The 576,716-nt window shown below is 46.2% G+C and overlaps 1 protein-coding gene and 1 long non-coding RNA gene across 5 annotated transcripts; one reads left to right on the top strand and one right to left on the bottom strand.

The window, feature by feature from the left end:
• The first annotated feature begins 250,447 nt into the window (after positions 1-250,447).
• On the top strand, positions 250,448-551,466 carry SLCO3A1 (solute carrier organic anion transporter family member 3A1). Of its 4 annotated transcripts, none has more exons than XM_044231113.1 (11): positions 250,448-250,655; positions 313,609-314,074; positions 475,478-475,576; positions 484,508-484,771; positions 499,896-500,060; positions 505,501-505,699; positions 507,910-508,048; positions 520,433-520,608; positions 524,744-524,808; positions 542,002-542,244; positions 550,780-551,466. In XM_044231113.1, exons 1-11 carry the CDS (start codon positions 250,476-250,478, stop codon positions 550,860-550,862), a joined length of 2,079 nt encoding a protein of 692 aa, XP_044087048.1. In that variant the 5' UTR covers positions 250,448-250,475; the 3' UTR covers positions 550,863-551,466. The 4 variants fall into 4 exon arrangements, with proteins under 4 accessions (XP_044087048.1, XP_044087047.1, XP_044087046.1 ...); XM_044231112.1 differs by having other exon boundaries at positions 507,910-508,054; XM_044231111.1 differs by lacking the exon at positions 550,780-551,466 and having other exon boundaries at positions 542,002-543,438.
• Positions 373,633-376,020, bottom strand: LOC122893832. Its single transcript, XR_006381696.1, has 3 exons — positions 375,715-376,020; positions 374,251-374,497; positions 373,633-373,958 (listed from the first exon to the last, which is right to left on the bottom strand). It is a non-coding gene; the product is annotated as an uncharacterized LOC122893832 (long non-coding RNA).
• Positions 551,467-576,716: the final 25,250 nt, after the last annotated feature.

Below are 576,716 nucleotides of genomic sequence, written 5' to 3'. Positions count from 1 at the left end.
AAAAATAAGCGATTTTCTGAATGAATCAGGATAGGATGGATGGAGAAAGGGATAGAAGCAAAACATAATAGATACCTTTTATAGAATTTTTTTTATCCCTTGTGACTTTTTTCTGTTAATACAATAAAAATTTAAATAAAATTAGAAGTCTATATAAGGTAGTCAGATTTGTTGTTCTAAAGCACCATTTTTTAAAATTTCTTTTAGTTTCATATTGTAATGTAGTCAAAGTTTCCATCAATTGTACCATTTCCTCTCCTTTATTGAGATTTTATTTTCCATCCATGTTCTGATTTATCATAGCTAACTAGATCAAATCAGTTTAAGAACTCAGGGATCCAGAAAGCAGTAAGTTCTTTTTTGCTCAGGAATGTCTGTATTGTTAATTTTGCTGGACCATGTTAAACATCACTGCACTGTTATCTAGCATTGGCTGTTTTGGTGAAGAAGTATGAGGTCAACTTCATTTTTTTTTCTCCTTTATGTGGCAGGATTTTTTCCTACCCAGTTGACCGTAAGATTTATTTTTTTATCCTTGACGTTCAGCAATTCAAGAGGCTATGTCTTGGTACTTATTTTTTTGTATCAATTCTTCTTGGGAAAGATTTGCCCTTTTGATCTGCAGATTCAATCATGTTTCAGACTTGTAAGGTTTCTGGTTGTACTTTTTCCTTGTTTTATTGATGTCAAAAATACTTATTTTCTCCTTCTTGTTCTGTATTATTTTCAGTGATGCTTTCTTCCAGCATTTTATTAGGAAAATTTTTGTGCATGGAGAAAAGCTAGAAGAATTTTACAGTGAAGAATCTTGTATCTCCTGCCTGGATTCTATAATTGACACTTTACAAAACACACTTTATTACATATATGTCCTTTCATCCATCTTCAATAGATTTTATTTTACTGATGCATTTCCAAGTCATTTTCAGACACCAGCGCGCCTCCCAATGAGTTCTTCAACATATACTGGATTAACTAGAATTCAATATTTGCTTCCTTTCACAGTAATCAAAAAAATTAACAATCACCTGAATATGCAGATTTTAATTCCATGATTTTGGCAAAGGCATATATCTGTGTACCGTAAGCCCTCACCAAGATACAAAATATTATAATTACTCCACACCCATTCTCCATCAACACCCACCCCTAGTCCTTACTCCCAAGAGCTAAATCTATTCTCATTCTTTCCACCATAGATGAGTTTTGCCTGTTTTTGAACTCCATATACATAAAAACACACAGTGTATATATATTTGTGTGTGTAAAATTTTTCTTGCTCAACATACTGTTTTGGAGGTTTATCCCTGACATATATGTATCAATAGTTTTCTCATTTTTATTGCTGTGTTCATTGCATGAACTTACTGTGCCCTTGAGGATGGACACCTGATTCTAGTTTGATTCTAGCTTTATGAATAAAGCTGCCATAAACAGTTTTTTTAAAAAACTTTATCTATTTATTTGACAAAGAGAAAGCAAGAGGGAACACAGGCAGGGGGAGTGGAAGAGGGAGAAGCAGGCTTCCCACTGAGCAGGGAGCCCAATGTGGGGTTTGATCTAAGGACCCTGAGATCATGACCTGAGCGGTAGGCAGACACCTTACAACTGAGCCACCCAGGTGCCCCTGCCACAAACAGTTTTTTGTACCTATATTTTTGTAGATAATATTTTGTAGATATATGTTTCCAATTCTTTTGAGTAAATATGTGGAGTGGTGGGTTGAATGGAGATACATATTTAATTTTAAGAGGAAACTCAAATCTTTTCCTAAAACAATTATATCACTTTAGACGTCCACCAACAATGTATGAAAGTTACATTTTTAAATTTTACATTTAGATTTTTATTTTACCTAATATTTAGTTAAATGTGTGGTAAGGAAAGGAGATTGGCATTACGTCAATCTAATAATTGGTATAATATAAATTGTTTTAATGTCATTTACTCAATAAGTTATCCATCTTTGCACTGAAACTGAATTGTCATCTTTGCTCATAACTGGCGTTTGTTTTAATTTTAGCCATTCCAATGAATGTAGAGTGGTAGTCAAGGTTGGTTTGGGTTTGCATTTTCCTGATGAATAATCATGAAAAAACTGTCTCAGATGCTTATTGGCCATTTGTATATCTCCCTTTGTGAAGTGTTGGTTAAAATCTTAAGCCAAGGGGCGCCTGGGTGGCTCAGTGGTTTAAGCCTCTGCCTTCGGCTCAGGTCATGATCTCAGGGTCCTGGGATCGAGCCCCACATCGGGCTCTCTGCTCAGCGGGGACCCTGCTTCTCCCCCTCTCTCTCTGCCTGCCTTCTGCCTACTTGTGATCTCTGTCTATCAAATAAATAAATAAAAATCTTTAAAAAAAAAATCTTAAGCCAACTTTTAGAGAATTGTTTGACATTTTATTATCTTGAATTATAGTTCTTTGTAAGACATATGTTTTGCAAATTATTTTCCTTTGGTTGATGCATTTTGATAATTTTAATAAAATCTTTAATCAAGTTTTAGATTTACATTGATTTTAGTGCATAGCATGAGAGAGGGGTTGAAATTTCATTTATGTTACACGTTGATGTTAATTACTTTACCACCATTTACTCAAAACACTTTCCTTTCCATATCAGATTGCTTTGATGCATTTGTCCAAAGTCAAATGGCTGTATAAGTGCTGGTCTATTTCTGGGTTAAATATTCTATTTCATTCATTTATTTGTCAAACTTGGTCACTGTCTTAATTTCTAGAGCTTTAGAGTAAGTCTTAAAGTTAGGTAATTTAGATCCTCCAAATTTGTTCTGCAAATAGACAGCATAACCATATTCAGTTTCCCAATCCATGATAATAGTATGTCTCTCCACTTTGTGGTCTTTCATTTCTTTCAGCAATGTTATCTGGTTTACAGTATAGAGGTCTTGCTCTTTCATTAAATTTCCTGATGTATTTTATGTTTCTTGTATTGTAAATGAATTTGCTGCAATTTCATTTTCTAATTGTTTGCTACAAGTATGTAGGCATATTTTTATTATTATTATTATTTGAGAGATATATAGTGAAAGAGAGCATGAGAGGGGAGAGGGTCATAGGGAGAAGCAGACTCCCCATGGAGCTGGGATCCCAATGTGGGACTTGATCCCGGGACTCGGGGATCATGACCTGAGCTGAAGGCAGTCGCTCAACCAACAGATCCACCCAGACACCCTATAGATATATTTTAGATTCAGTGTATTCACCTTGTATCTTTTAACCTTGCTAAATTAAGGAATTACTTCTGAAGCTTTTTCTTTATTAATGTAACAATATGTCAGTCTTTTTCTTGGCTATTTCTCAAGTTTAGGTATTGTTTACAAGAGGTCTTTGTTATTCCCAGATTAGGAAAATAATTTCCCATTATTCTAGTACATTTATGAATATTACATTTAGATTTTCATTCTACCTACTGTTTAGTTAAAAGTATGGTAAGGTAAGGAAATTGGCCTTATGCCAATCTAATAATTAGTATAGTAAATTGTTTTAATGCCCTTTATTCAATAAGTTATCCATCTTTGCACTGAAACTGAATTGTCATATTTCTTTCATACTAAGTTTCCAAGAAGGCATGGGTCTCTTTCCGAAATCTGTAGCTAGGTCAATTTGTTTTTCTATATTTTTTAATTAATAAGGGTGGTTTTATTAATTATCAAAGTTTATTTTTAAAAAATATCTTGGTTGATTTTATGCACTGACTTCTTCGGATAAATATAGAATTAACTTAAGTTTTATGTAATATCCCATTGGAATTCTTTTAGACTTGAACTGAATTTACAGATCAATTTGAGGTAACCATGTATCTTTGAATATTGAGTATTCCCATGCAGAAATATAATTTGGATCATCTTTTATTTTAGATGTTCTTTTATGACTGCAGTTGGTAGGGCTTTTGTCATTTTCTTCACATAGATCTAGGTTATTTTCCTCAGGCTTTTTGTAAGTATTTTATAATTTGCTATTGTCGTGGGATCTTTCTACCTTACGTTTTCTGACTGATTTTTGGGAAGCAATTGATTCTCCAATTTATGTCTCTGTTGAGTTTACAATACCATTGAATATAATTGAATTCAAATCAATAAAACATAATAGGATTCTTAAATAGCTATTCGGATAATTGCCACTTCTGTAGAGAAGAAGGGAGCCTACAAGATACCAATGGGTTGCCTTGTACTCTGAAAGCCTTCTGCATGAAGCAGCCAGAGACTCAGGTGCATTTTGTATCTGAGGTTGAGTACCATCATAATATATACCAGAGTTTTGAATTTAAAGGATTCCTTTCACATTAAAAGCACAAGGATCACAGAAATGAACAATTGTGCTTTCCCTGCTAACTGTATTTTTCTTTGATTAAGGAGAAAAGCATGAAAAAATGAGTCTCCCACTTGTTCCGTTTTTACTGATAGATTCTTACTATTAGATCATGTTTGTGAATCTGGCCTGAATATTTTAAGTTGAATTCAACAATTTACCAGACCTGAGGGATAACAAGCCTAGCCCCAAACTCCCCTCCCATTTCTAGAAAATGGCAGCTTTTTATGAAAGAGTGAGCAACCTGAGTTTAGAAAAATCCCAAGGAGTATGCTTATCAGAACTCTTCTTGGGCACAAAGAAACCTTGCTAATTTTTAAACGCTGCCTGTTCTCCAAATTGCAGAGTAGTCACCTTTTTCCATTGCATGATTTTGTAATATGTAAGCCAAATACATTTTTCTGGGGTTAACAGAGGGATAAATAGGCAGGAATATATCCCCACCTGTGCCTCTTAAAAAAATAAATAAATAAAAGCCCACACATTTGAATCCAGAAATGTCACCCACTTTTCTAAAGTGTCTTTCCAGCCTTTTATCCTCATAAAACTCAATATAATGAGGCTAAATGCAATGCAGATGTCAGGGAGAAATGCACTAACCACTTCCTGTCAGCCATACAGGTTTTCAACAAGCCCTCTCCCCAAACCTTCCTATGGTGTCCCGGGCATTTATCTTCTCTGTAGGAAGCACTTGAATCTGACAGCCCAAAGTGTTTTGTTTCATTTTTAGTACTCATGAAGCTTTTCTGAGGTAGAAAAAGGAGATAATGTGGCTAACAATGATTACCACTCTTTATTTTCTTTATTCTGGGGGTGAAGGCTGCCCTAATTTCAAATCTCATTGTCAAAATCAAACAGAAGCTGAAACATTCCCTTGACTTAATGTCCTGTAAAAACTCTAAACTGGCCAATCAGTCTCTTTCCTATGCTGTTCAGTACTTATTAATATCATCTTAAATGATTATCAGTCATAATGGCTCTGATTCTTTGAAAACTTTTAATTTTTTAGTACATTTCCTTAATTTCTACTTTCTAATGACCCTTGGATTAGCCCAACTTTGTATTAAATGACCTGCGGTCATGATCCCATGTATTGTGGACTGTGGTGTCTTCCTTTCAATATTTAACTGGTGAAACCTAAAGGAAATCATCTAGTATATGAGTATTTAGTTCTTACTGTGTGCGAGGCAGTGACTCTGCCTTCATGGGCTAAGTCCAAGAGGGATGTGATCAAGTCAAAGATGAATTATAGTACAGGGAGAAAAGGGTGAAGATGAAGGATGGGTATTCTTAGAAGCTGAGGGTTTAAGGAAGGATTTCTGGAGGGCATCATTCATTTCAGGCTGATTCCTGAAGATTAATATTGAGAACCTGGAGGGGGAGGAGTTGAGGGCAGTAGAGAAGAAGAAATGTGAACAGACTTTGGGGGCAGGAGATAACTTGGTGTATAAAAGGATGCTCAATCATGAAGGCTCTAGAGTGGAGTAATTATTATTTTTTTTTTAAAGATTTTATTTATTTATTTGAGAGAGACAGTGAGAGAGAGCATGAGCGAGGAGAAGGTCAGAGAGCGAAGCAGACTCCCCATGGAGCTGGGAGCCTGATGTGGGACTTGATCCCGGGACTCCAGGATCACGCCCTGAGCTGAAGGCAGTCGTCCAACCAACTGCGCCACCCAGGCGTCCCTAGAGTGGAGTAATTAAACATGAGTCTGGAGAAGTATACTGAGCTGCAAGTGCCTGGACATGCTACAGAATTTCAGGTTAAGGAATAGCCTACATTAGCGCTCACTTTTTGCCTTGTACATTCTGTGGGTTTTGACAGATGTATAACAACATATATCAACCATTATAGTATCATATAGAATAGTTTCAATGCCCTAAAAATTCTCCTGTTCTCCAACCTATTCACTATTCATTTCTACCTCCCCACAACCTCTGGAAACCACTAATTTTTTTTTTTTAACTCTACCTGTAACTTTGCCTTTTCAAGACTATCTTATAGTTGGAATCATACAGCCTTTCCAAATTGGCTTCTTTCACTTAGCAATATGAATTTTCATGTTCTTCCATGTCTTTTCATGACTTAACTCTTTTTTTTCTTTCTTTCTTTGTTTCTTTTCTCTCTTTCTTTCTCTAAATAATATTCTATTGTATAGATATGCAATAGTTTGTTTAACCACTCACCTTTTGAAGGATATCTTGGTTAGGTCCAAGTTAGAGCAATTACAAATATAGCTGCTGTAGACATTCAGTTACAGGTTTTTGTGTGGACATGTTTTAGCCCATTTGGGTAAGTCCAAGGAACGCAATTGCTGGGTCGTATAGCAAGAGTACTTTCCCATCTGTTAAAAAAAAACAAAAAAAAAAACACACTTAACTATTTTCCAAAGTGGTTGTACCATTTTGCATTCCCACCAATTTATGAGAGTTCATGTTGCTTCACATCCCGGTCAATATTTGGTATGGTCAGTGTTTTGAATTTTGGCCATTCTAAAACTGTTTTAATTTACAATTCCTTAATGACATGTGGTGTGGACCCTCTTTTCATATGCTTATGTGCCATCTCTACGTCTCCTTGGTGAAGTGTCTGGTCTGTTCAGATGTTTTGCCCACTTTTAAAATCAGGTTGTTTGTTTTCTTATTATTGAGTTTTAATACTTATTCATTTATTTGACACCAGTCCTTTATCAGACATGTGTTTCGCAAAAACTTTCTTCTTTGGCTCCTCTTTTCATTTTTTGAACAGTCTTTTGTAGAGCACAATTTTTTAGTTTTAATGAAGTCCCACTTAGTCAGTTTTTTTTTTTTTTCTTTTGTGGATGATGCTTTTGGTGTTTTATCTAAAAAGTCACTCCCAAATGCAGCTCACCTAGATTTTCTCCTATGTGATCTTCTGGGAGTATTATCTAAGTATTGTGTATCTTTTATTATGATTCCTTCTCTAACTTACGTGTTATTTAGAAATGCATTCCTAAGCTTTTAAATACATGAAGTTTTTAAAAATTACATTTTTAAAAAGTAACTTCTACTTTATTTCAGTATATTTGGAAAATGTGTTCTATTTATGTTACTTATCCTTTGATATTTGCTAAGCCTTCCTTTATGGCCTGGTAAAGAAAAAATTTTTGTAAATGTTCTATGTGTGCTTGAGAAAAATGTGCCTCTGAATCTTTGGCCAAATCCTACTTGATGTAAAAGTTGGCATATTAACTATCTTTTTGAAGTTTCTTGTGTTTTCTTTGTTTTTTTTAGTGCTTATTTTACCTATTGATATTGGGAGAGCTGTGTTGAAACCTCCCACCTGGATGGAAGATAGATTACTTTCTCTCTATCAATTTTTCTTTGCATGTTTTGAGCCTATGCTCCTAGGTGCATACGTATATATTTCTTCAGTGAATTAAGCATATTATATAAAGGTTCTATTGCTCTAAAGATGCTCTTTAAAATTTAAGTCAACTTTTTCTCATTTTATACAGCTTGCTCAAGGTCACCTAATTTGCATGTAGCAGAGCAGAATTCATACCGTCACACCCATGAGCTGGAGCTCATGTTCCTAACCATTGCTCAATCCCTCTTTCTCCAACCATCATCACCTGAGCAACACTTTCATGGGTCTTGCTGCCTTCCACAACATCTGTGGCAAGTACCAGCTGTACCTGTCAGGTGAAATGGGAACAGGGGTGCCGGGGGGTTCCAGATGTGACCTTTGCACTTAGAAGAAGAGCTTCTAAATTTTTTGGCTCCCTCTGTATTCAAAGTTAAACCTAGCATACAGATTTCCTATGAAAGTCATCAGTGGCTTTGTTCCTGCAGCTCAATTTTTTTCTAGCTCTGTCTCTAATCCCAATATTTATACTTTAAGTCATTTCACTCAAGTCACTTTTTTGCTTCGCTTCCATTGTCCCTACTATGTCCCCTTGTCTTCTTTCTGCTAGTCTCCTTTAGGCAATGGACAACTGAACAGTTAGCCAGGATGGAGTTTGGATTCTCCCCTGAATTAGAATTGGCTAATCATATGGTCAAGACTATTTCCTAGCTAATGCTCGGTCCAGGCTCAGGAAACACAGAACCTAAGCCATCTGGCCTTTTAACCTCTCTTATTGGATGGAAAGATGGGCAAGTTTTTAACAAAAGAATAAATCTATTCTTGCATTGGAAGTTCTTTTTCTCATTCCTCCTACACACAAAATTTTGTACGAATTGTTGTGGACATAATGCAAAAAAAAAAAATCCTCACTCAAAATTTGGCTTAGCTATCCAGCCCAATGACTCCACACACTCACTAAGACAGCATGAAAAAGTTTTTAGTTACATAATGTAGTCTTCTGGAAAGTGTAGGGAATGTCTCTCACGCTGATCTAAAAATGGCTTGAGAGAGCAAGAAAAGGAAACTGGTTTGGGGTTTTTACTGCAGGTAGGAATTGAGGCCAGGATCAGGGCTCTTACATATAGGAACAGCCTTATATGGATTTTCAGATTCCCACCAGTGCCAAGAAGGGAGCACTCAGTCTTTCTTATCAGCTTTCAAGGATGTGGAGCAGAAGAGGAAGAGGGAAAAATGAGGTTTCAAAGTTGTCATACATTGAAAAAACAAAATCAAACTTGGTATACAAATTTATACTTCTGAGTTGTAATCTCTTGTTTATTTACCAATTGCAATAGTTCCACTTTAAAAAAAAAAAAAAAGTTCCCAAAAGCCAAGAAATAATTCTGGTTTCCAGAACCAAAGTAAAAGAAAAAGTTGTTCTCCAAGCTGCTTCAATGCCCTGGCATCAAGATGTTATATCTCTGTGTCTATCTGAGACTCTCAAACAAGACTGCAAAGATAACAACCAGTCACAGGCATGTGGGTAGCGCCTGAAGTAGTATCGCTAGCTGACTCTAATATCCCCTTCCTGACCATTGGTGAGAAAGGAGCAGATCAGACAGGGAATAAATGCCAGCCCCTCAATGTGGCAAAAAATGAACCATAGAAAGACATTGGGGGACACTTCATGTCAGGGACCAAGTTCATGTATTACCTCACCATTAAATAACAAATCTGATCTGTTTCCATGATGATAGTCAGAGGGCAAATGATGAACCAGGAAGTAAGACTATGCCACCATGTTGAGAAGAAGGCATGTTGAGAGAAAGAGGGCAGTAGGGAGGGAAGTGAGACCACATCAATCCATTAACCATGCAAAGCATCATGACCAAACTTCCTCCTGGCTGACACATCAAATATTCCAATTGTAAAAAAAAAAAAAATATTCCAATTGTAACAAGTACCCTTGGGACCAAATGTAATCAATCTGCTCTTGTTTAAGTGGCAGGTGGTTGGGGTTGCTGCTTTTGCTTTTGGCAAATCAATAAAGAGGAAAGCTTCCCTTTCATAGAGGAGAGAATCTCCAATTCTAGGACAGAGATTCCATTCCTAAGAAGTTGGGCACCAGCTTGCTGTGCCCCTTCCCTCAATCCCCTTACTGCAAGGGCAAGTGGAGGAGGGGAGGCAGAGGTGTGGAGGAGAGCAGACTCCAGACTCTAGCCTAGCCCTGAAATAGCACTCTGAAGGCTGTCCTGCTTCATAGGTCATTGGCAAGGCTCTTGACCTAAGTCCGACTTCTGATAATGGACGAAGATGGCAGGCAGAACAAAGGCAGCTCGATGGCTACTTGCAGGTGATTTCTCTTAGGGCAGGAGGGATTCTTTTCAAAGGAAAAGGTTGGAAGGCTGTTACCATGGTAACTCTCCAAGTTCTGAAGTGATGTAATCAGCTAATGCTCTGGAGAGCAGAGGGAAGTTGGTGGATTTAGCACACAGAAATAGCTAAATTCTACAAGTTGGGCTTATTCTTTCTTTTTTTTAATGGTAAGTGCCAATATTGAAGGAAGGAAGGAAGGAAAGAAAGAAGAAAGAAAGGAAGAGAAAGGTAACAAAAAAAAAGTAAAATAGAACGGAAGAAAGGATAGAAGAAAGAAAACTCAAAAATAATTTATTCTAAACAAATATCCTTAGTAGCAAGAAAGAGCTGCCTACAGAGTGGAAACTGGAGAGGGATGTTTGATTCTCTATGATTTTGCCCCTTGCATTTTATGAACTCTTCTATCAGAAGAGTTTGTTCTGTTACTCTGGATTTCTTCTATTAATACATCTGGATGAGCATTATTATAAGATACTTACCTTGGTACAATTGGGTTATTATCAGTTTAACATTAAGACTTCTGCCATTTTGTCCTTAATGGCTGCTACTAATGGCATTCTGAAATATGATTGTACATGAGCTTTATATTAAGAATGAAACTAATCATAAGCTATTTCTACTTCTAAGACAGTAGAACCCACTCTATTTTCAATAATAAAAAAAATTGTCCTTGAGACAAGACTTTTTTTTAAATGCTTAGATGTTGTTCAATGAATTCTGAGACATCATAGTCCTGTCAAGTGAGTTGTACACTTGACCTTGGCCCCTCTCCCTTTGTCATCTTGCTTGGTAAAACCCCATTTAAGTTTGGCCCCACTCCCTTCCTTCGTTGTGCAAGCTCAGGGTGGTTTAAGAAACACACACCCAGCCCCATTGGCCAGACTCTCATTCATGACCTCACTGAGCGCCCACCACTGCTGAGGGGCCCTACATGCTGTTCTTGTCATAGTCTTCTATCCTCCTGGGTGACTTCTTAACCCTCTTTTTCCTTAAGTCTCCAATATGAAGATGAACATTCTTCATCCTCAGCAGCAGTCGGTTGTTGACTCACCCTCATTTTGCTGAGAAAACAGAACCTATAAGAAGAGTGTTTCCTCATCCTCCCACCCAATTTTTTAACTTGTATTTATCCTTAATAATATATTGCCTGTCTCCTCTCCTGATACATGAATTATATCCACACTGTGGCCCAGGACCAGCTCCTCCATATGTAAGTGGATCTGATGGCCCCGGAACACTCATCACCTTTAGCTCCACCATCAATCCTGTCCTCTCTCTCCTATGTCATCGAGTATTTCCTCTCTTCCAGATCAATTACAGTAGCACAAAAATATGTTATTTTGTCTCTCATGTTTCAAATGAAAAAAAAAAAATAAACACACACTTCTCCGGACTCCTCTAACCCCCAGCCTGCTTTGCACCCTTGTTGCAAAATTCATGAGTTCCCTATTCTCCCCATGTCTCTTTCACATGCTCCCCCTCTCTCTTGGACCAACTCCATTAATGCTCGTTCCTCTCATAGCTCCAGAGAAAAAGCTTTTGTAGCTGTCATCAATAAAATTACCTCCCTTAATCCACAACCTGTGCGCGGCCTCCTCCTACTTGACTAGCACCATTTGAGGCCAGTCACTCCCTCCTTTTGAAATGCTTTCTCCCCTTGGCCTCTGGAACATCCATCTCCTGCTTTACCTTCAACATTCCGTGGCTTCCCTTTCAGTCTTTGTTGACTCCTCTTCTATCAGCCTCTAAATGTTGCACTCACTTGTTCCCCTGATGAGTACTCTGATGATGCTCAAATTTCTAGCTCTACCCAACACCTCTTCCCTGAACTCCAGACTTGTGTATTCAATTCTCCATGTAACATTTCCGCTTGCATGTCTAATTGGCATTTCAAAATAGAGTCCCTGAGTTCTCTCCTGCCCACACTAACCATCCCCTCTTCCCATGCTGTGGGTGATGAAAGTTTGTGTCGTGTCCCCTTAAAATTTGTTATGTTGAAACCCTAAACCGCAGTGTAGTGGTATTTGGAGGTGGGTCCTTTGGGATGTGATTATGTTTAGATGAGATTGTGAGGGAAGAGCTCCCATAATGGGATTAGTGTCCTTAAGACAAGAGGAGAAGATCAGAGCCCTCTTCCCACCCCTAATTTCAAAATATATCCAAACTCCAACCACTCCTCATTTGCTACACTGCTGTCAGGCTCTTTCAAACAACTACCTCTATGCCTTGCCTTAATTATTATGTAATTTCGTATCTGGCTTCTCTGCTTCTACTTTTACCATGTCATCATCTCTTGACACAGTAGGCAGAGGAATTCTTTAAACATGAAGTCAGATAGTGGCATCTGATCTTACGAGAATAAAATCCAAATAGGTCCAATAAGGCCCTGCATAATCTGACTCCGATCTACGTCTCAGACCTCACCTTGTACCGCTGTGATTCCTATTCACGGTTCCCCCACACATACTGGCCTCGTTGACCACATCAAGCAAATACTCACAATTCCATTGTAGTGGGCAGAACACTTACCCCCTAGATATTCCGATGGTTTGTGCCTCATTTTACTGAGGTCTTTGTTCAACTGTCTCTAAGAGAGGCTTTATCTTGCCACTCTATATAAATTATTCCATTCCATCCTCTTAACTCTCTTTACTTTTCTTCACAGTGCTAACTTATATTCTATATTTATCTCTTTCTCATCTGTCACTTCAGAATGTAAGATCTGTAAGAGACTTTGTTTCTTTTGTTCATTGCTGTGTTCCTGGAGAAAAGACAATGTTTTTCACATCGTAGGTTCTTAGTAAATATTTGTCAGATAAACGAATGAACAAGGGAATGAATGAATAGTATGTTAGGAATCTCCCCGCAAACTGTCTCAGTGATTTTTGTGATTCAAATCCCACCATGGGATTATAAGATTCCCAGCCTTATGCAGAGCCAGAAAATGAACAATCAGGTCCTTGGAGGTTGATATACTTACATGTCTTTTGTTACATGATGCTATTGTTAAACATTGATTCCAGCTCCCATTGATCAGCTCCCAGGGCCTCACAAAAGTCATAAACCCTAGGCTCAACATTTACAGACAAGTGCCACCTCTTTTGGATATTGCCTTGTAGCTGATCTCCAATCTCTCCTACTCATTGCCTACCTCCTTCTCATTCTCAGAGAAAGATCAAACCCCTTAGAAGATACCATGTCTGGCTCACCATTCAAAGAAACTCCATCCTCTGTCTCTTTGGAAATAGGAAGAAAATCCCCTCAATGAGGCTGTGGAAGTGAATTGGCCCTTTCCCCAGTGTTTTCACCGAGTCTTACTGATGACAGAGTCTGGAGGAAAGGAGGTGAGGGAATCAGAGAAATAAGATGTAACCAAGGCTTAAGCAGAGAATATCCCTCCTTTTTGAAATAATTATGGGGATACAATAAGGCAAACACTTATAAAGACAAAAGAACTTTGAAGGAGCTAATTCAGAACAAGTTGTTCTTTACTGGAAATAAGAATCTGTTGTTGAGTTGCTTTCTCACCACCCTCACAGTTGGAATAATTCATACAGTAATGGAGCCCATGGCTCCAGAGGGCTTAAGAGATGATACTGAAGATGTGAAGATTGAAAGGGCTTTATCACTCATTTTTGTCATGGCTCTTCCATATAAAGTATCATGTCACCTGTGAAGAGAGGGAGTTTGACTTCTTCTTTGCCAGCTTGAATACCTTTTATTTCTCTTTGTTGTCTGATTGCTGTTGCTAGAACTTCTAGTACTATGTTGAACAGGAGTGGTGAGAGTGGGTATTCTTGTCATGTTCCTGATCTCAAAGGGAAGGCTGTCAGCTTTTCCCCATTGAGGATGATATTCGCTGTGGGTTTTTCCATAGATAGATTTGATGAAGTTGAGGAATGTTCTCTCTATCCCATATTTTGAATCGTTTTAATCAGGAATGGATGCTATATCTTTTCAAAGGTTTTTCTGCATCAATCAAGAGGACCATGTGGTTCTTCTCTCTTCTCTTATTGATTTGTTCTATCACATTGATTGATTTGCAAGTGTTGAACCACCCATGCATCCCATGGATAAATCCGACCTGGTCATGGTAGATAATCTTTTTAATGTACTGTTGGATCCTATTAGCTAGGATCTTGTTGAAAATCTTGATGTCCATATTCATCAGGGATATAGGTCTGAAATTCTCCTTGTTGGTGGGGTCTTTGCCTGATTTGGGAATCAGGGTAATGCTGGCTTCATAAAACGAGTCTGGAAGTTTTCCTTCTGCTTCTGTTTTTTGAAACAGCTTCAGGAGAATAGGTATTATTTCTTCTTGGAATATTTGGTAGAATTCCCCAGGGAATCTGTCAGGTCCTGGGCCCCTGTCTTGGGAGGTTTTTGATCACTGCTTCAATCTCGTTACTAGATATTGGTCTATTCGGGTTGTCAATGGCTCCAAAATGCATCTCTTAGGCTTGATGGCATTTTGCTGTGGAAGTTATCTGGGAGATTATCAGTCTGTTTCCCTCAGAGAACCCTGTTAATTGCTCCATAAAGTGAACTCCTAAGAGCTGCATCAGCCCAAGTATTGGCAACAGTTGAAATGGAAATCTTATGAACTCATTTGTGATGACGACTGAAATGAAACAGAAGAGCTGAGGAGCAGTTTTTTTGGTTCCATACCCACAACATCACCACCCTAGTGAGTAGCAAACACAGCTTTCATTTCCCCATTTCAAGTGGGAAAAAAAAAAAAACAACCAAAAACAGTTAACGCATAACAAAGATGTTGGAATCAGAAAAAAATCATTGTTTGAAATCATGTTCCGGTTCCTTGTTATGACATCTCCTTAGATAAGTTCCCTAACCATTCTGAAGTTCCATGCCCTTCTTTGAAATACAGGGTTAAATAATGTCACCTGCCTCACAGCGTTATTCTCAGATTGAAGTGAAATTAATAAAAAGTGCTGAGCATAGTGTCTGTCATATAGTTCACATGCAAAGCTTAGTTGTCTAGATTATTGTTACAATGATACTGCATAAAAATCTACCCAAAACACAGTAGTTTCCAATGATTCACGTTTATTTCTTTTCTTCAAGAGTCTGCAGGTTGCACACAGGTTGGGTTTGACTGGGCAGTTGTGCTTGAGCTGTGGTTCAGCCGGCCTTGGCCCCAGGATGCTGGTGGAGGTCAGTTCTGTGTCACTTGTGTTTATTCCATTGCCAAGGCTAAGAACCAATAGCTACCTGAACTGTGCTCCTCTCATGACGGGTCACTGGAGCACCGTGCTAGGCCAAAAGACATAAGTGCATTTAAGCCTTCTGCTTAGATCACATCTGCTAGCATTCCTTTGGTCCAAACAAGTCACAGGGCAACCTCAACATAATGGAGCAAGGTAGATTTCACCCACTGTAAGATAGGGAAGGAAGTGAATATTATTGATAAGCAATAATCTTAACTATCACCCTATAATAATAATGCTCTATTAATTTATTATTGTTGTTAGTAGTAGTAGTAATAGTAAAGAAAAATAATCATTGATTCTTTCCACTGATTTAGTTTGGTTGCCAGTCTGTGCCAGGGACTGCCTAGCCCCTCTCTTAAGTAATATTAAGCTTTTCCCAATCATATAGTGGCTTGGAGGTGTGGTTTAAAGATGACTTCAAAGACAATGGCCTGAGTTTTGCCAGTTATTTCCATGAACTTGGAAATAGACAAACAAATTAACTGAGGGACCAAATATAGCTCATTCCTTGCTGTATATTGACTAACTCATTTACGGTTTTCATGATCCCTTGGACACCTCTGAGCACTGTTTTTTCTAATCTAAAAAATGAGAAGATCTTTTATTAAGTTTTTCCAAATTTACTGAGTCTTTTCCACCCATGAAAAGACTTTTGTTGGCACCGGCCCGTCTCACGCATTTTAGGCAAAACAGAAAAGCACTGAATATAGTCAACTGGCATTCATTGGAGGGAAGACTGGCGTCAAAAGCCAGCTTCAGTTCAGCCCCAAAATAACTCATGAACAATGGAAATGATTCACAAAATGCATTGCTCGGTCCTTGTTGTGATGAGATAAACAACTTGAAGAGACTATTCCAACACAAAACAGGTGTCCTGTTTTAGGAATTCCCTACTAGACACAGTGGAGTACATGAGGTAGAGGTAGGGGAGCTGGAGATGAAATATGAAGGAAAAAAGAAGATCTTTGTCAGATGTTGTTTGGCAATACAACCATCTTGTTGTCTCTCATTCATTTCTCAAGCCTAAGAGAAGAAGAAGAAGAAGACCTATCAGCTATCCCTGGATGACAGCTACCAATCCTACAGAACCATCAGATAGATCACCTTCCCAGGTGTGAGCATCTCTGCTCCACATTTCCATTGGCTAAAAAAAACAAAAACAAAAGAGCAAAAGCTAGAACCTGAAAATGTTAAGTTGAGCATGCAGGGAGGTTTCCCATATTAGAAGGCTGATAAATATTGAAATATCTTAAGGTTTAGTTGACAGCTTGTCTCGCCCACTCTCTTGGTATGGAGAATGAAGGAGAGAAAAATGACTAGCGTTTATTGTTAATAAGGAACTGCTATCCCATTAAACACCACAAGAACCCAGCCAAGTAAGTATAATAACCTTATACTTTCAAAAAAGATCCAGGATTATTTGGGTTAAACGCATTATTACCTCCCAAAAATGTTATTACAGAGTGATGAGATTGACCTCAAACCTAGCCTCTGATTTTTCCACCATATTACGTTTTGATCTTTAAGATATGCACAGAGATTTCAAAAATTGTATTGCTTTTAGCAAAAAGCAGGGAGATAGACTAAATTAATGCTCACAAAGTCCCTTTCAGTCCCAGACATCTGGGAGTCTATGATATACAGCGAATTATTTCCTCCATGAGCCTAAACCATAGGCTACACTGAACATATTTTTCCCTTGTTTTCTTCTGTCAGCTCCTTGACTGCCCCTCACAGCCACTTTGCAAGTCTTGATTGCCGAGCATTTATTTTCTTTTTCCAGTTTGTCTGGAGGACAGAAAGCCCCAGGAAGGTATTCTTGGGCTTTTGATAGAAGGCACATGAAATATCTGTAATTATGTATTACTTTTTGTACCCAATAAATGGCTGAAAGAAGTCCTATGATAGAAACTTTTAGAAGATAATTGAATGTGTCAACTGTATCAAAAAATTATGTACTTGCCCCACCTCTGCAAACTGTGATAAATAGTCTATTGTCTGGAGAGTTAGCTTGGCATTTTCTTTTGCACTGTAAAATTATTGTAGCTCTTGTCACTGAATTTTTGGTTAACAACTCAAAGAAACCCTTTAGACTAGAATTAATCTTGTAGATGGCAGATACTGCACAGTTACCTGGAAAACAACGGATTTTAATAATTGAAGACCAATTTATTTCTACCATAATCCCAGACAAAAGCAATGTATATATATTTAGCAAATTTATTGGTGAAAAATGGGGTGTGTCTCATGCTTGAATAAAAATTTGCATTTCCCTATCTGAATAATGAAGTGAGAGAAAAAGCATTTTTTCTTCATTATTTATGTATCCAATTGTGTCCTTTGCATAATTGCCTTGAAACAGAAGCACCTTATTAAAATGGACAATCAATAGTAGCAACTGATTTCCCAAGCAGAAGAACAAAACAAAATACGATTTAAAATTTTCTATTAAACCTCAGCAGTATATAGTGTGGCCTGACTAAGAAGAATCGAGCCTCGTTTAAACATTTATAAATCATAAAGAGCGGTAAGAGTAAATGGAAATAAAGAGTGACCAAATCTAAAAAGGAGTGAGAATTTTCTAAGCTCAAAAGGAGAGGCAGAAATAACAAAGGGGGAAATCAGTAAGCACTTCACATACAAATTACAATTTCTCCAAAACTGCTTGACAGGCAAATAAACCAGGGGAAATACTTGTTCTAAACAGGACAAAGGGTGATATCCTTAATAAGAAAAGAGCTCATGCCAAAAGTTAATAATAAAAGCATTAAGTTCCCCATAAATAAAAGGGGAAGAGAACAAAGACCATTTAAAACACAGACATATCAATGGCTAATAAACATTTGATCATTTTTCAACTCTGTTCACTATCAAAGAAATAGAAGTTGGAATAACAATGAGATGCTATTTTTAACCTATCAGATTAACAGAACTGTAAAAAAATGAGAGTATTTGATTCTGGGGATTGAGCTCAGTGGCACAGACACAATCCACGCAGCTGGAAGGAAGGCAAAGTGCTTCTAGCCCTGGGGAAGGAATGTGGCGGACAGTGTGAGAGCCTTGAAAACATCCCCACCCCTCACTTCCAAAATTCTGTTTTTGGAAGTCTAAAGAGGGAAATGCTCTGAAATGAAGAAAGGGTTGTTGGCCAAAGACATTCATCGCACTGCTGTTTGTAATATTAAAATTTGGAGAATAAACAAAGTTTCCAAAAATGAGGGTGATATTAAACAAATTAGAATAAAAAATGCAGCCACTCAAATATCTGTAAAATATTTTAAATAATCTCATAGAATGCCTAGATTTTCAGGTAAAATATCAAATTAGAGTGTAAAATGTTACATGTAGAATAAAATCAAAGGTATGAAATAATGGATTAAAAATGACCAGAGTGGATGATAATAATATTTTTTTTTAAGATTTTATTTATTTATTTGACAGAGAGAGATCACAAGCAGGCAGAGAGGCAGGCAGAGAGAGAGGAGGAAGCAGGCTCCCTGCTGAGCAGAGAGTCCGATGCGGGGCTCGATCCCAGGACCCTGAGATCATGACCTGAGCCGAAGGCAGCGGCTTAACCCACTGAGCCACCCAGGCGCCCCATGATAATAAAATTTTAATAAAGTTTTTATCTGGCTGATAAGATTATGGGTAGAGTGATAATAAAGAAATAAATATAATAATAAATAAATATAATTATATATATTATATAATAATATATAATAATATGATATATAATAATTAATATTATTATATTATTATTATAAATAAATATTATTTATTTATTTATTTATATTTATTTATATTATATTTATTTATATTATATTATTATATTATTTATATTATATTTATTTATTTATATTATTTATTTATACTAATAATTTAATAATAATATTATAAATAATATTATTATATTATTAGTATAAATAAATAAATAAAATTTATTTTCCAAGAGGGGACACACTGAAGTGTCTGTGAGAAGGGACATATCAGGGAACATTGTTCTGCCAGTAAAACCAAATAGGAATGTTACTTTTTATTAAGGTCCCTACCTTAAATATTTTTCAGGCAAGGACTACTTTTATGAAAGAATTCTTTCTAATTATCAAAGTGACGCATGCTCCGTGTAGAAAATTAGAGAACACAGGAGAATATGAAATTTGAGAAATTATACTGATGTAACTGGTGGATAAGTAGTGGCTCAGTTGTAGGTGGTTTGGGAGAAGTGTGGCTGAGAAACACTTGGGATGAGAAACACAGGAGGGCAGTGGGCAGATTTAATGGTGAAGAAGCATGCACTAGGCCAGAAGGAAATTTTTGCAAAGGAGTGAGTTCCCTGCCTCCGGAGTCATTGGAGTTAAGGCTGGCTGACTCCTTCAGGGGTGTTCTTAAAGAGAACAGAAGGCTCCCTAGGAGAAACCAACCCTGAGACCTGGGGTTCTTTGGAAGACCAATCACGGACCAAACTCAGCCGCTAGCTTTTCTGCGGGTTGGGGTCTAAGCCAGAGACCCAGATGTGGGGGCGGGTCATTGGGCAGCAGCCACACCCCATACCAGAGAAGTGTTTGGGCAGGGAGAGAGTGGGCAGAGCCGAAACCATACTCAGAACACTACCTTATATTTTAGTAGACTCTTTTCAAAGTTGTTTTACGTACCTATATAATTTTTTTTAATGTGTTGTTTTTTTGAATACGGAACATTCTCAAGATTCCAGAAATCCCTCATTCTCCCTAAATTGTAACCTCCTTTTCCCCCTGAAGGAAACCAAAATCCTTACCTCTTCTTATTCCTCTGGCCTATTCCTAAATCCTTCTAAATGGAATCACACAGTATACATTCTCTTAGATGTGGTTTCCTTCCTCCACTTGGGAAATTTCTCCATATTGTTACTTTATAGCATTTAATTCTCACAGGGACACCAAATGGTAGATAAAAAGTGATCAGCAGTTTGCCATGGAGGAAAGGAAATAACCACAAAGAGATTATGTGACTTGCCCAAGGTCACATAAGAAGGGACTGACCAGTAAGTGGTACCTAGATCTCTGGGCTCCAGGTTCGCACCCCCAAAGAAGTATGGTTTTGTGCAAACAGTGTGGGAACTGAATTTACTCATATCTTGGCTCTCCTTCTCATCATTTTGGTGAGGTTGGGCAAGTCACTTACCCTTCCTGAAACTTGCATGCCTCCCTTATAAAATGGAACCCTGACATCAATGCCTAGTGGGCACTTAATTCGTATTTGTTAAGTGGATGGACAAATGAGTCTGGTTGTTAGGAGAAAATGAGATCATGTGTATAAAATCTAGTATGGTGCTTGTCACTTTCCCGGCACTCAACTAAGAACAGCTCTAGGTGGCCTTGAAAGGGCAGTCTCATACCAGGGGAAGCTCCCAGTGCAGGACTAATTCTGATGCATCAGTTAGAATGCATTAAAATATAAAAACAATCATCTGGGAATTTGCAACATCTGAGTACTAGATGTTATGCAGATGACCTGGATGGCCTACTCCACAGTCATTGTCACCTAGAAGGTTCAGTCTAGTGACAGCTCCTTTCATTAACCCTCTTAAAGGCTTTCAACGTGTTTCTCAGACCCTGCCCCCCTTGCTCCTGGCTTTGGTGCTATGGACGCAAATGCCAGCTTTTCAAAGCTAATCTCTTCCTGAGTTTTTGACATGCATGTAGTGCTAGTGAATTTGCAGCAGCCTCTGGGACAGCGTAGCTTTGCTCAAGCGGAATGGAAGAGTCTTCCAGCTGGCAGACCAAGCTGAGAAATCCGCGTTCATCTAAGTTACTTTGTACCTAAATGCTCTTTGGGGCATTACTTATTTTTCAACTTGCTCTTGCTGGGAAAGTTCCATCTTCAAAATGTTAAGTCACCGAGCCATAAAAAGATGTGACATGACCATAGTCAGAAGGCAGTGTCAGTCAGTATGCTAGTTGTGGGGAGTAGGATGGATTTCTAAATATTGTGGCATCCTATCCTTTATTATATAATAGCTTTTATGACATTTTATTGAGCACTTAGTATGCGTCAGACTCTGGTGGCTACGCTTTCAGTTAAGCTTTACAATAACTCCCATGAGATAGAATTATCATCATCATTTTATAACAAAGGAAACAGACCCAGAAATGTTAAATAACCTTTTCAAGGTCAAACAATTCCTAAGGGGCAGAGCTGGGAGAGGAGCCTAGTGCTGCCTGATTTTAATGCTAGTTCTTCCCTCTGTGACTTGAAGCAGGAATGAGGAGACTCTAATGAGAAAGGTCTAGAATGTGAGCGCCAGGACACCATCTGACCTTACTAATACGCATGGGTCTATGAGAGTGTGCACCATATTTCTCCAGAGTCCAAATGACTAAATCATTAAAGAATAATACGTCTGCCCTGGCTAGAGGGGAGCAGATGTTAGCATACCTGCCAAGAAGGAGGCCAAGTGCCCCAACCTTGACCCCAGCCAATATCTGTTCAAAATAGGCTCTCTGGAGAAATGCACACAGTTTTCCCGATTTTTCTTCCACCACCAAGGGGAGGTGCACTCTGTCGGTCTATCTTGGTTCTTTATTTAGTAGACCACTTCTGCCAAAACAGCCATTCCAAATATGAGTGCTTAAAATAATGATCATGATAAACAAAACAACAAATGTACCCTTAGGTAACCTCCAAGAGTGAGAAAGGAAATAGAAACATGTTGCTCTCTGTGAAGTCCAGGCCCTGCAGCACCTTTGAGGTAAGAGATGTGTCTCTGTGCGCACCCTTCTTGTCCCTTCTCCCTTACAGCCACTTAAGTGTTTAAACTGTCCAAACTGGCACTTAACCCCCAAATTCATTCCTCCTTTTTATATCCACTCCCCCACCATCTCTCCCTAGCCGTCTCTCCCCAGGACCACTTGTCCCACCAGCCCAGGCTCCATTCCTGCCATCCCCCCCTATAATTACTCTCCTCAAGCATCCAGTGTTGTCATTTCTAACACACAAATCACATTCTGTCTGGGGCGAATTCTGTTTTCCCAATGAGCTACATCAATACATCTCCTTCCACGTGTTCTTACAAAGTGATGCTGAGGCTCCTCCGTCAATAGCAGAATCTATATTCTCTCCCCTTAATGCTGGACAAGTTTGGGGGATGGCCTCCATGAGTAGAACACAGCAGACGTCCAATACCAAATTAGACAAGGCATACAAGCTACCCCTGGGCTCTCTTCTGGGATCTTGCTCTGGTAATCCAGCCACCCAATTTTGAGGAAACCAAGCAAGAACACAGAAGGGCCAGGTGCAGTCCACCTGAGGTGCCAGGGGAAATCCAGCATCACCTACCCGGGCATGAGAGAGCAAGCGTTCAGATGACTCCAGACCCCAGCCTTGGAGCTGCTGCCTACCTGCACCAAATGGTGCAGAGATGAGCTGACTCCACCAGGCCCTGGCCACAGGACAGATCCCTAAGTGAGAAAGATGTCTTTGTGTGAAGACACCAGGTTTGTGGGGGAGAGTTTGTTATGTACCAATAGGAAATCAGAACTCCAACACTCCTTTGCTTGAAAACCTCTAAGTCTTCCTTGTGCCATGTCAAGAAACGCCAATGTCCTCACTTTGGTCTATAAAACTGTGAGGGATCTAGTCCCTGACAGCCCCTCCCATTTCTTCAGCCCTGTGGTCACTGCACTGCAAACCACATGTTTCTTTCTCCGAGTTGAATCCAGAAAGTTTGTACTGACCTCCAGGCCTCTATTCTTGTGGTTCTTTCTGCCTGAATGCTATTCCCTGGAAAATAGCATACATAGATTATGCTCATAATTCAGGTTCCATTTCAAATATTCCTTCCTTCACTGTTTACTGAGGGCTCACCTCTGGGCCTCTTCAGATAGGGGTCACGTATATAAGACCAGATGGTCATTGTGACATTTTTTTCACCAGCCGTGTTCAGCTGCAGAGAGGCAGGCATGTAACAGGTGCAGAGTAGAATTTAAACAGCTTTGGAGCCTTATCAGGTGAGTTCACTGTTCCTGACCACTTTGAAAGTGACTCTGTATCAGTAATCATCCCCCCGCCTCCCCAGAATCCCTAAGGGTGCCTTTCACCTAGACAGTATGCTAATGTTGAAAGAACCAGTCTCAAAGATGTGTTTATCAGGCTTTTGGACTATTTTTTGGCTCACCTACAGTCACCGAGAGAGAACAGAAATTCCATGGCTCTCTTCGATCATTTTCAATTCTTTATTCTTCCAAAATATATTTATTGAGTGCCCACTATGAGCAAGGAGGCTATATTCTAAGGGAAGGGACACATACTAAACAAAGAATAAAATCAAGTGTGTCAGCATGTGATAATAGAGAAGGGACTTGGATGAAATGTGTCAGTTAGCCATGCAACTATCCATGGAAGAGTGTCCCAGGAAGAAGGAACAGCAGATGCAAAGTGCCTGGTTTGTGAGTATGAAGGACATGTTCAGGGATTATCAAAAAAGGACAGTTTGACTGGACTGCTGTGAGGAAGGAGGTAGGGTTTTAGAAACACCATGGCTACATCTTTTTTTTTTTTTTTTGAATATTTTCTGCTTTAGTTTTTTTTTTTTTCCAATTTATTTATTTTCAGAAAAACAGTATTCATTATTTTTTCACCACACCCAGTGCTCCATGCAAGCCGTGCCCTCTATAATACCCACCACCTGGTACCCCAACCTCCCACCCCCCCGCCACTTCAAACCCCTCAGACTGTTTTTCAGAGTCCATAGTCTCTCATGGTTCACCTCCCCTTCCAATTTACCCAAATTCCCTACTCCTCTCTAACGCCCCTCATATGAATTATACGTCAAGAGCTTTTGCTCATGCTCTGAGGGCAATGGGAAACATCGTTTGGTTTCAAATAGGATATGACATATAATCCAACTGCTGGCTAAGGAAAGACAGCAGAAGGACAGAGAAGATGCAGAGAGACCCACTTGGAACCTCTTTCAATGATCCAGGAATGGGGTGACAGAGGCTTGCATGAAGGTGTTAGAAGCTGGAATAGTGTTTAAGTGGTTGTATTTTGGATATATTTTAAGCATAGAGCCAACATTTGCTGATGGGTTAAATATTCATGTTGAGAAAAATGGTGTCAACAGTGACTCCAAGTTTTCAGCCTGAGTGATTGTGAGAATGGAATTGCCTTATACTGCCGTGATTGAGATAGGAAGAGAAGTGGGTTTGGAGAAGATAATCGGAAGTGTCAGGATCCTATTTCATACAGGCTATGGTTGAAATGCCTCCATATCTATTAGACATCCAGGCAAATATATCGTACAGGCAGCTGGATACATGAGTATAGCTTTCAGAGAAGATTAGTTTAGAGATATAAATTTGGTGTCATCAGAGCATAAATGGTATTTACAATCACAAGTCTAGAAGGATCTCACTATGAAATAGATACAGAAAAAGGGAAGAAGTCCAAGAAGTAAGATGTGGAGATTTCCAACATGTATAGGGATGATTGGCCAATGAGGTGGGAGATCAGAGTGCCACGTGGAAAGCTAAGACTGTGCTTGAAAGGGCATTTGACTCTTAATTTCGGCTCAAGTCACAGTCTCAGGGTCCTGGGATCCAGCCTGCGTTGGGCTCCACACAGAGTGTGGAGTCTGCTTGAGGATTCTCTATCCCTCTCTTTCTGCCCCTCCCCCTGCTTGCTCTCTCTCAAATAAATAAAGAAAATAAATACATCTTAAAAAAAATTAAAAACCATGCTTGGAGAGGGAGGGAGCAATCAACTAATTGAAACACTGGTGGATAACGAAGTAAGATGCATGTTGAGAATTGACTTTGTTGCATATGGAGATGAGAGAGTTGTTGGCGTCTTTGACAGGGTCTATCTCAGGGGTGGAGAGAGGATGAAAACCTCAATGACACTGGGTTTAGGAGAAGATAGGAGCAAAGGAAATGAAGACAATGACTTTATTCTGAGGTATTTTTCCTGGAAAAATGAGTACAGATCTCTAAGTGGGATGTGGGGACAAGGGATCGGTTTTTTTTAAAATATAAAAAACTTTAGCATGTTTGTACACTACCAAAGAAGAGTAAGGAAAGTTGATGATACAAGGTCGAGAGGGAACAACAGGTACATTCCCCAAGGGAGGAGCTGACCAAAGAAAGGAGAAAGAAAGTCAAACAACAGAAGCAAGAGAATATGAGATGCCATTATAGGTTGGCAGATGGATATAGTGATGGGAACTCATGAAATTTACTTTCTGGTTGCTTCTATGGTATAGAAGGAAATAGGAAGTAAGGTAACTATTTGGGAGTGAAAATGAGAGAAGAGATAACACGGATTTAGGAAGAAGAAACAAGTCAACCAGGAGAGTGGATGAGTAAATGTTTAAGGAAATGCAGTGGAATTAGTGACAACACGAAAAGTCCACTTCAGGTTAGTGGTTAAGTATTTAAGGTTAGGTCAGTCAGTATAACATTTGCCATGTTCAGCTGCATACATGGTATAGGTATAAAGTTGGATTTAAACAAGTATAAGTTTTGTTGAGTGATATGAACTGAATTGTGTCCTCCCACAGTTGGGGACCCAATCTCCAAAGGGACTATATTTAGACAAAGCACTTCTAGGAGGTAATTATGGTTAAATAAGATCGTAAGTGTGGGGTCCAAATCTGATAGGATTGGTGGTCTTATAAAAAGAAAAATTGTGATAGAGAGATTTCTTTCTTCCTGCTTGTGTACCAGAGAAGGCCAGATGAGCACACCCTGAGATGACGCTACCTGCAAGCCAGGAAACAAAGCTCTCACCAGAAATCAAATGGACTGGTACATTGATCTTGGACTCCCCAGCCTCTAGAACTGTGAGAAATAGATTTCTGTTGCTTAAGTCCCCCAGGCTTTGGTATTTGTTATTGTAGCCTGATCTAAGAAATCAGGTGAGTATGACAAAGGAAAGAGAGCCAAGGTTGTTGAGGGTGCGTACAAGAATAGCCCATGGAAACTAGATTAGGTGAGAAAGGAAGGGATGATGTTGTGGGGTGATGGGTAGTACAACTACTACAACTGTTGAATATGATAAAATCAATGAATTATGGATCTAAGAGCCCATAGAGTCTGGTACTTGATGGGGATGAAGTGGAAAGATAGGAGGCAATGGTCAGGAAGTGGGATGTGTTCTGTAAGATCACAGAAGGGGTAGAGTAACTGATGATGACAAAGTCTAGGGTGTGATTAAGGAAGTGGGAAGCTGGTTTATTTGAGGATAAAAGTTTGAGAAACTGAAACTCCAGAGTGTTAGATTGTCTTTGTGAATATTGGAATAATCAAGGATGACAGTAACTGTTGGAATTATTGTAACTGTTGAAGTGAGTGACCATAAGCACAGTGTTTACATCTTCAGAGAATGAAGAGCCATACCCAAGAAGAGCAGTTTAAGTGATTTCAAGGAGGCGGGTATGAATAGTGGAGCCTGAAGTGTAATCTTCAAAACTGTGGGTTGTTAGGGAGAGGAAAGAATGTAGATTGTCAATGAGGACTAAGGATATGTATTATATCTTCCTTAGAGTTATCTCTATCTGTCTATCTATCATCCATTTATCTATAATTTATCTGCCTGTCATCTATTTCTCTGTATCTACCTGTCTCTCAACTCTATCTATCTATCTATCTATCTACCTATCTATTTCACCTATCTGTCTGCCATCTATCAAGGAACTTATATAGATATCCTTAGATTTATCAAAGGATGGATATAGGAGATAGGTAGATAGATACATAGATACATAGATTCATAGATAGATGGATAGATAGATCAATCTCCCATCACCAGGCTCACAGAGGTAGAAGGAAGGGGAGGGAAAGCAGATGCTTCTTGAGAGATCTGCAGAGAAATTTGAGTCTATGGAAAGCTAAGTTTCAATTGAGCAAACATGAAGGACACATTAGAAGAGAGGCTGATGATGAGGAAGATGTTGCTAATGGCTGCCCAGAGTTGAAGCACAAAGGAAGGGGAAATGATTTGGATGTGGCAATGGGGTTGGATTAGAGCGTGTGTTGAGCCTTATAGGCATTAGTGTCCAGGTAATGAGAACTGAGAGGCTGGACTTCTGAAAACTGACTTAGAATGAGGAAAGGGTTTTCTGGAATTGGTCACAAAATACTGTGTGTTTGTGTGTTGAGAAGTTGCAAATCAAGTGATTTGCAACCTTGGACAAGTTAAGTTATGGTATCTGTGTTTGACCCTGCTCCCAAACCCATTCCCTGCCCTTCCTTGCCCCTTCTCTGTGTCTTGAAGCCTACTTTCCTTGCAGGTTGTACCATCCAGCCTACATTTTCTCTTGACTCCCAGTTGGCTCTGGCTAATGGGAAGCTCTGGGAGGAGATCAGAAGAAGGCTGGAGGAGACAGAGGTCCGTATTTTTCTTCTGCTTGCTCCTTGCCTCCTACAATTCTGGCAATGGCTGCCATCCTCTGAGTGCCAGCTCTGTGGCAGCCTCTCTTCTATGGCCCAGCACGTGCTAGTTAAGAGCTGGTGAGTCTTCTGCCTGTGCTGGTCCCTTGATAAGCACCATCCTTGTTGATGCTCACATCTCTGCCCATACTTCATCCAACAAACCCCTCATGAACTCCCCAGCTGACTGACGCATTGGTTCATGCCTGGACTCTGGTGGTCTTACCTTGGCTACTAAAAGGTGTGCCCACTTCCATATGTCCAGATGGTGTGTCCAGGAAAATTCTGGCTTACATGATTGGTGCCAGTGTAATTATTAATAGTGTTCCCTTTCACTCCCAAAAGTATTCCAGTTTTTGGTTAATTATAGAGTCACCCTACCTCTGGTTCCCTGGTTCTCTGATTCCAAGTACCTATAAATCTGAATCTCCAGATGACCCTCTCTCTGGCTGGGACCTTCTTAATCTCTTACAGTCTTTCCTGTGAGCAGAGAGGCTAGATAGCTCAGAAAGGGAGGAGGGAGAGGAAGAGACCAGCCTGGTCTTTATTTTCATTCTTTTAGTACAGCAGAGCTCATCTTGTTTATGATTTACATTTTTCCATGCTTAATCATGTATAATGAAGAAACACTTCCCCTAGGGTCATTGGCTCAGTAGCTCCTTATCCTCCCTTATTTTAGATATATGTCAGCCCAAAAAGCGTGGCACAGGTGACTTGAGAAGTTATCAAGTGGCTTTGCAACCTTGAACAAGTGAAGCTAAGCTCTCTTGGCCTTGAATTCCTACTTTGTAAATGGGAGGGTTCCTTGCTCCTGTTCAACAGGGTAACTAGGATTCAATGAGTTTATACATAAAGAGATGAAATAGTGCTGACACATAGTAAGCACTATGCAATTGTAACTTTACCACGCACACACAAACACACAGTGATGGGGAAAGGGGTGAGAGGGATGGAGATGAACACTTGTATTAGCGAGAGAACGTGACTCTATCTTGCTAATGAACACAGCACTGGGGCTCTGATGAAATATAACGTTACAGATCACGTTAATTTGTTGAAATGAGGGGCTATTTCCTGTCTGGACAGGGTATGCATTTCTAGAAGGGAGAAGGAGAAACTTGTGCTTGCTTCAACTCAATTCTCTTCAGAGAAATCCAACTTTGATCTCCCAGAGACCAGCCACACCAGAAAATGTAGAACAGCTTCCAGCAGCCTAGACACAGTTTTAGTTTTTGTCTATGTTAACAAGATGAATGAAATCAGCATTTATTTTTATGATCTGACATAAATTCTAGGCAGGGGCAGAGGTTGGAGGAGAAGGGTGTATCAACTGGGTCTAACCAGAAGACAGACATCATGTAATCATTTAGACAGAGGAAGTATAATAGAAGTAATTGTTAAGCTATGATAAGTGAGGAACTATAGGGATGGGGGGAAAATTCTAAAGGGAACCCTGGAGCTGAGGGAGAATACTCCTAGAAGGATAAACATGGGAGAGCTTCTGATCTCATTGGAGAAGCTGTGGCTGGAAACAAGTGGGTGGCAGAAAAGCTCATTGGCTTGCAGGAGAACCAGGCTGAGCCACAGTCACTGGGTGAGCGGGAACAACTCTCAAGTCAAGGCTGGGGGGGCTTGCGAGGGGGGGTCACAGGCCCTGTGGGGGTTCATGGTCCAGAGTACATGGTATCTACATCAGGAGGGAAGGAAACAACAACCCCCCCCCCCCCCCCCCCGCCTCCCCAGCAGGGCTAGTGCATGTGTATGCAAAAGGAATCCACAGGAGCACTGCTGTGAATAGGAGCTGGAAAGCCCTCTCTCTACAGGAACCTTAAACACCGCTGTGAATGGCTTAGGCTGGTCCAGATTCAGATAAGGCTATGGGCAACCTAGAAAGTCAATTCTGGAGGCATTAGGACACAGCTCTTATTCACCTATTTCTCTATTAGAGGAACTACCCCAATTTCTGACAACTCTTCCTTCTATAGCATTATGATCCCGGCCACGTTGACTGAAAATTCTCCTTAGCTAAATCTGTTGCAATATGCCAAGGGTATCATACTGGTAAAGAATAACCAAAAACAAACAAACCAGCTTCCTGCGCCTAGATGGGAGAGTTTTAGGAAATTTTTGTTAGCTTTTCTAGCAGCTATACAAAGGTTGTATTTAAGTTAATGCATTCTGCCCCAAACACTAATCACTTCCATGCAGATAAAACTCACCTTACCTCTAGTTATTATTATGGATATTACAGGCTTTCAAAGTATCAGAAAATAGTCTTTGTGTTTTTATAATCACAATATTCAAGACTTGGAAATGTATTATGAGGTAACCATTTCTTTGAGTGACACCCATTTTCTGACTCATTACCAGGAGGGGTCATTAGATAATCTTCTGATGGCATCGGGTAAATCTATTTCTCGAAACTGTTCTCCGGGGATAAACAGATACTCGTCATTTTGTTCTCTGTGATGTCTCTAACTGTCAACATGACTGATGGGCCATCAGGTTCTTCCCTAGGGATGAAGTGCATTGGCCCTGGGGTTGGCTTTTGGTTTCCTTAGCAACTCCCTCCTGGGGATCCACGGCAGTCACGTTTATTCAAAGTTGGGATTCTAGCAACAACAAAAAATGACAGTATTTCAATGGAGATTTTTATACACCTAAATTACCTTTGCTCAAGAGAGATGCATTGTGCATTGCTGTCATTTTTTTTTTTTTTTTAGTTTGTGTGCTACTTCTCATTAGAATAGCAAATTTTATCCTCTGAAAAGAGTTGGCTGGGAGGGTAGAGATTAGAGTGGCTTAATAACGTGAGTCCCAAAGAGGAAGTGGTTTTCTCTTAGCTCCAGTTTCTTATATAGCCCTGGGGGGAACTAATTTAGAATCTAAGCCAGCCCGTCAAATACATGGTCTCCTTAGTACCGTGTTATTCAATCCAAGGAGAAATAACTGAGTCTTTCCCGTTGTTTTTACAGAAAAGCTGGTCTCTGTGTGAGATTTATTACCATTTCCTTCCAGGGTTTCTGAAACTTGGCACCACTGGTAATTTGGATTAGATAATTGTTTGGGATGGGGGGGGTGGCTGGAGGAGGGGTTGCCTTGTGTACTGAAGGGTGTTTAGCAGTATCCCTAGTCTCTACCCAGTGGATGCTGGTAGATCCCCTCCCCCACTGGGACAATCCAAAGTCTCCAGACATGGCCAAATATCCCCTGTGGGGGCAAAATGACTCCCGTTGAGATCTATTGTCCAAAGGAAAAGTATCATGTGATCCTACGAATAACTCATCGTCATTTTTCCTGCATCAGTCCTTTTTCAGCTTCCAAAACTAGATAACCCGTGCTCCAAGTGCTCGAGAACCCATGCCCAGCATGCACCCTAAAGAGAGCGATATTCTATTTGCACACAATTTTGCAATTACTGTCACATCGATGTCCTTGTTAGAGGTGATCTGACCTGTCATTTCCCATCTCTGCCGTAGCTACCCACTATCACACCCCATATTTTTTATGAGAGTATGCATGTCACATGGAAGGCATTAACGGCTCCCAGCCCCAAGACATGAAAGCTAATGGCATAATAAAATTAACTAAAATGAGAGAGGGAGTCATGCAGAGCCTAGCATGGATCCCATAGGACACAGCTTTACAGAATATTTTTTCTACTTGTGCCGACAATTAACCACAGAATTAGACACATCCCAGGGGGGAATTTATGTAACACTTGTCAGCCCTAGAAGACCACTAGTGTTTTTTCCAACAAGATCTACCTATAAGAAAATTTCTAAATCAATAAAAAACATATGTGCAGCTCCTTGCACTTCCACGTGACCAAAACGAACTTTCTAGAATGAAGGTATCACTCTATAAATCCTGTATATGGAGAACCAGTGTTGTCTGATCTCAAAAAGTTGATAGGGTTATCCAAGTTTTTTCGAGAGACTCCAAAATGCAGTTAGAACTGACCTGATCTGGAACTGAGATGGCGCTTGAAAAATTTGATGTGAATTAGTGCCAGGCATGACGCCCCCCAGCAGAGATTCCACAGTGGTTTGCTGGTTGTGTTGGAACCGGTTTTCATCTTAGGACAAAGCCTAAGTGACAAGGGAGGTGGAAAGACTGTGGGTTTTTACATCTGATGGACTTGAGCTTTCAAGCCAGCACTGACTGTATGATTTCGGCACCTTATTTTACTCTTCTGCGCGTCCTCGTCTGTGAGGGGAGGAATACGCCCATCCCAGGGTCATCTTGGGGATTGGCAAGGAGGCAGATAAAGCTCTGAACAGAATGTCCAGCCTGGGAATGAGCAGCGTCTCTGCGGCTTCGTTGTTCCATATGCCGACCACGCTTCTGACACACACGGCCTCAGGCTAACGCAACTAATGCCGTGTCCAGAGTCCCTTTGCACAAAAATGATCAGACCCTTTGTGTTTATCTGAACAACAAGGAATTCCTACGAGTTCCTGTCTACCTCGGAGGTATCCAAATGATAATGTCCGCCTGGCTGGGTCACATATGCCTGGGAGCCTGTTAAAAACAGTGATGCCGGGTTCATACCCTAGAGCTTCTGACTCAGGGAGCCGCTCTAGGAGCTGGAAACACGGGCTTTAGAAAACTCCCAAGAGTGGCCAGTGGGCTATTTCTCAATGCAGCCAGTTCTGTGTGTGATAGTTTGAAGAAAACCTCCATAAAAAGTTTAATTAAAAGTAAAATATCTCCCCAGGTGATTCTGATGCACAATTGGCTTTGAGAGCCACTTTTTAATATCTTATCCAAACCACATTTAAAAGCCCAAAGTGACAAATATGATTTTTTTTTCATCACTGATAACAGAATTACTGGACCAACATTTGTTGGCCAGCAGAAGAGTTGTTTCCCAGAACTGCGGGAGAATGAATCTTGACGACATCTACAGAGGGAGTAGTTTGAGCCTTTCATGCTATAGTTGGGGAAACTGAGCCAGCAGAGGGAGAGAATTGCCATGGGCAGCCCAGGGAGGAACTGGCAAAGTAGACAGATGTCCAGGAGACCATTTCCATCCTGTCTCTGTGAAATGTCAGTCACGGGTGAAAACATACCCGTGAAGCATACGTTTCAAACACAGTGCTGTCAGGGGACAGAGAACCAGTTCCAAACTGAGGTTCAGCTGTTTTGCTGCTGGGAAATCAATACTTGAGGGACAAGTGATGGTGGGAAAAGAAAGGTTGCTTTATTCAGGAAGCCACGACCTGGGGACGCAGGGGACTAACCTCTTAAAGACAATCTTCCCCATCTAATGGAAGGTGGAGTATTTTAAAGGGGAAGGCACAGGGAAAAGGGAAGGGGGCTGTGTGCTGGAGAAGCAGGTGCCTGGGGGGTGAGGGTGGGAGGTAGTTGTATGTCGACTTGACCCTGAACAGCCTTGCTGGCATTGGTGTCCACTGTTTTCAAATATGGTCAGGCCTTATCTTCTGCGAAGTCTGTTCCTTCACTCCTCAAGGCCAGTGATCTGCAAATTTCCAGGAAGTTCAATGAGTTCTGCAGAAGACCATGGGACTTAGGTCAGCAAGCAAAGAGTGCGTATGACTGAAGCCAGTTGAGCCTTCAGACCAGCTGGAGGGCTGTTCAAGGTCTAGATGTGCAAAAATGTTGGCCCTGGTTCCCGGATATCTCATCACTAATCAGAACTTTGACCAGGACTCAGTGCCTGGATGGAAACTGAGAAATCTTGCCTGCTTTTCAGCAGCTGATGGCTGACCCACACCTTTCACTTCCCTTAAAACTTCAAGGAATAAAAAGCCACAAGAGCAAAGTTCTTTCAAGCTTGTACTAAAGAGTTCTCCTTTACGGCAACAGTGTTTCTGAAATCAGAGTGCACTTCTCAGTCGCTGAAACTCCAACCTTGAGAATGGGGAAAATGGTTTGCTAATTGCTTGTGTTTCTACCTCAGCTCAACTGCAGGAATTAAAGGCTTATATACTGTTGAGGCAAAGATTGTAGATTGTGTACAAAGTGGCATACTTCTACTTTTCTTGTCAAAAGTGGTTAATTTTCTCCCGAGGAGAACTCTAGCTGCACACTGTTTTATCCAGCATTGAATAAGAGAAAGAAATTGCATTTTTAAGCTCAGAAAGTATGGTATTTATTTGTACTTTCACTTAAGAGATGAACCGCTTAAGTCTTCTACGAAATGTCAACATGTCTAAGCGCAGGATGTTCAGAGGAAATTGCTGTGATTTTGACTAGGAGTTTCGTGTTCAATTTCCTACATTATTTACTTATTTCAGTTCTGGATAAATAGGATGAGTTAAATTCACAAAACTATGAGAATGTTTTCTCTGCAGTGATTAATAAAAGAAGCAGAGAGAAATACACTGTCTATGTCTTAACCAAACATTTAATGAAGAAAATAATGGTTTTGACGTGGGAAAATCCCAGGATTTTTTTTTCCCAAGTAAGTAAAATGCTGGGAAAACTAATGATTATCATTCTGGAACAGTATATTTAAAAATCTACATAATGGATAAGCGGACTGAGAGTAATTTGACTGAACTGGATTGACACAGTAAATAATTTCAATTTTGTCCTCACAATCATCCTTCAAGTTTAGGATAATGTGTCCATTTTCCAGATGAGGAGACTAAGTCACAGAGGGGGTTCAGAACTGGAATTCATGCAGGTCTGCTTGAACACACTTTCTTGCCCTGCCTCCCTGGTGATGTTTGTCAGTGAACAGCATTCGTGCATTCAAAAATATTAGGAGAGGGTCTGGGGATGCAGTCATACTGACAGAAGGCACATATGAGGAAGTTAGGCACCATGAGGAACAACTAGAAAGTGAGGTTGGTATTGTGAGGGGGGAAGAAGGCCAAGCGACAGTGAAAACCATCAGCCAACATAGTCTACCAATAATGCCTAGAAACGTGCCTATCTTTGAAAGAGACAGCAGGGCTCCTGGAGGAGCACACACCATGACCTGTATCCATTAGTGTGTCGATGCAAAATGAACAAACCTTTTTTAAGATTTTAAAGAGAAAGGAACACGGTTTTATTTGAGCCCAGGTTAAAACAGCTACCCATGTTACACATTCTTCACAAAGAAGAGGGGGAAAGAAAGTTTGGTGCATGGTTAAATGTGGTTTTTTTATAGAAAGAGTTACAAATCGTTGTGAGGAAGGACATTCCAGAAAGCCACAGGCTTTATCTTATGTTTTTAGTATGTGCAAGGTTGTGTGACTTTACTCTTATGGGAACCAGGGTTTTTGTTTTGTTTTTTTTTTATTTTGTTTTGTTTTTTCTTATCTTTATGTTTGGAATGCTCTCTTTGGGTTATTTTTTTCTTTTAATGAAGCAGACATGCAACGAAATCAGGGCAGAAATAAAACCCATGCTTTGAGGTCTTGTCGAGTCATTTTGACCTTGATAAATGTTAAGTTATAGCTTCTCTGGGATCCCAGGAGCTGGGCCCACAAACATTAAAAGTTGGAAATTTCTTTTACCAAGTGGAACAGCTGATGGTCTTCTAAGCACATGGACATCACTGAAACTTCACAAGTATTTTCACACACTTTTTGTGATGGGTTGAATGATAGCTCCTCAAAAAAGATAGTCTACCTCCCAGAATCTGTGAATGTGACCTGAAAAAGAATCTTCACAGATGTCATGAAATTAAGGATCTGGAGATGAGGTCATCCTGATTTCCCCCGGAAGCCCTAAATCTTGCAAGTATCTTCAGAGAGAAGAGAAGACCCAAACACAGAGGAGAAACCACGTGAGGGACAGAGGCAGAGGTTGGAGTCAGGCAGCCACAAGCCAGGGGATGGTTAAGAGTCACCTGGAAGATTCAGGGAAGGATTCTCCTCCAGAGCATCTCAGAGGAACGTGATTCTACCAACACTTTGATTTTAGATTTCTGGCCTCCCTGACTGTGAGAAAATGAATTTGTTGTTTAAGTCACTAAGTTTGTGATAATTTGTCAGGGCAGCCCTAGGAACCCAGTACACTTTTCCTATCTCCATTTTATAGATAAAGAAACTGAGGCTTCAAAGATGCCTGGGTGGCTCAGTGGGTTAAACCTCTGCCTTCGACTCACATCATCTTCTCAGGATCATGGGATTGAGCCCCACATTGGGCTCTCTGCTCAGCGGGGAGCCTGCTTCCCCTCTCTCTTTGCCTGCCTCTCTGCCTACTTGTGATCTCTCTCTCTCTGTCAAATGAATAAATAAAAATCTTAAAAAAAAAAACAAAAGAAGAAAAGAAAAAGAAACTGAGGCTTCAAATGGCAAATAGATTGCTCAGTTCACACAGCTATCAAGAGGTCAAACCAGAGCTGGAACCTAACCACAGAGACTATGCTCAGAACCTCACAGAGGTGCCCTGAGCCTGTCTCCAGAAATAAGGCCACATTTCTTGGGTTGGCCAGGTGACCTCTCTCAGGAGCCTCAAGGCACTTTTCCAGACCTCATGTTCACCACTTCCCACCTCCACCACTCAGCACACCCTGTATTATATTGAGTACTTTGTAATGTGTACATTTCTAATAAAACAGCCGCCGTGGATCCTAGCTCCTGTATGCACCAGGCTCTGTCCTCAATTCTTACATTCATATTGTATTAACTCCTCCAGAACCTATGATCCCCATTTTAGAAATAAAGTATCAAGGCGGGGGCACCTGGGTGCCTCAGTCGGTTCAGCTTCTGCCTTTAGCTCAGGTCGTGATCCCCAGAGTCCTGGTATTGAGTCCCACATCAGGGAGCCAGCTTCTCCATCTCTCTCTCTTCCCCTCCCTGCTTCTTGCTCTCTGTCTCTCTCTCTAATATAAACAAATAAAATCTTTTAAGAAAAAAAGAAAGGATCAAGGCTTTTAAGATCAGCTAGTAAATATTGGAGGTACTGGGCCAGCTCAAAAGTCACTTCCTCTATGGAAATCTTCCTGGATTTTTCTTACCACAGCTGGAAATTACCACCTCCCCTATGCTTTTTATCACTTGGACCCACTTTTAACTCTATCAGCCTTTCATTCCTTCAACACCTAGCTACGAAGCAAGTGCTTCTCACCAGGTAATGAATTTGGAAATGATGACATGGAGAGGAAAAAAATAACCCCGATGGGAGCTCATACCCAGGTGGGAAAAAGAGACACAGAGAACAATGTAATACTAGAGAACACTGAGTGTTAAGAACAGTTAGACTTGGGATGGTGTCTAAGCACCAATGAGGAGGATCCCCCTAAATCCACCCTTAGCTGAGAAAATGATAGAGGCACTCAACATTCAAGCCCCAGGACCTTTGCACAGGACCCTTTTTATTCCTGCAAAAACTATCTCTCTTTATTTCTGCTGCTCAATGCGTTTTCACAAGCTGAGGATGAGTGGATTTTAGAGGAGAAGGAATAACATCTGGGGATAGACCCTCCAGGAAACAGCCTATGCACACTCCTGAAACTGGTTAGACTTAAGAAGCAGTTTAACAATAAGCTCTGCAGAATTAAAAATGTACAAAAATTTCAAGGCAACTGCTGGTTGGTTTCTTGCTTCCCCTTGAGGGTCAGAATTATGCCCCTCAGTCCTGGGCAAAAGGCCTAGGGTTAGAGAGTTGAGTACCTCTTACCACCACTCTCTCAGCTAAGGTGGTACAAGAGGAGAGAGCCAGTACCGAAAGGAGATGAGGGAAAGCTTCCCCACACAGTGAGACTTTTCACATTACATCATCATGACTTGAGAAGGCTTTGATCTCAAGCAATAGAAAGTCAATTGCTTGAAGGCAAGGCATGATTCATGTTTGAGCACTCGGGGTGGGCCTCCAGGCCAGAGTGCAGCAGCTGTGGGTCAAGCAGAGGGAAGGAGCTGGAGGCCCCTGCCCCTGCTGCCCTACTTCCTTCTCCCCTCTGAATTCCGCACAAAGTCCGTAGTTCTGGCAGTCCACGTGTCCAGCACATTGTCGAGTGACCTCCCGGTGGCCTGAGACTTCCCCATCTTACACTTGTTCAGTTACCTTAGTTGGCTGGAGCAGGACGCGTGCCCCTGGACACACTCCCCAGCTTTCTCCTCTCTTCCAGGACACACATTCTCAAGCACTCTTGTCTCTGAATGAGCTTGCCTTGCAATCGCTGAATCCCAAATTCTTGATTTGGGCCCAGGAAGCGAGAAGCTCTCTTTCCCATTAGCCTAGGGCCACCTGCTCAGGCCCAGCTTCCCAGAGAGCTTGTCGGCAGTGTTTGGGCCACAATCCCAGCTCACATTCTAGGAAGAGGGCACTTTGGTTCTCCATCCACCTCTGGTCCCGTGCATGTCATTCGTCGGAAGTCAGGTTTGGTCCCGGATGCAACCTGATGACGTCGCAACTCTGCTCCCAGTCACGGCCACCAGCCTTTGCACATTCTTGTCAAAGAAAGCAAGCTGCATCTCCTCCCTCCACGTGCAGCTACAGATGCTCCAGGACCTCACTCTGGAGGGTGGGGGGCTCGGGGCAGGCTTGCCTTTCACAGGAGAGGAGACACAGGAAGGGTCACGAGCCCCAGGCCCAGCAGCGGGGCTCCACAGAGAGGTGCAAGCAAAGGGGAAGGGCTGCAGAGCTTGGCTGTTCTCCCAACCCCTCATCTCACAGAACCACAGTGATTTTAATTAAATACTCCCCCTACTGACTCAGCAATGGCTGACAAAACCAAATGCAGAGCCAGAAGCCTGATAAACAGTGTTGCTGAAGGTAGTCAATCTTGAAGGCCGTGGCTGGAGCCCATCAGCCCTTCCTTCTTGCCTGCCAGGCCCTAGAGCAGTTGACTGCCCCCATCCTTCCCCTCGGTGGGACACCCTGCTGGCTTGTCAGAGGCAGGCAAGACCCCTTGCATTCTCAAAACCCCCGGAAGGGACACTTTCCTGGACCCCACTGGTCTTGATGGTGAGTCCTTTACCAAACCCCTACTTGGAAAGCTGCTTAATTTACCCCATAAATCTCTCCTCCTGGGTTTTGCATAGCTGTACCTGGAAGCTGACCTCTAAGTCCTTTCAGCAGCCCCTGAAAGAAGACAGAAGAGGACAACTCTGAAACAGAGGAAACATTGGAACTCACAGCCCACCGTGCAGCGCAGCGGAAAGGCCCGGGCCTTGTAGCCAAACCCACAGGGGTTCTGATACCAGCTCTTTCCAGGATTCCTGGGCTAATGGCTCAGCCTTCCAGCCTCAAGCTTCTTCTACACAAACCAGAAAGAATACTATTTTGTTGAATGATTGGAAGGATTGAGACAAGAAAATAGCACCTAGGGGTGCCTGGATGGCTCAGTGGGTTAAAGTCTCTGCCTTTGGCTCAGGTCATGATCCCAGAGTCCTGGGATCGAGTCCCGCATCGGGCTCTCTGCTCAGCAGGGAGCCTGCTTCCTCCTCTCTCTCTGCCTGCCTCTCTGCCTGCTTGTGATCTCTGTCTGTCAAATAAATAAATAAAATCTTTAAAAAAAAAAATAGCACCTAGCAAGCCTTCAGCAACTGGGTAAACAATAGCCTTCAGTAGGGGTTCCAAGACGCTCCCACCATTTGCGAGCACTTAAAATAATACTACAATATTTCAGACATTGTGCTCTACACTCTCCGTATCAGCTGGGCTCCTTCTACTCAGGAGCAAGATTCAAGGTCTCAGCAAGGCTGCTCTAGACCCTTCCGTTCCAACGCCCGACCCGACTGTCTCATCAAATATACAATCCAAGGAGGATACCGCCCATCAGTGATGTTGAATTTTGCCTTGGATTGTTCTGGCCAAATGGCATGTCGACAGAAGTGACAGTGTCCGAGTTCTGAGTCCAGGCCTGGAGGGGCACTTTGTGCTTCCGTTCGTCACCCTGGGGGTTTCCTACCTCCCCCAGGGGTCGCTGTCCCCCGGCCAGGGCCCCTGAATGGGATCCATGAAGGAAGCACACAGCCTGAAACAGGGACACCATAACCAATCGGCAAACCTGTGAGCAAAAATAAATGCCCAGTGCCCCGTGCCCAAAGAGTCTGGGGCTATTTTGTTACTCAGTGAGAGCTGACGAGTCCAATGTCCCAGGGACTTAGACAGAGAGCAAGGCAAGAGTTCCCTCTCTTCTTGGATCCCTGATCTATGTAGGAATTCTACTGTTCCTCTGCACCCAGGAGTCAACCAGGTCAGAAGACAAGCACTGTCTTTTTAGGATCAGCTCTTGGACTCCCTCCTGACCCCTCTGCCCACATTCCAGGCTACACAAAGGAGAAAACCCTGGTTTGAAAGTGACTCTTCCCCAGCGTCACCATCTTATACCTGAACCTTTACATTTTATGTTCTCTGGCTCCATCAGAATGACTTTCCTTTCAAGTACAGGTGGTCATCTCTAGCAGCTGCAGAGAGAAAAGGCTGGTACTTCAATCTGTTATGTAGCTATGGAAAAGTTCAAAGAGATGATAAGGACATCGTTAGTCCTAGGCAAATCTCATTATTTCTTTCATTTGTTTGTTCATGAATGTGACAAAATTTATTGAGAACCTACTCTTAAGGTTGCCAGATACAATATCGGATGTCCAGTTAAATTTGAATTTCAGACAAATAACACATTTTTTAGTATAAAGATGTCCCAAATAACACATGGGTTGTAGTCATTTAAAAATGATTTATTGTTGGGGTGCCTGGGTGGCTCAGTCAGTTAAGCCTCTGCCTTTGGCTCAGGTCATGATCCCAGAGTCCTAGGATCGAGTCCCGCATTGGGCTCCGTGCTCAGCAGGGAGTTTGCTTCTCCCTCTCCCTCTGCCCCTCCTCCACTGCTCGTACGGTCTGTCTCTATCTCTTTCTCTCAAATTTATAAATAAAATCTTTTAAAAAAGATTCTGGATAATACAGGCACCCATGCAAGAATTACATACATACATGCATACGAAATGAGCACATGGACATACATACCAATTAGGTATCGTATGCAGCCTTTATTTGAGAAACCCAGGAACATAACAGCATACGGCCTGCCTTTCGCTCAACCAGCACCTGTGTCTTCACAGATTGCTCCCTATGCCAGCTGACTAAAGAGGAAAAAAATCAAGCCTGTGTTTTGGATGGCTCTGTGTGATATTCTGGAAATCGTCAACATTAATGGATGCGATGTTACAGCTGACTCAGGAATGGTCCGGAAAGAGAAAAGAGAGGGAAAACTGGCTCAACAAACAAAATTTCCTTGGCCATTTTATTTGTAAGAAAAGTGAGCCTGACTTCAGTATTCATACTGATTCATGGGCAGTGGCTAATGGTTTGGCCAGTTGGTCAGGGACTTGGAAGGAGCAGTACTAGAGCAGCAGTGACTAAGACTTTCAGGGAAGAGGAATGTGGAACTTCTGGAATGGCCTCAGAATGCAAAACTATCTGGATCTTGTATGTAAGGCCAATAAAGCACTTCTACCACACAGTGACTTCTTACTAATCAGCAGGGAAAACTGACTCAGTTTGGGAACATCCATCAGCCTCCTTCGCAAGTTCTCCCACTGCCCATTCGATGGGCAGGCAGCTTGTGGCAGGAATCAGGGCCACGCGTGTACCTAACAACATGGATCCTTCTTTGCTAAGGCTTATCTGGCTATCCCGTTGCTGAGTGGCCAACTTCCAGCAGCAATTATCTGCAACCCTTTAGGATGGTATCTTGAAGGACCACCTTGGTACCTGGTAGCTGGTTGATTCCCTAAGCCCCTTCCATCATGGAGAGACATCAATTCCTTCTCAGCGAAAGAGACACATTCTGAATTTTTTTTTAATTTTTTTCTGCGAGTCACTCTTCTGTGTTGTTACTTGTACATGTCATTATGTATTAGTGTGTGTGTGTGTGTGTGTGTGTGTGTGTGACCAGTCTCCTAGTCCAACTAAAGAATAATACCTTCCTTGGAAGGGATGCAGCCTTGCAGAACAAAGGATATGCTTAGAACAAATTTCTAATACATCATTTCATGACTCTCATAGTCGTATTACAAGGGTCCATTATCAGGTCTAGAACTGGAGGACATGTCACATAATTAAATCTAATGATTCACAAGCAAAAATTTTGCTTTGTGATCATTAGATCCCCATACTATTCAATTAATTAGCCAAAAAGGGCACTAGGTTGTTGACTGGGAATCTTAATCCCACCAAGGGGAAATAGTGTTGATTTAAGCAGCGGAATGGTAAGAGTTATAAAAAGAACACAAGTGTTCTCCTGGGTGTCTCCTATTTCAGCCACCCCCACAGTGCTAATAAGCAAGACCACCAAGGGCTCATTTCCTCCAGGAAGAAAGGTTTGAGTATTACACTAGGCAAGGATTCCCAATCACCTCTGTTAACCGTAAGTTCTCTTTATTTAAGAGTCTTATTTTTAGTTTGTCTCTTCTTTCTATGTTCATTTGTTTTGTTTCTTCGGTTCCATAGATGAGTGAAATCATATGGTGGTTGTCTTCCTCTGACTGACTGACTTCCCTTAGCATCATACCCTCTGGGTCCATCCATGTAGTTGCCAATGGCAAACTCCCGTTCTTTTTTATGGCTGAGTAATATTACCCTGTATACATACCACATCTTCTCTATCCCCTCATCTATGAATGGACATGTGGGTTGCATCCATATCTTGGCTATTATAAATAATGCTGCAATAAACATAGGGGTGCATATATCTTTTTGAATTAACATTTTTTTTTTTGGATAAACACCCAGTAGTGGAATTACTGGATCATATGTTAATTTTATTTTTAATTTTTGGAGGAACCTCCATACTGTACTCCACAGTGACTGCCCCACTTTGCATTCCCACCAGCAGTGTGTGAGGGTTCCTTTTTCTTCACATCCTCACCAACATCCGTTGTTTCTTTCTTTTTGATTTTAGCCATTCTGACAGGTGTGAGGTGATATCTCATTGTGGTTTTGATTTGTATTTCTCTGATAATAAATGATGTTGATTAAAAAAAGTACATTTTAAAAAATGAACAGAGCAACAGAAGTTTAAGGCATAACTTAGAAAATATAAACACAAAGGAAAAACCCACCTTAGTAAGCTGAGACCTCCAACCAGTTAGGTTGGCCGCATCCCACCACCCTAGTATCCTTGGTGAGCTCCCTAAATCAAAATCCCACCTGTCTTTTCTCTCCGCTCCTCTTAGCTTCTTTGCCCTCACACTACTCTTTCCACAGCATGTGTGTGTGTGTGTGTGTGTGTAATTCTGTGAATGTGCTTCTCAAACCACAAAGTCCCATATCAGTCTAAAGTACTCTTAGCTAAATGATTGAGCTAGAAAACGGGATTGTGTTAAATGCCTTTCCCTGCTGCCTCTTTGCTCATTTCTCCCACTGCCTCTCCTTTGCGTATTTCTTTACCCACTCCTGTTCTTTCTGCATATCGGGGACTCTTTTCTCTGAGTCCCCAGAGCGCTATAATTGTGCCTTATTGAAACACACTACGATTACCTGTGTATGGGTCTGAAGCTCTCACCAGGCTGAGATGCTATAAGTGCTAGGACTATGTTCTAGATCTTATTCTGTCTTTAGTACCCAGTTAATCCCCGGCACATAGTAGGCAGTTACACGGAGTTAGACATGAGTGAATGAATTTGAAGCAGACATGAGTGAATGAATTTGAATCTATTTAAATACATTTCTGATGTATTGCCATCTAATGCCATATTATATTGGAAATTACTCAATCTTGGCATGAGGGCAACTATTGAGACTTAGCATCTGTATTACTAGGGAAAACATTGGTTTTATTGAAGATATCACACCTGTTCTGTTGTCTACAAATTATTAAACGCATTTACGATCATGGCCAACACAATGATATCTAAGTGAAAACAGAGTAATTAATGAAATAAAATAAGGTGTAGGGAAAAAATTCAATCTTGTTTAAATTAAGACAGATGAAAAAACTGGTATAAAATTGGAGCACCAGATGGTATCAATACATTACACTAATTTTCTATTCACATATTCAATTATAGTTTAAATAAAAACTAATATGGGTGATTTATCTCATGGTGTTTGTATGAGCCATCTGATTATAAATTCTCACAATGTCCAATTTACCGACCAATCTCACACTGCACAATTACTGAGCAAGCAGGATATGATCTGCAGCCCATTCTGAGGGGTTGCTGGCTTCCCTGAGTGCTAGGAAGGAGGTGTCAGAGGACAGGAGATCAGTACTGACCCCAAGAGTGTTGGTGCCTGATAAAATGCAGGATTCCAAGTTAAATTTGAATTTCAGATAAACAAGGGATAATAACATTTTAGCACAAATAAGGCAGGAGACAAAGACTTTAAAAATTCACATACTTTCCCATGTGCTTTCTTGTGCATTCCTTTATTTTCTGCCACTGACCCACGATCCAGGACCTCAGATTCAGTGGAAAAGGGTAGACCCCCAGGGGACGGTACATCCAGGCAAATCCTAGCAGCATCTGAGGACAGGTCTGTGTTCAGCAGCAACCAGAGCCTCCTGAAGGAGCCAAGAGGGACTGGAGTGAGGTGGACCAGCCCTGTCTGATGCTGGCCCTGTCTGACGCTGGATACTGATCAGCTTTGCTTTGGGCCAGGGCTCTGGACAAGTCAACATCAGGCCTGGGGATGACCCCCACTTTGTTGACACTCCATGCAAGATAAATCTTTGCACCTACTTTGGGATATCAGGAATTTGTCTAAAATAGAGGAGGCAAGTACAACTCTTCCAAATCTTAAAAGGTGTATAGCTTTAACATAATTGTACGCAAATGCAACAAATGTGTATCTATTATCTCAATAAAGAGCGATTTGTCCCTTCTTGATCATCTTTTCTATCTCTTCTGCATCTTCCCAGAGAGCTCAAAGATTACCTATGGAACCTTTCTAAACCCTCATAGCCTGAAGGGATTATCCCCTTTTCTGCATCCTACCTCATCTCACAGTTGAACCTCTTTGTAATGTATCACTTTATCTTCTGTGGGGATTTGTGTGTTTGACTTATCTCTCCTTTAGTATAGAGACTCTTTGGGGTAAAGAATCACATCTTTAGTTTCCAGGGAACACATTCAGTGCCCTAAATATAATAGATGATCAATTATAACCAAAAAAAGGAAAAAAACAAACCATCCTTTAGAGTTAACCAAAACACTGTTTTCCAACAAAAGGAACCAGAGCTCCTTAGCGAAAACGTTGATTCCAGGGCTGGGGCAAATACAATACAAAATGCAGATCTTGTTAAAGGGACACAACGCTAACTTGAAGGTGCTTCCACTAATCAAATATGGAATAATTTGAGCAACAAAATAAGTAAGTATAGTAACCCATAGAACAAAATGGGAACCCAGTCTTCAGTAAGACAAACACGAAAGTGAATAATTAAGTTAATGTTGCAGAAGGAAAGCTCTCCCTTCCAGAAAAATTTGTATGAAATGTAGCAGTAATAACAGAATTAGAATATTAGAATATTGCCATTTGGCAGCAACTATAGTTATAATTGTGTTGTATAAGAATCAGCAAGGCTGCCAAAACCTGTGGGGGAAAATGTAATGAGAAATGGCACTTATGTACGTATTTTCAACGTATTCCCCCCGCCCCCGTAAGATACGTTTGAATTACAAAGGGAAAAAGTAACTTTTCAGTGGAGAAGCTTGGCAGGTGTCACCTTAACCTTAGTATCATTACTAATGAAAGAACTCATCACCGTGATATGATGTAGAACTCATCACCATGATACAACGTAGAACTCATCACCGTTATATGATGTACTGATATGCTGTACTGAGAACAAAAACTTCTGAGTATTCCTGACAAAAATGTGTACCATGAATCTAAACACAAGGAAACAGTCTAAAAAAGCCAAATTGAGGGACATTCTACGAAGGTTTGTAGGTACTCATCCAAAATGCCAATCATTCATGAAAGAAACTATATATCCCCTTGGGACACCTGATTGGCTCAGTCGGTTAAGGGTTCACTCTTGGTTTCAGCTTACATCATGACCTCAGGGTCCTGAGATTGAGCCCCGCATCAGACTCTGTGCTTAGTTAGGAGTCTTTGGGGGATCCTCTGCTTCTCCCTCTTGCCTCTACCCTGCTCACTCTCTCTCTCAAATAAATAAGTCTTAAAAATACATCTTAAAAAAAAAATAAAAATATGTCCCTTTAACTTTCCACATCTTAATAGAGCTCTCTCACAGAGCTCTTCCTTGTGCAAAGTGTATTAGCATTTATTGAAACTGTGCATATCCATCATCTCCTGCAGTCCCTGATATTCCCATAGGACACAGTTACTGTGATGCCCATTTGGCAGATGAGAACATTGAGGTTCAGTGATTTTTTTTTTTTAAGTTGCTGAAGCTCACATGGTAAGTAAGTTTCAGAATCAGTATTTGAACTCAGGTGAGTGTCATGCCAAAGTCTACACATTCCCCTTCTACTATCCTCAGTAACCCTCTATTTCAATCAATTTTTTAAAATCTGAAATGTAAACAAGCAGTTCCATTGAATAGACATCTGCTGTACAGCTGACCCTTACAGATGCTTCTTCCTGGCTCTCTGTCCTTCTGGGGTTGGTAGGCGAAGAGAAAATAAAAATGTGGATATGGGAAATTAAATTGAAGGTCAAGTTCACAGCCACGTGGAACTAGGGAAAAAAGCAATTGCTTCCTGAGATGCTCTCTGGGGCGTCTGCACTGGAAATTAATTTATAGCGGTATGGGCTTAGCACATTTTTTTTAAAGATTTTATTTATTTATCAGAGAGAGAGAGGGAGAGCGAGCGAGCACAGGCAGACAGAATGGCAGGCAGAGGCAGAGGGAGAAGCAGGCTCCCTGCCGAGCAAGGAGCCCGATGTGGGACTCGATCCCAGGACGCTGGGATCATGACCTGAGCCAAAGGCAGCTGCTTAACCAACTGAGCCACCCAGGCGTCCCAACACATTTTATTTTTAAAAAGAAGTGAGCAGAAGATGTCAAGAAGGACCAAGAGGCACCCAGTCCCAGATTCCTATCAGGTACCCTTGCTCAGAATGGCTGGATACACGGGGCAGCTGCATTTCTGCAACCCCTGGGACCTCTTTCCACTGTCGAGCAGAAAAAAGAACCTGCAATATTGGGAAACACACACATCAAAAATGCTAACTGGAGTGGCAGAGTGGCAGCTCACTCAGACCCAGCCCCCAAGTCCCTTACTTCCTTCTCACATGAGCACAGGCTGAACAAGACAGATGCTCTTGGGTCCCCAGCAAGTTAGGCCCCTTCTCCACCAGGGAGGAGAGAAGGTGAGCCTACAAAGGAAGTGTGGGAAAACAGCAAATAGCTAACAAGGCTCACCTGCTTTAGAAAAGCTTGAAGCAAGACCTGCTAGAATGTAGAACTGAAGGCAAGAAAATGTCCCTCGTCACCTCTCTGTCACATACCCCATGCGTGACCCAGCCTGGTCATTAGCGAACATGTTTAGGGAGCAGTTTGGCATTCTTTAAGTGATCCACTCCTCTTGGGGGAGATGCTCTGTGGCTCACTGTGCATGGTCTAGTTTGAAGTCCAGGGAAAGGGAAGGATCCTCCACCAGATGAATATCACCCAGCGGTCCCAGCCAGAGTTGCCACACGGAGCAGAAGAATCACCCAGCTGATCCCTGCCCGAATGCTTGCCTCACAACATTACAGGCTATCACAAAATTGTTCTTTTAAGCCACTAAATTTGGAGGCAATTTGCTATGCAGCAACAGGTAGCTGGAAGGCTAGTCCTCAGTATCCTCATCTGTGAAATAAAAAGATGGAACCCCACTGGACTCCGTGACCTCCAGGGTTCCTTACAATCCTCAGACAATCCCTTTATTTTAGCTGAACGGTAAATAAAGGTGTGCCAATATGATATGCCGCTATTCCTTCTAGCACTGAGATTGCGGCTGGAAATCGTATTTTAAGACATTACTTGAGCTTTGAGGGTTTGCTGTAGAATCAGAATGTTTGGCCCTATGAGAGTCTCAGCACACCGAGTAAAGAGGGAGGGGGTTCTGCTCTGGCAATGCACAGAGCCCCCACTGATCACAGTAAAACCAGGAGGCCCAAAGAGTCCCCTTGCCCATTAAGAAATTGGTATGAGACAAAGAAGAGCCATTTCAGCCCGATGAGCTGAGAAAATGTACAAACTACAGAAAATCCCATAAATAGAAGAGGAATGTATTTCTCCTACATACCAATTTTCCTTAATAACATCTTTGAGGGATGTCATTTACAAATTTATCTCAGCCATCCTAAAACCTATTCACATTTTCACCATCTTGGGATAACAACCTCCATATCATCTTTATATTTATTTGGCCTAAATTTACCTCCTCTAAGCTAGTTTTAGTAATCTACCACCTCCTTCCCTCTGTGTGACTAGGCTTTGCAAATCCAAAAATCTAAGTTGTGAAATAAAATATACTGAAAACTAACCATGTTGAATTCTTTGTAAAGTAAACCTAGATATAAATATAAAAATGCATAAAAATGGAATATAGAGTTTTCCCATCAGACAGGGTCCCATGAAAATCTGTCAGAAAAATTCAACATTAAGATGAAAGAATCAGGGGGCACCTGGGTGGCTCAATGGGTTAAAACCTCTGCCTTCAGCTCAGGTCATGATCCCAGGGTCCTGGGATCGACCCCACATCGGGCTCTCTGCTCAGTGGGAAGCCTGCTTCCTCCTCTCTCTCTGCCTGCTTGTGATCTCTGTCTGTCAAATAAATAAATAAAATCTTTTTTTTAAAAAAAGTGAAGGAAGCAAACATTTTTATAGCCTAAGGAGGCACCTGGTTATTGGTTTCGGGGGAAGAGTGGAAAGAGTTTATAGAGGAATAGAATTGGTGGTCCCAACATTTACTATCTTCATATCCTTGAAGAGTTCCCTGACCACCCAATTGTACAAGAAGAGGAAAGACTCCCTAGGGGTTAAGACTGTGGCCCAGGGAGCCAGCCTGCTTGAGCTACACCTGGCTCTACCACATACAGCTGTGTGACTCTGGGAAAGCTACTTAACCTCTCTGTGCCTCAGTCCCTTTATATATAAAGTACAGAACAATAATACGTATTGCCTTGTGTTTTCACAAGATTTCATGAGGCTTAAGTATATAAGCTCCCTGAACTTGTCTGAGGCTTGGTCAATAGCATAAAAATTCAGCTATATTGATTATCCTAAGGTGTTAAACAAATGCATTGCCTTTCTCTCTTTCTTCTGCAGCTTTTGTAATAAAAATGAGGCTCTGCCATTCTTTGGTTCCGAGGAGGCAGATTATTGGACGATGTAAATAAAAACTGCTGTCATACATATAAACCAGCTTGTAAAATGAAGAACTTCCAGACTGCTAAGCTCACTAATACAAGTGATGGGAGGGGGGCTCTGATGCCATCTTTCCCATGAGTCTTTAAGAAAAGAATGAATAATTATGTGTCCTGATCACTGGTTAAGAAGCTCACCTAGAAAACATCTTTTTTTTTAATTTTTTATTTTTTATAAACTATATAATATATTTTTATCCCCTGCGGTATTCACAGGTCTGTGAATTGCCAGGTTTACACACTTCACAGCACTCACCATAGCACATACCCTCCCCAATGTCCACAACCCCACCCCCCTTTTCCCAACCCTCCCTCCCCCCAGCAACCCTCAGTTTGTTTTGTGAGATTAAGAGTCACTTATGGTTTGTCTCCCTCCCAATCCCATCTTGTTTCATTTATTCTTCTCCTACCCCCTTAACCCCCCATGTTGCATCTCCACTTCCTCATATCAGGGAGATCATATGATAGTTGTCTTTCTCCGCTTGACTTATTTCGCTAAGCATGATACTCTCTAGTTCCATCCACATCGTCGCAAATGGCAAGATTTCATTTCTTTTGATGGCTGCATAGTAATGGATAAAGAAGATGTGGTATATATACACAATGGAATACTATGCAAACATCTTTTTATCCTGAAATAAGGGAGAAGGAAAAGAAGTTCACCTGAAAAGCACGTAGCAGTCACTTCACAGGTATTTGGAGACAAAATGATGCTCAATGACAGCTAGAAAACGTGTTTTGTGGGCTGTCCCTCCAATTCATTAATCATTAAAAGGACCTTAAAATGGAAGGGAGTGGCATATTTCATCTTTGGAGATTGAAAGACTCATTTGCTTTAGGGTTTCCCTGGTTTCCCTCTGTCCTTGATGCATTGCTGCAGAGGCAACCAGAGGCAGCCACTCCTGAAATACTGGGAGGATCCAGGCAAGATTATCCAGGGCTGTGTCTGGGGGGTCCACGTCCTGGTGCTGGTTACTGAGACTGTGTATTCTCAGCCCATTTTGGAGTTCACCTGGTGAAGGTTCCTCTGCTTTTCACATTGAGTGTGCTCTGACTGTGTGTGGGGACCTCACCTAACATAGGACAAGGATAAATAGAAATATACTGCACTAATAATGTCCCTTTGTTTGGACTGAATCTTGGGAATCCCTACCCCAGTTCCTGTATTGAAGTCCTAACCCCGGTGTGGTTATTTGGAGATCCAATGGAATGAGTGTCCTTGTAAGAAGGGGCACAAGAGAGCTTGTATACTCTCTCTCTCTCTCCATAGGCGTGCACCAAGGAAATGTCATATAAGGATGTGGCAAGAAGGCAGCCATCTCCAAGCCAGGAAGGGAGTCCTCAGCATAAATGCACTTTGCCAGCACCTTGATCTCAGAATTTACAGCCTCCAGAATTGTGAAAAATAAACTCTGTTGTTTAAACTGCTCATCTATGATCTTTTGTTATAGCAGCCCAAATCAACTAATACATCCTATATTCTACGTCTCTCAGAGGGTCTTCCATGGAATTGGGCCTCAGGCAACTGCTAAGATAATTTATCATTTTTATAACCTTTTTTGGTTTTCCTTACCCATTTGAGGTCACTTCTTAAATAACCTATATTCAAATCCAGCCCTTGGGCTCTGCTTCCAGAGGAATGCAAACTAGGGAATATGGGATCAGGCTCCATGGGCATAAGAGGAAGTCTTATGCCAGGGTATCCTTAAAGGATATCCTTAAATGCATAACATGTAAGACAAAGTGTGCTTGAGGAGAAAAGGTGGAGGTCCCATAGATGGACCTCATTTCCTGCACCATAAACTGAGGATGCACCTCCTTCTTTCCACTTCTTGCCCTTCTTTGGGTAAGAAAGGATCATGTAGAACCATCTTCCTCCCACATGGGAACACTCAGTCCAAATCTGGCAGGCAGAGTAACTGTCACAATTCATTACATACCAGGGAAGTGCTCTTGAGAGTGTCTCAGACTCAGAGCTTCTGAGATTCTCCCTCCATCCTTTCCCTGGAGGGAAGAACTAACAGGCTTACTGGTGACTGCTGAAGGTGATAGATCCAACGTGAAATGAAGCCTGGAGTCCAGCGTAGAAGTGTATATCAGTTAGTCTTCATGGAAGGTGGCCTCACCTGCCTTGAACTTGGCCTATTCTCCTGTGCCGCACTATTGGCCCTGAATTTCCTGCGCTGACCACTCCAACATAACTTTGTAATAAAGTCAGTGGGGTTGACATCACTTAACAGCATGTATAGTGCCCCAGCTGCTTGGTACAGAAATGTGACATTCTGCAATAAATATATTCGCCAAGAGAAGGGGTGATTTTGGGTCTCCATCGCATGAGAAGCCTGGGCCAATTTCCCTGCCAAGCATATTTTTCCAGAACATTAATCTGCTATAAATCACTTAAGTCAATCTCTAGAACCACTTTGATCCCCATAATTTTCATTTACATAATTCATCAATTAAAAATATTGGAAGAGAAATAAATCTGTTACTGCAGAACATATTCTCTTGACTCTCCATCCATAAAATTATATCCTATAAACTTTCGGCTCTGAACTGGGCTCTGAATGAATTTGCTAGTCCCCTAGATCAACTGCAAGGGAGAGTTCTCATTTTTCAGGAGTCCCTTTTTAATATCTACTCTGTCATCTGATAGACCTAGGTTTGCATTCTCCCTAAACATTCATTTTCTCCTCTACATATTGGTAATAATAATGATGAATAATTCCTGTCATAATGAGTTGCTACAAGAATTCCTAAGAAAATATATGTGAAGTGTCTAACAAAAGCCCATTTTATAATTGGCACCTACAGTATATATTTGACATTCTTTGCCCATTCAGCATTCAAACCCCATCCCTGTATCTGAGTAATTCCCTATCTTTTGTATCTCTGTAGGAGATAGACACTGAAAATTCCAGACACCGATTTTTCACATTGGCGGGTCCAAGGTGATTATTGACCTGGCTCTGACTGAGGTGCTCATGCTTTTCTGCTCTTGAGAATTGCCTTTCTGATTTAAGTGTTAACACCTCCTGTGAGAAGTCTCTCCTCACTTGTTTGTCCTGGTTCCAGGATATCGTGAGCCCTAGTGGGGTCAAGCCATGACGATTGGATTTAGGGCAGTGGAAATGAAAGAGAAGAAAAAAGGTTCAAACCTTCAAGAGACTTCTGAAAACATGGATTTAAGATATGCTTCTTGTCATTAAAGCAGTGTCAAATCTCTAGATCATTTCTGGCCAAATCTTTCCATTTTAGTGACAGATATTAAGTATAAAATTGATGAAAATCATAGAAGAGCGAGGTTACCTCAGGCAACCAACTATACCAAATTTTAAATTGGAAAACTAATTATTTCTTCAAGTGATTATTTTCTGAGTTCACTTGAAACCAACATCTACAGAGCACCCAATCAGTTCCAAATAACAGGGTTTGAGATTTTACTGGCGTTAAGACATCGTGTTTGTCATTTATTATTTATGGTGTGTTTGTTTTTCAGAGGAATCAACCAGCGTGGACTCAAATATTTATATTTATTTTTCAGATATGTCCTTGTTTAACTATCATCACCCATGTCTACACTGAGGCAGAGAATTAAACTTTTTTTTTTAACTCTAGTCTGTCTATACGTAGAATATTCTCTCTTTTTGGGGTACTAACATTAACAAGGGTACAGGTCATGGGATGAGGAATGAGAATCTACCCAGATCCTATCAGGAAAATCTGCTTTATAATTCCCTGAAGCCATACGCAGCACATGCTACATCACACATAACCTGGATTCTTTGAAATAAAACATGACTGAATTCAAAGAACATCTATGTGAAACCAAAAAACCTGATTACATTGTTTTAATTCTCTATAACTAAGGTCAAGGGCTGCCAATGGTTTTATCATAAATTAGGCAAACATTTGAGGGAAATTCTTAAAAAATGGCACGTCCTGACGTACAGATCGACAACCGAGCAATTTTTCTGCTGCGCTTTAGAAAGAGATGCCAGCTTGGTGAAATGCTGTCAGAGTGACGGAGAACCACCTGCTGCCAATTTCTCCTTCCCAGTATGAACACCAGTCTTCTCGCGGATTATCACAGCTGGGAGGAGGCAGAAAAACTGCCTCTGCCCTTGCCGACTGCCGTTAATTGGTTGGGGAAGCTTGGAACATTCATAGGGGTACAAAGATGCAAAGTGACAGGAAAGAGCCAGGACACCCTGTGACAAAGGACGCAGCCACTTACTCCACAGTAAGAGTCAGGGAGGGGACACCAGGCTGGAGCACTCATTATGCTTGAAAGGCCCTTTTAGAAAAGCACATTCTAGTCACAAGAATAATGCTCTGACTCTTAAAAGCACCAAATGTTAATTTTCTAGGAGTCATAGCTTTTTTTTTCTTTTTGCTTGTTTGTATTTTTTTTTAAAAAAATTGTGTGTCACTCTAAACTTGGGAATACTTTACCAAAAAAAATTAAAAATCCATCGTTATTTTTATTTCTTAATGTGTCCTAGTTTGATCTACTTGAAAGGATATTGATATAAAAAGTTACAATCAGAATGAATATAATCATTTGTAATTCTTACTATAATAATGTAGTTCAGGGGCTACCTGGGTGGCTCAGTCAGGGGAGCATCCCACTCTTGATTTTGGCTCAGGTCATAATCTCAGGGTTGTGAGATGGAACCACGAGTCAGGCTCCACAATGGACACGGAGCCTGCTTAAGATTCTCTCTCTCCCTCCTCCTCCTCTGTTCCTTCCCCCCATGCTCACTCGTGTTCTCTCTTTTTAAAATGAACAAACAAACAAAACACAGTAAAATAAATTAATAAATAAAAATAACGCAGTTCAGATATTGTTGGCTTTTTTTTTTCATAATTATCATTAGGAATAAATGCGTACGAACTCATGTAGTTGAGATACATGATATCTGAGTCTATGAAATGTATGATCATTTCTAATTGTGGATACTAAAAACTAAAATATGATAGATCTTTCTAATTTTTCACCATCATGGGTAAGAGTTAATGTATTCCTTTTTCTTCTGTACAATTACTTCTCAAGATGACATTCTGGGACGGGAACTACTGACACAAAAACCTCGAGCCTGTCCATTGTGTTCTTAAACACCTTGCAGATGGCACACAGAACAAGCCCAAAAGTTGTACGTGGTGAGTGGCCCCCTCTGCAGGCGTGCAGAGCTTCACCCGTGGTAACCTTGGATGAATCTTGAATATGAAGCTATTGCTAGTCGCTTCCTGAAGGATTCACCCAAAAGAATCTCAAGGAGAAAAAAAGAAAAAGAAAAGGCAATCCCGTATAACTTGTTGTTTAGGATTTAATTAAAGATATAAGGACAGAAGGGTCAACGATTAAAGTACATTTGCCACCTTCCTCTTTGGGACTCATGACTTGTGGACAGTATGGTACTTCAGATCAGTTTTTAAAGAAAATTAAAAATCTGTGAATTTAGCTTGATTTTTAAAAATTTTTTTTTATTTATTTGACAGACAGAGACCACAAGTCGGCAGAGAGGCAGGCAGAGAGAGGGGGGGAAGCAGACTCCCTGCTGAGCAAAGAGCCCGATTCGGGGCTCTATCCCAGAACCCTGGGATCATGACCTGAGCCAAAGGCAGAGGCTCAACCCACTGAGCCACCCAGGCGCCACTTTAGTTTGTATTTTTAAAGAAAAAAAGAATAAACATGTCAAGAAAAAGTAAAGAAAGGACATACAGATCTCAGAAGAAAGAAATTTACGCAAATATACAAAGCAGTAGAAATTGTAAATATCATGACTACATCTTTGAAAACTTTAATATAATACATGAATTGTTGGCTGGAAAGGAAAAAGTGAAAAACACTTTCACTTTCATAAGTAATAAATGGACCATTTAAAAATAAGAAAGGGTAAACAACCTGTATCAAAGATGTTAACTTCATACAAATACCACATTAATATATATGAAATTTGAAAAGGGCAACGAATTATAGTCCTACTAAAAAACCGTAAATGCTGTAAGGTATAAACTTGTCAGATCACTGAGTTATAACGTGAAAACCAATGTAACATTGTGTGTCAACTATTTTTTTAAAAAGATCCATAATACCAGTATGCATGAATGAAATAAAAAACCTAAACAGATATATGACCAAAAAGAAGAATAAAATGATCAAGATAGCACAGTTTATCAGTTTAGGAAAAATCAGAGTGTCATTCTTAAATTGTTTCAGACATTCAGTGAAGAAATAATCTCTTGTTTTGTTTTGTTTTAAGATTATTTAGTTAGTTAGTTAGTTACTGGTCACAGAGAGAGAGAGCAATCATTTAATAAATAAATGAATTGTTGGCTGAAAGCAGGGGGAGCGGCAGGTAGAGGGAGAAATAGACTTTCCCCTGAGCAAGGAGCCCAATGCGGGGCTCAATCCCAGGACCCCAGGATCACGACCTGAGCCTAAGGCAGACACTTAAATGTCTGAACCTCCCAGGTGCCCAAAATATCTCTTGTTATATAAAAAACCCGATGGCAAAAATAGGATCAGATGACTTTTATAAGGCCAAGTTCACTGAGATTTTCAAACTTAGAGAAAATGGCATACAACTTTAAATGTGTGGCATCTGTAAACAGTTTGTTTTAGAATATTAACTGATGAAATCAAGAATCAAAATTGTGTATACAGTATGATTTCCATCATATAAGAAAAACAAAATTATATATTACCAAAAATGAAACCAGGAAGAAAAAAATGTCTGAATATGGATAGTGGTTCACTTGATTTGAATGAGTGATTTCTTTTCCTTTAACTCTTCAAAGATTTCCTAGTTCTCACTATGAACTAGTGAAGGTGGTGAGGATGGGGGTGGGGAGACTCTTATGGGGTGACTTATGTTCCCCCCGCTAAGATTCATATGTTGAAATACTAAGGTCTATTAGCTTCCTTAGAATATAACAGGATTTGCAGATAGGGTCTTTAAAACGGTCACTGAAAGAGTCATTAGAGTGGGCCCTAATCCAATATGGTGTCCTGACAAGAAGAGGTGATTCATTCAGACATGCAGAGGAAAGATCATGTGAAGGTACAGGAAGGTGACAGCCAAGTACGAGCCAAGGAAAGGTCTGGAATTTTCTCACTGATCTCAAAAAGAACCAACCCTGCGGATACCTTGATCTCGGACTTCTAGACTCCAGAAATGTGAGATGATGGATTTCTGTAGTTTTAGCCATTCAGTCTGTGGTATTTTGTTAAGGTAACCCTAGCAAAGAGATTCAAGGTCCTTCTTTTCTTTCTTTTCTCCCTCTTCCTTCCTTCCTTCCTTCCTTCCTCCCTTCCTCCCTCCCTCCCTTCTTCCCTCTCTTCTTTCTCTCTCTTTCTCTTTCTTTCTTTCTTCTCTTTCATCTCCCTTTGTCAATTAAACAACCTCACTGTTTGGAGGACATTGAGAAAATTTTTAAAAGCATGTATTATTGGGCACCTGGCTCAGTCCGTAGAGCATGCAACTCTTGATCTCAGGGTCGTGAGTTCAAACCCTACATTGGGCATGGAGCCTACTTAAATAAATAAATAAATAGCATATATTACATTTATGTATGGGTTTTCATAACACTACTTATCAATAACTTGATAGATTGTTTGGGGGGGTGATTTGAATTACTGGGAGTTGCATTGGTAATGTTACAATCAGCACTTAGAACCAGCCACTCAGACTGGGAGGAAGCCACTGGACTAGCTATAAGACAATTCTGTTTGAGTGGCTCTGAGTTTTGTTCACTGGGTAATAAGGATGGGAAGAATGAGCGAGAGTCTCTGTGCCAATAATAGTGTCAGGAAGAATAGGAAAGGAAAGCTCCATTTGATCAAATCTGTATCGCTCAGTGATGTTGAGTTTTTATACCTATTCTTTTATAGCTATAACAATACCTTTGCTCTTGACATTCTTGAAGGAAAAATAGTATGGTTATTGCCAAGGTGAAACTCTAAAGTACAAAGCATCTTTATCCCCATTGAATCAATTGCCTTATCATTCAAGTCTTGGCAACACAAACACTTTATAAACAACTATAATGGAAGTTAAAATTTGGTTATGCAAAGAGAGAGAAGCCTACAAGGATCAAGTAAGCTGTTCATATCCTGCAGCATTTCTAAACCCATCAGAGGACTGGGTAGGTAACTTTCATACTGCTTGCATCCCTATAAACTTGGTTTCTACAAAGAAATATGCCCTGTTCCACCAACCCCCTAAGTCTGCATATTTGCTGAGAAAAGCTTCTCCACTATAAAGGAAATACCAGTGTGAGCATGTGACAAGTGGCCATTGACCCAGTCCTCCTTGAGTAGAGACTTGGGGGCAGGTGCTCTATCCAAAAGGGTATTGCTACCCTTTAAGAGCTGACTATGCAGAAAACCCACCAACTGCCAAGAAGGGAACACATTTTGGATGGCTATGCAAATTCTGCAAGTTTTTAAATGTTAGCTCAAAATTATTTAAAGCAAATTCATCAAGTCAATCACTTCTATGTGTGGGCATGCAACTGCCTGCCACTAGTAAAATAAAAAACAGTTACTCTGCAAGTCACAAGAAAGGAATCCTGGCTCCACCCATTACTGCCAGTGACATGGGGCACTGATGTGTTACCTGGCTCCCAGTGTCCCCATCCACAAAATGCACCAGCTGTTTTCAGGGTAAACAAAGCTTCCAGCAGAGGGTCTGGCATGTACGAGGTCTTTAAAAAAGGTTATGTGGTTGCAAATTCACCTAAGGGAAGTTCTTATCACGATATGATTTATCAATCAGAGAATGCAAAAAAAGGCAGTGGACAAAATACAGTGCCCATTCCAAATAAAAAGCTTCTATCAGAATAGAGAGACTCTTTCATAATCAGGTTAGTATTTTCAACCCAAAGTGATACGAAACTCAACATGGATCCAAGGCAGTATTTCCTTAAAATGAGTAAGAAAAAGAGAGCAACTATCACCATTATTGTACAATTTCTTAAATTTATTTTAAATTATGGCAAAACATACATAACATGAAATTCACTGTTTAAACATCTTGAAGTGTGCGGTTCAGTGGCATTAAATGCATTCATATTGTTGCGTACCCATCACCAACATCTAGCTCCAGAACTTTCTTCATATTGCAAAAGGGAAACTCTGTACCTATTAAACCATAATAATAATCATTGAACAATAACTCCCCATTGAGAAAGAAGGCAAAGGGATGAATATTCATGGACAGCATGATTACACACATGAAAAATAAACAACATGCTAGAATTATAAATAAGCATTTATTGAAATGCTTGGACAGAAAAGAAATGCTCAAAAATTGATCGCATTAGAATATATGTATCAGGGGGGCCTGGGCGGTTCAGCGGGTTAAAGCCTCTGCCCTCCGCTCGGGTCATGATCTCAGGGTCCTGGGATAGAGCCCTGCACCTGGCTCTCTGCTCGGCGGGGGGCCTGCTTCCTCCTCTCTCTCTGCCTGCCTCTGTCTGCTTGTGATCTCTGTCTGTCAAATAAATAAAAAAAATCTTTTAAAAAAAAAGAATATATGTATCAAATTCACCTAAAAAAAGGCAAAACAGATTACAGTTCATAAAATCAAAACCATAAAAGACTTACAAGGAAATCTAAGGAAAGAGGACATGTGTATTTTACATATTTTTGTTAATCGTTTCCAAAAGTGAAGATTCTTATTTTCTTTAATAGGCAGACCATGTTAATTCATACATTTAAAACAATTCTAATCAAAACTCCAACCAAACTTACTTTACACTGGTGAGACAGGAAGTGCAAAAGACAGTTCCAAGTAAGATCACTGTGGAAAGAGGGCACGGGGAGGACCCTAGGCAATTAAATATCAAAATACATTATAAAGCAAAGTCGATTAAGTAGTGTGGCACTGGCACCAAAATGAAAATGTAAGTCGTCAGGAATGGATCAATATGTGAAACATTGCATAAATGCTTAACATGTTAAAACCAAGAAAATAAGAAAGAACCATTAATTAACAATGAGATAGCAAATTGAAGGAGGGGAGAGTAATTTTTTAGGTTTGTATATTACAATATATGCCTAAATATATTAAAGTTACATTTTAACTTTACCTTAAAGTGCTGAATTAGATTTTAAATTTTAGTTTTAAAAGCATACTCACAATGACGCCTGAGAGGCTCAATTGATTAAGCATCTGACTCTTGATCTGGGCTCAGGTCATGATCTCAGGGTCATGGAATCCAGCCCCATTCAGGCTCTGTGCTGGGTATGGAGCCTACTGAAGATTCTCTCTCCTTCTCCCTCCCACCCGCTTCCCTAGCCCCCATTCTGGTCTTTGCTTTCTCTCTAAAAATAAATTAAAAATGTAAATGAAAACATACAGTACAATTTAAAATAGTAACCGAGTAATTTGTGAAATAATCAAGACCTTTTCAACTTGATCGTGAAGGAAAAACATCACTGAATAAAAGACCATTTTACGTATTTTAAATACATAAAATATTTTAAAAATACATTAATCTGATAATAAAAATAAAACTTAATATGTAAAAGTACACAATACTAAAAAATTCTCACTAAATTTGACAAAACAAACAAGAAATTAATATTTGCATGACTATAAAATCTCATTCAATTTTATAAAGTAAGCAGGAAGACTCCATAGATAAATGGCCCCAGATAAAAGGAGGTAATATTTGTTGAGTGTTTTCACTGAGCCAAGCACTTATTTATATTAGCTCATGTAATCCTTGCCATAACTCTATGAGACAATAGATATTAATATTTCCATTTTATAGATCTTAACCCACTTGGTCCGATAGGCATAAAAAGCAGAGTCAAAGTTTTGCTTTAACTAATACTGCTTTATCTACTCTTTTAGCTAGTCTAAAAAATTAAATTACACAGCATAGATGGTCAAAAATGTCTTGCAATTCATGGACTTAATATTCATTGAGTATCAACTACATACCATGCCCTATGCTGGGTACCAGGAATTGGAAACAGAGTAAGATGTTCTTCAGACATCCAGTGGGGGAAACAGGCACATAAAATAACTATGAACAATATGAGGTAATGTATATTCCAGGATGCAAATTAAATAAAGTAGAGGCACCATTTTGATAACCAAGCCAAGATTTGAAATAGTAATAATTGCAAAAGCTTTAAGGAATTGATACAACTCTTTTAAAAAGCAACATTCAAGTATGTATTAAGAATTTCAGAATGTTTATTTCCTTTGACCCAGTGATCTCTCTTATTCTTGGAAATTCATCCTAAAGAAATAGTTCATTAGAAGGAAACAAAACTACCATTCATTTATTAACATTTCAAATATTTATATTATATTTATAATATTTATTTGTGCCTATTGCCTACCCTATTCCATGCTCGGGGAAGTGAAGATGAAGAAGAAACTCTCATTCCAAGGACGTCTTCATTTCAGCCCTCATTATAACAGTGGAAATGGGAAACAACTATAATGTTCAATTATGAAGAGTTATTGTGTGTATTATGATACATTGGTTTGCATAAATATAGCCAGCTTAAAATGATATGTCAAAATTACATAGGAAAAACGTCATTTTCCTGATACAATGCTAACTTAAAAATATTAAATTTTATATAGAGTTCAGTTGCAGCATTTACTCATAAAGGCAAAAGGTAGACAAGTATATGCAAATAAGAAAAGTTGTATTAGGGTTTAAAAGTTATGCTTGACTTTTGTTTTATAAAATTAATATTATTGCTCTATAGTTTTTTTGACTAAATAAAAAAATGCAGAAAGAAGAGAAGGAATTCTTATAACTGAAGAGTGATCCTGGAAGAGATTAATAATTGATTACAAAGAGGTTTGCAAACACAAAATTCTGAGTAACATCTCACAGAATAACAAACCAGAACTTCAGCATTTGAAGGGAATGGTTCCCTGCTTTACACAGACAGCAAAAAGAAATTAGAAGACGGGATAAAGGTTGCCCTAAAATCTCATTCTATGTAACATCATAATTACTCTGAAATCACTGGCTTCCAAAACCCCACAATACAGCACTTGCTAAGTGTTGTCAAATATAATTTTATTCAGGATTCCCAGGGTCAAGTATTCAGCATACAGAATGTATCTTAACATACTTATAAAAAGATAAAAGACTTCAGTGATTCTCGGTCCCTTTGAATCTTATATCTACCTCCAGTTATTCAGCCCAATTATGTGCTCTTAAGTCAACTGACCTTCCACCTAGAAAGCAGGCACCCTGGTCCCTCTGACTTTTTTCTTGAACCCTCCATTGCTTTTCTGGTTCCTCATGCCTTGGTACTTTTGAGTCTGACCTTCAGTCAATAAGAAGGAAGCAGTGGGAAAAATAAGATAGATGTTCCCCAATACAAGGTCTAACATGGGTTTCTCTGCAGAAAATGAATGCCCATTGTGAGAGGAAATAAAAATGGAAGGACGCAGTTCTTCAGGGACAAGACTTTTTTTTTAAGATTTTATTTATTTATTTGACAGATAGAGATCACAAGTAGGCAGAGAGGCAGACAGAGAGAGAGAGGAGGAAGCAGGCTCCCTGTGGAGCAGAGAGCCCAATGTGGGGCTCCATCCTGGGATCATGACCTGAGCCAAAGGCAGAGGCTTTAACCCACTGAGCCACCCTGGCACCCCAGGGACAAGTTTTTGTTCAACCTTGGTGGTGAGGAGTCAGTTCAACAAAGGAGAACAGAATGTCTCAGTGAGGCAGACAATACAGTGTCTATGATGCTGGGTGTCGTGTGGTGGCTTTGCTAGATGTAAAGGCAAGTGTGGATTTGGATACAGGTCTCATGACGAGCACTTGGCTGCTCTAAACAGGGCAACAGACTGAAATCTGACCAAGCCACACCCCTTATGACAGTGCTGGCAAAATTAAGCCATCATATCCAGTGGAAAAATGCCACACTCCAGGTTCAATTTATGCCATGTATTGTTTTTGCAGTTGGAATGATGCTTCGTTCTGTAATTCCAAATTACTGTTGACCCTTGAACGATGCAGTTGTTAGGAGCATTGACCTTCTGTGCAGCTGAAATTCTAACTTTTGAGTCCCCCCAAATGTACCTGCTAGTAGCCTACTACTATTTGACTGGAATCTTTATCAGTAACATAAACGGTCAATTAATACATATTTTGTGTGTGATATACATTACATACTATATTCTTACAATAAGATAGAGAAAAGAAAATGTCAAGAAAATCATAAAGAAGAGAAAATATATTTACAAAACTATACTGTAAAAAATTGCCTTTAAGTGGACCCTTCATAGTTCAAACCTATAGACCTGTGCTATTCAAGGTTAACTGTGTATCTGTATCTTCCCCAAATCCATCTATTTTTATATCAGTTCATAAATTTGATTGTTCTCCCCTTTGATCAACATTGCATTTGCAATAGACATCTCACTCCTGCCTTGGATGAGAACTGGTGGATCCTTTACAGACCACAAAGGATACTACGTGGCTTCAGCAGATGTTCTGTCTGCTGCCTCCGGTCTCATATTTCCCCTGCTGGAAATGATGATTGGTATCGCTTCTTTGGTATTATTTCATGGTTCTTTCAAGCTAAGACTGGCTATTGCCTCCGAGAATGCACTTGCCTTTCATGGTAGAATTCACATGGCCAGTATCCTAGTGAAGCTGGCCATCAAGGAGACTTTCATGAAATTCTATTTTATATTTGCTAATATAATCAATTCTCCAGTTAACCTACATGTCAGAAAAGACTTGAGAAGACAACCACTGCCCCGGTGACTAATTCAAGGCTGCGTGATTTCCCCAGGATTCCACCATGAATCAGGTGACACAGGCAGAATTAGAACTCAGTTTCTAACTGCCAATCCAGTGCACATACTTAATGCAAGGAAATTTTAGTCCACCAGATATGTGAGCAAAGATATTTCAAATACAGTTTCTAAAGTTTTCTTCTTTGGGTGCTTGATTATTCCACTGAGTCCAAGATAATCTGGTAATATCAGAGCATCCAAAATGTCTTGCTAAACTCAATTAAGTGGGTGTCTTTTATTTTTGCATTAAAGGCAGAAATGAGATACATATGAAGCAAGGGAGATTGGAATAAGAAAGAAGCTCAAGATGGTGATGGTGGGAGACAGAGCCTTTGTTGGTTTCCATGATATGAAAACTCCCACGATGGCCAATTTCAAGTCGCTACCACTGTGAAGTCAACCAGCTTGCCAAGTTCCTGAAAGTTTAATAATTAGCTCTCTCAAGCCACTTTGAGCAGACTTTAACACAGCCCTGGCTCTGCCCATCCTCCCTGCTGTGAACTACCACTTGAAGCTATGGTTTTGGTGTTCATATACTTCCATTAATACTGTTTTGTTGTTCTATTTATTTTTGATTGTCCATAATTATTTTTCCCAGTCTCACTGATATGTAAAATGTAAGTAAATTACTTCCTGGCTGAAGTGCAGTTATAAATTCTGCCATATGAAAGAAGAGAAATTCATGTGGCTATACCCTTTCAAGTATTTTTCCTCCAACTCTTTCTGGCATCTGGCCTGATGGAAGGGAACAGTTCAAAAACAGAGACTGGGAAATATGGTAATATTTTAATTACAAATATTTGTGAAAGCTTCTCTCTGTGTCAGGCTTGAACCCATAAAATGTCCTAGATTCTTCTAGACAGGAAGTTGTTGTATTTAGGTACCTTGTTGTCTCAGTCATTAAGCATCTGCCTTCGGCTCAGGTGATGATCCCAGGGTCCTGGAATCAAGCCGCACAACAGGCTCCTTGATCAGTGGAAAGGCTGCTTCCCCCCTCCCACTCCCCCTGCTTGTGCCCCCTCTCTCACTGTCTTTTTCTCTGTCAAATAAATAAATATAATCTCTTTTTTTTTAAAGTGGTTTTATTACTTTAGGATATAGAAGAATCTCAAAACACCATGTCAACTAACATAAGACATGAAGAGTAGAGGGGAAGCCCTAGCAACCATAACAATAAGAGCACAACCAAGACCCCATACACTTTACAGCCCTTTGGTTTATGAAGCACTTGTGTACACACCTTCACCATTCTGGATATTGCATTTTAAGATGACATTCATAAATGGGAGCATGTCCAGGGGAGACCAATAACAATAAGGTGCTCATACTTTTGGAATGTTTACAATGGGCCATACACTCAACGAACGGTATACATGTTCAGACCTATTTAATTCTTTCAGCTCTCCTATGCTCTTATAGATGAGGGAAATCACAAATGGAATTATGATTGCTAACGCATCCTCTGTTGTGTATGTGGTAAATAATAAAGCTAAAATATAGAACCCAGGCAGTCTAATCCCAGAAGATGTGCTCTTAAGAACTAGATAGTATTCAAACCATGTTTTATCTGGAATAGAGACTAACCAGTGACATAGTAAATGCTTCCAAGTTCTCGAAAGCTCCCTCCTCCCACTGCATTGCAGCTAGATTGAGGAATTAGCTCTATGGGTGTCCCATAGGGAAGGACTGGGATAACAGGGTGAGAGACGTCATAAGCCTGACTTGGAGGCAATGGTAAGTTTACCTTTCTCTTCACAGGAGCCCGGAGGGAAGGGACCGTCTTAGGAAACCATGATCTTCTCATCACTGGAGGTGTCCAGACAAATACTGGATTATAGGTATGAGACACTTATACAAAGAATGTGGCTTAAGAAGGGTAGTTTGGATTAGATAACTTCTCTGTGTTATTCCGTGAAGTAGCTACTATGCACGTGTGGCTGTTTGAATGAAAATTAAAGTTACAAATTCAGGTCATCAGTCACACTAATCACAGTGCACATACTTAATAGCAACGTGGGACCAATGGCCGCCATGTGAGATGGTGGAGATATATAGAACATTTCCACCGTCACTGACAGTTCTACTGGACAGTGTTCTTCCAAAATATAAAATCTGCCTTCTAGCATTCTTTCTGACTTTGGAAAAGCATGGTAATTATCCTGATTTCATAGATGAGGAAATTAAGGATGAAAGCTTTTAGTCTAGGTTAACACCTCAGGATCCTCTGATGTCCACACATACCTCGCTCCTCGCCACCGTATGCCTCTCCCTACCGCTGCAGCCGCTGGGGCTGTGGGGTGTGCACCCTGGCTCCCTCCATCATTTTGAATGCTTCCTCTTTGTGACCACAAGAGAACTTGGCAACGTACTCTTTGGTGCATAGATAATTGTCAGTTATTTCTGCCTTCTCTTTAATTTGCTCACAGAGCATTTCCTGAGAAGGTCTTTGAAAGCAATTGGGCCACAAGACTCTGTGGGCAACAAGAGGAATTACAGTGGTTGGGAGCAAGATAAATTGTGATGTCAGCTTGATTACAGTGCCAGTTACTGCTCAGTAGAAACTTTGGAAGAAAGAGCCCTTGGACATGAAATCCATTTATAGACTATCTAGCATGGCGCCACCTGTTGAATGCCAATGGTATAATAAAGGAAGCCCTGCCAGACCTCCTGTGGTTACCTTCTTGCTGGGTATGGGGCTGGTGGGTTTCTGTGGAAGGCGTTAGCCCCACAGGACTTCCTCAGTTCAGAACAGTTGAAGTCTATTCACTTCAAAAATCAAATAACCGATTTAGGAAGAAAGGTATTCAAGACCTGAGATGTGATTTGATTTCTGGCTACTCAGTACGCCCACGCATCCTTATAAACTTATTTATAATCCTGCTACAATATCACTAACTGGCTGACTTTCTAATGGGTCCTAACCTTTATAGTGTCTTAACAAGAAGTAAGTCAGTAATAAACATGTTTGGGTTGTGCATGCTTTAATTCTGGGTAACTTGCAAGAAGGAACACATGGAACTTTCTCCGTGTCAAGTACTAAGCTAGATATACCTGCATAACTTATCCCACTTAATTTGCATAGTGACAACGCAGGTTAGAAATTCTCTTCATCCCAATATTACAGATAAAGAGGCAGTAATGGAATAAACGGTCAACTCCAGGTCTTCAGATTCTAACCCCAAGTTTCTTTCCACTGATACAGTGATACCTCTCGGGTAAAAGCCTGAATAACATTTTAATTTGAGTGGCCTATTCCTGGATCTCCTGGACACATCCCCATATCTCATCAGTATCTCACCAACTTCCTTCCTCTTTCTGTCTCCAAATATTATCTTCAGTAACAATCGTACTCAAATGCTACCAATATGTAAGTTGCTCCTTCTTTCTTCCTATGTTTGTATATAAACTTTCTCTCACTTAAAAATGTGTTCTCCCTTCCTTCATAATTGTTTATGAATCCCTTACTTACAAGATGGTTTCAGTGGTCTTGTCACATCAGAAGACACCTGGAGGGGGCGCCTGGGTGGCTCAGTTGGTTAAACGACTGCCTCCGGCTCAGGGCGTGATCCTGGAGTCCTGGGATCGAGTCCCACATCAGGCTCCCAGCTCCATGGGGAGTCTGCTTCGCTCTCTGACCTTCTCCTCGCTCATTCTCTCTCTCACTGTCTCTCTCTCTCAAATAAATAAAATAAAATCTTTAAAAAAAAAAAAAAAAGACACCTGGAGAAAGTCCACAAATCATGAGTTGCAAGAAACTACTGAACAGGTTCACATCTCCTTCAAACTTATTTATAATCCTGCTACAATATCACTAACTGGCTTTTGTCCTGTGTACATCTTGCATATCTTTAATTGTGCATCTTTTTTTGAGGAAGAAAGATATCTTCCACTGCTGGTTCTTCTTTCTACAGTATCACTATATTTCTGACCTAGGGAATTTCCAGGATTCAAATTTAGGATGAGAGATCAAGTTGTCTAACAGGTTGGTTCTTTCAAAAAACGTGGACTCTATAAAGCTTTTTTCCTGCCTTTTTCTTTTTAAAGCCACCCATCTATTTTAGTGCCCTCATACAGTTATAGATTAAAATTCATACCACTTATTATATTCAGTATCTCTTTCTTCAATAACCATAATGACTCTTGACCATTAAGAGGCACATCAAGTCAACTGCTTCGTTGTATAATGTATACATTATATCAACTATACTCTACTTCAGTCATCTGAATTATTATCAGAGTAAGTGAGGGAGAACTAAAAATAAATCATCATCATTATAAGCCATTATAATAGGTTACTCAATTTGATGAATAATGTTACTTTGGCCTCACATCACATTTATCTTGCAAGGAGCTGACGTCCTTCATAGTACTTACAAAATATCTAAAATTCACTAACACCCAGTATATGGGGACTCTGAAGACTTCACAGAATGATAGATTTGGGCTGGGCATCATCACAAGTGACATCTAGGGAATCCTGTAGGATGAAGAGAAATTCCTTTTAAATGAGCGGATCTTAAGAAATTGGAGTTTATCCTTTTAAGTCATGAGGTGCTTTTAAAAAATCCATTTCTGAAATTGCTGATATGTATCTCTTTTGCTTAAGAAAATAAGGTGGTGTGTATGATACCATTTACCTTTGCGTTCATGAGCCGGAGTAGTTGTTGGGAACATCAGCAGGCAAGGCATGTGTGGTTATAAAGAACACAGAGTTTGGAGTATAAAAGACCTGGATTTAAATCCTTGCTTTATCAGTTAACATTCGTTAGGGTGCAAGGAACTCGAAACCCCAACTCATGCACCTCACGCAGTAAAGAAATTAAAGAAGTCGGGAGGGAGGGTGGTTTCAGAGTGAGTTAATTTGTCACTTTAGAAAGTCATCACACACCTAGATCCTTTGTCTTACTTTATTTTTTTAAAGATTTTGTTTATTTATTTGAGAGAGAGAAAGCACATGCACAAACAGGGAGGAGGGACAGAGGGAGAAGCAGACTCCTCGCTGAGCAGGGAGGCCAATGTGAGGCTTGATCCCAGGACCCCGGGATCATGATCTGAGCAGAATACAGATGCCTTAACTGACTGAGCCACCCACACACCCCACCTTTGTCTTAATTAATTAATTAATTAATTGTTTATTTATTATTTGTTTATTTGCTTTTTAACATTCCTTAGTGTTTTGGATTTTTCCTCAGGGGACAGCTGGAAATTATAACCCATGTCCCAGTCAGCCACAGTAGCATCCAGTAAAAGGAAAGACTGTCTCTTCTTTGGATCTCTTTTTGAGTGGGGCAAATCCTTTCCTGGAAGCCTCAGAGCCTCCTTCTCCTTGGGCAATCTCAGATAGAACTGGGTCATGTGCACACCCCTTACCCAAACACTTGGGGGGAGGCGGGAGTATCAGCGTTCTGAGTCTTAGACCAATCCAGACTCATCCCCTGGGACTGAAGCTCCTGGCATCATGAAGGATAAGCAAAATGCCTGGTTTTACAAAAAGGAGGGATGGTAGGTGAAGAAGAACCCTAGCTGTGAGATCTTGGGTGCCTTACATAGCATCTTCAAGTCTTAATTTCTAACTCTGAAAAATGGAAATACTACCTACACCTCACAGAAGGGTAAAAATTAGGAAAGGTGATCTTTTTGCAGTGTTTGGTACATGAGGAATGTGAGTGGTTTGTTTGGACGTTATAGTCGGCACAATATTTCCTTGCTAAGGCGTCTTCTGCCCACTCCTTTGCAAAATGGGCTGTTTCCAGTCATTGTTTTTTGGTACTCTCAGTGAGTTGGCTACTTACCACTGTTCCTATGCTTTTGGGTTTGGGTTGTCTGTCATTCATTTTCCTCTTGTCTTTTGTTTGTTTGTTTCTCTCTCTTAAGTCAATTTTATCTTTACTGTGCTTTTCTCCTTCTAAGCATTATTATTTGTGTACGTGTGTGTTTAAGATATATTCATGGCTCCTAAGGGAGATAAACTTCTGCTTAGCGAACACCTTCAGACCTTGTGAGTACTCCACATTTATTTGAAGGTAACCAGAAAATTTTCTCTCTAGGTGCCTGTATAATTATGTCTTTACTACTACACTTAAAATCAGAATTGATTGATTAAGATAAGTGGAAATAAGCTGAAAGAACATTCAACAAACATTTCAGGTTCCCATCACTATGCTAAATACCAGGTAGAGGCAAAGGTGAAGCCCAGAAAAAAAAACTGAGGAATGGTGAATTTGTACAAAGAAATGGTGATCAGTAATATAGAAAATACAGTGTGAAAACATATTTGAAGAATATTGAGCTCTATGCCGAAAAAGTGGGGACTTTTTATTTTTGTCATGAGGCAAAGGACAGAGTGGGGCCACTAAATATTTTAATTAGATATGAAATATGAAAAAATTTGGGAGTAGTATAAAAAAATAATTAGAAAGAGTACAAAGTACTCCAATCAAGCCAGCTAGACATCAGACAGGTTAGGCTAGGTTATACGAAAGAGACAAACAGCCCCCAAACTCTTGTGACTCAAAACAAAGAAACAAAAATAGGTTTATGTTTTATTCATATGAACTGTTCATTGCCAGGAAGCAGGGGACTCGGCTCTTTATGTTCACACAGGGATGTAGCATGATAGAACGATGGTGGTACCCCTATCTTGAACTTTGACAAAGCAAGAGAAAGCCCTGGAGGATCTCGAACCAACAATTGAATGCTTTGACACTCAAGTGAATCATACAGTGGTGTGCTAAAACCAGCTTGTACACAATTGGCTAGACCAATCATGGGCATCTTTTCCCAACTTCACATTCAGCAATGTCAAGTTGGTAGCTTGAGATAAGCCATAGTAGGAGTATTTGCATCACAGAATTTGGCAAACACTGCAAATCTTGCCTCTTTCCCTGTTCCAAAGAACCAGTTGTTAAACGTTTACCAACACACTTCTGGACTCCCTTCACCTTCGCTCCCCACTCATTGGCCAACCCAAACCCAAAGGGAACAAGAAGTCCAACCCTACCTTTGTCTTATAGGCAGAGAGTCAGAAATATTTTGTGAACTACATTAATGACAACCACAGGATAATGCAAGGGCCCAAGTGTTTGGTTATCTACATGTTCATGTATAGGACACTTCAGACTTGAATCAAGGAGCAATAAAAATAGGAAGCAGAAGAGTTTAAGCATGGGTGCCATGACGGTTGTTAACTCATTAGCTCTCAGCTCCTAATCCACACTTCATGTCCCTGCTTAGGTAATAGAGATGGATTTTGTAAACATTTCTCCTTTGCTAGGAGAGGTTGCAGACAGATACTGCAGAAGGAATGGGCATCTGGTACTGGTGTGATTTCTCTATTGATTCTGCAGTACTCCTCTGGCAAGAGAGCTACTAGCGGAATTCATGTCCTGAACATTTCAGAGGGACCTTCAAAGGTAGCTTACTAGCAAGTTCCAAGGATGCCTCAGGCAATTTTCCAACACATACAGCATTATCCTCTGCAGGTGGATTTCTGGTGGCTTTCCAGTGAGTCCTGATGCCACAGCCAATTCCCCGTGAGTTCAACAGCATTCACCATAAACAGCCTCCCAGTAAGTTTTTCTAGCATACGAATAGATGGTTTCGTGCCCACCAGCCTCAGTCTGGCAGTACCCCAATGGGAGGCTTTCAGCTTGCCAGCCTCAACCCACAGTTTTCTGCCTGTCAACCTCAACCCACCAACTGTGAACCAGTTCTGGGCAAGGAAACCTAGTGAACTTCCTTGCCATCTAGTGAGCTGCAACCACATCCTGCCCACAAGAGGATGGATTCTTGACTTTATGTAGGAGAGCGGTCTCCCAAGTTTGGGTTCGCCCCTGTAGCCTTAGGGTATTCTGCAGTATTTATCCTCCCTTAGTAGCTAATTACCTATAAATGGTTAACAATTGTTTGTTTCAAATCTTCCCTGTTCTAATCATTGTGTGGTTTCCTCTTCCTGACTGGACCCTAGTATGGGTGGGAAAACTAGATTTACTAAAGATGATTTAGGCTTCGGTGCTGAAAACAGCCTGGGGCTGGTCAAGAGCCAGTTAAGTACCAGATGGTGGTTGGTCAGATGAGCTCAGATGACAGCAATACCAATCAAGAGATGTGGAAATATTATCAATGTTTTTAGGAAATAAAATAAGTAGGTCTTGATAATAAGCTTGAGTGGATGAAAGAAAGTTGAATTGTGGTGTTATCCACCAAGTTAGAGGACACTGAGAGAAGATGAGATTTAGAAAACCAGATTATGAATGGTATTGGCCTTTTAGAATTGGAGATACTTTGAGTAACCTAAATGGAAAAGTCAAGTTATCAGATAGATTGATGAATCTTCTCAGAGGAGAGTTGAAAAGTTATGGGCCAGAGATATAAATGTGTGGGTCATATGGGTATGGTACTATAGATTGGGTAAATGTTTTTGCCTGGTCAACATTCCTTCTTCCATATTATTCACTCCAATCTTTCTTTCTTTCTTTCTTTTTTAAGATTTTATTTATCTGGAAGAGAGAGAGAGAACAGAGGGAAAACGAGGAGACTCCCCAACAAGCATAGTGCCCAATGTGGGGTTCAGTCCCAGGACCCTGAGATCATGACCTGAGCTGAAGGCAGACACTTCATTGACTGAGCCTCCCAAGCACCCTGCTCCAATTTTTCTTTACAGAACTATTCTTTTATTAAGTGGAAGTTACTGATGATACACCATGAAGCAATAAATAGTATATATTCTAAAGAGGTTGTTAGACCCTATACAGAATGTGTGAAGGAGGTCATCAAAAACTGTTATACAGGGGCACCTGGATGGCTCAGTGGGTTAAGCCTCTGCCTTCGGCTCGGGTCATGATCTCAGGGTCCTGGGATGGAGCCCCACATCGAGTGCCACATAGGGCTCTCTGCTCAGCGGGGAGCCCGCTTCTCCCTCTCTCTCTGCCTTCCTTTCTCCCTACCTGTGATCTCTCTCTATCAAATAAATGAATAAAACCTTTGGAAAAAAAAACTGTTATACAACTGAGCTCTTCACCTCCTACAAAGGCATAAAAGAGTTTTAGGCACGAGGGTACTATCTCTTAGACGCAAGACTGGTGATAAGGAATCCAAATAGAAGATTCAGAAAGATATTTAAAGACAGATTTGGAATGCTGGGAATCCCAGCTCTTCCAAAAGAGATGGGTGGAGTGATGCCTCCTCTTCACCCTAAGAGAGAGAGTTTAAAAAGTGTCCACTTAATTTGGGTAGGGAGTTTAACAGTTGCCTTAGATTTGATTCATGACTTATGAATCTAAAGAATGAGAGACTGGTGAAAGGAGTCTGTGAGAGTTACATGAAAGAAAGGGAAGAGGCTATATTGGGATCAACCTGTGCTTTTAGCATTTCTCCAGGCAAAAAGGAGAGTCAGTGTTGCCCAGAGGTTAGAGGTGGATTACCTACAAGGTAGAGCGGGAGAAAGTCATCTTGGGGCCTATCTGTGAGGGCTATTTGCACATGTGAATAGACCTTGGTATAATGATGTTGAAAATACCATCAGGGGGTGCCTGGGTGGCTCAGTCAGTTGGGCATCTGCCTTCACCTCGGGTCATGATCTCAGGGTCCTGGGATCAAGCCCTGCATTAGGCTCCATGCTCAGTGGGGAGTCTGCTTCTCTCTCTCCCTCTGCTCCTCACCCCACTTCTTGTGCTCTCTCTTGTGTCTCTCTCAAATAAATTAAAAAAATATTTTTAAAAAGAAAATGACATCTGTGAAGAGAGAGAGTTTGACTTCTTCATTGCCAACTTGGATACCTTTTATTTCTCTTTGTTGTCGGATTGCTGTTGCTAGGACTTCTAATACTATGTTGAACAAGAGTGGTGAGAGTGGGCATCCTTGTCGTGTTGCTGATCTCAGTGGGAAGGCTGCAAGCTTTTTCCCATTGAGAATGATACTTGCTGTGGGTCTTTCATAGATAGATTTGATGAAGTTCAGGAATGTTCCCTCTATCCCTATACTTTGAAGCATTTTAATCAGGAACGGATGCTGGATTTTGTCAAATGCTTTTTCTGCATCAACTGAGAGGACCATGTGGTTCTTCTCTCTTCACTTATTAATTTGATTGATTTGCAAATGTTGAACCATCCTTGTAGCCCAGGGATGAATCACACCTGGTGTTGGTGGATAATCTTTTTAATGTGCTGTTGGATCCTGTTTTCTAGGATCTTGTTGAGAATCTTAGCATCCATATTCATCAGTGATATTGGTCTGAAATTCTCCTTTTTGGTAGGGTCTTTGCCTGGTTTGGGGATCAGGGTAATGCTGGCTTCATAGAAAGAGTCTGGAAGTTTTGCTTCTGCTTCAATTTTTTGACACAGCTTCAGGAGAATAGCCACAGCAACTTCTTTCAAGATATGTCTCCAAAGGCAAAGGAAACAAAAGCAAAAATGAATTTTTGGGACTTCATCAAGATCAAAAGCTTCTGCACAGCAAAGGAAACAGTCAACAAAACAAAGAGGCAACCCACGGAATGGGAGAAGATATTTGCAAATGACAGTACAGACAAAAGGTTGATATCCAGGATCTATTAAGAACTCCTCAAACTCAACACACACAAAATAGAATTCATATAAAAAAATGGGCAGAAGATATGAACAGACACTTCACCAATGAAGACATACAAATGGCTATCAGACACATGAAAAAAATGTTCATCATCACTAGCCATCAGGGAGATTCAAATTAAAACCACATTGAGATATCACCTTACACCAGTTAGAATGGCCAAAATTAGCAAGACAGGAAACAACATGTGTTGGAGGGGATGTGGAGAAAGGGGAACCCTCTTACACTGTTGGTGGGAATGCAAGTTGGTGCAGCCACTTTGGAAAACAGTGTGGAGATTCCTCAAGAAATTAAAAATAGAGCTTCCCTATGACCCTGCCATTGTACTACTGGGTATTTACCCCGAAGATACAGATGTAGTGAAAAGAAGGGCCATCTGTACCCCAATGTTTATAGCAGCAATGGCCACGGTCGCCAAACTGTGGAAAGAACCAAGATGCCCTTCAACGGATGAATGGATAAGGAAGATGTGGTCCATATACACTCTGGAGTATTATGCCTTCATCAGAAAGGATGAATACCCAACTTTTGTAGCAACATGGACGGGACTGGAAGAGATTATGCTGAGTGAAATAAGTCAAGCAGAGAGAGTCAATTATCATATGATTTCATTTATTTGTGGAGCATAACAAATAGCATGGAGGACAAGGGGAGATTCAGAGGAGAATGGAGTTGAGGGAAATTGGAAGGGGAGGTGAACCATGAGAGACTATGGATGCTGAAAAACAATGTGAGGGTTTTGAAGCAGGACAGAGGGGAGGTTGGGGGAACCAGGTGGTGGGTATTAAAGAGGGCACGGATTGCATGGAGCATGGGTGCGGTGCAAAAACAATGAATACAGTTACGCTGAAAAGAAATAAAAAATTAAAAAAAGAAAAGAAAATAACATCAGATGTCTGGGTGCTGAAGAAATAAGAAACAACCCAGAGATGTGGGAATACATCTGACCTGAAAGTTAGAGATCCCACTAATGAGTGGTCTCCAAGAACTTAAGAAATGGAGATGAGGATAAGTGTAACCCAAACACAGGTGGAGTAATGGAGCATAGATAAGAGGCCATACAGCACCTCTGTTGTAGATGATGGGAAGGAAAATAGCTAGGTAAAGCTAGAATGAGGGTTGTAGGCATATAGTAAGAGATTTAGGGCATTACTATCTGATGGCCAATTTTCTCTAGAAGGTAGGGAACAGACAAACCATATGCTAAGAAGAAAGAGTTGGTGTGTACTGGTGGAGAGGATATGGGGTGGAGGGGGACATGGGTGTCACAGTTTTGAGAAGAGTGAAGATGGCTGGAAATAGCTGTGTAGAGAAGATAAAAGAGTTACCTAGAGGACTCTGATAAGATTCAGGTGGTACCCAGTACCCATCTGAAACTGGACTCGAATTTATGGTGGAATAGTCTTTCCCTAGAGCCCATAGATATGAAGAAAAAGACAGAGGGAAACAGGTAGGGGGATTTATCAAAGTTTGAGTTTTTACCATAAGGAAAAAGATAAAGAGAAATATATGTTTAGAGCATTTATAAGAGCTTTATTGTAAAGAAGGGCTGGATAAGAATAAAATTAAAGAGAGGGCTGATGAATTTGGAGACAGCAGAGTACTCCAGTGCCTGGAAAGCTTCATTAGGTTTCTGTAGGTACCTGTAAAGCAAGCTGAAATGTGCATAGGAATGAGAATGCTTTAATTAATGATACTGGAGGTGTAGCACTTTTAGAAGACCATGGAAGTTACAAAGTTAAGAGGCAAAGAAAGCCTTTGGAGGTCAAGAAACTGAGAGGCCAGGACTTTAGACGGATCTTCCATGTGCACCCTCAACTTGCTCTCTTTTTTTTTTTTTTTTTTTTTGGATGATGTCAGGCTTGATGTGGAGAGGAATATGTTGAGCCAGGAGCGAATGTTTGCAACAAGGGAATAATAGGCTATTTAGTTGATAGAAGAATGAGGGGGAGAGGTGCCGTGGTCATATAGAGTGAGGCAAAGAGAAGCAAAGCTCTTTAAAGGAGGTTGGGTAGGGGTGTGGAAGCAGAAATCAGGGGACACGAAACCCACTTTATTACTGTAAGTTGCATGGAATGTGAGAGAATAAAGAGCCACCACTGGGAAGAGTGGAGCAGAGGGAAGTAATGTCTTCCAGTTGAGCCGGCTCTCAGTCAAGTCAGAACTTGAAGGTGTAGATGAGTTTGTTGATAATGGAGCAGTAGTCAGGATTCAACAGGGTAGGGATGAGGGTGAGTCAATGAAACAGAACCCTGCTTGGGCAGGATCTGAATGTTTTTACAAATGGATGTTAAGGATATAGCAAGATAACAGTAACAGAACATGGTGAACATGGTGATTTTTTTATATTGGTGGGGGGACCAGTGAAGGGACAATTAAAGATGGCCACCCAAGAGGGAAGATACAATAATACATGTAGCAAGAGAATAAAAGGCTTAAAAGTTATTGTAAGGACTAATAAGGACTTGTTGCTTATTTTGGTGAGGGATGGAGGAGAGATTGTGTGAGAAGGCAAATGACAGAGAGGATCCAAAAGTGACTAGTTATGGACTGAGGGTATGAGGAGAGCAGGGGGGTGCATTCAGTAGTGATAAGAATGTTCACAGGAGATCAGTCGTATTGAGCTTGAAGGAAGTGGGTTTTTTTTTTTTGCAGTATAGGCATGGTACTTGTTGGGGTTGAGGCTGGAGGTGTGGGTAGCTTCCACACGTTGCTGGTAAGTGGTCATTGAGGTGGCAGAGATCTCTGACGGCCATGGAAGAGCAGGTAAGGAAATGCTCAGTGGCACACGATCCTTCCTAAAGCCCCCACACTCTGGGCATCAGCCTCTCAACAGCAAGTCCAGGCTCCACCACCACCACACCTGGCTTCTAAAGGCTCCCGATTTCTCCTTGCATCAAGACCCAGTGTGAACACTGTCTTCCCTTCTTTTTCACCCAAAAGAATTTAGGTGTTTTCTGAAAGCAACTTTTACTGGAGAAAACTACTAATGATGAAAATTCTAAAAGTCTAACAATAGATGTTTCCGGACTATGATCTGCTCATTGAAATTGAAATGTAAGTAGACCCTGAATGCAAATAAGATCAGTCTGCAGGCATGGCCCACTGAGGCTCTGATTCACCTTCCTTGACATGCATACACCCGTTTCTCTGGCCTCCTAGCTTCATTTTAGTCATATTTATTAACAGATTGGTAAAGCTGTTTCTACTGGTTGGTGAAGTGATGGTTCCTCTCAAATTGTTCTAAAATAGCATCTTAAGGTCCTGCGGGGCACACTCAGAGATGTAGTGTAAAAGGAAATCATTACTATTCTACCAATGCAGTAAAAATCTTGGTTAAAATGTTTCAGAAATCTACAAAAGAGAGTATTCATATGGGCCTTTCCCCCTGGTGTGTATTTCATGTGTTTTTTCCACAATAAGTATGCATTACATTTTCAATAGGTAAAAAATAAATTGCATCTACATTAATTGGAAAAAAGCACAATGCTTAAAGATTTATCTAACACAAAAGATAATAGGTTATCATGCGTAGAAAATTGCACTCTTGAATCTGGAGATTTGTTCATTTTCTATAGGTAGTCCAGGATACATTTGAGAGAAGTCTATTATTTCTTCTATTATTTGGGACATACACCATTAAAGAGATTTAAAGAAGGCTTGTACTGATTAAATATTTACCAGTAAAGACTTGATAACAACCCAACCACCTTTTAAGCATTCAAATGAGTGGCGAAAGTGTCCCACAGGGGAGAAACACAGGAAAATTATAAGAGATAGCATTTCTAGCAACTCCCTTAATGCATCCTTTATGACCCCTGGAAAACTAAAAGGATATCTGGTCTGTAATGTATTTCATACTACTTTTGTCTTTCAAAGCTTCTACTAAGAAAATCCTTGACACTCTTTGACATAGAGCAACTGATTCCCCATTTTTGGAAAACTAAGATAAAGAGTTGTCCCCAAATACAAAAAAAAGTCAGGAGCTGTAGGTTGATCCCACAAAGAAGTTCTTGGCATGCATTCATCCTTCACACATCCATATAGTGTAGATGTAGTGACATACTCTAGTAAGCAATGTATCTACCACTGTGGAGACCAAGACAGCAAATAGCATCCTGAAGGTGACTGACATTTTAATAGGAAAGATAAAATATGCCCACAAACAGGAAAAAGAATATAAAGGAGTCAATGACCAGTGGCCTAGAAGATCTTCAAAGAAGGTGTCTGTGGGTAGGGAGTAATCACATTCTACTGAGGCTGGAGATCGTTTCAATCCAAAAGTAGTGTTAAGTATTGAATATGGGGAAATTGTTTCCCAAAGCAGGCTGTTATGGAAATAGAAAAGGCAATCAGGCATGACAAGGGAGATAAGCAGGAATCAAATCCTCATTTGGTAGAGACTGGAAGCTTGTCCAGGTATCACAGCACTACTTGAGAAAAGGGATTATTTTTTTTTAAGTGATAGGGCCCTTCCATGTACATGAAGAGAGCCTGAAGCTTGAATTTGCTTCAGCCTCACGAATCTCCCACTCTGGAGGGCAGGTTGTTGAGTTAAGCAGACTGAGGGCAGACTGAGTCTGTCTTTGGCACTTACTACCTATACGATTTAAGGCAAATTATTTTCTGAACACCAGTTTCTTCAAATGACACTTACTTCAAATAATACTTCCTTAATCTTGAATTAGAAATAGCAACCTAATTGTCCTTTTGGCAGTACCCCTCCCTTATTCCCAGCCAATGAGTCAGAGCCCACCTCACACTTCTTGGGTTGGTTCTATGGCTTGGTCCATGAAATGACCATATCCCATGGGGTCCCAAGTCAGGCCAATCTGGATCAACCCCTTCCCACACCTCACACCCCAGGATATTGCTGCAGCCAAGAGGAATTCTTTTCCCACTCGGGCTGACAAGCTATTAGAACATAAACCCAGAGCAGCTGGTAGCCAACTGACCTCTACTATGAGAGAATTTGGAGCCAACAAAGCAGACTGCAGAGCAAAGAGACAGACATCATGGCCTAAGGGCACATCAGAACTGTGCTTGCTTCTGTCTGAGAAGGTTTCTGTCATCTCCAGTCTCCAGGTCCCTGAGCAATATGCTATAATCTAGGCAAGACTGTGATACTGGATGACCCAGAAATCCTGCCATTCAGTTCAACACTAATAAACACTTGTGGGCAAAAAAAAAATAAATAAAATAAAGGAAAGAAAAGAAATATGTAATGAAATATGTAAAATAAAATACAGATGCCTGGGTGGCTAGATGGGTTAAAGCCTCTGCCTTCAGCTCAGGTGATGATCCCAGGGTCTTGGGTCCGAACCCCGCATTGGGCTCTCTGCTGGGTGGGGAGCCTGCTTCCTCCTCTCTCTCTCTCTCTATCTGACTCTCTGCCTACTTGATCTCTGTCTGTCAAACAAATAAATAAAATCTTTAAAAAACAAAAAAATAAAAATTAAATAAATTAAATTAAATTAAATAATACATTTGTGGTCCACCCATTATGTGCCAGGCAGGGCCTTCTATGCTGGAATCTGCCAGTAGCACAGAGATGAGGACTCTGCTTACAGGGTGCTTTTGGTGCCTCTTAACTATGTGGAATCACTGGCTTTTTCCATTCTGTCCATGCATATGTTTCCCAATTCCATCGTACCATGCAGATATCCCCTCACATATATTACGGTTGTGCCTGAGACTAATCGATTCACCGTTTTGACTGAATAAGCTGAATTGACTGATAAAATTGGTGCACAACAGGTGTAACTGGGTTGTCCATAGACAATTTAAGGTTGTGTAGGCTATTCTGTGAGAGTCATGAACAATTCCCAGCTTCCCATCTGTAACTGTCTCTAATTCTCATTGAACGCCGGAATCTAAGTGGACGAGTGACATTATTTGGGAGGTAGCTATACATGTACCATAATTTATTTATCCAGAGATTTGAAAATTCTCCAGAGATTTGGGGAATTGAGCTATGGTCGGTAACATGACTCCCAGCGCGACAACAACGGGTGGATCTCACCAGTGCACTGGAACACCAAAACTGAGAATCATGGATGTGTAAACAACACAAAATCCCAGAGCACGTGTATGCCTGATTCCTGCCCTAAAGCAGGAGCTGAGCACAAGTCATTTTTTTGGTTCTGTATCCCCAGCACCTAGCAGAGAGCTTGACATAGGAAGCTACCGTAATGTGTGTCGAACTGAACTGAACCTCATCTCCTCCTGTAAACAGATGCGACCTCTCCGATTTACCAAAGCAAGCTGCGTACCAATTCTAACTCCCACATGCTATTTGCTCTGCCTGGAAAACTCACCTAGAGCAAATCACATCCCTTAATCACCTTCAAGATACACAGATCTCACAGCCTTGATGATAGATTTTTAGTCTACCGCTTCTCAAATTTAGCTGCACATGAGAATCATCTGGAGATTTGTTTAAAAATCCTGATGCCCAACTCACGCTCTGGGTCAACTGAATCAGTTATTGGGGTGACACCCAGGGGTTGGGATTTTTTTTTTTTTAACCTTCCCCAGGTGATTCCAATATGCAGCCAAGGTTAAGGACCACTCTAGTAAAGTGACTCTTACCCAGTTCCTGTACTATCTCTGTAACTATCCCAAGTTCTTCCTTGTGGTCTCTGCTGCCCTCATTCAGACGAGCCCTGGAATATGATGGTTTCATAAGAGCAGTAACAAAATATGAGATCTCTGACACCATCCCCACCGTGGAATTGCTAGAATCTCAGATGCCTTTCTTAAGATTCAGGAGGAAAAGAACAAAAGGCATTTTCGAGGATTCCTTTCCATTTCCAAGTTCCTTTTCCTAAAAACAATCAAGCCCTACCCACTCACAGAAATGGGGCCCCAAAGTCATGGACATATTCCATAAACCTGGCTCTCACTCTCTTATAGCCTACCCTTCCTTCCTCTTGCCATAGCTCAAAGGATGTGTCTGAGGGTCAGAACCAGGACCACTTGGGATAGCAGATTCCCGGGCCCCACCTCTAGAACTTCTCATTTGGTAAGACTGGGGTAGGGCTTGAGAATATGTTTCTCACAATCTCCCAGGCATTGGTGATGCTACAGGTCTAGGGACCTTTCTTGGAGAATCACTGCCAAGGCTGATTAGATCTGACCCAGACTGAAGCAATGGAATTCTCTCCTTGACTCAGAGATAAAAAGTCTGAAGACTGTTGAGCACAGCTGTAACACAGGACTACACAGTGGCCCTCCTGCAATTCACACCCTCAGTTTCTGAGGAAGCTGTAGGAGCTGTTAGACAGTTCCTTATATTTGAAAAGCATGCCTTTTGGAATTTTTTTTATTAATATTTTAGTTATTCATTTGAGAGAGACAGAGAGAGCAAGAGCACACAGGCAAGAGGAGGGGCAGAGGGAAGAGAGAGAAGACTCACTGCTGAGTGGGGAGCCTGATATGGGATCCCAGGACCCTCGGACCATGACCTGCACCAAAGGCAAATGCTTAACCAACTGAGCCACCCAGGTTCCTCTGATGAACTTCTGTGTTCTGGCTGGACTCCTGTTACTTGAACCAAGAGAGAGTCATATCTAGGAGAAGGTGTGCCTGTACTGGTACTGTAACTCTAAGTCATGACTACTTCCCTTCCTGGTCTTTGGCATTTTTGTGGCTATTGTTAATGCCTGGTCTTTGAGGCTACCTGCTATTTCTGTTCTTGTTGCCCTTTTTTGTTTTGTTTTTGTTTTTTTGTGGGTTTTTTTTAAAGAATTTTTTAATTATTATTTATTTGACAGACAGAGATCACAAGTATGCAGAGAGGCAGGCAGAGAGAGAGAGGGAAGCAGGCTCCCCGCCAAGCAGAGAGCCCAATGCGGGGCTCAATCCCAGGACCCTGAGATCATGACCTTAGCTGAAGGCAGAGGCTTAACCCACTGAGCCTCCCAGGTGCCTCTGGTGTTTTTTTTTTTTTTTTTTTTGAAATGGAGAAATGGTTTTCCTTTGGCCATTTTAGACTCTGAGGAGTCTACAGAGCAAAATTGCTTGGCATGCCATCTTTTGAAGGATGTCTGGTGACACATCCTTTGTTTTCAGCTGCCTTTGAAAAATTACAGCCTTTTCCTTCAGCATAGGCTCCCTGGAGCAGAGCTACAGGGACATCCGAGGATGAACACACCAGGCTACTTTCTGAATATTCTCTCTGTTACATCTACCGTGCAGTGTTTGGAGATTAATGATGTGTACTCAACTTTCTCTCTCAGTCTGAGTATTTTTAGTAGCCTAGATCATCCCTGGAGGTGAGAGAGTGGCCATTGTCCCTGACTGGGGGACTCTCAGTTCTGGCTCTTAGAAAGGACCCGTACTGGATGTTTTCCATTTGTCCCTCAGGTCTCCTTTCCACACAGTGCTGAGTCCCAGGAGGCTGCCCTAGGTGACCTGCATGCATGAGCTCCCTTCCTCTCTGGCTTCTGAGTAGGTTTGGAGAGCTGACACAGGGAGAAAGCAACACCAGGTGTTTATTTCCCCAGCTCCCTCCCTAGGGTTGTCATTGGCTGGAGGCTTCCTCCCTGAAGGCAACAGCTCCTGTCAGGTGGCTCTCATCAGAAGATCTTCTCTCACACCTGCTCTCTGCTTGCCTCTTCACGTCAAGATATGGTAAGAAAACCGAACCATCATGATCCCCAGATACCACACCATCTCTTAAAGACTCCCTATTCCTCACTCATACCTTTAAACTTACAAGCTTACCTAATTTGAATGTGAACTTACTCTTTCCAGGTGGGACTCTAATGGAGAGACTTGGCCTTACCTGACCAGCCACAGTCCCCACAAAAGATCCCTCAATCCCAGGGAAATTCCTGATTCTTGCCTCACTAATCCTCAGGAAATATTGAAATTGATTACATTTTTCAGTATGTGCTTAGACCCACTTGTGGGGGTCCTTGCTAGCTGCCTGCCATTCATCCCTGTCTTTTCCCTCTTTGGCCCAGCCCAGTGGTTCTCAGCCTTGGATGCAAACTAGAATCACCTGGGTGCTTGGAAGGGGAGTGTGTGTGTGTGTGTGTGTGTGTGTGTGTGTGTGAAGTTCCTGATGCCCAGGTTGCTGAGGGTGGGTTGTGAGAAAGAAAAACAGTACATAGTTTATACTTGGAGAAACCAAGAGCCAGAAACTCAGTGGTTTTATAAAGGCAGCAGAAACCGAGATAAATCCAATTTTCCTAATTCTCATGCGCCACCCCCCATACCCTTGACAAGGTAAATACTCCATCTTCTTCCTGTTCATTTGGACTTCTTCTGTCTCTTTTATTATAAAATAACTCCTCCAGCTCAGAAACAATTCCTTCTTTTGATCCATACCTTCCCACAAAGTCTAGTAAAGGGTCATGTACACAATGGGTATTTAATAAACATGACCATGAGTTTAGAATAGATGGAGAACAATTGAAGAAAATGTTGAAAAAGATGGTCGGGATGAAAGTGTGACTGTCCTTGAGTGTCAGCCTCTATCACCTTGTACTCCATCATCATGTGCTATAACCTTGTTTACGGGAGACGGGTGAAAACAAGAGTGCCAACAGCCTTATCAAACACCTCCTTTGTGTCCGGTGATATCCTAGGCTCTTTCCACGTTTTACCTCATTTAAATCTTTTTTAAAAAATCCTACTTACGAAATAGATAAAACCATGATCAGATGAAGGAACTGGGGCTTAAGAAAGTTAAATCATTTTCCTGAGGTTTAAAACCTGGGAAATAGCTCACTATATAAAATCCAGTCTTACCCCACTTGGAGCAAATGCCTGTTGGAAAGAGCCCGAGGATTGACGACATCTCCTTATGCTCTGGAACTCACAGGTCCACTCCGCCCCTTGATTATTTACTCTTTGCCCTGGCTTTAGACGTCCTGTATTTTTATTTATTTATTTATTTTTGCCTGACCTTTAGAATTGAACTTGACCCCTGACCTCAGGTTGGCCTTCTGGATCACTGGGTCTATCCCACTGCTCCCATGGTGCCTGGCTCTCCCTCTTTGACCTGCCCATCATCTTTGCATTGAGACTTAAGCTCCTGCCCACCCATCTCCAGCATTCACCGGGAGCTCTAGGTCGGTGTCGGTTGTGTGTTGGTGACTTTAGAATTCCCTGCAGTACTTGTTCTGTGGACAAATCAGTATATGAAATACTTTCCTCCCTATCCCACTTTCCTAATCTCAAGGGCAGGCTTACTGTATTACAGCTGCATAGAAAAATCTGTAGATTAGATTTTTGTCTTTCATTCTTGTCTTTATCAACAAATGGTGAATGTCTATTTTGGACAGACATTGCGGCTATCCTGATAGAGGAAAGTGAGTCCCATCTCTGCTGCCGTGGGCTTTCTCACTGAATGCAAGAGGAAAAGATCATGAACCAGTAAATAAGTAATAGTCTACAGATAACAACAAGTGTATGAAGAAAGCCATTTTTTTTTAAAGATTTTATTTATTTATTTGAGAGAGAGACAGTGAGAGAGAGCATGAGCGAGGAGAAGGTCAGAGAGAGAAGCAGGCTCCCCGTGGAGCTGGGAGCCCGATGCGGGACTCGATCCCGGGACTCCAGGATCACGCCCTGAGCCAAAGGCAGTCGTCCAACCAACTGAGCCACTGAAGAAAGCCATTTTTAACCTAATGCTTAATTTATTTAATGGGTGGTTGCCATCCATACTCAGGGCTTTTGGCCAGGAACAATGTTGGGCAATAAAACCCAACAATAACTTGCACAGGCTTTTCAAGAATATGTGTTCTTTTTAAAATTCCCTTGAGAGCAATCCATCTAACCTTAAAATCCATGTTCCTGTTCCATTTATCTACGTCCACAGTAATACTTGTGGCCGATGTTACTGGGCATTTGAAATATACCACGCACTTTGCTAAGAGTTTAATATGTATAATCTCGGTCCTGCATGCAACAAACGTGTGCAGAAAACAGTATTTTTATCTCCATAGTACAGATGAGAAACTGAGGTCTAGAGCCCATGCACATTCCCAGTTAGAGAGCCTGGGCGTAGCATTCATACAAATTCAGGGACCGGGTGTGTGTCCTCTCCCTGACCAGAAGGCAGGCTCAGAAAGGCAGAGACCAGGGTGCCCAGTGGCTCAGCGAGTTGAGCATCAGGCTCTTGATTTTGGCCCAGGTCATAGTCTCCGGGTTGTGAGACTGAGCCCGTATTGGCTCTGTGGAGAGTCTGCTTGAGATGCTCTCTCTCCCTCTGGCCCTCCTTCTATTCACACTCTCTCTCTTCAATAAATAAAATCTTAAAAAAAGAAAAAGAAAGAAAGAAAGGCAGAGACCATGGTCCCTACTTTCTTAGCTTTACAGTGTTGAACTTACAGCAAGGACTCCACAATAATAATGATGAGGGAGCAGGAGGCTGGCTGAAGACAAAGCAAAAGCTGGCACCTTGCACCCCCTCTCCACCCGCTCCCCTCAGTCATCTGTGTGTGACATTCCTCAGGCACCCCTGACTGCCATAAATGAGAAACAAATAGTGAACTTGCAGAAATCACAGTCCTACAAGAGAGGAGTCTCCCTTGTTTACAAATGTCCTAGAGATCTACAAACAAAGACGTTACCTTATCCATAGCACAGTTTCCAGAGGAGAATAACTCAAGCCCTAATGTCTCTCTCCCCACCATAAACAAAACTGAAGGAGGCTGAGGTAGAAGGAAATGTAAATATAGTTAAATCTCTTCTACACCTAAATCTCACTAACAAAGATGCTTGATAGCAAAAATGTTAATGGCTGCCCGAAAGACAACACTGATCAAGCTGCAAGGCCTCTGGTAACCCGGCACCTTGTAGGCCCTCTTTAGCATATGAAAGTTCCATTGAAACCTCCCTTCCCCTCACCTTCCCCCAACGGCAAGGTACTTAACCTGCCATCTCACAACCTGGGGCAGCAGCTCTTCCTGCCCACAGGCCCTGTCCCCATGCTTTAATAAACCACCATTTTGCACCAAAGATGTCTCAAGAATTATTTCTTGGTCATTGGCTCTGGACCTCAGCCCACCGAACCTCACCTAGATTCTAGAACTTCATCAACAACACTCACCGTTATACACAAAAACAACATTTATTGAATGCGAGATGTTGCACTACAGTCCAGTGAGCAACGATGGTCTTGCACTTTCAAATGAGGAAACTGAGGCACAGAGAATTTGAGACACTTGCTGTGCATCATGTAGGTGCTAAGCGGATGGGCCAGAGTTGAAACCCAGGCAGTCTAGATCAATGTTAGGAGGGCTTGGTGATAAAGTCCAGAGGGCTGGGCCTCGATGGCAGGTTCCTGATTCAGCCTGTCCGCAGAGACCTGAGATCCTAAATGCCTAGGATGATGGAGGAAAGCCGACTCTGCTGCTGGTCCCTGGGGACCTCACTTTGCCTGAGAGCAGGGTCTAGACCGAAAATCTGTGCTCTCAAAGACTAAATCATGGTGTTTCCGCAGTAGATTAATACTTGCAGATTGACTGAGTAACAGGCAATACATTTGTGTAATAATAAAGCAGCAATCAGCATATCCCATATCCATTGATCATGTTAATCAAAAATTTGCATTTCTATTCCAGTACTCACTCAGCTTTTACCCAAATCATTCATTGGAGAATAGGGGCCTCTGCCAACCTCTTTGGAAGAACACTGGGTTAATCAGCATAGGTCTGAGAGCTTGGGAGAGGACTGGAGGCTCAGGGCCCCAGGCCAAGAGGCAAGAAATCCTGCCTTGCCTCTCTACCTTCAACGGTTCTAAGGAGTCCCACTGAACTGGAATAAACTAAACTCCTTATCAGGGCCCAGAAGGCCCAGGTGATCTGGCCCCTTTCTGCCTACCCCAGTCACACTGGCCTTCCAACCCTTTCTAGAACAAGATAAGCCTTTTTGCAGACACAGGGCCTTTGTACTTGCTGTGTTCCCTACCCCTTCCCACTCATTGTTACTTCTGATGTCAAAAAAAAAATCCCAGAGCCAGAGGAGGCATTTTTTAAAAAAGATTTTATTTATTTACTTGACAGAGAGAGAGATGACAAGCAGGCAGAGAGGCAGGCAGAGAGAGAGGGGGAAGCAGGCTCCCCGCTGAGCAGACAGCCTGATGCGGGGCTCAATCCCAGGACCCTGAGATCATGACCTGAGCTGAAGGCAGTGGCTTAATCCACTGAGCCACCCAGGCGCCCCCAGACAAGGGCATTATATTTAGAAACTATTGCAGTAGTGGGAGAAAGACCTCAGAAGAGAACCCAATCCCATTTCTAAGGCAGCAGAGATAAGAGGGGATCCAGAGCCAAGAAGCAGAAAGAGGCAGGTACCAGAAGGAAAAAGACAAGGAAGAAACCTCAGGGGTTGGGGGGTGGTTTGTGGGAGGGGGTAAGCGCTGGCTAATCTGACTTGGTAGGCTTCTTGCCCTGGCAGGCCTGGGAGATAAGTATCGGAAGAAGAGGTGGTATTATGTGTAAGGAATTTGATCAGATATGAAGGGTGGGGGTTTTCTCTAAAGGGACCTCGCGGGACTAACCAGCCCAAGGACACAACCCAAGGGCAAAGCCTAACAGAAAGAAGACTCAGAAGGGCCTTTGGGTAAAGTGTGTCCTCTCCTCTGTGGAATTTAAGAAACAATACAGATGAAGATGGGGGAGGGGAAGGAAAAATGAAATAAGATAAAAACAGAGGGAGGCAACCATTAAAAGACTCTTAACTCTAGGAAACAAATTGAGGGTGGCTGGAGGGGAGGTGGGTAGGGGCTTGCCTAAATGGTTGGTGGGCTTTAAGGAGAGCAGTTGTGATGAGCACGGAGTGTTGGCTATTAGTGATGAATCACTAAATTCTACTCAGGGAAATCCAATACTACACTATACGTTAACTCACCAGAATTTAAATAAGAAATGGAAGAAAAAAAAAAAAAAAAAGAAGAGCCATCGATTAAAGACAGAGTCTGTCCCTGATAATCCATTGCACTTTTTTCTGTATTATGTATTTTGACACTTCATTAACCTCCATGGAGTCTTTCCTGTTTTGTTTTTGGATTTCGTTTCTTTCTTTCTTTTTCCGTATTTATAAATATTTTCTCTTCCTGAGACCATAAGCACCGTTAGGAACTTTTGTTTTCCTCACATTCTCAAAACCATAGCAGATGCCCGTTACCATCCTTGTCTTCACAAGTTTGCAATGTTCCAGGGAAGTCTAGACATGCTGGCAGAAGAGCCCCAGTGGAGATCACAACAAAGTTCTAGACGATCGCAGAGATGATGGCTATCCCAGCCAGGTCTAGCTTGGAAATGGGAGTGGCCTTGCAAGGGGGCGGTTCTAGCGTTAGGTGGATATAAAAAGGCAGAAAGAGAGTGGGGGACAGAGAGAGAGACAGAGAAGGGAGAAGAGCATACTTGGCAAAGGAGATATTACAAACATAAGCCACAGTTTTGTTTGTTCCCTTCTTTTGTTATTTTTGGTTTTGTTTAAATGTTTCATGTAAATGTTTCATTGAAGTGTGAGACACAAACAGAACAGTGCACAAATCTCAGTGGTCTTGGAAGTAAATGTATCCTGTTCACCACAGTCCAAACCAAAACAGAGCATGTTTCAAGTCCCCAGAGCCCCTCTATGCCTTCTCCAGTTGTTGCCACTACAAGGAACCTCTGTCCCCACATGGGTCACCCAAGATGAGTTTTGCTTGCTGGTCAACTTTCTATTGATAAAACCATGTTTTGTCTTCTGTGTCTGATTTCTTTTTTTCCACCTGTGCTCTGGCTTGACCCAGAGCCATTTGATTTCATTTTGTGTAGTATTCCGTCGTAAGAGGGGTTCACATTCATTTATCTGTTTCAGTACTGATAGACATTGAGACCGTTTACAGGTTCTGCCTGTTGCAATCATGTCATGAATTTGTTGTACGTGATTTTTGGTAAGCCTACAGAAGTACATTTCTGTTGGGTATGTCTGTGTGGAATTACTAGATCAGAGAATACAACTGTGTTCGGTTATCCAATGTGGGCGCTTCAGTTAACGTAGCAGCGATGTAGGAGAGTTCCAGAGACCTCAAATCCTTGTCAACATTACTTTTCATGTGTTTATTAAAATGACCATGCGATCGTTCATCTTTTTTTCTGTTAGTGTTAAAACTAACCTTGCATTCCTGGATTTCAACTTGGCTGTGGTTTGTTACTGGTTTTGGATGCCACTGGATTCAACTTATCATTCTGGATAGGATTTTTTGCAGCTATGTTTGTGAGAGATATTGGCAAATAATTTTCCTCTCTTGTAATGTCCTCCTCAGGTTTGTTTTCAAAGTTTTGCTGGTTTCAGAAACCATGTTGTGATGCCCTTCCTCTTTTTCTATTCTCTGGAAGATTTGGGGTGACATCGGGGTTCTCTATTCCTTACATGTTTTGAAGAATTGATCTATGCATTTCTCTTCTTTCTTGGATTTTGACCTCTAAAGTCCAGCTGTCTTGGCTACTTTGTGATACTTTTACATAGTTTTTTTGTTTCATTTTTAAACAGATTTTGTATTGATTCTCAGCAAGATGTTGTCCTGATACAACTGAGTCTTACAAAGTTCTTTCTGAAGGGCTGTGTATGAATGAACAATAGATTATGAACAATGAATGGTTAGAAAGAGATACCCGTTGGTTTTCAGTCATGAAGAGCCTTGGATTCCAGAGAACACTAAGCAGTGGGGTTCCCTGACAGTTTTTGAGTACTGATACAATGTGATCAGACCTGGAATTCAAAAAGTAAATATGGCAAATATTATAAATATAAATAAATAAATATGATACATATAAATAAATAGGAATATAAAGAAATAAAAATATGCCACGAAAGGAAGGAAAAACAGGGAAGAGGTTATGACAGGAGTTCAGTGAAAACACATAAGGATCTGCTCAGGAGAGCCCCAGTACAAATGCCAAAAGTCTTACATTAAACCAGTGGTTCTCAAAGTGGGTCCCTGGAGTAGCAGCAGAAGCTTACCTGGGAATTTTGCTGGCAAAGCTGATTCTCAGCCCTGCCCCCTCGGATCACAATGTCTAGGGGTGATGCCCAACAATCTGTATTCTAAGAAACCCTCCAGGTGATCCCCATGATGCTTCAATTTTGCAAATCACCACTTTAGACCAAATTTAGCCTTTCTCACAGCTCAGGTTGACTGCGTGCTTCTAGTTCTGGCCAATGAAACATGAGGGAGTATGTTCTAATAAAAAGGACCGATGAGGCTGTGTTGCCCATTTTCTTTCTTCCTGCCATGAACGCTGATTGACAGAGGCAATCAGCGTTCAACAGCAAGGCAGGGATATATAAGAGTCAAGGTTCTAGGAACATTTTTGTGCCTCATACCAGCACCTCGCTGTCTCCCTTTACATAATTAAATGTATTTATCATGCAATTCACAGGTGACTGGGTATTCTGCTGCATGTAACTAAATGAATTCCTAGCTGAGATCTGTGTTACATTCATACCTGGCACCCAGTAGGAGATCATAAGTGATAGCTCCCCTTGATAAAGTCAGAAAGAAAAAAAGAAAAAGTTTATAGCCTGTTCATTTAACCTACTTCTGGGGAAGAGATACCTGCTAAGTGTTTTTCTCCCCAAAGAGATCACAGCTTTGAGTAACATTCTATTTCTTAATACCTTGGGCAGAGAAGGCAGTTTTGAATGTTGCAAAGGCATTTCTTCACTGGATGAAGTTCCTTCTGTATGTAAGCCCAGGAAGCAAGGAATCACAGTGCTATCTCCTTGGCAAAACCATTTGCCTTACTCCCCTCAGAAGGGGAAATCCAATGGGAATCAAAGCCCCACTGAGAAATTCACACCAGAGGCAAGTCTGTTCATCTCTAATTCCTACTGTCAGAATACATCTCTGAATCCTGTTTCCTGCTTTCCCAGAACTTTGTGGAACGAGAATGGTGATTTCTGGCACAGGAATAAATCCCACAGTGCAGTGGGTGGTGCCTGGCAGGGCTGACTCCATTATTTGGAGCACCCTTCCAGAGAACGTTCCAGATGGCAGCAGGGACCTCTCCAAGTCTCAAACCTGCTTGTGTGGCAGTTGTGACTTGTGTGTGACAGTCCTGCTCCAAAGGCACAGACCCATGGTGCTTGACACAAAACTCGAGTAGAAAACATCAGCTGAGTGCCCGACAAGGAATCTGCCCTGGGGTGTCCCCCACATCCCCCCCTTCAGGCTCCTAGTTTCTGCTTTGAGTTGCAGGTACCATTTGGGGTCCCAGGAGGATGTTCCGTCAGTGGATACAAATCCTGACTCACCTCTACAGGGAACTCTTTGGCACTGACCGCCCTGTTGAAAGCTACAAACCCTCTTCCAAACAAGCATGCGTGTTCCCATCTTTGCTTTATTTTTCAGCATATAGTACTTACCACCATCTGGCATACTATATGCTTTACTTACTCAAGTGTTTATTGTATCTTCTCCTCCCCTGGATCGTAGGGTTTATGAGAGCGGTAATTTTCGCTTGTTTGTTCATTGCTACATCCATCCACAATATTTAGGAAGTAGCTGCCAAGTGGTAGGTGTTCGGTAAATGTTCAAGAAAATATGCCTCTGAGAGGATTGGCTGATGGGTCCCGACGCGTGGCACGTCCTTTCCTGCCCTTGGCCATTGTTGCTCTCGAGTACGAGCCTTAGGAGACAGTAGGCTCCAAATCCTGCTATGGTTTACTCCTTGTCACCAGAGACTGGTTATATGTTAATATTGATCTATAATAATTAGTATTAGTGGAAGGGCTCACTATGTGGCAGTCACACTGGGTGTTTTACATGCACTATATTAACTCTCAAAAAAAAAAAAAAAAAAAAACCCAACAGCTTTGGTCATTTATCTATGACAAGGAGGGTCAGAGATCTCAGAGGACGCAGTCAGGCTCTCAGGGTAGAGTTGGGGCTTGAACTTGGGGCTGTCAGACTCCAGAGCCTGCTTCACCCACCACCTCCTTGGAGAGCAAACACAGCTTTAGCTGACAAATCTGTTGCCCTGATTTCTTTTCCTCTCTTGTGAAAAAACAGGTATTTTTATGCAAGCCCAGGAATCAAGTGATTGCTCAGAGACACATTCTTCCAGACCTCCCTCCTGCCTAGATACATAGATAAAAATACTATACTTGGCAGAAGTGACAGAAGGGAAGTTCTGATTGAAGGTTGACTGTTTAGGTGTTTATGTACCTTCCCAAAGAAGGAAATAAAAGCATTTTATGTAGTATGAACTTGTTTTGGCAAAGGGTTTTCTTTTTTTTTTTTTTTTTTTTTTAAAAAGAGAGGGAGCACAAGCAGGGGGAGGCAGAGGGGCAAAAGGAGAAGGAAAGCAGACCCCCCTGCTGAGCAGGTACCCTGATGCAGGACTGGATCCAGGGACCCTGGGGTAATGACCTGAGCTGAAGACAGAGGCTTAACTGACTGAGCCCCCTACAAAGTTTGTCTTTTGATAGTATCAAAGCAAAAAATTTCAGAAGTCGTATTTCTCAGAGAAATGTCTAATACTATTAGACACTAGCATAAGTCTTAAAATTAATGATAATAATAGTGACAAATAAGGAGTGCTTATTATGGGTTGGGCTTAAATCTGCAACAGGCGGGGGCGCCTGGGTTGCTCAGTGGGTTAAACCTCTGCCTTTGGCTCAGGTCATGATCCCAGGGTCCTGGGATCCAGCACTGCCTTGGGCTCTCTGCTCAGCAAAAAGCCTGCTTCGCCCTCTTTCTGCCTGCCTCTCTGCCTGCTTGTGATCTCTCCCTCTCTCTGTCAAATAAATAAATAAGAATCTTTTAAAAAAATCTGCAACAGGCGTGCAACCAAATATAGGGGCAAAGTCATCCTAACCAGTTGCTTTTGAGGAATGGCCACCACTGGCTCCCCACAAGCTTTCTTTATGACTGAACCTCCCCCAGATCCAGATAACACAGAGGTCAATGCTGCCCCACATTGCCCCATGTCAGTAAGCCTTCGCTCACACAGTTGTCTCTTCCTAAAATGCCTTTCCCCTCCTATTGGCATTGGGAACTCCTATCTGACCCTCTGGACTCTTCCTGGGGCTTATGTCACTTCCCTTAAGAAACCTCTAAATCTTAGTTGTCTATTTCTGCTTTGAGCACTCAGATGCCCTGTACGTACTTTGTAATACACAACATTTTGTCATTTTTCCTTCATTAAGCTGTAAGCCTCGTGAGGGAGGGACACCCATCTGTGCAGTCAGCAAAGCCTAGGAATGTTCTGGAACCAGAAGGCTAAAGAGCTCGGCTAAAATCAAAGAGGGCTAAAATGAAGTACCATATAGCATGACTAGTCATGGAGCTAAGGAAGCCTACTGATCAATAATATAATCAAAGTTTTAGACATCCAGATGTCCCCTACTGGCAGCTCTCAAACATCTTCTTTGCAGCCTCCAATCCTGTAACTTTAGAGCATGCCCAATGACTATAACAGTGTTAAGCATAATTGGGAGAAAGGGAGGTATAAAGACATAGTCCTTGAATGACTCTGCATCAAAGGAAAAAAATGACAAAAAGAAAGGCCCAGTGGGCTGCAGTCTGTTTATTCCCTGGCCTAAATCTCTAGCAGGTGGTGGTGCAACACCACATATAATAAGGAAAGAAACTCCTTTAACTGCCCCCATCCCCCACCCCCGCAGGAAACGCTTCGAACTCAATGCTTTATTTTAGATCTAGATTAAAGAATTCCTCCTCTGGATCTCGGACCCACCACGTTGGAACACTTCTGCCAAGAGAAAAGCTGACGGCATCTCAAAGGATTTCTCTGCAACAGGATTGTTGGAGAGCACCTACCCCCCCAGTTTGTTAAACCAACTATGGGAGGCAAAAGGCTTGGCTCAAGGCCCCATACCTTTCCAGACTGTCTAGGAAGTGCCTCTACAAAGACGATGGTAAAACTCTGTTCGAGTATCTGAGCCTCCCGGCTCTGTGCGGGGAGGCGATGGTTGTTTACTAAATAAAGGAAAGTTTGTTTTAGGATTATTAGAAGGCAGCCGACCACCCACAGGATCTTCATGTCTTGACTTCTATGGGAAAATCATTAAAATGAAATTAACCTTTTGTGTGACAAAGGGGTTTACCTCCCCTCTATGCATTTCCATCTCTACAATCTGCTGTGACTCTGCTATCTCCAATATGTCTCTACCCTCAGGACACACAAAGGGCTCTTCTTCCTGCACCAGATATAACATGTGTAGAAAATGTTGAATTTGGATGCCTGGGTGGCTCAGTTAGTTAAGCGTCTGCCTTTGGCTCAGGTCATGATCCTGGGGTCCCAGGATCAAGTCCCACATAGGGCTCCCTGCTCACTGGGGATTCTGCTTCTCCCTCTGACCCTACTTCCTCTTATGTACTCTCTCTCAGTTTCAAATAAATAAATGAAATCTTTAAAAAATATATCAATAATTAAAAGAAAAGAAAAGAAAATGCTGAATTCAACAATGCTGAATGGGTTCTTTGCAGCAGGACTTCTCAGAGCCTTTAGTCTCCATGATACACACAGGGAATGCAGCATTTCCCAAGATTATCTGACCAAGGAACCATGGTCCTCCTCTGCAGAGGAGCAAGTAATTCGCGGGGTGTGTGAGCTTCAAGTCCCACACTTGGGGATAATCAGAAATTTCGATCTCGTGTTCAAAAACATGCTAAGTGAAAGAAGCCAGTCACCAAAGATCACACCCTGTATGATTGCATTCATATGAAGTATCCGGAACAGGCATATGTATAGAGACAGAAAGCAAGTTAATGTTTGCCCAGGGACAGGGATGAACGAGATGAGGAGAGAGGTGGGACCACTGATGGGTTAGGAGTTTCCTTGCGAGGTGGTGAAATGTTCTAAAATTAAATGATGGTGATGCTTGCATAATTCTATCAATATGTTTCAAAACCATGGAACTCTACACTTCAAATGGTATGGAATTTTATGGTATGTAAATTATATATCAACAAAGCTGTTAAAATACTTTTTTTGCAAAGATCCTCTAAAGATCATTTTCACTCTTGCCTATTAAACTAGTGCTTTATCTTTCTTTCCCGTTCTTCTTTCACCTCTTTTCCGTCCCCAAGTCTTTGTTGCTCTGCTCCCCCAGTTCAAATCCCTTCCAGTATTTTCCAATAAGCTAATTTTTCCTAATAAGGGACACGTGCACAGTGTTAAAATGGCACTGAGCATGAAAAGCGCACAATGAGATGTAAATGCTTCTGCTCTTCTCTGAACCCCCGTCCCATTCTCAGATGTAACTGCAATCAACAGTTTCTTACGAGTCCCTTTGGAAATTGTTTACACATTCATAGCCCATGTCCATATGGTGCCTATATTTTTACACAGATTGGCCCACACTCTATTCTGCATCTCGTTGGTCCCATTTTGTGGCGTATCTCAGAGATCTTTCTGTGTTTGCACATACAGACGGATCACATCTGTGTTAACAGCAGCATAGGGTTCGTTGAATTTTTATGACATATTTATATCATCAGTTCCTTATTAAGATATTTAGGTTGTCTCCAGATGTGGGTGATTCTTATGTTTGGCTATTACAAACGACGCTCTCATAAACATCTTTGTGTGTTGGTGTAGGATAATTACTAGGAAGTGTTCATGGAGTCAAAGCCATGTGCCTTTTTGGATGTGAATAAATGTGAACAGAGAGTGCCCCTCCCCACCCCCCAAACACACAGCCACACCCTCAGGGAATCTGGGAGCAGCGTGAGTTCTGAAAGCTCTCTGGGCCTGGGACCCTCAGTCACACCCTCTCTCAGTCCCCAACCCTGACCAGCACCGGACACCGCCCTGGTTGAAATCCTGAACAAATGCCAGGGTTAATTCTCAGCATTCTAGTTTTTTTTCCTTTTAAAGATTTTTATTTATTTATTTGTCAGAGAGAGAGAGAGTAAGAGAGAGCACAAGCAGGAGGAGAGGCAGACCGAGGTTGAAGCAGGCTCCCCGCCAAGCAAGGAGCCCGATGTGGAACTTGATCCCAGGATGCTGGGATCATGACCTGAGCTGAAGGCAGCTGCTTAACCCACTGAGCCACCCAGGCTCCCCTCAGCGTTTCACTTCTTCCAGGAAGATGTTGGCCCTCCTCTGTCCCCTGCAGGGCCTCCATGACTTGCACTAGAGATGCAATCAATATGCAGATGGCCTATTACAGCCCCGTCCGAGGAAGGGCCCTGTCAGCGCGTCTTCTGATTTCAGGCCTCTCTCACATATGGTCCTGGTTCTTCCTTGTGTTCCTGCTTCACCTAGAGGAAAGTCACTGAACCTCTGGCAGCTTCTGCCGCTGCATGGACATATGCAACTGGTGGGGGTAACAGTGGCAGAACGAGGTGTTAGCCACGTGTGAGGCTCTGAGTATCTCTGTACGTGGAGGGGCAGGGAGGGCCGTGGAGGTGGGCATAAAACTAAATGGCTCCTTTTGAGTGTGTAATAAAAATTGGGGTAGGTTACTACTGTGAACATTTTTGGGTCTCCTACAAAGGCTCTGATACAAGTAAAAGGGTTGTGGTTTCAGCTCTGATAGAGGTTTGTCCCTCATCAGAAGGACGACTGCAGAACAGAATGACCCAACCTGCCAAAGACCGACCTCACTTACATCCCAGAATCAGATCCAGTTGTAACACACTCTCAGGCAATTGGAAGAGACCCTGATTCCACACCTTTCATCCCCTTACCTTCTTCTGGGGTCAAATTTCTAGCCCCTGCTAGAAGATGGTTTTGATTACTTGTTAACATAAATGGCTTGGAAGTGACATCAGATGAAGAGAAAATACTTTCTGTTCATAAGCTATTTTTTTAAAAGATTTTATTTATTTATTTGACACAGAGAGAGAGAGCATGCATACAAACAGGGGGAACATCAGAGGGAGAGGGAGAAGCAGGCTCCCCACAGAGCAGGGAGTCTGATGCAGGACTCCGTCTCAGGGTCCTGGGATCATGACCTAAGCCAAAGGTAGACGCTTAACTGACTGAGCCACCCAGGCACCCCTGTCCATAAGCTTTTGATCCAATGAATCCAATGATCCAATGAATCCAATATGCAGGGGGGAGACTCCGCCCTGACCCTGGTAAGCAGAGATGGGATGGGGTGGGGGAGATCCTTGGTAGAGAGGCAGCATAACTTTTCTGGATGTGCTCTTCTTCAGCTGTAAGAGGGCATTGGTTTAGGGTCAAAACCTCAGAAGCCTCTAGGGGCCTGACACTTACCTGCACGTGTAGCAGACCAGGGAGTCTAGACTCTTAGGGGATTTCAAACCTAACCAGGTTGGGGAGGGGTAGCCACGTACCAGTTACCGCTGATCTCTGCCCTGCCCACCTGACCAAACAAAACAAGGGGTCCGAAAGCTTGTGGGGGTGTTTTCTCTATCACCCTGTTCTGGCTCTGACAGTGTACTCTTCTGAAGAGTATGAAGTAAGAATCATACAGGCTAGAGCCGTATTAAGTATTTCGTAGGCTTACACACCCTGCCAAGCACTTAATAATAGTAATGATAAGATTCAGAATTAGCTTCTTAGCAAGAATTAGCTTCTTTCATCCACCAAGCAAACCAGTAATATAAAAACAGTGATTACCCCCCATTTTTCAGAGAAGAAAACAGAGACAGAGAAATGTAGCAACTGGCCTGACATGACATTTCTAGCAGGTGGTGGAACTAGACAGCAATCTCAGGTAAGTCTGACCAGCTTCCAGGCCCCACACCATGGGGATGTGTGGGACCCCAGTGAGCCCATTCTTCAGCCCAGCCCCTGTGGATGCCTTCTTCCCACAGCCGGGCTTCTCCAACTCTGTTCCCCACCCCCACCCCCACCCCCTGTATGCCAAACCACCCTGCGGTCACCCTCTGCCAGCTACTTACTCACCCTGGCTCCTGTGCTAGACTTTCTCTTAGTGCATGCAAGGAGGGTCTGGTCCAAGTCCCTGCTAAGCCAAAGGCATGGAGTGGTTTTAAGGCTGCCCCATCTCCATATGCCCAGTTCTGCCGCACCCATTCTAGAAAGTTCTGAGATGCTATCATACTGATTCCACATACCCATCCCCCACTTCATAAATCATAGGCAAGAAGGGTCACGGGTCTTCCTAGCCCAGAGAACATGCTTCTCCAAGAAGAAGAGTCATTTGGGGAAGGACAGGGAGGTGAGAAAGGGTAGTAGGAGTCCATTCCTGAGGGATTCTGTAAGTGACGTTGTAAGAAACTGAATGAAGTCTTTCCTGGAGACCTAACAGGGATTCGGTCAATAGGCCAAAGAGAGGGAGGGAAAAAAACGTGGGAAGTAAGTGAGAGCCACTTCATAGTAGTTTCCCATGTCCGGATGCGGATCCTGACTCCTGCCCCTCTGTGCACATAAGCTTCATGTGAAGATCAAACCCGTTATTGGTGGTGGTGAAAGTGGCTTGTAAATTCGAACACAGTGGCCAGCCATGAAGGATTACTGATTTCCTGAATCCTGATTTGCTTGGTGTTCAATTAATTGAAGTCCAGGGGTCACTTGCCCCTCCCCCAAATACCTGCTTTTTTAAAATCAGCATAATTTGGGTTTGGATTTGGTACTTAATGGACTCTTATACGGGTATGTTCACCATCATCTGTTTGAGATTCTTTCTTTAGACTAAGCCGAATTTCCTTTTAAAAAATAAAACAGAAAGACATTTTAAGAACAATGCTTTCGGTGCTGATCATAGTCTGTCCATGTTTCTCCTTTACAAATTAAAAGAGAAAGTATCTGGGGAGTAATTAAATGTGTCTGGTGGGATATTTCCCCCCTGATGGGAGAGGAGATGGAATTGGGGGGATTTGATGCAGCCCTAAGAATATAATACCGTGCTACGGAGCTACAAAAATCCTGCCTGATTTGTAAATTTGCGTTTCCATGGCAACTCAAGTATGTAGTTAAATAATCCTCACTGGTCTAGGACTGAATTCCAGCAACTCTTCCTAAACCTTCAGCCTATTCTAATCCCACAGCTGTTGCCATGGAAATGATCAGATAAGATTCAGTCCTGGAAGCAGATGGGCCTATAGTGGAAGCTACATCCTGGCCTCCATAGAGCCCCCCAAATATGAGGGTTTGATTTGGTTTTGCTTTGTTTTTGTTTTTGGATTTTTTTCCCCCAGTCCTTGAACCACAGAAGGCAGCTGCCTCCTAGGAGAGCAGCATGTTGTCATGAAAATTTGTCTTGGGGTTTGGGCCTCTGGAGCAGATGAGGAAAAGTCCACTCCAAAATACGGTGCAGACGGGAGAATCAGGGTGCTTTGTTTTGACTCGTCTTTGGATGCTTGCTCTAAGGGATTTCCTTGTACGTGTTGGTGTCTCTGAAGTGATTTCCAGGCCACCGCCTGGCCCCTGCAAGGACAGTCACGTTGGGCCACTGGGTGCTGCCTTGGCCTTGGCCAGCCCAGGAAGGATCACCTGCTTGTCATTGCTCACCAGGAGTTTCATTGTCCACAGTTGAGGGGAGTGGATACATGCCCCGAGGGCTCACCCAGGCCGTGTCAGCCACATCCTTAAAAAAAAAAACAGTGTCGGACTTTTTCTGGACCTTCAACAGTATTCTTTGGCGTATGCCCTCTTGCCAACAGATTGCTTGGAAAGACCTATAGCTCAAACATCGTTCTGAAGCCTCGAGGTCAATGAAGCTGTGTTTTGTTTGAAATAGAAAAAGCAATTCCTTGTCACTTTCCTTTGCACAGTGTGATTTCCTATGTTGTAAGTCTTTGCCACATACTTCATGGAGGTGGAGGGGAGGTGGGGGGGAACAGTGAACCAGCCCCCAAAGCTACTGAGCCATTCAGTGAGGCACATCCCTGCAAGGCACAAGCCCCCCATGTGTCAGAGGAGAACGAGACAAAACTTGCAGTAACATTTGCGGGATCCCAGACACGGAAGGGACCTGGCAGGGTCTCTGGCAATTCCTGTGAACAGTTTTCAGGGGCAGAACCTGAGGTCTCACTGTGCAGGATTCCTACACATTTCTTCCACACCTCTTGCCCCGCTGCTGCCATTCCCCGAAGGATCCAAGTGATACAGCTCTGCCTGCCTTCGTCCTCCTCACCCCGGAGAGCCCCAGCTGAATTCCTCCGGGCTAGTTCTTACGGATTATTCCCTTGTAGAAGCTTTACTCCCACATGCCATGCATCATTCCATAAACTTTCACTTACATACAGTGTGTTCAATAAACATCTATTGCATTAATAATTAATTACTTTAATTAATAATTCATTGTTAACGTAATAATAATGTAAGTAATAATTAATGTACTACATAATTCGAGGCATCAGTGCAGTGTTTGGAATAAGAAGCTGCTATGAAACTGTTAATATTTACCTTGCTCGACGTCACTCCGCTAACCATAGCTCCAGAGCGATAAAACGACAACTTTCAGAACCTGCTTAGCACGTTCTGAGCAAGTTGTACCTTGGAGAAGGTGAAGGGTCTGCTTCTCCATGACGCAGAGTAGCATTTCACTGTTGCCCTTGTTCTGTCCATTTTCATCAGGGTAGCTGATACTGAAAGGAGGCAAGAACCGAATCTTTTTTTTTTTTCTAAGATTTTATTTATTTATTTGACAGAGATCACAAGCAGGCTGAGAGAGAGAAGGGGAAGCGGCTCCCCGCTGAGCAGAGAGCCCGATATAGGGCTCGATCCCAGGACCCTGGGATCATGACCTGAGCCAAAGGCAGAGGCTTTAAACCACTGGGCCACCCAGGCACCCACCCTGAAGCATTTTTTAAAGGAGAAAAACGAAAAACAGGGCCCGCAGGCGTGCTGGTCTCCAGCTGACTTTGCTGCCCCAGCTAAATGCCGTGAGGGTGTGTTGTCTTTCCCTGAGCAAAACGGTAGCTGTGTCCCCTACCATTCATGCCTCAATACCCAACAAGCCGGGGCTGGGACCTGTCCCGTGAGCCACGTGCAGTTCTGATTTTCAGTCTAGAGCTTGTATTCATTCAAAACTTTGTGGACACCCTGTTCACCTGAAGCGAAGGTCTGTCTCCTTCGGAGAATACTCTTCGTGTGTACGGGTACGTGTACTTGCTACTGTGAGGTCAACCAGGTAACTCACACGGGCAAGTTCTGCATTGGAAGTTCACGGTCGTTTGGAGGAAGATGGCCCCGGATATGGCCGCGCTCGGTGTCTGTCTTCAGAGCCTCTGTCTCCAGATCCAGTCAGGCTTCAAATCCCCACCAATGCGCCTCTGAGTGTCTCTAAAACTCTCCCTCTCTCATGCCACTATCTTCTCCCTCCTTAGACATCTCCCTCCTTTGATTGTCTCCCGGATGCCCTCTTGGCCCTATTCAATGCAGGACCAAAGCACTGTTTTAAAAAACAAAAAAACAAAAAAACAAAAAAAAACCTTAAATCTGGTCATGTCATTGTCTTGTTTAAAACCTTTTTTTTTTTTTTAAGATTTTTTTTGTTTCTTTATGAGAGAGAGAGAGATGGATTCCCCACTGAACTCAATCCCAGGACCCTGAGATCATGATGTGAGCTGAAGGCAGACCCTTAACCAAGTGAGCCACCCAGGCGCCCCTTGTTTAAAACCTGTCAATGACTCACCTCTGCCTTGGATTAAAATCCAAAACCCTTAGCATGGCTTTGCACGCAGGTCCTCTTCCCACCACCCCAGTACACCTTCTCTGTATTTCTCAGGCTCCAGCCACACACACAGGTCCCTGGTGTGTGTCCTGTGCCTGGGCCACCCCTACCTCTGGCCCTGGCTCCAGGCTGACTTCTACTTACCCGGCAGCCTTAGCTGAGATGTCACTTCCTAAAAAAAAGCCTTTGCTGAGCTCCCAGGTCAGCTCAGGTCTTACTCTTGTAAATTCTCCTTGCGTTGTCCACATGCATGTCCACAGCTGGAACCACACAGCAGTGCGCATTATCTACAGCTCCTACAAGAAGGCAAGCTCCATGCGGACAAAGACTGTTTTTCTCGTGCATCTGGGTCTCCCAAACGGGTGGCACAGATAAGATGTTGAAAAGTAGCTTTTAAAATAACATCACTCTCTCTCTCTCTCCATCTATCTCTACAAGTGAATAAATAAAATCTTTAAAAAAATAAAATTAAATTAAGAATGAGGGGCCCCTGGGTGGCTCAGATGGTTGAATATCAGACTATTGATTTTGGCTCAGGTCGTGATCTCAGGGTTATGAGATCAAGCCCTGTGTGGGGCTCCATGGGCTGGGTGTGGAGCCTACTTTAAGATTTTCTCTCCTCCCTCTGTCCCATCTCCCACCCCCCTCTCTAAAAATTAAAATAAAATAAAATTTAATTTAACTTAAAAAAAATGATTAAATGGCAGTGGGCAAACAGAGTGAAATCAGTCATTGGCATTGAAAGGGTTTGGTCAATTAAAAGCCGATTATTACAAAGGTCACTGATGCTTAAAAATGGACAGGGAACAGGGGACACCTTTGGGTCCAGTTGAAATATTGAGTATCTCTGTGTGCCAGACCCTGAACCAGACACATCCTTTCCCTCCAGTTTTCCACGGTCTAGTGAGGGAGGCACACACATAAGTGTAAATGTACACCATATATACTTTTACGTTGCATGGATTCAATTATTTGTGCTTTATGCCCCACACAAAGAAGACATTCCAGAGGTCATATTTTATGCCACAGGATGCTGGCATGACTTGGCAGATCTCAATGCTCTATGCCCTCAGTGAGGCTGGGTTCCTGCAAGCATCTTTCCCCAGTGAAGTATACCCTGGTACTTGCAGACGGGTACTTGTCTTTGCAACATGGACTTGACCTCGAGTCAACTACTTCACCTGGTGCTCAACGGAAGCAAAGACCATCTACTTCCGGGCCAAAGGGAGAAAAAGCAGTGAGTAGGATTCAGTAGAAGGGGGAACTGAATGCAATGAAGTCTCAACAAACACCTTAGCTGATCCCACTGGGTGCACTGGAGCTGGGATCTCCCACTGGAACTGTCCTGATTCCATGCAACGGGCTGGACAAAACTGACCCGCCATCGGATGCAGGATGCCCCAGTCATGAGAGCAACCTTAGATGAAGAGCCTCCTTTGGGGAGAAATTCAGCCACAAGCAACAGTAGGAAACCTTTGGGGAAGGGGGGCAGGGAATAAGTGCCTTCTCCCTGAAAGTGGGACCTGGCAGGGAAGAGAAGCAAAAGATTCTAGACACCTGCTCGCTTCCCAATAATACAATCGTTTTCCATCATCCACAGGGGCTGACTGGTGAGTAAAGGCATGTAGAAATGTTCTGTAGAAAGGCATGTAGAAAGATTTAAATGTATTTCCCAAAGATGAAACTATATGGGTGATTTTGCCCTTAGAAATAGGAGTGGTGAGTATAGATGAGTATCAGGGGGTTCTGTGGTCCTGGGCAGTGCTGTGGGCCAAAGCTCCTTGCTCCCTTCCTATCTTCTGGTTTTTAGAAGAGCTACTTGTCCTCGGCTTAAATGTAAGGATGACCACCAGGGAGGCTCCAACAGCTTCACGTGGCCACCAAGATTTTACCTCAAGCCCGGCAGAGCTGCTGCTGGGTTGGCTGCAAGAAGAGCAGATCAGATCGACACACCGTCTATCTGTCCTGGCTCTTTGAAGAATCCAGGTGCTCCCAGAGTCAGGCTCAAAATATTCGTCTAAGTGGCCAGGGGCCTGAAGCAGGGACAGGTTCTCCATCTTTGCCCACCGATGATACGTACAGTTGTGTACAAACACTCTGTTCTTTTTTTTTTTTTTAAGATTTTATTTATTTATTTGACAGAGATCACAAGTAGGCAGAGAGGCAGGCAGAGAGAGAGGAGGAAGCAGGCTCCCTGCTGAGCAGAGAGCCCGATGCGGGACTGGATCCCAGGACCCTGAGATCATGACCTGAGCTGAAGGCAGCGGCTCAACCCACTGAGCCACCCAGGCACCCCCAAACACTCTGTTCTTAATACATTTTCCGGGCAGCCGAGGCCCTTTCGGCAGCACACTGCATGCTGTTTTCCCAGAGCTCCAGTCCGTCCACTTTCCTTCCCTCCTCCCTGCCTTCTCTCCCAATGGCCTTGCTGATGGAGTAATGGGACCACCACAATGGGAGCACCGATTGCCCTACAAGGGATGAGAAGGTCAGGAAGGTGTGGCTTTGCCACCTGCCGCCGCACCACCCTAACACAACCCCTCTCCAGGCCAAAAGCAATCAGATGGTCAGCTTCTTCTTTTCCGAGCTCATTGCAGAATCACTCAAAGCTCTTACATCTCTCCAGAGACACTGTAAAACCTTTGTCACATATCTGGAACTCCTTTCCCGTCCGGACCAGCCTGCCATGTTTTAAAGCCTAACAGTGCCGTATTGGGGTCTGGATGGAATCCAGAATCACAGAGGCACTGAAAAATTGGGCAAACTTTCTGGAAATACACTTAGCTAAGAGATTTTTGTTCTTTTTTGGTCTCACTATATGAAGCTTCTTGTCACTCAGAAGAATTGGCAGCCTCTTTATGCTCACATGTCTTCACTGGAAATGAGTCCAACTTAAATCTATTTCTTTTGCCCTCACCACTAAGCCACACTCCCAGCTCTCTATTCAAACACATATTGGGCACCTGCTGTGTGCCAGGCTCTATCCTGGGTTCTGGAGACGGAGACATCAGAGAGACACTGTTTATGTTGTAAGTCTGTCCCATTCCAGGACAGAGCACTGTGAGGGGTGCCCCTTGAGCTAAAATGACGGGAGGGACCCCTTGCCCTGAGAAGCCACTGCCTGGGCCTACTGCTCCCCAATACCTGGCTCCTGGTAGCCTGTGGATGTTGGGCATCAAAATGCAACTGAGGGACTGAATTTGTAATTTTCCTTAATTTCTATTAACTCTGATTTTAAAACGAAGACCTGCTTCCATTACTGGAAAACTTGTAAGTATACTTGGAACACCTTGAGACTGTGGGTCTGCCTTTTGAACTTTAAATGTTGGGAAGTATAAGTAGCGATCGAGTCTTCCCAATAAAAATTGATCATCCACACTGAGGTGTGCTATAAAGTGTAAAACACACATTGGATTTCTGATACATAGTGTGAAAAGAAGACTATAAAATGTCCTGTTAGTAATGTATATTTATTACATGTGAAATAACAATACTTTGGATATATTGGGTTATATTATATATATATATATATACACATATGTATACACATATATTTATATGTGAATATATATATTTGAAGTTTTTTTTCATTTCTTTGAGAGAGAGAGAGCATGAGTGGCAGAGAAGGACAAAGGGAGACGGAGAAGCAGACTCCCTACTGAGCAGGGAGCCCGACACAGGGCTCCATCCCGGGATCTTGGGATCATGACCTGAGCAGAAGGCAGATGCTTCACCGACTGAGCCCCTCAGGTGCCCAAATAAAACATATTTTTAAAATTAATTACCTGGGGTTTTATTTTCACTTTTGAAACTGGCTTCTAGAAAAAAAATTTGTTTTTGGATAAGTTAAAATTATATACATGGTCCATGTTATATTGGATAGTAGTATTCTAGAAGAAAGAGGTGAGGAAATTAAAAAAATTAAAATTCTGTGTGGTTATGTGTGCGATAGACAAGTGAGGAACCAAAGGGGTAGGGTATCTCCTCCTGGGGATATATAGGAATTAGAGAGGAGAGAAAAGGGTGTTCTGTCCAACAGCTTGACACGTACAAGGATAAGGAAGCACAGATAAACCTCCTCCCTGGAGAACATGAGTGAATTAGAATGTTTAATGTATTGGCAGTCAAAGCAGGATCAGAGATTAAAGGACCTTGTGCCCCCATGAAGGGAACTGAGCCTTTTCCTACAGACAATAAGGAGCCGTTGAGATTCTTCAAGGAGGGGCGCCTGGGTGGCTCAGTGAGTTAAAGCCTTTAGCTCAGGTCATGATCTCAGGGTCCATCGGGTTCTCTGCTCAGTGGGAAGCCTGCTTCCTCCTCTCTCTCTGCCTGTCTCTCTGCCTGCTTGTGATCTCTGTCAAATAAATAAATAAAATCTTTTTTAAAAAGAGAGAGAGAGAGAGAGATACTTTAAGGAAAGTGGTGGAGTGGGGATTGAAAACAAGGAGGGGTCTCTGAAGACCATCTTCCACCCGCAGGGGACAGCAAGACAGACATCCAGGGGACCAGCCTGCCCCGGGGCCAAAGGGAAGGTTCGTGAAGCGGGTGAGAGGTAGGAAGGAGTGATCCAGACTGCTGCCCCACCATGGGAATAACAAAGTCAGGCACAGACAGGTGTTCTCAGAAAAAGAAGGAATTTTATATTCGTGGTCACGTGACTGCCTTTTCTGGAAAAAAGATCAAGTTCTTCTTAGAAAGTGTACACCAAACCTGGGAAAACAGACTCACGCATTTGGGAAGGCAAGTTGCAACCAGAGAACCCGGAAAATATGAGCTTCTGACAACCCAAATCAATTTATACCCCGTGGCATGAAAAAGGCAATTACAGAAGGAAGAAGAACCTGGCCACATTGCGAAGACAGATTTTCCAGGATTACAGCCAACCTTGACTTTCTCCTGATCCTGTTTATTCGACTGCTCAGTGTAGTCAGGCCTCCCTCTCCTGTGCTTGGACTTGGGACCCTTTGGGCAAATGGCTTTTGAATACAAATATTCTAGTTCTTTCTCGGGATTCTCTCGTTAGCCACGAACTTCATTATCAGTGCTAACCTCATTTCGTGACCAATTTACATTTACTTTCCTTCCGGGAGGTCATAGGTTTGTGTTGTTTTGTTTTATTTTACAAGGAAATGTAAATCGCTGTGTATTTCTGCTTTTCCATGAAGCACCTGCCGTTTGGGAATTACGTGTCATTCTCTATCTCCCAAGAAGGATCCAATGAGTCAGAATTTAAAATGTGTAAAATGCCTCAGGCTTCTTAGAAGAATAATGTTCTGGAGGTAAAAATAGAAATACAGATTTATAAGTATCACAGGAAATGCCCCGGGTTTGAGCAACACAAATGGTGAGCAGGTATCCAACAGCTTCTTGGCACGCGTTCCAGAGCAGGGGTCAGGAGGCTGGATCGCGGTCCTACTGTGCGTCCGGCCTCTGTGCCAAATGGGCCATTCACTTCATGGCCCCTGACTTGCACTTCCTAGAGTGGCAAATTAAAATACTATCTGTCCTCTATACCCCAGGGGCCTGTAAGGCGAATGGAATAAAATATCTCCTCTAAAACACTTTCCCCTGCGCATCACCAGAAGTGGCACATTTTTGAGGACAATAATCATGATTCTGGAGGCTGGTGTCCCTGTTGTTTACACTTCTCACGCCCGGCACATACCTGGGCTGGATCAGTGTTTTGTTTTGTTTTGTTTTTTTAAGATTTTATTTATTTATTTGACAGAGAGAGACATAGCGAGAGAGGGAATACAAGCCGGGGGAGAGGGAGAGGGAGAAGTAGGCTGCCCGCCGAGCAGGGAGCCCGATATGGGCCTCGATCCCAGGACGCTGGTATCATGCATGACCTGAACCGAAGATAGAAGGTTAATGACTGAGCCATCCAGGCCCCCCTCTTTTATGAATTCTCAAAGCCCTCTTCTTTCACCTCCCATAAACGTACATTAGCCTCTGATTTTTTTTCTTTTTCTTAAGGTTTTGTTTATTTATTTGAAGGTGGGGAGAGTGGGGAGGGGCAGACGGAAAGGGAGAAGCAGACTCCCATCTGAGCAGGGAGCCCCACATGGGGCTCGATCCCAGGACCCTGAGATCATGACCTGAGCCAAAGTCAGACACCTAACAGACGGAGCCCCCCAGATTCCCAGAGTTCCTGAGCTTTCAAGACCGGCCCTCCAGGCTGATTGTTCACCCACACTCACGTGCGAGTCAGGTGTCGCCTCAAGTTTAGTCCCATCTATGTGCTGTTTGCCTGACCTTTGTTTCTCGTTCCTCCCAGTCTGGGCTCTAGAAAATCTGTGACCTCCCTCTTCTTTTATACGCCCACATGCGACTGAAATTTCAGTTCACACTTCAACACTTCTTGTGGTTTCCTCGTGCTTTCTTTTTTTCCCTTCATATCAGCAAATTGTTTTCCTCATTGTCAGAAAACCTCTCTTTCTCTCTTCTTCTTTTCTACAGTCGGCTTCTGCCACCGCCCCCCGTCTCTCTCATCATGCGGTTTCTCTTTTAGGTAAACCCTAAACCTTCCCTCCTTCCCCACCTTCAGCACCTCAGCGCCTGTATAACACGCGGCCGTGCACTGACTGTTTCCTTCTGGGTTGGGGCCAATATCCATGCCAGGGTATGTGAGGATCACAGAGTATTTGGTCTCTAAGAAGTTCTGAAAATACAAAGCGTTTGGGAAAGGGCAAGAAGGAGAAGATGGGCCTCCATTTAGAAAGCACACTCAGGGTCACCTGGATGGCTCAGTGGTTTAAAGCCTCTGCCTTTGGCCCAGGTCATGATCCCAGAGTCCTGGGATCGAGCCCCGCATCGGGCTCTCTGTTCCACAGGGAGCCTGCTTCCTCCTCTCTCTCTCTCTGCCTGCCTCTCTGCTTATTTGTGATCTTTGTCTGTCGAATAAATAAATAAAACCTTAATAGATAAATAAATAAATAAATAAAAAGCACACTCAGTGCTTCTGTAGCAAACAGGAATGCCGTCACAGGCTCTCAAGCACTAATGAGCCTTCGTCTCCCCATACAGAATGTATTTCAGGATGCCAGGAGTTCGTGGTCTTTTGTATCTTATTTACTTGCATAGTGCTCTTCTCAGTGTGGTTCCCTTGTTCCAGGCCAGCCAGAAGACAGAAAAAGATGAGAAGGAGGACAGTTCTAACAGTAACAACTAATATTTCTAGAGGCTTCACCAGATAAGCCAGGCATCCTTCTAAGCACGGTGGCGCCTTTCAGCCTCTAGCGATCCTGGGACATGGGCACGACTCTGATCATGATGTTATATCGAAGAATGTTGAGGCATCGAGTTTAAGTAACTTGTCCAAGTTATGCCGCTAGTAAGAGACAGAATATAAAGGACGTAAAAACCGCATTAAATTCACAGCTGTTTCTACAAAGGAGGTTGACCCCCTCGTACCAATGGGCTTACAGCATCTTCCAGTGTGTTTTGGGGAAGGAAATCCCAGGCAACATGGCAATTGTATCAAACATGCACGGTAGCTCTAAGTGTTGGAGGAAAAATGCATCTGCGCAAAAGAACGGCTAATTGAAGAGAGAAAACTGGTTTCATGACCAGGTACTGGAAGTCAAAGTTTAGGGTTTTCTACCCCAAAGTCTGTGTCATGATAATGTGATAATAAGGCTTTCTGATGGAGGTACTAGTAGTTCAAATCCGTGGACAACAGAGGTCACATGGTAGCTACCGTTTCACACTGGAAACCAAAGGGACAACAGATTGGGATTATGGTGCTAAGATGTTACAGTGCTAAAATGCATATGATCAGATCTGTGTTACTGAGTCCATTGTCATTTCACTCCCCAGCATTTCCTTCTGTTTCCATGGGACATTTTAGATGGATAAGTAGGGAATGAAGAGGGAGAGTTGGTTTTCACATTGGAATGTAGAAACACACACCTTGGGGCTAAATCACCATAAAACTTCAAAAACATCCAAAGTCATAAATTGAATAAGCCCTCCTGCAAAGAAACCCACGGCCATTACTCAGACATTGACACACTTCCCAGCAGTGGTTTCCCATCCATGAACACAATGATGACCATTCCTGAAGCCTTCCCCAAACTTGCCCAACAGGTGAGCCCCTACTCATCCTTTAAGCTCCTGCTCATTTAATACCTCTTGGGAAAATCTTTCATCTCCCTAAGCAGTATGAGACATACCTTCCTCTATATCCCAGCAGTGCTTTGGGCTTCTTTATTAGAGCAGTTACCATATTGCATTATAATCCTTTCTTTATTGCACTGCTGTGACTAGACTTCTAGTATTTCCAGGACAGCAGCCCCATTGTACAGAATCTATGTTATCGATCTCCAATATTCAGAGCAACAGGATTACTGTGTAGCAAACATTCAGTAAATACACGGAGAGATGAATGAAATCATGAATGAACACATATATTGACCAACCGTCTTCCACCTTTCAATTACTTTAAAGCACCTGTTCTAACCATAGTTGTACCAGGGTTTGATCAGCAAAACAGATCCACAATGAGTGACACAGAACAAGAGATTTATTATAAGGATGAGACCTCACACAATTGTGAAAGCTGATTAAACAGTGTAAGGCTATCACTTCATCTGATGCCAGGGCTGAAGTTAGCTGCGCAGGCAGTCGAGAAGGAAAAATAGATGTGAAGCAGGGGAAGAAAAGACAAACTGGAACCCACGAGAATGAATTGGTCCACATGTCTGCTTCCAGCTTCAATAATGCAGATGATATTGGTGACTTTTACCATGAAGTCGCTTATCAGTGTACCTTGGCCAAGAGTCAGCGCAGCCGGCAGAAGAGATCTGACACCAGCTAAAGAAGCGGCAGGCATGGTTGCTGCTCCCTGCCAACAAGGCAAGCCAACAGATCATGAGCTACAACCATGTCTGATAATCCAACACTGACCTTCCAAATCTGGCACTAATTTTTCCCAGCGTCAGCCTGAACCAGGAACCATGGGATGGGGGGTGGGAATTCTGGGAAATGTAGTTCTAGTTTAGCCAGGTTGACAAGACACAGTTGCCACAATAGATACCCCCTCAACAGCCTGACCCAAGTGAAACCTGAGCCCCATTTTGACAACTGAGCTTCCATCCTAATTAGGGCACAGGCACCTGAGGAGGAGAGAATCAGAAGAACCCGAGAAGGCAATCACCAGGCAGCTATGGTGGTTTGCATTATTGGCTCCAATCTCTCACTCCTCCCTGTATCCTTGATTGCCTGATGGTATGTACGTTGTACATTCTGGAGCCTTGACTTTGGGCATGGCCATGCAACTTCATTTGGCCAGTAACATATGAGTAGAAGGGAAGATGAGTTAGACTGGAGCCTAGGTTAGGAGGCTGCACATGTTTCCACTTGCCCTCCTGCTCTTTTGCTATCTCCATGAGAAGATCGTTTTCAGGCTAGCCCACTGATCCTAGAAGGAGTATCCGAAACACAGGAAGCCACACAGCACCAACGCAGCTACGGGAGCACTAATGATTCATGGTTGTTTTAAGCTCTGTGCAGTGGCATTGTTTATTACAAAACAATAATGAATCAATGCAACTCAAAGCAGATGGGAGAGGGGGCCACTTGGAGGCCTCTCTCTGAGCAGCCAAAGCTCAGCTTTTGCATGAGCATCAATGCCACCACGCACTCCTCTGCTCACCTGCCGTTCTTCTGTCCAAAGCTTTGCAACTGTCTCTGTGCAGGGAGCCATGTGGAGTAGGAAGTGTGGCTCTCAGGGGAAAGAGGGAAAAGAAGACATCTCTGATGCGGGCCAGCCATGGCACAGAAGGGAGATACATCAGTCTGCAAATGTGATGAAACCAGAGTTAGGGTGTGCACAGAGGAGGTCAGGACTTGGTAGGGCTCAGAGTTTTTCTAAAGTGACTTTATTTTCAGGTGTGATTTGGCGATGGACAGCTGAGGAGCTGGTATGTGCACAGCAGCTGCATAAACAGCTTCTTCTGTGGTTTCCCACCACCTGCAGGATAAGGGCCAATTGCCTCAACAGAGCAAACAAGGTGCTTTTCTGACCTGGCCTCCTTGCACTTTCAGAGACCTCTCCAGCCCCTCCTTGTTACTCCTTGTTACTTGTTACTCCTGTTCTCTCACACCTGTAAGTTCTCCTTGTCTAGAATGTTCTCTCTTCTTTACCTGGCAAGCTCCTACTCGTTCTTCAGAGGCTACCAGGAATGTTCTATTTTCTTTGCGGTTTCCCCATTTCCACTTCCAGCCTCCTAGCCCACCCAAGGCAGAATCATTGCTTTTCCAACTACTGTCTTGGGCATGGTGCTGCCTCCTCCACTAAATTGTGACTTCTCGTGGGCAGGGAATGTTTCTCCCTCACCACTACATCCTTCTTCGGTGTCTAACTGAAAGCCTAGGCTGGGAAAGGTGAGCAGTAGATTACAGCCATTGAGATTCAGTTGCTAAGATACTTTCCGAGAGGACAAAACTTGTTCTCTACTGAAGCTTGTGTAGTTATCCCAAAAGGTGACCTCCTACGGTTTTGTTGATAATCACCAGATGTCCAGGCAAAGACGTGGATGTTTCCATTCTTTTTAGGAAGGAGGTCTGCTGGGAACAAGAGAAGAGCCTGAAACTTAAAACATACCAAAAAAAAAAAAAAAATCTCAAACACATAAAGCAATTAAATTCCTGTCTAGTGCAAAATAGCTTAACAGAAACCCATTTAAAATGGGCCACTTAAATAAATGCTCAGAGGACATGTGCTTATCAGGGTTTCCACTTGGCTTCAGAGCCTGCCCTCTCAAACATCGACATTTTCTTTTTCCAGAATGCTGTCTCATTTCCCAAACACCGCTCCTTAAGCTTTCAACCCTTAAAAAAGCTGAAGCAATGCTTTTGCCTTTCTAAATTCACAATAGAGGAGTCAAAGCCATATGCTGGGGAGAAGGCAGGGAGGCCTGCTCTTCTTTTGGTTTTAGATGCCGCAGAAAGGAAGCTCTGTCTGTCATTGACCTTCAGGCTTTGCCCACAGAGAGGCCTCATCACTTCCCATGTCTGGGAGAAGACTTGCACCCTATCCAGGGACGCCGGTCTCAGAGCAATCTGCAAATTCCGCCATCCGCGGCCTTGTAGGCGCCGTCGATAGGGGGCGAGAGAGAGCACCTCTGTGGCCGCAGGAGCGAGAAGGAACGTGCTCCTTTCTCCTCGCTTTCTGTTCCTTACAGGCTCCGGTAGCTTCTTCACCTCTGCAGCAGCAGATAAATTTTTCAACATTTGCAATGGTTTTCAACATTTGCAGAAAAGAGCTTACTGTACCTTCCAACCCTATAGACCCAAGCCACATCCCCTAGAAAGGGTCTGAGTATAAATTCCACAAGAATCTACATGGATGTTTTAAAAAATCCCAATCTCTTCACTTTGTTCCTCCAGCCCTAGAGGTGGTTGCTACTTCTGCAACACCCTGAAACCTTTGAATTATCTTTTTGCTCCTCTCATTTATAACTACATAATGACTTTATACCTAGCTAATCACTCTTGATATTAAATTCTGTTTAAGTAACTGGTGTGACTTCTGTCTCCTGAGTGGACCCTGGCTGATAAGGGGCTGGCATCTGAAAATACTTCAGCTGCTTGTTCCCTCCCCTGCACCTACTGGAAGGCTTCCTAAGGTGCATACCCCTTCCTGCGATGGCTTCATGCTCCCCAGCCAGTCACCACTGCAGCGTCCATTCTGATTACGGGGGTCTCATGCTCATGTCCCCCGCACCCACCCTTGTACCATAGCTCACAGCCTGGGCTTCTGCTGTGTTCTTCCTGAAGACTTTCCCAACCCCCAGCCTATGTTAAGTCCCCTGGTTGTTAACAACTGGCTCTGGGTGGGGGAGGGGTCCCTGTTTTGTAGCTTTTGCTGATTTCGGTGGTGTGTAAACACTCCCATGATGGCCACTTCCACGGCACGTGGAACTGGGGAGAGATGCACAGTAACACTTCATTATACAGCACTTTCACTCTATAGGTAAAACAGGCAATCTCAAGAGCATGCATAATAGGAACATGTAGTAAAATAATAGAAAGTGATGACGATGATTTATCTCCTTGTTCTTAACCTACTTTTTTTAATTGTAATTTCATCTGACTTTAATTATTAATGGCTCTGTTTACAACCAGGTCACAGATCTTCCGAAAACTTAACAATTAGCTCCCACCAGCCAATAAGAGCTAGCTTTAGTATACCACGACCAGGAGCCATATCTGCAGAGTCCCCACCTCCCTGAGCATCCATGGAATCCTGGGTCCATGCAGAGCAAGCACAGCTGGGGAGCCACCTCCCTGGGGTTCAATCCGGGCTGCCATTCTATTTCATCCCATCGTCCTGGCTGCACACCCCAGATATAAATCAATGATGTGGGGGACCAACGTGCAAGGAGTACAAATACAGATAACCCGGAATTCCAGGGATTGTGGGGATTTCTCCACCTTTGTCCAGAACTGCTTTGAGGGTTTTCCTTTTGTAAAAAGTCATCAGTTGACTGGAGAAAGAAAATGTATAAGAGGACAAATCAGAAGAAGGGCAGGGGCAGGGGATGATTTGGAGCAGTGGAAACTTCTACTCTTGGGCCTAGATGCTAGATCTTGGTCAACCTTGAAAGAGACCTACCAGCTCTTTTATTTCAGAGCCACAAATTCCCCACAAGTCTCTGAAGGTCAACTTGTCTTTTCAGCAAACTTGGTGTCTGAAACCTCCTGAAGGTTTTTACCCTCCCAGGACTCAAACTCAGGAAGCAGAGTTTAGGTTAAAGTTCATTTCCCTCTCCAGGACCCACTAATATCTTTATTTCTCTCACTTCCCATTTATTACCTTACCTCCCCCACTTCTCAGTAGCTCAGAAAATCTCTATTTTTTTTTTAAGCCTGGAAATTTTGCAAACAATTCCAAGGAAACTCTTCTTTTTGGCTTTCTGCTTACCTTATCTGAATCAATAAACAGTAGGGATTTAACTATTCAAAGCAAAGAAAGAGAACACAAAGATGAAACTAGTTAATATTTCTGTGACGGCTTCTGGGAGTCTCAAAGATGACAGATATTAACTATTGAGATTGTAAGGTGAAATCCTACTTAAATTTTTGATTCTTCTATAAAGAAGACCCTTGTGCTGGGCTCCCCACTGCATCAAATGTCTTTGGTGAAATGTTAATGTATACTGATTGTATCTCAGGGATCTCTTGATGCAAATGCTTGGCTTGATCAAAGTCCAAATGGTAGAACGTGGACCAGAGTTAACACTTGAATAGTAAGATATCAAGTTGTAACCTTGAATTAAACCCAGTAACAAGTTAGTTACTAATTTTGCAAGTCAGTTCAGGTCTATTCATAGCTACTTTTTAAAAATTTTATTTATTTAGTTTAAGTGATCTCTCCACCCAACATGGGGCTTGAACTCATGACAAAGATCAAGAGTCGCATGGTCCTCCAGCTGAGCCAACTAGGCACCCCAAGAGCTAATGTTTTAAAATTCTTGCACGTGCTAGGTACGGGGCCAAGGGCAGCTAGCGAAGGAGGTAGGCACTATTTTATACCCATTGTATAGGTGGGGATATGGAAGCACTAAATGTAACCTGCCTAAGGTCACACAGTTAGTAATGGCGGAGACAGGAATTTAACCCATCCAGTCTGATGTAGGTATGCTGAGAATATTGTAATTTTTACCAATGAGGAGAGTGTGGCTCAGTAGAGGTGAAGTGACCTGAACATGTTCCACAGCTAGGAAGTGGCTGAACTGAGACCTGAACTCTAGCACTGTCCATCTCTGACATGCTACTTCTTAACGGCAGTGCTCCGCATGGAGGAGCAATGATGGAGAGTCCCCAGGCACACATTACTGGAATTACACTTAACTACTGCAGAGGCTTATTATGCATTTTCATCTTCTTAGTGCTTTCTAATTAAAAAGGAGGGGAGTGGAGAGATCTTTTTGCTCTCTAACTTCTGTTTTCTCTGCATGGAAAGCAGAGGGCCCCCAACGAGAACCTTTGCTTAATAGAGCTTATTGTATTGCAATCAGCTGTTTAAGTGCAGACTTCTCTGAGGTCCCTTTTTACTGGAGAGAGTTAATTAACAGCACAGCCACTAATGACTTACCCATGCTCAGCCTTGATTGCAAAGAATATATGAACGTACTAAGTCACCTTAAAGTCTCAAAGTGTGCCCCTACTGTAGCCAGATTTAATTAATGATAATCATAGTAATAATATTAATACTCTTTAACATTAATTGAGTGCTTACTGAGGACCAGATACTCTGCTAGGTGATTTTTATTTAATCCTCACAAGGATTTCAATGTGAAGCATACACTACTATTTTCCCTCTGCACCTTGCTGAGGGAAAGCCAGAGGTGAAGGTTCAGCGAATGGGACAGAGCACCCCAGGTGCAAGTCACCCTGGGCTAGTACCCTGAGCCTTGAGGGCCTCTATGCCTCAAGCAATGGGGATAATAAGTCAGTTCTTTTTATAGTCAACCAGGACACCCACTGACTCACAAAATCACGAGTCATGAAATCTAAGAAATGGGGAAAAAAAAAAAGATCCTTCCAGCAATAAACTGAAGTCACAGACCATTTGACTATAACTAAGGAAAACTGCGCAAGACTCTTGAGTTTGGGAAAAGGGTGGCGAAGCCCAAAGCAAGTAGCAATCCACCCTCCCAGCTGGTGCCCCCATGACTGAGACTTGGACAAGGCAGAAGACGGGTTGTCTCTGAGGGGCCGAGCGCAAACTCAGCTGAGAGGTTCCAACCACCAACTCTTGCAGCTAAGGCTGGTCCTTCATGGCACAGGAAGGGCCTGGTACCACTCTCAGGTGGAGTGGTTGCGGGGGCGTGAAACACAGATCATGGAATTGGGAGACTGCACTCAGACCCCCTTCTTTTGGTCTTTTATGCATGACTTCACAACCTACTTCCTCTACCCAGAATATTCCTTTGTGTCCCTCACATCCTTCTCCCCAACTCCTGAGACACTTTTAGTGTCAGCTTTAAAGCTCCTTTTTTTCACGGAAGCCTGACTCCCAGAGGAGGTGACACATGTCAGCTCCCCTGTGTCAGGGGAACCTCTGATGTATATAACAACGGGAACGTCTATTTGTGTAAGTGTTGATTAAATAAGTTTCCAGTGCCTGATTGCAAATTCTATGTGTTCTACCTCTAGCCCAGTACAGAACCTGACATATAACGGACACTCATAAAAAGTGATTGTATTAGTTGCCTAGGGCTGCCTTCGTGAAGTACCAAAAATTGGGTGGCTTAAAAATGATAGGAATTGTCTCACGGCCCTGGGGGCCAGAATCTGAAGTCAAATGATGGGCAGAGCCATGATCTTTCTGATGGCTAGAGGGGAAGAGTCCCTCTGGCCAGTTCTGGCTTCTGTCATTTGTGGCAACTCTCTGTGTATGTTCCCTGGCTCATAGATACTTCCCTCAGTCACTTCTCCCTGAGTGTCCTCACACTGACTTCCCTCTGCACATATCTGTTTCTATGTTTAAATCTCCTTTCCCCACCCCCAAACAAAAGGTCTCACATACTTATTACTGACCCAACAAATTGGTGCAGAGAGAGAGTAACAGAAAAATTCCCCCCAATAAAACAGATCTACTGCTCAGGTAGTAGGAGTGTTGACAGAATGCTAGGATAGGGACACGTGACTTTGATGCAGCATGAACACGTGCCATCTCATGTGTGATTCCTTAGACACCCAGCTTGGTTCTTCTCCAACTCCGCCTCTTGGAAGTGTGTCTGATTTAACAACAAATTCCTATCCCAATCCAGTGGGGCATAGGATGATTCTGCCTTTTTTTTTTTTTTAATAAATTAATTTATTTATTTTCAGAAAAACAGTATTCATTATTTTTTCACCACACCCAGTGCTCCATGCAATCCGTGCCCTCCATAATACCCACCACCCAGTACCCCAACCTCCCACCCTCCCGCCACTTCAAACCCCTCTGCTTTTGTTTTCTGGTCAAGATTTGCTTGACCCTTGGGGCGCCTGGGTGGCTCAGTGGGTTAAAGCCTCTGCTTTCGGCTCAGGTCATGATCCCAGGGTCCTGGGATCAAGCCCCACATAGGGCTCGCTGCTCAGTGGGGAGCCTGCTTCCCCCTCTCTCTCTGCCTGCCTCTCTGCCTACTTGTGATCTGTGTCTGTCAAATAAATAAATAAAATCTTAAAAAAAAAAAAAAAAAAAGAATTTCTTGACCCTGAGGTTCTCATGAGAAGACCTGGCAAGGGACAGGCACCTGCACCCACCAAGATGGCAGAGAAAAGGAGACTTCCCCCCGCCTTATTTTTTTTTTTTTCAAATAAAGGTGCTACTCATGTTGGATTAGGGCCTACACAAAGGAATCTATTTCTTTACCAGGCCCCATATAGGTACTATGGCTTAAGACTTTAATACATCCTTTTTAGGAGACACAGTAAGATCCACAACAGTAAGGAAGGGAATAAACATTCTGTGCTCTCATTTTCCTCATTTGCAACATGATGATAATACTTGTTTTGATCCCACACACATTTTTGAGATGAAATAAGTTAATGGCAATAGAATACAGCATTCCTCTGCCCACCAGTAAATCTCATTTAATGGGCCAACATGTTTGGGGGGTTGCTTTAAGTGTTATTAGACCAATATCTGGGTGAAATCACAGTATGGTTCAACTACCAGGAGGGCAAGAGTTGCAACATATGCAGAGGTGAGGCTTCCTACACCCTAAATCAGGGCGTGGAGTGTGATATGTGCCACGTGCTGTTGAGGTAAGTGGCTCTCAGAGACACAGAGACAAAGAGAATGGCTTCAGCAGGGACACACTGGCACTGGGATCCTGGCTCTGTGCCTCTCTTTATGAGGCTTTCTCAGTGTTACTTTCCTAATCTGTAAAATGGGCTAATAGTCCTCTAAGAACCCCACTGAAGGTTATAGGGGAGATTGAATGGAGTCGTTTTACAGAGGCTTAGCACAGTGACTAGCATAATAACCAGTCGCTCAATGGAAGACTGTATATACAATACGTATGCAGTACACGTTTGGGTTCTGCTAAAGGCCCTGGCCATGCCGCTGACAGAACTGTGGCGAAAACGGAAAACCGAAGGGTGACCTATGAGGTTGACCTGGGAGAGTCCTCGCTGGTCTCCCGCAGTCTCTCTTGCTTAGCTGGGACAGAACTGTAGAAGAGCATCCCCCGTGTCTACTTTTCTTCCCTTTATCGTCTACCACCTGGCACCCAAGAAAGGACGCAGAACTGGTGAAGAGACAACCCCCTGTCAGCGGTCAGTGTCCTGAGTCTGTGGGGACACGTGTGCAGGCAGTATCATGTGTGATGCTTCAGGGTTCCGGCTTCTTTCCAGGAGAGCGGGAGAAAGAAGTTGAAAGCAGCCAACCACCTTTGCAGTCAAAGGGCATTGTGTGAAAGGCCAGGAAAGCCAGGACATCTTCAGGGATAAGAGAACTAGGGGCGCAGAGCACCAGCTGCCCTATGAATGGGGTGACAGCCAGTGTAGCCAGTGTTGGTGCTAAAAGTTTTAGTAATCAGCAACAGCCATTCATTGGCTCTTTGAGATATTGGCCTTTTGGTTGGGTTTGGTTTTTTTTTAAGATTTATTCATTTATTTGAGAGAGAGAGCATGCGCAATGGCAAGGGGTAGAGGGAAAAGGAGAGAATCTCAAGCAGACTCCTGCTGAGCATGGAGCCCCACGCAGGGCTCGATCTCATGACCCTGAGATCATGACCTGAACTGAAACCAAGAGTTAGGCCCTTAACCAATTGCACCACCCAGGTACCCCTTGGACTTCTGTTTCTAAAGCCAAGTTGGTGGGGCCTCTGGAGTGCGCCAGGTCTTGATTCAAATGTTGGTGGAGCCACACCCCAGCCGGGGGATCAAGGAGAAGTGATTTAATCTGAGTCACAGCTCCTACAGCAGAAATGTGGAGATGATTCTTATTTCCTAAGGGGATGGAAAGGATTTAATGAGATGGGTAACCAAACCGTCTAGCACAGGGCCTGGAGCAGAGTAAACACCTGATAACTGGTAGTCACTCCCCGCCCCAGATTACAGGTAGAACCAAGAAGGGCAGACAGGCCAGGGCAGGTTCAAATGTCAGGACTCAAGGGGCGCCTGGATGGCTGTGGGTTGAAGCCTCTGCCTTCAGCTCAGGTCATGATCTCAGGGTCCTGGGATCAAGCCCCACATCGGGCTCTCTGCTCAGCAGGGAGTCTCCCCCCCCCCCGCCTCTCTCTGCCTGCCTCTCTGCCTACTTGTGATTTCTGTCTGTTAAATAAATTAATTAAAAAAAAAATGTCAGGACTCAAATCCTGGCTTGGCTACTTACTATGGGATCATGGGCTGGTTAATATCTCCATATCTCAATGTCTTTACCTATAAAATGAGAGTTCTTATAGATGTCCACTATCCATTATCCACAATTTCCAAATCCAAACACTTCAGGGCACCAAAGAGTTTTTCCCTATAACTCCATTGCTGGCAAACCCTGGCCTCCACTGACAGGAAGCTGTTTCTAATCTGTGTCTATCCTGCTTGGTATAAATATTCACATTGATTATGGAGGGCTGCCTCAGACCTCACCAGGGGGTGTTATATTATATATAGATTATAAATTGTACTACCTTTCTAAAATTTGAAAACTCTGAATTCTGAAATTCATCAGGCCTCAAGGAGTCCTAGATGAGAGACTGTGAATCTGAGTGGAAAACTCAGTTCATGGGGCCAGAGACCGATGGGAGCATCTGTGGAGAACTGTAGCCAGCACACAGAAAGGACTCAGTGAGTGTGAGCGGGTCCATTGGTCGCAGACTTGACACGAAACTGCAAAGGTCATAATCATGTTCCACTGTTTTCCTGCATGACCTTTGATGAGCTACTAACTTTTCTCAGTTTCCCCACTGTGAAACAAGAATAATGACAATAATACTAACTAGACCATTTAATACATGTAAACTACTTGGTAAATTGCCTAGTATATAACAAATACTACCAAGTGTGAGCTCCAATTATCATTATTACATTTTTATATGTAAGTGAAAATCCCTTACTTATAAAGGACATGGCATTACAGCAAACAAGGCAGTTGAACTCGGATTGGTATTCCAAGAATTTTACAGGGACAAGAAAGGTTACTCAGTGTATTAATCTAAGCTGACCTTTTGTGCCTTCTTTAATCAGATGAAAGCACTTTTCATTAAAATCGTTTTATTTTATTTTCACATAATGTTCTCGATGGATTTCCCCCCCTAAGAGTTCTGATAAGACAAAAATAAGAGCAAAATAGTTATTTCTTGCCTTTAGCAATGCCAGTTATTTCAGATAGGTAAGGAGGATGCCGTTGAAGGAACGCCAGATGAGGATGCTGCCCTAGGGATTGTTGGACCCAGCACTTGTTTCTATTGCCTTCCATGGACCATACCACTCAGATTTCCAAGAGGGCTTGCAGTGGGATTGGGGGGAAGCATCACACAGCCCCATTTGTGTCTACTACTAGTGTGCTGAGACCACACTCCCCAACGTGGCCGACGGCTGGTGACTCGGTGCAGCTGGGGTCCTGGTGCCAGCCCACAGCCAGATTAAGGAATCCAAATTGGGATTCCTTTGATGGGCAACTGTTGGCTTGGTCAAGACCTCCTTAGAACTGCAGTGCAAGGCTACTGGGTATTTCCCCAAAGGTACAAATGTAGTGATCCAAAGGGGCACGTGCACCCCAATGTTTATAGCAGCAATGTCCACAATAACCAAATGATGGAAAGAACCTAGATGTCCAATGACACATGAATGGATTAAATAAGATGTGGTATATATACAGTGGAATACTATGCAGCCATCAAAAAATGAGATCTTGCCATTTACAATGGCTGCATGGAACTAGAGGGTATCATGCTGAGCAAAATAAGTCAAACAGAGAAAGACAATTATTATATGATCTCACTGATATGAGGAATTTGATAAACAAGACAGGGGATCATAGGGGAAGGGAGAGAAAAATGAAACAAGACGAAACCAGAGAGGGAGCTAAACCATAAGGGATTCTTAATCTCAGGAAACAAACTGAGGGTTGTGGGAGGGAGGGTGGCTGGGGGATGGACTTTGGGGAGGATATGTGGTATGGTGAGTGCTGTGCATTGTGTAAGACTGATGAATCACAGACCTGTACCCCTGAAACAAATAATACAAATACAAATACAAATATGTTAAAAATAATAATAATAATTCACCACTGAATCCCCCCCCCCACGACAAGAAAAAAGAACTGCAATGCAAGGTTTGTCCTATTCCATCCATCTCTTCCCCTCTCCTTCTACTACAGGTGCCCAGTGGACACTGAAGTCTGAGGACTCTCCCTGCCTCCTCATGCTTTACCCCCTTTATTGTTCAGAGAAAGCTCCTCTAGTAAACCTCTTGCACATCTAATCTCTAATCCCATCTCTGTGTTTGTTCCCTGACAGACCCTCACCTTCACCTTGAGGATTCAGGATGGTATTTAAGTTCTGCCTCTGAGATGTGGAAAGGGGAAGAAAGGGAGACATTAGTTCCTCGGTAATGGGGGTAGCTGACAATTGGGCTCAAGCACATACAGGTCTTGCAGAGCCAGACTTTGCCTTCCATCCTCTGATCACCAGCTTCATGGTCTCGGGCTGCTGTGACATTGCAGCAGCAGCAGGGAGCCCCGGGTCACAGCTGCTGTGGGGCCGGATTTTAAAGCCAAGTAACAGCTCCTTAGCTCTCTGCTCTTACAGCTATTCCAATAATTTCATAAGCACTTGTTTCCCTGAACTGGGTTTCTCTCTGCTTAAAACACCTGAGGTGATTTCTAGAATTTTTTTTTTTTTTTTTTGCACTAAATGCTAACTGATACAGCAATGAATTTGCAGGGGGCAAAAGTTTACTTTTTTTTTTTTTTTTTTTTAATGCTCGGGGGGGAAAAAATGTCATGAAGCTGTTACCTTCTCTAACTCGGAAGTGAGACTGCAGACCTACCAAGCCAGTAACTCAAGAAGAAGGGATTATAAAAAAATAAAGGATTAGTTTGTGTTGGCTGCTCCTCGAAAGATGTTCCAAGAAAAATTGAGCTCCATTAAGGATTAGCCAGTGTGCAAGCAGAGACGGAAGGGAATGGAGGTCTGGGGATTAACTGGTTTTCGCTGTAATGGAAAGGCAGATGCTTCTTTACCAGATTTCCTAGAGACAGTCCCTCCTGGAAATAGTCCTTCTCTACCAAAGATGTCTGTTTGGACAATGGATTAAATGGCCACCCAATCTGTGCCCCAGATAGCTGGAGAGAGGACAACCATTCAAAGACCTATTAAGTCGTTCTGGTCAAAGTCAAACAAAGGCATCCATCGCTGACCCAGGATGGTATTGCAGGTGTTGGCTTCCACTCCGACCCCTGTAGTCTTCACAATGTCTGGCTGCAGGCTTTCCTCTCTTGTGGACTCTCATATGCTATATGCTCCCCAACCCTTCCTTTTCTCTTCGAGAGTTGTTATTGCCGTTGGCCTGGTCCTGCTTGTTTGTTGTATATGGAGGGGTGGGGTTGCCAGTAAATTGTCTGTTTATAGGTTATTGAACCATAAAGAGCCAAAGTCAGGTCTGAGATTCTTAACTTTGAGCTTAATTCAGAAACTGGCTGGGACTTCGGATTATCTCCCTTGGGGAAAAATGATTCTGTTTGATGTGTGGGAAGAAGAATACACATGGATAGTGGTTAGGATTCGGAGCTCTCTCACATGGATATTTGGTGGCCAGAGGGCTGGGCTGTGTTGGAGACAGATTGTTATGCGTAAAAATCCATTCCCCCCTTTTTCTCAGATGTTTCATCCGGGTCCAACCAAGAAAACACAAACCCTACCAGGTCTTTTATCGGGAGGGAGTTTAACATGGAATTGATTTCTCAAGGAATGGAAGAGCTGAGAAAGCAACAGGAAGATCAGATAACACAGAAATTAGAAGCATCAGAAAACCACCCTTACCTCTGGGGCTGAAGGGACAAAGAGAGGAGGCAGAAGCCAGAAACATGGCGGCCGCGTCTTGGGAAAGCCAGGACCTTGGAGGGAGGCATTGTCTGGCAGGAGGTGTAGTGATGGAGAAACACAGTAAAAGCAGATGGGGTTGGGGGGACTGCCCAGTTTTCTCTCCTGCTCCCGCGCTCCCATCTTCCACCCACACCAACTTTACCCAAACCCAGAGGTAAGAAAGAGTGGAAAGTGGGGTTTCCTGTGATGTATACCAGCCACTTGGGACATAAGGCTGGACTGCATTTCCTGACCTCCCTTACAGTGAGCTGAGCCACGAGATTAAGTTCTCTCCTTTGAGGGATGAGCAGAAATCCTGCGTGCCCTTGCAAAGCTTGGAGCTCCCATCACTGGGCATACCTCCTCCAATTGACCATTCTCCTACTCCTCGGCTGCCATAGAAGGGTTGGAATTCACCAAGCAGACAGCCACATGTCCTAGCAGAAGGGAAGAACAATTCATGGGACAAACTGTGTTCCCTGCATGTCCAAACTTGGAGCAGAGCCACCCAATGACGTGGACAATTCACCTGGAAAAAGGTACAAAAGAAAGAAAGAAGCCATGTTCTTGGGTCTCTTGGCTGTTGCAGTCTAGGTCTTTATCGTAATAGAGCTGTTTCTCTTCCTCATTTATCTGCTTATTCATTTGTTCAAACTTCAGTCATCACCTGTGATGAAGGCACTCAGGTGCAGAAGATAAAAGTACACACAAGTCTGTGCTCTCAGAAAGATCGCTACACACTAGCGGAGACTGAAAAATACACAGAAAGGTATAGCCCAGGATCATAAGTATATATCAGTGCAACCCACTGAGGGTGAAAACTGATATAGCTTCGGAATTGTTCTTAAAGGACAGAGTTGACAGACAGGGACCCGGAGGTGGAGAAATGAACAGCACTCTACTAGTCCCTCAAACATATGATCACTTGCTACTCACCATACCTCTTGAGACATGTGTTAAAACTTCCAATTTTACAGGTGGAGAAACAGAAATCCAGAGAGTTCAAACGATTTCTCTACAGCCACACAATTGATTGTCAAGATTTAAGCCCAGCCTGGCCTGACTTTAAAACCAATATTCTTTCCACCGTGGTAAGTCATCTCTCTCTCCAGTGAGCTTCAGTTTTGCAATACGCCTCCGAGCGCACCTGCTGGAGAGATGCCTGCTTGTCTGACCTGCCCTGAACATTCATCGAACACATCGCTCAGGCCCACGAGGAGAAGATGGAAAGGAAGTGGGGCTGGGAGAAGCCGCTCTCATTACTTGATTTATTTGCTTTATTTCTGACCAGAGTAAGGTACTCACCATCAGCACGACTGCCCTCCTTCTTTCATATCAGATTTGTTCTAAATGACTTCAGGCTGTTTCCCAAAAAAAGCCAGACAAAGATTTACCACCACGAAGGATATTCAAAGGAAACGCTTTAGGCTCTGGCCACATTTAATAGCTCTGTCTCTGAAAGTTCCCCGGCAATTGAAAGGACAAGAGAACCACTTTCCACTGGGTCTGAAGACCCCATTTTTAGCTATCTGAAAAAGAGACATTTTGGCCTGCATTAACTCTAGGAGACATCTTCTCATGACCAAGATGTGACAAAGCTGACACTTACCTATATATAATAGTGGAACAGGATTACAACACTCGGTGTAGCACCCTTCTTAAAAACTTAAATGAGACTGACAGATACTAACAGGGATTTTATCTAGGTATCTGTTTGACATTATAGGAGGCAATGAGACGTAGAGTTGCCTATCAGAAAGGAGCAGCAGAAGCATTTTCAAGATCCCAAAGCTAATCTTTTCCCACTGCAAATGGTGTGAGTTGTCAGTCTCTGCCCCTTTTGCAAGTGATTTTTTTTTAAATAAGAAAAGATATTTTGAAGGCAGCCACGTTTTCTTCTTCTTCTTCTTCTTTTTTTTTTTTTTTTTTGTTAACATAGAATGTATTATTAGCCCCAGGGGTACAGGTCTGTGAATTGCCAGGTTTACACACTTCACAGCACTCACCATAACACATACCTTCCCCAATGTCCATAATCCCACGACCCTCTCCCTACCCCCTATCCCCCGGCAACCCTCAGTTTGTTTTGTGACGTTAAGGGTCTCTTATGGTTTGATTCCTTCCCGATCTCAACTTGTTTCATTTATTCTTTTCCTACCCTCCAACCCCCCCCCACATTGCATCTCTACTTCCTCATAACAGGGAGATCATATGATAGTTGTCTTTCTCCCATTGACCTATTTCACTAAGCATAATACCCTCTAGTTCCATCCACGTCATCGCAAATGGCAGGACTTCATTTCTTTTGATGGCTGCATAGTATTCCATTGTGTATATATACCACATCTTCTTTATCCATTCATCTGTTGATGGACATCTAGGTTCTTTCCATAGTTTGGCTATTGTGGACATTTGCTGCTATAAACATTTGGGTGCACTTGCCTCTTCAGATCACTACATTTATCTTTAGGGTAAATACCCAGTAGTGCAATAGGCAGCCACATTTTCAAAGCAGGAAAAGGTAATATGCTCTCAGAGCAACAGGGTCATAAATTATTTCCTGTGATAGGCTAGCCACATTTTCAAAGCAGGAAAAGGTAATATGCTCTCAGAGCAACAGGGTCATAAATTATTTCCTGTGATAGGCTAGCCACGGCGTGCCTCTGAGTTCTTAGAAGAAGTCATCATTTTACATTAAATAACAAGTAGATCTTACAATGTTTTCTTCCAGGAAGTTCACAATGTTCAACTCGTTCTTTTGTCCACACGACGTTCACAAAAAAGAAGTGTGTGAAAGGCACATTGAGGCCAATTTTGCAGGGACAGAGGCCAAGTCAAGAAGTGGCTATGCCAAAGGTGACAGAGAAAGACACACTTGTGGGCCCAGATTCTAAATCTCCTGGGTCAAGAACCCACTAAACACAACCATTTCTCTCCTTGCCTATTAGGCATTTTTGCTAAAATTTGATAATGATCAGAATGACAGATCTAGTCAAGATCCTACGCGAACCTGTTGGATATTGAGCTTGCTGATAAACATACAAGATAAACAGGCTCACAAAAAGACAAGAAGTCAGATCTCCCATCCTCTTCTGGAACACACCATAAAACCTAACTAAAGGACATCAAAACCATTCACCGGGCTTCGATTATTAGTCGGTACAGATATATCCTGACTAGCTTCATGGCTCCTTCAGATCTTAGGAATAAACTGAAAACTAAGAAGAAACTTTCTGGCTATGTGAACATGTTCATCTTTTTCTGGTGTTTTAAAAGAGGCTTCAAGCCTAGTTGAGAATTTGGGGAAAGAGATAAATCTGTCTAATTTTTTTTTTTTTAAAGAATGAGGATACATTTAAGATATGAACTGCCAGAGGCCTGGAGGAATTTATTTTGTCTCTTCTCTGTGTCGCTGGCTCACTGCTTGGTTTTCAAGGCAATTCCAAGAATGCCAAGCACCGTGTTTGCAATGTCTCACTGTTAGGATCGTCCTCAGTAGCGTATCTGAGGACATCTATTATCCTGGGCAGTTCACATTTTCCTAAATGCATGCATTCCCAAAATGAGACCATAGGAAGAGACATAATAAACCATGTATGATATATTCTTGTGCTGAGATGCTCAAAATTTCCTAATTTTCACCAGGTGTCCTTCCTGTACATGTCTTCATTTCACACCGAGCCAGAGGAGGCAGAGAAGAGGGAAGGAAGCCTGGAGCTAATGTGGCAGGAGGCCTCCTCTGCTGGGCTACTGTCTGCCCCCAGCAGGCAGCCTTCTTACTGTCCATCCCTCCTTACTGTTGGCTGGTCCGGCTGGCATGCTGCCACCAGGGGAGGAACTGTTCTATCCCATCACCACATCTCTAAGCCCCCTTCTTTTCTCCCTTCTCCTCCTTCCTCATCTGCTTCTCTCCTTCCCTTTCTGTCTCATCAGCTCTTGCAACTCCCCAGATGTGGCCAACATGCTCTCACCCTCCTCCACTCACATGGTGGTCTGGTGAATGTCTCCCACTCCCTGGGTTGTTCTCTACTTCCTCCCCAGATGGTTTTTGTTTATCCACACCAGTGGCCATTTTTTAAAAATGAATTTTACTTAAGAGTTTATTTATTTATTTGAGAGAGAGAGAACAAGCATGTGTGGGGAAAGGAACAGAGAGAAAGAGACAAGCAGACTCCCCACCAAGGAGGGAGCCCCACTCAGAGCTCCATCCCAGGCAGAAGCTTAACCTCCTGAGCCGCCCAGGCACCCCACACTGGTGGCCATCTTATCAACAATGAAAAAATTGAGCCAGAGCAGCCAGAAGACTCTAGAGGTCTGAGCATAGCTGTGTCTGAGACATAAGGTCCTCACTGTAACTTGTGGACTCTTCTGGTGGTGGCAGCCAGGGCCAGCATCCATGCGGGCCAGCATGTGGCTGAATGCAGCTACTAGCCGCTTTCTCAAGGTAGAGAAAGTGAGCGTATGGGGACTTTTCCATTTATTTATTTATTATTATTATTATTAATAGCTATTCAACCTGTTTTCTGACCTTCAGGAGGTAAGACAGAGCTGTCATGTGGGCTGAAGAGGGAGGGAGCCTCACAGCTCCAAGACTGCCTGCCACACGTTGGACCCATGGTCTCTTCCTTCTTGATTCTAGACCTCTACTCAAGGACCTTGCAAGCCCTTGCTTCACCAAACCTCCTTTACTCAAAGAAGAACGGGAACAATTTTGGTCAAACCAAGAGCAAGCAGCCAAAGTTGTGGACCCCACATTAGACTTCGCACGGAGCCCATTTTCACTAATTTGCTATGATTCCTAACACCCTGTTGTGTACTAAGATGGTGAAAGTATGTGGTCCGTCAGGGATGAGTATTATTAACACCTGTCTCTTCTGGCATCTTCCTAAAGGGTGAGGAGACAATTAAGAGAGAAAGGTCTGAGAGTTCCAGCAGTTGGTCAACCATCAGGGCTCTAAGGAACCCAATAAAAAGAGGTGGGTCACAGAAGGGCTTGCGGCTCTGCAAACCAGAACAGAGGAGTTTGCAGTGATATTTTTAAACAGGGCTAAGTGTGGAGTAAATGTTTTAGGGCAAGAATAATCCAAATTTAAAATATGAATGAAGAGCTAGAGCTATTGGTTGGAAACAAGCTTTACGGAGACTGCTGAGTTGAGACAGAAGGTTTCCTAGTATCACATAATAATCCCAATAGGGTACTTGTTTATTCGGGGGCGTTATCTGTATACATTATCTACATATCTCATACCACCTGTAAACAAAAATCACCTGATTTCTCCCTTTCCAATTCCTATGCCACAATTTCCTCGCCTCATTGTCCTGGATAATACCTTCAGCAAATTGGTGAATGGAAGCGGTGAGAGTTGGAGGCTAATGTCTGACTCCTGATCTCAGGAGGAACATTTTCAATTTTTTATCATTAACTATGACGTTTTCTGTACAGTGTTTATAGATACCCTTTATCACATTAAGGAAGATTTTCTCTATTTCTCTCTTGCTTAGAGTTTCTGTCGTGAGTGGACGTGAATCATACTGCATACAGCAAGCACTTATTGAAATAATTACGGGGCTTCCCCTATTTTACCACTTTTGGGAGGAATTGTGCCATGTGATTTTCCATGTGAAACTAACCTTGCATTCCTGAAATAATCCCAACTTAGCTGGGATGTATGATCCTTTTTCTACGTCACTAGATTCTAGTTGTTAACACTCTGTTTAGGACTTTTGCACCTAAGTTCATGAGAAAGAGGGAAAATAGGATTTTCTTCTGATGTCCTTGTTCAATGTGGCTATTAAAACTATGCTGACCTCATAAAATAAATTGGGAACAGGTTGGAAAGTTACCTTGTTTTTCTACGTTTCAGGCATGCAGCAAGTTAGCTCATTTCTCTGCAGTCCCTTTTTCTCTAGTTTATTGACTTTTTACTCCTTACTCCCTTCCCAGCCCTAAATTCTGATTTCATGTTTTCCCTGTCTGCAAGACTTTGATCTCTGTACTCAGTAGCTCCATCATTTATGGTCTGAGGGGAAAAGTGGTGGTGGACATAGAGCTCGCATAATTTGTTCTTTTATTGTCTCGGCCCCTCCAAACCCAGCTGCCTTAGTTGCTCTACAATGCTTTCAACAGTTTTTTAAAATCCAGATTTTACATTTTTTGGTGCCATTTATCATAACCAAAAGAGGACACGCAATCCTCATCTTTAGGGTTGATGTCAGGCTGAGAGATCAGATGAGGATGGTAATACAAAAGACTAGCTAACACTAACGCTGACTAATTATAACATTATTATTTGCACTGATTTCTGTGTCCTTTTTATTTCTCTTTCTTAGTGACTTTGGAGTCACTGTTTTACCCAAATGTAAAAAAGACTGATCTTCTGCTTTCTCTTGTACCTGCATATAACAGGGGCTCAGCTACTCAGTTAATATTTGCTGAATAGATTAATTGAAGGGATTGGATTCAACATGTTGAATTCAATGTGGTTTATTTAATTACCTTGATTCCAGAATAATGGTGATTTCCATCAGTAATATTAGGTCATGACCTCATCAGTCACTTTTCCATTAAGCCAGGAGTAATTTCAGTGAAACAATCTTGAGATGCCAACAACTCCACCCACTTCTATCCCAAACAAAGTAGAAAGAAACCTAGTACTTCTAAGGTAAATTAATGAGTAGACTACTCCTCAGGGCAGAATCATAGCCCTGTTAAAAGAGAAATAATTTTCCCTTGCTGTGATTTTATATTGTAGAGCCTTTAAGAAAAAATAAATGTTTGTGCTTGGATGATAAGTTACATAACCTGGACAAAGGGACCTATAGAGCATAACTGAAAAGGATACTCAGAAGAATCTAGTCTTACTCTTGCCCATACAACTGAGCCTATTCTCACTCCCAGTGCCTGTGAAGTATTATCACCCATCTGACTGGAGCCCAGGGAATGTCTCAGAACCTGGAAACTGAGACCAGCGTAATCTATGACGGTGGAAGATGGGATCTCTTTTGTGGAAGGGGTGGGCTTTCCTAAACCCGTGATGTGCTTGGCAGATGGAGGGGCATAGCAGGTTATTCACGGCTGTCCTGAGGGCAGAAGGAATGATCAGGTCCAACTTGAGGGGCAGTTCAAGATTTTAGAGCACTTCACACATACAATTTGAGTCATTGCTAGAAAAAAATAATAACAGAAGGCACAAGAATTATAGTTTCAAAGGTGATCATTTTTATTTAGAATGTGGAGAGAAATTACAAGTTATAAATTTTAAAAGCATTACTACACATATGCAGTAAATAACATAGTATTTTGATTATTTGGCACCCCTCTTGCATAGTGTTTGCCCATAGCTTTCAGCTACATACCTGGGATGATTTTGAAATATTTCCTTTAGAGAAAAGAAGAAGGTAGCCCAGCCTTTCTTTTAGCATGTTAAAGGAAAAGTTATTTTTTGTTATTGAGAGTTTAGGAAATTTCCTTTAGCTTCAAAATTACTTTTGGTAATGTCATGCGCTGAGTTTCAAGTTGTTGTCAATTCCTGAAATACCAGTATCTACTTTCTTTCTTTTCTCCATGAGCTGGTACACTTGGAAGAATTTTCCAGGCTAATATCTGACTCTGCATTTCATGTCTTTATGTCTTTCCCTACATACTTGTGGCTCTGGACCCCATATGAGATCTTCTCATGATCTTGAGCCATACTCCCTTGGGTGACAGTGCTGAGTGAGTCAGCATATTCTGAAGAGCCATCCCAAGACAGAACAGCTACTAGTAACTATAGTATATAGTGAAAGCAAGCACATAAATATTTTACATGGAAACACAAATGTCTACAGGCACTCTAATGGCCCTGAATCTGAGGAAATATGTGACAGAGAATAAAATGGAATGCCAACAGCAGGTGGTTCTTAATTGCATGTAATTAAAATATCTTCCTTCTGCCATTTATACAAAAACCTATAAGCACTTGAACATATTGCTAGGCCTCCTCCCCCAGCCTTTCTGGGGCTCACAGAGATGAGGGACCCAGGAACTAAAGCTTCAGTAGCTTCCTGCAAATACACCCCTGCCAAGACACACACTCTTTGCCTATATCTTCCTTCATTTGAGGTAAAGCTATACATTAGCCGGAACTTATTATATTTCCTTTCTGAAAATGTCCTCCTTCACCCAACAAAGAACTATATATGGGCCCATGTACTAGCCTCGTGGAGATGGAGGGATAAGTTTAAGAAAGGAATGAGGGATTTTTTTTCTTCCTCCCAGTGAGCTTTCAGCCCATCAGAACTACACCGCCAGATTGCCAGTAGAGGATGACTTTGTGGAGTCCTGCATCCTGTGGAGGCTCCCAGAGAGGGTATAGGTGGGTCACACCTCTCTACAAAGCAGGTTCCCATGAGAAGGTGGATTTGGAAGGTAATAAGTGTATCGTCAAGAGAACCCCTTCTTCATTCCCATCCTCACATCATTGCCCCACATCTACCATTTGGACCTCACAGGGTAGCCAAGACAAGGAACTCGGATTCTGAATCATTTGACAAGGAAGAAAAAAAAATGGAGCTGCGGTCACTGTTTGTAAAAATCTTATAATTTTTTTGTTTGGGTCATTTTTATAGTTAAAACATAAATTGAAGACTGCCCCCTCAAAATGGGTCCTGGCCAATGAGCCTTTGACCACCTCAATCTTGAATATAATTACTTCCATTACTAATCAGCATGAGGGTTGAGGATATCCACTATTAACTGGACACCACCTGCCCAAAAGATGGAGTTGAGGTCAAGTGGACGTGGAAACTGAGGAGTTAAGATAACCCAGACACAAGAATCTAACAGAACAATGTGTCCCTGTTCTTGATCTTAGGCTGAGGAATTTACCAGTGCTGCATTGGATGAAGACCAGGTCCTTTCCCTGGTTACAAAGGCTCATTCTCACTAGGGGAAAAGGCAGCTTGTGTGTGCCCTCCTGGAATTCTATGAAAACAAATGCTAGGCTTTTGCAGTTGTGTGTGTGTGTGTGTGTGTGTGTGTGTGTACACGTGCTTGTACATGCACGTGTGTGCCCGTATATGTGTGCACATGCATGTATATGACAAATGCTTGAAAAATGCTTTATGACCTCCTACTGGGTCACAGTTACTTAGATGTGTTGCCTGATTCTGAGGTTCATAGTTATTCTCCTCCACAGCTGGCTATCTCATTAAAGAGATTCTCTAGACTGGCAGAAAATAATAGCCCTCTAGAACTACTGAGCTATGCAGACTATGTGATGAGTTGAAATAAAACATACCATCATAGGAATACTTAATAGTTATTGAAGGCTTATTGACGCAAATGAATGATAGAACACCAGAGCTAGCAGACCTTACAATGAATCACAGAATCAACTAATATTTATTGACTACTATTGTGTGTTACGCATCCTTCCGTGCACAAGGGGTGTAAAAATGAATGAGCTACACAGATTATTTGCTCACATGGAGTTTATATTCTAGTAGAGGAAATATATGAAAAGGTGAGTAAATAAGATAAGTTATGCTGATTGTAAGTGTTATGATGGAAATAAACTAGGTGTATGGCAGAGAGACACTGAAGGTGGGAGATCTTCTTTAGGTAAGGCAGTCAGGGGGATCTTCCAGGCTCAATCGCTTCCATTTGCATCTACAGATTCTACTGTCTGCCCTTCCTCACAAGCTCTGGGGCCCTGGAGGTTGATCACTCAGTTCTTTTTTTTTTTTTTTTTTTTAAAGATTTTATTTATTTATTTGTCAGAGAGAAGCACAGGCAGGCAGAGTGAGAAGCAGACTTCCCGTCAAGCTAGAAGCCCAACATGGGACTCGATCCCAGCACACTGGGATCATGGCCTGAGCCGAAGGCAGCCACTTAACCAACTGAGCCACCCAGGCGTCCCTGATCACTCAGTTCTTATGATGCAGCAAATCCAATGATATCTAAAGTGTCTGGGGCAGACAGGGATGCATTAGGAAGGCCCTGGGGAACCCCAACAGGAAAATCACTCTGCAGATCCATACAGTTTGGGAGTAAGGCCAGCCACATGGTACTATTTTCTTGGGGAAACTGAAGTCAACTGGTAGAAGCATGTGAGATAATCATATCCTACCTAAGTGCCCCCAGGGAGTATCCACACTGGAGGAAGCAATCAACAATTGGATAGACAAAATTATCCATCTTGGAGATGTCAGCCAGGCTCTTTTCTAATCTATCCTAGTGTTTGCTTCAAGGGCCATGAAGAGAGTGAGGGCAGAGATGGAGAAAACACATGGCTCAAACGTCTAGACTTCCCCTGACTCAAACTCATTCACCTAGGATCCCTGCTGAGAGCCCAGCCTCCCAATGGGAGAAGCCAATGCTGAGTCCCTGACATAGGACCATTCCTTTGGGGGACTTGCCAGGGCAGTAAACGGATTGTGTAAGGGCTTTATATGATGGAGAGAATAACACTTTTTTTCACAGTAATAGATACATACCCCAGATATGACGTTGTCTTCCTTTCCTGCAACAATTCTGCTGGCACTGCCCTTCAGGGATTTCCAGAACTACTTTTCCCTCTTGTTGGTATCTCTCATACTGCCTGTGCCAGCAAAGGAAGTGAGGCAGTGAGAACTTACAGTCAAGACATTGTGTTCAATCCTTTACACAGATCAGTCCACATCACAAGCCCATGATCTAGATACTTTTGTTATGCACTGAAATGAAAACTGGGGAGTTTAAGAAACTTGCCCCGGGGCACCTGGGTGGCTCAGTAGGTTAAAGCCGCTGCCTTCGGCTCAGGTCATGATCTCAGGGTCCTGGGATCGAGCCCCGCATCGGGCTCTCTGCTCAGCAGGGAGCCTGCTTCCTCCTCTCTCTCTGCCTGCCTCTCTACTTACTTGTGATCTCTGTCTGTCAAATAAATAAATAAAATCTTTAAAAGAAAGAAAAAAGAAAGAAACTTGCCCCGACTGCTCAGCTAGCTTGTGGCAGAACTATGACTAAACCTAGGCTTTCTGGCCAAGTCTGTGTTTAAAAAACAATCAAACCCACAAACACTGTACTTCTTTGGAGAAACCACTGCTTTCAAGGTTGGGGAAGGAAAAACACAAGATGAACCAGAAACTTCTTAGAGTGTCAGAAAATAAGGAAGTGCCTCTTCCCTCACCAGAAAACAAAAAACAGAAACAAACAAAAAAGGAAAAGAGAAAGAAGGGAGGGAAGGAGAGAAGGAAGAAGGAAAGAAAGGAACGACGGAGGGAGGAAGACAGAGGAGCTTGTCAAAAAAATATGAGCCATTATAGATCCTGGATATCAACCTTTTGTCTTTACTGTCATTTGCAAATATCTTCTCCCATTCCGTGGGTTGCCTCTTTGTTTTTTTGACTGTTTCCTTTGCTGTGCAGAAGCTTTTGATTTTGATGAAGTCCCAAAAGTTTATTTTCGCTTTTGTTTCCTTTGCCTTTGGAGACATATCTTGAAAGAAGTTGCTGTGGCTGATATCGAAGAGATTACTGCCTATGTTCTCCTCTAAGATTCTGATGGATTCCTGTCTCACGTTGAGGTCTTTTATCCATTTTGAGTTTATCTTTGTGTACAGTGTAAGAGAATGGTCGAGTTTCATTCTTCTACATATAGCTGTCCAGTTTTCCCAGCACCATTTATTGAAGAGACTGTCGTTTTTCCACTGTATTTTTTTTCCTGTTTTGTCGAAGATTAATTGACCATGGAGTTGAGGGTCCATATCTGGGCTCTCTACTCTGTTCCACTGGTCTATGTGTCTGTTTTTATGCCAGTACCATGCTGTTTTGGTGATCACAGCTTTGTAATAAAGCTTGAAATCAGGTAACGTGATGCCCCCAGCTTTATTTTTGTTTTTCAACATTTCCTTAGCGATTCGGGGTCTCTTCTGATTCCATACAAATTTTAGGATTATTTGCTCCAGCTCTTTGAAGAATGCCAGTGGAATTTTGATCAGAATGGCATTAAAAGTATAGATTGCTCTAGGCAAACATATCAAAAAATGGGCAGAAGATATGAACAGACACTTCTCCAATCAAGACATACAAATGGCTATCAGACACATGAAAAAATGTTCATCATCATTAGCCTTCAGGGAGATTCAAATTAAAACCACATTGAGATATCACCTTACACCAGTTAGAATGGCCAAAATTAACAAAACAGGAAACAACATGTGTTGGAGAGGATGTGGAGAAAGGGGAACCCTCTTATACTGTTGGTGGGAATGCAAGTTGGTGCAGCCTCTTTGGAGAACAGTGTGGAGATTCCTCAAGAAATTAAAAATAGAGCTTCCCTATGACCCTGCAATTGCACTCCTGGGTATTTACCCCAAAGATACAGATGTCGTGAAAAGAAGGGCCATCTGTACCCCAATGTTTGTAGCAGCAATGGCCATGGTCGTCAAATTATGGAAAGAACCAAGATGCCCTTCAATGGATGAATGGATAAGGAAGATGTGGTCCATATACACTATGGAGTATTATGCCTCCATCAGAAAGGATGAATACCCAACTTTTGTAGCAACATGGACGGGACTGGAAGAGATTATGCTGAGTGAAATCAGTCAAGCAGAGAGAGTCAATTTTCATATGGTTTCACTTATTTGTGGAGCATAACAAATAGCATGGAGGACAAGGGGTGTTAGAGAGGAGAAGGGAGTTGGGGTAAATTGGAAGGGGAGGTGAACCACGAGAGACTATGGACTCTGAAAAACAATCTGAGGGGTTTGAAGTGGCGGGGGGGTGGGAGGTTGGGGTACCAGGTGGTGGGTATTATAGAGGGCACGACTTGCATGGAGCACTGGGTGTGGTGAAAAAATAATGAATACTGTTTTTCTGAAAATAAATAAATTGAAAAAAAAAGACTCTGAATGCAAAAAAAAAAAAAAAATATGAGCCAATTAAAAAAACTCTCTGTGGCCAAGGCTGGAACAATTTGAACAACAAAATCAATAGCAATAATGATGGATTGTAACTCACAAAATAAAACAAAATTCCATGAATCCATACTGGTATATCTTTGACGCCTGAACAACGTGTGTTTGAACTGTGTGGATCCAGATATACACAGATTTTTTTCTCAATAAATACAGTATAGTACTATAAATGTATTTTCTTCTCCTTGTGATTTCCTTAAATTATGTTCTTTTCTCTAGCTTACTTTATTTTAAGGATATAGTATATAATACTTATACAAAATATGTCTTAATCGACTATGTTATTGGTAAGCCTTCTGGTCAACAGTAGGCTATTGGTTAAATTTTGAGGGAGTCAAAAGTTATGCATGGATTTTCAGTTGTGCAGGTGGTCAACACCCCAACGCCTGTGTTGTTCAAGGGTCAACTGTATAAATAATTGGTTGAATAAATAAATACACGGAGGAAAAGGGATAAATCTTTCTTACAGAAGAATTACAAATAATGTGTGTTGATTCTCCCTCCCCTAAGAGGTGGGACTTCATCCCTCTCCCCTTAAGTCCTAGCTGTAGTTAAAAAGTAGTTTACAGGAAGAGGAACACACTAACTTGACCAGTGGAGAAACCAAGGGTCCAAGGTTAACATCACCAGTAATAAGTCACATTGATACCTTGCGTTGTCTGATATCGTGTAGTGAGAAGGACACTGCCACTGTATATTTTTCCCAAAAACTCTCAACCTCAGTCTAATCATAAGAAAACATCAAACAAACCCAATCTGAGGGACATTCTGCAAAATATCTGACTGGCACTCTTCAAAAACTGTCAAGGTCATGGGGACACACAGAAGGACTGAGAAACTCTAGTGACATATGGCTAAGTGCACTGTGATGTCCTGAATTGGACACCGTAACAGAAATAGGGCACCAAGTAGGAAAACTGGCAAAATAAAGTCTGTAGTTTAAAGTACCAATGTGAACTTCATAGTTTTGACAAATATAACCTGGTTATGAGTGTTATCGACATTAGAAGAAGCTGAACAAAAGGTGTATGGTAATTCTCTGTACCAACTCTGCAGCTTTTTCTGTAAATCTAAAATTATTGCAAAGAAAAAAGTTTTTGCAAAAATTAAGAAAACACACAAAAAACAAGACCGCTAGACTAGATCACCTCCGAGTCATACCATTTGACAGAATTTCTCTGGGTACTCTTCACTTAGGAACGTTTAGCCAGGAGCGAGAGAAAATTTACCTCTCTGTCCCACTAATAGACAAAATGAAGAAAGGATAAAAAAAGAAACAGGAAACGTTGATTAAAATCCGCCAGTTTATAAAGGTTTCTCTAAAGAGCTTGGGCAATTAACAACTACGCACAATTTAGTAAATTCAGCAATGCTACCGTCAGCTGCCAGTCCTATTACGGAATATTTCTCTAAGCGGTCATAAAAACCACAGGTCTTAAATCTTTTGCTAAATCACACACAACTTGACCAGGAAAATATAGTGTACCACCCCTGGTGACTAGTCCCAGGGATCAATCATCTGAGATGATCAGAGGCTCCATTATGCATTTGCCGGAAAAATTGGCCTCTTCGGTCAGCATTTCTGATGGATTTCTGAGGTCTGTTTCCACTGCAGCTCTTCCTTTTGGTGAATCAGTAGAGACAACAAATGAGACAGCAAACAAAGGAGGTGAAACATGATTACTGAGAAGGGAAATCAAGGGCAGTGTCTTCTCCGATGCTGGGAGACTTGCTTTCATCACGAATTGCCGTGGGACCCACACCTCTTCAATGCATCTGGCATTTAATAACTGCATATTTATTAAACTCTTGCCTCTGAAATTCAAAGAAATAACCTGCCACGTGCCAGCACCAAATGATGGTTATTTTTCTTACCAACCCTACAAAATAGGCATGATTATCATCACTGCTAGGTGGAAAGAGATTAAGACTCAATCACGGAGTCACCTTGTTAACTGGACAATGAATCTAGATTCCCCTGGCGTCGGACCTCATGCATGTTCCCTGAGATACCACCGCTTTGTCACAGAGAGTAGATCATGGCGAACACAAACAACACGGGACACAGCCTACACACGGCATCCCCACACGACTTGCGAGAGCCCGAAGGTCATTGTTCAAATAAATCGTTTTTTAATTTTTTTTAAGATTTTATTTATTTATTTGACAGACAGACATCACAAGTAGGCAGAGAGGCAAGCAGAGAGAGAAGGGGAAGCAAGCTCCCCGCTGAGCAGAGAGCCCGATGTGGGGCTCGATCCCAGGACCCTGGGATCATGACCTGAGCCAAAAGCAGAGGCTTTAACCCACTGAACCACCCAGGTGCCCCTAAATCTTTTTTTTTTTTTTTAATGGGAGATCAGTTAAACCAGAAATGGTTATTCCTAGGCTCCAATTTTCTCTGTTTTTCCTTGGAAGGTATGTTCATCTTTCTACATAAACACTGGAAGGAAGGGAAGATTCTCAAAGGCAGAGACACCTGTTCCAGATCGAGTCCGGGGAAATATCTTTTTCACTTTTTCCTCGACTCCAGTCACAAGAATCTGCTTTCTTCTTTTTAAAAAGAGCAACAACAACAAAAAAGTATGTATGTTATGTTAGAGAATAGTCTCTTGAGCAGTAGCAGAAACAGGAGGTTCAGGGCAAACCTATGGCAGCTTCTCCCAAAAGAAACATTAAACACACTTATAAAGGTGTAGGGAGAAGCTTGGTAAACAGAAGGCTGCACAGCGGAAAGCCTCAGAGTCACAACCCTCTGAATATGTTCCAGAAATGAAAACAAAATTTGAACAGGCAGAGGGAGTACTGGATGACTGAACTTCAACTCTATTTTATATACATATATATATAAATTTGTAGATGATATATAAAAAAATACACACACACACACATATATACACATTTTAAAAAAAGATTTTATTTATTTATTTGAGAGAGAGACACACAGAGAAAGAGAGAGAGAGCATGAGCAGGGGGAGTTGCAGAGGGAGAGGAAGAAGCAGACTCCCCACTGATCTGGGAGCCTGACCTCTGGCCCCATCCCAGGACTCTGGGATCGTGACCTGAGCAGAAGGCAGTTGCTTAGCTGACTGAACCACTCAGTTCAGCGTGTGAGTTGCCAGTCTCTGCTCCTTTTGCAAGTGATTTTTTTTTTTTAAATAAGAAAAGATATTTTGAAGGCAGCCACGTTTTCTCCTTCTTCTCCTTCTCCTTCTCCTTCTCCTTCTTCTTCTTCTTCTTCTTCTTCTTCTTCTTCTTCTTCTTCTTCTTTTTAATTAACATATAATGTATTATTAGCCCCAGGGGTACAGGTCTGTGAATCACCCGGTTTACACACTTCACAGCACTCACCAAAGCACATACCCTCCCCAATGTCCATAACCCCACCCCCCTTCTCCCAACCCCCCTCAGTTTGTTTTGTGAGATTAAGAGTCACTTATGGTTTGTCTCCCTCCTGATCCCATCACTTTTCTTTTTTAACTTGGAAGTCAGGGGTAGTTAACCAGATATAGGGGCAAATCCCTTGACTGGCTGAGGGTACCTCTTCAGGACAATGGTGTATAACAGAAGGGACGTTCTGACTTCTTTGAGAGTATGATGGAGGCTATAAAGCATCTTCTGTGAAAATTAAAACATACCCATCCCTGTGACTTTTCTTTCTGAGATGCCCATGACACCTGGTGACCATCCCTATGGAGAGCCCAGGGGCCTCCCATACCTTCTGCAATGTTTGCTAATTACACTTAGAGAAAGAGACTGATAAAAAACAGCACACAAATCCTTTGTTAAAGGAGTTTTGAGTTTTCTCTACACACACACATGAGGTTGATTTCTCTGCCTTCCAGTTTCTAGGTAATGTTCCAAGACACACATGCCCCAGAATAATTGAAGTCAGGCAAACAGTGAAAGATCACAGCAGGAGACCAAGCACTCTTAGGCTCTGGTGCATTTGCAAGAGGTTCCCAAAGCTTGAAATTTGATGAACACCAGCCAAACCTTGAAGGCCAAATAGTCTGGTCCACAGAAGCATGTCCAGTAGAGCCAGAATGTTGCCCCCCTGGCCCTCTCCTGTTCCTCTCCAGGGCCAAATGGAAACAGGTGGGATATGGTGTTGGAGCTGAGATGTTGAAATCAATGTGCTGAGCACGTGAGCTGATCCCAAATAACGGAATGGAGTTGTATTATGTGCACATTTCACTGTATTAACTCAACTGCACCAACAAGGAAATTAGGAGGAAAAAGCATAAGTAAAGCAACAGAGAGAGTGAATAGATTAAATAAAACGGGCTATGAGGCCAATCCACTCAGTAAACACATGCCAAAAAGCAGTGGATGCAAGGCTGAGAATAAGAACCTGTGAAGAGAATAAGAACCCTAGGAGAATAAGAACCTGTGAAGGGTTTTAGGGATTTCTTGGCCACTGACAAGGAAGCAAGCCCATTGTTCATCTAAACAATACATGTTGAAGAAAGGCAAAGAGAAATTAGGGACCAAGGCCATAAAGAAACATTAGCCAGCACAAGATGAGATAAACCTGTGAAATCATCTGCAAAAGACAGAAAAACCTAGATATCGTGTTTGGTGGTAGAGAGGGATAGGCAATGAGTACCCTCTTTCCTAGAAATGGACTATACAATAGTCAGTATTGGCAGGAAAATAAAAAGCAAAAACAAAAGTATGTGTCAACCAAGAAGTATGGCCAGAGCCCCGGAGTCACTAACTGCTGTATTCTTGTGCCAGGCTGGGGCATTGCTGGTCTACACATTTGTTGGATGTTCCCAAGTTTTATCACTGAGTGATATTTGAAGCACTGAATAAAAAGAGTGCGGATGATGTCACACCTGACCTTGAGCAAGAGAAACAGAGCAGGGAAGTCACCATCATGGGAAACACTGGACTGAGCCCCGTAAATGTCCATGAGTGTGTGAAAAGCCCTTTGTCCAAATGATATCCTGTCCATCACCATCACTGACTGAGCCCCACTGATGAAAGACTGGGGACACAGCCCATGGGGGAATATTCAGGCCTGAACTAACGTTTCCTTTCTTAACTCTCCCCAGGAGTTACTTACCAGAGTGTTCCATGGGCCTCTGCACTTGTCATCCAATTAAACCTCAAAAAAGTCCACCCCAGGAGAGTCACAGTACATGAAGTGATCATTTCATGGACTCCAAGAGCAAGTGGAAATTATGGCACCACAGATCAAATGCAATTCAGGGGCGTTTTCTAATGGTGAGAAGGAGTAAAGAACCTCTTTATCATTGTGTCCTATGTTAGAGTTGGCAGAAATGCAACATATCAGCAGGTACATTTGTCTATAAAATTCTGTTATCACATCTGCAAAATCGCTAGAAGTTATCACTCTCATTCACATGGTACTTTCCAGTCTACGATGTACCTTAATACATATTGTCTCATGCCATGGTTGGGATGAGGGACCTGAGGCTCAGGAACATTTGGTGACTCGCCAAGGTTCACACCTAGTATGGGGATGTCTGGTTGCAATGGTGAGGGACCCAACTGAGCCACAGATAACATCCTATACCAAACTTCAAAGGAATAAAACAAAAGTTTGGGTGTCTATTTTTTTGGGATCGCAACTTGCAAGGTTTAAAAAACCACAGAGAGGGCACCTGGGTGGCTCACTGGGTTAAGCCTCTGCCTTCGGCTCAGGTCATGATCTCAGGGTCCTGGGATTGAGCCCCAAATCGGGCTCCCTGCTCAGTGAGAAGCCTGCTTCCCCCTCTCTCTCTGCCTACCTCTCCACCTACTTGTGATCTCTGTCTGTCAAATAAGTATTAAAAAAAAAATCTTAAAAAACCAATGAGGCTATTAGGGCACTGGCTTTTCAGATTCCATCACTGACCAGTCTAAGTGGATGCCCAATTTTACAAGCTTCCCTGGAAATAACGCTGGCTCTCCACTCTTGCCTACACCCTCCCAATTTAGGGCTGTTGTTTTGTTATTCCGGATTCCTCTTCTCCATGTATTTATTGTAAAGTCCTTCCAGTTCTCAAGACTCTAAACTATGGGTGAATGCAAAAGCAGGAGGCATATATTTGTCAGGCATATAACCTTCTGCATGGCTACAACTTCCTCTGGACCATGTCACAAATGTGTGTTAGTCTTCCAGTACCTTTGTAATGAGAATTATCTCATTATGGGAAACCAAACATGGCAGAAGATGGCTTATTTTGTATGTAATTTAGGCATCCTTTTATTTATTCTTGTATAATTGTGATAATGTCTCTGGAACTCAATATTATATCCAAACCTCCAGATCCCTAATGCAGTTGAAAATAAAACAGAAGGAATGACTTCAATTTTAAAAAGGAAAAGAAGTGCTGAGCTCATAGAAGATAATTATAACTCCAGGAAAGTCTCAAGAAGTTCATGCACCACTGCTTCTCAAAATGGGCCCTCTTCTTCCTTCCAGATCAAACCTAAATCCAGTCTGCTCTCCAGTAGCCAGAAAGAGAATAAATTTCTACCTATGAATCAGGCTATTGGGGTGAAATTTTTGAAATATTCCTTTTTTACATGATGGAACTTTAGGCATACATTCAAATAAAGTTTTCAAATCATTTGTAATGTCATGGGAAGCAAACGAAGATATTAGACTACATTCTGTAATCTCATTGATACAAAAATATGTAATATAAAATATATTTTAAAGTGGCTGGGAAGAGCACATGAAATGTTTATTACTGATGATCTCAGAGTTATGCAATGATGATCAACTCCTGTGTTCTTTTTTTTTCTTCTCTTAGGTTTTGACAGTGGTCATATATTGCTTTTTTTCTTTAAAAAAAAAAAAAAAGTACTTGTTCTTTAAGGAGCCCTTCCCCTTTTAGAGCAATGATGTGTCAGTTAGACCTCCTGTGATGAACTAATTCCATAGTAAGCTCATCCTACGCTCAGGACTTACTCTAGAAGTTCTGCCAGCCCTCTTCCTTTCCCATCCTTCGTGCTTTTCCTATACAGGCTTGTCAACTCCCATTGCTTCTATTACAATTTGTATACTAATGACTTCTAAACATATGTCCACACTCCAGAACTTTCCTCTGAACTCTAAACCTGTGCATACAGTTGCCCATTTGGCATGTCCACCATGATCACTCACCGGCAACTTAAACTCAGTGTGTGCAAATCACAACTCAGGGCCCCTGCTCCATGCCCGACCCCCTTCCACTTTCTCATGTCAGTGAGTGTCACCACCATCTCCCTCATTACATAAACCAGGAACCTTGCTTTGCCATCTCTCTCCCCATCATATGGCATATATCTGATACATTAGCCAGTCCTACTGCTTCTTCTTATAAAATGTCTTTCAAACCTATCTGCTTTGCTCCATTTTTAGGGCCATTCCACTGGGTGAAGACGTCACCTCTCCCCTGGAGCACTACAACATGTTCCAGTTGGTTTTTCTGTGTCTACTCTTGCCTTTTTCCAGTCAAATTTATCATTTGAAGACATGAATTTGATCATGTGTTGCCCCAAACTTTAAATCCTTCAATCCTTTCCTCTTCTTTTAAGATGAGATATAAAATGTTGGTCAAAACCTGAAAGACTCTCAACAATATGGCCACTTCATTTTTCATCACCCTAATCTGGTTGTGCCCTTCCCTTTGATTACTGTGGTCTGAAGTTATGCAGGGAAAGCCCCACAGAATTTAAAAACAAGGCTTCATCTTTTATAAAAATTGCATTGCAGGAAAGAAGAAGGAGAAGTCTTACCTGTTAAGGGTCAGGGGCCTCAACCCAGTTCCTCAACACCTCAAAGTGACAGGCTTTCTTTTTTATCTGGTTACAACAAACAATCCCTCCAAGACTTGCCTTTTAGTCAGCAAAGGAGAGGACCTTGGGATGCTCAGGTAGGGAAGAAGAGACAGTGATGCTCACCAGGGAGTGAAAAGTGATCCTTGACATAAGCTGTCAAACAGCAAAAGGCTGTTCATATAGGGGTTCCAAGAACATGTATTTGAAGAAAGTATTTGTCCAGTATAGTACTTAGGATGCTTAAGGGATTACAGTATTTGTCCAGGAGAGTGAGGCATTTAAGCTCTATACAAGATTCAAGATGTTTGTTCAAGGCAGTCAGACATTAAGAATCACTTTGGCTGATATTTGCAGAGAATGAGTCAAGAACATCTGTTCATCATGGAGGGACTGATTTCCTCATCTTCACAGTGACCATGACTTGAGAGGAAGGAAAAAAGTGCCCTTCTTGCTCAGCTGGATTTCACCTACTGTCCACTCTATTTGAAACACTCTTATCCTTCCCTCCTCCCTATTTTCCAGGATAATTCCTATTCTTCCTGGGGATCAACATAACTTCCTTTGTGACAGCTGCCCTGCTTAGTTGATCACCAGCTGTGAAATGATTAACTACTTCCTTAACTCTTCTAGAGCTCCTGACATGTTGTTCAAGTAATTAATTAATTGACTGATTCATGTGAGCATCTAAGCTCCAAAATATGACCATCAGACTCATCATCATCGCCCCCACTCTCATCACAGGATCTAACACCTTTTAAAAAATTAGTTGAAAGAATAAATTAATTCTTTGTGTGATTTAATATTCGTTAACAAAATAACTCCCTTGACACAAGGATGTTGTCGTATATCTCTTTGTATCTCCTCAAATGTGATTTACTTGGCCCACAGTAAATCTTCAATCAATGTTTTTATGCATACCTAAATAAATAAATAAAAAGGGAAACAAACACATAGTAGTTTCTTTTATCATACCCTATGAGATATAGCAACAATCTTAAATTTCTGGCTACAGGATCCTTTCATTATTAAAATTTATTTAGGACTTCAAAGAGCTATTTATCTAACAGGCACACACTGACACATTTACATATATAAATATATATTTTCATATGCATATTTTATATATACACATATGTATATTTATCAACTAAGAATTAAAACTGAGAAACTTTTAAAAATATCAACTTAATAATTTGCTAAAATAACAAACTACTTACATGTTAATAAAAATACATTTTCGTGAAAAATATTGTATTTCCAAACCCAAAACAAATATTTAGTTAGAAGAATGGTATTATTTTGAATTTTTTTTTTAAGATTTTATTTATTATTTGACAGACAGAGACACCAAGAGAGAGAGAACACAAGCAGAGGGAGTAGGAGAGGGAGAAGCAGGCTTTCTGCTGAGCAGAGCACCAAATACAAATGCATTTCCCATGACTCTGGGATCATGACCTAAGTGGAAGGCAGACACTTAAGGACTGAGTCACCCAGGCACCCCTTATTTTGCATTTACAAAAAAATCTCTTTGTCTAGTTTAAAGAAGACAATTAGCAGAATTCTCATACCTGGAATCTGTTGCAATATGTTGGTTTGTTTGAAGTATATGAAGAAAATCTGGCACCATACAGCTGTGTAGTTGGGAGAGATTTTAATAGTTTTTTCCAATAATTGTGGATATTCTTCTTTACTACTACACCAACACTCAACAAGTGTCAATTTCTTAAATATTAGTTGCAATATAGAATTTGAAACATTATTAATTAACTTTTTCATATACTGTTACATTAAAATCTATCAGTTTATTTTGTAATTTGAATACATATTCAGCTCATGCATGTCTTTGTAACATGGTACAGCAATCATTTGGAAAATATTAATTCACTGAGTTATATTGATCCTCTAAGTGTCCTATTTCATTATACAATATGCAAAATTGCATAATTAACATCACCACCAATCTCATCAAAAGTCATTATTGGAAAGCTGTCAAGCTCACAATGGCAAATACAAATTTTCCAAAAGTCTGATTTTCCTTTGAAACTTTAAATTTCATCATTGGAAACAAAAATTCAGTCATTTTATTTAACTTAAACTAAGCTTCATATATTTTTAGAAAAGTGTTTTCTAAACACCCAAGTCCAAACAACCAGTGTTTGTCTATCAGTCATTGTTTCAAACAAAATTGCCATTTTATTTTTTTAAAATGGCGACTTTAGCTCTTAGTTTTGATAATTATACAAGTGCTTTCCCTCTAGAAAAGCATCGTGCTCCACATGCAGCAGAAGTGTTTTATGTGTGCTTACCTTTTTTACCATGCCATTCCAGAGGGGGAAATTCAATAGCTGGCTCTTAAGAGACATCCACTGGCAGTCAATAATCCATTCTGGAGTTCAGCCTTTATCCCCTGTTGACTCAGATGCAAAGTTATGCTTTCGAATACCTCCATCTCCCAGACAGTGCTATCAAATTCTACATCTACAAATTATACCTTTAAACCTAGTTGATAGTATTATTATCATTATCCCTAGAGGTATGCTTTATTGTTCACAAGGGGGACTAGGCAAGAGATGCCAATTAGGAAAGAACAAAACAAAACCAACTCAAATTCCAGGTCCTCTTGCTGGTGAGTGGGGACATTCCTTCCATAATCATGGAAGTAGGAAAAAGAAAGCTGAACAACCACCCTTGGGGTGTGTCTGGGAATTGGAGAGGATGATGTTGGTGCAGAAAAGGAAGTAATCAGAGAGCAAGAGTCCAGAGAGGAGGCTTGAAGATGGCACTGAGACTGGGGACCATTTTCTTCCCCATTAAATAATTATAAGGGTTTCCAAAAACACTTACCTCACTGATGCAGTGATTTAGCCAAGAAGTGCAAAACCATGGTCATTAGGGAACAAATAAATGGTTCAGGAAATTAATAATAGAGCAACCACCAGGAGCCATCCCCAGAAAAGCAGAGTTCTTCCTCCTCACTCCTCCTCCACTGGTTGCCCTTTTCACTGTCAACAAGTGCTTGAAAAATTTCCTGAGCACTTTGAGATTAGACTTGGATTTTGGATTTAGATTTGGATTTTGAGATTAGGATTTGGAGAGATGGCTAGCCTTGAAATGTATTTTAGAAATTTGGTGTTTGCTGTATATCTTCTCTGTTCATTAAACTTCTGGTAAAAGTAGCTTCTAGGGAATAAACCATGAGAAAGGGGCATGTCTTAGTCTTGGGGACCTAATGAAAGATGCTGCTGAAGTAGCATTTCTATGATTTTCTCTGTTTTATTTTATTTTTTTAAAGATTTTATTTATTTATTTGACAGAGAGTGAGTACAAGTAGGCAGAGAGGCAGAGAGGGGAAAGTAGGCTCCCTGCTGAGCAAAGACCTGATGCAGGTCTTGATCCCAGGACCCTGAGATCATGAACTGAGCTGAACGCAGATGCCTAACCCACTGAGCCAATTTTCTTTGTTTTAGCAAGCAAAAGTAGACTTCTGTGCAGCTCTGCTTCCTTGGACAAGTTATTTAACCTCTTGGAGCCTCTATTTTCTCCTTTGTAAAATAAGGATAATAATTGTATTTATTTACAAAGACAGCTATGAGGGTTAAGTAAGATATTGCACATGAGGTATTTAACACTATTTGAGACACACTGACACATAATAAATAGTGGCAAGGGTTATGGTAGGGGCAGTGGCCATGGTAGAAATGGTGGTGGTGGTGATAGTGAGTCCAGCAATAATGATGATCTAAGTGGTGGCAGGGGGGTGAGAGCGGTAGTGGAGGTGGTGGCAGCAATGGCAGCAGTAGTGATGGCCATAATTGTTGTAGCGATGATGGAGATGTTATGGTGATGGTGGTAATGGCAATGCTGGAAGTGGAGGAGGGTGAAGGTGGTGGATACGGTGGTGGTGGAGCTGATGGAAGTGGAAGGGTTGGTCTTGATAGAGATGATGGAAGTGAAGTGATGGTGGGAAAGGTGGAGATGATGATAATGGTGACATGGAGGTAATGGAGCTGGCAAAAGTGGAGGTGATGGTATAGGTGGAGGTAATGGTAGTGGTAGAGGGAGAGGTGGTGGTAATAGAGGTGATGATGGTGGTGGAGATGATGGTGCAGGTGGCGGTGGTGGTAGAGATGATGGTGTGGAAAGATGTTGGTGATGGTGGTGGAGGTAGAGGTGGTGGTAAGTTGACAGAAGTGATGGTGGGGAAAGAGGGTAGCCATGGTGATGGATGTGATGATGGAGGTGATGGTGGGGAAATACGGTGATGGTGGTGGAGGGGGTGATGGAGGTGATGGTGGGGAAAGATGGCGATGGTTCTGGTCGAGGTAATGCTGGAGGAGGCGATGGTGAAGGTGATGGAGATAATGGTGGGGAAATATGGTGATGGAGATAATGGTGGGGAAATATGGTGATGGTGGAGGTTGAGATAATAGTAAAATGATGGAGGAGGTGGTGGAAACAGTGGTGGTGTCTGCACTGTGTTTAATTCTTAAAGTCAGGATGGTTACCTCTGAGGGAATACAACCCTAACTAGCTTGATCATCAGAGTTGACCAGGTCTCTGTAAAGGCATTTTCTTAATACAAGAGAAGCATGAAAAATACCTCTTCATGTAGGACTTCACTCATTTTCTAGCCTTGCACCTGACATTATATCTTCCACTCATGACACTCCCTATGGCTGCAGAAAGTTGGTAAGATTGTTGAAGATGAAACCCGTTTATTGGAGGAGCTTAACTTGATAGAGGCTTAAAAGATCAATTCAAATCTTTTTCCTTTTTCCTTCCTTCAAACCCAGCTTTTTCTCACATTCCTGGTTAAAATCTCAGATAGGATTTTCTATTTTAAAATTAGTTTCTAGGGATGCCTGGGTGGTAAGTGGGTAAAGCACCTGACTCTTCTTTTTGGCTCAGGTCTGATCTCAAGTCCTGGGGATCTAGCTCTGCATCAGGCTCCACACTCAGTGGGAGTCTGCTTGAGATGCTCTCCTTCTCAGCCCCACCCAGCCACTCTCTCTCAAATAAGTAAAAAATATGTTTATTTTTCAAATATTTATTCATTTAGTGGGGAGGGGAAAAGGGACAGGGAAAAACAGACTTCTTATTGAGTGCAGAGCCCCATGCCCCATGAGATATGACCTGAGCCAAACCAAGAGTCAGACACTCAACTGGCAGAGTCACCCAGGTGCCCCATAAATTGTTTTTTTAGATAATAAATAATCTCTTGGTTTTGGCAATAAAATGTTGGGTCCAATGTAATCATCACCTAATTTAAGTGGAGCAAAGTACAGTAGTTAAAACAGTATAAATTCCTCACTTAATGCAAGTTTATTTCAGGCTGGATGCCGGGTCTCTGAGTTCCAGGCAGGGCCAAGAGGGTGAGCAGATAGCGGAAAAGGAAAGTGTCTTCCACACGAAGTTGTCATCTGGACTGGTCCCTCTGGACAGAAGGTGGATGGTCCACACACACCACACATCATACACATCCCACACACCACACAGTCACCTAGCACACTGCACTCTCACACACAGACAGACAGACAGACACACACACACACACACACACACACTCACTCACCAGACCCCTGAGAGCAGCTTTCTCAGCTCAGGCAAGATATCTTTCCACAGGCTCTAGACATCTGATCGCTCACCTCTCTCATAGGATCACATCGTGCCTCCAGAATGTCTTGGATCCCTTCACCACTTTCCCTTCCGGTCCCTAGAGAACATTTACAACTTTGCTCTTTGCAATAAGACAAATACATCCATCACAGCCTCTCCTCTTTAAGTCTCTTGAGGAGGATTAAAGCATGTGTTTCTGTGAAACAAGAGGCCAGTGAGTTCATGTAGCCTCTCTGAGTGGGTCCATCACTGTGCTCTCGCTTGACTTACAGTGATCAGAAACCTCCTCCACCTACCCAGGGGACAGAAAGTAGAGCACAGCCCGTACCTCCTCCCTTGAGCCTGGAAGTGTCTGCTCAGGGCTGAGGCTTGCAGAACTGGTTTTCCAATCTCTCAGCAAGCCCTGCTAAAGATGTGGGGGGTACTTGGCACCTATTGTGCTGTTCTAAGGCTTTAGGCCCTGCTGAAAGCTTCAGACAGAGTGACATTTTAACATGCTCCCACAGTAGGGTTGAAGTGCTGGCAAATAAGGATGGAAAAACAACAAAAAAATTATGAGCATATTGGTCCAGGAAAACAAACACAAAGAGAAGACTATAATAATGAGAAAATGCCCTGCATTTGCTGAGTAAAGCTTTTCCATGTATTGTTACATAATTTTCAAAGACTAGGCAATGGGTATGGGGATTGCAGTAATAACCTAACATTTGGATAACATGGCAGAGTTTACAAAGAGCTTTCTCACGTACTGTCCCATGGGTTCTCATAAGAAGCCTGCGAGGTTGGTGATGTTCATCACATTTTACAGAAGAGTCAGGGTCAGGAGAGGCAAAGAGAGTGAATTTCACAAGCTAACCCACATTAATTGAGACCTGATGCCTAGGACAGGGCTATCAAAACACAGTCCAAGTGCGAGTAGAAAATAAGTATTCAGGCACTCGTCTAATAATTTAATGTTGCCCTAACATCTTAGCGTGTGATCAGTGGACTTGATTCACGGGGCAGGGTATGGACCACACCAGGAATTATCAAACTCACAGGGTGAGTCTCATGTGGTATGTGCTCTGTACCAGTCATGGGCAGTAGGACTGCATTCCTGTCTGCTATGAGTTGGAAATTAAAGAGAAAAAAACAAAACAAAAAAACCTGGCCCTTCACAATGGGTAATTTGAAAAAAATGTGCCCTACACAGAGCTGTGCGTGCAGAAGCATCCAAAGCCCAGGCAATAGTACTGTGGTTGATTAATGACGTCTGTCGTGAGCAGGGAGATGGGAGGCAGTCAGCACACCATACTCCACCCTCCCTGCTGGGTCATGGGGTCCTAGAATAGTAGAACATGCCTAGATCTTAAAAAGAGAGATATCTGGAATAAAGGAAACTAAACATGACACTGATACACCTGATCACAGAAAAACCTCCTGTTTTCAAGATGTTTTCCAAATTTCGAAGACCTTTCACACATACTAGCTCATGGACGCTTCGGATGAGCCTGATAAGAAGACAAAGAAAGGAGTATCAGTGCTGTGTTGCAGAGAGGAAAACTGTGAGCTAGGATTTCTAAGATCCTGCCCATGAGTACAGAGCTGGTCAGTGGCAGTGGGGGGATTACAGCCCAGGACCCCAGCATGTCTGCCATCACCACCTCAGGCTCCTACCCTGTCCATGTGATCATGAAATAAAGTGATGTATGGGAAAGCTCAGAGTACAACAAAAATGCTGTGTGATTGCAGTTTTGTTACAGAAAAGTTGAGGTCATTTCATGGATGACATTCCAAGATGGCTTTTAGATTGACATCACAAAAGACAGGCCGCCTTGGTAATAAAAAACAATTGCCACATTCAAACAAATGTCTTGGCTAGAGAATAACATGGGTCCAAGCTCAGGATGACAATTTCTCCCTTCATTTGATATCCCAGGACTTGTTCCAGGTAAGGCCACTTGCATTTTATCGTAAATAGGTCAATGAAAATTTCCTTCTGTCCAACAAAGATCTATCGATCATTTGCTGTGTGTTGGAGACTATACTAGGCACTAGGGGCGCAGATAAGAACAGAAGTGAAAGATGCATGGGCAAATGCTTGCAATTAGCTGTCTTTCATGCAATGCTAATAAATATGTAGGAGATTCAGAACTGCTTCTGGGGGGGGGGGGTTGGTGATTGATTCTACCGGTGGAGAGAGTGAGGAAAGCAGAATAGGAAAAGGATTCACAAAGGAGATGCCCACACTGGTGGCATGTTTGGGAGGGTAGACGAGCAGACAATCCAAGAAAGGGCATTCAGACAAAAGGAATAGAATAGCAAAGGCACAGATGATGGGTTTAAAACCACATCACGGGTTTGGAGAAATACAGGTGATTTTACGTATTGTGTGCATTTACACAGGTGTTCCTCATGGTAAAATATGTACGAAATATATACAACATAAAATTTACTGTTTAAAATACACAGTTCAGTGACATTAAGTACATTCACACTGTTGGGCAGCCGTCTAGAGATGGTGGAGTAAGAAATCAAGATTTGACCTTCACTATGCAGTTTTTAAGAGACACTCATCTGTTGTTTACATGAGAGGTAAACCCTTTGCCTTACTGAAACTAACCCAACACTTAACCTGACAAAGACTTCGTTTCTTCTTTGATAGTGTAAGGATGCTAACAGAACCTGCCTCATGGAGTTATTGTAAAGGTTAACCATGTAGAATGGTTAGAACAGTGTTAGCACAGAGTAAATGGTTCCTGTTTTATTGTCATTGATTGGTGGTGGTGATTGGTGATGGTGATTTCCACTTGACTTGGCCTCTCACTCCCCCCACCACTGCCACACCCTGGCTTCTCAGACCGAATATGGAATGAATACGCAATCATTTGATTATCATATAACATCGTGGAGTACAGAATATTTTGTGAATCTACTAATGATGGTTGTGCTTAGTATCTCGGGGACAGGAGTGGATGAACTGCTAGCCAGAGGTTGTGGACACATTGAGGTCAGTCTTTTCCCCCAGAAACCACACAGCCCCACCAACCACTTCTGCAAATATGGTCGGTCCTCGTTGTTCACGGATTCCAATTTGGAATTCCAATTTTTCTACTTGCTAAAATGTATTTGTAACTCAGAGTCAGTGCTCATGGCACGTTCACGGTCATTGGCAGACATGCATGGAACGGCAAAAAATTCGAGTTGCCTAACACGCGCACTCCCAGCTGGGTTGAAACAAGGTGCCACTCTGCCTTCTCGTTTCAGCTCTCATTCTGTAAACAAGTGCCCTTTTCATGGTCTACTTAGTGCCACGTTTTTCACATTTCTGCGCTCTTGGTTGGCGATGTTGCTGTTTAAAATGGCCTTCAGGCGTAGTGCTGAAACGCTGTCCTGGGCTCCTACGTGCGAGAAGGCTGCGATGAGCCCAACGGAGAAAATAGGTGTATTAAAAGGGCTTTGTTCAGCCATGAGTGATAATGTTGTTGGCCGTGAGCTCCATGTTAACGAGTCAACCACATCTATTAAATAAGGTGTCTTTACACAGAAACACAAGGAAAGCAAGCTTCTGTGCTGATGGACTGATGAAAAGGTGACCAGGGGCTCGCAGGAACCTAACCCTGCTCTCCTCCTAGAAACAATGGCTCAGAATTTGCTATTTCCGTGTTTGCAGGGACTTTTACAAACATAACTTCCGTGAGTAACAGAAATTGGCTGCACGAGGAAGAAAATGGCCCAGGGAGGCCCAAGGTGTGTAAACACACTGGTGAAGAGTACAGGGACAGTAAACCTCCTCCTGGGGACCACATCCTGGTGGAGGAGAGAAGGCCCCCTGCTCTCGTGTTTGTTGACTCAAGCAAGACAGGAGAGATTCCTACAGTGGCTTGGGCACTAGAAGACTCCATAACTAGCAAAATAAAGGTTTCTGAGAATGGACTTTTGGGTTTGGGGTTGTGGTACACGAACTTGCCTTTCCAGAAAACTTCCCGTGTTGACTCAAAATTGCTTACATTCCAATTCCCTTTTTCCTAGAACTGTAATGTAACTGGGGAAACATGTCCACTCCTTTCCTGGCCAGACCACCCTGTGTCTTTCCTTCTGAGTAGCACTGAGAGAGAAAATGTCCCAAAGAGGACTGCTTTGTATCTGTCCTGGCAGAGGAGGACATCCACTTCTGGGACTTTACCAAGCCCTGCCCAGATCCAAAGTAAGGAGAGCCTGAGTTTGTACAATTTAAAAACATGTTGCTCTTCTCCCCTCTGTGGGTCACATCTAGAGGTGAGTAGGAGGTGTCTGGTATCATGGTGACATTCTGGAGGGGATGCCAGGAGCTGAAATGCCTGGTGGAGGCGGTGCACAGGGAGCCGAGGACAGACACCTCGTCGCTCATCATCTATCTGCAACGCCACCATGCAGAGGTGACGTGGAGGTTATGAGATCCACCTGGTGCGTTGGAGGAGAGAGCCTTTGTACCGCTCTGGGCTGTACTTCCCTAGGGGTCCACCTGCTCTTCTCTCTCTTTCCCTCACTTCTTTCTTTCCTCCTCTTCTTTCTCTGCACCCTTCCTCCCCGTCATCTCTCCATCGGGATCAGCTCAAATATGCTTTCAGACTAACAATATTATGCCCTTGTTCGTGGTGAAAGCAACTTAGAGATAGATGTCTTAGTTCTGAGTCTCTCTTCATCCCTCATTAATCGCATACACTTGGTCAGCTCCTTCATCCACTATTGTATGTCTGCCCAGTTCCAGGCACCACTCTGGGCCCTGGAGCTCGTTCAGGAAATAAGCAGAATAGGCAGCTATCCTCATGAAGCTCAGATTCTAGCAGGCATAGGAAGACAATAAATGGAAAATGCAGTAATCATGTACGTTAGGAAATGATAAATGCTAGGGGAGGGGAAAATGTGGAAAAGGATTAAGAAGATGCTCAGGGGATGGGCGGTATGGGGGAAGACCGCAAGTGGTTCACCTCTCCACGACTCTGCGTGCTCACAGTAAACGTGGGCGACACCCCATAGCTCTCCTTCCCAGGAAGCAGTGAGGTGAGAGGGTAAATCGCAAACCATGAGATGAACATTGACTGTGGGAAGAAGAATGGTCTCATCTGCACGACCCAAAGTTTTAAATAAACTCCTCCTTCGGACATGAAACTGATAAGGGAGGGAAATTCACATGTGTGGAGCGCAGGCGCCTTGTACCATTCACTGTGTCCGCTCTCTTCTCCAGAGACCTCTGCTCGTCTCCAAGCTGAGCGTCATTATCCCAGTTTTGTGGCGGAGGAAAGCAAGGCTCAGAAGTGAAGTAACCTGCCCAAGGTCAAGAACTGGGGGAGATCCAGAGCTGGGCTAAGGATCCATTTCTGCCATTCTGAGACTCTTTCCCCAGGGGATCCAAAGCGTAAACCCGGCTAGATGACCTCTAAAATTCCTCCAATTCCAAGCGTGCTCGGTGTCTCGGTGATTACTCTTCTGGGTGAGGATAATTGGATGACCCAGAGAAAAACACGTCTCTGAAGGAAACGTGTCCCTTAGTTTCTAACAGGAAGGTCATTTCTCAGCAATCCTGGCAGCATCGACCTCAGGGGACGCTGCCATCAGCAGGCTGGCTGGAGAGGACGGATGGGGAGCTGCGGAAGCTTGATTCAAGGGGTTTCCTCCACCTTGTGGGGTCCTGGACCGAAGAAGAAAATAAAAGCATGAGGGATTTTGTTCGTACCAACAAGCCTTCTAATAACAAAATTATGAAGGATGGGCCCCAGCTGAAGAAGCAGCTTCTGACAGGGAGGTAATTATTAGAAAGGAGAAAGTTTCTTTCTTTAAAGACAGCATGCACAGTTTAAAGACAGCATGCACAGTTGAAAGTACAAGGTGGCTTAGGAGAGGAAAAGAATTCATATGTATCTATTTTTTTTCAAGTTCCAAGCTTGTGCACAGAAAGAATTGACAGGCATATTAAACACTGCTCACCAAAAAGCTGACCAGGAAAAATGTTTTTTTTCATGCCATTTTCCCCAGTGTTTGAGGTTTTGAGATATTAAATCACTTAATATTATAGATAACGTAGTGTTTTTTTGGCCGTTATCTCACGTCTGATCCCTGCCAGTTTATGAATAAAGATAGTCTGATTTACATATTTATTAGCTACATTTTACAAGAAAATAGCAACCCTGCGTCCCCCACGGTCCATAATCTGCACTGACTGGCAAGGACATTTAAAATAAGCCCCTGTCACAAATTCTCATTTTATACTGGTCACAGTGATAGCTGTGCATAAAATTATAATAGGGAGACACTCAAACGTCTGTGCTGAATATCAAGTTTAAGTGTGATGAGGTCATCTGCGAATCTATGACCTTCTAATGAGGTAAGGGAGTTACTGATACACCTGAATCCCCACCTTGAGAACACTGTGGCCTGGATCACAGAACAAAGGTGCAGATTATGACATGCTCTGTCTGGAGGTTGTGACACCAGTGTCCTTTGCAGAAAGGCCTCTCACCCAAAGGAGGCATTAAATGGAGCACCCTGTGTCTGGGACCCTAATATCTATGCTAGTTTGTCTAGAACCGCTCAAACCACTTGGACAGCCCTATAGACTTCCAGTCATTCTCCTGGGAACACTGGCTCATTCAGCCAGAAAGCACTGACCGCAATTAGTCTCTCAGTCCGATTTCCCTTATCTTGTAGAAAAATACGTGTGTGTAAAATTTTAACAAGGATTTCTCTTCTCCAACATAGAAGCACCTGCCAAGTAGAAATGATTTGGCCAGGAAGTACAGGCATCTTGATTGAAGAGGGGTCTGTGAAGGTAGAGCTGAGCTGGTCCCCTGCGATTTTTGGTATCTTTTTTATTTCCTACAGCAGAGATGCTCATCCATGTTGGGGCGGGGTAGGTGCAGGTGGGCACGAGAGAATGAAATTGTACATGAATCCACATTTTTCTTTTCTTTTTTTTTTTTAAGATTTTATTTATTTGACAGAGAGAGAGATCACAAGTAGGCAGAGAGGCAAGTAGAAAGAGGGGGGAAGCAGGCTCCCCGCTGAGCTGAGAGCCCGATGTGGGGTTCGATCCAGGACCCTGAGACCCTGACCTGAGCCGAAGGCAGAGGCTTAACCCACTGAGACACCCAGGTGTCCCCCACATTTTTATTTTCTGACTACACCTTTGGTTCTCATAAAATTTGTAACTACCGACATCATCAAATGATGATACAGTGTTATGTTAGGGGCATCTTCTGCACTGGATCCACACTTAAGTATGAAAAAGGAAATCTTATTAAGACGTTGCTGCTTAACTCTTAATCCAACCTCTTGCCTCGTTCCTGGTCATGGAAAGGCTATAAAACAACATGGACATTTAGCACAGAGCTTCTTTAAAAGAGGCATTTATTGTCTCTTTTCTCAATAGCCTGGAAACAACTTTATACCCATTCTAAGGGCAGGCATCTCCTGAGAAGTCACACCAAATGTAATTTGCATCCTTATCAAAGGAGAGCATCACAAGGCTGCTTTAGAGATTGGCTGACCATTCAGAGATCCTGTTTCTGGGCCATCAGTCTTCTCTTAGCTGCTTCAGTCAAAGATTTATTCATTTACTCAGAGATTCATTCATTTACGCACAGATTTATTCCCATAAACACAGAGAAATGATGAGATACATAATGTACATTTAAGGATCGCTGGTTGATGCTCTGTGGGGAGAATGCTGATAGGTAGGAAAGTGCCTTCCTTCTGGCAAGTACCCGGTTTTTCTTTGCTTTCACTATCTTAAAACTGGAATCTTCCAAACTGAACTTGACTGTCTAAGGTCAGGGATGTCCTACAGACATGTGGCTCTTGCAGAAAATAAGATGGATTCTTATCTATTCTTTCCAGGGCCTTCTGGGAGCTGGTGCACTATTTAGACAATGTGGCTTTCTCCTTGAGTAGGAGAAAGGTTGGCCACTCCTAATGGTAAGAACCAAACTTTGTCTCCAACACTTAACCTCCCAACCAGAATCAAGACACTTTCAGGAGGGACTGTTGTGCCCCACTTGACCCAATAGGGATTTCCAAGATGTTCCATTCTAGGCTTAGACGGACGGAAGGGATGGAGACCAAGCGACAACTAAAGGGATAGTGTAGGAAAAGATGAAGGTGACTCAGGGGTGGGAAAGCCAGTCCTGAGAAGAGGAGTGTCTCACTGCCTGGGTCTCCCATCACCATCTCCTCCCCACCTACCAAGGAGGATTCTTTCTGTACCAGTACTCCCCATTTGCCCTTCAAAAACATTACCAAATAGGCAATTCGGAAATTGTGCATATGGGTGTGTGGGGGCGGGGGAGAGAAATAATGAATAAAGAAGTGAAGGCAATCAAAAAAGCAAAAGATCGGGGCACCTAGGTGGCTCAATGGGTTAAGCCTTTGCCTTCGGCTCAGGTCATGATCTCAGGGTCCTGGGATCGAGCCCCACATCGGGCTCTCTGCTCAGTGGGGAGCCTGCTTCCCCCTCTCTCTCTGCCTACTTGTGATCTCTGTCAAATAAATGAAATATTTTTTTTTTAAAGCAAAAGATAAGAGGCATTAGTGAGGATGTGAAGAAAAGGGAGCCCTTGTGCACACCGGTGCTGGGATGTAAATTGTTCTGCCACTATGGAAAACGGTATAGAGAGTCCTCAAAATATTAAAACTGGGACTGCTGTATGACCAGAATTCTATTTCTGAGTATTTATCCAAAAGAAATGACAAGAGTACCTCAAAGAGGTATCTGCATTCCCAGGCTCATTGCAGCATCGTTCACAATGGCGAAGGTATGGGTAGATGATAAGTGTCCATTGGTGGGCGAATGGATAAAGAAAAGTGGCATCTATCTATCCATCTAGATAGATACACAGTGAAGTACCATTCAACCTTAAAAATTTTAAAAAAAAAAGGACATTCTGCCATTTTTAACAACATGTTAAAATGGCATGTTTTAACATGCTGGAGAATGTTTAACATGAAATGACAATTTAACATAAAACTGGAGGATATTTCGCTAAGTGAAATAAGCCAGGCACAGAAAGATACTGTATGATCTCAGTTACATGAGGAATCTATAATAGTCAAATGGGTAGAATTACAGAGTAGAAAGGTGATTGCCAGGGACTGAGGGAGGAGGGATCTGGGGAGATGGTGGCCAAATGAAACAAAGTTTCATTTGTACAAGATTAATGAGTTCTGGAGATCTGATGTATAGCATGGTAACTATAGTTAACAATGCTGTGTTGTATATTTGAAATTTGCTAAGAGTGTAGAACTTAAGTGTTCCCACTGAAAAGAAAGAGAAAGAAGAGAAAGAAAGAATGAAAGAAAGAAAGAAAGAATGAAAGAAAGAAAGAAAGAATGAAAGAAAGAAAGAAAGAAAGAAAGAAGAGAAAGAAGGAGGTAGGGAGGAAGGAAGAGAAAGAAAGTTCGGAAGGAAGGAAGGAAGTAGGAAAGAAAGAAAGAGGGAGGGAGGGAAAGAGGGAAGAAGGAAGGAAGGGGAGAGAGGGAAGAAGGAAGAGACAGAGATAATCATGTGAGGCGACAGATTTGTTAAATACTCTGATCACGGTGATGTTTTACAACGTATACGTATATCAAAACCACATTGTATACCTTACATAGGTACAATTTTTATTTGTCAATTATACCTCAGTAAAACTGGGAAAAAATGAAGGTAACAAATTCTGGTATACTTACTGAACTGCTATACCGGGCTCCCTTGAACTTGACTTGAACTTGACTTGCCCCTCTCTGATGATGAGCACCACACTCAATGTGGAAGGTAGCTTACCTCCAGCTAATAAAAGCCAGGTTCTTCAGGAATAAGGAAATTCCAGAATGACTGAAAATGTCTAGGCTGAAAGCTCTATATATCAACCAACCAGAAGAGAAGAATAATGAGTACAACCTCTTCCCATGTAAGTCTCCTCAGCATAAAATAAAGATACTAATAAAATCTGTCCCACGGGGTCATCATGTAGATTGAATTAACTCATTCATGGAAAGCTTTTAGAACATAAGTGGGCATTAAGTGCTAGCTAGCATTCCTATTATAGCAACACAATTTGGAAAAGATAAAAATGAAGTCCCGCATCCAGAAACTTGCCATCCAGGGGGAAGTCAGGGGTTAAAACAAACAGATGCAACAAACAGGACAATTCCTAAAGTGGAAGTGATGCATCCAGGAAGCCTAGAGTTTCCCCACATTTTCTGGAAAGGAAAAAAAGAAAAACTGCCAGAGAGGATGACATTTGAACTAGAATATCAAAGATAAATAATACAGGTGTTTTCCACACAATGTGGCTTTTTTTTTTTTTTTTTTTTCCCTCCAAGCCAAGGACATAGAATGCACGAAGGCACACGGATACAAGACAATGACCGACTGGCAGGAAGTGCAAATACTTCAGACCTTGTACTCTAAACTTGCTCATTAACAAACTAGTAATGGGATTTTTTTTTTTTTTTAATTGCCAAAGATTTGAAAACTCAGGCAAGCAAGAACCAATTCACACTTCTTAACTATAGGGAAGTTGATACTATCAAGCTTCTTGTTTAAAGGAAAGCATCAGATGTTTTTGCTCCTGGCTATTATTTAGTTTCAGAGCGGTGGAATAACACTGTATATATTCTCTGGAAATTATCCTAATTAAGTAAACAACATGCAATCTGAAACAGATCCTGTGGCAGTGTTACCAATGTGCAATTTAAACTTGAAAGTATGTTTTTTATTTTAAGTAGCCTGTTTGCATCAGGACCCTCCACCAGGTCATTTCCTGCTGTTATTAGTCAAGTGTTCTCTCCGAGAAACAAAACTTTAAGATTTCCATATCTTCATCTGTATCACATTCGTTTCCCTCTATCTATCTATTTAAGACATTTATTATAAGGAATAGGCAAATTGGCTCATACGAATATGGAGGCCGGAAAGTCCCCAGATCTGTAGTCAGCAAGCTGGAGACCCAGGAGAGTCAGTGAGTTAGCCCCAGTCTGAGTCAGAAGGCCTGAGGAACAGGAGAGCAGATGATGTTGTTTTTAGATCAAAAGCTTACAGGCTAGAGTCCCAAGAAGAGCCAATGTTTCTGTTCCAATCTGAAGGCAGGAGAAAAACCAATGTTCCAGCTTGAGGGCAGTCAGGCAGAAGAAATTCTCTCTTACTCTGAGGAGGAGCACCCTTTTTGGGCCCTTCTGGCCTTCAACTGATTGGACAGGGCCCACCCACATGCCCAGATTAATGTCTGAGCAAACATCTGGGCAGGCACCACGTGGTCCAGGCAGGCCAACACATAAAATTAATCCTCACACTTCATTGGTTTGATCACTACTGCTTGGCACTTGCCTTCCATATGATGGAGTTTTCCTTGGAAATTTTATTCATTGCAGTACCAAAGATAATTATTTGACTCCAAACTGAATGCATAAGATTTAAAATCAGGAGAGTCTTCTTCAGAGTTCAGAAGACCCGATTTACATTTCTGTAACTGCCTAAATTTCTTATAATTCTGCAGAGAAGTAAAATATGGCAAAGGACCAGCAGAAAGGGTCCAAATATTTATAATTTATCACAAGAAGCTCTGAGTACTCCCATAATGAGAGAGGGGGAAACACTCTGACATCAGAGGACTTGACTCGGCTAAGTTTCCCAGGCAGCGTGTGGCTCTTCCTTATAAAATATGTATCATTAAAATCCTGCTCCTGGATAGAGCAGACCTTTACAGCTGCCCACACAGCACAAACTGAAACAATGCTCTGGCAGTCACTTCTCAGACCCGGTGTAAACAAGCAATCCTGTTAATTCAGAGCTGGGGTGATTTTTCTCTTGGCCTTCCTTACCAGTCTTCGCTCTGCACATCGATCACACTAATTGGTTAATGGTGAGCTTTGCGCTGGGCTTCCTGCTGCTTGAAATCCCCAGGGAGTTTCATTTTAGGTAGAAAAATTTCTACTTCGCTATCCCCACACAAAACCCTTTTCCTAGAATTGGAAGAGAGTCAAGACTTCATTAAGATTTTTCTCCCCTTAAAGTGTGCACTTGACCACTCCCTTCTGTATCTCCCTTAATGCCTTAGGGACAAGAGTTCATTCTGGCAACATTTCTTCCTTGTGCTCGTGGCCAAGGTAAAACCTTGAGTCTAGAAACTGAAGAGACCTTGGTTGAGTAGCCCTGTTAAGTGTTCCCACACGATGAAGCTATCTGTTGAAATTTGTGCCCTCGTTCCCTGCAGTAGTGTGAATAGTGTGATTTATAAGAAATAAGTGCATATACATACATACATATATATGTATATATATACATTCGGGTCCTCATATGGCCAAATTATACTTTTCATATGTATTTAATCTTTGTGCACAGTTTCTGGCTCACAACTCCCCAAACTCTTGGAATTTCCTAAAACCAGAAGATGATGTTCGTTATGTTAACAAAAGCAACTTTTGGACACTGCTCACCATCCCTAAGGGGAGGTCCCTTACCAGGATACCCGGCCGTGTAACTAAAGAGTCGGAACTTTTAGTCCCACACCCTGACCTCACAGGAGGGGAGAGGAGAGGGGCTGGAAGTTGAATCAGCCAACGATCAATGCCTTAGTCAATCAAGATTACTCCAAGAAGCCTCCCTTAAAAACCCCCCAAAAAGCTGAATCTGAGCTTCTGGGCTGGTGAACGCATGGAGTTTCAGGGAGAATGATGTCCTGCCTGGATCGGGCATGGAAACTACATGCCCTTTCTCCATATTTTGCCCTATACATCTCTCATATCTAGGTGTGGGTTTATATCCTTCATCATAACCTTTCACAAACTGGGACATTAAGTGTTTATCTGAATTCTGTGAGCTGCTATAGAAAATTAGTCCAACCTGAGGAGCTCCAATGTGTAGCTGGTGGGCCAGAAGCACAGGTCTTACCTGTGTCTTGCACCTGGCGTCTGAAGGGGGGTTAGGGGCAGTCTTGTAGGACTGAACCTTCAGCCTGTAGAATCTGATGCTATTTCTGGGTAGAGTGACAGAATTGAGTTGAGACAGCATGCTGGTGTCTGAGAATCATTTGGTATTGTGTGTAGGGGAATCCCCCCCACACACTTCATGTTGGAATTGGATCTGGGGACCTTAAAAGACCTGCATATTGGTCAAATTCTGTTTAAAATTATTTTTTAGAAGAGATGGCTTATTAACAGGGAAGAAGTTTTTTATGTTACAATTGTAAGAATAGCTTCAGGTGCTTTGATTTTTGTTTTCAATAACAGGGAAGATTAGGCCATCAATGGGATATTTTAGAACATTAGGGATATCAGAATGAAGTATCAGTTGTTAGATTCCTTTAACAAAAATGTCTTCAAAGTTTTTGCTTCCGTATGTAGAAAAGGGTTCATTTTCTTATTTCAAATCAATGAAATACTCTGGGTAAAACAATTCACTCATTTGCCTATGACCATTTAGAAAAGTTATCTTTTTTATATAAAAGTTATTATACATATTATTCCTTTAAATTTTCACTGACTTTGTTTTAGTGTATTAATAAATAGTGAACTCAGTTTTTGAAAGTAAACTTTTTATTTGCAATTTTTTAAAAAAAGTAAGGACTGTTTCCCCACCTTCAAGCAGTCATTTTCTAAATTGGATTGGCCTCTCTAAGCACAGGACCAGCACGCCTCTCTAAGCAATACTACCAGCATGCAAATGCTAATTGCTTATTTTCAGACTGATGGTTCCAGACCAGCATCTTAGGGGTTTATGAAGAGGTTCCTTTTCCAGGGCTGCCACGTGAAGGAAGAAGGCTCTCCAAGGCAACTCTCCTTCTGTTTTACATGTAGGCATACAAGGCTCCCAAGAAAGACTATTAAACAGAAGGGCCCATGGTAACAAAAGTCTCTAAGCAATTATTAAGGAAACTTTCTCCCTTAATCCTCATGGCCTTTGTTGGAATTAATTATTTGATTTTATGTATTAATAACTAGACTACAATGACAAGCCAACCACAGACTTAGCGGCTTACCACAGCAATGGCTTATTGCTTACGCATACCACCTTATGTGATCAATGTAGGTTGCTGGAGAATTCTCTTCCACTAGACACTGAGGGACCCAGGTCAACTGATGCTGTAACATCTCAATGTCACAGGGCAATAGAAGGACTGAACATCATGTACGGGCCATTGAAAATCTACAACGCGGAAGTGATAAATACTCTTTCATGGTCACCACCGGCCAGAAGGGTCGCATGGCCCCATCCAGCTGAAAGGAACTGGGAAGTACAGAATTCCCAGTGCCCAGGAATTAGAGAAGAATTGAATGTCATGTCCTGCAATGTCTTTCAGAGTTTCTCCTTTCTATCATCTCAGGTTTCAGACTCTTCCAACTCCCTTCCAGGCTTTTTCTGATTTTATGACATCTTAGACCTTTTTCTAGAATTCTTATCATCAGCATCTTTGTCCTTGTTCTCCCCAAATGAACCTCCATACAAGTCACACACACACACACACACACATAATGGGGAATGAGGACTGACAATTAGTTGACAATGCTATTGCCAACACCGGTCTGGTCTCAGACATGCCTGTGTGCGTGTGTGTGCATGTGTGTGTGTGTATATGTGTGTGTGTGCGCATGCGCGTGTGTGCGTGTTGGGGGAAGGGGATTAGCAGGTTTATCCCCATCCAAATGCAGAAATAGCAAATTCAACTAAAATGATCTGATAGAATTTTTTAAATTATAGTACTCTCTGCTGACAGAGATACAAAAAGGCAGACATGCTCATACATTACAGGTGAGAGTGAACTCCGGTACAGTGTTTCTGAAGAACAATTTGGCAATACTTATCAAAAGATTTAAAATTGTGTGTATGCTTTGCTCCAGCACTTCCATTTCTAAATTTGTTCTTGTGGGTAAAGCCCAAAGATTTAGTTGTAAAGTGGTTCAGTAAAACATTATTTATTATTGGCTTAAAACATTCTGGATGTCCAACAATAGGGAATTAAATAAATCATTTCATATTATTGGACACCACCCAACAATTAAAATTACATTGTGGAAATATATTTACTGACATGAAAAGCTATTCATAAGTTATTGTTAAATATTCCCATTTTGAAAACAAACACACACACACACATTGTCTTTGCATAAGAGTCAACTTGGATGATTTTTTCAATCTTCTTTTTTTAAAGACATATTTTATTTATTTATTTGACAGAGAGACAGAGATCACAAGTAGGCAGAGAGGCAGGCAGGGAGAGAGGAGGAAGCAGGCTCCCCACTAAGCAGAGAGCCTGATGCGGGGCTCGATCCCAGAATCCTGAGATCACGACCTGAGCTGAAGGCAGAGGCTTAACCCACTGAGCCACGAAGACAGCAACTCAATCTTCTTTTAGTTGATCTGAAATTGCCTTCTAGCTGAGACATTTGTATAAAAATATTATTTTGAAGACACTTGAAATGTGGCATTTTGAAGGAGAACTCTTGGTGTGGAGTCACCATGAAACATCTCTATTCACCCTTAAACCCCGACGGGACAGACCTCATGACCACAACTCTCTGCTCTTTACATTGTATTCCCCTAGCAAGCACTCTGACACTTGATAAATTGTACCCATGGCTTTATGCTTTCAGTAATATCATTCTTTAGTTATTTGGCAATGAGGCTCCACAAAAGCCTCTCACAACTCTTCCCCCAAAACCTTGAATGTAGACCCCTTTCATCTTGCACATGCATGATTCGAAACCAGCTCCGTGGCTTCGAGCACCATGAGCCACTCCATCCTTTAGAATCCTATCTCAGTCAATATTCTTTATTATCGTCCAACCCGAAGGGTCAATTCTCATCCCTTTGTCCACTCCCATCATTCCAATCATGGGAGCGGGACTAGATACAAAAGCAAAACTATTTATATTTATATAAACACAGAACTCACGCAACCTCTCACACCCATGAAACACATTGACGATTCGGTACGGCGATAAAGATAGAAGAACACCATTAAACCAAATTCTTGGTAGGGGCTTGTTTAGCCTAACAGCTGGAGTCTGACCATTTTAAAGGTTTTGAATAACCTTAAGTGTTCTTCCCATATTTGTCATGGGTATTTGGCTAATAGGCAGCTAGGCAAAATTGTATGCAAACAAGCTCTTCTGTTTCAGTGTTGAAGTCCATGACTACCCTCACAAAAATCCCCTCTTGCTAAGACTGTGCTGAGTAAACCCATAAACGTTACTTATGTAGCAGGTGCAAATGGAGACAATAGAGTCTATTCTATTGAATTGAAAACACATGCCTACCTTTCCTTCAGATCAGCCTTTGTTCCTACGACTGGACTCGTGCTATTCAGACTCCTGTTTCATTTGGAAGCAGCACTGCACTCCTGCGTGGTGGGGCAATTTGTCCTCTGCCACGTCAGAATCAACGAGCATTCTTTATTGGCCTTAAGAGTTGTAAGTGAGAGGCATGGCACTGGAAGAAAGAAAAACATGACGGCCAAGGATTTTTCAGCACTTTCCGAAGCTCATTCTACCCTCTGGTGGGGCAACAGTCCTGAGGAGGGAATCTGTGCAAACACACATGGAGCCCTCCCAGGCCAGGCACATACCAGTTATTTCTGGACCGTGTGTCTGTGTGCGCGCGCGTGCGCGTGTGTGTGTCTGACAAATTTTCCTGCTGGGTATGTTATCACACCTCATGGTGAAACTGAGGAGTAATCCATCTGGATCGACTTTATACTCTGAAATATAAGGTTTCAGAATCGGATGCAGTGTACATTTATTTATTTATTTATTTGTTGAGGTCGCTCGTTAGGACGAATGGCTGCATTGGAGGTCAAAGCCAAAGAGACATCGGGTCATTCAATATCTAAGGAGATAACAGGTGGTGACCTAAGAGGCTATGTTTCATTAGCTGGTATCTACAAGCTCCCTCTAGGAGAGGTTTTTGTTTTTGTTTTTTTATATAGATGCATATGCCCCACCCCGGTTCAAAATATACGATTTAGATGAGACCAAGAGGCTAAACTCGTAAGGATAAGATAACGAACCGTAATATGACTCGCAGTATAAACCCGGTGTCCTCTGGGCTGACTGAAGGCCCCTTTTCATATAATATTACTATTTGTTGTGTATAATCTTGGTAGAGGCATCATCAAGTTTACTGTGATGTTTTTCAACGAGATGGCTAATCACTATTGAAATAAAAGCCTTTGATTAAATCAGCAATAAATCAAATTCACTTACAGCTCCATATTGCACCCTTGGTGAGAGAGCCAGCACTGGGGAGAGCATAAGCACCACGTCAGCTGTTCTGCTGTCAACAGCAGTCACCGAGTTAAAGTCTCGTCTTATTTCATCAGCCAGAGGGACTAAAGAAGAGGAAGCGTGTTTCGGAAGGGAGGGATCGGGTTGACAGTTATGGATGGTGATGTCCTCAATAGTGTGTGCAGGCAGCTCAAAGGCCACAGGCTCTTTCTGCTCCTTCTCTGAGCTTAGGACTCAACCGGGAAGGACAGAGACCCATCAAGACAGGGTTGATCTCCAGCAACGGGAAGATGGCAGCAGGAAGAAGAAGAACGAAGAGGCTGGTATAGCAGAGAGACACCTGGATTAGAACCAGAAGTCCTGGTTTCCTGTGGGGCTTTGACAAAGAACATGGCCTCTCTGAGCCTTGGTTTCTTCCCTTGAGCCACCGTGGTCATTCCATACAGAGTGCATGAGTTTTCAAGGGCTGCCATAACACATTACCACAGACGGGGCAGCTGACACACCAGTTTTATTTTCTCACAGCTCTGGAGGCTAGGATCCAAACTCAAGAGTTGGTTTCTCCTGAGGCCTCTCTCCTCAACTGGCAGATGGCCGCCTTATCGTTCCAGATGTGTCCTCATAGGGTCTTTCCTTTGTGCGCACCCTGGCATCTCTCTGTGTTCAGATTTCCTTTTCTTATGAGGACAGCGGTCGGATTGGATTAGGACCTGTCCGAACAGTCACGCTTTAACTTCATTACCTCTTTATTTTTTACTTTTTTTTAAAAAGAGAGTGGACCATCTATGTGTGTACATGTATGAGCGGAGGACGGGGAGGCACCGAGGGAAAGGGAGAGAGAGAATCTTAAGCAGGCTCCAAACTCCGTGCCAAGGCAGATGCAGGGCTACTTCTCATGACCCTCCGATCGTGACCTGAGACAAAATCAAGAATTGGGCATTCAGCTGACTGAGCCACCCAGGCACCCCTTCATTACCTCTTTAAAGACCCTATGTCCAAATAGAGTCATAGTCAGAGATATAAGGGGTTAGGGCTTCAACATGTGCATTTGGGGGAAGGGTCAGAGACACAATGTAGCCCATGGCGCAGAGCAGATGTAAGTACGTGATGAGGTAATAGATATTCAAATACTTGATAGATTGCAAGGTGCTCTACGGTATAATGCGTTATCACATGGAAGGAAATGTCAGAACACACTGCCTCAGACCTCCATCAGGAGCGATGCCTCATGAAAACCACTTCCAAGATATTCTGTTGTGAGGAAGTTGAAGAGGGTAGAGAGAAATGGGGGGAAAAGTATAGAGAATATTTTTAAAAAATATTTGGCCCACTGGGCATCCGTTGTCCTTCATAACTGTACCTTGATTTCCTCTGGGAATTGACCTCCCCAGCCCCGTCTACTGGGTGTTGTGAAAGTGCCCTTCTTTCCCACCAGAGATTCCCACCCCAGAAGCCTAGACCTTCTTCTAGAACTCTTCCTGACTCAAACTCTATCTGTCCAAGGTAACAGAACCCACACCTTGGTAGGCTTACGGGTTATACTCTCCCAGAGCTGCATTTCCTATCAGAGTGATGGGAGGACAAGGAAAAATTGCTGGATTTCTTCATTTTATCTTAAAAGCTCTGATTGTCCCCTGTCTCGTGATGTCCTGCTCCCAAGTCTGGTTTGCGGACCTTATTGCTGGTTCTTAATGCTTCCCAATATCCTTTCCCAGAAGCCTCTGCTGCCCAAAGTCGCGAGGGTTTGTATTTTACTGTTTGCGAAGAGTTATCTACGGTAAAGAAGAATGAAAGGACGGAGAAAGGGAAGTTTACAAGAGAGAGGAAGGATGGCAGAAAAGGAGGGTGGACCATTGAAAGGAAAGTGGTGAGAATGGACAGAAGAAAGGGGCAGATGGAAGGGGCGGAAGAGAAGGAAAGAGGAAAGTATGAAAAGGTCATGAGGCACAGCTTCTGACATGTTCCTTGAGTGAAATCAGCTCCCTGCCCAGAGAAGAGAAGATGGTCTCCCCCTCATGCCTGACACACAGAATAACCACTCAGAAGATCTTTCTGTTCATGGAAACAAGTGCTGCCCTGGTCCTCTCAAGTCACTTAACACCAAAAGGCTTCACCTCCTCAGGCACCCTATGGTTATAAAGCCTTATATGAAGCTGAAATTTGCTCCCATACTTTCTGGAGGGACTCAAAACAGGTCTTCTGATAAACTTGCTGATAGTTTAGGACTATTAAAAAGAGACAAGGGGGAGACACCATAGAAAGAAGCTCTCCTCCGTGAGGTCAGTACACCGCAGATGCTGGTGCCCAGTTTTGCAGGTCCAGAAACCCCAATTTAGCCAGGAGACCCAGAATGGACTGCTCAATTCAAACAAATTCACCATGTGATTCCTGGGTAGAACAGGATCCAAATTTCTTGATTCAAAAGGACTAGGATAGAATCAGATGTGAATCCCGCCTTGGCCCCTGTATTCTTAAGTGTGGGGTTTTGTGCCACTTCATTAACGTGGCCGAGCCTAAGCAAAACCCATAGTTGGTACAAGAGTTGCATTAGGTATTACCTGAAAATATCCTGGAGCATTGTGGGAACCCAGTACATGTCACTTCTCTTCTCTCATCTTCTGTGCCCAGACTCCTCCCCTGAGACCTTCAGACGCTCTTAGCCTCACCTGTTCGTGCTCCGACAACAGCAGCTGGCTCTGCACGAGCTCCGACTAACTCCATGCAGGCACACCTTGGAAGTGTCTCCCTCCTGCCTATGCCTGTCCTTCTCCATCATGGCCCTCCCTGCTGATTTGGAAGTGTGGGAGACTGCAGAATGCTTCTTGGGGCCACCTGTGCAGAGCCTTGAAGGGTGGAGGAATTACCACCCTAGAGTGAGTCTTTGGCCAAGGAGAGACAGACTCAGGATAAATTCTTCCCTCTTTCTCCCCTCCACTGTCTTGAGACCATATATAATGCTTCTCAGAGGACCCTCTCTTCATCCCCAGGACCCTGGACCTCTCATAATTTGGTAACTAGTGGCACTTGACCATGGCTAAATTAGTAAGTTATCCTTGTATTGGCTTTTCCTCCTTCTCTCCCTTATTCCCTGATACCTTCACTCCCTGCCTAGTAATAACACAAAAGCCTTTTCCTCAAACCCTGGCTAAAGTGAACTCTGACTCCCTTTCCCTTTCCAATCAGCAGAATATCCTCATTGATCTGTCCATTGTCTGGACCAAGCGACTTTCATGGTACCGAGGAGGTCAAATGAATAGTTAGCAGTTTGCTCCTAGGGGTATATCCATACACAGCAATATTATGCAGCCCCAAAAAGGAAGGAAATGTTGGTGTGCACTACAGTCTGGGTGAACCTTAAGGCCATTATGCTAAGTAAATAAGCTAGTCACAGAATGACAAAAACTGTATGGTTCTAATGAGGTACCGAGAATAGTCAAATTCATAGAAACAGAAAGCAGAATTATGGTTACCAGGGTCTCGGGGTGGGGGGATAAATGGGGAGTTATTTTTAGTGGGTACAGAGTTTCATTTTTACAAGTTGAAGAGTTCTGAGGATTGCTTGCACAAAATCTGAATGTACTTTATGAGTCTGTTGGGACCATTCCTGCTGTAATTTGTGAAGCATACTTTAGTATAGTCAAGGATTCTGTTAGACTCAGTCTGTATTAATTAGATTATAAATATCACCTAGCTATGATTTAGATCTTGAAAGCCCCTTATTATGGGTTGGATTATGCCTTCCGTCCCAAATTGATACATTGAAGTCCTAACCCCCAGTACCTCAGAATGTCACCTTATTTGGCAATAGGCTCATTGCAAGATATAATAGCTAAGATGTCATTAGGGTGTGTCCTAATCCAATATGAACAGTGTCTTTAGAAAAAAGGAGAAATTTGGAGATACAGGGAAAACCACACGCAAAGGTGAAGGCAGAGATTCAACAAGACAAGACATGCCAAAGATTACCTGCAAACCAGAGACAAATCTAAGAGAAAGACACATGACGGGTTCTTCTTTCTAGCCTTCAAAAGGAACTAACCTGGGGTGCCTGGGTGGCTCAGTCGGTTAAGGGTCTGCGTTCGGCTCAGGTCATGATGATCTCAGGTCCTGGGATCGAGCCCTGCATCAGGCTCCCTGCTCGGCGAGGAGTCTGCTTCTCCCTCTCCCTCTCCTTCTGCCTCTGCTCCTGACTCGTTCTCTCTTAATTAATTAATCAATTAATTAGTTAATTAATAAAATCTTAAAAAAAAAAAAAAGAAGAAGAAGAAGGAACTAGTCCTCCTGATAACTGACTTCAGACTTCTGGTCTCCAGAGCTGTAACACAATACATTTCTCTTGTTTAAGCCACTCGGCTTCTGGTTATTTTGTCACAGCCGTCCTACCAAATCAATCCAGGCTCCTCCAAGGTCTTTTCTACGAGTCAGGTCTCCCCTCTCACGTACTGTGCAACATTTCTTTTTTTTTTTTTTTAATACCCAGGGACAAAACTGCATCTATATTTTGAGAATTTTGGTTCAGAATGCATGCCATCAAAATCACTGTGACTCTTGATTCTGTAATACTGGATTGCATTCGCATCCCTTCCAGGTTTCTATTATCTTCTGCAAGCTGAGCATTTCATCCCCCCAGGGCAAGGACTGTGTCCTCCTTCTTCTGGGATTCAGAAGAAGTGACTCAGGGCACTGTGACTCAGGGGCACTGGGAACGTCGCTGGCCTCACAGGAGGATACACATTCTGCCTGGCTGAATGAAAAATGCTGTTTTTATTATTGATGCCACTGACATGTTTATGTGAATGGTGGATTTCCCAGAGGCCAACTAAAGTCAGCAAGATGGAAAACCCTATCTCTTTCTATTAAAATGTCTGGGTGGTAATATAATGAAAGATTCACAATTTTGTTATAATTTTGTTAAAAAAAAAAAATAGAAGCCACTAGGGGCGCCTGGGTGGCTCAGTGGGTTAAAGCCTCTGCCTTCAGCTCAGGTCATGATCCCAGGGTCCTGGGATCAAGCCCCACATCGGGCTCTCTGCTCAGCAGGGAGCCTGCTTCCTCCTCTCTCTCTGCCTGCCTCTCTGCCTGCTTGTGATCTCTGTCTGTCAAATAAATAAATAAAATCTTAAAAAAAAAATAGAAGCCACTAAAAACCAACAATTTAGCCTGTGTCTCTGCTTTCTCTCTTTCTGTTTAGTGGTGGTTCGCCTGCCCCCCACCATATAGATAGATAGAGAGATCCAGATAGATACAGATAGATACAGATATCAATCTAGTGATATTTCTCCCTCTCTCATCTCTAATGTATGTATATACAGCATTTATTCATATACACATGGAGCGAGAGAAATAACACCAGATCTATCTAGATCTAGATGTAAACATACTATATATATATCATACACACACTCGTGCAGAAAATGGATGGCTTGGCTGAATTCAATACAGAGGAAGGGCAGGGTAGGCCTTTTGTATTTGTTATTTTGAAATCATTTACCCCACATTCTCTATTTGGTTTGGCACCGTTTCCAGGTTTCATTATGGGTAAATCTTGCTGTTTGATACTGTGGCCCATAAGGGAAGCAGCTTGGAAGTTCATTTTTCTCTCTCCAACCCATCACGCCAGTGGTCACACCACCTGTTGACATACTCGTTTGCTCCTTAGTTACCATTAAGTCTGAGTGATTGTGGATGCATCACGTCCCTTTTCTGGGCAGCTGGGAAAGAAGAGCCTGGGGGCAGCTAACCTCTGAGGCCCCTTCGGGGAGGGGGGCTGATTCAGGGATGCTTTGGGGTGATGGAAGCAGAGAATTCCTAGTCATCGATATATGTTTTCAAAATGGCAATTCTCATCTCGAGAAAAGCAATTCCTGCTAGCAATTCAGAGTTGACAGAGACAGAATTGGAACAGGGTTAGTAATCATAATTTAAATCTCTCTCAAGATCCTTTTTCTAATGTCTGTAAATGAAATATGTCAAAAGCATTATATTCACTGGTGTGAATTTTTATTGAATATCAAGAGTAAATAATATATGAATTGGGAGGAAATTTCTATTCAATCTATTTGGGGCCTTTGGTAGATAAAGCTATTCAATTTGTGTTTTGTTTCAATATCGATGCAGCATTAATATTTATCTACAAATAATCCATGAATATTATTTTTACAGTTGCCTGAAACAATGTATGCCTTTGAAAGACAGGTGGGGAGTCAGGGGCTTTCCCAAACCTCCAGAGAGCAACCTAGATAATAATTCTTCTGTGATGTGACCAACCAGGCAATGCCAAGTCCTCCTCTGTGATCATCAGAGGCAGCTGCAGCCCTGGTGAGAAGAGAAGGCAAAGGCTTAGGGGAACATCAAAGGACCAGTGATGAAGGATCGGTGAGTTCCCATTAGTACAGCAGTAGAACGCTGGGCAAATGTGAGAAATAAACAAAGTCCATTTTTTGCTTTCTCCCTGAAACATAGTCCCCACTAAAATGTTCTTTGAGGAAGTAAGCATATATTGGCGATCACCTCTGCAGAGGAAAAGTTACCAATGCAATCTCATGAAAGCCCACAACAGCCCAGGGAAATAGCCATGTCAGCCTTTGCTTCTAGATCTGTTAGGCGATGTTCCAGGGCTAAGGTAGGGCAGGAAAAAACAGCATGTATTCAGTCTTTATCACATTCCACATATCGTGATAGATTTGATTAACCCTTACATGAATCCTTTGACAGATGAGTCCTATTAGTTAGTCTGAAACTAAGATAGTTTACGTCTCTCACCCAAATAAAAAGTGCCAGCGTTGGACTTGAAACCATGGACCCTTGAGTCTCAACGCTTTCCATTCTACTCTGCTGTATCATGGAGTGTAGCTGGAATTTTACATTAAATAATTTATATATTTATACTAATTATTTATATTATATATTTAAAAAGTTAACAATGCTGAAAACATTACATTGCACTAAAATCCCCACAACTCTTTAGGGCAATAGGATATTTGCCCCACTGTCCCAACTTTAGACATTATTTCAGTAAGATCCTCAGATTTGCTTCAGGGGTCAACAAACCTTCTGGAATTGTACTCTGTGTGTGTGTGTGTGTGTGTGTGTGTGTGTCTAGCTTTCATTTTCAGAAAGGTCTGAATTCCAAAGAAAGTTGGGAATTAATGGAATAGATTCAAGGATTTATTATTAGCCTCCTGGCCACTGGTGCTTTAATAGACCATCAAGGAAATGGATAATAAAAGCCACAGAGAAAGCGGTTGCTTAAAATGACCTATCTTAGAAGAAATTTACTGGCAAGATGAAAAGAGAATGTAAGCAAGCTTTGCACGGATCAGATCACAGGCAAGTGCATCCCACTCAGTCATGAATGCCAGAGCTAGGAAAGACCTTGACCAACCAGCGAGGAACCAGAGGGGAATAGCTAAGTATCCAAGAAACCATATAATGCACAGGGCAGTTGGAAGAACAAGGGGTGAAAGTAAGTCTCGGACTTTGAGAGTCGGTGTGTAAATTGTACAACTTTGCAGACCAGTATGGTGATATGGAATAATTTAAAAATATGGAAATTCTACAACTCAGCAATTCTAGCTGTTCGTAGAGGAACTCTTACCATGTGTATAAGGAGCCATGTAGAAGACTTGCATTCGGGTGTTGTGGATAATAGCAGAGATAAAAAATAAAGAACCCAAAGAAGAAGAAAGAGGAGGTAGGAGGATGTGGAAAAGAAGGAGGAGGAGGAGGATAAAAAGGAGAAGGAAAAGAAGGAGAAAAAGGAGAAGGGGAAGAAAACAGGAGGGGAGGAGATACAGGAGGTACAGGAGAGGAGGGAAGGAGGAGAGGAGAGGGGGACGAGCGAGGGAAGAGGAAGAAGAAGACTACCTATGTATTTATCAGCAGAAGAATGGGTTCCAAAAAAGTGTGACATATTCACGGAATGGGAAGTAAACAGCCGCTCACATGAGTGAACTAGAAACACAGGCACCAGTACAGACAAATCTCAATGCAAATTCTCAACACAAACGTAAAAAAGGTTACCTACCCTATGATATTCTTCATATAAACTTTAAAATCACGCGGAGCCCCCTGAGTGGCTTGGTCAGTTACGAGTCTGACTCTTGGTTTGGGTTCGGGTCATGATCTCCCGGCTGTGAGATCGAGCCCCACGCAGGGTTGTACGCTCAGCGTGGGGTCCGCTTCAGACTCCCCCTCCCTCTCCTTCCCACTCACTCCGTCTCCCTCTCCCAAGTAAACAGATAAATAAAATCTTGGGGTAAAAAAACTCTTTAAAATCATGCAAAATGTCTAATACGGTGTTTACATACACATACACACATGTGTGGTAAAAGTATAAAAACATGCTCGGAAATGATCCTACCGTCTTCAGCTGGTGGCTCTCTCAGGGGATGGGTAAGGAATGGCATTAGAGCAGTTACACGGGGATCTTCGGTTTTACTTGAAATGTTTGCTTTTTAAACCTCTGAAGCGAATGTGGAAAAAATCATACAACTTGGGGCACCTGCGTGGCTCAGTGGGTTAAGCCTCTGCCTTCGGCTCAGGTCATGATCTCAGGGTCCTGGGATCAAGCCCCACATCGGGCTCTCTGCTCAGTGGGAGCCTGCTTCCTCCTCTGCCTCTGCCTACCTCTCTGCCTCCTTGTGATCTCTCTCTGTCAAATGAATAAATAAAAATATTTTTTAAAAAATCGTACAACTTAACAAAGATGGTGGTAGATACCTGTTACTATTTCTACTCTCATTATCATTTATGCATACATCTGTGTTTGAGATATTTTACTCTACTGGAGCACACACAGACGTGGGAGCTGCCTTCGCTGGAGAGGCCCAGCCTTAGAGGGCATGGGCAATTCCTAAACAACCTAAAACTGAATGAATCGTGATTCTTTTCCAGGTAGAAGCCTGGCAGAGTCCAGTGCCCTCGCAGCATCCTGGCATGCCCATAAGAAGCCTGCATTTATTTCTTGACCTGCTTTAATGAGCTACCCCAGAATCACAGCTGAGCAGACGCCTAGGAAGATGAGCTGTCTTCAGTCTCCCCAGCCCCACCAGGAAGACCACGGTCGGGGACTGACTCCCAGCCCCGGCTTTGCCTCTGGTCCTCTCCAGAGCGGGAGGATGCAGTAGGCACTTCCCTCTCGTGATCGGATGTGGTGCCCTCACCCTGGTCCCCACCGTGCTGCTTAGCCATCAACTGGAGTCCTCCTTTTGCCAGGTTCTAACACATTCCAGGATAAATTCATGACCATACAGAACACCGCGAGCCCAGAACCAAAGTCTCTTTCTTCTTGCCTTTATGGCGCAGCTTTGTTCTCTATGAAAACCTGCGGGCCTGGAAAGTGTCAGATGAGCAAATGTCAAGCAGCTTAGATTGTTGTGGTTTTGTCACTTCCTGCTTTGGTGGCCCTACTCTGCTCCTGCCTGTTTGCTCCCCACCCAGCTGCTGTCAGCTCAGCAGCACCCAGAAGAGCTGCCGGCCTGCATGGCTTCTCCTGGTGCTCTGGGCCTCCCGCTTCTGTGCAAGGTATACCCTGCATCTATAATGGCTTTTTCTGTGTGACTGTCCCTTCTTCCTCCTTTAGAACACAGCTCAGGTGCCGGCTCCCGGAAGCTGGCATTAATTCCTAAGCCCTCAAGTAGTCCCTGTGCCACCGTATAGATATACCATAGCCCTTACTGTGTTCTATTGAAATGTCCTGTTTGGGGGCTCACCTCCACCATGGGGCTTTCTCCAAGGAGGCCCCAGTGTCAATGTTATTGGCTACAATTTATTGGGCATTGCGGTGCCTGGGTGGCTCAGTCCGCTAAGTGTCGGGTTCTTGATTTCCACTCAGGTCATGATTCGTGAGATCAAGCCCCACGCGGAACTCCGAGCTGGGTGCAGAATCTGCTTGAGATTCTCTCCCTGCACCCCTCCCCCGATCATGGGTGCACTCTCCCTTTCTCTCAAGTAAATAAATCTTGAAAAAAAGTTATTGCCCATTATCTCTCACCAACCACCCAAAAGGCCTAGGCATTTCTTCTAGAGGTTTGGGAAGGTGAAGTGGTTTGCTCAAGGTCATGAGGTTAGAAACTTGCAAAAGGAAGTTTCAAATCCGGTCTGTCCGACCCCCAAATCCATGCACTTCACCATTCAGCTAGATGGTCTTGTTGGTCTTCCTGCCCAGCTCCCTGCCTCAGCCCTCACTCTCACCAGCGTGGCTCGCACGGGGTTGGCCCTCAGTCAGTGGTTGTCCAAAACACCTGAACTGCACCCAGTTTGTAGATAAGGAAATTACATTTGTAATGCTTACGTCCGAGCCAGGAGGAATGAACAGGTCTTTTTACATGTATGGATTTTAAATACCGGATAACCATCTTTCCCATCCATACATGCAAGTACAAGGCAAATTACAGGTAAGAGGCCTGCATATGTGCCAATGCTATGTGTTGTTGACGTGTACCCATCTTGCATTTACGCACCTCTGGACCCACATCGACCAGGCTAGCAGGCATTCCTAAAAAAATTAGGGAGAAAGAGCTTTAACTACATTTGTAAAATGTACAGTAGTTTATAATGTGCCTGTTCACTGTTGCTAAGTCAAGGCTGGTCATGGATTGAGTGTCACTGTCCCTTTAAATACGACTCTCCTGCTCTTTGGGGAAAGGGGAATGATGTATACTTCTAATTATAACGGACCAGGCTCTTCCACACTCTGTTTCCTTCCCCGCAGGTTACGCTATTTGCCAATATCTATTTAACTGTAGTGGTAACAGGCAAAACTTCCCAGTCTAATCAACTGGAAATTCTCTGGCTCCCTCCCTCTGTAGAGGAATCATATTGCTGCACTTGAGGTCATCTTTATATAGGAGAGGGGGGCAAGGCTGGGAGAAAATTGGTGTTAAAAATAGAGCAAAGTTCCAGACTCTCTCTCTAGAGCTCATGGAAGATTCTGGCCTTTTATTATTCATGCTCAACGCTGACACTATCCTCCTTCCTCGAGAGTGTGCCAGGGATCTTTATGGCACCCTGGCTTCTTCTCACCAGCTGCCGGGGTTGGCATGCGTTGAAATGTTTCCTCTTCCTCCCGTCCGTCACATCTAGGGACCCATGTTAGCAGGATGAGTCAAGACAGATGGGGTTTCGTTCATCTCTAGGCCTGCTCCCCATTCTGAAACCCTGATGACCTCTCCCACTCTACCCACCTCAATCCCACGCCTAAGGCTGCCTCAGCCCTGGACATCACCTGCCCCAAGGTTTACCCTTTAGTTTACCAACCAGTTAACTCCCTAAATTAGACACTGAAAAAATTTTCCCCATGAAGAATTCCTTTTAGGCAGAAAATCCAACTTTTATTGATAATGCCCCTGCTCGTAAATCTAATTCAAAAGTCACTGCAGTGGTAGCATTCCGGAATAGTTAAGAGTATATTTTAAGGCAGATGAAAGCTTTTTAGAAAATCCTGGGTTTGACTACATCATAACTGGGGCTGAGAGAAATAATTAGATGAGCAATCAAAGGTGAAGGAGACTTGGATAAAGAGTGTCTATGCCAAGCTCTGTGCTAGATTCTGAACTCAGAATATCTCATTTATTTATTGCCATCATCCTTTGGATAAATATAAAAATCCAGGAGCGCCTGGGTGGCTCCGTTGGTTAAGCATCTGCCTTGGTCTAAAGTCATGATCTCAGGGCCCTGGGGTCGAGCCCCATGTTGGGCTCCACACTCAGCAGGGAGCCTGCTTCTCCTACTCTCTCTCCCTCTGTGCACACAGTTTCTTTCATAAATCAAATAAATGAAATCTTTAAAAATCCACATTCTTGCCATTGAGAATACTGAGCCTCAAGGAGGTCAAATACTCTTCCAAGGTCACACACCTGAGTGCAAATTTGAACCCTGGCCAGGTGACCTCCAAAGTGATGATTTTCCCTCAATCTCACCCTGGGAGACCAAGTATGGGCCCAGGCCAGATGAAGGTGTAGAATGTGCATGCAGAATCAGGACAAGAGAAGGGTGCATGGCCCTATGAGCCAAATCCAATGCTTAGATTAGGGGCTGTGCCCAAGCAAGGGCAAGCTGACCAACAGAGAAGAACCAAATGGCCAATAGATGCACCAGACACATTTGGCAAGGCACAGAGGAGCAGGAAAGAGGTTCCAGGGAGGTACAGGAGAGACCAGAGGAGAATGATGTTCAGGACCAGGGCCTCTATGTGTTTGGAAGCTGGAGGGCGTGACAGAGAATGGACAGAGGACCAAACACTCAGTCACTAGACCAGAGTGACTTGGGATTGGGGAGGGACCTATGCCAAGCTTGGCCTGAAGCTAAGTTCTAAGCAAACAGCCCAGGACCTATATATGCTTGGATCAAGGATGAGGCTGAGCCCTCAGGGGGTTCTCTGTTATCTTGGGTCACTGAGTTGAGAGACCTGCAAAGCTGTGGAGATGTGAGACTCATTGACCCCATGAAGGCCTCTGGAAGAGCCCAAATATGATCACATTTCACTGAAATCAACAAGATTACTGGCTCCCTCCACATTCAGTCCGTCAGCACATCAGCCACTGAGCCTCCAAACACTCCCTTGGGCCCTTTGACGCTTTCATTCCTCTGTGAGTTGGTGCCACTGCACTACTGTGCCCAGGCCACATTCTGCTCGGGGTATAAAGAGATAAAAGCCAGTTGTGTGCTGGAAATCTCAGAAGCCAAGTTGGCAAGACCAATGGAGCTTAGAATCTGGTAGAGAAAATGAGACACGCCTGGGTCGTTATAACATCGGGTCCCATGTGACGAGGACCCCAGTGGAGGAGTGGAGAAGCAGCTCTCACGTAATGAGAGAAAGGGGAGGACTTCCGGGGGTAGGAGAAAGAAGGGGGGTAGCTGGTGGGATTTCTGGGAACATGGGACCTTGGCTTTAAGGAGCATAAGAGAGGTACGGGGTCAGGAGGTTTAGGCTGCAGGACTGTTTCAGGATGGGGTGACCCTCTTCTACATGATGCAGTCAAAGCTCCTCGTTACCCACCCTGCCTACAGCCGACTTCAAAATGCCATACCCCACTCTCCCTATTCTTCCAGCGTTGGAAATATGCTCTCTCCCTGAAGAGGACTGACAATCTTTCCACCATGACATGGTCCAAGATCAGAGTCCTCAAATTTGACTTCATTGTTGAGTCCCCTTTCCTTGAACACAGAGAGAGACTTACAGACCTCTCTTCATCAAGGCACACCTCCTAAAAGACAAGGTAGAAAGCCAGGTGGTTCTCCAGATCGTATTTGAAATCTGCATATAGCAGCTTGCTAGTATCCAGTAGGAAATCTTTATTAAGCAAAACGATCATCTGGAACTCAAATAATCCCATCCTATGTGTCTATTTCCTAAGAGTGAATTCTCCAGAAGACAAGAGTTCTTGCCTCTGTATTTGTGGGTTCTTTGAGCATGTATTTTCATGGAAGCTTTCCATGACTTAAACTTGTCTTTCTTTTCAAATGGTATGAGAATCTTCAAAGAATTCATTGTTTAAACTCATTTTCCCAAAGGGTCTGGAACAGTGACACTGTATGGCTTGACTGCTGGCCTGGTTGGCTCCAAGGTGATCTCAGTGGGCTCAGGGACAGCCTTGGGGGTGGACAAGTAGCTTGCTCTGTGTGGACGCTGTCCTCTGGCTGCAGGGAAGGAGGCTGCAAGGAAGTCAGCTCTTCTATGGGGGTAACGTGGTTCGGGTCTGTTCTGCAAGGCCTCCGTGATCTACCCATCTGAGGTACCAGAATCCTACAGCCTAGGGTGGTACGTCCTTCGGCCGAAGACCTCTCTCCTCAAAAGGACGCAGCAGCATAAAGCAATGGGAAGAAAAATGACACCCAAATCAGGCAAGCAGAACTCAAATAGCACCTTGGGTAACTAATAGCTATGAGGGCAAAGTACTAAACGTAACCTCTTTTAAGGCTCTGTTTATTTTTATGAAGAGATCAATAGTACCTACTTCAGAAAGTTGTGAGCCAACAATGAGTCTGCATAGAGTAACCTCTTAGTGAATGATGGCTGTAGATAACATTCCTTCTTTGAATTTCAAAAGTTTAATTAGAATGATTTTTAAGAAAAACTGAATCCATGCACTTTTTAAAAAAATGATTTTAAGTGTACAAAACTATATTTGGTTTGCTGAAGGGCTGATAAGGCAAAACATATCTCCATAAAATAGGTTTAAGCCCATATACTTATTATGTGTACAGATATTATGTGCTTGAGGGTGTACAGATGGGGACACACACACACACACACACACACACACACCACACCTCAAATTAATTGCAGATGTAATGAGTATTTGGTTCCAGCATTAATTTCCAGTCCCTCCTTGCTAAGGAATGATCATTGCTAAACTGAATTAATATTGCTATCTTGTTATTGTAAACACACTTGCTGGCAAGAGATTCCCCAGGATTCCTTAGTTACCAGTCCCTAAACTTGATGCTGGCTGGGCTGGACCTGTTGCCCCAGTTCACCTGGTTGCCATGGAAAGAAACAGAGCACAGTCCTTTGACAGAGCTAACAAGCCCCTTTAGGATTTACGCCTGCCCTCAAACAAGAGATGGAATGCCACGCCCAGCTCTGGGATTCCGGTGGGGGTAAGAACCATCTGCCGCACCTCGTAACACCCACACCCTGCTCGTCTGACGTATTTGATTCTTAACCAGATCTTATCACTAATGGAGTTTCCATGTAATTACTCAAGCAGCTGTCTCTGTTCTGTGTCATTTTTTGTGTATGTGGGGTATGGAGTATTCCTTTGTGCATCCCAGTGTCTGGCTGGCTTGTGTAGTCCCTGGCATAGAGTTGATTAGTGGGATGGATGGATGGATGGATGGATGGATAATGAGCAGATGGGTGGGGAGGAGGCACATTTGTTATTATAGTTACCTATATCAACCTTGATCCAGAGACATAGGAGAAGTTTTTTAAAATAATAATTTACCCTATATTTAAATATTATCAATTATCATCTCCTTCATGACCAGAAGCTGAGTCTTTTGATGATCAGTAGCAGGTGGTTGTGCTTCCCTGTACCAGAGCCTGTCTATATCAGCTTCTACCTCAAGGCCATGCTTCAGATAATCTTCTGACCCTGGTCTTTCCCCTTGAAAGGGGTTAGACTATATGTCTCTTTGACATAAGTGTTATTTTGAGCAGAAGACAACTGAGAAAAAGCAGATGCAGGAAACGCTCCCCCTGCTCCCACCATGTGCCTAGAAAGAGGGCATATGTTTCCCTTTTAGGAGGTTTCTTCTCTCCCATGTCAGGAAGGGAAGAACATCCTTTATCACCAGAAATGGAGATAGCACTGAGTCTGCACAAACAAAACTTTACTAAAAAAACCCCTTATCTTCCATTCATTTCCCCCCAAATATTTAGCTCTTCAAAATATACCTATTGCACATAGAAGCCCAAGCCCCTTTTCCGTGCCTAGACCTATCTCCACAACTTGGCATCCTCTGTTAGACTGGTCCATAAGCTCCCAGGCCTAATGCCTTCAGGCATTTTCATTTCTTTTCCATGGATGCCTCCCTGGACATGTAAAAGTCAATATAAAATAAAATGTGTATGCCTCTTCTTCTGTTCGCTTATCTGTTGTCAATTTAATTCACAGATCCCAGGAGCAGTACATAAGAGGATAGAGGAAAAGGCTTTTCTCTCCTACAAAATGTTTACCTCTCTGCTGACCTGATTTTAGACTACTGGGGCTCAGAATAAACTAACTTTTGTGTCCCCAGAAGGCACTGGAAGGCTTACAAATGAGCACCTTATCTAATCAATATACAAATACCCGAGAGGTCTACCTGCTTGAAAACACTTCTCTGATGCTTGGAAGCAGTACTTCGCAGCTGCCAGTTCATTGTCCTTGAGAAAAAATGCTTCCCTGTCCCTCACATCTCCTCTCCTTCCCTCTCTCTCCTCCTTGACAGCGCTGCCAGCTCCGTTCCTTTCTTTCTCCTTCCCCTCTCTCTCCTCTCCATCACTCCTGAGGGTCTGTCAGAGACCTCAGCTCAGTTACTAGGATGTGTTAGTATGCTGGCTGGAAGATCCCCTGGCCCAGGTGGATTTCCTCCTCAAAAAGTCATCCTTCCAAATCAGTATGACTGCCAAAAGTCACAACCTTTGATTAGCCTTTTTAAAACACCTTAGTAGGTTAGCAAAAAATTAGGTAAGGAAGCTCCAGCATCTAACATCAGTTCCTGGGGGAGTGGTCCCTCATTGTCATATTAGCCACCTGCCAGTCCTTGAACGTTCTTCAGGAAACATCATTAGCTGTGGTTTATGAAAGACATTGGTTGGGCAGTAACTGGCAGCCCCTGCCATCCCCAACATCTGTGTGGCCACCAGCCCTGCCTGGGCAGAACCTCAGAGCTTAGAACAGAAGCTAGTGCTCTCAGAATATCCCTATGCTCCTGGACACCCCCTATCTGCCTTAGTCTCAGATGAGCCTCAGTGTAGAAAATGAGATGGTGTTTTGGGTTCTCATTCTCCTCCATAGTTCTATTGATTTGTAGCAAGAAGGGGGAGTTAGGGCAGCATTGGAGGTGGGGAGGCAACTTTGCAGTATCCTCTTCAAACCAGATGTCTTCCTATGAGTATGAAAGAGACAACACAAAGAATTTAACCCTCACACCCATTTTCCAAGAGTTGGAGGAGGGGCTTTATTTCCACGCTGCTGGTGTTTTATCTTGATCCGTCTGTCTGTCTTCAGCAAGTGCTAGAGTTCCCATTCACCTGTTGCCCTTGGTTTCTTTCATTTTGTGAGATCAAGTCCGGATGCTTGGAGTGTCCAAGCCAAGGAGTGTCCAGAGGAATGTCAGCCAAATGTATGTGGGATTCCTGGTAACCTTCCCCCCAGGACCCAGTTTCCTATTTAGGTGTACAATCTAAAAGGAGAGAGATTCTGGAGATTTTTACTCCCTTTTATTCATAAAGGAACAGTGCCCACAGTGAAGGAGATTGTCTAAGTCTGAGCCCCAGGTCTGTCACTGCCATGCTGAGGCTTATCAGGACCACCAGCTTCTGCCAACCCAAGTGTCACAGAGAGCTGTGGGGAGCCAGACTGAGTTCATCCAGGTTAAGCCTTCCCACACAATGTGAGCTCTCAGTGTCAGCGACTAGACCTCACATCCATTCCTGCCTCCTGCTGCTTCTCCCCAAGTTTTCTTTGCCTTCCTGACAAGGTCAAGGCAGGAGGTATTTTCTGGTGTCAAAAGTGAATCTCCCAAATGATGTTCCCTAACTCAAACTCAAACTCCAGCAAACTCAAGAACCCTTAGTCCCTCCATGTCTTATAATTTTATCATTTGTTTCCCCCACCTCTGAAAAGAGACAGAAGGGTAGAGGCAAAATTATGTCTAGGTGGGTCATATTTGCTTTGCTTTTCCATGGCGTAGAATGTCCTTATCTTTGTAAGTCCTTGGTGACCTCATACAGGGGGATGAGGGGGACTATGAAGCTGCCACTTTCCAGTCTTCCAGAGACAGAGCTACAGGGATGGTTTTGGAGAAAGCCATCTCTAGGACATTTTATCCCAAGGCCATCAGCTTAAAAGGGATATGAAGAAAATAATCCTGAAAATCCTAGAACATTACTAATGAGTTATCAGATAGGAGGGAATTCTGTAAATCCTAGAAAGATAGGACAGTGTAGGGAAGGGCCTGAACAATGGAGTCAGAAGACATGGATTTGAAGAGACCCCCTGACCTTGAGAATTGTGGCCTTGACCAAGACAGCTAACTTCTGGGGCCATGACCTGTTTTACCTCAATCGGGGGTAATAACTTCTTTTTCTCATGTTTGGTGGAGAGACTTTTGGGGGATTTGTTGGAAGACATTTGAAAATGATGATGTTCCACACAATATTATTATTACAAATTATGAATAATAATGAAAGTAAGAAGAGGAACCTGAAGGTCAGAGTTCCTCAGTGTTTTTCAGAATTGTCAAAGAAAAGAGGCTTTTTCTAGATCAGTGTTTTTTGAAATGTTATCTAACATGACCCTCAATAAGAAAAACATTTTACCTTGTGAGCCAGTATCCCTATACATATGTCTGTGTGTATATATGTATTAGTCAAGGTTCTCCAGAGAAACTGAACCAACAGGAGATACATCTACAGAGATTTATTATAAAGTATTGGCTCATGTAATGTTGGAGGCTGAAAAACCCCATGATCTGTCGTCAGTTGGCTGGAGACCCAAGAGAGCCAATTGTGTAGGTTTCCGTCTGAGTCTGAAGAACCAGGCACACCAAGGGCAGGAGATTGATGTCCCAGCACAACAGTCAGGCAGAGAGAAAATCCAACCTCTCTCTACCTTTCTGTTCTAAGCAGGCCCGCAACCAGTGGGATGATGTTCACCTGCGTTGATGGGAGGGCGATCTGCTTTATTCAGTCCACCTATCTGAAGGTTAATTTCTTCAGGGAAGCCTCTCACAGACATGTCTACAAATGTTGACCAGATATCTGGACATCCCTTGGCCCAGAGTGACAGACACCTAAAATGAACCATCGCAACATACAAAAACAAAGGTTTCACAAAATACTTACCTTGGGGGGAAAAAAGGACTCTGATCTTTTCCATTCTTTTTTATTCTACTTGAAATTAAATGCTGGTCAGGGGCACCTCGGTGGCGCAGTCAAGTTAAGCACCTGCCTTCAGCTCAGGTCATGGTCCCAGGGTCCCAGGGTCTCTCTCTGAAATAAATAAATAAAATCTTTAAAAAACGGGAAAAATAATATGTTGGTTATAATTCCTTAAATTGATTCAAAAACCACTCTTAGGTCACAACTGCTGCTTGGAAAATGCTAGGCTACTAGATCAGGAGTCAGTAGACCTCTGTAAAGGGCTGGATAGTAAGTCTTTTAGGCTTTGCAGGCCACAGAGTTTCCGTTGCAAAAAGCAGCCTCAGCCAGTGCATAAATGAATGGGCATGACTCTGTTTCAATAAAACTCCATTTACAAATACAAGTGGCCAGCCCACTGCACACTGTTTACTAGATGAACTCAAGTCCTTTAGGTAAAAATGTACTAAAGGACGATAAGACTACAATGTAAATAGCCTTTAAAACCACCTGGGTCTCTGAGTTCATTACAGAACTGCTTAAGAGCCTCCATTTGGCCTCCTGTATCAGTCCACCCTCTCATGGATAGAGAGTTCTTCCAACAGAATAAACAGCCAGCCCTGGGTCTCATGACAAGTTCTTCTCCCAGTGCAAATTAACAAACTGACATCTGGTTGTGAATTGAATTACTGTGAGTCATTGCCCAAGAGCCTGATCAGACCTGAGTGCAAAGAAAAATCATGTTCCTACGCCTACAGTATTAAGGACCAGATTCTGAAATGTCACCTCTCACAACGAACTACCTTCTCTGTCCCTCTCCTTCCCCTCTGCTGCAGCCTAGAGAAGCAAGATTGGCAGAATATGAACTGTGGAAACCAAAGCAATCCCACACTGGAAGGTGCAGTTCTATTTTCATTAGGGTTTTTATTTGACACTGTGTGACTATGAGAGAGGAAACTGCCATGATCATTCTGGTTAAGGGTACATTTTTATCTGAAATTTCCTAATATACAGTTTAAAATCGTTTTAAAAATTTGAATATTCCAGAAAAATCATCTTGTTTCTATTTCAAAATGAGCAAACCCATCCTGGACACCCCTGACACAAACAAGCTGTGGTTCTTGCAACTTGCAACATGGGGAACCAGTGACCTTGAATTACTTCTTTTTGCCCCTTGCTTAATGCCTAAATGGCATAGGGTTCATTCTGAGACCACACAGTGGTCAGTAAACTCTTTCATAAGGGACCAGATAATAAATAATTTAAGTTTTGCAGGGCAAGAAGCAAAAGCAAAGACATGATGTAGGTATTTATAGAACCATTTACAACTTAATCATTTTAAAATGTAAAGATCATTCTTAGCTGAAAGGCTTTACAAAAATGAGAGTAAGGCTACATTTAGCCCATAGACCATAGTTTGTGAACCTCTGGCTTAGAAGGATAGAGGGCAGGACAGGACAAAGGCAGCATTATTTAACTAGAAAAAAACACGACAGATTTGGCATTTGAAATATATGCTTTCAATGTCATTTCCCCTTTTGAAAGGTAGTATTAACCAAAGAGAATTTCTTAAATTGGAATAGAGAAATTGACTAGGTTAAAAATTAAGTACATGAAATACATGTGGTTAGAAGACATCAAGGTACAATGATGTGGATAAATTTCCGGTATTTTTAAAAATATTCTTTATGATGTAATGTAGAAATATTGCATTTTAGTATTGTGGATTCAGGAAAACAAGTCTTCAACAATCCATTGAAAATACAAGTATGGAGCTACAGAATAAAATTCCATAAAAATTCCATATTCCTGAGACCCATATAGTGAAGTGAGAAAGGGAAATGTTTAGAATCCGACCAGTAGAGCAGGAGTCACCATGAAGACCACATCTGGGTGTCCTGCTATGGGACCTTGAGCACATGCTAATGAGTTATAAAAGGCAAAACCATATGAAGATAAGGTACAAAGAAAATCAGGGATGAAGAAGAATTATAGTAGAGGTGGATAAAGAAGCAAGAGTGAAATAGTGGGGAATCCGACTGAAAAATACAAGAAAGAAACCCAAGTCCTCGTGAACATTTGGGATCATGAACTCTTCTACCAAATCATCCTCATAACCCCATGTTGCCGCATCTGTTCTGCCCATCATCATTGCTGAATAACCTGAGGCAATGTAACTGGGAAGAGAATCAACTGAGAATTTTAGTCAAGGAGGTAAGCATGGTCTTGGCTGGGAAGACAGACCCAAACATCAGGGCCAAAGGATGAGGTGAGGCTCAGTCGGAGAATGTGTGCAAAGAGCTGAAGCCAGAAGGAGCAATGATGTGTAGGCACGCTGCACCTAGGGTGTGCAGGCATGCAGATGGAAGGGCTGTCGTACAGAGATGAATACCGTGCAGGAAAGTGATGAGCCTCAAAATTTAAATGACACAAGGAATATTGGGTCCAGATGGTTAAGATAACAAAAACATAGCCACAAAGTATAAGACCATATTTCCTAGGGGATTATCTCAAGATAATTTTGATTATTTGCTCTTGTTATGCTCATAAATATATCTTTGTGTGTGTGACATCTCCATCCGAGAGGGCGGACACTTAACAAAAAGTGGTCAATAAGACACAGTCACTAATTGATCATAGTTCTCCTTTCCCCTAAGCTCAGATACAGTCTCAAAATTCTTCCCAACATGGTCCTTCAGTATTTCACTGAGAGTTCATTGTGGTTGTTACATGAAAGAAAACATGTATGCCATCCTAATACGTAGCTTTAGCTTGAGTTTACATTTTTAGCACAGTATCCACCAAAATTTTATTTTGATCACCACCTTGATTGCTTATTACATTCAATTCAAGAACTTTACCTGAGGTCTTGCTGCCTGGTTAACTTTTCAACAAACATTCACACTGAATTTGCCATATGCTGTCTCATTTGGATAAATGATAGGGAGTCTTCAGATACAGTTAATCATTATTAGTTTTATTTCCAGTGTAAACTTCCAAGTGATATAGAGGGTTTAGGATTAAACTGCGTTCATCTCTGAGGTCTGGAATGCTATTTGTATTAAGGTTAGTGGTTTTTTTAAATTAACATATATTATTTGCTTCAGGGGTACGGGTCTATGAATTATCAGTCTTACATAATTCACAGCACTCACCATAGCACATACCCTCCCTAATGTCCATCACCCAGCCACTTTATCCCTCCCTCCACCACCCAGCAACCCTCAGTTTCTTTCCTGAGATTACGAGTCTCTTGTGGTGTGTCTCCCTCCCACATCCCATCTTGTTTCATTTTTTCCCTCCCTACCCCCGTGACCCCATGCCCTGCCTCTCAGATTCCTTGTATCAGAGAGATCATATTATAATTGTCTTTCTCTGATTGACTTATTTCAGTTAACATAATGTTCGAGTTCCATCCACGTCATTGCAAATGGCAAGATTTCAGTTTTTTGATGGCTGCATAGTATTCCATTGTATGTGTGTGTGTGTGTGTGTGTGTGTGTGTGTGTGTGTATAACACCTCTTCTTTATCCATTCATCTGTTGATGGACATCTAGGTTCTTTCCATAGTTTGACTATTGTGGACATTGCTGCTGTAAACTTTCGTGTGTACATCACTACATTTGTATCTTTACGGTAAATACCCGGTGGTACGTTTCTTGGGTAGAAATGGTAGCTCTATTTTCAACTTTTTGAGGACGCTCCATACTGTTTTCCAGAGTGGCTGCATCAACTCCCATTCCCACCAACAGTGTAGGAGGGTTCCCCTTTCTCTGCATCCTTGCCAACATCTGTCGTTTCCTGACTTGTTAAGTTTAGCCATTCTGACTGGTGCATGGTTGTATCTACTGAGGTTTTGACTTATATTTCCCTAATGCCAAGTAATGTTGAGCACTTTTTCATACATCTGTTGGCAACTGGGATGTCTTCTTTCCAGAAATGTCTGTTCATGTCTTTTGCCCATTTCTTGACTGGATTATTTGTTCTCTGGGTGTTGAGTTTGGTAAGTTCTTTACAGATTTTAGATACTAGCCCTTTATTAATATGTCATTTGCAAGTATCTTCTCCCTTTATGTCAGTTGTCTTTTGGTTTTGTTGACTGTTTCCTTTGCTGTGCAAAAGCTTTTGATCTTGATGAAGTCCCAATAGTTCATTTTTGCCCTTGCTTCCCTTGCCTCTGGAGATATTTCTAGGAAGAAGTTGCTGCAGCTGAGATCAAAGAGGTTGTTGCTTGTGTTCTCCTCAAGGATTTGGATGGATTCCTGTCTCACACTGAGGTCTTTCATCCATTTTGATCTATTTTTGTGTGTGGTGTAAGGAAATGGTCCAGTTTCATTCTTCTGCATGCAGCTGTCCAGTTTTCCCAAAACCATTTGTTGAAGAGACTTTCTTTTTTCCATTGGGCATTCCTTCCTGCTTTGTTGAAGATTAGTTAATCATAGAGTTGAGGGTCCATTTCTGGGTTCGCTATTCTCCTCCATCAATCTATGTGTCTATTTTAGTGACAGTACCATATTGTCTTGATGATTACAACTGTGTAATGGAGCTTGAAGTCTGGAATTGTGATGCCACCAACTTTGGTTTTCTTTTTCAACACTCCTCTGGCTATTCGGGATCTTTTCTGGTTCCATATAAATTTTAGGATTATTTGTTCCATTTCCTGGGAAAAAAAAATGATGGTATTTTGGTAGGGTTTGCATTAAATGTGTAGATTGCTTTAGGTAGCATAGACATTTTTACAATATTTGTTCATCCAATCCATGAGCATGGAACATTTTTCCATTTCTTTGTGTCTTCCTCAATTTCTTTTATGAGTACTTTATAGTTTTCTGAGTACAGAATCTTTGCCTCTTTGATTATATTTATTCCTAAGTAACATGATTTTAGGTGCAATTGTAAATGAGATTGACTCTTTAATTTCTCTTTCTTCTCTCTTGCTGTTGGTGCATAGATATGCAACTGATTTCTGTGCATTGATTTTATATCCTGAGACTTTACTGAATTCCTGTATGAGTCTTAGCAGTTTCAGAGTGGAGTCTTTTGGGTTTTCCACATAAAGCATCATATCATCTGCAGAGTGAGAGTTTGACTTCTTCTTTGCCAATTTGGATAACTTTTATTTATTTTGTCTTCTGATTGCTGAGGCTAGGAGTTCTAGTACTATGTTGAATGGCGGTAGTGATAGAGGACAGCTCTGCTGTGTTCCTGACCTTAGCGGAAAAGCTCTGTTTTTCCCCATTGAGAATGGTATTCGTGGTGGGTTTTTCATAGGTGGATTTTATGATATTGAGCTATGTACCCTCTATCCCTACACTGTGAAGAGTTTTGATCAAGAAAGGATGCTGTACTTTGTCAAATGCTTTTTCAGCATCTATTGAGAGTATCATATGGTTCTTGTTCTTTCTTTTATTAATGTATTGTATGACACTGATTGATTTGCAGATGTGGAACCAAACTTACAGCCCAGGAATAATTCCCACTTGTTCATGGTGAAAAATAATCCTTTTAATGTACTGTTGGATCCTATTGACTAGTATTTTGGTGAGAAATTTTGCATCTGTGTTCATCGAGGGTATTGGTCTGTAATTCTTCTTTTTGATGGTGCCTTTGTCTGGTTTTAGGATCAAGGTAATGTTGGCCTCATAAAATGAGTTTGGAAGTTTTCCTTCCATTTCTGTTTTTTGGAACAGCTTCAAGAGACCAGTATTAATCTTCTTTAAATGTTTGGTAGAATTCCCCTGGGAAGCCATCTGGCCCTGGGCTCTTGTTTGTTGGGAGATTTTTGATGACTGCTTCAATATCCTTATTGTTTATGGGTCTGCTCAGGTTTTCTATTTTTTCCTTTTTCAGTTTGGTAGTTCTGATGTCTCTAGAAATGCATCCATTTCTTCCAGATCATCAAACTTGCTGGCATATAGTTGCTCATAATGTGTTCTTATAATTGTTTGTATTTATTTTGTGTTGGTTGTGATCTCTCCTCTTTCATTCATGATTTTATTAATTTGGATCCTTTCTTTTTTCTTTTTGATAGGGCTGGCCAGGGGTTTATCAATCTTATTAATTCTTTCAAAGAGCTAGCTCCTAGTTTCATTGATTTGGTCTACTGTTCTTCTAATTTCTATTTCATTGATTTCTGCTCTGATCTTTGTTGTTTCTCTTCTTCTGCTGGGTTTAGGCTTTCTTTGCTGTTCTTTCCCCAGCTCCTTTAGGTGTAGGGTTAGGTTGTGTACTTGAGACCTTTCTTGTTCCTTGATAAAGGCTTGTATTGCTATATACTTTCCTCTCAGGACTGCCTTTGCTATGTTCCAAAGATTTTGAACAGTTGTATTTTCAATTTTATTTGTTTCCATGAATTTTTAAAATTCTTCTTTAATTTCCTAGTTGACACATTCATTCTTTAGTAGGATGCTCTTTAGCCTCCATGTGTTTGAGTTCTTTCCAAATTTCCTCTTGTGGTTGAGTTCTAGTTTCAAAGCATTGTGGTGTGAAAATTTGCAGGGAATGGTCCCAATCTTTTGGTACCAGTTGAGACCTGATTTGTGACCCAGAATGTGATCTATTCTGGGGACTGTTACATGTGCACCAAAAAAGAATGTGTATTTTGTTGCTTTGGGATGGAGTGTTCTGAATATATCTGTGATGTCTATGTGGTCCAGTGTGTCATTTCAAGCCTTTATTTCCTTGTTGATCTTTTGCTTAGATGATCTGTCCATTTCAGTGAGGGGTATTAAAGTCCCCGACTGTTATTGTATTATTGTTGATGTGTTTCTTTGATTTTGTTATTAATTGGTTTATATAATTGGATGCTTCCATGTTAGGGGCATAGATTTTTATAATTCTTAGATCTCCTTGTTGGACAGACCCTTTAAGTATGATATAGGGCCCTTCCTCATCTCTTATTATAGTCTTTGGCTTAAAATCTAATTTATCGATAAGAGTTGCCACCCTAGCTTTCTTTTGATGTCCATTAGCATGGTAAATTGTTTTCCACCTCCTCACTTTAAATCCGGAGGTGTCTTTGGGTCTAAAATGAGTTGCTTACAGACAGCATAGTGATAGGTCTTATTTTTTTTTTAATACATTCTGATATCCTGTGTCTTTTGATTGGGACATTTAGCCCATTTATATTCAGGGTAACTATTGAAAGATATAAATTTAGTGCCATTGTATTGCCTGCAAGGTTACTGTTACTGGGTATTACCTCTGTTCTTTTCTGGTCTATTACTTTTAAGCTCACTTTTTGCTTAGAGGACCCCTTTCAATATTTTCTGTAGGGCTGGTTTAGTGTTTCAAATTCTTTTAGTTTTTGTTTGTCCTGGAAGCTTTTTATCTCTCCTTCTATTTTCAATGACGGCCTAGGTGGATATAGTATTCTTGGGTGCGTATGTTTCTCTTTTAGTTCTCTGAATGTATCATGCCAATCCTTTTTGGCCTGCCAGGTCTCTATGGATAGGTCTGCTGCCAATCTAATATTTCTACCATTGTATGTTACAGACCTCTTGTCCTGAGCTGCTTTCAGGATTTTCTCTTTGTCACTGAGACGTGTAAGTTTTACTATTAAATGATGGGGTGTGGACCTATTTTTATTGATTTTGAGGGGATTCTCTGTGCCTCCTAGTTTTTGATGCTTGTTCTCTTTGCCACATTAGAGAAATTATCTGCTATAATTTGCTCCAATATACCTTCTGCCCCTCTCTCTCTTCTTCTTCTTCTTCTGGGATCCCAATTCTACTTTTTCTTTCTTTTTAAGTTCTAATATTTTTCATCTTATGGCATTACTTATCTCTTGAATTCTCCCCTCATGGTCCAGTAGTTGTTCATCTCTCTTTTTCTCAGCTTCTTTCTCCACCATTTGGTCTTCTGTATCACTAGTTCTCCCTTCTGCTTCCTAGCAGTAAGAGTATCCATTTTTATTGCACCTTATTAATAGCTTTTTAAATTTCAACTTGGTTAGATTTTAGTTCTTTTATTTCTCCAGAAAGGGAATTTCTAGTACCATCCGTGTTTTTTTCAAGTTCAGCTTGCCCCTTGATAATCATCATTCTGAACTCTAATTCTGACATCATACTAATGTCTGTACTGATTAGGACCGTAGCTGTCAGTACTGCCTCTTGTTCTTTTTTTTTTTTTTTTAGGTGAATTTTTCCACCTTGTCATTTTATCCAGATGAGAATAGATGAATGAGAGAACAAAATATTAAAAGGCAGCAACAACACCAGAAAAATATACACTAACCAAATCAGAAGAGACCTGAAACCAGGGGGAAAAGAAAGGAGAAAAAATATCTATATCTATATCTATCTATATAATGTTAGACTGGTGAATAGAACAGGGCCACACACTTGATTTTGGGTGAATTTTGATCTGTTAGAAGAAACTACCTCCCAAAATTTTAAAGAAAGAAAAACATATATATATAAAAAAATAAGAGTAAACATGATGAAGGGATGGAATATGGGTGTAAAGATGAAAATTTTAAAGGATTCTATAAAGAGAATTGATATGAAGTTGTTTGAAACAAGGAGGAAAGAATGTGATCAGGCTGGAGACTGGAACAAAGCTATGCACTAGATTTAGGCTGTATTTTGATCTGTTAGAAGAAACTGCATCCCAAAATTTTAAGGAAAGAAAAACCTATATGTATACAAAAAATAAGTTTAAATACAATGAAGGGATAAAATATGACTATAACAATGAAAATTTTAAAAGATTTTTAAAAGTTATTGATAAGATAAAATGGTTTTTAAAAAACACTGAAATGGGAAAGAGAAAAAATTTAAAAAATAGAATAAGAAAGAAAAAATTTTTAATTTAACTGGAAGACTAAAGAATAATGGGGAAAAGGCCACAAATTCTATGTGTTGTATTCCCATAGCTCTGAAATTTTGCAGTTCTCATCGTTCGGTGAACTTGGTTTTGGCTGGACATTCTTGCTGATCTTCTGGGGGAGGGGCCTGTTGCCATGATTCTCAAGTGTCTTTGCCCGAGTTGGGATTGCACTGCTCTTACCAGTGGCCAGGTTCAGTCATCTGCTCAGCTTTGCTCTTGGAGCTTTTTTCCCCTGAACACTTTCTGTACCAGTCTAGAGGACAGAAATGAAAATGGCGGCCTCCTGGTCTCTGGCCCAGAGTTGCCAAGAGCTCAGGCCCCACTCCTCAGTGTTCCCTCAGACAAAAGCTGTCAATCTGTCCCATCTACCTGGTGTCTGCCCCCAGCCCGTGCTCACCCGGCCTGTGATTGAGTGTTTCTATCTCTGGCGCACAGCCCTGTTTGGAGTGTCCGAACCCAGCAGATTCCTGCCACATGATCCCGTGCCACTCCTCCTGGAGAAGGAAGAGGAGTCTCCCTGGATCTGCCACTTGTGGGGTTCTTCTCGAAGAACAGTAGCCCAACTGAACCTTGGATCATGGCTTAAGGTAACCTTGAGCTGAAAGCCCCCTCCTCAGCTCCGTCTCTACAACTGGCTTCCCTGCTCTGACCTGGGAGCTCTGCCACACTCAGACATCCCCGTCTTTCTGTGACCCCGAGGGACCTGAGACCACACTGTCCCCACAAGGGCTTCACCTCCACTTAGCCTCTGGAGCAACATTCCTCAGTGGGGCAGACTTCCAGAAGTTTGATTTTGTGCTCCATGGCTCCACTGCTTGCTGCGAGCCGGCCCTTCCCCCTGTGGTCTCTCATCCAGTGAATCACCCCGGAATCACTTCTCCACACATCCTACCTTCTAGAAAGTGGTCACTGTTCTGATCCTAGAATTGCTGCTCTTCTCTTTGCTCTCCTGTTGAATTTGTAGCTAGCTGAACTCCTGGGACCCAATTGTTGGGTCGGCGGCCCCAGGAATGCAGGGGAAACAATAAAAGTGGCCGCTGGGCCACCATCTTCCAGCCTCCCACCCCTTCCTAACCCTTGACTCTCCCGCCATAAGGATGTATGCCCAGGTCATGTCTCCACAAGTATCCCGATACCTATGGAGGAAACAGTAGCATCAGGACTCCCCTGACCCTCCAATCACCAAATACCTTACCATATATGGATATTAACCCATGCCTGATAAAAGACCCCGCCAACTCCCTCCCATTGCGACTTTCCTGACTCTCCTCTCTGAGGTCGCAGAACCTTGCCCAAGGGTGCTTTTAATAAATCTTGCCTTGCACCTACCTCTCCTGGTGTCATGTTTATCTCGCCTGTAAAACCTTACACCAATAATATTTAGGTCTCCTACATCTCCGCCATTTTAAACAAGAATTAAGTTTGGTTTTAATTGATTAAAAAGTCACTAGAATTAAGAATCTTTTTTTATTTTCTTTTTCAAAATATTTTATTTATTTATTTGAGAGAGAGAGAGAAGAACAGGGGAAGGGGCAGAGGGAGAGAGGCAGACTCCCTGCTGAGCAGGGAGCATGACCTGGGGCTCAATCCCAGGACTTGGGAATCATGACTTGAGCCATCCGGCACTGCCAGAATTCAGAATCTTGCTGACGTTTTTTCTTTGATTATTTTTATGACTTGCACACATTCTAAGACACTCTAGATTTTTCGTTCTCCTCACTGAAATACCAGTCACTGAGGTAACATCATCTAGTTGCTAAAATCCTCCTTTACTGAATAAAAGGTAAGAGACAAGATGTTTTTCATTTCTGGTAGAGTAGTTCACTACACACTGTAAGAATAACTAGAAACTCTAGTCATAATTCAAACTAGATCCTGTTTGAAGGCATTGGAGAGCTATCAAAGTGGCAGAGAAGAGTATTACATGAATGAGAGCCTGACATTCTAGATATTTTTTCCATTGAGGCATTTGCTAATTTTAAAGCAGTTTAGAGCCAAGAGACTAAAAAGCAGAGTATAAAGTTTAGGCAGAGATTTTGGTAACTTCATAGAGCTTGAGAGACAGATATTAAAGGTCAGAGCTCACCAAATAGTCTAGACTTCCAGTTAGAACCGTAGGAGAGGTAAACCCTAGGAGTAAAAGTAAACTGGAAGTAGACTATCCTCCACAAAAACTGAAACCATTGTTCAAACCACTCCATCCCAAACTGGATTAAAGAGATCTGGCCCAATTTTAATTGGCTCCTGGAAAGAAAAAATAAATCCTCTATGGAGAAAGAAGTCAGCCAGAGATTAGGAATTCAAGGTTGGTTTTAAAACTCAGAAATCAATTCATTATTGATAATTCTTCCCTCTAATATAATAAAGGAGAAAAATAAAAGAATTATCTCAATATATGTAGAATAAATGTTTGACAAAATCAACCCTGGTTTATGATCTTTTTTTAGAGATTTTTAAAAGTTTTTATTTATTTATTTGACAGAGATCACAAGTAGGCAGAGAGGTAGGTGGGGGCAGGGGGAAGCAGGCTCCCCACTGAGCAGGGAGCCTGATGCGGGGCTCAATCCCAGGACCCCAAGATCATGACCTGAGTTGAAGGCAGAGGCTTAAGCCACTGAGCCACCCAGGCACCACCCCCGATTTATGATTTTTTAAAAAAAGCAAACCATCTATAAAAAGGAACCCCCTTAAACTTACAAAGAATATCTACAAAACACCATTAGCAAAGATTATATTTAATGATCAACTATTGCAATTTTTACCAGAGACTAGAAGTAAGACAATGACTGTTCTCTCTCCACTCCTATTCAACTCTGTATTAGAGGCTGTGACCAGCATAACTAAAATAAATATACATGGATTAAAATGGAGTAGCAATAAAGCTGTCATTCACAGAAAACATGATTGTATACATAGAAAGTTTAAAAATCTACAAACTATTAAAATTAGTAAATGAATTTAGCAAGTTTTTGAGATACAAGGTCAATATAAAAAATAAATTTTATTTCCATATACCAGCAACAATTTAAGAAATGAATTAAATGAATAACACCACATAGAAGAACACCCCCAAAATTTTCAAATACCTAGAACCAAACTAATGGGTAAGACCTAACTATATAATATAGAAAGAACAGTATCAAAATAATTTAAATAAAAAACTAAATGATTGGAAGGATATATTATGTTTCATGGATTAGAAGAGTCACTGATGTAAATTTTTAAATTTTTCCAAGTTGACCTGAATTTCAGCAGGCTTATTTGTTTGTGCATGTGTGTGTGTGTAAATGAAGAATTGAAATTTTGAAATTTGTATGGAAATGCAGTGATCCACGAGTAGCTAGATAAACTTGAAATATTTATGCAATCAGATATTTAAACTTACTGTAAATACATTGTAATTAAGATATTAATCAGTATAAGCATAGATAATTGGACCAATGAAACAGAGTAAGAGTCCAGAGGCAGACCCATACACAAACGGGCACTTGATTTACGACAGAGAATGCTGTTAACAATAATGACCCTGGATCAGCTGAAAATTTATATAAACAACAACAACAAAGGAGAGCAAAACTTGGGTCTTCCCTTAACTCACATACAGAACTCAATTTTAAATGAATTATAGAAGATACAGGAGAATATTTCCAGGGCTATCCAATTTGGCAAAATTTTGGCAAAAAAAAAAGATTTCTTAAATAGGAAAATATAAGCACTACTCATAAAGGGGAAAATAGATACACTGGACACTACATAGAGAGTGGAATTATAAGTCATAGATTTGGAGAATATATTTTAATTCATATTACTGGTAAAAGATTCCAGAATTCAGAGAGAATATATGAATAAGGAAAATGTCATTAGAAATAATGGGAAATAGAAAAAAAATCAATAGAAAATGAGCAAAGGATTTGAACAGGAACTTTAAAAAACATAAAAACCAGGGCACCTTGGTGGCTCAGTTGGTTGAGCATGTATCTGACTCTTGGTTTAGGCTCAGGTCATAATCTCAGGGTCATGAGATTGAACGAACCCCACATTGGGTTCTGTGCTGAATGAAGCTTGCTTAAGAGCCTTCCTCTTCCTCTGCCCCTCCCCAGATATGTATTTGATATATATTCAAATAAAAAAATATATGTGTGTGTGTGTGTGTGTGTGTATACACAGCATATATATATATATACACACACATACCACTAGGAAAATGCAAATGAAAGCCACAATAAGATACCACTACACTCTCAGAAGAATGGGTAAAAGTAAAAGGATTAACCATACCAAATGTTGGCCAGTTATGGAGAAACTGGATTCTTCCTACAATCACAGTGGGAGCAGAAATAAGTGCAACTACTTTGGAAAAGTATTTGGCCTTCTCCAAAAGTTTAACATACGTGTGCCCTGTGATCCAATAGTTCCATTCTCAGGAAGAGAGGATCCAGCAGAAATGCAATGCACACATAGGTCGATCAACAGACATTTTGAGAACAGCCAAAAATTAGAAGCAAGCCAAAGGTCCATCAGTTAGTAGAATGTATAAATAAATGGAATATTTTAGAGCAATGAGTTGAGTGAGTTCCTTCTTCATGAAAAATATGAGTGAAACTCACAAAGGTAATGAGCAGAGGAATTGCACGATTTCATTTATAGAAAGTTCAAAAACAGACAAAGTTAACCTATGGTGTCTATAAATCAGGAGGGGGGAATTTTGGCAGAAGAGTATGGTGATAACTGGATATGCAGTAGCTAACTGCCTGATTTCCTGGGGACTGAGTAAACCACTCGGGATTTTCTTTTTTTCTTTTTTAATATATATTATATTTAAATTCAATTAGCCAGCATATAGGACATCACTAGTTTTTGGTGTAGTGTTCAATGATTGATTAGTTGTATGTAACACCCAGTGCTCATCACATCATGTGCCCTCCTTAATGTTAAAACAGAGTTGTTCCCAAGCAAACTGGGATGGTCATTCACCCTAATAGGCAGGGTCCCAGGGGGTGCCTCTGTTGGGCTGATGAAGCTCTCTTTGTATATCTGGGTGGCAATCACACGGCAGTCATTTGTGATAAGCAATCTGGCCACACATTTATGATTTGTCACCTTTTCTTTCTTTGTATATGATTTATTGACATAGGTATTAAGCAGTTCAACCTATCTGTTGATAAACATAGAATGATGTAGGGATATGTAGAAAATGAATTGTCCCAAATTTACTTTTCGATTCATGTGTGCTTTTCCTGTCGACTAGGAAGGCATCAAGCTAATACTTACTCATTATATATTTGATTGATGCCTCCCCCACCCCCACCTTCAGTAGGCACCATTCCAGGGACTGGAAATACAAAGTTGAACAATGTTCCTATTCTTAGGGGACTTTGATTCACGTGGCGAGGAGAGGTGATAAACAAGCCCTCGATTACATAACGTACCATTAGGTAGATAAATGTAACAACAACGAATTAAAAGAGTCAACATAGAGGGTGACCAGGACTGAAATATAGGAAAGAGTGGTCAGAGAAAGATGTTCTACGTAAGGGACATTCAGTGAAAAATCCCGAAGGAAGTGAACAAGCTAATATCTTGAGGGAAAAGAGAAGGGGAATTCCAAATGGAGAAATCCAAATGTATATATTAATTCAATATATTTAATATATTAATTCAATTAGTCCTATATGCTGGCCAATTGAATTTAAATAAAATAGATATTAAAAAAGAAAATAAATAAATGAAAAATAAAAAAGAATGAGTACAAAGTTCCTATGATGAGAGCATCAAATCCATCCCTTTCGAGCACTTACTACAAATAAAACTGTTTGACGTCTGCTTTCCCACCGCCACTGGTGTCTCCATCAGGGAAGGGACAATAACCTGACTTCTTGTTCACTAAGTTTTCCCACTTTCATGCATGGTGCGTACACTTCCCCGGTACGGATTTGTAGAAGGAGTAAATTACCGAACTGCATTTTTACATATCCTTTCGTTTGTTCCTGGGCCATTCTTTCTGTCCCAGGAATCTGTGTATTTGTCCATCATGATTAAATACTGGGACTTTAGAGTTTGTCTTAACATGCAATGGGAGAGTGGCAGGAGGCGCGATTCAAGCAGTGGGCTATGCACCAGAGATACAACTCTAAGTAAAAATAGACAGATGGGGTCCTTGTTCTCATGAGGGTCAAATCCTAGTAAGATCATGGAGGAAGAAGAGCGTAATTTCACAGGAGAAATTGGCAGCGTTTTCTAGGTCTGAGGAGTCAATGCGTAAAAGCGGGAAGTGGGTAGATTATCTTCTCAGAATGGGTAAGTCAGTCTGCAGATCAGACCTCAACAAATCTCCAAAACGAGGCTCGGGTGTTTTATTCGAGGTGAGCTTCTTGGGAGTTCTTTGTAGGATCTAAAAAGGGCGTGCTATTTCCAGTCTCGAAACGAAGGGGTGAGTGTTAGTATCTGTGAAACGGAGCCCAGAGTAAATGCCTGCAGGGGCTGTATGACCGTGGTGCACGGGGTGATCCGTTCATCTGATCCTCCCCAAGCAGCAGCAACATAAACACCTCGGTCGGCTCCCCTGTGCCCTTACTTTGAACCAGAGCAGACCTGGGTCCAAGGGTTAAGGGCGGATTTGAAAAATTAAAGAGCTATCTGAGAATGTCCCAGGTGATAACCAGTTGTGCCTCTTGGCCGGGGCTTGCTTCTCTCCACTGCCCCAGATGGGGATAGTGTTGCGGGCTGTCCCAGATTTTGGGGGGGTGAGATGGTCAAAGGTAAAAACACTGTTGTCCCAGGCCAAGTGAGGATGCCAAGGCAGATTTAGAAACCTTGTCAACCCCGTGCTCGGGAGAGCAACGAGCCATGTGTTTTAGCTTTCGCATCTCGGTTGCAAATATTTCCAGTATTTTGAGTTTATGTTGTGCTCTTGCACCACAAGCTTTCACCCCATTAGATGAATCTGGGCTCTCTTTTATTTTATATTTCATAGTTTGGTGTAAAGTTTGATTCCGATCGAGTTTTCATAACCCAAATCATCATGCCCCATATCATGTTCAGAGACCATTTAAGTCAATGGAGCTGTTTTACAATGCAAATTACTAGTCAGTTTTGCATGTTTGGGTTTTAAAAGCTGGGCTTTTGTAAAGCAGGATTATAACCATAATGAGGCCTCACCTCCTTGGTTTTTACGGGCAAGCCTGGATGCTGGGGGGGTGGGGGGGGGACAGGGCGGGGCGGCGGGAGGTGAGATCTCAGGAAGGTGGGAAAAGAGCCTGCCTGGTTTCTGTATTCATCAGCAGGCTGTTATCTGGGTGCGGACTCATTATCAGCACCTCATTGTCCTCTCTTTCCACGAGCTCAGATTCTCATCTTGCAGGGAGAAGGGATTTCTCCCAGGGCCTTGGGATGAAAATCATCCTTGGCCCTTCCTGGATTCTCTCCCTTACTCCCGGGAACAGGAGAGTGTGTTGAGTATTATGTGCCTAGAAGACTTTGAGCCAGCAGACAGCACTCCCAGAGTACCCTGCAGTCCCTGTCTTCCTGACCAGAGCCTGTTGCTGGACTTGATCTTGTCAGAGACCAGGCTGTGACCTTCCAAAGGGCAAAAAATCCTGTCAGCTTCCATTCGGATGCATGCCTGTCGTAGTGGACACATTAGGCAGGTGGATTTCACTGGCGAACAATGAAATGGAGCTGAACTTCTATTAGCACATGATGGTTACAGTGATTTTTTTTTTAAACATTTTGTTTATTTATTTATTTGACAGACAGAGATCACAAGTAGGCAGAGAGGCAGGCAGAGAGAGAGAGGGAGAAGCAGGCTCCCCGCTGAGCAGAGAGCCCGATGCGGGACTCGATCCCAGGACCCTGAGATCACGATCTGAGCTGAAGGCAGAGGCTTTAACCCACTGAGCCACCCAGGCACCCCACAGTGATTTTTTTTTAACTTCTCCATCACGTGATTTACAAACATGACACAAAGGACTACTTTAGACCTTCCTTCTCAAGTGGAATGCCCTGAGAATAGGTCTTCTGTTCTTTCTGCCCTTCATTTACCTTATTAAAAATTCATAGTTTCTCATTTATATGGGTATACAGAACACATATTTGTCTCCTTTCATTCTCGAGAGTCGACTAAAATAGGAGAGAAGTATAAAAAAGATTAAACCACCAATAGTAAAGAAATCGACTGGGGAGTGTAGGAATCAAGAACAACATGGCCAATGAGAAATTTCTAATACTTTCCAGACGACGAAAGCCAATGGGAGCATTTGGTAAACGGAACAACGTGGAGAAAGCAGTGTAAGGACCTATTTAGCCAGAGGCTTCCATCAAGGTTAAAACAATAATGTCGTTTAACCCTTAAACTATCCTTGCTCCCCTTCCCCCAGGGGTAAAAACAAGTCCCAGAAACCAGCCCCAGGTAACAAAGCCCAGCTACAAGGGTGGGTCAGGCCAGGTGGAGACATCCGATCAGTGGGGGGTTGCATACTGTCTCCCTAGCTACCAAGGAGGATGGGCCCCGCCCTTTGGGAGCCTTTTGGGCACCAATTCTTTTTTTTAATGAATGAATAAACAATGTCATCAGTTTTTATGGGCATTTAAAAAAAAAGGGGTCAGGGTCCACGTATGTCACCAAGGATCAGTGCAGTCATAGCTTTATCAGAATAGACTGGAAATACCCAAGAACCCACAGCTCAACAGATAAATCACCAGTGTCGTTCATCAGATGAAGATCTATGTGGGTCAAGAGCTCTTGTTGAGATTTAAAAACCCTCTTGGAAATGCAGGTGTATTAGTTACACTGTAGTGCCATTTGCTTTAATCTTATAATCAATACTAACTATTCAGACTGATATCTGAAATAAAATCTGTTCATGTGTGCATGGAGAGTGGTTATCTTAATAAGAGACTTCAGCTTTTGTGAAGTAGAGCATTTGAGATAATCATATCACAGCTATCATATTCAAATGTGTACCTCAAGCTAGGCGATCTCAAGTGTTTATCTCATTTTCTTCCAAAATCTCTATCAAAAAGGGTATTATTATCCAAGTTTTACTGCGGAAGGAAACTAAAGATAAGAGAGGTTAAGGACAAGTCCAAGTTCAACTCGGCCATCCAGTGATAGGATCAGGATTTAGACCAAATTGGCTGCTTTCACCTATGATTGGGGCTGGCAACACTCTTCTAGAAGGGGCCAGACAGTAAATACTTAAAGTTATGCAGGCCGTAGGGTCTTGGTCTGAGTCTTCAACCTTGCCAATGGAATATAAAAACAGCCAGACAATAAGAGAGCCAATGAACATGACTGTGTGTCAACAAATCTTCAACTATGGACTTCAAAATACGAGTTACATATCGTTCTCATATGTCACAAATATTCTTAGTTTAATTTTTTTCAACCATTAAAAAATGTTACAACCATTTTTAGCTGCAAACTCTGGATATATATACTTACTCTTATATATAAAGTAATATAAAATATATATAAAATCCCATCCCATCACCTTCCTCTTGAACTATGCTAGTTCATTTGCGTGATTTATCATCAATGCAGTTTTGTTTGTACGTGAATGCAAACTACTTCAGTTTTTACTTCAGTTTAAAGTGTTCTCATTTTTTATATGTTTTACTAACAGAGTATTCCCATGTGGAAATCATTGATTTCTTGCTCTTCCTTCATTTATCATTTTATTAATAGTTTTTATATCAATAGTTAGCCAAATTCTGATTCTTGATAAAATTTCATAAAGAACAATTGTCTTATCATTTAAAAAAAAAAAAAGGCAAAAAGCAAGCAGTGGGCTGGAGTGGACTCTTGGGCTATAGTTTTCCAACTGCCGACATATTTCACTCTACCTACCCCCACTTTGGAGGCAATAGGGTTGCTAGGGGTTCCCAGGAAGTAGGTGTGAGAAAAAGTAAGGAAGATCTGGGGGGGGGGTGTTCCTTGAAGTCTAGCCCAGGAATGAGGGGGCACTTGTGTACCAGAAGAACTTCATCTTTCTGTGAAATCTAATTCTCTATTAGTAGGTAGACTGTTGCAATACGAATTGAAATGCTAGGAATAACCCTTTGAGATATCCCTCTCACCCTTTGAGAAGGGAGGAAGCAAAACAAGAAGCGGAATGTGATCACCTTGCATCTGAAAACCACGTGGTCCAGACTCCTGAACTCACTGATTCCTTCCTCTCCACCTGTGTTACTTAACATTGACTATGGACAATTGAAAACACAAAATAACAGGGGTCTGAATGACAAAAAAGAAGTGCATTTCCTTCTTCTAGAAATTTAAATAGCTCAAAATGGATCTTTCCATCTTACTGATCTGCTCTCAATTGGCTTTCAACAGGTGGCCCAAGATGACTGCTTCCTTCCGGCCATCATGTCTGCATTCCAAATAGAAAATTATAGAAGAGCAGGACTTCCTCTTTTCAAGGCACTTCCATTTCTGCTTATATCCTGAGAGTGCTGAACCTGGCTGCAAGGAAATTTGAGAAACATAGACTTTGATTGTTGGCATTCAAGTATCTAGCTAATATTTGGGTAGCAAGAAGGGGAGAAGATAGTGGTGCCTCATGAATGGTTTCTGCCACAAAATTCATTGCTACCTTCTGCTATTGACTTTTGCCTCTATGACACTGATACAAAGGGTTCTAACCACCACCTCTGTCTTGGACAAAGCCCAGAGTTGCTCATCCTGGCTGCACCTTATACTTTCCCTGTGCATATCTGCTTCTCCTGGCCACCAATATCAACATTCAGCTTCTCTTTCTGTTTATCCTTTTTCTTTACCTTTCCCCATTATTACCCTGTCTCCTTTCAACTGGACTCATGATACCACATTTTAGCAATAGACTCTGGGGCTAGGGTAGAACCTTCTAGATTGACCTGATTTCCAAGACCTTTAATCTGATCTCCTTGGGTGGGTTTTCCATCCATTTCACACTGAATGTGTCTGCAGACTGAACCTGTTACCCTTAAGCTAATATTGAATATATGAAGCACAGATATGAATCTATTTTGATCCCAAGGATTCATTAAAAAGTGATAAAGGGAAAACCACAAATACAGAGAAAAATGCTTAAGTGCCATTATTTTTTTCAAAAAAATCAAGTTTAAAATTTAAAGAGCTACAATATGGTTTCATTATTAGACATTATTAAATCAGTGGTAATAAATTAACTATTTGATTTGCAGATGTGCAAATCTAAGTTTTGAAAAAAATACGTTTATTAGTTGAATGGCATTCCGGAACACAGCTACTGATAGAATAAGTTCATCAGGGCACCTGGGTGGCTCAGTGGGTTGAGCCTCTGCCTTTGGCTCAGGTCATGATCTCAGGGTCCTGGGATCAAGCCCCGCATCGGGCTCTCTGCTCAGCGGGAAGCCTGCTTCCCCCTCTCTCTTTGCCTGCCTCTCTGCCTACTTGTGATCTCTCTCTCTCTCTCTCTGTCAAATAAATAAAATCTTAAAAAAAAAAAAAAAAAGGATAAGGTTGTCAGTGGAATTCCTAATATGGGTTTGATTTTTTTCAATACTGAAGAGAGCAAAATGAGACAACGCCTTTTGTTCTCTTTTATTCATATTTAAAAGTACAATTTAATGTCATTGGAAGAGATATTTTTAAAAAATGTATTATAGAGGCTTTTCTTTGTAAGAAGAGGAGACAGTTCCATCGAATAAACTTTTCTCCTCAAAGCTATCCTCTCCCAAGCTAAAATGTCCTGTGGTTATAAAGTTAAAATGACATAAATACGCAATGGGTTTGTGGATGTCCAGGATTATAAGGATAGCAAATAGACTCTTCCAGAAATACCAGTTATATGCAGCCATCCAAGCACCCCAAGGCCAGCAAAGCTCCTAGAACTTGTCTCTCTCTTATTGATCAGATACCTTTGTTTATAGTCTGAATGTGCAGCTCTGAGTTTAAGAAATGGGAAACAAATGCACACCGTAGGAGAAACTCGTTTTACTAATGAGTCAAGTTTAGTGGATCAACCTTTTGAGGTTGTGTTGTGATTGTGATTGTGTTGTGATTCAAAGTATTTTTTTTTCTTTTTCCTCGTCTTTGCCTCCCCCCCAAAACTTCTCCAAATGCTTACATTACTTTTCAAGGCTCTTTTGAGTCTGATGTCTTTTGGATGTTATGCTGTGCAGAAACTGACCTGGAGGCTGCCCAGGATGATTCTGTTTATATTTATTTGATTTAGTTTTATACTTTCTACAGATAAGGAAGAGTGTCCCCAGAATGGCCTCTGGCAATGTGTTCATCATTCAGTTTAAAGCATGGGACAAAATCTCTCCTCCAGTTGCTAGCAGGCAAGGTCAGGGCTACAGAAAAGATATAAAGATACACACACACACACACATTTATATATATGTATATATGTGTGTATGTATATATATGTGTGTCTATATTTATACTGCAGTTTATATATATGGAAACTAAGTGGGCATGAAACTAGGGACATTAGAGTACAAGTGTTTAGAAAAGATTACCTCCCATCCCCTCAGCTTTTCTCAGTGTGTATCTGTCCCAGATGCCTTCAGATAAGAGCTAGGGCCCTCTTCTTGTTAATGAAAACCCACACATCAAGGCGGCCATAGTGCTCTTGTGATGGTGGCCAGGGACTCTTTCAATACCAAGCCTTCTTGGGTCCACATTTGAGTATATCAGGAGTTTTAAAGAACTTCTCAAAGAAGGTGGTGGTTAAATATTTTAAAAAGGTTTTTTTAAAAATTTAATTTCTTTTCATGTAACAGAATTCATTGTTTATGCACCACACCCCATGCTCCATGCAGTATGTGCCCACCATAATACCTACCACCAGGATCCCCCAACTTCCCACCCTCTGCCCCTTCAGAACACTCAGATTGTTTTTCTGAGTTCATAGTCTCTCCTGGTTCATCTTCCCCTCCAATTTCCCTCAACGCCCTTCTCCTCTCCATCTCCCCATATCCTCCATGTTATTTGTTATGCTCCACAAGTAAGTGAAACCATGTGATAATTGACTCTCTCTGCTTGACTTATTTCACTCAGCATAATCTCTTCCAGTCCCGTCCATGTTGCTACAAAAGTTGGGTATTCATCCTTTCTGATGGAGGCATAATACTCCATAGTGTATATGGACCACATCTTCCTTATCCATTCATCCGTTGAAGGGCATCTTGGTTCTTTCCACAGTTTGGTGACCATGGCCATTGCTGCTTTAAAAGTTTTTTGACTGAAGTGCAGTGGACACATTTAATTTTTTAAGTTGAATATTTGTTGAGCTCTTATTTCCATACCATGTTATCCCTTCCACAGGAAGCAAAGACATTTGTTGAGAATTTTCCCTACTATGGTTTTTAAATATTTATTTATTTTATTTTATTTGAGAGAGAGAGAGAGTGAGTGAGTGGGGTGGGAGGGAGGGGCAGAGGGAGAAAAATCTTCAGGCAGACTCCCTGCTGAGCACAGAGCCCTACACCACCCTGAGATCATGACCCAGCTGAAATCAAGGTTCAGTTGCTTACCCAGCTGAGCCACCCAGGCGCCCCTCCCTCCTATCGTTTTCAGCATCGTGTTCAAACAGAGTAACTTTGTCACTGTCACTGCTCTCTTTGTGTTTAATTGGGCTTTGAAGGACCATTAGGAGTCTTCCCCATGAAACAGCTCCTGAGGAAAGCAGGGAGGGTTGACAAAATATTTCCAGATTCCTAAAATTAGCAACAGGTGTAACATAAAAGAGGCATAATAAGCCATCCGGGGTCACCAGTGAAGACAAGACAAGGGTTAAGTGAGGAACGAGTCGGAGAACTGTGAATCAAGAATATAGTTCCTATAAATACTTAAAAAAGGCAAGATATTAATTTCAGAGGTAGCAGGTTTATGGACTTGTTTTAGTCATTATCAAATAAAAGTCAACAGCTACGTGATGAGATCCACCAAAGCTTGTACTGCTTGCACCGTTCTGTTTCTATTATGGAAAGGAAATAGCTCTAACAAGCAATGGAAACACCACATCTCAGCAATTACTCTGGCTTTGCTGTTGGTATGATCCTCATGTCACTAAAAGCCTATTGGAAAGCAGCAATTATACTGGAAATGTAATGCTCTGTTATCATCAGAATTACTTCCTCCACATGTTGCTAATTCAGAACAGACACAACATGGACTTCTTTAGTGGCCAGTGGGGAATTGACATTATCTTGGACCTTGTCCATATCAAGAGAGATTTCCGTTTTCTAACACATTTTCCATAAATTTACTGCAGAGGCCTAAATTGAATACTGGGACTTCAAAGTCAAGGGCCTTTAGGAGATTAGATAATCAGAGTTGGCTGAATCAAAAGGTTGAGTTGCTGTTGTCTGCCTCGGCATGTCAGGATCCTCCTAGGGAGCAGTGGTCAAATCTGAGGGCTCCCTGCTTCATGTTCTATTATCGTAACCAGATTAAGACAAAGAGATCATATTGGACTCATCCCTGTCCAAGGGAGACATGGCCTAAAATGAAAGAAACCAGTATATTTCTGTGAGATTCGGGGTGGCTCATGGGTTGAAAAAGGTGGCTGATGTCCCCTGGAAGCATTAAAGGACAACAGCTATTTTGAGACAGAGGTTGGACTGTACTTGGTGAAAATGGCCCAGAGCTATAATGACCCTGAAAGGTAGCATTATCTTCGGAGTCTGCATGTAGTTTATTGCTTTAAGTGCCATCACCGTAGGTCCCCAATGCCTTGGTCAGCCCATCCAGTACAGACATTAAGGAAACCACAAACTTCTTAGTCTGTGTCCATCTTCCAGTGAGCCGGCTCCTTTGCTGGCCTTCTGGGACCAGTCAATTATGAAATAAGATCATACATTCCCAGTGGTAAGCCTACCCAAGGGCCCTTTGGGGTGGGACAGGAGAGGGACGGTGATTAAATAAATGCACCCTTGGATGAGTTCCCATTGTAAATGGGTCCTGAAGTTTAATGGACTGTGGTGCTATAGAAGAATCATCGATTGGCTATGGAATGTTATTGTCTCTGCACAGGTGTCTCGTATCATTCCCCCCTCACTGTCCTCCTTCATTCCCCACAATCCTGCTACATGACTTTCCGAAACACGTCTTCTTCTTATCTCCTTTCTCATTCTCTGATTTGCCCATAATCAGCAGATATGAAAGAAACTCAGTACTGAGGAAACTACAATCTCTTTTACTAGGGACTAGGTGGTCCAAATGAGTGAAGCATCCAAGGTTTGGCCTTTGAGATCAGGAGTCTCTCTCAAAGAAACGAAGAACCAAAAAAAACAGAGGATGTGCCCAAGTTAAAAAGCCTGAAAGGAACACTGAGTGTGGTAGAAAGAGCAAGGCATGCATGTCAGAAAAACCTGTGTATAAATTTCAATTCTGTCCCTTATAAATTGTATGGCCTTGAGAAAGTCATTTCACATCTATGACCTTCAATTTCCTTGTTTATAAACTGAGTATAATAAAAGGTTATTATAAAAGTTGCAAGAAATATATATTGGGTCTGTGTCTGGGACATGGTAGGTATGTGATGAATATGAATTTACTCTGTCGTCATCATCAGGGCAGAGGACCACGCCGAAGATCTCAAACTCAGTTGGTAAGTCTAAAGGGTAGGCACAAGTACCAAAAATAGTCGAAATCAAGAATCTGAATCAGAATGAAGTGATTCCTGGACCGTGTGTCATGAAAGCTGAAATGCCTGTAGCCTGTCTACACTGGTCTTGAGTCACATGGTATATGAATGGGTTAGGCTTGTTTAAGTGTATAGGGCGGGTCAACACCCTCTACCAGTGGGTGAGTTTGGAGCTCCTCTCCTGTCCCCAAACCCAGGATGCCTCTAGTCTGACGGGAGCTTCTGGACACCATCCATCCGATGGAGGTGCCATCTTTCTCTCCCCTCTGCTGGGGCTAGGCTTCTCTGCACATGAAGGTGAAGGAGCAATGGAATGCAGTCCTCTCCCTTGATCCAATTCAGTTCTTTCAGAAGAGGTGTTCAACTACTTTATCACTCCAGGTATAATCATGAGAGAAGAGAGGACCCTGAAGGGGTAAGGGTGGGGGAATGAGGGAGGAAGCTCTGTTAGGGAGAACAAGGTATCCAAGACTAAAAAGCAAAGAGTTTATTGCTTCTTTTTTTTTTTTTAAATTATTTATTTATTTGACAGACAGAGATCACAAGTAGGCAGAGAGGCAGGCAGAAAGAGGGGGGAAGCAGGCTTCCCACTGAGCAGAGAGCCCGATGCGGAGCTTGCTCTCAAGACCCTGAGATCACGACCTGAGCCAAAGGCAGAGGCTTTAACCCACGAAGCCACCCAGGCACCCTGAGTTTGTTGCTTCTTACATTCAGTATTTATGAGTGAATTTTGGATTTAGGAAAGTGATGTCTTCATTCTGAAAATTAAGAATGGACTTTAGGTAACCACTAACATTAGGGAAGAAACTAAACCCTTATATTTCTTCATTCTCTTGTCAGTAAAATGAGAAAGCCTAAGTCTAGACTTTAAAAAATCATATTAACTTTTTTTTTTGTATTACACCCCGTTATGGGCTCATTAATAGCTGTAAGTAGTTGTGTAAGAAACAAAGATTAAGGCATATTTTATACTATATCCCAGAGGTCCCCACCCAGAAGTACTTAGCCAAATTCATTCCAAATTAAGGAAACTTTGTATTGCATGTATTTATAAGATGGAAAACAACAACAACAACAACAAAACCACTTGCGCTTCTTCTGTTCATGCTTCCCCTAGGATTAATTTAAATCCAGAAAAAATAAGGAGGTTATGAAGAACTCCCTTTTGCTATGCTTGTTTTTCTAACATTGTATGTTATTTCGTAACACTGATAACACAATATGAGGACCAAAACCAAGCTAGTCTTATTTAGTTCTACGGAATTATTGGTTTCTAAGCAAAGGTGGGAACAAAGCCCATAGGAAAATGTGACCTGCCAGATACAGCACAGACAGGGGTCTGTGAGAATTAATGGAAGTCCTTTTGAACTTTTTTCGTTATCATTATCCAATTTATTTAAACCTTTAAAAAAAAATTTTATCCATTTCTGTCCTGACATTGGCAACCAACAGTTTGTTCTCCGTATCTATGAGCTTGCGGCTGGGGCGGGGAGAGGGGTGGTATTTGTTTTGTTTTGTGTGTGTTTTGTTTTGTTTAGATACCCATGTAAAAGAAATAACACACTACTTTTCTTTGTCTGATTTATTTCACTTAGCATAATGCCGTTGAAGTCCATCCCTGTTGTTGCCATGGTAAGATTTTGCCTTTTTTATGGCTGAATAATATTCTGCTGTGTATATGGGTAAAGCCACCACAGTGTCTTTATCCATTCGTTTATCGGTGGACACTTAGGTTGTGTCTGTATCATGGCTGTTGTAAATAATGCTGCAGTAAACATAGAGGTACATGTATCTTTTCAAGTGAGTGTTTTCGTTCTCTTTGGATAAACATACCTAGAAGTGGGGTTGCTGGATCATAGGGTAGTTTCTACTTTTAATGTTTTGAGGAACCTCCATACTGTTTTCCACAGTGGCTGAACAATTTGAATTCCCACCAGCAGTGTACAGGATACCCTTTTCTCCACGTCCAGCACGTTCCTTGTCAACATGTGTTGTTTCTTGTCTTTTTGATATTAGTGATTCTAACAGGTATGAGGTGGGACCTCATTGTGGCTTTGACAGGCATTTCCCTGATGATGAGTGGCATTGAGCATCTTTTCATGTACCTACAGGACATCTGTGTGTCTTCTTTGGAAAAATCCCTATTCAGATCTTCTGCCCATTTTTTTGGTAAATTTTTTTTCCTCATGGTGTATTCTTGGCTCCTTTGTTGCAAATTAGTTGGCCATATATGCACAGATTTACATCTTGAGTTCTCTGTCCCGTTCTATTGATCTATGTGTCTATTTTTATGCCAGTGCCATAACTTTTAATTACTACAGCTTTGTAGTATAATTCGAAATCAGGGAATCCAGCTTTGTTCATCTTTCCTAAGTTTGCTTTGGCTGTTTGGTATCTTTTGTGGTTTCATACAAATGATAGGATTATTTGCTTTATTTCTGTGAGAAATGCCATTGGAATTTTGATAAGGATGGCATTGAATCTGTGTATTTCTTTGGGTAGTATGGACATTTCAACAATGGTAATTATATTTTCTGTCTCTTCGTTGAAGTTCTCCTTGTGTTCATCTATTCTTCTCCCCAGTTCACTGCGCATCTTTATGGCTGTGACTTTGAGTTTTTTTATCTGGTAAGTTGCTTATTTCCATTTTATTAAGGGTTTTTCCCCTGAGGTTTCATCGTGTTCTTTTATTTCAAATATATTCTTCTGTTTATTCATTTTTGCTTCACTCTCTGTGTCTGTATCTATACAATAATCTCTCCCAGTCTTGTGGGAGAGGCTTCATGTAGGAGGTGAAAGTTGTCCAACCTCATCCCTCATCCCCCTCATCTCTCAGACCCCAGGGGCTTGTCCAAGCAGCCTGTTATATTTTAATAGTTCCCTGTATTTAAGGATGTGTCAAGAGGTTAGCGTCCCAAAGGGGAGAATGTCAGCACCTAAATTCAAATCTACTGGAAGCCAGATCCTCAGGCAGCAGCTTTTAAGAGTATGCAAATATACGGGCACCTGGGTGGCTCACAATCAATTAAGTGTCAGACTCTTGGTTTTGGCTCATGATCTCAGGGTGGTGGGATTGAACCCTGCCTTGAGCTATGCACTCCGTGTGGATTCTGCTTGAAAGAGTCTCTCCCTCTGCCTCTCCCCCAACTTGCACTCTCTCTCTCAAACAAATAACTCTTAAATAAATAAATAAATAAATACAGTCTTCTGGAACCACCATCATAAGCTCCACTTGCTGCCAGAGCCAGGCAATCTAGAGGTGTCCCCTGGGGAGCAACCACAATAACTGGGGCACCAGCCATAAAAAGCAGGGTACTAGACGTGGGTAAACCTCTCCTCCAGGAGACACTGGCGCTGTACAATGCGGCAGAGGGTAAGCATGAAGATAGCACCTGCCCTTCAGGTCTCTGGAAAGGATGACAGTCAACTCCTAGATGTGTATTTAATTCAAAGCCTGCCACTCAGGCCACAGTCATGATGATTAACTAATAGGCCTCCTTCACAGAAATCTGAGCTCCTGGGTCTGCAGCCTCTATGCCCCAGGGGTGACAGCTGTTTAAGACTTCTTTCTTAGAGGGTCCTATGGGACCTGCCATCATAAACCCCACTGGCCACAGGAGGGAAGTGATACAGAGGTGTCTCATGGCAGGTGTTGCAAAAATAGGGGTGTGCGGACTCCCTTTGGGTGACACAGATTATTGCAATCTCTTGGGGCCAGGAATGCAAGCTCCCCTGGCCTCCAAAGCCAGGAGATCAAGAGGTGTCCCCTGGGGGGTAGCCAATAACTCAGTGCACACGATGCATGTAAAATCTCCAAACTTAAGAGTGAAGGAGGTGTTTGCTTATATAGTGAAGGAGGTGCTTGCTTATATTAGAACCACAGCCCGAGGCGCAGGCATCAAATTTAACATGCCCCTCTAGGAGCCTGCTGGACACTCTCCAGGGATGGAGACTGGCAGATGCCATGTTCACACTTTCCCTCTACCATACTCCATATGGACTTTCAAGAGTAAGAATTCCACCTGTGTTTTGTTTTATTTTGAGGGGCTATGTGATGGTTGATGATGAATACAGACACCCACCATTTATATTCTGCTACATGCCTGGCACTGTGTTAAGCATCTTTCCGCTGATCACCTTAATCTTCATGACAATCTCATGAGGCCCATGGACGTTATCTACTCCATTTGAGGAGAACAAACTTAAAGCCAGAAAATGTGAGTCACGCGCCCAAGTTCATACAGCTAGAAAATGGCGGTGGTCCAGGGCAAACTGGTGCATTCACACATTGACTTAATGAATATTGATTAAGTGCTCTCTTCGGCAGCACATATACTTAAAAAAAATGAATATTGATTAAGCACCTATGATGTTCCAGATACAGTATGAACAGAGGTTCCAATGGTGAGACAGACATGATTCTTTTTTTCAAGAAGATCATATTCTAATAAAATGTTACTAAATTTTTTGTGTTACTATTATTATGTGATGTATTAGTTCTCTATTGCTATGTAACAGATTTTACGCACGTCACTTTCCCAACAACACCTATTGAAGACACCGTCTTTTCCTCATGGTATATTCTTGGCTCCTTTGTTGCAAATTAGTTCTCTATTGCTATATAACAGTACTTTGGTGTTGGGATGATTCAAAACAGATACAATCTTTAACCTCCATCTCCCAAGGAAGAGGAAGAGGAATGAGTTGTACCAAAACAACAACAACAACAACAACAAAAAACAAACAACTATGTGTTAGAATAGCAACAAACAGAGGGACTGGAAAGAAGAGTTACATGGCACTTGGAAAGCCTGTAATTGAGATATTTGACCTGGTCAGGAAGGTTGGGAAGCTCTTCATGATGCATCTGAAGCTGGGCAAAGGTCATATCATAAACAGCCTGTGCCAAGGTCTTATGGCAGGATAGATGATGGGGACTCTGAGGGACTAAGAGAAAGTCAATGTGATTAACACAGAGAAAGCAGAGGGAAGAGTGGTACACACTTTAGATGGAGGGCCAAACAAGACCATGCCATGGAGAACCTTATGGGCCACAATGAAGAATTTTCTTCTAAGAGCAATGGAACCTCACTGAAAAGTTCTGAGCAGGGAAAACATTGAGGTACTAATTTAGATACAAAATTTCTTCCTTTCTTTGCCAGTGGAAATGAGGTCAAGTAAAACACCCACATTATGGAGAGGTGAGAGAACAGAAGAAACAGGGGACAATGTCTTATGCTGCTTCTCCTTGAGGGCATGGACGTAACCACAGGTCATTAGCAATAGGGTAAACACTCTGCAGGGACAAACATTACATGAAAACCCATGAAGAACCCACCTTGGCTTCTAAAATGCTCTGCCAGTAGAAATCTTGTCCCAGTTCTTTGTTGTTCTCGAAACACAGTTACATGAGAAACAGATGAATTTTATTTGCTCTGTCTATAAACCAACAGATTTAGATGCTTACTCACCCACTGTGGTAGTAAGACGAAACAAGCACATAAATCAAACACACAATGAATAACTACAGATATCCTGCATCTTGAGTGATTGTTGGTGTTTTTGTGTGATGTGGGGGGAGGGGTTCTCTCTCCGTTAAAGGACCCGAGGCCCTTTTAGACATACAGGCTTCCCCTAGAAGAAATAAACGGCAAGTCAAAGTTGGTTTCAGTTCTTTTATTGAAGTGAGCATATGCTCATCAGCTCTGAGAGAGAATGTAGCCTAAGAGAAAGAACTTGAGCAACTTAGGTGCATTTCTAGGAAAATCAGACAATTTGCACTTACTTCTGTCCTCATGAATGTTAAGTTTTTGAACTGGAAGAAGTTTCTTTATAGAGTAAAAAGGAAAAGAATCTCAACTTCAGCTCTGTGCACTTCAGAAAGGGCAAGGCTGCATTACAGTTCTTAAAAGACACAGAAATGGAAGGGGGATCAAGAACATACTAGAAAACAGGTTTTTCCTTTTCTTTAGACCTTAGACAACAGAGGGTACTAATATAAGGCTCTTCCATGATCTCACTGTTTACTGTTCACAGCCTTGATACTCACATATTATTTTCTACAAAAATAGCAGGGACTCTGCCACTACTCAGTGAGCCCTACATGATGCTTCTAAGTCTGGCCTCCACCAGTGTCCCCAGTCTGCTCAGATCTCTCCCCTGTACTTTATATGGTGGTTTTTAAAAATATGTCCCCAAGTTGACATTCTTCCCTCCAGATGGTGGGGCTCATTTCTTACCCTCCTTTGGAGTGTGGCTAGACTTCTTGACTCACCTCTAAGATAGAATATAGTAGAAGTAGCAGGATGTGGTCTATGCAAATAGGCCATAGAAGATATCACAGCTTTATCCTTCCTCTCTCTCTTAGAACACTTGCTTTGTGGGAAAGCCAGCTGCCATGTTGTACAGACAGACACTCAGGGAGCCCTACTCAGAAGCCCACATATGAGGAATGAAGGCTTCCCACCAATAGCCACATGGGTGTGCCATCTTGGAAGTGAATCCTCCAGCCCCAGTCAAGCTTGCCGATGACTGCACTGGCAGCCGACATCTTGAGGGCCCTGAGCCAGAATCCCGTAGCTAAACTCAATCTCTAGCCCATAGAAACTAAGAAAATAAAAGTTTGCTGTTTTGTTTTTTTTTAATTTAATTTTTATTTATTTATTTATTTGACAGAGAGGGATCACAGGTAAGCAGAGAGGCTGGCAGAGAGAGAGAGAGAGAGAGAGAGAGGCAGGCTCCCTGCTGAGCAGAGAGCCCTATGTGGGACTCGATCCCAGGACCCTGAGATCATGACCCGAGCCGAAGGCAGAGGCTCAACCCACTGAGCCACCCAGGCGCCCCAAAAGTTTGCTGTTTTAAGTCTCTCCAGTTTGGGATAATCTGTTACATAGCAATAGAGAACTAATACATCACATAATAATAGTAACACAAAAAATTTAGTAACATTTTATTAGAATATGATCTTCTTGAAAAAAAGAATCATGTCTGCCTCACCATTGGAACCTCTGTTCATGGCCCAAAGTCAGCACTCAATACGTATTTGTAGATTAAATGAATGATCAGACTTTAGTTATATTGGAGCACCTGGGCGGCTCAGTGGGTTAAGCCTCTGCCTTCGGCTCAGGTCATGATCTCAGGGTCCTGGGATCGAGCCCTGCATCGGGCTCTCTGCTCAGCGGGGAGCCTTCTTCCCCGCCCCCCAGTTTCCCTCTCTGCCTACTTGTAATCTCTCTCTCTCTGTCAAATATATAAATAAAGTCTTTAAAAAAAAAAGGCTTTAGTTACACTGACTGGCACTATGTTATTCGTTATACATGTGTTTTCTCATATAACTCTTATAACTATTCTATAAGGCATATTTTTCATCTCTGTTTTACAGATCAGTAACATGAGACATAGCAAGACAGTGTGCGCACATTGTGGAATCTCTGACTCCAGGACCCACGGCTTCCACGGGAGTCCGTGGCAGTCCCATGGACTTAGATCTAGCCGCCATGAGATGTGATTTTGCACTTGCTGTGCTCTCAGCTAGAGCCACGTTCCTCTCACACCTCACCTCAGAACTCTGACAACTGAGCCGAAACGTGCCCAACTCCCGTGGAGGTGTAACTGCCATATGGTCCCGCCAGAAAGCATGAGAACAAGCTCAGTTGTTTAGGATGGGAAGACCCAGTTCTGTGCTAGAGGAGGAAGGAGGGGCAGGACCCACACAGAGCAAATAGCAATGAGCCATTGTCCCTATCAGCAGGGCCTGCCCCACTCACCGTGGTTTAACACAAGTCAGATCTCCAGCATGGGCAGCAAGCCTTTAAGCTGGTTCCAAACAGTGGAAGCAAAGTGCCCAGATCTAGGCACGATCCACAAGAGTCCACACGGATTCTCCAAACACAGCACACTCCAGAGAATTCAGTTCTAAGGCTCTCAATTGCATTCCTGGCCCCTCTCTAAGCCTCGATGGAAGAATGTTGAGTTGTTGAAAACCAGGGTATAAGAGATTAACCTACCAAATCCAATCAACAATTTGCAGTGAACAGTAACCAGATATGTTCCTGTCTAAATGCACAGTGTCTATGTGGTAACCTACTTTTTCCTTTTAAAACCTAAAAATCTGGAGTGCCAATGTAATTTAGGAAGAACTTGAGAATTTCCCTTTGTGCTGTTTTGGGACTTTCTGCAGATTTCATGAAATGCTGTGGCTCTGGGATGATATTTAAACTTGAAAATATTCTTACTAACCTTTGCCCTTAATATCTTAGTCTTTCCTTTAGGATGGCTAATTTTGTGTGTGTGAAATTAATTTTTGAATAGAGTTTCAAAAGCTTTTATGGCCCATGAGAGAATCTTGAGATGCTGTATTTTGATATTTTCCCAATAAGCAGCTTATTTTTCTGATGGGAAAAGAAGGAAATAGGGAACACCTCTTGTTTTTTAATGTCAAAATAATTTTTAGAGGAATATTTAGTAACATAGAAAGATGCTCACTAGTACTACGAAAAAGGTAGGTTACAAATCATTATGTATATTATGATGTTCTCACATTAAATATATAGATTCGTGTTTATATCTACAAAAGACCAAGCTGGACATGAAATAATAATAGTTAGCCCTCCCTTTCTTAAAGAAATCCATCAATTTTTTTCCTTCCAATGTCTCTCGAGTGTCTACTCTGTGTCGGGACCAAGGTACGCTAGGCTTCAAGTGTCTAGAGATAAGATTCAGCTCTGCCTTCAGGTACCTCATGGCCCAGTGAAAAAGTTACTGAAATAAATAAATAGTTAGATGAAACTAGATTTATAAAAGGCAGTAGGGCACAATGGTTCTTACTATGCATTTACTATGACTAACACAGATCCAAGTAGAAACCATGGTTTTATACTTACAATGGGCCCTTAAGTGGATTTTCTCACTTCTTCAAGCTTTAATGTCAAGCTGTGCAAGTGGGGATAGAACTACCTACCTCACATGACAGTCATAAAGAATCATCTGAATGCAAGTTAGTAATCGGACCTGGCCATAGGAAGCACTCAGTAAGTGGCCACCGATGGCTGTTATCATGGAGGGCGAATGGAAGCTCAGAGGAAGCCAGCAGGCTCCTGAAGATACAGATCCCTGAGCTCACAGTCATAGGACTAACCCTGAACTGGTTAAATCACTCACCTAGAGCTCGTGTTCTTTGCAAATCCAATGTGGGTGAAACCTGCCGTTGTTATCTGACAAAAATGTCCATGTTTGGGCAATGTCATCTGAAGAAAATGTCCTACAACACCCAACTCCTGTTTGATGAGGCCTCTCTGTTTTAGGTGGGTTTTTTTTTTTTTTAACTTTTAGCTTCACTCAAGTCCACGGCCCTTTCTGAAGACCCTGAAGTAGCCCCCTAACACGTGGCAAATCCCAAACCAGCTTAATGGCCTCCACCAAAGACTGACCCCCATCCCCCAGAGTCCTGGCTTCCCATCTTTCTTCCTTGTCATTTCTCCTTTCTGTCTTTCTTTTACAGGAAATTTTAGTTCCTATCATAACTAAAAGAATTCCTGAATCTTACCTCCTCAAGGGTGGCATGGTGACGGAGTGAAGGCACAGCCCTTAGAGTCAGGCAGCCCTGGGTCGGAATCCTATGGCTCAGGGCCCAGGAATGTCGAGCAAATAATCCACACCAGTCCCGTCCCTGTGTGTTTGCAGGAGAGTGAAAATGACCTCATAGGTCTGTCATGGAGATGAAGGTCACTAGTCCAGTAACCAACCCTTGACACACCCTCAACAAATGTTGGTTTTCTTCCTTTTTCCATAAGAACAATGTATTGACTGTATTTACACACAGACGTCTAGGACTCTGCCACGGAGTGCCAACAGGTCCCTGTTCTCCTTTCATACACATCCAGAGGTAAAGAGGTCTTTCAGATGCTTTTAAAGTTGCAGCCCAGCTGAACTAATTAAGTAGTTTTGAGGGGAGGGTGCACACCTACTCATTTTTAGCATCATCAGATCGTAGTGACAAGAGGAGAAAGGAAAACAACGTTGGTCAAATGGACAGAGAGCTCCATTCATTACCATAACCCAAAAGCCTGAGAGAAAAGGGGTTGAACTGAAAGGTTGAATTGAAGGATGAAGAAACTCCAAGGTCAAGCAAAATGACCCAAATGTTTTATTCATCCGTTTATGCAGATTGTCACTCATTCAGCAATTATCAGGTACATGCCGAGCACTATCCTAGAAAAAATGTAAGGCAAATCCTGTTTCCACAAGAGAGAATTTGGTAGAGAAAATCAAACCTACATCCTTGACCTCTTCTCTCTTCACTGGGCTCCACATTCCATTACCTGCAAGTACTTCTTTTTTTTAAAGATTTTTTATTTATTTATTTGACAGACAGAGATCACAAGTAGGCAGAGAGGCAGGCAGAGAGAGAGAAAGAGAGGGAGAGAGAGAGAGGAAAGCAGACTCTCCGCTCAGCAGAGAGCCCGATGCGGGACTCGATCCCAGGACCCCGGGACCATGACCTGAGCCGAAGGCAGCGGCTTAACCCACTGAGCCACCCAGGTGCCCCACCTGCAAGTACTTCTTAAAGGTGCTCTCTTTTCCCTCTCCTCCTTAATGTACCTGCTCTCTGCTGAATCCAAAGGATATTCTCAAAGGATACCAATAAACTTTTAACTGTAGAAACCGTGGGCTCTTCCTTGCCCCCACCCAGCTCTTCACCAGCCGGGTTCCTTGCTGGTTTCTACATAGTTGAATGCTCCTTTCTCGAATTTCTTTCCAGGCTCACTGGTGTTGCTTCACTTTGATTCATCATCTTCCTTGTTGGCAAAGTTATTTATCACAGATCCAATTCTGCCCTACTGTTCTCCTGTTTAGAATCTTCTGGCATTTTCCTTTGACCTATGGGATAAAGTATAATTTCCCTAATGCTACCTAGAAATGTCCTTTGGACCTTCATCCAACCTGTCCTTCCAGCTTTGTCTCCTGTTAGGCTCCTTAGGAACCTTATGTCCAGTGATGTGAGATGACTTTCTTTCAAGTTTGTCATGCTCATCTAACCCTCCATTCCTCTGCTTCCATGGGCTTCCTCAGATGGAGATCTTTTACTTCTAGAACATTCCTGGGCTTAACATCAACTTGGCCACCCTCAAAACTGCTATATGCCTGTCTCCATCCCTAGCTTTGAGTTACTTTATAATAAGAACATACTTTTTCTCTTGAGGCTCTAAGGTCTAGCAAAATGCCTGGCTTATCACAGCAGGAAAAAAAAAATCAAACTCTATTGGATAAATGAGATTTTGTTGGCTTACCTCTATAATTTCTCAACTGTCTGTATCTTCATTCACTTTCTCTCTGTAGTCTCCCAAACTAGAGAGGTAAGTCTCTTATTTAGACTATCAAAGAGCTGTTACTATTCTGTGTTCTATGACTCCTCACTAATATTCATCCAAAGCACAGAAGCCAGAGCAACATTCCTAATGTCTTACTTACATATCAGCAGTTGGTAAATAGCCATTGATTCAGTCCCCCAATGATGTCCTGCCAACCTAGCTACCACCATTTCTCTCCAAGACTTTAGGTTGGAAGAACCTGGCACATCAGGGAATTTCTAAGACCTTGGCTCCAAAGTAAGACCAACATTGATTCCACATGATTGTTCAGCCTATGTATCAGTGTCTGCTTACAAAGCTGCCCATGGTTGACATGACCTATCAAATAAAGGCAAAATTCTTTGTCATGGTATTAAAATCTTCCTAATTGGATACCAATTTCAGCCTTATATACAAATAATATATTTGATATCCTATAAAAGTATATCTCAAAATGTAATATATTTATGAATCATTTGGGGGGATTTTGTACCAAATGTAGATTCTGATTCAGTAGGACTCAAGTGAGAGCCCCAGACTGCATCTCTACTAAGAGCCAGGTGATATTGATCTGGCCTCTGCTCCACAGACCACAGCTTTGAATAGTGAGAGACTCAGTCCAAACCACCTCTGCCCCTGTGTTCCTACTTTACCTTCCACTTGGAATGCTTTCTGGGATCCATTAATTAATTGATTAATCCCTCAAAGCCAAGCTCAAATGCAGCCTTCTCACTAAATGTTCTCTTATTTCCTGAAGTAAATATGAACTCTTTCTCCTTGAAGTTCTTGGATGTTTGATATGGGAAATCAATCACCCAAAAGACATAACTAGCAAAGCTTTTATATATATTGCTTTTATATATATTTCCAGTTTAAGACATGTTTTATTGTTTTCCTATTATTTAACCCAATCATACCCTACAATGACCTACACATTCATCACCAGTTCTACATAGTAATTAAAGTACTTGAGCAGGTTCACGTTCATTCATGATAAAATAACCAGAAAAAATGTGAACAACCTAGACTGTGAAGAATTGCATGATAATAATTTTTGTTCATAGTAATAACCCAGAAGCACAAGGAGCCTAAAATAGCTCTTGAATTATCAAAGAAAGGTTAAAATTACATTCAGCATATTTTAGTGTGAAGTGAGTTTGATCGTGTTCTAAGTCTTTGAAAACTGACATGTGGCATATGCGTGTGTGTGTGTCTGATATGTTCCAATTCTTTGAAAACATATAAGGACTATATAATTGTCTTTTACAGTCATGTGTAATGTTCACCACCCTTAGCACCAATTATTTGCTTACCCCTACCATATGCGCGCGCGCACACACACACACACACACGTCCATGCATATAGGCAACATGATTTCTCAGGGGAAAAAAACCCAGAAATCTAGTACTCTACTGTATTCCTAAATTCCCCAAATAAACTCCTCAAGGCCCTGAGTTTTTTCCTAAAGCTGAAAACCTTACCGTTATCTGGATGCAGCCTAGGACTGGTTCTTACTCTATTTTTGTGTATTCCCATAATTAATGCATATTCATTCCATAAAGATTTACAGTGCATTACAAAGCATACCCAATAAAATTTCAAAAACAAATTAAGTTAAATATGCAGAAGAAAAAACAAGGGTTGAATGTGAATGAAGCCAGAAAGAGTGGTGGCCTGGCCATGAGTTTTTTAGGATGCTACTTAATCGTCAACCTGGAGCAAGGGTGTCAGCACAGGTACCTTCCCCTTCCTCCTTCCTCTTCTGCTCCCAAAGGCCACCAGGGCAGATGAACGGGCGTTTTCCTTCTTCCTCTTCTCTGGGGCTTCCTACCTATACTCCTCACTCAAAGGTAGCATATGACTCCCTGTCTTCCCTGAGATTATATCGGTATTGCTGCTTAATATATTAGGGAAACTAAGTCATGCAATTGTTTCATTTTTTTTTTTTTTTACTATTATCAATACATTCTTCCCCTAATAAACTTTTGTGCCCTCCTCCCACACTAAGGGCATTTCTCTTTGTCTAGGAATCTAACTCCTTCCAAGAAAGTGGGAACTAGATCTTGTCCTGCACTTGAGTCCTTGTCCATCTTCCAAGTCCCCAGTGTCTGGCCAGATGAACCTCATTATTGACTGAAAGTCTCACTTCCCATCAATGGGAATCCCTTCTTAGTCTCAAGAAACTTGACTTTCCCAACACTGGCTCTGTCTTCAATGGGATCTGGCCACACAATCAGGCAAATCTTTCCTCTGCTTGGGCCAGCTCACCAGCCAACACCACCTGCCTCAGTCTGCCTGTGCCTCTTAAGTATGGCATAAGAAACAGGTGCTGGTTCATACTGTCCCTCCCCTCATCCCTGTCCAGTTACTTTTAGGGAGAGGTCTTTCCAGGAATGTTTAATAGTTTGTATATCATAGGTATCCATTCCAGGGTGGGTCTGTCAAAAATTAGGAGAGCCAGGGAGGCCTGGGTCAAAACCCTGAGAGAGGATAGGCAGGCTCTGCAGGGATTCTCAGCAGATAGAGCGAGGGGAGGGTCATAGATCTTTATCCCCAAGGCCCCCTCATGGATTCTTAGTCTTTGAAAGAAGTCCCCTCCTAGAGAAGAAAACAAACTCATCTCCATGGCATAATCTCAGTTCAACAACAAAGGGCCTGGGACACATCTGGACTGGCCATGCTGTAGAGAGGGAGATAGGAGGCCATTGGCTGGCCAGAAGGAAGACTCAGAGTTAGCCTTCTTGAGTATGCAGAGCCACTGAAGCGTGGGTTATCCATGGGAAGAGGCCAGTGGCAACCGAAAGCCCAGGTTGTCTCAATCAGTAGAAGGAGTGACCATACTTAGTCCTCAAAGCATGAGGGGAGGACCTTCTTTTGCAAGAGGAGTAGGAAACTGAGTAGAGGCAGACCAGCCAAGGTCCAGCTGAGCAGGATCAGCCAATGGCCTTCTAGCAACTGAGCATTCAGTGTCTAGAGGATCTACTGGGGTCCTCTCCTTGGCTGACCTATTGTCTATGGAAAAAGCACTGGGAACTTGTTAGCACCCGAACAGAGTCTTGAACTTTATTAAAGATTTTATTTATTTATTTGAGAGAGAGAGAGAGAGAGAGGAGGGAGAGAGCACGAGAGGGGAGAAGGTCAGAGGGAGAAGCAGACTCCCCCATGGAGCTGAGAGCATGATGTGGGACTCGATCCGGCAACTCCAGGATCGTGACCTGAGCCGAAGGTAGTGGCTTAACCAACTGAGGCACCCAGGCACCCCACAGAGTCTTGAACTTTCTTGAGTGGAGAGGAAACTGATGGAACTGGCGGAATGGACCAGAAGTTTTCCTGAGCGTACCGCCCTTGATACACAGACCCTCTCTTATATTCTTCCTTGCTTTGCTCTCTGTCTTCAGCTTTTAAGAATCCTTTGATTCCTGATTGCCCATAAATTGTCTTCGGCATGGTTGAAAGCTTCAGGATTTATACTGGCCTGTTTCTTATAAATCTACCTTACCTCTTACACACAATTTGCCTTGATCTCAGTAATTTGTCTATGCCTTGATTCAAAGCCTTGGGCTTTCTTCTATCCGGCACAATCACCTGACTCTTCCAATCATGTTTTATTTTCCTCAGGCTCAGTTTCCTACCCTTTATCGTCAATCCACTGTCATTTACCTCACTGCATGAAAATACCCAAAATAGTCAAAGTGCCATCTCTGTGAGTAATGAGGAAGAGAGAGTCGTGTGAAGATTTCCTGTATGACCAAGTTCTCAGCACCATGTGAACTGCCTATGTGATTACCAGGTGGTCACGATAATGATCCAGAATATTCCCTAATTCCTTATGACTTTATTACACCGTTGAAGCACAATCCGTCAGAATTGGAAGGGAACTTGGAGTTGACAGGACACAACCCGACCATTTTACAGGGAGGTAAATAGTGAACCAGAAAGCTTAAAGCCTTTGCCCAGAATCTTAGGGCTAATCATTAAAGGTGCTAAGGCCAACACCTAGGTTTCCAGAATTCCAGGTCTAATATTCTTGCCACTGCAGTAAAAGCTTATGCAACACACATAAGTAAACACTAAATAGAACTGGAATTTTTTTTAAAAGCCAAGACTTCCGGGCTTCCTGGGTGGCTCTGTTGTGAAGCGTCTGCCCTCGGCTCAGGTCATGATCCCAGCGTCCTGGGATGGAGCCCCATCTTGGGTTCCCTGCTCCCAGAAAGCCCGCTTCTACCTCTCCCGCTTCCCCTGCTTGCATTCCCTCTCTCACTGTCTTTCTCTCTCTGTCAAATAAATAAATAAAATCTTTTTTAAAAAGCCGAGACTTTGGGGGCACCCGGGTGGCTCATTCGGTTAAGTGTCTGACTCTCGATCTCAACTGAGATCTTGATCTCAGGGACATGAGTTCAAGCCCTGCACTGGAAACTTAACAACAAAAACAAAAACAAAAACAGAAACAAAATATCAATGGCTGAAGCTCAAGAAGAATTTTGCTTTACTCACTCACTTACTCCACTGTTACTTATCCAGTGCCGGCTCTCTACCAGCACTCCACCAGGATAAGGAGACGAGGCATGGGCAAACCGATGCCAATGCCATCTATGGACATTAGACATCAAGCAAATATTTGTGCAAATACATTATAGCACATTTCCTTTATTTTAAGATGCAACTGTTTCCTTCAAGATCTCAGCATGTCCAATATCAAGTCTTCTAGTTAGCATCCCTACCATTGATTTGACCTGGGAGTCAAATTCTTCCAGAGCTTATTTGCAATTGTTTCTTTTAACTGGAGCTAATCCCAGCATGGAACCTGACCCCTCCCCCCGCCCCAACCCCACCTAACCCTCCTCACCTACATGCTCTGCTTGAGGTAGACCACACTTACAGTCAGACTTCGGACCACAAGCCTGTATGATAATCACCTTCTGGCTCAAATTGCCAGGAGACAGAGAGTTTTCTACCTTCTTCCCCTAGGCGATGAGGTTGAGGTTTTTTTGTTTTTTTTTTCTTAACAGTTCCAATAATGGCACATTTTACAATCAATGGCATTTAAATTTTGTGAATTATAGTGATTACAAATTGCTGTAAGAATTGTGAAGGAATAATGCAGAGTGGCCTAAGGAGGCATATAGGCTGACCTCATTTAGATGGAAGGCCTTTTGTAAATAAATGGTAGGGAAGCTGTACTAGCTTGTGAGGGCTTCTGTAACAGAATCATAGGCCAGGCAGCTTAAACCACAGAAGTGTACTTCCTCACACTGTTCTGGAGGTTCTAAGTCCCAGATCAAGGTGTAGGCGGGGTTGGCTCCTTCAGAGGCCTCTCTCCTTGGCTTGCAGATGACTGTCCTCTCCACATCGTCACATGGTGTCCCTTCTGTGTGTCCGTGTCCTAATCCTTTTTCTTAAAAGGACCCCAGTTCCCTTTAGTTAAGGTCCACTCCCATGACCTCATTTGACCTTAATTAGCTCTTTAAAGAACCTATCTCCAAATACAATCACATTCCAAAGTACTGAGGGTTAAAACTTCAACATACTGTTTTTGGGGACATACAACCCAGCCCATAACATGAGCTGAGTCCTGGGGAATGGGACAGATGACCCAGGAGCTGAGCATTCCATACAAAGGAGACTGCCTGTTCAAAGCCCACTGCGACAAATAAAGGGCCAGAGTTAATTTTAAATTACTTTACTGCGAAACCCTCAAAGGAAGAGAATGTCATTTCAGTGAATCAGTTTCTCTTGAAATCTGATACAGAAATATGATGGATTTCTATTTATAAATTACTTTTAAAATTCAGATTTTTTTTAAGTAAATAGGGTTATGTTTTTTGATTGTAATTATCACCCACGATTTCCTCCGTCTGAACTTGATTCTGTTCCCTGTTGCTGTGCTAAATGCACTGTGAATTGACATGCAGATCAGTAACACGATAAATTACCACCATTGCATATGCCTTTTGCAAGGGGTGGTGTTAAAACCATTTCCTCTAACGGCTTTTAGAGAATAGCCTCATTTCCAGGGGCCAAGCATTCCAGACAGGCCAAACAGCCTGTGGAATAAATTATGATTTGTAACAGGCTCATAGAAGGACACATTCCATCTGGAGTATGGAGGATGCTATTCCTCTTGGCGCATCCTTTTTAAATCAGTACAAAAGCCTATACCCATCCCTGCACTCCTTCAGAGGGGTTTCCTGGGACTTCAGAAAAGTGATAGTGACTGTTGGCCACCTGTACATGTGACATTCCTAATCAAAATCACAATGAGATTTCACAATACGCCTGTCAGGCTGGCTAAAATAAAAAACACAAGAAATAAGTGTTGGCGAGGATGCAGAGAAAAAGCGATCCTTGTGCACTGCAGGTGGAAGGCAGATTGGTGCCTCTCCTGTGAAGAACAGTGGAGCATTTCCTCAAAAAATTAAAAATAGTTGGGCACCTGGGTGGCTCAGTGGGTTAAGCCTCTGCTTTTGGCTCAGGTCGTGATCTCAGGGTCCTGGGATCAAGTCCTGCATCCGGGTCTCTGCTCAGCGGGGAGCCTGCTTCCTCCTCTCTCTCTGCCTGCCTCTCTGCCTACTTGTGATTTCTCTTTGTCAAATAAATAAATAAAATCTTTTAAAAAATTAAAAAGAGAATTACCACCTGACCCACTAATTCCACTGCTAGGTATTTCCCCAAAAGAAACAAAAATCACTACTTTGAAGAGATATATTTACCCCTACGTTTACTGCAACATTGTTTACAATAGTCATGAAAAGGAACAGCCCAAGTGTCCATCCATAGATGAAGGGATGAAGAAATTGTGGTAGACATATGCAATGGAATATCACTCAGCCACAAAGAAGAATAAACTTTTGCCATTTGCAACAACATGGATGGATCTAGAAGATATAATTCTAAGTGAAATAAGTTGAAGACAAATACCACATGATCTTATTCGTATGTGCAATTTAAAAAACAAAACATAGAAAAAAATGAGATAAACAAAGAACCAGACCCTTTTCTTTTGTTGTTAACATATAAGGTGTTATTTGCCCCAGGGGTACAGGTCTGTGAATTTTCAGTCTTACACAATTCACAGCACTCATCATAGCACATACCCTCCCCAATGTCTATCCCCCAGCCACCCCATCCCTCCCACCCGCCTCCCCTCCAGCAACCCTCAGTTTGTTTCCTGAGATTAAGAGTCTCTTATGGTCTGTCTCCCTCTCTGCTTTCATCTTGTTTCATTTTTCCCTCCCTTCCCATATAGATCCCATCTTCCTTCTCAAATTCTTCATATCAGTGAAATCGTATGATAATTGTCTTTCTCTGATTGATTTAGTTTGCTCAGCATAATACCCTCTAGTTCCATCCACGTCATTGCCCGTGACAAGAGTTCATCTCTTTTAATGGCTGCATAGTATTCCATTGTATATATATACCACATCTTCTCTATCCATTCATCTGTTGATGGACATCTAGGCTCTTTCCATAGTTTGGCTATTGTGGACATTGCTGCTACAGACATTGGGGTGCATGTGCCCCTTTGGATCACTACATTTGTATCTTTGGGGTAAATACCCAGTAGTGCCATTGCTGGGCTGTAGGGTAGCTCTCTCCAACTTTTTGAGGAACCTCCCTACTGTTTTTTAGAGTGGCTGCACCAGCTTGCATTCCCACCAACAGTGTAGGAGGAAGAACCAGACTCTTAAGTGCAGAGAACAAACCAGTGGTCACCAGATGGGTCGTGGTGGGGAATGGGTGAAATTCGATAAAGGGGATTAAGAGCAAATTTACCCTGATGAGTGCTGAGACGTGTACAGGCTTATTGAATCATTACAGTGTACACCTAAAGTAATTTAACACTTTGTGTTAATTATATGTGAATTTAAAAAAAAAGTGATCACAGATAAAGCCCGATCCGCCCACCCTCCCTTCTTTTTTTACATATGTGGCTCTGTAGCAAACAGGACCCAAGGATTCTCTGCTTTTACTGCGCCATCTCAAAACTCAAAGATCTGAAATCCAGTTTATTATAAGATTAGACAAAAAGGGCATCCTTGCATTTTCAGAGATCTGCTACAAGAACTTGACAAAAGCATATGCTGCCCGACATTGCACAAGTGTCCAGTCACAGTACAGCCCATCCAGATGAAATGCTCGGTTCTTTGTCAAGCAAGCACTCTGACGCTGAGTGACCAAAACACTCATGTGAATTCCGAGGAATGAGTTCAGCTTTTGCTCTGCTCTGTACTTGGGTTGTGCGGGAGGCAGACCAAAGTGCCCGTCTTAATTTCCTAGGCTGGAACGTGGGGCTTGGGAGACTTCTCCGCAGATCCCTCCCTTGGAGCCAGGGCACCTTTATCCAAGGGGTTGCAGAAGCTGCAGTGAGCTGCTTCTCTGGTCCCTCATCCTCTGCCATCCTCGGTCGAGACAGGAGAGGTGGTCCCCAGCCACGAGATGTGAGACCACTGCTCTCCCTGCAGCCAAATCTTGAGTTGGATGGAAGAGATGGGAACTTCTCGCCAGTCAAACTCTAACTTTATTTCATCTGGACCCCAGGTTGGTCATGATTCACACTCCAGAAAAAGAAATCTCCCTACCTTCTCCTCCCTACTTTGTGCTACTGTGATCATTACTCTGTTCGAGTGTCTTGTACTGAAGCTGCTGTGTGGTGTATCTTCATGCTTTTCCTCATTTTCTTCTCTCCTACTCTTCCTTCTTACTTTAAGTTTTCTATAACTATTTGATTATTAGATCAAATAATTGTATTTGGTTTGAAAAGAAAAAAAGAAGAGTCAGGAAGTCTCAGAATGGTTACGCCCGGACTTCAGTTGTTAATTTCAAAAGCTAAAAGATAAAAAAACAAGGCCAATATTCAGCTGTTGTGGTTCTGAAGTCCTTTCAGAAAAAAGAGTGAACTGACAGCAACAACATTCCCAAAAAGTTGATTCAACCTAAATTTCTTTCACCTGGGAAAAACCGTAGGCTTCTGTAGTGAGATAAACCTTTTATCTCAAAACTAACCTTTGAAGTTTGAAAATAAAAGCAAAAGAATTGTGGCCCAGGATGCCAGGCTGTTCCGATTCCTAAAGCGCTCACCGGAATTTCAAAGAGAAATGATAACAGGTGAGCGCTCCCGAATACACGAACCCTGGGAACCCAGCACCAAGGATCTGATATACTCATAGATAACAGATCGGCTCCCTGGTGAAAGGTTGAAGGTACAGAACCCTTGGAGGGAAATACCATCTGATCTTGCCTGCCTATGACCTGAGTCAAAGGCAGAATAAAGGATTCTTCCTCTTTCTGCCCTCCTCCTGGCACTGGCCACAGAGAGGCCGGGAGAGGGGTTCCCGGGATAGATCTAGATAGATTCTAAGGTGGATCCACAGGAGATAGAGTGCCCCAAGCCATGCTGCAGGGGGACATCAGGAGGACCCATTAAGTCGGATTCTGGGGGTAGGGGTTGAGAACCAGGTATTAGCATGTGTTGAAGACCCCCTGTGTCTCTAATGCACAACAAGGGAGAGAGGATTGCTTGTCATTGAAGACAGGACATCTGCTCTGCCATGATAGCCCTCCTCTGCCCCCTCCCACAGTAACACCACGCCACCTGGCCGAATTCCTCTGTCTCTTTTTAATTACACAGTTGGAAGAGGAGGGAAAGGACTCAGGCCCTTTCCTGAGAATATAAATATGCTCGAGCTTCCTGCATTTTTTTTTTTTAAGATTTTATTTATTTATTTTTTTATTTTTTCCTTATGTTTCTTTTTTTTTTTCCAATTTATTTATTTTCAGAAAAACAGTATTCATTATTTTTTCACCACACCCAGTGCTCCATGCAAGCCGTGCCCTCTATAATACCCACCACCTGGTACCCCAAACTCCCACCCCCCCGCCACTTCAAACCCCTCAGACTGTTTTTCAGAGTCCATAGTCTCTCATGGTTCACCACCCCTTCCAATTTACCCAAATTCCCTACTCCTCTCTAACGCCCCTTGTCCTCCATGCTATTGGTTATGCTCCACAAATAAGTGAAACCATATGATAATTGACTCTCTCTGCTTGACTTATTTCACTCAGCATAACCTCTTCCAGTCCCATCCATGTTGCTACAAAAGTTGGATATTCGTCCTTTCTGATGGAGGCATAATACTCCATAGTGTATATGGACCACATCTTCCTTATCCATTCATCCGTTGAAGGGCATCTTGGTTCTTTCCATAGTTTGGCGACTGTGGCCATTGCTGCTATAAACATTGGGGTACAGATGGCCCTTCTTTTCACGACATCTGTATCTTTGGGGTAAATACCCAGGAGTGCAATTGCAGGGTCATAGGGAAGCTCTATTTTTAAATCAACAAGCAAGCCAACTCACCTCCATAGACTTCGGGTTCCCTCCTAGCAAAACCTCTCTCCTCCCTTGCACACACGAGGCTTTGGAAAAAGAGCCCCTTGTAGGCACCTACTGTCCACACCTCTTATTCTCCACTGTCAGTATTTAAAAATATGTTGATATTTTGCTCATCATAGACTTTTTGGCATTAATTTTGATATTTTAAAAATACTGCCTTGATATTTTATTAATCTTGATCACTTTGTTTTTCAGCACCCCCCCCCCAGCTTTTGCTCCCAAGGAGAATGCCTCATTTGTCCAAGTCCCGGTCCTGTTCTGTTTACTCCTCAACCCATTACAGTCAGGTTTCTGCTCCCCAAAATGTAATAGAAACTAACCTCAATGTGTCTTCAAAGGACATTTTTTAACTCCCTGTTTCAGTTGACATTCTTTTGAGCCTTTCAGACACATCAAACAAGTACACAATACACAAATGTAATGATTACAAAAACCATTACTTACACCTAAACCCAGTCCTAACTTACTTCTTACTCCCTTTCCCATTTATTGTTTTAATATCACTTCTACCTTCGTAAAGCTACAGCAGTACTTAATTACAAACCTTCCCAAGGGTATCGTATTTTTACCCAGACCAGAGAGAAAATGAACATCAATTCAGATAGCGAAGCTTACTGGATCTTGTTCATCAACGGATTCCGGTTATGGCACAAAGGCGTTATTTCTCCCAAGGCTATTCCAACCCAAGCAAGAACTTCAGACTGAAACTTCCTTTTTAAGATAATCTTTTCTTTCTGCGTCAATTAAGAAAAAATGTAGGTCCAAGTTTTTCCCACAGATTTTTGTTTTCAGTAGTTTGGAACATCCCCATGAAATGTTTTAGTCTTTCTTGGCCACCATGACATGGCCCATTGTCTCGTCATTGTGATGACTGGGTCATTGCGATAAGTTGGTTTATTGACATTATTTAAAATGTATGGGGGCGCCTGGGTGGCTCAGTGGGTTAAAGCCTCTGCCTTCAGCTCAGGTCATGATCTCAGCGTCCTGGGATGGAGCCCCGCATCAGGCTCTCTGCTCAGCGGGGAGCCTGCTTCCTCCCCTCTCTCTCTGCCAGCCTCTCTGCCTACTGGTGATCTCTGTCTGTCAAATAAATAAATAGAATAAAGAAATGAGCACTCTTTTTCTTAAAAAGACATTTGGACGTTTCATCATCTTGGAACAAAGTTTTGAGCCTTCTCTCTGCCGAGTTATTTTGTGTGAGCATGGATGCCAATTAAGTTCCTCTTGTTCTTGGTTCTGTAGATTTTCCTAGGGCGATTTGGCTAACTCAGTTCCCTACACTTTCCTCCTCTACTCCGGGCATTTACTCAGAAAGACATCAGTTTTATTGTCCATGTTTTAGAATCAAACCCTTAATAGAAGAAATAGAATACCAATTTATGTTAACCTCCTCTCGTTAAAATTAATAAAAATTAAACAGGCCCCTTTATAGCCAACTTCTCTGCTCAACCTAATTACTTTTAGTGTACTTTATATGAACTTTTCTCTTAATGTCGATATGAAATTATGGGCTTTCACAAACTCAACATATTTCAATTAACCGCAATTATGATACCCATTTTGATGCTCAAATTCCAATCTGGCCGGTGGGAGACCTCTAACCTAGCTCTCTTGTTCTTTCAGCACTGTTCCTGGTGTCTTGGAAAGCAGCTTTGCTTTTTGGCAAAGAGAGGGACCATTCTCTTCTGCGCGTATTTGCACGCAGGCGGGCACATGCACGCACACCGGACGTGCCTGTTCCAAATCTGGGCATTTAGCATTTCATTTCAGAATGGGCGGTAAACCAAATGATGCTGCTGTTGAAGCGCTTCTAGCAGGAATAATACTGCTTTTTAACATCATGTGTTCACATTGATTTTTTTTCCCTAATATTATTAACACAATTAAGTCTCTGTACTTTACTCACATTGTAGCAGGTTTTATTGAACTCTAAGACTTTCTAATATATTACGCAATAAATGACCTCCGCTTGAACCTTCTTTCTTTCACAGTTCTACCAATGATACTGGCTTTTGTGTTTGTCTTCACAACACACAGGCATTCAAGGACCCTGAATACTTGGGCTTTGTTCCACCATCATGATCCCCGATTTTCATCTCGTCTGGGAGGAATTCTCAGCCCCTGGGCCATGTACCTAAGTGTTTCTTGCCCCTGAGAAGTAATTGTTTCCATGGTGGCATGTTGATTTTCCTTAATTCCAGGAAAGGCTTGGCTTCATCATACTCAAAGGCTCTTCTTTGTTCAGAATTCAGTTTGGGAGGACACCATATCTCCCTTTGCCCACATGTTTCCCTACTGTATCTGCCCCATCATTGATGTCCTTTGTATCTAGGACTACAAAGAAAGAAAGATGTGATCTCTGGAGAGTCTCAGTGACAACCTTTAAAGGGCAGTAGTATCTTTTCCCTGTCTTATCCTGGTTAATTTCCTTCTAGAAGTCCTTATTTTCTTATATTTTTCATGAGTATTTTCTTTGGTAACTCCAGATTTACTGATCCCTTTGTTGTTGTTTAAGATTTTATTTATTTATTTGACAGACAAAGATCACAAGTAGGCAGAGAGGCAGGCAGAGAGAGAGAGGGGACTCAGGCTCCCCGCTCAGCAGAGAGCCTGATGTGGGACTCGATCCCAGGACCCTGGGATCATGACCTGAGCTGAAGACAGAGGCTCTAACCCCCTGAGCCACCCAGGTGCCCCACTGATCTCTTTGTTTAAGGGATCTGGAATTCCACCAGAGTTTGCACTGGTTTTGACACCATCATTACCTTGAGTGTTGTGCCAAAGGTACCCATTACCTTTACACAGAGGAAGAGGGCTCTGGACAAGGAAAAGGGAGAACGTTTGCTTAAAGAGATAAGAGATAGAAAGTAAGAGAACACAAAGGGACACATATCTGACTTCTTATTCAAAATAACCTCAGCCGGATGGAGTTTGAATTTGACAGCGGCCTGGGTTTCATTTTATGCCTTTTAGTTGGGGCAGAGCACATGAGACATGTCAGTTTGCTGGAGGCTGCCTATTAAACAAGGCAATTTGGGTTCAGAAATGATGGAGTGGGTATAAATTTTTTTAATACGAATAAAATTTTAAAAGTTATAATCCTAATGCACATTTATTTTTTTAAGTGGTCATTTAGAAATGTAGATGAACATAAAACCTGCCACGAGTGAGCCCGGCTCTCTGCCAGGCACTGGACATTGCGTAACTCTTTCAGTACTCATAGAGACATGCTGGGATGGATCCTATTTTTATTCCCATTTTAAAGACAGGTAAATTAGGGGAACCTGGGGGGCTCAGGTCATGATCCCAGGGTTCTGGAATCGAACCCTGCATCAGGCTCTCTGCTCAGCAGGAAGCCTGCTTCTCCCTCTCCCACTCCCCCTGCCTGTGTTCCCTCTATCGTTGCTCTCTGTCTATCAAATAAATACATAAAATCTTAAAAAAAATAAAGATAGATAAATTGGCGCTTAGAAAGGCTGAGTAAGTTATTCATGGTCATAAACTTGTAGATGGTCAGTTCAAATTCAGGTGATTCCAATTTAGGTAGCCTGATTGCAGAACACATGGTCCTAAACATGCTGCTTTTTTTTTTTTTTTAAGATTTTATTTATTTATTTGACAGAGAGAGAGAGGTCACAAGTAGGCAGAGAGGCAGGCAGAGAGAGAGAGGGGAAGCAGGCTCTCTGCAGAGCAAAGAACCTGCCCGATGCGGGGCTCGATCCCAGGACCCTGAGACCATGACCTGAGCCAAAGGCAGAGGCTTCAACCCACTGAGCCACCTAGGCGCCCCGAAACATGCTGCGTTTGTATATAATAAAAATCTGACCATACCACACATGCAATCTGGAATCCTCCTTTTTTCCCCCTCTTATGAGTTTATCAAGGGCTTTTCCCCCTTCTTATAACATTTGGTAAAACATTATTTAAAAAAAAAATGGGTTAATACTTGGGGTGCCTGGCTGGCTCTGTTGGTAGAGCATGTGACTCTTGATCTCCGAGTTCTGAGTTCAAGCCCCACGTTGGGCATGGAGAGTACTTAAAAAATAAAAATAAAAGTGGGTGAATACTGTCTTTTCTTAAAAATGTAATGTAATTTGGCCAGTCTTTATTCATGGACATACACTTTCTTCCCAATTTTTTAGTATCAGAAATAATTATTCAACAAACATTAAACAACAAACACTAAAACATTGTACTTGTATTTTTGCTTGTGTCTCTGATTATCTTCTTCGGACAGATTCATTGGGAGAATTATCAAGCTAATGGAAGTAAACAATTTGACTCCGTCGATAGACATCACCCACCAAATCACTTTCTGCAGAGTGGCACAAATCCACACCTCTCCCAGGACCTCGTTAATGAGCCTTTCCAGCAAACTCCCCCAGCGCCAAAAATTTTCTTTAAAAAATGTTTTGCCATTTTGTTGGAGGGGGAATAAAATGTGTCTTGTATTTGTTTTAATTAGTATTTGTTTGATTAGTTGTGAGTGTGTCTCTTGTTGCATGTTCATTGGATTTGGTATTTCTTTAAATTTTCCACGTGGACCCTCTGCCCACATTTCTTTCTGAGTGTCAGAGTTTTACTTAACGCTCTGTAAGGGCACTTTATGTTTTGATGATATTACCCTTCAGCTCTACTGCTAAACGGCTTCTCCCGATTTGTGAGTTTATTGTCATGAGCAGTGTTTCTTGATGTAGGGGAGTTCTAATTGTGTAGTGGGAAAAAGTCTGTCTGGCTTTTCCTTTATAATTACTCCTGTTGCTCTTACGGGTAGGATGCTTTTCCCTCTCCAGAGATCTGATAATTATTCCCTTATATTGTTGTCTATGTGTGCTTCTTTCATCCATTTGTTTTTATTGTTGTTTTTGCTTTGGGCTATTGCACTGGCAAGGCTATAACTTGAGTTAATCAATTTTCTCAACCATTTGATGAATAACCTGTTCCTTTCTCGTTTTTTGTTGTTCTTGCTTTATTAAGCTGGGCTATATACTAGGTTCTATTTCAGGACTGATTGCTCGATTCTATCAATTGGTCTGTCAGTTCTTGAGCACGTATCATACTGCTCTGTTGGATGTTCCTTGTGATATATTTTAATACCTGGTAGGACATGCCCCCTTAATATAACTGGCCCAGTTTTCCTATTTCAATATGTTCTTCATTTTTTTTTTTTTACTTATTATTCGTCTGTATGAACTGTACAACCACGACATCATATAAGCCAGATAATACTGGCTTACCTTTTTGTTTTCATCATATCATTGAAATATATAACATGTTATTGCAAAATTATGATAGTATTAGTTGGTCTTTTGTTAGGCTATCTTTGTTGGTTTTGTATTAGTGTTAGGCTAACTTTGCATATTGAATCTTTATATTTCCAGCTTTTGTTTTTATAGCTGGAAAAACCATATTACATGGAGTTATCTGTCTTTGTGAAAGTTATCGCTGGTGAAATTTTAATGCAATGGGATATCTTTAGAGGTAATTATCTTAGGGTCAAATCAAGTTTGCCACTGAAATATCTATTTAATTCAGTCTTTCAAATTTACTGGCACATCGTTTTTGAATAATACTTTTTGATTTGTTAAAATTTTCCTCTGTTCTTATTTTTACACTTTTTTACTTTTAAATTTTGTTTTCTCCCTCCACTTCTCATATATTCTTGAACTGTGTTAAAAAACCAGTTCTTGAATTTGTGCATCAACTTTATTGTTTCTATTATTAATATTTCATTCATTTTTTCTATGCTTACCTTTAGAAAATCTTTTCTTCTATTTTCCTTGTTCTAAATACATGTTAATTATGTGTAGTACAAATGCTTTGAGATATATCTTTTTTGTCTACTTGTTTTTTCAAGTCTAGTAATTCTATAAAGGGCTTGCATAAAATCATCATGTTTCTGTCCATTTCTTCTTATACATGTTTGCTTTATGTATTTGAGGTATAAAATACATATGCCTTTTATATATTTATTGAAAACTGCACATTTTTATGCACACTCTGACTCATGTGTTTAGTCTTTATGAATTTAATATTAATATCTTCATTTTTTTCTTGCTTGTATTTTTCTGGTAAATATTCATTTTTAATGCTTTAGTCTATTTGTATCATTTTGTTTTGGATACATTTCTAGTGCATAGGTAGGTGATGGTTGGATTTTCTTAGCCCAATACTGATTTTTTTTTTCTTTTCAGCGTAACAGTATTCATTGTTTTTGCACCACACCCAGTGCTCCATGCAATACGTGCTCTCCTTAATACCTACAACCTGGCTCCCCCAACCTCCCACCCCCTGCCCCTTCAAAACCCTCAGGTTGCCTTTCAGAGTCCACAGTCTCTCACGGCTCACCTCCCCTTCCAATTTCCCTCAACTCCCTTCTCCTCTCCATCTCCCCTTGTCCTCCATGCTATTTGCTATGCTCCACAAATAAGTGAAACCATATGATAATTGACTCTCTCTGCTTGACTTATTTCACTCAGCATAATCTCTTCCAGTCCTGTCCATGTTGCTACAAAAGTTGGGTATTCATCCTTTCTGATGGAGGCATAATACTCCATAGTGTATATGGACCGCATCTTTCTTATCCATTCATCCGTTGAAGGGCATCTTGGTTCTTTCCACAGTTTGGCGACTGTGGCCATTGCTGCTATAAACATTGGGGTACAGATGGCCCTTCTTTTCACTATATCTGTATCTTTAGGGTAAATACCCAGGAGTGCAATTGCAGGGTCATAGGGAAGCTCTATTTTTAATTTCTTGAGGAATCTCCACACTGTTCTCCAAAGTGGCTGCACCAACTTGCATTCCCACCAACAGTGTAAGAGGGTTCCCCTTTCTCCACATCCTCTCCTACACATGTTGTTTCCTGTCTTGCTAATTTTGGCAATTCTAACTGGTGTAAGGTAATATCTCAATGTGGTTTTAATTTGAATCTCCCTGATGGCTAGTGATGATGAACATTTTTTCATGTGTCTGATAGCCATTTGTATGTCTTCTCTGGAGAAGTGTCTGTTCATATCTTCTGCCCATTTTTTGACAGATTGTCTGTTTTGTGTGTGTTGAGTTTAAGGAGTTCTTTATAGATGCTGGATATCAACCTTTTGTCCATACTGTCATTTGCAAATATCTTCTCCCATTCCGTGGGTTGCCTCTTTGTTTTGTTGACTGTTTCCTTTGCTGTGCAGAAGCTTTTGATCTTGATGAAGTCCCAAAAGTTCATCTTCTCTTTTGTTTCCTTTGCCTTTGGAGACATATCTTGAAAGAAGTTGCTGTGGCTGATATCAAAGAGGTTACTGCCTATGTTCTCCTCTAGCATAAAATCTATCTATGTAAGACCCATAGCAAATATCATCCTCAACAGGAAAAGGCTCACAGCCTTCCCACTGAGAACATGACAAGGATGCCCACTCTCATCACTCTTGTTCAACATAGTATTAGAAGTCCCAGCAACAGCAATCAGACAACAAAGAGAAATAAAAGTATCCAAATTGGCAATGAAGAAGTCAAACTCTCTTCGCAGATGACATGATTCTTTATTTGGAAAACCCAAGAGATTCCACCCCCAAACTACTAGAACTCATACAGCAATTCAGCAACGTGGCAGGATACAAAGTCAATGTAAAGAAATCAGTGGCTTTCTTATAGAGTAACAATGAAAATACAGAAATGGAAATTAGAGAATCAATTCCATTTACTATAGCACCAAGAACCATAAGATACCTGGGAATAAACTTAACCAAAGAGGTAAAGGAACTGTACTCAAGGAACTACAGAACACTCATGAAAGAAATTGAAGAAGACACAAAAAGATGGACGACCATTCCATGCTCTTGGATTGGAAGAATAAACATTGTTAGAATGTCTATACTGCCTAGAGCAATCTATACTTTTAATGCCATTCTGATCAAAATTCCACGGAGCAAATAATCCTAAAATTTGTATGGAATCAGAAGAGACCCCAAATTGCTAAGGAAATGTTGAAAAACAAAAATAAAACTGGGGGCATCGCGTTACCTGATTTCAAGCTTTACTACAGAGCTGTGATCACCAAGACAGCATGGTACTGGCATAAAAACGGACGCAAAGACCAGTGGAACAGAGTAGAGAACCCAGATATGGACCCTCAACTCTATGTTCAAATAATCTTTGACAAAACAGGAAAAAATATACAGTGGGAAAGAAGACAGTCTCTTCAATAAATGGTGCTGGGAAAACTGGACAGCTATATGTAGAAGAATGAAACTTGACCATTCTCTTACACCGTACACAAAGATAAACTCAAAATGGATAAAAGACCTCAACATGAGACAGGAATCCATCAGAATCCTAGAGGAGAACATAGGCAGTAACCTCTTCTGGTATTTACTGAAACTGAAAAACTGGGTATTTACCCCAAAGATGCAGATGTAGTGAAAAGAAGGGCCATTTGCACCCCAATATTTATAGCAGCAATGGCCACAGTTGCCAAACTGTGGAAAGAACCAAGATGCCCTTCAACGGATGAATGGATAAGGAAGATGTGGTCCATATATACAATAGAGTAATATGCCTCCATCAGAAAGGATGAATACCCAACTTTTGTAGCAACATGGACAGGACTGGAAGAGATTATGCTGAGTGAAATAAGTCAAGCAGAGAGAGTCAATTATCATATGGTTTCACTTATTTGTGGAGCATAGCAAATAGCATGGAGGACAAGGGGAGATGGAGAGGAGAAGGGAGTTGAGGGAAATTGGAAGGGGAGGTGAACCATGAGAGACTATGGACTCTGAAAAACAATCTGAGGGTTTTGAAGGGGCAGGGGGATGAGAGGTTGGGGGAACCAGGTGGTGGGTATTGGAGAGGGCCCAGACCACATGGAGCACTGGGTGTGGTGCAAAAACAATGAATACCGTTAACGCTGAAAAGAAATAAAAAAAAAAAAAGAGAGAAATCAGAGCCAGGGGAGTATCCTGGGCAAGAGCCCCACACAATTTCAGTCTGTTACTGTAAATGATACTGAAAGAAGTAAGAGTGATTGGCAACAACAATTTACAACAATTTACTTATTGACATTGTACTAGGTTCTTCTGATAAAGATTCCCTTGAATCCCTGCAGCCCCCATGTCATTACATTTTTACAGACAAAAAAAGAGCCTCTGAATTTTCCAGACCAAAGTGAGTAAGTGCCAAAACTACTTTCAAAAACCAAATTTCCCTAACACTAAAGCCCATGATTTTGATTACTGTGTTATACTGTTTCCTTCCCAACTTTATAATTGTTCTTGGTTGTCATTTCCCCAATATTTACAAGCATATATTCTCTTGAATTATTCTAATTAGGTTTTTCAAAACCACACTCAAATGCATAGACTCTCTAACTATCAAGTCCATGAGTACTATGATAACTTTTGATGCCTCCTATAAGATGAGGAATGGAGTGACCTTGCTTCCCCACATATTCTTTTCCCCCATCTTTGCCAAAAATATAATTTGGAATTATGGATCTATTTTTTAGTAGTTTTATTTTTAGTTATTCTATTTCAAGAAAGAATGGCAAAAACTTTCCATTTGTACTGCTTTTTTATTTACAACTTTTTTTTTTTTTTTTACTTAATTCGGAATGTTTAGCTGGGACTGTCACAATGTTTTTGAACCCTCTTCTGCTATTCTGGAGCTTTTGTCTTTAATTATTATGTTGTTCCCAATTTACGTATCTCTACGTAAATTTTCAAGAAAAGTGCAGGGGTGGTATCTTTTTTGAGCTCTTGATTAGAATATCTAAGAATGCCTTTTTTGTTTTCTTTGCAAATTAGCAACGTTTCAGCTTGAGTCATAAGCATTTTCTCTCAGCACCGTTTAGTTTAGACTTGGTTCCGTTATCATCTGGCATCCAGTCTTGTGATACACAGTGGATTCAGCCTGTTTTCATTTGATGGTAAGTTTTAATGTTTTGTCTGGATGTTGGCAGAATTAAAAAAAAAAAGTCCTTTATATTTAAGCAAATTTTCTAGTTTGTAAGTAACTGTGAATCTTTCTTCATTAATTTTGTCTGGAAATGGTGCACTATTTTCAACTGTGCATTCATGGTTTTTGTTGTTGTTGTTGTTTTCAGCTTAAAAATTTTTCTTCCATTCTTGGTCTTTAATATAGCAGCAACCCTGATTGTTCTGGTTATATCTTTTGGTGGGGGGCTGTTTCTTATCCATGTAGTAAGTCTTTATTTGTGATCTACCAAATAACCCATCTTTTTTTTTTCTTTTTAAGATTCTATTTATTTATTTGACAGAGAGAGAGAGACAGAGAGGGAATATAAGAAGGGGGAGTGGGAGAAAGAGAAGCAGACTTCCCGCTGAGCAGGGAGCCCGATGTGGGGCTCTATTCCAGGACCCTGAGATCATGACCTGAGCCTAAGGCAGACGCTTAACAATGGAGCCCCCCAAATCACCCATCTTTTCTCTCCTCATTTTTATCTTTGTTTCTCTTCTCCGCATTGATAGAAAACTTACCTAGCTTGCTCTCTATATCATTTATTTGGTTTTCTGCAATTTTGATTCTGATCTTTACTGCCTCCAAATCAGATTTCAATTGCACTATTTTATTCATGGCTTACCTGAGGCCTATTCTTATTTGCCAGCTTCCTCTTTGAATTGCGTTAGACTCTCAAGCATCATCTTTTTCATCTAACAATTTATTATTTCAGAAAGTACATCTGTTTAGTATTTATTAAGAACACAAAACAGCAGGATTAAATCTTTTGTCTTATCTAGTCAAGGTTCCTTTTTTTTTTTCTTTTTTATACAAGCATACTTTCTCTTTGCCTCACTAGTCTAGGGAGTCCCTTGATTCATGTTACAAAATATTTTTCATGGACTCAGTGTATCTTTATCCACCTCCCAACACAGGCACACTCATTCCTTCTTAAACAAAGAGATACCTGGTGAAGTTGGTTGTATTCTGGATCTGCTAGAATCTTCCTTTTAAATATTAAACGGGAGAGCAAGTTATGGTGTGTACCCTCCACCATGACTTCCATTGCCGAGCTAGCAATGGGTACTGCTAGGTGGTGGCAGAAATTTCTCTTGCTTCCCTATTTCTTTGTAAATGGGAGGTGAATTAATTAGCCAACAATTTGAAACATTTCATAGTCTTTTTGTGGCCTGAAGCACTGCGTGAGGGACTTTGATTCTAAGACTACAGTGCTCTCAGTTTACATGGCAGATTGTATTTTCCAAAGATGGTCACAGCTATATATATCCCATCCCATAGGTTGTTTTGTTTGTTTGTTTGTTTGTTTGTTTGTTTTGAGGTTTATTTACTTACTTATTTGAGAGAGAGGGAAGAGAGAGAGAGAGACTGCAAATGGAGAAGAGCAGAGGGAGAGGGACAAGCAGACTCTGCTGAACATGGAGCTCAATGCGGGGCTTGATCTCATGACCCTGAGATCATGACCTGAGCTGAAATCAACAGTCAGATGCTCAACAGACTGAGCTACTCAGGCGCTCCTTGTCCCCTAGGTTCTTGTAACAAGGTGGCACTGACCCACCTTCATCAAAAGGTGAGTTCTGTGATCCCTCCCCTTGAGTCTGGTTGGAGCTTTGCAGCTGTCTCCATCAACAGAATGCATCAGAAATGACGCTGCATGACCCAAGAGTAGGTCATAAAAGTCCCATGACTTTCTTTCTGAGGCATGGACGCTAGGATTCCTGAGTGGACATGTATGAAGTCTCGCTTCCTCAAGGTTGCCGTTTTGGAGAGATCATGAAGAAAGAACACAAACAGAGATGCCAGGAAGGCACGGCTCTTCTAGCCTCTAACTGTTTGAGCCTTGCTGGTCTAGGATGCAGTCATGGGACAGTGAGGGAGACCTCCATGATTCCAGCCCTGAGCCTTCCAGGAGGGTCCAGGTCTCCCTACCAAGCCCTGCCCAGATTGTAGATTCTTGAGCAAAATGAACAAATGAACATTGTTGTGTAAACCGCTGAGTTTTGGGGTGTCTTGTTACGCAGCATTAGATCATCAAAAATACGGGCTTCCCAACCCCACCCCCCCGTCTATATCAGTATATTACCCATTCCCTGTATGACTATATTACTTTATATCCCAGGACATACTCCACATACCCCTTTCACCGAGGTCATACCCCTTTTACCAAAGTCCATTGTGCTTTTCTGGAATTTACAATCGCATAGACTTAGCAAGATGCCAGCCTTGAGCTGAGTGTCCTTGGGCAGACAAGAGGTGACTGTCAGGCTTTCTGATTGGGGAATTAGCCCAGGTCCCTCATGCAGAGCCTTCCTGTCCTTTCTCCCTGTGGGGGAAGGAGGGACTCTTCCTTGGTAATCTCACTCATCCTGTGTTAAGGGGCATTTCCCTGAGAAACTGGGTGGTCCATATTTAGGATCTGGGGTTTCAGCCCATTTAAGTCCTGGTGGCCCTTTTGGGTTTTCATGGACATTTTAAGGGGAGCTAGCAGAGGGAATTTCAGGCAGCCCTCACAGTCTTGAAGACCAGCATCCTAGCTTTCATTCTGAGATTGAGAGATGTTGTGAGAACAATAGTCAGAAGCAAAATGGACTCCTCTCTGGGTCCCCTGGCCTTGCCGGGTCCCCCGCGCTCTGTGAGACCCCATGGTGCGAGGGTTCCAGGAGAATGAAAATAATCTGCATCTTCTTCAGAGCCAACTGTTTCACTTCAAACTCCCTTCTAAAGCCCCAAACACAAGGAAAGGGGGAATACACAGAAATCTACAATGCTGCTGGAAGTCGCCTAGCTTTGGGCTCCTTTTGATAGCCTCCTAAGCTGGTTCCATTCTACTCAAATCGTCCTGTGCATATGAATCGCCTGGGGATCTTGTTAAAATTTAAATTCTGATTCAGAACATTGGGGGCTGAGGTCTGAGAGGCTGCATTTCTAGCAAGCTCTCAGATGACCCCAGTGCTGCTGGTCCACGGACCACACATGGAGTGGTGAGGCTCTGGGTAGTTTCCGTTTCACTCACTTCCTAAAGGCAGCCCAGAGAGACTCTCACTTCCTGCCCCGCTAGATGTGGTTTTACAGCTATCGTGACTCTCCTGTCCTCTTTGCCTCCCAGTGCTTATGGACTCCTCCTGCCATTTTGTCCTGTTCCACAGCTGGGGTGGGTAGCTGAGGTGGGGAAGGATCACTTCTTGTATCCTCACTGATTTGTTCTCTGCCCAGTAGTTACTAAACACTCTGGGCCTGACTCCTCCAGGGCCAGAAACAGAGATGGAAGACGCTGAACAGAAGCTTCTCGGGAGAAGAGCAGTGAGTGCCCTCCACAACAGGGCAAACACCAGGGCAGAGGAGGACATAGATGGTAAGGGGATGTAGGTGGTAGGGAAGCAGTGGGGGATGGGAAGACATCCAGTGAGAATGTCACCTCCTCCCCTACCAGGAGGAGGTGACATTCTCACTGGATCTTAAGGTACTAGTAGGTGTGAGCCAGCTGAAGAAAGGGGAGGAGGGAACAGCATTCCAGGCAGAGGAAATAGTAGGTGCGAACATTTGAAGGAGAAAGCATGGTGAGCTCAAGACACTGCAATTAATTATGGCCAGAGCATGGTGTGTGTGTGTGTGTGTGTGTGTGTGTGTGTGTGAGGGAGAGAGAGAGAGAGAGAGAGAGAGAAGGGCCGGGGAGAGGGGTACGGTAGTATATTAGCGTGCTTGGGCTACCCTAACAAAAGATCACAGACTATGTGGCTTAAACAACAGACATTTGTTTTCTCTCAGTTCTGGCGGTTAGAACTCTGAGGTCAAGGTGTCAGTCAGCATGTTTGGTGCCTCCCGAGGCTTCTCCCCTTGACTTGCAAACCCTCTCTTCTCCCTGGGTCCTCACATGGTTGCCTTTCTGCCTGAACTTTCTGTGTCCTCATCTTCTCTTTCTGTAAGGACATCAGTCTTCTTAGATGAAGTTCCCCCTAAGAGCTCCGTTGACCATACTCTCCTCTTCAAAGGCCCTACCTCCGAATACAGTCACATTTTGAGGGACTGGGGGCTTAGAGCTTCACCATATGAATTGGGGGGCTGTAATTCAGCCCGGAAGAGGCAGTCAGAGGTAGGATGGCCTTCTTCTTCGTTTTGTTGCTCTCTTTACCCTTCCATAGGGGGGAAGTTGGACAGGGTTTGGAGGACAGAAGCTGGTCGTGGGGGAGGACCCTAATCTGAGTAGGGGTTTCCACTCCCTCATCTGTGGAGGTTGCCTCTATTACTCATACTCTTGATTTAGGTTTTAGAGGCATCCCACACCTTGGGGTTTTCTTTCCTGGTCTTCTCATATTTCCTTTGTTCCAACAGCCTGAGCGTTCCTGGGCTGCTGTGTGCCACGACCACCTGGTGTACCCAGCCCTGGAGCCCACGGCCCCTAGGGGGGCAGACAACTGTGACCACTTTCTGCTGGCCTGGGGACCCATGAGACTCTTGGCATGTTATCAACCTTGAAAATCTACACATCTTTGCCAGAGAGGCTGTTGGGCCTTCTGAACACTTGCAGGGTTGCTTTATTTCCCTGGTTCACATCTACTATCAGGAGCCATCCTTAAAACACAAGGGTGTGTGTGCATTTTTGAGACTGGGAGCAAAACTGGGACACTTGCCCTTGAGAGAGAAAAGGCATTGTGTTAGTGAGAGGCACTCCAGGATAATTCCTGATATAAGAAGGAGCCACGGGGATGGAGAAGCTGGTCCCTGGGGAGTATACCTGGAAGGAAGTCTTCTAGAAACCTTGACACCCTCTGGTCATTTTCCTGTCCTAATCCTAAGTATTAAGCCTCTTGGCAGGAGGCCTGTTAGATGCTGAGCAGGACAAGGGCTCCTTTATTTTTAAAGGAAAACACTCTGCTCTTCAGAAGCTAACAGTCTATTTGGGTAAACATTCTATGCACCCACATAGCAATTGAAGGCAACCAAGAATGAGCTCCCCAAATACACTAATATTGGTAAATGTTTATCATTTGTATTGCTTCTTTCATCTCAAGGCTCATTTTGCATAAATAAAACACATTTCTAAACCCTGAGTTTTCTCCTATCTGTTCTCCAATTTCCCTGAAGTTTCTTTTTTTTTTTTTCTCCCTTTCCGTTTGCCTTGGATTTCGGAGGCACATTCTTAAAATTACATCTACACTGATGTTTATTCTTTTCACTTCTTCGCTGAGCTTTAGGATATATTCAAATTAAGAGATATAATTTAAAATGTAGAACTGTGAATACAGTCAGTAGCAAACACCCGCTATGGGCTCTGAGTAGAAAGGCATATGCATCAGGCTAATTGTAAAGTGGGGGTGGGGAGAGAAAAACTCCAAAGGAGAGAAAATAAGCTTCAACTCAGCCCAAATATTAGTTTCAAGCCAAAGAAGTTGGCCTAGCCCCAATTCTATCCTTGGTTGGACACAATACATGATTGCTGTATTTTCAGAAAAAGGAAAAAAAAAATCCATCCATAGGGTGAGAATCTAAGCATCTATTTTCCATCCCAGTGACAATCAGAAATCATTCTTTGCATTTATATTTCAACTTTGTATTTGCCTGTGAACAAAATTGAAGCTGGCAAAGGATGGTTCATGTGAATTACTTGAACAACAGTTTCTCATTGTGTTGAATTACATTGAGGCTGTTTGCTGTGAAATCTTGCCACAGCTCAGGAACAGTGAAAGATATTGTCACTTCTCTTTCCCGTGGCCATGAAGTTAACCCACTTCTCTCCCACATATATGAACCCATGGTCCTTTCCAAAGTGGGGGAGAAAAGCTTCCCAAATCCTAATCACCAAGCATTTATGTACAGCTTATTAATGTTTTCGGAATAAAAAAGCCGGTCTGTCTTCCCCCGTCACCCGATCTTTGTGCTTCCCTACATCACATTTCCAGATTACATGGCTTCTCAGTGTTTGGAATACCTCTAGTCGCCAAGAAAGAGAGGAGTCATGGAGCCCCAGCTCTAGCTAGCAGTATTTTCATCTAATTTAGGAAAGTCCAATTTAGAACCTAGCCCAGAAAAGTAGCAGAGAGGCAAAAATATTCACAAGGGTCCTCCAGGCGTTTGTGATGCCTACGGATCCTCAATTTACCACCCACCACTAGGGGGATAGAGGACGAGAAAGGGTCCAGGCTGGAAGTGGTGGCTGTGGCATTTCTCCAAGGCAACATTTAAGGTTGCCCAGTTGAGGCGTGGGATGGGATCTGAGCTCTGTTTGCCTTGTTTGCCACAGGAGGGTCAATGGTTCATTTCAGAGGCTGGTTGGAGGGGAAACCACAGATCATGGCGGGGCTAAATCCCCTCTTGATCTCCCTCCTCCTCCTGGGCGTTCCTCCCAACTTGGGATGGGAAAATGCAGTTTTCTATTCCCGCCACTTGGTAGCTGTAAGCTCCTAAAAAGCTACTTGCAGCTTTTACTCATGAAGATGGGTCTAATAAAAACAGTTCTCCCTGCTGTGAGATTTGAATGTTACACAGGGTATTAACATACCTAACCAACAGTCACGTGCCAAGTAGAGACGAGGGTGGTCAGTCTTTTGTGCTGCTTTCTTTGCGTAGGAGAGATGCCAAGTAGAAGAACCTGAGTTCGTGAACCCACCTCATCAACCCTGGAGCCCTCATCTACAGGTAAATAAAGGACAAGCGAGGAGGGAAAGAAATTGAAGGTGTTAAATTCTTCTTTCTGATGGTTGTAAGGCTGACACCTGATTTCCTTCAGGCTGACTTTGATTACTCTTCAAGTCTTCAGGCACAGGATTCTTTTCATGGCTGCTTACCATTAATTACATGGAGAAGCTACAACCCTAATCCAGAATCCTCTTTCTGGCAGCAGAAGTGTTTGAATACTCCAACGACAGTTAAGTTTTGATCTAAAATAAATGACCCAAACTGAAAAAAGCCTGTGTCCTTCTTGGACTACACACAGGGTAATGTGGTATAGAGTGAAGAGAGCTAGACTTGGATTCAAGTACTTTCCCTTTTGAGCTGTGTGACCCTGGGCTAGTCACTATATATCTCTGAGTCTCCATTTATAAAGTAGAAACTGTACTGAGTTCTGCTGTCCTCAAGAGAAGGGACTGGTTTCAGAGGCTGGCCCTGCCATTGAGTGGATATGTGACATTGGCAAGGTTACTTAACCTTTCCAGGACTCTGTTTTCTTATCTGTAGAATGGGCTAATCATAGTATTTAGCTTAGAGGATGGTTGGGAGGCATAAAGGCTAGATGCAGGTAAAGCATTTAGAATGGGACCTGACCAGAGGAAGTACAGGAGAAACATTACCTCTTGTTGTTATAAAGTATGTAAACAACACTTACGGACCATGATGCACTCAGCATGCTATTTCAACAGCTTTGGGGACAAGTAAACATCTCTGCTTTGCAGGGCCAAGTCACAGAGGCAGGAAGGGAACTAGCTCATCGAGGGTCTTCTCAGGGAAAAGAATGGAAGTACTCCCCTGAAGCCTGTTGGAGAGGGCCCAGCAGGTGGGCCAGAGGCAGGACTCAGTAGAAATGTCAGCTGTGCCTGACGGTAGGGTGCAGGGCATAGGGGAGGAGCTGCAATAAGGGGACAGACTCTCTGGGAATGCTGCAGCCCCTGGTGACATGAATGGGGGGAGGGGGAATGGATAGTAAAAGATCTCTGCTGGGGGGAGCCAATTCAGACAGCAGACAGCCAAGACCAGGAGAGGGGAAGCATCTGAAAGGGACATCAAGTCTAGGTGAGATCATGTCTGGAACGACAGGATGAAGCAGTTTATATTTAAATGGTATGGTAAGACAACGCCCCCACATTACACCATCCATTCTCATTCAAGTTCTTCGGGAGGAAATAAACATTATGGAAGTGTTAATTGCTATTCAGTTTCAAATTTTAGCCCGCATTTGTCCACAGGAGCCTAGGAGAATGGCACATTTTCTCTGACACATTATTAAGTAAAGGCTTTAGAAAGAATTGGTTGAACCCCCCCAGTGGCCCAGGCAGAAGTTGCTGAGACTTCCCGGTACTGATCCAGTCCTTCCCAGTGTTTCTGAGCTCCCCAAAGCTGTGGGACGACTAGCGGATCCTACTGGTGTTGATTTGTGGCCCAAACTCCTGGTAATGATTATAAATAAAGAGCGGCTGCCACGGGGCGCAGGCTTTCAGGCCAAGGACAGGGAAGTGGCCCGGCCACAAAATTAGGGGAGGGGAATGGGGATCAAAGCAGGCCTGTGGCGAATCGCTTCCCGCGGGCTGTTGCCTCGGCTGCATCATCATTCCTGAGGACAGGCTCCGGGCAGATGGAGGGCTGGACGAAGCCCTCTGCTGGGGTCACTGAGACCGTGCAGCCACCCAGACAGTGTGGCTGGGGGTGGCTGATAATCTGTGCGGTTCCGGACGGGTTAATCGAACTTCCCCCTTGGGGGTGCTTCAGTTGCTTTCTCTCCTTGCGGTCAGGAGCCCTTTACGCACGCCCAGGGGCCCGGGGGAGCAGGAGCAGGGGCCAGCCGGCTGCGGAAGCCTCAAGCAGCTCTGACCTCTGGCACCTCCCCAAGCCCCGGGGCGCAACATCTGTCCCCAGAAATAGCCGGGCGGAGGGGAAGAGAGCGCGCCCACCCCTTCCTGGGTACTCGGTCTTCTCTCTCTTCCTAGAAACCGGCTCTCCTCTCCTCGCGTCTAGCGCCCCGGATCCCGAGCTCTCGGTCCCCGCCCCGCCCGGGCGCCCCCGCATCCCACCGCCGCGCCCCCAGTTGTACGCGCAGCACCGCCCAGCGCCGGCGGCAGCGCGCCCCGAGCCCCGCAGCGCCATCTAGGGGCCGGGCACCGCCTTCCTCCCTCAGGGGCACCCCCCCTTCCTTCCGCGCGCGCCCCGAGCTGCTCCCCCTCGCGCCTCCCCGAGGGCGCACAGGCGGCGGGGGGCGGCCCGGCCTCGGGGCAGACGCGCAGGAGGCGAGCGCCGGCGGGCGAGGGGAAGCGGGCGATGGCAGCGGCGGGCGTCCGCGGGCGACGAGGCGGCGGCGGCGGCGGCGGCGGGCGGCGCGAGGAGCCCCTGTGATTGGCACAGCCCGAGCCGGAGGAGGAGGCGCGGGGAGGGCGGAGGAGGAGGAGGTGGAGGAAGGGGGCGAGCGCGCGCGGCGGCGGCGGCGGCGGTGGTGGCGGCGGCGGCGAGGAGCTGTGCCTTTCACCTCTTCAGCCCCGGCAGGACAGGGGCGGCCGCCGCGGGCCCGGGGCGGGGACAGCACGCAGGCTCGCCGCGCACACCGCCGCCCGGCAGCGGCCCCGATACCCGGGGCGAGCGGGAAAGCGGCGGCGGCCGCGGCGGCGGGGGAAGGATGCAGGGGAAGAAGCCGGGCGGCTCGTCGGGCGGCGGCCGGAGCGGCGAGCTGCAGGGGGACGAGGCGCAGAGGAACAAGAAGAAGAAAAAGAAGGTGTCCTGCTTCTCCAACATCAAGATCTTCCTGGTGTCCGAGTGCGCCCTGATGCTGGCGCAGGGCACGGTGGGCGCCTACCTGGTGAGTCCCCTTGCCAACTCCGCCGCGGGGGCCCCCTCCGCAGCCCGGCGCCCGGGCGGCCGGCAGGCACGGGGAAGGGGCCGCCCGGGCCCGGGGGCAGGCGGGCATGACCTCGGCCCGGCGCGGAGGTTGGCGAGTGGTGCAGAGGCGGCCGCCGGGGGAGCTGCCGGCCCGGGCAGCCGAGAGAGCGGGGAGCGGGCGGGACCGCGGATGCCGGCAGCTGCTCGCGCGGCCGGCGGGGGCCCGGGGTGCCCGGGGAGGAGAGGCGGCGGGCAGGTGGGCGTGAAAGGTTCCCCTCCCCGCCGGGGAAGCGCAGCCAGAGGGTGACTTCAGAAGCCCCCTCGGAGAGGCAGGCAGCGCGGTTTTCAGGTGACCTGCACATGGGAAGAAAAGCCAGTTAGCATCCTGCGTCCTCTACTCTCCATTCCATTCGCCTCGAGAACAAATCCATTATGCATCATTTTCTCCGGGCGCTTTCTCCATGCGCCAATTACGGGGGGGATTTAACAGCTTAGAGTAAAATGCGCCCGAATGTGGCCCTGATCCGAGCCAGGACTGCAGGGGGGGAATATTCCCTCTCCCTATCCCCATAGCCATCTTTCGGCGTCTGGGATAAAGTTACAGTACCTGGAGAGCAGCTGCGAGTTTGTACAGTTCTGCTACCCATGCTCAGACCTCGATTCCCCACCGTGGTCTCTCGCCCACAAGGGGGTTGCAGCATTTTGCTCTATGTACATTTCTTTCATTTGCCTTCCAAAAGGGGATATTAGTGCCCAGACGGCCCAGAGGTGCATAACATATCAGAGGAAACCGCTTGTAATGACTCAGCACTGTCAAATACCTACTTTGTCGCTTCGTCCTGCCCCGCGCAGGTGGTCCCAACTTGAGTTAGAGAGAGTGCACGTCCAGACCCAAGTACAGCCCTGCCTACGCGGGAGAATATTTTTGTTTTCGGAGTGTGCAGTGTTAAATCATTACTTGGTGATTGACCTGCGGCTGAAATCAAATGTCAGAGACTTTGAGTGTGGGAGAACAAGTTTGATGGAGAGAGAATTGGACAAGATTTTGGCAGTTGGATAAGGGCATCTACAGACAGAATCGTGCTCTTCCTGATGTACCAGTAATCCCTCCTTCCTGGCCTTGGGGTCCAGTTAATGAGATCCAGACTGCTGGGGCAGGGCACCATTCATAAATGGACTCCAAAGACTCGGGGGGCTTGCGGTGCAGAGGAACTATAAGCAGGTGTGGTCTCTAGTGTGGGGTAAAGTCAGTTTCCAGGTTATGAGAGCGGGTTGTTCAAGCTCAGCTCTCTGTTTGGATCTCTGTTCTATAAAATGCACTTTTCCTGTAGTTACAGTTCAGACAGTACTTGTGGCCCGTGGAGTTTTGAGGTAGGGATAACTGTCTTGGGGGGCGGGGGGTCCGTTTATCAGAGCTTTCATGGAGGGAATTTGATTGTTAAGATCTTAAAATAGGTATATGTATTACCAAGATGCAAATGCACAGTAAGAAAATATTTATAGGTCTGTACTGGGAGCATATGCAAAGTATGTACTACCTGACCTGGTCTGGGTTTGGGGAGGTATTTAGTATATCCACAGCTGTCTTCAGTTTCACAGTTTGGTGGCCCGAGACCACCAATCAGAGTGCCGTATTCATGTGTGGCGAACAGCAACAGAACTTTTCACACCGTGAATTATAAAGGAAGGCACGGGCTTAGTTTTAGCTTGCAGTGATCTAAGGGTCTTAGAACGGAATGAGGCTGGGCTTCAGCCAGATGAGTAGCCTAAGCTCCTTTAGAAAGTTGAGAAGCAGAGGGCTGATGGCGAGGCAGATATATAGAGGCAGGGCTGGCACCAGGAGGTAGAACGTTGACTAGAATCCCAGAATAGGCCAGTGGCAGGCAGCTGAGGAAGTCAGTCCATCTTGGGGGGGGGTCGGTGGTGGAGGGGGGCTGCTTACTGTTTCAGCCTGGGTTGATAGAAAGCTTAGTTCAGAGAGCTAGGGTAACAGGAGTCAACAGGTGACCGGCAGAAAGGAGCTGGAGGCCCAGCAGAGGACAGGCCTAGGAAATTGAATTCATTCTGGTTACTAGGAGTGGAGGCATAAGGTGCTCAGGGCTCAGTCTTGCCCGGCTGCCCTGGACTGTCCATTGCCATCTGAACCTCATGAAAATAGATAGTTTGCTTGCCAGGCTTGACCGAATCCGCTTGCTATGGGTTTTACTCTTCTGGGCCGCTGGGGAGTTGGCTGTTCATCTGTTATTTTGGAGGTGGAATAAAAAGTTTGTTATTCCTTCAGCTGTGTGAGACTTCTTTATGGATAACTGGGGAATGAAGCATTGTAGGATGTTTGCAGGAGAAGCAGATTTCTCCCTGTTTAATTCATCGTGGCTTTCTTGAGAAACCCGAGCGCCTGTACCCGGGGTCGGTGTGCAGGGTGTGTGTTGTATGTGATCTTGGCATTGGCAATCAGCCCGTCCCTCTGATGTAGCATTTTCAGATACCCGAGGAAGGGCACACTTTGGGACATGGCCAGCAATGCTTGCTTGTGGGGGGGGGGGGGGGGGGTGATCAAAATTTCTGTGGCAGCGATGGTATTTCCTATTTGATCCCAATAGTGCACGTTTTCATTTTGTCTTTTTTTAAAAAACATTTGGAGGCTTCATTTCATTTCTCTGTTTACTTTCTGGAAAGGCAGATTGCCTGTGTCTTCAGTGACACTGGGGTAGGCTTCCCAACTGCAGAACTGAAGGAGGAAGTTGCCTGTGATTTGAGAAGCAACTCTGAAAAGCAGGACTCCGCGTGTGTTAGTGTGTGAGTGTGCGCACGAATGCACGCACCTTCCCTCAAGAACCTGCCCAGGGAGGAAACTCAAGGGAGACTTGTGTATGAGACAAACACTAATTGTTAAGCTGGGCAGAGGACCAGCAGCTTTTTGCCTGGGTGTGTGTATGTGGGGGCGGGGGGGGGTCTCTCAGGAGAGTGCAGAAGGCTGTTGCCCCCCCCCGCCCCATCGTAGAGATTAGGTAATCATGCAACCCCAGGCCAGCTGCGGATTCTGAAATCTGTTACACTTGCAAGTGTTTCAACCTGAAATTATGCTTCAGATCAGCCAACAGTCACAGGGATGTTCTATCCTCGTTCCCGAAACAGCCTGATGGGCCACAAAATAATTTCTGTAGCAGAAGAGAGACCTGTCCGGTTTGATGGGCGTGGCGTGCTGGGTCAAGAATGTGATCTTCCTTGACTTGGGCCTCGGCTTCGGTGGCTCCAGTCTGAACTGACCTACTTGCAAGGATGTGACATCTGCTGAGGTCTCGGGCCCTTTCGAGAAGGCGTAGGCACGTGGGAACCACTCGGAGAGAAAGTCAGAGGGTGCACGCAGCCTGGTGGCGCGTGGAGACCCCCTGAGATGTTTGCAGCCATTTGTGGACGGTCGCCCTGCGGGCAGAGGTTCGTGTCCATTCTCAGACTGCCGAGGACTGGAGTGGATAAGGCTGCGTGCAGGAAATGAAAGCCTCTGGGTGGTTGTGATTGAGGCTCTCCTACAAAGGCATTTGAGTTTCTTCAGGTTGAAAACTTGAGGCTGCAGCAGGAGTCTCCAGGGTGGGGTGTGCTGGTGGGGCTTCTGACTCTTGGGGGGAATCGGGGCTCGAGAGGGCTGGGGGGGGGTGGGGATTTGCTGATTGAGAATTTTGCATACCCTGAGACTGAGGTTGTGGGGAGGAGGGAACAAGCCAGAGACGTGAGTGCATGTCACAAAGCTCCTTCTCACTGCCTGATAGTCCCTTTTTAAAAATTTTTGGCCGGAGTGCATTGCATAGCTTGAGTGACTGGTAAGGTGAGACTGTTGGATTTCTTTTTTTTTTTTTTAAGATTTTATTTATTTATTTGACAGAGAAAGATCACAAGTAGGCAGAGAGAGAGGGAGAGGGAAGCAGGCTCCCCATGAGCAGAGAGCCTGATGCGGGACTCGATCCCAGGACCCTGAGATCATGACCTGAGCCGAAGGCAGCGGCTTAACCCACTGAGCCACCCAGGTGCCCTGAGACTGTTGGATTTCTTATTCTTTCTTCTTCTTCTTCTTTTTTCAATCTCTCAGGAAGCATCATTTTGAAGAGGGGTATTTGCATCTCTTCCCCAGAAGCAGACAGCTGAGTGACATTTTTAAAGTCCTTGTCAAATTAGGATGATGACTAAGGCCACTGTATTTTACTTAATCAAATTATTTTACACACTTATGTTTGCTCAAAGTGACAAATTTTCTGCCATTTGCATAATTACTGGATAGCCCCAGGTAGTGAGAAATACAATTACCATGATTTTTTTTTTTTTCCTGGCTGTTTGGTTGCAAATGTTTAGCTAATAATTATTTAGGGGAAAAAACGATTTCTTAAAATTCCTTTCAGCCAGCTTTGTGTACATAGCTTAGTTTCTGGAGGGGTTTTTCTCTTGTGCGGTTACCGACCCGGGAAGTGCATCAGTTGTGAAGCGAGCGCGATCTCTTTTCCTGAATTTTGTAACTCTCCCGCATTTCCATTTTAGATTCCTTACAGAGAGGATGACCCAGAGGCCTCTCCGCGGAGAGACTGCCTTACTAATCAGATGCCCAGCATGTAAACGCATCTCCTTGCCTGCTGTAGCTCTGTGTTAGACTGGATAAGTTTCCACTGGTGCCCGGCAGTTCAAGCAAGCGGGTCTCAGAATTTCCCTTGTTCCTCTTAAAGCGAGCTTCGAAGTTCTGCCTTGTTCAGGGAGGGGCTCATTTAGCAGAGTTAAGTATACGGTAGTGAAGAAACAATGAGGAAGCTGCCACATCGGATGAAGGTGAAGGCCTTGAATAAAGAAAAACAAATCTGTGAATTTCACTGGTTAATTGCTGACACTGCTGCTCCTTTCAAGGTCGGTGCCAGGCCTCCTGCAGAGGCTGGGGAGTAGAAGGCATCCTGCTAAACTGACCGGCCGACCGTGTTTCTTGGGTGAAGGAGGGCTCCTTGAGGTGCCAGGCAAAGGGGGATGGGGCCTTTCAGGTGACTGGGCAAGCACATGCGCAGAAGGTGCTCCCCCCTTGCTGGGGTGGAGAATAAAACTCTACCAGCAGCATTTCTACTTCCAAATTGGGGAATAAATTTAAGTTGCACTGATCGAACCGCAGTACATCATTTAATAAATAACCACATTCCTCTGAAGTAGCGTCAAAGTAGTTATCGCTTCTACTCACTTGTATTTTGTATGTGTTCTCCGTTACACTATGTGTATTAATGTGTGCGTTCTGTGTTTCTAGACATACATGTTCTTGGACAGGGTTATGTACGCTAAATATTGAATGCTGTCCTTTTGGGAAGATGTTAAAGGACATGTCAGTGGTAATTTTCATTGTATGGCTTAAACACGGATTTAACGGAAGACAAGTCACCTATGTTCTGTTCCCCTTCAGAAATGTATTTGGCAATCTGTAGGCACAGAGATAGCATCCTTGTTCTTGTCACTTAGCTTTGCTTTCTGTTTCTGTACGTGCATCTACAAAATAGATAATAAACCGGAAAAAAGGAGTGGAATCACCGACGTTGGTTCACAGGAGAAGTGTGAATTGGTATGGGTTGAGAAACTTGTATTTTATGTAACTTAAGTGTTTCTGTGTTCATGTAACAGGCAGGATGGCTGAATGGTTAAAGCTCGAAGTTAAAGGGTGAAAACTCCGAGGCGGAGACTGACGGCACCTGTGGCAGCCGTGGCTCAGTGGGGGTGAGCCTCCGAAGACCTGGGGTTCACTCCCGTGTTCTCCCCTTCTCAGCTCTGTGTTCTTAGGCTGATTACTTAACCTCTCTGTGTGTTGGGTTTTTATTTTAAAGTCGGGATCATGATCGTACATACCCTCATAACGCTGCTGTGAGAACTCACGGAGTCGGTACTTGTAAAGCACTTGGAACGCCAACTGGCTCACAGTGCTTGACATATACTAGCTATTCATAATGACCTGGTTCTGTGTATTTACTGCAGACCTTCAGTTTGTAGCCCCAACAAATGAGAAATAAAGTTATTTCAATCAAGTGTCGATCTGGGTGTAGTGAATTGTACATCAAGTAGTGTACTATGCTGCATGACCATTTTGTCTGGGAGGTAAAAGGTTTTTAGTAGTAAGAAATCTGCCACCTGCTAATTCTGTTTATTCCCTTATTGTAAATATAGCAATCCATTTTATCTTAAAGACACTATAAAAATTAACAGTCCTGTGGGAGAGGAGCCCACTCCAGTAATGGTGACGTTGAGCATTTCTAGTCAGTGGGTACTTCCAGGTGGGTGGAGCAGGACTCACGTGACTAGGAGGGACAGGTGCCCTGATGCCTGGCTTGGAGGGGCCCTGTTGTCTCTCGCTGTGGTCTGTGGCCACAGGATGGGGAATACTCGATGGTCTTCTACATTATGTGCAGCTGAAGAGCAGGGAGGAGGGGTTTGGACTTGGAGTCAGAAGACCTGCATTTGAACCCTGGACCTTCTCCTTCCCAGCTCCTGACTTGACTTAACCTGAGCCCCAGTATCATCCTTTTGAAAAACGGGTCCTGTCTTCACAGATGGTTGGGAGATTTAGATCTGTGGACACGTGGTAGAGTTTTCCGCATAGGGTAGGGATTCAGAACTTTCACACTAATGACGTAACCCTATTCCTTGACCTTGGCACAGCACAAGTCCTTCCAGGGGCCTGAGAATTTGCTTCCTGAATTGGAGATCTGGGCCCTTGTAGCTTGCTCTGTCTCTGGATGAGGGGTGACCGCTACAAGGCAGCCTGGGGTGTCAGGAGGGGAGATCAGCGGACAGCTGTTATGGACATATGCTGTCCTCCGGGCAGCCTTGTTTGAGATAAGCAACCTTGGGGCTCAGTCCTGGTTGCCTAGGGGGTTCTCAGGGCTTGTGCCACACCCACTGCCTCTTAGTCCTGCGGTGTGAAGCAGGGTCCGTAGGCACAATTGTGGGCATTTTCCCCCTCTTGAACCTTATTGGTTTTCTCGGAGGCTGAGCGAGTGAGCTGTTGATGGTGTGTCATTTCTCGTCCCCTGGATTCATTCCCCTGAGCTACGATGATTGTTTAGGGGGGACACCTTTGCACAGAGACACTCAACTTTGCTTCCCAGGTCTGGTCACCTCTGTCCTTGGGAAGGATGAGGAATAAAGCAGGCTCTTCTCAGTGACCCAACCTGCAGTGGCTATTTTAGGTGAGTTCATAGATTCATGGTCAAGGGCCATAGGCTTCCCAGGAGAGCACATGCTCTCTGAGGACCCCCTAAACCGTGGTGGCATGGGGTCTGCTTCACCGAGGAAGAAGCCCTGTCTCCTTCCTAAGGCCCTGGACCTTCTGCAGCCACGGCTGCGCAGTGAGCAAGCTTGGGGGGCTTCCCTCGTGGGCATTCCAGGGACCGCCGGCAGAGCGGAAACGTTCCACTGAGTGCGGGCAGAATCTGCAGTTGGCTATTTCCAGATTCTTTATTTCTGTTTTTCTTTGTGGCTTTGAGCCGAGGCTTTCTGAAAAGGAAAGCCCTTCCTCACGGAGGTTTTAGTAGCTCAGTTTTTTAATGGAAACGATGGTCACCCAGCCAGCTGCTTCCAGAAATAAGCAGACATTCCCCTTCAAATAGGGAATAGTTACTCAACTAAGACATAACAGTTGGTCATTAAAATTTTGCGGGGACTTAGTACAAAAGTCTCATTTATGACTTCCGGTTAACGCCTACTGAAAATATTTAAAAGCCAAAGGCAACATAGGCTGTTACAAGCCATTATTTTTGAACAGGGCTGGTGGGGGTGGGGCAGGTATCATGGACCCACTGTTCCCCTTTGACTTCGTGATTCCCTTCAGAAGTAACCTGGCAATACCTCTCCAATGCTGTTCTCCTGGGAGGTTGGGTCCCCAGTGGCCTTTCAAGATACCCTGGTAACAGAATGGAAGAGTGTTGAGTGCAACAGGGATGTCTTATTTCCTTAGCACTGGGTTTTGTTAGAGATCTTCACTACGAGCGCTCTGTGAATCCTGGAGACTAGCAGGTGTGACAGCAGGTGTGAGTTTCTGTGCAGGAGAACGAGTGCATCTGTCTGTCTGTCCATCCGTCCACAGTCCCTACGTGAGTTCTGTACGACATGGTGGCAGATTCTAATTTGTCTGGCAGGTGGCCCTTTGGGACGGGTCTCTGGATAATGAACCTGGCTGTGCAGGTGACCCTGGACACTTTCTGGTGGTAGGTCTAGAGCCCTTTGTGGCTCTCACTTCATAGCTACCTGAGTTCCCGACGGTGCAGAGTTAGCAGAAATGGGAAGGAGCCGAGAGCAGGCTTTCAACAAATAGTCCTGGGGAATATAATAGAATATTAGGCAAACTCCTCCCTCAATCCCTGCCCACACAACTACAGGAACTTAAGCAAGAGAGAAATGATTATTTTTACCTCCATTCCTGCACTGGCAAGGTTGGTGGAGGGAGAAGAGTGTCACAATGGTGCTTTTCAATTAAAGACTATTGTACAATGTTCTTGGGACTGGCTATTGTCTCCCTCCTCCCCCCTTCGGAAAAGGCTTATGTAAAACAGGCAGCTCCTTCTCTAATTGTTGGATTTGCTCCCCCATTCTGACACTGCCGCTTTCCCATCTTGGGCTGATGAGAACGAGAAATTACCACCTTGAATATAAGCAAGTGGAAATTGGAAAGCTGCCCTCTGCCTGATTATGTAAGCTTTCAACTACCGTACCTGAAATCTCGTGTTTACCTTGCTGAGAATTCTCTTAATGAAGATACACATTTCTAAGCAGCACGGACCCATATGTTTTTATTATGTAAGCTTCAATTATTGGGATGCAACCCATTTAAAAAAAAAAAAAAAAAGAATGGTTGATTAGCTCAGCTCTCCTTTGGCTTTCTGGGTCAGAGAATGGTTAAGGTACACCTGCAGAGCCCCCTAGAGCTCTCCCCCTGGAACTTGGCTGCCCGATGCTTCAGCACCAACATCTTCTCCCTGGGGATGCGCAGGTGCACCCTGGGTCTGTGGTCACCGCCACTCTCCAGGTTGCAGAGGGCAGGTGTCTGCGAAGGCCTGAGAGAGTGTCCATGTGACTCAGAGGCATGTCCGGGAATACAACCACAGTTGATTGTGACGGGCTTTGCAGTTTGGCCATCGTCTTTCCCAGAGGGCAGCTGGCGTGGCCTTTGGAGTGGACTTTGTCTTGTTTTGCATAATGTATGCGCTGGTTTCTCCTTGTGGCTCATCGCTCTGCCCTCTTCCCAAAATCAGACTTGTGTGACGTGCTCAGCACGGCACGCTCTGTGGTCCATTCCGGGTTTCCAGCCTCCTCTGCTGGAGACAGCTGCTTATTTTGTGGTTGGGGTGGGCGCTGGGAGAAAAGACTGAAAGGAAACTCGACCCGTTGAAACAGATCTAGGAGAGCGGCAGATAGGCCCCCACTATCATTATGCAAAACATCGAGGGCCGGACTCACAATTTATTGTGTGATTTATGATGGGGCCGTCGCGCTGCCTCCCCAGCGTGGTAAATACTATGTCGGCTGGGAGGCTTAACGTGCCAACAGCAGGTTTTTCCGACAGCCCAAGGGAGGATGTCTTTGGGAGACAAAACCATAAATTAGCACCTTCGCTTTACCTTGGCTAATGTGTGGAGATGCATAGACATCGAGAAGTCCGAAAGCAGTTCTGTAGCTCTGTTGCTGGTGGTGGGTGAGAACAGGGAGCGAGGTCCTCCTCACTGCACAGGGGCTCAGGGTGGTGTGCGGATCCAGCAGGACTTGGGCTAAAGGCAAGTGCAGCCCCGTGAACCTTCTGAGATGCGCAGGTGGGACAGATTGTCCCATCGGCGTATCTGTCCCTGGGTCCCAACATTGGCTGTGGCTTGTGTTCTTAGGTCTCTTTTTAAAAATAACTTCGCCAAAACTCTGCCCTTGTTGATTTCGTCTTAGGCAAAATCAGGGCACAGGAGTAAGGAATTTCCCCAAATGTGCAGTTCTACCCTCCGGACTAGACCACGTTAGCCAGCAGGGGTGAGCCGGTGAGCAATCCGAAAGACTTTATTTTTGGAGATAATGATTATAAGCACATAAAAATAAAAATAATGTTTTGGTGAATACAGGGGGAAAAATAATTAATTTCTGTCTTTTAAAATATCCCCCCCCCTTTGTAAAAACAGACGGTGTTTCCTAAAAGGCATCGTACCTATTCTTAATGGGGTGAGCAGATAAAAATACATATGTCTGTACTTCTCTGTCTTCTGATACTTCCAGTTCCCTGGGGAATGCTTTTGTCACTTAAGTACTAAAGCAGAAATTAAAGACATGGTGAGGACTCCTGGCACCCGAAGGCTGTCAGGGAGACCACTCCATGGGACAAGGGACACATTTTAGCTTCCCAAAAAGGAAGTTGAGTGTTCTTGTGTTCAGGTCTATTGCTTTTCTCTTTGCACCGGGGGAGCTGAGCTCTGGTGGTCACGGTGCTCAGCTCAGGTTTGTCACCTCCTGGTTGGTCATTAATTTTCTTCTTGCTTCCCTCTGCTGGCCCCTGACCGGGGTCATGCTTCACCACCCTGGCAGGGTGTCACGGTCAGATCTGCCAGACCTCTGTGAGGGTGTGCTTCTCGAAGTCAAAACCCTGGTCGTTCCCAGGTAGGACTCTCCCAGGTACTGTCTGTACCCTTCTGCCAGCCCCTTCCTTTGTTGCCTTCCCTCCATCCTCATTCCGGGGATATAGCTGAGTTCCCCGCCCCCTACAGGGCAAGAGATCCAGCCCCACCTGGGACCCTGGGCTGTATGTTAATTCTTGCCCTCCTGGACCCTGCTATGTTTTATTTATTTATGTAAGTGGGGTCTTACATTCTATTTAAGCATTTTCTTTCTCTGGAATTCAGAGGGCAGTAGGGCTATTGTCAAACATTTTCTCTATTATCTCAGATGTTAGACTAAAGTTGGGGTCTATTTTCTCCCTTAGGTAGAGAAGGGTGTGATGTGAGGTTCAGAGACAGCGACTTTGACTATTTATCCTTTGGTTGGAAGTGGACTTGGACCCTCCAGTGGGAAGGTGAATGATAGGAATGTGTTTCCGAAGGAGGAAATGGGATGGGTTGGTTCCCTGGGGCTCTGCTGAGACGCATGACCATGACCGTGGACTGGGTGGCTTAGAAAAACAGATTTATCTTCTGGCAGTCCTGGAGCAGGGAGTCTGAAATCAGGGTGTGGGCAGAGCCAGGCTGCTTCTGAGACTCTGGGTAGAATCCTTTTTTGTTTCTTTGTAGCTTCTGATGGTGACCTTTGATCACCTACACAGTGCTAGCCTTTGCACCACTCCCATATGTGACTCTAAGGTCACATGGCATTTTCCTTCTGTGTCTCTCTCCTCCTAGAAGGACAGCATTCATATTGGGTTAGGACCTACTGTAATGACCTCGTCTTACCTTAACTACCTCTGTTAAGACCTTGTTGCAAGTAGGGTCACGTTCACAGATTCCAGCAATTAGGACTTCTACACAGTCCTTTTGGGGTGACTACATTCAACCCACGATATCTGGAGAGAAAAAGAACAAGGGACCCTAAAATGGTCTGATGGTACAAAAAGGAAAAAAAAAAAAGGAAAAGACAGATTCTTTGCCCTCTTTAGGGTTTTGGGTTGGGGAGGAAGATTATGGGATGTTGTTGGCTGTGTGTCATTCTTTGCAGAAATGCTGCCTGTGACTATCCCTGCTTCCTGTCTCAGTAAGTGAGGGGATCACTGTGTTTCTGTCTGTGACATGGTGGTGAGGCTGTGGGGGAGTGAGTCTCATTGCATTAACGAATAGCTTGGAATAAACCCTTTCTTGGTTCTGGGCACAGTTGAACGCAGGGATTGGCCTGGGTGAGTACGGCATCTGATTAAGGGAAATGTATGTTAAAAAGAAAAAAAAAAAAAGCAGCCAACAAAAAAACCTAGACATACACGTAGTTGAGCATTTTGTGTGTATATATTTAGAATGTGTGTAGTCTCTCTCTGCGGCTCCTTCCACCTGGGACTCCTTAACAGGAATTAGGCCCAGTAAAATGTCCAGCTGGCCCTGTCCATTCCCTGAAGTCCTATTGGATTTGGTAAGACTGGAAGAGAATGTCATCACTGTACCAGCCAGCCCAAGATTTGGCCAGGTGTCTCCTAGGTCAGGTCCAGACACCTGCGTTCTACTCTGATTCATGCCCATGTGTTTTTGGTGGGGGTGGGAGCTGTCTGACTCTTGGAGTTTCTCAGCATTGGCTCCTTTTAAGAGACTACAGCTTGGTCTCTGCCAAACTAATTAACTCGGACAACTTCTTTCAGTGCCGTGAGCAACGTTGACTTTGGTAAGGCGTGTTCTTGGCCCTCACGGAGTTTATATATCCTAGCGGGAGGGATGGCATGTTTATATCTTTTGCACTAATGACTCATTCCTTAGACTGTCTCGGGTCCTGGGCCAGGCAGCGGCCCTGTCCTCTGGGAGCCGTGCATCTGGTCCAGCTGTATCCGCTGTCCCCTGCGGGTCAATGAAATCTCCGCCCTAGAAGCCAAGTGTTGGGTCAAGGTGGAAAGTGGTGTTGGAGATGGGCCTGGGTAGAAGAAGAGAATGTTTGTGGTCGCAGATGTCATTCTGTCAACCTGGGACAGAGGAGATCCAAGCGAGTAAGATGTCAGGCTAACATGGCAAGCATCTGGCTGGAAGAGCCTCCGTAGGTGGGATGGGGCTGGGAAGCCTATGATCGAGAAGGGGCAAGCTGGGAACACGGCCACAGCCACATACAGGGGCATGTCAGGGCCAGCACCAGAAGCCGCACTCCAGCCAGCGATGTGGGGGTGGTCCGCACCTCTCTTGGCAAGGCTTCTATCCCTCCCCCCAGCTTTGAAGCGATGCCCTACGATGCTGCCCGAGGCCACTGTGCCAGCATATGGAAGGAAGCAGAATCAGGACATCTTCAGACCCAGCTAGAAGCAAGCGTGGCTGCATGGCATAGCCACGGGGCTGAAGGACGCTGACTGTCTCAGAACACTGTGCTCACCGGGATGCGGGCAGCGGAGGTGGTGGAGGTTGGGGGTGGGGGGAGCTATAGCATCCGTGCACAATGGCACCTCTGTGTTCAACCTCTCTTTTGAGTTCTCTTCAAATGAGATTTCTGCAAGATGAGCTAAAATTAGGAAAGGTCCTATCATATTTGACTTCTTCTTCTTCTTCTTTTTTTTTTTTTTTTTTTCCCCAAACCCTTTAGCTTGGCCTCGGATGTATCAGTTCTGGATAACTTTAAAGCTGGTAACAGGACAAACTGTGTTCACACACAGGAAATGTCTCCAAACAGAAAGTGGGCGTGCAGTTTACAGTTTGAAAATTGGATGGAGGCCATTCAAAATTCCCCTCCTGTTCTCCTGGAGAAGGACTTGGCAAAATGCTGAGGGGGGCATTCCTCCTTGGAATAATCATAAGGGACCAGAGGGAAGCCATCTTCTGAGCGGAGCTAACCGGCTACTGGGATGAGGGGGCTGGGAGGCACGTGGGGCATTTACTGAGCTGCGTGCCCTTCGACGTCACATCCTGTATACAGGGCATGTGGAGTCTGGCCAGAACGCCTCTGGCCCGTTGACCCACACCTGTTGCCCACAGATAGTCGATCCAAATGTGGGCCAAGACAACTCAGGAGCCCTGTGTGGCCTCATCCCTTGGCTCTACTGTTAACTTGAACTTCAAGTTCATGCTTGTTGCTTTTGTCTTAATATAGAGGGCTTACTGGTTTACTTATTACACAAGAACTACATGTGTTGAAAATTTGGAAAATAGAGATAAACACAGATACAATTAAAAAAGAAGAAGCAGCAGCATCATCCGTAATGCCAGGACCTGGAGATAAACTCTCAACATTTTGGAGCCCGTGCTTCCCATCTCTCTGGGTTGACCCTGCACTTCCTCGTGACTTTGGGGACAGAGTACAGGTGACCCTTAAACAGTGTGGGGTTTGAGGGCATCAACACGCACCTACCTTCCATGCTATGGAAAACCTGTGTATAACTTCTGACTCCCTCAGAACTTAACCACTCATAGTCTACTCTTGACCGGAAGGATGCCTTACCGATCACTGAGACCGTTGGTTAACATATATTTTGTATGTTTTATGTATTATACATTGTATTCTTACAATCAAGTAAGCTAGGGGAAAGAAAAGGTTATTAAGAAAATCATAAGGAAGAGAGAATACATTTACAGTCCTCTACTTTGTTTATGGGAAAAAAAATCTGGATATAAGGGGACCCATGCAGTTCACATCTATGTTGTTCAAGAGGCAACTTTAGTAGAGGTTATCAGCTTTGTGAAGTCCATGTCTACTGTGTGTTAATCTTGTGGGGCTTTGGGCCAATGACTTCACCCCTCCATTGTAGCCCGAAGATTGACATTGTGTTCACACCTATTTCATACTAAATGGGGTAATCCAGAGTGCTTAGCCTGTGCCTCTGTGGTATGTTACTGTTGTTACAAATTATTATTCTTTTGGGGCACCTGGGTGGCTCAGTGGGTTAAGCCGCTGCCTTCGGCTCAGGTCATGATCTCGGGGCCCTGGGATCGAGTCCCGCATCGGGCTCTCTGCTCAGCAGGGAGCCTGCTTCCCTCTCTCTCTTTCTGCCTGCCTCTCCATCTACTTGTGATTTCTCTCTGTCAAATAAATAAATAAAATCTTTAAAAAACAAACAAACAAACAAAAAAACCAAATTATTATTCTTCTGTAATAAAATCAGGTCACATTGATTCCTATTCTGTCAGAAACTTAATCTTTCCCCTAAACCACTGGGACTATTTTTCTGTAAAATCAGATGTTCATCTTTGGTGGCATGGTTATAAAGGAAAATGACCCTACTCTTTCTGTAAAAACAATACCTATTCATATGAAGAATTTTGTTTATTACTTTATTTTATTTTTAAAGATTTTATTTATTTATTGAGTACAAGAGTGGGGGGAGGGACAGAGGAAGAGATAATCTCAAGAAGACTCCCTGCTGAGCACAGAGCCTGATGCAGGGCTCAATCCCAGGACCCTGAGACCTGAGTCAAAATCAAGAGTCATATGCTTAGTCACCCAGGTGCTCCCACTGTGAAGAATTTTAAAATGAAGAGAAGTCCAGGTAAAAATATTTTAAGAACTTCCAAAATTTCATTCAGATATAACTGACTGGTGTTTGAGGGGTGAGAGTTAATTACTTTCCTCTGTTTCCCCTTTCCTACCAATTAATAATTGTGTAGACATGTTAATCAGCCACAGGGGTATACAAATATCAGCTTGGAGTTTGTATGGAGACATTTAGAGTTTGAGTGACAAAACTCAGTTTGTGGCCAGATTTGTGCTCCTCGTTACTTAGCTCGCGGTCAGAATGATAGGCCGTCTGCCTCTGTAGGGGTTCACCTGCTTGGGTAAGCTTACCTCCTGGAGGGGCAAAGAATGCGTGCATCATGAGGACTGCTCATGGTAGGGGGTGAAGAGGAAGAGGTTGGGGCCATCTTCTAGGCTTCCTTTCACAGCTTGACAGATAAGATAAGTCTCTCTAGTCACCTGTGGGGAGGACTGAGTGAGGAAGTCAGAAGAGCAGATGGTTTTTCTTTGTTTCTTCCTGAAAGGAGAGGGTCCTCCTCTAGTGTGGATCAAGGTGTGGGTTTCGAGAAGAGGAAAGAGTAATTCGCCCATAGAATTATCATTAACAGTATATCATTTCAGAGTTCTTTCTTTTCTTCCATGGAAAATTGGTGGGAGGGCTAGATATGCTTCGTAAAATCTATGTTCTTGAAATACAAAGTAGAGAATTTAACTTTGCTCAAATTTAGCAGAAGAGTTCATTAAAACTCAGAAGTCCCTGCCTTCTACCCTTGAATGTTGCTTTAGAAGGGTCCAAGGCCATCCTGCTTTGTCTTCCTGTATACATTATGTGCTCATAGGTAAGGTGCCGGAGGAACTTTTTCTTGGTATCTGACATAGAATTTAACCACAACGTATATTACTGCCACATGAAGTGTGTCATATTTTTGTGGCACCTGGTGTTATCTTTCAGTCCACAGATTCAATTCTTTATTAGTCTCAGCAGAATTTTCTTATATCATCTCGTTGACCTTTCTTGGTTCTCTGCCCTGAGTTCTCTGCTATAAGGACAACACTTATTTGTATGTTGGATTGTCTTTGAACTCCATACTTGTTTGTTTTTCTTTGATTACTGGGATCTGTTTTTATCAATATTCACTGTTTTTAGTTTAGCTTTCCTGTAGTCAGTGAATTGATGCGAAGCCATCTTTCTTTGGCTTGCTGTAGATTTTACTTTATGTTACTTTTCTAATGTTTATTTGGCTGCCAATTAATTTCCTGAGGTCTACAATCTCATTCTTTTTTTTTTGATTAATGTTGCCTTTGAGTTCTCACTTTATTGCACTCACATTCATATTAATTTCTATGGCTCCAAGATCTTTTGAGGGGAATTCTCTTCTTGGGTTCTGTTTTCCTTTAGGCCGGATTTTTTGTCTTTGATACAATGTTTCATTTGTCCTTTCCTCCAGAATTCTGTGTTTGTAGAGACCAGGCCTTTTTGTTTGCTTTTTTTCACTCTGTTCTTGCCCGAGTGTGTCTATATGCAAATCTCTCTAGTTCCTGGTGTGGGTGATTTCTTGATCTGAAGCCTCTCTTTTTTGCCCCCTTACTATGGAGTTGAAGAATGATGACTGGCTTTTTGTTTGTTTGATGGCCACGCTTTCTGCACCCTGAGGACCTACAGAGCATACGGGGCTGGCCAAGCCATAGCAGGTGGTGTGTAAGGTGCTGACTAGTTGTGGCTAGAAGATGTTGGCTTGATGGTTTTTACTTCTGGATTGTTTTAAAGGTTATTTTAGGTGGGTCCAGCCTTCCCATGTGGGAGTACACACTGCTTGCCCTTGGGCAGTATTCTCTGGCCTCGGATCAGCCCCGGATTTCCATGTGTACTCCTGGAGCCTTCACTTCCTTCCAGCAGAAGTAATCAGCACCATGGTTCATGGCCTCTTCACCCTTTTCTCCCTAGTGGATGTTTTCATTACTCCCCGGTCAGAAAAAAGGAATATATTGATAACTACTCATGCTTTTTTCCAGATTTGGTGATATTAATGAAAACTCTCCAGATTTTTATTTAGCCACTGGTTCACCATCCTGAGGGGGATGAATACAGGATTATGAGCCTTGCTGTGCCATACCATTCTGTTCTAGAATCTTCTTTTCCTTTCCCTTGCAGGCAGTATTTGAATTTTAAGACAATGGTTGCCTTTTTTTTTTTTTTTTGGACTGGTGATCTTTAAAGTTTTCTGCTTTAAAAATTTTTTTTGGTTAAGTTTTGAAAGAGTGAGATTTTGTGCAGAAGTTTGTACCATTTTAATTGAGAAGTACCTCCTATCACTTTAAATGTTTGCATAATATTCTACTGAGTCTCATTCCCATATATCTGTTGATAGGTTCTTTACTGCTTTGTTTTGCCAAAATAAATCCAGATTTCCTCCTTACTTTTCTCTTTTGCTTTTTTAGAATCGTAGTGTAGGTTGGTGAGGGTAGGGGGGCAATCACAACTGTGGAGAATGGACTGTCATTTTCTGAGGGTCTTACCTTTGCCAAGGGCATGTAAATAGTCTGATTCGATTCTCACAACGACCTTGTGAGTTAAACGGCATTGTTTCTGTTTTCCAGATCAACAGATGGGGGCTCAGAGAAGTTGAATACCTTGCCCAGAGGGACAGCAGTAGTGTATGATCCTGGGTCTCTCCGCTTTGCCTTGCTCCAAAATCCCTTTTCTTTCCTTAGACCACACCTCCTTAAGAAATCACAGCCGGGTGGAATGCTTAAGCATGCTTTTTTCCGTATCATATAAACATGTTACTACTTGTAAGAGAACTCTGTTCTTTTTTTCTTTTTCTTTTTGTTTCTTTGTTTCTTTCAAATTGGTAGGGAGTGTTGAACATAACTTCACCGGGGCCAGAGAACCGTGTTATCTGTCTTCTTTCGCCCTGAGTACAAAATGGCATTTTCAGGAGATGTGAGCTCTGGAAATGAGGCTTTGTACATTCCATGCCTTGTCACAGGGCCCCTGCTCTGGGCGTGTTGTTACCTGTGTGCTCAGTCCTCGACTGCATTTCTCGCTCTGAACAGCCAGACACTCAAAAACAAGGGCCATTATGTAATAATCCTAACAGCCCCCACAAAATTACAGACTGCTCCATGGCAGTGTGAACAGACACTCTAATTAATGTTTACTTCTTCACCACACGGTCATTTTTCAAGACCTTCATACAAAAGCACATGTCCCCTCTTCAAAAAGTATTCTGCAGGACTCACCGAGAATAACATTTTGATATTTACTGAAAGACTCCTGATTGGGAGATCATTTATTTACTCTGGGTCTCTGTTTTATTGTCCAAAGTGAAAATAGCAATGCTTGTCCTTCGCGTGTGGAATGTTGAATGAATGTCAAAGTGTTGTCGTGGGTTATGTCATTTCAGCCATACGGTAGCCCAGGGAGAGCAGTGGGGGCACTTGTGACCCACTTTTACGTTTAACTCTTTATTGTAAGTTCTCAAGCAAGGCAGAAGAATAGAAATTATAGTGCAGTGAGTAGCCATGTACTTACCAGGTAGGATTGAGCAGTTGAACAATTTGTTGACCAACACACACACGCACACACACGCACACGCACGCACACGCGCACGCGCACATGTGCACACACACACACACACCTTTTTATTAACCACCTTAAAGGAAACTATAGGAAGGAGAACATGTCACACCTAACTATTTCATTATGGCTCCTCATAACATATGATCATTTCCTTATGAGGCCACAGCCCTATTACCACTCCCAACAAGGCAACTATTCCCTCATTTGAACTAATACCTGCCACATATTCAACTCTCTTCAGGTATTCCCAAAATATCGCCATTGGTGTTGCTGTTGACATCCATATCTGTCCTTAGCTCAATCCCCAGAACATTCTACATATTTTTTATGCAGCCAAAACCAGTGAAAGAGCCTGCATTTCATTTGTTAGATGACTTTTAGTCTCTCTGTTTCTTCTTCTTGGTTTAAAAAAATTTTTTTTTATTTTGGTAAAAAACATATAACATGGAATTTAACATCTTTAACATTTTAAAAAAGATTTATCTGAGAGAAAGAGAGAGTGGGAGGAAGGGGCAGAGGCAGAAGGAGAGAAAGTCTTAAGCAGGCTTTGTGCCGAGTGCAGCGCCTGATGCAGGGCTTGATCCCAAGACCCTGAGATCACGACCTGAGCTGAGACTGAGAGTTGGACGCTTACCCCACTGTGCCACCCAGGAACCCATAGCATCTTTTTACGTGTACAGTTCACTGACATTAACTACATTTATATTGTTGTGCCACCATCACGCCTGGCCATCTCCAGAACTCTTTCCATCCTGAAAAACTGAAACTCTGTACCTGCTAAACAGTAACTCCCTTCCTTTCTCCCTTCTGGCCTCTGGCAGCCACCCTTCTGCCCACTGACTCCATGGATTTGACCACTCTGGATGCCCCATGTCCGTGGGATCATATAATGTTTGTTCTCTTGTGTCTTGCTTGTTTCACTGGGCATCACGTCTTCCAAGAGTCATCTGTGTTGTGGCCTGTATGGTTACCTTCCTTTTCAGGGCCGAGTAATACTCCACTGTATGTAGGTACCATGTTTGGCTTTTCCATTCATCTGTTGATGGATGCTGGGTTGCTTCCCCACTTCAGCTGTGATGAAGTCAAGCTGCTGTGAATGTGAGTATCCACCTTTCAGCTTCTTTTAATCTAGAATAGTTCCTCCCCTTTTTCCTACTGTGTCAGCTTTCTGAAGATGTCAGTCCTTGTGAAGATGTTGTCATCTTTGAAGACGTTGTCATTTTATGGAACATTCCTTGGAATGTTCCTTGTTGTGAATTTATCTGATTACTCCGGGGTGGTCTGATTGGAAGTTCATTTTTTTCTTGATTGGATTTGTTTTGTTTGATCACACTGGAGAAGGGCTAAGGCATGCCTTTAAGTACATCAGGTTAGACATCTGGCTGATCCCTGTTTGTGATGCTGAGGGTGACTGCTGGGTTGATGCGGGCTGTGATGACCAGACCTCTCCGTATGAAAGGGACATTCGCTCCCTTGACCTTGGCTTGGGAATCTCTGTTGTTACCCTTTTAACAGATGAGGTTGTTGCCGAAATTCTGAGTAGGTGGTAACTTGCTCACCAATAATCATCATCTCCTGTTTCTTGAGTGTTTGCGTGTGTTGGTCACTGATGCAGTCTGTGACTCATATTATCTCATTTAATTCGTCAGGTTGTCCCCCATTTTGCAGCTCAGTGTTGGAGCCCTTACTTGCCCTTCTGTATGAAGACACTTTGCAGACCCCTCCCCTTCCTGCTTTCCTTTTCTTTTACTGCTCCCCGCCCTTGGTGGATCATACCTTTCCTGGCCAGGCTGTCGGGTTTGATGTGGGCACTGTCTGTCCAGGTTCTGTGTCCACGGTGGGGAGGACTTGGCTCTGGAGCCAGGCTGCCTGTGTTCCAGCCCCGGCTCTAGCCCTCGTGTGTGACTCCAGGTGGGTTCCTCCTCCCCCTCGGGACTTCACTGTCCTCATCTGTCACTTGGGGATGATGAGTGCCTGCCTTAGAGGGTCCTCATGAGTGTGAGTTACCACATGTGGAAGGCTTGCTGTGGTTCCTGGTACATAATAAATCCCAGCCTCCTTGCTGTCACCCCTTCCATGGGTCCCTGAAGACACTTCCTCAGGCTTTTTGCCTTGAGGGCTCTGTTGTAATGCCCTGTGGAGAAACAACACTGCCCTGGCGGAAAATCTGGAGGAGATAAGAGTAGTGACGAAAGTTCTAGAGTAGGGACCTGCTCTAGACAGTGACAGTGTGTGGGCCAGATCCTCCTTGTGGGCTGTTTTTTTTTTTTTTACATCCCGCTCTACTGGAACACAACCATGCTGGTTCCTTTCGGATCCTTGTTTACGACCACTTTGGCATGACGACAGCAGAGCTGAGTATGTGTGACAAGGATCACAGAGCCTGCAGAAGCCTATAAACACTTACTATCTGGGCTCTTGCAGAAAAAGCGGAGAGACCCCTGCCCTGGAATCCTAGCGTTCTGAGAGCTGTGGTCTTTAATGGTTGCGTCTTGGCTCCCCAGAGAAGATGGTGCTTCTGGTGAATTCCTGCCTTCAGCTCTCGCTCCCAGGGATGCCAGTTTCCATCTCTGTAGTCTTTTTACCCAGAGCCCAAGGCTGACTCCTTCCTCTGGGCCGGTCTCTCCTACTGATCTTAGGCTGACCACCTGGGTGCTAACAGGTGTTCTTGTAGCTGGGTAACATCTGGGGGTCCTGAAGCTCCCACATTGGAGGTTCCTGTGCTTGGGGTCTTGTGTCCGAGCCAGTCAGTCGAGTAGGTGTGCTTGTGTTTTGCATGGTATCTTCTAGATGACCCCCAGGGAGCTCCTTTGTACCACCCCCCCCACTCCCTCCTGCGGCGACCCCTGTGTGGTTCTCATCTGTGGTGGAGGGGGGTGCGGCCTTCCCTCTCTTCGTGTTCCTGGCCCTGGAACCCTAGAACTGCTAATTGTAGATATTGTGCTTCTGCCAATACGTTTGGGGTCCTGCTGTTTGACCCAAATGGAACTGATTCAACTCCACTGAATGAGAAACCTCATTTCCATAAGGCACTTCTGCATTTGGATGGCAACACACCACTTTCCTCAAGTCATTTTCTCTTGCGTGTGGTTTATATTACTTGATTTATTTCCTGGTCTTTCAGATAGTTTTTATTGATCTGAGGCATTAAATTAAATTCTGATGTGGAAGAATCTTTTCTTCTATGTTGTACTATCTCTTAACCACTTAAATCACTTATTTAACATTTTTAATTAATTTGGCATGAAGCCTCTGAAAGCGATGATGGCATTTCTCCTTGTATATATTTTTAAATTTTGATAACCAAGCCCTGCTGTCTTCTCCCTCTCTTTCCCTTCAGAACTTGAGGATACTAGTATTCTGTGACGCCGACCATATTCATCAAGACCAGTTCATTGAGTGTGTGTGATTTGCCGGGTCCTCTTCTAGGGCTGGGGACAGGGCATTTACCTATGTGCACAGAAATCTCCGCTCTGAGGGAGCTTTCCGTGGCCGTGCTTTTCCCAAAACCTTTGCAAATGACATCAGAGAGATGGCTGAGATTCTTGGCGGAGTGAGTACGTGTGGCTGAATGGGAAAGGTCCCTTTGTGGGGCCCGGGAGGAGGAGGACATTGGGGTGGACCCCACAGAAAAGGCAGGGTCATCAGCAGAGGGGAAGATGTGCTGTGGGAAGAGGAGGGGTGATAACTGAGGGTAGGGCTCCGGCCAAGGCAGACAGGGGAAAGATGGGGGTCTCACTCGATGGAGAAGGCAGTTAGGTCAGGAAAGGCCTGGGATTCTAGACTCGGTCTAGTAGGCAAGAGGGAGTCACTTTAGGGTTTTGCAAAAAGTGGTGGGACCTGTGGAAGAGATGCTTCAGGACGAGGGTAGCTCAGTGAGCCTCAGAGGAACCGGAGACCCATAGTCATGTCCGATGCCGCAGCTGGAAGCTAGGGAGGAAGGCGTGTGGCTGGGCCACCTCCCCATCCTCTATGCATGAGGTGACAGGGCCACACAGAGACTGTCCTGTCCCAGAAAACTGTGCTGAGAAAATGGGGCACAATCTAGCAGCCCAGAAATGAAACCAGCGTCATGTGAGATCTTAAGCGAGGTAGGGGTTTGGGCCTTTTCAATCGGCCGCACGACTCCTAGTCCTGGGTCGTAAGCCAGAGGGTTAGGAAGAAAGTAGCTCACTGGGTCTGTTTGTAGGACATGGTTTTACCTCCTGGTCTTCTAAATATCGGCTTCCACAGTTCAGAGATGAAATGATGGATCTTCTTGATGCTTCTGTTGAATCTGTTAAATGTTAAGTGTTCACAATGACATTTTGACAGGGGCAGATCAAACACTCGGTTATGTTTTAAAACCAGACTCTAGTTTTGTGTCAAAGCATCCAGAATTGTCACCTTCTCGCCGCCTTCCTTACCGCTCAGAATGTGGGTTTTCATGTCCAGAAAAACCCTCATTCACCACCCCCCAGACGAAGAAATACGTGTCATCACTGAAAAGGGACCCACGCTTCACCGGAAGGAGAGAAATGTTACGTTGCGTGGAGATTTTATCATTTTTTTTCTTACCTTTAGGAAGTAAGAATTGAGACTCTTTCCCTCATCAGCGTGTTCTGTTTCTCTCATGAGCAGTTGTGTTCTTTCTTTCTGAAATAGCTATTCTCAGTTAGGCATAATTACCGCGTAAGTATAGAGTAGGATACGTGACTCTGTTTGGAAAATCTGCCTGTGACGCGTACCTGTGCTGTTGAACACAGGCTTTTACCTACATGCAGTGAGTTGGGCAGCCACGTGTCCAGAGGCAATCATGAAATTCAATAGGGCTGATGTTAACACAGAATTGCTGTTAGCATAAGGGCTCTACTAAAATATTTATTGCTTGTCCCTGAGCTGGAGCCACGTAATGCAGGTACATTATACATCACCACTTATGCTGGGATATGCTTGGTTTCTATCACTTATTTTGTCTGCCTTTTTTTTTTCTTTTTTTTTAAAGGCACCATCTGCATTTTCCACTTTGATGTACATTAGTTACTATGGAAACGGTGATGTCACTGGTGGGGGTGAGGGTTAGTAACATCCAGGAGGACAGTAGGAAATCATTTTATTTAATGGGTTGAAATTTATACGATGCTTGGGGAAAATTATAGGTATGTTTGGGAGAAGGGTGTGCTTATACAATTATAGCTAGCCTGATGTGTGTGCATGTAACAAAAGTCAGCATTTGTGTTTTTTTTTTTCTTTTTAGGTTGCAAACAAGCACATGCCTGAAAATTAAGATAAATATGCAAAGGGAAGTAAAAGGAGGGCCAGGGGGCTGCCCAAGGTTCATGGCTCAGGCGGATGCATAGAGTTCCCTCCTTAGGTGTGGTTTATATAAGTAATGGCACATTTTTCCTTGTCTAAAAGGACACTAAAAGTGACACTTGTGTTGTGGGCAGTGATGGATTAATTCTCATCTGCAGCTGGACACTTAACAAGATCCCTTGAAAAGGTGTGGGTGGTCCTAGTCTTGTGTGTGATAGGAGAGGGGAGCGTTGGCCTCTGGAGTCTGAGGAAGGGCCCCGGATCCCTTTAATAAATAGTGGCCAGCTTCCAAAAATGAAGCTTGCCTGTATTGTCTTTCAAAAACTGCCCTCTTTTCTTTTTTTTAAACTTAATATTGAGATAATTGTATATTCCCAAGCACATGTAAGAAATACTACAGAAGGACACCCGGTCTCAGTGGTAACATTGTGCATAACTGTAGTATGTTACTACAGTCAGGAAAGTGACATGGATACAGTACACCAGCAGACTCCGGTAGATTAGCTTTGTGTGCATTCCTTTGTATCTGTGTGTATTTTGTCTTTGTTGTTTCATCTTGCTTCTAACTCCTGGATCTCTCCTGCTTGCCCTGGTATGCACCGCCCCCCCCCTTCTCTGCCCCCAACCTCAGGCCGTCACTGATCTGTCTTCCATCTGGGTCGTGCTTATTTGAATAATGTTATGAACGTGGAATCATTTCTGCAATCCTTGAGGCTGGTTTTTTTTCACTCAGCAGAAACCCCCTAGTTGTTCATGTATCCTAGATCCCTAGGATTGCTAGGTGATATTACCGAGGGAAGTTTAATGGTGTGGATATACTACGCTTATTTAAACAAACACCCCTTGAAGGACATTAGGCTGTACCCGTCTTCTCAAAGAGAAGGTCCTTGGGAGAGAGTTTGAAGGGGTCCCAACAGCGCAGCATCGGTGAGCACTTGAAAAGGATACAGTCTCTGACTTGTTTTCTTTTTTCTGGAGTTTCACAGCAGGGCTCCTTCCAGAAGCAGGAAAATTTTCCAGATTATTTAGAAAGAAGGCTGGCAGGCCGTGGAGCGATCTCCCTGCAGCCCAGGGGAGCTGGCTAGCTCCCTGACGTGTCTCCTTTCAAGGGTGGGCCTGGGTATCAGATATATTTAGTTTGTTTGCAGAGGGGAGCAGAAGCACTGCACTGAAACAGCTTTATTTCTCTTCCGGGAGTTGATGGAAGAAGCTACTTTCTGTTTTGGATAAAAGAAGCTTTAACACCAGCAGCTCAGCCTTCTTGTCCCTGCCTCCCGCAATTCCTTTTGGGGAAAATCAAAACCTAAACTCTTTTTTTTTTTTTTTTAAAGATTTTATTTATTTATTTGACAGAGAGAGAGATCACAAGTAGGCAGAGAGGCAGGCAGAGAGAGAGAGAGGAGGAAACAGGCTCCCCCGCTGAGCAGAGAGCCCGATGCGGGGCTCGATCCCAGGACTCTGGGATCATGACCTGAGCCGAAGGCAGAGGCTTTAACCCACTGAGCCACCCAGGTGCCCCAAAACCTAAACTCTTGTTTTGGGACAGATCCTGGGTTTCATTTGATTTTCATTTCGAAAAGTGTTGCACTTGGCCTTTAAGAAAAAAAAAAATAAAAAACCTGGGTGGTTTTGCCAGTCACGTGACAATTTAAACACGAAATTCCTTCTTGGGGTGCTTACTACGGGGCTGCATTTCTGGTCTAAGGTTCATCGGAAAAGGCCCAAGCTGCTGGACCCCATGATCTGATGCTGTGCTTCCCCATCCAGAGACTTTCTTTACCTTGTGTTTTACGCAACCAGCCAACTTTCCCCTTATCCTTTGCCATTTAAGCTATGGACCTAAAGAAAGGAAGCTGTTTTAGCGTTAGGACTGGAGGTTTAAAAGCCAGGAGAAACTTAGTGTACTGGATCAGAAACTTCTAGTACCAACCCTTGTTGGTCAGAGAGTCCACGCAGGACTTTCTGTTTAGGCTGAACAACTGATGTGAATCCCTGTGGAAAGAGGTGTCCTACGTGGGAAACAGAAATGTGGGCCTTTGGCTCAGACTTCAGGAGACGGTTTTCTTAGCACAAAGCAGTGTGATTTCTTTGGCAACCTCATCATCATTTTCTAGCACTAAACTGGGGTGTCGTGTTCAAGTAGGGTCATCCTGTGCCCTCCTCATCAGCATCTTCCCCGCCTCTCCCTGGCCAGGTCAGTTGCCCTCCTCCTGGGGCCTCCTTTGCACTTGTCCGTATTCTGACACCAAACCCTTGAAATCACTGTGTTGAAGGACTAGCAACTTAATTCTAAAGCAGCCTGGGACGCCAGCTTGTGTGCGGTGGCATCTTACCCAAGGACAGTCCTCTATTGCCTGCAAGGAAGGTAGTGCCCTCAGGCGTTATGCTGTATGAGACTCGCTTAGCCCAAAATCAGGTTTAGCATCGGAGAGGTATGTGTCCAGGAAGATGGCACATGGGAACGGACGCTCGGAGACAGGGTGGGAAGTTCACACCTCCCTTCTTTTTTTTTTTTTTTTTTTTTTTTTTAAGATCTATATATTTATTTGACAGAGAGAGAGACAACGAGATAGGGAGCACAAGCTGGGGGAGTGGGAGAGGGGGAAGCAGGTTTCCCACTGAGCAGGGAGCCCAACCCAGGGCTCGATCCCAGGACCCTGGGATCATGACCTGAGCCAAAGGCAGATGGTTAATGACTGAGCCACCCAGGCGCCCCTCACACCTCCCTTCTTAAGCACACTTTCAGGACATGCCTTTACAGAGTGGAATTGGGGATAAACCACTCACTCTTTTTATTTTTATTTTTAAAAGATTTTTATTTATTTATTTGACAGACAGAGATCACAAATAGGCAGAGAGGCAGGCAGAGAGAGAGGAAGGGAAGCAGGCCCCCCGCTGAGCAGAGAGCCTGATGTGGGACTCAATCCCAGGACCCTGGGACCATGACCTGAGCTGAAGGCAGATGCTTAACCCGCTTAGCCACCCAGGTGCCTCACTCACTCTTTTAAAATAACGCATTGTTGAAGGTGTGCATTTGCTTGTCTCTGTTCACAGCGCCCACTGCAGGGTTGAGGCCACGGAGCATTTGGTTAATATCTGCTGAAGTCATGAATGATCAAGCAGAGAGATGTGAACTTCACCCATATGGGATGGATGGAGGCACTTCCACTCTCCCCTCCCCCGGCCACCCTTACATTGACTTTTCAGCCCTCTTCCAGTTTGACCAAATACATGCAATAAGTGTAAGTCCATCTAAGCTAGTAAACGATGGCCCAGAAAGAAGTAGAATTTTCTTTGCGATCAGGTGTCACCTGGTGTCCTAACGAGCTGTACTGTCATCTGGTTCTTTAAGAAGTTGGGTGGGCTGCCCTTCGAGCGCCTGGTGTGAAAGGGAATACAGCACGTGGGCCACGAGCCACAGCGTGGCCCAGGCTGGCGCCGTCTTGTGTAAGCGGGTGAGTGGCAGGGACCTGGGAAGGGGCCAGGCGCCCTAGCCATTGGATTCCAGGCCTGTCTTAATCTTCAGGTTGCCAAAATGCTTTGAGGCTGGTGGGTAATAAAATGACTCTCTCTTCCTCCCCCCACCCCCACCCCACCCACCCATTTTGGTGGTCTTGGAGGTGGTGTTAGCAGCAGGCAGTAATAGCCTGGGTTTACCTTCTACCAGGGGCCTGGAATGCTTGCTTTGTGAAATTGGCTTATCCTGAAAATGAAAAGAGAACCATGGTACCGAGACTCGAGTCAGTTTCTTCCCTCTTTCTGGTTTGCCCTTTCGTTCCATCAGCTGAGGCATCAGAAGGAAGTTCAGAAACGCCAGGGTTCGCAGTTGGAGAGGCACCTATTGGGGAGCACAGTATATCCCTTCTCCACCTGGCCCTCTCGCTCCGGTGCTGGGGCCGGTGGATGATGGGCTGCCTTGCTTTGGCATGCGGGGGCATTTAGAAACTGCCGTGTTGGGGGCTCCTGGGTGGCTCAGTGGGCTGAGCGCCTGACGCTTGATTTCAGCTCGGGTTATGGTCTTGGGGTTGTGAGATCGAGCCCTGCTTTGGACTCCGCACTCCGCATGGAGTCTGCTTGAGATTCTTTCCCTCCGCCTTTCCCCTGTGCTCATGCTCTCTCTCTCAATAAATCAACACAATCTTAAAAGAAAAAAAGAAAAACAAGCTACTACCTTCAGTATTCTCTCCCCTTGCATTTCCTTTCATGGACAGTAGGTTGTGTGGGGATTTCCCCTCTCACTTATTTGTAATTATCTTACTTTATGCCATTATATACCCTTACGAGTTGCCATTGGTTATCAATTCCAGGTTGTGATTTATCGCTCTTAATAATGACTCAGGCGATCTTTTCACACTATTCACACGCTCATAATTATTGCACGTGTTCTGTTGGCTTATGTGTAGAAATTTCGGTTCCACCTTTTTAAAAAAATATTTTATTTATTTATTTGATAGAGATCACAAGTAGGCAGAGAGGCAGGCAGAGAGAGAGAGGGGAAGCAGGGTCTTTGCTGAGCAGAGAGCCCGATGCGGGACTCGATCCCAGGACCCTGAGATCATGACCTGAGCTGAAGGCAGCGGCTTAACCCACTGAGCCAGCCAGGCACCTCTCTGCCTCTTCTTTAGGCAGAGTCCTATTGGTCATATCCTTGAGAACAGTGTCCGGAGACACCACTTCTATTTAGCTCTGTATGCTGTGCCAGGAGCCGGGTTGAATGCTGTTCACGTGTTATCCACTCAGTCCTCCCAGTGATACACGCACAGAAGCCTTGCACAGAGAAGATACTGTAGCGTCACATAAAGTTGCATTAATGATCAAAATTGTCACAATGCACGATAAGAATAGTGATATTACCTAACGCTCTTCTAAGGTTTTTTACATGTATCAATCTGTTTAATTATCTCAAAACCTTGTGTAATCAGTATGACTATTGCCTTTGTTTTACAGATGGAGATTTTGAGTTGTTTTTTTTTTTTTTTAAAGATTTTATTTATTTATTTGGCAGAGAGAGAGAAAGCACAAGCAGGGGAAGTGGCATGCAAAGGGAGAGGGAGAAGCAGCCTCCCTGCTGAGCAGGGAGCCCAATGTGGGGCTCGATCCCAGGACCCTGGGATCATGATCTGAGCTGAAGGCAGATGCTTAACTGACTGAGCCACCCAGGCGCCCCAGATTCTGAGTTCTTGCGGGGTCAGGAAATGTTCTCAGCATCATACATCTTGAACGGCTGTCCTGGACACTGAAAGCACACGTTCCCATTCCAGAACTTTTTTTTTTTTTTTAAAGAATTAAAAGCTGTTTTAGAATAAAGGAACCATTATTAATTTTCTAAAAAAGATTTATTTATTTGAGAGAGAGTGAGAGTGTGAGTGGGGGAAGGGGCAGAGGGAGACCCAAGCAGATTTCTTGGTAAGCGCAGGGCTCGATGTGGGGCTCGATCCCAGGACCCTGAGATCATGACCTGAGCTGAGATCAGGAGTCAGAGGCTCAACTGACTGAGCCACCCAGGCACCCCTATTAATTTCTTCAACAGAGATTATGTGAATCACTAAGATCAGGAATTATTATGAAATGTCTATTTTCTAGTATTAAATGGGGTTTAAGTGATTTCCACAATTTGCATCTTTTTAGAAAGCTCCGATAGTTAGATTTGAGTTCTAATTTTGACATTTCCTTTTTTAAATCATCATCATGATTTGTTCAAATTTAGCACTTTCTGAATACCCACTTTGTGCCAGGCCTTGTACTGAGTGTTTCCCACATATCGTCTCATTTAACTCTTAAAATAGCAAAATTCTTTGAGAGCTGAGGAAACACCTCCACAGAGGTTAACTCATCAGAACCTCTCCAAACTGCCTGGGTTCAGCAGCTGGGGCCCTCCTGGCATGTTCACCTGAGTTCCAGAAGCATAAAGTCTGGTATCTTTCTCTGGTGCATTAGGAAATCTTTCTGGGAAAAGTGCCGTTATATGGGTTGTCTAATTCTTGCTCATTTAGTCGGAAAAAGCAAACCCATCCCATGTGGGGGCCCAGGAAGGAAGTGGTTGGGGGAGGAGGGCACAGGGGTATCGAACCTGCCTTTCCGCTCTGAGTCATCTAGGAGGTGGGTCCTCATAGAACAGAAGCTATTTCCTTCTTTGCCCCCTTGTATTATCACTGGACAGTCCCAGAGCCGGCTCTGCCTTTTCTATTATTGCTCCCTTCTCCAGGGCTCCCTCCCCAGAACTCACTCCCGAGGGCAGGAGGCCCGTGCTGGCTTCTCCTTGAATGAGCTCAGAGGGCAAGAGCTTCTCAAGGGAAGGCACAGGACATCAGAGGCTGGAGTATCCTTTTCAAAGCTGTCCTGGCTTCCACGTCTCCGGTAGAAGCTGGGCAGACTCCACTTTCTTTTAGCAGTCAAACACCAGAGTGTCTGAAATCTTATATGTTCCAGGCAGAGGGAACCTTTCTCTGCTGGGGAGCCGGGTCAGAAACGCCCAGGGTCTTCCCATAATGCTGGGACTGGGCGCTTGTTTGGGTTTCAGCTTTTGTAAGATATCAATCCTTAAACTGTTAGGATGGCCCTTGGATATGTGCATCCATCTCTGTTCTTGATTCCGTTCACAATGGGCAGTTTGGAGTAGATTCCGCCTGTGCGCAGCCCTACGCTGTCTGAACTGATCCTCATCCCCCCCCCCCCTTTTTACTGTGCTGCTAATGTAGGGGGAGGTAGAGAAAGGCCTCTCTGGGCAGTGACATTTGAGTTGATTTGAAGGAAGTATAGGATCAAATTACATAGCTATTCAGAGCAAGAATGTCTCAGACAGAGGGAATAAGAAGTGCAAATGGCCTGTGGTTGAGGCGCGTGGTGCTGTGATCAGGGTATAGAAAGGCTAGTGAGTCCCTAGCAGGGGGAGCAAAGGGGAAAGTGGTAAGGGATGAGAGCAGAGTGGCAGCTGGAAGACCAGATCTTGCTGGTCCAGATCCTGTGACCCAACATAAGGCCGAATTGATCCCTTTTAAGGATTCTTTTCTGTAAAGTTGGGAAAATGAGGGATAATGGGTATTTAGTGGGTCCCCAAAGATGACAGGTGTGGACAAGTGCTTACGTCTCCCATTTCGAATCCTACAACTTATGTATCCTTGTTCAGAACTCGAAACTTGGAGTTGAGAGAATTCTGCTTCTAGCTGGCAGAGAAGGACCGGGAGGGGAGGCAGGGGTGCGATTTCCTTCTCTTTTCCTTGTGCCTGTGTGCAGTCACCAAGACTCCGTTTCCCGGTGGAAGCCTTGCCAGCCTTTATGGCCCTTGTGGGACATGTGTGCACGCAGGGTGTCATTTTCAAGCGTCAGGTGCCTGCTTCCTCAGTGCAGGGTCATGCGTGGGTTTTAAAAATGCCTTCGAATTCGGAGCTCATGTAAAACATGCTCACGCACAGAGGATACCTCTCTCTCTTCGCTCTACTGTTACCCTCTGAGCGCAGGAATGCCTGAGCCATGTCCTGAGTTTGGTTATGCGAGCGCCCCTGCCCCCCCCACCCCCCCTGGCATCCCCAGCGGCCACCCTGAAGGTTTTTAATCAGGGTCCTTCAGCCTCTGGCTGAGATACTGCAGCAGCGAAGCCGGCACCCCTCGCCCGCACCCCACCCTGTCGAGTGACATGGTGCTGCCCGTGTGCACAGGAGTCCCGCAGCAGCAGGGGCCGAATGGAGCTCAGCCTCGTGTTGGCATCTTCGAATGGCCGAGCGGCCTTGGCCCTTTAGAGCAGAGCTGGTCCTGGGGCTGTCGGGCTGCGTGCAAGGTGGTTTGCCACGTCCTACTACCAGATTTCAATCCTAGGAACTTCTTATTATTATTTATTTTTTTAAGATTGTATTTATTTGAGAGAGAGTGAGTGAGACAGAGCACACAAGCAGGAGCAGTAGCAGAAAGAGGGAGAAGCAGGTTCCCGGCTGAGCAGGGAGCCCAACGGGGGGCTCCGTCCCAGGACCCCAGGATCATGACCTGAGAGCCAAAGGCACATGCTTCACCGGCAGAGCCACGCAGGCGCCCCTCAATCCTAGGTACTCCTGAAGACCGACTGTTTTCATGCTGTCTTCTGACCGTCTCTGTGACGCAGGATGTGGGAAGCTGTGCAATTTGATGAATTGAGGCCGAATGTGCAGTTAGAAGTTTAAGTTCTCATTCTGCCGTGCTAGCTAGCTAGCTGTGCGCCCTGGACAGGTCACAGACGCTCTCCGAACCTCTCCTCCTGTATCTCGTGGAAGTTCCTGATACCTGTGCTACCCGGTTTGGGCCAGGATGCATTGAGATAATGCTTGTGGGAAGCACCGCATCGGGGTCTTGGCGCACTGGGCTCCAGTTGATGAACTTCCCTCCTTTTCGCAGCTAGGGTTCCAGGCAGGAGAAGGAAAGGCCAAGTCAGCCGCAAGACACGCCGTTTTGCTCTCTGCAGTGATCCGTGCTTGGCAGGTTTCAGATACTTAAAAACAAAGGTAGAAGAGCTTTCATTACGCCCTTGCTTGTGGTTTGGTTTCTTTGCGATATTTTCCAAATCGGGACTGCAGCGGCCGCCTCGCTGCTGCTAAATGCAGGGCTGGCCGGGAGTCAGCGCGGGCCGTCGGTACTCGGTCGGGGGACTCCTGAGTCCCCTGCCTCACCCGGGGGGTTGGCGGCATCATCGGGGATGCCCTGTAGGCTGCTGGCTCTCTCGTTACATCTTCAGAGGCCGTGTCTCGGGGCCGTGTGGATGCTCTTGCTGTTGTATCGTGCTTTTCATTCATGGAATGAAATGTGCGCTTACTTCCAGCTGCGCACCTGACCTAGGCACAAGTGGGATTGGCATTGGCGGTAGTGTTCAGTGTCTCTCTGTGTTCACATTGCCTACATTCCCGTCCGCCTCTCACCGGATGGCCTTGGGCCTCAGGAACCTGTTTCTTTGCAGCACAGAGGAGCCCTTTCCTCTCAGGACTGCATGAGGATGAAGAGGGTTCATGCAGAAAGGTGGCTAGCGGGGAGCCTGCACCATAATAAATGCTCAGTAAAATGGCTCGTACTCCTACTAGTAACATGCAAGCATTTATTATCACAGAACAGATATATTCCAGGTAAGCAGGCATCATTAGCTGTCTGTACAGCAAACCCTGTTATTCTTTGACTGAGGTTGTTTATTTACTTATTTTTGAGAGAGAGAGAGAGAGAGAGAGCACACGTGGGGAGTGCAGGGGAAGAGTGGGGAGAAAGAAATCCTAAGCAGGCTCCACATTCTGCACGGAGCCCAGTGTGGGCCTCGATCCCATGACCCTGAGATCATGACCTGAGCCAAAATCAAGATGTGGATGCTTAACTGACTGAGTCCCCCCGGGCACCCCGCCCTGACTGAGGTGCTTAGGATGGAAATGCAGACGTCTAGGATAAAAGTGCATTTTGTATGTCACCAGGGAAGGGCCGTGGGTGGCCACACTGAATCCGGGCTGTATTCGTAGCGCTCTGTGGAATTTGGAGTGCTGTGTGCCTCTGATATCTTCCCTTAAGCTGGAGCTCATTGCTCAGGCCTTATGGAAGCCCTTACGTTTCCCCCGGTTTCGGGTCTTGAGCTCACAGAACCTCTCGCTGCACTTGGGGGTGATCGTGGCCGTTGGTGCTGGGAAGGACTTGTGCTTAGTTCAAGGCTCCACGTCTTGTCACACAGAGTGCTGGCTGCTTCTGTGAATCGGCCTGCCCGGAAACTCTGCGAGGTAGGCTCGCTTCAAATGTAATTGCTATTCACTTAGTGTCAAGTACAGCGTGATTATTTACACCTAGAATCTGCTTAGAATTCTCTGTATAACAACATGGCAAGCCTTGCTTTCCACACATTCATTTAGGCTGTTAGCCGAGGCAGATCAATGTAGAGTTAAGGCAGATGTTGGATATTGGGACTGTGTTTCCTTCCTTTATAGGTTGAGTGATTTCATTCAGAATTGTTATGACTTTATGACATCTAGTTCGTAAATACCTTTTTTCCTGAGCAATTTTCTGTTACGTTTAAGAATAAGTGACTTTAAGGGGAGATGGTCTACGGTTTCCTGGTTTTTGCTGTCTAGGAAATGCTGTGCCATTAGTTTTTTGCCAGAACAGGGGTGCCTGGGTGGCTCAGTCAGTTAAGTCTCTGCCTTCGGCTCAGGTCATGATCTCGGGGTCCTGGGATCGAGCCCCGCAACGGGCTCTCTGCTCAGCGGGGAGCCTGCTTCCCCCTCTCTCTCTCTGCCTGCCTCTCTGCCTACTTGTGATCTCTGTCAAATAAATAAATAAAATCTTAAAAAAAATTTTTTTTTTCCGGAACAAAACAAGCCCAGACTGAATATCTTTCCTTTTGTTTTCATGTCCCATTCTCTGCCTATATTTGTGTTTTATTCATTTACAACTGTGTGTGTATATATGTGGGTGTGCATATATCTGTACATCTGCACATGTGTAAATATGTGTATTTTGTAAGTCCTTTACATTTCACATGTGGAATATAGAAGGACTGAGATTATGTTTTGCTCTCGGTCATTATTTCCCCCAGTATTTGATTATGAAGTATTTTAAACATGTAAAAAAGTTGAATTGTCCCGTTAATACCCATATATCTACTGTTAGGATTCCGTAGTTAGCATCTTGCTAAATTTGGTTTATTGTCTAATTATCTGCCTCTGCACCAGTGCAGTCATTTGCATCTTTTTGTTGTTGTATTTTGTGTAAATTGCATGCGGCCCTCGACCAGGACCACATACTCTGTTTGTGGAAAGCGTGTGTTACATACTGGGTCTTTCCTGAGCCTCCCCTGGACCTTCCTGTCAACGCCTACTTAGAACTAGGCTGGAAACTTCACCAGCAAGTACAGGACCCTCCCAGTGGCCTCTCCCCGGGCCGTGTCCCTCTTGATGCAGCCTTAACCGTTCTGATTCTCACTGTGCAATTTGAAACAAGGGTGTCCAAGATGCTCTATCTAACTTTTGACTTTTGCACACATGGAGACTTAACTGGACTTCTCAGAAAATACTGTCTGCTCTCCATTCCTTAACACCAGCCAGATAAAGGCTTTGCAGACACCAACTCCTGATTTAGCCTCAGGTTTCCTCTTTGGTTATTTTCTAGCATTCTCTGTTCTGGGCAGCCTCCCCAAACCCCTCCAGCTAGCTGTCAGGCTGACCTTCGAGGAGAAGCAGTTCACTGCTGTCCTGACTCACTGGTACCCCAGTGCTGCCCTGGGTGGAATGTTGAGAAGGAATGTAGGAATGAACGGCCTTGCTGGGAGTAAACTTCCCGTTCATCTTAAGTAATGGCTTTCTCCATTATGTTTATAATAATATTGCAATAGTTTCCATTTAACATGTGCATTCTGTCAAAAAATAACTTGGAAAAAGTGAGAAACATGCCACTCTTATAATTATAGAGGGAACCTGAATCAAATATTTTATTTAAATCATTAATGAAGTGACCAGTAAGTTGGTAAAGCTGAGTCAAAGGCATTTGAAGAAAAAGGGTGGGACAGAATAATTAGGTATGTGTGAGGCAAGTAGTGGGGTACCATTCAGAACAGCCTTGAGGCACCCCAGCTTCTGGAAGTGTTGCCAGCAGAAAGCTCTGTAGGGGAGGAAATAAATTTTTTTGCCACCCTTCTTGTTTCTTTTGGCTGGTCTGTTAGTTGACATAAGACAGATTAACAGGAGGAAAGCAAATTTAATTTCATATGTACTGGAGTCCCAGAGAGATCTGAGAGGCTCTAAGACAGGTCATTGATGCTTATATGCCTCCTGAGCTAAGGAGGGATAGGAGTTTAGGGCTTCACGGGGAAAGACAATTTATAGGAGGTGGGGAAGAGCCAATGTTTGGAGAGGAATTGTAGAGGTGGGCCCTGCGCTCCCCCCTCCCCCTTACCCCCACCTAGCCCTGACTTTGTGTAGTTATCTCTTCCTGGACTAAAACCTCTATCTGAATTCTTAGAGGCAGTTAAGGGGGGAGGTTAAAAGCTCTTCCTGAGTCTTTTGGACCCGGGTTATTTTCAGCTTAAATAATCCACATGCCAAAGTGGTGCATTTTGGGGAAGTGGGGGGCCTTGCTCTGGATCCTTTTAGCCCTTAGCCGTCAGCTCCCTTCAGGAGTTTCCTTGGCTGCAGACAGTCTCTCCTGGCCCGAAGACATGTCCCTATCAGGACAGCCTGTACCCAGCATCTTGCCGGTGGGTGGGGATAAAGCAGGGACGTCTCTCCCTCTGCTTGCATCTCTCAAGGTCGTCCTGTGATCAGAACCGCCCAGAGAGTCAGCCAAGGCCTGTCACAACTGTGTCCCAGCTTACCTTCTGTCTCCACGTAGTCCTGCTTCCTTCCCTCCCTTTTTTGGCACTTGATCCTTCGAACACTCCTTCATGAGCTTGTGGCTCCATAGTGATCATTTCTGATCCTGCCTCCTGAGAAACCCGGTTGGTCACGGTCAGAGACAAAATCCATGAGCATCCTTCAGGGCAGTGATACTGTAAACTTGGGGGTTCTCTTTTCTATGGCACAGAAGTCTACGAGTCACCACGCGGCTTCACAGTGTCCAATCCCTTAGTATGTAGAAAATAACGGAATCAAATTCGGGTGTGCTTCTCTAGATCCGGGTCTGGCTGATCCGCATAGACCCAGATATTCAATATTTTAAGCTCTCCAGGCCACACACTTCCGTTGCTCTCTCACAACCTCTCAACTCTGCTGTTGGAGCAGGTGAGGAGTCTTGGTGGCTTGGCCCTGATGGCAAAGCAGGCGGAGGGTGGGATTTGGCCAGAGGGTCGTAGTGCGCTGACCCTTGCCCTAGATAGTTATCTGTCTGAGTTTGTTAAACAGTGTCCTAGAAGGACATTGAAAGGACAAGCTGCCTGCCATCCTTGCCCCTTTGATTCTTGGAGGATTTAATTTTTAAATCCTGCAGCCACCCACAAGGGGCTCCTATTACCATTTTGAAAGTGAGGTAACAGGATCAATGAGGGTTCTCTGTGGCTTACTGCTTAAGTAGATGATGGCCTTTGGAAGGAAGCCAGGTGGCTCTGGCTCTCAAGCTTGCTACAGCCGCCTCCAACAGCCTACCCCACTGAGTCATGGGCAACATGGGGCTAGAGGTGTGAGGCACTGTTTGGAGAGAGGCAGCCAAGGAACAGCTGACTGCCGATTCACAGAGCTCCGGGGTATTTAAAGAGGCCCTGCCCAGCGCCGTAGTCTCTCTGCCATGTGTCCTGAAATTGCCACAGAATGGGGGGGTGTACCTGTGAGCAAGGCAGTGTGAATGCAGATAGCTCTTATCCATTCAGGTTTTAGAGGAATTTTCCAGCCTGGACCTCGTTTCCTGGGCTGCATTCCTCTGATGGAAGTAGGGAGTCAGAGCAGCTTACACCCCAGCAGCGGATCTCTTCCCACGGCCTTGCCAGATGCTGGCTGTGCCCCTGAGCAAGCCCCCTGGTCAGCCCGAGACTCCGTGGTCACCCTTAAGAAAAGGGGAGGAACTCTCCACTTTTCCCCACTTTGCCTTGTAAATGGCCCATTTGACCGGGACTGGATTCAAATTCTGACTCCTCATCTCACCAGCTGGGTGATCATGGGCAAGTTTCTTAAAGCCCCTTTTGTCTCAGTTTCCTTATGTGTAAATGAGGATTGTAACAGTATCTTTAATATGGCTAATAGCAGAATGAAATTAACATGTGTCTGTAGAGCTTGTAGAACAAAACCTGGGAATACATAGTAAGCCCCATGAAGTATTGTCTGCTATTTCTGTTACTGTTTTTGTGATTGTTACTATTATCTTTAGCACTTAGTATGGTGTCCGGCTAATAATAGGTGCTCAATAAGTGTAGTTCAAGGCACAAATGAGCCACATAATAAACTCAGTTCAGATGAAGTTCCAGAACAGTGCTCTCCAGTAGAAAGAACTCTCTGTGATGATGGAAGTGTGCTGTATCAGTCCTGTCCACTAGGGCGGTATAGGGGAGGAAAAATAAATTTTACCTCTTCCCTTTTGTTTCTTGACAGAGACATACCCTGTAATAGGAGAGAGCTTAATAGGAGAAAAACAAATTTAATTTTGTATGTATGGGGCCTTAAAGATATGAGACCCAAAGAAGTGACCCAAGCAGACAGGTTTTATACCTTTTTTGACAAGGAAACAAAAAATTTGTGAAGAATTGACAAGACAAAGAAGTTCAAGCTTGGGTGGTTAATTAACAAGGAAGCAACAAGGTTTGTTTACAGAGTTTTCTGGGCTCTAGATTCTGTATCTGTAGCGATAAGGATTTCTCCATTCCTCCTGGTGCAGGGAAGGTGCCTTTCACATGGGAGATTTATTTCCTGTTTTTAGGGAGACAAAGGGTGGCCAGAGTGTTCTTATATCAGCTGTTTCTTATGAAACTTTAATTCAAAATAATCGAAGTGCCGGAGTGGCATATTTGGGGATGGCCTACCCTGAACTCCCGTCAGTTGCCACTAGCTGCGTATGGGCTGAGGAGCACTTGACGTGTGGGTAGTGCAAGCAGGGAGCTGAGTTTTAAGTTCTATGCAATCTCAATTGAATCTTACATCAGCCTGTGGCTAGTGGCTACCATGTTGGACAGCACAGTTCTCTGAACACCAGTGTTCGGAGTTGGTGATTAGGTTGGTCTGGTGTCAGCATTTTTGCAAACATTCATGAGTGATTAACATGCAACCAGAATTGAGAACCACAGGACTGGAACTTTTAGGCCAGCACTTTCTCATCCACCCACCCAGCCATCCATCCATTCAGCCATCCATCCATCCATCCACCCACCTATCTGTCCATCTGTCCGTCCATCCATCCATCCATCCATCCACCTACCCACCTATCCGCCAGTCCGTCCATCCATCCATCCACCCACCCATTTATCCATCTATGCATCCATTCAACCATCCATCCACCCACCTATCCATCCATCTGTCCATCCATCCATTCAACCATCCATCCACCCACCTATCCGTCCATTTGTCCATCCATCCATCCATCCACTCACCCATTTATCCATCCATCCACCCATCCGTGCATCCCTGCACCCATCCATCTTCCCATCCATCCATTCAGTGAGTAAATATTAAGTTCCTGCTGTATACCAGTTAACTCTTCTTGGCGTTGGCAGTCAAAAAAGAGAGATTTTCATTCTCAATGAACTTGCCTGCTACTGAGGGAACAGAGGATATGAAAGCATGTGAGAAGTAATGAGGTCAGATGGGCATTGCTGTGGTGGCTGGGTTGGAAGGGATGGTCGTGCTCATTTAAGGAAGGCCTCCTTCGCCAAGGGACATATGACCTGGATCCTACTGGAGAAATAGCCTTGTCATGATCTGGGATAAGAGTGATCCTGGCAGAGGGAGCGGCCAGGGGTCTTGAAGCGGGACTGCACTTGGCCTGTTTATAAAACAGGAAGAATGCCGTGTGGTTGATAGTGAGTATGGAGGACCTTGGCAGGAGGTGATCTTAGAGAAGGGGACGGGTGGGGTTTTTGAGGACTTTGTGGATCGGGGTCTGGAGTTTAGGATTTGTATTCTGAGTGCCATGGGGAGCTGTGGGAAGATACTAAGCAATGTCTCCTCTACTGGCCGTCTCTTTAATTGCCACTCAGGTAGCGCATGGGTGATACAGGGAGGGGCTAGTGGTAGCTGAGCCACAGTGGAGACAGAAGAGTGGGCAGGTGGGGCTCTACTAAGGTAGAGCTGATGGAACTTACTAATGGGAGGTTTGGATATGTGAAGGTCACAGGGAGAGTGTTTATATACCCTCCTTCCCAAATATATGTAGACAGTGAGACTGGGTATTTGGAGTGTCCACTGACTGAATAAGCTTATCTTCCTTCCATCTTACTTTCGGAGACTGCTTAGAAGCTCTGTGAAGCCACGCCCTGTAGGTGGGGGGATTATAAAGCATGTGGCCTGGGGCAGTGTTTCTCCACCAGCAAGGGGCAGATCACCTAAGGAGATTGCGAATCGGAGAATCTGACTCCGTGGGTCTGGGGTCTGAGATTGTGCCTTTCTGAAAGGCTGTTGGGTGATGTCGGCACAGCCTGAGTTTGAACCCCACTTCCCCTCCTACACGGAGGCACAAAACAGTGGCCCTCCAGACCCTGTGTGTCTTAAGGGCGGGTTGTGTGGGGCCAGGAAGCACTCTTTCAGGGCTGAGCCCGTTCTTCCACGAGGACATCTCAGACTTGTGGCTCTAAAGTCCTCTCCAGAGACTCAAGGACTTTCCTTTGTGGACAGAGAAGACCTTGTTCCTTTGTCCTTTTAGGAACAGAGTTTTGCAGTAATGATTTCCCAGCTCATAGCTGTCTGCACTCATCTCTTCAGGTCTGATCTCTAGAACTACGTTGGAGGGGATGTATTTTACATGAAAAAGGAGCCTTTAAAGCAAAACGACCTGTACCACGTGACTGCCTGATTTAAGCAACCCTGTGTTACTAACAGAATGCATTTACTTGGAGTCGGGGTGGGAGAAATGAGAGGTAATTACCAGAGATGTTAACAGTGGGATGATCCCTTTCAGCAGAGAGGAAGTTCAAGTCCAACGCAATGCCTCTAGGTCTGTATCTGTTTCTTGATGAAATGGGAAAGGAATCGTCAAGAAGTTTCGCATGATGCATTTCCCAGCCGAGCGTTACTGTAAGTGAAAACCATTAACCAGGCTGTCGGAGTTCAGGCCGTTTTGAAAGGAGTGTGCTCCCTTCTAGAAGGGTCTAGCTGAACCATATTGATCACCCCGGGGCCAGCACGGAATGCTTTATTGAGGCAGGATTCCACATGGAAGCTTTTTGTAAGTGAAATGAACATTTGATTACTGGGAGAAAATTACTGTGACCTGTTATTTGGTTTCTCAGCCGATGCCATTGATTCTCCTAGTTCTTAATAATCTGTCCCATTTCATACCAGATGAGATACTGAAGCTCCTTGACTCTTGGTCTAAACATTTAGGGTTATTGTACCAAGCTCATACTCCAGCTTCCTTCTGTCTAATCTTTTGACTTCCTCAGGGATGTGGCTTATATCATTATAGGTTATTAAATTATCATGTGGTTGTTTGCATTTTTATTATGTTCTCTTGTAATAAATGCAGACCTTCCCTTGAGAGTCCACATAGATTTAACTCAGCAGATCGGGGGACATTGAACGATCTTGATCCGCCTCCGCCAAAACAACCCAGAGAGCCTCTCTTGTTTCTGAGTGGGAAGCCGTTCAGTGAAGTCTGTTAAAACTCACTCAGTTTGTGGTTTTATTTCTCCAGAGAAGCCTGATTCCTCCAATTCTTGATGTTTATTTTCCTCATTTGTTTCTCCTCTCTTCAGGGAATTACAGCTAACTCCAGGGAAGGGGGCTAAAGAGGAGGAAACAGGCATGGTCTAAGATAGCCCTTAATGAAACAGTCTTTAGTTCATAATGTGGTCCTAGAATTAAGGCAGTGGCTTTTTATAGAAATACTCCCAGCATAAGCACGTGCCCGTTTGTACTCCATACTCTGTAAGCCAGCACATTTCCTTCCTGGAGGAGGATTCGGAGTGAGGGCTCTGATCACAAAGCTGAAAAACATTCTCTGCCAACCAAATGAAAGTCACGTCCATGGTGTGGCCCCAGTGCTTCTTAGGGGTGTGAGTGCAGGCAGAAATGGCACGCAGAGGTGCTTAGACTTCCCTGTGTGAATAAAGGTAAGCCTTACGTGAGATGTTTTTCACCAGGACGTGCCATGTCTTGTAAGAGAATGATAAGAACCGCACTCAGAAAATGTCTCTATGATGCCAGCCAGGATTCTGCCAAGAGGTATCATGGGCTTAGGAGCCAGACAGTGTCTACGTTGAAATCTGTCCCTGCCGCCTTCTAGCTGTGTGATCTTAGGAAAGATACAAAGCTGTTCTGATCTCGAGTCTCCTCCGGAAAATAATAGAATAATGCCTTCTTGGCAGCTGGAAAGCTACGAGAAATTAGCAAATGAAGTGTGGTAAGTTCCTACCATACTGTTTGCCTTTGTCTCTACAGATTGTTGTCTTTAAGACAAAACAAAACAGGGGCACGTGGTTGGCTCAGTCGGTTAAGTGCCTGACTCTTAGTTTCAGCTCAGGTCATGATCTCAGGGTGGTGAGATCGAGCTCCACCTTGGACTCTATGCTCAGAGTTGAGTCTGCTTGGTTCTTTCTCTCTCTGTCCCTCTCTGCCCTTCCCTCCACCCACTCACTCTCTCTCTCTCAAAATAATAAAATCTTTTTTTTTTTTTAAGATTTTATTTATTTATTTGACAGACAGAAATCACAAGTAGGCAGAGAGGCAGGCAGAGAGAGGGGGGGAGGCAGGCTCCCCGCTGAGCAGAGAGCCCGATGCGGGGCTTGATCCCAGGACCCCGAGATCATGACCTGAGTCGAAGGCAGAGGCTTTAACCCACTGAGCCACCCAGGCGCCCCTCAAAACAAATAAAATCTTTAAGAAAAAGATAAAATAAAACAAAAATATCAAGTTGGATCTTAACAACTGGTCTCTTATGGAAGAACTTCATGTTTTCACATTCTTTGGATCGAAGTAAGCCAACAAGCTTCTTCTAATTTCTGACCATTTCCTTCCTCCTGGCTCTTTAGAATGGCCCAGAACACACTGTGGCAGGTGTCTCTGCTGATGCAAACGCTAGGAACATCGTCATGATAAAGCTGTCTTCCTGGACACTGGTGGCCGAGCGGATGGGGTTGCTCCGTGTGCCAAGCTGAGTCTGCCTCGCAGTCCGGGCTCTGGCAACAGTGTGCCAAGGACAGTTACTGGAACTGGGTGTCCAAGGTCGCAAGACTATCTCCTCTCTTTTCTGCCCCGTCGAGGCATCTTGCCGTGGGTGACACGTCCATGTGAGGAGGAGTGTGGGAGCCATAACTCGGGGGGCAAAGCCGGGTGAAGGTGTGTGAGAGAGGAAGTCCTTGCTCTAGACACGGAGCGTTTTCTGAGCGGAGATTGAATGAGACGCAGAAAGCGCATGCTCCTGGTTCGTTTCTGGTGTTCTTGGCTTGTGCGAAGGTGTCTCTTTCAACACATCTTATTTTCTAAGCATGAAGTCAAAGGGAGATAATGTGACCCAGTTAATATGATAGGGCTGTGGCATTCCCCGGGGACGCATCTGTTGCTATCCAACACACACGGGGCTGGCTCCCTGCTCAAGAACAGAGCCAGGATGCCGCTTGCCAGGCCACATAACAACACTGCTCTCCGTGCTCTGTTCCCGGGTCGGGCAGTAGCCGCTTTCTTTTTCTTTTCTTTTCTTTTTTTTTTTTTTTTTTAAAGATTTTATTTATTTGACAGAGAGAGAGAGAGATCACAAGTAGGCAGAGAGGCAGGCAGAGAGAGAGAGGGGAGGAAGCAGGCTCCCTGCGGAGCAGAGAGCTTGATGCGGGGCTCTATCCCAGGACCCTAGGATCATGACTTGAGGTGAAGGCAGAGAGACTTAACCCACTGAGCCACCCAGGCGCCTCCAGTAGCCACTTTCTGATGGAGGTGAAGAATCCACTGCCATGGTATTTTCAAATGTCTCTGTTCTCCAAGCTAGTGGTCGCAATTCTTCGAGGAAGTGCATTTTCTTTTACATTTGATCATATTTCTTTTTTTTTTTTAAATTAAGTCTTCACATTGTTTCCTTTTTTTTTTTTTAAGATTTTATTTATTTATTTGAAGAGAGACAGATCACAAGTAAGCAGAGAGGCAGGCAGAGAGAGAGAGGGAAGCAGGTTCCCCGCTGAGCAGAGAGCCCGATGTGGGGCTCGATCCAAGGACCCTAGGATCATGACTTGAGCTGAAGGTAGAGGCCCCAACCTATTGAGCCCCCCAGGTGTCCCGACTTTTTTTTTAAATTGTGTTATGTTAGTCACCATACAGCGTATCGTTAGTTTTTGATGTAGTGTTCCATGATTCATTATATACGTATAACACCCAGTGGTCCATGCAATACGTGCCCTCCCTAACCCATAACCAGGTTCCCCCCCCCCCCCCGCTACCTTCCTCCCCTCTAAAAACCTCAGTTTGTTACCGGGACTCTACAGTCTCTCATGGCTCATCTCCTTCTCTGATGTCCCCCCTTTCCTTTCCTTCTCCGAATGTCCTCCATGTTATTCCCTATGTTCCATGAGTAAGTGAAACCATATGATAATTGACTCTCTCTGCTTGACTTATTTCACTCAGCATAATCTCCAGTCCAGTCCAGTCCAGTCTGTGTTGATACAAAAGCTGGGTGTTCATCCCTTCTGATGACTGAGTAATAGTCCATTGTATACACGTACCACATCTTTATCCATTCATCTGTTGAAGGGCATCTCGGCTCTTTCCACAGCTTGGCTATTATGGACATTGCTGCTGTGAACATTGGGGTACAAAGGGCCCTTCTTTTCACTACTTCTGTATCCTTGGGTTAAATACCCAGAAGTCCAATTGCTGGGTCATAGGGTAGCTCTATTTTTAATTTTTACCCCAATGATCATATTTCTAGTACCATCTTAGACCTGCTTATCTATGCAGTTTCCCCAAACTGTGTCTCTCTTGGCTTCTAGCTTTTATTAGACATAAAAGATCTCATTTCTGCAATAGTTCTTCTGGTTGGGCGTGGTTCTGTTATTCTCTGGCTTCCAGGGTCATTTGGGTCATTTCTGGAAGGGTCAAGAAGGCTGTACTCACTTCTTCATTTCCAGCTGATCTGGAAAAATCCAGCTAAAGGAGTTTAACATTTTATTTTATTTTATTATTTTAAAGATTTTATTTGAGATTTATTTATTAGAGAAAGAGAAAGTGAGCATGAGCATGGGGTGGTGGGGAGAGGCATTGGGAGAATCAGACACCCCGCTGAGCAGGGAGCTTGATGCCGGGCCTGATCCCAGGACCCGGAGCTCATGACCTGAGCCGAAGGCAGATGCCCAACGGACTGAGCCACCCAGACGCCCCGAGAGTTTAACATTTTAGACACAAGATACTAGCATCACACCCAGTAAGTAGGGGTCCGCTGCCCCTTCCTTTCACCATGAGATTCCAGAGCATGCCTTCTTAATGGAGGTGAAATCACCCCTAGTGGAGAGGAAATGGCTTCCTTTAGGTGGGGAGAGGCACAAATGCTTACTACCTTTTTAATTTATTAAGCATAGATTTACATCCAATTTATAAACATACACAATATCTGTGGTATTAAAATTTCATGCGGGCCAATTAGGAAGAAATGTCTGCAAAGGCTCTTTGAAGGTGATCATGAGAAAAAAGGTTTGAAAACACTGCTTTAGAATCTTACTCTTGATGCTTCCTTGTCCCTATTCACAAAAAATAATTCCTAAAAGGAAACCCCTTGCTCTCTGCTTGGGTTGAAGATGTCATCAGATGTACTTCTGGAAGAAGGGTAGACTGCTGTATTTCCAGCTGAAAAGCTGCTCGGAACTCTTTGGGGAAAACCATCCATGAGTTTTAAACAGCATCAGGGTCTCCCAGAGAGATTTCAAAGGGCAACTCCTTGGACTCCACCCCAAATGTACCCCAGAATCTTCTGGAACTCTGCACATCACTTGGATGATTCCTAAATAGCCAACCCAGCACGAAGTCCACAACCACTGATCCAGAACAAGGGGAGAAAGTGTTTTAGATGAGACTGCTGACCCAGAGCAGAAAAATAAGACTGTCTTGTGGGTCTTACCCTCCCCGCCCCTCCCGACCCTGCCCCCAGCCCTGCACTTCAGCAAACCAGACGGTGCTTGGTTCACCAAACACTCCTCAGCTTTTCCCACCTCCTTGCATTTGCTTATTAGATTCTCTCTCCACTCGGATTCCCTTTCTTTCCCCGTAACCTGTCCGCAGTCTACGTGTTCTTACAAGACCTACTTTTGATGATTCCTGCTATGGGAAGCTTTTCCCGAACCTCCCTAGTGTCCTTTTTGCACTTAACACTTTCTGCCTCACATTTTGACTATTTGCACCTGTTGTCTTCCCTTCTCCTCCGATTTTCTTGAGGCATAGCTTAAAACCCATAAAACCCATCCATTCTAAGTATACAATGAAATGATTTTTTACTTAAGTTATAAAATAATGCAACCATCACCAGAGTCCAGATTTAAAGCATCTCCTGTCACTCCAAAAAATTTGCTCATGCCTTTTTGCAGTCAGATTCCATCCCATCCCAGCCAAGACAACCTACTTACTTTCTTTCTTTGCCTTTCCTGGACATATCATAGACTTGGAATAATGCAGTATATAGTCTTTTACCTCTCAATTAGCATGATCTTTTAGAGGTGAATCTGTGCTGTAGTATGTATTGGTAATCTGCTCCATTTTATAGCTAAATACTGTTCTTTGCTATTGGGTTTTAGTAGATATTATATTAACTGGATTAGATTAGTGTTTGATTTTTTTTTTTTTTTGGCTATATCATGTTTTGTTGATCTAGTGACCATTGGTGGACATGTGGGTGGACAATGTTGATGTGTGTGGCTTCCAGTTCTCCCCCATGCAGGAGGATGCTCTGTATCGTTGCTGTTTTGTTATTATACCCATCCTAAGGTGTGGGTAGTGGTACCTTGTGACTTCTAGTTGCTTTCCCTAAAGACTAATGATGCTGAACATCTTTTCAAATGCTTATTAAACATTCTTGTGTTGTCTTTGGTGAAATTGTTCAAATTAGTTGCCTCTTCTTAAAATTGGGTTGTTTGTCCTTTTATTGTTTAGTTGTAAGTTTGGTAGGAAGTGGTGCTGAAATCATCTTTAACCTTAACTGATTTTCTGACTGGTTGTTTAATCCATTATTGTGAGTCTGACACGCTGTCTACTGTGCTAAGGAGGCACCTGTTTAATCCATTATTGAAAGGGCTTTTAGTCTCTCCAGCTGTTATCATTGAATTGTTCATTTCTCTTTTCAGTTTGTCAACTTTGGCTTCATGTGCTTTGGGGCTCTTAAGGTTGGTGTCATTGGTTCACATCTGCCATTTTGTAATTTCTGTCTTGTGTCTTTTTTGCTACACTGTTCCTTCTTTATTGCCTTCTTTCATGTTAAATAGATGCTTTCTTGAGTTTCATTTTAATTCCTTCTCCCCTGTTTTGAATTACTTTCTTAGTGATTGTTTCTATAATATGCATCTTAAGTTATCAAAGTCTGTTTAGATCAGTACTAACTTAATTCCTATGAAATGTGAAACCTTAATTCCTATAAAATAGGAAACCTTTGCTCTAATACAGATACATTACTTTCCCTTGTTTCTGTTATTATAATATGTATTAAATCTATACATGCTGTGAATTTTAACAATGCAGTGTTACTGCTTTATGCAATCCCCTGCCTTTAAAAGAAGAGGAAAAGTATATACAGCCTTTTGCATTTACCCTCATATCAAACTTTTCTGGGGCTCCTTATTTCCTTGTGTATATATTTGAGTTACTGTATGGTGTTGTTTTCTTTCTACTTAAGGAATTACTTTAGTATTATATCCAAGGAAAATCTGCCAGCAATGAATTCTCCTAGTCTTTGTTTATCTGATAAAATCTTTATTTTGCTTTTATTTTTAAATAATAGTTTTGCTGAGTATAGAATTCTTGGTTGACAGTTTCTTCTTTCAGATCTTTAATTAGATCATTCCATTGCTTTCTGATTTAGCTGTTAATTTAATGAGGATCTCTTATATGTTTTTGTTTCTCAGATCTGATATTGAGCCCCTCTCGTGTATTTTTCATTTCAGTTACTATACTTTTCAACTCTAGAATTTCCATTTGAGGTGTGTGTGTGTGTGTGTGTGTGTGAGAGAGAAAGAGAGAGAGAGAGAGGGAGGAAGAGAGGGAGAGAGAGATATCTGTGTCATTATTCAGATAATCTATTTGTTAGATTATTAATATACTGCTGTTTAATTTCTTAAACATGGATTTCTTTTGTGTTTTGAACATATTTGTAGTAGGTGCTTTGAATCTGTCTGCTTTGTCCAACATTGGAGCCCACTTCCAGATGACTTTTATTTTATTAATCTTTTTTTTAAAATTTAAGTTATCTTTGTGCCCAGTGTGGGGCTTGAACTCATGAAGAGATCAAGAATCACATAATCCTTTGAGCCAGTCAAGGACTCCCAGATGACTTTTATTGACTGTTCTTTTGCCCCTCAGTAAGGAAGGGCCATACTTTTCTGTTTTTTTGCATGACTCTTTATTTTTTGTTGAAAATTGGACATTTTAGTAATATACCTAGCAGCACAGGATTTGTATTTTTGTCCTCCCACACTCTCCCCGTTCCTGCCCATGGTTTGTTGTTATTCTGTTTAATTATTTGCCTGAACTAAATCTGTGGTATCTATCTCTCTTGTGATGTGTGGCCATTGATGTATTGGCTCAGTTTTTAAATTTTTGGTTCTTCTTTTTCTTTGATTGTCAATTCTTATTTTTATTTTAAATCCTGGCTTCCTAAGGGTTGCCTCTGTGTCTGCATAGTCAATGGTTGGTCAGAGTTTGTGTTCAAATGCCCCAAGTGCTAAGATTGCTTTCAAAATTAAGGAATTTTTTAAATTAAAGATTTGTTTATTAGAGAGAGAGAGAGATAATGTGAACAGGGGAGGGGGAGAGAGAGAGAAAGAATCATTAAGCAGATTCCCCACTGAGTATGGAGCCCAACCCAGGGCTTGATCCCAGAATCCCAAGATCATGACCTGAACTGAAATCAGGAGTTGGCCACTCAACCAACTGAGCCACTCAGATGCCCCTCAGATTAAGGCAGTTTTTAAGTTTCTCCAGCTTTTCCTTTCTTCTGGGTCCTTTTGCATTTCCTTAGTCTATGCATATAGGCTCACAGTCAGCCCGGAACGAGTAGAGAAGGTAGACCCTCTCCCCCTCTGGAGTGGTACTCCTCCACTTCTGCATGGCCTTTCAGTTAGCCAGAAATATGTGGAGATCTTATCAAGGACTCTTACGGCTGGTCTTGCTGTTGAATTTCTGTCTAGTCTGCCAGTCTGTTGCTTGTCCTCACCAGCATCAAAACCTCAAAGTAGGTGGCTGGTATTTGCCATTCATTTTCCATTGGGATGGCTTTTTTTACTGACAGCACCCCTGCCTGTGGCTTTTCATGTTCCACTTTAAATCAGGTGGACTCCTTCCAACCGTGAGGCTGTTGGTTTGCATGGCCAACTTGTGTGATTGAACTTGTGTGATTCCCAACCAGCACGGGAGGGAAAGAACCCAGATTCCTCCGGCTTTTATCAGAGCTGAGTTCAGAAGTTTTTCATGAAAAAATGCTCCTCAGTTTGTTGCATGTTTTAGTTGATATCCAGAGTCTTGAAATGATGGTTTTTGTTTTTGTTTTTTTTTTTACAATTTCATCCATATTTTAAAAATTTTTTTGAAGGGGTGGGGGGTGGTAGGTTGGGTGAACCTCGTGGTAGGTATTATGGAGGGCACGTTTTGCATGGAGCACTGGGAGTGGTGTATAAACAATGAATTCTGGTACACTGAAAAGAAATTTTAAAAATTTAAAAAGTAAAATAAAGAGCACCCTTACCACGATAAAAAAAAAGTATTTTTAAAAGATTTTTAAAATTCATTTTAGAGAGAGAGTGTATGCACAAACAGAAGGAGGGACAGAGGGAGAGGGAGAGAAGCAGCTTCCCTGCTGAGTGTGGGGCTTGATCCCGTAACCTTGAGGTCATGACCTGAGCCAAAATCGAGAGTCAGTCACTTAACCAACTGAGCCACCCAGGTGCCCCTTGTCCAGTTTTATTATAGTTTTAGAGGAGAGAATTGGTCAAGTTTCTCATGCTGCCGTTCCAGCCCCATTGTCTTTTCCCAGCTTCAAGAGAGCAAAAAATCACGTGGCAGTTAATAGGAGGGACTCTGACACCAGATTGTCTGAGCTTGAATCCTGGCCCGGCCGTTTACTACCTGCCATACCTTGGACAAGTTACTTAACTTTTGGGCCTCTGTGACCTCATCTGTAAAAAGGGGATAATAATAGTACTACCGGGGCACCTGGCTGGCTCAGGCGGCAAAGCCTCTGACTCTTCATCTCGGGGTTGTGAGTTTAAGCCCCATGCTGGGTGCAGAGATGACTCAAAAAAAAAAAAAAAAAAATCGGGGCACCTTAGTGGCTCAGCTGGTTAAGCGTCTGCCTTCAGCTCAGGTCACGATCGATCGCAGGAGCCTGGGATCGAGCCCTGCATTGGGCTCCCTGCTCAGCGGGGAGCCTGCGTCTCCTTCTCCCTCCGCCCCTCCACCCCCAACCTCAACCCCGGTTTGCGCTCTCTGGCTCTTTCAGTCTCTCTGTCAAATAAGTAAATAAAATCTTTAAAGAAATGTTTTAAAAAAATTAGTAGTACCTAACCTACTGAGGTTGTTGTAGGAATGATATGGATTTAACATACGCAGAATTGATAGGAGCCGAGCTGGGCACACGGTAAATGCTATAAAATGTTCGCGCTTGTGAGTTCACTGAGGGAGGGACTCTGTCTTATCTCCGATCTCAGCCCCCATATCCTCCGTCTGGTACTTTGCACATAGTCAGTTCTTCTAACCCTCCAATCATCTTTACTAAGTGATGCTTGACATTCCGAGGAAATGAGGGCAGCTCCCAGAGTAACTGCAGGTAAAGGACGAGAGACTGCAGGGGACCCAAGGAACAGATGGCTTTGTGTCTGGTTGAGGCCAAGTGTTGGTCAGTCTTCGTCTTGGGCTCATGTGTTTTTCCTCCCAGCCCCAGGAACTGCCTACAATGCCTGGTGCTGCTCACATACCATATTGAACTGGAGCCTGCCTGGGTCTGCCGATTTGTGTTTGTTTCCAAGAACCTAATTAGCACTATTGTTACCATTTCCAAAGTTTCCTTGCATCAGGCACCTCCAGGAATGGATAAAGCTGCTTGGTGTGATGCTTATTTGGGTTCTTTTAAAGGTTTTTTTATTTATTCATTTGACAGACAGAGATCACTAGTAGGCAGAGAGGCAGGCAGAGAGAGGAGAGAGAGGAGGAAGCAGGCTCCCTGCCAAGCAGAGAGCCTGATGCGGGGCTCGATCCCAGGATTCTGGGATCATGACCTGAGCTGAAGGCAGAGGCTTTAACCCACTGAGCCACCCAGGCGCCCCCTTATTTAGGTTCTTATGCAAAGGGAAAGGGCCACCAGGGAGCTGTGGAAGGGCAGGGAACTTCAGTGTGTGGTTCATCAGCCCAGGCTCCTGCTTGCCCGGACGGGGCCACCGTGCCAATGGGAAATCGGTGCTCCTTCCTCCATGCACATGATTGGGGTGAACAGAGTCCCTGCTGGATTCAGGGCTCACTCACCACTGAGGCAGGAAGCCTTTGTGCAGGGAAGCGTACGGGTCACATTGCTGTATGGAGTGACATGGCTTAGCCACCCTGCACCCCGCTCTGTGCTCAGGAGCTGGGTTGCAGACATAAGCCAGTCTTTGCCCCCAAGGAACTTTCAGCCTTCACGGGGAACACCAGACATGCCAAAATAATGCCGGCCCCATGGGAGTCTATATCCAGAACCGTGGTTGTGGAGAAGGAGAGGCCCGGAGAATTCCCAGAGGAGGCGGCACTGGACTGCTGACTGAATGGGGATTTCCGAAGCGAGTGGAGTAGGCTGGGTGGTGTTTTGGCCCCTTTGCAAGCTGGGGGAAATGAGACAGATCCAGATCTGCATAGGAAAGTTGCAGCTAGGGATTGCTGCAGGGGGGAGGCTGGGAGGCAGAATGTGGCCCAATGTCGATGCCGGGGTCTTCTCCCCGGAGGCAAGGAGCTTGGGCTTTTCTGGCTCACAGCGGGCGTCCCTGGAGGGTTTTAAGGAGAGAATGAATTGGGGATGGGTTGAATGATGGGTTGAATGAGGTGAGACAGGAAAGAGGGCAGTGGCCGGTGCCATGCACTGGGGACGTTTCAGGGAACAGGGGCTGGGCCACAGAACTGAGCTGGGCGGAGTGGGGAGCCAGGGGTGACTGTCCGGTTTCTGAGGTCCTGGATGGTGCCGATGTCAGAGATGTACTGGTTTCATAGGGAGAGATCAGAAGGGCTGGGCTTGCTGAGCCCCGGGGTAGGGGTCCTGGAGGGGGGTGGAGAGCAGGATGCTATGTTGGGACCCGTGGAGGCTGGGTCCGTTAGCTTCCTGGGGAGGGGGTCTGCAGCTCAGAGGTGTAGTGTGGCTGCAGGCAGAGACGGGATGCCACCAGCATGCTGGAGATAAGAGAATGTGGGGATTCCTCTCCCGCCCTTTTTGTACAGTGACTTAAAACCAGAAGTGACTGTGGAGAATTCTGGCCATAGAGAGCAAGGGAAGAGGAGGAGGAGAGTTTGGTGGTGGTCGAGGGGGTGGGCGTTGGAGGAAAGTGGAGCAAGTTGTTCCCGTCAGCTGTGTCAGAAATCAGAGAAAGCCCGTGTGAGGAGGGCAGGGAAAATAGCGGTCACATTTAGGAAGTAGGAGCACAGTGGGGACCCGCATCCAGAGCGGCTTCCCGTGGCCGTAGCACGGTGGTGACGCCCAGTCGCGTGGGATTGACCTGAGCATCCAAAGCAGGGAAGTGTTCCCAACAAGTGGGGACGTTCTCTACGCCTCTGGATGGAAGGGAAGGAGAAAGGCAGCGACAGGAATGGAAATCGATGCAGCCACCGTGGGAAACAGGACACAGGTTCTTCAAAACATTCAAAGTAGAACTACCAGATGATCCGGTCAGTCCGCTCGTGGGTGTATATACCCCCAGACGTGAACACACTAACTCAAGAAGTTACATGCATGCCTGTGTTTATCAGCATTATTTACATTAGCTATGATACAGAAGCAACCTACGTGTTTACTAATGGGTGAATCCATAAAGAGGGGATTTTGAGTTGTTGAGTATGGATGGAAATTGGGCGTGTTTGTGGATACGGTAGAGAAGGAGCCAGTGCAGGGGGGAAGAGAGCATAGGGCAGAGAGGTGAAGCAAGGTGTTCAGGGGGCAAGAAGGCGGCAGGTGCACAGAGGGACCTGCCGAGTGGGAGGCAGGGATGCCCCTTCCCTGGGTGGAGCGAAGCTGGGAGTCTTACAGCGCGTTCCCTCCTTTATCTTTCCGGCGAGCAGGAGCCCACCTTTGGCTTGGGCAGAACACAGCACGGCTGTCACCTCCCGCACTAATGATAACCTCTCCATGACTTTGTTCCATGACAGCTGTGGTACCTTTGGTACCTGGTTTATTAGTCTGTATTGGTCCAGCATTTTCAGCACCTTGAACAAGGGAACTTGCATCCAACACATGGTAGACTGTTATACTCACGGTCGAGTGAGACCACTAGTGACAGGTTTACTTTTATTTTAACATGGGGGAGGGGGCGCTGAACTGGACGGGGCAGCAGGAGACGGAACTGTCGCTTACAGGCAAATTACTTCTTTCCTCTGCATTTCTGGTTCCTCCTTGTAAAATGGGAATGGGCTGGATCCTTCTCAGCACCCACGTTAGCAGTAACATGCATCATACCTGCGGTCAGTCACTGCGTGTCTTAGCGAAGCTGAGGGGGTTCCGTGCCTGAGATGTACTGGACAAACGAGCAGCGAAATCCGCAGGGAGCTGGTGTGAGCAGATTAAGAAAGATGAACTCTTCAGTGTGTGTGACTGTTGCCTTCAACTGCTCTGACCCCAGAGTTTTGACTTTTTTCTAGAGGCTTTCCAGCCAGCGCTGCACGCAAATGGGCATTGTTTGGTTCTGGTCTGTGTTTATCTCGTACCTGGATGCTCAGGCTTTGGTGAACTTATTATTTTCTTATCAGCTTATTTGTGGGTTCATTTCTTTGAGTGGATATAATTAAGTGGAAGAAGATTATCATGGTATTTAGGACTTAGGTATTAGGGCTTAAATACCTGTCTGGTGGGTTGCTGTTGAGGAATGTATATGTAATGATTTTGTACCCTCTTCTGGTAGAAGCAGTTTTGGCATGTAGCACACGCCTGTGGAATTACAAGTAGAATTTGAAAACCAGGAAAGAAATGGAATGCTTATTTGCAGCCCTGGCGTCCCTTTCCATTTCTCAAACATGGCGGTAGGTTTGAGTCTGAGATTCCTGGTAAGCAAGGCAAAAAGGGAAATGCAGCCATAATCAGACTGTTGAATAGCCTTTGGTTGGAGGTGAGACTGGGATAATCCAAAAAATTAGTTCCTTGGAGCAGCAGACCTTTTTCTAGTACTTAAACACATTTCTCCTATCTCCTGTCTTAACCCAGTGTTTCTGAAAATAGATACATATTTTTTCCAAGGATGCTCAGGATTTTAAAAAATGGGTAGCAGAATTTCAAGAAATGCTACATACTGTATACTTTGATGGATGATTAACAATGAATGTTACCATTTGGGAATCTTTCATAAGTCTAGCCGTAAGGAAACCTGTTTATCTTTGTTCATCACTGGGTTTTCAAAATTATTTATGACTTCAAAGCCCTTTCCCACCCTGGAGATCTTTTAACAATAATTAAAACTTTTAAAAAAATTTAAATAGTCTTTCACAGTAAGAGACAGAGGAAGGAGAGAGAGACAGAACCTCAGACAGGCACCACTTGGGCATGGAGCCTGATGCGGGGCTCGATCTCATGACCTCGAGGTCATGACTTGAGCTGAAACCAAGAGTCTGATGCTCAGCCGACTGAGCCACCCAGCTGCGCCCTCCCTTTTTTTTTTTTTTTTTCTTTTTATAAAAGCAAGTTTGTTACTAATTGTTTGGGACTGCCTCTGCTTACTTGATGGAACCCACCTGCTTACTTAAGGATGTGGATGGGGGAGAACCTCACTGAGGCCAAGATAGGGGTACTCCATCCCTCTGGTGTGGGGCCAGTGACTGGGCTTCAGTCCTGGCCCCTCCCCCTGCTTACCTGTGGCTGTCAGCAGGACTGTCATCTTCTCCAGCATCCAGTTCCTTATCTGTAAAATTATACTGTCAGTATCACCTGCCGCATGGAATCACAGTGTAGAATTAACATGTCAGCATATGTAAGGTCCTCAGTACTGTGTGTCACATAAGAAATTAGTAACTGTTGAAGATGGCTGTAGTTAATATCGCCCTGTTCGGGAGCCTGCTGTGATGCCACATTCCTCCCATGGTACTAGGTACTAACCACGCTGTTTCTTTGGGTACTGACTGTGCTTTGAGACTCGTTCGCCCTTGGGGATCACTGCTTATTTGCCTAGTTGCCATCTCCATGATTCTGCGAGCTGGTTGAGGGCATCTCTAGCCCCTGGTTTAGGCCCTTGGATGGCCCAGAGTCAGTGTGTGGTTTTTCAGCTCAGCTGATGGTAAGCCTGGACCCTAGGGCATCAAGAAAAGTCTAATTCATTGAAAACAATTCTGCCTGGGGGGGGGGTGTTTGCCTGCATAAGTTGTTAGTATGTAAGAAATCTCTTTCTTGAGACTACGTCTGGTCTTCTAAACATTGTGGTTGAATGCTGAGGAAATCATTTAACTCCTGCTGTCCTTCAAGTTTCTCTAACCGAAGAGATCGGGCGCTACATAAATTGTGAACTGAAAGAATGAGGTTCTAAAAGGTGCTAAACCCAGATTATGAATAATAGCCTGATGCGGACATTTCTGGTGCTGACTGTGGAGCTCAGTAACAGAGCGGACAAGCCTTCTGTTAGTTTTACCCAGCGGAGAGGGAGAATCTTTGTTTTCCATAATGGACCACTGAGCTACAGAGAAAAATCAATGATGAAATTTATGAGTAGGAGGCCATTAAATTTGGAGATTCTGTTTTAGAAGAGAATCCTAAAATGTTACACATTCTCATAGGATTAATTGAACATAAAATTTCGCTACATGTAAGGAGCAATAAAAAGTGTTTCTGTTGTATTTTAGGGCCATTTAGGGAAGAGAGGTAGCAGAAGAGATGAGAGAAGCTAAGAAACGGGTTGTAGAGGGGAAAGTAGTCTGAGAAAGAGGCGAATAATGAAATAGGATATAGGGAATGGCAGAGACGGGCTTAGAGCAGAGACCAGTGAGACTTAAGGAGAGCCAGGTGGCAACGCTCACTCAGGGTAATCAGAGAAAAGGTGGTTGTTCCGGGTACAGAGAGAGTCACTGGGCTCCCAGGACACTGCCGCATCAAAGGGGAAAGTCATGTTGCGTATTCGCAACCCCAGGCATAACTGCTGTTACAGTGATGAACATCGTACAGAACATTTCCCTTGCATTTGAACCTGTGGCAAGCTGTGAGGGCAGGCTTTTCATCTGCACATTACAGATGGGAAAAGGGAGTTACAGGTGTGTTAAGTGCCTTGCCTAAGGTCCCACAGGTAATGTTTGACTCCCTAAATCTCTCGTGTTTTCCACCTGCCCCTTCACGTGTACTGATGACTTTGGTGAGGGCTGAAGGCCAGAGTTAGGTCTAAATCAGGGATTCTCTGTAATTCTTACCGTGCCTTTTGAGAACAGTGGTTGGAAGAGGACAGCCATTTATTATGTGGTCATCATACAGGCTAACTCATCCGCCAGCAATGTAGCAACAGTGACTAAATGCCTCTTTTCCCCACTGACCTGCAAGGCAGAAGAGCGATCTGTTTGCCACCAGGGCAATTACGGGAGATGTTGTCTTCTGTTACTTGGTTCTGCAAACATCACATCCTGGAATTCACCAGCGAATGCCTTGTGTGCGGCATTTCCCTTGTGCCCTAAATTACGTGCTCCAAGGAGCTGCTGTTCAGATGAAAAACAAAACCACACACGGTGCCTCGTTTACCCGATGAAATTGCTGCTGCTCATAGGACAGTGCTGTCTGGGCTTATGCGGTTCAGCCCGTCCTGCACCATCCCATTCTTTACTGCAAGGAGACATGCCCTTGGCACATCAGACAAGAAACTGAAGTTGCCTTGCAGATTACTTTCATGGAATTAAACTTGCATTACAGCCTTGCCTAGATTGACTTTCCTAGGCCAGCAAGAGGAGGGCTTCCCAGACTTGTTATAAATGGCCAGTGTGTTTATTGCCAGGCATAAGAATAATGTAATTTGCCAAACTGGATTGACTGAGAACAGTAGAGCAGGTGTTGGGGGAATCTGTGGCCTATGGCCAAATGCAGCCCACTGCTTGTTTTTGTTAATAAAGTTTTATTGGAACGCAGCCATGCTCACTGTTTTGCATATTGCCTGTGGATGCGGCTTTCGTGCCAAGATGGCAGAGTGAGTAGTTGCTACAGAGGCTGAGTGGTTCGGATGCTGCAAATATTTACTCTATGGCCCTTTGCAGAAAAAGTGAGCTGACCCCTGTTTGGCAAGGGGACTGTGCGTCATACCGCATGTGACTGTAGTTTAGGTGAACTTCGCATCTCCCGGACTGCTTCTGCATCTGCTTCCTGACATGGGCCCTGCTGCTGGGCACCAAAGGTTAAGGGTGAAGCTTCCTCCAAGTTCCCCTGGGGAAGCCTGGTGCCCTCTGTCACATCCCATGCCCCTCGGACAGCCCGGTGTGGAGATGCAGGTTCTCCCCAGTCCCATGCTCTTCCCACGCTCTCAGCCCTCACATGGCCCCCGACGGAGCCAGCAGAGACTCTCCCGAGGTCCCTTTGCTGTACCTTCCTTGGTCCACGCCTCCTCAGCTGCCAGCCCTGCACTGTTCTCCTTCTCTGGGCCCTCTCCCCGGGGTGCTGTCTGATGCTTCACCATCCCTACCCTGCAGAAGCCTCCCTTCCCACCAGTACTGCTGTGATAGCTGCCCCCGCAGGTTCTTCTCACTCCACGAGAGGCCCCGCTGCCGGGATAATGTTGCTCCTGCTCAAGAACCTCTCTTGGCTCCCCATTGGCCTCCAAATCAAAGGCAGATCCTCAGCCTGGTCTTCAAGATTGTTTTATTTCTGATTACTCCTCACCATCTTCGGAGGCTTAAAGGTCTTCCCCCCCACCATGTCCCAGGCGTTGTCTGAACTGCACCCCCCCCCACCCCCACGGGTCTTTGCTTGTGGAATGTTGTAACCTCCCCCTACCCTCATCACCCCCTGTTTATCCTTGTCGCATCCCAGAATCCTGGGTGTATTTTCCTTCATGGGCAACCAAACATGCTCTCACTGCCTTAAACCCTCTGCCTCTCTGTTCCCCTGTCTGGCAGGCGGTGTTGGTAGGCTCTGTTACGCGATGGCTTCTTTTTCTGCTCTCCCCAGAGGATAAACTCCCACCGGGTAGGGATCGTCTCTCAATTATAGTCACGTTGCTCGTACCTGCCACGGAGCTCACCTCTGGGCGGGACTTGGAAGTCACACAGAGCATGCGCACCGGTGACGAGGCGCGAACTCGCAGACGCATCTACTGTGTGCCAGGTCCTCCGAGGCACGGTCTCACTTGATCGTGTAATGCTCACTCGAGCGAGTATTGCTAACGGGGTGCAGACCGGCGCGGAAAGATCGGCCACGTGCCGTCCCCGGCAGATTTGGCCTCGAGGCTTCCCCGCTCCCACGCTGCACGCGGATGACCACGTTGCCCTGGGGCAGCATCCACGTCCCGCCCGGTGCGTCTGTGCACACACATTCCTCCGCCTGCCTGTGTCTTAGAATCCTCTGGGAGATTTGAAAGTGGCTCTGCTCCGGCGCGTATCTCCCAGACACTATCAGAGCCCCGGCTGGGGGCGGGGCAGGCATTGGTGTTTTCAAAGGTTCCCCAGGTGATTGCAGTCCAGGCCCCACGCCCCAGGCCAGGGTAAGAAAACGGGCAGACCTCTGGGAAGGCTCCTGGGGGCTATTCTGACTGTCGGCGGCTGCTGGGGAGCACTTCTCTCCTTACTTAGTGAGCTCCTGACTTTTGAAGGTGAGGAAGGCTCATCTCTACGTGACCATGTAAGGTGCCTCTTTTCTTAGGGCGTTCATGACAGCGTGGGCCGAAGGGCTCTTTATTGGGCTGGGTCCCCTTTGCTGCAGCTGGTCTGGGAGTGCCCCAGGTACCCTAAGAGGTGAGCCTCCCTAAAAGGCAACCCCAGTTTGCCCATGTGAGTGTGTCTTTAGGGGCTGAAAAGGAGGGAGTGCTTTCCACTGGTGTCTAATTTTAAAAGAAAAAAACAAAAAAACAAAAAAACCTTCCATCTTGAGCAGAGGGAGGTTTGTTGGGTGCTGACGGGAAGGGTAGTAGAGCAGTGGTTCTCAAAGTGTGATCCCCTGAGCACCATCAGCATCCCCTGGGAGCTGGTTCGAATGTAAATTCCCAGCCCTCACCCCCGACTTGAGGCGTCATCAGCTCTCAGGTTGGAATGGGGTGGTGATCTGCTCTGTGTGATTTTGCTGCCACACCGAGGTTAAGGAGCACAGCTCAAGATTGATGGTGAGTACGTGGGTGCACCCCTGGATGGAGCCCTGAAACAGCAGTGCTTTTCTACCCTAGCTGGGCATCCGAGACCCCCAGAGTCCTACAAAATCTCGGGCCACTGCATCTCTTCCCTGTTTTGGAGGCTGTATTTTTTAACAAGTGTTCCAAGAGATTCTGAAATGCAAGTTTGTTTTTTTTTTTTTTTGAATCGTGGTTAGTAGAGACCTGATAAATATTGCATTCTTTTAATAATAACTTCATATCCACTTGGCACAGGGTAAGGACACTTTCCTTTTCCGCCTGGAGTTAACGGTTCCTTCGTCTCTAATTACCAAGACGTTTGCCATCAGTCCTGTTGCCCATTAAGTAAAGACAGTTGTTCCCTTTTAGCACACAGTATTTCTCGTCGCTGGATTGTTCACTGCCACATAAAAGCCACAAGTGGATTTTATGGCCTCATGCATACTTAATTAGTTCATCTTCTCAAAATTGTGTTTTAAGTGAGTGAAGACCTTAGCCTCTGATCTAATTGATCCACAAAGCGTCTTTTCAGAAGGTTCGCAGGGCCTAATGCTTCATTCAGAGGCCACAGGTCAAGGAGGTGAGGACCGTTCCAGGTCCCGTCATCCCTTGTGGGTTTTCCAAAGACCAGGCTTGAGGCAGGACGAGTGGAGTTGCAGGTGTGGACACCGGCTCTCTCTAGAAGAGCTGATTAGTTTTTTTGTTTTGCCTACAGCTGTCTCCATCCCCACCATCCTTATCTGTCCTCATAAATGTCCACACTTGTGTGATATTTTATGACAGGTCACACCTGCTGAAACAGCGCTGTTGTCCTGTTTCAGATATGCCGCCGCATATTTATGTCATTAAGCCTTGTGGCGGGAGTGGAAAGCAGCTTTTGCTCCAAACCTTCCCACCTGCTGCCCTCCCACGTCTGTTGTCCTTGACTCCCGTCGTGGGGGTCACCAGGCTGCAGACCCACCAGGCGCGAGGGCACTCTAGTGCCTGGATGTGTTCCGGCTCCTTTCCCACACCCATGTCTTCTGGGCATCTCTCAAGGCTCAGCACAAAGGCTGGGGTGAAGCCTTTTGGAGCCCCTCAACCTCCCCGGCAGACAGACTGTCGGCTTCTGCACACCCACATAGTTTTACCTATTACAGGCCTCTGCTAGAGCGCTGATCCCATCATGCTTTTTTTTTTGGTTACGAAGCAAAGGAGTGATTAAAGGGAGCCTTTGTTTTTCTTACCCAGACCTTCCAGAAAGAACTTCTTCAGGAGTATTTGAAAACCAATTTAATGAGACCAGACCGGCTAATAAATTTCTTTTCTCGTCAACTGCAAATACTTGGTGTGAGAACTAAACTAGCCACATAATGGGGGCCGACTGAGTTTCGAGCTGGCCTTGTCTTGGTTAGGAAGTGCAGTAGGAATGGAAATCAGAATCGGAATGTGGGCAAGAGGGGGGACGCAGATGTCCTGTGGCCAATACCAGTGTCAGAACACTGCTCTACTGAGCTTGCGACCCCCCCTGCCCCGCCTCCCGCCCTGGGCCCAGAAGGACAGACCATCATAGTGGGTGGCATTGCATTACTGCCACACTGCTGACCCTGGGCTGAGTCACCTGGGGACTGTCATGAAATCCCAGGCTGCTCCCAAGACCAGCTCAGTCAGAAGCTCGGGGCGGGACTGGGCATCTGAACTCTTAAGCGTTTCCAAGTGTTTCTAATCTGAAGGTAGCTTTGAGAAGCCCTGGGTTGAAGAGGGCTGTTTGAACGTGTGGGGTTGAAGATGAGGTTGGAGAGAATCCCTGGGCTACTCTTCTTTTTCATAAGGTGCACGGAGACCTGCTGATCCTTACAGGTATAGCTGGGTGTGCCCATGGCCAGAGGCTGTGGATGCGTGCGGTTGGGCAGTGGGGCATGTGTTCATGTTTGGTGCAAGGCGAGGTCCCCAAAACTCTCATTCCTCCCAGTTCTTAGCATCCTGCAGCCCAGAGTGTCTCGGAGAGAGAAGTCTGCCCCTGCAAGCCTCTCAAATTCTCCCGTCCATCTCTCTTGCCACTTTACTGACTTTGCCTTTCCTCTCTCCTCATTAATAGTTTGCTGGCATTCCTCTCTCCACTCTTCTGTGGCCCATTTGGCACATGATGGCCACACCTAGCGTCCTCTCTTCTGCTTTGATGTTGCCCGATGCCCATAGATAAGTGACAGTGGTATAGATAGCCCTTTACAGCACTTAGCCTGTATGTTGTTTGCTCCTGGCATTCCTGTCCCCATTTTATAGACGGGAAAATGAAAGCGTACGGTGAATTGCCCAAGGTCTCAGAATCAGGATGGCCCCAGATGTTCTGGCCCTGGAGTCCTGGCTCTGCACCCCACTGCTTTGCTTCCTCTCCCTAGGCTCTCCTGCCAGGTATGGAAAGGCTGCTGTCTGCTAGCGGACCTTTCATTATTTTCAACCCTCATGTACACACTTCTGGGTTGATGTTCCTGTTCCTGCTTCACTAAGAAATCAAAGCTTGGACAGATGAAGCAACTTGACCGAAATCATAGAGCTAATTAAGGGAGTAATAGCTGGGATTCAAACCAGGTGTTCTTCTCTCCGTGCGCTGCATTTTTTCCACCACACTGCACGGGATTGCCTGATTTCTTTAGGGTGGCATCTGTGGCTCTCTAGAATCTGTCACCAATCCACCTTTCCAACCATTTTCCACTCCTTTATTAAATCACGCCGCCAACTTTTGCTCACTGTTCTTTAGCCTGGAGTGTACTTCCCTGCCCAGCTAGGTCTATCCAACCTCCCATGAAGACGGGGACTCTCGCTGATAATACCCCATGTGGAACCTACAAACAGCAGGAGGCAGGGCCATTTGCATTCCCCCCCCAGCTCAAAAGCCCTAAAATAATGCGTCTCCTCTTGACCCCGCCCCTGTGATGGCTGTAGCGTGAAGGTAATATCCAGGGACTTGTATTGTAGCTGTGTTATGTGTCTGTCTGCTAGGTTGCATCTTGAAGCACGGTGTCCTCTCTTCTTTTCCGTGTGTGTGTGTGGGGGGGCATTGCCAAGCCACTATGGAGGTTTACTATGTGTTAAACAGGTGAAGGACAGACTAGAGTACAGAGGTGGGGAAAGTCTTAAAAATATTCCATCAGGGGACATTCCATCGAGGGCATAGCAGGGCATAGAACAGTCCAAGTCGTATTTATTTGAAGGCCTCTAGGGAAATGTATGTTGGAAATTTCCAGAGGGAACTGGAGCTAATGATTGTCCCAGTGAGCTAATCCAGCATGTCCATTTTGCCAACTAGGGCTTTGTTTTGTTTTCTTCAGGTAGGATTTGCTAACATCCTAGTAAAAAGCCCCCAGCCCCCCCCCACCCCCCAAGCATGGAGTTTCTAAATAGGGTATAGTTTGGGAGCCGGTGAAAATGGACTTAGGGCTTGCCCAGGAGCACGGGATGGTGGCCACGTGTGGGGAAGGGCAGTTGTGTTTCCCAAATACAGGCAGAACCTTTCAGGATTCAGGAAGAAAAAACTTCGTTGCCAGCGGGAAAGTTAATTCTTCAGCTGTCGAATTAGGGTTATCCTACTAAGTAAATATTTTTCGGACTGTTCAGGTTTAAGTCGGTTGTCGCAGGTGTCATTTGCCTCCCAGAAACACTGCGGAGGGGCCAGGGCCCGCCTGCAGGTGCCCCGCGAGGCCGGAGGGGGCTGCTTCTTGGGTGGCGAGCGCTGGCACTGGCCTTGAGATTTCCTTTTGCACCCCGCAGGTGAGCGTCCTGACCACCCTGGAGCGGAGGTTCAACCTGCAGAGCGCCGACGTGGGCGTGATCGCCAGCAGCTTCGAGATCGGGAACCTGGCGCTCATCCTCTTCGTGAGCTACTTCGGGGCGCGCGGGCACCGGCCGCGCCTCATCGGCTGCGGCGGCATCGTCATGGCCCTGGGCGCGCTGTTGTCGGCGCTGCCCGAGTTCCTGACCCACCAGTACAAGTACGAGGCGGGCGAGATCCGCTGGGGCGCCGAGGGCCGCGACGTCTGCGCCGCCAACGGCTCGGGTGGCGACCAGGGCCCCGACCCGGACCTCATCTGCCGCAGCCGGACCGCCACCAACATGATGTACTTGCTGCTCATTGGGGCCCAGGTGCTCCTGGGCATCGGTGCTACCCCCGTGCAGCCTCTGGGCGTCTCCTACATCGACGACCACGTGCGGAGGAAGGACTCCTCGCTCTACATAGGTAGGAGCTGCGGCGGTGTCTGGGCGCGCGCCCCTGGGCTGCGCGCTCTGTTAGTAACTGACCTTGTTAGTAACTTGCGTTGACCGAGGAAGGCAAGGTGGGCCCGTGAACGTTTATGGTTCTCATTCTGGGCTGCACATCTGTGGGAGCTTGCGGCGTGGGGGCTTTGAAAAATGGGGATACCTGAGTTGTACCCCCAAGAAAATCCAGTGCAGTTGGGTCCTGCCTGGGCGGGCATGGATTGTTTTCCAGGCTGTCCAGGTGATTTCGATGCACGGTGGAATTGGAGGTTGGCTTTGCTAGATCCTTAAGAAGCAGTGAATGGGAAGACACGAGGGGTATCACGTGTTTTCACCTGCTTTTCACACGTGTGTGGACTTGGAGCTCTCTGGCATTAGCCACCAGGACATACTTGGGATCTGCACCTTGGAAACCCCAGTTTTTAATAATCGAAATCATCTTCTGGTCATTGTCCTGCTGAAGTTCAAAGTGGGAGAGATGATTGTCTTCTCAGCATTTGGTGTGTCATTCAAAGTCGATCACTTCTGGTCATTCTGCAATGGGGGTATATACAGGAGCTGGATGTCTAGAAAGAAATAAGGTCTGTGTGAGTTTTTAAAAAATCATTTTGCATCCTTCTGACATTTTGTACTGGCAATGTACCTTTCACCGGGTTTAAGGTTAAGCAGCTAAGAGTTTTTCTTACATCAGACAGGGGTCCTCCGTCACTGCTTTGGGGCACTGTGGCATGGCCATTTGCAGGGCGAGGGCCTCCCGAGCGTCTCCGTCCCTTGTTCACGAAGGGTGATTTGGCCTCCCACAAACAGCTGGACCGTTGGATCGTTAAGAGCTATCCCCATCCACTGAGGGGTAAGCTGGGAAGAATTACCTTTTCCTGTGGAAACTTTTTGCTTCCTGCAGCACTGTTAATTACTATGCAGAGGTTCAGGAAAAACTAGAACTTGAACGGAATGTGACCTAAAGCTTTGTACCAGTTCAGCTTCCAGCATGCACTGCCTAAGGTTTCTGTGCTAGGAGGGCTTGGAATAGTTACACATTTCATGCCGGCTTTCCTCAGTGGCTTTCTGTCCCCGCTGTGGGGTACATGCTTTCGTTGGGCAAATAGATTGCAAATGTAGCTTTCTGTTCTTTGAGGACAGGCTCAGGGTGAGAAAGGTGGAGAGTGTGTCTCTTGACCCAGGGGTAGAGCACACACAACCTGGTCGTGACTTGACTTCCACTATGACCTGAAACGCGACATAGGGATGATGTTCAGGGTTGAAGATGGCCAGACCCTCCCCCATGTGGTTAGGGTGGGTTCTGTAGGTACTAAGGACATCATTTATGTTTCGTTCTTCCTAAAACTTGAGCAGCAGCCCCTCCACGTGATTTGATGCAGAGTAGGACACGGGCTGTAGCATCTAGCCAGGTAGCCTCCTGAGGTCCAGCCAGACCACTGGTCTTGGACTTGACCGATATCTCCCTAAGACCCAGGGAGAGTTGTTTTCTGGTATCTGTCACGGCAAGTAGATAAATCAAACCACAGAAAAGGAAGTGGGAAACGAAGATCTGAGTTCTTGTCTCTGATGATGGAATCCAATGGAAAAATTTGCCTCCAGGATCCTTGGTCTGGGGCACCAGGCCCAGAACCCTCTTCTGGAAATCTTCCCTGCTGAGTTAGGTCATGGTCTTTTCCTGCAGTTGGGTGGCACCTGGTTTGTGTGTGCAAAGCTTTAGGGGGAGGAGGTGCTCTAGTTCTGTGTGGGGCAGGTGGAGACAAGGGCAGTAGGGCCCCCATTCAAGAGAGAGAGCCTTCTCCAGTTCTGAGGCCATGGGATTTACTTTGAGTCTTTGTAAAGAAGAATGTTTCCTGTGAATTTCTACCTGGGCACCATTTTTTTTTTCTTCTGTGATAATTAAGTGGAGTTGGAAGTGTCTGTTTGTGTGGTGCATGGACCTTTTGGCACTGGTCCATCTGGCATATTCCAAAACATGATAGCACATGGCTATGGAGATGGCCTCTCTGAGTCTCTGAACTGGTTTCATGGGTCTGTGTTGACAGGGAGCAGGAAAGAGTTGAAGCCTTCTGGGAGAGAGGCCTCAATAGGTGGTCTTACTATCCCATGCGTGCTTAGGATTCTCCAGAAACATTTTAAAGAAGACCACAGTATGTGCAGAGTGTATGTAACTGGTTCGTTGGTTCATGCATTTATCATACGGGACATAAAAAACATGTTGGTGATCACGAGACTCTTTTAGCATTTATCCCTTCTAACAGAGAGCTAGTTCCCGAAGCTGCTTGAAACTTCGGGAAATCTATGGGGGAACGCACTGAATGGTACTGATGAATTCCAGCCTTCTCTATTGCCTGCAGAGAGGAGGGAGGTCTGAAGGGACCGGCGCAGGGACTGTGTGGATGGGTACCTCCTGGGGTGCAGTAGCGTGTGTCCCCTGCTTCCAGCTCCTGCGAAGCTGGTGAGGAGCGAGAGGCCCACAGCCGGCCATCTGGTCCGATGCCTAAAATGGGAGTACGGATTGGAGATGGAGAAGATGATAAATACGGTCTTTGTAAGCTACAGACTTGTTCACAGCTGATCCTCTTTTCTGGGTGTCCACAGGGAAGGGGATGAGGACCATGCGGGCTTGGCCACAGGCTGTTGGTGACAAGACCTGCCCCTAGCGTGTGCGTGTCCTGGGTCCCCAGTCCTGGGGTGTGTGTGCTTCTGGGAGGCCATGTCATGGACCCTCTAATGGGGGTAGGGGGCAATGGAAGCCTTCCATCTCCAGTCAAGCCGATATTGTCCACTGGAATGACTGTTTGCTTTGGATGGTTGTGGCCTAACCATCTGCCAAGCTCCCGAATTCCTTGATGGGCCATTCACAAGGGGCTTTTCTGGCTGGCACCGGTCTGCAGCGGCCCCTTTCCAGCCCGGGAGGGAGCCAAGGGAGCTCATTACCAGGGGACAAAACCGGCTGAGTGGGAACACGGCTCTGCTGGCAGGCTTTTCAGTCCCGTACAGTGTGGAGTCAAGCCTCCCGGAGCAGCTAGACAATGACCTGTGGGAGGCACGTGGCGCTCTTTCTTGCTCGCGGGACGGGTGGGGCAGCGTGGCAGTGGAGACCGTTTGATGCGAGGCATGACCAGGGCTCAGGAGTCGACCCCTCTGGGAGTCCCCTCAGGGAGCCTCTGGCCCATGAGGTGACCTTCCACGAAATCCATTTTCTTAGCTGTTCTGTTCTTCCAAGTTCAAAACCCGGCCAGTCATAGTGTAGGCAAGGGTAAGTCGGATAATGTAATGGACTCCCTGTGTCCTTCCTTAGGTTCCTGGGTCAGTGGATTATAACCTTGTTCTCTTTGAGGAGGAAAAAGGTGAAATGAGAGTGGTAGTGATTTTTTTTTTTTTTTAATAACTTTCTTCCTAGTTAAAAAGTGTGACATGCTCCCTGTTGACAACTTTGGAAGTATTAAGAAAGAATTATAGAATCACTGCTCTTAGCTTTGTGATTATGTAACATTTTTTTTTTCCCCCTGCATTGGTGTACTTTTCTACCAAAAATGTTCAGGAGGCACTGGGGCGTGCAGTCGGTTAAGCATCTGACTCTTGGTTTTGGCTCAGGTCATGATCTTGGGGTTCTGAGACTGAGACCCACGCTGGTCTCCACACTCCGTGGGGAGTCGGCTTGGGATTCTCTCCCCCCCACCTCGCCCCGTGAGTGTGCCCTCTCTTTCCCCCTCTCTCAAGTAAATAATCTTTAAAAATGTGTTTATAACAAACATCTCCGCATTTGATGCACTGTCCCGTGTTACTCAGTATTCTGTGGTGTTACGGTTGCACATGTAACATTCTCCTGTGGACTTCTGCTGTCCTGTTCAAAGCCCTCGATTGTTGGGCACGCGTGTTTTCAAGTGTCCACTGTTGTGAATAAGGCAGACAGGGACACGGATTCTGAGAGGTTCAGGGACTTGCCTGGGCTAACTTAGCTGAGTGGAGCTGGACTCTCAATCTGAGGGTGGGGGTTTTCCCATTTACGTCTGGGATCTGTCACCAGGCTGGGGTTGTGGGGACAGGGCCGATGGATGGTCTAGGGGTTCAAGTGCAAGTCAGGGCATTGCGTCAGATGGCTTGAAGGCTTCAGGAAATAAGTCACAGGAGCCAGCAGCACAGGAAGAACGCAGGGTGCCTCCCAGCCACTGGGGGGAAGGGGTGGGGTTGGAATCGGGAGTGGGTGTCCCAGCCTGAGCTGTGGGAAGAGGGGGGAGAGGGGACGGTGGCCCAGGCTAACCGTTCAGGGTGGGGTCTGGAGCTCCTCCTGCTCTGAGCAGAGGTGGGTGCAGATTAGAGCTGGTCCTTCTCAGGCAGGGGCGGCCGGCGTGCTCTGCCTTCCGCTTCCCTGTCCCCAGCACAGCCGGGGCCCTCCCCTCACGTGGCTCTACATTCCCTTCTTGAGCCACGATGGCCCTTAGGTGATTGTGCTCCTGTCGTGTTGGAATCTGGCTCCTCACAGCTTCCCACACGCTGCTTCTGGTTCTCACCCGAAAACTTGCATTCGGTCTGCCGTGTTGTGATAAATCCCCAGACAGCAAGCACCAGCCTCGCATGGGTAGAGCGGGGGCACCTGCTACTTAGCTCCTCTGTGCGGGGCCTTGGTTCCTTACTTGATGTGGTTTCCTGCCACACTTGAGAACCCCTGTTTCCCTCTTAAAGCTGGGTGCTGCGGGCTCAGGAGCTCAGGACCAGGGGGACAAAGCCAGATGAATGGGGCGAGTGGGACATGCGTACTATATTAGTTTAAGTCTGTCCTAACAGCACCACAGCTGAGAATCCAAGGTCCCAGGTATCAGGAGAGTCGGTTTCCTCTGAGGCCTCTCTCCTTGGCTTGCACATGGCCCGGGCTCCTCCTGCTGCCTTCAGTCTGTGCTCTGTGTGCGCCCATCCCTGGGGTCTCTTGGTGTCCTGGCTTCCTCCTTTTAAGGACATCAGTCAGAGTGGATTGGGCCTCACCCATAGGACCCCGTTTAACCTTATTTCCTCCCCCAGATCCTGTCTCCAAATGGTCATGTGCTGAGGTCCTGGAGGTTGGCGCTTCAACCTAAGAATTTTGGGGGCGGGGAGACCTGATTTAGCCCATAACTGGTACCGAGGGGGCCAGTGCCAGACTTAAGTTAAGACTCTTGCATCTTCCTTTTTTTCTCTTTTCAAGAAATTAATTATTATTAAGACTCTTGGATCTTCTGTCCTAACCTTTCTGTAAGGAACTGCATTGTTGTGTCTTACCTGTTTGTTTATAGGTGCCTAAAAGTTTTTGAAGATGCAGATCTTTTTTTCCTAAAACTTAATTTAGGATAATGCTAGAATCCCAGATTGTTGCAAAAAGCAAGGAAGTCCCCTGTACCCTTCATCCATTTTCCCCCAGGGGTAACGTCACACCTAACTGTAGTATAACATTGAAACTGTAGTATAACATCGAAACAAGGATATTAACATTGGTGCAATCTGTGGAATTTATCCAGATTTTACCAGTGTTCTGTGTACTCATTTGTAGGTATATGTGTGTGTTTGTGTGTGTGTGTGTGTGTGTGTCTAGTTCAGTGCAACCTTATTACATGTGCATGAGGTTTTCAAAATGCAGAATGGGGTCCAGATGAAACCAGATCATTCTGAGTCGTGTGTTTTTGGCAGACACACAGGCAGGAGCAATGCACGTGTGCACACGTGTGTGCATACACGGAAGAGGGTATTGGGGCTGAGAGAAGTCTTCGGTCGAATGGAAGCTGGCTAGAGGAAAGCAACTCTTCTAGAAGGCTTCCCTCTGCATACCAGGGAGAATGGGGCCCTTGCAGGATGCCCCAGTACACCCAGCAGTGGCTCCCAAGTCGGCCGGCACACACATTAGGCACCCATGGGTCCTGTTTTCTTCATCACTTGTATTGAAACCCAGGGCAGCCCTCTGTGTTCTAGCTGATGCAAAGAGAATTATTCTCCGATTTCATCTGCCAAGTGATTTAGTACAAAGGTCACTATGGTACCAGCCGGCCCCCAGAGTGAGCCCACCTTCGCGACGGAGCCCTGGGAGCTCAGAGTTCTTATGCTTTCTGATGAGTTTTTATTGTAACGTGACATTGGGTAAAATGTGTTTTAACTCTCCAAAGAGAGCAGGTCGGGTTTGGATCAAATAAATACACTGTGACTGTAGTTCATCTGAAGAAATGATTAAAAAGCTCTCCCTCGTGGCAGCAAGCATCGTTCATTATATTCTTGCAACTTTATTGGCATCTGTATCATTAATTTCTTTTTCTAAGATAAATGACGCTGTAAAGCTGGTCACTCGGTTTTGGCCGCGTTCCACCCCCTCTCCCCAGCTGCTGGTCACATGCCATTTTCCGTGTGTTCTAGCAACACACCGGGAAACACGTGTGTGGCTCTCACCGGGTGCTTCCATATTGCCTGGGCTGCTAGAAGCTTCTCGTTCATTTTCAGCGGCTCGTAATCCATGCCCTGTGGTTCATGGAATCACTTCTGCGCTCCCTGCCGGCGTGACCTTGGGCAAGACTCCCAGTGTGGGCTCTGGAGTCTGACAGTTTTGAGACTCAAATCTGGCTCCGCCACGGACCTGCCACCAGGGTTTTGGACACGTTTCTAGTTGACTTGAGCCTGTTTCCTTAGCAGTAAAATGAGGCCGGGATCTACCTGGGAAGGCTTTGCCTTGGTATCCTTTGCATTGGGTTTCATGGTGGAGATGGATAAACACGGTCCTGTTCATTTGTATGATCCTGTCCTCTCCAGGTGCAGAAGGGCCGGTGGGAGTAAGTGACTTTCAGAAACACACTGGCAGGTCTGTTGACAAAGGGTAGTCAGATCCTGGTTTTCAGCTTGGGACATAATCTGCCGCGTAGATCTAAAAATAGCAACCTCTTCAGTCCTGAATTAAATCGTAGGGCTCTTCTTTGCCTGCAGACCCTTCCTGTGGCTCATCTCAATGTGTGTAAAGTGCCAGCAGGGCCCCAGGCAGCAGGTGGTCTGGTCTGTGGTAAGTCAGGGGCACCCTAGCCTGAGGACCCTCGTCATGGCCACGACGTGAGGTTCAGCTTACCTCTCTGGGTTTCGTCTCCATGCTTCCTACTTGGCTTCTTAATACTGTCTCTGTTCTTCAAAGAATGTATTCTCATTTTAGTAAAACTGGGAAAAACCAAAATAGAATAAGAAATAATTTCCGTTCCAGGTACCTATAAAAAATTCTTGTCCATATTTAGGCGTATTTAATTCCAGCCTTGTTTTGTGTATATTTTTAGTGAAGGCCCTACTATATGCAAACCTAGTTTCAGCTGACATATTGTAAACTTACCGATACAGCAGTTAGATATAAAATTTATCATCAAGATAACGGCAGGGTGTTTCGTTAATCTAGAAATGCTAGAACGTGCTCATTGGGCCTGCGCGTCATGGATGCCATGGCCAGAACAGATGGTGTCCTCTCCTGAGATTGCAAGGGATGTGGGCGTTGGGTCGGCGAAGGGGACGGAGACTCTGGTGTGAGCACAGGACCCAGTGGTCGAACGGGACAGAGCGGAGCAAGCGCCTGCTGCTGGGCCTCTCGGGGTGCCTTTGTGGCCCAGGCTCTGCCTCCTAAGAATGGGAATCCTAGAGTGGATAAGAAATGGAACGATTTCTCCAAACCGAGCGTTGTCTGGCTGAGGACAAGTCGTGCTCAGGCTCCTGAAGGGAGGGTCGGAATGCAGAAATGAGTACCCTTTGGAGCTGGTTGGGGGCAGTAGATGTTTCCTGCGTGTGAGCATCTCTGCTGAGAGATGTTAGAACCCAGCATTCAGGTGGTTGATAGAGCAGATGTTAGACCAGAGGTTTTAGGCTCAGGCAGACCCAGAGAGGATTCACGGGGAAGACGAAGGCTGCTCGGGGTGGGGGGAGGGGGAAGGGTCGTCTTTTCTTCTGCCATCAAAGGCTCCTTATTTCTGTACCAGCCTCTTACTGCACCTGACTAGTGAAAGCAGATTCATTTCATTTTTCTTTTCAGCTGTGCCTCAGGCATTGTTGTTAACTATAAAAGGTCCTGCGCTATTTTCCTGAATAGCGTGCATGTTCTTTACCTTATTTGTAGACTTTGTAACTTCTTTCTAACCTAGAATAATCCTGTCTTTATCTCCTTTCCCCGCCCCCCCCCCACCTGCAAGACGCACTCAGAGAACAGCTGTGTGAAGCCTCTGGTTTCTGTGGGGGGCTGGGATTTGATGCTATTAACACTGGCCTCAAGGGGTGATGGCGTTCCTCTTCAAGCGAGCTTTTCAGGGCTGGAAGATTCTTGTGTTGAAATGCCTCATGGGAGAGTCGTCGTTGTGGATGTTTGCTTTTTGCCTCATCCTGCATGTTTTTGTGAGGGAACGCTGCCTTTCCCCAAGGGGGGTTCTTGTGAGTTGCAGACATGATCGTGTGGTTCGGGGATGGCTGACCAGGACACAGAGAAGGTCTCTTCTATGCAAGGATGGGCCCAAGGAGCGTGACAACCAGAGTCTACCGTGAGGTTTGGCAAGTGGACTCAGAAGTCACTTTCATTTCCAGGACTGCTAGCTGTAAACTCTCAAAATGCAGAGACCCCGATGCCTGTCATTGCTGCCATGGGCAGAGAGCACAAAGGAAGGTAGATTCAGGGGCAGAAGAGAAGGCAGGAGGACTCCCTGGATCCAGCTATGCCTGAAGCTAGCTTCTAGCCCTTGGAATCTCAGTGACTTGAACACATGAATTGTCCTTTATAACCTTTACAGTCCATAGGCCTGGATGCCCTGTCAGGTCAAGAAAGAGTTGGATGGATTGCTTTCCTCTCAAAGCTTGACCATGCACCTTCCCATGGGGCTAGTGTTCCTGGGCAAGGAAACGCCTTTGGACTATTGTCTTCTGATCACAGAGCCAGCTCTTTTCTGATACCAAGGTGTTCACTCATGGTATACTGAAGAACAGAACTCCTGACCCAATACATTAAAAAAAAAAATGGGTGGGGATTTAGGTTGGAAGTTCTGATTCAGTTTTTCATTTCATTATTTCATAGCACGTAAGTGACAGGAAAGGGACCTAGAGGCCCGAAATGGATGCCCCCTCCACGTTCTCCCTAACCACCCTAGCAAAACACTTAAAAATAACCTGTTGGCAGGCAGGCCCTGTGCAGGAGCAGGAAACATTTACTGGCAAATCATGTATGGGGGCAGGAGAGCGGCCAGCATGTCGGTTCCCTAGTCAGTGGTGCTGTTTATTGAATGGAAGGCACATAACCAACCTGGGTCCTTTCCTGACTCCAATTGCCGAAGCTGCTTTAAGTCCCTGGAATGGCCTCATCTTGTCGGGGGCAAAGACGCTCAATGAGTATACTCCATTTGTGACCCGGCTTTGCTGTTTCATTTCCATCAAGCTGTGTGTGTATGTGTGTGTGTGTGTGTCCGTGCATGTGCCTGATTTGCTCACATGCAGATGAAAATCTGAACACACCGAAGGATTCGTGGCTCATGGTCATTCCTTTAACAAAACAACAACAACAAAAAACCCACAAAAAAGCTCAGGTGTAGTCTTCAGAGCTGGAGTTCTGGAATTTGCCTTGAGAGTGTGAAGACATATAGGGGGACTAGGGGGCTACTAAACTGGGCTGCTTGAAACGAAAGGTTCCCAGATGTGCTTTCGGGGAAGGATCCACGACCTTCTAAAATTCTACGGAGGTGTACTCTTGGGGGGAAGTTTTCGTTGGCTTCCCCAAGAGGTTCGTGACCCAGAAAAGGTTAAGATCACACAGAGTCCTTATGTGGGGCAGACCCTGATGATGGGCAACTTGGGGTAAGAGAAATCAAGAGAGCTGAGGTGATGGCCTGTGCAGAGTGACAGAAGGAATGTTGTTCAGTGTCAGCTGTCAACTTGATCTGCTCCCCGGGGAGCCCCTGTGCTTCCAACAGGAAGCATTTGGAGCCTCGCTCAGGCAATGTGGGTGAAAAGTCAGAATGTGTTCCCAGGGCCTCTGGAGACACCCTCTCCGCCCTCCTCCTCCTGTGCCTCCCCTTTTACCTCCCTCCCCCCTCCAAAAAAAAGTTCCTTTGGGGCTAAAATTTTCCATCCCTTCTCTCAGCCTAACTGTGGGTGTTTGGGGTAATATTCAGCAGATTTTCTGTGCTGATTTGAACTGATGCACAGAGAAGAAAATCAACTTTTTTTTTTTTTGCCCTAAAAGCAAAAACATTTTAAAAATGCACTTTGTTCATTAATGGAATCTGAACTCTCAAAGTCAAAACTTTCCATGTGTTCTTACTGAGAACGATTCCCTCGGAGGTGGTTCTAAACAAACAGATAAGTAGGCAAAAAGTTGTGAGGGACCCCGGAAAATCATCTGGGGACGTCGATGAACTTGGTGGAATTTGTATGGGCGACACGTTTCCTCCCTCGCTTTTTGGGATAGTTGCTGCATTCTGTCTTTACCAATTCCCATGCCTCCTGTGTCAGGTGTGGGACGGTGGGGGACAGGGCTTGGGGGAGAGATGATGCTTCTTTCCTCACTTTGTTGGTTTTTTTTTTTTTAAGATTTTATTTATTTATTTGACAGAGATCACAAGCAGGCAGAGAGGCAGGCGGGGGAGAAGCAGGCTCCCTGCCGATTGGAAAGCCCAATGCGGGGTCAATCCCAGGACCCTGAGATCATGACCTGAGCCGAAGGCAGAGGCTTAACCCACTGAGCCACCCAGGTGCCCTGCTTCTCTCTTCTTCTAATGTTCTAAGCACGAAGCACCATGGATGTGGTTTCCCAGTGCCTTCCTTTCTGCTCCAGTCATGATTACCATAAGAACATTCATGTTTGCCCACCTGCCTTGTGCGTTGCTAATGGAGTTTACAAAGGGAATTTGGATTCCCAGCAAGACGCCTCGTTAGCACAGCAGGGATCTGATAGATTCTATAATTGTCTATGGACACTTGGAACCTTTGAAACCCATTGGTGTCTATTATTAGATCCAGATTATTTCACCTATCCTGGCCTGTACATTGGTATCAGGGGCAGGGCAGGGGGGCAAGGAACCTTGCCTCGATCCCAATGGATCCACTGGATTGTCTGGAGAAGGCATTACTAGCTGTGAATCTGGGGCCGAGGACAAGATTTGAAAGCCGTGGGGTACATCAACAACAAAATGTCTCCTGCATCGGTGCTTTTATGTCTCAGTATCAACCTCATTGGTAGGTTGTGAGCAAGTGTTTAATTTTAGGAGTCATTGTGGTCACAAAGAAAATTTAACAGCTGTCTGCTTGCTTAGACAAGTGCGTCAAGGACCTGTAGGTTTGAAGAGTGACGTTAGCAACACTGGATAGGCTCGCTCTCGTTTGGTGCCCTTGCTGTACAACAGACAGAGAACGGGTGCTCTGCCTGTGGTCTCATGCCCCTGCCTTCCCAAGCCCAGGGAGACGGGGGTTGCTGTTCTCGCTGTGCAGATGAGTAAACTGAGGCCTGGGAGGTGAGGCAACATGTCCAGGGTCCTATAGCTAGTGAGTGGCAAGGCCCAGAGGGTAATTCCGGTCTTTGTTATCCCAAAGACCGTGTGTTTTCTGCTATATGCCCCCCTCCCTCATCCTCAGAAACTGTTGTGGATAAGAGGGGACCCCAGGTATTTACCCCAAAGATACAGATGTAGTGAAAAGAAGGGCCATCTGTACCCCAATGTTTATAGCAGCAATGGCCATGGTCACCAAACTGTGGAAAGAACCAAGATGCCCTTCAATGGTTGAATGGATAAGGAAGATGTGGTCCATATACACTATGGGGTATTATGCCTCCATCAGAAAGGATGAATACACAACTTTTGTAGCAACATGGACGGGACTGGAAGAGATTGTGCTGAGTGAAATCAGTCAAGCAGAGAGAGTCAATTATCATATGGTTTCACTTATTTGTGGAGCATAACAAATAGCATGGAGGACAAGGGGAGATGGAGAGGAGAAGGGAGTTGAGGGAAATTGGAAGGGGTGGTGAACCATGAGAGACTATGGACTCTGAAAAACAATCTGAGGGGTTTGAAGGGGTGGGGGGTGGGAGGTTGGGGGAACCAGGTGGTGGGTATTAGAGAGGACACGGCTTGCATGGAGCACTGGGTGTGGTGAAAAAACAAAGAATACTGTTACGCTGAAAATAAAATAAATACGAAAAAAAAAAAAAAAGAGGGGACCCCAGGCATGCCCTACTTAGTGTTAAACTACTTCCTTATTTCTTTTTAAAGACTTTGTTTATTGTAGAGAGCGAATGTGAGTGGGGGAGGGGCAGAGGGAAAGGGAGAATCTCAAGCCGACTCCACACTGAATGTGGAGCCCAATGAGGGCCTTGAACTCAGGATTCTGAGATCATGACCTGAGCTGAAACCAAGAGTCGGACACTCAACCAGCTGAGCCAGGCAGGCACTTCTGCTACATTATTTACACACACCTCTCTCCACCCCCTCATCCCCCCACTATACCAAGTACCTGGAACTTCTCCTGATTTTTGCAATAAAGTATGAAATGCTGACCCGTGTCTAGGCTAAGGGAAGTTAATTGGGTGTAGGGTGCTCGGGGCCTGGCTTCTCTATGGGGATTTTTAAAATGCATAAAGATAAAGTCTTGTTGCTACAAAAAAACCCCCACATGGGATGTTTTCATAGTCTCCCTGTTGTAAAGGGACAGACACTCCCCAGACGGTTTTGTTCATGTGCCGGGCCCTGCAGCCTCTGGTTGGTGTACGGTCATTGTTCTTCCACAAGAAGAACTTGGACTTGGGGGTTTTTCCCTCCCAGGCTGAGCCGTGCTGGCTTGCTTTGGTGTGCAAGTCAGGAGTGATCTTCTACCCCCACTAGGCCACAGGTGGGACAAAAATGGTAAGAAGGTGGGGCACCTGGGTGGCTCAGTGGGTGAAGCCTCTGCCTTCAGCTCAGGCCATGATCTCAGGGTGCTGGGGTCGAGTCCTGCATCGGGCTCTCTGCTCGGCAGGGAGCCTGCTTCCCCCTCTCTCTCTGCCTGCCTCTCTGCCTACTTGTGGTCTCTCTCTCTCTGCCAAATAAATAAAATCTTTAAAAAAAAATTTTAAAAATGGTAAGAAGGTGGGAGAGATGACGGCTTTGTGAATCTTGTGGGAACAGGTGACGTAGGAAGATGAAAGCACAAGCAGAGCTCAATGCACGGAAACACTCATTCCCAAGGTCTTTTTTTTTTTTTTTTAAGATTTTATTTATTTATTTGACAAAGATCACAAGTAGGCAGAGAGGCAGGCAGAGAGAGAGAGAGGAGGAGGAAGTAGGCTCCCCGCCAAGCAGAGAGCCCGACGCGGGACTCGATCCCAGGACCCCGAGATCATGACCTGAGCCGGAGGCAGCGGCTTAACCCACTGAGCCACCCAGGCGCCCCCAAGGTCTTTTAACAACGGAAAATCATCGGCAGCCCAACCGGCCAGCCCGGCGGCGTCCCGAAGACCTTCCAGAGTAGAAGGTCCGTGGAAACGTATTGGTCACAGGAGCGGTGACTTGCTGGGTCACAGAGGGGCAGAGGCCTCCCGTGGCATCCTGGAGGGCATGATGCCCCGGTAGCTACGTGCGCAGGGTAAGTCGGGACACTGAGCGTCTCTGGTTCACGACTCCAGTTCCCTATTTCCAGCTTGCTTGCTCGCTTTTCTTAACTTCAATTTTAAATTATGGTAAAGAACGCCTAACCTAAAATTCACCGTTTTATCTGTTTATAAAATGTACAGTTGAGTGATGCTAACTGTATCCACACTGTTGCGTGGCAGCTTTCCAGAACTCTACCCTCTTACAGAACTGAAACTCCGCACCCATGAAACAGGCCCCCCGGGCGGTGGCCGCCCCCCTTCTGCTCTCTGTGGGGTCCGACTCTCTCGTTACCTAAGTGGCATCCTACAGTGTTTGTCTTCTCGGTACTGGCTTCTTTCATTTAGCGTTACGTTCTCAAGGTTCCTCCGTGTCGTAGCCTGTGTCACAATTTTATTCCCTTTTTAAAGGCTGAATAATCTCCTTTTGTGTGTGTACACCACATTTTGTTTATCTGTTTATTTCTCAGTGGACGTTTGGATCGCGTCCACCACTTGGCAAGGGTGAGGGGCGATGCCGTGAACATCTGCATGCCCGGTATTTCTGGCTCATTTAAGAGACCGCTTTCCGCTTGGGTGTCCTCTGGTGGTGGCAGAGCTCAGGAAGTCCAAAATTCACCTCCTTAAATTTTCTCTCAAATTGGCTTTGTCACTGGTTCACCTGGTTCCTCCCCTTTCATCCCTTTGTTTAAAAGCTACTGCCTCTCACTGATCATGGCTTCTGAAGGTCTCTGGTGTCCCCCCTCCCCCCCCCACCCCGTCCCTTCTTCTTTCCCCCTCAGTACTCCCAGGCCAGGTCCTCCCCTCCTCTCCCCGGGATGAGTGTGTCTGCCCTTGATGATTCAGCCCAATCCAACTTGTGTCCAGTTTGTCTCCGCATGGCCATAGCTCCAAAGCAGGTTCTGAACATTTACAAACCTGGAGAGAGGCATATTCTAGAACCTTTGTTCCAAAATTTCCAAAGCCTGTGCATGGAATTTAACTGAACGTCATCATATGCCCAGTGAATAATGACAGCGTGGTTATGTATGTTAAAATGATGCATATGTTTAAGATAATAATACTGTATATTTTTGAGACACGTAAAATAATTTCTTTTTAACAAGTAGAGATGTGTTATATTTGTCTCCATATCATGGATGCATTGATTTAACAAATTCTGAGAGCTGACCATGTGTCAACCCAATGCGAGGTGTTGGGGGTACATAGATCAGACCTAGCACCAGTCCAGAAGAGAAGTAATAATGTCAGCAAACATTTATGGGGCACATCCTGTGGCCAGACACTGGGCAGAGTTCTCTACGTGTATTATCTAGTGTGATTCTCAAAGCAGTTCTTTAAGTTTTATTGTCTGCATTTTATGGAAAGAAATTAGGACACAGGCATTGGGTAACTGGTCCAGGAAGAAACAGCAAGGGGATCTGAGCCAAGGGGGTTCCTTCTCCAAGGGGTGCGTTCCTCTGCTTCCAGCCAGCTCTACCAGCAGCTGTCATAAAATCCAAGAGCTGGAAACACAGTGAGGGCAGGATGAGACACGAGGCTGATAGGAACCTACACATGCCTTTGTATATGTTGAGTTAGAAAATATTCACCAAATGTGCCCAGGGATATTTTACAAGTGTGAGTAGTGACTCCGTGCCTTTGCAAAGAGACACGCCATCTTCCAAGCCATCGCTGCTGTTGGAGAAAGGAAACCACTTTGTGCATGTTCTCAGAGCAGGGCCTTGTGGAAACTCCATTTTTCAGAGGCAGCGAATGCGGTTCCCTGATGTGAGGCATCATCTGGTCAAGGAAGTAACGTGAAAAAGCTTTTTGTCTTGGCTCAGAACGGGGAAGGTGAGGTCTCTGAACTGGCCGTCTGGATATGTGGGGGAAGCACTTTTTAAAACCTGTGAGCCTTCCCAGCTGTGGAGATGGTGTCAACTTCCTGTGAATCACGTGAATTGCATAGGGTCGGCCCGAAAGGGGCCACCTGGCCCTGTACATGCGTGCACTTGTGTGTGTACACGTGCATGGGTCAATGTTGGAAATTGCTATTCATCACACCCAACATGAGCATAGTCTTTTAAGAATGTATTTCCCTCCTGCTGGAGACCATGAAACAAGGAATACACGAGCACTAAATAAATGTAGTGATCCTGTAGCTTGCTGCGTGCTATGCCATTGCCTTAGAAAGCTGTGGACGGCGGGAAGCCTCCAGCGGGAGGGTGCAGACCGTGTTCCAGACACTCAGAAATGAGTTTTCTCCTTTCCTCTGCATCATGACCATTTTACAGAGTAGGAGACTGAGGCTCTGCAGAGTTGTATCGTTTAGTCTGTATCTTTTAGGAAGTGACCAAAGTTGAACCATAGTGTCTACTGATTGCGTCTGGCCCAAAGCTGAGATTGTGTAGAATAATTGGTAATTTTATTATGGAGAATTTAAAACAGGCAGAAGTAACGAGGGTAGTTGAATGAACCTCAGCATGCTCGTTGCCAATTATGACCAACTGGGGGCCTTTCTTGTTCTGTCTGTACCGGCACCCAGTCTCCCTTTAAGCCCTAATGATAATTTCTTAATATTAACAAATATATACTCAGTGTTCAAGTTTCTCCAGTTGTCTCATTAAAAAAAACAAAACACTTAATTAGATCTAAAAAGCTCTATGCTTTGCAATTGCCTTGTTTCTTAGGTCCCTTTTCATACAGTTCGGATGGTGCTTTTTAACTTGTTCTTCTGTCCCCCACCTGGATTTTTTGGTAAATTGGTTATTAGCAATAGAGGACTGCTCAGATTCAGGATTACATTTTTTTTTTTTTTTTTTTTTGCAAGACATACTTCTTAAATGATGATGTGTGTTTCTTTTAATGAGACACGTAAGGTCTGGCTTTTGTGGCACTGATTGTGGGCCATTGATGGTCATGACCTCTAAATAGTGGGGTCATTCCGTCTTGTAATTCTGTCAAGAGTTACAGAAATTCTGTCATTTCACCTGTTTCATCACCTGGAGGTAGAATTTGAGAAAAGCAGGAAAAGTGTTATATGATTACTGAAAAACAATTTCAGATTTTTTTCTTTTTGTAGTTTTTGTCGTCAAGGTATATCCTTTTAGGGATATGTAAATTATTGTGTTTAAAGGTCATTGATAATGACTTTTCTATGTGTGGCTGGTTCAATGAACAATTCATTGAACAATTAAACTTGTTCCATTTTTGTTTTTGGTTTTTTTTTTTATAGATGACTTAAGATGTAATTTTGATAATTATGTAAACTATTGATGTGGTATTAAAGTCACATCTACAAAGTAGGAATGTTCTGAGAATTCTGGATCCCAAACCTGTCACTGTTACCCTCCTACACTTTACACACAGCCATTTTTCTTCCAGTTTTTAGTTTTATTTTTCTGTCTTAAAAATATAACAAAATACACTTATATATTAATATCTCCCTTTTCTTTATAAAAAGTAGCGCTTATCTGCATTTTTTCCCACCTGACTTTTTCACTGAACAGTATATCCTGTGAAGGAATAGTACATCATAAAGAACTAGGACAATTAGCACTATATAAAGATATGGAATCATTGAAGTTTTAGAGCTGATGGTAGTAATAGCCAATATTCATTTGGCATTTACTCTGTTCTATACACTGCGCTTGACGTAAATTCATTCAGTGATTCTCATAACCATAATCCTCTGGGGTGTGTACTGTTATTGTCGCCATTCCGTGGATGAGGAAACTGAGGCAGAGGGTGATTAGTGAAGTATGTTGTCCACAGTCTCAGACCTAGTGAGTGGCAGACCTAGGATTTGGACGCTGGTATCTGCTTTCCTATACGACATTATATTGGTTTAAAATTTCCAGAGTTTGATTTTCTGGGTTTTATGAGTGAGGAAGTTCTAGCCCCTGGGCCATTCTGTTAAAGGTGTCACTCCCCCCATGCCCTGTCCCTAGGTGTAGGACACCTTCAGATGATCCCCCGCTTGCCACACAGCTTCTTGGGGAGTCTATAATGTAATCTTAACAACAGGCCACGGGTTTAACTTAGTTATTTCATGGATGCTCAGAAGAGAAGGCTCTTGGGTCAGGTAAAGGACTTTATTATGACTCCTGGCATAGTCATCAGCATGTCATTGACTCTTTCCTTAGCCTTGTAAGTACCACAGAGGGGACCCAGAAGACACCGATGGATGTCAGGCGTGTAGTAAGTCACATGCAGAGGAGGAACACCGAATTTGGAGGATCCATTGCTTTTCTAGCAAGCAGTAAGCAGCCCTACTCTTTTGTCCCAGAGGGAAACGCTGTCCCTTTCCTGAAGGCTGCTGTCTGAGAAACGAAGGGGTTATGACTCTAGCCCATGTCTGTGAGCTCTACTGGATGGACACTGTTTACTTCCATGAGCCTGTTAGAAAAGACTATCTAATATGTCTGCTAGATGGGGGTCAGCCTCAACCTTTTCTCTTTCCTTGTGTTCCCGATGCACCTACCACGATGTGTGGGAGCCTAGAGCCCCTTGGAGGACTGCTTTGCCCGACATTTCCTCGCACTTTCTTGTTCATTTTCCAATAGAGTCAGGCGGGTACCCACACCATGTCCTTGACAAATTACAGCTTTTAAAAACATTTGCCAATATCCCCTGACCTATTTATGGGAGGTTTTGTATTTCTCAGACTCTAAATGTAGGAAAACCCAGTGAGCTCTCTTTGGAAAGCCACCCTTAACACATTCTAAACACTCACCACGTGGCAAACCCATGGATTTTTCTTTTTCATTTGTGATTTTTGAAACCCGACGGAGGGATGAGGTTGACAAGCATCGATCAGTTTCTTGACTACATATAATAGCAGGTTTTGTTTTGGTTTCCTTTTCCTTTTCTTTTCCCTCTGTGTTGAGTCCAGTTTTTCTTGCCAGTGATTTTTTTTTTTTTAAATAATTCTGTAAATTACTGCCCTTCCTAAGACCCTGATTATAACTACCTTTTCGTAGGAACATGTGGCGCTTTGAATGGTAACACTCTCTTGGAAGGCAGCCCTCTCCACTTTGGCATCCTCCATGACTTTCCTGATTGGGTTTCTTATGTGAAATAAGAACTATCAAGGGTCCAAGCCCTGTGTCTTGGAGGGAAGTAGTGCTCCTTTAAGTTAGGAGAAGAAAAGACAATAATAGAAGCTTCTGTAAATTCAATCTAACTGATCCATTGAGGAAAATCTGGAGCCCTGGATCAGAGGAACATAAACAGATCCCCTAGGCTAGGGGAGGGAAGTCAGGCCAGCAAGGGCAAAGGTCCTTCTTGCCATCCCGCCCCGTTTACCTTCAAACAGCCCATCCCTATTAGCTACAGATGGGCACTGTACCCTTCCACTGGCCTGATCTTTAAAGTCTGAGGTGTCTGGCGATGCCTGGGTGGCTCAGTTGTTAAGCCGCTGCCTTCAGCTCAGGTCATGATCCCAGGTGTCCTGGGATCGAGTCCCACATCGGGCTCCCTGCTTAGCTAGGAGTCTGCTTCCCCCTCTGCCTGCTGGTCTCCCTGCTTGTGTGCGCGCTCTCTCTCTCTCTCTGTCAAATAAAATTAAAAGAAGAAGAAAAAAAAAAGTCTAATGTGTCTGCTAGATGGGGGTCAGCCTCAGCCTTTCCCGTCATGCATTTTAACATCCAGCCTCTGGCATCGAGTCCCCAGAGTGCATCCCTCAGCTGTTGATGGTGTATGGGAGAGAGAACCTGGGTTTGTTACTTCCCTCCTGGTGAATTCTGAGCCAGGGCTGCACGGGAGTCTGAACACCCTTCTTGGGCTCTTCTCATTGGACTTTTTATTGGAAGGACTGTTTTTGTTTGTTTGTTTGTCTAAAACCAGGCTCCATGAGATCTTTCAGGACCTTAAAACTGCTTCAGGGGTGGTCCCACTGCAGTTAGCCTTGGGACCCTGGGAGGAAATATAGATCTAATTATGAGCGCAAGCACAGGTCCCAGTGGAGAGAAGAAAACCCTCATTAGGCCCACAGAGCACCAAGGAGGGAGTCACAGGTGCTGGAATGATAGTACCACTGCTCCCGTCCTGAGCTCTGTGACTCTGTTTCCCTCCTAGGTGCAGTGGCGGTCATGAAGCATTTCCCTTACTAGAGATGATGTGACGATTATAGGAGGCGACGTGAAATGTTCCAGTGCTGGCAGGGAATCAGCGCTCGGTGTGTAATTAAGCAGAGGACAGCGTGTCCACACAGGCCTGGGCTACTCACTGATGTGGTTTCGAGGCGTAAGCTCTAATAGATCTTTTTGTTTCCTAACTGTGGCCTGGAGCTGCGCTGGCCGGCCTGGAACCAACTAGCCACACGTGGCTGTTTAAATGACTTCAAGCCACGTAAAATGACTGCAGTTGCTCAGTTGTACTAACTCAGTGTCAAGATACAAGAACCCCCATGGGGCTGTTGGCTCCTGTTGCGGAGTGTGTGGATTATGGAACATTTCTGTCATGCAGAAAGTTCTTTTGGACAGTTCTGTTCTGGAGGGTTTAGCCCCTGAGGGATTCGATGGCATTAGAATGACTGAGTGTTTAATTTTGGAACCTTTTTCTTGGTCCCGTCCCCTTTCTGTGTCCTTTCTACAAATAGAGAAGACGGTCTCTCATGCCGATATGGGAACGCATGTCCCCTGGTGATTGCTATAAGGACGCCCTCGCAGACGAAGCAGGGGCTGTCCCCAGAGGGTGGCTGAGGGCCACTAACATGTCTTTCCACCTCCCGGGCCCTTGTAAACCCTCTTGCTCACGAAGGCCACACTTCCTCCTTTGCTGCAATCCCCGGGACATTTTCAAGTTCTATTCCATTCTGCTTCCCTCCTAGGCTTCATGTGTCCCAATTTATGTCCCTATACTGTGGTCACCCTGATTATGGGACACCTAAGGGACTTCCATTCACTTGCATGAGTACAGGTAGTTAGTACTGTCTTGGCTGTGCTTTCGGCATGGGCAAAGAAAGAAAGTCCATCCTAAAGGGGCCGGAGAGTCAGGGCCCTGTGCCTTCCTTTACTTTGGGCTTTAGCTCCGCAAAAAGTGTGTGCGCTGTCTTTTGTAGCTACGTACCTGGGTGCCAGCCGATGATGTGAAAGGAAATCAGCCTCTTGCATTAAAATGTTTCTGTTCTGAGCTCTTGAGGGCTTATTAGAGATGCATGGGTAAGGACTCCTGGGCTCAGCTGTCATCCTGGCGCCCAACCTGTGGAGCACGTAGCAGGCGGAAGGCTCCCTCTAGGTGCCAGAGCCAGGAGGTAAAGCTAGGACCTGCCCTTGGAGCAAGTAGCATCTCTGGAGAGGCAGCCTGGTGGAAGGGGTGTCTGAGCTGCGTTTTGAAGAGGTGGGGGGGTGAACTTGGTAAGTTGTGGGGAGAGGGGAGAAGGGAAGGGGACATTCCAGGGAGAACCAACTCTACAGAGAAGTTTTAATTTGAAATCATGTGGAGCTCATGAGGACATGACTTCCTGGTTACGCAGTCTTGGGTGGATTGCTTAACCTCGCCTTTCTCATCTGTAAAATGGGAGTGGTCCCCGTAGCCACCTCCGAGGGCTGATCTGAGAATCCCATGAGTCGTCACATGTGAAATATTCAGAGTAAGCGCTCAAGGAAAACTAGCTGGCCTCACTGCCCTCCTTCCTTCTAGTGTATTTATTAAGAGAAATCAGCTTTGGAGCGGAGTTCAGATGTTAGCTTTGCCACTGATCCCGTGTGAGTCATGTCCGGTCTCTGGGCCTCAGTTTGTTCCTCATTAAAATGGGGAGAATGGCATCTGTCTGTGTTAATGGGGCTCCTCTTGAAGCTTAAATGAGGTTTTGTGCATAAATCCTAGAAAGGGGCCAGGGAGACAGAAGTGACCAGTTGCCTTCATTTCTTCTCTTCTCCAGCCAGCTTCCCCGGATGTCCCGTGGAAACCCAGGGTAGGGGAAGGGTGATGGGATGGAATGACATTTGAAGAAAGCAAGTCCAGCAGCTACGTGGGGGATGGCGTAGCTCAGGTGTCAGGCTGCGGAAACAGAGAAGTCTTCTGTATCCAGATGTCTGTGCCGTGGTTTCAGGATGGCATCTTTTGTGCTTACAAGTGGCTCTTTCTTTCTTTCTTTCTTTTTTTAAAAAAGATTTTATTTTTTTATTTGACAGAGATCACAAGTAGGCAGAGAGGCAGGCAAGCGGGTGGGGAAGCAGGCTCCCTGCTGAGCGGAGAACCCGATGCAGGGCTCGATCCCAGGACCCTGGAATCATGAGCTGAGCCGAAGGCAGAGGCTTTAACCCACTGAGCCACCCAGGCGCCCCAAAAGTGGCTCTTTCTGTGTGCCAAGCTGCTCTGTTTTCCATGTAGTTAACCCTCAAGGAAACCGTAAGAAGTGGGACTGCTCTTCCCGTTGTACAGATGGAGAAATCGTGGCACAGAGAAACTGTCTTGCTCATGATCACACAGCTGGTGTGTGGCGGGGACAGGATTTGAACCCAGGTCCGTGGCCCCCAGAATCTGCGTCTTCACCTGCGTGGTTGACAGTTCCAGATTCGGCCGGGGACTGCAGGTTCCATTTAGCATGGATGTGTGACAGACGTCCTCCGATTAGGAACCACAGAGGTGTAGACAGGAGGGTTAATGGAGAGAAAGCAGAGTTAGGTTACCAGTAGATTGTAGTCTTGTCTGGAGAATTTGGGTCGGAGACGGCAGGCGCCCAGGTTTTCTAAACTTAGCGATGCTGCAGCCCCTAATCGGGGCTAGACCCTGGCCTGAGGCGTGCTCTCCTGTTGGAGGCTGAGCTGGGCGCAGGGGAGGGAGGATGTGGCCTTTGCTGCCTCCCTCCTCCTCACCTCTGCTTAGGACCTGCCTTGTGCATAAAACCTTATCAGCAGCCCCCAGGGCCCTGCCCCTCTGCCGCAGTGAGTTACTGAGCAGTTGCTGAGCCCTCCCCACCGGCTAAGCACTGGTCTAAGCTCTTAGCACAGAGAGGCCAAGTCACTTGTCAGGGTCACACAGCCAGAGAGTAAGGGAGTCAGGCCTGGAACCCTGGCAGTCTGGCTTTGGAGCCCTTGATCCCCGCTCCTGCCTCCCTACCTCCCTTAGTACCAGATATTCTCTCCCCACATGTTCCCATCACGTCTTTGCCCAAGTGCTTTCTCTTGGGGCCTTTCTTCCTTCCCCTTCCCTCCTTGTTCCCTGTCATTGCTCTTCCTCCACGGACCACATTTGGTGACAGCAGGTCCCGACATCATTGGAGCCATTCAGGTCTCTGCATCTCTCTGGACTTGACCCCTCTTTATTTCTAGTACCTTCCATAGGGGGCCTGATCTGTCCAATCTCAGTTAAAAAAAATATATATATGGCAGTAGGTAATTAATGATAATCTACCAAGCCTAAGTCCACGCTGGCATTGTGCCGAGTCACCCCAAGTCCAGATTTCACAGAGGAAGGGAGTACGCCAGGCCTAGGGAGGCTGGCCGAGGGTCCGGGTTGGAGCCGGGCTTGAACCTGGGCTGACCCACTCTTGGGCCTGATGGCCTCTCGTGTATATGGAAAGGAATGTATTGAAATAGCATGTTTCAAGTCGGTATCGGATCAGGCACTTTCCATGGCCCAGGAAATTGTAGCGGAGTGATCTTAAGAGCGTTACTCTGGGGCCCTCCCGTCCACCCCACAAAACGGGCGGGGGTGCCGTGGAGCTCATCTCTGTTTCCGCACCTGTGGATATCGGTCAGGGCTCAAGGGCTCCCTTGGCAACCCTGCAGAGCGAGCCTCCTTTGCCCACAGCTCCTGGGACCTGCACCCAGGGCACAAGTGTTCTGTGCTGAGTACCTCTCATTGTCTATGGAGAGGTCTGAGTAAGTACCCTGCATCCTGACCACTGCCTCCCCCAGTTGTTTCTGCCACTTTCTGACCCCTCTGGGCATTCCCCAGGACTTCTTAAGGACAACATCCTGGGCAGGCTCTGGGAAATGTTGATGAGGGATCCAGCCAGGGAAGGGCCCCCTTGACCTCTGGCCCTGGGCCTCGAAGCTCTGCCATTTTAGGCGAGTGATTTATCGAAAGAGAGGCAGAGGTGGACAGTGGGAAGGAAATCGGCCTTTTAAATTTATGGATGGTTTTCCCCACATTAATGTGCAACCTCCAGCTATGCAATTAGAGGTCGTTAGGCGGCTACAATGGGAAATTAATTCTGCAGGCCCCCCCCCCTTGTGATTGTGGGTGAAACTGCTACAGGGCAGGGAGAAAGCAGGCTTCTTGCTCTGGCCTGGCTTGGACAGGTAAGAAGGTTGTGCCCTTCCCCTGAGAAGGGACTGAGAGCTTGTTGGTGTGTGTGCATGTGTGTGCACGTGTGCGTGAGTAAGTGAATAGGTGACCAGCCAGGACTGAGCCCGAGGCCCTGAAAGTCCCCAGGAGGCATGAGGAGATGGCTGGATCACGCTGTGAGCAGGACCCCCTCCCTCTGGCCCTGGGCTGGGTCTCAGCTTGATACTTAAGTCCTGGTGACCTTGACCACATTACTTAGCTTCTCCATTGAAGGAAGGCCTTGGAAATAAGAGACTCTGGAGGCGTCTTTAACTCAGGAAAGGATTTTTTTTTCCCTCTCCCTTCATCCTGCAAGGTGGAAAGCTTCTAATCTCCGATAGATTTGTATTGTTAAAAAGCAAAATTCACCTGCGTATATTTAAAGATGAAGTTGGTTTTATTCCCTGATTCTTGAATGAGGCAAAAGAAATACTCCAAAGAGCTACAGAAAAGGGAAGCTTTTAAAGGCAGAGAGGAGCAGAAAACAGAAGTTTGTTAGCAAAGAGTGGACTATTTCAGGTTTAGGTAATACATCTGTGGGGGTGGAATGGGGGACAGGGGATTACCTCACTAGTGCTGGTCAAGGTTGGCTCCTTAAAGGTTCCTTCCTGGGAGCGGCTGGAAGTACCCTTCAGTTAGGCATTAAGTCATGGTTTGCTGACGTGGGATTTAGCACAAGTGACTCTATTTTGGGCCTGTTGTTTCTTTTTAACAGTCCTTTTACCTACCAGGGAGGTTGATTCTCACTTTTTCCTTTTTTTTTCTTTTTACAAAAGTTTTCTTCCCTTTTAATTTTTTTTTTTTTTTTTAAAGATTTTATTTATTTATTTGACAGACAGAGATCACAAGTAGGCAGAGAGGCAGGCACAGAGAGAGGAGGAAGCAGGCTCCCTGTTGAGCAGAGAGCTCGATGCGGGGCTCGATCCCAGGACTCTGGGATCCTGACCTGAGCTGAATGCAGAGGCTTTAACCCACCGAGCCACCCAGGCGCCCCAAGACTAAACAATCTTTGTGTAGTCCCTCTCCTTTACAGAGCTTGGGTCCGTGGGTCTTGACGGCAGCTCAGAAGGCTCAAAAAGGGTTCTTTTCTCTCAGCCCCCCATGGTGCCTAGTATACTGCAGGAGCTCCATAAATGCAAACAGATTTCCAGGAGCCTGAAGCCCTAGAGAGAAGGCGAGGGGAGGGTGTTAGGGGCTCAGCCATTGACCCCTGTCTCTCCTGTCTAGGACAAAGATGAGAAAATCGGTATAATATGGAGTTTGTCACTTTATCAAGTGTAGAATCCTCTTCTTCTTCTTCTTCTTCTTTTTTTTTTTAAAGGTTTTATTTATTTGACAGTGAGAGAACACAAGCAGGGGGAGCAGGAGAGCGAGAAGCAGGCTTCCGGACGAGCAGGGAGCCTGATGCAGGACTCAGTCCCAGGACCCTGCGGTCGTGACCTGAGCTGAAGGCAGACGCTTAACAACTGAGCCACCCAGGCACCCCTAGAATCCTGTTCTTTATGCCGAGGTGATGTTCTCGCCCCCTGTTCTGTCACTGAGATGTACCTGCTTTTGGTTCACCATAGCTTTTGTTTTTAAAATTTCTCTTGAACAGGGGCGCCTGGGTGACTTAGTGGGTTAAAGCCTCTGCCTTTGGCTTGGGTCATGATCTCAGGGTCCTGGGATCGAGACCCACATCGGGCTCTCTGTTCAGCAGGGGGCCTGCTTCCTCCTCTCTCTCTGCCTGCCTCTCTGCCTGCTTGTGATCTCTCTCTGTCAAATAAATAAATAAAATCTTTAAGAAAAACAAAATAAAATTTCTCTTGTGAAATGGGAGAGACAGTACCCCTTTCATTTACCCTTCAGGATTTCACGCCTGGGCCGTGTAAATCCAGGCTTGGAGGGACTGCGGGCCTGTGCCGCCTCTCAGGTAGGAACCCTCCACTTGGCAATGCTGTATTCCCGTACAGCTCTGGCCGGCAAACACAGCGGTCCTTTGTGAGCATTGTTTTTATGTATCTTTCTCAAGTTGGGCAGTTAAAACGCGCCCCTTAGTGATATTACCACAGCACACCTGCGGGGGGCGCCAGACCTGGATTGCTGTTTGACGGAGGTGCCCTGGAGTTGGGTGGTCGTGACCCTCCTTTACAGATGTGAAAACACCAGGCTCCCAGGGTCTCAAATTCTGTCTCCGCGTGGGACAGCAGACCTGTGCAGCGGCCCGCGAGTGTGGGGCCCGGACCTGCTGTCCTCTCGCTCTGGGAAGCATCTCCTTGAACCTTCTGCCGCTGTCGTCCAAGGACTCCACAGAGCCCACTGAAAACCCCCGGTCTTGTCTGATTTTAACTAGTCTTTGTTTTAGAATTGTGGTAAAAAACACATAACGTAAAATTCGCCATCTTCACCATTTTTAAGTGGACCGTGGAGTCCGTGTTGCATGTGCTGATGTTGTTATGAAATGGGTCTCCAGAACGTTTTCATCTTGACATTCTGGGTTCCGGGACATCGCTCCGTCTTGAGGCCCAAGAGTTGGTGATAAGCTCTCAGTGCTGCCCGGCCTGGATGTTCTGCCCTCGCATCTGTAAATTGTCTTTCATCAGGTGGTCCTGGATGGAAACTGTGGAGTGGACTATTTGCCACCTAGACCTCTCGATGATATCAGCCGCTTAGCAGAGGGGGACGGGGAAGGTGCACAACCTCGCTGTACCTCAGTTTCCCTCCTCCATAAAATGCCTCCTTGGGGTTGTTGATGTACATGGATGTTGCATAAAGGACTTAGCATAGACACAGGCACATAGAAAGCCCCGTGTAAGTGTTTGCTGTGATTTTTATAATTTCTGCGTTCCTTGTGCAAGGCCCCTCTTAGGACTGCACATCTGGCTTCAGCCCCCGGGGTTCTCTGTCAGAGCGTGAGCCCCGCGGGGGATTCAGCTTCTCCTGATTTCTGGGCTGAGCGGCAAGAAGGATGAAGAGAAGACAATATTATCCAGGATGCTTGAAGACTTGTCCCCCAGAGACAACGCACTGGGCAAGCTGACCATCCGCGGCTTGTGCTGGGCCCTCCCCTCAGGACCAGCTTGGTAGAAGCAGCCAGCAGCCGTGACATGGGGCTCAGAGTGGCTTTGGCCTCTGTGTCTCCCTTGGCAGATGATCTGTCCCATGTCCTACCAGTTCTGTTGGAGCCTGGTCACTCTGCTCAGCCCTTGGCCAGCAGCTGGTGAAGACAGGACACGAGTCCCGGAGGGTTCGGATCTCAGATGCAGAGGATGCAGTGCTCATTCCCTCTTAACCCAGAGGGGCCTTTTGGGAGGAAGCCGGCCTTGAGGGATGAATACCCGAGATTGTCATTGGGGAGTGTGGGAGCGGAGGGGGCTGTCCTGCTAAGCTGATGGTAGACATCCGAGGAGGGGAGGTGGGGCACAGAGGTGCACACTTCTGTGCATGTATGCACAGGCGTCTGCAGATGTGTACACACAGATACATGTACACACAGCAGCATATACACACGTGCCCACAGGTGCCATGTACACACAAGTGCCCACAGGTGCACATATGCACGCAGGTGCACATACACAGGTGCACACAGGTGTGCATACACATAGGCACACGTACACACAGACGCACATGCACCCAAGTGCACACAGGTGTGCATACACACAGGTGCCTCAGGCACACGTATACATGCTCATACTCCTGCACACACTCACATATACGCACGCACACACAGTCTTCAGGTGCAGCAGAAGCCTCAGACTTCCCTGAAACCTCCTAGAGTGCACATTAAATTCCCCTTCTCACATCCAGATTTTAATCTTTCTCCAGTACTTCCTATTAAAGTGAGCAACTCAGGCTTTAATGGAATTATCTTTGGACAGTTAATGTTCTGAGCTGTGGACTGTGGACTTTATTCATTCAGTGGAATTTATTAAGTGTCTTCTTCGTGGCTGACACCAGGCTGGGTATTGGGAAGGTGATAGAAAAGAGATCGGGACCCTGGCCTCAGGTGGTTGACATTCTAGTAGAGAAGAGAGCCAAAAATGAATCAATGAATGAATGAATAAGTCGGCAAACAAAGGAGCACAAGAATGACAAGTTGCTGTTCACGCTGGGAAAGGGAGCACTGCGGACACAGGGAACAGCATATGCAAAGGTCCTGAGGTGGTAAAAAGAGGATACCGGATGGGAGGAATCACAAGAAAAGCCATGAGGCAGAGTGAGCAGGAGGGAGACGGAGAGATGAGGTTGAGAAGTGACCGCCCTGGTCCTGCAGGGCTCGGCCGGCCACGAAAGGGCATGGGCCTCTTTCTGTCCATGTGATAGGAACCATTTTCGGGGTTTTAGGTAAGAGGTACTGGGCGCACGGCTGCTTCACTGCTGTGTGAATGGGGGATGGGAGAGCAATGGGAGGCTGTTGGGTTTGAGTGGAGGTGACAGCAGCCTGGACGGAGCGCAGGCAGTGCCTGGTAGGAGTAGGACCTCCTGATGGGTTGTGGGGGGAGGGGAGGACTTGGAGGGAGAAAGAAAAAATCCAGGGTGACTCCTAGAGTTTCTGGCTTTCTCAAGTGGTGTCTCTCTTCCCTCTTATCTTGGTTAAGAATTCTCTAACCTGCTTCTGAGCATGACTCTCACCTGGTGAGGCCAGAGTAACCCGGTCAGGTGGTGGTTTGCAGGAGTGCATGATGGTGGGTGGGGTGCGGACTGCTTTCTCCAGGAACAAGGACTCACGTCACCTCCGGTCCGTGGCCATGAAGACGGTTCTCGTAAACTGAGAGCCAAGACTGAAACATCGTTGGTTTGGCTCCTTCCCTGCAGGGTTGAGGAACCCTCTGGGGTCACACAGCGGGTCAGGGGTGTGAGTTAGGCTGCAGTTTTGCCAAAGGGATCAGCTCTGGGCAGAGAGTGGGACCCTTGTTACATCCCTGCCTGGCAATTCCCAGATACCCCTGGGCTCCAGGCAGTGCCACAGGACCATGAACCATGCTCTAGGCCGTAGTGGACAGCAGTGCCTTTTGGAATTCATGGCAAATGGGAGAAACTGAGGCAGGGTGACTCATTCAAGCACGTTCACCTCTACCAAGGTCTGCGGGAAAGAAGGACCTTTATGGTGTGTTTATACATGGGAACTTGGGGGCATGATTTGCTGTCTGTGGAGGCAGAAGCAAGGCTTTCTCTCAAAGGGTGCACTGCTCCCCTCACTGTCTCCTCTGGTGAGGAGGCTTCCCTCAATACAATGGACCTTCGAATAATGGAGGAGTTAGGGGTACCGTCCGCCGCTCCCCCACCTGCAGCCCAATGTGGTCAGACTATAACTTTTGATTCCCCTATAACTTAACTAATAGCTTGCCTTTTTATTTTATTTTATTTTTTTTTTATAGTATTAGGAAGAGCACAAAGTGGGGTAGGGAGAGGGACAAGCAAATTCTTCGCTGAGTAGGGAAACTGACATGGGGCTCAATCTCATGACTCTGAGATCTTATGACTCTGAGTTGTAAGTCCGAGTTGGATGCTCAACTGACAGCCCCCCAGGTGTCCCTAATAAACTACTGTTGACCAGAAGCCTTACCAGTAACCTAGACCATCACTTAGCACATAGTTTGTATGGTACATGAATTTTTTTTTTTAAAGATTTTATTTATTTGACAGGGATCACAAGTAGGCAGAGAGGCAGGCAGAGAGAGAGGAAGAAGCAGGCTCCCTGCTGAGCAGAGAGCCCGATGCGGGACTCGATCCCAGGACCCTGGGATCATGACCTGAGCTGAAGGCAGAGGCTTTAACCCACTGAGCCACCCAGGTGCCCCGGTACATGTATTCTTACACACTGTATTCTTATGATCAAGTAAGCTTGAGGAAAGAAATGTTATTAAAAAAAATCACAGGGGTGCCTGGGTGGCTCAGTGGCTTAAGCCTCTGCCTTCAGCTCAGGTCATGATCTCAGGGTCCTGGGATCAAGCCCTGCATCGGACTCTCTGCTCTGCAGGGAGCCTGCTTCCCCCTCTCCCTCTACTGTTCCCACTGCTTGTGTGCGCCCTCTCTCTCTCTCAACTGAATAAATAAAATCTTTTTAAAAATACCATAAGGATGAGAAAATACATTGATGGGACTGGACCATATTTGTTGACAGAAATTCACATGTAAGTGGAGTCACACAGCTCAAACCCATGTTGTTCATGGGGTCAGCATATCTGGTAAATTGATCAGAAATTCTATAAGGTCCTTGAAAAAAAAAATGACCAAGAGTGGCCTATGTTGACATGGACAGAGAATGGACACATAAACTCCTTTGCCCCAGAAGAACATTTCAGATTGTCCTGACATAAAAAAGCAAAGGTGTGAACTCACTATTCCTACCAACAATAGAGAAGATCTCATGTATGTCTAGGAAAATGGTGGCTATTTTGCAATTATTACAGGTAAAATTTGGGGGGTTTTCTGTGACTTTGGGGTGTATAGTGTAGAGAACTTTGTGAAGAAACAGATTCTGAAGCTGTGGTATAGGTTGGGTGTTCTGTTCACATCAGGAGAAGGACTTAGAAGTATTTTACTATTCCTTGAAAAGTCTCTAATCTGGTTTTGTCACATTAAAAAGAATGCAGTCAGAACCCATTTTCCTGCTGTAGCTGTAATGTTTAAAGGCTGGGGAGCGAGTGCCAATAACCTGAGTTTGCAGAAATCGCCATCTGAAGGGGGACAGGGATGCCTTTTTTCAGGACCATGGAACCAGTGGAAACCGCCCGTGGAAGGACAGAGCCGGGGACCCCTGACTGGTGACTCAGAGGCAGCAGGTGTTCCCAGAGCATCCTTCCGCGTTCCCAGCATGGTGCCACACAAAGTGGCACCAAGGAGGCTCTCATTTGGGCTCCTGAGTGACGGGGTGACCACAGGTTGGACGTGGGGGTGAGGCTGTGTGCGTTGGCCTTCGGGCTTCTGTTTTTCCTCCTTGGACCTTAGGTGACACCGTGTAGGATGGAATGACATGGGGGTTGGGAGGGAGGTGAAGGGAGCCCAGGAAGCATGGTTTGAAATAACCACACTCACTGCTCAAGGGACCTCCCTCCTGGTGTCCCTGTAGCGGTCAGACCCCTCCTTGGCAGGCCTCGCCTTTTCAGAATGCCCTGTGGCAGGAAGGCCCACTCACTCCCGCAGGAAGAGCATTTTGTCCCCCTGCCCCCCCCGAGCTTCCGTTTGGGCACAGGCCCTTCTGTGAAGGGTCAGGATCCTCCGGCCTGGCCTTACCCGAGCAGATTCACTCGCCCTCGGTCTGGGCGCTGCCGGCAGGTTCAGCCCCGTGCAGCTTCTCCGTCGAGGCTGTCCCGTTGCCTGGATAGCCGGCACCACCTCTCCCCGTACTTCTCTGCTCTGGGGGTTTCCGGGGCAGCCCTTTACCGCCTGCTCAAACGCTCCTGGGGCCTGAGATGACTTTGCGAAGATCGCAATTACTGTGGGCAGGAAACGGGCTCTATGCAGTGTCCCTGATCTGTGCACCAGAAGCCAGCGGACCTGCAGCCTTCACGTGTTCCTAATAAACACCGGCTTTGGTGTTACTAGAAGTGTGGGTTAGTTACCAGCGTGAACTCTGGGTTGGGGCTTCTCTTGGAGCAGTCTGGACTGAACCGAGGAGGGGCTTCAGGCTGGACACGAGTCCCTGGCTCCCTGGGCCTGGTTCTCACCCAGTCCGCTCTCCTTGGGGGAGCTCGCCGTGCTGGCCCAGTAGGCAGGCGACTTCAGGACCCTTGCTCTGTCCACTGCACCGCCGGGCGCTGGCCTGGGTGCTGCTCGCATTCGCCACCCCTGCAGTTTACAGGCAGGCGCTGTAGACCGGTTGGCAGGAGGCTTTCCAGTTCTACGTGAGAGCGATTTCTTCTCCCCACTGGATGTTCCGGTGGGGCCGTGGCTACCAATGGCAGCTCTGCTGCTGAGGAGAGAGAAATCAAGGATTGCTTCTGTGTTCCTTGCTCCACTTTCCAGATGGCTCCTAGCAGCTGGAACCAGCAGGTGGGTGTAAGGCCAGGCCTCCAGGGATTACCTGCCCCTTGTTCCTGCACCCTCCCCTGGGAAGCTTGTTCTGCCCCTGCCTGGCGTGTGGAAGTCCTCACCAGCCGTCCACGGCGGGCCCGGATGTCACCTGGACTCATCCTCCCAAGAGGTGCTGTGAGCGTGCGGGGCTTTGAGAACAGGAGCTTAGCCAGATTGGGAGAAGGGGCCCAGTGTGTGATGCCAGCCCCATGCTCTGTTCCTGCAGACACCCTGAGAGGCCCTGCAGAAAGGCCAACCTGTGTGGTCTAACCGGGGGGGATGGCAGGAGTCCCCAGGCTAAGGGTGTGGGGGTGTCCCCATGTGAACCTAAATGTTCTCCTGAGGGATTGCTGTTGAGTTGCTGATGAGACGGGGAGTTTGTCCCCAGGATTGAAAAGCTTTGCACACAGTGTGGGGGAATTCTAGCGATGCTGCCTGGAATGGGCCACCTCCGTGCCCTGTGCTCACAGACACCAGGGCTGGATTTTCCGAGAGCAGGAGGGTGCGTGCTACCGAGTAGGAGAGGCCTAGTGAAAGGAAATGCACGCTTAGCCTGGGACTCCTGCGAGGTTGAAGTTCAGGGTCAGACTCCTGGAGTCTGGGGTTATGTATCCCAGCTAATGCTTCCCTCCTTCCAAAAGATATTCTGGGTTTCAGAGACCCAGGAGACCCCCCACATCCTTGTTTCCCTCCAATAACCTAGGAACTGGTCATCCGTAAAGGGATCCCTACTTTGGAAAAGCCTTTTGGGACTAATTCCCTCCATCTTTGCCCCTGGTGTCCACCCCCCAGTCTTCTGAAAGATGCCACCGTTATCTGTACACATCTTCACACACTCATGGACTGCTTACCTTCTACACGCAGGTGTTTGGATGTGGATGGCGTTTGTGCCAGAGAAAGGGTATTAAAGGTATCAAAAACAAATAAACAAAAAAAGGCAGGAGAGGGGTGCAGAGCGATGCTTCTGCACACAGATGACTCTGATACACATAAACTCGGGGGGAGGGGGAGGTTGCAGGGGAGGATGTGGGCATCAGCCCTGAAGGTCTGCTTCACTCGTTGTCGCCCTGTTCCCTGGCTGTGTGACCGTTCCTCCCCAGGAGGCATGGGGGGATAGTGGTGCCCACCTCAGAGGGTTGTCTGCTGGAATGAAAGGGTAACTCTACAGGAGGTGCCGTGACAGCTGGGGGGCCCCAGCAGTGGGGCAGAGGTCTGTCCCAGAGAGAGAGAGAAAGGGAGAGACATCACACTTCAGAAATGGAGAGCAGGGAAAATCTGCCCTGAGTGGAGGGGTTTGTAGGAGAATGGGAAATTGAAGCTGACCTCGAGACAGAAAGCTACAAGAGGCACAGAAGCAGTGGCTGGGACTCTGGCAAGTCAGCCTCCTTGCCAGTGCAGGACCTGGGTGCCAGGCCTGGCTCACTTTGTAGCCAGAACCTAGGGTGGGCATCTAGTGGAGGGGACGATGGGAGGTTGAGAGAGTAGCCTGGGAGCGGAGGTGAGGCCTGGCCCAGGTCGGGGAAGAGAGGCAGAGGTGTTTTAGATGGCCTGACAGGTAGGGGGGAGCCCAGTCCTGACATTGGCCCTTGGTCCGTCCTGGCCTTTGACCGAGCAGGGTCTCTGCTCCCTGACTGTGGCGTTGGGTGTAGGGAAGGGCGGATATGCTGTCTCAGGGGAACCATGTGTGTTCGCAGGCTGGACGCCCACGGGGGCTCGCTGTGCTTGTGTTTTGCCCCGGGCTTCACCATCTGGTTCAGCAATTCCAGCTCTTCCGAGGCCCCTAGCACTTACCTCGTTTCTTGTCGGTTTCCCATGTACCTCACCTACCCACCATTTCTCCCTCTGGAGCAAATGTAGATCTTGTCCCACTTCCATTGTTCTTACATTTCTCAGTCCTCCTACTTTTGGGGGTGACGACTGCCAAGCGTGCTGCTGTTCCGTGTCTTTGGCAGTGCTGAATTTTATGGTACGTGGAACGCTGATTCTGCCTTAGTAATCTGATGACAAAGATGTCTTGGGAGGTACAGCCCGGGAGCCACCCTGTGTGACTGTATCAACAGGTAGCTAATATCCAATCTGAGAAAGAAAACAGCCAGAAATATTTCTCTGGCTTTCAGTTCATGTGACAGGGGAGCTTAAGCAACTGGACATATTTTCAGGCTCAGGTTCCCTGGGGATGATGTGGCTTTGAGGTATTTGCTGAAACCTCCCTTCCTTTATTCATACCCGTAAATATACATCATTTGATTGAGGTGTCATTTACACGCCATAAAATTCATTCTTTTTAACACATAGAATGCTGTGGTTTTTAGTGTATTCCCAGGCTCTGCCACCTTCACTGTTACCTCATTCTAGAACATTCCATCATCCTCCAGAGAAGTCCCCTTAGTAATCACCTTTCATCCTCTCCACCTCCCTCCCCCTCCACCCCCACTCACCCCGGGCCCCTGGCAACCAGTTTTTGACTTTCTGTCTCTGTAGATTTAACTGTCCTGGCCATTTCGTGTAAATGTCTGGCATCTTTCACTTAGTGTCACGTTTTCAGCACTCATCCATATTGTAACATGCATCTGAACGTCCTTCCCTTTTATGACCAACTAATATTCCATTATAGGGATGGAACAGATTTTAGCCATGCATTCCTCAGCCAGTAGACATTTGAGTTGTTTTACTCTTCGCGTGTGTGAACACTGCTCTGAACGTTGCCGTGTAGTTTTGTACGTGGACATGTGTTTTGACCTCTTTTGGGTATATCCCCTGGAATGGAGCTGCTGGGTCACGTGGTAACTGTGTTTAACATTTTGGAGAACTTTCGAAGTGTCTTCCACAGCGACTGCCTCATTTACATTTCCAGCATAATGTGGGAGGGTTCCAGTTTGTTACAAGCTTGCCAACAGTCGTTATTGTCTGTCTTGTAGAAGGGAGCCGTGCTCCTGGGCCTGAAGTGGTTCTGATTTGCATTTCCCTGGCAGCAGGGGACGTAGGACATCGTTTCCTGTGCTTACTGGCTATTCTTTTTTCTCTTTGGAGACACGTCTGTTCCATTTGTTTGCCCGTCTTTACATTGAGTTATTAGTCTTTTTGTTGTTGTAAGAGTTCTCGATATTTTCTGGATACTGGACAACTTGGAAATGTTTTCTCCCATTCTGTGGTTGTCTTAAGTGTCATTATGAGCAAGTGGCCATGAAGGGGAGGCTCGTGCTTGGAAACTCCCCCAGAGAACAATGACTTGTTTGCATCGCTGGTGCCTGCTAAATACCCATGATTCGAGTCTGTGAATGAACGGTTTTCCTCTGTCCTCTGCCTTCCCGGGGTAGAAAGGGATCTGGGTGAAGTGAGGGGAATCGGATAATAAATTGCTGAGCGAAAACCCCAGAGGCAGTGGATGCAGACCCGTGTGCTGAGGCGTCTCTTCTCTGGATACGCTTTCAAGATCAATGAAGGCAAAGGGGATGAGCACAGAACTGGGTTTGCACCTGGGTTTCTGACGCCGTAAATATTTGTTTCCGGAATCAGTGGGTCGGCTCTGCAGAGGCCTGTAAACGTGGAGTCATTACTGAGCCCGATTACGGGTGTCACCTCTTGATTCTGTCCTCTCCGCAGGTATTGGCACGCTGCCCCTGCCCCCATGCCACTCCGCCCCAGCTCCTGAATCTCATCCTAATCGAGGCCCCCACAGATGGCTGGGCCCAAGAGGGAAGCGGGGAGACCTTCAGGGAGGGAGGAGCCAGCTGACCACGCCCATCACCTCGGTCAGAGGCAGCTGGGAGAGCCCCAGGTGTAGGGATAACATGGAACAATGCCACTCTGAGAAGTGGGGGTCAGAGAATCCCCCAAAATGGGTGAGCCTCAGCCCCCATGGAGTGATCTGGATAGAGGAGGTTTCTCCTTCTGCAGACGAGAGCAGGAAGGAGGCTTCGGTAACCCTAGGAAGAGGTCCCGGGTCATTCCTGTAGAGGAAGACTTCTATTTATAACGGGGCATATGTCAGATGAACCGTCATCTTAGAAAGTGTAAGTCCCCGGCTCACTGGTTCGCTCCCTCTTTCATCCCGTGAGTGAAGAAGCGTTGAGCTCACACACAGCGTGTCCCAGGAAGGGCCTGGGCTTTGAGGGCTGCGGAGATGCAGGAAGGCCTGCCCCTCTGCTGTCCAGGAGCCTCCTGGAGAACCCAGGCCTGGAGGCCGCAGAATGCAGAGAGGAGCCCGGGGATGGTGAATGGGCTGGGGTCAGGCCTCTCTGCCAGGCTGCAGAGGGAGGGGTCCCCACGGGGTGTGGAGTCTGCAGGAGGAGTCTATCAGGGGGGACTGGGCCGTGCGTGGTGGGGCCTGCACCCCAGGAACCCCAGGGCGTGGATGGGAACTGCAGGGAGTCTGCCAGGATCGTGGCTGAGGGCTGTCACCGGGAAGGGGCAGCTGGGCAGTTAGAATGTCCCCACCAGTGTTCTGCTCTGCACAGTAGGGGTGTGGAAAAGGGGAGGAGATTTGTGGGGCGGGGGGAGCTCCCTGCAGGGTCGGTCTCGGGGTGGGGAGGAAGCATCCTGCCTCCTCTGCTCAATGGGTCTGTCCAGGGGGGCTGGTCCTACTCCTTGTCTCCAGAACGCCGGACCGCATGCATCCGGAAGCTGGTTTGTCTTTAAAAGGGAGCTTCCTTGGTGGTGGTGTGTGTGTGGGGGGATGGATGGTTTGGCACAGTAGGTGGTCCTCAAACTCGCTGGGGACTCTTCATCCTCCTCAGATCACTGGGGACCTGAGGACCCCGGTGATTTTGGTGCTGACAAGGGCTGTATCTGTGAGTATTTAATTAGAAATTAAAGCTGAGGGGCGCCTGGGTGGCACAGTTGGTTAAGCACCCGGCTCAGGGTTTCAGCTCAGCCCCTGATCTCAGGGCTGTGAGATCGAGCCCCACCTCGGGCTCTAGGCTCAGCGCGGTCTGCTTGCGATTCTCTCTCCCTCTTTCTCTGCCCCACCACCCCAATTCTCTCTCTCTCTCTCAAATAATCTTTAAAAGAAAAAAGAAATTAAAACTGGAAACACGGGCTCAGGTTCCATTAGCCATTAGTGAGGACGAGAAACCCTCGCTGCAGACTTGTGGGAAAGAGAGTGAAAAAGGCGAAGAAGGTCTTAGTGCTGTTCCGTAAATAGTTTTGGGCTAACGGACGCCCCCGAAACGGTGTATTTTTTTCGATTAGAAGCGTTCTGTGTGCACTCAGCATCAACCATCCAAGAGTCGGTTGGCAGGTCTCCGGTGCTGTCTCAGGGCCAGGCCCTGGGCTGGGGGTGGGGGAGGGACACCACGGAGTCCGCGATTCCTGCCCACTGCGGTTCCAGGGTGCCATGAGGCTATGAGGAGGGGCTCCTGGGGCTGAGCCTAATCAGGGCCCTCATGCCTCCCGGAGGAAGTGAATCCAAGTGAATCCAAGCTCCCAGCGTAGTGGGAAGGTGATGACACGAAGATGAGAGAGTGGCCCTCTATGGTTTTATCAGGACCGAGGCACCGCGTGGTAGGTGTGCACCACGTGGGGGTACAGGGCCACGTTGCAGGGGTAGGGGGCGGCCTGCAGAGCACCCTCTGCTCCTCCCTTCCCAGCACAGGTCTGAGTGGAAGGAGTCCACGGTGGCCTGGGAACAGCACCCTGAGCCACGCTTCATGGCGCCCTGCGCCTGTCCCTTGCTCTCCCCGCCTGCCCAGGGCTGCATCCCGTCACACCTCTCAGTTCCCAGCCAGCCCTTGCCACGTCTATGTCTCGAGCCGCATTCTTCCATCTGCCTGTGGACCCTGGCCGGCCCTCCATGTCCCCCTCCCCTCCATGCTCTGGTTGCCGGGTCTACCAGTGGTCCCTCTTGGTTCTTTCATAAAATTTCTAGCCGCTCGTGCTCTCACCATGAGCCCTGGTGAGTGCTCTGTGTGCTGTACCAGCCTGTCCTCATTCAGTCCTCCCCAGCCCTGTGGAGTACCTCTCATATGCCCATCTTCCAGATGAGGAAACTGAGGTCCGGAGGGTTGGAGTTCCTTGCTCAGGGTAGGTCTGAGATCTAGGTCTGTAGGCTCCTATCAACTGCACTGGCTGCTTTTTATTCTCAGTTTTTTGTGTGTGTCCAGCTCTGAGACCCCATGTTCATAGTCCCATGCCAGCACATAGGTTCTGATCATGGGTTTGACAAGTGAATTTCATCTGCATGTTCTGCTCGCCTGGGTGTCAAGCCTCATGCATATACCATTGCTAAGGAAATGGACTGATGAGCAGACCGGAGAGCCGATGAATGCCGCCTGCTGGTGTGTTTGGAAGCTGTCATTTCCAGTGGTTTTCGGGGCAGAGGTGCGAGATCGTAATGACTAGATGGATAGGTTCTGCCACCATCCCGGTCACTGGTGATGGAGCTTCTGAAATAACTCTGCGCCCTGTCAAGCCCACGGAAGGTATTGTTTTTGCTGTTAACAAAAGCTGTTACCCTCTGGGAGGTGTGATTTCCAAGTCCTGGGCTGGGGCTTCTGGCTCAGAAAGGACAAGGTGAGGAGACAGTGAGTGGTTCCCAAGGCAGGTGATTAGAAGGGCCATCCCAGGAGTGCACATGGGGGCGAGAAACCAACTTTTGGAGAATGCAAATGAGCTAGTATCTGGCTCTGACGTCCTGCTGAGGGCGGCTGGTTTCTGAGCACCACTGAAGTCCGCTGGCCTCTCGGCACAGGGTCTGAGAACCAGAACCCGTGCACAGGTCGGTGAGCAAAGGTTTAGGTGGGTCTTGATGCAGAATGGGCCCCGGGTGTTGGGGATGAAAATCAGATGTCGGTCTGGATCCTTTTCCCCATTTCCAGACAGCCCCGCCTGCCTTAGCTCTGTGCGTTTTCTCCTTCTAGCTCTGCAGATCTGCTGGCGTGTTTATTTGTAAGTGGAGTAAGCGAAAATTTTCAAAGGAAAGCAGTTTGCAAAAGATGAAAATAAAACAACTTGGGATAAATGGCTCATCTGGCAATGGGAAATAGCCCCTGGCGTGGGGAGGTCTTTAACCTTGTCTGAACATGCATTTTGGCTTCTGCATCATCTTAGAGGAACTTGCTGTCTCGCTGCTGAGGCTAGACCCCGGGGGGAGAGAGCCAAAAAACGCAACCCCAGCACTGTTTGAGAACTTGATAGGTAGGTAACTGTGTGTTTTCTCTGTCCAGTGACTTCTGTGTCCCTCCTGTCCATGACCCCGTCTCTTCTGTCCCCTGGGCCCATTGCTAGTCTTCACTAGCCTTGGGTCTTCTGCCCTAGCTCCTTGTTTATTCTTCTCTGCAGATTGCAGCTACCGGTGTGGTCTTCCACAAATACAGAGGGAGTCCGTCACCTGTGAGCCAGTGACACATGGTTCCATGTGGTCAGGACCTCCCTGCTTTTCTGACCTCATTTCCTGCTTGGTCTTCTCAGCAGGGGCCACACTGGCCTCTTTGCTTTTCCTTACATCTACCAAGCTTCTTTCTACACCAGGGCCCTTGCACTCCCTGTGTCCTCTCCCGGGCTCACTCTACAGATCCCTGGGGCTCTCGATCCCTTGCTTTGGGGCTCTGCTCCAATATTAGAGAGGCTGTCCCACCTGTCAGCCTTATGTAAAGAAGAGCCGCACTCACCCCTGTGCTCCCTGGCACCTGCTCTCAGCTTTATTTCTCTCTGTAGAACTTGACCCCGCTGGCACATGGTTAAAACCACATATGTGTTTTGTTTTTATCCTGTTGCACCCGAACATTAGTGCCGCAGAGTGAAGGACTCTGTTTAGTCCACTGCTGTATTCCCAGCGTGTGGGGCAATGTTGGCACATAACAGGTGTTTACTGAGGCTGGCTGTGCCAGTGACCTTGAGTGGCTGAAACTCTCATGAGTCCAGACCACCGGGCTCACCGAGCTCCACTGCCTTGGCATGCCACAGAGCCAAGATGAGCTTTGGATTTCAGCAGCCCTGGATTTGAATTCTGGTTCTCCCATTCCCTACTCAGGTATCACTGGGCAAGTTAACTTCCTGCCTTGGCCTTCCCATTTTCCTTTGCAAAACTGAGGGAACGTGGCTTGCCTCATAGGCTGTTGGAGGACTTTTGGTTAGCCCATATGCTGTACTCATTGGTGTTGGACAAACAGAGGAAAAGCCTTTAAAATAAAGGCTTTAAAATAAAATAAAGCAGCTTTATTGAGATATAATTCACATCTCATAAAACTGGCCCATCTGAAGCATACAGCTGAGTGGGTTCATGTATTCATAGCTGTGTAACCATCGGCACCATCTAAGTTTAGAATATTTCCATCACCCTCGAGAAGGAACCTGTACCCACTGGCGGTCTTTCCCTGTTACTCCCTCTCCCCAGGCCCCGGGACCGCTGATCTACCTTCTGTCCCTATAGATTTGCCTACTGATATTTGCTATAAATGGAACCCTGCAGCATGTGGCTGTCTGTGACCAGCTTCCTTTCCAAGGTTCATCTGTGTTGTAACAGGCATCGGTACTTCTTCCTTTTCATGGCGAATAACGTTCCATCATGCGTTACATTTGTGCAGTCCATGCATGCGTCCATGGGCACTTGGGTTCTTTCCACTTTCTCACTCTTACGGGTGATGTTGCCGTGAACTTCGGTGTCCAGGTGTCGTGTTGGGGAGGAGAGGGTTTATCGGATGTTTCCAAGCCGGGGCAGGGATGCCACCTTCGAGAGGTCGTCACACCTTGAACCTCATCCCATTTCCCTCCATAACTCCTAAATTCATTCCTTTCATATTATCTTATTCTTTTTTTAAACAGAGAGCCCAAGCAGGGGGAGAGGAGCACAAGGCGGAGAGACAGAATCTCCAGCAGAGTCCATGCTGGAGCTAGAGCCTGACACAAGGCTCGAACTCATGACCCTGAGATCATGACCTGAGCTGAAACCAAGAGTCAGATGCTTAACTGACGGAGCCACCCAGGCACCCCTTAAATTAGCATATTCTTAGCTATTTTTACTCATTCCCACAGACTATCTTTGGATATAAGATGATCAATTTTTTTTTCTCCTTATGGATATGACTCGCTGGTAGTTCCTGTGGTTTTGCTGTCTGCATGTCCCCTTCCCGGCTCACACCAGTCCCATGCGTGCCTTTCCTCCTGCACTCTGTTCAGCCCCTCAGCTTTAGCGGACTCCATTCTCAGAACCTTCTCCCACAGGCAGCCCTCTGCTGAGTGAATTAGCCATTCTGCTTCAAGAACCCTTGACTTGAAGGGAACTCGTCTGAAATGCAATCTTTGAGTTTTTGAGTTCATCTCATTCCCATGCGTTTCTTTATCTCCTAATTGCATTACCCACGAACCCAGTAGAATTACAAAAAAGCACTTCCAGAAGATTCATTATGTCTTGGCTGCAGGCGAGGGAGTGATAAGGAGGGAGGGGTGCAGACCACTCCGCCAAGAACCCTTGTTTGAGCTTCTTCCCTTGTTTGAGCTTCTTCGTCTGGTTCTTCTCCTTTGCTTCAGGGAAGTCCTGAGTTCTCGGATTCTTCTCTGAAGGGCACAGGGGGCCATGGTGGGTCTTCCTAAAGGGGGGAGTATGGCTGTGCTCAAGACCAGCCCTCCTACCGTGAGGAAGCGAAGGAATGTAGTACTGATTTGTGTCAGGCATGAAAGGTTGTTGAGACATTTCAGCCCAAGGTGTGTGCGATTCTGGAACTCAGTCCTATCACGTTGTTTTGTTTTGTATTTTTGTTTGTTTGTTAGGTAGGCTCCACCCCCACTGTGGAGCCCAGTGTAGGGCTTGAACTCGTGACCCTGAGATCATGAACTGAGCTGAAATCAAGAGTTGGATGCCTAACCGACTGAGCCACCTAGCCGCCCCTCGTGTCTTATGTTTTTAGGGTACTTTCCAGTGGGCTTCTCTGTACAGCTTGTTATAGATCATACCTCATGGCCTCTGCACCTGCTTGTCCCCTCCCCTCCGGCCTCTGCTCGTCTCTCACCACATCAGAAAGGTCTTCCCTGAACACCCGTGTCCCACTGACCTGCACCTTCACTCTAGGGCTACTTACTTGACTTTTCTTTTTCTTTATAGCACTTACCTCCGTATTACATGTTTCTGTGTCTGTTGTTCCTTGTCAGGACACAGGCTGCATGAGGGACCATCGATCACTGTTAGATCCTTAAAGCTTTGAATGGTTCTGGGACCATGAAGCTATGCCTTAAATACCTGCCCAGTGAATGAATGGGTGCACTGAGTGTTTTGGAAAAACACCCGGAGGCAAAGGTGCTGTTATTGCCATCGCGTGAGGGAAGAAAGGCTTGGTCCTTGGGAGGGTTTCTCCAGGTCCTGAGGCGGCTTGAGCTCAGCTCTCTGGGTCCCTGTGTGGCCATGCCTCCGGGGTTACAGGGCCCAAGAATGTCCTCTGTAGGTCATTTGGAAATTCTCAGAAAATGTCACAGACAACAGCGGGAGGTGGCCCGTGAGGTCCGTCCATAGTGGAAATGTTAACGGGTTTTGGAGCAAGGGTTTCCCGTGACCTGAGAGAGAAATGGGGAGACGACAGGGGCTGGGGAAATAGCAGTGGGAGACTTGGTGCTCAGGGGTGGGCAGGAGCAGGGGGGAGAGACATGCTGGAAGTGACCGTGGAAGGTTGTAAACCCAGAGGGAGGCCCCAGCCATGCCTCTTAGGAGCCCTGTGATGAATGCAGGCCTGGCTGGCCCACTGATCATTCCAGGCTGTCCTGTCACCAGCCCCTCCCACCGAGCCTGGTGCCCACGTGGTTCTCTCTGGAGGGTCTGGTGCTTGGAGGGAGAGGAGGAATGGTGACCTAGGAGGGCTGGCTCTGGGTCGTTGCGGTAACAGAAGAGTCATGGATGATGGATCGAACCTGCAGTCACACTTGACCTGATCGTGGAACGTACCCTACGATTTCATTACGGTCAAGGTAACTGTTCAGAATCTGCATGTTTTCAGTGTATGGAGATAAGTCTGCAGGAAAAGGGAGCCTTGTGGTGATACCAGAAAACCCCTCGAGATGATCAGCTTACCTGGGAGTTACCACGAGTCCCAAGCCATCATTGTGGGAAACCGGGGCTCCCCTGTAAACGGAGATTCAGCGGCCCTGTCATTTGTAATGGGTTGGTTGGTTGGTTGGTCTTGTTTTGGGCCATTTTGAGGTCATTGAGTAGCGTCTCAGGCCCCACATGCGTGTTTGGGTGTGGTGACCGTGTGGAGTGAGACACGGACAGCTGCTGCAGCCAGCAGACCCCTTCCCCATGCCGACCCACGTGTCGTGGCTTCAGTGGATGTTTCTTTCTTATGTCACATCCAGAACGCGTGGGCTAACCGTGACCAAGTGGTGGCTCTCTGTACCTTGGCATGGCTGTTGTCAATGTGTCCTCTGCAAGGTTGCTGCGTGAAATGCTGTGGAAGGGGTGTGGGGGCTCATTGGGGCCAGGCTGGCGGGGACGCACATCACTTCCACGCATGCGCAGCTCCTGTTGTCCGGGGCTCAGGCCCGCGGCATCCCTGAGAGGTGGGGAGAGCCCACTGAGCGCTGTTCCCCAAGGAGGAGCAGAAGCAGGTTGTCAGTGAGAGCCCCTCGCGGCCACAGGAACTCTGTGTTTTTAAGTACAAGCACCTTCTGATTTATATAGCCCTCTGTGTGCCTTAGGGCATGTCCTGAGAAATGCTGCCTTCAATCCTCAGTTAGGCGTGTCACTGTCCCCATCTTGCAGATGAGGAAACAGAGGCTCCAGAAAGCGTTATGTGACTTGCTCCTGGCCACAGAGGACTGGATGCTGGTGAGGGCCCTGGAATCGGGGTGCCTGTAGACCCCGTCCTGAGAGCATGCACTTTCTTTCTGTGAGGCTCTCAATGTGGCCAGGCGTCCTACCTTCAGACCCCCGGATGTGTGTCATACAGCTCCTGGGACAGTCCACATCCGAAGCCCAAGGCTCTGGGACCATGTCTCCTCCCAGCGCCATGTGGATCAGGTGAGAAAGGATAGTGGGGACACTCAGTGGTAGGGAGGGTTTACAGAAACTTGCAGGGAGAGAGAGGGCTGTGCTCTTATGGGGAGGGGGAAGGTAGAGAGAGGGAGCAGCGAAGACTTGCAATCAAAGGAAAGAGGATGCCAGGACCCACCACCAGTCTGAGCATGGGAACCCTAAAGCCAACCTTGGTCCTTCAGCGACCCCTGAAGGAGACCTCGGGGCCTCCTTGATGGCTGCATGTCCCGTCATGAGGAAGAAACCCAAGATCCTGTTCAGAGCCTAGATTCCCGTGCGGTACTGAAGAAGGACTTTGAAAACTAGACCTGACACCGGAGAGGCACGGGGGAGGCACACTGAGCTCGTGGGAGGTCAGCGGGGATGCGTGTGCATGCACACATGTGCACAAGCGTGCGAATGCGGGCGTGAATGTGTGTGCAAATGTGTAAGTGTGAGTCTATGTGTGTGGATGGGGAGAGTGTGTGCCTGTTTGTGGGGAGTGAAAGTATGTGTGACTGTGTAAGTGTGAATTCGTGTGTGTGAGTCTGTGTTTGACTGAAAGTATGAATGTGAGTCTGTATGTGTGAATGCGAATCTGAATGTTTATGTGCGAATGAGTCTGCGTGTGTGTGTGTGTACGTATGTGCTGTGTGTGAAGGGGTGAATGTGTGAGTCAGCAGGAGTCCGCGTGTGTTCCTGTGAGGGTGAGACTGTTTATGTTTGAATGTAAGTGTGTGTGAGTGTGCATCTGTGTGTGAGTGTGTATGTTGAGGGCAATTCTAGGAGTGACAGGGCATGCCTGGTCCAAAATGCTTCTCAGGGGGTGCCTGGGGGCTCAGTCGTTGGGCGTTTGCCTTCAGCTCAGGTGATGACCCTGGGGTTCTGGGATCAAGCCCCATATCAGGGTCTCCTCAGCAGGAAGCCTGCTTCTCCCTCGCCCGCTGCCCCTGCTTGTGTTCCCTCTCTCGCTGTGTCTTTCTGTCCCTCTCTGGCAAATAAATAAAATCTCTAAAATAAAATGCTTCTCAGATGTCTGGAAGGCGTGAGCCCTGTTGTGAGCCTGTCCAACCCCGGGGACCTAGACTCCAGCTCCCAGCTCTTGTGGGAGGGAGGCGGGGAGCTCACGCAGAGGCCTGGAGGGGACTTGGTGAAGCTTGCTGCCGCCCGTGCCCTTCTTGGGCACCTCCCTGACCATCCGTGGAGCTCCTCCGTGCCTGGCTCGGCAGTGAGTCCCCCAGACGGCATCCGAGCCCCGTCATTTTGGCAGCCGCGGGGCACTCATGCCCGGCCGACCACGGGCAGCTCTGCTCTGCGGTAACAAGGTCGAGACGGGTTGAGAAACAACCCGGACAGAAACAGGTGGCCCCGCCTGTGGCTCGCGATGAGGTCAGGTCCCTTTTGCTTTGTGACAGATTGGGACGCACAGAACAGACAACCTGGGGCCTCGTGCAGACGGAGGCCAGCGCTGACACCGGTGCGGACCGAGTGGGGAGTGGGGAGTGCTTCGTGGCCAGGGAGGGGGAGCTGGACAGCCCAGAGTGGAAGCCCAGGATGATTCTGATCAGTTTATAGGTTTCTTCTGCTGTGTGGTGAGCACCGGCAGCTCTCGGGAGATGCTGTGGCCCCTGCATACCATGCAACATCGCCACGTCCCCTGGGTGCTTGGGGCGGAAAAATCCCGATTGGATCCAGCACAGAATTGCAGTTCTGAGCACTTGAGACTATGACCCCACCAAGGTATTGTGCCAAGTGCCCCTGATTTTGTGGGCTCAGGTTTGCATCAAAGCAGGAGGCTGAGATGTGCTTTTCAAATGCAAATTTCGGGGACATTTATTTGAATGGGTCCCTTAGGAGCCATAACAGTTTTCAGATCCCAATTAACCTGGGTGTATTTGAATGCCTCAGCAGTGGAAGGGATTCATGCCTGGGCCTTGGTGACACTTCCGGAAGCCAGCAGCTGGCATGTCTCATGCAAAGAGGTAGTTTCAATTCCAGGCTGAATGATAAGGTGATGGCTTTGGAGAATAAAAAATTCGAACTCTTGCTTCTTCAAAGAGCTCAGCTGCTCTAAGACCAATCACATTTATATGACATCTTACTTCCAGAAGGCAGCTCTAGTCCTAGAGAAGACAAAAAAAATTGGTGTGGTTTTTTTTCTTGTTTTTGTTTTTTTTTTTTTTGAACAGTAACAGAGAGGGGACCGGATTTGTTTTTGAGCTCTTTCAAGTCACATTTTTTTGTTTTTAAGATTTTGTTTATTATTTATTTGACAGACCGAGATCACAAGTAGGCAGAGAGACAGGCAGGGAGAGAGAGGGAAGCAGGCTCCCCGCTGAGCAGAGAGTCTAATACGGGGCTCGATCCCAGGACCCTGGGATCATGACCTGAGCCGAAAGCAGAGGCTTTAACCCACTGAGCCACCCAGGCACCCCTCAAGTAACAATTAAATGGTTTTAAAACTATCTGAAACCACTTGGGCGGCTCTAACAAAACTATCTTACCCTGGGTGGTTTGAAGAACAGACATTTATTTCTCGCAGTTCTGGAGGCCGGGAAGTCCAAGATCAAGGTGTCTGGTGAGAACTCGCTTCCTGGCTTCCAGAGAGCTATCTTCTCCCTGTGTCCTCATGTGTGGCGAAAGGGGTGAGAGAGATCTCTGGGGTCTCTTTCGTAAGGACAGGAATGCCAATCATGAAGTCTGCAGTTTCATGACATCACCTGCCAAGGGCTCCACCCCCTAATACCATCACCTTGGGGTTTGAGATTTGAACTTGAATTTTGGGGGGAACTCTTAACATTTAGTCTGTAACAAAAACTATCTTTGGAAAGGACCCAGAAGAGATTGACTTTGGAGAAGTTTTGGACTACCTTCATCTGTTTGTTTTGCTTATGTTTTATTTTTATAAAATAAAATATGTTTTTATTTTTATTTTAAGATTTTATTTATTTGAGAGAGAAGGAGAGGGAGAGCATGAGAGGGGAGAAGATCGGAGGGAGAAGCAGACTCCCCACGGAGCTGGGAGCCCGATGTGTGGGACTCGATCCCGGGATTCAGGATCATGACCTGAGCCGAAGACAGTGGCTTCACCAACTGAGCCACCCAGGTGTCCATGTTCTCCTTTTTAAATATGCATAGAAGCGATTTAGGGCATAGGAATCTATATCTAAATACAATAGCTCTTGCATCTTTGTTTTAAATAAAAGTTTCAAGCAATATAGGAGCCTTTTAATTATCAGAGCAGACCGTGAGGTATCTGGAAGCAGACAGTATGGTCTTTGAGTTTGATGACTGTACCTAGAAGCAAACTGTGGGACCCATTAGTCCAGAAGAGCACACTAGCCTCCCCCCACCCCCGCCATCGCTGAAACTTTCTATGGCATTCTGTTAGAGTATCTGTCCTAGTTACGCTTTCCTTTGATACTAATATGATTTGTCTCCCTCCCCCTTTCCCTTGTGTACTAGAGCGGGTGTGGATGGCTCCAGAGCACTGCCCCGTGATAAGAGCAGATAACACTTGACCCATAACAATACTCCTCTCTTGAATGAGTCTCATGGGATACAGATAATCTCAGATGAAATGATTTTTTTTTGAAAGATTTATTTTTTATTTTGGTGAGAGAGAGCGAGAAAGTAAAGAGTAGGGGGAGGCAGAAGGAGAGGGAGAGAGAGATACTCAAGCAGACTCCTTGCTGAGTGTGAGGCCTGAAAAGGGTCTCCATCTCATGCCCCTGAGATCACAACCTGAGCCCAAACCAAGAGTTGGCCGCTTGACCGCCTGTGCCACCCAGGCATCCCACCAGATGAATAGACCCATTTTATAGATAGATGAACCATCTGGTAGTGCTGACCTCCAGCTCCTGTTCTCTGTCCTATTATCCGGGATCTTGTTATCAAATATCAAATATCTAGATCCTGACATCTTTGAAATACCAAAGGTTTTTGAGTTCTGAGTTTTGAGCTGTGTTCCTTTCAACCTGCTCACCATCTGGGGGCCACTAGGGCGTGGTAGCAGGAATAAAGGTCAAGGTCACCTCTTCAGTACGCTCCCAAATCCCACTGTCACTAACTCTCTTCCTGTCTACTTTGTCTGCAAGACTCGGTGCCAGGAGTTCTCACAGGCAGATCTGCAGAGGGCTGGATCCAGAGGAAGGCTCTACTTCCTCCTCCTCCTCCTCTCTGTCCTTCCTGCAGAGATGCAAGGTGGCTTTGAAAAGCTGCTATCTTCTTTCCCTTCTGATTGCCTTATTTGTTCAGATGCTTCCATCCAGCATTTTCTTGACTCCCCTGCCTAATCACCTCGGAAAGTATCCAGGCTAGCAGCTCCTGCTCCATCCATCAAAGTGCCATGCACATCCGCTGTCTCAGGCTGAGGAAATGCTCCTAAAAGCTTCAGGGGAGGGCAGTGCTCCGGTTTCAGTGAAAGACCCGAGGCCGGAGGAGTTGTCCGCATGTGGTTCCCTAGCCCCGCTCACTTCTTCCTTCCTGGGACGCGGAGGAGGAGAGGGAAAGAGAGTTTGGTGGGCATCGTTTAGATGACCCTCAGCCTCCTGGGAGCTTTCTTGCAAGCAGACCCTTCTGAGTTACGCTGGGGTTATTTGAGACAGGCTGTGAGTGACCCTCTAGAATTCTCTGGACTGTGATATTCGGCATGAAGGTGTTACCCCTGGAACGATGCCTCCAAGCTGGTCCCATCGGGTTGCTAGGTGAGATGTGGACCACCCTAGGGCCAGGGGCACCGAGTTCTGGTGCTGGGGAGAGGAAATTCTGCCACAGACAGGGAGTGAGAAGGAGCGGGGATGGAGATGACCCCACTTCCCACTCACTAGTGAAATTTCTGCCCTCTGTGCACACACATCCCCGTGCACAGCACTTGCCCTGTGCTCACGCACGTGTGTGCCCACAACCCCACAAACGGGCCTCTCAGGCCCTGGAAGACTTTTTGGTCACCCCGAGGTTGGCCTTGCTTATTGGTGCCTTTATGCTTTGCTTTTGTGGCTGTGCTTATTTCCTTTAATAGTTTCTAAAGTTTCCTTAATTGCGGTATCACGGACACCCAGGGTTCTGTTAGTGACTGAGCCAGTCTGTATGTGACAATGTTGTGCCATGTTCGTGCTTGCTTCTCTGCCCGCCCCCTGCAGTGCGTGCACAGGGTCGCCCTGCCCATGCTGTTTGCGTGTAACATGGCCATCCTTTGTCCTTGCTCTGTGACACAGCTTATGCACCCATCTCCCCGCACTACCTTGAGGGGGTAAACCATGTCTTTTCATTGTATAAAACAAGTGTGTGTATCAACGTACCTAATACATAAAAGCAATTAGTGGATGTCTGCTAGATGACTGAGTGAGTGAATGAGTGTTTGGAAGGGGAGAGGGTTGCAATTTGGAAAATATCTCACCAGTCTATGGATGCTAAGAACCAATTATTTTTGAGGATTGAATTTCTCACGTTTGTCTCTTACAATTATGTGTTTCCCATGAAGATCATTACCATAATCTACTTTGACTTGGTGCCACTCCATCTGTATCATTTCCTTCCATGTCCATGGGTCTCCTGGTGGTAGAGGCTGGGCATGGGGGATGTGGACTGAGTGGCGGGGGAGTCGGGCAGGTCCTTTGGGCTGCTGTCTAGAAGAAAATCTGAGCAGGGAGCAATGGTAGGCGTGGCTGCTAATTGCCCAGTTTTATGTGTTGAAATTCTCTAGCATTACTTTTGTCTTGACAACCGAGAAGTTTCGGAAGTATCACATTTTTCCCCCTTAGCTAAATGCTAAAAGGCAAAAAGACTTTACTTGCTCACACAGAAAAATATTTAGCTCAAATAGAAAAAAAAAGTCTACAGCCATTTAAAAAAAAAAAAAAAAAGACTCTGGCCTTGAGATACAGCACACTTTCCCCAAGCTGTTCAAAACCCTTCATAAGCAAGGTCCTCGTAGCATGGGTTGGAGAGAGGTGGGGTAAGTTCTGAACTATGGTTTAACGTGTTATTTCAAGTGTTGTCACAGTGCGGTAGATTTGCATGCCTGTCTTTGGGCTCTGTGTCTCAAACAATGAGAGTTGTGATGAAATTTGCAGCTGGTGAGCTGGCCCCAAGCCTGGGCTGTTTGGGCTCCGGCACACCCTGGAGCAACCAGCAAGGCTGCTGGGGTCATGAACGTGAGGTGCCTGCAGGGTGGGGAAGGGGACTTGGGGTCCTCTCCCGTCTTCACAGCTGGCCTGTCAAATAGATTTGACATGGAATGTTGAGGTCTGTAGCCATTTGCTGGAAGTGTCCTGGAGAATAAAAGTGGGCATCTTGGAGGTGGGCTGTGTCTGGTTTCCTGGGACCCAGAATGAACTCCAGGAAAGGACGGTGGCTGCTTTTTTCCCCTTTTCCTTTTGGAGAAGTGGATCCTTTCCTCCCATTAAGCCTCCGAACTTCCAGGTCTCTCCTGATCTAAAACAGGCAACGAGTGTGGACCCCGCCCGCATGCAGTGTCTTGCCTTGGCTGGACCTTGCTCCCCGCAAGCATGGTTTTCCTTCCCGCAGCCAGAAGCTTCCCCAGGGCAGAGAGGGCTGTCCCCCGTTTCCCTGACCCTAAAAGATGAGCTGAGCTGCTGGGGGTCCGTCCACCAGCTCCAGGCCTGTGCTGAGAGGCTGGTGGGTGCAGAATGGGGGGTGCACGTGTAAGCTCTTCAGATAGGGAGAGGTGTATGCAGTTGGTCATTATTTGTGGATTCCGTATTCGCGGATCCACCTGCTACCATTTATTTGTAACCTCAAAATCGATATCCACAGCCCTTTTGTGATCCTTTGCAAACCCCCACAGCACGGTGAAAAATTGGATTTGCCCCACATTGAATGTTCCCAGCTGAGGTCAAATAAGGCCACTTTCTGCCTCCTTGTTTCAGCTCTCGTACTATAAACAATTGTCCTTTTTGTGGCCTGTTTAATGCCACACTTTCATGCTTTCTGTTGGTGATTTCGCTGTTTAAAATGGCTCTCAAGTGTAGTCCTAAAGTGCTGTTCGTGTTCCTAAGTGCGAGAAGGCTGTAATGTGCCTTTCGGAGAAAATACGCGTTTTCGATGAGCTGCTTTCGAGTTGCGGAGCCGTCGGCTTGCGAGTTCAGTTTCACGAGTCAGCAGCGCCTCTCAGATACGGGGTCTTTAAGCAGAACCGTATACAGCGAGGCTCTCTAGTGATCTTAGGATGAGACACGTGTGACCAGAGGCTCGTCTGAGCTTGACTCTGGGTCCCTCCAGGAGGAGTCTTTAAACCGATGTTCGGCGCAGGTCCGTAGAGCACGGTTACTGCAGTTAGTGTGAATCAGCTGTGTGAGGTGCTTTGAGAATTTTGCACACCCTAGGTACCCCCGTTTGGGGCATCCAGCTGATCTTTTGGGGCACCGACGATGCCCTCACACAGAGGGCTGTGCTGGGGTGGGGTTGGGAATGAGAGGCGGGGGGCTGCCGTGAACCAGGGCACCGGGACAATGTGGCTGGCTCATCCCGCCGTACTGACCCCCTCCCTGAAGGGGGTGGTGGTTCTCTGGAGCCTGTTCTCCAGGTGAGGACAGAGGCCCCTGGAACACCCTGACATGGCCTTCCAGTTTGGTTCCTGGCGTTGCATGGGTTGTGTGGATCTCAGATGTGAGATGGACTGCTCCTCCATCCAGGGACCCATAGGAAGGGACAGAGGGGGGAACTGAGATGGATGGACGGAAGGTGGGGGTTCCATGCTCTCTACCTCTGACTCCCTAGAAAAGCCATAGTCATGCATATCCAGACAGTGAACAGACCCTCCAAGTGCCCGCTGCTGCCAGGCACTGCACCTTGGCTCTCATCTGAACTTGACGGCAGCCTTCTGAGTTACCGTCCTCTCCATTCTGCCGTTAAGAGCATGCACAGAGAGGGTGCCCGAGTTGTCAGAAGACGCACAGCTCGTGAGGGCTAGAATGTAGAGGCCAGCCTAGATGAACTGAGGGGCAGCTAATGGGATTTGGTGACTGGAAAATCCGATGGAACAGCAGCAAGGTTGGGGAACGAAGGTGGGATTTTTGGCTGGAGGTCTACAGGATTGGTTGCTTTGAGGGCAGTGAAGAAGCTGAGTGAGTGAGTGCAGGGCACAGGGGTGAGTCAAGGCCATGGTTCTCAGCCTGGGTCGGTTTTGCGCCTTTGAGAACAGGTGGCAGTGTCTAGATTCCTTTTCGGTTGTTGGTTGTCATAATGGGGTTGGGGGCTAGAGGGAGGCTACTGGGCTCTGATGGGCAGAGGCCACGGAAGCTGCTAGCTAAAACACCTTCCAGCACAGAGGACAGCCCTTGCGACTAAGAATGATTTGACCCAGGATGTCAGCAACGCCAAGACCGAGAACACCCGACTTCAGATGAAAGCAGGCTCTGGCAGGATATCGTGGGTCAGACCCCAGAGGGGCGTAGAGATAGGCCGAAGGGAGAGCCTGCTGTTGGGGCAGCAGACGGTGAACGGTTTATTTTGGATTTCCAGCTGACGCGTCCTCTGCTGCAAAATTGCTGCCATCCAGAAACTTCAGTGAAAGTATTTCCTTCTGACTTGTTCTCATTCCAGGCTCAACCCACTCCTTTTTTTTTTTTTTTTTTTTTTTTTGTACTTTTCTCTGTATTAAATAAGACACACTGTCTGTGAGCCATGTGTCCATGGGCAGAAGCCCGGAGAGGTGACAAGAAGGCTTGGGGGGGGGACAGTGCCACCCGTGAAACAACCATAGTATGGGACACCTATCTGGGCTCAGGGATGCTGTGAGGCCTCCACGGAAGGTCTGAGATAAGGGGAAGGGCAGGGGCAGGCAGCAAGGCCCGAAAAATCAGTCCCCTGACCTCAAGGGTCACCGCTAGCTTTTTATTTCTTTAACTCTTCTTAGCATTTACGGTATGTCCTCTGGGACCTTGCAACATTTTCAGAGACCCATGAATAAAAATGAGCTGTGCAAATTCCTGTATGGGCAGTTTCCCAAGCGCCGGGGGTGGGGGCACAGAGGAGGGGACAGGTGCCTTAGCCCGCAGAAGCCAAAGGAGGGCACTGGTCGCCGTTGGGAGCACAAGGTGGAGAAAGGAGTCCAGGCAGAGGGAAGAAAGAGCTGGAAGGTAGGAGTGTGCTTTAGGTGCTTAGCGTTGGTTAAGGGTGAGGGGAAGGCTGCAGGGCATTTACAGGGCAGCAGAAAATTGGGTGCTTCTTCCAGAATGATCTCTGAGGTTACAAGGGAGACTTTCTCCAAGAGATGGAGAGCCACCGTGAGAAGGGGAGCTGTCTGCCATCCCTCTGTGACAGGGACTCTGAGGTCTTTCCCCAAGAGGAGTGAGGAAACCAGTGCCCATTTTGCCTTATTATAGAGAAGAGAACTCCTTCTTCAAGAAGCAAACCTAGCTGGGCCCTAGATACCCTTTACAGAGGGAGGGTAGCCAGAGAGCCCGGGTTCTGTCCCAACATCTCTGCATCCTTGCTGTGCAATTAGGGGAAATTCACTCAGTGTCTCTGAGCTCCAAGTTCTGGTCTGTATAATGAGGAGAATGAGTGTTCCTGTACCACTGGATTTTTACGAGCTGAAATTATTTAGTGTGATTCGCTGGGGCAAGTCCCTCTTGACCATTTACGCGAGGCAGTGGAGGAAACTCTGAGACACTGTTGAGTTTCAGGAGAACCAGGGGCCGCTCTGCTGCACCGAGCTGTCACCCATGCATTTTAAAAAAAATTTTTTTTAAAGATTTTTATTTATTTGAGAGAGAGAGAGAGAGAGAGAGCGCATGCAAGGGGTGAGGGGCAGAAGGAGAAGCCAGCTCCCTGATGAGCAGAGGGCCTGATGTGGGGCTTGATCCTGGGACTCCAGGATCATGACCTGAGCCGAAGGTAGTTGCTTAACCAACTGAGCCACCCAGTGCCCCCTTCCCCCCCCCCCCCCCCGTGCATTTTTTAAAAATGGAACTTGAGTGCCTTGTATGGGACTGGCAGGACCCACTGTCCACTTGGCACCCCACCCCTTGTCCCAAACCTGTCCCGCTCTGCACATGGGGTGTTCTCTGCTCTCGGCAACGTGGGCAGAAGGGCAGGGGGCCCAGGAGGTTGTGGTGAGCGGAGGGAAGATGAGGATTAGCCATAACTGGAGCTGGTTGTGCCGCCCGCCCGCGTGCGTGGGTGGGAGCCCTATTCATACGGCAGTGAAGGGTTTTCAGTGCTGGATTCTGTCCAGGAGCTCATTGATGATCGGTTTCCATGGCAATGGGTTCTCAGGCCAGGAGGGTACCCTGCAGGCCCGTGACTCCAGCTGGTGGCTGCGGGCTCGTGTCTAGGTCCAGTCCCACTCTTGCCGTCACTCCTGCAGTGTTGGCTCAGCCGCCCTCCTTCTCCCCCTTGCTCCCTTCCCGCTCCCCTCTCCGCTTGCCCTCCCCGCCCCCCACAAGCAGCTGGCTCTCCGGCAGGAGATGCACCAAGCCCACACCCCCCGATCTCTCATGTCAGCTTTAAGAGCGGAGCGAGTGACCGAAGGAGGAAGGGACCACTGGCTCTGGGGGCAGAACCGTAGCCTAAAGCGTGACCTTGGACAAGTCACTGAGCCTTGGAGCCCCATTCCCCTCTGTGATGCCAGAGGACCACTGAGGCTCACAGAACCTCCCCTAATGGTTGGGTACCAGGGCTAGGCCATATGTCCAAAGGGGACTTTAAAAGAATATAGGTGCTCTGCAGGTAATAGTTTAGAATAACGAGCACGCTGTATTATTCCTCACGTTACGGCCGTGCCGTCAGCGGCCCGCACCAGCGAGCAGGCGTGGGTGGATGTGCTGGCTGGACAGCAGAGCTGCAGCCCTAGATACTGGATGCTTCCAGAATGGACTGTGGTCTCTCAAGGCCTGTGCTTGTCCTGTTCTTCCTTCTCCTTGAAATAGGCTCAGCTTGAGCTTCTCTTCCAGGTAATTCCTGTCTATCCTCTCGAGCGAAGTCTGGCATCCATTTCTGCTGGAGGAGGTTTCGGACCCCTAGTCTGGGACAAGGGCGTCTCCTGCGAGGACCCCAGGGCATTGTATACTGCTGTGGTTGGGGGGAAGGAATACGGGAAATGGATGGTTGCAGAGGATCTGAGTGGTAGTGCTCCTTTTTAGAACTTTCTGTCCTGGGTGTGGTCCCCAGATTACAAAGTTTGAGGAGCTCTTTAAAGCTTTTGTCCTACTCAAGACAGGACAGGTGACCGGGGATGATTATGAACGGTCACCCAAAGGAGCATCTGCAGAAACATCCATACGTTTACGCTCTACTCTCATCCTGTAGGGTCCTCTTGCTGTGCGTTTGGCTGTCACTTACGAGCAGTGACCTTTCTCTCGATCCACACGTTAATACAAATTTTGGATTTATGTGACTGCAAATACATAGATTTTCAGGTGCGGCTGATCACATAATGTGCCAGAGGTTGGACTCCCAGACCTTTAATGGAGTAAGTTTCACATGAATTTGTTTTGCCCTTTATTGTACAGTGGAAGAATGAAAAGGTGAAGAGATGTAAGAAGATACTTTTTGGATTTTTATTTTAAACATTTAATATGCAAATATACATAATTACATAAATGTAAATTACATTTATGACTATAATTATTAGGACTGGCTGTTGTCATTGTCTTGACGACTAGCCTGGCTCTGAATCTCTTGTTCCGTTGGCCATGGGACCTGGCAGTTTGCCCCGTCTTCGTGCGTATCAGTGTCCCTATCTGCCCGGCTGGGCATAGTGACCATCTGATAGCATTCTGGAAAATAGGTAAAAATTTGATAACACATGTATTGATTAGAGTCTGTTGATTTCCCCATTGGCTGAGTTTGCTACTGCTTTTACCTTTTACTTATTCATTATGATTTTGTTAAATAATGATACTCTCTCTCTCTCTTTTTTTTTTTTTAACTCTGGTTGATCAAAGAAGTGTTAAACCCACCCGTGTGATGATGACCTCTCCAACTGCTCCCTGTTTTAATTTTTAGATGCTAAAATAAAAGACTCTTTCTTCACACAGTGTATCTTCTATCAAAGAACCTTGATTGCTCTTGTTATTTTTTCTTTTATTTTTTTTTTTAAAGTTGGATTTACTGAGGTATTCATACATACAAAAGAATTAACTCTCTCAAGTGGAGAGTTTGATGAATTCTGATGAATGCGCACAGTGTTAGAATCTCCCCCTTCATGAAGATCTAGAAGTTCCCTGCGGCGCCTGGGTGGCTCAGTCAGTTAAGTGTCTGACTCTCCATCAGGATCGGGAGGGGGACAGAGCCCCTTGTCTGGCCCCATACTGAGAGTGGAAGCTGCCTAAGATTCTCTCTCCCTCTGCACCCTTCCCATTCATGCAGGTTCTCTGTCTCTTAAAAAAGAAGAAAACAAAACAAAACAGAAAGAACAAAGAGAAGTTTCATCACTTTTAAAAGTGGTTTTTGTTTGTTTATTTGTTTTTGTTTTTTTTCTCAGTCCCCTCTTTCTTCCCCCAAGTACCTGGTGGTCACTGGTCTGATTTCTGTTCCTGTAGGCACAGCTTTCTGGCCTTTTGTGGAATGACTTCTAACATTCACCTTAATGCTTCTGAGATTTAGGCTTGTGAGCACATCCAGCCATAACTTATTCCTTTCTGTTGCTGAATCGTGTTCCATTGTGTGAACGTACTGCAGTTTGCTCATTTGCTGGTAGAGGGATATTGGGTTGTTTCCAGTTTTTGACTATTATGAATAATGTTGCTGTGAACACTTGCCCACAGGTCTCTAACTTCATTGCTCCCAGGGAGATACCCATGTGTGGGATTGCTACATTGTATACTGCTGGGTAATACTCTTTTAATATGAATTTCGCTTTGTCTCTGTTTTAATATTGTTCTCCTTTGTTGCCTGAAATTTGTCTTTTCTTTTCTTTTTTTTTTTTTAATTGTTCCATCACCTAGTTCTTCTGTGTGCTTTGTCAATCAGCATGTAATTGGGTTGTGGTTTATTTATTTTTTAAACTCATTTTGGATTTTAGTATAATTCTAGTTTGGCGTACTTCTTTTGTCCTTTCACATGGAATTTTAATATAATTCTTTTGTATATAATTTATTTATTTATTAAAAGATTTTATTTATTTATTTGACAGAGAGTGATCAAAATAGGCAGAGAGGCAGGCAGAGAGAGAGGAGGAAGCAGGCTCCCCACTGAGCAGAGAGCCCGATGTGGGACTCGAACCCAGGACCCTGAGATCATGACCTGAGCCAAAGGCAGAGGTTTTAATCCACTGAGCCACCCAGGTGCTCCGGTATAAAATTCTTTTATGTGGAATTTTATGTTTGTGTGTGCTTGCTGTTCATGTTTTCTCTTTCTCTTTATGAACTGTGCAGTGATTTGGAAGATAGCTTGTCTTAAGCCCTAATAATGCTTTCCATCAGACTGTAAGTTTATATTTGTCTAATCACTAAACACAAGAATAGGAGAAGGTAGGTGTGATATCTTAAATAAAAAATTCATTGCTCTTCTTTTTTTCAACTTGCCCCCTGCTGATTTCCAATTGTTATTATAATGCAAGGTCATAGACTCTCTATATAGATAGACTAAGGTTATCATTGCAAAGTGACTTTTACCATAAAATATTTCTTGAAGCCTCACTTTTGGCTTTTATATTCTATTTTGAAACTGCAGTTTTAATGACCAGTTACACTTCTTTATTTAGATTTAGCTGATGTCATTGCTCCTTGCCCTGCTTTGTGTCATGGGACATTCCTGTCCCCGACTTCTTGAATTTCAGGGATTTAGCTAGAATAGGTCTTTGAAAACTTTTCTCAGTAAAGGCATGTGAAGGGTGGATAATCTGAGTTCTCTAGCATCTGAAGAGGTTGTCTGGTTCTGATTTGGTTTTTTTATACCACCATGATCAATTATCCAGGTCAAAAAGGAAAAAGTTCTCAGTCACTCTCTCCTACAGTGGTGTAGCTTTTGTCTTCTGGCGGAGGGTTGGGCAGGGGCAGGGGGTGGGAGAGGGAATAGTCAAAGGTCAGCGTGGCCTTTTGTCGCCCTCGGCCCGCAAGAACGACAACCAGCCTGGCATGGTGTTAATGCTTCGTCTCTTTATTTCGACAACTTTCTTAGCTTATATGTGTCAGGGTGACCAATAAGGGGCCAAACAATGGGGAGAGCCAATGAGAGTCCTGTTATTATACTGATTAAATTTGAAACAGCCAATGACTATGTCCTCCTTCAGGTGGGCTTCACCAGAAAGTTCGGTGTTTACTTGCAGCATATTTTGCTGGCAGTGAGCCAAGCGCCATCTTGTAATGGCGGGGACTTTCCCGGCCGGAGGTGGTCCCCGACAGCCTTTGCCCCTTTTGTGTGCAGGTAGCACACTGCTTCTGCTTCTAGCTCCCTCTGTCCTTGTCATGGTCTAAGGCGGGGAGAAGCGAAGTGGCTATCCAACTGCGTCCTACCTTTCCTGTTGTTAGTGGCACACGTAGAGATGGCATCTCCTGGAAGTTCCAGAGGAAACTAGTCACCACAGTACATTTTGGTTCATTTCTTGTTAGGGAGGAAGGAAAAAGCCGTTGAGAATGTACCCAGGAATGTGGACCTCTAAGATGCCTCAATAAAAACGGGTCAGAAGCAGACCTTATCAGATGGCCTTTTAATGGCTGAAGTTAAAAATGTGTTCTCTAAATGTGCCCTCCCAGGAGACTCTGAGCTCTGAGGACAAGGATCTTGGCTGTCTTGTCCACTATCGTCTTCTCAAACCCGGCGTGGGGCCAGGCAGGGTAGCACTCAGTAAACATTGAACATTGACTCAGATATTGAATGTAGAAATACTGAGAACTGAATCCTATTCCACCAGATAATTTTCTAAACAAATGCCACTTTGTGCTTCTCGTTGGTTTTCTCGTGTCACCCACTTTTGGGGAGTTTTTCAGATTTCTGGTTTTTGTTTGCTTGTTTTTAAGATTTTATTCATTTATTTGAAAGATGGAGAGAGCACAAGCAAGGGAGCAGCAGAGGGAGAGGGAGAAGCAGGCTTCCCACTGGGCGGGGATCCCGATGCAGGATACCTGGGATCATGACCTGAGCCCAAGGCAGATGTCCAACCATATGAGGCACCAAGGAGCCCCATGTTTTTCAGATTTCTGAGACCTGTCAGTTCCAGGAAGCCTGTCTTCTGGAGGCTATCAGTCAGCTTGATCTACAAATCAAACCCCTCTACCTGAGGGGTTTTCTCCCCAGTAAGGGATAGCCTCAATTTCTGCAATCCCCTGTATCTCATTGCTGTTTGTAAAGATAGATTATTTCTGATTCAGGCATTTCCAATCTTTTAATTTTTCCTTTCCTCTGTGGACTAAGTTCCCTCTTCCTTCAGGGAGAATGGCTCTGTGCATAGGTTTCTGGCATCCAAGGAAGATGGTTTCTGGAATGAAAGCCAGTGATCTTCCCAGGGGCCTTACCCAGTGGTCTTATCCAGACCATGAACTCACCTCTGCCTTGGTCCACGCACCAAAGAGGAGTGAAGGATTCTGATGCGGGATTTGTCTGAGAATGTGTCCCGTACTCAGGGCTCAGAGGACAGGAATGTGCGCTCACTTTCTTCCCTGTTCAGAAGGAAGTATTCTTCTCTGTGTTCCCACTATAAAAATTATACGTGCCTTAGAATTTTCCCACTGGAGTCGATTTAATAATTACCCAAGGGCTCGCCTTTTGACAATTTATGCTAATGATTCTGGGTTCGCAGAACAAAATAAACTCTCAGATGTCATGAATGAATTCATATGCGAAAGCTGCTCTTAGGAAGGGGCGCCTCCCCTGAGGTTTTAAACTTCCCAGGGATCATCATCTGTATCTGGTTCGGGCGTCAGTGGATCATGGGTCTTGGCCAAATGCTGTTTTTGTCCATAAAGCCTCAAATTTTGACTGCCTGGCCCTTCACAGGAAAACTTTGCTGACCTCTGATCTAGTTTGACACTGAGAAAAGCCACCTGTCCCCCGTTTTGCATCCAGTCTCTACTCCATCTCAGTCATTGCTACCAAAGTCCGTTTGCCCTTCTCAGCACCGCTCACCGCGACTCGTGGTCACTCTTGACTGCAGACCTGCTGCTTAACGCCCCTGAGAGACAGCTGCCTCGTCTGCAAAAGGGGGAGATATTATACAGGTTTTAGCATTAACTGTTGCACCAAAAGAGTTTCCTTCCTTCCTTTCTGCCTCTTCCCCAAAGAGTCTGAGCATTTATCTTGGGTGGGAGGGGGGATTAAACTAAATTAAATTACTACCACACTGGGGCACCCCAGTGTGGTAGTAAATTTGCTATTAGACAGCCTGGGTTTAAATCACTGCCCTGCCACTTCCTTAGCTGTATGACCTTGAGCAAGATGCTTATGCTCATTAAACCTGCTATAAAAATCATGATCAAAATATTACCTGTCTCCTCGTCGTATCGTGAGTGTTCAGGGAGTCGTGCGTGCCCGGTGCTTCCCGTCCTGCCTCGCACCCACTGTCCGCTCATTGAGTGTTTGTGTCTATTACCTTCATGATCCTGGTGGTGGTTCATTACTGAGGGTACAAACTGTTGGCCGCGATCGTGGCGTTCAGCAGCTCCGCCCACATTTGTCAGCCAAACCCCAGGCACTGCGCTCCACATTCGCCAGCAAAGAAAACCTGTGTCCTCCTGGAACAAATAAATTCAGGGTCTCACTCCACAGGTGGTGCCCTAGAATCCTTCCTAAAGGCCAGGGCAGCCGAGAGCCTGGATTTGTACGTTTCTTGCCTGCTGTGGCTGCATACGCGGCCCTTTAAGCCTTCATTGTACACGTGACTCCTGTTCCCTTAACCGTTCTCAGGGACTGGCTGGGACCAGAGAGGGTGGTGTGCTCGCATGCCGCTGCCCAGGGATGTTCATTCATTCCCTTGTGTGTTGATTCATTCCTGCACTCAACATGCAGTGTTCGGGGTGCAGAGACAGTAAGGAAGATGGAGAACTTCGCCCTGCCTTAAAGGGCACATCATCGTGGATCCCAGCTCTGAGGATGTCTTGGAGAGGCCAGAACATGGGGGGTGGGCAGGAAACCAGAGTTTTAAAGGAATCCAAGCAAAGGCTGGTGAGCGGGCTAACAAGGGAGAGGGAGGGGAGGGGATACTAGGCTGGGTAAGGGTGAAGCTTTAGTCGGTAGGGAGTTTGCAAGCTCTTTCTGGTTTTGAGTGGGTGCTTTTTAGACTGGGCTCCTTGACTATAAATACCTTTCGCTCAGAGATCACTCTTCAGGAGGTCTAAACCTGCCTCCCTCTGTGTGCTGCTTCCTGGCACCCTGAAATGATTGTGGAACAGAGAGCAGGCCAGGTGCGCTGGGATGCGTTTCTTGGGTACCCCCGTGATCCTCGGATGCACGTCACCCCGAGAACAACTGTGTTTCTGGATTCAGCACATGCTGAGCAAAGGCAGTGGGCTGACTTTCTCCAGATTCTGGAAAGACCGTGCCTGGTGATGATAGAGAAAGAGGGTGCCCCCCTTTGGCTCTTGGGTCCAGGGGACCATAACTTAGGTGGAACCCGGTTTTGGACGTGACCCTTTACGGAACAGTGGATCCCACCCGGATGGAAGTGCCTGGCATCTGGGCCTTTCTTTGCTAACCCTGGCCCGGGAGGGCCAAAAATAGACAATCCCAGGACTCATATATATCCAGGCAATCCATTCAACAGCAGATCAGGGAGAGTGAGCCAGCGGTCTTCAGAGTGATAGGCAGCCCTGTGGGTAGAGGCCGGGGCAGTGACTGGGCTGGGGGTGGGAAAGTTAGGATGCCAGGTTTCCAGTCCCACCCACCAGGCCCTCCTTTCTCTCCTAGGTCTGTCTGCCTTCTCTCCATCCTCTCCCCACTAAAGCTCACTTACCTGCAAACACCGCTGTTTAGAAAGCCCCACAGGTGCCCACTCGAAGGAGAACGAGACATCAGACTGTGAAGCCCTTGCTGTCTGTCTGGATCTTCTCTCTTCACGCCCTTGGTGCTCCAGAGAAACTGGCCTCCTCGACATTTCCCCAGCTTGCTCCCCGCCTCTGCTACCTCGTAGCTGTTTGCTCTGGTTCCTCCCCAACCCCCCTTCCGTGGAATGCTTCCTCCCTGTTGACATTCTGGGGGCCCTTCAGTCCCTGCTCACGGGCCCCCATCCTCCCTCGGTAAGGCTGTCCTAGAATTTATCATTGACTCTCCGGGAACTGGAAGTGCCTGGTCACCCTCTCCAAAAAGCTTTTGTGGCGTGGGTCCCTCCCTTTCTAACTCCCTCAGTTCTTCGTTGGTAAAGATGTTTCAGTGTTACAGCAGAGCCCGTTCTGCGGCAGAGTCCCGCCATCAGTAGAAACGATGAGTTCCTGCCCCAGATTCTAAGCTGCCTCAGGACTCCAGTCCCCTGCCCAGCACCCTGTGTGCTCCTGCCTAAAGACAGCACTCACTGATCCCCCGAACAGCTGCCTCTTGTTAAGAGTACGTTTCCCCGTGCGTGCCGGGCACCAAGCCGCGCGCGCTCTGTGCCTTCTTCTGTACCCTCCCGTGCCATTTGTTCAAGTTCACGCATATCCGCGCCACATGAGGCGATCCCACTGCTGTAGAGCCTTGGCACGCCAGGCATGGACCCCGTTTCAGTTGGCAAGCCAGGCTTCTGTGACGGCAGGCAGCTGCTGGAGGAGTTCCTGCCAAATCTGTGGCAGGAACAGTTGACGGTTGCAAGAGAGGGACCCCGGACAGGTCCTGCCAACCACACATTCCTTTAGAGGAGAAATGCGGAGAGTGGCCTCGTTTGTGTCATTAGATCCCTTAAGCATCAGAGCCATGCCCGTGGGGGTAAGGTGATTCTCAGCCCACCCAGGAGTGCTGATTCAAGGAACTCTACAGTTTGCCCTGGGCTTTGAGGAGGGCCCATCTGGAATCCTGGAGATAAGACAGTTCTACATTTTCCTTGAGAGCCCCGCTGAAGCGTCCTCTAAGCATTCGTGTGGTTAATCCCACCCAGAGCAGTGATTTTCAAACTTTTTTTTTTTTAATTTTTTATTTTATTTTATTTTATTTTTAAAGCTAGGGAATTCTTTGTTAAATAAAATCTTGGGCCATTGTCCAAAATGAAAAACGACAAAACGTGTTCTTGGTGAAGGGGATGGTAGGGCTTCAAGTTCCAAATGCAGTCCACCTGGTCCCCTCTCTGTAGCGTGTCTGTGAGAGCAGCATTTAGTAAGGAAGACCAGCGTCCTGGAACCATAAATGGTTTGCTGCATGTAAAGCACAGGGTGAGAATGGCAGGTGGACGTGGGCCGTGCCCCGGCCACACTGAAGGTGTCTGATGGTTGCTGGTGTGTGGGGCGCTGCCAATGCTTGCCCCAAATGGCACAGCGAGGTCTCGAAAGCATCTCTGTAGGTCTCCAAGCCCAAGCTTTCCTTACTACACCTGCCAAGGAGAATAGGACTCCCTCCAGGTGTGGCTTACCTGTGTCAGCCCCACCCTGAGACTCCCAGGACTTGGAGGGTTCTGTCCCTTCGCAGAATGACATCCCCTGCATGGGTTTATCGGAGCAATGGCAAGAAACCATCCCATCCAAGGTGGAGGGTCCCCTCCATGTATCCCCTGATTGCCTTCCATGAGGCTGGGGAATGGGGCTCGTTAGAAGCAACAGCCCCATCTTAACAAGCCGTGCTGCGCGAGAGGCACTTGACTTTTTGCTGTAGCGATCCGTAACTGAGCAGGAACCCTTGGCCGCCATGGTCTCGTGTGCCCTGCAATCCGTTTCATTTTTACAATATTCCCATTTTATAAAGGTCCTCTTGCTTAAGAATTTTAATAACAAGTCCCAGTGCCTTTCTCTGATGTTTTTCTGGAAGCATGGCCCTGAGAGTCATGGGATGGGGGCTGTTGATTTCTGGAGACTTCTTCCGTGGCTGCCTCTGTGCAGAGAGCTGGGTCTAGGATGCCCTTCCTCTTCACCCTTTGTCTGGCCCTAATGGGAGAGCCGCCCCAGCTGAGCCAGCACAGGAAGTTTCTTTCCAATTCCAACTTAATCTGTAATTGACTCTCCTGGATGGATTGAAAGCTGAAACCCATCAGAAGGAAGCGTGAGACTGAATTTCCCCCGAGTGCTCAGCGCAGTTTTAACAGTGAATTACTTATTTCCTTCTTGAGGCCGTAAAAGCACATTTGTTTGCTTGTGGCATGGGGAGGCCGCGGGGACTAGAGCTTTGTGAAAACCACGGTTTAATATTTGTGACAAAAAGCGATAAAATAGCGGTGATGGACAGGAGCGCGGGATCAACGTGAAATTTGCTGCGGCCGCGGGAGGGGTGGGGACGGAAGCTGGAATTCATGAGCTGGTGTAAGGATCTCTCTGCTTCTGGAAGCCCTGTTACAAGATACGCACCCCGTGGCACATTCCTGTATCTTAACATTACTCTAATTCGGGGCGGGTGCTCCCATGTGTTGCACAGGGCCTACGTCTGCTGTTGCTAGGACGGTTGCTAAGGTCGCTAAGGGAGAGAGACCTGAGCAGGGCGGACGGGGCTCCATCGCATCACGTCCCATGATTTCCCAGTTCTGCTGTGACCCCTCTGACCCTCTTCCAGCCAAACAGGGGTTCTGTTTATCCAGATGGGGGGGGCACAGGGCCAGATCTGCACTGGGCTGTTCCCCCTGAAAAGAGGGGTTTGCACCTTCATTTGACTTGCTTGCCTGGCAGAGCTGCCGGCTGCGTGACTACTCAGTTTGTTGACTTTTCTCAAGGGGCCGCGGTGGGAACTCCGTGCTGAGGCATAAATCCTTTTTCCAGACTATTTCTGAAGCTTCAAAGGGGAGATAAAGTGACTTTTGATAACCTCCCTCTTCAGCTGTGTTTTCACAAGTAAAGAAAAAAAACGAAAAGTTTTTGAAGCGGATTTCCTGCACCATTCAACTGTCCTCGTTGGATATTTCCAAAATAATTTTTAAAAGTCCGGACTTTGCAGAGTGTAGATAGTTCTGTGCCTTCTCCCTGAGCGATAATATGGTGTATTTATGCTCATGCATCTAGATGAGGGTTCCCAAACGTGAAAGGTTCCCTAAACCCCATCAGTGAGCGTTTCTGTAAGTAGCAATAATACTTGATGTATACAAATTATATACTTGTATTCCTTTTAATATAGAATGTAAATTACAGAGCAAGCAAATATGTACGTAAAGAGAGGCGATAAAGATGAAATAAACAGTATTTTAAAATGCCATCTGGCTAACCTGATGTTTTCATACTGTCTCAAGACAAAAAGGTACCTAGAGTCATGTTTATTGTTTATGATTTTGAGTGTAAACGTGTACCTCAAATTATGTTCTTCATAATTTCACATCTTTTTTGCTGAATTTTTGCCACTGTTTTTAACCATGTAGTAATATGGCTGATGAAAGCTTTTACAGGGAAAAGAAGAGGACCTGCCTTTTTGTTTGTTTTTTAAACTTGAGTTTGCATTATTGATGTTATCTTCAACCTATGCCTTTTTTGCAAAAGTCCTTTTTTTTTTTTTTTTAATTTAGGTAATCTCTATACCCAACATGGGGTTTGAACCCACCACCCTGAGATCAAGAGTTGCACACTCCACTGGCTGAGCCAACCAGCAGCCTCAGGAAACTTTTTTTTTTTTTTTTTTAAGTGAATTTTTTTCTTCTTAGTTGCAGTATATCATACCTAGAGGAAAGCACTCAAGTCATAAGTGTACAGCTGGATGAATTTTCACAGAATGTACACACCCATGTGAACACCACCTCGATCAGGAACTGGAGGGTTCCAGAAGCTTCCATTCTAGCTCCCCTCGTCTTTTCCCACTTTTTTTTCCCCCAAGTAACCCCTCCCTGATGTCTGTTACTTTATATATAACTTCCACCTGTCTTTGAACTTCATCTAAGTGGAATGATACCCAGGCCCTCTGTGGTGTCTGCCTCCTGTTTCTCTCCTGTATGTTGGGTTCCCCTGTGCTGGGTGTGGTACGGTGCGTTCGTTGTCCCGCGGTAAAGCCCCGTGTGGTGTGACTCTTGCTCCCTCTGGTTATCCCCTCTGCTGCTGCGGGGCCTTTACTCAGTGTCCCGGCTGGGGCTCTGGTGACCCGTGGCTCTGTGAGTGTGGCAGCGCCTGCGTTTCATGAAGGTGTGTACACGCTTCTGTTGGCTGTGTCTCTAGCAGTGGGTTTCTGGATTATCGTGTGCCTTCGTGCTTAGTACTCACTGCCCCAGGTTTTCCAGAATGGTGGTACCAGAGCACATTTCCGAAGGAGCAGGGGCTGAGGATCCCTGCTGCCTGTCAGGATTACTTGGGATTCTTGTGTATGTACCATCAGCTGTTCTGGTGGGGCTTTCCACACCAGGGGTTCCCCCAGGCCCTGTGTGTTAGAGCAGAACCCCCAGCTCTGGTGCTCCTCAGAAGCTTGAGGCATCCGGATGCCCGCCGCCACAGGTGCCCTATGTCAGGGCCTGCTTGTCCTGCCAGGAGCGGCTGTGAGAGTGGCCAAGAGGCGATTCTTGGCAGAGATGGGATGGAAGGAGCAACGAGTGCCGGAAGCTTGCCCCTGGGGGGGTCCTGGGTCTTCATGCCCTCTGAGGAGGAGGATGGAGCCCAGGATGGGAGAAGAGAGGCACCAGGATCAGAGGCCAGCTCTCTGGAATCACCAGCGTCTAGGGCCAAAGCAGCTGAGAAGTGCACGTTTGGACTTGGTCTTCCAAGTTCAGTTTCCTCTGAGGAGGGTGGTCAAATAGTGAAGTCCGGGGAGGCGGGTGTCAGAGCGTCTGGGGGCAGAGTCTGTGTGGCATGTCTTGGTGCGGTGGGGGCCTCTCGGCCACTGGGCTCGTTCTCCCCCAGGTGTCCCAGTGGGGGGCTAGGGAGCGTAATGGTGGGCATGCAGCAGCCAAACCTTGGCCAGGAGATGAGGTGCCTCTCTGTGTCCCGCAGTAAAGAGGAGAAGGAAATGGGCGTTTGTCCTGTGGGTGTCTAGAGCAGGTGGAATAGGAGGCAGAGGGAGTAGCTGTGGGCACTTGGCCTTGGGCTCAGCAGGTTCCTTTCCCTTGTGCCCATTCCCGCCACGGCTGCTGCTGTGTCTTCCTGGAGCAGCCTGGGCCCATAGAACTAGAATGTGGGGGGCAGGTGTAAGTGTAACTTTCTAGCGGCCACATTAAAAGGAGTGCACATAAACAAGTGAGATTGATTTTAATGTATTTTAACCCAGTATGGCTAAAATATCATTTTAATGAACAATCAGCATAAAAAACCGACAAGATATTTGCATTCTTCTTACACTTACATTTTGTAAGTTTCAGAATCCAGTGTGCATGCACGTGTAACGTCTGTCAGACCAGCGGCCACGTTGGTTCCTCGGCTGGACCCTGGAGCCCTTTGGTGGGAAATGAGATTCACTCTGGGTATTTGTACAACCCATGGTGATTTGATATGAACTGTTGCTTTTACGTTGTTTTAATTTTGACACATTTGCAAAATTAGGAGGCTGGGACATATTTTTTTGAACAGTTTTAGCTTCATTTTCAACATGTAATATTTAGGCATATGGTACGTGTGTCTCCATTTGTGGTTACGCCGGTAGATGTCTGGAGCGGTTAACGTGAAGAGTGGTCGGCTGGGGCGATCAGACGCTGTCCAGCTCAGTATGCCCGTGCCTGAGCCCAGGCAGAAACCGTTTCTTACTCATCTTGGGGGCCTCCCAGCACCTGCTTCCTTGCATTTTGCACATGGATAGGTGCTGTGTGAAGGAAGAGAATAGATCTGCCTTGTTCTTTCCGTATTCCTGGAGCTCCGAGCACAGTAAGTGCTAATGTTTTAACTCATTCAACAGGTGTATTTACTGAGTGCGTGTTGGGTGCCAGGTGCTTTCCTAGGCTCTGGGGTACAACAGTGAACAAGACAGTTTCTGCTCTCTTGGACTTTGTGTCATTGATGGGAAATCTACTTGTTGTTAATTAATAGTAATAATAATAATAATAATAATAATAATAATAAAGAATAATACTACATATGGTCCCCATAGTTCAAATGACAGTCTGACCTGTGACTTACTCTCAAGCACTGAAAGAAAGAAAAAAAAAATAGTAGTTAGACCCTGAGTCTTAGACGCTATCATTAGTCGGCAGGCATAATAGATATGGAAAAGCCCCGCTTGGAGGCATTCTGCCAGCGATATTTGGGGGATGTGGAATTTGGTGGGAAGGGATTAAGGGGATCTATTTAAGACACTTGTCGCAAATTGAGTTTGCAAATTGAGTTCGCCTGAAAAGCCCACTGCTGAGCTGCTGCCCTACCTGACCAACAGTTGCTTTTATTTACAGATTTGGGTTTTTCTGGGGGCTGATGGGAAGGAGATACAAATTAAAAAGCTAGCCTGGGGGCGTCTGGGTGGCTTAGTGGGTTAAAGCCTCTGCCTTCAGCTCAGGTCATCATCCCAGGGTCCTGGGATCAAGCCTCGCATCAGGCTCTCTGCTCACTGGGAAGCCTGCTTCCCTTCCTCTCTATCTTTGCCTGCCTCTCTGCCTACTTGTGATCTCTCTTTCTGTCAGAAAATAAACAAAACCTTTATTTAAAAAAAAAAAAAAAAGCTAGTCTGGATTGGAAGTCTGGCATCAACTGTCAAGTCACAAGTGAAAAAGAAAATCAATAATTAACCTTTAAAAAAAAAGTTAGAATTAAAAAAAAAAGCAAGCATGAAGTGAACTGTAGGAAGGGTTTGTTACATGGTTCAGCCTAAGGAGTCAGAAGAAAAGTGAACATAGAGATCATTCAAGAGATAACCAGAGCCTTTGTGTTGGTGACTTTCAACCTGGAGCAAAGTCATAATCACTATGGGGGACTTACTGTGACACAGACTGTCCGTAGTCCCTACCGCCAAAGTTTGTGATTTTGCAGGTCTGGGGTATGACCTGGAAATATGCATTTCTAGCAAGTTCCTAGGGGCTGATGCTGCCGGACCAGCAACCCTGCTTGGAGAACCACTGGTCTCTTTCATTAGATTACCGCCCTTAAACACGCAACAGCTTTCTTCTTTGGTTTCACATCAGTGATGCAAGCTTGGTCCATGGATCCTGTAAAGCAGAGAGAGCTAGGATCTCTTCTAATTCTACACCCTGGGTACAGCGAGACTTAGAGATGAAACACGTCTGTTCTGCATATGGTTTTCATGGCTGCCTTGGGCTTAGTTTGATGTCTTTGACCAGGTCACTCAGGCTCCCTGTCTTCCTGTGGGGATATTAAAATTCAGCTCTCTGTAACCTGGCCCTTCCCTGTGGGCTCCTATCCAGACCCGGCCCTTCTGCAGAAGCTGCCAGCACCAGCGTTCACCGTTTCCCAGACCCACCAAGTTGCTGTTCATTCCACGGTGCCCTTGTATCAAAGTCCTGCTCTGCATTCACCCCTGCAAGGTTTTATTCTTCCCCAAGAGCCTTGTACAGATACAACCTCCTGAATATAGGCTTCTCTTGGCTTCTCTGTCTGCCTCTCTCCCTTCTCTTTCCTAACACGGAGTCCTGCTTAATGCACGTACCACCTTATAATTTGTAATGTGTACAGTCCCCTTACCATTGTGCGAGCTGTTCCCAGACATCAGACACAGCCTCTGCAGCACCCTGGCCCCCCATTCCCAGCCGCCTCAGAGCAGGTGCACAGTCAGTATCGATGGACTACGTGATTGGATGATGGAGTGAAAGCATCCCACATCTCTCCATCTATGAAAATGAATACAGCGACACCACGACCAATAAATGGAATGCAGACAGTTCAAATAATGGATATTTGGAAAAGAGTTGCCGAGTCATGGTGCAAATAGAATGGTAATGAGAAGTCCTGACATTTCCATTCCGTTGCTCTGCATCTCGCTGAAGTCCGACTCTAACTCCGCTTAATTATTTTGTGGAAGAAACAAAGTGTTATTTATCTACTCGTAAAAAGCAATTTGCTGACGCCGGCCCAGGACATGAACGACTGTCACAGAACCGTTATCCATAAACATCTGTAATCTGCTTTATATTTCCGTCACAGTGTTAGGTTATCCAGAGAGTCCGAGGCCCAGTGTCTGAGTCCTCGGCTCCAACATAATCACTTGGGGAAATATTTGCTGAGATGGTAAAAAGGTTATGAGAATGAAAATTTCTTCCATTTGCTCAGGAAAGAGCAGCCCCGGAATTGCAATCATGTAGGATCAAAGGGTCCAGGATGCCGGTCCTGTGTTTTCCCGTGCGGTGCTTATCACATCTGTGCTGCACACCCAGTAGGTGTAAACACTCACAGGGTGGGGAGGCGAGAACCCAGAGGAAGGAAGCAGGTAGCTGGTCTGGAGACAGACATTGCGTTGGGGGTGCTGGTCACCGAGTGGGCATGGGAGGATGTCGTTGGTTTTGGAGAAACGGTGTCATGCTAGGATTTTTGCCAAATCACTTTGAGAATTTTGTCCTTTATTTTTAATCCAACTTTGCCAGACCTAAGCAATAATTGTTAGGTAGAAGATGAGGGGAATGGGAGCACCAAGGCTGCTTGTCCGAGGACTCCTGTGGTTTCTAGGGTCCATGGTTGCAGCCTCCAGCAAGCCTGGCTTCCTGGCCACCCCCCGCCCCATGCTTTGCTTCAGACTCGAGCTGGTTGTGTTCATCTTTCTTCCTCTTGCCTCTGGGTGTCCTGAAGGCCCTGTTCTGAACTCCCAGCTCTTTCCTGTATATATTCAGTGATGTCTTTCCAGAGGCTCCTGGGACTTTTCCACTTCGATGTCTGGCCTCAAAAAAAGAAAAAAAAAATTAAAAAAAACGCCCCAAGCCGAATGCACTGATACGAGCGAACCCCACCTCCAGTTTAGGTCTTTTATCTGCGTATGCACGAATCAGACCCTTCCCACTGCTTTTGCTCTTTCCTAGAATCCTTCCCACCCCAGCTCTGGAATGAGGCTCTCAGATTCAAACACCTTCAGAAGCTGGGAAGGCAACTTAAGTGCATGAAGCTGGCCAGGAGGGGTGGGAGGAATGGCAGCTGACCTTTGCCTCAGTGCCTGGGAGCAGGGGAGCTGGTGGGGGACAGTGGAGGAGGGGGGCAGCTCCTAGCCCTCCTTGCCATGAAGGAATGTGGGCCCAGAGGTACCAGATATAACTCTGAGATTATGACCTGAGCTGAAGGCAGAGGCTTAATCCACTGAGCCACCCAGGCGCCCCGATATTTTTTATTTTTAAAGAGAAATTGGGATCCATTTGTCTTTAATCACCTGATTTTATAAACATTAGCTGTTGATGAAAATCACCCTTCGACTTAACATTGTATAGCTCATACCAGCTGTTAGTCTGGTGTGGACCTCAACTGCCTTTTGCTATCTCTAATTCAGAGTGCCTAACCTAGCACTGTCTGCTACATATGTGAGCCATATGTATGGTCAAAAATTTCCTTACGGACACATTTTATTATTATTATTATTTTTTTGAGGCCCCATTTTAACAAGTATAAAGAAACAGGTAAAATTATTATTATTTTTTTTTAAAGATTTTATTTATTTATTTGACAGAGACAGATCACAAGTAGGCAGAGAGGCAGGCAGAGAGAGAGAGGAGGAAGCAGGCTCCCTGCTGAGCAGAGAGCCCGATGCGGGCCTCGATCCCAGGACCCTGAGACCATGACCTGAGCCGAAGGCAGCGGCTTAACCCACTGAGCCACCCAGGCGCCCCAGGTAAAATTATTTTAATACTGTATTTTCACCCAGGACTATCCAAATATATCAAACATTTCAACATGTAATCCATAGAAAAAATTTACTAATGAGATGTTCTACATTCTGTTTTTATGCACTTGGGTCTTTGAAAGGGACTAGCCCCACATGGCTAGTGCCTACTGGAAATCACAGCTTTGAAAGGAAGAGAACAAGAATTATATGCATATATAATAAGAGGAGATTTTATTTGTTATACTTGCATAGAGGTAAATAATTTGAATTTTGGATAAACCAAGGTACAAGGGAACAACTCTGAAAATGTCGAGTCCCAGAAATGACACCGAGAACTATACAGAAAAAATTTCCGGGGTGGCCCTGGGGTGGTGCATTGTAGATTTTTCTAAACCCCTCGGGTATGGCTGTCTGGAGTTTTTTAAAGAACTTTCCTTTTGGGAGCTCTTCCCATCATGCAGAAGTTCTCAGCTGAAGTTCTAATTCACACTGTGAAGGGGGGTTACACTTTGGATTTTACTATGCTTTTTACCTTTCTGAAAGGTCAAGGTGAGCATTTGACCTTCAGCATTTAAAACCAAAGGAGCCTTGAGGAAGCTAGTGTACAGTGGCGAAGAACGTTCTGAATTCAGTGATGGTTTTGTCACTTCTTCAATACTTAGCTGATCTCCTCACTGCCAAAGATGAGTGTTTGCGTTCAGTATTTACCTGCTTTCACTGTACGTTCTTCCTGAGGAGCAGAGCCCTGGAATTGTCGTCAGTTTCGGCTTAGTGAAGTTCATGACCACCAGTGACCCCTTCCTTGACTCCCACCTCCACGGTTTTTATGTTTCCTGTGACTACGCCCCTGGTTCACTGAGGCATCTGTTGAAGCCGTAGACAGGAAGCTATTGGTCATGGAGACCAGGCTCGCATCTCCCAAGAGTAAGATCTCAACAACATAGCGTGGACCGAAGCATAGTCTGGATACACCGTGCTATCGCCGGGCCTCTTTGCTCCTCGTGGAGGCCAAGGTGTGGTCATTTAAGCTCTTAAGCTACTGGAGGGAGCCAGAGAAAGTAGGACAGCTTCCCGGGATTGTCAGCTGTATCTACATGACCTGAGTGCCATGTCCTTGGAGACAACTTTTGCATTGTGAAAAGTGCTCACCATCCCTTTCCAGGAGCCAGCTGATGAGTTGGGGCAGTGGTACAGTTGAGAATGTCATCCTGGGATGAACTTCCAATATCACTGGAAAGGCCATCCTAGGGCCGAGTGGGGATGCCATTGCTGTGACATGTCACTGTAGTCTAAAGTGCCTGGCAGAGGGGCACTGGGGTGGCTCAGTTAAGCGTCTGCCTTCGGCTCAGGTCATGATCTTGGGGTCCTGGGATCGAGCCCCATGTCAGGCTCCCTGCTCTGTGGGGAGTCTGCTTCTCCCTCTCCCTCTGCCCCTCTCCTCTGCTTGTGCTCGCTCTCTCTCTCTCTCTCTCTCAAATAAAACCTTAAAAAAAGTAAAGTCTCTGGCATGGCTCTGGTATGAGACAGCTGCCCAGAAGCAGCAGTCTGGGAGATCTTGAAGGAAACCCCAGGCCCTTGGAGAGGGGGTGGTGCTTGCCTACTCCTTAGGCACTCCCTCCCTAGCCTGCTCCCATGAGCAGCTTCCTCTGGGTTTCAACCAGGAATTATCTCCTGGGTACAGCTTTCATGGAGGGAGGAGGAAGCAGAGAGTCTGCCTTTGTGCAAGGAGTAGCACAATTGTCTTGGAACACATACTAGTCACTGTACAATTACGTTACTGCAGACATTTTCAACCAAGACATCACGTTCACTCTGTTTGGAGTCTTGTGAATTCAGAGGAAGTATTTCATGTTGATACACTTGGCTGAGAGAAAAACTTACATAGCACTCTTGGTTTTGAGATTACCACTTCAAACACTTTTATAGGAAGATGAAATTTGAGAACTAATTTGTAGAGATGATGATTTAAGTCGAAATTGAGAGCACATAGTTCTTTCTTTGGAAATGGCTTAGGAGGGAGGTAGTAAAGGACAGAGCGCCAAAATGGAACTTGGTTGGGATGACATGGGCATTTCCTCTTTTTATGCAAACGTTCATTCTTCTGGTAGATGTGTATTGATTACCTCACAGTGTGCCCGGGTACAGAATGCAAATATTGTTAACATCGGATTCCCTTCTTCATTTAATAAACTCTGGCCTGTGGTAGCCAGCCTGCAAAATTGGTCCCCAGCCCCAGTCACCCTTGCCTCTTGGCCTTCGTGCCCTTGTGAGTCCCCTCCCCCGGGGAAGAGGGCTGATCTGTGTAACCAGCATCATAATGTAGAATGGTGATGCATGGCTTCCAAGACTAGGTCATCAGGGATGTTGTGGCTTCTACTTTGTTCTCTTGGATCGCTTGCTATGGGGGAAGCTGCTTGCGTGTTGTGAGGACACCCCCACATGGAGAACCGAGGCTTCCCGCCTCTAGTTGGCATCGACTTGCCAGCCATGTGAATAAGCCATCTTTTTTTTTTTTTTTTTTTAAATATTTATTTTAGAGCAAGCACATGCATGAGTGAGAGCAGGGGTAGGATGAGGGGCAGGTGGGAGAAGCAGTCGCTCTGCTGAGAGAACCCGATGTGGGGCTTGATCCTGGGACTCTGGTATCAGGACCCAAGCCCAAGGCCCAAAGGCTTAACCTGCTGAGCCACCCAGGCACCCCTGTGGCCGTCTTTGAAGCCGATTTTCCAGCTGCAGTCAAGCCTCCCATTGCTTGCAGCTTTGTAATGTCTCGATTGTGGTCTTGTGAGAGCCCACCAGCCAGAGGCACTCAGGTTCCTGACTTACATCTGTAGGACGTGATAAATGTTTGTTGCCGTGTTAAGCCGTCTAGGGTTTAAGGTAATTTGTTACGCAGCAGTAGATAACGAATACACATCCCTTACTGTGCTCCAGGCATCGTTTTAAGACCTTTGCACATTTCACCCAGTAATCCTCATACCAGCCCTTTGACGTAGGTACTGCTGTTTTTCCCATTTTATGCGTTTGGAAACTGAGGCCCAGAGATGTGTCAATGACTTTCCCCAAGTCACAGAATTTGCGGAAAGCTGAACTAGGGTTTGAATTAAGGTGTCTGGCCAAAGAGGAACGTATTATAGGAAATCAGTTGTAAAATCAGATAAGCGATTTTTAAAAAAAGATTTATTTATTTATTTGACACAGAGAGAGCGATCACAAGTAGGCAGAGAGAGAGAGAGAGAGAGAGAGGGAGGAAGGGAAGCAGGCTCTCTACTGAGCAGAGAGCCCAATGCGGGGCTTGATTCCAGGACCCTGGGATCATGACCTGAGCCGAAGGCAGAGGCACTATCCCACTGAGCCACCCAGGTGCCCCAGATGAGTAATTTTAAAAAGAGTAGTGAACCGGGTTCTACATTCAGGTCTATAACCATCTAGGATTTGGAGAGTTCTTGGCTAAATCACTTCTCTGAGCCTCCGTCCATTCGTCTATAAAGCCTGGAAAATGCCAGTTCCCATTTTGGGATGTTTTGAGGATTGAATGAGCTCAGTCATGAAAGCCCCTTGGCAGGACAGCAGTGGTGTCAGGACACCGGAGTCCTTTCCTGTGCTAGGCACCTTCCATTTCGCACCACTGAAGGGGAACTCAGTCTTCTGGAAGGTCCTGCCCTTGGTTTCTGCTCTCCAGGGCCATGCCTGGATGCTGCCTGATTCTGAGCCTCAGACGATGCCTCCCCTCCTAACCCATCTCTGAAAGAGACTCCTGTTTGGGACTCAGCCCTGCGTTGCCACATAGGAAAAAAAATCCCCTGACCTTCATTGTTGGGTTGCAGACTAACAACAATGAGCCATTTCCTGTTCTTAATTATATTATTCCCAGTGCTCTACAGAGTGGGCGGTTTGGAACCCCAACCACTAATTTACAAAGTAACTGGAAAGACAAAAATAAAACCGAAAAAGGAGAGGAACTCTGCTGGCTCTGTGAGGTCGCGGTGTCGGAGCCGGAGGTAATTACATTGGGTGCACCTGGTGGCTTCGTGGGTGGCAGCCTCCAGCAGGCTGGCAAGGAAGTCGCACAAACCTGGGTTCAAGTTCCATTCGATACTTCCGGTCTGGGACTTTGAACAAATTACTTAACTTCTTAGAGGCTTGATTTCTTTCTTTCTTTCTTTCTTTCTTTTTTTTTTTTTAAAGATTTTATTTATTTATTTGACAGAGATCACAAGTAGGCAGAGAAGCAGGCAGCGAGAGCTAGGAGGAAGCAGGCTCCTGCTGAGCAGAGAGTCTAATTCGGGGCTCGATGCCGGGACCCTGGGATCATGACCTGAGCCGGAGGCAGAGGCTTGAACCCACTGAGCCACCCTGGCGCCCCTCAGAGGCTTGATTTCAAGTGGAAAATAGGATTACTGATGCTGACCTCCTTCGTTCCTTAGGATCCTGTGAGGTAACATGGGTACCACGCATGTGTATCCCTTCCTGTTCTCTAAACAGTGATCATATGGGAGAGTTAGTGTCCTAAGCAGCTAATGGTTAGGGTGTCAAGCTCACTTAAGATTTTTTTCCCTTTGTAGGGATAATTTCAGATCAAAACTGTGTTGAGGTTTTCCAACAGGCAACCACCAAGGAATTACCTCTGTGATCCTTGGAGGTGCCTAGTGGGAGGGGAGACCTCAGCTTTCAGATGCTTAGACCAGGCTGCCTGGGACATTGGAGATTTAGTCTTTCAAGTCTGTGTTTTTGACCTTGGAGAAGAAAAGTAGTTAATACATCCTGAATGCTTTTCTTTAAAGATCATATCTCAACACACCTAAAGTAGAAGGGCAAAGCTTCCTACAAAAGTGTAAGATGAGGCATCTGGGTGGCTCAGTTAAGTGTCTGCCTTCTGCTCAGGTCGTGATCCCAGGGTTCTGGAATCCAGCCCTGCTTCGGGTTCCCTGCTCCGTGGGGCAGGAGCCTGTGTCTCCCTCTGCCCCTCTCTCTGCTCATATGTGTGAACTCACTCTCGCTGCCTAATAAATAAATAAAATCTTCAAAGAAAAAAAATAAAACAAGAAAAAAACAAAGCAGAAACTCTTAGCAGTTTAGACATAGGTGGGAACTTCCCCATTCTGATAACGTCTGTGACAACAACTATGGTGAAACACCATACTTAATTGTGAAACTTTAGGAACTTAAGGATGTTCTCACTTTTCTCATTCAGTATCATATTGGATGTTCTAGCTATTTGATACGACAAGAAAAAAAGGGGGACGTGAAATTAGAACAGACAGAATTTTCCATATTTATGGATGATATTATCATTATTAAAAAATGAGACTGCATAAACTATTAGTAATAGTTTGTTGGATATAAGATCTATATACAAAAATCAGCTAGCATTCCCTTAAGCAAAAACCAAGCAGAAAAGGTTTTTAAAAAATGAACATTTGCACTAACAGCAAAAACTTGTAAAGCACCTAAGGGGGGAAAGTGTTACAAAAATGGGAGAGACCTTTATGGAGAATGTTATAAAACTCTATTGAAGGGCCTAAAAAAAGACTTGAATAAAAGGTAAAATATACCAGGTTCATGGATTAAATGACTCAGATCATAAAGATCTTTCTCCCCAAATTAGGCTTTAATTTCAATGCCATTGCAATAAAAAGGAAACTGGGATGTGTGTGTGTGTGTGTGTGTGTGTAATCATATAAGATAATCCTAAAGTTCATGGGAAAAAGTGCTTGATCAAGCATGATACACAGATTATATAGGGAGGGAAATTGCCCTGATAGTTATCTTGATTATAAATTATAATAATTTAAGTATGTGGTATTGGCACAGGGATATAAAAATACATGTAATTTAAACTGACTGGCATGCTCAGAAGCCAGTCTGTATGTGTGTGGGCACATAGATGAGAACAGAGATATTATAGTAACTGACGAAAATCTATAAACTGTCAGGAAACCCAAAAGTAACAAAAAAGAAAATCAAATCCTTTACACTGTATCAAGAAACTTGATCACTTTTTTTTTTTAGTAGGCTCGATGCTTAGTGTGTAGCCCAGTGCAGGGCTTGAACTCAAGACCCTAAGCCCAAAACTTGAGCTGAGATCAAGAGTCAGAAGTTTAACTGACTGAGCCACTCAGACATCCCAAATTGATTACATTTTTAGTTAATTAAAAAGGACAATTGAAGTCCAAAATTGTAAAACTTTTAGGAAAAAATGAACTCTAAAAAGATAGTTTGATTTGATTACATTAAAATTAAAACCTTCTTAATAGTAGAAACACCAAAAGCTAAATTAAAAAGCCACCATTATTTGAGACAAAAATCTGCTACATGTAAACAATCAGGTATTAATATCCAGAATATTTCAAGAATTTCTACAAATCACTAAGAAAAAAGATGATGCCATAGACCAATGGGTACTGGAGGGGAACAGGGAGAAATCAGAAGGAAACAGAGTGGACAATTAGCATGGATGATGTTCAAATTTATTAGTAGACAGTTTATTAGTAGACAAGACAATGCAAATTAAAAACAATACAGTGAGGTATCATCCCACACCTCTCAGACTGGCAGCAGTTAAAAAATCTGACAGCACCAAGTGTTGACAAAAATGTGGGGGTTTTCATTCATGCTCTTGGGAATGAAAATTGATAAAATCGCTTTGGAGAAAAAGCAGTTTCTACTCCCAGTTATCTCTGCAGATAGACCTCAGAGAAAATTCTGTGTATGTTAGCCCAAGGAAACCTATTTATGCAAGAAGGTTCACAGTGACATTGTTTGTTAGCATTGAAAATGGAGACCAACCAGATGACTATAATATAGGAATGGATAAATTATATTTATGTGTGTATACACACACACACACGTGTGTACATATATAGAATAGAATATTCTATAGCAATTATTAAATGAATGGAATTTATAAATCTGGATAACCTAATGTCGAGTCAGTATAAAGAATCTTCAGGGCACCTGGCTGGCTCAGTCAGGTAAGCATTTGACTCTTGATCTCAGGTGAGCAGTTGAGTTCAAGCCTGGCATTGGGTTCTGCACTGGGCACGGAGTCTACTTTAAAAAGTTGTGGTTAAGGGGGGGCGCCTGGGTGGCTCAGTGGGTTGAGCCGCTGCCTTCGGCTCAGGTCATGATCTCAGGGTCCTGGGATCGAGTCCCGCATCGGGCTCTCTGCTCAGCAGGGAGCCTGCTTCCTCCTCTCTCTCTCTGCCTGCCTCTCTGCCTACTTGTAATCTCTCTCTGTCAAATAAATAAATAAAATCTTAAAAAAAAAAAGTTGTGGTTAAGTAATATTTCAGTCTTGTAACTACAAAACAGAGTAGCACTTTGCCATTGTTTATGGCAACATACAACCACAAAAATTACAAAATCATGCATGGGGGAGACTTGTGGAAGCTCAGAGGAAAGTGTTCTCTCTCTGGGAAGGAGGTTAGATTGAACTGTAGTAAAAAAGGAGATTCAACTCTGTTCTCTCTCTCTCTCTCTCTCTCTCTCTCTCACACACACACACACACACACACACACACAAAGAAAAGAAAAGAAAAAGAAACAGACCTGAAGTCAATACTTCAGTCAATACTTGGTTTTGGTAATTGAGTTATTTTCTGTAGTTGTGTGTTTAAAATCCTTCTTTGAATCCGCAGCCGTCAGCACCTTTCAGAACGGCCTGAAGGAGTGGTGTGGAAATACCTCCTTTCTTAGTGGAGAACATTCTCTTGAGCCAGTCCCTGGGGACAGGGAGGCGTTTGTGCTCTGGTGCCGTGCCCGTGCCTATGTGTGCACACACTTGGATCGGCTCGTGCTCAGCTGGTGTTGCCTTGACCCCTTGGGATGCCCTGTGGTCTGCTGAATTAAGGGTCGGTGGATGGCTGTTCATTTCCCTTTGGGGAGTATAATTAGGAGCCAGGCTGATCAGTCTGTCTATCTGTCTGTCTTCTGAATGTGTAATTCACCTACGGTCATCACCTTTTCGCTGTTCTACCAGCCATTATTTCTCCTTTTTAGCTGTTCCTAACACATAAGTATGAATGCCTAATCTACAATGAGCCAAATGTTGCACCTTAAACCGTGTTCTCTAAGCAATTAGTATGCTTGAAGGGCCATGGGGAGAAAAGGGGGTGTATTTGCTTTGTAGAGTTCCAAGACTGCCTCGTGGGGGAAGAGATGCGGGAATCCACACCAGCACGGATCTCCGATGCTGCCTACTCAATGCTGTGGGATCAGTGACTGTCTTCTGGTCACTGGGGTCCATACAGAGGGAGCTGGTCCTACAGGGGGAGCAGGCTGGTCCTTCAGCTTGTCACTTGGAGTGATGGAGTCCCGTGCTTGGGGCTCCAGGAAGAAACTGGTGTGACGAGGAACCCTAAGTGCTGGTGGGCTCTTGGTCTCAGATACCCGCTCCCCACCTTCTCCCCAGCCCAGCCCGGGAAATTTCTTACTGAGTTGAAGGCTGTGGGAAAGGACGCCAAATGAGCATGTGTACTCTTTATCAACACAGAAGGGTTTAAATTCTAAGGATGTTACAGCTGGTCAGTGAACGGATTCTGGTTCAGCCCAACCAGTCAATATTTGCTGAGTTCTTTCTCTTTGCATTTTAGAATGTGAGGACCAGAGTCCGGGAAGTTTACAGGACTTCTTTTCTGAAAGCTGAGTTGGTACCTCTCCCTAGGTGGGTCCCTGTTAGGGTCATTACTGCTACATCTTTTCCCACCACACTTCTGAAACCTTTCCACTGGGCTTTTGGGATTCAGGATCTTACCCCAGAAAACCCATGAAGATTCTTTTTTTTTTCTTTTTTTTTTTTAACAAAGGCAGGGGGAGAGGTGGAGGAAGAGGTACAGAGAGACTCGAACAGGCTCCATGCCCAGAGCAGACCCCAATGCAGGACTGGATCTCATGACCCTGAGATCATGACCTGAACCTAAGTCAAGAGTCAGATGCTCAACAGACTGAGCCACCCTGGCGCCCTAAGAACATGAAGGTTATGAACCCGTGGAGTAGACACATGGTTTTCCCATCAGTCTCAGTCCAGATGTACATTCACAGGGAGAAAAGGCACCGCCTTGCCACCTGCCACAGGTGTCAGTTGTCTTTGATAATCCACCAGGGCCCAGTCCCCAGGCAGGTGATATCTATACATCAGCCCGTGGCTCGAGACAACATGAGGGAGAAACCATCCAGGGTTTCACTCTGAAAAGGCAGTGGAACATACCACTTGCTCAGGCCTTGTCTGCACAAAGAGCTGGATTTTTACAGGTTTGGTAACAGTTCTTATAATTCTATAAAGTCCACATACTGAGAGCACTCTAGTGGGAACGTACTTACTCTTTTGTAAGTATGTACTTACTTTACTCTTCTTTATTGTGGAAAAAAAAATTGGGGTGCCTGGGTGGCTCAGTTCATTAAGCGTCCAACTCTTGATTTCAATTCGGGTCCTGATTTCAGGGTCCTGAGATTGAGCCCCACGGCTGGCTCTATGCTCCGTGGGGAGTCTCGTTGGGATTTTTTCTCCCTCTGCCCCTCCCCTGAGCTGCTTGGTTCCTTCCTGTCATTCTGAGAATTTTTCTTCTTATTGATTTCAACATGATCCAAACAATTAATCTTATTTGCTTGGCACACATGATATATTGGTATTTTAAGAGTTCTGTAGTAAAGCTATAGCCAGAAATTGGTAGCAGCACCTGCTGCGTCTCTGAAAGGGCCTGGCCGGGTCAGGAGACTCAGTTTTATTGAATATCCTTGTACTGTTTGAATTCCATTTTCCCAAATGCGTATCTTTTTAAATTAAATGAACTTAGTTAATTACAAAAATTTCTTGTTGTCGAGCACAAGGGATACCGAGGCTGATAGTATTGTATATGCCAAGTGTTAACACCACACGGAGTCCTCCGAATTCCCACATCCCAATTCTGACATTTACCATGTATGTGATGCAACTAATTCCTTAAATGCCTCAAGCCTCTGTTCTCAAATCTGTAAAATGGGTATGAGGACACTTGCTTATCTAACAGAATGTCATGAGTGTGAAATGAAGTGAATACACGGTTCTTCCTCCATTAACTTATATTGCCCTCCTTCCCCCAGAATAGAAGGAAATGCATTTGGTGTTCCTTTTTACTCTGGCTGTAACACCCAGTGGCCCACAGTCTCCTCAGTGCCCGTCTGTCGTGGTGCAGGCCCGTTGTCATGTTTGTTCAGTGACGGAATGCACGCATGCGTGGTAGTTCGATTAATGTTACTCGATGCTTGAGTAAAGGTTTGTTGAAATAATTTATCCATGTCCAGTCTCCTCCTCAGTGGCTAGTATTAACAAATGTCCTTGGCTTCAGAGAGTACATGCCGGGACGCGTATGGTCCTTTTGCTTAGCTGCACTCCCCAGTAACTTTCCCTCGGCTCCATGTCCTGCGTTGGCTTCTGTGTCCATCCACAAACCTCGTCATCATGCCTCCCGGCATTAAGTACCTGTGCTCAGCAGCAGATGTCTCATGAGTCCTTCCACGGACAGGATGCTCTTTAATGAGGAACACCAGACCCCGTGGGAAAGCCTGGGGGATGGCAAGGGGAGAGCAAGCCCCAGTCCCATAGGGACATGCAGTGGTCCTCTTGTAGGGGCGAGGAGCTTTCCCACCTGATGGAACTTGTGCCCAAGCAGCAGCAGCGATGCCCGGTTCTTCATGGGCTTCATGGATCCGGGGCCTGGGGGACATCCTCCACCAGCAAGAGGATGACACCCGGTGGGTGTCCGTGGCTTGAGTGGGTGGCACTGGAGTTGGTGTTGCTGGGCAGTACTACTCAGCAGCAGGACCCAGCTGGGTCGCCGCTGTCAGCCTCTGTCTCCAGTTCCTGACGATGAGCTGAAACGCGCAAGGTAGGCAGGCACCTCGTGGTATTGGCACATCGTGGTATTGGCATGTGGACCATCTCAGGCACTTGTAGATGCAGATTCCTGGGTCCCACCCAGACCTTTGGGAGAGGCTCTCTGCATGTAGGACCTGGGAAGCACTGGCTTGGGTGGTCTCATGTTGGTCCCAGTTTATGGTTGAGGCTGTGAGTCATGCTGGAGGGGACAGGGGCCAGGGTTTTAGAGCCCAGGTTCTGCCTCCCGCTAGCTCTGTGGCTCTTGGCATGCAAACCCGCTGGGCCTTGCTGTCCTCCTCCCTGTGATGGCAATCAAGACGGTGGTATCAGCAGGTCCTTGCGGGTGTTGCTTGGTGAGGCCATGCTGATAGGACTGTGGCCCGGGGAAGGTTCCCAGTAACTCCGTCCCCGGCAGTGCTCTCCAGTAATTGCTTGAGCGGTGTTGAATACAGGCATGAATTGTTGGCCATTTTTGGACCAACTGAACACTGAAAACCAGAGACATGAACTCCTTGGATTAGCGGTCACTTTTGTCCGTGCATCACCAGACTCTGTGAAGTGCTTTCTGGGGGGTCTTGTAACTGACTTCAGCAGGGGAGGGGATGCTGGTGAGCGATTGGGGAAAACAGAGCCCACGTAGCGCGCAGAAGCGATAATCGGAGCTTCCCCACTGTTGTCCTCAAAATGCATGAGTCTCTGCTGAACTGGGATGCTTTTTCTAACATTAAAACATCTTTCTTTTACTTTTCGTCCTGGGAAACCCGGATTCGAAAAGCACCTGTGACTGCAGGACACCCACGGAGAGTAGCAAGGTCCGGCGGTAAAGCAGAACGTGTGAAGGATGCTGTGTGGCTCCAGGCCTGGAAACGCTGGTTATTTCTTTAGGAAAATAGCAAAAAACAAAACAAAACAAAAAAACTACCAGAGTCTCTGAAACTCTTAAATCGAGTGCAGATAAACATCAGTGCCTCGATTTGCAGGCACAGTTAACTAAAGAGCAGGGCACTGGTGATCAGAAAAGTCCGTGACGTGCAGGTTAGGTTTACCTTGAAGACCGTCCAGGTCAATAAACAGCCTAATCATCTGGCTCGTCTTAGCGCGTCGGATGTGGGGATGCGAGACCCAGAAACGTGATTGGGATTTGAGAAATAAATAGAAAACCACCCAGGGAGCTCTGCAGATTTGGTATGTGCACAGGGCGACCGTCTGCTGCTGAACGTTCCTGGGCATGAATGGCCCCCAGCCCGGCCTTCAGAGCTCGCCCAGAGGTGCACTATCACGGTCACAGGTGGTCACTTTAAGATCATGCAGAGAGGGATGACCTCTCTGCCTCTTTAGTGAGCAGGCACGGGGGCCCCATCATCAGGACATACTCTGTGGCTCAGGACGGTGGGTCTGGGGTGTCAGTGAGAGATGCTGCCTCCGGCTGCTCTCGGTGTTTCAGGGCAAACATGAGCGTGACCTGCCCAGAGGAAGGCACATGAGGCTCTAGCACCTGCCCGAGCTTTGATATTGGCCATTGCAGGGAGCGCTCAGATGTGTCAGCTGCCCTGCATCTGGAAAGGGAGGGGGGCCTCCTGGTCCTGGGAGCAGCTGAGCTGGGGTATAGCCCTGCCCACTGGGGAGTGGGGAGCCCATCCAGTTAGCTTGTTTCCAGGCTGAGAGAATTCTCAGCCTCACTGGCTGATAGTCCTCTGGTGCTTTGGAGCCCGTCTTCCCTGCCTGTGTGTATGGGGGGGGTGTGTGCCTGGAATGAGTAGAACGGATTTCTCCCCCCAACTCTGCGGCAGACCGATCACACCAGGCGTGCTCCCGGGATCGTGGTTCGCTGCAAAGAGGCTCTGCTATCTCATGGCTCAGGCGGTCAGCATGGTTGGGTCCTTCACTCCTCTGTTTGGTATAAAGCCTCTAGAGCAAAAATCGGAAAAGGAGTCCATTCAGAGGTTAATTAGGCCTCACATATTCCTGCTTGTGCTGGAGCTCGTTACCTAAGAATTTTGCCAGTCATCTTGCTGTCTGCACTTGGGGAAAAGGCAGGGCTTCTCGACCCATCCAGGTTCTAAGTAAGGGTGGATGGTCTTGCCGTTCCAAGATTGCACAGAGGTGACATTAGCTCATCATCTGTGCCATGAGCGGAAGCCTCCATGTGAAGCACATAACACAATTCCTCAGTTGGATGCGAATGAGCTGAGCTGGACTTAGTGCAGGTACTGAGTTAGTTCAAGAGGAAAGATGACTTTTTTTTTTTTTTTAAGATTTTATTTATTCATTCGACAGAGAGATCACAGGCAGAGAGGCAGGCAGAGAGAAAGAGAGGAAGAAGCAGGCTCTCCGCGGAGCAGAGAGCCCGATGCTGGGCTTGATCCCAGGACCCTGAGATCATGGCCTGAGCTGAAGGCAGAGGCTTAACCCACTGAGCCACCCAGGCGCCCCAGAAAGATGCCTTTTGATCAGAGCCCCCGCCACCACCACCAAAAATAAATAAATAAAATAAAATAAAATAAAAATTCTGGGCTCCATGTTGGTGCCTGTCTTCTGCTTACATCAGGCATTATTTCTGCTGGATCCTGCCTTTCCTTTTTCCCCAGCACAGCTCCGTCAAGTAGTTTCAGTTTTGCTGAGCGTAAAAATCCAGCAGAAAAGGAAAATAGAGTCCTGTTTATTTCAATGACTGTAGTTATTGATAAAGAATCAGCTCTTTTAAACACTGGATTCCCAGTGCCCCAAAGACAAAACCCTGCAGACTTCATCAACAGGAGAGATGGGTTCTGTGCAGACAGACGTCTCACGGCTGAGTGAAAATACTTCATTAAGCTACAGCGTCCAGAAGCAGAGATCTTCTGTCTGGGGAAAGTGCTAGTTAACAATGCCTTTTTGGCCCCACATCCTCTTAGCAGTATCTCTCTTTATTTGGTGTCTGTTTTAGAGGAGCTGGAATCCTTAAACCGGAGGAAGTAATTTCTAAAGAAAGTAGCAGAAAGGCCCATTCACGGAGAGTTTTGGAATCGTGTGACATCGAGTTACATAACTTTCCACGTCAAATCGTGCTGATGGGGCACTTGTGTGCCTCGTACAAAAGTTGATATATGAGAAAAGCAACATTCCAGCCAATACACAAGAGGACTGGATGGAGTATTTCTGGGTTGGAACATTCAGGACAACAGAAGAGCCATGTGTTTTTCTCTAGGTAAAGTCCTGATTCATGTCAAATGCTGTTAGGATTAGGGGGTACTATTTGTTCTCCTAAATCGTGTCTGGTTAATGTTAGAGTGGGTTGTGTAATACATAAACACCAACTATGCAGGCTTTGTTCTGTAGTGAAAAGACAACAGTGCTCAGTCACCGTGGTCTCCAAGCTTGGGCTCACATGCCTGCTGGATGGGTCCTCGTCTGGAATAGGAGGCCAGAGGCCTTTCTTAACACTAAATCAGTGAAGGCCTCTAGGAGGAGGTGAATGAGAAAAGAGGGTGGCAGGTGCAGGTTCAGGCTAAAACAAAGGAAGGGTTGTCTTTTTAAGTAGGGAGAACATGGAGGGGAGTTTTGCCTTGGGACCGGTCACCGAATTACTCTGGGGTGCATGCATGCAGAATGGCCTTAGGGAATCAGGAAGGCACCAGGGAAGTGGGTTGTTTTAATTGGTAAGAACCTCTCAGGTTTTGAGAGACCTTAGGATTAGCAGGCTCTTCCGAAAGCCAGAGGAACTGTATGGAGTTGAGATGGCCGGAAGGGGCCACATTTTATTTTTCCTGTTCTGTAACTATCGAGGCATCGCAAGGTTCATGTATTAAAATAACCCCCAAAGCATAAAATAAGGGCATCTTGGAGCTAATAATGGGTATTTTACCCGAAGATCAGAGATCCACACTCTCCTGGTTTTGTAGGATACCAGCTCTGAAAGAGTGCAGGTTTATTTTCTAAGTCTGTGAAAGAAGGCCTTAAAAAAGGTAAGGCGGTGCCTTTAGAAAGATCCAGATTGATAGCCCCAGGGAGCCTTGCCATTCCTGCACCAATGGGCCCAGAGAGGTTGCCTTGATGAAGAAGTCGGCTCATCAAACTGGACAGCCCCATTGCCAACATCCTTTTTTTTTTTTTAACATTTTATTTATTTATCTGACAGAGAGAGATCACAAGTAGGCAGAGAGGCAGGCAGAGAGAGAGGAGGAAGCAGGCTCTCCACGGAGCAGAGAGCCCGATGTGGGGCTCGATCTCAGGACCCTGGGATCATGACCCGAGCCGAAGGCAGAGGCTTTAACCCACTGAGCCACCCAGGTGCCCCTGCCAACATCCTTTCTTAAATGAAGTGCATCGCTCCATACTGCGTTCCCAAATGGCCAACTAGCAAAATAAAAAATACCATGCCCCACCTCCCCACAACTTGTAAACACATACACACAGTTGGAGCCCTGGAATACCTTCTACTTAGGCTATTGGTGGGTCTAGCTGACCCCGAACCCCAGCACTTGAGAACAACCCCCACCCCCCACCCCCTGCCCCAAAGCATGCAGCTCCCTGAGGGCAAGTCACAGTTCCTTTCTGATCATGGATGAATCATCTTTTTAAAAATTTTATTTATTTTGTTTTTACTTTTAATTAACATATAATGTATTATTTGCTTCAGGGGTACAGGTCTGTGAATCATCAGTCTTAGATAATTCACAGCGCTCATCATAGCTCATACCTTCCCCAGTGTCCATCATCCAGCCACCCTATCCCTCTCCCCTACCCCCCCCAAGCAGCCCTCAATTTGTTTCCTGAGATTAAGAGTCTCTTATGGTTTGTCTCCCTCCCTGCTCCCATCTTGTTTCATTTTTTCCCTCCCTGCCCCCCATGACCCCCTGCCCTGCCTCTCAGATTCCTCATATCAGATGATAAGATAAATGTCTTTCTCTGATTGACTTACTTATCTTAGCATAATGCCCTCTAGTTCCATCCACATCATTGCAAATGGCAAGATTTCTATTTTTGATGGCTGCATAGTATTCCATTGTGTATATATATCGCATTGTCTTTATGCAATTTTTTTAAAGATTTTATTTATTAGCATGTGCATGCACATGCAGGAGCTGGGGAGGGGAGGGGCAGAGGGAGAAGTAGACTCCACACTGAGTGCAGAGCCCCATGTGGGGCTTGACCCCACAACCCCGAGATCATGACTCAAGCCGAAGGCAGACGCTAAACCAGCTGAGCCACCAGGCGCTGCATGAACTGCTCTTTTAAGATTGGGGTACAAACACTTGTTTTGCATGGGTTTTGTGAGGATAAAGTAATATTTATACAGTAGCTGAGGGGCACATATGGGGTAAAAACTGTAATTTAGAGTTTGCATTTCAAATTTCTTAACTTCTAACCTTTCTGAGCTAGTTATGAAAGTCTAGATTCATTTCACAGGGTTTGGAGAGTCAACATTGACACCGACTGAAATCATGAGAGGTTTAACCTTTTGTGTTCAGCTTGGGGATTCGTAAGGGTGACACACTGGTGTAACTTGTTTTCTCAGTAAGATTTTTTTCACCGATATTGGCCCATGTGATTACTAGGTACGGAAAACAATGATTCGGACTGTGGACATTTTTAGGATGTATGTGAACGTGAAACTTAAACTCCAGACACATCCTTTCATAAAGCAGATCTGCCTTGAAGAGCATCAGCTGTGGTCAAGCAAGGCCGGTAAACTCCCTCCCTGTCCACAAGTATTTCAGCTCTGGAGACTCTGCTTGACGAGATGTGATGAATTTCTGATGTGTAAAATGAGTTTGTGCTGTATCGTAAGATGAAATCATTCATAGGGAGAATGGAAAATGCATTGCTTCTGACATCTTTGTTTTTTCTCTTTTTTTCTGATGTGACATTTGTACAGATGGCTCTGGTCTGGCAGGCTTTCCTTCTGTGACCCCAGCCATCATCCGTGTCCAGGGCAGAGGACTGCTTGCCGCCTCAAATTTTGTGCTCTGCTGAGCCCTTCGCTGAGTTACAGTTGGGAAGTCGGGGAACCTTTCAACCTTACCATCAGAATGTTTTCCGGAGGAATAACTCTGAAATTGAAATAAGGGAGAGCCCATTCTGCCGAGGCCATAGGCTAGGACACGGGGCTCAGCAGGGGCAAGCAGACGCAGAGTGCCCTGGGCTCTGTTGTGTCTCCATCTTTCTATCTTTTGAGGACAGCTTTGGCGCCTGAGGCTCTGAGCAGTGTCCTGGGTTCAATTCTTCCAGCCCACTCAGTCTCCAGGGTGCGCTGGCCAATTTGATAAGGTCCCCAACAGGGCCTGCTTGTTCGACAGTCCACATCATAAACATACCAGGTGCTGGTGTGTCAGAAAGAGAGCAGGCTTAGACGCCAGCCCAGCCGTCAGGTCTGGCTGCACCGCTAGGATCTGGGTGATCTGGGACAGGGCACCAAGTATCTACAGATCTCCCTTTTCCCCACTGTGAAGGACACCCACCTTCTTCAAAGGGATGTTCTGAGGCTAAATGGATGCTGCATGGAAAGGCTTCGAAACTTTTTTTTATTTTGAGAGTGCATGTGCATGGGGTCGAGTGGGACGGAGGGAAATGGAGAATCTTAAGCAGGCTTTGTGCTCAGCACAGAGCCCACCATGGGGCTTGATCTCACGACCCTGAGATCGTGACCTGAGCTGAAATCAAGCTTCCAGTGCTTACCCTAGTGAGCCACCCGGGTGCCCCACATGGAAAAAGACTTCTAGGGCGCCTGGGTGGCTCAGTGGATTAAAGCCTCTGCCTTCGGCTCAGGTCATGATCTCAGGGTCCTGGGATCAAGCCCCGCATCGGGCTCTCTGCTCAGTGGGCAGCCTGCTTCCTCCTCTCTCTGCCTGCCTCTCTGCCTGCTTGTGATCTCTCTCTGTCAAATAAATAAATAAAATCTTTAAAAAAAAAAAAAAAAGAAAGAAAAAGACTTCTAAAAGGCTTCTCAGAGCGTCCTGTATGTGGAGCTGTAATGAGGACCAGAGGGAAGAGATGCCTATAAAAAGGGCAACACAAAGTTTGTCCTGCAAGTGTTTTTTTCCTCTACTACCTTCTGATTAGTTTGGGTGGGCAAGCTATGTGAAAAGAAGAATGGGCTTTACAAAGATGTGCACTCCATGGAGGTTTTTTCCAAATCCCTCTGCTCATGGAGAGAGATGGTGGGGGGCCAAGAAGCCTTACGGAGAAGTACCCTGTGGGCTGGACTCCCCCAAGCGTGGCTCTTACCTTGTAGCCTTACCCCCCACTCCTAATAGCCTAGGAGGCTGGCAAGTGGTGCATAAGGGAGCAGGGGGCTCTGACTCTGCCAACCACTATGTGATACTTGGTGTTACTTTGTACCCCCAGCACTCAGAATTCCAGAAATCGTTTTTGAATTATTAGCACGCACAGTGGACGCTTACGTGATGTAATCTCTCTATTCAGTGTTTCCCTAAAATGTTTCAAATAAAAGTACTCTGGGAAGGGGCTCTGTCAAAACAACTGCAGCTACAACACAATACATGAGCTTGATAAAGACCTCTTTTGGACAGTGATGATGCTCATTAGCATATTCAAGGCCCTGAGAAGTCCTGTATGAAGAACCCATTTTGACTTCATTCAGCCCAGGGCTTTCCAGCTTCATTTGGTCTGGGATGTTTTCTTCACTTCCTTGTCAGGACACACATATCAGCAAGCATTAATCAATGGCGTATTAATCGGAATTAGTCTATAATCATAAATCCTTCTACATTCCCAGGTAATGGCCAGGCTTCTGTGTGGGCATTGTGCCTTTGTCTTTGCCCAACTGGAAAACAAACTTGAGGTAACGTGTTCTCCCACAGCTTTGTGGTTGATGTCCGTGGGGATCGAGCTGGACTTACTTTTCCACTTCAGAAGCCCTGTTGAGCTCTTTGCGGGAAGACTCCTTAGCTGCCTTGAGCCTCGAGTCAGTTGTAAATGATGAGATGAGACCCACAGGGCAGTCCCAGGGAAGCTCTGATTGTTTTGACCAGTATCCCTGTAATCCAGTCAACTTCGCTGTGAAAATCTATGCAGGATACTCCCTATTTCTCACCGTGTCCATTGCGGGTCACCCAGACCCCGTGACCATCCTGTCGCACTCGGACCGTCACAATAGCTGCCTATCCAGACCGTTCCTGGCACAGCAGCCGGGGCGATCTGGCTAAAACACAAGTCCAACCGCATCCTTCCCATACCTGGGGAATGCCAGCGTCTTGACAGTGGCCTTCAGGGCCCTTCATGACCTGTGGCCCCCGCCACTTTCCCCTCCCCCGCTGCAGCCACCCCAGACTCCTTGCTCTTCCTAGAATGTTCCCTGCCTCATTAGGGGAAAAGAGGGGAAAAAAAAAATGTTTGCATTTCCTCTCCCTTCTGCCCAGGACACCCCTCCCTCTGGCTTCCAGATGGCAAGCTTGCTTCCTTATTTCGGGTCGGTCAAATGCTATTGTACCAGAGAAGCCTGCCTTGTTGTACTGCAGAAAATAGCAGCCCTCCGCAGCTCCGTCCCCTTCCCTTCCCTCCCGGCAACACCCGTCAATGCCTGGCATGTGATCTGTTTACTCAGTTGTTTGTTTATTGTCTCCTCTGCCCACGGGGTGTCAGCTGACCTAGAGCAGGGACTTGACTTTGCACTTGGCAGGCTGTCTGTCCAGCCCCGAGCCCGGTGCTTGCCGGGCAGGCGGATCTCAGTCTCAGGCAGTTGAATGGATGAGAAACAGCGACCGCTGTCCTGTTCGGGACCTGCCCAGGGCAGGGAGTATGCAGGAGGTGGTGGCACCTCTCAGTTTGCGGTGTGATTTGGAACAGCTTGTCCCAGGTCCAGAGACCGACCGCTGGCTGCATCTGGGCAGGATTGTCAAGAGCTGAAGGGGAGAGCTGTAGGCTCATCACCAAGTGGGGCGGTGTGGACAGACTAGAGGAGGCTGTGGGCGGGGCCCTGCAGAGCGGCGGGTGCCGATGCTGGCCAGCCGCCTTCATCTGAGTCGTCTCCAGGAATACTACTGGTCATGTGCTGCAGGAGTGCTTTTCCACAGGGGTCTGTCCTCATCGCCTCTTAGAAACGCCGCTGAATTTTAAAATCTCCATTCCGCGCCTTGCTCTTGGGTAAAGAGCTCACCATTAGGAGTCCGTGTGGATGACAGAGCAGGCAGGGGCCCAGTCTCCCTGAGCCTCGGTTTCCTTGCAGTGAAATGAGCCAGTCACAAGTGAAGGTGTGAAAGGTCTCTTCCCGTCACAGATGGTCCACGGCTGTAGGAATAAAGTCCCCTTGAAGCCGTGGGACTGCGGGTATCATTTATTTTGTAACTCAGCATAGCAAAGCACTGGAGAAATTAAGGCTGCCCCCAGCGGTGGCGGTGACCTCGTGCTGAGTGTCCCCTTCCTGCTTTTGACTGTGAGGCTCTAGAGATGGGCTGCAGTGGGGAGTCTCCTACACGTGGGGGGAGGGGCCTCCTGTCCTAAGCACACCCTCCCCCGCTCAGGCAGGCAGTGGAGAGCTTGGACTCGAGGTGCTGCTCTGGTGAGAAAGAAGCATCTTCAGAGAATCCCCAGGGGGCTGGAGAAAGTCCGAGTGAATCCCAGATGCCTGTAAGGTTGATCACCTCCACAAAGGACTTTATGAAAAGGAAGATGTCACTTGTTCAAACTAAAAGTACAGCTCAGACGGCTGCTTATCGACCAAAACTGTCAGATGGTACAGTTCTGGAAGGTTCCATGTCACCTGATCTGACAGGAAGAGAGCCCGTGGCCCAGCAGCTCTGATAACACAGCTCCCTGAGGAGGAGGGGCTGACGCTGGGCTGGAAGGAGAGAGGGAGCCCTGTGTGGGTGGGTGGGTGGGGGGTGCGCCCAGTACACCTTGAAACTGTGGGACAGAGCAGCTCTTCCAGACTTCCCCCCCCCCTCCCCAGGCAGCCGGAAGGGGGCTCTTCTTTGGCTAAAGGGAGTAGGGATTCTCAACTCATTCTATTAACTTGTTAAGTTCTCCAAGCAGTGCCGTGAGCTTGGGATCATTATTCCCATTTCACAGATGGGAACATGGAGGCTCCCGGAGGTCAAGGCTTGTTCTGTGTCATGCTGCCTGTTGCTGGGGCGGGAGGGGAGCACGTTCCATACCTCTGATATTTCTGTGATAACGGGCCTGTCCTTTGGGCCATGTACTGTGTGGGCTGCTGCAGGATGGCCGTAGGGTGAGTGGACCTGAGCCCAATCCCAGAGGCCTCCTCGGGCAGAGACCCCACTGTGGCGCAAGGCCAGGTACTGTGAGTTCTGTTCCTGGGGGCTCTTGGGCTCTCAGAGCCCAGAGTGAGGAGCTCTGAATCGGCGAGACATGCCCGGGCCACCACCTGCCTTAGACTTGTCAGTCGAGAATGTAAACTTATTAAAAAGATGCAAAAGGTCATTTCCCAGGCAGTAGTCAAACGTCATCAAGCTTCATTATGTGGTTTTAAGTCCAGCGGAGACGTAGACTCATCCCTAAGTTGTGGAGTCCACAAGGACCCACCGTGCGGGCAGGAATATGCTGGGGAAGCCCTTGGGCTTGAAGTGAGACATCGTGGGTTTAATTCCTAGACTTGCCCCACGCGGCTCTGTGACTTTGGGCAGGACGCTTGACCTCTCTGAGCTTCAGTGTCTCACCTTGCCAGATGCCGTATGAGCAGGGCTCGCTCGGTGGGTGACGGAAGCCTGGCAGGAATTGAGCTGGATACGGTGTGCAGAAGGTTAGGCATGCCCTGCATGCTCACCGGCAGTGGCAGTCATGACAGCAGAGCTCCCAAAGAGTCAGAGGAGGCTTCCCCAGCACCTCCCCTTTCTGGGCAGAGGCTTCAGCGTGAGCCCGTGTCCTTTGGTCTGGACGTTGGCAGAAGAGAAATACATGGACCCAAGTCCGTGCCTTTGTCACCATCCAGGGAAAAGCAGGAACCCACTGGGTAGCTCCCACCGCTCACTGGCCCGTGTAGGCGACCTGCCGCCTCTTGGAAACACAGCTCCCGCTTGAGCCAAATACCTGGGCACTCATGGGAAGCGTGGGTGCAGAGCGGCAGAGAAAGAGCTGGAAAGAAAACCGACTGTCTTTGGAAGGCTGTAGGGGTGAAAATGCCCTAGATTAGGGTTTCCTTCCAGGCCTGCAGTTTAAATTACAGTCATAATTTATTGCTATTATGGGCACTGAACTGTACTTGCCCCGGGCTCGGCAAACACAGGAAGTCAGCCGGGCCTCTTAGCAGTGGCATTCAAGGGGCGCTGGGGAACAGAGGCGTGATGGTTCCAGAGCAGTGGGAGGAAGCCAGCCTGCCTTCTCCTCCAGCCTGGTCGCCAGAAGACCCACGTTCTCCCACTCCATCTGCCCGCTCAGACGCTGAACCTCAAAAACCGAATTAATAGGCGTTACCGAGCCCCTGGTATGCCAGGCTCTCTCCCGGAGGCCGTGGCAGGGAAAGGGGGCCTCTGGGGGTATTCTCCATCTTCAGAGGAGGAGAAGGGTGGGGATTTTTCCAGACTCGGGGCATTCTGAGAATTGAGTAAGGCGGTTTGTGAAGGGTAAGAGGAAGGGGTAAGGGGAGGGAGTGAGGAAGGCCAGGCAGGGCTCTGGTGGGGCCCACACCCACTTGGCAACAAGGAAGGTCCCTAGGGGCAGAGGTCCGCTGTCCAGTGTGCAGCCCCGAGAGGGCTTGGCGCACCTTCCTCTGTCCCGTCTCTAAGCAGGCGTGGCACGTGGAAGCTGTAGACAGCTGGAGACATCGAAGGCCGATGAGTAGCAGTTTCGAGTTCCCGAGACAACCGTTTGCAGTGGCCTGTGGCAGTCGAGGTCCATCCTCAAGGCTCCTGGGGCAGCAAAGAGCTTAGGTCTGGGGATGAGCATTTTAGGAAACGTATGCGGGGGGCCTTCCGTTCATCACATTGGTAGGCTTGGGTCCAAGGCAGGCTTCCATTTCCCCAGGAACACTGGAAAGCCAAGTGAGCAGGAAATAAGGGCAAAAGCCAGTGTTTCCACTTGGCGATGAGGTGTTGCAGTGAGCAGGTGGCCACGTGCCGAGGGCAACTGTTGGGGGTGCCATCTCTGCATACCCACAGCAGGACCGGGTCTGGTCCCTGCTCGCTGCTGGGGAGGGGCGCTGGCCACTCCTTGCTCCTGAAGCTTGTAGGGCGATGGCTCCAGAAACAGTGGCCAGGAAACCCGGTGAAGGCAGACACCGGTTGTTTAGTTGGACGTAAGAGGAATGAATATGCGTGGCTACCAGAAGCTACCAGAAGTGGACCCAGGAGTGATTTCCCGAATGAACTGTAGAGACACTGCCTGTTAGGGTCAAAGGCTGGAAGGAGGTTCAGGCTGGGCCCCTTTCAAGGAGAAGGTGAAATTTCTGCGAGGCCTTGTAAGATTTTGTCAGGCTCAATACAGGAGCAGAGGGAGGAAGGGAACATTCTGGGCAGGAGGAGGGATGGATAAGGCCCGGGGAAGTAAGGCTCTGTTGGTGCAGGTTTGCTGGCTGTGACCAGGAAAGGCTCTGAAGGCCAAAGGAGGGAACTGGTCCTGATCTCAAAGGATTGAGGCATCGAGAGTCTCTGTTGCCTGCATATGTTGACGTGGTGGCGGGGACAAAGAAATGGAACTCAGAGGGACCCCTGGGGGGCTCTAAGCATCTACCTTTGGCTCAGGTCATGATCCTGGGGTCCTGGGATCGAGCCCCACATTGAGCTTCCCTGCGCAATGGGGAACCTGCTTCTCCTTCTCTCTCTGCCTCTCCTTCTGCTTGCACTCTCTCTTTCTCTCTCAAATAAATAAAATCTTAAAAAAAAAAAAAAAAAAGAAAGAAATGGAACGCGCAGAGAGAGAGAGATGTGGAGAACTGTGGCATGGCTTAAAGAATGTGCTGCTAGAGCCGGAATCAGGATGGCGGCAGTGGAGATGAGGGACAAGGGATGATTGCCAGAGGGCTGGATCATATACTTGCAAATCCTCTGCAGAGCCAGGCTTACCAGCAGGGACGGTGGAGACCGCTTCAGTTGAGAAGGGGATAGGGAAAGAATGCAGGGGTTTAGGCAGTCAGCACCCGCGTGTGATGGCCTGGAGGGGAAGGGGGGGATAAAGCAAAAGCCCAAGGTTAGGAAGAAGCCCTAGAAAGCACTTGGGTGCCACTTACAAAGGGGAAAGAGAGAAAGAGACCAAAGAAGAAAGCCCCACATGTGGACAGCTGTGCTTGCCACAGGGAGATTAGAGAAAATGGAGATTAACATCTGGTTGTTGGAGCTGATCCCTCAAAGGTCTAGAGAACTTTCAAGGAGATGGTTTCCGGAGAGCTGAGGAGCTGGGGTTAAGTGGGTAGGGAAAGTGTGGATGATGGTGAAAAAAATCTAAGTGGAGGGGTCAGCAGATTTCTGAAGCTGTGAGGCCAATTCCTGCTCCCCGACGGGGAGGGAGCTGGCGTCGAACATGCTGGAGAGGAAGGAGGTACAGCATCCAGCGTGTTCTGGGGAGGGCTTATTCTGACATTGGCAAAGCCTTTCCCAATCTCAAATACAGGGTGGTAGAGCAGATCGGGTGTGGAGTAACTGGTTGGGGTGGTAGAGGACGAAGACTGGGTGCTTACAGCAAGTAGCCGCTGTCCCCTTGGGCTCAGGCAATGAGAAGGTGCTTGGGGGCAGGGGAGGGTGAGAGAAGGCATGGGTGCCCTTGTAGGGACAGGAGGTTCCAAAGTGACTGTTGGGTGGGAGCGTTGGCTTCGGGACTCATGAAAGGACAGTGAAGGTGAGGTGAGCCCTTGGGGATCCTCACGGGGACCCCGCATTGGGGTTTGCTCCCAAGGGGCGCGTGAGCCAAGGGACACACTGGAACTAGCCAAAATGCAGAGGGAGGCCCCAAAGTGAGGTTTGGAGAAGTTGGGAGGGAGCTCCTTAAAAGGAGGGAGCTAACTCAGCGGGTGACGGGTGGAGAAGGCTGCGTGGGGCGTGCAGGGGAGGGCTCTGCCTATGGAGACCGCAGGGGTGGAGTAGAGAGGGCGGTGACATGGGTCAGGGCTGGACTGTGGCCTCTGCAGAGCTAGCTGGGGGGAGGGGGGTGATCAAGGTCTCTGGGGAACGGAGACGGACAGGCTAGAGGTGACAGGCACCAGACGGAGGGCAGGCAGGGGAGGTGCAGTATAGTTGGGGGCACAGGACGGGAGTCAGCGACTTTGGACTTGGTCGCTCTGCTGCTGAGTAGCTGTGTGACATGGGCAAGTTACTTGGAGTTTCTGGATACAGGGCTCATGTCAGCTCCATCCAAATAGTATCGTGTGAGGTGGTCTGTGGGACAGCAAGAGCTTGGGGGTGATTCAGAGCCATGACTTTGAACGCCCCAGCTCCAGCTCCTCACAGCCGGGGCTGGCAAGTCCCTCCAGCCTGATTTACGTCCGTGCCCTGCACGCCTCGCTCATGGCGTCAGCGGCAGCAGCAGGCTGCCGTCACCTTGTGACTCCGCCACTCGCCTTCTGCAGGAACTGGAAGGAAGCTCCGCATTCCACAGCCGAGTTTAAGTCCATGCCCTCGCCAGCCTCCTGGCGGAGAAGCCCGAGCTGCCGCGGCAGCTCTGGAGAAGTGAGACCGGAGAGATGCCCACTTGCAGGGTCTCACCTGTGGGCCGCACCTGGCTGGTGAAGCCAGCCTGGAGCCTGGCGAGGGCACCGAGTGCGGGAACGCGCCCAGCTGCCTCCCCTGCTGTGCTGCAGGTACGCACCCCTATGTGCCCAGTCGCTGTGGCCGTGGCTTGTGACCTGGCTGTCCCTTGCTACAGCAGTGTGACTGCAGCATCTGATACCACTGCTGGCACGCCCCTTGTGCCTGGCCTGGGACCCGGCGCCACATGGGGACTATTCCCCCCGCCCCAGGAGGCTATTTTTAGAGGGCTCCAGCTGAACGGCTGCTCTGGACGTGTATCTTCACTACGAGCGTGTGCGTCATTAATGAGGTGTGCAGGTGTGTGCGTCCTGGGAGGGGCTGACACTGTCCCTCCAGGTGGCTCCCCAGGCTGGCTGGCCCCTGCTTTCAGCTCTGCCAGGTGGCTTTGCTCCTCACGTCCCCTGCGCAGGCAGACATTGCATCTGAGTCTGGTCAGTCTGGAATTTTTACCCGCCTTTCCTCCACAATGCGGGGGAGCGCGTACCAGGGTCATGTCTTAAGGAACCGTGTAGGGCTGGCCCCGGGTCCTTGGCCCCTTTGGCATCCCGGATTTATGGAACCTCTCTCCATTTGGCTTGCGAGTGCAGAGAACACATGGAAAGGCAGATTCATGGTGCCCTGGAGCCAGACTTGGAATCTGGTCCCTGCCGCTTATCAGGTCCGTGACCTTGGGCAAACCACATTCTCGAAGACTTCCTTCTCGAAGCCTCAACTTACTCTCTCTGTAATGTGGGCTAATGGGAGTACTGATTTCCTGAAGTCCGCGGCAGAGGCAGAACAGGTAAAGCGTGGAGCCCTTCCTGTTCGGTGTTCTGTAAGTTACTAGCCCCGCCCCGCCCCGCCCTGCCCTCTTTTTTCCCCTTAGAGATTTCTTCATATTTACGAACTTTGTTAGTCTCTGCTATGGCCAGGCCCTGCCCTAGGTCCAGGTGAGCTGGTGGCTTTGGAAGGGCTCATGGTATAGCACCAAGACTTCGGGGTGAGCCTAGAACAGTGCCCACGGGTGAGCTGGCAGAGATGGGCGAGTGGGGGGACTTATTGTCCTAAGCACCCTCCTCTTGAAGCGTGGCTGACGATCTCCAGACCTCACCTGCTGGTGAGGTTTCATAGGCAGTTAGGAAAGGGAGGCCTTTGTTTCTTCCCCTGAAGATAATCTCCCCCCTGCATCCCGGTCGGCTCCACACAGAGCCCGTCAGCGGCTTCTGGAGAGCCTGCCCAAGTTTTAGGGGAGGACCCGGTCCCACCCAGCTGCTCATGGGATGGCTCTGCGCTGCCTGGACAGCTCTGTAGGGTGTCCTCTGGGGGGGAAGACCTGAGGTTTAGGTAGTGCTCAGGAGTGGAAGAGGAGAAAGGGGTCATAGTGGTCTTCAAGTCCGGGCAGTGAAGACCGTGCCCTCTCCTCGTCTGCCAACACAGGTCCCACAGGACCACGCTGGGGAAGAGCCCAGTATGGAGGGCCTCTGAAGGAGCAAAGAGCCCCCAAGAGCTGCCCCTCTTCTACCATTGTCTTGACCGGGATGTGTCCCAGCTTCAGGGCGGGGACAGATTTTTTCAGCTGTTGTAGGTCCAGGACACCTGCTTCTGTCTGTGTCCGATTTCCTGCCAGCCAGGTAGATTTATGAATTCAGACAGCACTTCCCCCACCCCCACCCCCCGGAGGGCACACACCTTTGTCATGTCCTGAAGCTTCTGGTTTGAAACCATGTTGAAATCTGTCAGCTCAGTGCATTAGCAGGACCACCTCAGCAAACTTACTTGGCAGAAACACCAGATTCCTGAAACCACGTGGGCTGGCCCGCATGCCCCCTGCCCTGGGAAAGTGAAATGTACGTCATGGGTTTTGGGACTAACTGGCACTGAAAAGCAGTCAGATTTTTGTGTTCAGTTTTCTTCCATGTTCACAGTGACCACCATCGGCTCTCCTGTGGGGTGCCGTGTGGATATTATTGATTAAAGAAGTGAGCGGGATGTGCAGGGAGGAGGCGGGGCGGACCCTGCATTTGGGCGCAGGGAGGAAGCCGGCCCCGTCGGCAGGCTGGTGACAGGAGCCCGGCTGCCTTCTCTTTGACACCAGTGCTCAGAAGACGCCTGTATCCCCATCTTACCGCTGTGGTCGACGGTAGAACGTTCCGGAAATCTGGTGCCCGGTGTAGCATTTTCCAAAAACAAACATGCTCTCAAGGCCCCTTAGAAATCTGTATCATTGTTTCCTCATTTCCGTGGTATATAGGAAGTGATTTTAATGACGGTTTAAAAAAAAAAATCACAGCTTCATGGTTGTGGGACCTCATGCAAATGACACGTTCTGTCCAGATCAGAGAAGCGAGGTGAGGAGTAAATCAACACACGGGGTTTGCTGGACAGTAGCAGGTACTCGGGGAGCAGCAGCCCCCATCCCTTCATGGTCCACGCATCTCGGGTGTCTGTCGCTGTGTCACTGTAGTGCTACATTTTTGGGTGGCCCAAGAGCAGTGCACCTGCCTTAAAGGTGTGGTCTTCATTCCTTCATTCATCAGAGACTGACTGAGCTTCTGTTATGTGCCGAGCACTGGGGTCACAACAATGAATGGCACGTGCAGCCTGAAGCCTGAAGCTGTTCCCACTCTGGGGAGGTGTTCCCATAAGCAGTCACGCTACCTCCTCTCTCATGATGACTCTGAAGGGAGTGGGCATCCAGGGCACTGGCATCTCGAACCCTGGAGAGGGACCCTGGAGGGAGCTGGTGGGAAGGAGGTGAGAATGTCTTGCCATCCCACGCCACCTGTTACAGTCATGCCCCAGGTTTTAGACAACAGAAGCCAGAGCTGATTTTTTTTTTTTTTTGGTTTGGTTTTCTTTTCTTTTCTTAAAGATTTTATTTATTTATTTGACAGAGGGAGATCACAAGTAGGCAGAGAGGCAGACAGAGAGAGAGAGAAGGAAGCAGGCTTCCCGCTGAGCAGAGAGCCCGATGCGGGACTCGATCCCAGGACCCTGAGATCACGACCTGAGCCGAAGGCAGTGGCTTAATCCACTGAGCCACCCAGGCGCCCCTGGTTTTATTTTCTTTTTGGTGATTATATGTATTTATTAATTACCACTGAGATTCTACAACCAAATTAGTTATTGCACCTTTTTAAAGGTACATTACAAAAAAATTAAACATGAAAAATAAAAATTCAATGTCACATTTATGTTTATGTACAAATAATCAGTATCTCTGAAGGACCAAATTATGGTATCTACATGAAAAGGAGAAATTTCAGGTTCTGATTGTCAGGCGCTCCAACAACTAAGTTTTTCCTTTTATTTATTTATTTATTTATTTATTTATTGGGGGGTAATTTTATTTTATTTTTTCAGTGTTCCATGATTCATTGTTTATGCACCACACCCAGGGCTCCATGCAATATGTGCCCTCCTTAATACCTACCACCAGGCTTATCCAAGCCCCCCTCAAAACCCTTAGTTTGTTTTTCAAAGTCCACAGTCTCTTATGGTTCATCTCCCCCTCTGATTTCCCCTAATTTACTTCTCCTCTCCAACTCCCAGTGTCCTCTGTGTTATTCCTTATGCTCCACAACTAAGTGAAACCATATGATAATTGACTTATTTCACTCAGCATAATCTCCTCCAGCCCCATCCATGTTGATAAAGAAGTTGGGTATTCATCCTTTCTGATGGAGGCATAATACTCCATAGTGTATATGGACCATATCTTCTTTATTCATTCGTCTGTTGAAGGGCATCTTGGTTCTTTCCACAGTTTGGCGACTGTGGCCATTGCTGCTATAAACATTGGGGTACAGATGGCCCTTCTGTTCACTACATCTGTATCTTTGGGGTAAATACCCAGGAGTGCAATTGCAGGGTCATAGGGAAGTTCTATTTTTAATTTCTTGAGGAGTCTCCACACTGTTCTCCAAAGAGGCTGCACCAGCTTGCATTCCCACCAACAGTGTAAGAGGGTTCCCCTTTCTCCACATCCTCTCCAACACACGTTGTTTCCTGTCTTGTTGATTTTGGCTGTTCTACGTGGTGAAAGGTGGTGTCTCAATGTAGTTTTCATTTGAATCTCCCTTATGGCTAATGATGATGAACATTTTTTCATGTGTCGATAGCCATTTGTATGTCTTCTTTGGAGAAGTGTCTGTTCATGTCTTCTGCCCATTTTTGACGTCATTATCTGTTTTGTGTGTGTTGAGTTTGGGGAGTTCTTTATAGATCCTGGATATCAGCCCTTAGTCTGTCTTGTCACTTGTTAATATCTTCTCCCATTCCGTGGGTTGCCTCTTTGTTTGTTGACTGTTTCCTTTGCTGTGCAGAAGCTTTTGATCTTGATGAATTTCCAAAAATTCATTTTGCTTTTGTTTCCTTTGCCTTTGGAGACATGTCTTGAAAGAACTTGCTGTGGCCGATGTTGAAGAGGTTACTGCCTATGTTCTCCTCTAGGATTTTGATAGATTCCTGCCTCATGTTGAGGTCTTTTATCCATTTTGAGTTTATCTTTGTGTATGGTGTAAGAGAATGGTTGAGTTTCATTCTTCTATACATAGCTGTCCAATTTTCCCAGCACCATTTACTGAAGAGACTGTCTTTTTTTCCACGGGATACTTTTTTCCTGCTTTATTGAAGATTATTTGACCATAGAGTTGCAGGTCCATATCTGGGCTTCCTAGTCTGTTCCACTGATCTATGTGTCTGTTTTTGTGCCAGTACCATGCTGTCTTGGTGATCACAGCTTTGTAGTAAAGCTTGAGGTCAGGCAATGTGATGCCCCCAGTTTTGTTTTTCTTTTTCAACATTTCCTTCACAATTTGGAGTCTTTTCTGGTTCCATACAAATTTTAGGATTGTTTGTTCCAGGTCTTTGAAAAATGCCGGTGGAATTTTGATCAGGATGACATTGAAAGTATAGATTGCTCTAGGCAGTATAGACACTTTAACAATGTCTATGAGAGCCTCCCACCTTCCGGGAGTGACAGGAAGACCAGAGTCAATACATTTTATTGCTTTGGGACTAGATTCAACCAGAAGGCATAGCGATGGGGCAGGAAATCCTGTCTGAATCCGAAGTTCCCATGTGATGGCATAAAATCCTGATGAACCCTTGGAGGGAGGAGAAAAAAGAAGTCAAGAAATGCTTGACTTTAAGAGGACAGATTTTTTTTTTTTTTAAAGCAAAGGAAGTTGGATATTTAGAGGTCCTTTTTTCCTCTCCAGAACTATTTTTAGCTTCCAGCTCTACCGTTTTCTTGCAGACGACTTAGGTGCTGTATGTGGATCAGATTGGTTGAGTTTGGGAACGGAAAGCAAGCCACATCTTCCTGCTGGGGAGTCAGGAGGGAACGTGCAGTGTTGTCCTGCGTTCGGGGGCTCTGGAGCAGAGCCTGTAGAGAATGGGATTCCTGCAAACAGCCAGACGTGTGGGATCACTCAGTGGGGTGGTTACCCCAGAGAAACAGAACCCATTTTGCAGGAGAGGAAACTCGGAGAAGTGGAGCGGTTTGCCTGAGGTCACACCACTGGAAGAGTCTGAGCCAGAGCCCAGACTTCTCCTGTGGGTGTTGGCTTCTGTAAGTGTGCCACAAGTGGGTGGGTGGTACGTGTGCTCAAAGCCCTCAATGGTTTCTCGATGCTTCTTTTTTAAGGCTAAGAGTCCATTTAAATGGCATCCACCTCTCCTTATAGAACACACGGAGAAAGAGTCTGGTAGCTGTTTGCCTCCTAAGTGGCCACATTTGCGCCAAACAGCTAGCCTGGTCATGGTTTTAAAACTAGGGGATTGAAACTTCGTTGTCCTTTAAAGCATTTGTTTTCTTTTTCATCTTTTGGTAATTCATAGGAGAAGAAAAGTGGAACTTTCAGGAAGTACTTCTGTAGAAGAGAGATTGACTTTTAAGAAACCACTTTGGAAGTGGAATCCAATCTTGCCCTCCTCCTAGGAAAACATTCTGGAGAGCTGGGTCCTTATCCCACGGGTTCCTACCCTGAATGGCTTTTGAGTCCTGCCTTGTGAGGCTGTAAAACCCTTTCCCTTGCATTCATGGTGGTGGCAGGGAGGATGTGTTTTCTGTACAGCCAGAGCCAGGCATAGCGTTGGAGCCCACTAGTGACTTGATGGGACCTTCTGTTCCTTGATTCCTCTGCCTTTTGAGCTCCCAGGGCATCCCACTGTGCCTGGGTTATCGCGTTGTATTTAAATGGTCTCTTCCTGGCTGTGGGTCCAACCAGGCTGTAGGACATTGGACACAAGACATATCCGTCCCCTGATGAGGGGGAAAAAAATGAATGAATTTAAAAAAAAAAAAAAGAAAGAAACTGATATGAACCCATTACTCTAAGTATCATGGGCCAAGTTCATTTTTCAGTGATTTTTTTTTTTTTAAACAGGATCCCTCTTCTCTATTTATATCTAGATTATAGTCTTTTAAATAGTTGTGATTGGCTGACAGGTGACAAGGGATATGGCTCCCCCTGCTTCCCAGCTAGTCCTCAAAGGAAATTGGGCCCCAGGTCCTTTGGGATATTTCTGACAATATTATGCTGTCCAACTTACTGTTATCTATGAGTTCAAACTTTTTTTTTAATCCAAAATAATCTGTATTTAAGTGGAGTCCCTCCTACCTACCAGGTGTTGATAGGTGTTTGTGGGAAGTGAGGTATGTGTATGTGTCCTTCTTTACCCACCCACTTCCCAATCTAACAAATGTTTGTTGAGGATCTACTATGTGATGGAGACTCCTCTGAGTCCTGGGGATACAGCCAGGGACGCACGAGGTGCCCTTGTTCGTGGAGCTTATACCCTGCTGTAAGGGAGACTCCCCAAATGGACAAATAGAATAAAATGACACTGCTAATAACCATAATGACAGCTATAAGCAAGAGGAGAGGCTAGGGCAGGGGACAACGAAGTACTCCTTTATAAGAGATAGGCCGGGGACCTCTCCGAGAAGGGGGCATTTGAACAGACACCTGATGATGAGAAGGAGTGGGCCCAGAAAGTGTCAGGAGACCTGCGGGCATGAAGGCCTTCCCCCCTCCCACACACACCATCCACCTGCCTGTCCCCCCAGGGACTTGACCCTGGGGCATGGCACCCCGAATGTCCCAGGGGCCCTCCCTCTCTGGAGGAAGACGCTCGTCCCTTCCTAGCGGATGCGTAGGAGTTCTTTTTCTTTTGAGCATTTTAGCTCTTAGAGATTTTCCTTTTGTGCATTTCATTTTGTGTTCTAAGAGTGATTCGTTAACTTCAGAAAGACTCCTGAACTCAGGAAATACTAAATGATACGGGCTCAAACAGGAGTCACGGCCACCCTTCCAGAAGCCCGAGGCTGTCACGCTAAGGCCATGGGGTGATGCTTCAGAGGGCTCTCGTGGAGAATGTGGAGGGACACCGGGCATGGGGTGAATGCAGATTTCAAACAGCAGCACCGCGGTGGCCACCTGACAAGTTGATGACGGCCACCACGGTTTAGGGCGGTGCAAGGCACTGAGTCAGGCACGGTGCGTTCTTGATATCTGATTTTGGACATGATTCTGCAAGGCGGGCGTGCCTCACTCCACGTGAGAGGGGGGACGACTCTTTTTTGAGGCCCCTGACCATTTGCTTGACCACCCCACAGCAGTCTCCTGGGACAGTTTACTGTTCAACTGGGGTCACTCGAGACGGTCAGCAAAGCATACAGAATTTTTCGAAGCTCTCCTTCCTGTGAGAGGCTGCTCTCTACCTTGGCAGTGTTGTCTGATTCATGACAGAATAGGAGTTAATACTTCCCTGGGGCCCTTTAGCAGCGGAAAACGCGGAAGGCGTGGTACAGAGGTTTCTAAGTTACTTAGCAGTTTTTATGAACTGCTAATTACCCCATAAAGGCGATTTATTGGCCAAGGGTAATCTGTTATTGGCTCTGTTTACATATCTCAGGGCCTTTGCCTATTTCTCCTGCCCTGGTCCGTGCATTGCTAGAAAGCTCTGCCCTCTGTCCGGCAGAGGAGGCTTTGAATGTCCGAACCAGAGTCCAGCACTGGCCCCGAATGGACTCTGATTCCTTATCTGGTGACTCTTGGAGTTAGTCATTAGGTGTTTTGAGTAGGAGAACTACAAGCCTGGGGTATGCCCATATGACCTCTCGATTTGATTGCCTGAATAGATTAGGCAATACACCGGGCCTTGGTTTTCTTATCTGCAAACGTGGGGGAAGGAAGGAGGAAGGCAAGTTATTGTTTATTTTCATCTGTTTTCTTTCTGAATGGGCTCTTCCACTTCTGAGGCTTTCAGAAGTTTCTCCCGTAGGGAACAGAAGTGAGCCAGGTGGTGAGCTTAACAGGTGACAGAGGGAAAGTAGAGCCAGCCGGCTCCTGTTTCATTTTTATTTTTCCCACTGATTAGAGTGCTTTAAAATGGGAAGGGTAGGGCCAGCCTACAAAGCAGCTGGAGTCTAGAGTGATTAAAAGAAAATAGCACAGGGGGGCCTTGGGGCTCTTAGAGTTCTGTTTTCTGTTTCCTTAAGAGAGTTTGGAGGCAGGAGCTCAGAGATCCACTACCTGGTTCTTTAAAAAAAGAAAAATTACAGGGGCCCCTGGGTGGCTCAGTTTAAAAAAAAAATTACAAAAGGAAATGGAGATGACAGAGTTGTCATGGTTTTCATGAAGCAGGAAAGGATGGGTTCTGAAAACAATAGGCCCGACGCAGGAGAGAGTGACAGCATTCCCCAGCAAATACGCAGAGTGGATTAGTAAACAGATGGGGAGTTTTGCTGGAAGATGCCCAGGAGTTGTCACGAGTGCTCTAAAAACCAGCAGAGCCAAGTTCATGCGTTACATTTCTGATAGGGTCGTTGTTAGATCAAACTGGTGCCCAAGATGCCATTTCCTGGAGATGCACTCACCGATTTTCTCCTCCTGCCTTGCAAACTTGCTTATCAACATGTCGCTCCCATTTACTGAGAGAGAGAAACCGTGTGTTAGACACGGGCTAAGGTTTAATCTGGGTTGTCCCATATAATGCTCAGATCAACCCTATGAAAAAGGTTTGATCACGATTTTTCCTATATTGTGGATAAGCACGTTGAGGCTCAGAGAGGTTAAGCAACTTGCCCAAGGCTGCACAGCCAGCGAGGGCAGAATAGGAGTCTTGCCCCCTGCGCTTACCCACAATGCCACACTTCCTCCCAGCGGTTACTGTAGCTACACCTTTTGCCCCCAAAGTATTCGTATTGGATTGGCATCAGTCTGGTCTGCAAAGCCCTCTGGTGTGGGGTGCCCCTGGGGTCTTCCCTTTGCTTTGTGCTGTTCAGCACTTTATCCATGACCTGAATGAAACCATAAAGGCACACAACACAGGAGAGCATTAAATGGTCCTGGTCTGTCCAACCGTGGGCGGAAACCACGAGGACCATTGTAAAGTGTGCCTTTCTACATCTTGGTTTTTAGGATTTTTTAAATTTTTATTTTTCTAAGAATTTGTTTATCACGACCTCTCTACACCCAACCTGGGGCTTGAACCCATGCTCCCAAGATCAAGAGTTTCAAGCTCTGCTGACTGAGCCACCCAGGCGGCCCGGTTTTTAGTTTATTTGAATTTTCAGATAAGCCACACATGTAAGAGGGACCCTTAGAGCAGAGCGCGTGGAAGGAGCATGCGCGATTCCGAGCCCACGTTGCCTCCTTTCATCCCTGTGTTCTCCACAATATGTACAAACCACCTGTTTGAGAATCCTCTCTAGAATTTGTGCCAAGGATTAGCAGCGAGCAGACCAGTCCCTTCTGCTGACTCGTTTCTGGTTATACTGGGTGCTGCCAAGCACTGTGGAGGAAAGGAAGCCAGTGGAGGAGGAGGGGGAAGGTTCGAGGTATGGGTGGCTGGTCGGTTGTAGGTCAGGTCCTGACAGGGCTGGAATGGGAGAAGAGGGGTGTGGGCCTGCAGGCCTCCTGGGGAATCTCCGTGATTTGCTCCACCTCTCCGGCCAGAAGGGGCATCTCATCAGAACCAGAATCCAGGCCTCTAGACCTGGCTCGTCCCCAAGGGACCCACGGTGCTGAAATCCACCCTTGCAACCTGGTTTCTGCTGGCCCCAGGACTGGAGACGTGCATCTGTTCCTTGACACTCACGGGACCTGCCTTCCTACCTCCAATCAGCAAAAGTATTTAATCAGCATTTATTGGAAGCCAACAGCACAGGACAAGGTTCTAGGTCCTGGGGATACATTTTTTTTTTTTTTTCCGACTTTATTTATTTGACAGAGAGAGACATCACAAGCAGGCAGAGGGGGAGGAAGCAGGCTCCCCGCTGAGAAGAGCCCAATGCGGGGCTCAATCCCGGGACCCTAAGATCATGACCTGAGCTGAAGGCAGAGGCTTAACCCACTGAGCCACCCAGGCACCCCACATTTTTAATAAGACAAAAAGGGAAGGGGAAAGAAAAGGACACCTACCAACCCTCAAATTGGGAAATGTTCTCACCTAGGAAGAAGACCATTGGGATATTGGATTTAATGTGACAATCAAACAGCTTAAATATACAATAAGTTTTTTAGGCTGGAATGGTCAGGACTTTTTTTTTTCCCCCCTAAGTGGATTTTATTCTACAGTGAAATCATTGCTGCTCATTTTCATGGGGAACATGCCTTAGCCAGGCCTTTTTTCTGTGGCGTCCAAGGCCAAGTGCAGAATGCCAGTAAGTTCGCGTTCCCAGGAATTTTTGTGGGACCTGGAAATGACAGCATGTTGCTTTTTGTTGATGTATCAAAAAGGAGATCCTGACTTCTTGCTTCAGGAACAGGGGCGTGCGTGTGACCTTGTGTGCCTGTGTGTGTGTGTTTCAACCTCAGAGAAAGTCTGACCCACGACCAAACAACCCCCTGAAATTGCCAGTGGCTTTAAAAGAATATCCTGTTTCCTTCAGGCCCCAGAGGGCTTATGTTCAAGTAAATACTTTAATTAAATTACATTCCATTGCCACATCCTTTTTTAAAGAAGAGACAGTAAATGGAGTCTCTTCTGGGAAGGTTGTGCCATCGTCGCTGGATGGCTTTCTTCAGGAGGAAAATGTTTATTTGAAAACTCTCGACACCCTGTTGTACTTACATGTCTCTGACCAGGGGGAAGAAGGGAAACTTGTTTCCTTTTAGAGGATGCCAGTTTAGGATTAGTCCCCGGGGATGTGAGAACAGCTGTCAGAGCCTGTTTTCTCTGCCTGGCCAGGCCCTTCCACGGCGGTGAGCAGGAGAGGCAGGGCCGCTGTGATCTGAGAGTCAGGATGCTTGTCGTGGGCCCAAACTGGAATTCTCCCCGGGCTTGGTAAGCACCCATCTTCCAAACTTGGCATTTCGCATCTTTTACCTACTTAAATGTAGTCATTGCCTGGGCAAAGACCCATGTGAACATTTGTTTTTGAAAACTGTTGATGTTTTCTCCTAAGGGAATACATACTCCCGTAGAAAAATTTGGAAACATAATATAGGCTAAGAAGGAAAATAAGAATCCTCTATTTTCCCACATCGCAGGGATAAAGTGCATTTTTGTCTGTTTTTCTGTTCCCAGTATTTTTTTTCCCCCCAATCTTGTATATCTAGTCCAGCCAACGCTGTGTGAATGAATGGATCTTACAGGATTTTGTTAATGACATCTGCCCCAAGGAGCCGAGCCCCATTCCCGCTGAGGCCTGTACACTTGCCCTCGTATGCATTTTAATGGAACTGTTCTGTCTAGTATTATGAGAGGTTAGAGATGTATGATTCAATCAGGCATCTTCTGGGCTCAGGTGAAGGATCTGTGAGCCCAGAGGCCACAGGTCAATTACGTAGGAGTGAGTCAGAACCCCGGCCTGCCCAGTCACACTTCTTAAGGCGCATTATCGCTCTAATAAAATGTTCTGGGCTATAATTTTGTAACAGTTGGTACTAGGAGTCCCAAAGGAATGGTGCATTTATCTCGAACACGGGCTCTACCCAGCACCGCCCCCCCCATCAGCACAGCAAAGTTTGCTTTAATGATGTTCCTTTGAATAATTTAAATGCCACCCTCCTGTTGATTTGTTCTGTGTATTTTATTCCGCAAAATGCCCCAAAGGGTTAGTTGGTTTTCAAAAGCTGCGTGTTAGACACAGTTGGATATATATTTTTTTTCCTTCAGTGGCTTTGAGATTTATGCGCTGATGCTTTTCTCAGACAAATACCGGGGGAAAGACCTTTGCAATATACAAAATTTCATCCCGGGAATCCACAGTGGACAATTTCTCGCCTTCTGCAAAGCCGCTGGCGGGAGCTCAGGGGTTGGGGGGGTGGTGTGGGGAGGGATGGTGGGGGGGCTGGGGAGGAGGTAGGGAAGGGGCATCGTGGTGGGATTGGTACAGGTCTTTCTGGTTGTGTGTCTAACCAGAGCTACGGTAAATAGCATAGTCATGACTGTTCCCCTAAAATGATTTAAAAACCTGATATTGTTGCTGCGACCGAACCATGGAAACCTGATTGTGAACTTGTAAGAACTCTGCCCTAGGGGATAAAGGACTGAGGAAATTTTAGGTCTAACATGGTCTGAGAAGTCCTCAGACCAGAGCTTGTGTTTACGGACGGACGGGAGATAGGCTCTGCCGGGGTGGAGAAGTATGGGTAAGTCGCAGCCACCCCTGTGCAGGGGGATAGAACCCACAAGACCTGAAGCCCAGCCCTGCCCCTCCTGTGCCCCATGGGACCGTTCCAGGACCTCTCATGTTCTAAGGTCGCCAGAGAGGTAACAACACTGTACTGTCGAAACGAGAAACACTCTTTGCTCAGTGGTCTGAAAACTTGAGAAACAGATGCTTTGGGTGCCGGGGGCGTGTGGGTGGCTTAGTGGTTTGAGCTCTTGATTTCAGCTCAAGTTGTAATCTAGGATCCTGGGATGGAGCTCTGCACTGGGCTCCTCGATCAGCAGGGTGTCTGTCTGGGGATTCTCTCTCTCCTTCTGCCCATGCCCTCATTTGCACTTTCTCTAAAATAAATCTTAAAGAGCGCCTGAGTGGCTTAGTGGGTTAAAGCCTCTGCCTTAGGCTCGGGTCCTGGGATCGAGCCCCACATCGGGCTCTCTGCTCAGCGGGGATACTGCCTCCCTCCACCCCTCTGCCTGCCTCTCTGCCTACTTGTGATCTCTGTCTGTCAAATAAATAAATAAAATCTTTAAAAAAAAGGAAAAGAAAAGCAGATGCCAACCTCCAGAGGTCCTAGTGTGTTCGTACTGAAATGAATGTATGTTGTGGATTAGGGAGGGACGTGAGGAGGGCCTTTCACAAGCGTTTTGAGTGTCTGTTAGCCTTTTAAAGAAACATTCTGTGCAGAGGATCCCCAGTATCTGTCTGGGCCCCCATTAGCTGGGCCTGCCCCCCCCATGTGAAAGGTCAAGGCAAGAAAAGACAAAGGAAGCCGATGGCAGCTTTGCAGGAGCTAAACACAAGTGTGTTTTTCAAAGGGATGAGTCAGTAGGGAAATAATAGCAGTATAAAAAGAATTTGAAAAGCATGAGAAAAAAGAAAAAAGTGTTAATTATGTTAACCTTTTAGAACTTGTGCAGCACCCAGCAGGAACAGGAGCCTGTTTTGTTTGGTTGAAACCAGCCATCTGATGATAAGTACTTTCTACAACCCCAGATGAGGGGCCTCCTGTGCTGCTCAGTTGTTCTGCTCCTAAACCCTCATGCTCCTTGAGGCCTCAGAAGGTTCTGGATTCCGAAGTTGAGTGTCTGATGTCAAAGAGCTTGGAGCCTCTTTGGAATTTCACGGTACAAAATGGGGAAGTGTGGTGTGTCTGACTCTCGGGCCTGGAGGGGCCGAGGGTTGTGGGAAGAGCCCAGTCTTTAGAGCAAGGCCGAGATGGTTCGTCCTGGGCTTTGCCACTTACTGGCAGCTGTGCTGTTGGCCACGGGGTTAAGAGTTTTGGAGGCCCCGGGAGATCATCTATGAAAGGGACATCAGCTATGCCCACTCCAAGGATTGGCACAAGACTCAGAGCCGAGTGAGCCCATTGACGGTCATGTGGTCGGTAGTGGTCACGTCCCACCTGCCCTCACCTGTGGGCCATTGCCTGTAGGGTTCTCATTTTGTGTTGGGTCTCTGCGGTAGGGCTCTTTGGTCAAGACGGGGCTAGAATACGCAGTCACCTAAGAGAAGGCTGGTGCTTTGTCCAGAGCTGTCCCAAACCCAGAGGGCCACACCATGTGCATACCTGTGATGAGGAGAGCTGGGGCACCGTTGGGGCCAGGTGTGGGACAGAGAGCGGAATTCTCATTGGGAGCATCTGGGAATGTTCCCTCGAAGGTGTGGAATCCCAGAATCCTAAGGGAAGAGGAGGGCTTTGGTGTGGTGTTCTTGGGGGATGGGAACAGCTGCCGTAAAGGCCGAGAAGTTGAGTGTCTGATGTCATTAAGTGTCTCAGGGCTGGGCTGGGCTTCAACCTTAGAGTACGTGGAGGCATTAGGGGAGGCGGGGGAGGGAATAATCAAGATGAAGCTGGAAGGGGAAGCATTTTGGATAAGGCTGTGGATTTTGAGATTTTACTATGTATGTAATGGGCAAACCCATCGGAAGCTTTTGAATAGCAGAGATGCCCCGGGTTTTTGGCAGGAAGCTCTGGCTGCCGGGACTGGGTGGGTTGGAGTGGGAAGCAGCTGCAGGTGGCGAGCCCCTTGGAAGCGGCATGATCCTCCTGGCAAGCCGTCAGGAGGACGAGGCCCGAGTCCCAGAGGCGGTGAGGAGACAGCTTTGAGGAACATCACAGAAACAGTGCTAGAAAGATCGGAGTCTGGTTGGATCGGGCGGATTAGGAGAAGGAAGAGGTGAGAAGCATCCTGGAAGCTGGGACGGAGGAGGAGGAAGGAACAAGGGGAAACAAGTCCCCTGTGAAAATTCTGGCTTTGAGGTGTCAGGCGAAGTCTGCCAGCGTATCCAGCGAATGGTGTGGGGTGCGGGATTTGGAGCATCGAAGACGGATGACAGAAAGAAATTTACAGAAAGTTCCAAGATGTCGTGTTTGTGTACAATCTTAGAATTTACAGAAGAAGCTCTTATGTCAAAAAGCCCCACACGTGGGGCTCCGGGGTGCCTCAGTCATTAAGTGTCTTCAGCTCGGGTCATGGTCCCAGGGTCCTGGGATCGAGCCCCACATCGGGCTCCCTGCTCAGTGGGAAGCCTGCTTCTCCTTCTCCCACTCCCCCTGCTTGCGTTCCTTCTCTCGCTATGTCTCTCTCTGTCAAATAACTAAATAAAATCTTTAGGGGAAAAAAAAAAGCCCCACAGGATGAGGCATTCTGACTGTCTTTGTTTTTCAGGGGAGGATCCTGAGGCCATGCCCATGTAAGGAGTCCATGATTAGAACGAACGGGTGGTGAGCTTGAAGGTACTTTCAGAGGACATTGTCCAGGTGTCTGGAAACATTGAAATCCACACTGTCCTCTTGATATGTCACTCTTTGGAGGAAGACTGTCACCCTCCTGCCACCCCTCCCCCACCACTGCCCGGAGCAGCAGGGCGACCTCTCCCTCCCTCCCTCCGTCTTCTCCCCGTTAGTGGAGATGTAACCGTATGCCGGCTTGGGCAGCTGGGTGGGCACGTGGGGGATCGGCTGAGGGACATTAATGCCTGCGTGGTGCGGAAAGCAGGAGGGGAGACCAGAGCAGACAGGGAGGCTGCCCTGGCTGGGGCCCAGCACGGGAAGGAGCAAGGCACAGTCCGTAGTGGGCTTTGGGGGACAGTTGGGGTGATCGTGGCTTTCTGCAGCGGGGCGGGGAGCCATGGCGGGGTGCTGAGCAGAGGAGTGACAGGGTCTGACGGCCCCTGTGTGCTCTGTTGACATTGGGCTGGGCGGGGGGGGGGCATAGAGGCTGGTGGGGCTCTATGCAGGGCCCCAGAGGGATCCCTGGAAGCTGCGAGCACGGGGCAGCACGTGTGTAGTTTGAAGGGAAGACTGAGAATATTCGATGGATTCTTTGCGGCGATCGGTTGATTCAAAGGAGTTGAGGGAGGGTCTCAGGAGCAGGACAGGTGGGGCCGCGTTAGGATGGGGAGGGCCATGGAGGGAACAAGCTTGGGCGGGGTAGGGGGGACATGTCCGGGAGTCTGTGTGAGGCTGTGCTAGCCTTCAGAGGCCTCCTGGGCATCAGATACCTGGGGACAGGAGCACCGAGCTCAGGAGCACTGTCTGTGTGGGAGTCATCCCTCTGAGACTGCAAACAGCAAGGGTGGACGAGATGGCCCAGGGACCGGGTGTAGACAAGAAGGGGAGCCTGGAGCACTCCCTGGCCAAGGGGCAGAGGAGGGCCAGAGGCCAGAACAGGTGGGAAGCTGCGGCGTGTGGAGTCTGGGCAGCGAGGGAGGTATGTCCCCCAGGAGGAGGAGGAGGGGTCCCTGTCTAGGGTGGCAGGTGACTCGGGTAGAATGACAGTGGCCATTGGACTCATCCCGAGTCTTCTCCAGCGGTAACCTGGAACTCTTGTGTAGGGAAAGGGTCTGTGAGAACATCGCCGTCACTGATCCACGGGGCCCCACTGGGATACCGAGGGCCCTAACCGTGGCTCGTTGATGGCCCGTTACGTGCCCCATGATCTCCGTTTACTCTCATTTGATCCTCCTCACAGGACTGGAGGGTCCGCACATTTCACCGCGGTAGGAACTGAGGCTCCCAGAGTTGCGATGGTTTGTTCAAGGTCAGAGTTAAAGGGGCAGAGCCGCTGGCTCCCACGCTGGGGCCGGTTGGTGCAGGGGGCACAGGGTACCTCCAGAGGGAGCTTTGCTGTAGCTTTAACACTTGAGCTCGCTGCACAGGGGGGCCTCTTGCATTTCTTCCTCCAGTGGCCTCACACCCCCCACCCCCCAACCCCCATGGCCCTTGGCTGAATTTGTATAAAGAAATAAGACCGGCTTGGTAAGGACTCCATAATAAATTATGGCGACGGTGGTACCAAGGTGAACTGTGCCAGAGGGAAATGTCATGCTTTTTCTTTGCTTTAGAATGACGTTTAGTAAAAAGCCATGTTGTGTGGCCCCAGGGACAGAGAAACCGAGATCTGTTTCAATATAAAAATATAAACTCAGGTAAATACAACATCTCCAGCTGCGAATTGCAGGGAAACTCCCAAGCAGGCCTGGGGATCTCAGAACCGGGAACCAGCCTGCAGACGGACGGACATGGCTGCCATCACCTTGCAGAGGGGGGCAGAGGACTGGGTTCTACCGGCCCCACGCTGCTCACTCCAGGACGGCTCAGGGAGGGAGGCCGCAACTCCCGTAGTTACAACCAGGACTGAGTTCTAACACCCAGACCCGATGGTCCCCCCACTCACGGAGGCCCTTCCACGAGGGGTTCTAAGCCTGTGAGTACCTGCCTTCGCTCAGTGCCTCTCCCTGACCCAGGAAAGGCCCCAGACCGCTTCCTCCTCCTCCTGGGCCCAGTGCTGTTAGAGCCTGTGGCGAATGGGGGCTGAAGGAGGGGAGAAGGTGGGAGTTCAGAAGAGCTCCATAGTCTGGGGCCCCATCCTGAATCTTCCAGCAGGACAGAGTGGGGCGGGGCATTTCCCTGCCCTGTAACTGGGACTTGCTCAGCCACTGCCCCGGGCTGGGACCAGCCCCTCCAGGCCATGTTGCCATTAGAGGAAGACACCCCATCTGTTTTCTGGATTTCTCCTGTGCACCCAGTCGTCCTCATAGCCAGCTGGGTTCCCTGAAACCCCACCGGGGTCTTGCCTGGAGCCCACTCTCCTCTAATTTTTTTTTTTTAAAGCCAGCCTGAGACTTTCTTCTGGGAATTCCAGTCTCTACGTTTCCTCGGCCAGCCTGTTGTTGAAGAAGGGCTGTTTAGTTTCTGAGAAACCTTCTGGGGCTTTTTAATGATTCTCTTGCAGATTTTCTTCTCACTGAAAATTCCACTTTCCGGGGAGTTAAGGGGCTTCCGTGCTCGAAGACTGCCGTCAGGTTGAGAAACGGACAGCCCTGCGTGCTCCCCCGCTGCCCAGAAGCAGCAGTTTACTCAGACTTTATACGCACCTGATGGGGAGCCATGGGCCTCCTTCTAAGCCAAAGTCATTCTCTCTCTCTCTCTCTCTCTCTTTTTTTTTTTTAATTTTACCATTGCTTTAGTTACCACTCCCTGTTTCTAAGTTCCAGCTTTGTTGCAACCAATTTTGTGGCTAGGAACTTGCCTCTGAGAGGTCTTCTAGCCCAGAGGTCTTGTGACTGGATTCATGACAGCTCCCCTTAGGCTGTGCCCCGATTGTATGGTGGATGGATAGTTTTTATTCAACAGATCGTGAGAATGTGACCTCTAAGAAGATGGGAAGAGGGAGGCAGGCCTGAGGGCTCTTCTGGTTAACTATCACTTGGAAGTTCTGGTTCCAGGTTCTTCTGCTCCCTGGTGACTAGCTCAGGAGGCTCATTATGTCCACAAGTAGTGACTGAATGCCTTCTCGGGGTCACACACTGTTCTGAGTGCTGAGGACACAGCAACAGATACTCAAAGGCCTCGTACTGTAACTACATGCCGTGGGATGCCGTGGGATGCCAGTTGTACTCTATGGGCCTTAGAGCCTTGACCCACGATCTATCTGTGGCTTGCAACTCAGTCTTTAAGAGTGCCGTGATTTTCACCTACGTGATGTTTTGGTGATCATGTCTATGCCAGATGCTGTGTTTCCGTGGGAAATAAGGCTGTCCTTTCTTCCTGGCCTAACTTGGAGGACACTGATGCCTTTATTGATCAGACCCTCCAGGTAAAACCCTTTCAGCTCAGGTCATGATCTCAGGGTTGTGAGATCGAGACCCCCCCACCTCCACCACACATACACACACAGACTTCAGGACCACATCACAGTCTTGGGGGCTGTCTCTCTGTGGCCTAACCAGAAAGAACGGGTCCCAGGTAAAAGGACTTCCAGACCCTGCCTGACCCAGGGAGGCCATTGGAGGTCAGGTGCACCAAAGGGGACTTGGCCCAGCTTGCCCAACCCCAAATGGAGAAATCAGTTTCGGATAAACATACCTTTTTGTTCCCAGTGCCCAGATTTGAATGCCAGCTGGTAAATGAGCTCCCTATGCAGAAGAACTCAGTTTTTATTTGCATATTTTCCTAGGTGCGCTGCTCACCTGCCTCCTGGTTCCCATTTTCCCATCCACCTCATCTCAGCCATTTTAAAAAATTATTTCCACATGGGGCACCTGTGTGGCGCAGTCAGTTAAGTGTCTGGGTTTCAGCTCAGATCATGAGCTCAGGGTCGTGAGATCGAGACCGGTGTTGGGCTCCGCACTCAGTGGGGCGTCTGCTGGAGTTTCTCTGTCTCCCTCTGCCCCTTCCCACTGCATGTGCACGCTTTCTCTCTAAAATAAATAACACACTTACTGTGCACTTGACACATAGTGATTGTTACTTCCGTATATTGGATGTCTGGACTGTGTCGGGTGTTTTACGTGTGCTAACTCATTTAGTTCTTACTCAGAGCTCAGGTTGAAATTGGAAGCCTGCTTGTGGAGATCAGCTCCGGGCGGCTAGGAGAAGCTTTAGCTGGGCTGTGGGTCTCTGTCTCCCTGGTGGTTTTTGCGGGACTTCTCCGACAGCCTTCCCTTCTGCCTCCCCTGTCTTTTTTTTTTTTTTTTTTAAGATTTTATTTATTTTTTTGACAGACAGAGAGCACAAGTAGGCAGAGAGAGAGAGGGGGGAAGCAGGCTCCCTGTTGAGCAGAGAGCCCGATGCGGGACTCGATCCCAAGACCCTGAGATCATGACGTGGGCTGAAGGCAGAGGCTTGACCCACTGACACCGGTACCCCATGCCTCCCGTGTCTTAAAAGGCATTTTTGTCTCGACCTCCCTCCTCCTCCCAGCTTCAGCCTGGCTCACTCCTGCTCTGCCCACAACCATACGTAGTGGCCCCATGGCCCCACCTTCAAGCTCCTGGCCTCTGAGGATAAGCTGGAGAGGCGACTAGTGGCCCCTGTCCCCTCGTCACCCTCAACCCCTGGAATGCTGTCTTCTCTCTGCTTCCTGGAAGGGGCTGGGCAGGCACCCTTTCTCCCCTGCTTATCACTTTCTGGCCCCGTTTCCTGGACCCCTCCGGGAGCTCCTCCCTCACCCTGTCCAGATAAGCCCAGCTCCAGGGTGCTGTCCCCCGGACCACTAGCTCCCGTCTCCTCCCTCGGGGCTCTCCCTGCCACATCCGTGGTCTCTCAGCCAATGGCAGGCCCCTCTGGCTCCTCCCAGACCAGAAGTCCTGCTGGGTCTTTATTCCTAGAGACACCCGGACCGTAGCACTCCCTTCTCCAGACCCCATTACTGTCAGGGGCTCTTCTGCTTCCTCCTTTGGGTCCCCGTGCTTCAGGCCGTCCTGCCCGGGACTGATGAAGCCCCGACAGCTCTTGGTCATGTCATCCCCCTACTCAGGAGCCCACAGCAGCTCCCTGTCCGTCAGCATGGGGTCCAGCCCGCCGGGTGCTCCAGCTTCTTCCCAAAGGTCTGTCCAAGGAGACTTTTCCCCGCCCCCAGCTCCCAGGCTTCTCCTTGACTTCAGAGAAGCAGGTCCCCCGAGCCCACCCCTGCCCCATCCCTGCATCCGCTCTGTGGTCCTGTCTGCTCTTCCCCGACCTGAACCGCCCGCCCCTCTGCTTGCTTCCATCCCCCATCTCTAGCTGTCCACCAGGCCGTGGCCCCAAACCTGCTTCCTCTTATTTCTGACATTTGCAGATTACGGTCTCTCAGAATAATACGTGCTTGTTGTAAAAGGCGTTTTCAAGAGAGGTGTAATGAAGAGACTAAAAAAAAAAAAAATCTTACAGTAGTAATTTCTGGGTACTGGAGCAATACTTTTGTATTTATCAAAGATTAAAGGATAAACATCTGTAGAGAGTATTTTTTTTTTTACATAATTGGAATTGTGCTGTTTATACATTTTATCATACTTGATTCTTTACCGGCTTTGAGAATGGCCCCGTCCCACTCATTTTAAATGGCATTTTAACAAGTTGTGTTGTAATAACCCATTCTATGGACCTACCGTTGATCCCTTTAACCATCTCCGCTTGAGGGTCTCTCTGTGGCTTCTGGCATTTTAACATCATAAATACCAAATGTCCTTGTTCCCTAACTCTAGCGCCGTACGGGTTGGCATGTGTTTAAGAACGCAGAGGCCCACTGCCTTTACTGAGCTGCCAGTGTGCCCCAGTGCTCTCCATTCTCGTGTACGCCTCCAAGCCACCTTGCATGGACGAGATCAGCCGTGTCTCAGGCTGTTTGACTTCAGTCATCTGGTTTGTAGACTGAGGACCAGATGCGGGTGCAGCCTTTGGTCCCAGATCCAGCACCGCCCCCCGTGCCCCGCCCTCTGTGATGGCGTTAAGGATACGCAGCTCACCTGTGGGCGTGCACTGAGACTTAATGAAGGGAGTAGGTGGCCTCTTTATTTTACCGTCCCCTCCCAGCTGGATTAGAGGAGCCTCTTGGCAGTCAGATGTACGCTTCTGGGCTTCATCTTGGGCCCAGTTAGAGCTGGAAGGCCATTTCTCATTTTATAAATGAAGACACTGAGGGGCTTACCAGGCTTCCGCAGTATCAGGAGATAAGCTGTATTGGACAGCCTACGGTAAATGCAGCATCCAGCCCTCTGACACCCAGATTCCGAATCTGCTGCTAGCTGGAGCTCCTGCTGCTGTCCCTGCCCGTCCATCAGACCTGGGGACCGGGACTGGCAGCCAGTGCTGGGGGACTTGACTTTGCCTTACTCCACTGGACTCTGAAATAAGGCTGCCACCTCCCCCACCCTCCCAGGGGAAAACCTCGAAGCCGATAGGCTTGGCGAACCCCCTGGATCATTTCCCGTCCTCTGCCCATCCTTGTGCAGAGTCCCAGGTTCTCTCAGCCAAAGGCACTGTGATAAGCATCATGTTTTCTTCCGTCACTCTAAGATCTAAGGCCATTTTTCATTGCTCCCGTCATTTTGACTTCTCTGTGGTTGGAGGTGTTCATGTTTCCTCTCCCTCTGCCCGGCATGGGGATCATGAGACCCTTTGTATAAAGCTGGACCATCTCATGGGTCTTTGGGAAAACAGCCCCAGGCACAGCTAAATCAAGGGGAGAAAAACAAGGTGAGTTCTAGGTACTACCACTGTCCCCAGCGTTTCCCCTCCTCCTTGTTCAGCCAAGGATATGAGCAGGTAGATGTGAAGCCGTTACCCCTTCACTTTCATTACCAGGTCCCCATGGGCCTCTCCCAGAGAAAGGAGAGGGTCCCTTCTGCAGAGCACAAGGCATTTTTCTTTACCCTCAAGGAGAGGAGGGTTGGGGTGCAGAGAGGAGGTAGGATGGGGCGGGAAGCTAGAGAAGGAGGCGGTGTGGAGGAGACAGAGGTCCTTGGAAAAGGCGGCTGTTTCAGTAGTGCTGTTGCCGATGTGAAATGAGGCCCTGGTGTCCGTGGGCAGGGATTCCCCTCCTGATGGACAGCAAAGATCCAGACTAGAGCAGCACTTCTCAACGTGAGCACTGCTGACGTCTTCTGTTGTGGGGGGGGCTGCCCTGTGCCACGTAGGCTGCTTAGCGGTGTCCCTGGCCTCGGTCCGCTAGATGCCAGGCACCCCCAGCAGATGTGATGACGCGACATGTCTTCAGACATGGGTGTATGTCCCTGGGGGGGTGGGGGATGGGCAGCAGGGAACTTCCCTTTCCGTCTGCATTGAGAACCGTTCAGCAGCTTTATTGACAAGCTGGTGCTTTCACCTCCCTCGACTCCTTGAACCCCCACAGTAGCCGCTTGAAGGGAGCAGCATTAGCCCCATTTTACAGATAAGGACACTGAGCCTCGGAGAGTTCCCTATGAGCGGTTAACAGTAAGGGCTAGAACCAAGATTTCAAGCCAAGATTTCTCTTACAGAGAGGTAGGATTACAAGGAAAGAAACCTGCTGGCAGGTTTTATTTGGGGGAAATAGTGGGGTATTTTGCAGGCAGCTCAAGACAGGGCATGAGGTATGACAGGGTATCACAGAAATGGAGTCGGCAGGTTGGGAGCCAAATTTATGTGCCTGTCTCTTGGCGCTCCATGAGGGTGCTTCTGCCTGCATCTTTGCACGTGGTGGCTCCTGGTCTCTGCTTCTCCTGTAGCTTCTGTGCTCACGTCATCCCCAGCCTTGTCGATATGCCTCAGTCTATGTGTCAGAAATCCAGGTTCCCAGGAGACACGGTACTTGGCTCAGCCCGGGGGAGTGGTTTGCTCCTGGTCCAATCATCTGTGTGTGTCAGGGGCCTGGGAGCTGAGAGGAGGAAGTGATTGGCCTCTCCTACACCCTGAGCCCTGGTCACTGCCCCTTAGCTGCCCTTTCTGGTCCATCACCATGACAACAGAGGCCATGTTCCCAACACCTGGAAGGCGAGGGCTTTACCGACCAGCACCTAGGCCACCGGGTCTTACAGAGTGAGCAGACACATCTGTTTCTTCCATTTAGCAAACAGAGCCAGATCAGCCCTCCAGAAATTGATCTTTACCAACACTTAATGAGGAGTTAGCTAGTTAATAGCCCATGACAAATCCAGAGGCTGTTAGGGGTCTGACAACCCAGACATTAACAGCAGCAGTGGCCAATTTCCAAGAGATTACTGACATTTGGGGCCATTCAGGAAGACATCCGGGAGGAAATATTCACAGAGTTGTTTCGGGCACAGGGAGGGAGGGAGGAAGGAGAAGAAGAAGTGGCAGCTTGGTAATAGACACTGGCATTGGTGTCTCTGAGCTGGGGCACAAGTTGTTCGAGAAGACTTTTAATCAAAGAAGAATTAAGAGCAGAAGGAACGGCGACTTTCAGAATTTCCTCGAGCTCAGAATGAATCCAGCAGGCTCCCGGAGGCCCAGAAGCCCTTGGTGTCATTGAGGGTTGGTCCGATCCTTGCCCCATGACGGGGTGACTGTCAGTGTGGCTGATTTCCAGCCAACACACGTAGGTGACTGTCCCCTCCCTGTGAGCCTGGCCTCTTTTTTTTTTGCTATTGGTGCTGTTATCTGCTTGTGGTAGTCATTCAGCAGGCACAGCAGTGAGCCCACCGTGGTCAGAGCCCTTGCCGTCACTGCTGCATCTCTGTCGTTCAGGGCCCTCAGCTCTGTCTGCAGTGGCTTCTCTCCATCGCCCATTCTCTGGCCACCATCACCCCCAGCATCTCCTGGGTCCGCCCCGTCCTCTGTTACTCAGGAACCAGAATCGTCTTGTAGTCCACATCCCCACTTAGAATGTTCCATAGGCTTCCTGTTGCATGTAGAATAAACACAGACTGCTTCTCATGAACCACGAGAGAGAACCCACCTCCCTCCTGGACCCGTGTCCTTCCACTTGGCCGCTGTCCGTGGTGATGCAGCCTCCTGGCCCACCGGCTGTAGCCGGGACCCTTCAGGCTCACTCCCAAAGAAAGGTTTCACTTTGGCTCTCCCCTTTGTGCAGAGCTCTTGGCCCCCAGAACCTGCTGCCTTCTCATCTGTCAGGCCTAAACTCCAATCTGTCATCTCCCAGCAGACTTTTCTGGCCACCCTTCCAAAGTCTCCTCTTACCCCTGCCCACTGTTGTATTTTCCTGTTGTTTTTTTCATCAATGCTTAGACGTATCGTGTCCATGAATTTTGCTGTGGTAGCAGTCCAAAGAGGTCAGAGATACATCCTGCTCAGGGGCCACAGTGAGGTGAAGACTTAGGTGACATTGAACTGGTACATGAATTGTGTTCTGTTAGGTTGAGATGTGGATGGAAGGGATTTTAGGAGATGGAACAGCAGGAGCAAAGACTCAGAGGCCAATGAGTGTGCCACCTTCAGAAAACCACCTTGAGGCAGCATGCCTGTCGTCCAGACGACACAGGAATGCAGAATGGGAGTTGGTAGGGGGCCAAGACCCCGCACCAGAGCATCTGGACTTCCTCCTGTGGACAGTGAGAAGTCAGGAGTACACAGTTATGTGCTGCCTTTCCAGGATTTGCTCAGTGGAACCAAATAAGGTTTGAAAGTGAATTCGGGTTTTTAAAAATAGGCAGGAGTGGGGCACCTGGGTGGCTCAATTCATTGAGCGTTTGTCTTCGGCTCAGGTCATGATCCCGGGGTCCTGGGATCGAGTCCTACGTCAGTCTCTCTGCTCCATGGGGCGTCTGCCGCTCCCTCTCCATCTGCCCCTTCCCCCCGACTTCTGCTTGCTGGCTCACTCTCTCTGTCTCTCTCAAATAAATAAAATCTTGAAAAAAATTAATAAAAACAGGCAGGCGTAACTGGGGGCCAAGTCTAGTGAGGAAGAGAGTGTGCTGAGACCAGGAGCGTCCGCTTGGCGTGAGAAGCAAGGACAGGCTCTGGGGTAGGGAGGGCTTGTTTTCTGAGCCCCTCTGAAGTCGAGCAGCTGTGTGGCGTTGCTGCATGCTAGGTTTTGGGAGGTCTTTGGTCACTAGGGAAAGGGCTGCAGAAGCAGCAGGTTGTCCTGAGAAGACACGCACATTTTCCACTGCTGGTTTTCTCCATCTCTGGCTCGGCTTAAGCCACACGGACACAAAAGTGCCGCGTGATGACGGTCAGATGCTCTTTGTAATTCCACAGCGATGAGTCTTTTTTGTAACATCCAGATGTCAGTGCTATTTTGGGCAGATGTTCTGGGGAGCAGTTGGTGATGACCTCACGAGGGCGTGACTTTAAAGAGCAAATAACACAGCACGGGGAGTGAAGCCGGACTCTGCTCTCCTAGTCCCTGGGTTGCAGGCCCCCGACCCCGTGTCAGGGTGCCCCACACCACCCCTGCAGGGGGTGGGGGGGAACGAGACTGGCTTCAAGCCCTCCTTGCCCCCAGGCTGCTGGCTGAGCTCAGACAATGGGCGAGTGATCTGCAGCCTTTGAGGGAATTTCCCAGGGACAGGTCACCCCGGTACTCTGCTGAGGGCCTTGTCCCCGTCCTCCTCCTTGGGGCAGCCTTTGTGACCAGGTCAGCCTCTTAACCTGAGACCCTGTTTCTTCATCTATAAATACATGGATAATAAATAATTTCTTGTAAGTAAAGAAAAAAGTAATATATACGTGGCAGAAAATCCAAGAATCATGCGAGATCCCGTGGGCTGTGGCATTTTGCTTTCTGGAAGGCGCCACACAGATGCTAATCATCATGGCAGCGGGCTTCTAAGGAAGGCGTCAGGCCTCTCCCCGGAGCTGGGTAAGCATTGGCTGGCCCCTCAGGGACTCATACAGTCTAAACTCCAAGCCATTGAAAGAACCCTTTCTCGGGGGTTCTCCAGCGGGACATCACCAGCCTCTGCTGGGATTCCTGTTGTCTCTGTGAGCTTGCTCTTTTCCGAGGTCCCCTATACCAACTGGAGACGGGGTTCAGAGCTCGATGCACCCCATTCTGTGGAGCCCGACATCACCCCTGTAATTCCCAGGTACTGGTTTTTAGGCTCTCCGGAGCCGCGCTCTCCAGCGTGGTGGCTGGTCAGTGACAAGTACACTCTGGAGGGTGAAAGACTTAGTATGAAATAAAGAATAGAAAATCTCATTCATTCATACACCTGGAAAGAATGTTTTATATGTATGTTAATTTTATGTTTTCATCTTCCACATGTTGAAATAATTTGGATACATCAAATGCTGGAGAATATTGAAGTCAATTTCATCTGTTCACTATTACTTTAGTAATGTGACCATTGGAAGAATTTAAGTTATATCGGTGGCTCCTGTTATACTTTCTTTCTTTCTTTTTTTAAATTTATTTGATAGAGATCACAATCAGGCAGAGAGACGGGGGGGAAGCAGGCTCCCCCCCTGAGCAGAGAGCCCAATGTGGGGCTCAATGATCTCAGGGTCCTGGGATCATGACCTGAGCTGAAGGCAGAGGCTTAACCCACTGAGCCCCCCAGGTGACCCCATTTCTTCTTCTTATTGGACAGTGCTGCTCTAGAACTATGTAAAATAAACCAGATGCAGCCTCTTTATTCCAGCCGCCCCTTCAGATATATTAAGATACGTATTTTAGGGGCCCCTGGGTGGCTCAGTCATTGAGCCTTTCTGCCTTCAGCTCAGTCATGATCCCAAGGTCCTGGGATGAGCCCTGCATCAGGCTCCCTGCTCAGCGGGAGACCTGCTTCTCCCTCTCCCACTCCCTCTGCTTGCGTTCCCTCTCTCGTCTCTCTCTCTGTCAAATAAATAAATAAAATCTTAGAAAAGACATGTATTTTATGCCCCAAAGCTTGTCTTCCCGTCTATCCCTGTCTATTGATTAAACACTTGCTGTGTGCCACGCACCGTGGTAGGTGCTGGGACGGGATGTGATGCTGAACTTTGATGGGGCACATATTAATCAAGTCTCACAAGCAGGGCTGTGGTTCCACTTGGGGCTCCTAGCGCCCCGTTTTCCTCCTCCTTAGTACATTTGTTATTTCACACTAAGCTGACATTTACAGCGAAGCTTTGAAGACAGTACAGAGAATTCCCAGATGCCCTGTACCCACTTTCCCCTATTATTAATGTCTTATGTTAGTATAGTACATTCGTCACAACGAATGAACCGATAATGATGCATTCTTACTCACTAAAGTCCGCACCTTTTTCAGATGACATTGATTTTTAGCCAGTGCTCTTTCTCTGTCCCAGAATCCTGTTCAGAACACCATGTCCTTTATCTGTCCTGTCTCCTTAGGCTCCCCTTGGCCCTGGAAGTTTTCAGACTTACCCCATTTTTGATAGTCCCGACAATTTTGAGGATTGCGGTACAGGTGTTTTGTAGGTCCTTCTGGTGTGATGTGTCATTTTTTTTTTTTTTTCCTAATGATAGACTGGGGGGTATGGGCTTTGGGGAGAAGCAGTGCAGGGGCACAGAGCCATTCACCCCCATCATATCAAGAGCGCGTACTATCAACAGGACTTACCATCGATGCTGAGGGCACATTCTTCAGTCATGTCCATTGCAAAAAGTTACTCTTACTTCCTCTTTTCCATCCTTCCTTAGGAAGGAAGTCACCATGCATGGTCCACAGTGAAGAAGGGAGGCGTCGTGTCCCGCCTCCTTGAGGGCGGAGCCCCCACAGACATTACTTCGAATTCTTTTGCGTTTATCCATTCTCCCGCGTGCATTTATTTGTTCAGCTATTGACTGGTGCCAGCACGGATCGTAAATATTTATTTCCTCCTCTGGGCTAGGATGCAACACAACTTTGTTGGTTCAGTTGTTCCAGCTTTGGCTATTGGGTGCTTTTTTGGTGGCTTCTGTGTCCTTTTGACGTATCCCCATCCGTGAAGGTTGTTTTGTTTTAGTTTAGTTTTTTTTTTTTTTTTTCTTTAAACACTTCCTTACTTCCTGGCACTGCAAACTGTAAGATGTTCCAGACTCATCTGGTGTGAAAATAGGAATACTTTTTGCACTTACTTCGTGGAAGTATTCTGAAAACGAAATGAATGACTACAAGTAATGCTTTTCTCCTGTATACTTTTCTTTATTGAGATATAATTGACATAATAACATTATATCAATTTCTGATTAGATATCTGTGTACTGCAAAACGATGATCACAGGAAGTCTAGTTAATGTCTAGAACCACACCGTGTTAATTTTTTTCTTTCTTGTGATGAGAACTTTTAAGATCTACTCTCTTAGTTTGCAAACACACAGTGCAGTATGATTAGTATCACATGGTGTATGTTACATCCCTAGGACTTATTTGCTTATTAAAGATTGATTTATTTATTTGAGAGAGAGCCTGTGCAGGGGAAGGGGCAGAGGGAGAGACAGAGAATCTCAAGCAGACTCACCACTGAGTGCAGAGCCTGATGTGGGGCTCGATCCCATGACCCTGAGATCATGATCTGAGCCAAAATCAAGAGTCGGACGCTTCGCCAACAGAGCCACCCAGGCACCCCAGAACTGACTTATTTTATAACCGGAAGTTTGTACCTTTGGATGCCCTTCACCCACTCCAATGCCCCCTGTACTTCTTTAAGATTTTATTTATTTGACAGAGATCACAAGTAGGCAGAGAGAGGAGGAAGCAGGCAACCTGCTGAGCAGAGAGGCCAATGCGGGGCTCGATCCCAGGACCCCGAGACATGACCTGAGCCGAAGGCAGAGGCTCAACGCACTGAGCCACCCAGGCACCCCAATAAAAAAAAGTTTTAACTGCCGTATCACCACATTTTAGAGTCAAGCAAAAGAGAGCCGATTTATTTTCTTATGGAAGCGCCTCCTAAGTCAAAGCTCTTTGTTCCATACCTGTGTTGTTCATTTTTCTAGCGCAGAAGTTTCTTTCCCTGTTTGTTCTCATGTTGGGTGTCCTCTTCATTATCACAGCCTGTCACCATCTCCTACAGTCTCGATTCCTGTATGTCACTTCATAGCTCCCCGCCGTTTGACAGAGAGGCCTCCCCATGGCAGACAAAGCATGGCCTGGGCCACATGTACCGCCTCCACCCTGCCCCACCATCAACCAGTGGGAGTCTGCATGGGGCCCTCCTTTGACCACCACCCGCCATCTTGAATCGGCTGTGAGGAAAGACATTGTCCGATGAGATTCACAGTTTCTTGGCTTTTCCGTAACTTATTTAGTCTGGTGACCTTAGGAAAACAGGAAATGACATTGCCTGGGTTTAGTTTGTTTTCAGGAAATCCATTTCCACTGGTATTTATTGCCTTTTTTTTTTTTTTGCCTCAAAGGTCCATGAGCCATTGGTTAAAGTCACTCTGTAATTTTAGTGGTGTCACTTCCAGAAACTGCCTGTTGGTCTCGACAGACTGGACACTTGCCTCATGCTGGTTTTGTGGCATTTTTCTTTGTTTTGACATATTTTTCTTGGGCAGTCTCTGTGAGCTTCTGAACTTTGGTCTGCATTCAATACCTGGAGTGAGCGAGGGGCCTTGAAGTCATTGGAAAACATGTTCAGAAGTTTTCTTTTTTTCTTTGTTTCTGTGTTCTGTTTCTCTCATAACCACTTTGTTCATTCTTCTGGGGTTGAAGAACATTTTTTTTTTTCATATAAAAAAACATACAAAAGCATCGTTCAGTGAGTTTGATTTCTCACTGAACCATCTGCCGTCAATTGAAGGTCCATTTTTTGCTGCTGCTTCATCCTGCTCCAAAAGGCCTTTTGGAGGTTTTTCACTTTCCAGAACTTCAGCCCCTTCTGGGCTGTAACAGTGCCAAACCCATTGCTTAGAGGTCTTATCCCTGTCTCCTATAGCCTTCCTTAAAAAAATGGGTCATTCCTTCCATGGTTTGTCATTCGCATTCTCAGTTGATCTGAGTTCCCATTTAATTTTTCTTAAGATTTATTTATTTTAGAGAGAGAGTAGGGGGAAAGGGTAGAGGGAGAGACTCTTAAGCCCACTCTCTGTTGAGCACAGAGCTCTCTCGGGACTCGATCTCAGGACCCGTGAGATCATGTCCTCAGCTGAAACCACGAATCAGATGCTCAACCAACTGGGCCACCCAGGTGCCCCTGAGTTCTCATCTAAACTGTAAACTCACCTTCCCTTTTGCCTCCTGTGTGGCGGAGGGGAGATGGTTTATATCTGAGGGGCTCCTCTCCAGCGTCCGACTCCCTCCAAGTGTCACACTTGGATATATGCATCCAGAGCCCGCCTGCCCTCCTGCTGTTACCAGTGCCAGGATGGGGTGGGTCCGTCCCCACCTCCTGTGCTTCCTGCTCTGGGGAGTGCTTCCTCCACTCGTCTGCCTAGGGACACCTCGCCGGCTGCACCATGACTGGCTTTCTAGGGGCACCTACACTTCACTATCCCCGGGGTCCCCTCCAGCATCCAGAATTGTTGGAGGAAGAGAACAGGCTTCACTCCCTCCCTTTCTTATGTCTCAAGTATATGTGGCTTTTAGTTTCCTTCGTTGTTGGCACTCAGTGGATCCTTTCGTGGTAGATGGACAAACACCACGCCCCTTTTTCCGTCTGTCCAGAAAATATGTTCTGAGATATCTTAACAGTCTCCAGGTCTCTCCCCTTCCAGTAAGCAGCGCTTGCCTGGTGGTCACCCTTCTGGGTCGTCAGAGCGGCCAGCCAGCTGCTCCCCGGTACCCGCAGTTGCCTGGCAGGCTCCGGAGTCGGTGCCTGGCTCCCTCTCCCTGGCTGCAGATAGGAAGGCTTGAGCTGGGAGAGGGCTGCAGGGGGCAGAATGGATCCTGTGCCTCCTTCTCCACCATCTCCCAGGCAGCATGTCCTCTCACTGAGCAAAGGGACCCCAGGAAAAGCCAGCTCTGGAAGGAGGTTACTGTAGTTGTGTTCTTTCTACTTTGGAGGTGCTTGCTCTTTCCTGAAAATAATATTTGGAGATAAGAATGCGGGCAGGCACCAGACATCCCATGCAGTGCTTAGAGAAGAGAAAGTGCGGTGGATTTTCAGTTAGAACATTGGGTGGGAGTTGGGGATGAACGTGCCTGAGTTCCTGGAGGCAGAACACTCCTGCACACATACACGTAAGTCTGGTCAGTCCTGCGGGACTCTGAGTCCCAGAGAGATGGGCACGGAGAGCCCAGCCTAGCCCAGCCCAGATGTCGCTTTTCAGTCTTACGATCGCATCGGTCTTCAAAGAGCGATGAAGAAGGCGGGTGTGTAACATCCAGATGTTGGCGAGAATGTTTGCTGCTTCTCGGTGCCGGTCTCCTGTAGGACCTCCTAGGCCATCTTCGGAAGTACTAATGGTCAGAGGCTGCCTGGATCCTCAGAGTCGTTCTAATAATGAGTAGTGACCACCTGTAACATTAAATGAAGGCCCACTCTATGCCAGGTGGGGTTCAAGGCTCATGACATTTGTAATCTCCCATTTTTATTGTAACTCTGGAAGATGTGTAGTATGATCCCCAGCTTGGTAGACAAGGCGACTAAGACCCAGAGAAGGGATGGGACTTCTCCATAGACACAGAGCTGGGAAGGGGTCAGGCTGGACTTGGACTTGAGCCTCATCAGCACGGTTGCGTCTCTGATTTTTATTGTAGTGGATTCCTGTCTGAGCAGGTGCATGTGTGTGTGTGCGTCCCTGGAGGGTGGGGAGTAGTATTCCACACATCAGGAAATGCAGATCGAGTCCCAAGGGTCTAAGCTCAGTGTCCTTTCCACTGTGTAGAGTTAAGAGCTCCATGAGGTCTAACCTGCCCACAGAGTTATGTGTGGGATTCATTTCTTGAGTTGTTCCCCTTTCACTGAGTTAAAATCAGCAGCAGGCTGAGATCCTTGCTTCAGCCCACATCATCAGTCCATTCCCTCCGAGCAGGCTGGCCTTCAGATGACCTTGAAGGCAGTGCTGATGCCCTTCGGAATGTGGCTCCACCCCACTGGGTGGCCTCAACTGACAGCAGGTGGAGAGCAAGCGGACGTCGCCTGTTGTTCCACCCGCTGAGGGACACTTGCTCTCTGGGATCCCACGTCACCACCATCCCTACTGGGGACACTTGTCTGCTGAGGTCTTCAGTTGTGGTCATGCCCTGGGGTTCCCCCAGGGAGGTACCACAAATGGCTTCAAACAACGGACATGTATGCTCTGACCTCTCCCCAGACTGAAGTCCAAGATCAAGGTGTCGGTAGGGTCACTTCCTTCCGGAGGCTCTGAGGGAGCCTCTCTCCCTCACTTCTGGGATTGGCTGTGCCCGGTGCTGTTTGCCTTGTAGGCGCAGGACTCCATCTCTGCCTCTGTCTTCATGTGGCTCTCCCCTCCGGCTCTGATCTCCCTCTCCTTTCTCTTGCAGAGACATTAGTCGTTGGGTTTGGGCGTACATACATGCATACATACATACACACACATACACACACACACACACACACACACCCCGGGTAATCCGGGATCATCTCATCCTGAGATCCTTAATTCCATCTGCAGTGTAATTTCTCAGTAAGGTCGCATTTGCCTCGCCGGTACCGGGGTTGGGATATGAACGTGTCTGTTTGGGGCATGCGGCTCGGCCCACTGGATCCCTGTTCCCTTGTGGTTTATGGGCAGTTGGGGAAGCTGTAGAGGGTCTTGGAGTGGGAGAGAAGAGGGTGAGCCCTTCCTGTCCCAGTCTCCCGACCAAATAGACCCCCATCCCTCTGTCGGGGATGTTGAGTCCCATCAGAAAAAGGCCAGGGTGAAGGCCCTGGAGTGGGTTTCTAAAAGGGCCGCATTATTGTTTCCTGGGAAGCAGATGGGGGCTCCGCCGCTGGGCCCTCCTTCCCTCTCCCCTGCAACAGGGGACTGCCGCATTCCCCGACTTCCCAGAGCCCTTCTCTCCCCCGCTCTGGACACGCATCCTCTTCTCTGTCAGTCTGTGTGCTTCCTCGGAGAAGAGACGTCCCTCTCCCTTGTCGGCGTCCAGCACCTCGCTCCAGGTCTTGGCAGGACATGCGGCTGGCCTGCGGGGAAGCGTGTCGCTTCCCTCATCATCCAGCCCGTGAGCAGGGGCTGGCGACGCGCCCCTGACCAGATGGCCCGCGAGGAGCCCAGTGTTCCACGTTCCACGGGAAGCCTAGTGGTGGCTTCCCCGGGATCTAAAACACAAAACCCTGGCAGGGTGGAGGGGAGGGGGCAATCAGAGGTACGGGGCAAGGGGAGCTCCACACGGAGGCCTTGGTGACAGGGCCGACCCGGTTACGGCATCAGGCCCGGTGTCCAGCTCTGCGGCTCTCATGGGGCAGAGTCTGCAGAGAAAGGCCTCCGGTCTGTGCTCGTTAGTGGGTTGGATCTAAGCTGCCTCATCACTGCTCCCTCTGTCCTGGGTCCGCCGAACCTCAGGGAGCACCTTCCACGGGTTAACCGTCCCTCCTGTTTCCCTCGTGGCCTCCTGGGCCCTGGGTCTGGTACATGGCAGGGGCCCCATGAGTCTTGCTCTGGGGCTTCCCCTTACTTGGGTCTGGGAGTGTTGGGGGTTGACTGGCTCACTCCCACAGCTCGGCCCCATCAGAATTTCAGGGACCAGACTGATCTCTGGCAGAAAGGAACTGGGACCGGGGGAGAGGGAGAGCTCAGCGGAGTGCTGCCATCCCAGGGATCAAAGAGGAAGCCTCCCTCCCCCACACCCATCTGACTCCAACTCCTGATTCTCCAGGAGTTGCCCCGCTGAGGGTCTGAAAGCCCCATATCTCCCCGCGGATTGTCCCTTTGGCTGCTGCGGAGGTCCTCTCCTACAGTGATTAGCTGTGGAATCTCTCGAACCCCAGAGGGCTAGTGCGGCTGCTGGGAGGACCCTGTGAAAGCGGAGACGTGGAGGGTGTGCGCCCACCTCCCCGCTGGCCACGGAGCCCCAGAGTTTCCGGAGGAGCCGTGGGACGAGAGAGGGAGCAGGAGAAGGATGGGCTTTCTGGGGCATGCGCCCAGGCCTCCTCATCACCCCTTTGGAAGCCCCAAGGGCTCATTCCTATGTGCACAGATGCACCCCTTCCCAAAGGGCCTCTCCTTCAGGACCACGGGTTTGGGCTCCATGGACAGGGCAGGGGCAGCCCCCACCCTACACCTTGCAGATCGGAGCCTCTGGAGCTCTCTGCAGCGCACAGTCCCGCCTCTGCCCCATCCACGATGCTTCCCCAGGCCCTTCCTGGAGGCCCTGTTGGAGTAGGACCAAAGGCAAACCCTGAACGCTGAAGAAATTCAGCCAGGAAGAAGAGCTGAGCCACAGTCTTATCTCCAGGCTTTTCAAATGCCTGTCCCAAGAAGACAGACAGACAGACACACACACACACACACACACACGGAGTTCACATCTCATTCTGTTCCAGGAAGTTTTGAAGGTGTCAAAACTTCTTGCAGAAGGAGCGTGAGTGAACCCTTTGCCCAGGTTGAGTCCAGGCTCAAGTCCAGGCTTTGGGATCTTGTCAAGTCCCCCCTTGAGATCCAGGGGGGTTCCCTGTCAGGCACAGCGAGGTCATCCCGCTCTCATCCGGAATCTGAGCCTCTGAAAAGGAGAATTTTCCTTGGAGTTGGGTGGGGGGAGGCTGGAGAGGACCTATTGGTGTCTTAGGTGAAAAAGTCTCCTTTTGAAATAGGATTTCTAAAAAGGTTTTACAACTGAAGAGGCTTTTATCACTTCTGATTATCGCAGTGATCTCAGATGCTGAATTTCTCCAGATATCTGAGGGCAGCCGGGGACTGGACGTCGTTTTACTCTAATTCGTCTTTAGCTCCTGGACAAGGGAACCGGGAGGGGTGATTGCGTTCTGGAAAGCTATTTTAGTAAAGCAGAGTGAGAACAGATGAGGGAGCGTCAGTGGTAGGATTGGGACCAGGGTCCGGGTTCTCCCCTCCGTCTGTGGCCCGCAGAATGTGGGCAGTGTGGGCCACTTGCACTTCCTTGAGTGGCTGCCCTCAGCTGGGAGGAGAGGTCAGTGTCCCGAGCTGACTGGGGGTAGGTGTGGCCCCAGTGCCTTCTCCCGCCCGTGAGAGGCGACAGCAAGATCAGGTACCCCCAAGGCTGCCACTCTGTCCAGCAGCTGCTGGAGACCCAGCGTTGGCGCAGGAACACTGGGGCTCTTGGCCTTTCCTGGCGTTTCTAAGGAGCACAGCCGGTGTTGGCTTCAGTCTCCCCAGAGCCCAATCTGGCAGGACCACAGCCCTCGTGGCCAAGGGAGGCTTCTTCCTAATGATGAAGAGGTTCACCCCCACACTCTAGTCTCTCAAGAGGTCCCCCCTCTCCTTACTCTTTTCTTTATGAACAGGTTGAGGGATCTTCCTTTGCTTTCCTCAGTGGACTACAGGGAAAGAGAGGGCATCCGTGTCTGCATGACCCTTTCCTGTGATTTGCTCACATCAGGCCTCAGGCTCACCTTTTCTGGCCTTGCTCTTCCAGGAGCAGGATGGCCCTCCCAGCCCGAAGATGAGCAAAGGAGGGGAGAGCAGAGAAAACACTGAGGGGGCGGGAGCCAAGAGGCTGGAGGTGACAGTGCCTCCCCGTTCCGTCTGGGCACAAGAAGGACGTTTACTCAGAGGAAGGAGGAACAGGTGACTGAGGTATATTCAGGGGACCCCTGGGCTGTCAGTGTCTTGGGATTTCTGGTTAAGAGGTCCTAAGCATAGCCCTTGGATAATCCCCCCCAAAATAACGCATCATGTGGGTTCACGGATACGCCTTAACCACTTCCTGGGATGCAGGCCCGGTTCCTGGCGTCTCGCGTGGTATAGCAGTCACATGAGCTGAGTTTGGAACTAGCCTTTTGTGGGTTCAAATCCTCTCTCCACCACCAGGTCCCACGTGACCCTAAGTGGCTTGACATCTCTGACGACCTTCCTCACCTGTAAAATGTAGGTGACAGTGACCCATCTTCCAGTGACCTTTTGCTTATTATCTTCAGTAAGATCAAAGCACTTAGCGCTGCATAAGCCCTTGGGAAAGGTTAGCCCTTGAAAGATGCTTTGGAGGGGACTGTCGGATGTGAATCTTCTCCCGAAAGATCCCGGAATGTCTCCGGGATCTGGCCTTTCTAGCCGCTGCTGAGGTCTGAGCGTGGCCTGCAGGCCGCACGTGTGTTGTCTGTGTGCCTGGATGTGGCCCCCTCCTTGGGCACGGCAAGAAGGAGGGGACGCTAGCTTATGTCAGCCCTCTTCCTTTCTATATGGGGATACTTTTATTTTCTGCTGGAAAATTCTCCTGAATGTTACTTGTGTCAGCCCCAGGACTGAGGCTGAAATTTCTGTGACTTTCAGTCCTCTCAAGATGAGGACAGGAGTTCAGTCCTCTTGTATCTGGTGCCACATGGCCTGGGACCCGGGGCGGGGGGTCAACCACACAGGCCTTCGCATAGTCAGACCTACAGTGTGATGTCTGCACAGAGAGCATGGAAAACCACACATTGGTTCTCTTTAAACGAGGCCTAAGGACACTACCTTGATTGCAGCAGACGGTGAGCGGGAGGTAGAAACTCTTACCTCCCACTGGACCGGGGCACAGACTGTTCTGGAAGGATGGTTCCCATCCTAGTCTCTTCCATCAGACTGCGAGCTCAGTTCCAGTTTTGACAGAAACACAGCAAGAACCAGATGTCCGAGGACACGTGCTGTCATTTAGCAGAGACTTTTTTTTCTTTTTTTTTTTTTGGTCAAGTCTTGTGTGGTTTGGTTAATAATATCCCATAACACCATTAGGAAAAATAAGATATGCACACACTCAGTTGAGGGACAGGGGAATGTGGAAAGAGGGAGCACAGGCTACCAGGTGACTGCCCTGAGACTCTCCTCCGGGAGGGCCCAGACAGGGAAGCGGGGGGTTTCCAGAGTTCCGTGCACGTCCTTCTCCCTTCTCCCGGCACCGGCCCTCAGGCCTCCCTCTGCCTCCAGATCCCGCAATCAGGGAAGCACCCAGCAAGCACATTGGCATCGCAGTGCTACTGACTAAAGAATGCTTCCTTTCCAGATGAATTTGCATGTTTTAATTGAAGGCAGATGCCTTAAGTTAATTCAGTGCCTCAAACTTGCTTTGCGCATTTATTATGCTCAAAGGAATAAGATCCTGAGAGCTCAGTGGAGCCGGTCGGAGCAGCTTTGTGGGGAGGTGACGTGGGATCTCTGGGTGCATTGCCTGGGGACAGCTCTGGAGCCACCAGACCAGGTAGTGTGGTCCAGGTCAGCTCAGTCTCTGAAAGGCCCCCAGGTACAGCATCCCAGAGTGTGGTGTGTCAGGAGCGGGACTCCGGGACACAGGGCCTTGTGAACCATGCAGGAAAGTGTGAATGAATTTTGAGGGGGGTTGCTGGTTGTGATCACACTGGGTCCTGGAGCTTTGTTGGCTGTGCTGTAAAAAAATAGTTAAGGGCAGGGCTTGGTGAGTGGGAGACCAGTTGGCCCAAGATGTGAATTTCTAATTGTGGGCTCTTCCTGGCACACGCCATTACGGAAGGCACTTGGGGATGGTGAGACCCGGAACCAGTGCCCAGGAACAGCCTCTGACACCCAGACTACTCTCCCGGACTCCTGTTCACGTGATCTGTTCAGGGCTCAGACGGAGGCCACGGAGATGATCACTGCGGTCCCTCTGTCCGATGCTCACGAAGGCTTTCCCTGGAAATCAGTGTGCTTGGGAGCCGCTGGCTGCCATCCGCCCTCTCTCCCACGCCAGGGCAGCCCTGGGACGGTGCCTAGGTCGGGGCTTGCTTGCCTCCTTCAGCTCCCTTTTGATAAGCCAGGAGGTGCAGCCCTCAAACTGGGCCAGTCCTGAGGGAGGAGTTGGTGAGAAGAAACCAGCAGGAGAAAGCATCAGCCCAGCCCGTGCTGTCAGATCTCCCAAAAAGGACAAGGAAAATGGGCAGCTAAAAATAGCCCCTTAGGGCTCGTTCAGGTCTACTTGTAAGTACTGAGATCCGAGCTAGAGAGAAGTGTAACCATTTCAGAGGCTGGTGTGCTGTGATGTGTCACTGGGGCACCTTTCAAGGATGCGGCTGCGACAGCTGAGCATGGACTTCAGCAAAGACGGGTGTGGGGTTACTGCGAGGTGCTTGTCGGGGCCCCTCTTGTGCAGAGATAACCCGTCAAACCTATTTCGGTCAAGATCCTGGAGGTGTGGGCGGGGTCCCTGTATTGGCGCGGTGGAGTGGCAGTTATTTCAGACCAGCGTGGGTTCAAATCCCATCAGCTCTCCTATCTGTTGGCTACCTGCTAGACCCATGGGCCGGTGTCTTCTGGGGGCCTCTCTTTCCCTGTCTATGAAATGGGAACAGTAAAAGCCATTGCAAAGGATTGTCAAGAAGATGGAATGAGGGACGCCTGGGGGGCTCAGCGGGTTAAGCGTCTGCCTTCGGCTCAGGTCACGATCTCAGGGTCTTGGGATGGAGCCCACATCAGACTCTGCTCAGCGGGGAGTCTGCCCCCGCCCCCCGCCTACCTGCCTCTCTGTCTACTTGTGACCTCTCTCTCTGTGTCAAATAAATAAATAAAATATTTTTTAAAAAATTTTAAAAAGATTGAATGGAATCATATAAACTCAGTCCCGGGGCAAGATGAGGTTCTGCCTACACTTGTTCCCTTGAACTAGGGTAACAAATCTTTTTTTAAAAAGACATCGAGGGGCACCTGGCTGGCTCAGTCGGGTAGGCATCTGACTCTTGGTTTTAGCTCAGATCATGATCTCAGGGTCGTGGTGAGGTGGAGCTCTGTGTCGGGCCTCTGTGCAATCAGATTGGGATTCTCTCCTGCCCTCCCTGCCCCTCTCCTTGCTGTCTCTCAGATAAACAAATCTTTAAAAAAAAAAAAAAAGTCATCAAGCTAGGCATTTTTCTGAATTTTTGCTTTTTCCATGGCTTATCTTATTTATTAACCCTTAGGGCAGTGTTACAAAGTAGGTACTAAAGGTGTCATCATTTTATAGAGGGAATGAACGAGATTTGAGGATATGTTTTCTTTGAGCTTCTTAGTGATGGAGAGCAAGTTAACCTTTCCAGCAGGCTGACCTTGCTGCTTCGAGCCATGGGCCCTGCATTGCGTAGACAGACTCCTATCAGGGCCCTGCTGGGATTTCAATAAATGACTTTCCCTGGGGGAGCCCCATGGTGGGGCTTACGCTAAATTCTGCTTGAGGGTCTCGGACATCTTCCCTTCCTCCCCTATCTGCAGAACTTTCACCAGCGCTTAAGAATGCATTAGCTTGCATTAGCTGAGTTGGAGTCTCAATTCCCTTTTTTTTTTTTCTTTTGCAAGGAGAAAAGAACAGACTAGATCATTCAGTTGCATTGCCATAAATATGTGGCCAGCCTTTCCTGCATAGCCCCTGCTTCCTGCAGTAATTAAAGAGAATCCAAGTGCTCAAAGCCCACTGTAGCTTTTTTTACAACCTTCTTTCTTCTCCCCACCCTTTTTCTGAAACAGTGTTATGGAGATATAATTCATATACCATAAAATTCACCCATTTTATGTGCACAGTTTACAGAGTTGTACGGTCATCACCACAATTGAACATTAAAACATTTACAGCTCCCCTATTTCTGTTTGAAAGTGGGTAATGTGTTATGTGCTGGTCCTCTCGAGCTCGTGATTGGGAAGCTGAAAAAAAAAGGAAGCTCTGCCTCCGAAGGCTAGAAGTTTGTCTAGCCAGGACGTGGGTTATGGGTGGCAGTCATAAGCGGTGACACCCAGGGGAAGAGTGGGGCCCGGTCACGTCCACTCTGCCTGTGGGGGGCCCAGGTGTTGGGTCCATACTCATGCCCCCAGGGGGAGCTCACCCGCATTAGTGGGCAGAGTTTCTGGGAGAACATGAACAGCCTCTTGAATCCCTCTTAAAGGAAGTGGGAAGGAAAAGCCTGGGCCAAGTTCAAATCCCAGAGCAGGGTTGGTACCCGAGGGCAAGTGTCCTTGGGATGTCCTTTGGCTCCTCAGAGGAGGAATGGTCCAGGGACAAGACCTGTAAAGACAGGTGTCAATCTTGGCTTCACCACTGACCCGCTCTAAGCCTAGTACCCTCATCTCAACGTTGGAGAAGACAGTTGTTTCTGTCTATGGCATTTTTGTGAAATGAAATGACAGTGTGCCTGCAGGGGGTCTAGGACATAGTAAGTGCTCAGTAAATAGCAGTGATGGCTGTTACTGGTAAAGATAAAGCAGCATCCAAGGGACGCAAACCTTGAGACCTGGCTGGTCCCTTAGGGGGAAATGCAGTTCACTTGCTCACTTGCTAGTGGGTTCAAGTTCCCTTTCTTCTATTGACTCTATTCATGTGGCTCTGAACAAGGTGCTACTTCTCCAAGCCCGTTTCCCCATCTGGAATGCAGGCTGAAGAATGAATGGTGCCTGCCTTGTAGAGATGGGGCGGGAGCAAATGAGACCGTGCACATGGAGCTCAGTTAGGGTTCTGCCGCCTGTCAGCATTCCATCTGTTCTCTGGATGTTAAGTTCCCTGTTCCTCAGTTAGTGTTGAAGTCTGCATCTGGATGTTTGCATGAACCCTCGGAAGTATAGGCCTAGTAAGGAGCCTGGTGAGAATTTGGATGCAGTTCTAGGGTGTCTCTGAGAGTCTCAGTTTGCTGGTTCACACCTTGTGTGTACGTAGTGGGAGAGACGGAGCAGGAGCTTAAATAGGAAAAGCTTGAGAATCAGTCCTGTGGGTGGCACGCAGGTGTGTGTGAGGGGGGGTGTGCACCCATGTGTCCCATGGTGGCCAGACCCCTGTGATTGCACCTCCTTCTGCAGACCAGGGAAAGGCACCCCGGAGCCCTCTGCACCATGCCTGGGCTCCAGCATGGAGGCCACAGAGGCCTGACCAGGACCCGTAACCTGAATCTCAGAACCACCCTCTTTTTTTTTTGTTAAATAAAGCAATTGAATTTGATTAGAGCCTTGATTTTGAAATGACTTTTTGTGGAGCCAGAGGGTTCACTCAGTTGTGTCTGGAGCCATGAAGGAGGGGGAGGTATCTATCTGTGCATCTGTTTTAGATTGGGCTTCTGTGTGAGCTTGTTTGAAGAAAGACTTGCAAAAAGAGAAAAACAGTTCGGTCTTCACTAGGCTAGAGTATGTCCAGACACCTAAAGCATTGTGGTTCTTGGACATCCTTCTCCAGGGAAGAGCCTTCTTGTCCCTGAGCAGGGTTCCAGGCATGGCAGGATGTGGACCACCCCCCAGTCCCCAAGTGGCTGGGCAGGGCCTGGGTGGGCTGAGCCCCCAGGCTGGACACTGCAGCACAAGGGTAGCCGTCGCCATTCACCTTGGAGGCCATGCTCATGTTCCTGCCTTTGCACTTGGTGTGGCAAAGGTTGAAGGTGCTGTTTTGGGGAAACACCTGGAGGGGGGATCCATGCCAGGAAATGAGAGCTTTTCTCTCCACACCTAGAATCTCCACGCACTCCTCACCATTGGCGGGCAGAGCAAACTAAGCCCTCAAAAAAGGGTGACAGTCCCTTCCAGCACCTTCGTCACTCACATCCCGTGTTGTGGTCTCTTGCAGGAAGTCTCTTCCCCACTAGGGTTTGAAAGTCATCTGTGGGTTCTCTGGTTGTCAGGTTCTCACCAGCTTCTGATTTGAGCGTCTCTTCAGTGTCCTCAGTGGATTTCTAGGAGTTCCAGCCCGTCCGCCACATTTTAAGGAATTGCTTCTTGTTCTCTGAAGCCCCGCCCCACCCCAGCCAATAACCATGGAAGACTGTGTGGCCTGAGAGGCTTCTGACCCAGCCCAGATCTCACTTCTGCCACCAAGAACATCATGACAACAGGGTTTGCTTTGCAGGGAGACTTGCCCAAAATGGTAGACAGGGTTGAAAATGGTGAAAAGCACCTGCTCTGGTGACAAACCTTGACAAACCTTTCTGGGGAACTTGATATGTTGCCGCTTGCTAAGGTTTCGGGGCATTAGGGAACTTACAAAGACCCTCCTCTTGGGGCTTTCGTAGCCTAGTAGGGTCCACTGCATCTGCCTCATCCTGTCAGAAGGTCTGTATGCTCATCTTCTTTCTGTCTTTTAATCCTCCCTCCACGCACCCAGGGAGCTGCTGATGTAACCTTCCTTTCTCCCTGGAAACCTTTTTGCCTCCCTGTACTGTTTGCAGCTCAGATCCTGGCTCTCTGGGCCTCCTGTGCTCCTGCCTGGACCAGTTTCACAGCTCTCTCTGCTCTGGGCCACATCTGGTCCCCACCTTGCTCCCCTTCCCGTGGGGTGTCCTCAGCCTGCACCTCGGTCCCAGGCCACATGCCCTCCATCCCCAAGGGAGAAGCGAGGGAACTCACGGCAGAGGAAGCCAACTGATGGACCCACTTCTCTCTGGCCTCTTGCTTCGTCTCCAAACACACATACAGGGGACTTTGTGCACATTGGCGCCCGGGAGACCTGTAAGCAGGCGTGGTTGTGGCCTTAACCTGGTGTCAGGTGTCACCAGCTGGTTCATTAACATGCATTAAGCATCACCTGCCTGCAGATTAACCACGCCACAGCTTTTGGGACTGGCTTTCCAGAACCAGGATCATCGATGCAGACGACTGCTTTTCTTTGTAGCCATGTGGCCACTTGCAGGAAATGACCCGTGGCCCTGGCTCCCTGCTGAGGACGCTGCTGGGCGACACCAGGGGTGTGGACCTGACTGAGTTCCACAGTAGAGACGCATGACGTCCCTTTGTGTTCTTTCTAATCGGCGTTGCTTTCAAAGCAGAACTTAGCAGGAGGCTGGCCGCGGTCGAGTCCGAAATGAGACTCCGCCGGCCCGGCGAATCTTCTATGCGATTCCCGACCACGTGAGGCCACCCCCGCCCCGCTCCCACTCGCAAGGATGAATCAGATGGTTTACTCTGTTCCACTTTTTTTCTTCAAACAGGAAAGCAGACTCCAAACCTAATTAAGACAGCACTTCAAGTCTGTAACTAAATTCATTCACAGCCCGACTGCACTGGGGCGCCAAGCTTCCTCTGGCTGCCGCCGAGCGCAAACCTGATTCAAATTATTATCATTTATTCAGGTTGGAGCTCGTACTGAGATTTAAACAAAAAAAAAAAAAAAAGAAAGAAAGAAAAAGCCTGCTCTTGCCGTGCTTGGTGGGGCCACGCATCCCCAGTCACTTTGATCCTGGTGAGTGCGGAGGATTGACACGTAAGGAAGCCTCGAAACACACTCATTAATTAACAGCTGTAGGCACTGGGAATGTTCTGTCTGAAGGGTGCAAACAGCCTCACTCCTTCGGCGGCCAGAGCTAGAAAATAGAAGAACCTGAATCAGAGCTCCTCTTTTGAGCTCCTGCTAGCAATCGCCCCTCACACGGACTTCGAAATCAGGCCACCGCCGAGTTCCCAGCCCTGTCACTGACGCGCTGTGTCACCCAGGAGATCCAGACCCTCTCCGGGCCTCCCTTGCCCCGTCCGTCATGTGCTCGGTCGCACATCTGTTTCAGAGGATGATTGTCAAGAGACCCGCAAATATTTGGGATTCCCACTGTGTGCCAGGCACCGTGCTGGGCTCCCAGGAGGCTAAAAGGAATGAGACAGGCGTGCTTGCTCTCAGGAAATACGTGCTCTCGATCAGTGGTTCCCAATCAGGGGCACTGTTAGCCCCAGGCGATGCTGGGCAATAACTAGAGTCGTTTTGGGTTGTCCAGACTAGGGACGTCCCGTAGGCCGACACTAGGGACGCTGCTCCGTATCCTACAATGCACAAGACCGTCCTCCACAACTGAGACTTATTTGCCTTGTCATGTCCATAGCGGCGAGGCTGAGAAACTCTGATCTGAGTAGACCAGCCCAGATGTCTGAGCAAGTCACGTCAGAGCAGTGAGATAGGAGTTCAGAGCGTGAAACAAATCACTCGTGTCCAGTGGCCTGGATTTGCTGGTGCTCGGCGACAGGTCAGCCACACCGTCCTCCAGGCAGCGCCGCCACCTCCTCAAGGACTCACGTGGGTAGTGAGCATCCAGAGAAAGAAAGCGGATTTCACATCCGTTGCCCAAGACAGGCGTCCATCTGGTGGGTGCGGGGCTGGCTCGTGTGATCCCAACTGTCTGCTCCAACAAAACCCGTCCCTGTCAACAGGGCCCCAGGGACAGAGGGGACCCAGAATGGGGCCAGGCTTGCTGGCGGCGGAGGTGGCCTTCAGGGACGAGCAGGTCTCTGCATTCATCCATCTTTCTCATCTGAAGGCTCGCAGCCCCACACAGTGCTGGGCGAGGCAGCATTATAAATGAGTCACCCGGTGACTCACGGGGGAAAGCCCTCCTCCCCCAAGAGCCACGGCTGAGAACCCACCCAGGTGACATAAACCCACTGTCTCAGTTCCCTTCCTGCCTCTCCCCACAAGGGACTAAAAATAAAATGTAAAATAGCTAAGATGACTTACGGCAATGGCTTTTCTACTTTCATAATAAGACAATAAAGCGGAGATTTTTGAAGACGTCGAGCTGAGAGGCTACCCAGATGAGGACACAGGAAGGTCATGGCACGATGAGGAGTTTCTTCCGTGGCGTGGGCTCCAGGCTCCTTCAGAACCGGCTTTTCTCCCGACACGTCCTTGTCCGAAGGAGGCGAAGGGGACGTGGAGAGAGAAGAGCCTGACTCGGGGACCTTTGGTCTCAACAGTGTTAGGACATCCCTGGGCCTCTGGGCTTTCACCGCTTCCTTGGTCTCCATGGGGTGGAGGTGCCCCTTTGGAGGATAAAGAAGTTTAGGCATGGGAAGGGGATTTGAAGGTTAAATAAGCTTGTACACTTACTGTTAAATGTTGGCGTTGTGGTTTTGTTTTTAACTTTTAAAGAGAGGTCCTAAGGGGCGTCTGGGCAGCTCAGTCGGTTGAACGTCCAACTCCTGATTTCAGCTCAGGTCACGATCTCAGGGTCGTGGGATCGAGCCCCACATCAGGCTCCATGCTCAGAGGGAAGCCTGCTCGAGATTCTCTCTCCCCCTGCCCCTCCCCCACCCACTCTCTCTTTCAGATAAATTAAAAAAAAGAGAGAAAATAGAGGTCTGAAATGGTTATGGACACAATGATATCTGGGCTTTGCTCAAGATAAGACAGTGACAGGAGAAATAGATGGGGTACAGGGCAAGCCGCCCTTGGTGACAGTCGGGGCCGGCAAGGCATGTGTGGGCCTCTGTCCTTCTAGTCTGTCCTCTTTGCATTTGAATTTTTCCATCCTCTCCAAGCGTCTGCCGTGCACGAAAGAGTTCTAGAGATTGCACAGCAGCGTGAGGATCCATAACCACTGAACCTGATACTACGAAGCAGAGAGGAAGATGAAGTGGGGGTTCTGTGACTTTTCCCACAATTGAAGATATATGTGTACGTGTATCTTTTAAAGGCAGTGATTCAAATCAGCAGTGGATTTGGGGCAGAGGGGAACACAGAAGGGCAGTTGGGATCAGAGCAGAAAAAAGCAAGCCACGATGCCCTTTTCCGCTCTGGGACGTGGTTCTGAGCACCAGGGAAGGGAATGGCCTCTCCCCTGGCTGGGGGCATTGAGGTGAGAGGTGACTTGGGCGGGGACAGTGTCAGCACCTCCCCGGGTGAGGGCCCGAGCAGGAGCTTATAGCTGGAGGTGGAGGGGAGAGGAATGGCGGGGCCCGATGCCCCTTCCACAGGATGTGAGGCCTGTGTGTGGGGAGGTTCACGGTCTGCAGGGGAAGAGATTCAGAGAACGCCGGGCCTTCCCCATGGGCCATGATGGTGTCCTGCTGGAAGGTACTCAGCGTGGGGCCCTCTGTGCCCTGCAGAGTGACCTGGACTCAGGAACCATGAAGTAGGAGCCGTAACCACTCCCCTCCAGCCTTCTGGAAACTACGCGCCAGAGACAGACCCGTTTGAAGCTTAGCGTCACGTGTCTTGGACTGATGATCCCTCAGCAGTAAGGGCTCCACAGTGATCGGTGGCTCCCAGGGCTCTTACTTTTTTTAAAAAAAAAAAAAAGATTTTATTTATTTATTTGACAGACAGAGATCACAAGTAGGCAGAGAGGCAGGCAGAGAGAGACAGAGGAGGAGGAAGCAGGCTCCCTGCCCAGCAGAGAGCCCGATGCAGGACTCGATCCCAGGACCCTGAGATCATGACCTGAGCCGAAGGCAGCGGCTTCACCCACTGAGCCCCCCAGGCGCCCCCCAGGGCTCTTCCTGACGGGTGATGCGGAGTCGCTGGCATGGGAGGAAGAGCGGGCAGGGTGCTGAGACAGAGCCCCGCGTCCTTGGGCTGCTGTGGCCTCGCTTCTGGCCCTGATTCTTCACGTCACTTCAACTCTCAGGCTCTTTGTGACCCCACCCATGGCCTGAGGAGCCCGGCCATCTCTGGAGAAGATGATGACCGCTCTGTCCCTGAGCTCGTGAGGACAGGCCGTGTGTAGGCTCCATCCCGGCCCGTGTGTAGGCTCATACGGGACCTGTCTCTGCCGTGGCGTTGGAGCCGGGGTGTGACAGGCCCCTCTTGCTCCCACTGAGGAACTTGAAGCAAGACCCAGGGAGGTCTCTGAGCTTGGGGCCTGTCCTTCCTCAGTGTCACCGGGGGCACGATTAGTGGCACTGATCCGTCCTTCCCTGTGTGAGATCTCTGGAGAGCAAGGGCTGTGCTAGACCTTCTTGTTTCTTGTGGATTCCGAGAGTTTTCCAGTTAGCTCATAAGCCTCAAAGGATTTGGACCACAGCCGGGGGGCATGGTGCTGTCCGAGACCTGCTGTTCCTCTATGCGTCTGTCCTGTTGCCTCTTTTTTTTTTTAAAGATTTTTATTTACTTGTCAGAGAGCACAAGCCAGCAGAGAGGCAGGCAGAGGCCAAGGGAGAAGCAAGCTCCCCGCCGAGCAAGGAGCCCGATGCAGGACTTGATCCCAGGACCCTGGGATCATAACCTGAGCTGAAAAGGCAGCAGCTTAACCCACTGAGCCACCCAGGTGTCCCTGTCCTGTTGCCTTTTTTTTTTTTTTTTTCCTGTTGCCTTTTTTAAAGTAGACATCCCTCAGCACCTGCTCTCTCCCTTTCTCCGATCTGTGAGTTGGTATCCCACCTCTCCGGTTTTTCTAGAAAAATTCAGTGTCTGCTTAGATAATCTTCCAGAGAAGTCATCTTCCAGAACTGAGACGCAGGGAAATCAAGCAGCTGGTGGTGATCCACCCTTAGAATCTCGAGAGAGCAGAGCAGCGGGAGATGGGCGAGGGTGACCCGGCTTTCTAATGGACACCTTCCATGTCCTGCTTTTCTGTGTGGAGTTTACTCCTGCCCCTTCGGGAAGGAACTTCACACGTGTACTCTTACAGTGGTCGGTGAGAAGGATCTCTGATCCTCTGTTTGCCTGGGATGGTGGAAGGGCTTAAGAAGATCCTGGAAGATTGCCCAGATGAAAATCCTAGAATCTTAAGAATTGCAGACTGTCTTGTCTGCCTTCCTCCCACCCAGGAGGAAAGCCCTCCCCCGCAATCCCGACACCTGGCCACTCAGCCTCTTGCACACGCCCCCCCCCCCCAGTGGCAAGGAGCACACCAGCTCCTAAGATAGTTCACCTGTGCCCCATGCTCCTGGTCACCTGCTTTGTTATAACCACAGCCTGAATAGGGTTCTGGCTTCTGGAAAGACACAGCAGTTGAGTTCTTACTCCCCATGACAGTGTTTCAGTCTTCATTTTGGTTCCTTACATCATTTCATGGCGTGGATGATTCTAGATTCCTCCCTCTTCCCCAGGTGCCTTTTCAGGAGGTACTCCAGGATGGTCTGGGGCTCTCTAAGCGTTGGCTCATCATGTGAGGGTATGGTGTCTGCCCACTTGTACCAAGATTCTGATGATGCCACCGAGGCAAGCTTGGTGTTAGGGACCAACATTACTGTTACTAATGGGGATGTGTGCCAGGACTTCCTGCCTTGACCAACTGGTGCCCTGCACCTTCCCCAGCCTCCCCAAAAGTGTCCTGTACGTGCATCTGGCTGCATTTCATTGTGGTCCTTTGGGTCTGTCGATTCAGCCAGTTTTATTCATCCTGAGTCTTTAATCTACCTCTGGCATATTGACCTTCCCTCTCAAAGGAGCACACCATCCCATGCGAGACCAGGATAGGAGCCTGCACCTGCTCCGTCCCCTGCAGGAGGGAGAGGCAGCCGTGCCCCAGCGCCGTGACGCTTTCCCTCTGTCTCGGGTAGTTGAGTGAACGCTCCCGTCCAGTCTGTGCTTGCCTCATGATGCAATGTGTTTATGACTTTCTGCTTGATCTCATTCGCCTCCTGACCCCAGCAGAAAACCACGGAGGGAGGGACGTTGGTCTGGCATGACTCGTTCCCGATGAACTCTGTCAAGTTCGGACAATGACTGCACCCTTCTTGCTGAGCACATAAACCCGGTGTTTCATAGCTGATCCTCAACCTTTGTTGGGGCTCAAAATCACCAGATTGGCATTTCGGCCAGCAGCCGTGTCCTCCTGGGTAGATCAGGGTGAAGTTTGCATTTCATTCCCACCTTGACCGTTTTCAAAACCTGCGTGTCGGGGCACTGCCAGAGAGGAGGTTGGAAATGGGGAGAGGAGCCTCCGGTCCTGCTGGCTGTCACCGCTGTGGTTTGCTTGTTTTGTCCCACATGGGACATCAGGGTGCCCTGCCCCTGGATGGGAGAGATTTCAGCACTGGAGCCCGTGTTACAGGGCTCCATTCTTGTCCATTCTCCTGGATGCAAGACAGTTTTGAGAATGGGACTTCTGCTTATTTGCTCATAGGAAGGGCTTCCTGTTCAGGGACCTGGACCCGATCCACTGATAGGCTGAGGGACAGTGTCCAGGGACCCCCTACTAGCCCACCCTCCCTGTACCAGTGCCTGGTGTCGGTTCTCCCTGGCCTCCTTGAACACCATCCCTGGGCCCTTGGGGTGGGTCGCCTGCCCATCCTGCTGTCCCCAGCTAGCCCTCGGAGGCCAGTTCGCCCACCACCCTGTGTGGCTCTGCTGTGGCCTGGCATCGGGGCCCTGCCCCCACCACCCGTGACAGTGCCAGGCCAAAGTCTAGACTTTGTTTTATAAAGGGAGCCCCTGGTGGCTCCAAGCAGGGGAGGAATAGGACCCCCCAGTTTTACAAAGTTTCATGTAGTCAGATACGGACTATATGGATGCAGGAGGTCGAGGCACCATGGTTGAGGAGGGTAAAACCTCTTAGGATCTCGAAGGCTTCCCTTCTCCTCTGTAGGCATTTGGGAAACAGTTGTTTTTCTTGGTAGATAGACACAGCGTGACGACCTTCACTAGTGGCCACAGATCTGCCCGGTCACATGCTGCTGTGCCGGTGTGGGAAGCCACCGTCAGGAGCTGGTGGGTCATACTCCTACCTTGAATAGATGTCCTGCCACCGTCACGAAGCAGCAGTCCCTTGCATGACAAGGTGTCTGGCTCCCTCTGGTGACAAGAGGAAATACCTGAACATTGGCCTTCCATCTCCGCTGCTGGTGGAACCCACACTTGTTGAGTTGGGGGTGGGGGGAACTAAGGTCCGAAGGTTCCCCCTGACTCTGGGTGATAGCAGGAGCCCCCATGTGTATGGGCTTGAGTCCAGCTGTCCCCCTCAGGCCACTTGGCGTTGCAGCCGCAGGCAGGCTAAGGCTCAGAGTGGGGCCTTTTGCACCCCGCAGATGCCGGTTCCTGTAGAACTTACTAGAAGGAGGTCAATGACCCACAGCCCTTCCACTGCTGTTTCATGCTGCCGAATGGTCAGTGGGAGGCCGTGCAGGAGCATGCTTCTGGCCAGCTGTGTGACCCTAGGCTGGTAACCTGACTTCTCCGGGCCCCCACTTTCTCTGTAACTGGACGTGGGAAGACCCAGTGTCGGGGTTCAGCTGCGCGCCAGTTCGGTGCCCCCGGCCCCTGAGGTGCTTGGAGGTAGAGACTGGTTTTGTTGTTGGCAGGGGCGTCTGCGTGGCTGGGTGGACATACCAGTGGGTTTGCAGCTCCTGAGCGGTGAAGGCGACATGAGGTCAGGTCCGGCAAACACCTAGCTACTTTGGTGAACGAGAAATACTTACAAGAGCCAGGAACCCAAGCCAGGAACCCACCTGCGGGAGCGCCGCCCGCTGGGGCCGGCCGGCCCTCTGCCCCCAGGTCCTGGGCTCTCCTCCGAGGCCTGGGCCCGTCACGGGGTTTCCTGAGCCTCCGTGACCTTCACGGCAGCAGCCCTCTGTTCAAGAGTCTCCCTGAGGCCACTGAGAGCATCCGTGCTGGTTCTAAAGTCCTTTGAAGATGCAGGTATGCCCGTGAGGTCACGAGACAGACAGGACCCCTTCAACAAGTGGTCACGCTTGGCGCCACAGCTTGCAGAGCTCAGGGGAAGCTGTTACGTCCGGCTGTCTGTCCACCAAGGTCTCGGCCAGGGAACCACTTCGGGTACAGCGCCCCCTGGGGGAGGAAGGAAGGGGGACACCCATGGAAGGGCTCACAGTCCTAAGGATTCAGGGACCTGGGGGGGGGGGGAATCTAGTTAATGCCAGTGCACTCCCCCGACTCGCACACCCACCCCCTGCGCCCTGACGGGTGTCCCTGCCACCTGCTCCTTCACCCTCTGTCGCCCGTGCATCCTGCCTCCAGCTTTGTCCTCCCGGCCCCACGGTGCCTCCGTGGCGGGCACCACAGACCCCCGGCTTGTTGGTAGGGGCACCTCCTGCGGCCAGCCTCGAACCCGGGGCAGCTCGCACCTGTGTCCTGACCACCCTCTCCCTTCCTTCCTCACTGTCCTAAACCCTCCATCTTTCTTCTTCCTTCTGTTTTCCGTGTGTGGCATGTGTGTCACAGGGCAAGTGACTTCAGCTCTCCGGGCCTCAGTTTCCTGATGTGGACAGTGGGCGCGTATCTGCTGATAGGGCTGTCCGAAGGATGAAACGAGATAGCGCTTGGATCATTCTGGTGCGAGGCCCTCTGCTCTCTGCAGGTCTGTGGCCCCGGCCCCTCGCCCCAGGCCACGCACGGATGGAGTATTTCCCTCCTCAATGTTCTGCCGTCCTCTGACCGCCCTCCAGCGTCCCTTGTCCTGTGCGCAGCTTTCAGCAGATGTATTTTGGAGCCTGCCCCTGACTGGGCACAGGGAGGGGTCAGAGGTCCTAAGTACGACAGAGGTCCCTGCTACTTTTCACATTCTGCCTGTCCTCCCCAGGGAGCAGTGCACACACGGGGCGCTGCGTCCCGGAGTCCTGGGACAGCTTCACTGACGTCCGTGGGTCCCCCCTGCCCTGCATCTCATGCTCCATGCCATCTGGACGGCGAGCTACAGTTTCCCCGTACTCACCTGTTGTCACGTGGGATCCGTCCCCCCCCCCCAAGTCTTGGGAGGTGCGTTGGTTACTAGGGCTCTTGTGACAAATTACCAGAGACTGGGTACCACGGACACGCATGTCTCCTGGTTCTGGAGGCCAGATCAAGGTGTTGGCAAGGTTGGTTTCTCCCTGGCTTGCCGGTGGCTGCCTCCTCCCCATGTCCGCACACGTGTTTTCCCTTGGCGCAGACGCTCCTGGTGTCCCCTTCTCTTTTTACAAGGACACGGGTCTTTGGGGTTTTACTTTGTTTTATAAGATTTATTTGTTTATTTGAGGAGGGGCATTAGCAGGAGAAGGACAGAGAAAACCTTAAGCAGACTCCACGCTGAGCAGAGCACGCAGCGGGGCTCGATCTCACGACCTTGAGATCACGACCTGAGCTGAGACCAAGAGTCAGCCACTTAACCAACTGCGCCCTCCCGCCTCCAGGCTCCAAATGGACATTAGTCCTTTTGGGTTGGGACCCACCCTCACGACCTCATTGTAACTTAATCACCCCTTTAAAGGCTCTGTCTTCATGCGCAGTCACCTTCTGAGGTCCTGGGCGTTGAGGCTTCAACAGAGAGGAAGAGTGCCTTGGGCATACCCGGGGCTGCTGGACTCCAGGGGCCCCCATCTCTCCACTGTCCCCTGCCAGAAGCTGCAGGGGGCAGGGAAACAGGAAACCACCCCATGACCTCAGAGAGCTGCTGGGCAGACCCTCCTTGGCCGGCAGACAGGATATGGGTCCTTCAGGAAAGGGCGGCCTGTTGCTGATCTGGGTGGGTTTCCTGCTGGCACGGCTCATGGCTTCCTGGCCCCCACCCTGCCAGCTGCATTGCTCTTTCATCAGCCAGTGCAGTCTCGGGGAGCCGGGAGTTCCCAGGGGCTGAAACAGGGCATGGGGGCAGAGAGCAGGCGTGTTCACACTAGGTTTGAAGAGGCCACGAGCTCCAGCCCTGCCCCTCGGTACCTGCCGCGTACAAAGAAAGCTCCAGGAGAATTTGATGGTGATCCCAGCCCTGACACAGCAGCCCCCGTGGAGCCCCAGCCTGGCCTCCGCTAACGGTGGGTTCCTCCCTCAGGACATCACACCCGATGTCCACGGGCTGGCCAGCCTGACGGACGTGTGCCCTCACCCCCATAAGGCCGTGTAAGACAGGAGGGGAGGAAGAAAGACTTCTGTTAGCTGGGCAGGGAGATCAAGACGAGTAGCACCCAAAGCTTTGGCCAGGTGCAGATCCTTCCTGGGCCTTGTCGCATCAAGCTAGGCCTTCCGGCCTCTCCCAGGCCTGGGTCGTAATCAGTTCTCAGTTTACCAAACACTCGGTCCCTCCTCCAGGCAAAGGGCTGGAGTCTTACCCCTGCGGAAAACCAGACTGCATGTGTGTATGGTTTCTTTTCTTGTTTTTTTTTTTTGTTTTTTTGTTTTTTTAAGAAGGTCTCTGCCTTCCTTGAGTCTGCAGATATGACAGCATACCTACAATGTCGAACTTTTATTTGTGCATCCGGGCAGACTGTAAACAGCTGTAGAAAAAGTCTCAGGCTGGGTGCTGTGGCAGAGGAAGCTAGGAGAAGGAAGGAGGAGGAGATCTAGGAAGGCCTCCTGGAGGAGGTGGTATTGAAGGCAGGCTTGGAATGGAGAATAGAACTTGGGTATACTGTTCAGGGCCTGGAGGAGACGGGGAATCTGGGTGGAGGACCTGCATAAGTAAGACCTAGGGGCCACCCCGGGTTTGTCTCCGTGTTCTGTGGTCAGGTTCCCCGTTCTTCTGGCATTCGGGGCTGCTTAGGCTGACTGTGCATCGAGCCTTCATGTTCTGCCACTAGCTTGGTGACCTGAGCCTGGCCACGCCCAGTCTCCAGCTGCCCTCCACCTTGCAGGGTGATGTCAGATCGAGTGCATGTCCTTCCCTTGTCCCCTGTGCCCAGATGCATTTTGTACCACCTGGTTCCTTGGTCAAGGTCAGCAAAATCAGAGATTCTCAACCTGGCTGCACAGCGCCAGAGAACTTGAAAAGAATCCCAGGGACCGGGCTGTGCCCCTAGACCACCACCATCCGATCCCGGGTCGTGGGAACTACCCGTTGAGTATTTGCTTTGGTGAGCGTCCCGGGTGATTCCAAAGTGCAACTTCGAGATTCGGTGATGCCGCTGCCCTGAGAGGTACCAGGTTGGGGTCTGTGGTAAGAGGCACAGAAGCTCACATCTGATAGCAGACGGCACTATCAACATTAGCTTTTGCTGATAAACCTTGCAATGGGGCTGATCCCGTTACACAAATTGCAGCCAGGGTCTGGCCTAGGGTCCGTGTTCAGAGAAGGCTCGCCTCCTCATCCTCTCTTCCCTCCGCCTGCCCCTCAGAAATAAGCAAGGTCAGTGACATCATCCTGGCGGGCTCTTGGCAGTGGGCACGAGATAAATATGTATTGCATGTTTTGCAGACCTCCTACTGGTTATGGATCATGTTTTATTCATGCACGTATGATGCAGAATGTTCCTTCTTAGGGGAGAAATTTCAGCCTGCAGATTTCAACACGGAAGAATACATTTGGATAAATTGAGGGCACGGAAGGCAAGTGGGAGATGAGAACACCAGTGCTCTGGACTGAGGGTTTCCTCCGTAGTTAGAAGTAGAGGACAGGGGCGTTCAAGGCAGGACTCTTTCTTTTCTGGGCCAGTGCTGCCCTCTAGTGGGGAAAAGCCACAGCCAACCTGAGCTTCCTTCACTCAGCCCAGTTAATGGGACCCCGGGGTTAAAATGACGCAGTCCAGCCAAAGAGAGCAAGACACGTATCTAGGGAACACCAGCCATAGCCATACAGGCCTTCCTTCTTGGATTCATCACCCCTGGGATGCAAGGAGAATTCTAGAAAGCATCTTCTACATTCTAGGCACCAGAAGCTTTGCATGCATTGCTTGTCATTCTCACTATTCTATAAAGTATCTATTCTTATTTCCAGACCCAGAGCTGGGAAATGAGTCATCCAGAAATTGAGAAGCATAGTTAGGATCCCAGGCCAGGTCTCGTGGATTCCAAAGGCTTCACTGCTGTATCATCATGTCCTGACTCTTCCTTCTTTAAGAACTTACTTAGGTGACCTTCCAGGTCTGAGTTCAAACTTACCTCTGCCTTTTACGTGCTGTGTAGCCTTGGGGCAGTTGACTAACCTCTCTGAGCTTCTGTTTCTTGTGTACAAAAAGGGTATCATAACGTGTGCCTTATCAAGTGATCATGAGAATTTTTGTTTGACGTCAAGTACATCAGAAGGGATAGAGACTTGAAAGCGACTGCCTCAAGATGATAGGATAATAATAAATGGTCCCCCTTTCTGATTGCATTGCTTTTATAATCAGACAAAAAACAGAGGATTCATCAGACCGTTTTCCTTCCAAAAGAGGCCGAAACACTAACCTGCGTGTATTGTGTGTACTGCGGGAGAGAATGTTGTCTCAGTTTCTTGAAGTTGTGTCAAGGGACTCTCAGGAACCCTCCAGAAAAAACCAGACTCCTCATGAAGTGATCTTTCATTCTGTCGAGCCCAGAGCCCTCGGCTCAACGTTCTCGGTCAATGCTAAGAAGTCATTGCTGTCACATGAGATCACCGTGTCCTTGGGTGCCCTCCCTCCTGATGGCCGGGGAGGGATCTTGAGCCGGGCCTGGGGTGCTGGGCAGTGTGGTTCTGGAGTGCCTTAGCTCTGTCCTTTGCCATCCTCCTGAGGGCAGCAGAGAAATGCCTGGCCGCTGAAATCCCTTTCCACCAGCGCCTTAAATTCTACCTACATAGATAACTCGATTCTTAAAAAAATAGATACTCTTTAGAAAATATTATTGTTTGTTTCCAAGGTTTCTGTTAGGAGACCTGTGTTTTGGATTTCTTTTCATTATTCTTAAAAAATTAACCTTCTGTATGGGAACGGGCTGGGAAGGAATATCTAAATGAATATCAGTGTTTCTGTCTGGGTGGTAAGAGATGGTAATTCGTGCCATCTTCTTTATATAATAATAATAGCAAAATTTATTTTGTTATTTATTTTATTTTATTTATTTTATTTTATTTATACTGTATGCTAGGTGCTGTGGAAAGCCCTGGACATACACTGATCACTTACACTTTGAAACAGCCATGTGGGCTGGGTACTGTTGGGATCCCCAGGCTCAGGTGAGAGCACGGGCCCCAGAGAAGGTCAGTCTCTTTCCCAAGCTCACACAGCTCCTGAGTGCCAGCTCTGGCCAGCTTCAGGCTCTGTGTTCTTGGCCACGATGTGGGGTCCCTCTCCATCTTTATTCTCACATCGCTCTACAGTGAGCATGTGCTGCTTTTAAAATGAGGAAAAGAGGTTTTGTGTTTAAATGAACCTCTCGTCTCACCAATGCAAAAACGCATAGGAAGAAAATACGCTTTGAGAACAGTCATGCCCAAAAAGAAATAGGAGAATGATGGCATATTTTTATTATATGATTCTGGATTTTCCATAGTCTGTTAAGCATCTCCCACCTAAGTAAGCAAAAAAAAGTGAAACTCAGAAAGCAGAAGAGAAAATTCTGCTGCTGGAAATATTGGTGAGAAGAATGCTTGATACCTAATGTTTTTTGAGAACCATTTGTGTTCCAGGAACTTACTGGAGCTTGATTTTTTTTTTCTTTCTTTTTTTTTTTTGGATGCATTCACACATTTGATCCTCAAAGGCCCCCAAGAAGGAAAGAGTGGTTGTGAGCCCATTTTACAGAGGTGGAAACTGAGGCACGGGGAGCGTTTATACTGTGCTTGCAGACACACAGATGGCGGCGGAAGCCAGCACTGTTCTTCCCATAGGACAGACCCACCCTAGTCACTTTCCATGCAGGGTTGTGAAAGGTATTTCTGAGAGCACTGAGCAGGGCTGGGGAAGAGCAGATCGGAGGGCTCTGGCCTTGACAGAATGAAAGATCACTTCAGGGGAAGTCTGTGGTTTTCTCTGGAGGGTTCCTGAGATTCCCTTGATACACTTAGAGAGAATGAGCAGCTGCTTGTATATAGGTACTGAAGTTACAGAGACTTACCTAAGTGAAAAAGGGAACAGTCGTGTCTTTGTGCAGAAAACATATGACAGTTTAACAAATGGTTGTGAAACAAGCATCCAGCAGCCTAGAAAGAGACCAGACACAGAACCAGCACCCCAGAACCATCCCCGCCCCCCACCACCCCCCTGCTCGCCCCGTTCCCCCCCTGACACGCACCCGTGCCCTGTCTCCTTCTGGATCATCATCCCCTTCCTCCCTGCCTGCCTTGGCAGCAGCAGCCACAGTCATCTGTTTCCCTGTTTTTCTTCATGGTCTGACTCCAGAGTTACATATCACTAAATAGTTTAATTTTGCGGCTTCGAATTCTGTACGAGGAGAATCACACCGGTATGTGTTCTCACCTGTGTTGTTTTGCTTGGCACTGTGTCTTTGAAGGTTCATCCACGTTGTTGATGATGTGTTTTCTTTGCTTATACAGCAATTCCGGAATACGGGTAGTGGGTTTCTCTGATCTGTTGCTGATGGGTGTTGGGCTGTCTCCTGTTCTGCATGAGCATTCTTGGCTGTGTCTCCCAGTACCTGTCAGACTTCCTGTAAGGTATTTACTTAGGAGCTGGAATGGTGGGTCATTGGGCGAGTTTATCTTCACTTTTCCACATACTGTCCAAGTTTTGTTAAAGGGGTTCTGCAGTTTACACTCGTACCAGCAACATGTAGGAATCCCAGATGCCCCACAGCCTTGCCAACAGTTATGATCAGAGCTCTTTAACCAGCTAAAAGGGAAAGACATTTTTTTGGGGTCGTAATGCACATGTCTTCAAATTCTCATGAGGTTGAATATCTTGTCCTAGCCCATCGTTCATTTGCATTCCCTCTTTTTGTGAAGTACTTGTTACGATTTCTGTCCCCTTTTTCACTAGTTACTTTTTTCATGAACTTCTAGCAGTTTTTACATAGTTTAGACATGAGATCTCTGATTCTTGTCTATGTTTTTTAAGGATGTACGTTACACGTTTATTTTCCCACATGTTTGCTTTGTCATTGGGCTCTTTGGGTGAATCAGATGAATGACCTTCTTAATTGTAATGTAGGCCAACTTACCAAGCTTTTCTTATAATGCCTAGTGCTTGCTTTGTTCGGTGTAAGAAATCTTTCCCTGCCTCTGACATCATAACAGTACTCTCGTCTGTACCTTTCAGAAGCTTTATTGTTTTGCTTTTCACACAGGTCTCTGATCTCCCTGGAATTGATTTTTGCATTTCCTGAGAGGCTGACTCCCCCCCCAACCCCCCCAACCCCACTGTAATTTCAAGTTGCCCCAGCAACATTTATGGAAAAGATCATCCTTTCCCTTGCTGCTTTGTATGCACAGTTTGCCATAAATCATGTGTCCACGTACGTGTGACTCTGTTTCTGGGCTTGCTTTTCTGCTTGCTTGTGATATCTGTTGTTCCATAAGTCAGAAGTGCACTGTTTTCATCATTACAGCTGTAAAAAAATAAAAGTCCTATGCTCGCTTCGGCAGCACATATACTAAAATTGGAACGATACAGAAAAAATAAAAGTCCTGAAAAAAATGATATGATAAAGTCCTGATGTTCAGTAGAACAAGTTGATAATTCTTCAGAGGTATGTAGGCTGCTCTTGGCCCTCTACATTTCTGTAACCAATTAGAATCCATGTGTTCCATGATGCAAACATACAAAAAATGTTGTACTTTTATTATCATAGATCAGTAGTATAATAAAATGGACTAATTCTTCCTAGACCAGCAGATTCTAAATTGAAGTCTCCATTTGGGTTTTCCAGAGTCTTCGGGTTCTGTGCATCTGGCCTGACCCCTTCTGTCCCTCGAGTCCCCCTGGCTCATTGGATCTAAGAGGAGGCTCTGGGATGGGAGGGTCCCCAGTGCTGAGAGAGACAGGGGCAGAGAGCATTATCCACGGAAATAGGTTGGAGGCTGAGCTTGGGCAAAGACACGCCCTCTTTTCATGGCAGTGTTGTAAGTAGTGTTCTCTTTCCTGCACCCTTTCAATAGCCACTGACCTAACTTTTTGTTACGTGGGGCCAGACAAGGGATAGAAAGAAGAATAAAACACCATCTCTGTCTCACAGGGCTTGGACTGCCCTCCAGCTTCTCTGTGACTGTGCCCCAGTCCACACCAGCGCTGGAAAATGTCCCACAAAAAATGTTCCCTGGTCAGGTAATTAATGGACTTCACGCAGTGTCCTGTTCTCAGCCATCACATGGATATTCATGGTTGTAAGATCTGAGAATTGACTCACATGTGATTAATAATTGCATTAGTTTCCTGTCGCTGCCATAATGAGTTGCCACAAAGTTAGTGGCTTAAAATAATGCAAGTGTCTGACCTTACGGGTCTAGAGGTCAGAAGCCCACTGTGGTTTCACTGAGCTCAAATCAAGGTGTCGGCAGGACTCTCGTCCTCTGGAGGATACTCAGGAAGGGAAAATCCATTTTCTTGCGTTTTCCAGCTTCAGCAGGTGGTTCGCGTTCCTGGGCTCACAACCATGTCATCTTCCATCTTCAAAGCCAGCCGTGGCTTGGTCATGCCCCTCTCAAGAGGCCGTGCCTGAGGTGGAGTCTTATCCCCTTCTCCAATTCTGACTTTTCTTTCTCCTTCCACGTTTACAGGAATCTTGTGGTTGGGTCCTTAGGAATCATCAGCATAATCTCTTGAAGTCAACTGACCAGCCACCTTAATTCCATTTTATCCGCAATTCTCTTTTGTCATTTAAGCTAGCAGGTACAGGTTCTAGCGATTAGGACAGGTACTTGTTTGGGGAGGTTAGTCTGCCTCCCACAAAGTGGCCCCAGCTTGGTTGCACAGCAAACACGGTGCTATGTGTTACATCAAGGACTCGATGCCACATAGGGTCTTTGTCGTCCTGCCCCTTTGTGCACCCAGACTACGGCATGGTAGGTTGGTTTGTTTATGGCCTTTCCTTCATAACACAAACTCCACAGAAAAGCAGGGACTTTGTTTTATTCACTGCTGTGTCCCAGCAGCTAGCACAGTGCCTGGCCCCTAGAAGGTGCCATTATGTATTTTGAGTGACTGAGAATTGTTGAAAGTCTCTCCAATAAGGCAGCAAGCTGCTGCTGCTTTTTCTTTTCTTTTTTTTTTTTGCAAAAGACAGAGAACAAGCTGGGGGAGAGGCAGAGTCAGAGGGAGAAGCAGACTCCCCAGTGAGCAGGGAGCCTGAAGTGCAGGGCTCCATCCCAGGACCCTGAGATCGTGATCTGAGCCAGTCAAGAGTGAGACACTCAACCCACAGAGCCATGAAAGCTCCCCATTCCCTTAGTATCTTAATTACATGTTTCACAGACCACTGAGTCTAAAAGGAATATATAGCAATTTTGTTAATCAAGCAGTTAGATTCAAATTACATAAGAAATGTCTGGGAAAAAATGCACATGAATTAAAAGAAAAAAGTTTTTTTATTTTTAATATGAAATATTTCCTGTGTCTGGATTTCTCCTCCACCGCTCGCCCCTCCCCTCCTGTGTTCGTGAATCTGGCAGACAGCAGGGGGCAGCACTGAGCCACAGAGCTCATCCCCTCCGGCGCTGGAGGCGCTCGGTGGCTCAGCACTGGGAGTGTGGATCTGAGCACCCGCCAGTCTTTCTCCTGTTTGGGCAGAACATGTGATGTGGTTTCATTAAACAAAATAAATTCAGAGCCTAGGAGGACGAATGGAGACGAGAGCAAGGAAGCGCATTCAAAAGTACATTCTGTGAGATCATGGCCTGCCTCATAGCCTTGCAGAGGAACAGCTTCCCCTAAAAACCCAGGACTGGGTTCTGCATGCTGCTTTATTTGGGTTGTTATCCTGAGATATTTCTGCCGTAGAAAAAGTGTGTTTCCTGGGGTGCCTGGGTGGTGCAGGGGGTTAAAACCTCTGCCTTTGCCTTGGGTCGTGATCCCAGGGTCCTGGGATCGAGCCCTGGGTCAGGCTCTCTGCTCAGCAAGGAGCCTGCTTCCTCCTCTCTCTCTCTGCCTGCCTCTGTGCCTACTTGTGATCTCTGTCTGTCAAATTAATTTAAAAAAAAAATCTTTAAAAAAAATTTTTTTAAAAGGTCATAATGCTTTTAAAAAAAAAAACACCCAATTTTGTAGGATCTAATTTCTATTTAGAAAAAAAAAAAAAGAAAGAAAAGAAAATGGGTGTTCCTGGTGTGTGAAGACCCCCTCCCACATCTCTACTGGATGGTTCCCTGAAAAGATTCGGAAACTTGTTCTTACTAGAGGCTTCTTTAACAGCTCTCTGAGGAGGACCTGCTTAGAAAACGCCTCCGGAGGGAGCCTGGGGGGCTCAGCTCAGGTGGTGATCTCAGGAGCCTTGAGATCCAGCCCCGTGGCAGGCTCGGTGCTCAGTGGGGAGTCTGCAGGAGATTCCCTACCTCTGCCCCTCCCCCCCAACCCTGCTTGCACAGGCTCACTCTCTCTCTTTCTCAAATAAAAAAATAAAATGCTGCCAGAGATTTTAGCTGAAGGGAAAAATGCCCTTCATACAAAGATACGTGTGTTCTGTGTCCTTGGTTGGTTTTTGGAATGGGCCCTATCAGATTTCTCTGGTGTTGGAGGAGAACTCCATCTTGTTAAAATGGAAAGCCGCAATCCAACAACTTGGAAACCCTTGTCTTCTCCTAGTGGAACCACAGTGGGAGGTGTTCTCGGCGGAAGGCGAGGTCGCATTGGTGCGTGGCGTCTCCGTGCTCTCTGCCCGAGCAGCCAGAATGGACATTTGGCCTGTGTGGGCCCCGTGGGGCTCCTGCAGGCACCTGAGCTCAAGGGACGTGCCTTCTTCCATATCCCAACTTGTACAAGGACAGGAGGCCCAGGACTCGGGGTCCCCAGCTGTTCCGGGGTGTCTGGCCAGTCCATACTCTCTAGGTCCCCAGGTCGGGGAGGGAGAAACAGGACAATCTCCACATCCTCTTCACATCAGCTGTTTCTTCCCAAGACACTAAAAGCTTCTTCCCTTGACCTGCTGAAGGATTAGCTGTAATTTGCATTACTCAGTCTGTGGGCGGTGCACCAGTGATGATTGGGTTGGTTGGGGGCTTTCTCTAATTGGCATGAAAAAAGGCATATTGTTATGCGTGGTGGGGGTTGCTGGGGGTGGGGGGCCATCAGAGTGGCGGCTGGAATATCCACAGGGAGTCAGCTGGGTAGCTGCAGCACCCGTGGGAGGGAATTGCGTTCCCCATCCCCTGTGTGCCTTCCTCTGGGACTGCCCGAGCAGATAGGTAAATGGCTGAACCGTCTTTAGAGAACCCGGGGTTGACCAGGGTCTCACCTCAGTCTGTAACCTGGACAGGAGGACATGGCTACCTTCAGAGCTTTGTCCTGAAGCAGAAATCCCTATAGGCTACCTTGGGTGGTGCTGGTCTTGCCTGGGACCCCTCCTGTCCATGCCCCCACCCCTGCCCCCCGGAACTTCCTCAGCAATTTTTCTGCTTCACTTTCGTCCCAAGGAATGGGGCCAAGAGTAGCTCTAGTCCCTAACCCTCCCCTGCTAAGGATAGCCCCCCTCTAATTCTAGCCCATATCTGCAAGATGCCCCTATTCTAGAATTTTCCAGTAATACTCCCAATTTCCTCTGTTAGGTTTTCTGAATCTAAGTTGTGACAAACCAGAGTCCGTGTACTCATAAAATGGAAATGACTTCTCTCAAGATTCTTAGAAACAAGAATAACTAAAAACAGGAGTTGGGGGGCTCTGGCCAGCTCTGGGGACACGTACGTTGAGACTGGAGAGCTTCTAGATTGCTCCAGATCACAGAGTAGGATTTCCCTGAGAGTGGGTTCGGCTCCATTTGCATGATATAAACCATCCTCTTGTCATTCCTTCCTGTATCAAACAATATTCCTTATAAGCGATCTTCAAGCGATGGCTCTGGGGTCTGGGTTTCTGTCTATAAATCCGGAAGACATGGCTTCTTTTGCCAAGGGTTTCTAAACAAGTTGAGTTCCTGTTTATAGTTTGCGTTTTCTCCCTACCTCCAAGTCCGTGAGCTCTGGAAGGCCAGGATTCTTTTTTTTTTTTTTTAAGATTTTATTTGTTTATCTGACAAAGAGAGAGAACACAAGTAGTCAGAGAGGCAGGCGGCAGGGGGGTGCGGCGGGGAAGCAGGCTCACTGCTGAGCAGAGAGCCAGACGTGGGACCCTGAGATCGTGACCTGAGCCGAAGGCAGTGGCTTAACCCACTGAGCCACCCAGGCGCCCCTGAAAGGCCAGGATTCTTAATCGTTTCGCTCAATGCTGAATCTCCATTCCCGAGACTCATGCTTGGTACATATGGCACATAGAAGGGGCTCAGTAAGTATTGATTGACTGAGTATTTGAGTGGTTCCATGATGACGTCACGGAGGGAAATCAGAATGAGTTAGTCTACACCTGTGAGCAGACCAGAAGTACCCTCCGCCGAGCTCAGACTCCCTTTGTTTGAATTCATCTCCAGCCTTGCTCCTCATGTGCCCTCAGGGACCTGTTAGCACCCCTCTTTTCGGCCATCTGCTTAGGTTGGGTCAACCCATGTCCTGCGTCCTGCTTGTTTGTCCCTGCAGGCAGCCAGCCTCTTGTAGGAAGGGCCACGCTTCACTCCTGGTTTTATTCCCAGGGTCTTGAGAACTGTCATTGCTCAAGGAATGTTCTACCAAACTGAAATTTAGTTAAATAGGTACAGCCTGTGGGTTTTAGTTTGGGCTCAGTACTTTTCCCAGAATGAATAAAAGGGTTTGCGCAACATCTCAGGTGTTATAGCCATCAGGCCCTTAAGTTTGTGCCTAGGACCATCTTCTCAAGTCCCATGGAAAAGGTTGAGTCTTGAAACTATTAAAACAGTAGATAGCAACTCCAAAATATGGGGGGGGGGCAGATCTGCAAAATTCAAATTAATAAAACATCTAATTAAATGTTCTCAAAGCATACCATTATGTCAGCTCCGTTTTTTTGCTAAATTTAATGCCCGTAAACATTTCATTACATTTGAAAATAATTTGTGCCTTTGACTTTTCTCCCTTCACAACAATTCCTCAATTTGTACAATGAGTGCTGAGAAAACTTAGCCAACTGTAAATTAAGTGAATTACATAAAGCCAAATACATGGTGAAAGCAAAATTATAAAAATCGTTTCAAAAATGTTTATGACAGGATACGCCGGGGTGGCTCATTGGATTAAGCCTCTGCCTTTGGCTCGGGTCATGATCTCTCAGGGTCCTGGGATCAAGCTCTGCATCGGGCTCTCTGCTCAGTGGGGAGCCTGCTTCCTCCTCTCTCTGCCTGCCTCTCTGCCTACTTGTGATCTCTATCTGTCAAATAAATAAATAAAGTCTTTAAAAAAATGTTTATAGGGGCATCTGGGTGGCTCAGTGGGCTAAGCCTCTGCCTTCGGCTCAGGGCATGATCTCAGGGTCCTGGGATCTAGCCCCGCATCGGGCTCTCTGCTCAGCGGGGAGCCTGCTTCCTCCTCTCTCTCTCTCTCTCTACCTGCATCTCTGCCTACTTGTGATTTCTATCTGTCAAAATAAATAAATAAAATCTTAAAAAAAAAAAGTTTATGACAGAAACCATTTAATGACAGAGTGGGTATATTTTAATATGATTAATGCGTTGTGGGATGGAGTACTGTAAAAGTAAGCTCACTCAGGGCCCACAGATATTTCAGAGCAACCTACCCAAAACTGTAGCATTTCTGCATAACGATGCTTCCGTATGCGCTTACCCCCTTAGGATTTTTTGACTAAGTCCTATAGTGTCACTTGTAAACCCAGGGTCTCATCTGATCAATGTGAAACAATATCCTTGATCTGCGGACTGTTTTTGCTCATTGAATGGCTTCTGCTTTTTTTTTTTTTTTCCTTTTTTAAAATCTAATTTCTGTTTCATTTTCTACTTTCAGGAATCCTTTTCACGATGCTGGTATTTGGACCAGCCTGTGGATTTATCCTGGGCTCTTTCTGTACCAAAATGTACGTGGATGCCGTCTTCATTGACACAAGTAAGGAGCGTATTCCAACTTCTTATCACCACCCCTGGGCATGTCCTCCATTGGAAGGGAGCCCTTTAGCCTTTAGGTTCTAAAACCCTCCTATGGGGGCATCCGGGTGGCTCAGTGGGTTAAGCCTCTGCCTTCGGCTCAGGTCATGATCTCAGGGTCCTGGGATCGAGCCCCGCATCGGGCTCTCTGTTGATCAGGGAGCCTGCTTCCTCCTCTCTCTGCCTACTTGTGATCTCTGTCCATCACATAGATAAATAAAATCTTAAAAATAAGTAAGTAAGTAAATGAAACCCTCTTATGAAGAGACAGCCTCAGTGTGTGGACCTCGAGCTTGCTGGCTCACCAGAAATCAAAGGAGAGAGCATGAGCGTTAGCTCGGATGGCTTGGGGTCCAGTGGTTTTCCTCCAGTGTCCACCCAGAGGCAGAGTAATGCCTGTAGTTGATTTTACTCCTCCAATCTAGATCTTCCTCCTCTGTAAATCATAGCAATAATTCTGTCTGCTTCATGGGGCTACTCTAAGAATCACATGAGAGGACAGATGTGGAATGCCTGGCATTTTCCCATTGAATGTTAGCCCAATAACCTAGGTGAGAACCCCACTTTCTAAGTGTGTTCTGGAAATGCAGGTGTACAGATGGGGCCGATGAGACAGAGTATTTGAAACCCGCTTCTACAAGTCACTGTTGGGGTTGACCTCTATGAAGTAACGTACCGTACCTCAAAACCACTTCAAGCGACACTTCTTGGTTCCTAGCAGGAGAGCAAGCGTACTTCTCAGACGGCTCTGGGCGCCCCCAAACCCTAGGCAGGCATACTTGGATGTGGCAGTGGGCTAGTTAACACAGGCTAGGTTATGCTGTGGTCACACATGGCTCCCCGATCTGAAGTGATTTTACACAAGCAAAACTTACTTCTTGGGCACGCTACGTAAGCAGCGTGGGCTGGCAGTGGTGGGGACAGTGAGGCTTGGGTCCTCGAGGTCACTGCAGGACGCGGCTCACGGAAGCTTCGTCTGACCCCAGCCTGCACGGTTGCCCAGACAGGAAACCAGGCCATGGCGAGTTACACGCTGTCTCGAAGCTTCTGACGCTTCAGCGGCCAGAGCACGGGTCACTTGGTCTCTTAGTCTCCTCTTGCTTTGCAACAAGTTACCCCAGACTTAGGACTGAAAACAACACTGGGGTGTCGCTTATGATATCCCAGGTTATTTGTGTGGGCGTGGAGTCCAGGAGCTGCTTCGCTGGGTGGTTCTGACTCGGGGGTCCCTCCTGAGGTTGTAGCCAGGGTGTGGGCATGTGTCTCCTGTCATTTCAAAGCTCAGCTGCAGGACATTCGACTTCTAAGTTCACTCCCCAGGCTGTCAGCGGGTTTGGAGGATCCACTTTCCATCTCCCATCCCTGGGCCTCCCGACGGGGCTCCCCCACCAGGGCTCCCCCGGAGTGAACAACCAGGAGAGGATGAGAGAGGGCGCCCAAGACGAGAGCCGCGATCTGTTTATAAGCTGGGTCGCTGCTTCTGCCGCATTGGGGGGTCACAGTGTCGCTGCTTCTGCCGCATCCGGGGGTCACAAGCAAGCCACACGTTCCGGTCTCCACTCAGGGCGTGGGCTCCCCCGAGGCCATCTGAGACGCTGCCTCCCGTTTGTGGTCCCAAGTCACCTGTGAGCCCCCCAGCACTCTGGTTCTGCGCAGCTGGGCGGGCAGAGAGGCCGTGTTTTCTCTCTCTCTGGGAACGGAGCGCGGGAAGCCGTCCCGGCTTCTCAAAGCCTCATACCGATCTTTCCTCAGGATCAATAAGAACTCAAGCCCTGGCTTCTCAATCCGTCATCTCCTGACGGTGCTAAATTTACTAATTCACCCCAAAGAACTAATGTGGTTTTAAATCCAATCAAGTCACTCCGTGCTTCACTCCATTAATCCCACTGATATATTTACGTGTAGCTAATGATGTTACGAATTTGCAGGGGGGGGCGGTGGGGGTAAGAAAAGAATCAACTGCAGCTTTGTTTTCTTATTCTTTCAAAGTGCTGGCTCTGGTCAAGAGGGGATTGGAGGCTGCCTTTATGCAGCGATTGGTTGATCCTTCGAACCCTATTCCTAGCGAGGGGGACGAGGGGTGGCCCGCTCAGAGAAATACCACGCTGTGGGAGTCAGCTGCTATCTTGCTTGAGTGGACCCCCCCCCCAAAAAAAAGGGCAGCTTCTGCCACTGTGCCAAAGGTAGCACAAGACAGGAATCGTAAAAGCAGGTGAGGAACAGGTGCACCCCCATGCAGAGGGGAGGGCTGCCTGGAAGAAGAGGCCAGGTGGTCAGGCAGGCAGTCCTCTGAGCATATCAGCAGTGACCGCCCCCCCCCGAATCAAGCCTGTGGGTCAGCAGCATCTCTGAGCCAGGAACCTCAGATCATTCTCTTCTAAGCCTCTTATTGTACAGATGAGGAAACAGGCCTAGAGAGGGACACTGGGATGTACCCAGTCCAAGGGGCATATCTGTATAAAACCCAGGTCTCCTGAGCAAGAGTACGGGCATTTCCACTTCCCAGTTCCCTCCACCGTGCTCCCTCCTGGGAATGCAATAGCATCCTTTCTCTGTGCCTGCGGTGACCAAGGGGTGGACAGGGGGCTGCAGGGGCTCAGCCGGTTCAATCGTGGTCCCCTTCGGTGGGTGGTTCCTTTGCACTGGGCTGTGTGGTCCCGTCTGGTCTGCATCTTTGCCTACCCGTCGGGGCCCCAAGTGAAGCAGCACCATCGGGGTTCCAGGCTCACTGGCAGTTTGAAGCAGAAGGCAGATGTGTGCATTCCTGGTCCAGCTGGGTATCTTGCTGGTGCCTACCCACCCCACCCCCCCCGGCCCCCAGCCCCTCAGCACACAGCCACAGTCCCATCCACTGTGTCTCTAGGAAAGGATGCCCTGGGAATCTCACCCCAGGCTTTTGTTTGCTTCCTTGCTGAAGGCCCGCAAGGGCTGGCGCTGCTCTTTACCAGTAGAGGGCAGAAGAATATAATTTATTCAATCACAGAGCAAGACACCGGATCTATAGTTGCCAGCAATTTTGATGGTTTCTCATCTTGTGACTCAAACTTGCTCTGGAATGGATTCGGGCCATATTCTGGAAAGGGAGTTCTCAGTTATTGAGGGGTGGCCCTCCTGTGTGTTTTCTCCACCGGTGAAGACAGAGCCCTCCCTTTAGGGCTGCTCAGACCCATCAGAGTGTGTCCTGGTGCATGAACGGAAAGGGCCAGGCGCTCAGCGGACAGCCGGGTAGGGGACTGGGGAGAGTGTGATCTGGAACCTGAGGGGAGGCAGGCGAGGCAGACAGAGCTTTTGTCATGGGGCAGGTTGAGGACTCAGGGTTGAAGGGGGGAGACCAGTGGGGAGGGAGGCTGGTTGCCATCTTGTGGGGGGCAGGCGGGCGCTTGTAGGAACAGGCCAGCTGTGGGGCAGGCAGACCCCGCAGGCAGCCCCCCGGAGGACTCTGCTGGCCGTGATTAGACGCTGCGATTCTGCCGCTGCTGCTTTAATTCTGTGTTTGATCCCTGTGTGGCTCCCGTGGTCCCTCTTCTTAAGGAAAGGTGCCTTTTGTAACAGCCTGGGGAAGGAGTGATGGTACAGCCAGCAGTGCTTGCGGAGGAAGCCTTTGTAAGACTGAGACCCGTGGAGAACAGAACCTAGAAGAAAGGAAGACGTGGTAGCAGGGGTTGCCCCAAAGCCCTGAGTCGGCAGACCCCAACAGTGGGCTTCTCCGAAGGGCGTTGATCCCGGCAGCCGCGAGCTGACCGCTTACTAAGACTGTATGTAGACCGTCTCATCTGAACGTTAAGGACGTTCCCCTGGGGGCGTGGGTCCTGCTCGGTGCTACCGGCCCGCTGAGCCGTTCTCCTGCAGCGATTTTGAGTCCCGAGTTCCGGTGCTGGATGCAGATGTCTCTTGAAACCTTAGCTTTCCCGCTTCCAAGCGGTGTGACCCCAGGGACGTGAGTTAATCACGCCAAGGGCATAGTCTGGCACCTGCCGTGTCGTAAGCGCACGGTCAGCGACAGGTTAATTCCTTTCCGCAGCCAGTAGTATTCAAAGCCCAGGCCTCTGCCCGACTCCAAACCCGACAGCTTGTGTGCCTGGAATTTCTCCAGGACTTTTGCCAGAAGGCTGCCCCCTTCCGTGGGCAAAGGCCTGGCTGAGATGACCTAACCCCGTCCGCCCATCCGTTACAGACTCCTCCTCAGGCGGGCACCAGCTGGCCCCACTACGGCTTCGTGGTGTTTATCCCTGGAATCAGATGTGTCCGTATGTTTGCCTCCTGCAAATGGTCGACCCCCCAAGAGCTTCCTGCTCTGCCGTTCTAGGGCTGGCTGTGGTCTTCGTCAGATTCATACATGTTAGACTCCATCAGCTCAACGGCCGGGATCCTGAACGTTCCACGCTGTCCTCTACCCTCAGCCCCTCTCTGTCCCCCGTTTCTAATTTGGTCTGTAACTTAAGGATACTCTTGGAATGCTTGAGTCCCACAGCAAAAGTTTCACGAAATAGGTTAGATAAATAGGTAAATGGACTAAAAAGAAAAAAAAAAAAAAAACCTGCCCAGAGAGCCCAGGGCACCACGTACGTATCAGTGTGGCCGGGAGGGACAAGGAAATGTCCCCCATGTGCTTTGATCGGCTCCTTCTCACCGTCCTAGATATCTTCATCGGTGAGTAGGTTGGTTGGTTAGTTTTAAAGTGGTTTGACTTTGTTCCCAGCGATTTTTCTTCCCTACCTGTGACGACAGCAGTCCTCAGGCATGGGAGATCAATGTCAACCGCTTGTGTTTAGGTGACTTTAAACAGAGGAAACAAACACTGCCAAAAGCTTCCCCAACAAAACCACAAAAACCCTCCCCACGTCTTGGATTCTGAGACACGGCAGGGTTAGAAAATGGATCTTGTAAAACAGAAATCCTTCAAGCCTGTAGACAGCGCGGCAAAGGCAGGCCCGGACTGTGCCCGTCTCACGGCGGCCAGACATCTCCATCACGCTGTTCCTCTGCCTCACTGCCTCCATGTCTGGAATGGCCGAGGGGCCGATGAGGGCCTGGGTGGAGCTTAGCCAGCCCATCAGAGTCCCATGCCTCTGCGCGTGTGGCTCCCTCAGCCTGGGATCCTGTTCTCCTCCAGGTGCTTCTCAGTGTGTTTCTGTCCTTCATGGGGGCAACTTGATTGACAGGTACATTTTGTAAATGAGACACCCAGGTGCTTCTCAGTTTTGTTCTGGGCGTCTTACTGACCACAGTCTTCACGAAAAAGCGGTAACTGCACTAATTTTTTAAGATTGAGATACTACCTAAAGCCACATTGGAAGAAAAGTAAAGAGGTTTTCACCCTGTTCCCCACCTATATGTCCCCACTTTCACGATTCCAAGCCTGCCCAGGGTCGCTGTTCTTAAATTCCCGCTGTTCTGATTTCCCAAGCCTTTGGCAGTAGTCAGGGTAGGCTTGGTTCTGCTGCGGTAACAAACACCGCCAAAATCTTACTTGCTGAAAACAATACTGGAGGTTTGTTTTGTACACAGCTCGGGTCAGCAGTGACCTTTTGTTCGTCATAACCTCTCAGGGACCATCCTGGGAAGGTATCACATGCTTCTGTGATCAGGCAGGGCAAAAGAGCATGGCAAGTCAGGCACTAGCTCATACAGGGCTCTGCACAGAAGAGCCCCCCAACAGTTCAGCGGCAAAACTCTGTGGCGTGTGGCTACACCTAAGTTCTCGGTGAGGGAAGGTAATCCTTGTTCTCCATAGAGGAGACCCAAATGGAGACACCAGTAATGTCTACTGCACCATTCTTTGCTGCCCGACATAGGGAGCTCTCCCTTCGTCAGCAGTGCTAGAACATTCTGGCTGACCAGGGACAATTGCCAGGCAGGCGGGGAGGGATTTTCACCATCGCTTCTGTGGAGGTGTCTCAGAAAAGACTCTTCTCAGCCTGGGTTTAAGCATTAGCCATCTTCCTGTGAAGTATCAAAATCAGGACCAAGACTACACCCCTTGAACCAGCCCTAACCCGAGGGGCAGCATGCTCCAAAGCTGAGTGATTTCTCCTCAGAACATTATTTCTCTCCCTGCCACGGTGCTCTGGATGGTTGCACTGGAGAACAGGAGAAAAAAAAAAAAAGAATCAATACTTCCTAAAATGGTTAACTGTGATTTTTTTCTAGATCTACAAAATCCTAGCCCTCACCCCGGCCTGTCCCTACCGCACCTTGCCGCAGACCCCTCTCTCCCTCCTTGCCTGCACCACAGGCAGGCTTTGGTCTGACACAGGTCATGTGCTCTTCCCTCTCTTACAAATTACGAGCAAACGTTGGCTTTCCACGCGTCGGCACGTACCTATGGGAGCGAGTTGACATGTTCACATAAACACACACACCCCCTGCACTGCAGCCTCTCTCTCTGGGATGTTTCCTCACACACAGAAGAGAGTCACTAACTTCGTAACTAAAATACGACTCTCTCCGTGCTACTAATTTTGTCCCCCCAAATGAGTGCCAGGTTTTCTCTCTCTCTACTGGCTCACATCTGCAAGCTCTCAATTCCCCCTTTATGGAGCCCATCGACAATGGAGGGAGATACCACAGCTCCCCGTTTCTGTCTTTTGTTTTCATTCATTGCTTGGCAGCAGGTGAAGAAACACGGGCAGTGACTGGAGACAACATTCCTGTTCACTTACCCGAGGCCATCTGACTTCCCTTTCTCTTCTCCTGTTTGCATAAAGATGCTTTCAAGGTCACCTTGGGTTTTCCCATGCTTTTTTCAAGCCTTCCCATACTCAAAACAAAACAAAACAAAAAACCCTGTATCTTGAAATTCCCCATTCATGTAAATACAGACTACGAGTAGCTACAAGAGCTACCATATACAGAAAACCTACGTGTCAAGTGATTCTTGCTCGTTTCCTCTCATCCTTGCACGCAGACTCTGTGGATGTCACTTTTATTTTGCAAGGGATCAAAGTAAAGCTCAGAGTGTCACTAGCTTGCCCAGCATCACTCGCTAGTGAGGAACAGAGCCGGGAGTCAACCTTCTGCCTGCCAAAGCTTATGCTCCTTCTTCTCTGACATGCAGCTAAACGGAAGCATCTGGTTCATCGTAGTGCCCTAGATATCGCTGGGGGGATGCTGACCCCTCCAGGAGAGAGACCACTGATGTTCCGGGGACCAATGGCAAAGTTGGTGCTCCTAGGCCCATTGCACAAAGGAGAGGAATTAATGATCCATGCAGGGAGCCCAAACCAAAGCCTAGATGGTCCAGAAGGGCAGTGTAGCAAAGTAAGAAGGAGGCTGACCCTTGGCATCTGAATGCCCGTCTTCCAGTGTTGAACTCCATGAACTTGGGCAAGGTGTCTACACTTTTCTTCCTTTCTTTTTTATTTTTTTTTAAGATTTTATTTATTTATTAGAAAGCACAAGCAGGGGGAGCAGCAGAGGCAGAGAGAGAAGCAGGCTCCCTGCTGACCTAAGGAGCCCAATGTGGGACTCGATCCACAACCTGGCATCGTGATCTGAGCTAAAGGCAGTTGCTTAATGACTGAGCCACCCAGGGATCTCAGGACCTGCACTTTCTAAGCCTCGATTTTTCTATCTATATAAGATAGGGATAATGAAAGACTCTACCTTGTAGGGTTGTGGGGAGGTTTGACGAGAACAGTTAAGAATATGCATAATACATAAGACCCAACGCAGAGTAAGGAATGATGGCTGGACTCTTCCTGAGTGTTAGCTGAAGAGTCTTCAGGGAGAACATTTGCAAATGGTGAAGGGCTGGTCTGGTGTCATGTCTCATCCCAAGCCTGTCCATCCATCTGGTCTAGGCCTGTAGTCCTCTTAGATCTTGGCTCGTATGCCCTGCCCCCATGTCCACGAATGTCCTTCTGTTCTCCAGAGGTACGGGATTATCATCAAAGAGACATTTCTAAGCAGCCCATCTGAGAGTGCTCTATGAAAGAGAGTTATAGAGAAAGAAAAAAAAAAAACCACCCAGGGGTAAGCTATAGTTTATGTCTTCATGACTTCAGCTGGCACGTCAGAGAAATAATAGCACAAGGCGACCAAACCACATGCACACCGACTTTAAGCATTAAGTTGGCTGCAAAGCTTTCTAATAAAGGACTGCCCCAAACCACAGGCCACAACCAAGATTTGAAGTAACCTACCCACTAGCCGTTTGGAAACAGGACCCTAGCTGTAAATACGGAGCTAAGAGTGTTTAAATGCCCAAGCACATGCCATTATTCTGAGCCCCTCGGGTCTGGTGTGGCTCATTTGGCCTCTCCCTCCCCTCAGACTCCAGAAGGTACTGACCATCATCTTGGTCCCGTAGATCAGTCAGCAAGGCACAGAGTTCAGATCGCTAGGCTGGGGCCCCGCAGGGAGAAGAGGCAGGATTGGCTGGATTTCCCTCCAGGTACCCTGGCTCTCGACTTCATTCTGTGCCATCCCTTACACTCCCCGAACCTGAGTTGAGGCTGGGAGTGGGGCGTTGCATCGGATCTCCGGGTCGCTGCTTTCGGAGGGGTGCATGTGAGAACCCACGGTAAAAGCAATAGACCCTGGTACTTCGCACACCCAGGCAGCTCTCCGGAGCCCATCAGCTCCAGCCTTAATTCCGAGGGTGTCTGGCTTCTCGCTGTTTTTGTTTAGACTGATAGAAATATAGGGTAGACAAGAAAATTAAGGAGAGAAAGCAATCAGCCTTCAGCTTTGGGAGAAACAGAAGCACTGATGTGGAACGAAAGGCTGGCTTGTGGAGTGTCCAGTTCCCCCGCCCTGCCTGCCCCCACACCCCCGAAGCCATTTCCAGAGCCCCCTCCCGTCCGTGCACCTGACTCTGACCCTCAGCCGCATCCCGGCCCGGTTGCGTCCTCTCCTCCTCACTGTTTTTTTTTTTTTTTCCCCATTGCAGGTAACCTGGACATCACTCCAGACGACCCCCGCTGGATCGGAGCCTGGTGGGGTGGCTTTCTGCTCTGCGGTGCCTTACTCTTCTTCTCTTCCCTCTTGATGTTCGGGTTTCCACAGTCTCTGCCCCCGCACTCAGACCCTGCCATGGAGAGTGAGCAAGCCATGCTCCCTGAAAGAGAGTACGAGAGACCCAAGCCCAGCAACGGGGTCTTGAGGCACCCCCTGGAGCCGGACAGCAGCGCCTCCTGCTTCCAGCAGCTGAAAGGTAGAAGCGCCTCGGATGTAGGTGGCCAGAGCAATGGAGGGGGGTCATCGAGGCCGTCGGGCGGGGAGGGGGTACCCAGTACAGGGTGCTGGGAGCTCGAGGTACAATCACGCTTATTTTGCATGGTTTGCCTTCTCTGGTCCAATGCTCAGCGTCAGCCCTGAGAAGGAAATGACCTGATGTGTAAAAAAAAAAAGGGGTAGCCACCACTCAGCAAAGGGGCAGCAGACCAGTCTCCCCAGCAGAGACCCTGGTGCTTAACAAAGCACCTGAGGCATAATAAGCAGATAGGTCTGCGGAAGGAAAGTTCTAGATGTCTCGTGGAGCCCTTGGGCTCTTTCTGGGCCCCGCATGCCAGCGCGGTGTAGCAGGAAAGGACTTGGGAAGCAGGGCTTCCTTGCCTGGTGGGGTCATTCTTCAGAAGCCGCATCCGAAAACACATTTCCTTTGAGTTGCTGTGTCCTCCTGTCCCCTCCATGCAAGATGTGCACCTCTGGAAAGACGTATGAACTCCGTCTTAATAACCGAGTCCCCCCGAGAAGGTGGCCAAGCTCTCCCAGTTGTTTTTAAAGGAAACCAAACGCATCTTTCCTGACGAAAATAGAATGATCCAGAATGAGAAGCATCCTTCCCGCAAACCCCAGCCCTACGTTGGTTCCATGTTTGGCAAAAGGTCTTTGAGGCAAACAGTGCCGGCGTAGCCTTGAGCCGCAGGGCGTCTGTCCCGGTCCCCTCCCTACCAAGACATCTGTGCCATTCTCCTGAAGTCCCAGGACCCCTCTTGGATCCCCTGGAGAACCTGCTGGCTTTTTGAAGTGGACAGGAGCAAGGCTTGGGGCACCCCTCCCCTGTGAGGCTTGTTCGGGAGGATGCGGGAGCATGGGGACGGTCACCTCGTGACAGGATCTGGACGCACCTGTAAATGGTGCCAGGCTGCCAGTGACCCGTTGAGAAACGGTGCAAATCTCTTTACCGAGCTTTTGTGTGACGAGGAGCAGCCCTCCTCCACCAGAGAGGCTGGAGAGCCACGGGGAGGAGCTTAGCACTGTCCCTGTGCTCCGGTCCCTGCTCCTCTCTTCTCTCGAGCTGGGGTCATGAACTTTTCCATGCTTCGTTTCCACAAGGGAAAAGGTTTCATAGTGTTCCTGCGTGACGGTGGGGCCGTGAGAATTAAAGCATCACCTGCAGAAGACGATCTGCTAATAGCGCCTGTGTGTCAGGGAGGGATCGGAAGAACTTGGGCGAGTTCCCAGAAGGGACTAATTGATAATCTAATGTTATGTCGGAACCCATGTTCCATATTTGGAACTGTCCACGGAAGGTCTGCAAAGTTCTCTAAGGTCCAGAATGCACGGGTAGGAGAAGGCCACCCACTTTGTGTCCTCGGGGGTTGCCTTGGCTAGGACCCCCAGGAGTTTGTGCTTAATAGAAGAGCCCCCCCAACACACACACACATGCACTCAAACAGCCAGGCAGGGGGCGATGCCTACTGTTCGTCTAATAGCACAGGCGGCCACACAGAGTATCCCAGTGACCAGATCTGCAGGAGTAAATGGGGCTGGCCCAAGTGGGCCTTGCAGGGGACACCCTGGACCGGAGCGGTGGCCTTTCTGGGTCTTTCTTTGTCCCGGGGTGATTACAAGAGCTGCGATTGCAAGAGCTGCACCAGTCATCGCTTATCTTTCCTCTCTGGGGATGCAAAGATGAAAAGAGACAATGGTGCCATCCAGGCACTCACCCATCCAATGTGGGGACAGACCAGCAAGCCAGCAAAGGCAGTCCAGCGTGGAAGGGACAGCAGGGCCGGGCAGCAGAGGAGGTGATGGGCATACAGCACACAGGCAGGGTGGGGAGCCCACATCTTGGAGCAGAGGCAGAGGGACATCATGGCTTCAGAATTCAGTTCTCGTTAACCCATTTTTTCAGCATGTTCTGAAGTCCTCTGGGTTCCAGGGACCCAGTGGTCACCCGGACGGCTGAGTTGTGGAGTTGTGTTGTAGCCGTGTGGGGCGGGGAGTGCATACAGTAGGCAGAATTGAAGCAACAGCAGGGTGTGTGCTGAGCTGACAACGCGCAGATGGGTAGACAGGTCTGAGACTCGCTGTAGCCATAACGACCGTACGCTGTGGCCTGTGGAGGTACATGGGCTCTACTTCTACTAATTAATGATTTTTAATTAGAATTAGCCATTCCCAGAGGCAGTAGGTCTATTAATGGACCTAAAGAACGTCCCAGCAGGAAAGGAAGGCAGTGTGTCTAGAAGAATCCCCAGGAGACAGGATCCAGCGACGTGAACTATTATGCTAGTAAACACGTTTTACATGCGCCCTCACGTGGATTGGGGCGGGGGGGAGAACATGGTGGTTTACGTCCGTCATTTTTCCACATGAGACCATGTCTTTGCTATGTGGATGTTTCCACCAAAGCACCATGCAGTGTCACCGAGTGCTCCCAAACTCTTTCTCCAGTTTGCAGCTTTGGAAGCCCCCGTGGTCTCCCCGTGTGTATTTATGGGTACCGACGAGCTGAGCAGGGTTGTATATGGAAGGATTAACGTTGCTCTAAAAATACCTATGTTGCAATTTTGAATCTGTTCCATTGAGTTTGCAAATGGGTTTCTTCTTTGGCTGTCCGTCCGTGGGCCCTGCCCTGCTCTGCAGAGAGGGAAGGTCCCTGAGCAGAGCCGGAGTCCTGTGCCCAGAGCAGCTGCTCCGTCCTCCTCCCTGCTGGCACTGAGACCGTCTCCCCCACTCCTGGGAGAGCGCTGGGGCTGTTCCAATCCAGCTCAGCCGCTTCCTAATCTTGCCTCCTTGGCCGTGGTGCTTCATTCCCCTTGGATTTAACATAAGGCGTCTGATTGATATTATTACTTATTCTTGTTTATAGACGAGGAAACCAAGCTCTGGTGACACAGGACTTCAGGCCCGTGGCTTGCTTTTCAGGGCGCTCTCCCCAAACGTGGGCTTTGAAGGTCTCTTTCCAACAAAGTTGGCCATCGTGGAGTTTGCAACTCCTATAGGAAGAGAGAGAAAGCCTAGAGTGTTGTTCTGTAACATGTAGAGAAGCTGTTACTTCCTGCACAGCCCACAAGTCCCCTTCTTGTAGTGACTGTCCCATGACTGTTTAACAAAGCAGGCAGCAGGCAAACAAGCGCTTGGATTTATTAAGCTTTTGTATCTTTCCGGGTGGGAGTCTGCAAACCTAAGACACATTTTTGTATCTTAGCTATGCCACCAGATAGCTTTTCCTTTGGGCCCTGGCTCTACAGCCCTCTTCCCCAGCCTTGTTCTTCAGAGCATTTTGCTGGTTTGTCTTTCAGGACACCACCCCCCTCCCTGCCCCCTTTCATCCTTCCATGTTTCCTCCTCTCTCTGTCGTCACTGTGCTGGGGAGGACAACACCAATGTGCCTTCCAGAATCTAGATGCTCAGAGTTTGCAGAATAGTTTGTAAAAGTCTAGGCCCAGAGGGAGGAGGAAGGAATTGGAGGGACTGTTATAGACAAATGGACAGAATTACCACCAGCTAGTGTGTTAAATTGCACATCTGTAGTTTGTAGTTGATACAGAGATGGTCTCTGCTGTCGCCTGCCCTAGGGGCTGTGATGGTGGGGATCCAGGCTCCTCCAGTGGCCGTACCCTGTGCACCCTCCTCACTGTGCTCTGTCCGCTTCCTTCCACGCATCAGGCACTCTCCTTTCTGTTCCCTTGTGGGCCTGGAACACCCTTCCTCTCTCGGTCCACTTCTGGACTAGACCCAGTCCCCCCTTCCAAGAAATCCCTCCCTAGAGTCCCACTGTGCCCGTACCCACCCCCCCCCTGTACCCAGTGTTGGATTAGCTTCATTCCTCTGTCATCTCCACAGTCCCTGCAAAGCACCTGTCACCCCACCACCTGGAAGCGCTTCTCAGCTTGTCGGCCTCTGCCCAAACCTAGTGGGTTCTCCAGGGACAAAGCTTTCATGCATCTTTTTGTTCCACTGCCTGGCACGGTACCTGGCACGTAGGTGGTATCGGCTGAATGAACAAACGAATGAATGAATATTTTCTTGCCGGCGTGCACGCACGCATGCGTGCACAAACACCCACTGGCGGCAAACGTCAGTTTTGCACACACTGTCATAGTTAACGCCCCACCCCCACCCCTACGAGGCTTTGGTACCATTTTATAGAGAAGTAAATTGAGGCTTAGAGATGGAAAGGCGAGGGGTCTGAGCCCTGGCAAGGGCCCCAGAGCCTGTCTTCTTCACCACCACATTGTGCTGCATCTCGGAGCCATAGTGAAGTCTTGGAAAGGAGCAGTGGAGTGGGCAGGTGCTGGCCGACTTCAGCGGAGCGAGCTTCAAGTTGAGCTGCTGGTTGCAACGGCACCAGCGTGCCCTAAAGCGGTGGGTTCTTTCGGACGAGGCTACGGACTAAAAGGGAGGGAGGAAGCCGCTCCCGGTAAGTGTCAGCCCGCCCTGGCCCTCTGATGGGCCCTCTAGCTGGGATGAGTGTGACGGTTCCAGAGGTTTAAAATCTGCAGGCAGCGCCCTGCCTTTGATGGCTGGAAGAGAAGAGCAGTCAACGCTGAGCGCTCTCGTCTCCGGCACTTACCGCGGGCTGCCAAGTGGCCTCTTCCTGCCGCACCGGGTGACAGCAGGGAACAGCTGAGCCAGCAGGGGTCGGCGGGCCGGTTGTTTCAGGCTCAGGGGTTTCCGAACCACCCCAACACGTGCAGAACGGTTTACGAGTTCCCAAGCACTTGTGGGGACGTCCCGCTGGGCCACCGCAGCCCAACTGATGAGCGAGGGGTCCTCCTCTCCGTGCCAGCCATCCAGCACAGAGCTCGGGGTGCGACCCCATGGCCAGGTTGTCACCGTTGCAGAGGTTGCCGGGGGCACTGGGGTCCGGGTCCCGCACGCGCCCCCACCGGGTGCCCCTCTGGGATCCACTGGACGGCTGATGAACTGACTGAGGAGGAGAAGGGGAATCAGCCTGGGGCCGATTGAACCCAGACCCTTCCTGTGTCGGAGAACGAGCCCTCTCCCTGCTCCGCTTGCTCCCTTGCCATGGGACGAGCCAGTCCAGTTGCCGAGGACGTTCACTTGCAGGGCAGGTGAAATCTGCCCGGGGCTTTACGCTCTCCACCCTCCTCCCTCCTGTCCTCCTGATGCCCTCCATCTCCAGGTTCTGCGGATTTTACCACCTGAATCCGTCTCCAGCCCACTCCGGTGTCCCCTGCACTCCAGCCCGCCCTCACCCCGCCGGGCAGTTCGCACATCATGATGGCGTCAGAATGCACCTGATCCTGGGTCCACCCTGTGCGTAAAGGGACAGAGGCAGAGCCCTTCACAGGGCCTCCCAGTGGTGCTACTCTGCCCCTCCAGCCTCTTCTCACACCTTGCCACCCTGCCCCTCCACATCAGCCTCCCCTCCCTGGCCTCCTTCTAGCCCCCTGAGTTCCGCAGGCTCCCTTCTTCCCTCCCTCCCTCCCTCCCAGGACTTTGCACTTGCTGTTCCCTCAGCTGGAATTCTGATCCCATCTTCAGGCTTTAGCTCACAGTCATGTCCCCAGGGACATTTCTCTGTGGCCCCCCCCCCCCGCACCCCAGGCATGTTGCTCTCCGTATCACAGTCATGATGTTACCATGATGTGAGTGGTGATTCACTAAGCCCGTCCGTGAGCTCCGTGCGGGCAGGAGCTCCCTCCGTTTGCACGCCTGCTCTCGTCTGTAGGTGCTCAGTATGTATTTGATAAACGGAGGGATACACGGATCACTGGAGGTGCGCTGACAAGCCTAGCACAGTTTGCTGCTTTCCTTCAAGCTGTCCTCCCTTCCCCCCCGGCGCCCCCGCCAGCCCCTCCTGGATTTTCGGCCTGGGTCTGACCCATCCATGCACATGGGTTTAGCAGGAGCTCCAGCTGTGCTGGGGGCCAAGGCTAGCCCCCAGGTGACCTGCCTGTGTGGGGAGGGGCTGCCGGCCCAGTTGCTGAGGCTGACTTGCCCTGGTGCCTCTGGGCTGTGTGAGTCCCCTGGCAGGTGTTTGGGTCTGGGACAGGGTGCACATTCGTCCCCACCGTTGTTCCTCTCGGAACCTGACTCGTGCCTCTAGCTTCTGCACCTCTGCCGGACCTTCTCCATCCTCTGCCAGCTAGCAGTCCGTGTCTGCCACATTTTCCTGAATGGTGGGTCTGTGCCTTCCCGCATCACGTTCTTGTGAGCATCCTGGTGATCTGAGAGCCCTTGTTCTGCAGGTTTGATGGCTGAGTGATCGCCCCATGTGGATTCCCCATTAAAATCTTCTTTCTTGATTCCATGGCCAAGGAAAGCATCTGCCTTCCCAAATGCTTGAAACCCTGTGCCAGGCTACGGTTCACATGCTGTCGTGTTTGTAGGTCCCCAGGACCTGTTTGGCCACAGGCATGTTCTTACCAGTACTGGAGGACAATGTGCTGGGGTGTCATGTCTGGGAACAGGTCACAGGTGATTTCAACACAGTACCTGAGACTACACCTTGCCCAATGTCTGGCACACCGTGGATACCCCAGGAGTGTATTTTGAATGAAGGAAGGAAGGCAACAACTAGAGGACGACATTTTCCTATGGGAGTTCCTTGGAACAGGAGTCCTTGGAGATGCTTAGGGGAAAACAAATCAATAGAGGAGGGGGAAAGGGTCACAGAGCCACATAAGCTCAAGAAAATGTCTCTGTACTGTTGATTCTCTTGGAGACCCATATGGTATATTCGAGTATTAAAAGCCGTTGGAAGACCAGCTTTAAGGAAAGCTGGCCATTGTTTTGCCCCTTGTGATTCCCAGAACTCTCTTGTTCACGGGAACTCTTTGGGCATTTAGGAAGTGTTTCTAGAATGCAGGGAAGGTGGTAGGGCCACAGGAGGTTCAAAGGATGTACTGAGTCCCCCGGGAGGCCTTGAAGACAGGTGCACGAAGCCTGTAGCATTGTAGCCCCATCTGGAAGGATGAGCAGGATCCTGTGGATGGAGAGAAAAGGGCTTCCCGGCTGGGGGGCAGGTGCAAGCGGAAGCAGGCGACAGAAATGCCCAAGGTGTGCATGGGAGAATCTGGTTTGGGGAAATAGGATTTAGAAAATTTCATGGTAGAAGCTGGCTGGTGTCTGTTCTGGGGCCCAGCAGCATTCCTGGCACTTGAGGCCACCCGGAAAGACTTCGGTAAAATTATGAATGAATGATGGAGGACTTTTGCATTGCTCCTCCAAAGTGTGTGGACTCTATGAGTCATTGTTTCCCAACTAGGGGTTTGAGTCAGCATCCCCCCCGAGTGGGGCCCGTACTCTGGCCCCAGTCCTAGAAGTTCTGATTCCATGAGTCTAGTGGAGAAGAGGGAGATGGTCCAGGCACCTGGATGTCTTTAAAGTTATGAGGCAATTCTATGTGATCCTCATCTTGAAAACAAATATGAGATCTGGTGTGAGTCCTTGGGGGTTTTCCACCCAAGCTGTTTCTGCAACAGTTGTCTAGAAGATTAAACGTGGGGAGGAGACCCACTCACGTAATAAGCTTGGGACACTCTGTGATGTGGCCCATTTGGAGGGCCGTAAGTGACATTAGCACATTCAAGGCTCTGAGAAGATCTGCAGACCCAGCCGTTCAGGAGATAGCACCAAGGAGTCCAGGCTTGACATGGGCATTTGTATCAGCTTGTGTGGAAATCCACCATTTCTTTTCTGAGCACTGCTCTCGTTCTTTCCAGCAGTGCATTCTCCTACGGGTAGAATTTTCATGAATGCTGAATGCAGTCAGCCCTGCCGCCACTGGGGTGGCACGTCGTGTTCCCAGACAGGGTTCCTGGGGGCTGGCATGAAGTTACAAAAGTAGCACTCTGCTTACAAGAAGCTTGCTTGCTTGCTTTAGTCCTTTTCTGCCTGCTACCTCAGCACGGACACGACAGTTGGATCTGGAAGAAAGCTGGCTGCTTCCCAGGTTCCTTTCTCTGTCTCGGCCACCTTGTGTTTCCGACTTCACCCTCTTGGGGGTCGCCAGTCCGGAACTGCAGGAGCTAGCCTTGCATCTGGGGGTGTCTGGGATCAAAGCAGCTAATGGGACCCCGTACCACTCTTTTTCAGGCCTTCTTGCAGCGTTGTAAGGAGCAGGGAATTTTAAAAAAGAACCCATAGAACTGACTGGCTCTGGGTTTCCTCGGCCGATCGACACCCCCTGGGCACACGGCTTGCAGTATAAATGCTCGTTTCCTGTGCTGATGGCTTCTGGTCTGTTCACTCAGACCACGAGCTTCTCCATTCAAGGGACGTGTCACCTTCAGCCTATTCCCAAAGACTTGTCTCACAGCTGGCAATGAGAGGGTGCCAGGAAGCTCCCCGAGTCCCTCAACAGCCCAGCACAGAGTTTGGGGGACAGTCTTATCTGCAGCAACGGGGTCACAGGGGGCCCGAGGCGGCCGGTCTGGGGCCAGTGCTCGGTAGGCACTCCCTTCCGGAAGCTTCCCAGCACCACAGGCTTCCCCTCTTCCACCCAGGCTTTTCCCCATTGCAATCCAAGGCAGTGATGTTTCTAGAATCTGCAGTGGAAATGGCCATATTGGCTAAGCATTCCCACTTCCATCCTGTCCCACGAGCCTGTGGAACGTGGCCCATGGTGTGATCACGACCTGGTCCCAGTCTCCATAGTTAACGTTTCTTTTGTCTTTCTTTCTTTTTTTTTTCTTTTTGGTTTAAAGATTTTATTTATTTATTTGATGGAGAGAGATCACAAGTAGGCAGAGAGGCAGGCAGAGAGAGGGGGGGAAGAAGGCTCCCCGCTGAGCAGAGAGCCTGATGCGGGGCTCGATCCCAGGACCCTGAGATCATGACCCGAGCCAGAGGCAGAGGCTCAACCCTCTGAGCCACCCAGGCGCCCCTCACAGTTAACATTTCTTAAGAGATTGTGACAGTTACCTTTAGAGACAGCATTTTGTTTGTTTACTTATTTATTGAATTCTTTAATCCCTCTTGCATTGATGAAGCGTCTGCTCTCACCGGGCACTGTGCCCACATCTCTGCGTGCAGGTGGCTCTTCACACGGGAGAGACAGGAAGACACCCCGGCGAGCGTGTCCGGGGACACATGGGTGCGGTGATGACAGGCTGTACCCGGTACAGGGGGACCAGCCGTGCCAAGAGATGTCATGTTTCCTAGGATTCACCCTACTTGGGCTTTGATCTCATGCTGCCATGGTGATGTTTTCCCACATCTTTGTTACTACTCCCTTCCTCTTTCCTTTGGTTTGGGTCGTGACCTGAAGGCTCTCGTGTATTTCTACCCACCCACCCCCCCGCCCCGTCCTGCTCCTTCTGCTCTTGGGTCCTGTGCTCTGGAAAGCGTTTATGATGACTTACCGTTCAGAAAGACACTTTTCTGTTGATGCAAGTCCCTATCCAGAAACCTGAAGATATAGGGATCTGGAGTGCAAGCAGACCTTGAGTTTTGCATTCTGGTGGCGTGGTTTTTGCAGCCGCTCGGGGAAGCTTTGGTTTCCTCATGTCTGAAAGGAGACAGTAAGACAGTCCCTGTTGTGATAGCTGTGGAGGTGACCCAGGAGACCCTTAGTGCAGGGCCCACCCGACGCCGGTTGCCCAACAGACGTCGGCTGTCACTGTCCTAATTACGGAGCCGCCACACACACTGGTTCCATCTCCCCTCCTTGGAAGCATTAACCGTGAGTATTGACAGCAATGTTATTAAAGAAAAAAAGGTCAAGGCCAATTTCAGTAGAGAGCCCGAGGGCTGAAATATCTCTGAGTCAAGTGCAATACAGTCGAGCCCCACAGTGAGCACTTCCCAGGGCACCTCCAGTGCCCAGGAAGGAGGGGCGGACAAGGACTTGTGCCCCCGACCCCCTGACCCATCCCGCCGTCTGCAGGAGGTCATCCCTGTCCTTGGGAAGCCAGTGGCTCCCACGGCAGTTCCCAGGAGCTCCGCTCACCTACCCAGCCTCCCCCCAGCTCTGCTAACTCATCGCATCCGTTCACACACACACGCCTTCTTACAGCAGGTCTGACGTCCCGGCCTCCCAGCTCGAGGGCTCGCTCCCCCTCGTAGCCAACAAGAGCTTCTGTTGTATTAATCATCATCGTGCTCACCTTACCTGGGTGGCAGAAGCACTGGGTCACCTGTTCTACATTCATGGGTCTCATTTAATCTTTGCAGCAATCCGTGGGACAGAATGGTGTGCTCCAAGCACAAACCTACTCAGTCTTGAAGATAGAATTCAGGTCCCAGTGACCTGACTCCTCAAATCTTATTTTATACAACCCTGCTCAGTCAAACTTTCCTGCAGCATAGAACTCTTCCCCCTTTGGGCTCGGCAAGCCTTTTCTTTCTCCTGTTTCCCTCCCTTCCTCTCCTACCTCTCCTTCTTCAAAAAATGAGGACTAAACCCTTGAGTCCTTTTCCCCAGCCCCAGCAGGAATTTTTGTGTGCTTTCTAAGCGTTAAGCTGCTCTGATTTCTGCATGTCCAAGACCAAGAGCAGAGCTGCTGAAAACCCAAACCAGAATTACACCCAGGCTCTGAGAACACTCTGGGGCAGCAGGTCCCACGGTTTGAGTTTTCACCATGCTTCCCTAACCGTGGGACCACACTCTCTGCCTCAGTTTCCTTACCTGTAAACGGAGGATGTCCATAGCCCCCACAAACACAGGTCTCTTGGGAGAATTATGCGATTGGATGTTTCAATGGTCAGAACAGTACTTGGCCCCCAGCTAATGCTCTGTCCCTGGAAGCCCTCACACCTTCTCCAAACCTGCCTTTCTCCCTCCTGGAGGACATACATACACATTTTCAAGAAATCTCAATTCTACAGGAAGGTCTTCGAAAGGCAGCAGTGGAAAACCTGTTTTCCCTGAAAAACTCCCCCGCTGCCATTTGCCCCTGTGTGCCAGCCCACCTCCTACCCCAGCTCCCAGCTTCTGAGGCGGAATCACTAGGTGGAGGTGATTGGCTAAGGGGGACCATGGTGTTCAGCGGCCTCGTGCGGCCTTGGTTCATCAGTTTCTGTGTGTCTGGGCCACCTCGTTACCTGCTGCCTCCTTGAAGGTTAGAATTTTATGGGTTTAGGAACCCATTTGAATGAAAAAGCTTGAATTACAGGGATAGCCCTAGGTTCGAGCTAATTAATACCCCTTTTCAAATTGGGGCTTTGGAGGGTAGGCTGAACCTTTGATAGGAATCTTTGGAGAGTGCTAACAAGTCATCGCAATAAAACCTAGGATGGAAGGGAGGAACCTCGCAGCAAAATCGCTAGACACAAGAGGAATCCGTAATTTCTGGCAGCAAATCAGGTTGATAGAGGAAAAAAGAGAATGTTCTTCATGCAAATAAGGTCCACTGAGCTTTCCCTGGGCCTTCCGTCAGAGGATCCTCAAACCTAATGATTTTCGCATCTAATTCAACACGAAATTAGTCATTAGATATTAAGACAAAAGCAGGCAACTCTCCGATCTCAACAAAGCATCCTCCCACTGAAGTGGAATTAACTCTGGAATAATTAAAATGGTTGCTGAAGTATGAAAACACTCCATTAGCTGGAGTTGCCTTGTCCAGACGTGCCCTCCCTTTCCCCCCAGGCCGTCGCGATGGCCATGATCAAGAGCAAGGAGATACCAAGACCCAAGTCATGGGATCACACTTAAATCCTTTTTGGCTCCGTGTCTGAGCCGGAGAGCAGAGTTCCTAGTTGGAGGGCACAGTTTCATTTGGGAGCAAGTGTGGCTGTCCTGCTTCTTTCTAAGTCCCCGTCCAAATGGACGACACCCTAACAAAGGAAATGAAGCCTACAATGAAAACTACGACAGATGATCGTTTTTCTGGAAGGACCCCAGCCTGCCTACTGGTTGTTGGCAGTGTTTCCACAGTTCAGATATCTTCATTCCAAAGGAGCACAATGGTGGAGCCACAGTGTTTTGATCTGCCAAGACATAAACGGGTGGCAGCTTGGACATTCATTTACCAGAAGGCACCGTGGTCACCTGATGTGGTCCGTACCCATCTCTCTGCAGTGTGGAAGGACACAGTCAACCAGTCCCTTATCACAGGGACAGTACACCATCACAGTGTGCCACCCGCCGTAGCAAATCAGCTCCCACTCATTAGCAGCGATTTCAGATGATGGAGTCTCAAGATCCACTGGGCTTTTGTGTTCAGAGACAGAAACCGCATTACCCTCTGTTTCCACCCAAAGTATTTATCTTCTGCATTTCTTGAGCAGTCCACGTTTTTAAACATTACAGAGTCAACAGGCCTTTAAATATTTGTACGATTCTTAAAAAATAATGTGGAGTTAACGGGAAGATTTCACAGCATTTAAAAGGATTTTTAAGTGTAACCACTTTTTGGCATTTATTTGAACTGACATTTTTATTTTTTTAAGATTTTTGTTTATTTACTTGAGAGAGAAATAGCGCGAGTGAGAGAGGGAGAGAGAGAGAGCACAAGTGGGGAGGAGAGAGACAAGCAGGATCCCTGAAACAGGGAGCCCAATGTGGGGCTCAATCCAGGACCCTGAGATCGTGACCTGAGCTGAAGGCAGACACTTAACTGAGCCACCCAGGTGCCCCTGAACTGATATTTAAAAAAAAAAAAAAAAGTATTGTATGCTTAAACCCTGCAAAAATAAATAAACAAAACACAGGTAAAGTCCAGTGCATTTTGGGGGGTGGGGGGTGGGAAGCAGGTAGAATTGAATGATTACTGTAGACTTCAAGTTTCTGGGGTTTTGTGTCACGCCTGTGTGCGTGCTTGTGCATGGTTATATCATCCGAGAGTTGCCTTCCTAAGGTTTTAGTAAATTTTGTGAGAAACTAGGACAGAAAAGGCCATCACCTCTGGTTGTTTCTTAGTTGGGACGTAAGATCTGCTTGCTCAGCCCACCGTGATTCTGAGCTTCTAGTCGTCTGACTCAGTTCATTCCCATAACTGAGTTCTTTTTATCACGTCGGAGGATCTTGAAGCCCCTCCCCTTAGATTTTCATTTTTGAAACTTGGTATCTTTCGCGGAAATGATACATTTTGAGCAGTGCGTATCTGCCATTTACTGACCCATTGTTCTGCCATTTTGATTTATTGAGCTTGTCTGTTACCATTATTAAAAACTTATGTATCCCCTATTATTATTTTATTCTAATTAGCTGGGCCACTTAGAGGTTTCATCTCCTAGGAGATGAGATTGACTGTGTAATTAGCTCTCTTCTTTCGGACAGCTGGCTAATTCATCACTTTGGAATGCGGTGTTAGATTCCCTGCTCACCTGTTTATGCGCTATGACCACAAGTACCTATGGGTTTTTTCCTAGACTTAGAATAATACTGGCTCCATCTGGGACTCAGTTTTATCTTTTCTGTTTACACAGGTGGCAAGTAGACCCCATGCCAAATATCCCATATCATTATGATTACAGCAGAACGACTTCCCTAACTGTAGTCCCCAGCCCATCACTTTTTGCCTTATCTGCTTACCACCTGTGCTGTTATTTACATAAGACTTCTCTTTAAATTACTTCAAATCTACCTGTTTTAACCTGGCATCGTTTTAAGCTGCGAGAGCCGTGAAACCACACATTTGCTGTATCAGTTTCATTTCCGTTGACTTTTTTTGCAAGTACACCTTAAAATAATGGCGTAAACATCGAAGCATTAGGGTCGTCCTGGTTCCAGTACCTGCAGAGCCCCTTGGCCTCCTGCCAAGATGTGTCATTGATTGCATTCAAAGGATTAAAAAACTCACATTTTTTTAAAGCATCGACATAAGTGGGGAATCCTAAGTGGTTTATGAAATCACATACTTCGAGAAGAATAGAGTATAATAAGATATGATCGAAATGGATGACCTCCACAAGAGCTGTTTTCCGGCTCTCGTGGTACTTCATGTGGCACAAGCCACAAGGTGCTTCTGCCCATCCTGAGTTCTCACCTGAGCCCAGAGCACTAGGCTGTGTGGGCAGCTTTTTCCAGGTGGGACTGGATGATGAAAAAAGCCCATCTGAGGATGAGGGAAGAGATGCAGGAAAGATCTGGGGGCAGAGCGTCCCGGGAGAGGGAGGAGGAGCCCCTAGTGCTAAGGGTTCGGTAGGGAGGACCCGTGCAAGGCAAGAAAGAGCAGGAGCAGGTAGGCTGGACTTCAGGGAGAGGGGGGCAGGGCGGGAAGTGTCATTGATTGCTTAGGGGCAGACCCTGGCTGTTGGGCCATCAGGGTGTTCTGAGCAGGAAAGTGATTTGAGTTGATCCCACTGGCTACCATGTAGGAAATGATTATGGCAGATTGAGACCGAAAACCAAAACCCCAGTTGGGTCTCTCTAGGAGTCCCCCATGGGAGAGCTTATGGAAGCTTTTGCCGGGGAGGTGACCCTAGACCAGTGAGAAGAGGTGGGGGTTTGATTCAGCATATTTGTGTGTATGTGTATGTATGCATGCACTCGAATTCCAGCTTTTTTCTCAAAGCCTGTTAAGATTAAATATATTTTCTTAACACACCTAGAGAGTTATAAATATCTCAGGGGGCACCTGGGTGACTCAGTGGGTGAAGCCTCTGCCTTCAGCTCAGGTCATGATCTCAGGGTCCTGGGATCGAGCCCCGCATTGGGCTTTCTGCTCAGCGGAGAGCCTGCTTCCTCCTCTCTCTCTGCCTGCCTTTCTGCCTACTTGTGATCTTTGTCAAATAAATAAATAAAATCTTTAAAAAGTATATTTATCTCAGGTCGATGGCTATATATGCTTAGATACACTGGTGCAACATAATTTATGGTATATAATTAGACTTTTTTCCTTTGAGAAACAAACCCAGACTCTCTTGGGGAGGATGGAAATAATTAGTCAGAGGAAGGAAATAATTTGGTTATAAAATATTTCAGTGTTTCCAGTAAACCCAAGAAAAGGCACGCTAGAGTCTCCCCTGTTATAGTAGTTCTCCGTTTAATTGTCCGAATATCCACAGATGCCTTGAAGCCAGAGTTTTTACGCTTTGTGGGTGGCTTACCGGTTCTAGGTTCCAGCCCGAGTCACTGGATGACTCCCGACGCTGCTTACTGAGACGGACAAAAGTGTGTCGAGGAGGAACTCTGGGGGCAGGAGGCCTGGCAGCGCTGCGTGTGACCCTCTTCTTCTCTCTCCCCGCAGTGATCCCGAAGGTCACCAAGCACCTGCTCTCAAACCCTGTGTTCACCTGCATCATCCTGGCCGCTTGCATGGAGATCGCAGTGGTGGCTGGCTTTGCTGCCTTCTTGGGGAAGTACCTGGAGCAGCAGTTTAACCTTACCACCTCTTCCGCCAACCAGCTGCTCGGTGAGTCTGCTTTTTCATCCCCACCGCCCCCCAGGAGGGCAGAGGGCTGCTGCGTCCACAGCAGCAGTATTCTTGGGATATATGCGCGGAAGGAATTTTAGAGTCTATTCTTGCGTTACGATTTGCCGAGAGGATGTGATAAGAAAGAGCTAAGATATAAAATATACGTAGGAAGCATTGCAATAGGCCAGGAGATCAGTAGATGGGTGTGCACCGCAGAATTCGGGGGAAGATAAGATGAAGGAAGAGGGACATCAAGACCTATCCAGAAAGGTTAGCAGGCTGTGGTCTGGCACATAAAAAAAAAAAAAGTAAGAATGTTCTTGACAGCATGAAATGCATAGTCCACAAATATAAAACTTGGAAGCCATACACTCCCTTCCTGACCCCGGCCCACGGCAGACATAATTAATGGATCATGGCACTCCATCTCCCCAAGTGCAAGCATGGCCTTACCATCCTTCTCAGTAGGAGACTGTAGGCATCTCCTTCCACTGTTTGGAGTGGTCATGGTAAGGAAAACCAGTTTGCCCTTGTGGGAAGCAGTATTATTTACATGGACTTAGGAAATGACCTCACGCCTGACAAGGGAGACAGAAGAGTCAAGGACGCCCATGTTTCTGGCTTGGACAGCTGGTGGTGCCATTTGGGAAACCTGAGAACCTGGAAATGGTAGAGAAGAATCAGATCCGTGAGGGAGATTATGAGATCACATTTGAAGTTGCTGAGCATGAGACACCCGTGGTGTGTCTCTGTGGAACCCTGTACTTGGGAGGGGCTTGGGAAGGAGACCCCATGGAGGAATGGAGGTTTGGTTGCACTGGTGTACGTCTGGGGGGCAGTGGAGGACATGGGAGTGGAAGTTATGCAACAAGAAAGTGAATTGGAAAAGAAGAGTAAAGTCCCAACCAGGAGTCCGAGGGGGAGTTGGAAAGAAGCCCACAGATCCTGGAAGTCAAGGGAGAGATGATTCCAAGGAGGAAGCGGGCAGCTGCGCAGGTGTGCACGCACAGTGAGGGCTGTGGCATCACCATTAGCGACAACCACCAGGACGTCCTCCAGCCTGCGTCAGAACTGTGTCCAGGAAGTGGCCGTGAGGAGCCCATGCTTCATGTGGAGAGCAGCCCCCAAGAAGGAAGGAGTGGCCTGCGGCTTCAGGACACTGTCCCACAGCTCAGCCGTGGAACAGCGGAGCAGGATCTTACCAGGTGTGTGTACGTGGAGGGGGAGTGGAGGAGATGGTGCGTTGCTAGGGAACATGGGCAGTTTGCTAAGCGGAAGGAAAGGAGCCAGCAGAAGGGGATTTGCAGGAAAGAAAGGCATGTGGATGGACAGCCCTCAGCAGAAGAGCTCATGGGTTCTACCAGTGCAGAGAAGGAGAGAGGCATGAGTCTGGCCACTGAGACTACCGGTACTGCCCGGCATGGAGAGAGAGCTCTGGCCCCATGAATGACCTTCTCTGGAAAGTACGGGGTCAGATCGTCTGCTGAGAGCAAAGGTCTCCTTCAACACTGTGTGTTTCTTCACCCCACAGCCCATTAGCAAATTTAAAGGTGCTAACCCATCATGAGTCATCAGGAAAACACACATGAAGACCACACTGAGCTACCTGCTACGCGTCCACCCAACTGATAGTACTGAGTGTTGGTGAGGCTGTGGAGCAACTGGAACTCTCGTGCACAGCAGGTGGTGTGATCACTCTGGACGGCTCTCGGGCAGCGCCTCTGAACAAGCCTGTTTTTCTGCTGGGATCCATCTGTCCCACTTGTGGGCATATACCCAACAGAAATGAATGCTCAAGTCCACTGCTTTAGATCTGTACGGTAACTGTTTTCAGAGCAGCCCCGGGCACTAAAACCCCAATTGGATGCCACCCAGACGTCTGTCAACAGGAGAATGGGTAGATAAATGATAGGATGTTTGCACGGTGCTGCCACGCAGCCTGAGAAAGCAGGCATTTTCGTACCTGCCTCCGTGTGGATGAACCTGACCAAGTTGAAAGATGTCAGGCACGAAAGAGGACATATTTATGAGTTTAAAGAGGGAAAAGTTCATTCAAGTGATAGAGGCCATGATGATGGGAACTATCCTTCCGGGAGGGGTAGGGGGAGGTGGGCAGCAGCCGGGGAGCCTTCCTGGGCTGCTGGAAATATTCTGAGCCTGATCTGAGTGATGGTTCTAGGGGTGTATACAGATGCAAGGATTCATTGGCTGTTCGCTTAAGCTGTGTGCACTTCCCAGGACATAATGTATCTCAACTAAAAAAAACAAAAAAACAAAAAGAAACCTAAAAGCCTACCACGATGATGCAGCTGGGTCATAGTGTCTCCTTGGGAACTGCGAGGCTTGTGCAAGCCTAATTTTTCTTTTTTTTGCTAATAAAGATTTACCATCCTCTTTTTTTTTTTTTTTTTTTTTTTTTTTTTGTCAAGTGTCACTTCCAAGAAGTATTAGCAAAATGCAGGCAGCCATCTCGTACCTCTGGAAGAGAGAGGGTAAAGTGGGTCTTTTTATAATTAAAGTCATAACTTCTTGGTTGTACCTGGGGTGTCTCTGGTTTTGCCCTCCAGCAGCCCGAGCTGCTCCGTTTCCTCCTCATTTCTGGGCTGCCATTCTCACATTCTCGCTGCATTTGCACGGTTGCTTCGGCGTCGGGCTCGGGTTCTATCTCAGAACAGTTTCTATCGACAAACCAATCAATAGCCTTCAGGGCAGAAGGTCAAAAAAACAATCTCGCCATCCTGCACCTGTTTCTTTCTCCGTGACTCTCTCCGTCAGAGTGCGTGGCGGGGGGGGGGACCTTCTCCAGCAGTGCAGAGGTCACCTGCTGAGCCATCTGTCAGTCTGTCTGTCCGACAGGCCACGCAGGTAGCATAGGCACATGCATGCACAGCCTCTCCCGGTGCCCTGCTGGTCCTCACTCTAATCAGCATGGACCCTGCACAGCTGGCTGAAGCTGGGGCTGGTGCTGGGCATTCAGGGGACAGAGATGGACGGACACTCGGAGCACCAGGCAAGGCTTGCCTCGGAAAGTCCTCAGCTCCTGCAGACCCAGAGCCTGGGGCCCACGCAGTCTCTCGGGGGCATCAGCACGGGGCTCTGGGCCACCCTGGAAGCCATCGGCAAATGGGGCAGAGTCTGGAGAAGAACAGCACAGACGATTAAGGCGCTGATGGCATGGATTTATGCGCAAAGATAAAAAGGGCCCAATCTGCATAGGTTTAGCGTAATGAGGATGTGGAGTTTCACGGAAGTTCTGATAACTGAATGCCAAGGCTGCACACACATCAGGGAGGAAGAGGGCAGCCGGATGACGGGTTGGGAAAAAAGGTGCCGAAAGACTGTTATTGCCATAGTTACCGTCCTCACCAGGTGACGCTCCCCATGGTCTCCGCTAGGAAATGAAACAAAGCACAGGTCTGTTCTCTGGGCGTGGGCATGTCCTCACCGGTGTGCATGCACACGGATCCAGTCTGCTCACCACTTACCCATCCCAAAAAGAAGCCTTGAGCACCCACTCTGTGCTAGGCACGGGGAACCGTGCCGGACTGAAGAGGACGGTCAAGGTTCTTGCGCTGGGGGAAACTGCATTTCAGGAGGGAGATAGTGAACAAGAAACAAAACCAAAAATGAATAAGGCAGCTTCAGATAGAGGGAGAGAGCCGTGAAGATAATAAAATGGGGTGAGGACTGATAGGGAGCCCCTGAGTGGAGTATAGGGTCACTCTAGTTGGTGTGGTCTGGGAAGGCTTCTCTGAAGGGGGTATGGGAGACTCAGAACAAGAATGTCCCAGGAGAGGGGATAGTGGGTGGCTCAGTGGGTTAAGCCTCTGCCTTTGGCTCAGGTCGTGATCTCAGGGTCCTGGGATCAAGCCCCACATCGGGCTCTCTGCTCAGCAGGCAGCCTGCTTCCCCCCTCACCTCTGCCTGCCTCTCTGCCTACTTGTGATCTCTCTCTGTGTCAAATAAATAAATAAAAATCTTCAAAAAAAGAATTCTTTAAGAATGTCCCAGGAGAAGGACCAGCAGGTGCAAAGCCTGGGGGTCTGTATGGGTTTGGCCTGTCCCAGGGAGAGAGAGGGGGCGCACTGGGCCAGGGGTGAGCAGAAGGAACCATGTGGGGGCTAGAGCATGAAGCTCATTTCTTTTTCTTTTTTCGTTTTTTTCTTTCTTTCTTTCTTTTTTCTTAAAGGTTTTATTTATTTGACAGAGAGGGAACACAAGCAGGGGGAATGGGAGAGGGAGAAGCAGGCTCCCCACCGAGCAGGGAGCCTGATGCAGGACTCTGGGATCACCACCTGAGCCGAAGGCAGATGCTTAACAACTGAGTCACCCAGGCACCCCATGAAGGTCATTTCTGTATCAAAACCAGAGAAAACCAAGCATAAGTATTCCAAGAGCATCAGATAATACAGAGATATCCTGTGTTTCATTTAAATTTGACTTGTGCTATTTTCTTGCAGAGCTCAGGCTTCTTGATTATGTCTTTCTTCCCCTAATATTAAAATTAATTTGCATGCCCTTAGCACATGCCAGCTGGTTGATGTAGCTGATTGACCTCGAGGTCTGCTGATTGGCAAGGAGGGAACACAGCCTAGACTGGGAAACTGGCCGTGCACCGTCCACACAGTGGATAAATGACACACTGTAATTTAAAGCTGAGTTTTAGATGAAGCAAATCAGGGCAGAGCAAAGCCAAACAGGAGGTTGGAACCCTAGGATCATTTGGTCCTTCTAAAATCCCTTAAGTCTCTGAGAATCAGAAATAACAAGTCTACAGTCCCTGCTGCCTTGCAGGTAGCTCTGTTTATAAGAGGGGAAAATTTTTATGCCAATGACTCACCAAGAGCTACAAAACATATTGATTGGAAGGATGCTCCTTCCCGAGAGGTCTGGGAGTGGTTTAAAATGCCGTTTCCACAGGCTGCTGAGTCCTGGGATTTTTGTTCAAACAGCCGCCAGACCCTTCCCGGAAGCCCTCCTCAGCTAATGAGAAAAGGGTAGAAAATCCCCAAATGATCTTGAGTCCCCTTCCCTACCTCCCCTCAAAAATGCAGAGAGCACGTGAGTGCTCCATCTTCGTTTACGCTCCTGAGAAGCATGTGTGTGTCCCTGGTCCATCTGTCTTTGTCTCGTGGTCTTTCCCGTGAGGATGCCTTCCTTCGGAAGATCGGTGGATGTCCTTGGACTCCCCATCCCTGACTGTTTCCACGTCCGTCTCCCCCAGTGTTCTGTGGGTTCCCGGAGGGCAGAAATAAGGCCCCTCATGGAAACTTAGAGGCAGCCTAGAGGAGGCAACACGGCAGTGGGGGTCACTGGGAATTTGGCCTGTGCAGGGCTCAGCCCCCCCCACCCCGCCCCGCACCTGGCATCCAATGGTCTGTGGGGACGCGCCCTGCGTCCCCTGCTAACGGTTCCCGCCCCTCTGTTTCTCTCCCAGGGATGACTGCGATCCCCTGTGCCTGCCTGGGGATCTTCTTGGGTGGTCTCCTGGTAAAGAAGCTCAGTCTTTCTGCCCTCGGGGCCATTCGGATGGCCATGCTCGTCAACCTGGTGTCCACAGCTTGCTACGTCTCCTTCCTCTTCCTGGGCTGCGACACGGGCCCCGTGGCTGGGGTTACTGTTCCCTATGGAAACACGTAAGTCCTGGAAATGTCTCCTTCCTCCCCTGCCTGCCCAGGGATGCCTGGGCTCTTTTCTCTGTGGTAAGCGAGCGGAGCCAGCTGTGTCCCGAGGGGTGGCCACGAGTGGAGGGTCCAGAGATGCTTCTGTATCTTCCTCCCGGGGTTGAGGGGTCCGGAGTGGACCTCTTGGGTCTCGAGGAGCTCAGACCGTACCGCTCAGCGGGAGAGCACGGGGGACACACTCCTAGCAGTACTCCTGTTACCGTTTTTGGCATTTGATTTTAAGAACGATTGAAGATAGATAATACAGATGAATTTTATTTTAAAATTCAGCTTTTTTTTTTTTTTTTTTTTTTTTTTAATGAGATGAGGGGAGAGGGAAAGAAGTGGGGGAAGGAGCAGAGGGAGAGAAAATCTTAAGCAGGCTCCATACCCAGCACTGGGCCCGTTACGGGGCTCCGTCTCACAGCCCTGAGATGAAATCAAGAGTGGGACCTTCACCCAGCTGAGCCACCCAGGTGCCCCTTAAAATTCAGCCTGAAGTGAAAGACAGAATAGATTTCAGTCATTCCAGAAATGATCAGAAGCGATCATCGGGCTCCCATAGTAATGATAAGGTCTCTTCCAGAGTAGGTATTGATAAGTATGGGAGGGAGAAGGGAGTAGGGAATAAAAGGAGAAAAGGGGAAGAAGGGAAGGAAGTTGGTTCTTATGGGACAGTTTTCCATAGTTACTAGCCCAAGACTTTGGCCTAGAGTCAAAATTGCCCCAGTCAGAACGGCCCCAGAGGGAACAATAGAGAGTGCTTACGTGCCCAACATCCACAGCTCTCCCCCTTTTTGTGTGAGACTCTGAAGCTGCTTGGGGATCAGTCTGGAGCATCAAGGCTGTAGCAGAGTCAACCTGCAGGATACCAGTCTCCTCCTCCAGGCAGGCTATCAGGCTTTCTTCTATAGTCATGTATCCAGACGATAGAGGAGAGCCGGGCTTCTCTGCCCCTCCAACAAGGTCAAGCAGGCCGAATGGGAGAACACAGGTGGGGGGCGTTGTCTGGAGAGTCACGCACAGACACTGCCCCTCTGTCCCCTTTACCTCCGCCATGGCCTCTCAGGCCCCCCAGCCCAGCCCAGCCCAGCCCCCGTTCCTCCCTCTCCCAAATGTGGCACCTTCTGGTGTGTGCCTGCCATAAATAACAGCATTTGGAGAGAAAGACCGCCAGCCTTCTGTGCCAGCTCTCAAGTAGTAAACTTGTAGTGGTTCAAAGCACGGGGTCTTACGATAATGAAGTTCTTCTTCATTAAAAAAGAAAAAAATAAAAAGCCTACAATCCAACTGCCAACTCTGCCCCAGTTGGTAGAGCTCCAATCCCCTCCCTCCCCACCCCCGCTTCCCCATGTACAAGCTGGATATACTGGAGCAGGCGACTCAGCTTGGCTCTGCCTCAGTTTCCTTCTCTGTCAGCCCCACGGGTCACACTGAGAACTAGTACAATGATATACGCAGTACCGGGGACAGTGCCTGGCACATCAGTTGGCACATATCGCCGGCGTCGTCCTTACTCGGAAGCGCTCCGAGCCCTAGGAGGCACGTCTGAAAATAATGGTGCTGGAAAGAGACGCTTCTCTCTCACAGAGCTCAAGACACCCACTCCATCCTTCTCCCCTTTGCAGCTCGCTTGCTCTAGGTAATTGTGCCTTTAATGGCACAAAAGGAAATTTAAAATAACTTGTGTTATTTTTCTCGGGGAGTTGAATCAATCAAACAGACGAGAGTTATTGAACCCAGCTCGTGGTAGTGGTGTGTTAAGCATCACGAGGCTTGCTGCCTGCTGGGGGGAGGGATCGGACAGAGACGAGGACGGGCCCGGGATGGGGAGAAACCAGTGTCTGGCTGTGCCCCGTAGTGGTGTTGGGTCAGGGAAGGGGCCACGGGCTGAGGCTGCAGAAGTCATGAGTGGCGACACAGAGGAGGTGGCCCCGAGCCGAGTGTGGGCTGCTCCAGCCGGGAGGGCACACTGTGCAAATGATAAAGAAGAGGCTTCTTCCATTTCCAGCACCCTTGTGCACAGCTCTCAGCGGTGGTGCTGGGCTGGTCCTCGCAGGACAGGGAGGGGTGAGGTTGGAGGGGGCGAAGAAAGGGGTGTCGGGCTTGGAAGGCTGTCACTGGGGAGAGCCAACAGGACTTGCCTTTCCTCTGATGCGTGCCATGTTTCCTCTCTTTTCCAGCTCAGCACCTGGCTCGGCCCTGGACCCCTACTCACCTTGCAATAAAAACTGTGAATGCCAAACCGATTCCTTCACGCCAGTGTGTGGGGCCGATGGCGTCACCTACCTGTCTGCCTGCTTTGCTGGCTGCAACAGCACGGTATTGGTGATTTTCTGACGGGATGGGATGGGGCCGGGGACGCAGGCGGCCAGAGTAACTTAAAACCCAGGGTCAGCGGCAGCAGTGGGCAACCACACACATTCCGTTGCATACCTGCGCTATGACTTTTTCCCAGACCCCTCCGCACTCTGGTGGAGGACCCTCCGTCGGCAGGATGGAAGGTCCTTCAGGTCCTTCAGGCCTTCCTGCTAAATCAAGTAGGTTTCCAGAAAGTGTCGTGGAGCCACCAAAAGTAAAAATTTCAAAGGCAGCTGTGCATAGGAAGCCAGAGGAAAAAAGATAATGGTTCAGGGTGCTCACCGAGGGTATCAGTGAAACAGCCTGACCCTACAAGTGATGAGCTCCCCATCAACAGAAGTATGTAAAGAAAGGCTAGAAGACCGTTTATCAGAGAAGACTTCTTCCAAGCCTGAGACTGATAACTAATTTAACCTCTTCCTTACGCAGTTTCCTTTACCTTTTTATTGTCAGCTGGATACCTCCCGCCTTTTTCCATCCCCCACCAAAGTTTGTTTTGTTTTGCTTTTTGGGTTTTGGGGGTTTTGCATTTTGTTTGTTGGTTTTTCTTCTCAGCACAAATTGTCCAGCTGGCTATCTGCCAGCAGTTTTTCACGTGTTCTGCGTGCAAACATGACACTTAAGGGACTGGTCCTCCAGTCCCGCTGATGCCACTTTCCAGGGGTGTCTCATACCGACCTGTCTTCTGCATCCACATCCCCACTGCCCAGGCGCACGCCCTGCTGGTCTCCTGCTTGGACCAGAGCCTGTAGCGTTACCTAACTGGCCTCCCAGCTCAGGGTGGCCCCCTTCTGGTCCATATTCTGTACTGCAGCCAAAATGACTTCCTTAACACCACAAAAGACCCCTTCTCGTGCTACCGTGTCACCTACGGGGTAAGATCTAGGCACTGCTCTGGCTTTGTGTCTTCAGCCCACTTCCGTCCTCAGTCACTCTCCGCAGCTCTACTTCCGTTTGGTTTGTGGTATTCAGTTTCCCCAACACAACAGGTGCTCTTCACCCCTCTCCATGCGGACAGCTCCTGTCACCTGTCAATACCCTCCTTGAATTCTCCCTTCTCTGTGAAGCCATCCCTTCCCTGCTTTATCTTTGGTGTTCTTGCCTCTGTGGTTCTCGGCACCTGTCTCCACCGGAGGCTGCTCTCTCATTTCATGGCCGTGATCTGCTAAAAGTATTTGCCATCTGCTCTGATCTGCGAGCTTCCCCAGCGAGGGCTGGCATCCAGACGTGCTCTAGAAATGTCCAGGAATGTCTAGATGAAGAGAAAGAAAGATGAGAAGAAGAGGGATGAGTGTCTGCTTTAAAGGCATTTAGAGTTGTGATGACTTGTTTCTTCTTTCTATGTTCTCCATCTTTTGGGGCCAGCAATTTCTCTGAAAGAAGAAAAATCGATCACTTATTTTCATCTCCAAAGATTTCCTTTTCCTTTGCTTTTAACATTTAGATTCCTGGCCAGTTATTAACATTTTTCAATAGAGAAAATAAATCACCATGGAGGGGGGAGCACAGTGGGGAGAGAAACTGATTTTTTTAAAAAAAATCAGATGATAAAGCAATTTCTTTATGTGAGTGGAAATGAATTTTAGAAAAGGGGATGAGGCCTCGCGAATGGTTAAAATAAAATACAAGCGATTCGTTTTCATGACAACAATTTTATTAACATTTTAATATCCAGAAAGTCATATAAATCAGTTTTGGTTATTGTCCGGTTTCAAGAATTAAATAGGCTGGTGTCCTGAGACCAAACAAGTCTCTATTCCAGAGCATTCAAAAAAAAAAAAAATTGTCTTAAAAATTGCATTTCCCTTGATCCTGCATGTGCAAGAAGAGTCTTATTGAATGAGAGGCTAACCAAGCCCTTGACTGCTTCCAGCTGCTGAAACAGCAAGCTATGGAATGCAATTATTGGAGAGTGAGATTCTTTGCTTCCCTCTGGACATAGCCTTTCTTCACCAGACACCTGCCTTTCCTTCTCATTACTGGAGGCCTCGTGTTGTCCGCAAAGCAGAGAGGTTCTTTCCCTGTGATTACAAGTCAGAGACTGGGACAGCTCCGGGCCCCAGGCTAGGGCAGACTCACGTTTCTCCCCCACGGAGGCAGATCTTGGGATGAATGAGGGATTTGGGGACGCAGAGCCGTGTGTATCCCAGAAAGGGGCCCTAGTGACAACCTAGCCTTCAAAACACCCGTAACTGTAGAGCTCACCGCAGCAGCGAACTTTTCCCCAGAGCCCGCGTGGGCCAGGCGGCAGGCTTTCCACCTGTCACTCACGGCCCATGACAGCTTGGCCTAGAGTCAAAGAAATCTCAGGCCGCCGTCCAAAAATGAGCAAAAAGCAATTTCAGTCTTCTCCATCTCTGCTACAGTATTTTGAGAAAATGCCAAATGGTGGGTTCTGTTGCTGGTGCATTTACTCCCGCCTTCGTTCCCACTTCCCTTCTTTGAGCTTCCACAAAAGCTTTTCCACGGGCTGAGGGCTTTCTCCGTCCTCTTCCCTCATTCCCTTCGCCACCTGCTGGCGTCCTCTGGCTCTCCAGGTGTGACGGCAGCCACTCGGTCATCTGCCCTCCCCGCTGCCCCAGCCCCGTGTCACAGCAGCCCGAGGGGGGAGGCGTGATTTTTACTCTGAGTACAGACTAGTCCCTCCCCGCAGTTCATGCAGGACGCGATGGCGCTGGCCTTGACATGCAGGTCTGTCCCGTCTGTCCCAAACCAGCCTCAGTGCCTTCCTCTGACTCGGTGACTTACCTCTTCGGGATTCTCACCTTTCTCCTCCTTGGAAAAAAACCTCTTTGTGCATGCTCCGAAGTCAGGACCCCCAGCTGGCTTTCACAGACGGGCCCTGCTGCCTCTCCAGCCTCAACCTCCCCACTCCTCCCACTGGTTGAAGGACGACGTGCTGTGCTGGACTTCCTGGGGGTCCCGTCCCTCCTACCCCGCACACACCTAGCTCTCCCTTGCCTCCAGGCCTTGGCACATGCTGCTCCTTTTAGCAAGGAGAGTCCTCTGTTAAGCCCCTCCGAGGCATGCACGATTCGTTCTTTCCTTGCAGCTCAGAAGCCTCCTCCCCGCCCCTCCCCTCCTCCAGGCCGACATTGGCGCCCTATCTTGCAGAGTTCTCCCGCACCTGCTCCGTCTGGCAAGGACTGACCCTCCGACCCCCAGTCGAACAGGTTGTTTACTCCTGCATCCAGGGATGGGGTTCTCTTGTGGACCCTTGCTTTTCCAGGGCCAGCCTTGGCTCTGGATAAAGACCCCAGGCTTCCTGAACCCCTGGCTGGAGGCCCCCTCCTCCCATCCCCCCGCTGACCCCTCCCTTGAATAGCAGTTGGCAGGCTGGCTGCAGTTTTCAGTATTAAAGCTCCCTGTTCATCCCTCCCCCACTCACAGCTTCCGTCCGAACCTGTGAAGATTGCCCATCACTCAATTAAATGTGAGTGAGTCACCAATCGAATAATTCTGTTTGCAGGGGAATCTGGTTAGGGCTAGTAGTTTCCCGGTAGACTTGCCTTGCTGCCCTGGTTGGGGTTTTGTTTTCTCATTTCCTCGTTTCCTCTCTCCTTGAGTGAGAGCAATGGCAGTTTCCGGGACTGCGTTTAATATGCAATTTCTAATTCTTCTTATTGCATATGACCAGAAGGGGTGACAAAAAAGATTGCGAGTTAATTTTGTAAGCTTCCTTTGGCATGAATATATTGTCCAGATTGTTTCTGTACCTTTCACTCTCAGATGTAATTATTCCAGCGGAAAGCGTGTTGGTATGCCGCTGACTGACTGCTGGAAGTTGTAGCCTTTTGATGTACTGAATAATGGAGTGAAACAAAAGAAGAAAAAGAAGAAAGAAAGAAAGACTTAGAATCAGCCACCAGTAGAACGTTGAAAGTCAGTCCAAGCCCGGCGCCGCATGTGCCTGGTACTAATGATAGACCAATGTCTGTCTCCCCATGCAGGCAACAGATAGGTGTCTAGTCTGAGCGGATCCCTGAGCTGGTTCTGGGGAGGGCTGGGAGGCCCGTGATGGACGCTCGCAGAAGTTCATTGTTTCCTCATGGATCTCAGAGTCCTGCTTGCCTGTTAGGATTGCTTGAGAACTTTTGAAATCTGAGTCCTGAGCCTCATCCTTAGAAACTGATTTCTTTACTATGGGGTAGGAACCAAGGACCAGGAATTTTTTTTTTTTTTTTTAAGATTTTATTTATTTATTCGACAGAGAGAGAGATTACAAGCAGGCAGAGAGAGAGGGGAAAGCAGACTCCCCGCCGAGCAGAGAGCCTGATGCAGGGCTCGATCCCAGGACCCTGAGACCATGACCTGAGCCGAAGGCAGAGGCTCAACCCATAGAGCCACCCAAGCGCCCCAGGCACCAGGAATTTTTAAAGCTCTCCCCTGCCATGCGTTTTTGTACGTAACAGAGTTGAGAACCTCTGGTCCCCTCCGGTGTGTCTCCTCCTTGGCACTGCTGACGTTTGTGGCCGCATCGTTCTTTGTTGTGGGGGACCGCGGGACGCTCGGTAATATCCCAGGGCTCTTCCCATCCGATGCCGGCGGCAACCCCTGCTCTTTTGTGAAACGACCTGTATCTCCAGATATTTCCATAGGTTCTGCTTGGGGGCCAAATCCCCCACCGTCGAGAACCGCTGCTCCAGGAGAAGGGATGGATTCCTCAAATTGTGCCTTTCTAGAAGCAGTGTCTGAGCTGACCCTGTCTTGTTCCTTCCCACCTTTATGTGGCCAAGCCCCGGAGAAACCACGTTGGTGACTCGAAGGGCCATATGAGCCTATTACAGAAAAAGCAAACTGATTGCTCACAGCCCCTCTCTGCCCCGTACGTGGGCTTATTGGGGTCTGAACCATGGTTTAAGCAGTCTGTGCATTTCATACACAAATCAGGCTTCCTGGCCTCTCTGTACAAGCTGGGTGAGACAGGACCTGACCCGGCACCCTCACAGGGCAGCAATTGTCTGGAGCTCAGAAATGGTCAAGTCTACAGACAAGACATCCGATCCCCCCTTAGCCAACATCCGGTCCCCCTTAGCCAAAGTCTCCACCCCTGCTCACCCCTTATACCTGGACCAGTTTTCTTCTCTTCCTCCTGTCTTGCCCTCAAAGGTTTGGAGTTTGCAAGCTCTCTGGTAGAGCCTGGCCCCGTTTCCCAGAACTGATGTAAAAGTCTATATTCATTCCAGCCGTGGCTTGTCAGAAGACGTGACCATTTCTGAAATCAGTCCCAACTAGGGCGTTGTCACTCTGAACATCCACTCTATATCTCAGGCCCTGGACTAGGCATTAGAGATAGAGAGCTGGAAAGGTAGGAGCTCGTGTTTACGAGGAGATGAGACATAATGTATTGATAGAATTTGTGGACAAAGGAACACCCGTGGGCAACAGCTGAGCTATTAAGTGAAAAGAGCATGTTCTAAAACAATATACAGATTGTGATCCCTTTTAGTAAAGAAAAAGAAAAATCTAAATATTTGTACATCTCTACACAGAAAGATCTTTATAAAAGATACGTAGCTATCTGTTCACAGAACATTACCTCTGGCTAGGGACCAAAAAAATTAATTTTTATATGTTTCTTTCACATTTTCTGCAAATTACTAAATGGTCTAAAATGAGCATACATCCCTCTTTCAGTAAGGAGAAAACTTTTTTATTAAAAAAAATAATAACCCGACATTTAAGGATAGGTGGTTACATTCTAAGAGAAAGAAGCAGACACGTGGAGAGATCAGTGAACCTGGAGGGAACCAGGAATTAGTTCGGAGCAGGTGAGGCAGGAAGGGAGTATGTGGATATTTCCGGAGTATCTTCAGAGGAAGAGCGGCGGCAGGATCCTTGTCGTGAAGGATGAGTGGGTATTTGGCAGTGGAGAGGCACAGAAGGACATTACAGCATGTGCCGTGTGTGTCTGCCCTGGACCCTGTGCTCTGGGGACCAGTTCCATTTGCAGGGGAGGGAGAAAGAGGGAGACGCGTAGTGGCCTGGTGCACATTCCTGGTGCCCAACCATGAGCCACATCCTTCCTCTTCTGTGTTCTGCCCACACTTCCTCCCCGAGGTGGCTGGAGCCAAGCGTGGGTCTTCCCGCTCCCCGAAGACCAGCCCTTGCCTCCCCTTCTGGGGGAGATAATTAAGGCTCTGCCCAGATGTGTTCCAGCACCTGCGTTACAGGTTACGGGAGCGGAAGGTGGACGGACGTCTTGCTTTCATCGCAGGATGTTTCTCCCTGGCTATTATCCTTCATCCAGTGACCCTGAAAGGGGACATGAGAGTATATTTCTTCTTGCAGTTTTTCAATATCCCCTTTGCCTTGAGGTACGTGGGTTGCTGGTGCCCTTCGTGATGAGCTCGGAGGTCTTGACCTAAAAATACCAGCTTGGGTTGGGCCGGTGCGGCAAAGAGAGTCTATGCTCCAAAAGGACAGTAATGAATGATAGGAGACGGTCTGAAGGACTTGGCCGGATCACGAGGGAATCATAGGTGTCTGGGACACATAGGAACATGTCACTGCTGGAAGGAAAATGTCCCTATCTGTCCCTCCCTTATTAGGCTGTCATGCGCAGGGGATCAGAGGTCTGGCAGGTGGCCGCACGGGGCAGTGCGCGTCTCAGTACTCTTGGTGGCAAACTCCCTCCCTCCCCTGCCCCCCCAAGCTACAGAACGAGGGCCCCGCTTTTAATCAAAATTGTCATTTCTGCCAAGGAACTGAATACATTACAGAAGGAAAACCAGAAAGAGTGTTCTCGAATGTTGGGTGTAACTCCCTACTGTTCAATACAGCAGACTCTCCGTGCCTCTAACCTCATCACCCCCGTACCTGTCCCCTTGGAAATGTCCTCTTTCAACCTGGAAATCAGCTTGATTTGTACCATTAATAGCGATTGCTGCATCCGGTATTACACGTGGCGGGGGGTGGGGGTGTGGAGACCCAAGCGCAAACAGGTTCATTTGCCAGTATTTTTGAAAAACACTGCTGAGAAGTGTTTTTTTTTCCTCTCTTGTAACACAAGCTGTCAAAATAGCATGCTTATGATTTCCTGCATCCATAGAAAATTAGCCCAAGATTCTAAAGAGTAATTTTTCTATTTTCATGGTCTCCGGTTTTATTGTAGTTGTTTATCCCCATCATTATGTGAGCAGAAACATTTCTCAGTCTAAATTAATGACTGAGTGTGGCCTCGGAGTACAGTTTCCAGTGGCTGTGCTGTCTTCTTCATTGATTTCTTCTTTATTTTGTAACGTTCTTGAGTTCTTCATATTTTTTTTTTTAGTAGATGATAGATTTGTATTGTTCAGAAATCAAAAAGTGTAAAAAAGTGGAAACTCTTCTTTCCACCGCTGTCTTCCGTTCACCTACCCTCCGACCCATCACTCGGCCAAGTCAAGTAATGACTGTTTCTAGTTTCTTGTATATCTGACTGGACTTTTATGCATCTCTAAGGTCTTATTCTGTACTTCGTGTGTGGGGTTTTTGTTGTCGCTCCTGCCTTTTTGAGAGCTGTGTGGTCTTCCGGCGTGGGGATCTGTTGGAGCCTAGGTCACCGGTCCCTGTGATGGGCACTCAGATTGCCGCACGACATTAGGTCCCGAAAACAGAGTTGTGGCTGCTGTTGTGCATAGGTCGTGTTGTCCCCTATAGGGGCACGTCTGTCTGTAGGATAAATTCTTGTAGAATTTCTGAGTCTGTCCCGCTCTGCTCTCTGGGTCAGCAGTGGTTCCAAAGGCCAGGCCGGGTCCTCTGTGAGCACAGAGGCCATCTGATTGTCAGCGTGATCTATCAAGACGCACTTATTTCTGGGAAAACCAGACCATAGACACATGCGTGCGCGCGCGCACACACACACACACACACACACATCTGTATGTGCCACCAGACAGAGAAGACTGCTTTCAAATTGGGAAGACGTTCCTTTGAAACAGGGCGTTTTCCAGATCAGGGACGGTAAACCAGTCTCCTGGAGCCTGGTGGACTTTCTTACCAGTTGAACATACTGGACACCAGGAGAACTTTGGGTTTGCCCCTTCACTCAGGCCGTGACCGTCAACAGGTGGGTTCTGAGACCCATCTGCCGCCAGCCGGATGGGACCGTTAAATCCAGACAGGGTGAGAATTCACATCCCAGCCCCCGGCCTCCCTTCAGCAGAGTGGGTCCTTATCCTGTCATACCCAGGTCCGCTCTGGATTTTCCAGCCTCCTGCTGCTTGGAGCTTTTGCAAGTTGAAGGGTTTCCGTGTAGATGTCCGGATAATATCAGCAAAAAGGCTGTCCTCACCCCCCGCTTCCTTTCTGTATGGGAGAGTAGTCTGAAACCCCATCAGTGGGAAGTCGCCTGTTGTAACTATGGGGAAGACGACACTGTGTGGTCCTCGTCTATGGTTCTTCCCACCACGCGTGGACGTGTTCCCAAAGAGCTCTTCTGGACCCAGCGTTTCCGCACGTCCTTTAGCATGTGACATCCAGGCCCAGCTCTGGTGTCACCCAAGCCCGAATGAACGATGTTCCCCATCTCTTGCGATATGGCCACAGGCTCTGCCTGTTCCCTTAGATTCCTTCTTGGAAGGGTCGCAGGGAAGTCCCAGCTGGCCCTCCCCCCGCAGACCACGGGACCACCCAGGGGTTCCCAGTCATTGTGTCAGACTGAGTCACCCGCCCAAAAAGGAAACCCATTCACGAGTCCCTGCTCAGACCCTTTGGCTTACCTCCTCCCTAGCCTCTTCCACAGCTCTTCTCAAATGGAGTCGAAATAAGTAAATACAGGTTTGCCCAGAATCTCTACAGCTTCTCTCCTGAGCACCAGCGAGCTGGCGTCTTCCCTGGTTGTATTTCCACTTCCGGCATGAATGACCCTACGCGTGCCTCGTTTTTGTCCAGTCAGCCCACAGCTGCCCTTGGCCTGTTTTTGTCTCCTCCCTCTCCCTGGCTTCGTGCCCCATCACCTCCCTCCCCTGGTCTCGGCTGCAGATCCCACGGGGCCTCAGTTTGGCCGTCCACTCACTCCATTCCCAGGACCCTGGCTTCAGGGAGACAGTCACCCCCTGGACCAGGCAGGGCCCGGCAGTCGCTGTGTCAGACAGTCTGGGAGAAAGAGGTCTCATTTTGATCCCACTCCGTTAGGGGCAGGAGCACGGACCGAATCCGGGGTGGGTCCATTTCCTAGAGCAGAGAGGACCCCGGCATTTTCCTTTCGTGGTAAATATACTGCAGTTGAGCCCGCGTCAGTATGGGGCAAAACTCTAGGACTGAGCGTAGGTCCCAGTTACAGATTAGTTTTTAAACTCAAGAAAGCTCACCAATCACCTGGTTCGTTCACCGGGTCCTGGCCCCGACCCCTCAGTTCCGGTACTCACATCATATTTGTAAGAGGCCGAGTCAGTGCTCACTTCTTAGGATGCTTGTTGAAGCAGGACCACGGCCGTTCCCAAGGGTCCTGTTCCTCATTTTGGGTCCATGTGGTTCTCAGCTCCCCCAGACTCAGACCTCTCTTTTCTCATGGCAGGAATCAGAGACAGAAGGATTTGAGGGTTTGAGAAGGAATTAGGATTCGGTGAAATGAATAGGACTTGAGATCTGTTCATTTGTTCGATAAATAGCTCTTGACTCCCTGTCATGGGGAAAGCCCTGTCCTCGAGAGCTGAGGATAAATTAGGGAGAAAAACCACAGTGGTATCTGGGCTCCGTAGCCCCATAGTCATGAGGGAAAAAAGATCGGACATGGGAATAAGGGATTCCAGAGAATTAATAGGGTATCACTTCTCAGGTAAGAGATGCAGAGATAGGGGAGATTGGGGTGGGGGGTTCTCAGGGTTCGGTCAGGAAAACAGCGCCCACAAGTATGTTGGAGATAAAGAATTTAGTGTGGGAATTGGAGCTACTGTGAACATGGGCGAGTTGGGGAATTAAAATCTGGGAGGAGTGTGATGAAGGATCGGAGGACAGTCACTCCATCCCCAGAAGCTCCTGCTCAGGTGGGAACGTGGGGGCTTGTGGGAAAATCCCAAGAAGCCTTGTTCACGTGGCTGCTGAGAGAGACAAAAGGGGTACTGGCCAGGTCCGTGGGCAAACAACCACATCAGTAGAGGTGGGCACGGGGCCTCTGGTGTCAGCAGGACAGGCAGAAACGAGGGCAGGTGTGAACACGGATGCTACGGCCACCCGGGCCCTTCGGGGCACCTCCACCGAATGTGGTATCATCCCTATGTCTGACCTTGTGAAAGGTGGTGGCCTCTGCTTAACTTCTGCCTTCTAAATCTCATCCATGTCCCCACCCCACCCCACCCCTGCACCCCTGTCCAGCTCCCATCCCTGCAGGGAAGGGGATTCTGGGGAAATAGCTCCCAGCGTAGCTGAGGAGTAGTGCCGAGCTGGCAGGCAGAATCCAGCTCGGGGCATTTGATCCCAGATTCCGCCTGGAGATGGTAACGTGCTCAGAGCCCCTGGGGCAGGACAGGTCAAGTGCGTCTGGGAGGATTATGGGCTGCGGGGCTGTGGAAGCCAGGGAGGAAAGTGGTTCATGGGTATGCGCCCATAGGGGGCTCCAGGAAGAGAAAAGTGGATGGTGGGGTCAGGATGAGGAGGCCCCCAGGGAGCTTATCAGGATCGGGTTCCTGCCTGTGGGGAACAGAAGCCAGCCCAGCTGGAGTGAGGGGCATGAGGTGGTGAGTGTAGACAGCTAGCGGAGTGTGGCTGTGAGGTTGGGATCGGGGAGGGTGTGCGGGGGGACGGTTTCCTTCCCGGAGTAGGGAGAGAAGGGGCATTTTAAGTTGCGGGTAGGGAGAAGTCCTGCCTCCTGGCCAACGCAGGGGAAGATCATTCGCAGAGGACCTCTAAAGCCATCTGCTAAGCTTCACCGGCTGTGTTTCAGCTTCGTGAAGTGCTCAGGAGAGTGTCCCTCAGACTCGGTCCTCCTCAGGGGCCCACAAAGGCCCTGGCTCATGGCTCAGCAGGGGGTGGCCTCCCAGAAGGAGGTGAATTTTACAGAAGCGCCAGGAAGCCCGCAGGCAGAGGTGTGTGGGAAGGGGCACAGAGGCAAGTCTCCAGCACCTCAGGGGAATTACAGTAAACGCCGCAGGGTGCTGGGACCGGGTCATTTGCACAGAGGCACCTGCTCTGGGCACAACGCTTAGGAAGAAGGGTCCAGCCCCACACCCTGTCTGCGCACACCTCTGCCCCATGGGTAGAAGCCCCTGTGCAAAGCACAGCCAGATGGGGTGACCCTGATGGAATGGGGGGGCACCTAAGAGCCTTTGGACACCCCTGAAATATCCCCTGTGGCTTGAGGGGATGAGCAAACCCCCACCTATGCTGTGTTCTGTGGGCAGAGGAAAGGGACAGGGAGGATGGAGAGGAACGAAGACAGGAGGAGGCATGTGCAAGCCCAAAGGGATTTGTTTGACCCTCAGGAGGATTTTCCTTGGCGTGTGCTCTGAAAGCCAAGCAGTCCCGAGAAGAAAAGCAATGAATCATTTATGATTGTATTCATTAAAGGCCTCTGCACTATTATTATCGAACCTTAATTGGCTTGGCGCTCACTTGGCACGGCCTCTCCCCGCCCCTGCCCCTCCCGTTGCCATCAGAAATTCCTCTGATGATGAAGGAGGAACCAGACCACGCCTGGGAGCAGGGGCAGCTGGGCCAGAATCCGCCGCAAGATCAAATGGAATGCAGTCCTTTTTTTTTTTTTTCCCCCTGCTTGGATCAAGTATTAATAAATGTGTCTGGTTTGGGCTTTCGCTCGCTGCCCGCGCGTGGTCTGCTGCAAGCTCCTGGCATCTCTTAGCCCTCTTTGCTAACCCTGCCGCGCGAGAATGTTCCCATTAAGCTGCCCCCTCCAAGGGCCCCACAAGAGCAGCAACTTGGTGCATGACAATGCACGTCCTTTGTTCCAAGGGCCACCCTGGGCATTGAACCAACAACAATATGCAGGTTACCTGATTTACTTCTTTTAATACACTTCATTGTAATTATCACGGCATAAAAGAGAGGACAAATTGGCAAGGCATTGTAACGTTAATTTGGCAATGTTTTATCATATTGGGAAGGCGCAGTTTCCTCTCTAATTGTATTGGGGGGCCCGTTTGTCTAGGGTACAGCTTCTGGAGGGATTCTGGAACGTGGAATTGAAACACACAGGAGATGGGGCACGGGCTCTCCTCCCTGTAAATATTCCTTTATTTGCGTGTGTTTTGCAGCCTTCTTAAAAAGCTAACTCGTTTATTCAGGCCTAATTAATGGAATGCCACAGAATGCATAATTAGGCTGTGACAGCGCCAGCTGATGGATGGCTTTGGGCTCGGAAACGGGAGATTGCCCCCAGTTAAAAGGGCTGAACCCCTTGCGTTTCAGAATCTCACCGGCTGTGCGTGCCTCACGACCGTCCCGCCTGAGAACACGACTGTGGTTCCTGGAAAGTGCCCCAGTCCCGGGTGCCAAGAGGCCTTCCTCACCTTCCTGTGTGTGATGTGTGTCTGCAGCATGATCGGGGCCATGGCACAGACACCCTCGGTCATCATCCTTATCAGGTAAGCTCAGGGCCGGGGACTCGCGAGCCAGGCTCCCCTCTTGCCCTGCCCCTGCCTACCTCGTGGGCGCCTGCAGTCCTCAGGCGGCCAGAACGTCAGGTACTTGTGCGTCTCGGAAGCCAGCTTCCCCGGGCTGATAGGGGTCCGTTACATCTGACGGGACCTCACAAGAGACCAGGAAGCGTGGCCTAAGGGCTAGGATACACCTTCATATCCTCCCCAGAGTAGACCCTGCAGGTGATTTGGAAAGGAACCGTGGTCCTGCTTCGATTTTTTTTACAGAGAGCAGCATTATTGCAATAAGACGGAAATGGCACTGGACTAGCCAAGTCCTCAAGTCCATCTCCCGTCCCACTGCTGATCCGTCACCTGACCTTGGGCGCATTTTCCCTCAGAGGTGTTTCTGAATTGGGGCCGGGGAGTGATGTCATTGGTCCCGCTGGCCTCCTGCGGTGCTGTGGGTCCCAGGGAGGCCACGGATCTGCCACCCGTGACCTCTCTTGTACAAATAGATGGCTGGAGAGGGCATCCAGAGTCTGTGGCTCCCTGTGTCTCGGGACCTGTCCTGGGGGCAGGGGCGCTGCTTCCAAGGGGACCTATGGAGTCATCTTCTGAGTAACGTGTACATCTGCCAAGTTATCTAGAGTTGTTTGAGGAACCTAGAAGTGAGATGCTCCATAACCCAGGGTCTCTGTTGAAACACAGGAAGTGACACCAAACACACCCCCCCCCCTTTACTGGGATGTGGCTCGTTCACTCCTGGCGCCTAGAAATAAAAGTAGGACTGCAAGGCTTGAGTGTGACCTGTGCCGACCCACGTCCCCAGCTGCTTGATCCAGCTCCGTTTTTCTCCCCATGCCCACCGTGTTTCCCGGTCTCGGTTATGAATTCCTAAGGAAGAGTATTTCTGCAAAGTGCTTATGTTCTCAAGGAGGTCATTAGCAAAGCCTTGTTAATGTGCAGAAGCATTAAGGCAATAATAACAACGTGCCATTCTGTACTTACTAAACTTGAGAAATCAGTGTTAAATATTCACGCCCAGTGCTTGCAGGGCTGTAGCAATGCTGGTCAAATCCCACACTGCTGGGGGCATTGAAAAGCCCATCTCTCTGATTTCAAAGAAGCACTCTAGCATTGTGAATTAAGAGTCATAAAAGTGTTCCGATTTTTTATAAGGTAACCCTGCCTCTCGCCACTTAGGAAAATACTACTCTACCAGAAAAACAGCTCTGTGCAGACAGATTTTTATTACAATGTTAACTATAATAGCAGAAAAACCTGAATTGAAATAATGAATTAAATTATAGTACTGTACCATAGCTCAATGGGATAATGAAAATCCTTAAGAATGTGAAAAGTCTTTGTGGAGTGAACTATTGCATTTAAATTATATACAGCGGTTGATTATGTAGAATATGCATGTGGACAAAGCCCGTCAGGTCCTAGGTATGGGTCTGGGGTGGCTGTGTTCTGAGTAAGTTATTTTTCATTTTTAGAAATTCCCGTGAAGTTCTATTGTGTTGGCCACATATAAAAGGCACCAAGGTGCAGGAAGAATGACCTTCGTGACCATTAGCAGTGACTAGTCCCCTTTCTTTGCTCTCCATGATTTCCGTACAAAAAAGCCAGCTCACTGTTCGCGACTGGCAGAGCAAACACAGAAAGGTGAAATCTTAATCACTTCCAAGTCCAGCTTGATAAATAGCTCTTGGAGATTTTCAGGAACCTCTTTTGATTCCTTTGGCAAGATCAGCAGCAGGTGGCCTGCATGACCTAGACTGGGTCTCGGCCACCCCATAACCCCGTGCTCTGCTGGGGTCTGCGAGAGCACAGACTCGCACATCGGGTCCATCAAGGTGAACGGGGTAGCCCCTTACTCCGTCACCATCCCAGTCCACTTTGCCATCCTAGATGATCTAGGCAGACGCGAGGGCACAGCCCAGGCATGTGCCAGCCTTACCCCGTGCCAGAGTGATGGCCCCACTCTAGTGCACAGAGCACCCCTAGGTGAGAAGATAAACTGACCCTCACTGAGCCCCTCTTTTGGAGCCAGCGCTGTGCTCCTGTTTTAATTATGTGTTTACATCCTGATTAGCATTCCCCTTCTACAGATGGAGAGGTGGAGGCTCCGACAGTGTTTAAGCCGTATTCTCAAGGTCATCGGTCCCTAAGTTGTAGACCTAAGCCCCCACCCCTGGCCTTGCACAGACCTTTCAGTAACATTCAGACCCAAACCTTGCATTTCTGCATAGCTTGTTCTGAGAAGGAGGACTCCCCCCGTGGGAACCGGTTCCCCAACGGGATATAACAGGAGATCTTAGCACCTTGCTCATTTTATTCCTAGTGATAGGAGAGCTGAAAGGAAAGCAAATTTCAAGTGATAAGTGTTCTAGCTTATTATGCCAGCACGTTTGCTTGAGAAGAAGAATTTGCCTTTATTTGGGTGTCTTTCAATTCAGTACCTTCAAGGGAATGTGCAGAAAGCAGATCCAGGGAGCCGATAATAGCTCTGAAGAACTTAGATTTGGAAACAAGTATGTTCTGAAGAGAACTGGCTTCTGTCCAGAAACGCTGAACTCATCATTGATGTTGTTTGGGTCTCTGGCTTCATCAGCTGAAGAATGGTTTTTCCATCACTCAGAGAAAGTCTTGACCTGCTGGCCTGTATCAGTCTTTATAATTAAGAAGAAATGGGTATTTCCCCAAGAATAACACATTTTTAGTTTTCACTGGAAATCTTAGAAATAGGGCCAAGACTCTAAAAACTACATCCATGTTCCTTTGGGTTCGAGGATGTCCTTTGGTCGCTCTGCCAAGAAGCCAAAGACAGGCCCACCTAAGGCTTGAACCAGGTGGTAGGTCGTTGGATGGTGAGATGAATGACCTCTGGGGTCATGTTAGAATATACTTTTAGCTAGTAAATCTAACAGTCAGGTTATGTATCCTGGGTAGTAGATATCCTAGGGGACTGAAGATAACCAGTGGTGACTTTGTTTCTAACATTTTTTTCTACAGAATTGATTGCCTAGGTCCTCCCTGTGCTGCATGGGTCTTTCTGGTCTTAGAGCCTCCTTGTGTTTTCAGAGTGAGTCCAGTGAGCTACACTGGGCTGGTTTTAGGTCTAGCCAAGTCCTTCCAGGGGTCATAGTTGTGTACTTACCACTGGATTTCCCCTAGGGGCTTAGGATGGGAATGGCATAAGGGGAAGTTTCTCTGCCAGTGGTGTCAAATACATCTCCCTTCATCCCCTCTCCACCCCACTAGAATTTATATATTACTCCGTACATCATCACCATGATGTGCTCATGATGAACAAGAGCAGGTCACCCCTGGACTCAAGGAGAGAGGATAAGCCTTGAATTAATACTGGTTTTAAGGGGAAGAGGCATTTCAAAAAAGATGTGTTATCAGCTGGGAGGGCCCCTTTATCTGGAATGGTCATCCCTTCCAAACCACCTCTATTGTCACACTCATCCCAGAAAATGTTCTACCCTGAGAATATTCTAGAAAATGTGCAAGAGACTCATTCTAATGGACTGTTCTAGAGAAACCAAAGCCAGGGTGATTGAGTCATTTCAAAACAAAGAACCAAGACCCTATGAAGATACTTTTCCAATTTAAAAGGTAGTGGCATTGGATATAGATGAATGGGTTATTTTTGCAAGTGGTCTGTCTGCGGTGTCGAGCCAATGCTCATCTGATTGATTTCACAGAATAATCTTGGAAGGACGAGGCTGTTCATGGTGCTGTTTGTGAAGCATAAGAGACATGGACTTCCCAGTTCATATTTCCCCAGTATATGTACCCTACCAAGTTAAGATGTTTTCCTATCCTGGCAAAAGCAAAATGCCTTTCAATGAAGACTTAAGGGACCGCATTTGCATGTCTTCCTTCCAAGGACAAGATTAGCCCCATTATTCACACTTTCAAGTTCCTACACTTATCTTGTCATTGCAGTTAGTTGCTTTTCAGACTTTAAACAGAAAGCCAAAAAAAAAAAAAAAAGGACCCCCCCAAAACTATTAATTTCTGAAGAATGGCTCTGATGGACTGCCGTGGAGGACTCTGGGGTCTGTTAATTAAAGTGGAGTGATAAGAATCTTTTCCTTTCTCCTCTTCATCTCTTTGCATGTAGGACAGTCAGCCCTGAACTCAAGTCTTACGCCCTGGGAGTCCTGTTCCTCCTCCTCCGTTTGTTGGGTATGTATTGCTCTCTTTATTCCTTCAGTAATGAATTGGATGCTTATACCGAGGTGAGTAAAAGTCTGCGACTTTGTCCCATTTCTTGAGTTTTCTTTTTTTTTCTCTGCAGTTTAATAACTATTAGTAAACAAGAGAAACTTAAATCTGTACCTTTTGCTCTGGGTTGAGACCTAGCTCTCTCTGGATACCACCAAGTTTTCCGTTATATAAACTCTGTCTCTGTGTCACACTGAATTCTCAGAGGCATGAGAAGGGGAGAGTGATGGCACCAAAGGGAAAAACACTGGATGGCGTCACGTGGCTCCCTCATTAAGCAAACCCTGGGCAGCTCGTGAAATTCCTCGTTTATGGGGCCGCCAGCTGGGACAGAGAGGCAATCTTACAACGCTTCACAAATGGAAACTTTGCGCCCTTTAAATTGTTCCAAACTGATTGAGTTTATTTAACTTGGGTTTCCAGGATGGGACAAAGGTGACCTTTGTGCTACGGAACGTACATTCCAAGGTTTGGTATGGATAAAAGGAATGAAGTCTAACCCTCTCATTTTTAAAATGAGAAAATAGAGCAGAGGAATATTCCATGGTTCTCCCTGGGTCCTAGGACAGGCTGAGGCGAAGCTGGAGTGGCTCACTGGGTAATTCAGCTGCCAGACATGCCCCACCCATGTCCCTCTAGACCTCTGTTGCTTTATGAACATCCCTTTGTCAAGACCAAGATAAAAACAGGGTAACGTCTCCCCTTGAAGACTAGTGGTCTTCTTTAATGGTCATTGTATGGTAAATAAATGTGCAAAGGGAGATAACCATGGTGTGTACTTTTAGAGTAAAAATTAAACTCCTTATTCTAAGTCTATCACTGTAGACGCACACGAAGACTCAGCCCTAGAAATATTTATGAAAATGTTTGTAAAACATGAAAAATTGGCAACTACCCAACGTCCAGCAGCCAGGGAATTAATTACATCTATTATGATTCAGAATCCCGGTAGGATTTATGGCCCCCTCTAAAATTCTGGTAAGTATGTATAGACTTTGAAAGGGCACATGATCTATGGAAGGGGAGGAAAAGTCTATTATATACTATATATTCAAGTGTTTTTAAATATAAACATGAAACAATATTAGAAAGCTAAACAAACATGGTATGTTGTTGTCTGGGTAAGAATATATAAATCCTATTTTCTAAATGTTTTAAAATTTTGAAGGAATAGGTAGGTGCATGTCACTTTTATAATGAGATGAATTCCTGATATCCAGAAGAACCATCAGCCTCTGGTCGTTCATAAGGTCCTCCCTGGGGAATGGCAAGTCCTGGGCCAATGCAGCCCCTCACTTCCTTTCTCGTACTGTAGCAGAATATTTCCAGCGGGCTGCTGTGGACCTTCTTCCTGTGCCCAGGACAAGGTCTCAGCGTCCTATCCACCATGACCAAGCCATGGATATGGACATAGGGAAACTTAAGTGGCATTTTTTATCTTACTTTGATCTTGTAGGAAACAAAAATGCCCTAGGTATGAAGATACCCAGTTAAGACAAGTTCAGTAGGAATTGAAACTAAAACATTTAGGACTCCCTGTTGTAGTGGCTTGTAGAATTCTATAACCACAGGGTAATCGTCATGTTGATTTTTTTTTCCCCCCTTCTACTCGGGAGGGCCAAGGATGCATGCATCGTAATGTCTCACCCCTGCTGTTACACCCCTGTGTAACATCAGATAGCAAGTTGGGAACCCTTATTTCTATAAATGTTAAAGGAGTTTCACATACACATTCATTCAACAAACTAATATTTATTGAACACCTAATGGGTTCACACCTTCCGTGGACCTGGCCCAGGTAAATGGGCACAGCTCTCTTCCTGGGAATCTCCTTGCAAGCTGGCCGGGGAAGGTGGGACTCCCCCATCTGTGGAGTTGCTCTAAGGGAATCTCTGTACCTCTAAACAGATGCCGAAGACTCCAAAAATAGCTGGTAAGAACAAAAACAGCAAAAAAATAGTTACCCTTTAGAATAACTTGATAGCACAAAATGAAAAAAAAAAAAGATTTGTAAAATATTTCTGAAATGGTAATGAAAATTATAGGACACTTGAAAGCAGAATGGAAAATTATAGCCCTTGTATAATGTGACATTGTTAAGATCCTTGTATGTTGCCCTAAAGCAGTTCCATGTTTGTAGGAATAATCAGCCAGGCATTCTCCAGAATCGTATTTTCCAACTTCTGTGACTGATCCCCAGTGAGAGATAAGTTTTACATCATGGTCCAGTACCCACATACATATGCATTAATATAGCTGAGACAAAAATTTCACAAAAATAGTACCCTTGATATGTACGTATTCTCTTCTCTTCCATGCTTTTTAAGAAGTTGGTCATGACCCACGATATTGATTTTGTTTCCCTTTTATGGGTCACCAGAGTCTAGAGAACTCCACTCTAGCAGGATATGGTAGCTTCATCTTTTCCTTAAAAGCAGCTTCTCAGAGAGGTCTTTGCAATTGCCTGATTCCGTTTCCTGCAGCACCCAAGAAGCTTAACCGCCATTACTGTTAACGAGGGGTCAACCGAGAAATCAGATTCCACGACCCTGTTGGCCTTTGTGATTGGCCCTGTATCTGGGTGGCAAGATACATGACGGCATCAACACGGGCGCAACATGGGTGGAAGAGCCACCGAACCTGGCCTTGGCGTGGGGGCGGGGGTGTGGATCTGAAACCATGTGGTGTCTGCCTCAGACATGAAGACTGAGCAAGAGGCATATAGGTGAGCCGGGAGACTGCTTTATATGGAGGGTCTTGCAGAAGTAAAAGCCTGGGAGGGAGCACCGTGTTTGGGGCTGCAGGAAGCCCTGGGTGGCTGCAGTGTGCAGGGCAAACGGAGTCTGGCAAAAGATGGGGCAGGGGTCGGCGGCCATTAGGAACGTGATCTGAAGGGGCGGCTGCCCTGTCCACAGGTTTGACCTTTATCTCTAAGGCAGAGGAAGTCACGGATGGACTTTACCCAGAAGTCACCAGGCGGTTGTGCCTTTGAGGAAAGCCCACCGTGTGTGCTGTAGGGAGAATGAGCATGTGGGGACTACGGAGTACCACGGAGTAGCTGGTGGAGTATCTGATGGCCTGGGTGGGGGAGGGACGGGTAGAAGAAGAACCTTCCAGGCTATGTCTCTGAACGGAAGTGTACACACTGGAGTATGTAAGAGGGAAGAATCCACAGTGACAGCTCCTTAAAGAGGCTCGGATCACATGATGAATGGGGATGTTGCTTATTGAAACAGGAAGACCTGGAGGAAGAGCGATTTGGGAGTGGCATAGACCAGTACTGTGCAGTAGAACTTTCTAGAATAATGGAAATACTCTGTCTTTGCATCACCTGTGGCTATTGAGCCCTTGAAATGGGGCTTCTATAAATTTTACTTTTTACTGAGTTTTATTTAGGTAGCCACATGCGTTCAGCGGCTGTGGTGTCGGACACTGAGGCACCGCTTTCAGTGAGGCAGAACCTGAGGCAGTGGGGCAGCAGGGGAGCCCACTCTTTCCAGATTTTTGGCAGTGCAGAGCTTAAAGAAAGAGGGTAGGACCCAGAAGTGAATGTGCGATTTTTTTTCTTGTTGCTTTAAACGCCAGTGGAAAGGAATTGATAGAACAGGAGCAGGGATGGTAGTGGCAAAGGTCGGTGTGGCTCAGGGAGCTTCCCCCACAGTCCTGGAGCAGAAGTGGGAACGTGGTTGGTAGTATCAATGGCAGGTGTGCTAGAAAGAAGGCGGGGCAGAGAAACTAAGGATGATGGCCAAAGTGGGGTTAAATGGTGGATCAAGGTTGTAGGCAGGATCAGGGAGACAGGACAAAGCCCAGGGTGTGGCACAGCCAGAGAGGAAAGGAAGTAAAGGACTTTGACCTTGAGAAAGAGTTGATGAAAGGCTAGGATGAGGAACTGCACGTCCATGGAGAAGTCACCCAAGACAGTGGCAATAGTTGAGGGGGGAGAGAAGGACACTGACCTGAGTCAGTAAATCCAGAATAAACGGAATGTCCTCCTTAGCAGAATTGCTGATGCGTTCAAATCCGTCCTCCTTCGTCCTTCTGCAAATGTCCTGATCACTGCTTTTCTCTCCGAGTGTTGGCAAACCAACTGCTTGAAGGTCTGGTCCACAGTCTTGCCCCTGGGGTCTAGTGCATGCTGTGGATGTTACACCAAGTGAAATTAATGGAAACAGATATGCACTGAGATCCTGCTACATCCAGGACCCTGTTCAAGATGCTGCAAAGAAGATAAAAATATGCAGGAGCTAGTATCCTGCCTCCATAGGGCTCCCAGTAGAACGAAGCAAATATCAGGGATATATAGGGCTGGATAGATAGGTCTGGACCTTGAATTTCAAGGGGGAAAAATATTTTACTCGGTTAAGTAGTTGCCAGTGGGGAGCACATGACAGATAAAGATGGGAAAGTGGAAATGCATTTGAAGTTCTGATTGAGGGAGATCTGCCTGGGAGCAAGGTGGTTCTGCAGGGTGCAGTATTCGGAAGCGAAGGGAGAAGCAGGAAACCAGGGCATGGCAGCGGAACAGTAAAAAGGCAAGGACAGGTGCAAGCGCCTGGTGGAGGTAACATCTGTTGAAACCCCCCACAATCGACTAGAGGAAAGCACGAGAGAACCAACAGAAACGCAAGGGGAAGCAGAGGGTTTCAGTCCCTGGGGACTGAGCGTAGGGGGAAGCCTTACCCTCCATCAGTTGTCTTAAGGGTATTGTCGGGGCTGGGCTGGTGGCCAGACTCTCCTCCCACAGATGCCCGCTCTCGGTTTTCAGAGCACCCGCCTAGCAAAAAGCATGGAGAACATCAGCCTCCAGGTGCACCTCTGAACCCACGTGTCTTTTCCTACGCAAACCATCCGTGTGTCTTGAGTAATTCAGGAGCTACTCCAGGAGCAGCACATCTGTGAAACTCCAGGCAGGCGGAAGAAATGCGCGCTTTGGCAGAAGTCAGCACAGTGTGCTGGAAGCCGTAGTGGAGAAACCACTCCCCCCAGCTGTGGGCTGGTCCGGGGATGGGGTGTGATGGCCCCTCCCACTCACCTGTGCATCTGTTTCCTAATTCAGCAAACATCTATGAAGCAATGATGTGTCCGACGTCCTGACGTACCCCCATCACCCAAGATCCACTCCTTACCTGTGCTAAAGCGGTGCTGCATTTTCACCGTGGACCCCTCTGCAGGCAGACCCAGATGGCTTTGGGTCCCCGCCCCCTCTGCCGTTCCGGACTGGGTGGCCTTGGGGAGGTTATTTAAGCTCTTTGAGCCTTAGTGACTATAACAAGGAGCCCAGGAATGAAGTGAGAACAAAGGAGCACCATCCAATGTCCCAGATTTAAGAAAAGGGAATGTCAAGTACCCAGGGGCCATGCTGGCCGGTGCCAGTAGTCCAGTCGCATCCTTGGCATTGCTGAAGCAAAGAGAATCTGTTTTCCGCCAGCCCTCCCAGTAGGACGTGTGCTGGACATGACCGTAATTCTATTAGGCCGAAGAGGGATTCTGCGGTGCCTTCAAGTCTTGGCGGGTAAGCTGCAGAAGAATGGGTAGAATTTTTGAAATGTAAATGGCAGAGTCATTTTCAGCTTCTATTTTGTCCCCAAAAGGTATGTGAACTTATTTTTCTTACAAAAACCTTTAAGCTCACCTTTAAAGTTTAGACCAAAGGCTATAAATAGGCCTAACTTTTTCAACCAGGGGACTGAATTAAGTAGCCAAAATAAAAGACTGTGGGGTTTAAGCTCCGTTAATAGATTTCAGGAAAACAAGAGACCATTTCCTTGAACAGTATTGCAGTTTTTTTGCATTGAAACATACATACACACACACACACACACACACACACACACATATATATACGTACATACAATATACGGCTGCTGTTTGGGCCAGAGTATAATAGGAAGTAAGACTTAATCCCTTTCATAGTTTCTATAGTAGCACGGAGTGTCCAGAAACCTCCCCGACATGCAGCGGGTTCCTGGCCTCCCAGTGACGGGACACTGGTCCCTGCACACTCCGTCCGCGAGCTCCTCCTCAGGAGACACGGAGAAGGGAAGGCAAGAGGGAGAGGATGCCGCCGCAGCCTCCAGGAAGGACCGTGTTCTAAGACACACGGTTTCTAAAATACCGTACCGTTACCACCCTCCCTCCGTATTCTTCAGGAACTGGAGGGCGTAATGGTATGAAGGTGTTCAGAGCAGCAGGATCGCTAATTTACACCTTATCCCCTGGGCTTCTCTTCTGGAAGCAGCTGATTGTCCTCCACAACGGACTTATTCTTACAGCCTGAAGGATTCTTGCCAGTCGGGGTCATTCTCGGAGTCTTGGCTTGAAGAATGTTCTGCAGCTCTTCCGCTAGAGAGGATGCTGTCAAGGGGCCACGTTTCCAGGTAGCCAAAAAGCAGAAAAGCAACCAGGTATGTTAAGAGCCTGCTCCAGGAGGGCCTCTCAGAAATGCCGTCTCATGTAATCTGTATGAAAGCCCCCTACCAGAAGGCATTTTGTGCCTGTTTTAATAAACAATGCAACTGAGATTCAATGCAGTTGAGTGACTTCCCAGGGTCACAGGCTCCCATGTGGCAGAGTCAGAATCCAGAGTCTTTCTGCAGTCCCTAAGCTCTCATGGCCTCCGCACCACCAAGAAACCTGCAGGCGTGAGCTCCGTGCTTGAAGAAAGGCAGCTTTCAGCTCTGTCCTGATGAGCGTCTGCCAGTAGAGCTGCCTGAGATGTTCTCCAAAATACTGAGTTTGCTTACAAAACAGTCTTGCAACCTTCTCAATGCATTAACAACTTGGGAGAAGGGAGGATTCTGCACTTTGCAAAGATCAGAACCTCCTTGTGCGTGTGTTTCCCCCTCCGTGCCTTGCGAAGATCAGAATCCTTGTGTGTTTTGCCTCGGAAAGCTTCAGAGCCAGCCCTCAGCCAGCCACAGGTTCCCAGGAGCTTAGCGGGAGGGTAAATAAGATGTTTTCTATAGCCCTGGAAATCCCTGATAAGAGGCCTAAAATCTTCTCTTCAAATCAACAAACTTTGAATTAGTAAGAAGGAGATTATTGGGTTTGGAGTTTGGAAATGTTAAGCCTGGGACAAATAAGTAGTCTCCCCCAGCTTCAGTTTCTCTGCATATAAAATATGGGGGTGTTACAGGGTTATGGAGGGGGCTTATGATATAGAGTACAGCCCCACACAGTGCTGGGGAGAGGGGGTTGTTAATGGAGTCATTACTGTGTTAACCTTAACAGTGAAAGTTATTTACCAGCGTAAATGGGTTCATTCAGGAATAACAGAAGTGCAATTCGGGGCATACAAACTACTTAGGAAACCGCAGGCAAGTCCCATTGTAAACAAAGGAGAGGAACTTGAAGGAGAAAAGAGGAGGTTGGGAGGGGTTGTTTTCAAGGAAAGTACAAGTCCAGTGTGATGATGGGTCCCGGGTGGCTGAGTTGCTGCGATGGTGGATTTCTTAAAGGAAATTCAGTGTCCTTGGTTCCCTCTTAATGACCGTAATTGATGATTCTTCTGCTGGGGCCTGTGATTGACCCTGAGTAGTATGCCTTCTTAGTCTATCTTCCCCACCCCATTTCAGTGAGGTGTTCCTTTGTTTCTACATTTTCGCCTTTTGATCAAGATCTTTCTCCAGAAGCACCTCTAAGCAAGAGTCAGGTTTTCATAGTTCCGTGGCCTTTTTTTTCCCTCGTGGCCCGTGGAGGTGGGGACATTGTGCAGATGGGAAACCTACTGAGTTCCCATCCCATTCAAATAACAAGGACAGGTAGCAGAAGTCTCAAGCAGTGAGTGGAGAATCGTGTCCTTACTGGGTACAGTGTTTTTACAAAGATTTGAGAGGCAGTAAGTACAGAAATCAAAAGGAACATGACCATTCCAGATTGCGTGATGAGGTTTTAAAACAAGATCCTAGATCGGAAAGGAGCCATCTGAAACTACTTATTGGCCCTCACTCCAGCTCAGGGAAGGAAAGTCCCACTTCAGAGACCAACCCCAGAGTCACATATCTCTCCTGGGAGTCCCTCAAAGCACTCAGGAGAACAGAACAGTGGACACCTCCGGGTCCCCCCTGAAATTCACCACGTGCATTTTAGAAGCTACACCTGATGGATAAATACAAGCAATCACTGGTGAACTTTTTGCAAAGCAGAAAAATTTCCAAGACTTTTAAAAGCAGCATCATTATCTCAAAACAAGTGCTGGAACTCAGAGATGTTACTAATAATATAGTGAAGTTGAAAATCCAGAAACTGTAAGTTTTGAGTAAGACTCTAGAGTCCGTTAATTTCCAAATGAAAAAGACAGACTTTGTTGAGCCTGGAAACTTCTCACAGGCCTGGCCCACGGATCCCTTCAGATGTTGTCTGCTTCGGTGCCAGGAAATATTTAATTTCAGGTCACCAGATGGGGTGCAGGCTCAGTCAGGGTTTGGTGCTTTCTTTGGATGAGTCATGTGAGTCCAGGAATCTGTTCGCTGGTATTTGGCCACACAGTGTTGGTTAATCAGTGCAAGGTTGAAGAGAATCTTTCTGGAGGTGTCTTTTCCAATAGACCAAAGGGGTGATGTTCAAGGTCTTCATCTCCCAGGAGAGCACACTGAAAAGATTGTTCTACTGAAGCACGGCTGTTTTCATAGAAGCAGTTAGGCCTTTACAGCACAGAAGTGTATCTTACCAACAGTGGGCCAACGTGTTACCAGACTCGGGCTGGGCTTCTGGTCGTTCAAGAGGCCGACAGTCCAAGAGACGAGTTTGTGATTGGAAAGGAACATGAGCTTTATTCAGGAGGCTGACCACGTGGGAAGAAGGCAGGCTCTTGTCCAAAAGGCAAACTCTGAGGTTTCTACCTGGCGCTGAGGTTTCCAAAGTTCAGGGTCATCAGCAAAGGGAATGCAGTGGCCTGTGATATTTTTCAATCACGGGCAGATGCAATGCTGCTGGCTACAGATACAGACGTTCTGTCCATGCTCAGGGAGCTGGGTCCTGTTTTGTGATGTGCAGGAGTACTGGGATCTGTGGGGTCAAGGGCAAGGTCTACAGCAACCGCAGAGCCTGGCAAATTTCTGGTCCTTCTCAAGGCCAGTGGTCTGCAGATCTCCAAGTCAGTTAGTTCTGCTACAGATCAAGGGACTTAGGTCAGCAAGGAGGAGGAGCACACTTACCTCTCAGGTTAACACACTCCTTAAGACCAGCTAGAGTTCTCTTACAAAAGGAGGAAGGAACCAAGCACCTGGACATCCCGTGACTATCCCAGTAGGTGTGGAGCTGAGATTTAGAAAGCAAAAAGCAATGCTTTCAAGCCAAGGTTTTGGGAGAGCTACAGATTTTGCCAGTGGAATGTTCCTAGCACCTTTAGTCCATTCACGAAACCCTGAGGATCAAAGGTGGAATGCACAATTAGAGTGTCCTATAACTCGCCAAACGGTGCAGATGTTCAAAGCACCTGACTGGTAAAATGGGGTCCCCGATCACTACGAAGGTCCAGAGGAGTTCCCCAGGTGGGAATCATTTCTCCTAACAGAATTTTAGCCACCGAGGAGGCAGTGGCCTGTGAGGGAAAGCTTCAGTCCAGTGAGGAAACATACAGACCATGACTAAAACTTTATGAAACTCGTGTGCAAACCTCGAATGACCCGTTAGGTAATTTAAAGTCCCCTACAGCAACAGAAACAGGTTTCCCTGCATCGTTATTTTGGACGGAGGGGTGGGGGGTCAAGTGAGGCACACACATTGTCTGCCTTCTTAATATTTCCTCACCAATATTGGTTCATACACGCTATCATTTTGTCAGCAGACCAATGGTTTAATACGTGTGCAGTTGTAAGTAGTGGGAACTTTGGAATTTCTGGGAAGGCCGAATTAGTTGGTCCGAAGCAGAGCTCTCTTTTTTGTTATTTTGCAATTATTATTATTTATTATGTTATTATTTTTCAATTATTAGATCTCTAATACTGATTTTCCTTGTCTGGGGCCTAAGGCCGGGCATCTCTGGTCAGTTTTAACAAATGATCATTTGTGAGAACATCCCTTTGGCCCATGACAGAGATTTGGCTATTGGTTTCCTTACGAGCAGCCCTTTTGTAGAAATATTAGCAAGGTGCCTTCCTCTGACCTCTAGGGAGTCCAGTCTGGAATGCCCAGGAACCTTAATAATATTCCAAAGCTGTGAGCTACCCCAAAGGCAAACTGGACTGTCAGTTTGAATGTTCATGGTTTTTTACCCTGGGCTGAGCCATGAGCATGAATGGATGTGTAACTCAGATCAAGGGACTGCCTCATGACTTCAAAAAGAGTTGCAATGACCTACCTGTCCTATTTACCTTTTTTATCCTTTAAGAGCGCCACCAATAAACCATGAAAACTCTGCCTTAGTTAGAGGATTTTCCTATAAAATAAAATAAAAAGTGGAGAGAACAGCCGGTGAAGGTTATTGCCTTAAGAAAGTCGTGTGAGAAGTTGGTGGCCACATGTCTCTCCCCTTGGCAGGAGTGAGGAGGATTCAGGCCTCTGTTTGAGGGGCGCAGGGATGTTTGGAGGGGGTCTTCTCACCTTAATCAATGGGCAGGGGCAGGAATGGCCCTGAGGTGGGAGGGTTTGGGGGGATATCGCTGTGCTGCAGAGGCCCCAGTACCCTAGGCATTGATGGTGGCCCCATGTTTTGGTTGGGTCCTCAAAGGACATTCCTTCCCCTCTCATAAAAACAGGGAAAGGGGAAGTTGATAATCAGAATATCCGAGGACACGGGGCTTCATTAGGCTTTTCTTTGAAGTCTCAAAACCTGTGTCTTCCTGATCTTTCCAAATGATAGGATCAGGTTCATTGATTTTTAGGAAGCATAGAGAGGTTAGAGAAAAGTCTGGAATCTCATTTTGACTGTATCTAGCCACCACCCCACCACCCCCCCCAAAAAAAACTCGTTAAATGGTGCTTAGTTTTACGTTTTGGGAAGTTCTGGGTGCTGTGAAAACTACCTGAATCCAAACATAGTCCTTATTCTGAAATCAGGTGCCGTTGGTGTCGACCCTGAACTGACACTGCAATTTCTCTCTGACCCTTAAAGGCCAAAATTTTAAGTAAGTAGATGCTGTGTTCCGTAAAGAAGCTTGAGAAAGGGGGGCACCTGGCTGGCTAGGTCGGTTAAGCATCCAACTCTTGATTTCAGCTCAGGTCGTGATCTCAGGGTCGTGAGATCCTGGGTATGAAGGCTGCTGACGATTCTCACTCTTCCTCTGCTTCTCGCCCCCTGCCTGTGCACATGCACACGTGTGTGGGTGTGGTTGTGCTCTCTCAAAAAAAAAAAGAAAAAAAAGGTTAAGAAAGGGAGCAGAAAAGGAAATCCTCTCTCTTGTAACAAACATCATCCAAATCAACTTGTGAGGCTTGTGAAAAGTTCTCTGTTGTAACCCCTGGGGCATTCCCAGCTAGGTGTAATCAGAAACATAATTCGCTATCTTATCCACTGGAATACTGAAAAAAACGCACTGCACAGACCAACTACAGTGAAAATTTCCTTTGAGTGGGAATAGCTACCAATGATGTATGGGGGTTGGGAATTACCCGGTACCGAAGGATAGTAATGTTATTGATTGCTTCGAGGTCATGGACGAACTTCCATCCACAGCCACTGGGTTTTCTTGTGAGTAAAATAGGGATATTACAGAGACTAATTCAGGGGCTAATAAAGCCTTGGGCCCTGTAATCTACTATTATGGGCTTGATGCCTTGAAGGGTTTCCTTATTTATAGGGTATTGATTACTTCTGGAGAGAGGTTTTGAGGGGTCTGTTTGAATCTTGATGGGAGGTATACTGTGGATCCTGCCAGTATCAATGGAACAACTTGCCCATAAAAAGGGTGGTAGTTGGGATGCCTGGGTGGCTCAGTTGGTTAAGCGGCTGCCTTCAGCTCAGGTCATGATCCCAGCGTCCTGGGATCGGGTCCCACATCGGGCTCCCTGCCAAGCAGGGAGGAGCCCGTGTCTCCCTCTGCCTCTGCCTGCGCTCACTCTCTCTGACAAATAAAATCTTAAAAAAAAAAGGGGGGGGTGGTAACTGATCCATAGAGACAAATGATGGGTGTCCCCAGACTCAGCCATGATGCAGGCAGAGTCGGAACAAATACTAGATGCCAAAGGGTCGTTTAATTCACTGGGTTGGCTATTTTGATTACTACGGTCAGGTTCTTTAGGAAAAAGACATTCTGGCATGATATTTTTCTAAGAAATCTGAGCCTGATAAGTAAATAAGGAGAAAAGGGTGAGTATCAGTGGGCCTGAGCAGGGGGGAATAGGTCCAGAAATGGGAAGCTGCTGAGGTTTATTAAAGATTCCCCACTATTTGAACTGGTTTCTTACCTGAGGCAGGGGCTTGAGCGATACGAATTTAGCTCTGGGGTCAATAAAGACAAAGAAATTCATTCCCAGTCTGGAGACTGGTTTCTCTGAGCTCATCCAGAGAGAGGATTGGGAAGAACCCCACCACTGGGAATTAAGAGGACATCACGAAGGCTGGATAGAAGGTGCCTACAGCCCTTGTTTGTTGTCCCATGGTCCTGGCCCTTAGTAGTAATAGCAGAAATCAGGGAAGGGTTGGTTTTGTTTAGGGGTGTTGATTTGCCAGCATTGAAAATTAAGAATTTTAGTACTTTCTTTTAGGTAACTCACCTACAGTACAAGTGAGCTAATTTGCCAAATTGAATCTGGGGTGGGCAGTTTCCTGTTCCATCCTGGTCCTTTCAACTAAAGAAGAAATACCGGGGCACCTGGGTGGCTCAGTCGGCTGAATGTCCAACTCTTGGCTTTGGCTCGGGTCATCATCTCAGGGCCCTGAGATCGAGCCCTGTGTCGGGCTCCGTGCTGAGTAGGGAGAATCTTGAGATTCTCGCTCACTCTCAAAAAAAATAATAATAAAAAGAAAAGAAAGAAAATACCTAACAATAACAAACAATGAATTGAGTTCAGTGCTCCCCAGCTGGATTCTACATTTAAAGGAAGACCAGAATGTTCTTTAAAGACAATTTGGAGTTGATTGTAATAGTCATGAACAGGTTCAACAGGCTTTTGTGTGCAAACCTGAATTTTGTTCCAATCAATAGGCTTAGTAAAAGCTACTGTAATTGCTCGGCGAAGCTTTCCAGAGAGTGTTCTAGCATCCTGCCAAAAGTTAGGGGTGTGCTTTCTCTAAATCCCCTTCAGGCTGCTCCCATCGGGCTAGTTTCATCCATTGCTTGGCCAGGCCCTCACCGACAAGCATGTGGACTTAATATAAATCCGAGAAACCAGGTTAGTAAATGGGAATAAGTCTGTTAAGTTCTTGAGCAAACCTTATGGGGCTCCTCAGTCACTTTGGGAAAGTCTTTAACGATGGCTCACTATTTGGCTTTATTCCAGGGAACATAAGAAATGTAGGGCTTATTTGGATGCTCCGAGACTTAACTTTAAAGGGGAAGGTTTTAAGATGTCTTTAAGAGTTCCTTCAGAGGGAAAGGGAGGTTGAGAGAAAGGATTAACGTGGGGCAGGGTAGAGGAGATGCAGAGCAGTTAGAGGAAAATGGCGTCAGAGGTTGGACCTGAGCCAGGGCGCTGCCCTCCATCTTGAGACAGAACAGGGAAGGGGAGGAGTGGCCTCAGCCGCCCTTTTTTCTTTGTTTGTCTTAGCTAATCTAAATTTCAGGTTCCCGATAACGGTTTGGAAGCTTCAAAATACCAATCAAGATGGGCTTCCCCTTCAGTTGGTAATTTTACAGCCAGGCCTGCCCAATCCGTTTTGAGAAGAGTTGATTTAGGAAGAGGGAAGTTTCCATCAAGTTCCAGTGACTTCTGGTTAAGTTGGCCCGTTTTGTTAGAAATATGCATGAAAGGGGTCGGCCGTTCTTAAACATAAAACCAGCTGGGGTGTTAGGGGGAGAGCACCCCCCCTCAAAGCATTTTGAGGGCTGGGACCCTGTTTCTTAGAGATGTATTCTCTAGAGAAACAAAAATGTCCTAAACACGGTTCTTCAACAGGAATGACCTGATTCCAAAAGGAATCCTACCAAAGGCCAAAATGAGTACTCTCAGAAAGAAGAAAGCCTTAAAACAGATCCCGACTAAAGACTGGAGAGCTCCAAACACAGAGCAGAGCTTGAAATCCAGGAGAAAACTTACCTAGCTGCAAAGGTTAAGCTCCCCAGGAAAGCAGCTCGCTTTTCCTGGCTCCGGACACCAGCACTGGTTTGCTCATGGAGCTGTTGTAGGTCTTATCTGGATCCCGCTCTGATCACTAAATAATGTGGATGTTAAAAGTAAAAGCCCATTATTTTACCAGAAAAGAAAGCGGGGGGGCGGGGGAGAGTGTTTATTTGAGAGTAACAGAATTGCAATTCGGGGCATGTAAGCTACAGCAAAACAATAGACGAGTCCTGCCTTAGACCAAGGAGAGGAGGTTAACCTTCTGGAGGAGGAAGAGGACCTCGGGAGGGTCCTGAGTGAAAGTTCAAGAGAAAAACAGCAAGAGTTCAGGGTGATGGAGGACAGGTTCTCACGGGCTGAGTTTCCGGGTAGTGCATTTCTTGTAGGAGATGCAACGTACGTCTTTCCCTGCTGGGGTCTGTAATGGACAGTTCTGTTGTACGGCTTCCCCCACTGAACCACCAAGAGATAAAGCGACTCGCCTCTAGGCTTTCGACCCAAGTTAAAGTTCCTTCTTGTCTCTCACAAAGGCTCTCCAAAATATGAAAAACTTTTTAGGCACTTAGCTTTCTAATTTCTGTTTGAAGGCTTTTTCTGACTCCTTCCAGGGCTGCGTCATCTGGTAATGGGGCTTGACAGTAGGCAGGATAAAATTGACACGGCTAGCACAGAGAAGGATGCCCTACTTTAACGATAACACAATATTTTTAAAACCCTCGCAGATTACGGATACGTGAAGGAGTTACATAGTGGCATTTTAAAGGGCTATTTTGGTCCGAGCAAGTATTAAAGAATGACTTCTTTATATTGCAGATTTCCTCCCATGTGCTGAAAATAGGACCTGATTTGCCCAGTGTAGATTTGCCTGCAACCCTTCCAGCCCCTTTGCATTGGGGGTGGTGGTGGGAGTCAGGGGCAGGGGGGTGGATGCGCAAGGCGCCCCTGTGCTGTCAGTCCCTTCCCATGGCAGAACTATTGTCATCTGCTGTCTGTCTTAGCAACTCATCGCCTAGTAATGGGCAATCTAGGACCAAGTGGCCTCAAGAGAGACGGAAGAAAGAGGAGGGAGGAGCACTTGGGGGCTATCACCAACTCCTAAAACCCAGAGAAATCGGTGAATGGGTTCAAACGATCCCCAGGCCATAGGAACAGCCAGATCTGTCCCATTTTCCCCGATCTATCAGTTTTCATTCGCTCCAGATCTCCGTTTCTTTACCTGCATAATGTGGAGTGTGACTTAGTTTCTCTTGTGTGGTCGTTAGGACAGTCCAGTGGGCTCATGTTCAGTTAAATGAAGAAGGGTCGGGGAGAATGCCCAGTTGGCGAGGAACGCTTCAGACACTTTGGGGCAGAGAACCGGGGATGAGGACTTTACCTCCGGTGGACCCAAGCTGACCTACAAGCTGAAAAGAGGGAACAGCTAAAATTCCTTTTCTGGGGTTTCTCTCCAGGCTCACAAGGGGCAGAGCTGGGCAGGGGTAAGGCTGGGCTAAGGGATGCGGCGCCTGGGGACCCGGGAGCTCTGCCCCCACTCATCAACACTGATGGGGCCGTGCAGTTCCCCCACACCCATTCCAGGCCTGTCGTTAGAACCAAGAAAGTGCTGTTTCCCTCCCTGGCTGCCCTTGGAAGGCCCCTCAGAAGGGAGGGACACAGCCTATATAACACGGGTGTTCTAAATCTGGTGACTGTGGATGGACTTCAGGGGTCCACAAACCGCCTGAAACATGAGTGTCGTTTTGCGGGTTGAGCTAGATCCTTAGTCCAGCAAAAGGCATCTCATCGCATCAGATTCTCAGAGGGGACCTTCCTTGATAAAACGTGGGAACTCTGACCCTCCAGGGCTGGCCCCGGAAAGAACACTCTGGATCGCAGGCCACCCCAGCGCTGGGATCTCGGATCTGTTGGCACCTGCTTCCAGTGATCCCCTTCTGCTTTTGAGGTCTCTCCCTGGGTCTGATTGTCACCACGTTCTGGCCTTAGGGATCCTTTTTCTGTGAGGCAGTTAATTTGTATTAATGAACCCTCCATTGATTTCCCATAGTGCAGATGAAACGCTCCCCCTCCCCCGACCAGGGGATGCTTTCCCAATCCTCATGACCCGGCTACACACCAAACATTCCAATTTAATTCTTCTAGGATGCAACACCTTGGATGCTTTTAAATGGGCAGCCAGGACAGATCACCTTTGAGCTTGGACAAGGGCAAGACACACAGACGTGAATGAAGGAGACTAGTTTTTACCCCTCTGCCGCTTTTGATCACTGGTTGAAAGCACTTGGAAATGTTCTCTAGTGAAGGTTTTAAAACCAGTTTCCAGCTCAGAACGAAAGGATTCAATGCAGTGGGAACGTCAAGGGGATGGGAAATTGTTAGCATGCAGGCATTTTTCATCTTAAATGATACATGCGTACACACGTATGCGTGCATATATGTTTGTGTACACACACGTGCACGCATAACATACCAGGGCACGTGTGTGTGTGGAGACACAAGGTAAAGCGTACTCATGTTCCACTTTGGGTCCCTTCTGGTCCTGGCTCCCTGTACTCACACAACCTTAGAAGGGCCACCCCAGAACACGATACGCCCAATACAGTCCCTGCTTGGGTTTCCGTCTAGGAGGATGCACTGCTTCCACACCAGGAATGGTCCCTTCCGGGAAGACCGGCTTTTGCTTCTCAAAATAGTAGCAGCCGTCATTCCTTTTGTCTGGTGTGTTCCAGGCACCCTTCTAAAGGCTTTCCGGGGGTTCCTTTGGTCAGTCTTTCAAACAATCTCAGCAGGAGTGATAGGATCCCCATTTTGCAGATGTGAAAACAGAGGCCCAGGGGGCTTCAAGACCGTGCACAGGTGAAGGCCGAGCTGGGTTCAGACTCAAGTCTTCCTAGCCCTGTGCCCTGGAGCCCCCTGGGGGGCGGGGAGGGGGTTTCCTGTAGGGGGAAGCACCGCGCAGAGCCGGAGCCTGACGTGTCCTTCCCCCTCTCGCAGGCTTCATCCCCCCTCCCCTCATCTTCGGGGCTGGCATCGACTCCACCTGCCTGTTCTGGAGCACGTTCTGCGGGGAGCAAGGCGCCTGTGTCCTGTACGACAACGTGGCCTACAGATACCTGTACGTCAGCATCGCCATTGTGCTGAAGTCGTCCGCCTTCGTCCTCTACACGACCACGTGGCAGTGCCTGCGGAAAAACTATAAACGCTACATCAAAAACCACGAGGGCGGGCTGAGCACCAGTGAGTTCTTTGCCTCTACTCTGACCCTAGACAATCTGGGGAGGGACCCTGTGCCCGCAAGCCAGACCCATAGGACAAAATTTATCTATAACCTTGAAGATCATGAGTGGTGTGAAAACATGGAGTCCGTTTTATAGTAATGGAAGGAGGTTGAACTCTGTATTAGTAATCCAAGGGTCGTTTTTCCTAGGAAAAAAACAAAAAAGGTAAAAAAAAAAAAAAAAAACTCCGTACAGAGACACACACACACATACACACACACATACATACACACAACACGACCTTTGTCCTCTTAAAATCAGAGCCAGACAGAATTCAGAATAAGGAGAGCGTGGGATCGTGTGTCTGACGTCCACCCTGCTGGGGCCCAGAGTCTACTCTTTGAAGGCACCTCATGCTTTCTCGGGATGCCGTCAGCTGCAAGCAACAAGCACTGCCAATTTCAGGGAACAGTGGTGGCCAGCTTGGAGGATGGACGTTTCTGGAGATACATACACGTACAAAACAAATTTTTTTTTAAAAGTCTACTAAACATCACAAGTTGACAACATTGCCAGGATAAGCACTAGGGACACACACCCCCGTGCCACCTGCCCCCTCCTCGCGAGGGTGGGGAGCGGGCAAGGCGGAGGAGCGGGCGCCCCCTCCTCTAACTCTCGCAATATGGGTCACGGTGTAGACGACTCACCCAGTCTGCCTGTGGTTCAAGGCCCCAGAGTTCTCTCAGCGATGCTAATGGGTGATCCGTGCTGGAGTCTCTAATTGGCACCTCTCACCAGCTCCATGTTCATGTTCAAGACTGAGGGCCCGAGGGGGGGAGCCAGGCGTGGGGGGCCAGCACCTCATCTCCCCCCACCGCAGCACCCCCCAGCCCCGCAGAGTGACCTCAGGAAGCAGTGGGCCTCGCCTGGCTATGACTGACTTTGCTCAGAGCCGGTGAAACCCATACAGTCCAAGTCATTTGCTTACATTTGCCAAACATTTTGCCATTTTTAAAGAGAAAAAAAAAATGCAATGCATATGAATTTCAAACTGTTGTATGTATAATCCTCTAATACTATTTTTAACCACTTCTAAAATCCGTGTTAACCCTTCAATCACTAACACAGTTCTCCAGGCTGAGTTTATGATGCTGGTTGGTTTTTCCTTTCCTCCTTTTTTTAATGCACCAAAAATATAATGTGATTCAAGGGATGCAATTAATCTATTGTAATTTTTTTTATCGTTTTATCCTCATTTGGATATTCTGCAAAAACAAGAATATACCATGTGCTACGAGAAGGAAAAAAAAAATGCTAAAAAAAAAATGCTTGAGAAAGAGTGTCTATGCAGCCTGCCTTTAAAAGAATCACATTTGAGACAACAGGGGATAATGTGATGAATTGCAAATTCGCCTTCTGGCTTTATTCCCCGTGATTCAGTGATCACTGTCACGGGAAGCCCTTTTATATTCATGTTTCACATTCCGAGAGGCATTCTTTTCAGCTCGTGGAGGAGCCACGCTTAGATGTGGGCTGTGTGGGTGTGTGCGGTGCTCCTGGGGATAGGCAAGAGAAGGGATGGTCCCCTAGCACGAGCTGTCAAGCCGTTTGTGGGGTCTGTGTTGGTAAATAGACCCACGGGGTCGTGGAAGGCACCGCATGTCCAATGCATTAAAAGGTCACTGTTTTTAGGGTCAGTCTTGAACGGAGAGACCTCGGTCTGTGTTTTGGACGTGGCTAACTCTCCAGCCGCTAGCAGGCAAACCTCATCGTTTGGGAGGGGGAATCGTGGGAAAAGCTCTTGGGAGTCCGCGGTACCAGCCTCCTAAGGCCATTCCCGTAAGAGGACTGAGCTTATGGGAGAGCCCGCACGCGCACACACGTGGCCCAGTACATGTTCCTTTTGTGTTTCCTCGGTGACCTTGGTCCGGGCCACTCGTGGCCCTGAGAAAGATGTCAAAGGTTGCTGGTTGGTTGGCTTTTTTGCCTGAGACCCAGATGTGCAGTTCCCCCGGAGGGCAACCAAAGAATCAGGAATGAAAGAAGAACGGCCGTTGTGCCCAGTTTCTCACACACGCTGTAAAAGGGGCCATTTGCGCGACAATCGGAAACTAGAGAAAGCCCCGCCGAGCAAGGACGACTCAAAGGGAAGCTTGTGTCGTGGTGCGGGGCCACCGTGATCAGCTGCCTGGGACAGGATGCTTCCAAAACCACCCTTCTGTGTGTTTACTTTTAGTCCGTCCCTGTCCGTGAACATGGGGACACTCGTCAGCATGTTAACTAGGAAGAGGAGGGATTGTTCTCCAACCAATTCATAAAATATGTGTGCTCTGTCATTCCTAAGGCTTTGAAACTGTTCTGTACAGGTCTGGGGTGAGTTTTGTTTTGAAATGTGTTGCTCATAGGTCACTGCCTTCTGCGTAGCTCTCCAAACTCCGTTCACACACGCTGAGCCACGCTGACCTCATGATTTCATGGGGCCGTTGGCTTTAAAAAGAAAGTTTTTTTGAAAACGGTTTGCATTTTGGATTCCCCCCCCCCCGAGATTTTAGGATGAAGGAGATGTTGAAATGAAAAAGGAAAACACCTCCAGGGCTCAGTTTTGTCCGCAATGGTATCTGAACTTAAAGTCCCCCATTGCAAGATGGCCGTAAAGCAGTACGTGTCACCTTTTAGAGTTTTAACGTTTCTCCTCCTGCAGAACAGGAAACCTAGCCTGGTGTTGGGTTTTTCCTTTTGTGCTACAAAGAACCATTGTACGTACAGTGTTCGTTCTAGCCTCTCGGTCATGTGTTTGGTTTTCAGAAGTATTTTGAATGAAAAGATTTCCTGGCAAGAGCTCCATTGGACTTAGAGAAAACGAAAATGTAAGGATAGAATAAACCTAGAAGGTGAACACCAAGCTTCTCTCTCTCTCCTGCTCCAAACTCCTCTGCCATCATAGTCAAACGTGCCCAGAGATGGATGAAAAAGCCTCCCTTAGCTGCAACTTATGACAGAGGTTTTTAACTCCTACATGTAGACCAAGAAGCTTTTTTGACCGATATTATCCTGCACATGAAGTCAACACATGTCGTAAAAGTAGATGTCTCTTTGGGACATCTGGGTGTTTGGAGGCCACTGTCAGGGACGACCAGCAGCCTGGCCTGCTCCTTCACACTTCCACGGAGGAAGGCTGGGAAGTGTCAAGGCACACTGGGGCCATCACCACTCCAGAAGGCCACAGCATGTGGGCTTTCCTTACAGCTAATGAAGGAGCAAGAGAGGCCTCCTCTCCCAGTCCCCCAGTAAGGAGTTTGCTGCTAGTACTTAGCAGCCAAAATAATAAGGGGAAGCCAAGAGCTTCCAAGGAATCCTTTGACAGGCTTGTTAATGTCTTCCAAACAGGAAGGAGTGTGCCTCTCCATAAAAATCACTTCTTTCTCAACCACCTTACAGTACAATTGCTTCCTCTAGAGATGATATATTTTTTTTTTAATTAGGCCTATACATTTTAAAGTGGTGTCTCCATTTAAATCCCTGATTTAATCCACTTCCCTGTCTTCAGGGATGACCTAGAGTTTCCCTTCACTCAGGCATGGCGAGATTTCCCATCCCTTTCCCCACTGCCACTACCAGAAGGCTGCCGCACACAGGCTTTCCTCACGGCTAATGAAGGGGCAAGAGAGGTCCTCTGAGGTGACCTGCCGAATTGTTCCATACGGGGGCTCCTGGCCAGTCCCTGGGAATGACCCCCCCACCACCACCCCGGAGGCATTTTCTCAGGAAACAGGTTCAACCTGGTCACTCATGGATTATGTTCCACACTTCGAGAGCAGGTGGTTCCTTGAGGAACACGTGAAATCGAGAAAATAAAGCGCGCGTGTGTGTGTACGTACACACACACAATACTCACAGAGAAACCCACTGAGGAAAAGTCGCTGTTGGCTTCCAGGAGCCTGCGAGGCTGGTTTTCTTGCTGCCTGCTGTTCAGGCCCTCACAAGGGTGATCTCTTCTCCACCCAGCCAGGCCTGGCAGAGCCGTACTGGACTGGGCAGCATTAAAGCAATAAAGGTCGGTGTCGAGAAATCATACAGTCAAGAGCAGAGGGAGAAGGGAGACAGGAGAAACTTCTCTTACGGTCTTGGTGGAGTTCCCCTCGAGCGTTGTGTGTGTAATTGGTGTGGTTTTTGATTTAGAGGAAGGGAGAAAACCAGGATTCGTTGACTTGTGCTGTTCTTCTCTGCCCATTTTGATGGTTTCGGGAGAAAGTTCCAGACACACAGTAGGGGCTTGATTGATGAGTTCATGCTGCTGCTCGCTCCCTCTCAGCCTCCTCTCGGCCATGAGCTGTGTTTTTCTTTACGTTAGAATCCAGGCCAAATACTTAAGAAGTGCCACGTTATCCAAGAGAAGGTGCTAGTGAAAATTAAGTCCAGCCTGGAAAACCAGGGTGGAACATAAACCACCGTCCTTCGCTTCCTCCCTCTGCCCTTCCTCCTTGTCTGTTATACCATTGCTTCCAACTCAGTCTGCGTGGTTGAGTTCTGAACAGTGCAAGGACCTAACCTCTTGGAGCAACTTGCACTAAATAGCCTTCAGACCCAGCCCCCTGGGAGATTAGGGCTGCTGATGAATAAACCTGTAAAACTGAAGGATCCCCAACTGGTAGAATATGCAAGAAGATATTTTTTGTTCAGATGCCTCTTACGGGGGCCTGTTGCCCAGGGTAACACATGGAAACTACCTTGCCTGGCCACAGCCACCCACCCTTGCCTTCCTGTTCTCAAATTTATAGGGGATATCAGAGTGCTTGGTCATCATGGCAGAAGGGACAACAGCTAAAAGGCCTAAGATGGAAAAATTCCAAAAAGCAAAGATCTATACCTCAGAGGTCTGGGACTGCCCTGGACGCAAGGATCGAACTCCTCCTTCCCAGAGATCAGGCACGTGGTAGCGTGATTTCCCTTTGTAGGGTTAGTTTCATCTGGGGATGTACTGTATGAGCTTGACCGTTTCTAAACATGTATTTATTCATTCATTCCTTGATGAAGATTCTGGACCAGCTACAAAGATGAAAAAGACATGATCCCATCCTCCAAGAGCTCACAGTTCCATGAGCCAGACGGACCTGAACACACACAAAAGCAATAGAATAACAATATTAAGAGCCCAGCTCTGACTGGGCCCAAGGAGGGCGGATTCATGGTGATGGGAAGTTCAGCCTCCTGGATTCGGGAATGAGGAAGGTTTGGGGCGGTGGGGGGCATGGTCTAGAACCAAGAACCAAAGAGCAGTGGGGGTCTGCCAGAAAGATGGGGCAGGAGGTCTGCTCTCCTGAGACGACCTCAGGAACAAGTGGATAGACTTTCTGTAAAAGGCTAGCTGGTAAGCATTTTGAGGCTTTGAGAAGCATACGGTGTCTGTCACAGCCACTCAACTCTGTTGTAGCGGGAGAGCAGCTCATGTATAAACAAACGCATGAGCTGTATCCCAATAAAGCTTTATTTACAAAGACAGTGGCCAAGGGCTGGAGTGTGCTGAGTTCTGAAGCAGCACTGCACGTTTGGGGGGAGGGTGGGTTTCCAGCAGCTGAAACTGCTCTAGCATGGACCAGGTCACGTGCTAGAGGGGGCCTACAGGCCAGCTGTCCACCAGCCCTGACGTTACTGCCCACAGGAGTCTAAGGCAGGTATCCCATTTTCCAAGAATGAGGTAAGTAGCCATGACTGGCAGGGTTTACAACGGAGGCAACATCATCTCTCTCTCCATAGGGGACTTTGAGCTGCAGCTCCTTCCAGCTCCGATACTGCATAGTTCTGCCACAGTAATTGTCCTGTTTTTTTAGGTGGTGAAATGGGTATTGGGGAGGGAATAAAGGGATGAGTTTAAATCCAAATAGTATTTCACATCCCTTCCCACCAACATGAAACACTGGCACCGTGATGCTAATACACCAGGTGGAGTAATCGGTAAACACTAATAAAAACTAATAATAATAGTAGCTAACATTTACCGAGCACATACTGTGAACCAGATTCTTACACATAGGAGCTTGTTTAATCTCAACAATAGTCCTGTGAGGCAGGAACTGTTATTAGCCTCAATATACAGGAGAGGAAAAGGAGGCAGGGAAGGCTTCCAGAATTGGCTCAAGGCCATGAAGCCGAGCTGGGATTCCAACCCAGGTCGTGTGGATCCAAAGCCCGTGATCTGAGGTGTACAGGTACCCTCCGCCTACTGAGCAAGAAGTGAGACCGCCCTCTCCACCCATAGGGACTGCCTCCTCCAGAGGACTCGGGCTCAAATGGACTGTGGGTCCTACCCACTCTCACATGCCTCTTAACATAACCAGCAGGACACCACGACAGCTGCCTTCTGGGGACTTCTTCCTGTGCTGTTCTGGGTCTTAACCACAGTGCCCAGTGATCAGTTTCTATGAGGTATCCTACCAGAAGCCGACGGTAACAGGAAACAGGAGACTCCTCTGATACATTTTCTGACACATCAGAGAGACATTCCTCAGGGCTGGTCACCAGCTCAGTGGGGACACCCCAGACACCTCCCACAGGCACCGCCATGTTCCTCAGCATCAACCCCAGGATTCTGGCTCTGGCCCAGGGCCTTCAGACATACCAATGCTGGCCACTGCTTGGATAGCTCTTACTCTATGATCAGATACTAGACTTTTAGGAACAGACTTTCTAGATGTTTCTATTTTTGCATTAAACTCAGGCCAACAATTAGTAGTTGATGTTTAGCATAAAATTCTGAATATTTTTCCATAAGGCAAAGTGATTGTGTTCTTCTTCTAGAAGCAAACAGAATGGTAAATTTTCTGGAGGTTTAAACATTCTGTAGGTTGACATCTTGCCATTAAATCCCCCAAAATAATGTTTTTCTTAAATTCATGCTAACTTAATAGAAGAGAGCTGTCACAGTGATAGGTTCGTCAAAACTGTTCAATTTTATCATCCAAGGTCAGAAGATGAATGGGAAGTACACAGTGTAGGAAGCTGCATTACAGAAGGAACCCAAGCAAGACATAGGTTAGTCCGGCACCTCAAAGGAGGAAGGGGTTGGGGGGCTCACATGTGAGAGCCTGCTACCTACTTGCCAGGCGTCCTAGGCACAGTCCCAGGCAATGCACCCAAGCAGCTTTACAGCAGGGAAAGGGAAGTCTAATTTCTTCCACTTTTACAGATCAGTTAACTAGTTTACTGAAGGCTCCCAAGGTCACACAGATAGAAAGGCCACCAGGAACCAATGCCAGGTCGGTCTGACTCCCGAACCAGTGCTGTACTACAGCACGTCATCACCAACTCAAGAGCACAGATCTGCCTCTTAGGAAGCTCCGATGCCAGCAGGCATCTCCTCTTGGGAAAACCCCCACAGAAATCTGCATTTCATAGAGAAATGAGCCAAGAGCCGGAGGTGAGACCTCTGCAACATTTTGCCTAGGGCACAAGAATCGAAAATGAAAAAAAAAAAACTTTTTTACCTTAATAATGAAACATCAAAGACCTTTAAACACACCCTTCCTTCCTTCTTCCACCTTAGCCACATCGGTAGAAGTGTCCTGGCCACTCCTTGTCCCCTATCTTGCTCATTCTGGACACAAGAACCAGCTCCAACTCTCGCTTCTGTCCTACCCTGCCCAGCTCCCAGTTCCCCAGGCTTCCAGCAGAACCCGACCCCCACCAAGACCACAAGAACTTGATCCTCCCAGAAGCTGAGGAAGGATGCTCTGAATTGCTCTGAACACAGGGGCTGCCTCCTATCAGCCAGATCTCAGCTGCAAAATCCTGAGGAAAAGAGTGACATTTCCCCGCTGTCACCTTTTCTGTCACTGGGTCAGAGTCTAAAGAGGACACGTAAATGAGTGGGGACTTGTAGGTCTCCACTGTGCCTATCCCTGAACAGCAGAGCCGCACGTCATGCTCAGCGAGACCTCCCCAGCTTGTAAATCATCCCAGGGACTAGCTGGGTTTTTAATGTCTTTTAGATGAAGTCACAACATCTCTTTTGGAAGGGTGGCATAGGCTCAAAAACCTTGCCCCAGTGAGGAGATTGTTTGACGCGGTGTGTGGTGCATCCTGTGGCTGGAAAGAAAAAAGCGTCCAGGATGCTGGAGGAAAAAGCAGGACGTAAGATACAGGCGGGTGCTCTCCGGCACTCAGCCACAACACCAGCAGGCTTGCAGGGACACTTGGTGTCCCAGAACACAGGGCCTGTCCCTGGTGACTTACAGAAGATGAGGACAAGTTAATGACTGGGATACGTCTTACTCATTCCCAGAGAAGAAACCCCTAGCAGAGTGTTGGTATAGATACCTAGAAAAATGTGCTTCTCAGAAAGACATGGCCTTCACAGAGGTCTCTGGGCTTAAAATCTGGCCCCTTGGGGTTACATGGAGCAAAACTCAGTATTTCCTTGCATGACTTCTGCTCTTGTCCATTCTACTGGAAAGCCCTGATGGTATTATATAAGCCTTAAAAAAAAAAAAATAGTAGGAAAACCAGAAAAGACCGATCTCTTTTTCCTCTTGGCTCTTCTTCCCTCCTCCCTTTTTAGGCACAGAGTACCAAGACATTGAGACTGAGAAAACCTGCCCCGAGTCACATTCACCTTCAGAAGACTCCTTTGTGAGAAGCTGAGGGCCTGGCCCTCATCCTCCTCCTCCAGAGAACAGCCCGCCACTATCCACAGACCTCGCAGGCCTGACTTAGCGTGCTCTGCCCTGCCCAAGAACCCAAGGGTCCCTGTGTGGATTATCCGGCCAGCGAGTGGTCCTCTGAGGCCCCCAGCACAGGCCTGTGATGAGGACCGAGGAGGTGTCTGTGGTCAGGAGTCCTCCGAACCCTTGCAGTAGGCAATTTTCCTGGGTTGCTAAAGAGTAATGTTGACCAGGTGTGCAAATTCCCTTTGGCCTATCCCTCCCTTGGTTCCTGTGGGGAGGTCCTGCTGACACGCTTTAGAAACACCCCCTCTCCAGAATGCTTCTCTGATGGAAGGCTCCAACAGCTCTTCCCAAAGCAGCCGAGGCTGGATTACAACGGGGTGAGGGTACGGGGGTGGTAAAAATGACCCTGTTTCACAGAAGGGATGGGGGAAAAAAAGCACATACTCAATAGATTTTGAGTGTGGTATTCTGTATTTTTGCAGCTTATATTTTCCAGATGAGCAGTTTAGAAATATGTGATGTAAAGTACACACTGTACATTTGCTGAAAATTATATTAAAAGCACTATTTTAATTCTTTCTCTGTCTCATGCTGTAATCTCTATTATCTTTCTCTCTTGTTGTTTTGGGGTAGAATGATCTTCAAAGAGTCTTTGGGGGAGTGTTCCTGGCTGTAGATGTTCTATATTTGTGGGCTTTGAGTCATTCAAAAGAGCATGGGCTTTGGAGCCAAAATAGTTCCTGGCTTCAAATCCTCAACCCAGCGTTTGATGCTGATGTGGCACTGAGCAAGCAAGCAGACTCCGCCAAGCCTCAATATTGACATCTGCTTTATACAGTTGAGATAAGACATAAATGAGGTCATGTGTGGAGGCACCAAGCTCCAGCACAGAATGGTCGAGTGGTAAATGGGAATGATTCATTGCCACCCCAGCTCTGGCTGGAGTGAGGTGCTCCACAGTCCTGATGCAGCTCTGTTGCTACATTTTCTGGTCCTGTGCGGTCATTGTCTGGTTTTCCTTTCTGGTTCTCCTACTGGGAGAGCAGGGAATGGCTTCCTTTCAGGACTAACCTACTAGTATTTGGTAGATGCTCAGTAGATGAGCGAATGAATGAATAACAAACGGTCTCAGACACACCAACCTGGGGGGCTTTGACTTCTGTCCCACTCTGCAGAGGCAACAGCAGTATTTGTCTTCCTTCCTCTGGGTCCACAGACCATCCCTCCCTCCGCCTCACCCCATGGATGGGGCTCCAGTTGTCTTCCTAGTCCTTGCCAGGCCTCTTCATGATTGGCTACTTTCTCCTCCACCATCCTGAGTCTGCTGGCTGGACTCCTACCACATATGGGTAGTTTGGTCAGGTTGATGTCAGCCACTGACTTGCATCAGACATTCATGACATTACTCGCCAGAATGGAGCTCCAGAAACCGGTGCTTGCATTCTGTCTTCTGGGTAAGAGACAGGATGGCCCCACTCCTCATATGGGGCTAGCCTGGTCACTGACCCACTTTTTTCATATCCCTTTCCAGCCTGGGTCTTGCCCTAGACAGCTTCATCCTTTGTAGGTGAGCTCACCCGAAATCAAATCTTGTCGAGCTAATATTACTGGGAGACTTTACTCGCCTCAGCCTTATGTTGTCTTTTCGCGAAGGAGGACTCACAAAAGAGTATGCTTGGGCGAGTTACCTTCTCTGAGGCCTGATTACCCAGCACATGGCACCTCAAGGACTCTGTTTTAGCCTGGTCCCTCTATTTATGGGATTGTTTATTGTTTGCAAGGCAACATGATTTATTCTCTCTGGCGTAAAGATCCCAAGAAAATGCAATTTTAACATTCTCCTTCCCGATGCAGAAAGATGCTGAAGCAGCTGAAAAATTGGTTACTGGTTCCTCCCGGGAGCAGGGCTACATTTGCACTGGAAATTCAGCGGGAGGCAGAAGGAAGCAAGGGAAGGCTATTGCTTATGGCGTTCATGCTTTCAGTCCAGAATTTCACATTTGTGTTGCATCTATAGTCCAATTTTTTCTCTTGCTACCTTTCCTCCCATAAAGGTGGTCAATTTTTGGAAAGCTTACTCTTCATCTATTTTCTCTTAACTTCACAAAGACCTATTGTTGCTTTTTTGCAATCGAGAGATTCATCCTTCCATATATAAGGAGATCCATAAGAGATCTGGTCACAGAGATTGCTCAGCCAACTCAGGGAAAATTGACAGGTTAAACTCCTATCCAGCTCTCGGCAATGTCAGCCACCATGGCCACCATGGCCAACAGGGCTTTAAACTCTGTAAGCATGTGGTTCATCTTGATCCATATCTGAAAATCCAACTTGACCCCTTTCTCAGTCTTTGGGAAAGGGTTAGTCATGCACCCAAGCATGGCTCAACCAAGATAAAAACAGGCTATTTCTGTACCCTCAAATATGGATTCAAAACTATCAGTATACCCACTTTACAATGAACCTGTCTTTTTTCTTTTTAGGCTTTGCTACTTCAGGAACTACTGCTACAGAACTATTTCTGTAACTCTGCAGAGAAATGTCTATAGTTAACACATGGGACAGAAACTAACTTTTGCTTTCCAGAATGCACTTTTGAAAGTATCTTAAGTTTCCTGAGTTCCAGTGTTCCCAAGTATGAAATGTACAAATGAGCATTTATTGGATCCCCCAAAGGAGGGATTTTCAGATTGTCAAGAGTGTTTGAATGGGCGATCCCACTTGTCTGCTATTCCTCATAAAGGAATTAAGCGGTGAAATATAAAAGGCGATTAACTCAGAGCTCAAAGGCAGAATGACAAATGCATGAATTTGTTTGACCAGCAATATAAGAAATAGGCTCAGTGGCTCAACCCTGCAGGACAGAAGCCACTGGCCTCCTTTGTAAAGGACACATTGTCTATGATGTTCCTCTCCATCACTTGTCACTTAGAACTTCGCCACAACCCACAGGAGCAATTGAAATGACCTTCCCGACACAATGGAAGTGGGAAAGCTTTATGTCCAGCATAGCAGTGGGCCCCTTTCTTCATCCAGATTCTTAACTAATCCTCATGCCTAGTCTTCCATTTCTTTGGAGTGTTCTGTACTGAGGCATCTATATTCTCATAGTAATTCAGTGCTTGATATACAGTTACAAAAAAAGAAGAAGAAGAAGAAGAACCACCACCCAAAGACAATGATAATTATTATTTCAGTTTTTGTTAAAATAATCATGGCTTAGGTCTTCGAGTTGTATGCAAACGAATAGACATTACAACACAATGTGAGAAAAGGAGACATATATGTCTTGGGCAGGACATTGGAGATCAGATGTCAACTGTCCCTGTAATCATATAGCCATACAAGTGCTCTACGTAATCATAGAGCACTTGAATTCTATAACACCGTCAATCCTTTCTTCAGATGGTATCAGCAGATCAATGCCAAGCCCCAAACTGGAGGCAGCTACTGGGGAGGAGAGCCACAGAACTCAGACCCACACTGAGGGGAGGACAGGACCAACACACTCTTACAGGCTCTTACTCTCAGTAGGTCCCACCCTCTCCTTCGTGGCATCTGAGGCTCCCTGGGAATTTAGTGCTGGGGGAAAGAGTAAGTGGATCCTTGATGCATTCCATATTTCTAACTGAGGTATGTGAGGTTAAAGCAAGGCCATGATTTTTAATTAGTATGGACAAGACTGTGAGGTCTCCTGTGCCCAGTAGACCTTCCACAGCTGGAGCAGTAGGACAACAGGATGGAAAGAGCAGATACCAAGTTTGCCTCTCAGTTTGACCACTGACTAGCCTTGCCAGGTCACAAGTCAAGTCACCACTCTGAACCTGTCTTTACCTGGCTCGGAGGTGAGAAAGTTTCAGCCTGCTTGGCAGAGATGTCAGCAGAATCCATGTATGTGCAGCCCAGAGTCAGTCCCATTGAGACTCAAGAAGTAATGAGTTTCACTGAGAGGTCTTATCCTTGACCATCTAAATACAAACCCCCTTCTATTTACCAATATCTGCTACCATTTTGCTTTTTAGAAATCTTCTGTCCTATTGGATAGCTGCTCCCTTAATGACCCCCATCCAATTCCTTAATTTTTGAGTCATTTTATTTATCAAAACAGCTTCACTTCTAGATCGGTCTCTTCAGGTAAGGGAAACAAAAGTAAAAATAAACTATTGGGACTATACCAAACTAAAAAGCTTCTGCACAGCAAAGGAGGTCATCAACAAAATGAAAAGGCAACCCACTGAATGGGAGAAGATATTTGCAAATGATAGTCCAATAAGAGCTTAATGTCCCAAATTATGAAGATCTTGGTCAATTTTGCACAAGCCCCCCCAAATAATCCAGTTAAAGATGGGCAGAGGACCTGAATAGACGTTTTCTCAAGAAGACATACAGAAGGCCAACAGGACACATGAAAAAATGCTGAACATCATCAGGGAAATGCAAATCAAAACCAAAATATCACCTCTTGCCTGTCACAGTGGCTAGTATAAAGAGACAAGAAATTGCAAGTGTTGGCAACAAGTAAGGATGTAGAGAAAAAGGAACTCATGCATTGTTGGTGGGAATGTAAATTGGTGCAGCTGCTGTGAAAAAGAGTATGGGGTTTCCTCAAAAAATTGAAAATAGAAATACCATACAGTCTAGTAATTCTACTACTGGGTACTTACCTCCAAACACAAAAACATGAATTCAAAAAAAATATGCACCCCTATGTGTACTGCAGCATTATTTATAATAGCCAAGATATGAAAGTAACCTAAGTGTCCCAACAATAAACAAATGGATAAATGTGTGTGTGTGTGTGTGTGTGTGTAATGGATTATTACTCAACCATAAAAAAGTATGAGATCTTGCCACTTGCAACAACACGGTTGAAACTAAAGTGTATTTTTCTAAGTGAAATTAGAGAAGAACAAAAACCATATGATTTCACTTACATGCAGAATCTTAAAAAAAAAATCAACTAACAAAGCAGAAACAGACTCAAAAATATGGACAACTGAAGGCTGCCAGATGGGTTGGGGTGGGGGATGGGCAAAAGGGGGTGAAAGGTAGTGAGAAGGCCAAGCTTCTAGTTGTGGAAACAATAGGTCCCTGAGACAAAAGGTACAGAGTAGGGAATATAATCGATGATAGAATAATAGTGTTATATGGTGCCAGATGGTAACTACACTTGCGGTGAGCACAGCATAACACAAGAGTTGTGGAATCACTATGTTGTATACCTGAAATTAACGTAACCTTGTCAACTATACTTCAGTGTTTTAAAAAAGCAACTTGGCTATACTTATGAAGGCCTAATCCTGTACATATAAGAACTCTAACCGCATACTCTGTTTAAGCCCTCCCCCTACAAGGACAGGCCTGTGGACCTGTAGTTCCAGGAGCATGGAGGGAAGGGGAGTTCCACCTTCCTCCTCCCTGCACAAACTCACCTCCAGAACAAGGTGTGGAAGTAAAGAGAGAAGCCCAGTTTGCATCGTGGATTGCCCACAACTAAGTGTGCTGCCACCACGGCTGACTGACTCCCTTCTATGAAGAACTGGTATGGAAGCAGCCTGACCCAGTAAGCAAAGCTAAAGAAGGACTCCATTCCAAGAAGCTCCCTTGGGCTCTGTGGCTTCCTTTGGAGGAATAGGTCTAACATCAGGCAGACTTGCAGTCAGCAGCCATGGGCTTGCATTTCCCTTGCAGAAAGCACCTGTATGCCCTATACTGGGTTGGTTCCTGGGAAACCTGGTTGCCTCCAACCTCACCCTCCCTCCTAGTCTGGACTGTGGACCTGAAGTAGGAACCAGGCCATTATGCCCACCTCTTGGCTTCTTAGGGCTTTTGCCTCCCTTCTTCCCAGCCTGTCTGATGGTGACAGGACACGTCAGCAAGACCATGCACCCAGTGTATACATCAGCCTCCCTTCCTCAATACGACTCCAGACTTCAGGGTCCCCCTTCCCTCAGTTTTAAGGAAGAAAACCAGTCAATGTTTTTCTTCACAAGCATCACTTCTCCTCCCAAATGGTGACCTCTCACTCCTCTTCAGCCCTTTGTGTGTGATGTCAGGGGCAAAGATGAGATTTGGCAGGGGGTGGAGGGTGGATTGGCAGGGACCATTTTCTCAAAAGGGAAACCCCCCAAACACTTCCCTGGCATGCCACCCTACCACCTTGCACTACTATTACCAAAAGAGGAAGGCCAGCGAATGGTGACTCTGATGATAAATGACACTGCCTCAAGAGGAGCCTCCAACTCTTCATAATGAACATCTGTCTCGCTTTGAGCTCCCAGCACTTTCTTGCCTTCAGGTAGTTAGTTATTTGTAGATTTTATACTTAATGAAAGAGTATTGATCCAGGGCCCTGGTTTGGAGCCCTGTGCCCTATGAGCCCTGTGGAGAGATCCAAGGAATCCTGGTACTCAATAAGTTCACAATTTAAATCAAGGAAAAACAAGCCCCCATATGATAGGATGACTTCTATGACACACTATCCATCGAGGCACAGTTATTGAGAAAGAGATGCCAGAGTGATAGGGATTCTCTCCTCTCTGAATTCCCAAGGACCAGAGTAGCCAGATGAAGCATTCTCAAGGAGGTACAGCATGCAAAGATCTCAAAGGAAAACATTCTCATATACTCTCCAGGTCGAATGATTCACTCTATCCACTGGAATGGGTTTGTGGAAGGAAGCAGGAAGTGGTTGCAGAGATAAAATCTCTATGAGCAGACATGAGGATAACCAACACAGCAAGTACCAGGCTAAGTTCTTACAAACGCTGCCTCTTTACTTACGCCTTGCATACACCCTGTGAAATAGGAATCATTTTATTTCTGGCCTGTTGGCCTCCGTTTGAATCTGGATTTCTCTACTTTCCATCTATACAGTTGTAATTTTCTCATTAATAGGGTGAAGTGATCGTGCCCATTTTGTAGGAATATCATGAGGATTCAGTGGAATAATATATACAAGGCCCTTGGCAGTTCCTGGTACCCAGAAAATGCCTAAGAAATATAAGAGCTCTTCCTCCATTTTAGTACATAGGAAATATGTTCCCTCATATTGCCAGGTATCTGACAGAGGATGAACTTTCTAACAGAACTAACTTGCATGGATAAATAATTTTAACAGCAATTATTTCCGAGGACAATTATTTGCCATCACCATTTGTACCCACTGAAATTACACACATAAGAAGCAGAGTCACCCATTGGCAGATAAACATAATTAAATTGGAAGAATGACATCAATGGCTGATTGGATTAATAAAAGAAATTTATTCCCCCAGAGGTATTTCAGAAATGCTTCTCCAAGCTGGATCATATTTTTTAAAGGCTTGTACTCTGAATTCAAATTATGTATTAATTCCTTTCCCCAAATCAGCGTGCATTCAACCCTTATAAACACCACGTACTTCTGAGAAGCTAGGACTCTTGAAGGTTTTATAAACCACACATATAGACACCAATCCTCTCAATCTTTGTGTAAAATAGATCTATAAAAGATGTAGTATTTTCTTGATGAAGTCAATTTAACAAACATTTCAACTGGATGTTATGTACCCTGGGTTGAGAATTTTATTTTAAATAATGGGCAAAGAATATAATATAATGTGGTCACTTCAGAAATTTAAATAGTTCTTTGTTCCTTACACTGTCCAAGTATCTAATAATCATAAGCTGATCCGAATCAAAATAATTTTTAAAAAAAACTGAGTTTAAAACTGTTTAATTCGGGGCACCTGGGTGGCTCAGTGGGTTAAGGCCTCTGCCTTTGGCTCAGGTCATGATCTCAGGGTCCTGGGATCCAGCCCTGCATCAGGCTCTCTGCTCAGCAGGGAGCCTGCTTCCTCCTCTCTTTCTCTCTCTCTCTCTCTCTGTCTGCATCTCTGCCTGCTTGTGATCTCTATCAGATAAATAAAATCTTAAAAAAAATAAAATATATAAAAAATAAGCAAAAACTGTTTAATTCATATAAATTCCACAGCTTAGTAACAATAGTGGGGCCCAAATGTGCAGACCCTGAATGATAAAAGGAATTCCCTTGTCCCAATGTTCAATACCCTAATTGTTCCTATAGTCAGGACCCACAGGTATACGTTTTCACTTCTAAATCTTTGCCTAGTATTTATCACTCTGAAGTCTCAGTATCTGTTATTAGTATCTGTTAGGTAAATTAATTTATGTACAGCTCATCATTTTTGACTTTGGGTGGTAATCTACAGTGGTGTAGTTCTTAGGCACTCCATACATGTCTGTGAAGTAGAGATAAGAAAGGCATAAAACTTGATATTACCACTGTAAAAAAAATCCAGAAGAGGAAAAGTGTCTTTCCCAGTAATCACAGCGGAAAATAAAACCATCTGGTTATTGAGTTCTGAGATAGTTGTCAGAGAGGGAAACAAGCTTCTACTGGTGTGGAAGAGCGGTTCAATCAATCACTTTTACATTTTCATACATGGAAAGAGATTTTCATACAGAACTCTTGCAGAAGGAAAAATGGGCATACCTAATATTTTACTGCACAGCTGAAAATGTCCTCCAAGTCTACACCAAGTTAGCTTTGAGAAGTTCAAGCTGCAGTGAAATGTACCGTCAAACCAAACCAGCTAACCTGTAAGACTAAAGGTGAAGTATAGCCAAGTTGGTATCATCCTCAACTCTTTTGAAAACCATCTAATGATCTTTCTAAGTATTTACCAGAAACTGAAGCTTTGGGTATCATAAAGATTCTTATATCGGCGGGCGGAGGGGGGGAGGGGGGAGAGGGGTGGGGAAAGAAAATACAAGGTCATCTTTTCTAGACTAGTGTGAGCAGATGGCTCCTCTTGGTGATTAAATCATTGGTAGTTACATATTGTGTATGTTAGTAATGGGGTGAGTTGATGTCACTCATCACTTCTCTGCTTGTGTAGGCTCAGGTTCATGATCATCCTTTACGGATAAAAATCTGCACATACATTCTGTCTGGAGTATACTGGGTGTAGATTCAGTGCTGTTGCTTAAGCACTGGTGAATATAAATTTCCTGTTCACTTTCAAATTTCTAAACAAGCAAAACACAAAATCATAGCTACAGAAAAGACTGTACTCAACCCAGTTCGTGTACGCAGGTTTATTACTTCATACTTCATAATCACAATAATGATGCAGTCTCCTTTATGAAATCAGCATTCATAACCTATAAAAATGCCTAACAGAAAGGTGCATTATTTATTTTTTTAAAAACTGTGAAACCATTTTCATAGACAAAGGTAATAACTCGAAAATAAAGGGCATTGGCATATTCCAAAATTGGATAGCTAAATATTTGAAAAATGAATTTTCTCCCTAAATAATTTCAATGCAATCCTCAAGAAAATATCAACAGGAGTTTCTATGGAAATTCACAAACTGATTGCAAAACTCAAATGGAATGCTCAAGAACAGCCATGGTAATTCTGAAAATAAAAGTAAAAAAGAACAATACAGGAAGAGTAGGCTTTTCAAAAATTAATGTGTCAAAAAAGTTCTAGTACTTAAAGAGGTGTGACATTTGCACAGACCAGATAAATAGATCAAAGTCTCAGAGTAGCTTCCATAAACAGACACTTAGTATATATTAAATGGAGACTTAGTATATATTAAAGGAAAGCATTTCAAATCACTGGGAAACCATGGGACCATTCAACAAATGGTTTGGGGAGAAAATTTGGAAACAAATTTTACTCATTGCCTCTGACCAGTGAAAAGTAGAAATCCTATATGGTTTACATAGCTTAAAATGTTTTGAAACTATAAAGGATTTAGGGAAAATAGAACATATTCATGGTTTGGGGATTTTCTAAAAAGATCCAAATACAAAAATCCATCAATAAAAGAATATATCTGATTATTTCAAAATTAAAATATCTTGGAAAAATCAATATTGTTAAAATGCCCAAAGTAATTTACAGATTCAATGCAATCTATATCAAAGTACCAACAACATTTTTCACAGAGATAGAGCAAATAACCTTAGTATTTGTACAGAACCACAAAGACCCGAAATACCAAAGCAACTTATGGAACACGAACAAAGCTGGAGGAATCACAATCCCAGACTTCAAGGTGTACTACAAACTGTAGTAACCAAAACAGTATTGTCCTGGCATAAAAATAAACATATAGATCAATAGAACAGAATAGAAAACCCAGAAATAAACCCACATTTACATGGTCAATTAATCTATAACAAAGTAAGAATACACAATGGGGAAAACACAGTCATTTCAGTAAATGATGCTGGGAAACTGGACAGCTCCATACAAAAGAAAGAAACTGGACCACTTTCTTATACCATACCAAAAAAAAAAAAAAAATCAAAATGGGTTAGAGACCTAAATGTGAGACCTGAAACCCTAAAACGCCCAGAAGAGAACATAGGCAGTGTTATCTTTGACATTGGCCTTAGGAACATTTTTCTATATCTGTCTCCTCAGGCAAGGGAAATAAAAGCAAAAATAAACTGTTGAGACCATGCCAAAATAAAAAACTTTTTGCACAGGGAAGGAAACCATCAACAAACAATAAAGCAACCTACTGAACGGGAGAGGATGATTATAAATGATATACCTAATAATGGATTAATAGCCAAAATATATAAAGAACTTTTACAACCCAACACCAAAAAACCCAAATAACCCAAATAAAGATGGGCAGAGGACCTGAATAAACATTTCCCCAAGAAGACAGACACATGAAAAGATGCTCAACATCACTCATCACCAGGGAAATGAAAAGCAAAACCACAATGAGATATCACCTTACACCTGTTGGAACAGCTAGTATCAAAAAGAAATAGTAAGTGTTGGAGAGATGTGGAAAAATGGAGCAGCAACTGTGAAAAGCAGTATGGAGTTTCCTCAAAAAGTCAGAAATAGAAATATCTTACAATACAGTAATTCCACTACTGGGTATTTACACAAATAAAAAAACCCTCTAATTTGAAAAGATATATGCACCCCTATGTGTATTGCAGAATTATTTACAAAAGCCAAGAAATGGAAACAAACTAAGCATTCATTGACAGATGAATAAAGATGAGCTAAACAATGGAATGTTACTTAGCCATGAAAAGGAATGAGATTTTGCCATTTGTGACATGGATGAACATAGAGGGTATTATGCCAAGTGAATTAAGTCAGAAAAAGACAATTACCATATGATTTCCCTTATATGCAGAATCTAAAAAATTAAAACAAAGGAATACACAAAGAACTCAGGAACAGATCCATAAATACAGAAAAATGGTGATTGCCAGAGAGGAGGTGGTAGGGGTTGGGCAAAAATAGGTGAAGGGGGGTGGGTTCTAGTTATGGAATAAGTAAGTCACCAGGATGAAAGACATAGCATAAGGCATATGGTCAAGGGCATCGCCACAGTGTCTTATGGTGACAGATGGTAGCTACAGTTGCGGTGAACATAACATAGACAGTTGTCAAACCACTGTGTCATATACCTGAAACAAATGTAACATTGTCAACTATACTTAAAAAGAAAAAAAAAACTCAGCATACACAAAACTCTAGAGAATATTGAAATATCTATGAGACAAAGAATTACCATCAGGATATGTAAGAACTCCCTACATATTGACCAGAAGAGAACCAACCAGATCTACTGCATCACACAACTCCCAGAGTTAAGTCCCATCATCTCTGCAAATCTGATCTTTAAAACTGAGTAAATAACATTACCAAGCAGGTCATAAAGAGGAAATATAAATGTACTATAAGTATTCAAACTCACTAGTAATCAAGGAAATACCAATCTTTTTAAAAATTCAGTATCATTTTTCATTTAGCAGGTTGGTAAATATTTCTTTTTTTGAAGATTTTATTTATTTATTTATTTGACAGAGAGAGAGAGAAATCACAAGTAGGCAGGAGGCAGACAGAGAGAAGGGGAAACAGGCTCCCTGCTGAGCAGAGAGCCTGATTTGGGGCTCGATGCCAGGACCCTGGGATCAGGACCTGAGCTGAAGGCAGAGGCTTAACCCACTGAGCCACCCAGGCGCCCCCAAGTAAATGTTTCTTTTGATAGTATCTCATGTCAGGGCACAAGGCAACTAGCATTCTCCTATGCTTATCAAGTATGAAATGGTATTCCACAAGACAATTTGGCAATGTCCATTAAAAAAATTAAATATTCATACAGTATGATTCAGAAATTACAATTCTCCACACTTACCCTCAATAAAAGGGTGGGATCAGAGGAAGGAGATACCATAGCATGACAGGATTTGGGTCTTCAGGATCCTTGATTCGTTAGGAACTGAGTTCCCGGCCACTCCATTATCTTTTCCCCATCATGACCAGAATATAGAGCATGTTTGGGCACACAGCTTCATCATCTTTTCCTGACATCCCCATGTAAATCCCACCCACCCCTCAACATCAAGCACAAATATTGTACAGAGCCAGAATTCTCTGTAGGATTAGCTCATTAAACTTGGCTTTTGGCCAATGACTCGATACCCTGTTCACATAATAGTTCCCATGTGATGTCTTACCCACCCCAGGTATCTCCTGAATGACCACGTTAAAGCACTTTTCAGACCCAGGCTGGTGCCTCCACTGGGGGCTCCCAGCCAGAAGTTGGGCTGGGGAAGTCTTAATTCACCAGCATCTTCAATGGTGAGTCAGTGGAGATACCACTGATCCATATCCCACCACACTACTCCTTCACCAAGAGCAATCATTTCCCACTAGATCCCAGAATCCTTTGCTCTCACAGCACTTAAACCCACGGTATTAATCACGTTTAGGTCCACGTTATATATCTTCAATCACGGTATACTCTGTACAGGCAATAGCTGTGTCTTTAATTCTTTAGCTCTAACAGTGCTTAGAGAGAGTCAATTATCATATGGTTTCACTCATTTGTGGAGCATAACCAATAGCATGGAGGACAAGGGGCGTTAGAGAGGAGTAGGGAATTTGGGTAAATTGGAAGGGGAGGTGAACCATGAGAGACTATGGACTCTGAAAAACAGTCTGAGGGGTTTGAAGTGGCGGGGGGGTGGGAGGTTGGGGTACCAGGTGGTGGGTATTATAGTGGGCACGGCTTGCATGGAGCACTGGGTGTGGTGAAAAAATAATGAATACTGTTTTTCTGAAAATAAATAAATTGGGGGAAAAAATAACACCTACACACACAAAAGCCTATACTTTTGTATACACATAAATATTTTTAATGCAGTAAGTGAATTTCTTGTCCAATAGCCTAAAAAAGGTAGAAAACATTGCTGGGGGAAGATCTCTGATGCCCAGAGCCATTCTAACCATATACATCTTCCATGATTGACCAAATGTCTCTTAAGATTACATGAAGAATATCAGAACTGAAAATATCTTGTCTGTTCCCATCTCCCTTTAGCTTAATTCAAATCAATCACTCTGGACTGATAATCCTTTATGCCTAGATAGGACATTAAGAGTTTCTACAGTTTTCCTATAATCAGTGTGATCTTTCTTGATTCTCCAGCAACCCAAAGAAATAACTGGGGCTCCAGGAGTTAAGTGGCTTAGCAAAGGCTACTTGGCTACTAAGTGACAGAGCTAGAATTAAGAACCTAATTAAAATGTCTTCCTCAAAGATTTGAGTGTCTCTCCTTCCACCATACTACCTCTGTCTTTGCAGGGAAATTAGGCATCAATTCCTGATCTGAGGTATCTATGACTATGGGACAGGACCATACCCAACCTCAGCTTGAGGATACCAAGATTTTATTTTCAGGTAGTTTGGATTGCATGGATCCAGGAAGTCATATAAGATTTTGTATCCTGTGGGATAATGGTAGACAATGAATCACTTCTCAGTCCATCCTTCCAGGAGACAACTGTGATTTGTCCATCTGGCTAGATTGGAGCATTTATGTCAGGGAGAGCGGTGGAAGGGCCTGGGGTACATTTGGGGTTATCAGTGTCCTCTGAGCTCTAGAGAGGAAATGCATACCCTTTCTCCCAAGACACTGAGTATAGCCTGGATTATTTATGAATTCTCTCTGAATCGATCCAGTGCCAACTGGCAGAATGGGCCAGTCTTTCTAGAAGAGTGAAGTCAACAGTCTTTCCCCCTTTTCTCTCTGGTGAGCCCCATTTAAGGGGTTAAGGTCAACTCACCTTGAATGCTCAGAGCCTGAGAAATTGTAGTCCCCTCTCCTTCAGAAGTCCCACTGGGTGTTGGCCACCATGGTAGTGCTGCGATCATGTCACCTTAGGCTAGGCAGACCTAGGTGGTACTATACCCCACTCTACCCTAAGCCCAGTATATGTTCAGCTCTCATGGGAAAAGGTTGGGGATTCCTTCTCCAAAAGAACTTCAAGGGAGAACTGAAGGATTTCACCTGAATGTACTCCAGGCATGTGAAACCACAGCCCTACCTGAAAAATCCCAACACCCACCAGGGTAGCCCAGGTGTAGCCTGAGATATGAGGCAGTTTTCACAAATTAAACAGGACATTTCTCATTATGCCAGATGGCAAGATCAAGTGACCCGCAGTGCAGGAAACCACTGCTGTTTTTCCTCCTACTGTTCTACCCTAAAAATGCATATTATTCCAGAAAGCATCTGAGAAATAAAAATAGCAGCTATTATTTATTGAGGCCCAATTATGTGGCAGCCACTGCCCTGGGTGTTTTAAATTTATCCACACAATCAATTTTACAAGGTAGGTACAATTCTCTCATTTTTCAGAAAAGGTAAGAGGTGCTCAAAGTCCCTGTTAAGAATGGGTGGACCCGGCGTCCAAGTCCCAACCTCAGTGACTTCTGTCTCCGTTACAGGGCACTGACCTCTCCTTTCCAGTCTTGGAAGAATGACATCAGTGGACGGTTTTGATGGGAATGGGAGATTCTGGGGACCAATACACTTGGGTTTCTGAACGGGAAGCTTTCTATTCCAGTTTAACTGGGACGACCAGCCCCTGGAGGATTTTAACATCATACAAGCCACCATGGTGCTCACTCTCTATGGGCTCTGTCGGGCGTAGAATTTCTTGTTAGTCTTGGGTGTCCATGCCATGAATTGAATCAGATTCCACAGAGAGGATGACAAGCAAATCCAGCAAATCCCTTAGTGACTACCCAACCTGAGGCTTCATGACACTGGCTTTCTTATGCTGAGTATCAAAAAGTGTCGGAAATGTTGATGGTGGTGAGAGCACCATGACGGGTCGGAAATGTCAGCAAACAAAAAACCAAAACCCACCACTGATGGAATGGGGCCACATCCAGGGAAATGCCAGCTCAGAGATTAGTGACAAGATTCTTTGGACTCAGTCTGCCTCTCTATGTGTGTCTATTAGGGGAGGGGGAACAAGTGGTCAATAGTCATGGCCTTAGCAGGAGTAATGGCAAAAGCCATAGCTCTGATCAATAGGGCTTCCAGCAGGGACAGAAATGCTCTATATTGCATTGTTCAATATGGGAACCCCTAGCCACATGTGGATTTTGAGTACTCAAAATACAGCTAGTACAACTTAGGAGATTTTTATTTCATTTTATTTTAATTAAGTTTAAATGGTTATTTGCAACTGGTGCCACTAGAACTGCAGATCCAGATCACCACGATACCTCACTTGAAAATGAAGAGACTAGAAGGTGTGGTCTTCTCCTTCTGCAGAGTTTCTAGCACTGGAAAGTGTCCCTTGGCAATGATTAGTGATTCCTTAAACAACTGAAGCCATCACCCCTTTTTCTTCTACCACAATAGAATGCAAAGTATAGAGGTTGAAGTATGGTAATGCTTACATCACTCTTGTCCTCATCACTGATCTTTCCAGAGCTGGCTCTAATCTCATCTACTTCCATACTGTTCTGCTGAGGAATTCCAGCTGCTGTATACCATTACTGGAGTCTCTAAGGAACTTGAGAGACTATTTCAAGGTTTTTATGCCAAAAGAAATGCCAAGTGGCCATGTTTAATATTTCTCCCCCCATGCCATGCTGGTTTCAAGGGAGTTCTGCAAATCTTGCCAATCTCCTAGGCTTCAATCTAGCAGGGAGACACAACTACTCCTGAGTCATCCTGTGACCTACCTAGGGGTTCCATCATTAATTAACCCCAAACTGGAACAGTTGGCAGGAACTCAAGCTACCTCCTTTGAACACATATCAGAGTTTACCTACCTCTGTGGCTCACCTGCCCTCTGATTCTCTCCTCTCCCACATCAGAACATTTTTTATTTAGTGGGCTGTGGAAGGGGAGAAATTACTTCTGACCAGTCACCATCCTTCCAAGGCCTTGGAGTTTGAAACTCAAAGGTCCACGCTTTTAAACTGTTCTCTGCTTTTCTGATCTATCAAAATATCATTGAGGCAGGTGATGCCTTGTAGGCTAGTTTAAATAGGAAAGAACTAGAAGGCTTAGGAAACGGGGTGTGTGTTGGTATGTATATAACTAGAAATACGTTGTATTGTTAATCCTACAAAATATTTTCATACCATTACAGGTATTGCGATTGAGGCCCAAAGCTTACAGGGAATCTGCAGCAACATCTAGAAGTCTTTTGTCTCCCATTTCAACCTCCACATAGCTCCTTTTTTTTTTATTATTATTATTGTTATTTTTTTTAAGATTTTATTTATTTATTTTTCCAATTTATTTATTTTCAGAAAAACAGTATTCATTATTTTTTCACCACACCCAGTGCTCCATGCAAGCTGTGCCCTCTATAATACCCACCACCTGGTACCCCAACCTCCCACCCCGCCGCCACTTTAAACCCCTCAGATTGTTTTTCAGAGTCCATAGTCTCTCATGGTTCATCTCCCCTTCCAATTTACCCAAAAGCACATACCCTCCCCAATGTCCATAACCCTACCCCCCTTCTCCCAACCCCCCTCCCCCCAGCAACCCACAGTTTGTTTCGTGAGATTAAGAGTCACTTATGGTTTGTCTCCCTCCCTATCCCATCTTGTTTCATGGATTCTTCTCCTACCCACTTAAGCCCCCATGTTGCATCACCACTTCCTCATATCAGGGAGATCATATGATAGTTGTCTTTCTCCGCTTGACTTATTTCGCTAAGCATAGCTCCTTTTGTTGAAAGGGAAACTATGTTAGATGCCAAGAATCTGGCTTTGCATTTGATTTTGATTTACAAACTGGAGCCTGGCCATGTGATCTCTGTTAAGGACCCACACAGGGTTGCGGTCAGCTGGGACTCTCTCAGTCTAGTCTGAATGTTGTTATGAGTTCCTCACCAACCAATGATCTCCAATTCCCTTTGCCTACTTTTCCCTCTCACTTCTATTCCTCCAAGATCCTAAGGAGCCATGCTGAGTGTCTGTGCTTCTGGGGATGAGACAAATTGAAAACCCCCCTTTCCCATGCCAAGGTAAAATAAGCCCCCTCTGGTTGCCAAGGACCGCTTCTGTTTCTAAAGGTAGCCATGTCCAGTGGAAGCTGAAAGGCACCCTCTCTGCAAAGCCAGAATGGAGTATCACCTTCTAATCCCTCCAGAGAAGGAACAATGAGCATTCCCCAGACAGAAGGTCATTTAGACCAGTAGAAATAATAGAACCAGGAAAGACTACACGCCAAGAGTGAAGCCCTGGAAAGTTGAGTAAGCACACATTTTTTGTCTCTTTTCTGACGGTGTAGTTTCTTTTAGAGAGGAAACTCTAAAGAAACCAAGAAAATAGTTCAACAGAAACTTTCTGACCACCAAGAAGTTTCGTGCTAGGCCTGTCCTCAGGGATGTGCATCTACCAGGGAGGCTGAGATTAAAAAAACATAGTTGACTAGAACACAAAGCAAAATGACGACAAGCTCTTTAGGCTGAACAGATAGGATGGTATAATCATCAATATCTCACCCAGAAAATTCAGTGGGAGCTAAAATACAGTCTCAAACAATTTAAATATGTTTAGCCCCTCCATAGCATTGTTATTTGGTCCTTAACTTCTTCAGCTAAAATTTACTGTGTACGACATTTATAAACTTTTCGTATAGTTGGGTGCTTATTTTTTGACTCCTAAATGGAAAGGTCCAAGGAATGTTCATCCTGATCCCAGGCAGTGCTATATTCTCAAGGTGGGAGGAGGGGAAGGAGACAAGGCAGTCAATGCCTAGGGGGACCATGGTTGACTCCAAGCAATACAAACCAGTAGAAATTGAGGTTCTTTCAGCTGGAGGAGAGAAAGAAGGATAATCCATGTTGTGGAGTGCCTTCTCTATGTCATACTCTGCTTGAAACTATTCCTGTAACTTCTCACTTATTTCTCCCAACATCCTGGGAAGTATTACTATATTTATGATAGAATAATGCCTTGAAATATGAGTTTTTCCTTTTGGTATTTGCATTTCTCTCTTGGTCCTCTCCTCCTTACAGGGAATTAAGCCATTCTGTGTTAGTTGCTTTAAGGTAGGAATATGATAACAGGGAGCAGAGAACACAGCCATTTCAAAAGCCAAGGCCCTTTGGCCGTGGGAATCACCTGATAGTTGAACTGAGTAACAGAAGCCACCACCACCTCCAACTCAAAGCCATCCCAACAACTAGAAAGATGTTCCCTGGGCTGGAAGAAGGAATCAGAAAAGAAACAAAGAGGCAGCATAAATGTTGGGGCCCCCTGTGAAAATGGTCTTATGCCCTTCTCCCTGGGCTGACCATGAGTTGGTAGAAAAATCAAAGATTCGTTTGGAATCCAGATTCATTTCTGGGATGCGAGAGCAAAGAGACCTCTGATTTGCTGGGTATTGCGGCAGGGAGGCTGTTCAGGTCCAGAGAATTGGTTACAAGATGGGTCGTGCCGTGGCACGCTAGAGCCTGCTAATGGGAGCTGGCTGGTAAATTTTCAGTAATTTTGCGAGCAACCACTACATCATCTGTAGCTTGAAATCAGCATGATGGGAGTATTTATAACCCAGAAGTTTACAAATGCTACAAATCAAGAGTTACTTCTTTCCACCCTCCCTCCCTCAGAACTAGTTGTTAAAGCCTTGCCGATATACCACTGGAGGTAGAAGAAGACTTAGTGTCAGAGAACATCTACCTGTCCTGTCCTCCCAAAAACTGCTAAGGAGGAGAGAGAGAGCTCCAGAAGGAGTCTCCAGGTAGAAAACAGTTTCTGACCAACGGCATGGATAGACCAGAGACCTGCAGAGGGGAAGGACAGCTCAGTAGATGCGCACAAGGTACCAAGGACAGTTGGGACTTAGAGTGATACTGTTTTCAAATAAGTCAACTAATACACAAATGCAAATCTGAGGGGGAGAAACACAAGAAATCCCAAATTCTTTGACAGGACACGTCTTATAGCACATATTTTTGTTTGAGTGTTATGTTAGTCACCATACAGTAAGTACATCATTAGTTTTTGATGTAGTGGTCAATGATTCGTTGCACATACCCAACTTCTGCATAAAAATATAAATTCTTAGAGAAAGATACAGGTACATAAGTCGCACACCAGCATTTGTGAATTTTGCACCTGCTATATATCTATTTGACTGATAAGAAATATGAGGGTTGATGGGGTTGCCTCAGCCCAGAATTTCACAGTGTTTATCTAGCTCCCTGATCTTTCCTACTTTCACTACATACAGGGAACCAAAGTGAGGGCCCAGCAGAACTGGGGGTAAGGGAAGTGCCATATGGAGCTCATTTGGGGAGCAAGGCCTAAGGCAGGTGCAAGCCACAAAAAAGTAAAAATTCTTCCCAAGTCCCAGCTGAAATCAAGAATAAGCTCCCACGCTTGCCTAGTGGAAGAAGTGGAAGAATAAAAGGACATGAAAAGCACATGAGATGAAAGTCTTCCTTTGAGCTAGTCAGGGTTTTGCTAAATAATTCAGGAGCTGGGTTTGGTGAAGGGGTGGGAAGGAGAGATTACTAATCCAGCTGATGACAGAGGAAATGAAAAGACAAGAGGTCAGCAACCAAGATGGGGGAACATAGCTGTGGCCCTATGGGGAAAGAAGGGACACGTTCAGTGGGATCCAAGCAGCAGGCTCCAGGGTCCTGTGTGTGGAGCCTGGGTGTAACTGGGGTCAGCTCTCAATAAGCCTTTGAGGACGATGGATGAATGAAGTTAGTAGGAACTAGTAACCATATCCCTACTTGATGGCCCAAAGGAAGATGAATCCACTGATAGGGTCTGAAACAGTAAGTCATCTTTCAAGGCAAGGTGTGCATCACTTGTCTACCCCGTCCTGCCTCCTTCAAAGCACATGCCTACCCCTGCACAGTGCTCTAACCAATGCTGGGACAAGGGAGTCAACCAGAGTTCAGGGAAGAGGCCATGGAATCTTCTACAACTAAGTAAATGGAACTGCCCTTCCAGGAAAGCTTCTTCTTAGCAAATGCACCCCTTAAGCACAAGGAAGCATCCTGGGCGTTGGCTCATCTAGGGAGGTGGTCATACCCTGGCCTTTTCCCTCTTGCTTCCAGGGTCTGGCTAAGTTTCCATGAAAACCTGACCTTTGGAGGGAGACTTCAGCATGCAGGTCTTCTACATTAAAGAGACCCAGCTATGCTGTCATTAAGGTGATTTTTAGAAGGCAAGGCAATATCGGTCTCCTCAGAGCTCGGCTGGCATCCAGGTGAGGCTGGGAAGAGGAAGAGTTATGGGGCTCTCAGCTTTGCCCTCGTGGGGACATAAAATCCACTCCAGACTGGGAGGAACCAAGCCGTGACCCAGGTCCCTGCTCCTCAACCCTTAGACACCAGCCAGGGACTGAAGTGTTCTGGGCACCTTAGTTAGGTTGCCTCTGAGCTACAGTAGGGGAAGGCATCCCCACTCACATTTCCCTTCTGCATTATAATCATCAGGTCATCTTTCTTCACCGAGACTATAAGAAAGGGGAGGGGCTCTGCCTTCTACCCTCTAGAATCACAGTAAGGGCTCAATAAATATGTATATAGTTTGAGTCCCATGTCTAGCAAACAATGCCAATATTCTCCTAATTGTTCTCACTACGTTAATACTATAGAGGGGCTGTGAAAATTGAAGGCAGCCAGCCTAAGGCAACATACAGTCTCCCCCAAATTAGGACATAGTTCACTAATGGTACCTGAGATAGAGTTAGGTCTAGCATTACCCAGATAGAAGGAGATAAAATTGGTTATTTACTATGGTTATTGGTTAATCACTTTGGTTATTGAACACACAGCACACAGACACGTCATTAAAGAACACTGAATGATACCGTGGGAAAGCTATTCTTCTTTCAAATTTCTTTCAATTCATCCGCTTTGGTTAGAGACAAAGTCTGGGTTCGGTGTGTCTCTAACACTTTCAAACACTTGCCAATCTCCCATTTAAAGCAGCTGTCTTAGAATCAGTGCCTTTTCAGGCAACAGTGTCTAGATAAAATTAACACTGTTTATCACATACTTATTTTTATAGCAAACTTTAATTCTGACAAGAGATACCAGTTTCCTGTTTCCAATGATAAGATTTCACTTTTTAAAAAACCTATTTTAGACAGGAGCCTGTTTAAAGAAAAATAGTAAGCAATGCTACAGATGGGGAGCTGGTATTGCAAAAGAGAATGTGAAGGTGTTACTTGAGTGATGGGAGTTTGAGGATGTGACATTCACAGTACTAGAAAGAAGACAGAATCTGGATCCAAAAGTGCCTACATCCCAGTTGGTAACGTCAAGAGCCAGCGAACCTAGCTTTCTGCCCTCTCAAGGCAGACCCTGTGTGTGGTGGGTGTGTCCTCATGGAATGAAGTGTCGTGGGCATCACAGTTAATGCCCAAACTTCTATGCACAGAGTTTTGGTTTAGAGCAGAGAGCCAGCTGGCTTGTGGCTTTCAGTGGTGACTGATTTTGACCTAAGAGTGGGTATCTGTGATTGAATTTAGCCCAATCAAATGAAAAATGAAGGATTTCTCGCTCTCCCAGGAATAAGAGCACACATTGCCCCCATTCTCCTGGTTGCCACCTTGCAACCATGAAAGAAAGTTTTAGGAGGAAAGCCAAGCTGAGGACACCAGCACAGAGAGTTGAAGAGCTCAGGGCCTTCATAGTGTCAATGAACATTCTGTCATTCCATGCCTGGGATCCTGACCCAGTTCTCCACGAGTTGTTATGGGAGAAAATGCGTTTTCTTATGGATGAAGCCAGCTGGAGCTGAGGTTCCTCTCGCCTGCAGATCAAAGTCCCTACTGATTCCAAACACTTTGAGGAGTCCCAGAAGAGCTGGGTACCCTACATGATGCCAGTTAATGATCCAGAGATGGGAGGAGGCGAGCAGGTGGTACAGTGCCCCTGGCTCAGGCGATCTGTGACTTCCTTCACATCATTCAGCAGCAATTTCTGCTGTTCTGCTTCCAATCCTTGACTCTCCTTTTGGAAGAACACTGCCAAACAGGTTGGAGCATTCAAATAACCCAAAGGGATGGGGACAGACCTCCCTGGGAAGATGAGTCCTCATCTACCAGTACCACCCCCGGCCTTCATGAAACTTCATCAGCAAGGCTCACGCTTGCCTTTTAATTCTGCCCGGACCCCACCGTGCTCTATGCCTCCATCATCTTGGGGCATGAGCCGCTTCCCTTTCCCTTTGCATTTCATCTTTGTTGTCTAAAACATCAAGAATTGTTTCCAATCTTCCCCTCTCCTTCTTTCTTCCTCTCTGTCCATTCCCCTGACAATTGTTTTCTAACTTTTTAACTATTCTTTGGTTCCAGTCCAGGTCTCAAGCAGCCAAGATTGTCTGTGGTTGAAACTCTCCACTGCGCATGGTTGCAGAGAGGCCTGGGAGAGGCTGGGTGTGTGCCACCCCCTGATGAGCGGACACTCAGGAGCGACAGGTGGAGGCCGCATCACCGGACCAGGAAGCAACTCAGTGACGCTCACCATGTCCGTCACTTTGGCCGTTCTCGCAGCCCTGGTCTAGCCTGTTTCAGGAACTCTCTGCTCACAACTCCACTCTCCCACCGGCTAGCCAGCTAGGAGTGATCTAGAACAAGTAACGTTCCCTATATGGGCCTCAGTGTCCTCTTCAACTTTGTGATTTCATGGCAAATATGAGAAATGATTGGGAATATGAGAAATGGATCAGGGAACATTCTGGGGATACAGACCAAGGCGAGGCAAGCAGGGAACTGAAAGAGGAGAATTTCATTTAAAGTTTTTTTTCCTTCCTTATCCCAGTGGCCTCACATTCAGGCTGTTCCACAGACTCCAGCCAGGTCTGACCTCCTCCTTTTCTAGGGAAGGAACCTGGGGACCATGCAAGAGATTTTCCCCCTGCTATCACAGCGGGACGTACATGCACATGTAATAGGCCTTAGGACTCCCTTTAGATGCATAATAAAATAGGCTTCTAGGAGAGGGACTCACTCAGCTGCAGGAGCAGTCCTACATTGAAGGGAATGAGAAGCAGTGACTTTAGGCTGACCGTAGTGCTTGCTGCGTGTCACAAGCCACCACATAGTTCCAAACAAGATCCGCCAGGTTCTCCGTGTGCCTGGGTTCATTTAACCCTTAAGGCAGTTCTGCCAGAGAGAGAGGTCAGCACACACACACACACACACACACACACGTGGCCACACCAGTTGCTGAAATACTGAAAGACATTCATGATAGTTGTAAACAGCCTCTCCTCTCAGCCCCCTGAGCACCTGGCCCCCAGGTTCTCAGGTCCCAGCAAATCTGTACCTTGGCGTTAAGCAGGGCTTCCAGAAACCAACTCTAGAGTATAGCATCTGTTGTTGCTAGTGTCTTGCTACTGTTGAATATTTTGAATATTGTCATGGATGCACAGTGCATATAGTGCATAGATTATATAAATCAAATGTTTGGCTGCTAACCCCTGAGTTCAGTGATAAGTGGATAAGTAAAATACAGTATATCCAGAATGGAAGACTATTCAGCCATAAGCAGGAATGAAGTGTTGATGATGCTTGCTACAACACAGAAGAACCTTGAAAATATTACGCCAAGTGAAAAAAAAAGCCAGACACAAAAGCTACATTAGTGTAATTCCATTTACATAAAAAATCAAGAATAGTAAAATCTATACAGACAAAAAAGTAGGAGGCCACCAGGGGCGGGAAAAATGGGGTTTCTTTTTGGTTTCTAAAGCTGATCTTCATAATTGATATAAACTCTGTGACTATACTAAAAGTCATCGAATTATATATTCTAAATGGATGAATTGGATGATATATGAATGAAATCTGTTTTAAAAACTATAGGATAGGGGCACCAGCGTGGCTCAGTGGGTTAAGCCTCTGCCTTTAGCTCAGGTCATGATCTCAGGGTCCTGGGATTGAGCCCTGCATTGGGCTCTCTGCTCGGCGGGGAGCCCGCTTCCCCCTCTCTCTCTGCCTGCGTTTCTGCCTACTTGTGATCTCTCTCTGTCAAATAAATAAAGTCTTTCAAAACAAACAAACAGACAGACAAACAAAAACTATAGGATAAAACGTCCATAAATCTTTACTAGATTGAAAATTGTACATATATACACATATATCATTGCATTAACATGTATACTCTAACACAAATACAGAAACTGGACTTTTACAAGCTGAGATGAAAAATAGAGATTTCACATATACCACATCTTCTTTATCCATTCACCTATCCATGGACACTTGGGCTGCTTCCATAAGTTTGGCTATTATAAAGAATGGTGTTATACACATGGGGGTACATGTATCCCTTTGAATTTGTGTTTTTAAAGGGTGGAATTTAAGAAACAAAACCAGCAAAGGAAAAAAAGAGAGAGAGAGAAAGAGAAAAAAAAACCCAGGAAACAGATTCTTAACTATAGAGAACAAACTGATGGTGACCAGAGAGGAAGTGGGTGGGGGAGGGGAGAAATAGGTGATGGGCATTAAGGAGGGCACGTGCTCTGATGAGCACCAGGTGATAGAAGAAGGTGTTGAATCACTATGTTATGCACATGAAACTATACTGGAATTTAAACAAAATATAAATAAATAGAAATTAATATTTTCTGTCTGCAACCCATGGAGTGCTTTTAGAGACCCCTGCTCTAGATGAAAAAACTGAGGTTCAGAAAGTTTGCAGAGCCTTTGTTCTTCCTAGCACAGCAGGCAGATTCCAGGGTTTCCCAGGGGATGAGGGAAATCAGGGAGCCCTGTTTTTTTTTGAGGCTCACAATGTATTCAAAAACAAAAACAAAGAAATGCCAAAATGCAGTTAAAATATCAAGAAATATTTTAATTGTTTACATTTGAAAAAAACAAAGTCTTCTGACATTAAAAAAAAAACAGAATGTAATATAACCGTGCTATTCACAAGATAATTAGATCTTTTTAGAAAAAAATTAATTCTGAGCACACAGAGGCAGTGGAACAATAATGGAGAACAAGTGGGAGGTTGTGTGTTCACGTCTCCGTTCACTGCCGTCTCTGGGCGACTGTGTGCACAGCCTCCCTTGGCAAAGGTGACTGAGGCTCTAATGTGTGTGTGACCCACACTAAATGGACCCTGGGCTCCTGCAGGGATGGCCCAGTGGGTGCCTGTTTCAGCGCAGACAGGAGAGCCAGAAAGCAGGGACAGCAGTGGCCTGCAGAACCTCTTTTGTGCCTATGAGCTGTCTTCTGCAGGACTGGGTACCCTTCAACAACAACAGTAATTAGGAAGCAAAGAGAAGTGGAAGAAAGACTGGAGGAGGAACCACCGGTTCAACTGGGAGGGGGATTATCAAGTCTCCTGGAGGCAAGGCAACTCATTAATATACAGCTGGCAGGATGTTTCCTGTTGAAGGCTGATATTTTAAAAAAAAAAAAGTCTTTTTCCTTCACCAACACTACAGTAACAGTGAGGAAAGAAACCTGGAATAGCCCCTCCTTTATGTCTTCCTTTGCCCCCAACATTTCCAAAGCTGCA

The sequence above is a fragment of the Neovison vison genome, chromosome 13 (genome assembly GCF_020171115.1).
Source record: "Neovison vison isolate M4711 chromosome 13, ASM_NN_V1, whole genome shotgun sequence".
In the NCBI taxonomy this organism is placed as follows: domain Eukaryota; kingdom Metazoa; phylum Chordata; class Mammalia; order Carnivora; family Mustelidae; genus Neogale; species Neogale vison.
The sequence above is the reverse complement of the archived record's forward strand: the minus strand, read 5'-3'. Positions and strand labels throughout refer to the sequence as shown.

Excerpts from the sequence above, each read along its gene's own strand:
- SLCO3A1 (XM_044231110.1), top strand. The coding sequence starts at position 250,476 with ATGCAGGGGAAGAAGCCGGGCGGCTCGTCGGGCGGCGGCCGGAGCGGC. Across the intron at positions 475,577-484,507 it reads TGCCGTCTTCATTGACACAA|GTAACCTGGACATCACTCCA; the intron begins GTAAGGAGCGTA and ends TCCCCATTGCAG. Across the intron at positions 484,772-499,895 it reads CTGCTTCCAGCAGCTGAAAG|TGATCCCGAAGGTCACCAAG; the intron begins GTAGAAGCGCCT and ends CTCTCCCCGCAG.